Raw genomic sequence first — 576,716 nt, 5'->3', positions numbered from 1 at the left:
TTTCTCACTGTATCCTGACCTGGTGGAAAGGACAAGGGAACTTCTGGGGGCTCTTTAACAAGGTTAATCCCATTTATCAGGACTCCACCCTTATGACCTCATGACCTCCCAAAGGCCCCACCTCCTAATGCCATCACATTGGGGGTAAGAGCTCAAAATACGAATTTTCAGGGGACACAAACATTCAGTTCATAACGTCCAATGTGTATTCCAAGAAGTGTCTTAGTTTCCTCTAATGCTCTGAGATCTTTAAGATAATATCAAAATTAGGCTGACACATAAAGATAGGTACCAATATGGATTAAATCAAGCAAGGTAATTTTTATATTAATCGAAAATACAACAATTTTAGCTTTTCTTAGACCATTAGATATGTTGTTTATAAGTTATACCAAAACAAACTGTCCAAAGGAAGACTGTCAAATCCATGCTATACTAGTTATACTGGAAGCCAGTCTGTTGTTTTTGTATGATAAACTTATCCCAAAAATGAAAACATAGCTTTTATGAGAACGATAATAAAACATCTAAAAGCAGAGAATATCTCCCCCTTTAAAAATATTGTTCCAGGGGCAGCCAGTTGGCTCAGTGGGTTAGAACACAGTGTTCATAACACCAAGGTCGCAGGTTCAATTCCCACATGGGCCAGTGAGCTGTGCCCTCCACAACTAGATTGGAAAAAACGACTTGGAACTGATGGGTCCTAGAAAAACACACTGTTCCCCAATATTCCCCAATAAAAAATTTAAATATACATACATATATGTATATATATGTATATATGTATGTATATTTAAATTTTACATGTATACATATACGTATGTATGTATATACATATATATATACCTGTTGTTCCAAATTAGGAACTGGAACTGTTGTCTTAAAACTGAATTGCTTCCTCTTCTAGTCTAACATATTCCTGAAGTTTATGGCTTTATCTTAAGGTAGAACTGACTATAATTCAGCACGTAGAGAAAGTAGAAGGATTTTTCAATAAGAATTTAAAATCTAAACACTGAGAAGTTTCTGAAGCAGATATTTTGTTATAATGAGGTAGAAGTGGTAGCCAATAAGCGGGAAGCATGTGAAGATGAGTTTTAGATAATTTCTTAATTCATCATGGACTTCAAACTAACATGTGATACGGTATATACGGATGAAGTTTTTCCATTAATTTGATTCACTATGAGAAGGTTTTCTATTGTAGTGCTGGGAAGGATGGAAGAATATCTTTGGCAGGCATAAAATGCCAAATAGTGTCATCAGTCAAAATTTGTTGTGGTACAAGTACACAGATCACAGAAACACACTGTGTGGTCATTTATATTTTTATTTTCTGCACTGTAAATGAAAAATAGACTAGATAACCATCTCTCCGGCCTCCACCCACACAGATGCTCAGCCAGACATCTGAAGAAGCACATGGTAAATTTGTTACCTAGGGGATGGTATCTTTCTGATGTTCAGTGTTTCTCTTTGCTTTTGGCCCTGGGACTCTGGAGCATGGGTCAAAGGATTGGATCACGTTGTGGTCCTGTATCAACCAAAGGGTGCTGGGAGTATCCCAGCTAGAGGTTTGTGAATTGTCATACCAGTCTTCCCCAGCAAGGACTGAGTTTTATCACCGACAAATCGGAAACAGTGATTGACCCAATCATAGCTGACAAGATGCTTTCCCTCTATTCCAGTCACTGTTTATTCCAGCATCTATAAACATTCATTTCCTTAAGTAAATTGGGAATCATTGGTTATAGGCGGCAGCAACGATGACAGAAAGAACTCTGTTGAATCCTTTGTGTCCTGGTGAGGAAATCCAGTGAGAGCACACTCTTACTGTGGCTTGAAAGTTGATACATTTTCACTCTACCTGAAGAAGCGAAACTCTTCATACTAATTTCAGTCTTACTGCTCTCCCTAGATGAACATCAAGTTAATGAAGTATTGTGTTATGACACTTACTTGTTGGAAAGGTACTAGCCTGATTTGACAGGAGTAGGAGGAAGGGTGGCAATGATCTGAACATGAAATCAGAGGTTTCTTTATGAAACAGATTGTGCCTGTGTAATTAAAGACTAATTTTCTCATTTTTGGAAGTAGAGCCAGGAGTAGGTTCACCTGCTAAGCTGCTAAAGTTATGCTTAGAGAGTGGGCTTGTACTCATCAGGTACAAGTGAAACACAAGCAAACTTGAAAGCTGCCTCCCATTAGATTGCTACTGAGGAGTAGAATAGGGATTCTGTTTCTCACTACTCCATAGGGGACGCTGAGCATGCAAGAGGGCAGGAAAGAGAAATAACCTCCCTGTCTGTGGGCAGATCTCAGGGGACATGCAGCGCTCCTGCAGCAGGTCTGGGCAGGTACCTCACAGTGGCTCAGAGAGGGTGACTGCTCTGTCACATCAGCCTGCCCCAGAGAGAGAGGGCCACCAGGTTCTAGTTATGGAATCGTCTTTCATTGAGAATCCCCAGGCACAAGCAATCCGTCAGTTTTTTAACACTATTGCTGCGCACCAAAAACACTCTTCAGGTTTTAATATAGCATTTGCAACTATATTCAAACCGCTGCCCTAAATTTAAGCTGCATGGGCCAGCTGTATATGTTAGGCTCACCAGCTTCAGCTAACTCAGGGTAGTCTGCCAACCAAAGGGAGGAAGTCTGCTACAAAGTGGTATTTGTTTGAGAAAAATAAAAACCCCAAGAGTCCCAGGATTCTTTTGCCAAAACAGAATTAACATCAAAGTTTTCAGTTTTGATGGACATTTGGAAAGTACCAGTTTCCATGGCAAGTTCAAGGAAGATATACTTTCCCTAGCTATGTACTCTTGAGTATAACCTAAAAATAGCATCGCAGAGGAAGCCTGACCCACTTCAGTTTAAGAGGCATAAGATCACTTTCTGATTAAAGCTGTGTTAATTCAGATCCTCCTATACTGTTGTACATGTAAGAGGTAACTAAGGCCTGAATTCCTTCTCACAGAGACTGAAGGAAGTAGTAGGATATTCTAGGAGTAGGAGCCATGGGTTCTTCTGCTGGTTCAAAATTAGTTGTGTGATCTTAGGCAAGTGCCTTTAAATCTCTGGGCCTATTTCCCCAGTCTGCACAATGAAAAATTATGTCTGGGTCTATTAAGATCAGATTCAGTGCTGAAACTCTAGGAATGTCTAATTGTGCTACAACCTAGAAAAACTGTTCAGCATTCATTTTTAGGTCTTATATCTAGAAATTTACTTTCCCAGTTTCCTTTACCTGTTGAATCAATATTTGCACAGAACTTCCACAATAATGTTTTACAGGGATAGTCACTCTTGCAGAAATGCAGTACTCTTGTTTCATCACATTACTTTTTTGTGTGTTCACATTGTGTTTTGCATGAGACTATTTCTTCTTTCTTTTCATCTTCAACATTAAAATGTTGTTAAAAATCACCTTTGCCACAAGGTCACAATGTAAGCCAGGCTGAGTTTGCTTGCACAAAAAGGGTTAGTGTTAGCGCTGTATAGTACTTGACTCTCTCTCGTCATGAAGTTTAGATTTTACAACAAGGTACTAGTAAGTAAACATTTTAGCCAGTCATGGGAGGCTAAAATACACAGACACACACGTATGTATGTATGTGCATATACATACATGTGTATGTATATATAAAAGCCATATTAATTTTCATCAGAAATTAAAAGCAAATAACCATACTCCACTTAAATAATGCTCTAGAAATATCTATCAGGCAAAGCATGATGCTTATAAGAAAGAAACTTTAGTGGACAAAAGTTCTAAAACCACGAGATATCATATTCAAATCAAGACTTTAAAACATTGTCTTACATCTCTATCTGTCTCATTTTAGATCCTAGTAAACCAACTTCACTTTTACCAATCCTACAACTTGGAAAACGACTTGGCTTAAGTTTCCTGAAGATTCTGTCCTGAGAAGTCTTCCCATGGTATCAATATTATTATGAAAGTCTCACACTTAAGAAGGCTGCTCTAAGCAAGTCTAGATTTTGAGAACTAGGATTTCTCTTTCCCCTTACCCTACACAACTCCAGACAGTTGTTAGATGTGTGTGCATGTGTGCATGCTTGTATGTGTGTGCTCACGTGTTTCCTTTTGTCTTAAGCAAACAAATGTAGTACATGCCAACTATTTATTTACAATTCCTAATTACCTAAATAAGGTTCAATAAAAATATTTTAACCTGTTTTAATACAGTAGCAATAATAGCAGTCTTCAAATTGTATTCAGCATCTGCTACAAGTCACATTCACTTTTAATGAGTCAAATTTTATTGACATGCTTATAAAATAGAACCATTCTTAGCACTTATAGTACTATCATTTATGCACTATACAAACATGTATGTCGCTCTTTGTGTATGCCAGGTACTTTGCTGAGTACCGAGTACTCAAGAAGCAAAAACCAAAATATAAAGATTTCACGAGACACCCCCTCACAGTCATTTCACCTAGATTTTGTTCCCTTCAGAAACAGATCGTAAAATGTATAGAATCCAAAAAACATTTTGAGGTTCTAACCATACCTGCTTTCTAGGCCAAGCTACTTTAAAAATATGCAAACTGTGTTGATGTGTGGAAATAAGGTCAACTGTGTGCAGTAGGATTCCAATGTGCAAAAAACACCCCACAAATCTTATTTTCTTTAATTGATCTTTTCTTGCTCTTGAGCTCTAAAGTGCTTCATTTGTCATGAAAAAAGTGACCAATTATTCCAGCATACTGAGCAGAGAGAAGAGTTAGGGTAGCAGGCTTTGAGCGGCTCTCTTTGGAAAGGCCTGCTTGGCACATTGGCCCGTGGCTGGCTTCGGGGAATTGGGATTTGGGGAGGGTTCCTACCATTTCCAGATAAGAATGAATCATGTGCCTAAACTCTTTATGCAAATATGATGTATGCTGAATACCTGCTTTCCTTTGGGGAGTCTGAAATTTTGGTACCTGCCAGGCAGAGGTGCCTATGTGACCCACCTGCAATAACAACCCTTGGCACTGAGTCTCTGATGGAATTTCCTGGTAGAGAACATTGCTCCTCTCACAACTCACTGTTCAATGTATGGAGGGCGTCATATGTGCCTACCCAGGGAGTGGACCCAGGAAGCTTGTGTCTGGTTTCCCTGGACTTCGCCCCACATGCCTTTTCCCTTTCCTGGTTGAGCCAGGTGTCCTTTCACTGTGAACAATCTTAGCTGCAGGTACGACTACATCTTGAATTCTGTGAGTCCTAGTGAATCACCAAACCTGGGAGTGGTCATGCAGCCCTGCCACACACAGAAGTATTGAGTGTCTCCTGTGTGGCCAGTACTTTTCTAGCAGCTAAGGATACTGCTATGAGCCAAGCAAAAGGACCTGCCCCACGGAACTGATGTTCAATTTGGAGGGGGTAGAGGGAAGACAGGGAGATGGGGACGGGGTCAGGCAATTAAAAACAAATAGGCAAATTGTACAGTGTACCTGGTGGTTACGACGTGTATGGAGAACAATAAAGCAGAAAAGGAAGCATGGAACGTTGGGTTTGGGGCTTGACATTTTAAACAGGGGAGTCGTGGAAGGCTTGAGTTCGGAGCTAAGGAAGTGAGTCATGGAAATCAGCAGAGGAAGCAGCGGTACAAAGACCCTGAAGCACAAGAGTGTTGAGTTCAGGAACCACAAGGAGGCCGGCATGTCTGCGGGGCAGTGAGCCATGAGCAAGACGGTAGGAGATGGGATGGAGAATGTCTGGGGCCAGACCAGGTAAGCGGTTGCCAGCTTTCTAGCTTTTATTCTAAGTGAGACTGGAAACCACTAGAGGGTTCAGTGTAGGAGTGACGTTAAAAGGCTTGTTTTTAAAAGCATTATTGTGGCTGTTCGTGGAGGATACACTGTAGAGCAACCAAAGCAGAAGCAGGAAGGACGGTGAGGAGATGACTGAAAAGAGTCCAGGATCTGTGGATGGATTAGATGTGTGAAAAGGAGGAATCAGTGGTGATTCCAGGGCTCTTAGCCTGAGCAATTGATGAAGTTGCCATTTACCAAGGTGGGGAACCAGAAGAAGCAGGTTTGGCTGGGGAGTGGGAGTAGATGGGAATCAGGAATTTTGTTTTTGGATATGTTAAGTTTGAAATGCTTAATCATCTAATAAAGATGTAAAATTATTTCCATTTTGTAGATGAGGAAACTGAAGCACAGAGCTGTTAAGTGACTTGCACAAGGTCATACTTGCAATCATCAATACTAAAATGGCTCTCCTTTGGTGCAATAATAAACACATTTTAATAATAAATATATAAAGTTTAAAAAGTAACATTCATATGTAATATAACAAAAACAAATATTGTGTCATTAACGTGCTGTAGTTTATCTGCATATGGTTGGCGGTTCAGTATTCCTCTAAAATCCAATTTTCCCCAGAGACTTGCCTGTTGGGAACACAAGTTCTAGGATTGCGGATTGTCACTTGAATCTTTTGTCCAGCCTAAGATTAATGAATGATAACCTAATAGCACAATGAAGAGAACAGAAGGAGAAAAAATATTTTAAAACCTCATAGGCTCCCACACTATGACAGAACATTTGCAAAAGATTGTTTATTGCAGCATTGTTAATAATTTCAAAATATTGGAGACATCCAAATGCCTGAAGAGTAGTGAAATAAACTATGGTGTATCCACACAATGGAGAACTATGGAACTGTAAAAAAGGATAAAGAAAATCTTTATGAACTGATAAAGAGTGATTTCCAGAATATACTGTTTGGTAAAAATAGCAAAGTGTAAAATGATGTTCTATAGAATACTTTTTATGTCATAAAGAAAAAATATATATATACATATATACATATACATGTATATTCTTTTATATATATACATATATGTATATATGTACATATATACATATATGTATATATATAAAAGAATCTACTTATTTTTACAACAATAAATATAGGAAAGATATACCAGGAATGAATAATATTGGTTACTACCAGAATGGGATGAAACAGATGAGAGTATAGTGCCACTTTTCTGAGTACATCTATCTTTTTATGTAGTTTTGATATTTGAGCCATATAAATGTGTTATGTACCCCCCAAAATAATAACAATAAAATCAACACCAAGGGGGAAAAGCCCTAAAAAAGGAAAGCACACAGAAAGAAATTAATCTAATTGCATTTGAAATAAAAACAAACCACACTGGGGGAGGGAGGGGATAGCTCACCCAAGTAACTTTTGAACCCGGTATTTCAATTATATAGTATCAGACTAAAGACAAAAAGAACTGTAAACATATATTGAATTCTAGTTAGTAGGTTTATTTTTGTAGTGGAATGGCAGAACAATTTTGAAACTACTTCCACCGAACTCTAGGACTGAACCTTCACTGACAGTGGGTGCCCAGTTTCTCACTATCAGAAATGGTAGTTAAAAATATGGAAAGGAGAAATCATAGAATGAACCTGTGGTGTTGAGTTGGAATTGGAAATATCATGACAAACGCCTGGCTTTTAAGATAGATAGACAGACAGACACATAGATGGATAGATGGATGGATGAATGAATGATGGATGATGGGTGGACGGATGACAGACAGGTCTATAGACAGAGATAAGTATGTGTGTGGATTTGTCATGAATACTCTATGATGCCCAGACTCATTTTAGACCTGGAGGATTTATTGATTTCCTCAGCTGAAGAGAACTACGGGGCCCAACTTCATGACCTCTTCTTCTGGTGGCTCATGTTCAATGAATGATCAATGCAGGGTTATAAGGCCCAAACCTCTCACCCCAACTCAGAACTACTCTGAAGAATCATTCAGCACCAAAGGTCCAGTGGGGTCAGTTGAGGCCTTTGTAGATGCCTCATTAGAGCCCATCTTCTCCTTTTGCCCAATCCTGCTTGCTTCCCTTGCATTCCACAGCAGATCAACCCTAGAGTGCTTCCTAATAAACTTTCTGCTCACTAATGTCTGTCTCAGGGTTTGATTCTCAGGGAACCCAACCTGCAAAACACACACACATACAAATGTCATAGCTCTGTTTGCTGAAAGGGCCTAGAAACATGACATGCCAGTAGCAATGAATACACCTATTATCTAAATATTAATTTCTAGACATTATTCTCCACTAAAAGGAATAAGGGCTCCATGGAGAAGTAGCTAATTCCAGGGTTGGAAAACAGAAAACAAAAGATGAGCCTAAGTCATCTTACATAAGAAAGAAGTGTTTGTTTAAAGAAGGATAGGGCCATGTCAAAAGGATACAGGAAATAGCTTGAAGGGTTCTCATTGGCCAAATCTAGCACAATTTTTAAATAAAAATAAATAATGATAGTAACAAATTATGAGCCATTGAGTAAAATAGAAATCTACCAGTCTATGCTATCAGTAAATAAATTAAAAAATAAACAAATGAAAGAATGAAACAGAAAAGCTCTTTTCCTGTAATAAGATACCAAAAAATACATGTAGAAGATGGAATGAGAAAAATCACCATTTGACAAACATAATAGTATGATTGATTCATGCAAAAATCATCAAGAGATGCTAAAAACGATTGGGTGAGAGTTTGGTGATGAATAGAATATCTGCACAATTTTATAATATCTCTCCACAAAGAACTTATCAATCACAAAGGAGAAAACAGTAGAGGAAAGCTGGGTAGATGCTACCTTCACCAAGTGACCAGTGTTAGCATAATGGAACAAACTGACATCCTGCTCCCAGACATAATGCATCAAGGACACATCATTTTAGTGGTATTCCTGCCCCACATGCATAATCTCAGTCTCATCTGAGGAAATATCAGACACACACAATTGAGAGACATTCTACAAAACAACTAGCCTATACTTCTCAAAAATGTCAAGGTCATAAAAGACAAAGACAGACGGAGGAATTATTCCACGTTGAAGGAGACTAAAGAGTTTTGGCAATATGTGATCCCAGAGTGGACCCTTGACTAGATTATTTTCTCCCTCTATTTTATCTTGTTTTTTCTATAAGACACATTAGTGGGACAATTGGTAAAGTCTGAATAAGGTCTGTTGACTAGATAACTGGTGTTCATTTCCTGATTTTAATAAATTATATTGAGGTTGTTTCAGAGAATGCCCTTGTTCTTAAAAAAAAAAAACCATACTGAGGTCTTTAAGGATAAGGGGGAATCATGTCTGCAATTTACTGTTAAATAGTACAGAAAAATATTACCCATGGAGAGAGAATAATAAAGCTAATGTGGTAAAATGTTAACAACTGGGGAATTTGGATGAAGGGCATAGAGAATAATTCCTGTATAAGGAGCTCTTTGTGCTATTCTTGCAACTTTTTGCATTTCTGAAATTATTTCAGAAAAAAAAACCTCATGGGGCAACTTTCAAATATCCTATTTGATTGCCTACAAAACTGAGTCTTTTGGCTAGTGGGGAAAATAAAGTGCTTAAGACAAACTATTTAAAAGTTTGAAGATATATATTCACTAAGATGACAAATTTAATCAGAAAATTAAATTAGCATGCTGAGCCTAATTTTCAGTATTCCACTGTTATACATTGATGCCATTTTAGAATGTATGCCATATAGACTATGGTACACTATCAAAAATATTTTTAAATATTATAATTAGAAAAGGAGATAATTATATATACCAAATGATTGCAACTAAAGTGACTTGTTATAGTGTTGGAATTGTTGATCTGTTTCTTCAACATTATTCTAAAGATGATTTAATATTTTTATTTGTATGTTGTTTATATTTAAAGCTTTTTACTATAATATCACTAAGAAAATATAGAAATAATTTTGATATACATTCCCATGCAGTCACTGCCCAGATACTTTAAGATAAGTAATACATTTAACAATTCATTTAAAGGAGATAAGAAAATATCACTGGGGTAAATATACAGTCATTATTTGAATGTTTTACACAATTGTAATTAAAATTCAATATTTTCTATGTATCAAGTTCATGTTTGTAAATATCTAACTTTGTTATATCTGGCTGCATTGACAGTTTTATTTTTTAAATTAGAAACAATTACATTAACCTGATATAAATTACTTTAACCAATGGATCAAGATGGAGATAAGTCATGTTGGTATCTTGTTTCTCCTGATAAGATGCAATGAGAATGACATTTCACCTCTGTGCATCAAACTCAAACTGAAGGACATTCTACAAAATACCACACCAGTATTCTTCAAAACTGTCAAGGTCATGAAATATGAAGAGAGTCTGAGAAACTGTCACAGATCAGGGGAGACTAAGGATACATGACAACTAAATGCAATGTGCTATCCTCAAGGGAATCATGAAAGAGAAAAAGAACTGGTGAAAAAACTAGTGAAATCCAAAAACTGTGTATAGTTTCTACACGGACTGATAATAAGCTTTATCAGCTTGTTCACATTAAATCAATTCAACTATAGCAGCCTGAACCATTATAGTAATAGTAACATACCAATGTCAATTTCTTAGTTTTGACAGATATACGTTATGGAAGATGTTAACATTAAGGGAAACTGGGTGAAGGGTATATGGAAACTCTCTGTACTATCTTTGTAAATTATTCTAAAATTAAAGGTTTATTTTAAAAATGATTCCATTAATATAAATCTATTCATAAGGTTGCTAAAATATAACTTGCTTTGAAAGTTGAACATTTAACTCAAAAAGTATTTAATGTACTGCCATTTGTCAAATAGTCCAGAATAATAGTCAAATAATAGTCAAATAAATTAGAAAGGACTAATTTAGGAGGCTGAATACATTTTTAAACAAGGAGAACTCAGATTATATTACCCCCGATGACATGCTGTTTTCTGCTTTCAAGACCAGAGGAGAAAAATGTTTTAAATCTTTGGTTGGAATTGGAGGGAACCAGATAATGAAACTATAGATATAAAATAACAATCAGTGATGATTCTATTCAATCTAAGAGTTTTGAAGAATATTAGCTATTGGGAAGTTGGGTTGATGATCTGGAACATGACCTCTGATTGAGGAGAAAAGGCCATGCCATTAGATTCTTGCTCGTGAAGACAGGGGAAAGTAGAATTTTTTTTAGCCATATATAAAGATCACAAAGATAAAATGCTTTGTTTCCTCACAGCTGCATAACTTCAGATTGTATGTCAGCTCACACTTTAGAAAACCTGTATAACGTATAATTTAAATCACAATCAAGAAGGTAAAGACTGAAAAAGGAATACATATTTTTACTGAAATAAAAGGATAATATAGGAGACGAAAATTCTGGGACCCCCCATAATTTTAAAACTGCATTTACTCTCAAGATCAGCATTGCTAGTTCAAAGAAACCATTTGACATAAGCCTGTTTGGCTAATAGGTACTTTTTTGTTTTTAAGTTAAAAGTCTATATAATCCCAATAATAACGACACTGCCAACACTTCAGTGATTTTTTTTTTAGTAGTTATGTAGTAACACAAAATGCCACACGGACATAGCCCTGACTTAGAACTATAATCCATGCTTGATCACCTGCACTTATCTAGATTGAGTTATAGTGTCTATTCATGGTCTAGACATGCTGTTCTGCAGTTCAGCTACCGTACTGCCTACTTGGATTATATTAGTAGCCATGATTATGCTAAATAAATTGTGGCCACCATGGAGAATAGCACTGATAGACCTGCTTTCCAAGAACTCAAGGCAGGTTATTTCTACAGATGCAACCAGTTCAATCAAATGATAACTCAAGTTCAACAACAACAACAAACGTAGCCCAGGTTAAATATTTTCTCACATATGCAATACAAAAATGAAAGGAAAAAAATGTAAATTTGAAATTAGTAGAATCAAACTCAGAATCAAATATAATTAGTAATTAGAATTTTGATAATACAATTTTAGAATATATACACCCAACAAAAGTGATTTTCATCATTTACCAAGTAATCCCACTAAAGATGAACACATCGGGGGCAGTTTCTTTCGTAAGTCGCAGTAAGAAATTTTGAAAATGATTCTGCACATTATCTAACAGACTCCTTTTGCCAATTGAGGAAACTGAGGCCTAAGGAGCTGTAGTAATAGCCAATAATACTGCAGCCTTTTGGGTGCCAAGGACCTTGCATAATTTCATTTAATCCTCACCAAAATCAAACAAGCAAGCAAACTCCTCAAAGATTAGGAAATTTAGGTTAAGGGAGGCAAGTAATTTCCACATAATCACATAGAAAGTAGCAGAGCAAGGGGAACTCAGGTCTCTAACTACGGGAATAAGAGCATGGCAAATTTCCTGGAAAACTGCACATCAGCCATGATTTTATTAAAAGGTTATACTTTTTTCTTCTCAGTTTAACTGGAATCATTTTAATAATCTAAAATTATACTTCTTCAAAATTCAGTTTTCTCCACACTCCAATGTAGAATTCAAGGGAAGGGAATGGAGAGTAAGATGGAAAGATGGTGGTTTAACTGCTCAGCATTAGGAAGAGGGCTAAGATCCCTGGTGTCTAGAGAGATTGGCTCTGCCCTGGAATAGCCCTATTCTTGAAAAGAACTAGGTACCCTGTGTTCACCCCTTTCTGGGAGCAGGCTAGCTGCAATGAAATGGTAGTGAGACTTGGGATTTTGGCCTTGGTTAGAAAAGAAACTAGGGCTTCACTAGAGAAATCTACCAACCATTTAGGGAAGAATTTACACCAATTCTTCAGAAACTCTTCCAGAAAATACAAGAGAAGAGAACACTTCCCAACTCATTCCATGAGGCCAGCATTACCAAAACCAAAGATATTACAAGAAAAGAGAACTACAGACCAATATCCTTCATTAGCATAGATGCAAAAATCTTTTATATGACATTGCAAAATCAAATCTAGCAATATGGAAAAGGAAATTAGGTTTGTTTGTATTTGCTTTAAAATTTTTTAATTTCTTTTTTTTTGTAATTTATTTCAAACACCAAAACAAATCTTATTCATGTCTTGTACAATGTCATGAAATTCTGTCCTCAGAAAGGGAAAGTTTGTACTTTTCCTTTGTGCAGGCCAGTGAGAGAGATGGCAGAGTTTCCTTTAAAGGCCATCAATGCTTCTATGGCAGTTACACAGAGTTGGCAGAAAGGACCCCATATTCTATGACTCTTAAAAGAAAACATACATGGATATCATTATATAACATGTTGTTTTTATGATTTTACATTATCTTATTTCCATTATGTTATATAGTTTAATCCTTCTAACTTTAAGAAACAAAAAAATTAAGTATATCCCCCATTATGCATTAAGGAAAATATATCTGTTTTATATTTTGATAGTGCTTTCATTTATCTTACTTAAATCATACAACAACCTAGTGTGTACAGAGGACAGGTATTACTCCAATTTACAGGTCTGAAAATTGAGCCTAGAGTGGTGACTTTGATATGATTTGCAAGGTGAGCATTAAAATTCACATGAGTGCACTTTTCTAGCCCAATTGAGCTGAAGGTTGGTGATCACTGACCACGTTTTCATTTTGTCTGTGTGGATGTTGCATAAAGGACTTTGAATGAGAACTTGAAGCAGAATGATCTCATAGGTGAGGAACAGGAAATATTGGAGATTGATAAAAAATGTTTAACTTAGCTCATAAGTTTTTAGAGAAAGCATTATTTTATTTCTCTCTGGAAATATCTCAGATATTGTCATACTACAATCTATACTTGGTGTGCGTGTACATAAAGATACATCCTTCTAGATGAAAATCTCTTTGGCCTGATACAACTTGTTCCTCAAGTTAAATTTGTTCCTTCCTTTGTACCTGAAACTACGTATTGGTGTCCCTTTCAAGAAAGAACTTTGAAAAGGTCCTGTCTTAATATTTGTCCTGGCTATATTAACGAGGTTCAAAGGATTTTCAGGTAATTAGAATGTATAGTGTTTTAAAAAATAAGAAACATGGTTTAATAGAATTGAAACACTATCAGAACTCCCTACTGCATTTCCAGTAACCTACTTGTTCAAGTACAAATACCTGCTAAACATTATTTGGGGAAATAACCTGAATAGTTCATTGGTGCCTTGAAATGACAAGATGGGTGAAATAATATTATTTATCCTTTGAGGCACAGCTAATGGAGTTTCAGTCTTTTCATAGTGGGAGTTCATATGAGCGTCTTTTTTTTTTTTAATTATGATTTTTTTCAGTTACAGTTGACATTCAATATTATTTTACATTAGTTTCAGGTGTATAGCATAGTAGTTAGACATTTATATAATTTATGCAGTTCCCCCCACCCCATTAGTCTAGTACCCACCTGGCACTATGCATAGCTATTGTAACATTATTGACTATATTATCTCTGCTGTACTTTATATCCCTGTGACAATTTTGTAACTACCAATTTGTATTTCTTACCCTTCACCTTTTCCACCCTGGCCCCCAACGCAAACCATCAATTTGCTCTCTGTATCTATGAGTCTGTTTCTGTATGAAAGTTTTATTTCTTTGGTTGGTTTAAAAATACATGATTAATATTTGAAGGAACTACAACACTTGACTCTTTTGAGGTATTATTTTTAGATAATAAAAGCAATAGTCACTCATTAAAAGTTCTAAAATAAAAAAAATTGGGTGGTTCTTTTTTTAATATTTCTTTTTATAAATTCCTGCCAACCAAAACAATCGCAGCCAACATTTGGTATAAGTCCTTCCAGGTACTTCCATGCGTGATTTGGTGTGTATTTTACATTCTAGTATTACTGGTCCGCTGGTTCTTAAACTTCAATTGGCAGAGAAGGAGGAGCTATGGTGTGATCCGAAAGGCTCTGCTGGCTCCATCAGCAACTCCAGTAGATTCTGTCTGCTCTCTGTTCCCTTCTTCCATTATTTTTGCTGAGTTTGGAGGACGCTTAGTTCTCAGGTGCTCACTCTCAGAGGCCTGAAGGAGAATCTTCCTTTTGGGTGAGCTGTGGAGACAAAGGCTGGGCGTACCTGGAAGGTAAGCACCTAAGGGTTAGACTTGGCTGAGGTATTTGAAACCATCTGTACAGGACTTGCCTGTCACGTGCCAGTTGATGCCGGCCTACTTTTCCTGCTACTCGGGTCAGTATGACACCTCACTTTCCATCACCGCAATGGGGGGAAGGAGAGCTGAAAACAGACGCAGAGAAGGGGAGCTGAGAGGAAGCAAAGGGATTTCATCAACTGACCAGTGTCTCATTGTTAGGGAAGGTAGAAAGGTTATTGAAACCAGTAAGTGGTCCAGAGAAATGAATAGTCACAGCAGATAGGGAGGACTGGTGAGCAGTGAACTCCTTCATAGTCAGATTTCGTTTGATGACAGCGCCCAGTGAGGGCTGCACAGCTTTGAAAAACCTGCAACAGGAGGCTTAGGTGAGTGAGAAAGGGCCAGCCCGTAACAAAACTGACTTTCAACCCATCTAATTGAAATTTTGATTGGGGGGAGTGGGGTGAAGAAAGAGTGTCACAGCAATTAAAGGCACACAACTTAGCCTTTTCTCCTTAGAACCTCCACATAAGATTCCAGGTCCGAAAGCCTTGTATATAACAATTGAATTAGAAAACAGCAAGTACGAGGGATTTCATGGAGAAGGTCTGGCCTTTAATAAACCTTTGACTTTCACACGTTTCTGAAATGCTTGTGTTACATTGCCCTGCCTTTGTTTTTACCTTTAAAATGATTATTCTAAAATTGAGAGATCCTCTATTAGATCTACTAGATCTACACTCCTCAAAATATCAATGTCATAAAAGACAAATTAAGACTGACGAAACTTTCCAGATCAAAGGAGGGTCAAGAGTGACAACTGAATGCAATGCATAATCCAGAGTTTTTCTTTTTCTGTAAAAGACATTAATGGAACCATTGGTGAAATATGAATAGGATCCGGATATTATGTAATAGTATCGCATCAATGTTAATCCCTTGATTATGATAATTGTATATGATTCTATAAGGTAATACCCTTATTTTTTGATACTTGAATATTTATTTGGATTCATTCTTATCCTTGAAGTATTTGGGGGTAAATGCAATTTACTCTTAAACAATTCAGGAAAAGATTGTATGAATAAAGAGAGATCAAATGTGATTAAATGTTAACATTTGAAAACTTTGGTGCAAAACTGTATGGGAATTCTTTGTATTATTCTGTAAGTCTAAAATTATGTCAAATAAAAAATTTTAAATTAAAAAGATAGCTTTTAAATCTTAAAAATGTTTACCCTGGTCTTATTAACATTACATACATATTGTAAGGCACCACTATAAATACTTAGGATAGTTTTAATTACTGATAATATGCACCTCCTTTTTCATGACATACACTAAAACTCTAATGGCAAAACACAATTTTATACTTATAATAAGGAATGATCTAACTGGTCTTACTATATGAACATCACCAGCAGCAGCAAATCCCATCAGTCACCCACCAGCAGGAATTGTCCACTAAGAGAACTAATTCGCACAGCAGGGCATCAAATAGGTGACAAAGGCATATATAACATAGGTCATCAATTTAAAGGAATAATATGATTTTACCACTGTACATTTGAATATCAATTTTTCTTTTCTATTTTTGCGTATATTGTCTCATTTTATACCTTGCATTCAAGTACTATCTTACACTTGCTGTTTTTCAAGCAAACGATTTCACAGCTCCATGGGATTTTTAAAAAGTATATACTTGAAGCTGATTAAAAACAACTACAATCTGAGAAAGATCATTGACGAAATCAGAGCTAGAAAAGGGAGAGGATTGTATTATTCTCAAAGCACCTAGAAATGTAAGGGTTGCTTAGTTTTAATCTATCACAATCCTGAACTCTAACCCCTGCCTTGGGCAATCACTCTGTGATAAATCAAGATATCTTTTAGTCGTGACAAGAGCAGTGATGTCAACCCAAATGGAACCTTACTTTCATGAATATATATTTACCCTAATCTAGTACAATGAAGCTAATTAGAACTTTGTATTCCAAGTCCAGCTGAATTAGAACCCAAGATAAAGAGATACGGTGTTTGGACATTGTCTTCCTTGCATTTACCATTGGTGGTCTGATTCTGAAGAAAGATGAAAAAACTGTTTTAGTTTGATGGGGGAAAAAATAACAATGAATTTTAACTTTTAGTATTTTGAAGGGAAAATAGGTGCAAATATAAGGATTTCTAAGAGACAATTTGTCAATTATTTACACGTTTAATTCTATTAGACTTTATCTTCAAAGCTTGAGGAAAATAAACACAAATTCAAATTTTGATGTCACTTCTCCGCCTAACTTCCCTGTTACCTTTAAAGCTCATTTCCTCCACCCCTGCAGCAGCCACACAGAATCTTCAAAGGCTTTAGCTCCAGCAATTTCCTTTTCAGATACTCATTCACAGCATGCCATCTGTCCCTCCCTTGTATCTTTTGAGTCTTGCTCCTCTAACATTTGCCATGAGTCTGCTTCCATGGACAATTATCCAAAATTGCAAATTATACCCCACCCCTAATCCCCAAACTTCCTGTTCCCTTTCCTTGCTTCATTTTTTTGCTTAGTATTTACAGTTTACTTGCTTATCTTGTTTATAGTCTGTTTCCCTTCCTCAAATGTAAGTTTCTTGAGGCAGTTTGGTTCTTTGCTCTACCACAAGTGACTAATATTTGCCTAGTATGTCATTCATTTGTTGAATAAATGAATCAATAAATACTAATGGCCAAATAAAGGCTCATAACAAAGAGAAATAATAATAATAATAACAATGAGCAAATTTGAACTGTGTACTGCCAAAACTATCAGTTATAAGAATTTTGTTTGCTGGTTTATCTTTACTTTTTTATGTCTTTTAGTATGAACAAATAAATGACTATGTTCAAATTTCACAATACTGAATGCCACTATAGAAAACAGTATGAAGATTCCTCAAAATTTAAGAAGAGAACTACACTATTATCCAGCTATTCCACTTCTGGGTGTTTATCCCAAGAACACAAAGATACTAATTCAAAAAGATACAGGCACCGCTATGTTCATTGCAGCATTATTTGCAATAGCCAAGATATGGAAGCAGCCTCAGTGTCCACTGATGGATGAATGTATATAGAAAATGTGGTATATGTGTATATATATAGTGGAATATATATACAGAATGGAATATTGCTCAGCCACAAAAATGAATGAAATCCTGCCATTTGTGACAATATGGCCATCGAGGGTATAATGCTAAGTGAAATAAGTCAAAAAGAGAAAGACAAATACCAAATGGTTTTGTTTATATGTGGAATCGAACAAAAAAAGAGAGAGAGAAAAGAAAACATTCACAGTACTGAATTCCAAAGCAGACCCTCAGTTGACTCAATACTTGCATAACCTGTAAGCATATGCTAAAAAGAGTTTGACTCTGGCTAAGAAGTTACCATGTTGCTCAGGGAAAATATGAACTAAATCTCAGTTGATGAGTTATTAATAGTTCCTTCCCGGGGTCAATAACAATAGGTACATATTTGATCTTACCTATTATATAGAAAATATATTAAGATGTGAAATGTGTGTGGGAGTGTATGAAACTGCTGCCTTCCTGAATGCTGTGGACTGATTTGTGTCCCCTCAAATTCATATGTTGAAACCCTAACCCTCAATGTGATGGTATTTGGAGGTGGGACCTTTGGAAACAATTAAGTTGAAATGAGGTCATGAGGATGGGGCTCTCGTGATAGAATTAGTGCCCTTATGAGAAGAGACATCAGAGAGCTTGCTTCTTCTCTCTCTTTTGCCATGTGAAGACATAGGGAGAAGGTGGCCATCTGCAAGCCAGGAAGAGAGACCTCACCAGAAACTGACCATGCTGCCATCTTACTCTTGGCTTTGCCAGCCTCCAGAGCTATGAGAGAATAAATTTCTGTCACTTAAGCCATCCAGTCTATGGTACTTTGTTATTACAACTCGAGTGGGCTAAGACACTGAATGAACAAAATTAAAAATCAGATCCTCCAAGATGAGAAATAAGAAACAAACATTCCAGGTACTGTAAGCAGCTGGATTTCTCACCTTTCTCTAGACTTACTCCTTGTAATTACTATTACTATCTCCATACTGGTCCCAGGTCTGGGGGTCACAGTGTGTGTGGGGGGGAGGGGTGTGGGGGGATCTATTTACTTTAAAATTCAGACCCAAGTAAGACCATTTCCACCATAATCTTTACAAAGTTAAGACAGGTCTGGGCTGTTTGGGCAAGTGTTTGCAAATGATTAAAGGGTAACCAAAGGTAACTACACAAAAACTTGGTAGGTCAGTGAGAGACCTGGTTTACTCTCTGCTCTTCACTTTGCCCATGTGGGCTTCACTCTTGGTGGACACCAGATTCACACCAACCACAGAGGAACACATGTTCAGACTCCTCTTCTCCTGGAAGTCTGGAGCCAAGGAAAGGCAGGATTTCCTGGTTGTGTCATTCTGGGAAATGCCCACAGATCCCACCTAATCACTGCTGTCTTCCTGGGCTCTGGCAGCTGAAATGTCTGTTTTGGACATTTTGGATATGGAGCGAAACATAGGGTTGGGTCCAAGGTCCAGCTCTCTCATGTCAAGTAGGAAGCGACAAGGCTGCCTCCCCCACCCGGGGATGCAGACAGCTTCCTGACTGACCTCTCCCAGGAATTCTGAACCAGGGAGAGAAGAGGGAGAAAAAAGCAATTGATAGAGTGCTGGGTACTTATAGCCACTGAGTGATTGCCAGGGAGAAAGTAGATCTTTGCTGTCAAGTCATTTTTAAATAATCACAATCTCTAAGAACATAGCAAAGCGAAACACTGAATAACTGAAAGAGGAGTAAGATTTTCATATCAAGTGACATAAACTGTACAAAAGTCAGCAACAATAAATGAGCTGGGCAGAGATGGTGTAATTGAAGTTTAGTGAGAAGTTGCCTCATGCCAAAGCACTCATAGTTTTATCTTGTTCTATCTTGTTTATTCAAATCTTGTGGTTTGTCCAACATATGTAGCTGATTTCATGTACTTTAGGTATTTCTATAGCATTTCTAACCGTTGTTCACTTTTTCTCTGGAAAGTTCGTCCTCCCTAATGTTCCACTGATTTGGAAAATGGCCACCCCCAGCGAGTTCTGTGTCACACCCATCCACACAATATGTCAGGTTGGCCCCACTTTCCTTTACAGAAAGACATGCTCAGACACAGTGTGAGGGGAGGGGAGAGGTGTTATTACAGATCAACTGATTAGAACACCTACCAGGTAGGACAGGTTTGTGAGTTTGAGCCTCAGGCAGATTGGGTCTGTCCTCTGTTCCATGGCTCCCAATTGCGTACCCATCACCCACCCAATCTCATTCAAGATCAGCGTGATAGTGAACCCTATTGTAGGTGGATCAGTACCTGCATGTCCCCAGACTTGAGGAGCACCTGTAACAACACAGGCCAAATTATTATTGATCATCTTCACAATTAAAATAACAGGTATCAAAATACTAAACAAAATATTTTTGTTGTTAAACAAAATGTGCCAAGTTGGAAATGATTTCCCAGCTCTGAGCATCTCTCCACTAAATGATGCATGCCAAAGGAAGCATATCACAAAAATCTGACGTTTCAGGGTATGAGTAGTGAGAAGAAAAACAAATAGAGGAAAGGGTAGTATGTATTTTAGAAAAGAAAACAGTTCAGAAACAATACTGACTGTAATTCTTTTTCGTAATGATTGTTCTTTCTGTTTATAATTTTCCTAATATTCATAACACTAGGTATGGATTTGGAACTCCACACCCCTTGTGTTTCTTGCTCTCCTGATATGTCTCCAGAAATTTATGTGCTGTATTTGTTTTTATCACAATCAAAATTTAGAGCACATTGCATACAAAGTACCAAAGTGAAATCAATATGAACTAGAAATGCCTGATAGTTCATCAATATGAACTAGAAATGCCTGATAGTTCATCAATATGAACTAGAAATGCCTGATAAAGTTACAGGAGCATTTTTTTCCTTTGTACTTTTTAGCCTTTTCCAAGTAGTCTACCATGAACGTGAAATACCCTCACAAATAGAAAAGGCATCATTGCAATTGTTCACTAACTAAGACGATGCTGTTTGGTATGTTCCAAAGTTTGTAATATGGGCTTTACCTAGTCTTCCTCCATCCCTTCATTCACTCTTCAAACAGCCAGTTTTCGAAGAGACAACTCTGCTTTGATGGTAGGCCACGGTTAATTAACCTGCTCCAGAATTTCGAAGGAGAGATTTCAGCTCATTCGACAATTCTAACACACTTGTGCAAAATTAAATATTGCTTATGTGAATAATTAGCTTGAATCACGTGTGAAAGCAAATGGACAGTTTTTTAGGCAGTCACTAAGTGTTCTTCCCTTCATGCTCCTACAAATGAACATCGAGAGCTAAAGAGAAGCGCCTTTCCTTTGACCCAGCGCAGGGTTTCTGCAGTGGTGTGTGCAGCGTTGAGAGAGGAAGGAACAAGGATAGGTATCCAGCCAGCCAGATCAGACCTAGTGCTCAACAGAAAGCAAAATTTCTCAGCCAGACAACCATCACATCATGTTTTATGCTCAGTCTTTAGCCCTAGTCTATGAAACAGAATAACTGTGCTGCTTGGGTGATTTTGAACAGCCAGGACCCCACTGGCTTAGCCGACTCTACCATGTAGTTATGATTTCTATTTAAAAAAAAATCTCCCTTCATGCAGCTGATCCTTGTACTTCCCTGGTTTATTTTAATGCTGTCTTTAAAAGGTGATCGCTAATTGAGAGCAAAGGAAAGCAGACAGATAAAATGTAGCACCTCCTTGGCTAATTCAGAGCTGCTAGAGTCACAGTTTGATCCAATACAGTTACCACCCCCAGGCCAGGGTGTCAGAGTCTCTTATTTTGGAGTTAGGCCCAGCTGGGGCTTTTGAAACTGGCTCTAGACGTTTAGTAGCAGGACCAGATGGTGGGATCCTCTAGGAAGAAATTCTGCTGTGGGCTTTCTAGTCTCTAACCAGGTCTTTGAGCATAATGTTCCTTACCCCAACTAACCTAGCTCTACTCAGGGAGGAAATGAGGAAAGAGAAGAGGGAGAGGGAGGGAGGGAGGGAGGGAGGGAGAGGGAGGGAGGGAGAGAGAGAGAGAGAGAGAGAGAGAGAGAGAGAGAGAGAGAGAGAGAGAGAGAGAGAGATTGGTCTTATATTTCCTGTATATGCTAATAGCAGCCAGTATTCTTTTTTCCTCAGTTGTCAGGATCTCTCCCCCCTCCCAAATGCCATGTTTTTCCTGTTTTTGGCTTTCCTGCTTTTTTGTTTTGTTTTAAGAAATCCTTCTCCTCTTCAGTCTTATCTGATAATTTTTAATTTCTAAAACAATTGGACTTTTTTTTACCAACCATTTCATAACAGGAGCATAATCTGGGCTTGGATTAGAAACATGCCTGCCAAAATCAAAACCATAATTTATTTTTAAAGTTGTTTCTCTACAAAATGAGTATTTGATTTTTGCTTATTTTATTTTCGTTTGTTTATTTTTGCTCTTGGCCAACCAATATTTCTCCCTTTCTATTTATTTTCATGCCTAGTCCTCACTGGTTCTATAAGCTCCCCCAAATTGTGCGCTAAATTCCTTTTTGCTGAAGTTAGCCAACTTTTGGTTAGCTGACTTTGATTTGCCCAGCTTAGTCTCTCAGTAAACAAAAATATTGACCAATGCACCTTGCCTCCATCTTGCCCCTCACCTCTTCTCCCTAGCTCTAAAATTTCTAGTGATTAAGCATAGATTAGATAACAATCATCCAAATGTTGTCTCCCAGATCAATTTTCCAGATAAGTAAACTGGTATTAAAGGAATGGGAAACAAGATGGGTCTATTTCAGCAACATCGTATCGCGAGGTGTATCCATAAGACACATGTCCAGGGGCACATGTCCATCTACAGCACTGGAGGTCAGGACTTTAGACTATTTACAGTTTTACCCATAGTTGGCCTTGGTAGTATCCTTCCCTGTAGCATTCTGCTCTGACATCCTTCCTACTTCTTCAGAACCAAAAGACTACTGGGACAGAGATAACTGGGACTCAGGCAAAAGGGTAAGGATGGAAGTCATTGGCAGGCAGTGACAGAACTGACATTACACATATACAGGGCCATTCAAATGCTTTTATGAACATTATCTCTGCTGTTCTTCACAGTAATGCTGGGTGGGGAAGGAAAGCAGGCAGAGCGGATATTGTGGTCTCCATTTTACTGTTGAGAACCCTGAGCTTCAGAGAGCTGAATTAAGTTTTCCAAGGGTTCAAGGCCAAAACCAACATCTGCTCTCTTCTCCTATAAAGAAACCAAAAAGCTAGGCTGAATAATGTGTTGGCAGACAGGAACAAGTAGTAAATGAATGAAGAGTTGTAGACCTTGAATAATTAATAGCTACTACTGAGGTTATACCACCTGTTAGATTCTGAGATGAGTCCCCTACCTTTAAGATGGGCATAACATTTGGTTGCCTGAGAGAAGGGATCAGCGGCACAGCAGATGCTCAATTAATGTTTAATGAATGAATGAGATAAGACATGCGATAGGATGGGCAACCCGAGAGAGGGCCTTAGTACCTTAGAAGGTGTTTTGATTCAGCAGAACAGGTAACTAGAAGCCTCTGGAGAGGATTCATACAGAAGCACTAGATCAAGCTCCCTGACTTACTGGTCAACTGCCAGAACTTTTATACTGATGCGAGTTTTCAGTGACTAGGTCTGAAATGAGGAACAACCATTCCGCCTTTCGACAACCCACGGTAGCAAACCCCAGGAAAAAATAGTTGTCCTCAGGATTTTGGGTTGCTCCCTTTCCTTTTTGCTTTCACCTCCCGAAATACATTTTGGAGTGAGCCAGGGCGTTTAATCACTGTAAATTCAAGCCCGACAGAGAGGCGACTCTGCTTCAGAGCCCGTGGCGGTCGCTCGCTCGGAGTAGCGTCGCCCAGCGGGCAGAGGCAGCGGGTGTGTTCCCCGCCTCCCTCCTCCCGCAGTACTCGGCGCCCGCAAGCTGCCACCTCCCCAGGCAGCCCCGGAAAGCAGACGGCGCTGGGAGGTGGGGCCGCCGCCTATCCCGCGCCTCTATTAGCCGGCGGGGCAGCGGAGGCGGGGCAGAGCCGCTGTGATTGGCGGGGACCCCAGCCGGAGGGGGCGGAGCCACTATATCAGAGGAGTCTCTGTCGCGGCGTAGGCAGTCTGGCTGCTGGAGTGCGGCGCCGCGGTAGAGACTCCGAGAGCCGGTGGGCTAGCGGGCTGGCAACGGGGTGGCAGGAGGGCGCGTTGGCCGCGGGGCGCAGGACAAGGGTCTGCAAGGCGGCAGCCTCCCGAGGACCAGCCTACTGAGACCCGGGCTGGGTCTGATTGGTGGGGAGGCGGCAGCCCCACTCACACCAAAGAGGAGGAGGCTGTGGCGGCAGCCGCGGCCCCAGCCATGCTGTGCTATGTGACGAGGCCGGACGCAGTGCTGATGGAGGTGGAAGTGGAGGCGAAAGCTAACGGCGAGGACTGCCTCAACCAGGTGAGGACGAGGGGTCAGGCGGGGACCCTAGGCCGAGGGGCCTCGCGGCGGCGCCGTGCACCTGGGACGCACCGCTTGCCAGGGACCAGGCGGCGCTGCGGCGGGGGCGGGGGTGGGTGGGGGTGGGTGGCGCGTCCCAGAAGCCCGGCCCGCGCCCCCTACTCCACCGGCGTGAGGCACGTGGCCTCCCCGCCGGGAGCGCGTGGGAAACCGCAGAGGACGCGCGCGGTGGCCGGCCACCCTGTCCCCCGACCCCCCCGCCCCAGCCCGGCACTTTCCCGGAAGAAGGCGGACCAGAACATCTGCCGCAGGTGTGTGCATGAAGCCGCCGGTCGGGTCCCCGCGGGGCCTCCCAGCGACACCTGCGTCCCGGGATGAGGTGTCTGGAAGCGGTCACAGGTCTCTCAGGTTGTTTGGCAGACAAGCCGGGCCCTTGTCTCTTGCTGCTGCTCAAATGGACCATTCACCTGCATCTTCGGGTTTGCGAGGACTAGAGGACCATTTTGGCATCTACTCCTCGCTTGTCTTTAAGCACGCGTTTCTTTAAGAGCGAAGAACGGTTCCAACAGTGCATATTGGTAGGGCAGACAGCAGATTTGATCTCAAGTGAAACGCTGTGCCCTCAAACCCCCTAGACCTGAGATGTTTGGAAAACCCTTTCAAAGCTTAGCTGACACTTGTGGCGTGTTTCCTCAATGTGTTTGTTTTTTGGTAGTGCAGATGGTTAAAATTGTCCAGATACTAAGCTGCCAGATCAGCTGTGTCGTTTGTGTTGGTGGAGGGAATTTTGGTGATTAGAATAAGGAGGAAAATTCCCTGAGATTGCCCTCCTCAGCCTTTCTGGAAGGCTGCTTTTGAGGACTCCTTTTTCTCTACTGCCATTGGCTGTGTCCTGAGTATTAAAGGAAGGACATTTCTGTGCTTCACCTAGTAGTTTAGCATCACTAGATCTTTGTTCTTCCAGTTTACAACAGAAATTGTAACACTGTTGTTGAACTTTGTAAAGAGTAGGCAGGAATCTTAGAGCCAGTGGAGTCCTTGGGTTTACTTTGACTACATGGACCATTTGCTCATCCATGCCGCATTCATTTTTGTTTCAGGTGTGCAGGCGATTGGGAATTATAGAAGTTGATTATTTTGGACTGCAGTTTACGGGTAGCAAAGGTGAAAGTTTATGGCTAAATCTGAGAAACCGGATCTCCCAGCAGATGGATGGGCTAGCCCCTTACCGGCTTAAACTGAGAGTCAAGTTCTTCGTGGAGCCTCATCTCATCTTACAGGAGCAGACTCGGTAAAGTGATGCTAAAATAAACCAATGTCAAATAGGCCTTTGGTTCCATTTAGAAAGGGTCATTGCACCTTCTCAGAGATGTTTACAGGCAAATTTGTTTTGATACAGAAGAGTGAGTTGGTTCATCACTTCGAAGTTTTCCATGGTGCAGCCCTTACATCCGAGTGAAGAGGGACCTATATAGTTGACATGGGGTACATTTTCCAACTCTTCTTGTGGTTTTTCTTGTCTTTATAGACAATGGGAGAGCAGGATTGAATTCTTACAAACACAATGGCAGACGCAGGGCTGGGTGGGGGGCGGTGGGAGGAGAGGAAGGAAGGAAGGAAGGAAAACACCCACTGACTTCCTGATAGCAGCAGCTAATGCCCCAGAGTAACCTCTGCCTCTCGGCAGTGTTACTATAGGTCATTATAGACTGTTCTAACAGAAAGCAGGAAACCATTCTTAAACTTGGTCAACTTCTTCAGGCTAGTGTCAGATTACAAAGTGTAGCAAAGAGCTCTGTCCGACTTAATGCAGAATTTTAAAAGTTTTTAAGTTTCTGGAAAACTTAGAGAACTCTTTTAAGAACAGTATAACCAAACTCCATCCCACAGATATGTTATATATGATTGTTGCGTTTGGATTGTTAAATTTATCTCTTTAGAAAACCACCAATAGTGGTAGAAAACCAGAGAAGGTGGTTTTCTCTTGCAAACCGAAAACATTTTCTCCCCTGGGCTGACTGGAATACTTTTCTCAAAGATGAGAAAACTAGGAAACCAGTGTTTAACATTTATTGCTGAAATGCAAGAGACCTAAATCTTACAGTGGCATATTAAAAAAATAAATAAATAAGAAAAACAACTAATTCTAAATACAGCAAACTTTAGCTCTAAATTCTAATGTTTTCCATAATCGTTTGGCTTGGAAATTTGCCATGTACATGAAAATGTGAATGTGAAAATTTGAGTAATCATGAGTAAACCATACCTTTAAGAGTTTTTAACGTGACATTTTTTGTTTGTTTACCTAAAGACTGATTGAAACATATTTTGAAATACTATTTATTTGAATTTGAAATCTCTGCTTTGTCTCATTATAGAGCTTTAAAGAGTGAGGGAAATGTTCAGTTTTGTTTCTGAAGGAACTGGTATATAAAATTCTTAGTGCTCTTGAAAATGTCTTGCAAAATATTCAAGTGATTGCATGTTTAACGATGTTTAAGCTGTGTATTAATAAGAGTGGGTTGAGGGTTTTTTTTTTTTAATTGAAAGCTGATTTGTGAAAGGTTCCATTTTGCATTTCTGTGTGATAACTGGCAGTCAAGTAAGAATATTATATATATATATATATATATATATATATATATATCACAATATATTGGAATTTTCATTGTGTACTTTTATGATTTTCAGTCATTTCAGGGCCCCCAGATGCAAATCTATTTTGATGACACAAATGTATTTTTTAAATCTGTAGAAGCTTCAAAAAGCGAATACATCATTTAAACAATGGCTACAGTTATAATTGTATAATACGTTTGTATAATGAATGCTTACAGACTTTAAAATTTACTACTAGACGGTCTTATACTTTCTTGTAATTGAGTTAATAACTATTATCAAATCCATTTTATTCATGCAAGAAATAGAGACATTTTATGAATTAGAATTGGAATCAAATTTCCTACTTTATTGACTCAATTGGCTTTGACTCTTGAGATTCATGCCTAATAGCGCTCAAAGAATACACATATCTAGTTAGACTAGGTAATTTTAATTGATTTTAGATCCTTTTGAAATCTTATTGAAAAATTAATGTGATCTAAGCTTTTGACTTGCTTTTAAAATGTTGGAGCATTTTACTTGTTTTTGTAGGGTTGTCTGAAATACAGAATTTTAAGAAAATGTCACCTAACATTTATATAGCATTGTGCCTTAATAACTACATAAAGTGATTTGTCATTAGCATTTGTACCTTTTTATTAGGATCAGAAGTTGTGTTGGGTCCAGTTTAGTTATGGCTTGTATTGTTTTTATGTGCATGATGCTATAGAACAAAAATAGTTATTTCCCCCAATATTAATGTTAGCAAGATAAAGCTGGTTGATAAACCTTTTGATGTTTAATTATTCATTATAAAATATTTACATAAAGTGACATGAAAATAAAATAGATCTGTTTAGGTAGTGAGTAAACTCAGCTTTACCAGTGCAATCATGAGGTGATTGTTTACCATCTCTAAGTCAAGTCATAAGGGTACGTTTAGTGTACGAAAAGTGTCTGGACAGTTTATTAAATGGTGCTGAAATATGCTGGCTGAGTTGTCCTTTGTGGGCAATTAAGTAGCCTCCTCACAGTAGAGCTGGCCTAACGGGGCCAGTTAATATACTCGTTTGCATTGGATTAGGGAGGCTGCTGTGAGAATGAGCAGCCAGGAGGCCTGTTATAGAGTACTGGGGTCAAGGCAGGAGGTCTGCATCCTAGGTCCGCCTCTGCCACCAACTGCCAGTGTATGCGGATTTCCCAGACTGAGCCAGATCTTTCTTCATCTCAATTGAAAGTCCAGGACCAGATTGTGTCTGGAATCTCTTCTAGCAACAGATTTTTTTTTTCTTTGCATCTGTTTCCTCTCTGTATGATTTTCCTCAATGTTCTCCTAAATACATTTCCCTGAAGACAGAAGAAACATATCAAGTGTCTGCTTAGATTGGTAGGTAGAATTAATCTGGTTTCTGATTTGGCCTCATTTTAAATTTGGTTCTTTACCCAGATTATTATGTTTGCTCTTGAATGGAGGTCTGGAAAGTAACCGAAGAGTCTTGTTTAGACTCAGCTGGCACAGTTCAGAGATGGAGACAGCAGGTATTTTCAGCAGATGTTTGCCATGCTATGGATTAAAACTAAAAGTGAAACTAATGTATTCTGGACGTTGATCTCAAGTAGTAATCTTTGGAATTCTTGCCTTTCCAGGGCTCTCGGTTATTCACAGCAATTCAGACCAGATTTTGGTCAACATTTTCAAAACCGGTTTAGAGAATTATAAACCTCATCTTCAGAGGTGGTAATTATACCATCCACTGCCAATAAAATCTTTCTGCTTCTCCTGACTTTGCTGCATTTTAGCAGAGCTCTGGTCTTTGCTGGGGGCATTCCTGCTTAGGTTAAGACTCACCAACACCAGAATTCTCTTTCCCAGAAAACCCCAGTACAAGGAGTCAGGGGGGTCCTGAGCTAAATATTCATGGAAATGCTGTAATCCTGAGCGTTGGATCTCACCCAGGTTTGAACGATGTGATGAGCAGTGATGAGTCTCACCCTGTCGTCCTTCAGACCTCAGCTCCGTCACCACGCCTCAGAAAAGCCATCTCTGGGCTTGCTCAGGAGACCAAACTCTCCCGAGACATTGTGTAGCTTCCTTTCATAGCATGTAATGAGCGTGTAACGCTGCCTTTATGGATGTGACAATTTGTTCATTGTCAGCCACCCTAATAATCTATCAATTCCATGAAACAGGGAGCTGATCCACATTGTATCTCCAGAGTCTTGCAAGTGCCGGGTGCATAAATATTCACTGAATCAATGAGTTAAGTACTTGGAAATAAATAAGAAACAGGTAACTGATACTAATGATACTCATTTTTTTACAGATATTGAAATGTGTGCCAGTTTGCTTCTATAAAATGAAAAATTTGAGACTGAAAGAAATCTCACCATTAAAAAATGTTTTGTAGTGATTATTCTGTTAAGAATTTTCTCAGTGCTTAGCCTTCTTTTGCTCCATCCCTAGCCCCGTCCACCCTACCCCAGGCCATTTCTTTATTGCATTAGTTTTTTTTTATATGTCCAAACACAAAACAGGCTCCTGGCAAGTAAAAAAGATAAAAACACTCCTACATTATTGCCACATAAAATATTAATTAAATTTCTGAATTCTAATTTATCTGTTAAGTTTTTCTTTTTGCTTAGCATATAGGATGTTTGTGTTATATGTTTATTTTAGACATGGGTCTCCCATCTGGGCACCTTCAGTCTCTTTTCAAATTTGTGATACTTATATAGAGGTTGCCAAAAAATGTATACATATTTTAAGAAAGGAAAAAACTGTATTAAAATTATGCTGATGGTAACCACTTTGAGCACCTCTTGTAATTGCAGAAGTCAAACGTGAGTTGCATTCATCTTCTGTTATCAGTATATATTGAGTATTACAATTTTAATACAGTTTTTTCCTTTCTTATTAATGTGTATACATTTTTTTGGCACCTTCTATATATTTGCATGAAATCTCCAGAGAACATTGAGGAATTTATTTTTATGTTATAAAAATGAACTTCCAATCTTGACCATATAATTTTTTAATAAATTTAAATATTTACATGGCACTTAGGGTCAGACTCAGGGTGACCAGTGGTGCACAGCTCCAGGGACACTGGATACATTTATTCTCTAGTCGGGTCCCCTGCAGCCTGGTCACAGACCTGTCCTGGACCTAGTTGCACTCCCCACTAATCTGGATTGTTGAGGAAGAGATTGTAGTTAACACTTTTAAATTACAGGTTTGCCTGTGTTGTTGTTTGCCTAGGACAGGTCTCTATATGGTGAGTACTCGTATTTTTTAGAAGTGCAGATTTTATGCTTCCAAATAATAGTGTTTTTCTGGTGTGAATTGTAATAACTTTTGAAGTGGGGAATGTCCCCCCACCACCACCACCTCCGTGTCCTTTAACTGCTTTGGAGCCTGAGGAGGAGCACATTTGTCACTGATTCCCATTTTGCATTTGGGGCTTTGAGAAGGATTTCCTTAAGCCTGAATGGAGACCTGGCTTGGTAATTTGGCTGTGACAGGCCTTCCATAAAGTGTAGATTTGATGGTTCATATTAGGTATAGCTTATTCATTTGAATTGTGAACCTAGATCTTAAGAGATTTTCAGTAGTATTATTTTGTCAACCTCTTATAAAAATTGTCAAATGTGCAGATAAATTGAGGATTTTTACTATTAACAGTTAACTATGTTTATTCATTTACTGATCCCTCTACTCTATTAATGTTTTTGATGCTTTTTAAAACAAGTTGTGTGTAAGTACACTTCCCCCTAAATACTTCAATATGTATATCATTAATTAGAACTCAATATTTGCCTATAGTTCTTTTCTTTTGAAATAAAATTTACATATGATGAAAGACATAAATTCTAATTATACCATTTAATGGGTTTTGACAAATAGATGTGACTGTTTAAACAAATCCCTTATCAAGATTTAGAATATTACCACCATTCCAGAAAGTTCCTCAGGCTCTTCTGCAGTCAGTCCCCACCCTGCTTCTCCACCCCCACACACCCTACTGTACTACCAGAGTTGTGTGTTTTTCTAGCATTGATTAGTTCTGCTTGTTCTGCTTCACGTAGATAGAATCGTGAAGTGCGAACACTTGTGTGTGTCTGCCTTCTTTTGTTCATCATAACATTTTTGAGGTCCATCAGACCGTATACGAGTATGTCTGGCTTATTCCTGTTTATTGCTGGGTAGTATCCATTGTATGGATGTACTACTGCTTGTTTATCCATACTCCTGGTGGTGAACACCTGCTTTCCAGCTATTACGAATAAAGCTGCTATGAACATTCATGTACAAGTTTTTGGTAGATACGTGTTTTCATTGCTCTTGAATAAATAGCTAAGACTGGAATAGCTGGGTCATAGAGGAGGTAATCGCTTAGTTTTATGAGTAACTGCCAGACGTTTTCCCCAAACACGTGTACTATCATGTACACCCACCAAGAATGGATGAGAGTCCAGCTTCTCCACATCCCTGCCAGCCTTCTGGTGGGCGTGTAGTGGTAGCACAATGCGGTTTTAATTTGTATGTCTCTACTGACTATTAATGGTAAATATTCTTTCATGTGCTTTTTGGCTTTTCTTTTGTGAACTACCTATTCAGGTCATTTACCCACTTTATTCAGTTGTTGCTTTTATTTTTGAGCTGTACAAATACCAGTTTAGGTATATGTTTTGTAAATCCTGTATTTTCTCCTGTGGCTTACCTGTTTTCTTGATGCTTTTTGAGAAGTAGTTTTTAATTTTGGTCAAGTATAATTGATCTTTTTTTTTTTTTTTACAATTTTTGCTGACTGCATCCTGTGAAACCTTTGCTTACCCCCATATCATGAAGATACATTCTTGTGTTTTGGTTTAAAAGCATTATGGTTATAGCTTTTGTACGTTTAGGCCTATGATCCATCTTGAACTGATTTTTGTTTCCCTGGAATTTAAGATACAAAACAAAAAAACTCTTACAGCAATTTTGTTTTGATTTGATAGTTTTAAAATATAACTTGGCAGTCAGAGTTTGGTTTAAAATAAACTGATGTGGTTAAGTGACTCATTGGACTGAGGCAGGCAAACGCGTGATCTAGTAGGGGTCTAACTGGGTGAAGGACAAACCAGCCATTACTAACTGATGGCCAGGTTCAGTTGAGTCTTTTGCGGGGAGGAATACAGTCAATATTGGGAGTGGAACATTTTTAAAAATAGTTACTTAGCCATTTTAAAGATGTTTTAAGTTACTTAAATTTTGAGTTTAATAGTACATATGGATATAGTTATCTTACATTTGTGTCACAGAAAGTTCTTTAAAATGATGTAACTGGGAAGATACCTGGAGGGCAGTAATTGAGAGTAACCATTAGTGATGAGCAGAGAGACAACTCCCAATTGGTTTGCAGAAAGTTCTGCTTTGATTATTATATAATTTCTTTATGAGGCAAGCCAGTGTGTAGAGGAGAGTTCTCTGATTACAATTCTTAAAAAGTAAATGACTTAATTCCTTAAAGCTATGGAAAGGAATTAATTTTTAGAATAGAGGAACAAAAATATATTAAGAATATGTGACTCTTTTTAAAATTACAATTTGTCAGATCCCTATATTCCTTCCATTTTTAAAAAATCTTCCATAATGCTACAGTAAGTGTGAATTCATTTGTACCCATGAAGCAAAGGTATGAGTTAGCCAGAATGTTTCTTTTGGGGTGCCAACATGTGATCCCTATATTGAAAATATGCATTTTATTAGGATAATAACTGAGTAAAACTTGAAGAATCATGAATTTCAGGGGTAACCAGGAGAATGTGTAGAAAATGCACTTCGAGCATATGTCTATAGGACATATCCACAGACATTTGCTGAAGACAAAGAAAATAATTTTTTTCCCCAAAGGCTTTCATTCTGTTTGTGATTCGAGCATGTAACCTAAATTAAATTAGATATGTCAACTACTTTTGATCTTTAGTTAAAAAAAAAAAAAATCACCGCAGGCATGACTTCTTTGACCACATCTGCTTATTTTTGATATTATTAGTAACCTTTCACCCACTTTACAAGAAAAGGAGGGGGGAAAATCCATGAGCCAGACAGTTATAAGCCAGATGGTTCAAGAGAAAGTAATCAGAAAATACTTGATTCAAAAACCATCCTTAACTATTGAGCCATCACTAGATTCCTTGTTGGAAATGTGTGTCTGTGCTCTGCCATCCTCCCTCTTGGAAAGAGCACGTTAAATAGTCTGCTGATGGCTGGTCACAGCTGGTGACCTTTGCTGTCACTGCTCCATTGTGCTGTTCTTCTGGAGAGCATAAGCTGGTCCCCCAAAAGCCAGTTTGTGTCCGGAGTTATTTTGACAGGATGTGTTCCTTCCCGCTAAAAGGCTGTCAGTTTCATCTGTAAAGGGGCAATCAGACGTGTTCACCCTGGGTAGGGCTTGGCACAGAGGCAACACACGACAAATATTTATTGACTTGAAATGAAAAGATTGCTTTATAGCCATGAAACTGAAAAATGCAGGAAGGGCCCTTATCAGAAAGTTTATGTCACCAGTAATGAGGAAGTTTTTTCTGCTCACAGGGTATTGACTGCAGTTCAGCCTAGAATGTGGAATATGTAGGAAAAGCCAATTGTCCCCCATCCCCTTTTTTTCCAACTCTGACCTACATGCCGGGAAAGGATCAGCCTGGATCAGCGTGACTCTCGAGCCGCTGACCACCTGTTAGTATTTTGTTACTGCTGCTATTTGCCTTTGGTTTTGGCAGCTATCTCACCAGAAGTGGGCATGAATAGTCTGGAAAAAGAAATTGGATTGATTTTGAAACTCTTTTTCAAGCTATACTTAATTCTTTAATAAAGCAGAAACTGGTCTCTAACTTAATACTTGGGAAATCACTTAAAAGACACTTTCACATAAGCAGTGATTAAATTGAGAAGACTTAGTTTGTGGTGATACTCTGACAATCCTTCAGCATGTAATTTCTCCTTTAATGTCAGCATATATTCAGAGTTTCATTTTCTACTAACATGCCCCCTGATGAATACAGAGACAAAGGTCTGTTAACCAGGGTGAAGTTGACTGAAGGGTCATCTAAGAAGCATTCTGAGGGCTAAAGCAGTGGTGTAACACCAAAATCAATGGGAATGCTGGGCCTCAGGCCTCAGATAGCTATTTTACAACAAGTTATTTTTGTGATTATTTCTTTGCCCCAGAAGGGACCCCCCTTCTCAGTTTAGCAGTATGTCAGAAATACTTTAAAGACTAGCAGATGTTTGGGTTAATAAAAACCATTCTTTTTTTATTGCTATTGTGCATGCTTACTGTGATTTCTTCATGGGGGTTTTGAATAATAATAATAATAATACAAACTGCAGTATTTGGCAGAGTTTGATAATTTTAAACATTTCTTTATCATTATAGAAGGCATGAAACATTAAATTTAAACAGTTCTCAGAGGAAGATTAATGGCTGTTGTCAGTCTGACATTTTTAGACTCCATAGAGTCCCTCCTTGGATTTCTAGCCTCACTTTCTTCTTTCCTTTCTTACATTACTCGTGTTGTCCTCTCTACCTGGAATGTTACACACAGGCTGGTCTGTGAATAAAAGCAGTGTTGCGGTCTGGCATAGGGTGTCCAGCTGAAGTGGGGAGCTGAACTTACGAGCTCTGTTCAGAGCAGCGTTCAGAGCTTCACCATTGGCCGCAGTTCATTTGTTAATGGAAGGAATATTGTGGCATTTAAGCATGTTTGATAACAAGTCATCAAAGTAAGGTTATACCTATACATTTGCCAGAGACAAGTTCTGTAACTGAGGCCAATCTATGGCCGTTCAGATGCTGTCTTGAGAATCTTGGACAATACGTATTGGTAGGCAACAATGTGTCCCAGGAATGTGTGAGTATGACACACCTTGTAGTAAATGTAGAATATGTAGTCAATGTAGAATGTTGTATACAGTTAGGACAGGTCAAATAGAATGAAACAGGTGGACATGAATATAAACTAATTGCAGACACTGTGCAGTTTTACTTAAATTTATGGAGTTCTCTGATAGTAGAGGCACTGAAGAAGTTAGAAGTCAAATACCATAACAGAGAAATAAATAGTTTGCATGTGATATAGATGGAATGGTAGCTAAATGAGGGGCAGAAAGAACAGCCTTCAGGACTGGGAGCAGCGAGACCAGCCACCGGGGCCTGAGTGTGCTTGGTCTTTCCAGGAAGAGGAATTGTTCCTTCCCTGGGGCATAGTGGCTAGTGGGACTGACAGGAGATGTGGCTAGAAAGTTGGGGCCAGCGCGTGGAGAAGCCTGGGTTCATACTGACAGCGTGCTTTCTTGGGAACAGTGGGATCCCTTGAAGGATTTTGGGCAGAGAAATGGCAAGTGCATAGCAGAAGCAAGCAACTTGGAAAGTGGATCAACACAGTCGGGGAGGACCAGCTTAGAGGATACTGTCAGTTCTCTGACAATTTAGAGATGCAAGTAGGGCAGACGAGGTAAAAGTAGGAAGAGTTTTCAGAGATAGAAAAGTAGGTGGAAATAAGATGGAGTCAAAGTGAGTCTGGGAAAAATAACAAACAAGACTGATTTTTACTGGGAGAAAAAGTGGGTTGGGGAAGGAAGGCACAGTGAGTTTGGTTTTGAATGAATTAAAATTGAGATACTAAAAACATCTTAAGCGAAGTCGATAGGCATTGCGACATTTGAATATGATTCCTAGGAGGGAAGGTGGGGCTAAGACTAGAGATTTGGGGGTCATTTGAATAAAGAAGAGGATCTCAAGATAGCAATTCCATGTCAAGATAAAGTTTTCTGATTAAGGTCATTTCTTTTAAAAATTATAATGCAGAAACTTGTGTATAATTACTTCTTATTTCATAACTTGAATGTTACTGAATTTGTCTTAGATTTGTTTTGTTTGGGTTACACTTTTCATTCCAGAGAAACTTAGTCTTGAGACTTATTTTACCTGTATATTCATGATAGAAAAGGTTCTATAATGTAAGCATTTTCCAGGTGGCTTTTAAACTTGCTCTGTTTGGCTAACTTCAAAGGGATTGTGAAAATACTAAGCAGGTGGAGTTCCCAGCATAACCTCATTCCTGCATTGCTTTGCAGGCATATCTTTTTCTTGCATATCAAGGAGGCCCTCCTGGCTGGCCACCTCCAGTGTTCCCCAGAGCAGGCAGTGGAACTCAGCGCCCTCCTGGCCCAGACCAAGTTTGGAGACTACAATCAGAACACTGCCAAGTACAGCTACGAGGAGCTGTGTGCAAAGGAGCTCTCCAGTGCCGCCTTGAACAGGTGTTTATACCTATCGACCTAGCAAATTTGTAAGAATTTCCAGAAGAAAATGAATCTGTGGCATATAGAGATCATTTGTGAGCTTAAGTCTAGGCCATTACCCCATTCAACCAGTTATTTTCAAAAGATTCTTAGCCTTTTCTTTGAGAAACTTATAAATACCGCACATAATCCACACAAATAAATGCCCTTACATGAAATGCTATATAATCAGAATTTTAAAAATCTCTGACCTTTTAAGAATGCAGATCTCCTGACATAAAAAGTTTATCATGCATATTGGAATTTTTTTCATCCCATCAAGGATTAAACCAAGAGACCTAACATAGGTGTCTTAATTGTGCATTCATCGGCAACAGGTAACGCTGAAACTTAGTGGCTTAAAACAGCAAACGTTATCTCCCAGTCCTGTGGGTCAGGAATCTGGTCCTGGCCGCTGGCTTCTCAGGCTCAGGACCCCTCACGAGGCTGCTGTCAAGCTGTTGGTTGAACTCCGTCTCAACTGAAGGTTCAACTGAGGGAGGGACCCGCTTCCAGGCTGACTCATGTGGCTTGTTGGCAGGCCCTGTTCCCTCGCCACATGGGCCTCTCCGTGGAGCTGTCTCATTACGTGGTAGCTGGCTTCGCCCAGGACAAGCCATCCACGTCAGAGCAAGAGAGCACCGAGATGGAAGTCAAAGTCTTTTTCTGACTTAATTTCAGAAGTGAGTGACATCCCATCACTCCTGCCATATTCTGTTCATTAGAAGCAAGTTATTCGTCCAGCCCACACTCCAGTGAAGGACGTTACCAAGGGTGAGAGCACCAGGCAGTGGGATCCAGATGGACTATATTAGAGGCTGTCCGCCGCAGTAGATAAAATAAATCCTGCATTTTTTCATAGAAATTACGTACGTGTATTTTTACAGATGTCCCGTAATTCTTCCGAATCACCCTCTTCCAATATCTCCAATAGTTTTTACTACTGAATATTTAATAAGATCTTGAATGGTGTCTTAGAAGTATTTTACAGTAAATTTGCTAAATAAATGAAACATCAATTAATATATAGCTTTAAGTTCTTATAATTCATAAATGGCAATGTCAGTGTAATTCACTAGTGAAAATGATACCCGTGATCTCTGCAGGCTGCACGAGTTAATCTCTCTGTGTACCTCTCTGTCTTTTTGGTGTCCTGCAGCATTGTTGCAAAACATAAGGACTTGGAGGGGACCAGCCAGGCTTCGGCCGAATACCAAGTTTTGCAGATTGTGTCGGCAATGGAAAACTATGGCATAGAATGGCATTCTGTGAGGGACAGCGAAGGGCAGAAACTCCTTATTGGGGTTGGGCCCGAAGGAATCTCAATTTGTAAAGACGACTTTAGCCCAATTAATAGGTAACCCAAGTCTTAAATTTTTTCAGCCCTAAATATATGTATACTTTTGTAGCCCTGATCATGAAAATAGAACATGGAGGGTGATTTACTATACAGTCATCCTTTAGGAAGAAAATTATTTCATTTTAGTACGTACATTCATTTTATTTAGGCTTTGATAACCATTTAATTATTTTTTAAAATATTAACTCAAGTGTGTTGATGTGGCAGACTTAATATTTTTCAAATAAGTTGTTCACTGCTATAAAATCTCATTTTCACCTACACACACACACACACACACACACACACACACACACACACAGAACTTAATCCAACACGTCTCTCCACTGACTGCCTCACAACTGCCTTCCAATATGCCTTATCACTGGGGAGCACAGTGTTTCAATGCTAGCCCCAGACTGAGTGTGGGATTTTCCTGCTGGGTCATGAGCACACGAGAATCCTGCAAAGGCACACGCAGAGGGACACATCTCTCCTGGACTTGCTCACTTTTCTCTTCCCATCTTTCAGGATCGCTTACCCCGTAGTGCAGATGGCCACGCAGTCAGGAAAGAATGTGTACTTAACCGTCACCAAGGAGTCTGGGAACAGCATCGTGCTCTTGTTTAAGATGATCAGCACCAGGGCTGCCAGCGGGCTCTACCGAGCCATCACGGAGACGCATGCGTTCTACAGGCACGTACTGCTCTTTACCCCTAACCTTAGCCTCTGTCCACAGCTCTGAGGTTTGCAGGCGACAGTCAGGCTCCTGCAGTCTCTGGTAGCATCGGCTCAGTGAATCCTGTACAGAATCTAAGAAATCGGTTGCTTCGGAACATTTCCTTTCTGCCGTGGCAGTGGCGTCCTTATCAGCATCGGCCTTCTCTCCCACCAGAAAGTGTACGTGTATGAAGCTGCACAGACATCTCCCCCCGCTTAGCTCTTCCCTACCTCCTCGTAGCACCTCCTCTCCCCAAGACAACTTGGGGTGGTTTCCACCTTTCCTTTCTGGATGAGCTGCTATCCTGAATCCTCACTACATCGTAAGGATTGTTTAATAACAGTTTTGATACTCTTATGTCAGAGGGTGCTTTAAAGTAGAGTTGTAGTTTCACTCAAATATTGGGAATATTAATTAAAGCTAAGAAATTTAATTGACAGGCAACCTAAACCTTTTTTACATTAAAACAGACACCCAAATTGTGGAGCAGAATGGAAAATTTGTAGGAAATGTTTAAATGAAGCCAAGACTTCAAAGAAAAATATCCTTTTTCTTGTCACAAGTTGCTTTGTACTGTAGCTCACGGCCCTGCAGGTTCAGAGGCACATTCACTCCCCCGACATTTAGGGCGGGTTTATCAGAGGTGGAATCACTTAAATCTTTCACACGTGTAAAACAGGAAGAATTTGCTTTCAAGCCTACAAACAAGAACATTAAATGTCTGCGGACATGAATATTCCTATTCACGTGTGTGTTTGACGGTCTGAATCTTGGCAGTGCCGGGCTTGTCGGTACTGAGGTTAGCTGTTCACTCTCTCCCTGCAGGTGTGACACCGTGACCAGTGCCGTCATGATGCAGTACAGCCGAGACTTGAAGGGCCACTTGGCATCTCTGTTTCTGAATGAAAACATTAACCTTGGCAAGAAGTATGTCTTTGACATTAAGAGAACCTCGAAGGAGGTGTATGACCACGCCAGGAGGGCTCTGTACAATGCCGGCGTTGTGGACCTCGTCTCGAGAAGTGACCACAGCCCTCCCAACTCTCCCCTGAAGTCCTCCGAGAGTGGCCTGAATTGCAATAGTTGCGAGGGCCTCAGCTGCCAGCAGACCAGGGTGCTCCAGGAGAAACTGCGCAAGCTGAAGGAAGCCATGCTGTGCATGGTGTGCTGCGAGCTGGAGATCAACTCGGCCTTCTGTCCTTGTGGCCACACTGTGTGCTGCGAGGGCTGTGCCACTCAGCTCCAGGTGAGGGGATGTCAGCTGGCCTGCTTCTCCCTGGCAGCCTCACTTACCCTGCAGATTACAGTGAGTGCGTGAGTACCTGCTCCGAACCGGTGATGGCTCACTAATGCACAAACCGAGAGTGTCCACCTCCGCCTGGAAAGGGCCTTTGTGTTCCGTGACTTGGAACGTATTGCCCTTTGGAAACATTTTGGATTAGCGTACTATTTTCAATAATGTAATTACTCTAAACCATAGACTTTTCCAAGTGCTGGAAACAAGGCTCAGATTCATAAGGTAATGCACCTAGTTCATGCCTTAGTGAGAGAGGAGAATTCAGGCCTCCCGAGGGCTGGTCCAGTGCCGCCTGTTCCATTTCATGTTGTTTCCCATTTGCTGACACGAGGATGGTCTTTACTATGCCTTAAAATATTTGGGAAAGAATACTTAGAGTTTTGGGTTATAGTTAACTCTCAGTTATCCCTGGGTAGGTTGTTTATTCTGCGATTACTTGTGATTAACTTCCTTTCATTGCTCTGTGTGCCTCCAGGGGCCCCTTGGATGGACTCTTCCTTAGCAAGTCAAACTAATTTTAATATTAATACACAAAAATAAAAACAACTAATATATAGTACTTTTTTCCTTTCTTGCACCTTACATTTCCTCTTACGATATTTCTTTTTCAATTCATTTTCATTTCCCAGAACTGTTGGCTAAGTTTCACTATGGTTTTATGTAAAACTAGCCCTGAATAACATCTAGTCCTTCAGAAAGTGCTAATTTCAGAGCTATTTTTAGGGCTATGTAACGAGCCGACAGGATGCCTCCGTCCTTCCTAAGAGTAGATTATGCTGCTATGTCAAGTTATTTCCCCAGAGCCATCATGGGTTTGTGTTTTTCTGCCCACATAGTCTGACCCTCATGTCTTACGCTCCCACCCCTTGTGCCTGAGGAAGGGATGTGCTCGTTGAGAAGCCAGTGAGGGATGTGGAGCTGTGACTACAGGAGCAGAGCCACGCTCGCTGGCCATGTGGCCTCGACCCAGTGACACTGGCCTGAGTCAGTCAGCTGGGCCTCTGCATCACTGCCTGTGGGGGTCCCCCCACGTAGGGACCACAGCCTCATTGTGCAGCAGCAGCAGGATGTCTTTGGGGGTCAGTTTACCCATTGTGCCTCGTTAAAAGTTTGATGAAAAACCTAATTAATTTCCTTACCACTTATATACTTCCTAATACTCATTTTTAGTTCCTTGTAAAGTGTAAACTTTCAAACCAGTTAGAAACCAAAGATCTCTGTCAATTAAAAGCTAGAAATAATTATGACCACAACTTGTTTAGAAAACAGAATTGATGGGAAGCACGGGTGAACACTGAAGACACAGATCCACGCAGGTGTCCTCACGGTGTTGTTGGCTTCTCTTCCAGTTGTGTCCAGTCTGCCGGTCGCGGGTGGAACACGTGCAGCACGTCTATCTCCCAACCCACACCAGCCTCCTCAATCTGACTGTCATCTGATCTGCCGTCGCGTACTAGGCAGGTCGTTTCCATGAACCGCACTGTTATAAACTATAAAATGATAGCTCGTGGAGAAAAATAAATACTCCCAACACCCATCTGCCATGCAATGCTTAAAAAAGAAAAAGGAAGAATAAAAAGAATACGATACTTCTCACCACCAACACATGCCATCAGCCCCTCCTGTGGTGGGGACCAGGAAGACCTCGGGACAGAGATACATTCCTCGGACTTTTCATTCTTATTATGATCAAGTAAAGGAATAAGTAAAATCTCCGATGTCAGTTAAGTGGCAACAGAGCCAAAAAGTGGGTACCTTTTAGGAAGTGATGTTGTACGTTTCCTTAGCGTATCCCAAGGTAAGTTCTACTTGTAGCCAATTTTGTAAGAATTGGTTTTAAGAATTTACTTGGATTTTGTTTGTTTGTTTGTTTGTTTTGGTATGGTCACAGAGCTCTGAACATTTTTAATAGGAAAGTTTTTCTTAAATAGTCAGTTTTAATGTCATTTCTGTTTTTATAACTTGTTCAAGTATGAGTGGAAGGCAAACATTTAAAATCAATTCTGTGACTTTTTAAAAAAAACTTGACCACAGAGTTGTCAGATTTAAACCAATCTGGCTAGTGGAAAACAGATAACTCGGTGTGGGTGGTCTCCTGTTCCTTTTCCCTCCCCCTCTCCTACCCCCAAGCCTTTCAATTATAAAACGCTACCCATTTGGTTAAAAGATTTCTGCAGACTAGTCAGCACTCCTTGTGCCTCTTGAGTTGGTGGAATATTTTAAGATTGAAAAGGGAGCACCTTTTGGGGGGAAGGGATTGTTGCTCACTGAGATGAAGTCTCGTGGTGTCCGCAGGAGGGTGTTTCTTCAGTTCTCCCGAGCACTCTACTCCAGCGTCACCCAGTGGGGTTGCTTCTGCTTGAGCCATCAAGCGTTTTACAGCCTTATTATAGGTATCTAGCTATTGTATGCTTTTTTCTTTGTAAATGCTTAAGTATTAACTTTCTGTTGACCCCTCTATATGTCTTAGAGGGGTTTCAGGTTTTTTGTTTCTATATTTTTAATCATGTTTTCCACTCCCACTTGGGCATTTTGGACGTTGGTCAGCTTGTGGGTTTTCTAGGATGTCCGGAAACCTAGATGACCTTATTGGGTGCAATACTAGCTAACTTAAAGCTAGAAACCTACACTGTCACTTTCCTGAGATTTCGGAGTAGACTTTTCATATTGCCTTAATGTAGCAGTAATGTGCTTATGCATTTGTTTCTTTGCACAGACATTTTGTCAAATATTGAAACTCTACTTTTTTATGGCACATATTAGCATATAAGCCTTTATCCCAAGAGGTATTTATTTTTTCACTTGTCAAAAAAGTAATGTTTCCACATAAAGAACTCTGTTATATCCTAGAGGACTTTTGTCTTTTATATTCAAGATAATAAAGACCTTAAAGCAACCACGGGTGTTTGTATCATCACCATTATTGTTATTTAAGCCAATGTAATTCATTTAAAAGAAAAGAGCATTGATAACATCATAGTTGGTATCTAATTTGGTCCTATTTGGAAAATCTGAAAATGTTTCAGGTATTGACCCTAGTGGAAGAGAATGTTCATCGACTTACTCACTCTTCTATGTTTTCTGGTTATACAATTAGAAAGCAGGTGAAAATGGGGTAATATATATAACCAGATGAAAAGTGAGAAATAGAGAAAGGACTGGAAGGTATTGGAGAAGGAAAAGGAATGGCAGAGTTGGAAATGAACAATTTAAACCCAGACATTGCTGCTGGTTAGTTGCCTGGTCAGGAGAGATAAGTACCTGTCTAGGTCCCAGCAGTAGTGATCTCAGGTGACAGACTAGAACTCCGTTCGATAGGACAACTCGCCTTCTGCTGCTAGGACCTAACTGTTCGACAGGACAACTCGCCTTCTAAGCATGCCAGTGTGTGCTAATTTGTGTTGCTCCGGAAATGCTGTGTGGAGCAGAGAACACTGCACATAATATATGTAACTGATAATTACGTGTAGCAGTTGAAGGAAATAATTTCAACTGCTACAAAAATTCACTTTAGTACAAGCACAATTATTTCAAGAAAATAAATTTTTAAAAATTGAGAGACAGGGATTTGTTTTCCAATTGCAGTCATGTGTTGCTTAACGACAGGGATACATTCTAAGAAATGTGGGGTTAGGCAATTTTGTTGTGGTGGGAGCATCATAGAGGCACTGACACACACCTAGATGGTACAGCCCACTACACACCTGGGCTGTATGGGGTAGCTTATAGCTCCTAGGCTACAAGCCTGTACAGCATGCTACTGTACTGATTACTGTATACAATTGTAACAGAAGTATGGTAAGTATTCGTGCATCTAAACAAATCTAAGGAAAAAAGGTACAGTAAAAGTACAGTATAAAAGATAAAAAATGGTACATCTGTATAGGGCACTTAACAAGAACGGAGCTTGCAGGGTGAGTCAGTAAGTAGTGACTGATTGAATGTGAAGGCTAGGACACGACTGTACACTACTGTAGATTTTATAAACACTGTACACTTAAGTGACACTATATTTTAAAAATAGCTTGGCCTTCTGCTCCGACATGACAATGGCTATGATGTCGCTGGACAAAAGGAAAATTTCAGCACCATTGTAATCTTGTAGGACCACCATCATATATGTTGTCCATCATTAACCAAAGCGTCATTATGTCACGTGTGACTGTATTCCTATAGCTAAATCAATCTTCCATCAATTTCTAGGAATTACCTCATTTGTTCATTCAACACATTTATTGAAGTTACTAAGTTACTGAGCATTGGAAACTTAGCAATGATTAAGACATGAATGATACAGGGTGCCTGTATCGTGTACTTAGCCTGTAACGTATACTAGTTTCTCTATATAGAGAAGTTAAATAATATTCAAAATTGTAGAGTAGGAGCACTGGAGGAGATCTTACGTGTGTTAGTCTCAAAATGCTAACTGGATGGATGGATGACAGGCCAACAAATGGAGAAGATAATATTGTTCACCCCATTAGACCATGGACTCCTTAAGCTCAGTGACCAATATCAAAGTCACTATATTTCAAGGTGGTATATATAATAGAACTATAAGGAAAGTACGATGAAGGCAGAAAACACGGTGATTAATTTTGGATTACAGACCAAAGATAAGGATGTTTCACAAAGGAACTTCGAGCTGGTTTTTCTCGTTGGATTTTACCAGGCAGGGAAAAAAGCGTGGCACATGCATGGCTAGAATGCAGGTTGATGGGGCTGGACCATCCCCTGCTGTCAATGAAGTGGTAAGAAATTAAGCTGTGAGGAAACATGGCTGCAGTTACAGTAGTGGGGGACCTTGAATTTCAGGTTTAACTTGGACTTGTTTCTCCACTACTGAAGGAACTTTTGGGACAGAAGAGAAGCAATCAGATTTGGTTCTTACACTGAGATTTCCTACCACAGGAAAGGATACACAGGAGCAGGAAGAGAACAGAGATAGGGAACTCAATTTTAATCATTTACCAACATAAAAAGAATGAGAGGTCAAAAGATTTCAGAAATACCATCTGTGAGACAGACAAGTCATAAAAATTCTGTTTCTAGCTTGGAATAGGTAGTCTTTCACAGGGACAAACGGGAGCAAACCGTGGGAGTCGGGAGGAACTTGAATGTGGTTATGGCCATAATGTATTTGAGATGCATGGTAACAGGCAAACCTAGAGTCAGTTGAAAACGTTTTGGAACTTTCAAAGGATGATAAAGGTAAAAAGCATTTGGTGACTCATATTTGTTATTTGAACACATGACAATATAAGAAGTTATCTATAGGAGAATATTAAAGGGGAGAAAAGAATAAAGCTGAAGATGGAAGCCTGGAAGACCTACATCTACAGTAGACTTAAGCAGTCTGAGAAAGAACAAATGGGTAAGAAAAATCAAGAGACGGAAAGCTAAGCCAGGACACCACTTCAAATGGGCAGATCAGCTATGTCAAAGACTAGGAGAGTCAAGGAGTTGGAGTACCAAGAAAGGGCCATAAGACGGCACTATTAGGAGGTCCCAGGTTCTAAGAAAGAGTGAGCACATTATGAGAAGTGAGGGCATACTACAAGGATGCCAGATTATAGTGAGCTGAGGACAAATGTGAGAAGGATGTGGAAGCGATAAATGGGGGACAACATGCTTTTGGTGGTGAGATGAAGTCAATCAAAATGGTACCATAAGAGGAGGCAGGGCCATAAGAAGAATTTGGATTGTGTAGTTTCAGTGGCAGGGCAGGGATGGGCATAGAGGAGAGAGCCATGGAGAGGGGAAGTGAAAAGGTATAGAGGTCACTTTGTGAAGGGTGTAAATGTCTACCTATTACAGTGTTTTGTACACCTGAAAAAAAAATACAGCAGAAAGAAATAAATGGAGAGCCTGAACCTTTGGAACTCTAGAGACACTGAAGCCTCAAGAGGCTGTTCTGCCAAAAGGCACCGTTTACGAGACTTGAACAAAGCATTCTTTCATCTTTCTATTAAGGGTTATGAAAATTAGTGCTGAAGCTAGGAATGTTTTTTCCCACCCTACCCCATCCAAATATGTCTACTCTGTATTTATCCCATCACAGATGGGAATTCAAATGCAATGCTGGTAAATTCTCTGGGTTGTCTTCTTACCTCTGCCATTGAGCACTGAGAATCAGAAGGCCTTGGGTGACTACTTTTGGGTAAAATATGAACTCTTCCAAGACAAACTTGAGAAAGAAATACTCTGCAGGACAGAAATTTTGGCAAATTTCCAAACACAAGCATAAGGAAAGTTTATGTATGAGTCACTCCTGAAGAAGGAGGGGTGCAAAGGATACTTGGGTTGTTGAGAGAGCCAGAGTCACCCAGGCAGGCCAAAGTTTTTAATGTAGTTTTACGAAGCGATGGAAAAAGATGCCTACATGGCGTTTGAGCACAGCCAGAATTAAGTCAAAATGCAACCATTTTTGTCTTTCTCATTGCTTATCATATTTAGTGCCTTCTCACAGAAATCCTAAAACATTACAAATTCCTTTTATTCATATTTGCAGAATCTTGAAATGAGTTTGTTCAAAAACTGCAAGGTATGAAAGAGCCCTATGGATTTAAAAACAAAGCTATGTCAGGATCACACAAATGACAGATTTAACACACCTGCCTCTTGCTTAAAGAAAAAATTCACTTCAAGCAAAAGCTAAACATCTGTTGTTCATAAAGCTTGTGCTGATGGCAAGGGGAAGAAAAAACTCAAAGGTGTGAGTAAGCCTTGTATCGAGGAGTGATTCTTCTAAATGTGAAGAAAATTCCTATATAAGTTTGTGAAACAAAAATATAGTTTTAAGATCAAAAACTATATGTATATACATATATGTGTGTATGTATATACAGGGATGCCAAAAAAATGTGTACTAGTGGACACTGGTCAACGTTGCTCGAGCAGTAGTTCGCCGTAATCAGTAGTTCGCCATCATCAGAAGTGGGACGCTGATGGTAACCACTTTGAGCACCTCTTGTAATTGCAGAAGTCAAACTAAACTAATACTCCACTAAACTAATTCTCCAGTCTACTAAGCGCCACAAAGAAGCAGGTACTCAGTACTACGAAAGAGCAGAAAAAGATGCCACTAGCTTTGTTTGGGGTTGGAAAGTTTTCTGGAAGCAAGTCACGTTGGAGATGAGTCTGAAAAGATATGTTGAAGCTTACCCAGATAGAAAAGGTAGGTGGAAGGAGAGTGTTCAAAATGTGGCATATTTAGGACCAGTGGACAGTTTGGCATAACAAATACAGGGTATGTGGTGGAATGGGTTAGGGTGGAATGGTGAGAGATGGAGATGGGAAGTTAGGTTTGGGACCTTGTCCAGGAGGGTGCTAGAGGCCCTGCCAAGCCTGCCCCAGCTTCAATGACCTGATAAGAAGGTCAATGTCCACACAGGTCGTGAAAGAATCTAGAAGTAAGCTGGGTTCTGACATTCTGTTCCTGGCACTCTTGTCTGCAGATTTGATGTCTTCCTCTGGGCTCGGGTAAGTGTGTGTCCTCTGAGTTTTGAATAAAGTTAATAGCAAAATAAAACCCTTGCTAATAATTTGCCCTAGAGATAGGAGCTGTCAGGTAATCATTCAGAATTTAAAAGCTCATCTCAGTATTCCTTCAGATGAAGAAAATGGTAAGATAAAAATATAGCAGGGCTTATTAATAACATCTTACCCATTTTTTCCCTAAATGGTTAGAACATGCCACCTTTCCCTGCTCTTTACATCAGCGTTTCTGTTATTAAAGCTATCTATTTTTCAGTTCGAAATCCTGGGAGGATTTTCCCCATGAATTTAACATGACTGAGGAAACTTGCTCCAGGGTAAAACTTTGCTGCAAATTATCTAACTGAGACTAGGCTTCTTAATAAAGAGACCAAAAATGAATCACAGCCTTTTTGTAGCTTCAGATGTGGAAACACCTTTCTCTTTCACTTCCAATTTCCTGAGTATTTACAATGGAAATAAGCCAGCTTTATAAAACGATTGCATGCAACAAATATCCTTCGTGTTCAAAACTGGAGGCTATTGCTGATACAGGCCAGGAGAGTGTGTGTATGTGAGAGTAAGGAGGTAGAGGAGAGAGAAAGAGACAAAGCCTCACATCTAAGCCTCTTCAAAGCCTACCCTGCACATGCAGCTCAATGCTCATAGGTGGGGGGCAAGTAAGACAACCTAGAGTCAGGCAGGACTTTCTGAAATGGCACTCAGGTTATCTGTTCAAGCCCAAGTCCCTCTAAATGTACCCTGTTTTGCCGAAAATTAAGACCTAGCGGGACAATCAGCTCTAATGCGTCTTTTGGAGCAAAAATTAATATAAGCATTAGAGCTGATTGTCCCTCTAGGTCTTATTTTCCTGGGAAACACAGTATACCCACAACTTTCCTGAGTTTTAGTTATTATATAAGCTCTGCCAAAGGCAAATGACCCAATTGTACTAGAAAAGGAAACTTAGAACAGAATTATAAATATGTCTTAGTGTCCCCTCTTCTACTTTTCCCCCCTTGCAGGAGAAAGTGTAAGGTATACCCCTACGCTCTGGTTTGTGGGAATATGAGCCTCACCCCCATGTCAGTAATTGATTCTAGAAAGCTTTTCCAAAATTCTTCATATGACCCCTATGTTTGAAAGCTCTTTTTCCTGTTGAGAAGAAGCTTCCCGTGTCCCCTCTGTTAATTTAACTAAGTTTACACACAGTACTTAAAGAAAGAAGAGGCCCAAAATGGAGTCGTTTGTGCTAAGCCCCACATCAGCAAACTAAGCCTTAACACCAATCAATCTGGAATTATCTGGTCAGTACTAGTGAGGTCATCTCCCTAATAGACCCATACTCTTCCCCAAAGGAAGGTGACCTGGTCTGAAGCAATCCACCCTTCTCTCGAAACTTTGTTTTTTCTGCCCCCTTTGCCTATAAAAGCCTCCCATTCTGTGCAGTTTGTCGGACTTCCTTTCTATTTGCTACATGGGATGCTCCCTAATTCATGAATCATTGGATAATGCCAATAAAATCTTCAAATGTACTCAACTGAATTTTGTTTTATAACAGCACTTAGGAATCTTTGGTAAGGTCTCATAGCACAGGTGTTAATAAAAGGCCAGCCTTAGACGCTAGGCTGTTCTAATGGCTCTATAGGAGTTAACTCATTTCATTCTCATAACGTGCCTGTGAAGTAGGTACTCTCATTGGCCTCATTTATCGATGAGGAACTGACGCACAGAAATATGAAGTGAGTTCCCAAGGTCACAGAGCTAGAAAGAGTGAGATCCAGGAGTCAAACTGTGATATTGTGATTTATAATATATATATATATATATATATATATATATATTTGGTCTTTGTCCCTGTTTCTGGCACAGACCTCCTAAAACCCTTGGAATTTTCTAAGCGATGAGAGTAATAAAGGTTATGTCGATGAGTGAGTTTGGACCGTACCTCAGGATAGGCTGATGCCAGGGCACTCATCCACAGGATTAGAGGCTGGAACTTTTAGTCCCAAACCCCAACCCCTAGGGAGGGGATAAGCTGGAGGTTGAGTCAATCACCAATAGTTAATCATCACGCTTATGTAAGGAAACCTCCACAAAAACCTAAAAGGATGGGGTTGGGAGAGCTTCTGGGTTGTTGAACACATGGGGGTGCTGGGAGAGTGTCACACAGAGATCAGGGAAGCTCCTCCCTTCCCTGTACGCTGCCTTAGGCATTTCTTCCATCTGCCTGTTCCTGAGTTGTGTCCTTTATAATAAACTGGTATTCTAGTAAGTCAAATGTTATCTCTGAGTTCTAGCTAGTTAATTGAACCTAAGGAGAGGGTTATGGGAGCTTCTGGTTTATAGCTGGTCGGTCAGAAGCACAGGGAACAGCCTGGATTTGGACTGACACCTGAAGTCAAGGCAGGGCGAGGGTGGGGAGTAGGGGAATGGTCCGGTAGGACCAAACTCTTAATCTGTGGACTCTGGTGACTTCTCCAGGTAGATGGTATCAGAATTAAGCTCAAGTGTATTGCTTGGTATTGTATGGGAAGCCCCACCCTGCCCCCCACACACCCACTTCTGAATTGGTACCAGAACCAATTGACAAACACAGGCCATTGGAGCTCTTAAACCCCATTTAACCCTGCTTCAAAATTACACATGGCTTTGGATGGTTTCATGCAGAACATCTGAAGGGATATAATGGCAAATAATCTGTTTCATTTGTTTTTGTTTTTTTCTAAGCAGTTTTTTTATACCAGTGCCCTTGAGCTTGGGGATTGCAAGAATCCTTACTACTTATGGTTCTTACACTTCCCCTTTGAAACACCCAGGTCTACTTCTTCTGGGAAGTTGGGGTATGTCACCCTCCCTCATTTTCCCCATGAAGGAATTTTACATTATTTTAACTACCATGTGTTTTTCAGGGGGAACAAAATCCTTAAACAAACACCGAGAAGATATATGGGTAGAACCAAATGGGATTAGGATTCTGGGATTTTTGACTGATTGAAAGAATCCTTGAAAACAACGGAAGGACCGAAGTCTTGGCAAGCCTTTGAACTTCCAAAGTGTCAATATTAATACCCATTTCTTTGCCAGTCCTCTTCAACTGGCTTCTGACTTCCACTACTAATCCTTGAGGAGAGAGCAAGAGCCTGGGCTGGCTAGGACTTTGAGTTGGAGGGGAGAATGTATGTGCATCGCATCTGCTTTCTGCAACCAGTATGGTGGACCCTCCAAGGACAGTCCTGTTCCAGGCCCACAGCCACTGGGAAACAGGCCAAAAAGCTAGAGCCAACTCTACACAGCATTTCTGAGAAATGGATACTTTACTCAAGACTTTGAGGAAAGATGGAAAAAGAGTCACATTATACATGCTGTTTGGCAAAAAAAAGTCTAAAAACCCCCATGCAAGCATCTCTCTGTTATTCCTTTCCAGAAACTATAAACACCAACAAAGGGAGGATACAGAAATGAGCCTAAAAAATATAGGAAAGGAAAATGTGGAAGAAAAAGAGCAAGGGAATGGAAAATGCTTTTCTTTAAACTTGGGTGAACCAAACATCTTTGTTGGCTGAGTTAGCAAAGGGGAGTCAACTGGGGGTGATAGTGAAATAAACTTATAAAATTGAAGTATTTGCTTCTTCTTTTTTCTTTAGGACTCTGCGTTGCTTATGAACCATCAGGGTAAATTGCAATATCAGGAGGGTATAGATGGTAGAATTTATTCCTTTCCAAAACTTATTTGATCTTCTATATGCAATTCGTCAAGAGAAGACAGAAGCCACACCTCGTAATACAGGCATATATCATTTTATTGTGCTTCATTTTATTACACATCACAAAGATAGCATTTTTTTACTAATTGAAGGCAAGACCCCCACTAACGAAAAGATTATGGTTTGCTTTATTGAGATACCCACTTAATTGCAGTAGTCTGGAACTGAACCCACAATATCTCCTTTACTGAGGCTTGGTGCAAGAAATCATTAAGCATTACTGATAGTTCTCAAGCTTTTCAGCTCCCAAGTTGCTCCATTCCAGCTGTAAAAGGAAGAAGCTGTGAGTCTGTAAGAGCCTCAATTTACTGCCCTTGAACTTGAATGTCAGTGGCTTGGGAAAGATCACATTTGAATATAAATGTCTAGCATGTTATCCTGAAATCATCTGAGTAATAAGATAATGCTACCAGTTTTTTAAGAGAAACCAAAAACTCTTGCTTCAATGCCACTAGGCGCCAGTCATCAGGGCCAGGACCACCTCAGGTGCACCTGGACAGGGCATCCAGCTGACACATTACTGTCTGACACATTGCCAGCCATGAACACATCTGTTCAGGGCACGCACCATGTAGAACACCCAGGAACTTCCCGTTGCCTGCAGAGCTCAACCCATACTCCCTAGCAGTCAAAATCCTCCATCATTTGGCCTCCATAACTCTTTCCATGGATGGAACCGGTTCCTGTTCCATCTGTCATCCCACTCACTGTTGAGACTGGGGTAAGCTATTCAGCTCTTCTGAATATGCTCCCCCCCCTCCTTACTACTGGACCTTTGCTGAAACGCTTCACAATTCCTAGGGAGCTTTTCTTCCTTTCCTCCCTATACTGTGGGTATATTCATCTGGCCTAAAATTTCTTCAGGGTTTCACCACTTGCACAAATTCTTCCACCAATCTCCCTACTCTGTCCCATGAATTTTGTCTCCTACTGTAATCCTAGAGCACTTTGCACCCAACACATAGCATCAGAGGATGTTTGTTTGTTTGTTTGTTTGTTTTTAATACGTATTCCTAGATTACAATAGTTCCTGCATAGCACTTACCATTATCTATCGTACTATACATTTACTTCTTTCTTGTCTGTCTCCCCCACCAGAAAGTACAGAGCTTTTGTCTGCTTTGTTTATTGCTGTATCTCCCATGCGTAGAACAGAGACTAGCAAAGGGCAAGTACTTAATAAATATTTATTGAATGACCTGTGGAAGTCTTGAGGTCCCAGACCGTCCTGCTCATCTTTCCATCACCCCAGAGTGTCCAGCAAAATGCTTTGTACCTGCATGCTTCTTGAATCTAACTGATTGAAGAATCAGCCACCTGGATCTGGTCATGTATATCTCTTCTGCTTGGAAAAGAAGATGTGAATTTAACTGCAATTATACAGCTGTAGTACTGCAAGACAGGCAGACACGATGGAGGGTGAGACTCTCTCAGGAAAACTCTAGGTTAAACTCTTGTAGGCAACTCTAATTGCTAAATCTACTTAGGAAGTTAAATTAAGAGTCCTTCTTGTAAGCAAACCAAATAAGAAGCTGTTGGGCAAAATTTTTCAGTCCTCATTCTCTTCAATCAGCTTCCTCAGAGAAAATGGCAAGATAGCAAGACTTAGCAAGAGTGCTTTATTGGCCCAAAGCTTTGCTCCCATGACTATAGAAACCGAAAAGAAAGGAAAACCTGTTCTTAAGCCACTAAGTTCCTCTTGGGCATATGCTTGAGAGGAAACTGCCACGTGGTCTCTCCTGAGATCTTAAGGATTATCGCTGCCAAAAATCAGCCTCTCAGGCTTGAGTCTTTGCCAATATGCTTCCAATTGGGGGGGCTAAATCCTCCTAATTGAGCAAAAGCACCCCGGCCCCCAATGAAGAAGCGACACAGAAGCACCGTGCAATTCACCTCTATTGCTGAAGCAGTTACTTGTATTGTCTTCAGTCATATGGTCCGAAAAGACTTTTTCCCTCAATATTTGCAATTTTTAATGTGTTTACATCATCTTCTGAAGCACCTTAAGTAGCACAGGGCCCCCTTCTCTTTTTCTGAGAAACCCAACAAAAATATATAAAATGCACAAATATGATAATATGAATATCCATAAGATTTACCAACATCAATTCCAACAGTATTGTTATATGTAAAAAAAAATGTGTAAGTGTGCACTCGTGCACATGTATTCAGAAGCAGAGTGGTAACTTTCCCGTCAGCTCGATCAATAGTCTAAGTAAGTGCTGTCAGTTACTAACCATGTGAATTAGGGCAAGTGGTACATATTGTCTAAACTTTGACTTCCTCCTCTGTAAACTAGAGATAAAAGTAATACCTGTCCCCAGTTGTTTTGTGGCGATTAAATAAGATAATGCTGGCAGAGCACTTAGCACTGCACGTATAATATAGCAACCACTCCATAAGTGCTGAATGAATAAATTAAGAAACTACCATACCCCCTTCAAACTACTGGTCCAGGCCTGCTACATTTCTGAGACAATAAGACTTTTTTCATCTGCCAAACAACTGGGTTCTGAGACTACTGTTCACAGCTGTGTGATGGTTGCAACTGAAAGGGCACTGTTCAAAGTTCATGCCCCAAGGATTTGTATGTTCACTATTCCAATTTTACTGCATATTACAATGATTTTCTAATAGATGGGAAATAAAGAATCATGAGGAAGGGGAGACTTTGTCTACTTTGCACAAAGGCACTATATGGGTAAGCACTGGCTCTGGGCAATAAAGACGAGCACTGGCGCCAGCTCTTGGGAAGAAAGCAACCCGGATTAGATGACTGTGGTTTCAGCCACAGTTGGGCTCATTCATGATACTCCAAACACTGTAAGCATTGTTGGACAGGGCTGAAAAGCTGCACTCGCCAGACAGTCTTTGAGTTTATAAATGTTAGCTACTGTGTTTGCTGTCCTTATTATCATCATTATTTTATTTTACTATATTATTTGTTGTATTCAAACTCATCCCAGAGGCCATGCCTGTCTTCTGAAATAGTCTGTCATCATCACCTATCTGCCATAAGAAAAAGCAAAAAGCAAACCCAAGTTAGCACCGTGCCATCCGGAAGCTCTCCCGTCCTCCCTGGAATAAGGCCCTCTGCAGACTCAGCCTTCCTCTTTAAGCTGAAAACAGGTCTTGAATCGGGCCAGAGGACCTGCATTACCCCAGCCAGCCAGCTGAGGGATAACAAGAAGCATGGGCAAGAAGAAGCAAGGGTTATGAGTCCTGGCGAGCAAAGGAAGCCGTCTGGTCAACCATCAGAGCAATCAGAAGTGGCCTTTTGGGTGGACTACCTGGGAACCATAAATAGTTCCCAGGACAAGCCACAGCTCCAGAGTGGGAGTGTCTCCTCCTTCAAGCCCCCATAACATGCTGTTTGTACCTCCCTATACTGGACTGAGACACTGCCTGGCCAGCCTCCTGGAAGTGTGTAAAAGGCAAAGGGCACAAGGTATCAGAACCATGACTCTCTCTTGCTTGTTTATGCCACAACAGGAAGTCCTTACAGGTTGATCACAAACCCATCCACCCACACTCATATTATGCTTTTCTATATCTTGATTGTAGTGGTGGTGGTTATACAACTCTATGTATTTGCCAAAACCAATAGATCTGCCCACCACACAAAGTGAATATTATTGTATATAAATTAAGAACGAGAGGTTATGGCAGACACCATTGTTGCCTACCCAACAGCCTTTCTCCCAAACCCTGTTTCCTAACTAGCAAAACCCTGTTATTCAGGAATCTGTCTGGCTTCGGGGACGCCGGACCCTCCCAGCCTCTTGGAGATACATCATGATTAATCTAAGCCAACTGGTAATCCAATTATCACTAATTGGTTTAAGAGTGACGTTTGATAGAACTCTTGCCAATCTAAGATGTGAGGGGTTGGAAGCTTCTGCTTAGGTTCTGTGTTCTCTTTGAAAGGGGGCCACTTCTCTCTTGGCTTTTGGTATTGTGTGAGGATGTGATGCCTGGAGCTTGTACTGCAATCTTGTGAAGATGAGGGGAGCTAGTGCACATACAGAGGATGGCAGACCAGACAGATGAAAATCTAGGTCATCCTGCCAGCACTAAGCAGCTGAGTTCACTGATCCTGGAGACCCAATTCACCCCTACCACCTCCCGACTTTCTGGTATGGGAGGTAGTACATTTTTTTCTTGTTGTTGAAGCTGGTTTCTTTGGTTTTCCTGTTATCTAGAGCCAAAAGCCACATGATTAATATACTGGCCCCACGCTGTTAGAAATGGGACAGGCATCCTTGTGTAGGCCAACAACACATAACAGGTGTCTGTTATGCCACCGCCAAGATACACTGTGTTTGTTTTGTTGCAGAAATGGTCCCTTGATTACATGTTGACTTCCTATGGAGCCACTTGTACCTAATCCAACCAATAAAAAAACGCTAGAAACTTAAGCCAACTATGCCTTTAAAGCTGTCAAAGTTTGTCTTGGTTTCTGTTCTATTGTTGCGATTTTATGATAAATTTCCTTTTTCTCCTCTTTTTCTAGGTTCTTCCCTGCTGGATGCTGAATACTCCATTTTCAGCTCCTCATGTGTGTATTTTCTTGCTGACTCTGCTCTCAATGGGGTCTCCTGATGACTTTTTGTTGTCTTCATCTATCTAGAGCTTCATCTTTCTCTGTCGTTTATCATCATCTGCAAATTCTATATTCTTCTTTACCCTCATTTCTTGATCTTACATAAAATCAAGGTTATCCACTGAAAGTTACATTAAAGGATCAATGTTAAGAAAACAATCTTTAAGTCCTCTGTACCTTTTAAAGAACCACTTTCTTCATCACCTTAATGTTTTATTTTTCATACTGTTCTTTTGACTGAGAATGCTTATTCTGGTCACTGAAATTCTCTTTATTCCTATCGAACACTTTTTCAGATTCAACATCTTTGTCCTTTACTAATTTGGGTTTAATTATCTCCTTATTAATCCAACAGAAAAGGCTCCACCCCTATCTTTCCAGCCTTACAATTGTAAGATAAAAAAATTATCTGCTGCTGGCATCTTGCAGTCAATGTGCCAAACAGGCAATGCATCAAACAGCCAACATTCACCAGAATTAAACTTTTTTCATATATCTCTCCCTCAAATGCCCAGTGTAATAATTTGTTAACTAGATGCTCAATAACTTAAATTGTGTTGAATTAAATCAAATTGAATTTTTATAGTCACTCCTGTAATAGATGACAGGCAACATGCATGAATTTCGGCTGTTTTGGAACACCTGGAAAAGGACATCCGTCCTAACAGCATCTCGAGATCTGAATTCCTGTATTCAAGCAACACAGGACAGTCAAGAGCTGAATATTTATGATGTTGGATGATCTGGTTCTAGTGCATTGCTTCACCTTCTGCTTGCTGGCACCTCTGACACTTTTCATTCTAATATCTAAAATATTATCATAAAATATCTAGCATGTGTAAGTTAGTTAATTAGTTAGTCAAATACCAGGAGTTTGACCCTAAGGATAAATTCTGGAGCTATTAAGGAGATTGCAACATCTCAGATCTTCTTAACCTTCATAGAGTGAGAGGATTGAATTTGTGTGAAGTTTCTCAAAATGCCCACTCAGTTGATTATTATTTTTTATTGCAGTAGGAAAACATACAGCCTTTTCATATCTAATTTTTGTTTTTTCTATCATTAGTCCTCAGTTCTCATCTCTAGTGGCAGCCAGATTTCATTTCATTCATCCGCTTATTCATTCATTTATTCATTTAACAGTCAACGTGAGCATCTCCTAGGAGCAAGCACTGTTCTGGGTGGTCAGGATATATCTGTGACCAAAACAGAGAGGACTCCTGCACTCCCGGCACTTACATTTAGTGCAGAAGACTTTGGAATGTAATAAATCCACCCACTCAGGCAGAGCTAAATTCTTTTTAGATAAAGGAGCTGAGTAAGAAACTGTTGGGGACGGCCTCTCTGAAGAGTTGCCATGTGAACTAAGGCTTTATTTTAAAAGAAGATTTCTTATTTTTGGACACTCTTTAGATATTTTCTTCTTTTTTTTCTCTAATAGAAGTATCTTGCATCAAGGAATAGAAAAAGTGGAGCCTGGTGATGTGATACTGGGAAAGTCTCTAGTTCTGTGTCCTCAATTTCCATGATAGCAAAATAAGGAGGCTGGGTAATTGATGAGATTTTTGTAGCCCTGAAATTGTAATACTTTGTGGAAGTTATTGTTAGAGTTTCATAATATTATTCTATTATAACGAATTATACTAATTATATAATAATAATATATTATTAGACCTTTACAATGTTTAATGATGACATTAGAAAATGTTAATATTAGAACATGTGTTTTAGAGAACACATGTAAGAAATCCCTCTAGCTACTGACTTTCCAAGAGTTAACATATTTTTTTTTAATATCAAAAATCTAAGCGGTCAATATTCTTTTTTTAAATTTTTAAACAGCTATGAGGTATAATTGATCTACAAAATCTACATATATTTAATGTGTATGATTTGATAAGTTTGGAAATATGCCCGTACCTGTGATATCATCATCACAATCAAGGTAATAGACATATGCCTCAATTCTACAAGTTTCCTGTGCCTCTTTGGGGTTTTGTTTTGTTTCTTGGCTGTTGTTACAGGTACACTGAGACCTACCCTCTTAAATGTTTATGCACACAATGCTCCAGTGTTAACTATACACTCCGTGTTGTCCAGCAGAGCCCTAGAAATTACTCATCTTGCATGACTCAAAGCTCAGACCCATTGAATAACAACGCCTCATTTCCCTCTCCCTTCAGGTCCTGGAAGCCACCATTCTGTTCTCTGAGCAAGACTACTTTTAGATTATCTCGTATAAGTGGAAACATGCAGTATCTGTCCTGTGTCTGGCTGATTTCACTTTGTGCAGTGTCCTCCAGGTTCATCCATATTGTTACAAATGGACACATTTTCTTCTTTTTTAAGACTGAATAGTATTGTATTGTGTGAATACATCACATAACCCCTGGTTGGAAACTAGCTCTTTATTGTCTTAAGATTTTTATTAAAATATAGCTAACATACAATATTATATTAGTTTCAGGTGTACACCATAGTTATTCAACATTTATAGACCTAAAGAAGTAATCACCATGATAAGTCCAGCACCCATGTGAGTAGGCGATTAGCCCTTAGGCTGATTAGCTGTGGGTTTGGCTATATCCACAGCTGATGGGCTGCTATGTGGAGGGCTTACTCCATGGAGGAGGATTCACCCCAGTGGGCTCTGGTGCCTTTGGATACTGCCCTTTTTGGGTGCCGTTTGTGGAGCTAATCAGGTGGTGGTCTGCCGTGGTCTTAAGCCAACCTCCAAGTATGTTGATTCTGGGGCCTCTTGGGAGGGTCTCCTTTGCAGACCTAGGTCACTCACTGCCTGTGACTGGCCACGGACTACCTGGTAGGAGCCACAATGCAATCGTGGTTGTTCACTTCCTGTGCTAAAGTTGGAAGCATGTCGGAGGCCACGCTGCAAATTGAAGATGTCTGCCACCAGTATCAGGCCTGAGGTAGCTCTGCACAAAGCCAGGATACCCCACGGCCTGCTGCCATCTGCCCACTCCCTTAAGGTTCAGCCACTGATAAAGCCTCATGCGGTATGCAAGTCGGGTAATGCAGGGCCGCAGGGAGTCACTAGAGTGGGAGGACTTGTGGGAGGACTTGTAGATTCTGGTTTGGTGCCAGGGCTGAGCCTGGAGCTACTCAGCAACAGTCTCAGTACACCAAGACGAGTTGCCACCACCTGGGGCCCATGGACTACCATCGTTTTCCAAGAAAGAGTGCAATGCAGGTGGGGCTAGCTGCTCCAGTGTTGAAGGAGTTGGTTGGGGTGGGATTCCAGTGAGTCAGCATGGCAGAGCCTGGGAGCTCACCAGACCAACCAGATGCAGATTTAGCCATGGTAGGGGTGGGCTCAGCAGAGGAAAGGTGGTGCCTGCTGGCCAGCTGCGTGGGAGGAAGATCTCACACAGGGAAAATGGTGGCTGTCTTCCAGCACTCACCATGAAACCACATACCTCAGTCTCTCCCTATATGTCTCTGACACTCCGCTCCTACCCCCCGAGTCACCGTCCCTCTGCCGGAGCCCAAGGTAAGTGCCTGTGAGCAGGTGAGTCTGTGCTGCCAGCCGCTTAACCGGGTGGGTGGCTTTCCCGCAGGCTTCCATCCCACTCAAATGGTCAGAATCCCCACTGTTTTTCACAGCCAGATGTTGTGAGGTCTCCTCTTCCCAGCACCAGTACTCTGGGCTTGTGAGCTTGGTGTGGGGCTGGAGGCCTTCACTACACTGTGGGTAACCTCCATGGCTGACATATCCCTTCTGATTCTCAACTGCCACATGGAGGTTTAGGACCAGCTCATTTTGCGTCTCCACACCTCCTACTAGTTTCTACGTAGCTTCCTCTTTATAGCCTTAGTTATAAAACTTCTGTTCAACTAGACTTCAGATGGTTGTCCAGGTTAATTGTTCTATAATTTAGTTATAATTTTAATGAGTTCATGAAGGAAGCAGACACAGTGTTTATCCCTGCCACCATCTTGGATCTTGCTATCCGTGGTCAATTATTCTTTCGCAATGAGTTTTTGTATCAGATCACTTTGTTCTGTAAATTCTTTAAAGAGAAGCTGGCATAATCCTAGCATTTCCATGAATTAGGGAGCATGATTCAGATATGTCTGTAAAATACCCAATAAGTGGGAAAATATTTTGGATCCAGTTTAGAGAGGTCTAAAGAGTTCTGATCTAGTTTATTTATCTTTTTCTTTTGAGGTGTGAAAAGTTTGGGAAACTCAGGAGAGAAATAAGTAAAGAAATAAATATTGAAACAGCCACTAAAATGTTGGTCAGTGCAAGGGAAGGAGGCAATGGTCTTGATATTTATAGACCTCAGGTGCTCATTTTACTGAAGAAAACTTCATGGACAAAAGTTGCCAATTCTCACAACAGTAAGGGCTGCCTGGTTAAGAGTCTGGTCTCATTATTTTCTGGTTAACAATTCACATTTTAAAATGGAAGACTCAGACTCAAATGTCATCCTGTCTTCAGGCTTGATGAGAAGTAAAATGCTATTTAATCTAATACCTAAGCGAAGGCAGGATAATCCTCTCTGAGAGTGGAAGATGTTCCTGGCTTTATTGTACTTCCTGACTGTAAATGCGTGAAAGAAACTTTCAGGGGAAAATGCTCCCCAAAGCAGCCTTTTAAAATGTTAAACTGCACTTTGGAAGCCGAGATAAAGAGCTTTGTACCCCGAGCTATTTCTCTGTTGCTTTTTCCTGAGCTAAACCTCCTGTGTAATAGTTTCTTTGGTGAGCTTTGTTCTGAAGAGATGTTTCATGTTGCTATTGCTGCCGTCCTGTTTTAGTAATCAAAGGCTCACTGAGTCAAATTTGGCCTTTGAAAACCAACCCAGATAATGACTGCCTGTAATTACATAAATGTTTAAATAACAACTGGTTTTTAATTTAATTTAATGGAAGTAAAACTTGGTACAACCTTACTCAGTGCCTCTCCTTGTAAGTAGCTACTGTGTCCTCTGGGTAACCTCAGAACGTGGCAGCACCATCAGGAACATAGTAGGTGCTTTAAAATATTTCATAGATGAATGAATGAATGCTTAATAAATGTGCTTTGTCTGATTCTAAAACAACTTTTGTTCCCTTTAGAAATCCAACCTTTCAGTCGGTCTTTTTTTGAAACGTTTATTTCAAAAGTATATTAATATTGAAGAGTAATTACAACAGAAAGTAATCAACAACACTGCCCCCTCTTTCCCAGATAAATTCATGACATGTGGCTCTCTAGAAATAGATGGAAGAAAGCCAGCTGAGATGAGGGTATTTAGTCTTTTTCTTCTCTAAGCTGCTTTGGATTCAGAGCAAGGCCACAGTTTTACTGACCTCAGGGTCCACACTCCAATGTCCATGCAAAAATCTTTCCTACTGACTCTAGCCTCGTTTGGCAAAGCCTGAGGTCACAGTTCACCTTTCAACTCTTCGAAGTAAGTTATCCTCGTGAACCCCTCAACAGTCCCAAAGGTTTATCTCAAATTCTGCTTGTCAAAATGGGAAGTACGCTTGGTCTTGCCTCTTGAAGCAAAACGTGTCTTTGGTTTTTTTTCTTCTTTTTTCCTTTCTTTCTTTCTTTTTTTTTTTAATTAGTTGCAGGCATTTCCTCCAGAAATACACTCTTCTGCACAGTTTCCAAGATCTGTATTTGAGGTGCTTTCTGGAATTAGCCAAACAAATGGGAAAAGTTTAAGTAAACTATGCAAGATCTTCAGCCAGTGAATAGTTGGCTGAACTCCACAGTGCTGGAACTTGCCTGACCCAGGGGAGAGAGGACAGCTCTGAGAGTGCAGTTGTTGGTCAAGGCCCCAGGTGCTGACCACCATGGGGGTGTGTGTGAAGGGGGGTGCCTTAGATACCCACTGAGGGAGTAGAGAAAATACTTAACGCTTGAGGTATCTCTTCCCCATGTTTATTCATTTATTGACAACTTGGATGGCTTCTTAGCATTCCTGTGTCAGCTGCAGAGTATGGTGTGGGAGTGCTCCCTTGTCTCCAGCCACGCTGTCCTTCCTATCCACTTCTCACCGATACAAAATCTCCAGGTGCAAAATCTATTTATGATCTCTATGACTGGCCACAAGCATCTTGCCCAGAGGGCAAATGTGACTTTGGCACTGCATAGACACTTGAAAACAAAAATGAAAACAAACAAAAAACCCCACCCACTGTTATTTAAATTATAGAAAAATTTAACAAACAAATGGCGCAGACAAAAATAAGCAGATGCTTATATGCCCACCACCAGGCACAAACTAATTTTAATGTTTTGCTCATTCACTTTAGGTCTTTTATATTTTTCTTTAAGAAATAAAATTTTAGAGAGCTAGGGCCCTCCCTCAATTTAAGTATCCCCACTGTGGTTTCTATCCTCATTGTGGTTTCTTTTACAATTGCTTTGATTTTAATTATGAGCAATTTAAAAAAAAAGAATAGAAATAATACAATGAACATCTGTATACTCACCATCAAGATTATTTATTTTGCCTTAAATCTTGTTCTCACTTTTTATTGTGGAAAATTCAGGCATATGCAAAAGTAGAAAGAACAGTATAATGAGCTCATGTATCCATCAACCAGCTTCAACAATAATCAACTCATGGCCCATCTTGTTTTATCTATGATATAGTTATAGCAATATAGATTCTATACTCCCATTCACTTCCCCCATCATATTATTGTTATATAAGTGTTTCAGGATGTATCTCTTAAAGACAAGAACTTAAAAGAACATAGCTGCAATACCATTATCATACTCAAATATAATGATCATTTACTAATATGAGCCAATACCCAGTGTTCAAATTTCCAAACATCCTATTATAAAAAAAATTTTTTTATAGTTTTTGTGTTTGAATCAGGATTTATGTAAGGTCTACATACTGCTATCAGTTTGTTACACTATTTAAATATCTTTTAATCTTAAAAAGTGTCCTCCTTCTCTATACTCTTCACCAATCCCTATCTGTTATAACTTATTTGCTGAAGACACTGAGTCATTTTTCCTGTAGAATTTCCCACAATGCAGATTTTTCTACGTATCCAAGTTGTGTTGTTTAACACATTCTTGTGTCTTCTGTATCTCTTATAAATTGGTTGTTGGATCTAGAATCTACTTCAGATTCTGATTATTTCCGTTAGGTGGGATGATGTCATGCATGGAAGGGAGCGTGCTCTTCCATTAGGAGGCAGATAATACTGATTGTCTCTTTCTGTTGATGTTCGTAGCCTTACTGCTCAATGCCTAGATCCATTAAGTCAGTAAGTGTTGCAATTACACTAGAATTCTATTATTCTTTCACATTTATAACTAGACTATTTCTATGAAGAGAAAATTTCTCTCATCTACTATTTGTCTATCAGTTGTGCAGTTCCTTAGGAATGGCAGGATAAATGTTTAACCAGTTTAAAAAAGAACGTGTGTTTCCTAGTATCTTCGAATTGTGGTCAATTAGGTTCTTTTTTGTTTGTTTGTTATCATTATAAACTTATGGATTTAACATATTTGATGTGTTTCAACCCATTGCAGTTATTGTCCTTTTTGATGGTTAAATTGTCCCATCTTTGGCCAGTGGGAGCCTCCTTTACTTGGCTCCTGAATAATTTGATATGATTCTTTGATACCTTTCTTGCGATCTGATACGACAAGATGTTTCCAGCTCCTCTTATGCATTTCCTGCCCCACAGAGAATCAGCCATTTTTACAAAGTGCACTCCAAGTGCGAAATGGTGTTGGAAACCTTAGTCTGGGAGCTAAGAGTGCTCATTGCTACTGGTTGGTCATTATTTCTAGGATATTTTGGTAAACATTGTTAGAAAAAAATATATACATATATTAAAATAAAAAAATATATATATATATATAGCCAAAAAAGTATATAAAAGTGGACACTTATGGTCAACATTACTCAAGCAGTAGTTCGCCGTAGTCAGAAGTGTCTGGATGCTGATGGTAATCACTCTTTGTTTGTTTTATAATTTTATTGGGGAATATTGGGAAACAGTGTGTTTCTCCAGGGCCCATCAGCTCCAAGTCCTTCAATCTAGTGGAGGGTGCAGCTCAGCTCCAAGTCCAGTTCCCGTTTTCAATCTTTACTTGCATTGGGGGCAGCCCACCATCCCATGCGGGAATTGAACCATCAACCTTGTTGTTGCGAGCTCATGCTCTAACCAACTGAGCCATCCAGCCACCCCTCTGGCAACTCAGCGGCAGCTTGTTGTCTTCAATCTAGTTGTGGAGGGCGCAGCTCACTGGCTCATGGGGAAATAGAACCAGCAACCCTGTTGTTCAGAGCTCACGCTCTAACCAACTGAGCCATCCGGCTGCCCTGATGATAACCACTTTGAGCACCTCTTGTAATTGCAGAAGTCAAACGTGACTTGTGTTCGTCTTTTGTTATCAGTATATATTAAGTATTACAATTTTAATACAGTTTTCATTTCTTAAAATGTGTATACATTTTTTGGCACCATATATTATGTATATACATATATATGTTATATATATATATTATATATACTTGTATTAAGATGGAATATATCATGAATTTATGATGATATTTCCCATTCAGATTCTTGTCTAACCTCTTTGATTTTCAACTGGACCTCCGTTCTCCCACCTGGAGAATCTTGGATCTCCAAGCATGAGGAATGCTAGAATTCAAGTATAATATAGCTACTCATTTGCTTTATCTCAGAAAACATGCACAACAGTTTCAGAATAATCATACCAACACTATCCCCAACAATATGATTATTGAAAGCAGTTTAAGATAGTTGTTTGTTTGCATGTTTTGAAAGATCTTATTTTCCTTAGAGTGTATTCCATTAGGGATGTGTTGTCAACCTTTTATGTGTAAAATGACTAGAAATAATTTTCACAATATGATTTTGCCACCATCTGAATATGCATTCAGGTTTATTGTTTTCCTTTTCTTTTCAGTTCTTAGAGATTATTACTTTCAATTTAAAATTGTTCAATAATTTCAGATTTTCTAATTATGTAAAATACTTATATGGTTCCAAAGTCAAGTAAGACAATGTTTGTTCAGTGAAATCTAACTTCTGACCCACCACCCTTCCCTAATAAAATTGCCATTTTTAAATAATTAGCCTTCCATTTCTTGTTTGTTTTTAAATATAAGCAGAATGTGTGTATATGCATGTACATATTCACGTGCATGTGTTTCTCCCATTTCTTAGCTAAAGAGTAAACATACCCTACTCCACCTTGGTTTTCTCATCTAAAAGTATATCCTGGAGATCACTCCATATTGCATTGAGAACTGTTTCTCAATACTTTTTACAGCTGCATAGTACTTCATTATGTGGGTGTACCCTAGTTTACTCACCAGTTTCCTAATGATCAACATTTGGTTTGTTTCCAATCTTTAGCTATGGAAAGTAGTGCAGTAAGAACAAGTCTTCTACATGTCTTTTTATATTTTCCTCGGAATGTTAAGTGGGACTCTGTGAGTTTGCTGGGTCAAAGAGTAAATACACATGTAATGTTACTAGATTGCCAAATTCCTCTTTGCATGGTTTGTACTGATTGCATCCTCATCAGCAATGTATGAGGATGTTTGTTTTCCTACAGTTTAACCAATAGAGTAGGTTGTCAAACTTTCAGATTTTTGCTAATCTTTTAGGGAAAAATGGATCCCGCTATAGTTTTGCTGTGCATTTCTGAGTAAGTTTGGGCAATGTTTCATATGATTAAAAGCCATCTTCATTTCTTTTTCAGAGAACTATTTATCTAGTAATTTTGTCTATAGCAGTGCTGTCCAATGTAATTACAATAATGGAAACATTCTATACCTGCATTATCAATTCATTAGTCACTAAACAGATGTGCTGTTGGATAATTTGAAATGTGGCTGGTGTGCCTGAGGAACTGAAGTTTTAATTCATTACTTTAATTAATTTAAATTTATATAACCACATGTGACTAGAGGCAGTTGTGTTAGATAGCCCAGTTGATTGAGGTTTTTAGTCTCGTCTCTCTTTTTAGAAGCTCTTTGTATATTAGGGGTACTTGTCCCAAGAGAAAGAGAAGTAGCCCCTGACCTTTGAGAAGTGGCCTGACACAGCTGGACCTCAGTGCTGCCAGGAGTTTGTCTGGTACTGACAGCTAGACCTGGGTGTTCTTCTGTTGGATATAAACGATCTCATAGAGTACCAACATCAGACACGGCCGTTCTGCAACCACCATGAAGTGAGACAAAGCAAAATATACTGTGCAAACCACAAAAGTACCACACATCCTCCTATCCTGCTAACATGAGCGACTGCTGGCTGCTTCTCTACCAGTTATGGCTATAGCCTTTATTCACTTCTCCCACCTTATACGTAAGTCTTGTGAAGTACTCAATAATAGATTTTCTCCGTTTTTCTTGACAGCATTCAATCCAGAGCAAAGCCCCTCTTCTTTGAATCCTGTCCAAACTTACCTAACCAAATCTCAACTCCTGTAATAAGTCATTTACAAAACGCTCTTCTTGAGTCCCACTGCAGCGCCCCACGGTGTGCAGTCTCCTTTGTTGCAAGGCGCTTTGATATTAATTTGTTCCTCAGCAGGTGTGTTCTTGATGGTCTTTGGTTAGAGGGTGTTGATGATGCTTTGTGATTTAAGTTGCTCATATTTGTTCCCCAGTTTGTCATCTTCCATTTTACTTTATTACAGGTGTCTTTTTACTATGCAAATTTGTATTTTTAAGTAATAAAATTCTAGTTGCTCTAGATTCTGAGTCATAATAAAGGAAAATGTTCCCACTCCCAGGTTATAAAGGAATTAATCCATATTTACTTACTGTACTTGTATAGTTTATTTTATTTTATTTTGTTTTTTGGATTATAGATCATGGTTTCATTTGGATTGTATGCAGGTATACAGTATGAAAAAGACATAATTTTTTTCCTATATGGTCATTCAGTTATCCCAACAGCACTAATAAAAATCAGCTTTTCCTCTCTGATTTGAGATGCCACCGTCATGGCATTCTATAATACATTTATGTATGTAATGAGGTCTATTTCAGTATCTTCTATTCTCTTCCATTGGCCACACTGTTTTAATATAGAGGCTTCATTAATGTTATTTCTAGAAAGTTACCCCTGTCCCTGATCTGCATTTTGGGGGTTTCCTGACTATTCTTGCTTGTATGCTCTTCTAGATGAAGTTATAATCAAGTTGTCTTGCTCTAGGAATAAGACCTAAAGTTAACTTTATTGGGATTACATTAAATTTGTAAATTAACTTAGGGAAAACTGGCATGTTTATGGTGTTGAGTCTTCCTATCCAAGAACATGGTATGTTTTTCCACCTTCAACCATGTTTTACAGTTGACCTCATGTAAGTTTTGAATGTTTAGGTTCATTCTTGGGTTGTTTTGTTTTTGTTATTTTAATGAGCTGCTATATTATGGTTTTTTAAAATTATTTTTACAGTAATATTCATAACAATATTGGTCTAGAGTTTTCTTTTTGATGTAATCTAGTATAATTTTTGGTATAGTCTTTCCAAACCTCAGTTCTGCTGGAAGATACGAAAACAGCACTAGAAAACAGTATGAAAGATAAACCTGATTCTGGTAGCAACTGAAATTAAAAATGGAAAAAGGCACAAATTATTTCAGAAAAAATAATTAAAATCCCGTATTTGACAGGAACAGAGAATTTATATACCGTTCATGTTTGTGACTAAAATAGTTCATTGCTAATGTTTAATTTTTTTAACTCTCGCTGCACAGCCACTGTAATTAGAAGTGAGTTCCATACATACTTTTTCTTTCAACAGCTATTGCTAAACATGTCCCCGGTTTCTAAAAATGCTTTAATCCTTTAGCAGCATAAACAGCAAAAGGTGCTTGAAGGCAAATAATAACAAATGTGCAGGGTGCAGTGTACATATACCCAGAGTAAGTGTCTTGCTGCCTAAAGCCACTTGGCTTTGAAGAGAGCTGAAGGAACAACCATCTGATGTTCAGAAGTTACAATGAAAAGTTTAAAGAAATTCCTTCCCAAAACTCATAAACGAAGTATAATCATCAGTAATAGTAAAATATAAGTTGAATCCTAGTTGAGGGACATTCCACAAAATTCCTGACTAGTACTCCTGAAAACTGCCACGGTCATCGAAAACATGGAAGCTCTGAGAAACTGTCATAGCCAAGAGGTGCTTAAGGAGAACGGATACATGAAAAGATGTTCGACATCACCAAATCATCAGGGAAATGTAAATCAAAACCATAATGAGATATCACCTCTTACCTGTTAGAATGTGTAGCATCAAAAAGATAGGAGATAAATGTTGGCAAGAATGTGGAGAAAAGGGAATCCTCATGCACTGTTGGTGGTAATGCAAAGGGGTGTAGTCACTATGGAAAACAGTATGGAGGGTCCTCAAAACATTAAAAATTGAATTACCACATAATCCAGCAATCCTACTTCTGGGTATTTACCCAAAGGAAATGAAAACAGGATATCAAAGAGATATCTGCATGTCCATGTTTATTGCAGCATTATTCATAATAGCCACGATATGGAAACAAAAGTAGCTGTCAGTGAATGAATGGCTAGAGAAAACTTGCCATATATATATAATGGAACATCATGCAGCCATTTGAAAAAAGAATGAAGTCTTGCCATTTGCTAGAACATGGATGGGCCTTAAGGGCATTGTGCTAAGTGAAATAAGCCATACAGAGAAAGACAAATACCGCATGGCATCACTGGTATGTGGAATCTTAAAACTTGGAACACATAGGTAGAGAATAGACTGGTGGCTACCAGAGGCAGGCGTGGTGGCTGTGATATATGGGTGAAGGAAGCCAGAAGGTACAAACTGCCAGTTATAACACAGATAAGTCCTGGAGATGTAATGTACAACATGGTGACCCTACTGTACTGTATATTTGAAAGTTGCCAAGAGAGTAGAGCTTAAAAGTTCTCATCACAAGAAAAAAAGAATTGCAATTATTTGAGGTGATGGATGTTAACTAAACTTACTCTGGTAATCATTTTGCAATGTATACATATATCAAATCATTATGTTGTCCATCTTAAACTAACACAATGTTATTTGCCAACTATAGCTCAATAAAACTGGAAAAAATGTAGACTTATACTCTTAAATCTGCTAGGAGTTTTTTCAAACTATGCACTAGTGTCAGCTCAAGGAACAGTTTTCTTTTTCATTTAGAAGTAAATTTAGGCTTGTTTTGGTGAAGAGTGGTAGGTGGAGTGAAATGGGGAAGTGGTCTGACAAAGAAAACAAAAACAAGATGCAGAAGCAGAGTCCCAGGAGGACAGACACACTCCCTTCCTTTCATGAGCATTTGCTGGTCAGCAGCCTTCTTTTCTTTTCTCTTCTCTGTTCCTTTTCTGCCTCTCCTTCCTTCTTTACTTTTCTTTTATTCTGGGGAGTTGGTGGGTCAAGCCTGCAAATTAAGACAGAAATAATATCATGAGTCCTCTTTAGCTGAGGGTGGTGAGTCTCTGCAAGGCTGCCTCTGGCCAGTCTGTGGTGGCTCCAGGTCACAACACATTCATTGGCTTCCTGTATATCATTGGCCCCTGTTCTCCAGAGTCTGTCCCAGAAAACATTTCGGTTCAACCATCAACACTGGTCTATGAGTAAGTAGGAATCTCCCAAGAGTCTTAGCTTTTATTACCCTGTTATTCTGCTTGTCTAACATAGAGATAAAGTCCTCTTGTTTTTTTTGTAAGTAGCTTAGAGTCACCACCCAGAAGGTGTAACTGAATCTTCCTTAAGATGTCCTTCTATAAAAAGAGCAGGACCAATTCCTCAGATGCATTTCAAAGCTATGTAGGGCATTTTTGCTCTGTTCTAGAAAGCCTTTTAAGGATGTGGTGCTTGTTCAGGAAACCTGCAACAAAATCCATGGCAAAAGAATGATGTCAGCCATGAAACAAAACTATCTTGAGTTTTGTGACATACCAAGGTACACAAGTGAAAAGACATGTCACCAGGGCCTAGATGTCGTAAACAGTGGCCATTGTTGAGACAGCTGTGGAGCCTGGAGTGTAGTAGGCTGCCCCATGCTGGCTGTGAATTGAAGTCCACCTTGAAACTTAACCTTGGCTATAGAGGGTCCTTATCATGGTTTAGTTCCCTTCATTTGCATTCAGATTTTATTCAGATCTATCCTACCATATTTTCTATAAGGAATGAAAAAAGGAGCATTTGTGGTTTTGTTCTGGTGCAAGATAATGAGTTTGTTTAAATAACTCAAAAATTATTTTAAAAGGGGTGTGGGGGGGCGTTCTCTCAGTCTTTTGGAGACACGTATTGGCCCAGCGCTGTCAGATTTTAGAGACGGTCGCTCTGGTGTTCAAAAGATCACAGCATGATCTAGCAGGTTTTTCCCTTTAACGTTTTATTATGGACTATTTCAAATGTATACAAAAGTAGAGAGAATAGTATAATGAACCCCCAGCCTCAACAATTGTCCCCCTAAGGCCAATCTATTGGACATATACTTCCATCCACTCCCTGAACACCACCACCCCCGTTATTCTGAAACAAATCCAAGACTTTAATCTCATCTGTAGAAATATTTCTTACATCTCTAAAAGATTAGGACTTATTTTTAAAACATAGCCACTATTCTGCTATCAAATCTAACATATCAACAGTAATTCCTTATTATGTTCAGATATTCACAGTGTCCAAATTTTCCCATTTTCTCCTAAGTATTTTTTTCATATTATTTACACATTTATTTTTACAATTTGTTTTCGCCTGGATCAAAATAAGATCCATACATTACTGTTGGTTGACATGTCTCTTATGTCTCTGAATTGATAAAGTCCTCATTCTCTCTCTTGCATGTGCCAACTTACTTTCTTAAAAAATATATCTGGTTGTTCCTTCAGTCTGGAAAACCTGGAATTTTTATACAGTCTAGATTTTGCTGTCTATATCCTCTTGATATTGTTAAATGTTTTACTCATCAGCCCCACCCCCCACCACCACGTGTTTTTTGTTTTTGTGTTTTCCTTTTTTAACATGGATGAGCTTAAGTAAAGATCTTGAACTGGAACTCAAGGACAACAGATTAGATTGAATGTTCTCATTTTGAAAAGGTGACTGTTTCTGGTGTTGGGAGGTATTTCACTTTTTTTCCCATAGACCCTGCCAATCCAGCAGGTCGCCCCCTAATTTGTTTGGAGGGTTGAAAGGGTAGCAGTAAATTCTAGAGCACAAGCAAAACTGCCTATTTATTTTCCAGAGTGTTAAATAATAAGCACCCAGTTCTTGAATTTCAAATCAATCAGCACCTGTGCATAAAAAGTGTACTCTTCTTTACAACAAGGGTTTGGTTTTTAAAAAAATAACCTGTTTTTACTTACTTACCCCACCCTACCCCTGCTTGCCCTCAGTCCAGCCACAACAGAAAAAAAAAAAAAAAGAGAGACGTTGATATTTAGTATGTTACCAAGTGAGTCCTTTCAGTTTACTTCATAGAATCTTAACACAAACAACCTGTAATGTTGATCCTAAAATGGCATAACAAGCTCCTTCAAAACTCTGTACCACTCTATTATTTTCTCTTTCTGTTTCACCTGCCCCCTCAGTCCCCAAATGGTTTCATTAAAAAGCAATGGACTAGCATTGTTGAGAAGAAAATGCTGAGCTGTTTCCCAGTTGGGGATTTGGTTCAGATCCACGGTCCGCATCCGCTGACAATGACCTTATAGAACATTGACCTTAAAAAATTAGGACAGTTCACTCAGTTAAAAAAAAAAAAAAAGGACTGTTGTTTAAACACCCTGGGTTTCTTATCCCATATGGACCCGTTATCAGTTCAGTTCTCTAAACTCTAGGAAATTTTGTTTTTTCTTCCTCCTTAAGCAAGGTCTGGCCTTTGAGAGCCTGGAGGAGTAGCTGGCAGAGGAACTTCCAGAGCATTTCAGAGAGCGTTTGGCTTGGCCCACTTAAAGTAGACGTAACTCAGCTTTCTTCAAGGGGCCCAGTCTGAGGTCTTCTGTGTTGCCCCACAAGAGACTCTGCTCTTCCTCCTCATCTTCTTCAACACCCAGGGTCTCCACACTCTCTCCCTGCTGTTTTACACTTGGGTTAAAGATTCTTGGTCAAAGGAAAACAATAGCAGGTCAAGGAACCTCTCCCTATTTTTGTTTGTATAAAAAGGGGGTATCTCTTGAATTAGGATGAGAAAGAAACAAAAAGAAACGGGTTTCTACTAGGCTCTGGCTAGCTCAAGGGAGTAGGAAGAGGGTGATCCCTACCCAAGCCTGCCATTGTGCTGGGGACGCCATGACCTTTGTGGTCAGGGCCTGACTCCAGGCGAAATGCAAACCCTTCAGATAGTGCAGAGATAAATGGTGTAGGTGCTCTGGAATCTTAAAAACCTGGAATCAAATTCAACCTCTGCCATTTATGTTGTTTCCTTCTTTGGGCAACTTTACCTCTCAAAGCATCAAGTTGCTCACCTGTAAATAAGAAAATTGATATAGGTACCTCATATGGTTGTTGTCAGATAAAAATGGCATAGTATATCTGGTTTACATCTATTATATTGGTTCCAAACTTTCCTCCCTTCCCTAATCCCTGTGCAGTAATAGAGTAAACGATTTCTGAGTCCATAAGATGAATTAGTCTGCCATAGCTTTTCCAAGTATATCAGAGCTGAAATAAAATAATTAATAGGTTTCGTCAGGAGAAAAGGCTGGAGAGAACTACAGGATAGGTATTCCCTGGGTTTATAAGGATGTTTAAAATAGGGGATGATAAGAAAGGACTAGAATGGGGAAGAGCAGAGAGAAAGGCATACAAGGTAAGACAGGTGAACCCTCAAAAGTAAATGTCCTCTGTGTTGGGCATTTTGCCGAATGCCAGTTCTGATTCCATATCTCTTGTCTACCTTTTTGGAGACCTTCAAAATTACACGAGTGAACAAGAAAACATACTCTGGTTGATATATTATTGCCATTTTCATGACAATTTAAGATAGAGGTTTGAAAGCTTTCAGCAAATTTTCCTAGGCAAATGAATCTTTTATGTAACAAATGGCAACATCAAAATATTATAGATTAAAATGGAACATCTATACCTGGTTTTCTGTAGGGAAAATGAGTTGTCTATTCCAAAGGACCCAGCAAAACATCTTGGTGAATGTCATTCCATCCAGAGGAAATGTAAAGATGCACCCCTCAGGCAACTGTGGGAGAAGGAAATTAACCTAAATTTATTTCCATGGAAGTAGAAACACGTTGGAAGCCAGTTTTACTAAAGTGGTTGAAATATACCAGTTAGTTTACATAGTCTCATTAGAGCTGTAGGTTGGTTTTAAAACACATACGTATTGATCCTATGACGTATTGCTATAGAACAGAAAGAGTTTGTCCACCTGGCACTAACAGAGCCAAACACTGAACACCAAGAATTACAGTGGAGAAACAGTGGCTATTTTATTATGAATGATGCCACCCAGGAGAACAGGAAGCTAATGCTCAAAAGCCTGACTCCCTGATGGTGTGTAAGTTACACATTACATAGGGCAAAATCGCAAGACATTGCGGGTTAGGGATTCCGGGTGGTGCTGGCTGCTGATTGTTCGGAGGTGAAGTAAGGGTAGTGAATCATTTCTTCAGGTCTTGAGGACAGTTCTGAGGTCTGTTCCAGCATTCCTCTGTCTTCTTTCATGGGAAAGTAGCGGGGAGCGTTTTCACCTTAGGGTTCAGGAACTGAACCATAACTTACATCAAGATGTTATCTTTCGCCTGCTGGAGGTCCGGACTGTGTGATTATTAGTGAGGTCCCGGCTACTGTCTTCTGCTGCTTCAGAGGTGGCTGATTATCCAGGGATAAAGCTAGGTCTTTGAGAATATATATATATATATATATATATATATATATATATATATATATATATAGAGAGAGAGAGAGAGAGAGAGAGAGAGAGACAGAGAGAGAGACAGAGAGAGAGAGAGAGAGACAGAGAGACAGAGAGAGACAGAGAGACAGAAAGAGAGAGGGAGAGAGAGAAAGACGATTTCTAGAGCTAGGATTTAAAACTAACTTTAACCAAAGTCATAGGTACCCTCAGTTTCCATACTCTCTACTTTTCCTCATCAGGAAAAGGAAATAACAAAACTGAAAGCCACTTCAACTATCGAGTCTTCTTACAACAATATCAAATTGGATTGTTGTAAGGATTCCTTTTTAGCCAAGGAATTTTATGTTCATAAGTAACTTGCCCAAGGTCAATAGGTGAGTAGGTAGCTTTGCCAGAAGTCCAACTCTATCTGCTAGTTTCAAAGTCCATGCTCCTTCTATTGCAATACTCTGCTTTGCTGTGACAACAAATGAATAACATGTGATAAAGTGCTCAGGAGACATTCAGGCAGTTATTTTCCCTAAATCCTTCCTTTCTTTCTTCAAAACTTGTCATGCAGCTCATCATATTAGTGTCTGGTTTTCATCAAAATTTAAGGGCCGAATGTTCTTAGAGCTTTCCCTGCAAGGGTGCAGAGTTAGAGAGGGGTGAAACTGAGAGTGACACACACACACACACACACGTAAACAATAAATAGAACATACACAGGATTCAGGATTAAAGGCTAAATGGGAAACTAAACTACATCTAACAGTTCTATTTTAAAGAGGGGACAAGTATTATAGGCATAAACTACATCAAATAGGTCTATATTAAAGTGGGGGACAAGTATGATAAGCTCCCCAAATAGTAGATATAATTAGAAAACTGAAATTATGGAGGCAGAAGATTGTTTGGGAGAATGAGATAAAATCTGGAAAGGTTGTAATAAGCATAAAACAGCAGCCTGGCCAGCAAATCCCAGCAGAGAGCATTGCACATGGAATGGCTTATTCAATTTGTCCATTCTATTAGCTGTTATAGCTTGCCATGCATACAATTAATTTCACTACAGCACTTGATTTTTAGAGTGAAATTGGCTGAAAGGAATACATATTGCTGTGTTTAGTTAAGTCAACAAATAAGAAGGTAGGTGGATCCTATGTAGTCAGTGTAGGGTGTTCCTTGTCTTAATTCCTGAGGTGAATTGGAGTCTATCACAAGTCCTGGGCCAGGCCTTCCCCAACAGATAGCTTAAGCGTCACTGAGAAGTGCTATTCAGAGTCTGGTTACTCATGTCACCAAAGTAAGAGATGGATGTAAAGAATAGTCTGTAGACATTCACAACATAGCTAAGGCTTATGTGTGGAAATTGGTGTCCTGGGACAGGCTGACCTCCAGAAAGACGAAGTTTATTATGTCTACTCGTTTCCAAAATAACATTGAATAACAAATTGGGACACAAGTTTTTGTGAACTACTAATGTCACCTGTTCTTTGCAAGACTTATTTTTTGAGTCCAAGAAAAGCTTCTTAAGCATTTTTTTAACCTTAAAATTTTTTTTTAAGTATATTCTGAAAGAAATCTAACTTATATGCTGTTTTCTCTACTCATCAAACTGATGTCCAGTTAATGGGAGTTGACCAAATATCTTTCCATTAAAAATGATATTATACTTTGTTCACTGTAAACAAATACAAACTTGGGTTTGAAATGTGTTGCCCTAAATCTTCAAGTGAAATCTCAATTAAAAGAAGCATTTTGTAAACCTCGCTTTCAATCTCCTGCTTGGCTTTCAGAGTTTCTTGACATGTGCAATACACCTTTTACTGAGAATCGGGGCAAGGTGGGCACGGCAGAAATGGTGATACTGACACTACACACACACACAAAATCAACCTTCTCTGAATCCTGTAAATTAACTCTTTAAGACCCTATGGAGCAATTTGAAGACTAGCTGTTCATGCTGGTGGGAATCTTTACCCCCACTTAGAGGTCATTGAACTGAACTGCCAAAACAAACAAACAAACAAACAAAAACAACAACAAGAAAAAGATGTTAAAGTAACTGTAAAGTCCCAGCCATATTATAGTTTTTCTATACACCATACTGAACTGACATTTTATTAAATCTCTTAGAAAAACAAATGATCCACAGAAAAGAGGTAGTTTCTAACCTCTCACACATAAAGTAGGTCAAAGATTGGAGAAGACCAGCTGGAAGAGATGTTATTTCAAGAATATCACTGACTTAAGTTAAAGTCGCCACTTCCTGTAGCAGCACCTACATTTTGAAGATGCACATTCAACACCTGCTCAGAGAGCCAGCCATAAATACCATCATCCTGCTTCCTGGTGGAAAATGGCACATGAGGCAAACAAAAATGAGTATGTTGAGATGCAACCCTTTCATGGTTGTAGAATCCTACTGCATCATTCTTTATATCCTAATCCTGGTCCATTATTGATGTATTTAGGCAAGATCAGAAGTGAGTCAAAAGATGCAAATTTAATATGTCTCCCATGATTTTGTTTCCTTGAGGAAAAAAAAAGCACTTTCTTTTAATGTTTAAGGAACAGACCAAAAGTCTCCCATCTGAGACATTTGAGAGAAAGGAAAAGAAAAAGAAAATAGGAAAGGGTCTCTTTTTATTTCATGTGCTACTTAAAAAAAAGATTATGTCTGCTATGATTCAGACTTTGCCTCTCAGTACGCGTCTCAGTCCGTTTTGCCATTAGTCTTAACTAAGGTTGCTGGTGACTCTGAAACCACCTGAGGTCTACCCTAAATTTGGACAGACTTCTCTGTGAAACACGGGCAGAAAGTTAGTTCTGAGCCACCAGATACCATAAGGGTACTGAGCCACCAGTATCCTTCCCATAACCAATTGGAACTTCTGGTGGAAGCTCTGGAACGGACTCCTTTCTACATTGGGTTTTAGTTAGACCATGTGGCCAATGGAGCAGGCTGTTAAGTAGTCTAGAGGGGATCTCATTAATCCACAACTACTTAATAAATGACCATCAGGATCATCTCTGGAGACCGATGGAGACTGTGAACACCTCCCCTGCCCTCTCCCTCTAGATCTCTCCAAGTCACCAGTATCTCCCTAGAAAAAGCTTGTACACATGTCTGGTGCCCCAGGTTTCATGGTTGCTGCCCAAAAGATAGGTCTTAGATTGCCTGGTTCTGATAGTCAATGGGGTTTGCATTCATGAATCCCACACGACTATAGCAAACAAAGTAGTTCTTAATGGGTGTGAGACTTGGAGTACCCACCACCCATGGCTATACACCTGGGCCACTCACAGAGAAAGCAGGCAAAAACACCCATATTTCAGTTTCTCCCTGGAAGGGGCCTAATTACCTACCTTCCCAGCTACTATCTGAAGGTCTGAGTTCCAATAAATCTGCATACGGGTGCTGACTGCAATTCTCCCCTTTAAGACACTGACTGGTTTTTACACACCCTCAACTACTGGGAGGCACCAAGAACAAACAAGGCAACTTGGACAATCACAAAGGTTTGAGAGACAACTAAGAGCCAGACTGACTGACGAAATTCATCTTCTACACAAAATTACCCTGTCAAGATTAGGAGCGGTGTCTGTTTTACCTAATGCACAGAAACACACACAGACAGCTAAGGAAAATGAAGAAATAAAGAAATATGTTCCAACAAAAAGAAAACAAAAACACTCCAGAAACATATCTAAATGAAATAGAAATAAGTGATTTAGAGTTCAAAATAATAGTCATAAAGATGTTTACCGAGGTCAGAAGAACAATACATGAAAAAGTAAGAATTTCAACAAAAAGATAGAAAATAATTAAAAAGTACTGAATAGAAACCACAGATTTGAAGACTATACTAACTAATCAGGAAAATTAAATAGAGGGGTTCAACAGGAGACTAGATCATGCAGAAGAAAGGATCATTAGACTCTAGGAAATGGTAGTGAAATTCATCCAATTGGAGGAGCAAAAAGGACAAAGAATAAAAAAAGAGTGAAAAAAGTTTAAGTGATTTATGAGATGACATCAAACTGACCAACATATGCAATCCTCTCTTATCTGCAGAGGATGCATTCCAAGACCCTTACCGGATGCTTGAAACCATGGATAGTATCAAACCCTATATACACTGTTTTTTTCCTATACATACATACCTATAATAAAGTTTAATTTATAAATTAGGTAAAATAAGAGATTAACAATAATAACATAATAAAATAGAACACCTATAACAATATAGTGTAATAAAAGTTATGTGAATGTGGTCACTCATTTCAGGGGATCCCTTTCTGAAGTCTTCAAATAGGCCCAATGCTTTCTGGTGCAACACATTGCTATAATTGGAAAACGTTTTCTGCTTATGTCTTCCACCCACAAATTTAATACCTTTTCCTTCTTAACTAAGCACTTATCACATACTATGGCCATAACTTTTGCAGTTTAAGGTGTGACAGCACAACAAGTACAAATTTCTTTCTCTGTCCTCACATTTCATGAATAGAAGATTTGTTTTTACCATGGATCTTACCAACCTCGCATATGATGCATTTTTCTTTCCTTATTAAAAATAAGAACTTTCACCTTCTCCATTAAAGAAAGCATTTTGCAGCTTCTTTTTAGCATGTATGAATTGCCAGCATCACTATTCTTGCACATTAGGGCCATTCTTAAGTAAAATAAGGGTTACTTGAACACAAGCATTGTGATACATGACAGTTGATCTGATGACCAAAATGGCAACTAAGTGACTAATGGGTGTATAGTGTGTACAGCATGGATATCCTGGACAAAGGAAAGATTCATATCCGGGCAGGATGGTGTGGGATGATGGGCGATTTCATCACATTACTCAGAATGGCACACAACTTAAAACTCATGAATTGTTTATTGAATTGTTTATTCCTAGAATTTTCCATTTAATATTTTCAGACTGTGGTTCACTGTGGCAACAAAAACCACAAAAATTGAAACCACAAATAAGAGGAGACTATGATATGCATTATAGGGGCCTGGAAAGGAGAAAAGAGAGAAAAGGGGGCAGAAATCTTATTCAAAGAAATAATGACAAAATTTTCCTAACTTGGGGAAAAAAATAGACATCCAGATTCAGAAATTAGGGAATTCCAAACAAGGTGAATCCTAAGAGACCCACACCAAGACACATTATAATTAAATTGTTAAAAGAGAATCTTAAAAGCAGCAAGGAAAAAATAACTTGCTACATACAAGGCAATCCTCATAAGACCATTAGCAGATTTTCAGCAGAAACTTTGCAGGCCAAAAGGGAATGGTATGACATATTTAAAGTGCTGGAAGAAAACACTCTGCCAATCAAGAATACTTTATCCAGCAAAGCTGCTTTCAGGATTGAAGGAGAGATAGTTCATTACCATCAGACCAGCCTTGCAAGAAATGTTAAAGGGAGTTCTTCAGGCAGAAACCAAAAGACACTAATTAGTAACAGGAAAACATATCAAAGTATAAAACTCACTGGTAGAGGTAAATATATAGTTAAATTCAGAATATTCTAATGCTGTAATGGTGGAGAGTAAGTCACTTATAACTCTAGTATGAAGGTTAAAAGAAAAATATGTTAAAATAACTTTAACTACAATAACTTGTTAATGGATACACAGTGTAAAAAGATGTAAATTGTGGTATGAAAACTATAAAATGGAGGGGGAGGATGTACAAATCTAGAGTTTTGTATACATTTGAAGTTGTTATAAGCTTAAAATAGACTGTTATTAATATAAGATGTTTTATAAAAATAAAATAAAATAAAATAAAATAAAATAAAATAAAATAAATGACCATTAGAGGATCAAATTATTACAGTGCCACCTAGTGGTCCAGACTCTTTTGCAGAACAGACAACCTTGAGTAGAGCTGAGTGTAGCTATGCCCATGGGCTACTTAGAGAGTAAGCGAGTAGAGGGCACACAGACCTTTTAGTGTCCTCTGGATGCTGAGTGTGGTATGATGAATGCCTGCTCAACAGTCAATGTGATTTAAGGTTAGCGAGCGAAATTAACAGGTAGACTTCAAGAACCTATTTTCTTCCCAATTGGATGATTTCAAAATGAACTGCCTGCAGGTAGTTTTCATTACATGTAACTGGAAAGTGTGCACTTTTGCCAGGTTTGTCCGCTTTTTGTGTCTGGGACTGTGGTGGAGTATCAAAAGGTCTGTGGTTAGGAGCTCTCTCTTTTTGTAGTGATGCCAGAGGCAGAGTTGGCTTCAGGAATCTCAAAGCATTTCATCTTTCCACTCAAGAAAAGTGTCTTCTACTCTGTGCACTTCTTTAAAACATGAGGACAACACAGTTCACTGAGACACTCTGTTAGTAATTAACTGCCTTGGGGCCCAGGGTACTCAGATGGGAGTTCAGCATCCTTCTTTCATTTACAAGGAAACCATTCAAACCTCCTTGGATGAAAGCAGCCAGAGTTGCCTATGGAAAAAATTAGTATACTTTAGAAATAAGAGTTGAAAGCAACAGACAGTAGGATTGAGGCATCTCTTCCAAATTAATCAAAATAAGAATGGCAAGGAAAATGTAATGGGAGAGGTTTGGACATGTTATATGTTTGCAACAAACCCTCTTCAGGAATATCCAAGATAATGAGGGGAAAATACATTGTCAGATAGTGTCAAACAAGTCTAATTGGATGAGAATTACATTGAATGAGTGGGAATCATGCAAAGGTGAGGGTCTCTTGAATCCCACTTATAGGTTCTAAGACTAGACTAGGACAATAACAGAAATAACAGTGCTCTGCAAAGAGAGGTTCTGAGATGTCTCCTCAACCATAGATAATCTAACACAAGCCCTGAAAGTCACAAGTTAAACTGAGGGCAGGTTGTTAGACCTACAGGAAACTTTGCAACCTGTAAGAGAAGCCAGAAGGGAGAAAGTAAGAGAGACTTAGACCCCAAAGAATCCACTGCCCTGGTGCCAGTTTCAAGATGCATACCCTATCTAGACTAACTCGTTCCATCCTTAAAGGGCTATCCAGACTGTGTTTTTCATTAAGAAAGCTACAACTGAGAATCTATTTAAATTAGACTGAAAGCTGAGGCCCTTGAACTAAAACTTAGAGAGGCTTAGGCCTAGTAAAGAGATTCCAAACAGAAATGCCTAAGAAATTTGATTTTTTTTTAAATTGTAGATCGGAGGGTAGGAAGAAGCAGAAATAGACACTCATTAAAAGTACGTTGGACTTAATTATATGAAGATCTAGTGTTTCTCTAGGGTTTCAAATGAGTGGTTGCTCCTCTATGATGATGGCGATCAACGGTCAGGATTTTTACAACTAATTATAACCACTTGTGGAAATAGTTAAGCACAACATAAAGCATCAGAGGCATGGGCTCTGTGGTATAGTTAGCTCTAAGGAATTCTGCTTTTTCATCTTATGCTCTCATAGTATTTTAAACTGTACCAGTCCTCACAGACCCCTCTATACTATTCAGTCAGAAATACTGTTTATATATGCAGAAACAAAGACATATGTTTTTAAGTGAGAGATCCAGAATGTCATTTGACTGGGGACATTGTCTCCTGACTCTTGTCCTTTTACAAGACAACACTGAATACAGCTCTGTCTCAACCCTCCCCCTTCTAGTGGTTACCCGTTAATGAGGCCTAGCTTTCCTGTGGAATTGTAATTATACTTGGTTTAGTTTATGCTAACCTCACATTAGTGAAACGTCCTGGTCTTGAACTTATAGGAGAAAGTAATGTCACTGGGGAGAGAGGATGTGCCTGGAGAGATTGGGGTGTATGACCACAAGCTCCTATATCACTGAAAAGATTGGGTTCCTTGATGGTTTTTCCATTTTAGTATTTAACTGTCCTTTCTAAAAGATCAGCCTCCCCTTTCACCTCTCCACTACAGAAACTGTGAAGAGTTATAAGTTATTTAAATTGAAAATGGATAAGAAAGAACAAGTCCTTGATTTAGAATTAAGTGTTTTCAGCTTGAAGGCTGTCATATCTTTCCTGTAGCTCAAAATAGATACGCTTGGCTAGCAGCAGTGATCCAAAGCTGCTCTTCTGGCAGAACCGTCCCTACAGGTCCTGACCTCTGAGGAGTAAAAGAAACGTATGGTCACTCTGACCAGCTTCTTATTCTTTTACTGGTATATACAAATTAAAATTGAATTGGGATGAGTAGAAATGAATTGAACTGAAGTGAATTAAATGATGGCTGATTCATGCTTGGGAACAAACATTTATTTATTCATTTATTCATGCAAGAAAATCTTGTCATCATGAAGCTCATGGCCAAACAAATGTCTTTCAGAAAAAATACCCAAGGGTACAGTGGGGATGGAGAAAACATGTGGGAATCCAAAGAACATAGAGCCCAAACTTGGCAAATAAGAATGACAGGCTTTACCTTATCAAAGCAATAGAGAAGGAACAACATTGAAACCAATGAGAAATGACATCTAACATTTAGCAACTTGAAAATGTTTCAGTTTCATTTACTGAAGCTTACATTTCTATACAACCAAAGGACCTCAAAATAGGGCTACATCAAAGGACTCTTGGGGGAATGCTTGGAAATACTGAAGCTTTTGAAAGCAAGGCATGTATTGCAGAGTAGGCTGCTCATTTTCGTTCCTGGTGGAATCATTTCCAGAAACACAGATCATCTGAGTTCACAAAACAAAAGCTTGAGTTCCAGAAGTATGGACTTTGAGCAGATTTTTCGACTCAGTCCAGAATGTAAACTTGAAAGGAAACAAACAAGGCTGTAAGCCCAGCTTCAAGCTTTCCAGGGACATGTCATTGGCGCTCAGAGGCCTGGGGTAGGAATCTGGGGTACTCACTCCAGCCAGAAGAAAAAGTGTGTTGTAACCTCACCCTGCAGAGGAATGAGCTAGCCCTCTGGCTTCAACCCACCAGCTTGATTTGGGGCCTTTGGCAACACTTATTGAATCCTGGCACCATCCAAAAGCCCAAAGGAACAAACTGCTCATTTGGTACAGATGGCAGAAAGAAAGATCCACTGGGAGACCTGCTTTGATACTCTGCTGATTTTCTCCAGCAAAATTTCTACAGCAGTTAAGACAAAAATGCTTTCCTTTTCCTTGGTGGAAGCAATGTCTGTTTCTGCAGGTCTGAGATATTTGTATATTATGGAGAAAGGGGGAGGATGTCCCTGCATTAATAATCTTAGAATATCTGGAAACTCAAGAACAGAGACAAATTAAACCCAAAATGTCCAGGGCATTTAGTCATAGGATATGGTAACCACTTAGGTAACAAATCTAAGCTGAATTCGTCTTATGCCAGAACACCAGTAAAATGAGCCAAACATAAAAACACTGGGTCTAGATCAGTCACAAAGTGAACAATAAGCTCAGCCACCGTCAAGTGTTGGTCAGTTTGGCAACAAATGTGGTTGGGCTCGTTTGAAAAATAGGGATTGATGGATGCATAGACTCCTGGGGGTCAAGAACCACAAGAAAGAAGCTGTGTTCCTTCTGCTCAGCCAAAGGGATCTGTACTCCTTTCTTCTAAAACATTGTTTCTCTTCTCATCTCCATTTCTTTCCTCTTGCTATCCCAGACACTTGAAACGTCCTCGCTTAAAACCTCTGCCGTTAACACCCTACTGGTATTTCATTGTACAGCTCACTCAAAAGCCACCTCCTTCACGTGTCCTTTCCAGCCTGAAGTTACGTGTATGTCTCCTTCTTACGGACCTCTATTGTACCTTTGTTTCTCTGGGTTCTTAGATATTTCTCTGCACTGACACGTATTATTAGAAAGCTTGTCTTATTCATCCTACTAGACTGTAAACTCCTGGAGAAAAATATATGTGTGTGTTACACATTATTAATACATATTAATAATAATAATAATACATGTAATTATTATAATAGCTATTCGAATCTTCCTTGCCTGCTATAGTCTTGAGACCACAGTGAATGTCAAGATGTCAATGGATGTTAATTCAATAAACTAAGCAATAATGACTGGCATGGGGAAAGACCCAGCTGTAGAAGGGCTCATTCAACTTTCCTCTAAGAATGAATTTCTTGGAGACTACTCATGAAATCAAGATGTCAGCAATCTCACTGCCCCCTGCCTCCCAGAGACCTGATAATCTTGTCTAAACCCTAATTCTATAGCCTGAGATCATCCAAAACCCTACTCATAATTTTTGCAAATTCTTACGCTGTGTTTCTTCCTGCGTCTCCCAACCTCAACGCTCTTGCCTCCAGGCCCGCTGCCTCTGTTTTGCGTCATCTTAAGCAGCTTGCCAATCCATCTCTTCCCTTGTTTCAACATGAAATTCATCCAGAGCAAGCATCTCTGATTATTTTGTAGACTTTATTCGTATTACAGTGCAAGAGATTTCTGGAAAGTTCGGGCTCCTCTAACACTCCCTCTTCTCCTCCCCTCACTATTCTGGGGTCTTAAATAAATTCCTCCTCCCTTGCCTTATATTGGCCACTATGGCCACACCAGCTCCCTTGGGGTTCTCACCTACTACTTCAAAGGGTGTATTAAAATGTTTCTTGCAGATCTATACAGTGCTTTGAAAGAATTCCGGAGAATATTTTCTCCATTTACTTCCTGACAATCTTCCATTGTTTTGAACCATGATATAATAAGCCTGCTTGGGGTCTTCTTGTTTTCCATATTCTTAGAACCAGACTAGTCAGCATTGTATTGTGTTGTTGTTTTTTTAACTCTTTTACGTCAGTCTTACTTGTTTCCAACTCTTAGATCCTAGTTGTTTTTCATTTACTTGTTCATTCATTTATCTGAGATACCTACTGTGTTCCATGCACTTACTTTACAAAAACAAATTAAGACAGATTTCTTGTCTTCGAGAACCTGGTTAATACTGAACCTGACTTATGTATTTGCTTATTTGGTCTAAAGGAAATAGTTCTAGGTGTTTCATCTTACTCTAAGAGGTAGTTCCCCCTTACTAGAACTGGAGGCTCAGTTACCAGGCTCCAAATTCCTGTGCTTTTAGGAGACACTTGGGCAAGCTGTGGCTTCAGTGTGTTGGTTTAGTAGAAAAAATTAGTAATAAAGTTAAACTTAAGACTAAATAAATATTAGACCTAAGGAAATAGCTGAAACCACACAAAATGACTAGAGGAGTTAAAAAATGGGCCAATATATTCAATCCTTTTGGAACAGATAAGGATACTCTGAAAATAGCTTTCCTTCTATGACCTTTGAAGTGTTCCTATTAAGACCAAATAGTTCTCTTCCTTGAATATAAATACTTTCCTTTAAATATCCTTGAAAGTTTGATCAACATCTAGGGCTAAAACACTATGTACCTTCATTAGTTAACAAAAAAGGAGCCAAATATTTTTAAATGCTTGTAATATTTTTAAACAACCATACCAAGACCAAACTTATTTTCTGACTTCCTGAATTGTAGAAAGAAGAGAACAAGCTGTATTAAAAATAGAGTGACTTTTGCTGGCACTGTACGGGAAAGAATGGAGGGGAATTAACAATCATTAAGTATATTCTACGTGCCAAGTGTTGCGCTAGGTACTTTATGCTACCTCATTTAATCCTGAGGGGAAATCTTAGAGTTGATATTATTGTATTTTGGTCCCCACTTTAGAGATGAGGAAACTGAGGTAAAGAGTGAGTCAGACCCATGACTACAATGCTCATTCTTTTTAACTGTGGTTCAGTTTAAACAGGGGACTTATTTGTATTCTTATAAAATAAACTTCTGAGATCATGAACACACACACACACACACACACACACACACACACACACTCACCCACAAAATTCCAAAGATGCTTTGTCTATAAATTATTAACCTGTAACTCATAATTTCATGGGTAGTTTTGTTTGTATGAAGATTATAGTTAAGACATGCTCATTTGTAGGAGGAAAACATATTTCTCATATTTCCTTAGGTAGGTACTAGTCAGAGGGGCAAAGAACTCTGAATGGGGTTGTTGACAGTCCTTTGTTATCTGACTCTTATCACATTTTGGGTTAAATAACATCGCTAACATAGCAGCTGATAAAATCTATCATTTTAAAATCCAAAGAGATTCTAGAACATGTCTAGACCAGCGTTTCTCAAATGTTGGTCTGTACACAGACTACGTCAGAATCACTTGTTTAATGTTTTAAAATTAAAGATTCCTGGGTCTCTCCACAGGCTTTCTTTAACAAAATCTGCAAGGCAGAACACTGGGAATCTGCATTTTAAAGTTTCTGAATTGATTATCAGGCATACCCTGCTTTTGGAACCACTCATCCAAGTCCATCTCCATCTCAATAGAAGAATCCCTTTCAGCACACCCCTGACAAGTAAACAGGCAGCCTCACCATAAACGTGTGTAGGAACAGAGAATTTGCAACCTCAGGGAAAGCTATTTTTTTAATGGGATAAGACCATTGGTTTGAAAATCCTCTCTTAATTTAACTTAAAATATGTCGCCTTAAAAGTCCCATTTCATTGGTCTGAATTCTGCCCTTCAAAAGGTCCATAGACTACATGGAAGCCCTTAGAACATGAGCTTTCAAATATTTCAAGACAGCTAACGGACTTTGCCGTAGGCCTCTTCTTCTTTGCGGTAAAGTCACTCCTTTAATCCTTCATTATAGGTCACAAATTCAATAACCTTCCCTCTGTCAGAAAGATAGTTCATAGACGATCAGATCCACATGGCCAACAAACATAAAAAATTAACTAGTCATAGGGAATATAAATTAAAATAAGTGTCATATTATTTTACACCCATCAGAATGGCAAAAATTAAAAGGAGCAATAATATTTATTATTGGTGGAGATGTAACAAGAAGAATATGCTCTGATATTCTTGGTGAAAATATGCAGTCATACAGACTTTTTGGAAAACAACTGGTCATGTCTGTTAAAGTTAAAAATACACATACACTTTGATTCTGCAATCCACTTTTGACAATCCACGCCACAGAAATAAAAAAAAAAAAACTTATGTATAAGAAAAATGCCTAGTTTTGCCAAGAGTGTGGAATAATCAAAACTTTCATACACTCCTAATAGACATGTAAATTGAAACAACCACCTTGAAAATCTCGTTGCTGGTATCTTCTAAATCTGAACATATGTATGCCTTGTAATATAGCAATACCACTCTTGGTTATGCCCAATGAAGATGCATACATATGTTCACCAGAAAAAATATAGAAGCCTGTTGACTGAAGCACCATTTATATAAACCCCAAACTGGAAGCTACCTAAACATTCATGAAGAGTAGAACGGACAAACTTATTGTCATATTTGTTTAATGATATACGGTACAGGAATAAGAATGGAGACATTATAACTCCAAGCATCTATGAGGATGAACCTCACCTAAAAAACCCAGGCATGACACAGTATAAATGCATTTACATACAGTTCAAAAACATACAAAATTGGGAGAAATCAGGAGGGTAGCTCTTAATGACCAGAAAGAGGAATGATGAATGTGGACGGGGAACTGGTAATGCTCTGTTTCCTGACTTGGGTGCTGATAATATGGATATGTTTTGCTTTTAAACATTCATTGAGCTGTACACCTTCAATTTGTGCACCAAATTGTTGTTTCCGAACAAGTCACATACATAGGATTTTTAATGCATTGTTCTTAGAGAAAAACTGTAAATGAAGCTCATGTTCTAAATAAATTATTGTATATCCACGTTATGAATATTATGTAGCCATGAAGATGAACTAATTGCTACTATACCAATTGATTTTAAATGATTTTCATGAGATATTGTTGAATAAGGAAAGGAAGATGAGGAAAAGTATATATATTATCCCATCTTGGTAAAGCAAACAGTAACCAAAACAAGAACAATCAGTGCATTGCATATGTTAAACATTTAATCCACATCATATCCCTACGATATTGGTAGAATTATTATTCCCACTTACAGATGAAGAAGCAGAAGCAAGAAAGAGTCAGTAATTCACTCGAAGTAACAGTGCTGGTATATGGTGGAATTTCTAGAGTTAGAATTCGTTACCATTTCAATATAGAGGCACATAGAGAACTTCTTGTATTGAGTCATTAACCAAAACTCTTTGGAAAAGGATTCTCCGTCAGGTGAAAGCCAGCTAATATTACCATCCAGTCAATGTTGAGACGTCTTTTCAGGAGACAAATAATGGCTAATATCTATGGAGCACTTACCTCTGTCATGGGTCAGGCCCCAGTCTAAGCCCTTTATTTACCTTGCCATTAAACAACCCAATCACACATGAACTGAAGTCTATTCCTGTACATCAGGACCGAATCCTGTGCTTCATCTTCTCTAGCCAGGCCTGCCACTCCCTATTGATAAGCACCCATGAGCTTATCACTGACTAATGGAAAGCACCTGGCTCTGAAGTTGGCCCATCTGGGTCTGTATCAAGTCCCAGCCTCTTACCTACCGTGGGAACTTGAGCAAGTTATTTGGCTTCCATGTAAAACTCTATAACACGTAAAATTCTTGATGGAGTTGTGAAGAATAAGTGGGATAAGGAATATGAAATGGAAGCATCCCATTTGGTGCATCGGAGGCCATCTGTGAGCGTTAACACAATCTTTTGAATAAGGAATACCCTTCCAGTGTCATACTCCAGCTTCATGAAAGTCCATTATAGTGGGAAAAAATACTGTTCTGTTTAATTTTTAAACCTGTAGCAGTACAGCTTTGAAGCACAAAAATGACTACCGAAGTTCTGTAGATTTAATATTCGTACCACTTATTGAGTACTACTGTGTGTAGAGAAACTGGTATGTATCTGATATACCTTATCTCATTTAATCCTCCCAGCTCTAAAAGGCAGTCAGTACTCATACTGGCACTTAACATTCATTCCAACCCCTTCTGGTGTGCTTCCCATGACTTTAGAGGCTGGGAAGTTAAAAACTACATTTTCCCAGACTGCCTGGTGTCTGGGCTTCTGTCTGGGCTTATGGATTCCCCAGTCAGATGAAATTCGGATGTGGAAATGAGGCAGATGCCTTGCTCCTGCTGTTTCCACTGGCATTAGGGTAGTGGAGGCAGGTGCTTTCACTGGCATCATAAGCAGAGGCTGCTGTGTCCAGTCGTAGCTATTATACATGGTATAACCACGCTGGGCAAGCGGCATTCATCTTGTTGGTACCAACTGTAGCAGGCATGGTGGGAGAGAGCAGTGGCCTTCTCACCATGGTGGCTTCCTAATTGTAAGAGCTCCTGAGTCAGGAGGGTGGTAGTTCAGGAGCTCGTGGCTTCCTAACCCAAGAAGAGGCAGGAGCTCCCTTTGACTTGGCCCTGAGGTGTAGCTTTTGGGAATCTGCTCCTTTAGGCCTCAGTGAATCTGTAAATCACTCACTGTTTCTTCCTGTGTAAATTTACTAGCATTGATTCATTTCTCTGTAACTAAACCCTGACCAACACAGGTAGTATTGTTATGATTATTTTACAAGGGAGGAAACTGAGGCCCAGAAAGTTATGTAACTTGTTCAGGTGAGCATATTTGTACTCCCTGAGTGGGAATCATGATACATCAGCGTCTTTCATGAGGCCATCTTCATAGCACTAAATTCCAAGAGGACTCAACTCTTCTGGGTCTGGTTGTTTGAGGCATGTAACCTCTCATCCTGAACTTCATTCTCACTAGGAACATGTAGGAAAAATACTCTCAGTGGCAGAAATGGTACTTAGTACATATCTGTCTCAGATGTATTTCAGTAGTTATTTCCCTTCTGAAAACTTGTATACCTTATAGGTAATGTAAAAATTGATCCACTGGTAAATCATTTTGCCTATATTAGCACTCTTGGTTCACATTTCAGACATATCAGATGAATCCTTATTATACTGAATTTTTGTTCTCATTTCATCCAGGTCAAGCTCAGCTCCTGTCTGGTCATTCCTTCATTCATTCAGTAAGTGTTGAGAGCCTACAATACGCTAGAGTTGTTAGGGTAACAAAAAGATGAGTAGCCATGTGACCTATCCTCTAGGAACTCACTCTTTTGAGAGAGAGAGCCATATAAACAAACATACAAAATGAAGTGTTCTATAATATTACTTCCTAAGTTAGAGGCAGAAGAGACAACCAGAGGAATCAGAGAAGGAAGACCTTCCAGCTTCCATAGGAGTTCAATCCAGCAGTGAAGGGGACCGCACTGGCAAAAACGCAAGAACCAATAAGGAGGAGAGTGCTTTCTGCTGCATTAGTTAGAGAAAGGGGAGCATCCAGGGAGAGGCTTGGGTAGTATCATGTGTTTTTTTAAATAATGCAAAGCGGATTTATTTACAAGGGCAACAATGAGGATTCTTATACTAGATAAAAAGGAGGGCAGTCTTCTGACAAATGGAGAAGATGAAGACTCAAGTAGCTGACTTTGGGACCTCCTATAATGGGAAGATGTGCTGTGTTGCCTTTGAAAGTTGTCTCTTCACTTGACCCTTCAGCAGGCTATTCAAACAGGCCTTGCCACTGGGCCAGCCCTTCCATCCTTCTGATAACCAAGATGGCATTCCAGATAGTCTGTGTTCTTCACTTGTGTATCCATTAACTCTCCCACACAGTCTAAGAGATCAGTTTCTCTCTTTTCAGAAGCCAAGATCCTTAGGTCTCACAGGTCCTTGCTTAACATATTGTCCAATTGCAGAGCTGACGTTAGGGCTGTATGCCACTTCCCCGGGTATCTATGTCAAGCCTCTTAATCATCGGCAGGCAGACGCTACTCCCACACTTTCTTAGATATCTTACGGTCTCAGGATTGTTGAATTTAAGTGCCTATGGGATTGTCTTGGAGGAATCGTATGGAAGAACTGTAAATACAGTACTGCTGTCGGGAGAATCAAGGCTTGCATTGTTGGTTTTCTTAATGCTTAGCTCAAATAATTACCTTCCAAAAAAATGGTAATTACCTTCAAATGTTTCTGCTTAAATAACCCACTTCACTCTATGTTGATAATTAATTTGACTTTTCAGTGTCTCGTGTGCTTACCTTTTGGCCTGGGCTTTTGAACTTATTTACATATTTTTTTAAAATAATTAATTTTTAAAAATATTTTATTTTGAAATAATTTTAAACTTACAGAAGAATTTCAAGAATGATATAAAGAACTCCCCTATACCCTTTGCCAAAATTCATCAGTTTTCACTAATTTTTAACATTTTTGTCACATTTGAACACTTGTGCATGCATGCTCTCTCTCTCAGTACACGCGCGTGCACACACACACATTAATTTTTTCTCAATTTGACAGTGCTTTGCAGACATCATGTGTTTTTACTTCTTTTACTGAATGTGTAAGAACAAAGCAGTTACCAAATTCAGGAAATTTAATATTGACATAATATTTTAATGTACATTCTTATGCTGATTTTATCAATTGTCCTAATATCTTACAACGGCAATTTTTGGTATATAACCATTCCGATAGCACACTGATATCCTTTAGAGGTTCTAGGAAACCAATACATTATTTTGAAAACATTCAGTTTTCTTGAATTAATTTATTTTTAATGTGGGCTTTACATAAAATTTATTCAAGGATAGACTAGCCCATTCCCTTTAAAGAGATCAGTCCATTCTTGAAAGGACCAGGTTTGTGAAGGTAAATTTCCTTATCCATTAATTGCAGCATCACGTTGCTCTTTCCAATGGGGGAAAAAAAATTAGAGGGAAGGATTTGGAACCATCTGTTTGTGTGTGCCAGTGGCCTAAGAGGTGAAAGAAAACAAACTTGTTACCACTTCTCTGTCAAAATCCTGGCATGTAGACCCTCTGTTTTCTCAATTAATTGTAGAATCTTGACTGATGAATGGTCATTCTTTAACCCGAGCTGACCATTTGGAATTTAAAATTAGCAATGTAATTATATTTACTGGGCCACTCATTGAAGGGAAATTGCACTGGGCTGGTGAATTTGCATGTTGTAAAATGGGTCATGGTAGCAGATGGCCTTCCAAAAAACAGAAAATAACTCTGGAGTTGGTTGTTCTTTCTCCTGGCTTCCATAATTGTACCCTGCTGCATGAGAGGGTGAATGATAAAATCAGGTCAGGGAATTTGGGGTGTTAGGAGAGGTAATCAAGAGCAATGAGCTGTCAAAGAATCATATTGTGATCTTAAAATAAGTCACCATATACTGAAATCTGAATATAAGCTAAAGTTGGTGTTAAATCATAATTAACATTTATTTAATTTTTTTATTACTATTTTTTTATTTTATTAAATTTATTGGGGTGACAATTGTTAGTAAAATTGCATAGATTTCAGGTGTACAGTTCTGTATTACATCATCTATAAATCCCATTGTGTGTTCATCACCCAGAGTCAGTTCTACTTCCATCACCATATATTTGATCCCCCTTACCTTCATCTCCCACCCCCCTTACCCTCTGGTAACCACTAAACTATTGTCTGTGTCTATGAGTTTCTGTTTCTCATTTGTTTGTCTTGTTCTTTTGTTGTTTTTGGTTTATATACCACATATCAGTGAAATCACATGGTTCTCTGCTTTTTCTGTCTGACTTATTTAGCTCAGCATTACACTCTCAAGATCCATCCATGTTGTCACAAATGTTCCTATATCATCTTTTCTTACCGCCGAGTAGTATTCCACTGTGTATATATACCACAACTTCTTTATCCATTCATCTATCGAAGGACATTTTGGTTGTTTCCATGTCTTGGCCACCGTAAACAAAGCTGCAATGAACATTGGAGCACACGTGTCTTTATCTCTAAATGTTTTCAGATTTTTTGGGTAGATACCCAGGAGAGGAATTGCTGGGTCATATGACAATTCTATTCGTAATTTTTTGAGGAACCTCCACACCGCCTTCCATAATGGCTGCACCAGTCTGCATTCCCACCAACAGTGTATGAGGGTTCCTTTTTCTCCACAGCCTCTCCAACACTTGTTACTATTTGTCTTGTTGATGATAGCCATTCTACTGGGGTGAGGTGATATCTCATTGTGGTTTTGATTTGCATTTCTCTGATGATTAGTGATGTTGAGCATTTTTTCATATGTCTATTTGCCATTTGTATGTCCTCTTTGGAGAAATGTCTCTTCAAGTCCTCTGCCCATTTTTCAATTGGGTTGTTTGTTTTATTGTTGTTGAGTTGTATTTAATTTTTTAAGTCCTGACTCTCCCAGGAACTATTCTAGATAATTTACATGTATTGACTTGTTTAATCTGCATCATAAACCAATGACTAAGGATTAGTATAGTCTGTGTTTTACAAATGAGAAAACTGAAATTCAGAGAGTAAATTCAATATAAATGGTTTTCTCTTTTGTCATATGAAATGTTTAGGTGAAGCCCCAGGAAATATTACTTATATTAAGGTCAAAAACATAATATCTAGACCATGTTTTTTAAATATCATTTCTCACTAAAAAAACAAAAACAAAATAATGGGGCACCTTAAAGAAATGAGCCATCTCAGGTCTGGTGCTGGATATGCACAAGAGGAGCCTAGAGCACCAATCTTACCCAATAGCAAGCAATAGCCTATTTTGCCATGTATAATGCGCTCCTGTGTATAATGCACACCTATGTTTTTGGCCCAAACTTAAATTCAAAATTTTATTTAGGTACTTGCTTTTTGTATTATAAAGGAATTTTAGCATTTATTCTTTAACATATTATAGCACAAGAAATTTTGTGTATGAAATAATTATGAAACACAAAAACAGATACAAAGCACAAGAAATTTTATGCACGGGTAACAAATTTACAATATTTGTGCATCATAGAAGGCCAAAAACTCTTCGCCATTGCAAGTTCGTCATAAGTCCAACAAAACTGATTATCTTATTCCACAAATTGGTTAAACAAAACCGATGAGCGTATTGCATACGGATATCGTTACTGATTTCTAGAGTTACACTTTTAACTCATAAGCATAAATAAAAGAATTGAAAACATTTATATAGGAAAGCAATTAGTACTACCCATGTGTAATGCATATCTTTATTTTTCCCTCACAAATTTGGGCAAAACATTGCGCATTATACGTGGCAAAATACAGTATGTCAGAAACTATTGGGATTGTGTCAAAAGGACTCAGGAGCTCTTATTGGGCAAAGAGGAAAAAATTTGAGTATCAATAAGAATGATAACTAAAATGGATTTAAACACATAGAATATGTTTATTTAAACACACAGAATATTTCTAAATCCATCAATTCATAATAACACCAAGAAAACAGCGCACTGATATTCTTTAAAGGCTCTAGGGAACCAATGCACTAGTTTAATAACTGGTCAGTAGAGAGAGAATCAAACGTTTCCCCCTTGCCTTTTCTATGTGAACTGTATCTCAGAGTAATGAAATATTGAAAAAGGGGGAGTTTGTTTTTACAGAAGAAATCTAGCTAATAAATGCAGAAGGAATAATAGAAATATGACAATTTGAAACTCCTAATAAATTAGCATTTCGAGGCAATGATGAATAATGATGGATGACATTAAAAAAAAATAAAAAGGACATTATATGTCTCTCCATGGAAGTATTCTACATTACCTATTACCAAAGAAACCAATCCAGAATCTATGTAAGCTGCTGTATCTTATAGGAAATTCAGAGGACAGAGGAACATGCCAAGTGACACCATAGCGATGCAATCCAGAATAGGGGAAAATCAGGACAAAGGGACCAGTTGTTTTGTTTTGCTTTTTTTAAACAACAATAATAAGAGCAGAAGTGTAAGGAGAGAGAAACTTTACATTAAAAGAGACAAGAAATTATTGCTAACCAATGCTAATACATAGACCTTTTTGGGTCCTATTTCAAACAAACTGTAAAACAAAACAAACTAAAATCAGAACATTTATAGACTACCAGGAAAAATAAGAACACTTATGATATCAAAGAATCATATTCGGAGTTTTCAGGATATGATGATGAGTATTGTAACTATGTTTAAAGGGGAGAGTCCTTGTCTTTAGAGTTACATACTGAAATATTTTAGATGAAATCATATGATGTCTGGGATTTGCTTCAAAATAATTCTGAATGGTTGGCAAAATGGGTGGTGATAGAAAAATAATAACGAATGACAATTGTTGAGCTGGGTGATAAGTACGTGGAATTCATTATACTACTCTCTCTACTTCTGCATGTGTTTGAAACATTCCATATTAAAAGCATGTCTTTAAGGTGGCTCATACACACAAAAATGAACATTTATTTGTGGCAAACAGCCCAAATGCTCATCACTGACGAATGAATAAATAAAATGTGGTATATCCACACAATGAAATATTATTCGGCAATAAAAAGGAATGAAGTAGCAATACAGGCCATAACATGGATAAATCTTGAATACATTATGCTAAGTGAAAGAAGCCAGTCACAAACGATGACATATTCTATGATTCCATTCATACAAAATGTCCAGAATAGGCAAGTCCATAGAAACAGAAAGACCAGCGGGTGAGGGGTCGGAATGAGGAATGACTGGAAATGGATATAATTTCTTCTGGTGATGATGACACATTTTACATGATTTACAACTACATGATTGTTGTAATGGATGCCTGACTCTGTGAATATGTTAAAAATGATCAAATTGTACATTTTAAGTGTGTGAATTGTACTGTATGTGAATGATATCTTAATATAAATGTTTTTAAAAGTTCAACCTGAAGATTCCAGAGATAACTTCCATTTACAGGAAATATGAGGAGATAAAGGAACATGTTAAATGACACCAAGAAGTGAGCAGGCAACTCCAGAATATAAACTCTTCTACAAGAAAACTGACCCAATTTCTACAAAAAAAAAAAAAAAAAGGTGGGTGAGGGTCTACTACTCCAAGTTATAGGAAACTTAAGAAGCATAACAATCAAATGTGATGTGTGGCCTTGCCTGAATCCTGATTAGGCCAAAGCAAGTATAAAAATATATTTTTGATATTATTTAATCAAAAATAATGTGATTATAGACTTGGAATTGGGTAATACAAAAAAAGTTACTGTAAATTTTGTTGGGAGTGATAATGACTTTGGTGTCTTTAAGAAAACATCCATATTTTTGAGAGGTATATTAAAGTGTGTCGGGTGTTAGAATGTCTGAATTTGTTTTAAGAATATTTTAGCCAATAAAGGAAAAGGAAGAATAAAAATAGATAAAAGCAAAGGGCAAAAAAATGTAATTATTGTCGAATCTGGGTGATGGGTATTCTACTCTGTATTTCTTATTTATGTCTGAAACGTTACCCTCAAAAAGAAAAAGGAGAAGAAGAAAAGAAGGAAAAGGAAGAGAAATTATATACATACATTTGATATTTTATGTATTGAAGATGTTCTTTAAAACTTACATTTTTCAATATTTTCAAGTTCAATTAATATATTTATTTCTTAAACATTATTTAAGTGCTTGAGATAGTTTTGTTTGTTAAGTCTAACCATCAAAATACTTAGAAAGAAAGCGAAATACAACATATTTATAAACGTTGACCTACCAGAGTAATGTACTCTATGGGGAGGTGTTTAAGTTCATAGAAGAAAACAAAATTACTCAAAGTTCTCTTAAAAGTTATTAGAAAAATGAGTTATGGGTAAAATGATAAGATATCTAAGGTAAACTAGGATTTTGAAATCATAATGTTAATAATTGAATATTAATCCTTAAAGAACAAATAAATCTGAATGATCAGTTCTGCATATAAAAACTATTCTCGAGGGCACTAAAATTTGTATCAATGGTACAGTTTAAAGACTAACAATAAAATAAATAACAGTTTACCCATCCTCCTTCATATTTTTATATTATTGAATTGAATCTTCATAATTTTATTAGTTTGGATGCAGATTTGTACATGTTGGATGTACAAAGGCCAAAAGAACCGTGGCTTCACCATGATATAAATGCATTTCTCTCTCCCCTAATGATTTAAGCAGTCCAGGTAGAGCTGATGACTTCATGGTATCAGGAACCTAAGTCCATGCCATTCTCCCATCCTCAGTACATAGCTTTTATCCCACTCTCTCAGATCGTTTAGCCAGGTCTCACCACCATTTCCACATTCCAGGCAGCAGAAAGACGAAAGAAACACACCTCACTTCCCCTCACTTCTTTTTCATTATTTCCTTTCTTCTACTGGCTTTAGGTTTACTCTGTTACTGTTTTTCTAGCCTCCAGAGTTAAATCTTAACTTGCTTATTTCAGTCTTTCTTGGTTTTTAATTAACCGATTTATGTCTACCACTCAAATTGCATCCTCAGTTCTTCATATGCAGTAATTTTACTTTTTTCAAACTCCCAATATTTTAAAATTTTCAGTGACAATTTTTGTTTACATTATTTTTTTCATTTCTAAGACTTTCAGTTAACTCTTTTCATATCTTCCTGTTTTATTTATATTTGTCAAATCTTTAGAAATTATAATTTATTATTCTAATTCATGAATATAATTTTTTTATCTCTCTGAGTATTTCTACTGTAACATTTTATGGTCATTTTCAGAATGTTTTTTACAAGTTTACCAGAATCAATTTACTTTCAGACTGTTAATTTTGGAAGCTGTTTTTGTTGTTGTGTTTTTGTTTGTTTTTTCTTTGTTAAATTCCTTGATATGTTACGGAATTTTGATTTGTAGGCTAATTTTCTGTGTGACCTTTCCCCCATGTTGTTCTTTCTATGCTGAGTCTTCCCAGTCTAAGGGATTTGCAATGGCCTCCATTCTACTTCATCACAAAGTTTGAATGAGCCTATCCTGCCCTTTGATAGGATTAAGTCACAGATGTAGGTGGAGCTTGTATCTATGTCCATTCACAGTATTTTATACTCTGTTTCACCAGGCAGAATTTTCAATATATTTGTTTCTTGAATCAGAGAACCCCAGCCTGATTTCAGGCAGCTGGCCTATCCCCATCCTCTCAATTTATGTGAAGTACTTTTAGCCTTATTAACCCTCTAGGAGCTGACTCTTTTAGCCACCCTTTATGCTTTCATTACTGCAAAGCAGTGGCCAATGATTTTACTTCCTGATTATTGTTTTGTGTTTCTGTTCTGCCAATGGTTTATTGAGACAGGTACCCCCCTTGAGATGTTTGGACCATAAAAGTCTGACTATGTAGGTAGACATTTTTTGTGTATACTAAAATCTCTTCTCTCTATTTCCAGGGCACAGAACTAAATTAAAATTTTAAGCTCCTTTTGTAATTACGTTTGGCCATATAACTGAGTTATAGCTAAGAAATATGGGCAGAAGGGATACATGACATTTCTAGGTTTATCTAAAAATATCTCCTCTGTCATGTTCCATATTCTCTTTTTATCCTGGCCATTCGCTGGAAATGATGGACTGTGAGATCTTAAGAAATGGAGAAGCCACAAAGTGGAAGGAGCCTGGGTCCCTGAATCACTGCATGGAAGGCAGCCCCTGATTGAAATTTACTTGAGTGAGAAATAAATTCTTATTGTATTACACCACTGAGATTTCAGAGTTTGTCTGTTACAGAGCTGGCATTTCCCTTAACAATACACAATGTCATTCTAATTTTGTTTTTATATTTACATATTTTTAATTTTCTGTCCTTCTTTTCTATTTTATATACCAATGTTTTGTGTTTGGAAGAGAGGGATATCTCAGAGAATAAATTTATAAGGCCACGTTGGCCAGATTTCTGATCATGCTTTTTGAATAATCTCTGCATAACATTTTCTATTCCTGATCAAGACAAGTATTAATCATATAGAAGTGTGAAATGGTGCTGTCATTGAAAACTCATAGTAATGTTTCTGCAAATTTTATCTCTATCACTACAGCAACACACTGCACTTGGAGCAAGGCATAACTGTTAGTAGCTCTTGATTCATGTGTTGTTATTTTAGGATGCATCAGACAAAAGACTCCTCCACACAAATCTATCAGTTTCGAACTGCTTGATTAAAGATATATTTTTGCCAATCCCTTTAATATATGCTATTGCTAGGCCAGTGGCTAGTTCTGTTGCAAGCCCCCCAAAGTGCAGTTTGTCTGAATACAGTAGGCACTCCCCATGCATTTTTAACCAACTTACATTTAACCAAGCCATTCCATAGCAGAGGAGAGCTGCCCCTGTTTTATTAGGACTATAAAGAAGTCTGAGTCATCTTGACCACTCTAACCACTCTCAGCATAGTTTCTCCCTGACGGCTTGAACATATGCCTGCTCTTCCACGGTGGCATGTCAAGAGCATACTCAATATGTCATTCAAGATTTCTGTTGAGAGATGACAGCAGAAGTAAATGCCTCTGCCTGTCAAGTCTGATTATTTCACAGAGCATCTCCTGCTGGGGTGTTTGGAATTCAGACTCTCTCCTCCCAGCCGTCCTCTCACATGTTTTCTTCAAACATTGTTGGCATCATTACATTGCTTCCTAACAGCAATTTTCAGACAATTTTACTCAGGGGTTCTCTCTTTCATAGGTTCTGCTAAGATTAAAACAGGATGAAATGCCCATAAGACGTTTCCTAGATGCTTCACTTTGCATTTTTCTCAACGATTTTTATTTATTTTTACTTTTTGCACTTCTTTGTCCTTTGAATGCCCCACTGCATCCTTTTCTTAATTTTTCTTTTTTTTTTTTGGCAATCCTTCACTTCTTTATGTCAATTATAAAGAAAAGACCTTCAAAATCCTCCTTAAAGCTCATATTCCAAGAGTGTAGCTATAGACCATAGTTTTTGTTCAGGCGTCTCTAACCAGGGTAGAATTGCTCTAAGGAATCTGTGCTTTCGTGTTCATGTGAAATTTTCTGGGAAGGAGGTCCATAAATTTCATTAGAATCGCAACGTCAACTGGGACCAAAGAAATTTGAGGACTGCTATTATTGTCAAATGTGCTTTTTTTCCTGCAACATTCTAGAAGTGTGAGGGGAGAAGGTTTTTAGGATGAGTCGTTCTAGTTTACAACAAATCTTGTCTTTTGTGGGTGCTTCTTTCAACCTCGACAGTAAACATGATAGCTATTTGAACCAAAAGCCTTGACATTTCATAAAGTTGATAACAAAAGGGAAGAAAATCAAGAGCAAGTTTAAAGACTTAAGACTGAAATGTAATTCCTGTTCTGTTTCAATTGAAATAAAAACTCTTTAATTTTGAATTAAGTGGTGGGATTAGAGGGCAGGACAAGAAAGTGGAGGGGAAAACTATCTTTGAAAAGCTCAGTTTGAGTCATTTAAAAATTCTTATTACAAAGTTAAAGTATAATTGCAATAATTATATTAATGCATTGTATAAATTAAAAATACAAATGGTCATTAATAAAGGAAAGAGAAGCTAATGAAGAGATTACAATTCAAAGTAATGATATTAATCAGTTCTAAGCCTTCAGTATTTTAATAAGAAAAGTGAGTTCCTTCTAAGAAACCTATTAAAGAAACTTGGTTTAAGTCGTAGGACTCTTCTGCCAATAACTTTATGAAAGGTCACCCCACTTTCCTCCCCAGTGGTTAATTCAACTTCTTCTATGGAGTAATATGTTCATTTTCCATTTCCATGACTTTCTTGGGGTTTGGTCTGATCAAATGTCCTCATACTGAAGGAGGAATGTTTTTCTGTGAGTCCCCAAATGATGTAAATGATGTGGGATCTGCCGGCAGTTTCTGGGTGTGGGCCGGGATTGTGTCTCGTGAAGCCGAAGAATGGACACACAGACCAGGGAGACGCAAAAAGTTGTAAAGGAAGATAGTTTATTAGAGGCAGGAGAAGAGGATGCAGCTCCCGAGAGGGAGGGGGTCCCGAATGGGGGTGCCCAGTGACTGAGGCAAAAGCTCTTACTTTTATACCTTCCCCTGCCTGCTGGGGGAAGAGAGCTGGAGGCTTCTAATTGAATTCATCTTTCAGGTTTGTCCTGTTTGCCCGTCCTGAAGGGATTAATGAACCAACCCATTCCTATCTATCAGATCTGCTCCGTTATCTGGTCAGAAGGGATTTGAGATTATCTATTAACCTCAAGGCATATTCTCAAGTCTCTGTCCTGGAGTGAAGGAGACATTCCAGGACCTGGAGTTTCAGGATATGGCTGCTTTTTTGTTTATTCCACCATGGACTCCTCTGTCTGTTTAGCAATATTTAACTAACCTGTCTCAATACCTTTGTATTTTTGCTTCTTCTCTCTAGATATTTGTTACTGACCCCTCCATCTCATCATTTCAAAGTGTTTGGTCATTTTTGGTGGTCTAGGAAGTAGACGGAGCTTGTGTGTCTTAATGATGACACATAAGCAGCCGTAGGCTGAGCCCAGTCAGAGGCCAGATGTTTCTTCAGGGTCCGTTGCCTTGCTTGAAGCTCTCTGCAATAAACATTCCTTGCTGTGAGCTCTGCTGGCTGCTCTCTCTCCGTCTTCACTTCACCGGCCTTGTTTTACAGACCTTTCCTCAGTAAATCTTCAAGGGAATCCCGAGAGCAGTTACCATGTACAGAGAACAGAGAAGGAAATCTCCCCCACCCTAAAGCCCCAGATTCTATTTTAACCACACAGTTTGCTCCCTTTCTCTGATCATATAGTTTATAGAAATTGCCAACATATGGTAAAATTATTTTTATTCTCTTTTCATTCTTTCTACAATTTGGTATCAGCTTAGCAGCAACATCACCAAAACTCAGGAATCCCTTAAAAAGGAGGAGAGGCACAAGGCCAATGAATCCATGAAATGGATAACCAGCCCTTGAATAACCACAATCAGACTGTACAATAAACAACTCCCCCAGTCCCTCTCCCTGGGAGCGAATGGCAAGGCCCAGCCAAAAACTCTCCCTGCTGGAGACCTGAGAGACAATTTCCTTCTGCATTCAACTCCCCCACCCGTGCCCCACCCGCCAACTCTACATACATTCAAGACTACAAACAATTCCCCTTCAGCTCAGACATATCTTTCTTCACACTCAGTGAATTTTCTGGACTTGAATGTGAATGTGACTCACTGACTTAGAGTTTGCATAAGCACCACTTCATATATCTCTCTGAGTTTGCTCCAGTGAACAGATTTTTATATCTGTTGGCAAAGCTAGGCAGGGCACTCAGAGACAGGGGCATTTGAAACCACATTTTTTGGCTCATTAAAGCCATTCTACTGATGTTGCTCCCCATGTCATTCAACCTATTTTCAAGCCGTTTTCTCAATGGTGCACTTCAGGGAGGTTGGACATGGATTTTGCTAAGAACTGGATCGTGTCCATAAGCCTCATCAAAGCCAATTTATTCTTGGGCTCTGGCAACCTTTGAATAGTTCTTCCACCTTTGCAGACTCCCATACAAAGCCTGCTCTGCACAGTTTGCCCATAAACCAAGATGTTTATTTCAACTCTTTTCTGAAGTCATGGATGCCATGATGTTGCTCCCAGTGAAGGAGCAGTGTCTGTTTCCCCCTCACAGCAAACAGGCTCCACAAATATGTACAAACTCAGAGATCTCTTTGGATATCTTTCTTACCCTGGCCAATCAGAGAAGTGCTAGAGGCACAGTTTGCTTGAAAGCACCAGCAAAACAGACCTGACTTGGAGCTTCCCTCATTAATTATGATGGTTTACAGAAATAGTTGATTCCAAGTCTGAAAAGAAAATGGCTTACTTGTTTGGTAGACTGAAAAAGCAGTGATTTTCTTTTCTTTTCTGTTTCAACCTGCAGTGGGTATTGTGGATGGTGGGAAGGAGCTGGGAGGTTTGTTCAGGTCATGGCTGCAGTTCTATCTGTGAGTCCCAATCTCTTCTTCTTGACCACTCCCATATTCTTCTTTGGCTGAGGTCCTAAGGACACTAGCCCTGGCAGAAAGGATTCCATGTCCAAAGCTCCTTCTCATTCTTTCCTGGTGCCCCAGTACCCCATCTGGGAATGTTAAGGCCTGGAATCGTCCACCCCTCAGACTGACAGAGGACACACACGATAATGCAAGTCACACAGCGAGGTTTATTTCCAGCCAGCTGGGGTCCCCGTCTCTGCCCGACGCAGCGGGTTTTAACAAGGACCCCAAACCCTTAAAGCTAAGGGTTTTTATAGCGTTCTTAAGGCACTCAGTAATTTTCCATAGTCTTAGGGAGTACAAGATAAACTACAGGACTTACATAGCTTTAAGGAGTATAAGATAAACTACAGGACTTATATAGCTTTAAGGAGTATAAGATAAGCTACAGGACTTACATAGCTTCAAAGAGTATAAGATAAGCTACAGGACTTCTGGTCTCTGTGCTGCAACTGCCCACATCCTGGAATTTACAATTAGGTTGTTTTAAGCTAAGGGCTGTTAACCCTGACCTTAAGGTAGCAGTTCTCATGCTAACGGTCTCTTACAGGAACAGTGGAATAACCTGGCCAAGCACACTCCTGATTAGTGCCAGAGACTGTATTACTCCTTTGAAAATACACCCTGGGAAGTGTAAGAGTATATCTCTTGATCTGGGTGGTGAGTGGAACATTAAGAATTAACTGCATGGTTAAAGGAGCTAGAGCATCTAATTCATTCTTCTACAATGGCTGATAACAAAAAATTCAGTTCTTTAGACACATGAGATATGCAACTAAGGCCGTAGCCAGGGCAATTAGGCAAGAATAAAATAAGAAAATCCAGACTAAAATGGAAGAAGTTAAACTATCTCTATTTTCAGATGATACAATATTGGATATTAAAAAAATCCTAAGGAACACACTAAAAAACCTGTTAAGATTAGTAAATGAGTTCAGTAAGGTTACAGAATAAAAGCTCAATATACAAAAATCTATATTTCTATTCAATAGCAATGAACAAACCAAAAAATGAAATTAGGAAAAGAATTTCATTTATAATAACATTAAAAAGAATAAAATACTTAGGAATAAATTTAACCCCTCCTCCAAAAAAAATAAAACTAACATTCTGAAAACTACAAAACATTTTGAAAGACGTTAAATAAGACCTAGAAAGTATAACGATACTAATGTTTATGGATCAAAAGACTTAATATTATTAAGATGACTATATTCCTCAAATAGATCTACAGATTCAATAGAATCCCTATCAAAATCTCAGCTAATTTCTTTGCAAAAATTAAAAAGCTAATCCTAAAATTTATATTAAAATTCAATAAACCCAGAATAGCCAAAATACTCTTGAAAAAAAAGACAAAGTTGGAGGAGTCACAATTCCCAACTTCAGCACTTATTACAAACTACATTAATCAAAACAGTGTGGCACTGGCATAAAGGCAGACATGTAGATCAATAGAATAGAATTGAGAGTCCAGAAATGAACCCTCATGTATATTGTCAATTGACTTCAAACAAGGATGCCAAGACCATTCAATGGGGAAAGAATAGTGTTTAAACATATGATGCTGAGACAACAGATGTGCACATGCAAAACAATACAAACTTTTAAAAAAGAATTTGGATCCCTACCTCACACCATATACAAATCAGAATAGATTAAAGACCTAAATATAATATCTAAAACTATAAAACTCTTAGAAGAAAACATAGCTATAAGTTTTTGTGACCTTGGGTTAGGCAATAGTTTCTTGGATATAACACCAAAATCATAGGCAATTAAAGAAAAATAAACTAAGCATAATTAAAATTTAAAACTTTTGTATTCCAAAGGATACCATCAAGAAAGTGAAAAGACAAACCCACAGAATAAAGAATTATTTTGCAAATGATATACGTGACAAAAGAATGGTATTTATAATATATAAAGTACTATTTTAACTCAACAACAAAAAGACAACCCAATTCAAAAAATGGACAAAATATGTGAATAGACATTTTTCCATAGAAAATACACATATGGCCAATCAGCACATGAAAATATGCTCAACATAATTAACCATCATGAAATGCAAATCAAAACCATAAATACCACTTAACATCCACTAATATGGCTATAATCAAAAATAAAACAAAAATTACACATACACAAAATAAGTGTTGACAAGAAAGTGGAAAAAATATGAATGCTCATACATTGCTGGTTGAAATGCAAAGTGATACAGTTGTTTTGGAAACAGTCTGGCAGTTCTTCAAATGGTTAAACATAGAGGTACCATATGACCGAACAACTTCCCTCCCATATGTATACCTAGGTGAAATAAATACATAGGTCCACATAAAAATTCATACAACAATGTTCACAGCAACGTTGTTCATAATGACCAAAAGGTGGAAACAACCAAATTTCCATCTATGAATATATGAGTCAGGGTTCTCCAGAGAGCAGAACCAATGGAATATATACAGATATAGAAATGGATATGGATATGGTATGGATATTGATATGGATATAGGTATAGATATAGACATAGATATAGATATAGATATTGCAGGAGATTTATTGTAGGAATTGGCTCATGTGATTATGGAGGTGGAAAAGTCCCACAATCTTCCCTCTGCACACTGGAGAAGCAGGAAAGCCAGTGGTATAATTCAGTCGAGGGCCAAAGGCCTAAGAACCGGGAGTTCCGCTGGTGTAAGTCCCAGAGTCTGAAGGTCCAAGAACCAGGAGTTCTAATGTCCAAGAACAGGAGAGGATGGACATCCATGCTCAAGAAGAGAGAAAATTTGCTTTGCTGTGCCTTTTGTTCCATTCTGGGCCTCAACAGATTGTATGATGCCCACCCACATTGGTGAGGGCTGATCTCTTTATTCAGCCTACCCATTTAAATGTTAATCTCTTCTGGAAACATCGTCACAGACGCACCCAGAAATAAAATTTTACCAGCTATCTGACCATTCCCTGGACCAATCAAATTGACACATAAAATTAACCATCACAATGAAAAAATGGATAAATATTATATTATATTTATATAATATAATGGAATATTTTCAACCATAAAAAGAAATGAAGTACTGATACATACTACGACACTGATGATTCTTGAAAACAATATGCTAAGTGAAAGAAGTCAGTCACAAAGGACCACATACTATATGATTCCACTTATATGAAATGTCCAGAATAGATAAATCTATAGAGACAGAAAGTAGATTTTTGGTTGTCTAGGGCTGGAAGGAATAGGGGGCAGGAAGTGATGGCTAAAAAGTGTGTGGGGGGGTTTCTTTTTAGGGTAATGAAAATATTTTAAAATTAGAATGAAGGAGGCATAACTCTTTGAATATACTAAAAGCAATTGAATTATAGACTTTAAATGGGTGAATTGTATGTGAATTATATCTCAATAAAGCTGTTTAATAAAAAGAAACTAACAAACAAAAGCCAGAGTCTCTATCTTAGGGCTAAACACTGGATAGAATTAGAGTCAATAAACTATTCTCTGTAGGCTTGCATACTTAATTTTTTTGTTGGGTCTTTCTTTCCTTCAAAAAAAGCTCTAGAAAGGACATCTAGAAACCTAAGGGATTAAGCAGGATGGAGGCAAAAGAACCACTACCAACTCAGAAATCCAAAAGATTGGGTCCTGTGGAGCTCAGGGGGAAAAGGACAGAAGCCACTACAGAAGACAATCATTTTTATGCCCAGATTCCTTACGGAGTAACTGGAAAAATGAATGAGCTCATGTTTTAAAATGGAATGAAAATTTCCAGCAGAAAAACATCACGACACATTTATTATCTTCTAAAATCAGCCTGTCCTTGCAAGTGCTGTAAAGATGCCACTGGCTGACACTCCTACCTGTAAGTGCTCGGTTGAATCACATGAAGTTGTCATTTTTGTAGATCAAAAATGGCCACATATCAGCCATTTCATATGGTTCAAATTAACGCGTGCTGTTTTGACAAGGACAGGGGTGGTAACAGGATGCTGCTGCACCGGAGCCTCTTTATACAAGGGCCTGTCATTTGATATTTCTAGCTCTCTCTTTGCGGTTTACACAAGGTTCTGGTAGCTCCTTGCCACGACAGAAAGCTGGCCACAGGTAAATACACCTGCATGCTACTCCTGTTCTTAGCCAGAATATCTGTAGCATTTACAGCACTAACAGATCTTTCTGGCATAGCCTGGCCTCCAAAAGATTAGCTCAACCTTGTTGAGACTGTATCTGATTACAATTCCTCTGCCAATGTCCCACACAGGGTGATGAAAGTTTTAAAGCTGAGGGAACCTCACAGATCATCCACACTATTGCCTTGTGTTAAGGAGAAGGCAACTAAGGGCTAGACAGGTGAAGTTCAAGGACATTGTAAGACCTTTGCAGGCCCCATCCCACATCATATATCAAACACGTTAAAAGGCACTTAACTTTAAATTTAATTTTGACTAAAAAATTGACAAGATTTTCATAAAAATCAGTTGGCTATGAATAACACATCGTTTATAATTAGCAATGATTTCTCAGCACTTATGGAGCCTAGTTGGGAATTCTTATAAAGTGATAAAATCTAACCCAACAAACTTTTTTAATTAATAGACTTTTTAAAATATGTATTTAAAAATGACTGAAGTAGACATAATAATACATTTTTGACAGATAAGTGTTTTTCAGTTTGGTAATTTTCGCTTTTGAATTTGGGGCTGATTTTTTTTTTCCAGTCCCAAATAATTTTTTAGATCCTTAAAAAGCCTGGATACTGCATTTCTCTCACATAATAGAGAAAGTGCGGGAGTGAGGTGACTATCTCAGGATGCCACAGTCACAAGTGATAGACCCAGAACTGGAAATCAGGGTTTTTGACCTTCAGGCAGCTGCTTTTTCCACTAGTTCTATGTGTGACATGCGTGCTGCTGTACAAGGTCAATGGCAACCATGTCTTATTTGAATATTCTTGTTTTCCTCTATGCCTCAGAAAACCTCCTGGTTTGTAGAGAGAGTAGTCTCATTTTTAGCTTATAAAAGCCTAAGTTGATGTTTTCTGTTTTTGTGTTTTGTTCTCAAGGCTCAGACTAGCAAGCATGGACAACAGATGCTTGCTGGACCTCACTTCCTGTATGGTTCCCCAGCTCCCAGGAGATTTGAATCTCAAATAAATGTTTCTGTCAGGAGGCTGAGCTCCCAGCTGCGCAAATTGGTCACAGATGTAATTGCATTTGCCCTCTGCCCTGGAGGAAAACATGCCTGTGGTTGGGGGTTAGATGTCTCAGAATGAAAGACATTACTCCTGACTCTGGGTAATAGCCGTGAAGCCCAAAATAAACTGCCACAGAGACAGGACACAGTGTTGCCAGATGTACAAGACTGTTGCTAGCCAGACTCCAGACCTGGACAGCCAGTTACCAAACTGGGGCTGTTTCATTGGCCAGTCGGGCACAGTCAAGAATCAAGCTTTCCCATTGGTTCCTCTTACTTGGCAAACAGAACTCCAGCCATCCTTGACTCCTTCTGTAATGCCCAGAGGACCTCTGCAACAGCTCCAATTCCAAATTTCTTGAACGGCAGGCAAAGACAGCCCAGTCCACCAAGGCTACCCATGTTGCAAGTACTAGAATCTAATGAAAATAAACATAGGAACATGCTGCTGAGCCCAGTCAAGTATCTCAGTATTCTAACATAAGGTTGGTTTAACCAAACAGCATTTTAATAGTTGCTAGCAGAGAAATTGGACCCTAGGGACCTCAGCACAAGGTGATGAAGCTGAGTCAGATCATCTCATTAGGCATTTGAAGCCCTGAACATAGAAGGCTATCCAAGATGGAGAGTCAGGACCAGCCTGTACTTTGCTAAGATGGAAAGACGGAGAAGCATTACCTGAAAATACTGCAAAGGATCTTACATCGTGGCAATTTCCCCAGCTAGCTTTCTAGGGGTCATGGAACAGGCAAGCAGGCCTTTGTTCAGAAGCAGCTGGATATATAACCTTTAGTAGATCGATGGGTAGTTGAATGAACTTTTGAACAAAGTTCATGGAACTTTGCTATTTCTGGAGTTTTCACTCTCGTTAGAGAACTGGCCAACAAATACGTGCTTTAAGCACTAGGACAGGACTGGGCTTTCTAGTGCCACATACTGTGAGTTGTCATGGCCGACAGTGTAGGCTCTGAAGTCAGGCTGAAATCAGGCTGTGTGGCTTTGAATTCATGCTCTACCCTCTATTAGATTTGTGACGGAGATTTAATCTCCTCAGTGCCTCAACTGTTTCATTTGAGAAATGAGAATAATAAAAGTCCATCTTCATAGATTTGCTGGGAGATTTTTATAAGATAATTAATGTAAAGTGCTTTGAGGAGTAACTGGCATATGGGGGTGGACAGAGACAGAGAGAGAGAACAACAAAACTTTTGTTGAGTGCTTATGCTTTTTATGTTCCAGACACTTTGCTTTGCACCATATTTTTATTTGCTGCTCACAACAACGCTAAGCAATAGGTACAGTTATTATCTGTATATAATGGAAGAGGGAGCTGAGATTTAGCCAGATGATACTAATTTGCCTAGTGTCACACTAGCAGTATGTGGCAGAGTCAGGATTCAAAGTTCTATCTGTTTGTCTCTCAAATCCCAACTCTACGATATGCTGTCTATACCCTCTGTCTTTCAACTGGGGTACAGTTCTTCCTGGGGAAGAAATACACAGGCCATGGTTATTTAGGGGAATTCATTTCTAGCCTCTCAACATCTACAAGTTCTCTGAGAATATGCCTGAGGTCAAGGCTTCCCTTTTCACCCTGGCACTTTTCTCTCTTTACCTCTTCCACATGCCAAATCCTACGAAGGGGCATTGTGCTAGGGTGTAAAAACTTCTCAGGGTGACCAAAAGAAAAGAGACAATATAAATAATTGAATAACTTGGTAATAAACCTTTTTCAATTCAATTACCAATTTGCTTTCAGCAAAAGTGAAGGGTACCCAATCAACTTGTTAGCTGATAAATAAATTACTAAAATAAATTTTTCATGAGAGATCACCATGTGAGTTTTAGCATATAATTCAGAATTCAAAGAACTGAGTAGTTTTCTTTAACAAGAATTATGAATTCCCATCTAATTATTTATATGAGCTAGTTTTTTCAGTGTGTACATTTAGTTATAAAAGAATAGGAATAGATTTAATGTTTAACCATGTGTCTCTAAAAATAATATTCATTCATAGATATATGACTAATTTGGGGAAAACACTCATCTTATTAATAGATGAAATTTAATAAAATTTTACCTTTTATATTTACATTTTCAAAGTATGCAAAATATATACAGGTTGTTTTGATTAATTGTATAACAAAATAAATTAATAATAACTTAATCCAGATTTATTTTTAACACCTTAACCTTTAATCACAGGAACTTGCAAAAAGGTGAAGGGATTAAGAAATACAAACTGGTAGTTACAAAATAGCCACGAGGATGTAAAGTACAACAGAGAGAATATAGTCAATAATGTTGCCACAACTATGTATAGTGCCAAGTGGGTACTAGACTAATTTGGGGGGATCACTGCATAAATTATATAAATGTCTAACCACTATGTTGTACACCTGGAACTAATATAAATTAATATTGAATGTCAACGGTAACTGAACAAATGTTTTTAAATAACTGAAAAAGTTTAAAAATTAAAAAAAATAATGTCACTTTTTGTTAGAAAATATAATAGGGTGATCAGTAAAAGACTCTGAAATATAAAATGCATTATTACAATAAGATACAATTCTATGGGGAAGTGGAATTTAAATATAATTTCAAGGAGAAAAAGGAACCATTTAAAATTTATGGTCATTGAAATGAGAACTTGTGATTTTTCAAAAGGTGATGATTAAATAGATGATGTTATAGTTTTATTTTAAGTTTTCTTTATTTATATTGCACCAGACTGGACATTTCATCTTTTGCAACAACTTAAAACTTATGATAAAAAATTTTAGATGTCAGTTTAAAAAATGTACAAAGAATTGAATAGTATGTCAAAATTAGTATGATATATGAGTAAAAATGTCCAAAGATGACTGATCTATTATTCTGTGTGTGTGTGGGGGGGTGTATGTGTGTGTATAATTATTTCATTGAGCCAACTTTTTAAGTCCATAGAAATATAGAGGAAGTCAAGTCTTATTTTCTAGATTATTTTTCTATGGCAGGGATCCCCAGTCTTTCCCTAGTGTTATGGGCTGAGTTGTACCTTCCTAAAATTCGTATGTTGAAACCTTAAGTACCAATGTGAGATTACTGAGAGAGAGAACATTTAGGGAGGTAATTAAGGTTAAATGAGGTCATAAGGGTGAGGTCCTAACCTGATAGGACTGATGTCCTTGTATGAAGAGGAAGAAACACCATCAGCATCTCTCCCCTCTCCTCCAAGTGTATCCAGAGGAAAGGCCATGTGAGGACACAGCAAGAAGGTGACCATCTGCAAGCCAGGAAGAGAGTTCTCACCAGAAACCAACCCTGTCAGCACCTTCATCTAGGTCTCCAGCCTCTAGAACTGTGAGAAAATAAATATCTGTCATTTAAGCCACTCTGTCAAGATTATCAACAGCCTGGCGGTCAGACTGCTGGCAAATATCAGGGGTGCCAAAAAAATGTATACACATTTTAAGAGATGTTATCTATGTATTACTTTTCAAAGTTGAATTGAATTATGATAACAACGTGTAGTATGACATTCACTCAAAAGATGGCGTTAATCAAATGAACGCCAGCATTATTCATTGTACTACAATTTTAGTATAGTTTGTTCCTTTCTTAAAATGTGTACATTTTTTGGCACCCTCTGTATACAATGACTCATGCATCATAAGCTTTCTGTAAAAATGCAGTAGGCACTGAGAGAGCATGACAGGCAGGATTCCTGTCAAAAATGTCATGGAGGATATGAGGTGGGCAATAAAAGATGGGAGAGTTCTAGGGACCCATTCAGGATGGAAAGACAGTATGAGCCACAACTCAGTGAAGGAGAGGCCATGACTGTGCCAACAGCAGTGAGTAGACCTGCTGGTCTGGGACAAACTTTACCAGCTGAGGAGTGATGGACTCTGTCCCTAACCCTGAGTTTCACCAACACAGGTAGATTGAAGGGGTCCCCAGTTGCTTTGTGCATGAACACACTTTGCTCCCCAAATGGACTTAAACTCTACCAGGACAAGGACTTCCTGACTGACTCTCTTCTTTCCCCTGCTGGAACCTTCTTCTCTTCTGCATTTCCATCTCAGTATTAAGGTGATCATAACCTCCTATGATATGATCACCTCTGTACATTCTCCTTTATTAATGTATCCTTTGCAACATCGTAAATGGCTGCCTGCTACCTCAAACTCCACCCTGCAAGCCCCTCTTTGATCAACTTCCTCAGCCCTGTCATGGACATCACACAACCTGTGAATATTCTAAAAAAGCGCTAAACTGTACACTTTAAAATGGTGAATTTTATGGTATATGAATTATATCTCAAAAAATTAGATTATATTTAAAAATCATTGCTATGAAAAACTCAACTAAGAAACAGATTAAAGTACAGAATACGAGGTGTGATCAAAACATACGGTGAATGCTGCTGCCCAGTGCCATCCAACAGAAAGGCAGGGATCTTCAATACGGGAAGCGACACATCAAACCTTAGTAACAGTGTGTGACAAGTTTCAACTTGTTCGGTGCAATCAGTCGGGTGTGAGCTATGTTTGAGAGAAGGTGTGTTTTAAAGTGTGCTGTAAATCATGTTTTGAATCGATTCGGGACATCAAGGCAGCCATGAGAGCGCAACTAAAAGACACTGCTTCAGAAAGGGGCAAGAACGATGGGATAATTGTGTTCAAAGCGAGGGGGATTAATGGCTGTGCGACTTTACTGTAATAATTTTTTATTTAAACATTCACCGTATTTCTTGATCACACCTCATAATTATTGTTCCATCTAGATTACATTTTAAAGTTTAGATAATCAATGTAAAAGGTTTTATTATATTTTATTTAATGTATAATAAACATTGGTAAACAATTGAATGAAAATAGTGGAAATATGGAAGAAATGAAAGGAATAAGTGTGTTTCTGTAGGAATGAGTCTGGGTAAAGGGAAGAAGGATGGAACCACTGAAGGGAGCCAGGAGCGAGGTCTATCTGGGTGGAGAATAAATGTTTCCTGAATGAATAAAGTTTCACATTTTTGGATTAACAGGAAATCAACAGCACTTGCTTGCATTAACATTTGAACAAATTTTTACACTGCTGTGCATGCCAATGTAGCCAATTTTAAAGACTAAACCATCTCGTTTGGGATAGGAGCTTAAAAATGAGTGATGGAGTTCTGAAAACATATGCTAATGTCAGTTTTTACAGGGGTGTTTGAATTAGCATTTTAATGTCATGCAAAATATCTTTACAGTCCATAAAGCCTGTGCTTCTAGGGAAAGGATATTTTACTCTGATCAGAGGTTCTCAGACTCATGCTCTCCAGCACATTTGTGAGTTCCTGGACCTTCCATATTCTAAAGTGGGGTTCCTCCCAAAGCAATCACCACCACCTCACAGAAGGTACAACAGCTTATTTATTTAAGGGAAGAGTGACACCACCACAAGAGCTTTCCATTGTTTCCTCCAACCAAACAGAAAATAGGTGGGGTAAGTAGATACACTATAAAGTTGGATTTAAAAACCACATTTATGGCATAGTGATTATAATCCCCTAGTTAACACACACACACATAGTGATTATAATCCCCTAATTAACACACACAAAAGACAAATGAGGATTTACTATATTATACAATAACAGAATTTTTTGAGTTTAAAGGATCTTGAGAAAACATGACAGACCAACTTTCTCATTTAAAATATGGGAAATTGGGAACTCGGGCCTCAGCAAGGGACTGATGGAGATGGGGAGGCCGGCCCACAGGCCCCTGCATTCTAGCATCCGGGGCCTTGGTGTGTGATAACAATAACGATAACATTTCCTGGAAGCTTACTTTGTGTTGGGCCCTGCTAAACGCTGTACATATCTTGGTTATCCTCATCACCGTATCTCTGTGAGGTAGGTATGACAATTACCCCCATCTAAAGCCCAAGGGAGCTAAGTGCCTTGTCCTCGGACATGGTGGATGTGGATTTGAACACTAAAAGCCTAACTGCTGCCTTTCTGTCCTTGTAGTTCTTTCGAGCTGCTGGGACTTGGTGCATGAGTCAGAAATGGGCAGGTCCACCCTTGGAGATCTCAAAGTCTCCTGCCTTGCTGACTGGAACTGTGGGCTTTTTATGCCTTTATGGGCTTGTTTTCTTGTGTTTTTATTCCAACTTGTAAAAGGCTTGAAAAGACCTGTTAAATGTTAAGCCATGTGAATGTATTATCTTTCCAACATTTTTATTGCAAAATTTAAAGCTTGTAAGAAAAATTGAAAAGGAAAAAGAAACAATGCCATGACCTACAGGCAGAGGTGGAGGAGACACTGAAGCAACTTCAGAGTCAGCAGGGCGTGCAGGGACCCCTCGTGGTGAACACAGAAGGCATCCCCACCACCAAGCAGGACGCCACCTCCACGGACAATCCCACCACCACGCAGGATGCCAGCCTCATGTACAGCTTCATCTTGAAGGCCCGGAGCACCGTACATGACATTGACCCCCAGAATGACCTCATCTTCCTTCAAATTCGCTCCAAGAAAAATGAAATTATGGTCGCACCAGATAAAGATTATTTCCTCATTGTGATTCAGAATCCAACTGAATAAGCTACTCTCTCAGCTCCTGGGGTCATTCCTTAATTTCATGCCCCCCAAGAATAATGGTGTTAATCTTGTCAACCAAATGGCAGGTTTGGAAGTCACTTTAGAGCACACGCAGACCCATCTAGTGACTAAGGTGGTGACACCACCGACGTCATCCCTCTGCTGCCAGTGGCCTCTGAGTTCCCGGCAGGGCCCTCTCTCCTTAAGTCTAGGTTTTGGAGCAAGAGCTTGTGAGAAGCCCACACCTGGCTTCCTTCTGACCTTCAGTTCACTTTGTCACCCTTGGAATAGGCTGTTTTTCTTTAACTGAAAATAACAGGAATGCTTAAAAAAAAATTAAAAGTTAAAAAAAAAAAATAATTAAATAAAAGATGGGAAATTTCTGAGGAGGAGTACAAGTCCTTTCCCTATCTCCTCTGCTAAGTACAACTGAAACCTCTGGATATTATATGCAAGACAAACGTAAGAAAACTCTGAAAGGTGGAGACAAGAAAGCAGACTGGCAAGGGACCTTGGGACCAACATGGTGGTGAGTTCCCTGAGTTTTGTTTTTGTTTTTGTGGGGTTTTTTGTTTGGGTTTTTTTTGCCTCATAGTTCCCACACTCAGAGCTGAAGATGCCAACAACTCTGAAACATCAACAGGCAAAGATAAAAGAAGGCATAACAAAAGCCTGCTCTCCCTAGCCAAAGGACCAGGAAAGGGGCAGCCTTCCAAGACAGAAAATGTTTAGCTAATAACTGTGCTACTCCATCCAAACACCACAAAAAGATCTGTGGCCCCACTGCTACCCATGTGTACAAAGGCAAAGTGGAGACCCTAGACTTTCACTCTCATCAGGCTGTAATGAAGCACCCCAACATACCCCCGATAAGGGTGGTGTCAGAGAAGGGCAAGAAGGGAGCTAGGACTTCCATCCCCACCAGGTAAGAATGAGTTCTCCTTCTTTCCCCTCCAACTGTATTAATGGAGATGACATAGTGAGCTTTCACACCCAACCCAACCATGATGAAGTGCCCCTCTCCTTCCCACTGGGGTAGTGTAAGAAGAGACTTAGCGGAGAGTCAGGGCTTTCACCATCACCCAGAAGTAATGAAGCCACCAAACCCTCCCCCCTCCCCACCTCCATTATGTCAATAGTGGCGATGTGTGGAGCAATAAGGAGCTCCTGCCCCTCCCATGCAGGTGGTATCAGTAGAGGCCTAATGGGGACCTGCAACTCTCATACCCACCCAGCAGTAATGAGGAGCCTCTGCCTACCGTAAGCGTCAACAGACGCTGAGTAGGCAACTTGGCCTTCTCCCCCAATCTGGCAGCAACAAGGTAGTGCCCTGCCCTTCTTTGTCAGAGCAGTGTCAGAAAGAAAAACAGCTAAAATGGAAGGTTTAAATAACATCCAACATCTCATATCGTAATACCCCAAATGTCCAAGTTTCAGTAGAAAATCATTCATTATACCAAAAATCCAACTGAAGATCTGAAACTGAATGAAAAAAGACAATACATGGCAACACCAAGATCACAGAGATGGTGGGATTATCTGAGAGTTTAAAGCAGCCACCATTAAAGCATTTCAATGAGCAACTAAAATATGCTTTTAACAAATGAAAAAACAAAAAGTATCAGCTAAGAAATAAAGTCTCAAAAAAAAAAATAAATAAATAAAGAACCAAATAGTTATTTAGAACTAAAATATACAGTAACCAAAATTAAAAACTCAGTGGATGGGCTCAACAGCTAAATGAAGGTGTTGTGCGGGGCGGCCTGCAGGGTCTCAGCTCCCGCTCCCCACATAAGAACGCAGGATATGGTGAGGCCAAAAAGGAACACCCATGGAGCCATAAGTAGGGGAGTCATACCATTATATTCTCACTGGTAGCTGGGTTGGAGAAATGAAACAGGAGCCACACAATTCTCAACCCTCATTGCACCGTTTGCAGGCACATCCACCATCTTCTTGCTAGTCCCCATTCTCTGCTAGTAGAACCACAGCAGTTATATTAGTGGCCAATGGCTCACTGGTTATAGCTGACGGCCAACGAGCCACAGCTGATGGCCATGCAATCACAGTTGACGGCCATTTACTACCCAAGTGAACAGCTTTCTACGTGAGGGCGAGAGCCTGGAAACTGCTTTCTGGGGCTCTGTCCCCACAGTCCACCCCTACAGGCTCTCGCCTCACAATCTACGTGACAAGCGTCTTCCGCGAGGGGCCCTGTGCGAGGAGCCTGGAGGTGAATGCAATATCCTGGACACAGCCAGCCTTTCTGGGCACAGCCAGGGTTTCTCAGGGCAGCACCAGTACTTCTGGGCACAGCCAGACTTCCTGGGCTTCTTAGGGTACCACCTGTCTTCCCGGACACAGCCAGGGTTTCTCAGGGCACCACCAGTACTTCTGGGCACGGCCAGACTTCCTGGACTTCTTAGGGTACCACTAGTTTCCCCGGGCACAGCTAGGATTTCTCAGGGCACTGCCACTCTCTGTGGGCACAGCCACACTTCCTGGACACAACCAGGGCTCTCAGGGCACTGCCACTCTCTGTGGGCACAGCCACACTTCCTGGACTCAGCCAGGGCTTTCAGGGCACTGGCACTCTCTCTGGACCCAGCCAGACTTCCTGGACTCAGCCAGGGCTTCTCAGGGCACTGGCACTCTCTCTGGACCCAGCCAGACTTCCTGGACTCAGCCAGGGCTCTCAGAGCACTGCCACTCTCTCTGGGCAAGCCAGACTTCCTGGGCTCAGCCAGGGCTCTCAGGGCACTGCCACTCTCTGGGCCTCTCAGGGTACCGTGCTGGAACAATAGCAACTCACAGTCAAGGTGCTTACATATTCTCAATGGTGGCCAGTTAAGACACAAAAGCAAACATCCACCAGTTCCACTACATGGTGGCATGTTCCCAAACAGTCAAGCTGTCCATTAAATTAGGGATAGAAGGCAATTCACCATAGTCCATAGTCATTCGCCAGGGCTGTCCTGGGGGTGAGGGACGACCTTGACCTCACCCTCATCTCCCACGGAGGACTCAGCAAGTGTTTCCTCCTGGGACTACAAGTCCTGCATCCGGGCTGCCTGAGTAGGAACTTCCCGGCCCACAGGGCTGCAACAACCTTTGCTTTCTCCGGCCTATGCTGGTTGGGGAACCGTCCACGTCTTCCCACCCCTCCACGGGGGTCCAGCTCTCCAGCAGCTGCTCCTCTGGTCTTCCTGAGACTGAGTGTTCATATGCACAAACTGCTCCACCGCCCTTCGAAGAGCTTTGGCCGGCACCATACCCTGCCTACGAAACTGAGCTTTTATACGTGTAAACGGCTCCAGTACATTCCAGAGGGTTTCGGCCGACACCACACCCTGCTCGCCACGCCATTTGTCGTGCAGGGAGGCCTGAGGGGTCTCTGGTCCCGCTCTCCACATAAGAACGCAGGATACAGCTAGGCCCAAAAGGAACACCCACAGAGCCATAGATACAGGAGTCATGCCACTATATTCTTGCTGGCGGCTGGGTTGGAGACACAGAAAGCAGGAGCCGCACAACTCTCAACCCTCACTGCGCCGCTAGCAGGCTCAGCCACCATCTTCTTGCTAGCCCCCCATTTTCTTGCTAGCGTAGCCACAGCAGTTATATTAGTGGCCAATGGCTCACTGGTTACAGTTGACAGTGAACTAGCCACAGCTGATGGCCATCCAATCACAGTTGATGGCCATTTACTACCTGAGCCAGCACCTTTCTATGTAAGGCTGAGAGCCTGGAAACTGCTTTCTGGGGCTCTGTCCCCACAGAAGGGCACATAAAATAAAGAATCAGTGAATAGGAATTAGAACCATAGAAATTATCCAATTTGAATAACAAAGAGAAAATAGGCTAAAGATGAGGAAGAAGAGGGGAAGGGGAGAGTGTCCTCGGGATAATTTGAATAGCCCTATAACTATTAGGAAAATTAGATTTGTAATTTAAAAAGTCAAAAGAAAGAAAGAAAGAAAGAAAGAAAGAAATCTCCAGACCCTAGTAGTTTCACTGGAGAATTCTACCAAACATTTAAAGAAGAATTAACACCAATTCTACACAATCTTTTCCCGATAATAGAAGAGGAGGAATCACTTCCCAATTCATGTTATGAAACAAGTATTACCCTGATAGCAAAAGCAAAGACATTGCAAAAAAAGAAAACTTCAGACCAATATCCTTCATGAATATGGATACAAAAACAATAAAATATAAAAAATAATTATACACAGTGAAAAAGTGGAGTTTATTCCAAGGTTTGATTCAGTATTTAAATATCAATCTCCTCCATATTACCAGGCTGATGAATAAAAAAACCACATGGTTTTGTTAATCAATGCAGAAAAAAGCACTTTGACAAAATTCAACACACTATCATGATAAAAATACTCCCCAAAATATGAGGACAGTACTTCCTCAATTTGATTTAATACACATACACACACACACACACACACACACACACACACATATGCAAAACCGCACAACTAACATTACACTTAATGGTGAAATCCTGCTTTTTCCTAAAGATTGGGAACAAAATAGTATCTCTGGGGGCTGGCCTGGTGGCTCAGGCGGTTAGAGCTCCATGCTCCTGACTCCAAAGGCTGCTGGTTCGATTCCCACATGGGCCAGTGGGCTCTCAACCACAAGGTTGCCAGTTTGATTCCTCGAGTCCCACAAGGGATGGTGGGCAGCACTCCCTGCAACTAAAATTGAACATGGCACCTTGAGCTGAGCTGCCACTGAGCTCCTGGATGACTCAGTTGGTTGGAGCGCGTCATCTCAACCACAAGGTTGCTGGTTTCGACTCCCGCAAGGGATGGTGGGCTGTGCCCCCTGCAACTAGCAACAGCAACTGGACCTGGAGCTGAGCTGTGCCCTCCACAACTAAAACTGAAAGGACAACAACTTGAAGCTGAACAGAACCCTCCACAACTAAGATTGAAAGGACAACAACTTGACTTGGGGAAAAAAAATGTCCTGGAAGTACACAGTGTTCCCCAATAAAGTCCTATTCCCCTTCCCCAATTAAAAAATAATAATAATAAGTGATTATTATTAAAAAATAGTATCTCTGCTCTTATTATTTTTATTCAATATAGTGGTAGAAGTTCTCGCCAGTACAATAAGACAAGAAAAGGAAATAAAAGGTATACGGTTTGGAACAGAGAAATAAAATTATTTCTATTTGCAGATGACATAATTATCTATATAGAAAATTCCTAGAAATCTGAAAAAAAACATAACCTTCCTAAATTATGGTCTATCTTTAAAAACAACAACAAAAAAGACTGTGTGGTATTGGTGAAGGATAGACAAATAGATCAATGACACAGAATAAAGAAACCAGAAATAGACTCACTCAAATACATCCAAGTGATTTTTGACAGAGGAGAAATAATAATTCATTATAAGAAAGTCTTTTCAACAGATAGTGCTTGAGCAATTGGATAGCCAGTGACAAACTGACTCTCAACCTAAGTCTTACACCTTATACAAAAATTAACTCAAAAATGGATCATGGATTTAAAAGTAAAACATAAAAGTATAAAACTTTTAGATAAAAAAAGTCAGAGAAAGTCTTCAGGATCCAGGGCTAGGCAGAGTATTTTTAGACTTGACACTAAAAGTATGATTCATAAAAAAAGAGAAATTGACAAATCGGACTTCATCAAAATTAAAAACTTTTGCTCAGTGAAAGACCCTGTTAAGAGGATGAAAAGACAAGTTAGAGATTGAGAGAAAATATTTGCAAACCACATATTTGACAACGGATTTATATCTAAAATATACAAAGAACTCTACAACTTCAACGGTTGAAAAAAAAAAAAATAAACCTAATTGAAAAAAATACCCAAAAGACATGGACAGAAATTTCACCCAACAAGATATATGGATGGCAAATAAGCACATAAAAATATGTTCAACATCATCAGCCATTAAAAAAATGCAAACTGAAATCACAGAAACATCAGTACACACCCATCAGAATAACTACGAGTAAAATGAAAGATAGTGACAACAGTAAACACTGTTGATGATGCAAAGAAACTGGATCACACACATTGCCAGTGGGAATATAAAATGGCTGTCACTCTGGAAAACAGTTTGGCAGTGTCTTAAAAAACTAAACATGCAACTATCACATGACCCAACAATTTCACTTCTGGACATTTATCCCAAAGAAATTAAAACTTATGTCATACGAAAACCCCTACACTAATATTTTTAGTAGGTTTATTTCAAACATCTCACACAGGAAATCAAGGTTGATAGGATCATAATAGTCACTGGACATTCAACATTAACTCTCAAATAGAAGGGTAGACTAAATGACAATTAAGTTCTATTTCAAATAAAAAATATTATGACTTTATATAGAGAACCCTCTTCTAGGCTTATGAGAGAATACAAAAAGCAAGTGGCCCTGACTTCCAAAAGTCTCACCAAAAAGGCCAGTGCACACAAGTTTGGAGATGGGGGATTACCCCCCACTGACGCAGTCCATGGGGATGGGGCTAGAGATCACGGTGAATTGAGAGGAGGTAACCTGAAAATTAGACACAATGCCCAGAGTCACAGATGACACATGGAATTTTTGTCAAGAATGTACAGTAAAACTTTTAGTGAATTGATTCTTCCTGGAACCGAAGAGGTTTGTGTACTGAAAGTGGGAAGGGATGGAGAGAATGGATTGATACAGGCAGTCAGAATGGTGAGGCTGGGTCATTCAAGATCACTGAGCCACCATGCAAAGGTGCATCCCTTTTTTACAGAGTTCCATGGTGCCTAATGTTCATTCTCCAAAATTTCCAACTCCCAGTTCTTTGGGGTTTTTATGTGCTAAGAATTTGTTCACGTCTTTCAGTCTGTGTGTGGTGACAATCTCCACCTACTGTCCTATCAAATGTCAGTAATTTCTGTCTAAGGGAAGAAATCATAACTCAACTCTATTCCTGATACTTGCTTAGTCCTGGCCTCAGGTGTTTTCAACACAATGACCTGTAGGGCAATGGGGCAAGGAAGTAGGAGAATATTGCTGACCTTAAACTTTTTAAAATGTATTGCCTTCTTTTCTTCCTTACCGTATCCAACAGACCTATTTTATCCAAGTTCTTTTGATCCTTCTACTCCTAGTGAATATAGACTTAGATAGATATAGATATAGACATATAGATATGTAGATATATAGATATAGATATATCGATATATATCAATATATAGATATATTTCCGTGTTCGTCTGTCCTTCTTCCTCAGTAAAATCTGAATTTACCTGATGAATCCACCTGTGTGGATGGCGTTTACCCTATTTCTGCCTTATTTTATAACGCTGTTATTCTGGGTGCTTTCCTACTAAGGCAGACAACCAAAGCACAGAGCACAAGCTCTTCTGAGTTCTTTTCTGATCCTTGCATTTAGACTTCATCAGTTTCCTCTTAATCAACTAGAATCTGTTGTAACTATCCCCATTATCAACCAGTATTTGTTAATGATTGCTGAGAGCCATTTTTTTTTTTTTTTTACAGGGAGAAAATTTCATTGGTGCTACGGCAACATATTACTTACGTGTGGACAGAACAGATACAGATTTGGGGATGCTAAGATACTGGAGCTTCAAAGGCAAGTGTCAAAGTGCCCTCTAGTGGTGCATATAGCATACTAACCCACTGAATCCTTTCTTCAGAGCAAAGGGGGTGCAATAGTGACTTCCAATTGACTATTTGAAATCTATTTTCAGTTTCTTCCAGAAGCCCTGAGGTTCAGACAGGATGTGACACATGAAGATTTAAGTTAATTAAAAGTGGCTTCTGGCATTCCAGACCAGGAAGAAATAATGAGTACCAAGAGGCTGTGTAAAATGAAATCGCTTCCATTGTATGTTAAGGATAAGCATCTTGGCATTTCTTGCCAGTCTGCTCAGAAAAATTGAGTTGTGGTAGCAGTTTTTCAGCCAGGAGTCACATAACTTGATTGTTTAATGATTAATTGCTCTATTACACACGGACCTAGAGGGAGCATCTTCACTAAGCCACTTTTTCAGTTTGGCGACAAATAACCAACTATCTGGACTGACAATTCTTCTCTGAATTCTTTGAGAAACATAGGGATTAATTTGGGTATTTGCATTCTTCTGGTAATAGGTCACAAGATTGTACCATTTTCATTAATATTCTAAAAGCCAGTGTACATTATCTATGGTCGATTGAGAGCTTTTAACACACCAGTAGTAATTGAGGTATTAAATAAGAGTAGCACACTGTTCTGTAAAGAATAGTGGCCTGAACGCATGGAGATATTGCCTCTGCCACTAACTGACTTTGAGCAAGTCCTTTAACATCTCTGAGCCACAATTTCCCCATTAATAAATGAAAGAACTGGACTAATAATTTGTTACCTTTTCAGCTCTAAAATGATCTAGTTTATAAAAATCATTTGGCAAAGTTACATTTAAAGTAATGTATTTGTATTTTGTGTGTAGTTCCTTGATCAACCTCAGGGTACCCTCTCCTAGCCTCATCCTCAGCAGAAACCAAGATTCAAAGAACCAGCTGAGCTAAGGGTGAGACCAAGATTAGCATGCTAGCCTGCATTCCTCTCGCTGCATCTAGAAAAGACAGGGGCTGGGGACAGAGGAGATAAAGTGGTGAGTTACTGAAATGAGGGGGTGGGGGAAAGCCCAGAATGGGTAAAGCTAGGAGACATCGAAGAGAAAAGAGAAGAACCCTCCAGCTTGGGTATCAGGAACCAGTAAGGAAGGGACTCAAAAGGACAAGCCCCCTCGGGTGTGGACCCCCTGACTCACTGCCCACACACAGCCAGTCCTGGGCACAGTAGTCTCTCCTGAACAGAGATGGGGCACGGACTCCTCATGTGGGGTGGTAGGGCCAGGAAGGAGGCACTTCTTTTACCCTCCCTCTTGACTACAAAAGAACTAAGGAGAACAAGTTGGGCATGTCCCCATGAGAGGGATAGCAGTACACTGCCACTGCTCCACTTCTGAGCCCCGAGCTTTTGTGCACAGGTACACTTAGTAATACTAATAATGATGGAGATGGGCAAGTGTGCACATCAGTTTTTATCAATCAGTCACGTTTTAGAGGGATTTTCTATGTCCTTTTTAAATTGGGAAGTAGCTTTACCTATATAGTTAATTTCTGTTCTTGATTAAAGTAATTATCCACCAAGAATCTAAGGCTTCGGTCATCTGTAAGAGTGATTCCAGATTTGAAATATAATTATTCTAAGACTTTTCCAAGCTCAAGTTATTATATGTTGGGCCTTAAGTTAGGCTTAATTGTACCAGAATTTACTACGTGAAATATTACTTTAAATGGGTAGTTCACCACCTGAAATGTAAAATTCCTTTTTTTATATAGCAGGGTGGTATGTAGTCAGGTTTATGCATTAAGTTGCTATATGAAGCTATCAGTCAGAGATAGGGCAGAAATCACAAATTAATTTTAATGTTAATATAAATGTACTAAAAGAATACATTCAACCAAATATACTAGATATCACAAAAAAATGGAGATAGTCTTAAATTTGATTAGAGGTAGAGAAAACAATGAGCAAACAAAAAAAATGGGAGTTTGTTTCATTACTAAAGAGAAAATGAGTAAATATGCATGTTTGTAAATGTTCTAGATTTTCAAGGAGGGCTTCTTAGAAGGCAGCATTTTCACTTGATATTGTTTGTATTTTTAAAGAGAAGTTGATAGGAAGCAGAGAAATCAATAAAACCCTCCTGGCTGGATAAGGGGAGCTATTTCCAGGACAACAAGGGAGGAAAAAATGCTATGGATTTGAAGGAGACAGTATTTGACTAATGCAATGAAAGAGGTGAGAGAAAACAGATTAGAGACCAGACCTTGGCTGAACTAAGAATAAAAAACATATTACTCAAGTCTTTGCTCCTTCTCTATTTAATGCTCCAAGGTGCCTTCCCTGTACTTCTAGCACCCAATCCCCTCCCAGCTCACAGGCCCTTTATACTTGCATTCTCTCTTTTCCCTTCAACCAAATTTCAGATCAGAAAATGATCAGAGACACCCTAAAAATTTTGACTTCTCACAGAGGCTTTGGCATTTTCACATGAGAAAAAGTCTCATCCTAGAGTTTCTCCAAGGGTGACAAAACACTTCTCCTCAGGGGTCACGGCGGTAGGAGCCCAAGATAGGGGAAGAGTGAAATGTATGTGAAAGTCTAGTTTAATCTTTAACATGTATACGCATTTTTACACTACTTGTTGATTCAACTGAGTTCATTTTTATATAAAATAATATTAATGATAATACATTATTACAGCTATCATTTATTAAATGCTATGTTCTAGGGACAGTGATAAAGACTACATATATTTATCTTATTTCCTTCTCTCAGTAAACTCTTTGAAATACGTATTGTGTTCTCTGCATTTTCGTGAGAAAAAGGAGGTTCAGATGGATGCAGAACTTGTCTAGCTAACAAGTGGTGAAGCTGTGTTTCAAACCCAGGTGTGTCCTGTCAGCAGAATGACCTTGAAAACTGGGACTCATCAGTTAGATAAAGCCATGAGAGAAATTCAAAATTCAATTAAGTACCATTTCAAAATCTGTAAGAGTAACATGGTCTTAAGAGGCAGAAAGTTTATGAAAACATTTCAGGATTCCATCAAGTTCAAAGATCTAAAATTGGCCAGGAAAGACATTTAAATAATCTTAAGAGAAAATAATCAAATCAAGGAATGAATCAGTCTGGATGGGAACTGCAGACTTCCATGGGTACACAGATATTCCCACGACATGGGGGCACATGGGCTACGCAGTTGTCACAATTTATGACGGAGACCTTAACCTAGACACAAATGGGGAGGGTCTATGGGAGGAGCTCTCACGCCCTATGTTGGTATGGACCGATCTACAGGAAGAATTCCATGTTTACAACTGAGCTCTAAGGCCATAACAGCCCCTTCCCTGAATTTCTTTCTCCCCCTCTGTGAAAAGGGCTTCCTGCTTCTATTTGTGCTTCTTCGTGCAAGTGTCTCACAGTGGCTACGCACACTGAATTGCAATTCTTTCTTTTTCCCGAAAAAATCCTTTCTGGCGACAGAATACTTAGTCGATTTTTGTTTATGGTTGACGTAGTCAACACCACAAGTTCTCTTTTCCCTGCTACAAACCATGAATCGAGCTCGGTATGTTCCATTATGGTCATTGACAACAATGCTGACAAGTCCTCGGACCAAATCAATGGCTGTTACACAACCTCAGGGAAGCTGAGAAGCTATCCAAAATATTACATTGGAAAGTAGCCCCTGATTTGGTATAGGATCTATAGTTTCCACAGGATCCAAATGAAAAAACATATTTAGAAATTGTTACTTAGAAGTAATTGTGATGTTTAAATGTGTTAAGTTGTGATTTTTAAAAGATGTTAAATTGTGATGTTTAAAATGTTTAAGAGTTGCAGTATGAAGGAGAAGAGGCGAGAACAACCCCTGGACCAACCAAAGCCCGTACACTGCTGCATCCCCACGTCCAGCGCCTACATCTGGCGACAGTTCTCTGGCTACCATCGCCACCATGCCCAAGAGAAAGGCTGAAGGGGATGCTAAAGGAGATAAAGCCAAGGTGAAAGACAAACCACAGAGAAGATCTGCAAGGTCATCTACTAAACCTGCTCCTCCAAAGCCAGAGCCCAAGCCTAAAAAGGCCCTGCAAGGAAGGGAGAGAAGGTACCAAAGGGAAAAAGGGGAAAGCTGATTCTGACAAGGATGGGACGCACCCTGCGGAAAATGGAGCTGCCAGATCAGACCAGGCACAGAAAGCTGAGGGTGCTGGAGACGCCAAGGGAAGTATGTGCATTTTTTATAATAGTGTACTTCTGGTGATGGTACAGTTTGAAATACTGTTTTATCAAGTTTTATAATAAAAATAACATGTTTCAGAGAATCAAAAACATAATATTAATGTTTTGAACTAAGCAAGAATCTATGGATATCTGGTATTTAGGTCTTTTTAATCTTTAAGAATATTTGACTTTGTTATTCCAACTTGAAATATATATTGGAGTGTATTTGTTGGGATGAGGTTATGAAAAATAGAAAAATAAAAAAATAAAAACACTGACCTAAACAAGAAACACGCTTGTTTCTCTCTTGCAATCAAGAAGTCCAGAAACCATCCTCCCAAGACTGGGATGGGCTCCATAGTGAGGAGCAGGGACTCTGGCTCCTTCTGTCATGTTGCCGTACTCTTTATTATTCCTGAGGTCACATGGGGAGCAAGAGAGACACCGTTGCATTCTGATTACAGCCAGAAGGAACCAGGAAGGGAGAAGGACATGTCCCTTACCTTTAAGAAAGTTTCCTGGGACTTTGTTTACATCCCTGTATGGGTCTGCTAGAACTACCATTACAAAATACCACAAACTGGGTGACTTAAGCAGCAGCAATTGATTTCCTCACACTTCTAGAGGCAAGAAGTCCAAGATCATGGCATCAGCAGGGTTGTTTCTTCTGAGGTTTCTTTCCTTGACTTGTTGATGACCGTCTTCTCCCTGGGTCTTTAAATTGTCTCCTTGTCTGGCAAGGACCCCAGCATATTGGATTAGAGCCCATCCTAATGAACATATTTAACCTTAATTACGTCTTTAAAGACCATATCAGTAAATACAGTCACCTTCTGAGGTATTGGGGGTTAGGACTTCCACATACGAATTTGGAGGTGGACACACAATTTAGTCCTCAAGAATATCTGTAGAAAGAACTTCGTCATATGGCCACGCCTAGGTACAAGAGGGGTTGGAAAATGTAGTCTGTTTTGTAGGAGAGGATATGCCCAGATAGATCAAACACTGTATTACTATAGAACAAAGGAAAAAATATATGCTAGGGGACAATAGTCATCATACTTAGATTTGTAATTTTCAGTTGAACACTTACCATGTTTATAAACAATGTTGGAACATTTAAGAAAACTTAAGGTTCACTAAATTTATAAGGTTTGCTATACAAGTACACCAAGGTTATGAAACCTTCCCGAGCTGTTTGTACAGCGCTGCCAATGTAAGCGCACCGTGGCAAGTTCTCAAACTTAAATGTCACACCTCGGAGAATGCCATTACTCATTTAAGAAAAACAATTATCCTTCCAGTGAAGTGACATTCTTCACTGAGGGAGATTTAGGCCTGAAAATATTCTAGCAGAACTCAGAGAATCTGGAAATTAACCTATAGAAAAGCTTTCATGTGAGATTTCTTGGAATAGTTCAGTAGTATAACATCTGACATTTTTTAGTTATATTTTAATTTTGTATTTTATTTTTATATTCTCCGATTATATTTTATAGCATTCTTAATTGGTTTTGGGAATTTTATATTTGTATACCACCAAGTTGATGGATATTAATAACATATTAATCAAAATGATATATTAATCCAAATACCTCTGGGGAAATTGGAGTTCTGCACTAGGTTTATATATATAATTAAAATGAGGGCATGGGTAATATAAAAGGTAAAATCTGACACAAGTCAAAGGAAGATTTGAGGCAAAACTTCAAGAGCTGAATTTTTATATGCTGTTCTTTGCTCATTATGTGGAATTCAATACAAGGTACCTCCTTCATACCCCTACAGGGAAATTTAAAAATTAACTAGCACTGAGTCAGGATAAGACTAATTGGGAGAATCATGTAGATCTATCTATTGCAAACCTTAGCATAACATGATATATTGACTTAGTAGGGCAGTGTTATATTTTATAAAATAGAGAAGACCCAGTGGCTCAGAAAAGAGAGTAGGATGGTTTTAAATACTGATGGATAGAACTGGCTTTAGTAGAATTTACAAAATAATATTGAGTATATAAAAATAGGGGGTTCCAAAATTACTAGAAAAGTTTTAAATGGTTGTCAGATTTTGTTTGTTGAAACAGAAATCTTGCATATATAATGCAAATCTTGTATTTATAATTATAGTAAGTAATTATAAGAGGACCAAATGGTGGTGAAATGTAATCCTTGTATATATCTCCAAATGGACTGGTAAAGTGGATTTCTGTTTCTCAGCCAGTGGCTGATTATCTCCAGCAAGAAAAGACTGGTCACCTGGTAGCCAAAATCCTCCACCTCCTAAAATATAGAACTGTCAGCTGTTGGAATACCAATGCCCTCACACTGAAAGGAACTGAAACAACTGAACTAAACTGTCTATCAGATAAGTAATTACAGAGCCATCTAAAATGGGTGATTATAGATGACTCAGGAACAAACTAATTTGCTTGAACATTTTTTGTGGGATACATTCTAAAGACAAAAGAACCACAGAAAAATTCTTGAATTTTTTAGTCAGTAATTTTATTCTTTGTGCTGTATTATTATTTGAAACTATTTTCTTGAATTGTTTGGAAAACAAAAAATTATCTTTATAATTTTAGGAATAAAGATTTTTAGTATCGGAGAAAAGGATGAACAATTCTAAAATTAAGAATTTAAGTGGGTGTGTCTATACATATAACTTTATTATTAATGACATATATCATTTTATATAACATATAATATTAATACATTATCTATATATAATTTTTTTCTAGCTCTCTACCAAAATAGTCCATGAAAAAAGTCCACATAAAAGTCACTCAACTGCAAAATTTCTGTTCAACTAAGAGGGCTCTTTGGAGAAATAGTTGATTCTTTATCTGTGGCAGAAATGTACAGATAAGCCTGCAACATCTTTCTTGTGTTAGTAAACAAGGAAGTTTGCAGAGATTAATGGAGTCATGAAAAGGTCTTTCTTGCCAAAATTGATACAACATAAGCTTCAAAAAGAGAGTGACTGTGCCCTCTAACATACATTAAATTTTAAATGCTGGGTGGAGGGTTTCGAATGATGTGCAAAATCTGAACATTAGCAGAAATGTTATAAATTTGTAAAAGCAGGTAAATAAAATAAAATACATGTTTATTGAGTTATTGCTATTATCGACTATTTATTATATCGATGAAAAATACAGAAAGTAGAAAATAGGAATTCTTCAATTAAAAAGTGCTTCCTGACTGAAAGAGAGTATTGGTTGGCCAGCGTCATAAGTTGTAACCTCATGTCAGTGAAAATCACATAAAAATACAAAATTTAATTGTATATAATGTTCAATGTCTAAAAGGATTCTGTCATTTCTTTTTTAAGTATGAAAGAATGGAAGGTTCCATGAAGTGTGGAGGTCTTTAAACATGGTAAAACAATCAAGTTCCAAGGTCTCCAAGGTTACAAGCAAAATAACGTTCATTTATCTTAAGTTTATCACCAAGGTGGGAGCTGGAGCTTCCTGCCTACTCCTCCTGGAGTGGAAAGAAGAATTTAGGTCATGTGTACAATTTAAATCCAGGGGCAGGAATAGGTGACCACTACCCTTTCGTTGTTATAGAATCCAAAAATAATAACAAGAATGTTGAAGTCAGAAATGTCCAAACCTGTAGAAAATTTTTATGAGTTTATTTGAGTCACACTGATGACAATTGCTGGGAAGCAAAATCTCAATGGATTGAGGTAATGCTCTGGAGAATGGCAGTTTTGCAACTTATTTTATACATCAGAATCAAAGGAGAAGACATAAGGAAGGTTATATGAAATCCATTGGTGATAAACTAAGGGGGTGGAAGAAAGAAAAGTGGAGGAAATCTCTGGAATTGGATAACTACAAAATGGAGAGACACATTCTTCTTTTACATTGATGGGTTACGGTATAGTTAACATTTACAGTACATGGAGATGGCAGGTGGGCAACCAGATGATAACGAGGGGTTTTGTGGTCTTGTGCTCTGGTGGTTTTCTCTGCTGCCTGCGGCCTACAGGGCTAGAAAAATAGAATTACTCTGACATTTCAAAAGTGTTATCCTAGATGCATAAGAACAATCTTCACTTAAGGTAACGATTGATCTTTCTAAGGAAGATATAGGCCTGGGACATAACTACCTACTATGACCAGCCCAGTTAGGAATTTGTGATCAGACCATTCTGTGTAGTTGCTTTTGGTCACTGAGTTTGTCAGGCCTGCCATATGGCCCCCCTGAGCTTGTTAGGTTTATTGCATAGCCCCTTCTTCATTAATAAGAACCAGCATGTTCCATCAACGTCACAGATGAGAATCTAGGCAGCCTTCAGATATAAACCTCCCTAAGTAGAGAGAGCATCAGTTAACTAGTAGGGTAGCCATCTTTCTTAAATAAGTGTTTTTTTGACATGGGACATTTAGAATTAAATACAGAAATGCTTGAAAGAATCAGAACACGAGTGTCCATACATTTGTGTTACGAAAGTGTCTGCATATTTGGTATTTTGCCTTTATGATAGCCTTCTCACTACCAGCTGAAATGTGTATTCGTTCAATTTATTTAGACATAAGGCTTTAAGATGAAATCTTCCTAAGTTATACTTATTATTGAAACATCTAAGAGAACTTAAGCTTTACCTTGGTGTACTGGATTTGTAACAATTTCTTAGTACTCAGGAAGGTGTTTGTTTGGTAAATCATGTCAATGATCACTTAAAAGGGAAAAGCTTAGGTTGATGCAGGTGCTAAAGACGCTTCCCCTACAACCTTGGGGAAGATTGCCCTCAACCTTGGTACCTTTGCTATTTCCTCATCTAGCCTCTACCTCCGGTTCACAAAATGGAGTCTGTTATAGAAAAAGTTGCCTGAACTCCAGCAGGCTGCTTCTTCCATCTGTTCACAAATTCTAGCTATGGCCAGACGGCTTTCCATGACCCCTATGTCCTCCTCCCTGTCCAGAACAATGCATGTGTCTGGTTTTTCCAATCTAGCAACTTCTCATTGTGTGGTCTGCCCTGTTTGTGCCCGGTGTAATTTAGGGAAATAGTGCCACTACCACATAGCACCCAACGGTGAGATTATTATACCTACCCACCCCCACCTTGCAAATGAACTCTTTTAATCTTCCTTGGTCAGAACGATATTCCTATGTCTTCATTGTAATATGTCTAGGGTCTGTGTTTGTATGGACCAACACTTTCCCTTATAGGAAAGCAATGTTATTATTACAGCAAAAATTGCTCCAGGAATAGTCTCTTCACTAGGGAATTTCCTTGCTAGGAAACTTCTCTTAACATAGACTTCTCTTAACATTCGAATGAGAACCTTGGGCGTTCTCATTCGAAGGGACATATTTTCCATTGTGTATGCAAACATCAACCATGTAACTTGTACCACCCTCAGAGCTCTGCCAAGGTAAAATGGAAAAAAACAAGATCTCAAAGCATAGATGAAGTAAATTTGTTTCAAGTGGCCTGAGGCGCTTCCAATGATCAGGATGAACAACGAGCCACAATTCTTCTGACCGAAGGGCTCAGAATAGATGCAATTGTCAGGCGGTGAGCCATAACGGTCAAGCTCATAGTCCAGCTGTAATGACAGTACCTGGAGGACGCATTGTTGTCAATATCAAAAGTTCGCGTCCCTGAGTTCGTTTGAAGCATGGGTGTGGGTGCCCTAACATATTCATTCTTGCCAGAACACTGATTCTATTTAAAGAAAGTTTAGGGGGGAAAAAATAACTGCCTTTCACCCAGATAAAGTGAGGCCTATAAATTTTTCTTAATTTACTGGCCATGGCTGTGTTCACCTCACCACCCTTGGGGATAGAGGCATTTCATTGCAAGTCTGTTCCATGATGCAAAATGGAGACCCAAAGACAATATACCCCAACCACGTCATCATCACCACTAAAATTAGGTGGGCCTGACTGCTCTCCAGATCACTTAGAGGAGGCAGGTTTCATCACCCTGTGTCAGCTTTAGCCCAGAGGATAGAAAAAGTACTATACTGTTGTATCGTTGACTGACTGAGGAAAGTCTACAGTGAACATTGAAAGAACTGCATGAAAATGCAGAATAAATAACTTCAGGACAGCTGGCATTAACTGAAAAACCTCTGAGCTCACACTGGTTAGGATTCATGTTATCTTTACTTCGTAATTTGCTGCTAGGGATTGAGGTGAGGCAAGCAAGGTGCCTACAGTGTAAAATTTAGGAGGCACTCACTCTCGGTGTCCTGCATGCTGACCACCACAAGTGTCTTCCTTCCCTACCTCTCTCCATGTCTACTGCCTTCAAGTTTCTCTGTATTCGTTTGCTAGGGCTGCCATAACAGAGTACCACAAACTGGGTGGCTAAAGACAACAGAAATTTATTCTCTCACAGTTCTGGAGGCTGGAAGTAAAAAATCACAGTGTCGTTAGGGCTGGTTCCTCTGAGGGAGAATCTGTTCCATGATATTCTTTCAGCTTCTCATAACAACTGTCAAAGTTTGGCATTCTTTGGCTTGTAGATGTGTCACTCCAATATCTACATCTATCTTCACCTGGGATTCTCCTGTGTCTATCTTTTCTTCCTATAAGTTCACCAACCGTGTTGGATTAGGGCCCACCCTAGTGACCTCATTGTAAACTGATTCCACCTGCAAAGATCCTATTTCCAAAAAAAAGGCCACATTCACAGGTGCTGGGGATTAGGGCTTCAACATGTCTTCTGGGGGGCATGATTGAAAGCCATTTCCAGGGCCAGCCCAAGTTCAAGGGGAAGGGAAAACAAAAGGGCATGATTACCAAGAGGAGGGAGTTATTTGAAGATACCCATGTAAGAGCTTATCATAACCTCATAAAATATAAATGCTTGCACATGTGTATCCACAGAAGGGGGAAATATGACGACAGGTTAACCCCCTTCCTCTTAATCAACAAACTCCACATTACACAGTCTAAAACTGAAAAGTTCACCTAACAGAGAGATCCTTATTGCTTTCCTCTTCCAGGAAAACATCAGATCCTTTTCTATATTGGAAATGTCTTGCTAGACAAATATGGTGACTTCTTTCAAATGTATGTTATTAGCACTCCTTTCCAACAAGCCTTTTGGAAATTTGCCACCTTGTGCCTAAAAGCTCCACTTTGCCCCCATCTACTGAGCAAATTGTGTCTCATATCCCCTGACCCGCCTCCCCTGCTGACCACAGGCTGAGCTTGAAAGAGCTCGTGGGTACTCCCAGATGCAGAAGAAAGCCGATCATTCAGATGATTAAGGAAATGGGGTATAAGGGCCCTCAGCTCCTGGTTAGCGAGCACTCTCTTCCTTTCCATGAGGTAATTTTTAGAAATGGTAAAGTTTAAAAATTCTGAGTTTGAGGTCTTTTTTTCTTGATCAGCCTCTATAAACATGTTTTTCATTTAATATACTTAAAAAGATAATATAACATTAGTAAACGGAATTTTAAATCTTAAGAAAATATTATATTTTATCATCTGCAACTTCAATACATGAAATGTTAAATTTAAAAATTAAAGTAAATCTCTGAATAGTCTCTCAGTACACTAAAATACCCACAAGGACACCAAAATTTGTTTATATTTCTACCTAGGATGTATTACTCCCTCTGGGCCACTATCCTTAAAGTGTTTGGTAATTTGTCCTACAACTACTCACCAGACATGAGTAAAAAGTGGTAATTGTGAAGGATGTATAAAAGTAAACATGTTCTTTTACATAATGCAAAGCAGAAACTGCTCCCTAGGAGAAAGTGTGGGGTGCTGGTGAAAAACTTGGACTTTAGAGTTGGTGACCACCATTCAAACTTAGCGTGTTATCTACTCATTATTGAGTGACATTGGATAAATCACTGACGATCTCTGGATTAGTTCCTTAGGGTTACCATAACAAAGTACCACAAACTGGTGGCTTGGAACAACAAAAATTTATTGTCTCACAGTTCTGGAGGCTAGAAGTTCAAAATCAGGCTGTCAGCAGGACCATGCTCGCTCTGAAATCTGTGGAGAAATCCTTCCTGTCTCTTCCTAGGTTCTGCTGGTGTGCTGGCAATCTCTGACATTCCTTGGCTGCATAACTAGCATCCTCCATCTTCACCTGGCATTCTCCTCACGTCTCTGTCTTCCCATGGCAGTCTTATAAGGACTTCAGTTCTATTGGATTGGGGACCCACCCTACTCCAGTGTGACCTCATCTTAACGAATGACATCTGCAACGAGCCTATTCCCAGATAAAGTCACATTCTAGAGGTACTGTGGGTTATGATTTTAACATATGAATTCTTGGGGGACATAATTCAACCCATCACACTCTCCAAAGGAGGTTACTACCTAGCTCAAAGGATAGCACAAGATAAAATGCACAAGGCATACTAGCTAACATAAAATATATACATAATAAATGGTGATTAGTGTAGAAATGGACCAATATGAAATGATTGCAACTATGAAAATACAAATTACAAATGTAAAAATTAAAAATAATTGTATCCCTGTGGAGGAATTATGAAATATTCTTTTCTTTTGAAAATGTATTCAGTATTATTCTTATGTTAGCTGTGTTTTGTTTATTATAATAACTATGGAAATAAGGTGCTGGCTAGCATCAACATCATGTCAACATAGAATCCATCAAAAAAAATCAGAAGATTGCCATGTAAAGAAGTGACAGTGATACCCAAAATGCAGTGGCATATAGTGCCAAGCTTCCTGCTTTGGTGCTAAGGAATTTTATTTTATTTTATTTTATTATTTTAAGGAGGGCACAGCTCATAGTGAGGAATTTTAAATAGTTACTCTCAACTTTTGATTCCTTAGAGGCTAATTATCTGTTCTGTGAATTATAGAAGGCCTTCTCCTGCACTTAAGACTTTCAGACTGCTTATTATAAGCAGCTCTGCCATTATCATTAAGGCGTTTCTCGCCAGGTGCCTAGTGATCAAATAGAGGGAGGAGTGAAATCATTGAATTTTGAAATAGATGTGGTTTTTTGTGACTTTCCTGCATTCTGTTACCATGAAAAATTGTTAAAAGATGTTATGGACTGAATGCTTGTGTCCATCCAAAATTCATATGTTGAAGCCATGAGCCCCAATATGATTGTTTGTGGAGATGAGGCCTTTGGAAGATGATTAAGTTTAGATGAGGCCATGAGGGTGGGGCCTCAGTGATGGGATTAGTGCACTTATAAGAAGAGAAAGAGACCAGAGCTCTCTCTTTCTGCCATGTGAGAATATAATGAGAGGGCGGGCGGCAGTCTAGAAGCCAGGAGGAGAGCTCTTATCATAAACCAAACCTGCCAGCACCTTGATTTTGGACTTCTAGCCTCCAGAACTGTGAGAAATAAAAGCCTTTTGTTTAAGCCACTCAATCCGTGGGATTTTATTTTCACAGTGTGAGCAGAGTATGACAGATGGTAAAAAATAAAATAAAATAAAATAAAAGATTCAATGTTAAAGCAAGACGGGAACTTAGAGAATATTCAATGCAGCCCTTAATTTAGAGATGATAAAATTTGCATCCCCAAAAGGTTCAGTGTTATGTGATTTGTTAGAAAACATGTTAGAAGAAAGGCCATATAATAATCTAGATGTCCTAAACCACCCATCACTACTAAATTTCTAGTCCTTCTGATCGATATGTATTGAATGAATGAAAGAAGAAATAAGTGCTTCAAATATACAGTAAGATAGTGCATGAAACAGTAGTAGAAAATGTATGCTCTTATTGGCTCAGGCGGTGAATTTTAATGTACATGCTTCACATTGGGGTACTTGTACCCCTGGGTTATGTAAAGGTATTCCAAGGCATATGCCAGCATGGCTGATTTTAAGAGCGAATCAATTTCCATCATTATGTTCAACTTCCATCCACTCTTTTTTCTTAAACCAGTCTGCTTAAGAACACCTGTGATGGAGATCAAGTTCTCTTTTCACCCTTACCCTTTCATAGGTGCACAGTTGTGGTTCCCTTCTTCCCAAAAGAAAGATCCCTTCCTCTCAACCTGATCGTCACTGTATTGCATTGCCCTGGGTGCTCTTTGAAATGTTTGTGTAGATGTTGGGCAAGGGGATAATTTTTATGATGGAGTACAATTCCTTTGACAGCTTTGGATTCTAAGTTTTTGCTTTCAAGAAAAATTTGAAAGGAGGTAATCAAGGTGTCAGCTGGTGGATCATTATTATAAGTTATTGTATGTGATAGATCACTGTTCAACTTTTCACATATAACTCAGAGGAGATGGAAGAATTGAGAGACATTGCTATGACAAAACTCCTTCATTCCCATGTATTTATGTGACCAAAGTTTCTCATAACGTCTATCTGTAAAGACAGACATAATAATAAGAATAGAATTGATGTTGAGTTCTGTCTCATTCTAGCTAGCAATAAGTAGTACTCACGCACAGATATGCAAATTAACAGGAGAGTGGGAAGGAAGTCCCCCTTACCCATGTAGGGCTTCACATAAATTCTAGTACTTTCCTTTCAGCCATGTGAAAAGTTCACACTTCCCAACTCCCTGTGAAGTTAGATGTGGCCATGTGACTTGCATTGGCTAATGAAGTGTAACTGGAAAGGACATGGACCACTTCCAGGTAGGTTCTTTAGAGCAATTGCACTATTTGCCACATTTCCTTTTCCTCAGTGATCATGGAAACACATGCTCAAATGAAGCTCCCAGAAACCGGAGTCCCAGAGTAACCATCATAACAAAACTTCTTGCTGAATGGAACCGTAGTATTATTACTGAACAAAAAGAGTTCGTCCACCTGGCACTAGCATAGCCAAAAACTAAACATTGAGAATTGCAGTGGAGAAATATTGGCTATTTTATTATGAATGGGGCCACCCAGGAAAATGGGAAGCTAATGCTCAAAAGCTCAAACTCCCCGATGGCATACAGGTTACAGGTTATACAGGGCAAAATCACAAGGCATTGTGGCTAGGGGGTTTTGGGGTCGTGCTGGGAACTGATTGGTCAGAGGTGAGGTAAAGGTACTAAATCATTTTTTCAAATCTTAGGATAGTTTCAGAGTCCCTTTGTCTGCTTTCATGGAAAAGTAGCCAGGGCGTCATTCCACCTTAGGACTTAGGAGCTGAAATATAACTTAGGTCAAGATATTATCTTTATCCTGCCGGAGGTCCATTAGTCAGGTCCCAGCTACTGTCTTCCGCTGCCTCTGGGATTCCTAATAATCTGGGAGAAAGGCTAGATCTCCAAGGAATATATATACAAAGGGTGCCAAAAAATATATATATACACATTTTAAGAAAGAAAAACTGTATTAAAATTGTAATACTCAATATATACTGATAACAAAAGATGAATACAAGTCACGTTTGACTTCCGCAATTACAAGAGGTGCTCAAAGTGGTTACCATCAGCGTCCAGACATTTCTGATTATGGCAAACTACTGCTTAAGCAACTCTGACCAAAGTGTCCATTTGTATACATTTTTCTGGTACCCCAGGTATATAGTATATATATCATAAGGACTCTTGATTTCGGTATGAGCAAGAAATACCCTTGTGCTGTATTAAGCATCTGAATATAATCCAGCTCATCCAGAATGATAGTCTCAAAAAAAGGTGCAATTTTGATGCTTAATAAATATTAATATATGTAATTTATTTAACTAGTTTTAATCAATTGTTTCTAATAAAAGTTGAACTTATAATTCAACTGAAGAGAAAAATTTAATGCTGAGATCATTATGATCATGGGAAAAAAATAAAACATTAATTTTGATTTATGTGCTTTTGTGAGAGAAGTATGATGAGGTGATCAGTAAAAGCCTTTTATCCCAATGCAATTCATTTCATCAAACTTGAAATGGATTACACTAGGATAAATTCCTGAGGGGATATGGAATGGAAATACGAATTCAAGGACAGAAAAGAACAAAGAACAATATAAAATTTCAACTCTAAAAGTAAAGTTTTTAAATATATTTTTCATGTGAGTGATGATGGTTTAGTTTTTATTGGACATGTTTTTAAAGTGATATAACACTTTCACTTGAAATAAGCCAGGAATTGTAACTGTTTGCAACTGAACTTATGATTAAAGTTTTTAGGCATCAATTAATATTATGCAGGAGGATAAATAATTCATAAAATTTTGGAAGGATACTTGAAAAAAAAATTGAAGTTGACAATTCTTATCTATTTTGGGCAGAGTTTCTAAACCTTGGCACTGTTGACATTTTGGAGCCAAATAATTCTTTGTGGAGGGGCTGTCATGTGGAGGGGCTGTCCTGTGGAGGGGCTGTCCTGTGCACTGTAAGGTGCTTATCAGCACCCGGGACTTCTACCTACTTGATGCAATTAACATCCTGCCTTCCCAGTGTGACAACAACAAATGCCTCTAGATATTGCCAAATATACTTGGGGGAAGCAAAATTGTTCCCAGTGAAAAACCACTGGTCTGTTCATAAGTCTATGTCAAAAATATTTTTCTTGTCTTCCTGCTTCCACTCTATTCAAAGTCACGAATTGTCCTGAAAACATTGACAGTGACTCTAGAATCCCCTCAACTCTATTTCTATTCTTCTCCAAGCTTAAGAGAAGTAGCCAAGAAGTGACAACTTACGCCGAGACCAGTTAACTCATTTATTTTTTCTGCCTGCCCCTGAAACGCATGTGTGTTTGTGACCCTGCTTCAAACTGAATTTCCTTTAATGAAGAACGAAAACCTTGAGTTAGCACTATGCAGGGCTGTTTCATGTCTAACTACTTTATGTCCAATATTATGTTAGCTACATGAGTGTGTGCGCGCACACACACACACACACACACAATAATCCAACATATCCAGAAGAAAGATTTAGATTTCTTGAAGCTCAGATCTTACTTAGCTTCTTAACAAATGGGATGTATTTAGTTCTTGAGGAGTAATGCATAGGGGAAAAAGATTTTATGGATCAATAGAAGCAAACATAAAAGCAGCTTATTAAAGAAATGGGCTGAGGGTCAGTGAGCCAATAGGAAAAAAAAAAAGAAGAGTGGCAGTTATCTTGTTTTGTATGTCCCACAAGCTGGACGTAAACTAGTTTGAGCTGAATCGGGAGGTCTTCATTCATCAACTCAGGAGGGAGAACGTCATAGTCTTTTCAAACGTCTGCAGAAGCCAGATGCTGTGTAAATACTTAGCTGCTTTTTTTGTCTAAGTTTGGGGCTATTTGTCTTGCAGCTTTATTTAACAACGGCAGCCCTGCAAAGACAAGCAGAACACAGGGAAGAAAGTCAGCTCTTGGTTTGGAAAGTCTAGAGAAGCAAATTATTTAGATACCCATAGGGTTATGTGAGGAGCCTGGAGACGAGATTTGATTTGAGTCTGCCCCGTATTGTACTGGAATAAAAAAATAATCTACTGCTTGGGTATCCCAGAGACTTCAGTGTCTGGTTTCTTCCTGTGTTCTGCTTTCAGAATAGGAACCCTTCTTTTTAAAAATTATAATAAATCAAAAACAGGACAGGAGAGATGAGAACAGAGCTGAAATGCTCTTTCTTGCTTGCTTTCTACCTTTTTTCCTTCAAATTTTCATAACCTCAAAGGAATAGAAAGCAAATTAGCTATCAACTTCACAATAGACTATGAAAAGCTTAACTCTTCTTGCTGGTATCCCAGGCCACCTTGTCAGTGAAGGCAAGAAGGCAGCAGTCCTGGAATCCAGATGGTAGCAGACGATGGAAACTAGAGCAGGCGGTACTCTTTTCCTCAAAGCTATCAAGAACACTAAGAAATGCTTTCAAATGAGGACAGTTCCGGTAAATCATGGGATACAGCACTGAGGAAGAATGAGATAATGGAATAAACCAGCATCCCTGAAATTCAGCCAAAAGTTATCACCAAGAGACTTGATAGCACCTTTTATTTGAAAAGATTCTGAAATATTTTATTAATACATAGTTTACCAAATATGTGCCACATACTCAGAACCTTTGTCATTCTGTTTGTTCTCTCTCTAAGACACACTTCAGCCTAAACTATCTCTCTGGTGCTCAAATGTACTGTTTAACAATTTTTCAGACGTAGAAATCAAATGGACTGCTTTTTGTTTAAAGTTTCTTCGAGACATTGGAGAATGATGCTATATGAATCAAATGAATCAATGAATGTGGAATGAGATTGTTATCATCATAATTGCAGAGTTAATGAGGACAGAGATCCACAGGGAAAAAAGACAAAAGGAGGACACTGTGATTTATGCTGAACTCATATACATAATGATCAGTGAGATCTGGGGAAAAAGAAAAGCATATCTCAAATGAGAAGATCCCAAGGTCTGTAACACTTAAATAAAAATCTCAAGCCAAACGTCACGTAAAAAGGCCCTTTGATTCGCTAGCTGGCTTTTGTATCACACAAAACCTCAGTGAAATTAATGCTGAAGGTGATGGTGCAGAATAACCTAAACCAGCTGAGCAATAATAATAAAAGTCAAGCTGTATGTTTATTATACAGCAAATAATTAGCAGATAAAAATTCGTACAAATGGGGTTGGGGGCAGGGTGAAAAGGTGAAGGCATTAAGAAATACAAATTGAGGGGCGGCTGATGGCTCAGTTGGTTAGAGCTCAAGCTCTGAACAACAGGGTTGCCGGTTCAATTCCCACATGGGATGATGGGCTGTGCTCACTGCAACTAAAGATTGAAAACGGCAACTGAACTTGGAGCTGAGCTGCGCCCTCCACAACTAGATTGAAGGACAAGGACAGGAGCTGATGGGCCCTGGAGAAACAGACTGTTCCCCAATATTCCCCCCATTCAGAAAAGAAATACAAATTGGTAGTTAATACAGTATGGGGAATATAATTAACACTTTTGTAAAGATCATGTAACATGCAAGACGGGCACTGGACTTATCAGGGGGATCACGTCATAGACTATGTAGATGTCTGACCACTGCGCTATACACCTGAAGCTGAAGCAGAATAATATTGTACATCAACTATAACTAAATATGTATGTGTATATAGTCATGGGAGGTGGAGTACAGTCAAAGGAATTGTAACAGCTGTATAAGATGTCAGAGGGTTTGTAGCTTGGGGGGTGGGTTATCACTTTATGAGGGGTTTCAATGTCTAACTATTACATTGCTTTGTATACCTGAAACTAATTTTTAAAAACTGGAAAAAAAGTCATACAGAAGTTCCAAATAAATGTCTGCAGAGGACAGACAAGCAAAATAAATGTGTAAATCAGGCTGAGGGTAACACAATAGGAACTTGCGGGACCTCTTCAAACAAAAAATAAAACACCATAGTAGTTGAGCAAGACAGGTCAGGTTTAGGCAAGAAAACAAATTTACAACACCCCTTGTAAGTAACACTGGCTCTTTCCTCGTCACTAGAGGCTTCTACCCCTAAAATTGGTCCCTGAATGACATCTTTGAGAACAGGTTGAGAATTTGTCCTGTTTATGAAAACAGCTCAGTGACTCAAGTCAAGAAATACTTATTGAATTCTTTAATTGAGTCTTTTACCCTACAGGATTGCTTCCCTTGAATTGGACTGCGGTCCTCATGTTTCCATTAGGGATAATGACCATCCATTGTATCACACAGTGTTCTCTTGACAAGGACCCGAGAGAAATGCCTTTCAAATCTCCCTGCAGGAACAGGAGAAAACCAGGACTTTGTTTTTCACTTATGGACAATGGCTGCTAGTTCTTCTCTCTTGTTCCTTAGAAATCTGTGGGCCAAATTTGTAGGCCTTTTTAAGCTTCTTATCAGGAGCATGTGATACATTACTGTGTGATAAATTTACCTTTGGCTTTTATTACCCTAATATGATTTTTCTTTCTCCTTAATTCCCTCATCTATTTAGCCTCTGGGGCAGATTTCTTTTTTTTTTTTTTAATTTGATGTGTTATTTCACATCCACTGAGAATTGAGTATAAATTAATTGAGTTGGACGAGAACTTCTAAAACCTACATAGACCATTTCTCAGTCAATGGTTATGCATTGGGACCATGTTCTTCCATACCCCAAACTGACATTGCTTTAGAACTGGATAAGGGGAACAAAATGTTCTACATTGACAAGAAACATTTTTTAAAATAAATGATTTACTGCACTTATTTTTGGTGACTTTTTTTATTGTGGTAAAATACACAAAATATAAAATTTACTGTTTTTAACAATGTTAAATGTACAGTTCAGCAACATTATGAACCTTTACAATGTCCTGAAACCATCACCACTATCCAGCTCCAGAAAATTTTTATCACCCCAAAGAGAAACTCTGTATTCATTAAACAATAACTCCCTTTATCTCCTCTTCTCCCAGCCACTAGTAACAACTATTCTACTTTCTATCTTTATGAACTTGCCTATTCTAGGTTCCTCATATAAGTGGAATCACACAACGTTTGTCATTTTGTGACAGGCTTATTTCACTCAGCATAATGTGTTCAAGGTTCATCCATGTTATAGTATGTATCAGAATTTCATTCCATTTTTAAAGACAGAGTAATATTCCACTGTATGTATATAGCATATTTTGTTTACCCATTCATCTGTCAATGGACATTTGGATTGTTTCTACCTTTTGGCTATTGTGAATAACACTATTATGAACATATGTGTACAAGTATCTGTTTGAATTTTTACTTTTAATTCTTTGGGGGTACATACCTAGAAGTATAATTGCTGGATCATATGGTAATTCTATGTTTAGCTATTTGAGGAACCACTAAACTATTTTCCACAGCACTCCACCATTTTACATTCTCACCAGCAATACAATGTTCTAATTTCTTGACATCCTCACCAACATTTTCCATTTTTTAAATAATAGCCACCCTGATAGACGTGAAGTGGTATCTCCAAGATATGTTATTAATTAAAGGAGTCTTTCTATCCAATTCAACATAACCCCCCCCCCCTTTGGGAGGCACTATAGATAAGAGTATTTGTCTAGAGGAAGTCTGAAGTAAAGCAAACCCTGGTTTGAACAACTTTTTCTTATTTATTTTTTTATCTGTTAAGTGGGAATAAAAATAGGCTGCACCTCATAGATTTGTTTTAATAATCAAAGAGAAAAATGCACCTCAAGGGTTTAATGCAGGGGCAGGTAGACAGTAATCACTCAAGAAATGGAAAGGACTAATAGCCATACTTAATCAAATGCAACTTTCCTTCAAACTTGTAGCTGACAAAAGACTCAGCTGATTCAGTCAATGTTAATCAATAAACCCTAGCGATTACGTGACCATTGTCAAGTTCTAATTGCTGGTTAACGATGGGCTGGGTCATGCATATCAAGACTCCCTCTAAAAATAATAAAAAATACTGGATTTAAAATAATAACAACTTTAAGCTTGTTCAGTACTATAGAACTGAAAAGACAGGGGGAAGATCACAGGCAAATTTTTGACTGAAAGTCAGTAGCTAGAGAAGTAAGCATATTATTGCAGCATGAAATCTCTCATGCACCCTGATAGCACTTGCTGACATCCTTTATCTCTTATCTCAGCTTTAGTTCTGCAGCTATATAAGGTGAAAGAGAGTGGTCAAATTTCAGGTCCCACTCAACGAAGAGAGTTTGATAGAAGACCCTGCCTATGCTAAATTGGGACCCCCAAAGGATTAAATCCTCAGGGTTAGAATGATGGGATCTACATACAAGTCCCAACTTCCCTACCCCCCCCCCGCCCCCAACACACACACACACTTCCGCTTCCCAGGTGAGTGCAAAGATGGCCATTGAGCAGAATAGGAGGAAGTGAAAGGAAAGAGTGGGGATTTCCCCGAGAAGTGGTAGACTCAGAACTCCCTTAAAGGAAGTACAGTTTTAGTTTAGCTGACTTCTTTACAGCAACAATGGAGATGAGAAGGCACCGGAGAAAGATTTTTAACGTGCTGAGGAAAATAACTACCTGGGAAAACTATCTTCCAGAAGTGGAAAAAATAAAGTCATGTTAAAATAAACAAAAACTAAGAGTTCATCACTAGCAGAATGACATCCTCTCTAAAGAATATTCTTCGGAATAAGAAGAGTCATCCCAGATAGGAGGCCTGACATGCCAAAAGGAGTAAGTGGTAAACATGTGGGTAAAAGTAACTAAATGGTAAAAATAAAAATAAAAAACAAACAAACCAAAAACAGCAATGATATTATCTACTGGAGTAAAAGTAAATAGATGAAAAAGACTCAAAATACCACACAAAAATGGCATATAAGTCAGGAATGAGATGAATGGCCTTAAAGTGTTCTGAGCACCAGTATTATTTGGAGATGAGGGCAAAGGTTTTAATAAAATATAGACTTTAATAAGTTAATCATACATGTTATAACTTCTAGGAACTGAATAGAAGACTAGAAATGGAGTATATAACTTCCATATTAGTAGACGAGGAAAAAAGTAAATGATTAAAAATTCTCAGTCATGAATACTAACATTAGTAGAAGAAACTTTAATGAGAAACAGGATAGCTGAATAGCCTCAATATGTCACTCCCAAATTATTTACTAATTAGTGTGGTGGTTTTACCATATGTCCACAAATTCTTTGACACTCTTTCCTCTAAGAGATGGAGCTAAATCCCCTTCCCTTGAATGTGGGTTTTTAGTGAATAGAATATAAAAAGAGAAAAAAGGACAGTGGAGCGACCCGGAAAACACCACCTTACCAAGTCAACAAAGTTCACATCACCAGTAGTATTAAGTTATGTTGATTCCATTAACCCCTGATATGTTGCAATGAGAAGAGTGCTTTGCCTCTGTGGTCACCATCTTCTTATTATTTTTCTTCTCCTTCTTTTTCTTCCGCTTCTTCTCTTTCTCCTCCTCCTCTTTCTCCTCCTCCTCCTCCTCCTCCTCCTCCTCCTCCTCCTTCTTCTTCTCTCTCTCTCTCTCAACACACACACACAACAGCAACAACAACACAACACCGATAACCAAAGTCTAATAATAAGAAAACATCAAGCAAACCCAAATTGAGAGACAAAGTACGTGACCATCTCTATTCAAAAGTGTCAAGGACATGAAAGACTTGGAAAGTGTGAGAAACTATCACAGATTGGAAAAGACTAAAGAGACTCTGAATGAAATAATATATAATATCCTGGTTTGAATCCTGGAACCGAAAAAAAAAAAAAGAAAAAAAAAGCAGTAGAAAAACCGGTATGGCAGACAGACCCTAGGGTTGCCTGTCTACCAATCCTTGACTTGTGGGCCTTCCCAACACATCCATGCTTTCTTACTTCCTGAAAGCATGCTTCTTCAGAGCTGGCAATAGAAAGAATTTGAGTTTACTAGCAAGATGGAGTCATATTTAACAAAACATAATCATAAGAGTAGTATTTCATCACCTTTGCTATATGCCGTTGGATAGAAACTGTCATAGGTCCCACCCACACTCGACAGCTGGGGAGTATAAAAGGATATGAACTCACTTTGTTAGTTTCGGTAAATGTATCATGGCTATATAAGATGTTAAAATTAGAGGACACTGGGTGTAGGTTATATATAAACTCTGTATTATCTTCACAACTATTCTATAAATCTAAAATAATTTCAAAATAAAAAGCTTTAAAAAATTCTCAGTCAATTCACAAAAGAAGGCAAGAAAGGAAAGAAAAAAAACGTAAAATAAGTGGACAAATAGAAAGTACATAATAAGGTGATAGATTTTTTTAAAAAAATAAATGAGTTATTTCCTTAAATGTAAGAATGTAAGAGGAGGAAGATTGTCAAACTAGAAAAAAAAAGTGCTATTATGAGAGACAAATCTAAAGCATAGAAATACAAAAAAGATTAAAAGTAAAAGAATGGAAAATATATATTATGCAAATACACATTTTTAAAAAGCTAGAATAGCTATATAAATTGTCTTGAAGGCAAAAGATATTTCTAGAGCTTTAAAAAAAAATGTTGCTTCATGATGATAAAATGTTTGATCTACCAAGAAGACATTACAATATAAAACATTACACATGGAAAAACAGTCTCAAAAAATATAAAGCAAACATTAACAGAACAGAAAGGAGAAAGAGACAAATCAGCAAGCACAGTGTGAGATTTTAAGACACTTCTCTCAGTAATTGACTGTGGAATTTTTTAAAAAATCAGCAAGACTATAGAAGATTTGAATAAAACAATTAATAACCTTAACCGAATCAGTATAGTTAAAATCCTGCACTTAAGAGCTCCAGAATTACACATTTTATTTATTTATTTATTTATTTATTTATTTATTTATTTATTTATTTAAGGAGGGCGCAGCTCACAGTGGCCCATGTGGGGATCAAACTGGCAACCTTGGTCTTATCAGCACCACACTCTAACCAACTGAGCTAACCAGCCACCACTACACATTCTTTTAAAGCAAATATTTGAGCATTGATCAAAATTTAAAAATTGATTATTTTCTGAGCCATAGGCAAGTTTCAACAAATTTCAAAATGTTGAAATCATACACAGTCTATTTTCTCAAGGCAAAGTAACTGAGTTCTAAATAGGTAAAAAAGAAAAAAAATTTAAATCCCTATATGTTAGAATTCAAGTAACAAAATTCTAAATAATTCATAGGTCAATGAAGAAATCATAATGGAAATTAGACAATTAGAAATTTTGTACTAGAAATTAATAAAAAATATTACAAATCAAAGTTTGTGAGATGCAGATAAAATAGCATTTGGGAAATTCTTAAATTAGAATTTTTAAATTAAAATTTTATATTAGAAAGAAGAAAGATTTAAAATTAATGAGCTAAGTAAACATCAATCACAGGAAGTCAGAAAAAGAACAAAATAGACTCAAAGAAATTGAAAGAAGGATTAATGGTAGTTTGGACATCCTCCTTCCTCACAGCTTTCATATTTTGACACCTCTTAAAATGCTAATTTACAAAATACACAGATGCTTCCTGGCTCCTCTGAACTGTTAGTAAAGACATTTACTTGCAGTACCCTGGCTTGTAGCAGAAAAAAGGTACATTTGAAAAATACAATGAGATCTCACTATACATATTTCAAATTATTTTTACAAATTTAATTCTCATAATAGCAAGTGTTGATTAAGATATGGGTCAATGGAAACTTTCATACATTGCTGGTAGGAGTGTCAATTTGCTTAACCACTTTGAAAAATAGTTTGGCATTATCCACTAATATATAAATATATATTACTACAAATTCATTTTAGTCTAAGAACTCATGTTTGGCTTAATATACAAAAATCAAATTAACATAATTCACCACCTTAACTGAAAAGAAGAGAAAATCATGTAATCATATTAATAAAAGAAATAAATGCAGTTGAATAAAAGTCTACATCCACTCAAGATAAAAACCCATCACACACAGAAATAAATTTTTTTAAACTGATAAAGTGTATGCAACATATATACATTAAGTATGATATTTAATGGTGATTTAATGGTGAAGCTTAATGGTGAAGCTTCCTCCCCACCTGACCCCCCACCCCCACCCTATCAGAAACAAAACAATATCCAGTTTCACCATTTTTTTCCAACATTGCCCTGGAGTTCAAGAATAAAGGACTTAATCCCCTGCTCCTGAAAGTGCTGTTAGCAGACAACCTTCAGCTGTCAGCCTTTGAAAATTGCTTTGGCTGAAGAAAGACACCTCCCTCAAGGGCACACCTCCTTCCAGGGAGGTCTACATCCAATGACTGATCAAGGTGGAGGTATAAAGATCTGTCCCCTTTGCCCCAAGTTTGGAAATAGCTGAAGGGTTATGCCTGTTTTAGAACTTTCCATAAGCTTGGATAAGGCCTCTGCTGAGACTGCATCCTCAGTTCAATTTATCTCTCTTGCTAACTTTCCTTCCCTCATGAACCTGAGAGTACTCCCTAATAATCCGTGTGCATGTTGACCTCTAACTCAGAGTCTGTTTTCAGGAAACTCAAGGTACAACTGAGTCAGTGCAAGAAGGATGGAAGGGACAGAGAGAAGGAGGGAGAGAGAAAACGGAGGGAAGGAGAAAGGGAGACTAGAAGGAAAGGCATAAGTATGGAACAAAAAATAAAACTGTCAATACTTGAAGCTTACAGGACTAAATTCAAAACCATCTATAAAACAACTATTAGAATTAATAACTGAATTTAGCACATTTGCTGGATACAAAAATTAATTGTATTTCTATTATCAGTGACAATTAGAAAATAAACTTAAAAAAAGCAAAACGAAACTGAATTGTCTGTGAACCCATACATTAATGATGAAACTACAAAGAAAAGAAAGGAAATAACTTGCCTTAAAAAATACTCAGGATAATATTTACATCTAGGACCAATGTAAGGATACATGTTGGAAGAGTGGGAGTAGAAGGTTCTGGGTTGCTGTAAATATTCTATTTCTTTGGCCTGGGTGTTGGTTATACATGTGCTATTTTAAATTGCATACTTAAGTTTTGAGCAGTTTCTGGCATAAATTCCATAGTTCACAATAAATGGCCATTGACTTGTCTTATCTTTGATTTGCTTAATCCTAGAAGTTTCCTGCATTCATTTAACTGATTTGGGAGTACAGTTGTCCAGTGATGACAGCACATTATAAAAAGCACATTTTTTATAATTATAGATTATTAGTTGGGACACAAAAGAAAGCAAAAGAGGAGATAAGTCAGGCCATTTCTGAATTTTACCTGCTTAAGATCATTTTAGGTTAAACTGAATCTCATGGATACCATTCTACACAGTGTGGTAGAGGGAGCATTTAACTTTTAGTGCCAGAAACTTGAGTTCACATCCTGGCACAATATTCATTCCTTCCCCTTAATGAGACTCAATTTCTTTATCTATAAAATGGACACAATTATATCTTTATTGAAAGATAAATACGAGGTTTTTTTTGTGCCCCTGGGGGTAGTTTTTGTGTGTAAGAAAAAAATCTTCAAATGATTATATTGATTTTACAATTAATATACAATTTATTAAAGTTACACAATTTTTTAAAATCTTAAATTCTTCAAGTTTCAAACTTAGATTCCTACTCATATTATTCTATTTATAAACTTAGCAAATTTTACCATAAAGAAGTCTTTGAAACTGTTTAGCCCTATTTATAAATTTAATTAAATTTATTTAAACATGTTGCACTTAATATTTAAATTTAATATATTCAATTTCCTTTCAGTACTTCAACTGCTTGACTTAAAGTTATCTGAAAAAAGTAAAAAAGGACAGATTTCCTGTACATGGAGTGTGTGGCCTGAGATTTATAAGGACCACACAGCAAAAGGAGGGACAGAGAAGCTTCCTAAATGGGGAAGGGAAAGAGAGAAATTATTACCTATGGCATGAGGCTGAAAATATAATTATTTTGACCTAAATGTTATCAAATATTTCAAGGTGTTTGACTTTTCTCAATAATGATCTTCAGAAGTAGGAATTATGGGAAAATCAAGAAAAAGCAAAGTTAAAATAATCTTTCAGATACAATTCATTGTCTAGGTTGGAAACAAAATTTAGTTAAGAAGTAGAGGCTCCATCTCAGTGTAAAATGTGAAAGAAAACATTTCCAATAAACCACCCAAAACCAGTTAACACTTAAAGGAAAACCCTACAGGAAATGTTAATTTGGAGATTATTTTCTTCCCTTCTCCATTATTTCTGATACTAAAGATTTTATTTTTCCTTTGTGTGTGTGTAATCATTCATTATGTCCCTCATGACAGTAGTTCCTGTTAAAGTGTCTCACCTCTCTGGTTAAATTTATTCCCTATTTTATGTTTTTTGATGCAGTTGTAAGTGGGATTGTTTTCTTAATTTCTCCTGATTTTTTGTTTTTGTTGTATAAAAATGCAGCAGATTTCTATGTATTGATTTTTTATCCTGCAACTTTACTAAATTCATTTATTAATTCTAAAAGTTTTTTTGGTGGAGTCTTTAGAGATGGATATATATATATATATATATATATATATATATATATATATATAATAATAGCCACCTTAATAATGCCATCCTAGGTTTTAATCTCTAGTGTTCTTTTAAAGGTAGAATCATATCCTGAAGGCACATTTCCTCATTTTGGTATTGTATTTAGTAGTCTCAATTCTATCATGGGTATATGTTAATACAGCCACAGTCTGTTGCCCACATTCATAATCGTAGAAAATGTTAAATTTCAGTGAGAAGTTAGTGACAATAAAAGACATAATATTTGGGCCAGCCTCGTGGCTCAGGCGGTTAGAGCTCCATGCTCCTAACTCAGAAGGCTGCTGGTTCGATTCCCACATGGGCCAATGGCCTCTCAACCACAAGGTTGCCAGTTCGATCACTCGAGTCCCGCAGGGGATGGTGGGCTCCGCCCACTGCAACTAAGATTGAACACGGCACCTTGAGCTGAGTTGCCTTCCGGATGGCTCAGTTGGTTGGAGCGCGTCCTCTCAACCACAAGGTTGCCGGTTTGACTCCCGCAAGGGATGGTGGGCTGTGCCCCCTGCAACTAGAAACGGCAACTGGACCTGTAGCTGAGCTGCGCCCTCCACAACTAAGACTGAAAGGACAACAACTTGACTTGGAAAAAAGTCCTGGAGGTACACACTGTTCCCCAATAAAGTCCTGTTCCCCCCCCCAAAAAAAAAGACAAAATATTTTTCCCATTCAAGTTCACAGACCCCTTGAACCTAAGGACCTTGAACCTGTGGATGAGAAGTTAAGAACCTCTGGTAGTGGGGAGACCACATCACAGGCTGTAACAATATATAGTCTGGGAACAGAATGACAGTGGAGTGAAGAGTCAGCTCCTGGTGAGAGTGCCAATCTACTCCAATTAACTGTATGACCTGGGCAAGCTTTCTGAGCAGGGCTCCGCCTCTAATATTGACCATCTCACAGGGTTCTTGTGTAGATGAGCTACAAAACCAAAACGAAAGTGTAGCAAATTGTAGTAATCATCTTTAAAAGACTTTTGAATATCATTCAGTTCCATTTATAAACTCAAATACTCTCAAATATTTCAAACTCTATTTATAAATATAATCAATTAGATTTCCTTTTTAAATACTCAATTTTTGCTTTGCTACTATGGGAAAGAAACAGCTTTCTTCTACACTCAAGGTTCTTCTGTCTGGACTAATAATCAAGTAGACATGAGGCATGTTAGCAAGAGAAAATAACCAAATTTAATACATGCATATGTACATACATATGTGTGGGAACCCCACATACATGAGACAGTCAGAGACCCCATATATAAGAAAGGTTCAGAAGTAGGAAAAAAAAACAAACTCACAGGTATATAAGACATCCTGATCTAGGGATAAGGTAAGTTGCCTTGAGAGCTTCAAAAGGTCATTGCAGGATAAGAAGAGCAGACCTTTAGTAAATAGAAGTATGCCCTGTCCTACAGATAGGTCAAAGGAAGTTATCTCTGATAATCTCCTATGGGCAAGGCCTCTAATTCAAATTCTTCTAGGTAGCTGAATTGGTGGGGGTGGGGGTGGGGGGTAGGCACAAGTTTCTCTTGAGCGTGTGGCTAGTTGCCTTTAGCTCCAAACAATCAGCGTATCACAGACAGACATCTTGGGGTGACTCCTTCTCAGAGTGTGGTTCTTGGTAACTTGGTTTCATCTAGGCACTTGTTAGAAATGCAAAATCTCTAGCTCCACCTATAAGCTACTGTAGAAAATGCTGCATTTCATAAGGTCCCCAGCAATTACTATGCATGGCAAAGCAGTGAACTCACCAACTAGCTGGATGTTCCAAATTTATCAACTTTTGTAAATAGTGTATGTGAAAATTATGTTCTCTTAAATGTTCCAACAATCTATATAAATTTAATACGTTTCTCTTTCTACTCATATGGTTAAATCAATTACTCAAGTATATATTTTGAATTGGCATTAGAAGGTTGTTCTGTTAATCCAAAGATGCAGATTTTCTCAAATGTTGTAAATACACAAAATATTAAATATGCACTAATTCTTTCTTATCCCCATATTTAACATTATAATTTTGAATTGTTTCCAACTTTTAAATACTTCATTTTAATTATTTCTGGGTTTTGAGAGATGCTTATCTATTAAAAATAAATGATTACATCACCCCACCCAATTTTAGCTCACTGATTAACTCTGTTAAATATTTAATACCAGTCCTATACAAGATCTTTCAGAAACTTGAGTGAAGAACATTTCCCAACTCATTCTATGAGGGTACTACAGTATTACCCTGAGAAAGACATCATAAGAGAACTACAGAGGAATGTCCCTCATGAACTTAGATGCAAAAGGTCCTTTAAAGATATTAGCAAACTGAATTCATGAATATATAAAAGGATTACCACTATAACCAAGTGGGATTTATCTCACATAATTTTGGATGTTATCTCCTTATGTAATTTTTGGTACCACTCTACCGTTAGACAATCCAATGTTAACACATTGGATTCTGGGTATCTCATATGGCTTTGTCTGGTCAGTCAGAACTTTTATGTGTAGTCCTTGTATTGACAGATGACTTTTATTTTTATTATTAGTGTAATGAGAAGTACAGCAGGATTATGTAGAAGATGCAATGGATGTTTAAAGGAGTCCAGGTTGGTATCAGGAACTCATGCTAACTCTATAGGAGTGCGGTTTTGTGCCTGACAAGAAAGCAGGTATGATGGAACATTCCAGAAGGGGAGGGAATGGAATGTGTAAAGTGAGCTTCTATCTCTATTCTAATAGAAAGGGAGTGGGCAAGAAACCAAGAGAAGTATCAGCCCTGGTAAATGAACAAAGGCAAGCTAAGGAGACTTCTCCTTTAAGACAGTATACTACCAACGTTATAAAGACCCACTCACCCCTTTACCTCCGGAAAATGCTTAACAACGTTAGTTTCTTTTCCCTTTTGGGAGAATAATTTTTAAATAATCACATCATATAGTAATTACATTTTCCTTTTATTTTGTTTTTAATTAGGAACTCAAGATCAGAATTAGGTTCCCTCTTAATTTGGAAATAAGCAGCACATATGACTGACTCCCAACAGTTTGAAAAAAGTCACAAAAGTTGTGTGGGCTGAACGAATTGAGATTACTTTCATTCTCTCCTTGATAACCTGAATTTCCTTCTGTGAAACTTCCAAACTTCCTGTGGGGCAATGATGAGGAGGGCAAGCGGGATGGGCTAAGACCTTGAAACGAAGCAGAGTTTGCTACTCCAAAAACTGACTCCTTGGGATATGGATTGTTTTATACTGATTATTTTTAAGAAACTAAAGACTCAGGAGAAACCTTTGGCCTCCCTCCGAACCGCCTAAAAAAATTTAGAGGACCTGCTCCAGGAAGGGTGATATTCTCATAGAGAACTACTGTTTAATATAAACTACTGTGTGGTAGACAGGGAGGAACCTGTTACAGATGGCCCAGCAAACATTTATTAACGAAACATTTGCTTTTCCATCTCCATGTGACTCGACTTCCTGTCCTTTGAAGTCCCAATCCCCAACTCCAACTTCTCTTTAGCTCGAGATGGCATATAAGCCTTAAGTGCCTAATTTGTTCTTGGATCCCATATTCTTATGGAGCCTCTGTATGTATATATGTAATAAATTTGGTTATTTACTGTTAATCTGTCTCATGCGAATTTGATTATTAGACCAGCCAGAAGAATTTAGAAGGGTAGAAGGAAGATTCCTCCCCACAACATTTATTGTTTGAAGACATGTGTGTCAAATGAATATTGTGATGTGTACTAATGCTCACTCATACCAAATACGAGTTCATTTAGAACAGTTCCAGGCTGCAGACCAATGAAAAATGAAAGATTCCTACCTTTCTGCAGCTAGCAATCTAGTTCTAGGATATAAAGCATAATGCACATAATTTAACCTGTGACCCCAAATAAATAGCTCTCTTTTAACCTATGAGAAAACTGACCTTTAGAGAAATTTAATGACTTCCCCAATGTTTCCCAGGAAGGTTGTGGGATCAGGTTTCTGAAGGCAGGCAGGGAGAGGTCCCAGGGCAAAGCAGCTTTAGTGAAGGTTGTAGTGCGTTTTAAGGACTGAGAGACATGTATGTGTGTATATATATATACGTGTGTATATATATATGTATATATATACATATATACATACACACACGTATATATATATATATGTATGTGTATATATAATCATGGGCAAGTTGTTTCATGTATATGATCCTCATTTTCCTTATCTGCAAAATGACTCCTTCTTTATTGGGTTGTTCTGTGAGTGAATGAGAAAGTGCAGACCAAGCACTTAAGTACATTCCTAATGTATAACAAAGGCTCCCTAAGGTCAACAAGTGAATTAAAAATAAACCCACAGCACCCTCAGAGGGGACTCATGTTCCTTAAAACCCAAGATCTGTGATGACTGTAGACTTTACTGCTTTTATTAAAACCAACCAACCAATCAACAAACCAACTGACCATACCCCTGAAATCCAAAGGGGATCCAAATATTGCGTGGATAATCCCATTGCTGCTAAATAGATTTATCTGCCCATATTCTTTTCCTTAATTCTGTCCAGCTTCCTAAGGGTTTCTCTTTTTTTGGCACGTGAAGGTCTGACTCAGGGTTTGGTGGGCACTGGGCTTGAAATTAGAAAAAGGAGAAGCAAAACCTCTCAAAGAGTGGCCTTTTCCCTTGGGTAAGACTGTCACAAGCCAAGTCTTCTCCCTACGGGATATTTGGGTGACAGTCAAGATGGTGAGCATGCCCCCTTCCTCCCCGCCCCTCCACCAAGGAAGGGCTGGGACGGCGGGGTGGGGGGGGAGCTTATTAAAAATGTCACTGGACTTCCTAGTCACCGGTCTGTCCCTAACCCGCCGGCCCTCCCCTTCCCCACCCCGCCCCAGACGTCGGGGGCGGGGCGCGGCCACGGAGCCGGGGGGAGGGGGAAAGGGGGGTGAAGGGCGGGGGCGGGCCGAGCGCTGCTGGGGGCGCCCACAGTCTTAAGAGCTCCGCGTGCGCGCCGGGCCGCCCCCGATCACCGGCCTCTGCCCCGCCCGCCTGCCCCGCGCCGCGCCCCCCTCGCCCTACCGCACACAGGCGTCCCCCCACCGCACTCCGTCCGGTCGCCCGCGCCTCGCGCCGGTTCTACCCCCGCCCCGCGCGCCGGCGCCGCAGGAAGGAGCTGCGGGCTCCAGCCGCGCCGCGCCGCACGATGCCCCGCATCGATGCGGACCTCAAGCTGGACTTCAAGGATGTCCTGCTCCGACCCAAGCGAAGCAGCCTCAAGAGCCGAGCCGAGGTGAGGCTTTTCGAAAGCCGCCTTGGGGGTGGAATATTTTTCCGGGTGGCGCGGAGAGGTGGGTGAAGGTGGTCATGGTGGTAATAACCTTGTTGGCTTTTGTGTGTCTGAGGATGGTTGGGGTGTTGACCCCCTTTGCCCTTCCTCTCTCCACCACCTCAGAAAGCGGAATGCCAGCTGGTTCCCTGCCAGGACGGGAGGTGTCTTTAAGCGGCCCAGCTGGGGCCTCACATTCTAAATACGTGCGTTTGGGTGGGCCCGGGGAAGTACACATTAGAGGTAGACCACACAGGGGTCAGGATCTGGTGGTCAGCTGATGAGACAGAATGGGGAGGCATGGAAGGGTGCGTGTAGAGAGAAAAGGACACCGTGGAGCCAGATCATAAAAGGAGACGAAAAACAATGGAAGATTCTTGTGATTTTGGCAATGTCTCATAGTGCAGAGAACTCTTGCTGGTTTAGTATTAGGTCCAGCAATAGAATTTCTTTAACATGTCTGAAAAACAGGGAAACTCCAGGGCAAAAGTTCAGGGTTTAAGTTGTGTTTCAGTGGCCTTGCTGAGAATGAGGCTGGGGACTCACTGGTGGCACCCTCCTTACTGGACAGCTGCAGGTCAGCCCAGTCCTAGAGAAGCTGAAAGCACTGGGGTGCAGTTGTGAGGTTGGGGGAGCAAACGGGTAGCCTGAGCATTTTTGCTGGTTCTGAGTTGATGTGATCAAAGCCTGAAGAACAGGTGAAGACTGGACTGGAAATAGCCTCGGGGTGGGGGCAGGGATTCCCTTACTGATACGGTGGAAGGTCAAACCCCAAAAGGTAAACTAGTTGTATAGAAAGGCAGAGAGTCCCCTGGAGTGGTGTGTCATGGTCAGTATGACTTTGCCTGGTCTGCTGAAAGTCAGAGAGGAAGGTGAAAAAACTGGACTGGGTCTGGAGGCTGGGGTCACAGGAGTAAACTAGAGGAGGCAGAGCCAGCACACTGTTCCTTACACCCCACTCCAAAGAACATAAATAGATTGGCAGGCTGCCCACTGGTGCCCAGGCCCAACTGCAGTGCCTGGTACTGCCAGCAAAGGGCTTGTTAGGATTAGGGAGGCCTCCTGCTTTAGCCAGTGACCAGAACCAGTGCAGTTGGCGGGCTGCAGCCAGAGAGGATGGGACAGGTCTGGTGAGAGAGGAAGGATGAACTCTTATCACCCTTCTTAGACTGGATGACTCTGCCTATTCTTCGTAATGTCCTTTCAGGTGCTAAAGAGTGGGGCAGACTCTTGGAAGAAAAATAAACAGTTTTGATGGCAGGCCTCCCCGAAGTATAAGCTGTCCTCAGTATCTCATGCCAGACTAGGATTAGATGTGGGCATTCTGGGCAGACTAATAATTTGGTGGCCTTAATATTCTTTAAATATTTGTTGCAAATTCACTTAGTAGAGAGAAACTCACTTTTAAGAAAAATTATATGTTTAAAACAAGGATATATTATATGTATTTTCTGAACCAGGAAACAGCTTGAGAAGATAAAGCATTTATAATGTATATAATAGAATGAATTACTCTTTCCCAGGGAATAGTATGACCAAATTTGGTTTCATAATTTGGGCTGACTGAAACTATTAATGTCCCAGCGTCTGATGGCACCTTGTAATCTACATATACACATTGAAATGAGAGCTCTGTGTCCTTGGGAAAGGTTTTCATATTTCCACTTTTGTGGGTGTTGGCCAGCTTGGTGCCTGGAAACCTGAGTTAACTGGTACTGCCTTTCCAATTGGTTCCTGTAATGGTTTAGTTCCCTGGTGCCTGAGGCAGCTGCCTGGCTGGCCACCCCTCATAATCTGACTGCCTGCGCCAGTGGTGTTGAGGGCTGTAGTTAGGCCCAGATCTAGTTAGACTTCTAATCCCCCTCAGTGTTTTCTCAGTTTACTTGTGGATGCCTGAAATTTTTTATAGGCAGATAAACCTTTTCATTGCAGAATCAGAAGCCAAATGTATGCCCTCTGGCCAAGGTCCTACTGGAATGCAAATTAGAAGCTCAGTGGCAAATGACTGTGAACCAGAGGGCAGATTTGAGTGGAACCAGGAGAGAACATGCCCTGTAAGAGCATAATCTGGCTAGGAAGGGAGAATTTTGACTGTTGACAAGATCGATCACTGCAAGAGTTTTGCAATGAGCCGGGGCTGGTGCTGGGTCATCAGGCAGTGAGCAGGAAATGGAGAGAAAGGCAGAGTGATCTCCCACTTGGAGGTTTGAGTACTCCTGAAAGGGTGTTTCCACAAGTATCACATGAAATGAATTTGAGGTCACCTTCCAGAGGCGAAGGATGGAGGTGGATATGGCCCAGGTGGCCTTACAGTGGTTGTACCAGAAAGGCAGTCATCTCTCAACTGGCCATCCATAGCCTTTACCGATGTCTTCATAACCCCTGGCACACTAAGTTAAAGTGCCACAGGGCTCCTTGGGGGTGTTTGGGTCATCTTTTCAGAGTAAGTGACAGGTTTGTTGACTGAGGGAGGACCTTGTCTTTATTTGATAAACTGGAGAACTTGCATGGCCTTGACTCCCCGGGTGTTCTTCCTCTGGACCCATTCCTGGCTCTGATGTCCCAAGTGAGTCCTTACACTAGTAAGATTTGTTTTAAAAAGCAAAACAAAACTTTTAATGCAACTGTAACTTTGGGTGTTAGGCATCGAAGAGGATTTACATCAGAAAGTTGGCCACTTGTCCTAAGACAGGGAAGATACGACACGACACATGTTCAATCTCCTTCAAACTCTGTAGTAATGTTTTCACCAGTGGTCCAGTGAGAAGAGTTGTGGGCCAGGGATCCTCAGGGATCCTCAGCCAGGGGATGAGAACATGGCAGATGGAGAGACTATTGGGCTGGGAGAAAGGAGACCTGGGTTGCAGTCCAAGCTCTGTCATGAATTATTTTATTACCTTTGCCTCTGGATTGGTTTCCTGTAACAAAGTACCACAAACGGGGTGGCTTACACAAGAGATATTTATTGTCTCACAGTTCTGGAGGCTGGAAGTCTCAGATCAAGATGTTGGCAGGGCTGGTTCCTGCTGAGGGCTGTGAGGGAGAATCTGTTCCAGGCCTCTCCTGGCTTCTGATGGTTTACAGGTAATCTTTGGTCTGCCTTGGCTCGTAGATGCATGACGCTGATCCCTGCTTTCCTCTTTACATGACATTCTCCCTGTGTGTGTGTGTCCAAATTTCTCCTTTTTAAAAGCACACTGGTCATACTGGAATGACCTGCACTGACCTTGGTCATCTATCTGCAATCACCCTATTTCCAGATAGGGTCACATTCACAGGTACTGGTGGTTGGGATCTCAGCATCTTTTGAGGAGACACAAATCAAGCCATGACATCTTGGCTCAGTAAAATTAGAGGGTTTGACTAGACTTGTTCATGAATGCCTCAGAATCATCTAGAGAGATACTCCAAAAATGCACATAGTGTCTCCAACACAAAAGTTCTTATTTATTCATTTTGGAGCAGCCCGAGCATGCGTATTTTGGAAATCATCCCATGATGATTGCAACATGTGCTCAGAGGCTCTGGACTGGCTACTGGAACCCTCCTTTGTGGAACGCTGTGGTTCTCTAGTGATGTGTTGCTGCATGTGCTTCTCCAAATCCTGAGGAATGATGGTGATACTTCCAGGGGACAGAGCATGTCCAGAAGGCTGGGCTGGGGCCCACCAAGCGTTGCCCTGAAAAAGGCCGGGTCCTGAAACAATATCATTCTTGCTCCTTGGCCAGATGTTAATGTAGTCCACACTTTCTGAGCCACTAGGACTACAGACATGAAAGGCGTTGTCCCTGTACTTAGACTTATGATATACAGGTGATACAGAAGGAACAGTTGCGTTAATCAGCACTGTCCAGCGATGTAGTCAACAGTGGTTCTGTCGCCTCCTCACTGGACAGGGCCTGTGGCCTGTGTGGTTCCTTCTGTGTGCTGCTTCAGGTACTCAGGACGCTGGATTCCCTGCTCCCATGACTTCTAGCTGATTCCAAGGCCTGCAAGGGCCTCTTCCCAGGTGTTTTCCTAGGGCCATCCCTGCTGCGGGTGTGCGCACCTCTAACCTCAGAGAGTGACCAGGTGGCAACTGTTTGTGGACATGGAGGTATGTGCGCATGGACCTTAATGTGTGGACTAGCGTGTCCGTGTACGCATACAAGCATTTGGGGGGGAAAAGAAGAGGATTTGGACTGTGGGCCAGGGCTGGCTCCTCATGACGCCATGTTTGGGTGCTTTCCTGGTCATTAATGAAATTGTGTTTAAGGGAGGAGAGAACAAAATTGATGTAGCAGCTTGTTTGCTGGACTCATAACATTGAGGTATTTGGAAATGTGGTAGGTGGGTCTCCATTTGTACTTCCGGGCCCTCTAATTGTCGGGCTATCAGGCTGACTATAATGAAGGTGTGTTTAAAGAGCCGCAGAAACATGTCTTTTTGAGGTCGGTAGTTTTATTACTTTATGTTCCCTTTCAAATCAGCTTAGCAGAGTGAAAATTTGGAGGTGCTATATTTGGTGCTTTGGCCAGCTGTGGCTGATTAAATGCCAAGTTTTATTCCTGGGACGCTGGAATATTTAACATATTTGTCTCTCTCAGTGAACAACTGGTCGTGTGTGTGTGTGTGTGTGTGTGTGTGTGTGTGTGTGTGTCTTTTTGACTTGGTTGATAAAGTCGGGAAGTTAATTTTATTTATCATCCTTAGAATTAAGGATTGTGAAGAATCTTCCATATGGAGAAGACTAGTAATGAGGGGAAGAAGTCGTTGTCAAGACTGACCTTTTCCACGAAGAGCTGTTTTTTGTGTATGCTGATAGGTTTTGCAGTGCCAAGAAAAATCTGTTGTGAGCTCAGCTGGGTGCAGAGTGTAGCAGCTCTCCCCATGCATCTTGGGAGGCGTGTAAGAGTAATTTGAGACCAAGGAATTCTGATTATTTTAAACCTGGGAAGTCAAAATGCTTCAGGGCCCTTAGTAGCACAGAAGGTTGCAACAAATAGACCCCTTCAGTTATCTTTCAGAATTTACGTATCACTTGCTTCACTGTAGTAGAACCAAGAATCATAATGAAGAAGTCAAGAAAGGGGTGACCTGCCCCTTATGCTCAGGCAGTGACAGCATCTCGTGTCCCCTCATTGATTGCTGTTTAAGGCCAGTGCAGACATGTTTATGACAGTATCGGACCAGGAAACCTGGTGGACAGGGGGCCCTGTGTGAAGAAGCAAGAGACATGAAAAGGCTAACAGGCCTGAGATGTCCTATGGTGGTTTTTTGACGTGTTGATTGCACAGTGAAAGTTGTCTCAAGTGAAAAAGAATAAAAGAAGGAACTAGATAAACACTGGCAGGAAATGATTATTGCTGGTGTCCTCACGAAGCCAAGGATAATGTAGGTAGGTCCAATTTATTTCAGAAGCTTAAGATTGACACCTGTGTTTCTCCTGAGGATTCTCCTTGGAAAAGTGCCCAGTTCCAGTATGGTCTGTATCCATCAGGGTCTAGGGAAGGCAACAAACAGTGCTGAATATTTAAAACAGGGGATTAAATGCAAGGCATCCTGATGCCGCTGAGATGCCAAATGAGATATGGAGGCACCCCAGAGATTGGCAGCAGTGAGAAACCACTTCCAAAGGGGGACTGGGATCACTCTGTGAAACCCGGAAACCTGGAATCAAGACCATGCAGGCCACCGCAGAGGGTTTCTGGGAGAACTACCCTGCCTACTCCCAGCACCCCTGCCTCCATCTTCCCCAGCTCTCCTCCAGTTTCCTACCCAGTGACCCCACTGACTGAACCCAGCCAGCAACCAAACTGGGAAATAGAGCCTGCATGGAGTGGCCTCCCTGTGATAAGAAATTGGTGGAGGAAGGGTGAAGAATGGATCTGTGAGCATACAGGCCTGAGATCTGCCCTGAGTTGAAGAAGTAATTTTGAATTCCCTAGCTCTGGATGAGCACCTGGCCTTAGCACATGGCTTTTGCTGAGCCCACCATCATGGCTTAGCCCTCCTTCTGGATTCCTGATAGTTGAGTTAGTCATAAATGCCCTGAAGTTGGAGTTACCATAGAATTGGAGGGCCTTCCCTCCAGCTCTTTGCAAGTCAGAGGAACAAGTGTTCATATGCATAGACATATGGCTGCAGTATACGTTCCCTAGCATCTTGAAAGATGCCCCTAATTACAGAACAGCTGAGAAGGTTGATAGGTTAAGGGATTAATGGTTTGCAGCTCACTGCAGGGTGAATTTGGAATGGAAGATTAGAATTAAAGGACCGTTAAAGGACCATGGTTGGCAGGGAAGAGTGGAGTGGATTTTCTCAGAAGGGGAATGGTCCATCCAGTGCTTGGAAGTGGAGACAGAGAAGATGTATGTGGGTATGTAAGGCTAGAATGAACTAGGCTGGGGACAGAAGGCATGGGAGAGGCTACTGAAGGAGAGAACTTGCAGTTTGGAGGCTGGGCTGATGGCAGAACACGCCATGCCTTGCGCTGGCATTTGACGATGCTAGGAGCTGGGCTCAGCTTTTGTAGTTGGATAACAGCTTGTTACTCAGTTTCCTCAGGGAAACTGGAACACCTGGCCCAACGCTAAGAGACCCTGGGGACCAAGGGACATACACGTCCTTTGTGTTCTTCTCACTCACTTCAGACTCTGGAAATTCTGCACAAATCACACAAAGAGTAAAACACTTCTTTTCCCTTGTTGCCAATAGGTGGACCTTGAACGTACCTTCACATTTCGAAACTCAAAGCAGACCTACTCAGGGATTCCCATCATTGTGGCCAACATGGACACCGTGGGGACATTTGATATGGCAGTGGTGATGTCACAGGTAGGACGGTGGGCTTTTTTCCCTCTGCTGCTCACGCTGGATGGGTTGTCAGGAGCTTACCTGGACTTGTTCAAACACAGGGAACAGGAGAAAAGTGAGACCCTTTAGGTCCTTTCCTGTAGCCAAACTATTAGATCTGAGTCTGATTGTTGCTGGAGGTACTTCTTTTCTTCCCTCCTTTTCAATCAAAAAAGTGGATGGAATCTGGAATTCGCATTCAATGAGACGGTCTAGATCTGTATCCATTTCTTCCTTGAAAATGCCCATGATAGTTTTGGAAACTAGAGATACAAAAAGAAGTTGGACATTGTACCATGTTGTAAAGTTAGTCTAGTGCCATATTATAGAAGAGGGACAGTGCCTTTAAAATGAAGACAGAACAGTCTGTGCTATAGAATTTATTACATCTTATTGTAGGAGACATTTATTGAGTACTGTGTACCAAGCACTGGGTATAAATATAATATGATCACAGTTCCACCAGGTAGGTTCCTTTTACAGATGAAGAAACTGAGGCAGATAAGGAAAGGAGAGGTAACTCGGCCCAGGGCTTGCAGCCACGTAGACAGAGCCAAGGGATTTGCCTCCCACTTCATACTGACAGATCACAGTATAAACTCCAGGTCTCTTTTTAGCCAATTACCAGTCTAATTTCCTATAAATGGAGTAGCTAGTATCCTTGCCTTGAGGAAACTAAAGGAAAAGCCTTTTGTGGGCAGGACCTTCATCTCATGCAGCTGTGTCCCAGATACAATGCACGTTCTTCATCCTGGAGGTAAATGTTTTCTTCTGATACCCACAGGGTGTGTGTGTCTGTTTCCACTGATGATTCTGCCAAGTGAAAAAATAAATCCAATTACTTGAAAGAGCTTCTCACTGTGGGCAGTAAGTTTAACCTCAGGAGGTGCTGAGAGTCATTATCAGCTAGTGATTAGAAGGGAGATTTTAAAACAAATTATGAGCTCAAAAAATGGCATAGGAGGTGGTCTGACACCACGATCAGTTGTATTATCTGTCTGCCCTCACCCCCCGCGGAGCTTTGGACCAGAGGCTAATAAATTAATTGTTAAAGGAATTTGTATGTTTTCTCCCTAACTTTTCTTTGCTCTGCTCTGTGATCAGCCATTGCTACTACTGAATTATGTATTTGTGGAAAAGTGGGTGGAATCAGGCAGCAATAAATAGCTCTGATTAACTCACATATCAGATTATTAGTCCATGAAAAACGTACAATTTGTTATGCTCATCCCATTTTCACAGAAAAGACTCTCCATCAATGAGACAGTGTACACTGGAATAGCTAACCATGTGTGGGTACTGAGTTTTCTATTTCTAGGACCCTCTGAGTTAGTGCAAGTTGATTAAGTCTTAGAATTTTAGGATGGGAAATTGTAGGTGGGGAAACGAACCCAGAGGAGTCAGGAGAGATGCCCTAACATGGGGAAGGACCCTGAGCTCTGCGATCAGATTCAAGTCTGATTCTAGCCTCTGTGCCTTATTGGCTAAGCAGTTGTTAAATTTCTTAAATTTAAACTGAAGCTCCTTTTCTGCCCATGAAGGTAACATTACTGTACAAAGCTACCCTGAGAAGTGAATGAAGTGATGTATGTGAACAGCTTGCACAAAGTAGGTACTCAATAAATGCCAGGCTGGTAGTCATAGATTTAATATTGTACTTTACATAATTTCCTTCCTTAGGGATACCAACTCCCTGATGGGTTTAGCTTTTAGCAAGAAATGTTTAGCTTGTGAGTGCAAGGAAAAGCTTTCAGCTATAAGTTGAGGTTCTTTGGGTTGGCGGAGCAGAAGTTTGTCTGAAGGTGGTCCTTCTTATGGGCAGGGAACCTGCTGTCTGTGTCCTCATGGCCTGACATAGGTGGTGGGTGGGGTGCGGCGGGGCTCAGAACTCTCCCTCATCCCTCCCCTGCCTCCTGGCAGAGCCTCCTCCGTCCTGACTGCAGTTTGTCTGATCAGATTAGGATGGAAACCCGGTTTTGTGATTTCACTGGTTACACCTTTGTCTGTTTTGGGCCCCTAGAAGCATCTTCAAAGCTAATTAAATATGACTGGCAGGAACCCCTGATGCTTGTGTATTGTTGGCTCACCACTGGCCATATGGAGGAAGGAGGCTCACTTGGTTTCTCGTCCTAATAGCGCTGTTTTGTTTCCTAGCACTCCATGTTTACAGCAATTCATAAGCATTACAGCCTGGATGACTGGAAGCTCTTTGCCGCTAATCACCCAGAATGCCTGCAGGTATGATCGCTACATGTGTTGCCGGGGGAAGCAAATCTTCAGGGTTGTCAAAAGGATTTGAATTAGCAGCAGATGGACACGCACGGAGTCCTGAGAGAGACCTGGGGAAAGGCAGTCGTGGTCCCCAGCCTTTCGTCCTTGCCAGAGATCTGCTGAGGAAACATGTTCTGTATCCTGTTTTGAAAATACTAGGATTTACTTGCAAGGAGTATCTGTTTTTTGCTGTTTTGTTTTGTTTTAAAGATGAAGTGTTATATTATGAGAGCTTGGGGAAGACCTGTATTTCCTGCCAGGCGTAGATCCAGTCTGAACATTTCCTTTTGGCTTTAGAAAAAACATCTAATTATAACAAGTTGTTTTGGAATTCAATAAACAATATGCCTGCTAGGATGGCTGTAATCAAAAAAGTAATGAGTGTTGGCATGGATGTGCAGAAATCGGAACACGCCTATAATGCTGGTGGGAATGTAAAATGCTGCAGCTGTTTTGGAAACAGTTGGCAGTTCCTCAAAAGGTTAAATGTAAGAATTACCATATGACCCAGCAATTGCATTCCTAGGTATAGACCCAACAATAAAAACATAGGTCCACACAAAAACTTGTACACAGATGTTCATAGCAGCTTTATTCATAGTAGCCAGAAGGCAGAAACAACAAAGATATCCATTAACTGATGAATGAATAAACAAAACTGGCATAGCCACACAATGGAATATTACTCAACTCTGAAAAGGAATGAAATGACCTATGCTATCACATGGATGAACATTGAAAACATTTTGCGAAGTGAAAAAGCCAGACACAAAAGGCCACATATGTGATTCTGGTTACATGGAATGCCAAGAACAGGCAAACCTGTGGAGACAGTAAATAGATTAGTGGTTGCCTGAGGCTGGGGGAATGGGAGGGTAAGGGCTGAGAGGTATGAGAGTTGCTTTTTGGGGGTGATGAGATTGTTCTAAGATTGATTATGCATCACTCTTAATAAAACCATTGAATTGTGCACTTTAAATGGATGAATTGTGTGGTATGTGACTAATCTCACTATAGCTGTTGTTATGTTTTTTAAAAAAGGGCAATTTGAAAATAACCAAAAGCTCCAATATGACGCCTGACTTTCCTTCTGCACATTCAGGTGGTTCTCTGCCATTCCCAGCAGAGCGGTCTCTGCCTTAGAAACGCTCACCAAGATCAGATTATTTGTGATTGGAAAATGACTTCATATGTACTGCTTTTGAGGTTGCGCTGGCTTTTTTTTAAAAAAAACTAATTTTTAATTATGTGTGGATTTTGAGTAGTGAGAAGGTCGTCTTGAAGATAAAATAATCTGGATCAATAGCAAATCCTTTTTTTTTTTTTGCCACGTTGTGTTTAAATATACTTGTGTCACCTTCTTCCCCTCTTCTCTGTAAGAAGTTTGGGGAGCAATGAGTTTTTGGCACTCATTGGTGTTAATTGGAACTTTGGCTTCCATGACTAAATGTGATCATTTGACTTACTACCAACTGAATGGCTAACTGAAAAAGGAAAATGTTAAAAATGCAGTAGCACTGAGAGAAACCAATCTTGAGTTCCGTGTGCCAAACTTTAACAGAAATAAAGGGGAAAATAAAAAAGCTAGCAAAGGTCTTGTGGAAGGGAAAATGTGGATTGGGCAGGCACTGGTCACACTGTCAATATGAGGGGTGAAACTGGAGTAAACTCAGGTATCTGGAATAAAAACATGTCATGTTACCAGTCCGCTTACACTCAGTGTCTGGGTTGTAGCTACATTGTTGTGATGTTATGAGGATAGCAAGGATATTAATATATGTCCCTCATCTGTGGCTTATGGTTTAGAGATACAGGTTAAAATATTCTTATAAAAAGTGAATGCTGACTGTTGGCACAATCCCATGGCTTAGTTTCACTAAGGCATGCATTGCTAAAAACAGGTCTTTTCTCAAAGAACATTTTTCAGAGGAGCAGCTGGGTGGCTGGGAGGGCACTGGTGATGGTTGGGGGAGAGGCTGTCCCGAAGGAGCGTGTGATCACTTACGATGTAAACACGTCCACGTGCAGTTGGGAAAGGTCATTTTAGGCGCCTTTTTTTTCTCTTTTTATTGGAACACTGAGATTTGGAGTTCTTTCCAAAGATTACGATTTGCATTTTATGTTAGTCTTATATTGGGGGTAAAAATGAAAATAGGAGGGAGTTTCATCAGAGGAGTTGTAGGCATCTCTCCCTCCCTCCCGATCCCCGAAGCGAGATGCTTGGGGTGACTGCCACAGCCTTGGCACGAGGAGGCCTGGGTTGACTGGCCTCCCCTTGTTCTTCCTGCCTCTCCTCCAGGGAGAGGAGAATTTGCACCAGCCGTCCCATGATTCAAGAGTTCTATACAGAGAGCTTGAGGAAATTAAACAAAAGCACGGACAAGGTTTCCTGAATACTTAATCTGTTTACTGGAAAGATTCTGTGGCCTCAGGTCCAGGGTTAAGGGTCTATGCAGTTTAATAGTGGGAAAGATGGCAGCGGCAATGTTTAGATAATTTAATGGACGAATCTCCTTTACTTGTGCTGCTGTATATTTCTTGAGCAGGTCTACTGTGTGTCTATCTGATCAGGGTAACCTCAAAGGGTCACTGTACTGTCCCCAGAACAGGTGAATGGATGGGAGCAAGGTCTGACTTCTGAATACTACTCACTAGTCATGTCTGTATCTCTTGGTTTATTTTTGGTACAGCATGTAGCCGTAAGTTCTGGCAGTGGGAAGAATGATCTGGAAAAGATGAGCAGCATCCTGGAAGCTATACCGCAGATTAAGTTTATTTGCCTGGATGTGGCCAATGGTTATTCGGAACATTTTGTGGAATTCGTGAAACTCGTCCGTGCCAAATTTCCAGAACACACCATTATGGTAGGTATGATGGAACATTCTCCAGATGGGGAAGCACAGAGAGAGGTGTTCAGTGTGTCCGGGGAGCTATATTTTCTTCAAAGCTTTTGGTGCCTTCTTATTAGAAGACCAGTTGAGAATCATTAGGAAAGAGACAGGCAGCAGCCATGGAAGATCTGAAAACTGGCTCCCCGCTATAAAAAATAAAATCCAGATCTATATCATAGCGTGGAGGCTCCTTATACCTGCCAGATATCGAATGTCTCTTACCATATAATACCTTTAAACAAAGGTCTGGGTCACACCTTAACAAAGCAACTTTTATAAAATGAAAAACCCAGTGTCACTGGGTTTTAGTTTAACGATATTTGTGTCATCTATGCCCCATTCCTACTTGTGTAAACTCTGCTGTGAGAATTGAAATCCACAATATGAGCATTTCACAATAGTCAACTATTTGCAAATCAGTCTGTTGTTTTATCTAGGATCTTTATTCCAGACCTTTTTGCCTTTTTTTTTTTTGGTATTTTCCTAATTATTAACACTGTCACTAGTTAGAAAGTGTATTTGTTATTGCTGGGAAACCTGGATTCTCAGAAAAAGGAACTAGAAGCTCTAGGGTTAAATTTGGGATTTTGGAAAATCTATATCGTAATTATGTGTGTCTTTACTGGTTTTAATTAACGTGGCAATTATAGATTGACCACAACATAAGCTACCTAACTTTCCTTTCATTTTGAATGTTATTTCTCCTCACATTTCATCATTGTAAGGAAGTTGGGAGACAGGAATTATTTCTGTTGATGAGTGATATCATCAACAGAAGTTAGATATTCTGCTAAGGATTTCCAAAGATTTTTAAGATAAGTATTTTTATGCTTTTCAATCACTATGAGAAGAAAGGATCAAGAATTGTCCCAACATCAACCAGCTGTACAGTGTCAGAAGTTGGGTGGGAAACAGTAACATTCATTTTACTCTCCGTAAGAGTGCTGTCAGGTCCTTTTCTTTGATAACAGTAAAACCGCTTCTTGAGTGCCTGCCATGTTTCAGAAGGTTTACACCTGTTTTTGTCTCTTCTTCACAACATCTCTGTAGAGAGTAGGAATTGTTGCCCTAAACTTAAGCACAGATGAGGAATCTTAAGCTCTAACTTCATTCTTACACTTTGGGATTTTCATAAGGGCCACAGCAACATTAAGCAGAAAGCTGGGATTTGAAGCTACGTCCCTCTGAATGCAAAGGCCAAGCTCTGCCCCTTGAGACTTGTTAACGTGTCCCACCCTTGTTAACTTCAGTGATAAAGCTCTTTTCTTCCAGTAGGCCATATGCATGTGACCAGTTTCCTGCTTCCCAGTTCTGAGGTGGGGAAGTTGACTTTCTTTAGGCTTGTGGTGGAGGGTGATGAAATTACCTACCCTCTATCATGACCCAATGATGAGTAGTTGTGAGGCCCCAACTGACTCTTTTGCCCCCAAATGTCTGTGGTAACTTTCTCATGAGAAAAGGAAGAGAGAGCTGGACTCACGAGAGAGCAGAAGCCCCCACTCCCCCAGCTGGGTCCTGGTAGCCCTAAACAGCATTTGGTATTAAACATAAATTCTGTGAAACAACGTGTAGGTGGTAGAAAGAGCATGGCAAATATTTGTTGACTAGGAGAGCAATTTATTCCTTCTGGAGAGTCGGAAATAAGGCAGGCTCACGGTGTCTGTTGACATTCTTATCTGAGGTGGTGAGAGCTACCTCTTTCTAGGTCTTTCTATTTCACCTCTAGTGTTTTAATTGTCCTGGAGATATAAGGGACTAATAAACTTGGGAAGTTGAGCTTTACATCTACTGGCTTTATTGCATAGAAAAGTTAATTATGAAGGTTTGGGGATTAGAAATTACATGGATTTAATCAGTCAACCTACTGGCTCCACTTTCTCTTTCTTTAGTAATTCGTGTATTAAGTTGTGAAATATGACCTATATACGGAGAAGGGCATAAAACGTGGCTGTTCAATAGTCTTTATATAGTAGTCCTTCAGTGTACCTACATTCAGAAGCCCACTCAGACTCTGGTGATCATTTTCTTCCTTGTGTGCCATCTCTTTCTGCATTCCTAAAAAATACCATTTAAATTTTGCCTGCGTTTGATCCTTATATAAATGGTAACCCTACTGTGTATCTTCTATATCTTCTTTAGCTCAGTAGTGGGTTGCGATGCACGCACACACTTGTTTCATGTGAGCTGTTCATTCTGTCTTCCATTTTTCCTGGAACATATCTTTAATACCATTTCCCAGATGCCTCACTAGCTCTCATCCCCTCCTCTGCTTTGCTGCTGGTTGTTCGTAACACCATTAAAATCGGTAACTTAGTGCCGCTGAAGTTGGTGTGGACACATGGGCTGAGCCACATTGGGGGAGTTGCACACCTTCTGAATCTCATTTTCCTCACCTGTAAAAAAGGAGGTCAAGGGCACTTGTGGCTAGGGCATTACTGTGGAGGTCAGATGGGTGATGTTTTATGAACAGTACAGTAGTCATAGTTAATGGTTTGTTGATAGTGAGTGCCATTGAGGGCATGTGTTCTGTCAGAGATGGAAGGCTGATGGGGAAGAATGGGGGCTGCTTGTTTTAAAGAAGAGGGAGAAAATATGTACACACCACTTCTTTTAAAAAGCAGGTATTAGAAATCCACTGGAGCCCTGGAGCTTTCCATTCGCATGCTCCAAACATTTGGCCGTGAGCTTTAGCTTACAGCTGACCCTGCCGAGAGCTGAGGCAAGCTGCCTGTCGTGTCACCCCTCTGGCGAAGACCAGGGACAGAGGGCAGGAAAGAGTTGGGCTGGTAGGACAAGGGAAGGGTGTTGTTGCCAGTGCCGAACCTGGATGTTGCCATGGGGGATGGGCCGGGAGGGGGAGATTGGGGCAGAGTTCCCACGGCCCTCTGGGCAGCCACCAATAGCAAGGGCCTCTTCAGCGTCTGCTGGCTGGTCCAGGTTGTGTTGTCATTGTTCTTGTTGGTTTCCCCGGCAATGAACAGGAGGATTTGGCAAGGTAGGTGCTTATTCTTGAGCTATTATTTGCCTGCACTGACCCTTGAAAAGTGATTCATTTGGAAACCTCCAGTGCTCTTAGTGTCCTCGAATTACGGAAATAAAATTTCTCTTATGGCTTTGGAAGCATTGTGAGGATGCATTACCATTTGTCCCATGTTTTAGAACTGAAAGGTATATAATACGGGTGCCAAGTGTGGTTATGATTGATGCAATGCAGTGAACAGAAGGGGTGCTCAGAAATGTTCTTGGCAGAGGCTGGCAATTCCGGGGTCAGCGTCAGGAGTGAGGGCTTGTCACCCCCTTTGTCCGCTGCCTGGATTTACATGCAAACCCTTTTTTCTTGCCTTTCCCCTCAGGCAAACCTTGCCGCGTGTAGGGAGGAAGGAATCTTACTATTTCCTTCTGTTTTCCTTAATGTATACTGAAAGCATTTAAGTATTTTCCCATGCCATGTAGGGAGGGAGGAAGCAGGGAGTTTTAGAGAACATCTTTGGCAGAGAAGGGTCCCATAGAAGCACTGGCTGTTAAAAGAGTATAACAAGTTCTATGACCATTTGCCTGGTGACTTTCAGAGAGGAAGGAGAATAATGTATCCTTGGGTACATTTTAGGGACTGTGGGAAAAGGTACTAGCATTGACGAGGCACTTCTGTCTCTTAATAATAACAAATTCTTGAGTAAGGATAGTAGCACTTACCTTTATTAATGTGAAACTTAGTCTTAGGCCAAGGAGCTTTCTGAGGATCACACAGCCTGGGGGACAGAGCTAGGTGGCCTGCCCCAAGGCCCTGAGATCTTCCCATTAAATGACATGGCAGCCAGCCCGCGTGCCAGCTCAGGCTTGTTGGGGTGAGGAAGTCCCCGTGTTGGGTCAGAGAAATGCTTTTGTTGGTGGCTCTTTGTGAGCTGGTCCTGAGGAGGTAGGTCTGTGACACCTAAGCTGTTCAGATTAGACTAGAGGCGCAGCGCTGCACCCCTGGAAAATGCTACGTCAGCCCTTGTTGGCTGATCCCAGGTAGCCACGGGTCTGGCTTGGCATTGCCATCTGTAGCCATTGGCTCAGTCACCTTCTTGCATTCTTTCTCCAGCAGTGATGGTCAGAAAAGGTTCTGAGGCACAGGCGACACCTCCCGTTCTGTCCCTCTTCCCAGAGAGGCTGACACCCTCCACGGTTCCTTCCAGGTGTTGGCCATGGGCAACCTTATCAGTCGAGCATGGCTCACTGAAGTTCAAGGGACTTGTGATGGGTGACAGCACCTCTCTGGCCGAGTAACCCGAGTTTTTTATTTTCACCCTCTTTTTGGGACTGGTGTGAAGTGGAATTGTGCTAAAAACTAGGAGGGCCTCAGAGATTCAGGTGGTGTTTGTCTCTGAGAGGCACATAGTAAACAGGTTAGTATGCCATGAAAGGTGGTCATTGCCTTTTTAGCATTTCCTACTCCTTGGTTTCCAGGTAGGTAAATGCCATTTTCCATGTGCCTGGCAGAAGGTGCTGGTATTGAGGTTCTATCACCTTGGCCAACTGTGGCCCACAAGACAAAACCAGCCCACTACTGTTGCCGACTTCTGCCTGCTGTCATTTTGTAGAAGGATTTTTCTTGGCAAAGGGCCTCAGACAGTTAAAAGTGGGTAGGGAAATTATTGTTTAATGGGTACAGAATTTCAGTTTGGGATGACAAAAAAATTCTGGAGCTGCATAGTGGTGATGGTGGCACACAGTGTGAATGTACTTAATTATTTAAAAATAGTTAAAACAGTAAATTTTATGTTATATATATTTGACCACAATTAAAGCAAGAAAAAAAAAAGAACAAAAGAAAAAAGAAAAGAAAGAAAAGTGAGTAGAAGAGCAATCTACAGAAGTCACTCTTGGGTGGATGGACCTAACACTTTCCTGAGCCCTGGCTGAGAGCTGGGCATGTGCTAGGAATTTATAGGACTTTGTAAACCTTATGGTGACAAGTGGGAATGATTAGCCCCATCTTATAGCAAGATAAATTGAGACTCAGAATTGAAGTGATTTTCTTAAAATTACGCAGGAAGTGGGAGGTCCATCATTCGACCTCATGTCTTTCTGAACTGTTTTGCTGTATATGTCTAAAGGAAAGCTGGAAAAATTGGGGCAAAACAGTTTGGGTTTTGGTTTTTGCCCAAAGGACTTTTTAAAATGGTACAAAAGTACTTACAATGTTCATTTGGTCACTTTTACATCTTTTCCTTGGGCCCTTACCCCTCTCCTTGACATGGAGGAATGGTCGTTGCCCTCAGAGCGTGGGGGAGCCTGGACCATGCTGAGCCTCCTGGGGAGAAGGGTGCCGGCTTTGGGGCCCGGATGAGGGTCTGTAGACTCGTTTTGTTGTGGCTTCCCGAGAAATGACTGTGCATGAGCTGTTGGAATGACAGCAAGTGCAGTTGCTGGGTGCAGTCCCATCGTGGCCGTCCATATCCACTGCACACATGTGGTGCTTCCTGCCAAGATAAGCTAGCTTCTCAGTAATCACCCCTGAGCAACTCCCCCAACCCAGCAGGTGACGGCCCAGGCCCAGAGCTGCCTGGGTCTGCCCCGGGGCTTTCACTGGAGCCTGGCCATACTCCTGTCATCATTCTCATTTCTGATTTCGGCTTTTCCTATTTTCCCCTTATTTGTGCCCTTCTGGATTTCAAACTTGAACAGATAGCTTTTTGTTCCTGAAAGTGGAAACTCACTCGTCCTCTCCCAGTGGTCAGCTTTCCTGTTGTGTTGTCCTCATGCTTGAGGCATGTCAGCATTCCGGGTTTTTCCACCCTGCACCACCTCTCTGTGGTGACCGCAGTCTAACTTCTGATGAAGGAGCCACACAGGTAGTTGACAGGCGATGGTGACACCTGTGTAAGGCTCTGGGCTAATAAAACGGTATCACCATCCCGTACATGGCTGTACCTGGTTCGTCCATCATGAGCTGACTCAAATTATTTTATTTTGTATAAAGTAGACCTGTTGAAATGAAATGATTTGTAGATAGCACCAGACTGAGGGGGTGAGGGGAGAATCCACATTGAAAATGAAACTATGCGGGGAGCTTCAAGTAACTTCTTTAAGTTTTTTATTATTTCTTTTATTTTGAAAATGTATTTTTATGTTATTTTTAAGACTTTAAAAATTTATATTTTAGTAGGTAAACCAGTGAGGAAGAATGAGTTCTCTGAGTCTTGTTTTTCAGGCTCCTGTAAAACTAATAACAATTTCTACTATAAAATCCAGAACATTTTAAAGAAAAACTTAAAAATCAGATAATCCCTTTATCTAGACATAATTTGTTAGCATTTTGGTGTATGTTTTCATATATGCACATACTTTTTTTTTTTTTTTTAACAAAATGGAGATCTTACTATTTCCTTCTGTTTTCCCTAATGTATACTGAAAGCATTTAAGCGTTTTCCCATGCCATTAAACCAAGCTTAAAAACATCACTTGGATGGGCCATAGATTGTTGAACCCTTCCCATTTGGGGGAATATATTTTCAGTTTTGCTGTTATAAATAACATATCTTTGTGGTTAAATCCTTTGACCTCATCTATGATTATTTCCTTGGGAGAGAATCCTAAAAGTAGACTTAGTGGATCAAAGGATATACAAATTTTTCTGTTTCTTCTATATGAACAAATTGCTTTCTAGAAAAACTTGTACTCAAATAGACATTCTACCAGAAGAGAAAGAGAATGTCTGTTTTTCTCTTTAGCATTTGTCGTTTATAATCATTGGTAATCTGTTAAGTGAAAAGTAACATCTTACTGGTATCTTAATTTTAATTTGATTGTTAGTGAGCTTGAACACTTTCCCTGTGTTTATTGGCCACTTTTATTTATTTCATTAGATTGTTCGTGTCCTTTGCCAGTTACTCTATGAGGTGTTAGAATTTTTCTTGTAGATTTGGGAGAGCTTTATAAAGTCAGTAACCCTTTATCATAATTGTAGGTATTTTTCCCCACCAGCTTATTTGCCTCTTAGTTTTGTTGATTGTATGTATGTGTGTGTTCATATGTACACAACTTTTTATTTTCATGTAGACAGATGTATCTTTATGTTTTTTTCTCACTTTTTTGCTTATTACAAGTATTCAAGGTTTTCTTCTAAAGTTGGGGGATAAACTTTTAGTTTAATTCATTTGAAGCATATTTTGGTGAATAATATGAGTGGTAATCGATATCCAAAAGATCCCCTTTCCCAGCTCAGTCTATTGAAATATTGTTCCTTTCCTCACTGCCCTGTAATGCCACCTTTATCATATACTACCAGAGTGCCAAAAAAGTGTACACATTTTAAGAGATGTTCTCTATGTATTACTTTTCAAAGTTGAATTGCATTATGGTAGCAATGTGGAGGATGATGTTTGCTCAAAAGATGGCATTAATTAAATGAATGCTAATGTCATTCATTGTATTACAATTTTAATACAGTTTTTTCCTTTCTTAAAGTGTGTGTACATTTTTTTGGTGCCCTCTGTATATACTAATATGTGCTCGTCCTCTTTCTGGAACATATCATTTTCAATTTTTAGATGTTGTTTGGATTAAAGCAGCTTTGAGCCTTCTTTATCGCCCTTTTCCAAGATCCTTCTATAGAAAGTTAAAAGTCACTTTGTCTATGTTTAAAAAAGAAAAGTTCCCTCTGGGAATCAATTCAGTGGAAAGACAGTGGGGCTTCAATGCAAAAAAAAAAAAAAACAAACAAAGTAAAATGAGTAAGGATGCATTTCCCAAAATAAGACTTCGCACAGTTGTGAAAATTCAGTCAGGCATCTCGCTGAGTCTGTGCACCAGCTGAAGAATCCACAGGGCAGTGAATTGAAATAAAAATGGCTATTTTTGTGCTTTGAGACTCCTGCAGTGGAAGAACTTGTGCTATTTGCAATCCATATGCATTCTTCCGGTTTTCAGATTCTGCCACTTCCTGGCTTCTGTGTTTATTCTTAGGGCCACAGCTTTGTGTTCTGAAAACGGAGTATGTTCCAGTGCTGTTGGTCCGTAAGGCCTCATCTGCCCTTTCATATCTAGGTGGGAAGCTTTGACCCTGGGCAGGATGCCCAGGTATATTCCCAACTGTGAGACGACCCGTAGTTTCCTAATCCTGGTCCCTGGGGCTCCATAAGGTTTCTGTGAAGCATTTTATGCCCAACAATACAGACTGTAATCAGCTGAGAGAGTGTTGCATTGCTTATTTTATATTTTTGGGTTCGCCATAAAATTTTGTTTTGTCCATCGCTGAAATGTTCAAACAGTCCTGACCTAGTCTAAGGTCTTAGCATGCGAAAATCATGTTGTTCTGTACCTTCTCATACTATCAGCTCACCCAAATGTAGTCTCCAGAGGTCAAATTCTGTGCTCCTAAATTTGGATCCGATGTTTTCTCCCCCACCCTCTTTTTTTGGGGGGATTGGGGGTGTTCCTACTGCCTCGTGGCCTCTGGACATGCTCATCCTATGGCCACATACAGAGCTCCTCACTCATTCGTCTTTGTACCACGAGGAGTAGTTCATGATCCAAGCTGTGTTCTGTCTGTCTCAGGCAGGGAACGTGGTGACAGGAGAGATGGTAGAAGAACTGATTCTTTCCGGAGCAGATATAATCAAAGTGGGAATTGGACCAGGTAAGACTTGCTGGGAGCACAGCAGAAGGTGGGTGTGAGGCTCATGGAGTCTGGATAGGGCCAGAGGGAAGCTCATGAATGACCCATCCAGAAGTTTAAAGCACATTTCTTTGGAAACTACCATTGAGCTTTCGGAGGCTCCTAATTAGAAATGTCATTGAGCTACAGATTCCCCCTAGGGAACTTCTAAGTGAGCTTGGATGTGGTTAGAATGTGAGATCCAGGTTTCAGAACTTAACTGTGAAAGAGAAGAATGCACATTTTGTTACTGCCCCTTTACACCTTGAAGAGGAAGGTGAGGGGTAAAGAATCCATGGAGACAGTTAATGGACATGAACAACTCAAGTTTCCGTGAGTGTTTGAAGGCCCGCAAACATTGCAAATAGGCATGCAGCTGTGAGGTCATATTTGAACTTGACCTCTGGATAAGGCAGTTACCACATTTGGCTCCTCCTCTTATCTGTATCCATCTCAGATTTTGCCTGTATCTTCTCTGGCATTGTCTCCTAGGACTGCCCCTTGGCATTCTGGGTGGAAGAACGAGCCTTTCTGTCCTTATACTGGTGGCTCCATTTTCTCTTGGGACCAGTGGTGTTCACCATCCCCTTTGGCCATACAGGAGCATGAGCTTCCATGTTTTTAAATTCTTCATTGACGTGTTGTAAAATTCTTCCTTACACATCCATTATTAACCAAACACTAAAATGGGAGAGAAGGAAAGAAGATACACGTTTTCAGTTGGGAATAAAAAATAGCAAAGTCTTAAGAAAAAATATTGCCCACCCAAAAGACATTACCAAAACAGGAAGCAAACCATAAACGAACGTGAGAAGAGTATGGGAAAGTGCTGCTGGGAGGCAGAAGACGTTGTGTTGTGATTTGTGTTGTGACTTGCAGTTACCAGCCTTGAGGGAAAAGAATGTACTGAAGGAACTATTATGGAAGAAGAGCCCTAAAGTACCTAAGCTTTTAACACACAGGGAGAGTTTCAAGATTGAACTTTTTAAATTGCCTCTCACCTAAGCCAGTTTTTATAACATACTCTGAGCAAGAGGAAAGCCAACTCTGGTCTTTACTGAGTGTGTCATTACTGAAAAGTCCAAGAAAGGATAAGGCCCAGTTTTTCCTACTATGTAGGATAGGCTGTAATAGACCAGGCTTGTAGTAGAATAGAATAGGCTAACGATAGACCAGGAAGACTCTTTTTCCCAAAGGCAGGGGCACTCACCAGTCACCTGCTTAATCAGAAATAAGTGTTGAGTGTCTCGTAGCCGCCATTGTGCTGGTGGGTGCTGTACAGGACGTGAAGATGTGTAAGCGATCTCCTTGGATCTCAAAGAGCTGTTCTTGTTGTAATCTTGAGCATTCAGCTGTGCTAGTTTCCTTTGTGCATGTCCTCTGTGTATACATTGTTACCCCCGAAGATTTATTGTCCTTCCATTGTCGCTGTGTGCTCCCAGGCTGTCTGTTTAGAACAGATGTAACTGAAGTGAGAAAGAGCCTTTCTTGGAGCCTGATGTATTGGAGCCGCTTCTTTAAATTGATTGGAGATGATACTGACATTTCACAGATTCTTTAGAGTGAAAATACTGGGTATTGTGTATCTAAATGACAGCATTAAAAAAACGTTCATTATTGAGCAACTCCTGGGAACTGGAAAAAAGCATTTGAAATGGGCACTCCTTCCCCTCTAACTGGGAGAAAATATGTACCCAATTTTTCCTTTCAACCTGGGGCTTCATCAAGACCACTCCCATGCCTTGTCCTTCGCTTGTGCAGAATTTCAGGCCACTACAGCTGAGGCCCCTGCCTTCCGAGGGGTTATAAGACTCTAATTCTGCCTCACACAAGTGCATGTTTGGGTTAGAGGGTGGGGAGAGAAGCTTATTGGCTCCAGGACTGTGAGTGACATGTAAAGATGGACATAAAGAGATGGATTCTGGCCTGCAGCAGGATGGATGTGGTAGGAGGGCGTTCCCCTGTCCTTCCCTGCTTAAGCCAGGCCTGGGAGTATGGACAGGGCTCTTTCTCTGTCTGATCTTATCCTTAAAGGCTTCTGGGAGAAATTTGTGGAAAGCTGTGAAGCCACTGGTGGTGAGGGGGAGCAGGAGAGGAGGCAGGGGCTCAGAGTACCTCACCGCCAGATCTGGCAGGCAGTGGAGGAGTTCACTTCCAGCTTTTATACTGGCCCTGGGGCACCCTATAATTGACACCACAGGACATCCAGGAGGGACTGAGTGGTGAAGCAGCGGAGATAGGCATGTGGGTGACTCATTCATTCTTGAGCTCACGCAATCTTTCAGTGACTATTTATAGTGCCTTATTATGTACAGGGCTCTGCTCAGCACTGGATCCACAACAGTGAACATCCAACGAGCTTACCATCCAGCAGAGAAAACAGATCTTCAGTTCTTACACAAATAATTACTTAAATGCCTCTTTCTGAAATGAGTGCTGTGATGAACAACTTCCCTGAGGCAGTGACATTTAAGATGAAGCCTGGAAGATGAGAAAGGGTTGGCAAGACCAGGGGGTTGGTACAGAGGGGAGTGTTCGGACAGAGAACATCATGTACAGAGAATCCCTAAGGTGGCAAGAAAATCGCTGTGCAGGAGGAACTGAAAGGTCAGCGTGGCTGGAGCAGGTTAAGCGGGAGGAGGGGGAGAAGAGACCGTGGGCGAGGAGGGGAGACATTCAGGACTTTGATCGAGGTGGTCTCGGAGCAGGGGTGCTCACTTGCTGGAAGGGCAGGCGTTGAGCGAGGGGCATGTGCCAGAGATGCTGGTGCCCCTGGCATGACTCGGCCTGGACCTAACGGGTAATACTCTGTAGATGGTCAGCCAGGACTTCAGTTGCCTATGAGACAGGCAGAGGTTAAGAGGATGGATGCATCTGGGTGGCTGGTGTGAGTCTAGACATGGAGGCCGACCTTAGTCCGAGTCCAGGCTGGATGGGGACTCTGGACAGGGTTGGAGATGGACTGTGAGATCCTGAAAAACGAGGCTGGAGCATGTTGGGGACAGAGTTGAGTGAGCTGAGGGTGGAGGAATAGGGTTAGTGCTGACTCCCTTTTCTCCAGGGCTTATTGTAGGCCAGGCCCTGGGCCAGACGATTTTCATTCCTTATGCCATTTCATTTCCACCATAGCCCTGTATAGTCAGGGTTTTACCTGTGTTTCACAGGTCAGGCTCTAAGACATAGAGAAGTTAGTAATTTGACAAAAATTGTAGGTAAAGAAGGCTGAAGACCATGGGAGGAATCTGAGAGTGCCCTTGCCGTATGGTGTGGTTGTGTGGACAAGTGAAGGAAAGTGGGGAGGAATGGGAGTTGAAGCATGGAGTCAGTGCTCGGCCATTAAGGGGGAGCTGAGGTCCTAGGGGAGAGTGAGTGGCAGGGTATGGGGTGCAGTGTGTTCTGGACGAGCAGATGACAGTGATGAGGACCCGAAGGGGTGCATGGCCACTCAGTGTGGTTGTTCGGCTGCTGGGCAGCCCCTCCCCTCGTACCTTTCCTCTACCACGGCAAGTTCATCCTCAGTAAATTGGGGCAGAGCTGTCATTTTGTGTCACGTTCTGCTCATTCATAACCATCTGTCTTTGGGGTTCACTTCTTCCATCCAGGTTCCGTGTGCACTACCCGCACCAAGACAGGGGTGGGGTACCCCCAGCTGAGTGCCGTGATCGAGTGCGCTGACTCTGCCCATGGCCTGAAGGGGCACATCATCTCTGTAAGTCTACCAGCAGGGCTGGGGGATGGATCGGGGAGCGTCTCGGGATTGCAGGGCCCTGCTTCCTGCTTGCCCGTCACCCAGTGGCATCGCGTGGGCTTGGGTGTGAGCAGGGAGTGCAGTCACAGCAGAGACACAGGCCTTGCTCCCCACTTACTCTAGTGAGCGAGGTGGGCACATTAGTTAGTAACAACTAGTCAGAGACAATTTGAGGTGGTAGGTAGCATGATGGGGGATATGTGGGGAGATTTGGGAAAATGAGAAGGCCACCCCAGACTGAGTGGCTTAAACAAGAGAAATATATTGTCTCACAGTCCTGGAGGCCAAAAGTCCGAGATCAAGCTGTCAGCAGGCCCATGAAGGCTTTGGGGAAGGCTCTGTTGCAGGCTTCTTGAGCGTCTGGTTCCTTGGCTTGTCACGCCATAATTCCAGTTTTCACGTGGCGTCCTCCCTGTGTGCATGTCTGTCTTTGTGTCCAAATTTTTCCTTTTTATAGTCCTGTTGGATAAGAGACCCACCCTACTCCAGTATGACCTCATCTTAGCTAATCACGTCTACAGTGGTGTCAGATGCTACCAGCGGCTCACTAGTTATAGTGATAGCAGATTCAGTGGCATATTGGGGGCAGAAGTTAGATTTTGTGGGTTGAGAAATATACAGGAAGGAGATGAGGGGAGGCAAAGACAATGATGTACCAACACGTTCATGAAGCTCCTAGAGCAGTACCATAGTACTAGGCTACTAAATCTTACCAATTGAATGAATGTCAAGTTGAAATCCTCAATTTATTTGTAATTCCCCACCTTGTCGTCGTGGGCACCATTCACACAGTTGAAGAGAGTTATCATGTCTCTTCCGTTCTAGAGGAGATGCTCAGAACAGGACAGAACATGTCAGGTATAATTGGACAGACTCGGATAGAACTAGGGTTTCCACTTACGTGGATGACATATATATGTCCAATTTTCTTTGTCTAGTTTTCTTCCAGTTGTTGCATTTCATACTTTAGTTGCTGAGTTAGCACATCCGTGCCATTGAAGTTCAGAAGGAAGCCATAGCATGGATTCTGGTCAGCTGGGGCTTAACACCCAAGAGGCTGGACTTGAATCAGGTTTCTGTTTATTGTGGCCCAAATGGGCTTCTGCTAGGCAGAGAGCTGAGACATTCAGGATACTCCTTGCAAAGATGAAGATTACGGTGTGACGAGTTAATTTTGTTAGTCATCTGCTAGGGACATCACAACAAAGGAGAGAATTTTAAAGGTGGAAACAGCTTTAGAAAGCAGTAATGGCTGTCATTTATTGAGCATCTACTATCTGCCAGGAATAATACACATTTAATCTTTAATCCTTGGAACAACCTGACAAAATAGATGTTATCTTTATTTGACAGGTGTGTTAGGGTTCTTTAGAGAAACAGAACCAATAGGAGATGTGTGTGTGTGTGGAGAGAGAGAGAGAGAGAGAGAGAGAGAGAGAGAGAGAGAGAGAGAGAGAGAGATACGTGTATTATAAGGAATTGGTTCACATGATCATGGAGGGCGAGAAGTCCCAAGATCTGCAGCGTGAGTTAGCAAGCTAGAGATCGAGGATTCTTGATGGTGGAGTTCCAGTCTGAGTCTGCAGGCCTGTGAACCAGGAAGAGCCAATGTTTCGGATGGAGTCAGAAGGCAGGAAAAAGCCCATTTCCCAGTTCAAAGGCAGTCAGTTAGGAAATATTCTCTCACTTAGGGAGGGTCAGCCCTTTTGGTCCATTCCGCGATTGGATGAGGCTGGCCCACATTAAGGAGGGTAGTCTGTTTTACTCAGTCTACTGATTCAAATGTGTTAACCTTATCCACAAACACCCCCACAGAAACATCCAGGATAATTTTTGACCAAATATCTAAACACTCCATGGCCCAGTCAAGTTGACACATAAAATTAGCCGTCACACCAGGTGAGGAAACTGAAGCTTAGAGACCTTAAGTAGCTTGTTCAGCATCACACAGCTGGTGGGCAGAACCAGCGCTCAAACCAAGGGCTGTTCACCCCCAGTGTTCCACTCCTTCCCTGGCCCTCCCTCATTTAGAAAATGAGCCTCAGAGGGTGAAGAGCTTGCTGAGGTCACAAAGAATGCACGTCTCTGCAGGACCCCGGGGCTGCTCCTTTCCTTACCATGTTGCTTTGGGAGACTTCAGCTTTCTCTCTCCTTTTCCTTCGTCCTTTGCCCTCAGAGTCCTCAAGCATCAGCGCCCACTGAACTATTTGAAGAGGAGGCATCTGAACTGATAACCAGTGGCTTGGCCTTGGTAGTGCTTCACAGGACCTAAACGAAAAGTCGTCTGACTAGGGTGGCTGGGAACACTCCTATCTCTTCTTTATTCACATTCCACATTTTAATCAGTGCATTTTGTGAAGACATAGAGAACATGCTTATCGAGTCGGAGGAGGCCCAGTGTTTTGAGAGGCTGTTAATGACGGAGGGTTGGGTTAATTCAAAGCCACCCCAACCCGCTCCTTCCCGACACCAGTCATTAGTGCTCTCATCTGCTCACTGACCCACAGCAAAGAAATAAAGGTGGATCAGCAAATTTCCTGTAATTGTATTGATTTAATATCGTACTTTCAGCTAGCTAGAGCATTATTTAGAAAGACCTAAACAAATTCTTTCAAATAATTTTTTTAGGCTTGAAAAATCCCCCAACAAAATAGGTTTAGCCTAGAAAAAGTTGGAAAATACAAATAAAGGGAAAGAAAATAAAGATGACTAGAACTGCCATCATCTTAAGATACCCACTGCTAATATTTTGATAGGTATTCTAGACATTTTTAGAGTTTACTCTTAACCAGGATTCTAATCTTGTTTTTCCATTATTATAGCCCTGTGACCTTGGGGCAAATCACTCAAACTTTCTGAGCCTCCCTTATTTTCTTCCCCCACCTATAAAATACCAACTTCAGGTTCTTGTGGTGTTTGAATGGAACAATGAAGTTTGGAAAAATTCCCTCTGTCTGCCCCCTGCGTGCTTTCACCACCCCATATTTTAGGGATGAGCAAATATTTTTAAGAAGAGGTATGTTCACAACTTGCAGATTGAATCACCACCACTCATGTGATGTGATGCCTTTCCTACTGAAATATAATGTTAACACTCTTGAAAAACAAAACAGGTAACCCTTTGAATATTTGTATACAGTTTTTTTTTTAAACCACCTTCCAGCAGCTTTGAATGTTGATGCATGAAAATCAGTGTGTATCGTAGAGTGCAAGGGTTGCCCTACTGCTCTGCGTCCTGAGCACAGGAAAGGATGCTTTGAACAACTTTTGCAGATTACCTGTAAATGGTAGTAGGGAGCAGACTGCTGTGCCCTGAAGCATGAGGGGATGTTGGGTTGCACCAGATTAAAGGTGCAGTCCAGCTGGCTTGGTCTGAGCGGTCTGTTTCATAGACACACACACCAAAGCAGAGTGAGCAGATGACGTCATAAGTGTGCTTTCCTCTCCGTGGCACATCACTAAATCCTATTAACGGTGGGCATCTTGGCCCATCCTGAAAAGAGAAGAGCTCATTTTCTTGGGGTTCTAGTACCTCTGCTCTTCTGAGTCAGGCCTCATCACTGACCACAAGAAAGTGGCATGTCACGGCCCCACATGAGACAACCTAGCAGTCAAAAGTACTCACAAGCAAGTGGGCAAAAGACTTAAGGGGTGTGTGTGTGTGTGTGTGTGTTTAAAGTCCCGTATGTTAGGGACCTATTTTAATGGGAGCATGAGTTTAATCTTTCGAGGTTATAAGTTGGAAACTATTGTGTAGAACTGGTTTGGATAAAGAGATGAAGTACTTGAAAAATATGTGGCGGTACAAGTGAAGGGTGTATGGAGTTGTACCTTTGAAAGAGTAAGTAAATATTCTGGAGCTCGGAAGCGCTAACTAGATATACAGAACCACAAACCCTATCACTGTCGTCACATGGAGGGCTTTGGCCAGTTGCTTTAAATGGAGAGACTACCTCTGCAATAATCATTCTTTGGCATCCGGTGGCCCTCTGGGGGTCAGGGAAGCCACATACGAATAACACAATTGACTGAGGAAATACTTGCAGCTAGTAAGTATTTATAAAAGGGAAAGATCTAGCCTTCGCACCTACATTTTGATCAGAACTGCAAAGAAGTAATGAAGCTGTATTTGAGTTCTAGATCCTGGAGTGACAGGCCTGAATAGCAGATAGAAAAAACAGGACTGTGACCCCATATCCTCAGTTGGAGATGCTATTGGTAAAGTGGTTCCAGTTCCACATAGAGGCCCTCCAATTCCAGAGGCACACACATCTTCCTGCTAATTGTAAAGCAAGGTAGTGTGGTGGCCTGTGTTTCCTGTGTTCTTCCCAAGGCTTGTCTGGCTGCTCCAAGGAAGGGTGCCACCTTCTGGGGACAGGCACTTCCCTCTGAGACCGCGGTGTTTCTCCAAGGCCCACGCTGAGTCCAGGCTCTGTCACACCTCGCTAGTCCTGAGCGCCACTCTGCCTGCCCAGTGCCTTTGCTTCCTTGCCTCTCCCTATTGGGTCTGGCTCCTACTCCAGGCCACCCTCGCGGCCCTTTGCCTCCTCACACCTCACACAGGCGACATTGCGAATAGCAGGGAGCCTGGTCATTTTGTGCCTTTTGTGTTTGTAAGGAAGCACAGTGGGCTTTGCATCCTAGAAAGCTGGTACTATGTTGCTGGTGTTTAAATGTAACACTTCCCCCTCCCCTCCCCTCCAGCTGAACTGTGCTGGGCAGCCCAAGATAACAGACTGTCCTGTTAAGCATTCAGGCAGCCCCAGGTGTCAGGAATGCATGTTTGACTCTAATGTACCCAGTTACATTACGTGAAGGTGAATTATAGACACATGCAGTGGCTGGAAGTATAAAGGAACTAACTCAGTGACCTTTCTGGCTCTTAAAATAATTCAGCGCTTGTACGAAATAAATCTCACCTCACACCAGGGAGGGAGGGAGAGGTGACTACCGAATGAGAATGAACTTGAATGGGAATGGCTAGGCGTGTTGTGTAAAGTGCTGGAGGAGGCTGAGGTCGGAGACCCTGCTGTGCTCAGCGGCTCCGCTGCATCCCATACTGGGGGCTGGGCGGGCGGATGGAAGGTGCCCTGTGGAGGTGAGTGTTTGACTTCGGCTCTGAAGGTTTTGTACTTGGCTTGGGGGCGGGGGCGGGGGGGGGGCGGGTATCAATTCCCAGACACCCCTGGGGAGAGGCACAGCCTTGGTGAGCTCCCACTTACATTCTCTTTACTCTTTCCGCTTTGAAGGACGGAGGCTGCACGTGCCCAGGAGATGTCGCCAAAGCCTTTGGTAAGGAGACGGAGGGTGGGGAGGGAGGTCGCTGCAGCTGCGTGCTGGTGGTGGGGTGGGAACTGGGAATGGGGTGGGAACCAGAATGAGCAGGTGGAACTTGGGGTATTTTGGGCCAGTCCTGAGTGTTCTCTCCCATGGTTTCAGGCCCGATTGGCCCAAATCCTAGCATCAGTTTCATTCTGGTTGATCACAGAGCAAGCCAAGTACCCAGAGATAGATCTAGGGGTGACCTCCTGCCAGCCGGGAATGGGTGAAATCATGGCTCAGAAGGCTCAGGGCACCTGTGGAAAAGGACAGTACCAGGTCGGATGTGCAATAACTTCAGCGAGGGTCTTTGGGGCTTCACTTGGGGAGATCCCATACTAGGAGGGACGCCTTCCCGGCATCAGTTTCTCACCAGAGGCTGAGGAGCCCATTCCCCACTAGGGGGCAGCAGTGTCCAGCTGTGAGCCAGTGGGGTGGCACCCTGGGCCCCAGCCTGGGATCTTGGGTTTTTCTTGGGAAAGCGCTAGAAAGTCAAGATGCTAGAAAGTCAAGCATCTCAACATGACGTGCAAACTGTTCAGAAGTCAGAGCTGGCTGCACAACTGGGGCCTCCAAAGGGTGAAGTGGGAACCATGTGATCTGGCAGGAGTTAGAAACAAAACTCCCCTGGACCCACCGTCCTTTCCTTATGCCAGGGCTGCATTTGCTGCTGATGTATTTTTTCTTTTTCAGTGGAGGGAAACTTTCTGTCTTAAGCATTCTTAAGGGATGCCAGTGGCTCTTCCCCTTACCTGTATTCAGCGATTACTTCCTGTGCTCTTCTTCTCCAGTTCAGAGTCCATCCCATAGAAAGTCTTAGGCCTAGGCATTAGCTCTTCGTCCTCCTCCTCCTCCTCCTCCTCCTCCTCCTCCTCCTCTTCGTCCTCCTCCTCCTCCTCCTCCTTTTAAAAAAAATTTAAACACTGATAGTGACAGAAGGAAATAGTCAGTGTTCTCAGCAGCAGAGGCAAGTGACAAGGTCAGGGTCCCATACACGGGCAGAGCAAGGAGAAGTCAGGACGCCAGCTATACTAGTGCGATCCCTTAGCCTTAATGTAAGGACCACCAGCCAAGGACATTTTTGCTATTGGCTTTTGAGCTGCATCTTCTTAATATGGATGCCTGTTCCCTCTTGGGTGCCCTGCTAATAGCACATACCGTGCTGCTCCCTGCTCAGAGTGGGAGCTGAGTACACTGTAGAGTGATTGGGCCTAAATAAGGACCTCGTAGATAACAGATCTGGGCGGTTCCTGGCGTCTTTTCCTCATCTGTGGTCCTTCAATATGTGCAGATCGGAACTGAGTGAGCTTGAGGGAGAGGGACTGTGTCAGGGAAAATGCTGGTTAGAAAAAGACATGAGCTTGTTCAGAAATGAAAATAACTGGAAGCCACTTCAAAGCATTGTTTGAGGAGATCTGTGCTCTGTGTTCCTGCTGTTTACATCTGCTCCCAGGGTTGTGGTCATCAGGAGGCCTGGCTGGACACCAAGTCTCCTCTGCCCCCTTGTGATCGTGGCAGGGGGGCAAGGAGCCAGCATTTGTGCTGGGACCCTGCAATGAAGGGTCTGCAAAGCTTATTGCCAAGTGGGAAGGTCCTAGTGTGCCTGCTTGCCTGGCTGCGGGCCAAGGGGCCAGCCCTGCGGAGCCTGTCTTTCTCTAAGGCTGAGCACATGCTCCACAATCCCCTTATATTTAAATCACCAGATGGAAGAGGTCAAGGGTACTTTTCAGGAGTTCCTGTGCTTGCTCCTCCGTGTCCTTCATCCGAATTCCTTAATACATCTGTACCCTGATATCCTCGAATTCTAAATGTAAACCCTCACCAGGAGTTACTCAGAAGGAGCAGGCATAGTAGTTTCTTACTTAATAGTAGAGAGCCACTCTGCACAGTTACCCGTGGGGAGTGGGGACTGTTTCTATTTTGTCCGTATACACTTTCTACTTTCCTGACAACTAGTCATTCTGTATCTCCCATGTGCCAGGCACTGTGATAACCCCTGGGAACACAGCAGTGAGCCCTGGGGACACTGCTGTTCCAGCTGTTCTGGTCTTGTTCCAACATAGACTACAAAGGCAACTTCAGTCCCCTGTGCACCTGTCCTGGAAGTTCCATGTTATTTGCTGATTAATAGGGGATATTATTTACTCTGGAAGTCAAATATTTATCACAACAGAGGTGTAGGTAGCGTATACATGATATATACACGCGTATGTACAGGTTTCTCTCCTTCATGTCCAATCTCTAGTGTTGGGACATTCGGTCTGGTCTGTTCTGAGGTCCTTTCATGATCTACACAAACAGAATGAGAGATGCTGAGAGCTTAAGGTAGACCAGATGCCGGATGAGGGTGCTGTAGAGGAGTTACTGAATTAAGTATGAGATTGGACAACGTGCAGTCTAAGCTGCCGTCAATTCTTAATGTTTCTCTGATTCTAAATGAGTCAGACCTCTGAAAGTTGGTCGTTCACAACCAGTAAGGATCGTCCAGGGTATTCGCCAGCAAGCTTCAGTCGGCTGCATTTGTTTCCTGAGTATTCAGTGCCCCTCTCCCTGTCAGGGGAACCTTCTTAACTTTTCTCAAAAGGGGAGAGGTTGAGCTTTTCTCTTAATTATAGCTAGAAAGAGGGTGAGTTGGGAACAGCACTTGGATCTTTCCAGGGCGGATCTTTTCTGAGCTCTTTTCTCTGCTGCTTTCCTTTTGTCCCCATGGTTGGAGTTCAGGAGGCGGAGCAGATTTTGTCATGCTGGGAGGGATGTTTTCGGGCCATACGGAGTGTGCTGGAGAACTGATCGAGAGGAACGGGCAGAAGCTCAAGCTCTTCTACGGCATGAGCTCCGAAACAGCGATGAAGAAGCACGTGGGAGGCGTAGCCGAATACAGGTAAGGGGCAGAGCCAAGGCTTTGCATTTGGTGAGGACTCACATTTCTCCTGCTTCTTTACAGAGATGGGTTAGAAGTAGGTCTCAGAGAATATCAATTCTGTTTAAAGTACTGCGGGAAGGAGCTAGAATACCTATCTTGCCTCTTTTTAGATAGCCACAGTTTTTACCCATCCAGCATTTGCAGTGTCTGGGGCCCTCAAAAGGCAGTGCAGAGCAGAAGTGTTTTGGGATGGTTGGACATGTGAGCAGCGGTATGTGTGAGTTGGTGTGACTCCTGCTCAGCCAGTCCTGGAGGTGACACTGCAGACTTCCAAGGGGTGGGCAGGGGTATTATCTCCTTGTCCTGCTGGGAGCCTTTGCTGCACCATCCCAGTGACCTCTAATCTCTGGCCTGGGGCGAGATCAGGCTGCAAGGGCTGTTGAAGCATGGGTCTCCCATTGCGCAGGAAGCAGGTGTGACCTGGACCACTGCATGGAGGTCAGGCCTTTCTTAAAGAACGCCATGTTTCACCTCCAATAGCTCACCCAAGACTCTCACCTGCTTCTACGCTCTGACAATTGACACAGGCAGCATTTGTGGCCATTTAATTGTGTCACTCACTGCAGGAGGGATGTTCTGCTTATTTATTTATTGTTTTAAATCCATCATCCCCAAAGATAACCTGGCCTTTATTTCACTCCCATCTTCATTGTGTGCATGTGTATTTTAAGAACCTTGTGACAGAATATACCCACTGCCCTGCCCTGCTCCGGACAGCCTGCTGGTGCTTCTCACTGGGGTCAGCCGTGGTGCCAGGCTACAGAGTGGACAGGACCGAAGGTCTGGCCACCTCAGAAAGAAGTGCGCTGTGAGTGGGCTGGTGGCTTTTCTCCAGGAAGTCTTAGGCACTGGGATGGAAACCCAAGTCCGCCCTGGCTCACACCCTCCGTTTCCTTCCATTACTTCTACACCTAAAAGCTTATTTTGGGGACATGGGATTCAGATGCATTATATAAGGTTCAAACCAAACTAGAGGTAAAAAAAAATCCCCCAAATCCCAGAGCTCCCCTGAGGTTTACAGGCGGTCGGGTGGCCGGGTGGTGTGGGGTGCTCTCCCAGACCTCTGTTCTTCAGTGAGGTACTGGGGGACTGACTTCAACCCTCATTCTCTCTAGTCTTTTACTCTTTTGGAGGGAACCTCAATAAAAATGATGATAGTGTGGGGAAGCCAGGGTGGGAAAGAGGAGTAGGGGACTCCATTTAGACCTTCACCCTGACAACTTCAGGCAGTCAAAACAAGGGGACAGTGCTTCCCATGCAGCCTCAGAAGACGCTCTATCTCCCATGTGGTAATGGATGGAAGAGGGGGGAGGGGGGAGGAGAGGATTACCACCTCAGTGCTAACCTGGAACTCTGGCCAAGAAGTTCAATGCTTTACCATCGTCACCATCCCGGGCCCTGTGCAGGGTCTCCTAGCTACTGGATGTAAGTGGAGCCATTGTGATTCAGCAGCAGCTAGATACTTTGCCTGGAGTACATTTTTTGGCCCTCCAGCTGTTACATCTGTGTTGTGTTCTAAGAAAAGCAGATAGGGAAGGCCAGACTAGCCGCTAGCTCAAACAGAAGCCAAGGGGCCGAATGAAAAATGCTCTCCTGTAACTGCAGCAAGGTCTAGACATAAAGGAAATAAAATATTCAGGAGTGTCAAGACTCACTTCTGGAAGTGGATTCGAATCTTAGGCCAGGAAGGGAAGTGTTGAAGGAATTAGAACCTTAATTCAAAGGTACCGTGAGGCTGCATCCATTCTCCCTGTCTCTCTCTCTCTGCCTCTCTCCCTTCTAGCCTCCCTCCCTCCTTCCTTCTCTTTCCCTGTCAGTTTGCAGCCTCGTCACCATTATCTCACGAGGACAGTCCTCTTATTTGATTATATTCGATTAAGGCAGTTATTTATGCTTTGCTAGTTCCTTCCCAATCATTAACCATTTAGTTATCTCGTTGTCAGTGGGAGACAGATCAAAGAACTTTCATTTTACAGATGAGAAGACTTGAACATCCAAAGTAAATGACTTATAAAAGGTACACTTAGCAGAGAAGCAATGGTGAGAATCTGGATAATTTCCAGTAAGTCTGGGGGCAATGCCCGAACGTAAGAAAATGAAAGGACAGTCATATGCAGTGCATAGATTTGGTCTCTGGTCACAGAGTGCGGTGACATGAACCATCTTGCGTGTGACCAGTGACTTGCTTCATGATTTCGGGGCTCCAAGCCAGCCCCTCAGCCAGTCCTTGCTCTAGCTGATGGTTTAAACAGCTAGATTTCACCCACGGGTCGTCTTGTACATGTAGATTTCAGTGTATAAGAGTTAATACCCTTTTGAAATTCTAACTAATAAGTTTCTAATCAAGAGATGCTATTTTTCCGGTTGAAGAGACCAGCTAGTGAAAGTTCCAGAATTTGGTTAATCGCTACAGTTTCCACATTGGCCCTTAGATGAGGGCTAGAGTTTCACATAGATTGGAGGTCTCCTTCTTGTGATGTCCCTCCAAAGGCAAGCCTGGACAGTATCTCTATTTTGTATAAAGGAGACCTGACATGTGGAGTCAAACAGTGTTACGTGGTGGCCTTATGAAGAGTGGGACAATGGCTCAGCAAGGACACTTAGATATTGGTCAGTTTTGTGCCATATGCCAGACGTTCTGAATTGCTAAATGTTCCTCTGAAAAGGGGAAAGATGTGAACCACAGCCCTAGAGCCTCCAGTGCCAAGAAAGTCTGTAGTTCTACTCTGGTTCCACCTTTCTGGGACCCCCCATGCCCAGGACGATAGGTGTAGTGACGTGTGAGTGAAAGGAGTGTGCTGGGGGAACGTACCCAACACAGCCCCTCCCCCTGGAAAGACAGGCCGTTAGAGGGGCACATTATCTTCCTGTTGGAGGTTCCCACGTAACCTGGTAGGGTTTGAGTTGTTCATTTTTTGGTGTCCGCCTCCTCCTCTTGATTATCCCCTTTGAAGACAGCTCAGTGTCTGATCAGAGAGCTGGCATGCAGGAGGGTGAAGCTCCAGGCTTTTTTTGTTGTTGGTCGGGGAGGGCAAGCAGGAGAGGCGGTGGCAGGGGGTGTTCAAGAGGAAATCCGCCAGCTCTGTTCTCCTTTCCCTTTGGCGTTTGGGCTCTGGGTGAGTTGGAGCCTGGTGTACGGATTTTAAGGTGGAGTGGGTTTCTGTTAGGGGCAGAGTGGAGGCGGGTTGCTGAGAAGAAGGTCTTTGTGCAGGAGGGTATGGGCCTGCGGCTTCATCCGGTGTTACTGACAGGACTCCTTTCCCGGGTACTCTGAGGAGCAGCAGTGAGGTCATGCATGTGGGTGGGAGCAACGTGTTCATCTGAGATGCTGGCACGATCCGCTTGGCATTTGGAGCAGTGTGGGCATGGGGTCATGGTGGCATCCCGCTACCTGAGTGCCCTGGGGCTGCTTAAGGTGCTAAAGCTTAGGGGAACAAGGAAAAAGAACCAGCTGAAAAGAAAAACTTCCTTTTTCTTCCAGAGCCTCTGAGGGCAAGACTGTGGAAGTGCCTTACAAAGGGGATGTAGAAAACACGATCCTGGATATTCTCGGGGGACTGCGGTCTACCTGTACCTATGTGGGGGCCGCCAAACTCAAAGAGCTTAGCAGGAGGACGACGTTCATCCGCGTGACCCAACAGCACAGCACCCTGTTCAGCTAACCTTGTGGATGAGGTGACGGTCCCGCTCATGGAAGCTTCCACACACAGCTGCTTTCCCATTTCCTTCCTTCTGTTACATCCAAGCTTCCGGCTGCTCCTGAATGGTGGAATGCTGCCTCCTCCTCTTCCTGCCACCTGGAGGCTTTGGGGCTCCCCCTAGTGCCTTTCGGGGGGACAGAAGCAGGGCACTGATAGGATCAGTTGTCAGAGCCCAGCTGCCCGGAACTCATAACCTCATTGTTAAAACTAACACTCTCACCTTTTTCTTTTCTTTTTTTTTTAAAAGAAAATGGTTTCACTTTAATATAATGCTGTTATCTTAAGACATGCTTGAGTGCTGGAGTTTGCATTTTCAGGAACCGAGTTGTTGAGGAAGCTGGGGCTTTTAGACCTTCTTCCCAGACGTGCTAGTGGTGAGCCCCTCTTGGCTCTGAGTCAAGGCACCTTCAGGGGGGAGGGGCAGGGAGGGGAGGATTGACTGGACAGGCCACAGTCAGAGTAACTGGCATCCACTTCCTCCAGCTTCTATTTAATGGAAAAGAACAAAAACAAGTGGCTGGACCCACAACTTGAAAAATTGGTTTCCCCACAGATATAAGGTGTGGTGACGTGTTTTCACCATCTTTGTTACATGTGCCTTTTGGGAACAGGTCATCCATCTTTACCAGTTTGGTGCTCCTGGGAAGCAATCCTTATCCTGGTTTTTCACGTAGTTTTGTTTCCTCCATCTCTTCCCCTTCCCTTTTCAGTCCCAACTTGTCAGGCTGGCCTGTCTCTTAAAGAGATTATATATTATTTGGAAATTCCACAGGATGTTTTATTGAAAGGTTCTCCACCAAAAATTAGCAGGTATAGAGTCCCACTGAAAAAAACCCAGCAAAAACCTTGACCTGTAGCTTCCTCATGGCATTGGTTTAAAATAGGAGTTAGAACCGTTCCCTTGATACGGCGATTAATACTCTGACGGAAGGAGCACACGGTCCTCTGGGACAACCGTCAATCCATTGACTGGTAACCGTGGCGTTCTCTCGGAGAAAAGACCCATGGCTGTGGCAGAGGTCCTAAGCAGTCCACCGTGGCATTTGTTTAAACAGTGAACATGGATGGATAGATGACGCCTGGCTACTTTTGGAAGCATTACTTGAGTAATAGGACCGGAAAGTGTATGCAGGCCAGGATGTTTTTTCACTGTGTTTACTTCTAAAGAAGGCTAAAGAAGCAGGCACAGGAGTACATTTTCTTTGAAAAGGCAAGTGATGGTCCTGGAGTCGGGAAGGACCACACGGTCCTACTGGATGAGGGCGAATTAATTGTCTAATGTTCATGGTGACTGACAGCATGTGACGACTCCAACCGAATCATCCCGTTCCGGGAAAGCAGAGATCCACTTCCGGTGTTACAGGAAATACATTTACACATTCAGCAACTTGAACTCTGTTGTAACACCTTGCCCCCCAAATCCATTAAGAGTAATTCTTGTAGGAACATGAATGGCTACACCTTTGCCATATGAGGGTCAAGAGGATGCTTAACACAGAGCAAGATGTGCTGGAGGCACCCCACCTTTTCTGTTTGCTGCCTGAGTGAGGGGCGGGCCCATGCTGTCCTGTGGAAGATGTGTTGGACACTCAAGCCCTTACGTTTGTTAGTTTTATGAGTTTCTTTATTGCAAAATGAGGCAGAGAGGTGAAAGGAAGGAGGACCTAAAGAAATCCATTTAAAATGGACCAGCAGCCGTGGTCAGTAGTAAGGGACTGACCAGTGTCCCCTCTCAGGCGGGGCTCCTGTGCTACACCCAGAGTGTTCAGGGAGGGGGCAGCCCAGTATGGGCCCTTTGGGGCCTCTCTCTGCAGTGATGTGTGCTTGTTTTCTGTCGTGTGCAAAGACTTTGCACACTAGCTCTTTGTTTCCACAAACCGGAAGGCAGGTCCCTCGCCCATCCAGTTTTTAGGGAAGTGAAAAGTGAGTTACTGAAAAAGCCACAAACTCGTCAGGATCATTTTGAAGCAGAGGCTTCCCAAACAGCAGCACTTCTAAGGCTCCATCACCCCTTGTCCGTAGCCAGTTCACCTCTGCCTCCGATTGGAATGGGGCTGGGGGAGCTCGCACCAGAGCAGCTCTCAGACCAGGTGTCATCCGGGACACACAGATAGCTGCCCATTTGCAGGCCATCCAGGGAAGCAGTGGGTGGGCGGGGAGGGAGGGAGAGCCTGGGAACCAGATGCCATTCACCTTGCAGCTCCTGCTGTGCTCTTAATGGTTTCAAAGCCCGCCTCACTGCAGCAAGTGAAGCAAAGGTTTTTCCCCCTAATCAATGTTTAGTTCAGGTGAAGTCTCACAGCCATTGGACCCCAAACTTGTCAGAACCATTAGCATCTAATGCTAAAACAAGACAAGGAAGGCAGTGATTCAGACTGCTGCCCCACACTTGCCCCTGGCATGTAGCGTGTCCACCCAAACTGCTCTGGAGGAAGAGGGGACATGGGCAGCCCTTCCTGTCCAGGCTGCCAGGTCAGCGAGTCACCGCTGGTTAGGTGCATGTTCTATCACACACTGACATTCACAATGTGTCAAGGCCTCAGCTCATGAGTCCTGAGAGGAGAGTCCTGGTGAGATGTCCCCAAACACTTAACCAGGAAGACAGTAAAATGATAAGAGTTACCCTTTCCTCCCTCGGCTAATTGAATGTGGAGAGTTCTCTTCCACCTCTGCAGACCTTACAGCTGCAAGGATTTGCTAGCCACACGCGCAGGTGATGGCAGGGGAGGTCACTGAAAGTCACGGGTCCTTGAAGAATTACTTTCTGGGGCAACTGCTAAGCCCCATCTTTCTGAGATGGTACAGTGCAAAGCTGGGTGCAGTGTTTTTGAGACAACCAGGCCCCTCCGCCTGCTGAGTGACCCCGTGCTCGTTGAGTTTCTAACCGGCACCAACTACAGGAAACAGGAGTGAACTTTCTGCCTTCAGACCACTAATGTGTTTGCAGCAAAACTACTGAATGTATCGATAATACTCCATGAGCCCATGAAGCTGCCAAATGCTGTTGAGAAACATAGCTCTTGTAAGCAGCAGTGTTCAGATAGGAGACGTAAACAAACTGAATGAGGCAAGACATCCGATGTCGAAATGTGCCTTTTATCTCAGCACCTGATCATGACCTATCTTCCCCACCCCCACAGAAAAAATGAGTAGTAGTAAAGGCAATGCCTATGTCACCCCCCAAAACCTACCCAGTGATCACAGTGAGGGTAAAGAAGGAAGAATTCCCAGCATTTTCTCAGCCTCATCTTTCTTCAAGGACCTGACACAAGGCAAGGACAGACACATTTGCAATTGGCACTGTTATTTTATTAGTACGAGTATACTGAAACAATAAACTTGTACTGGTATACAGACAATTTATTTAAAACAATTTTGTTCAAATTTTGAATCAAACATTGTTTTATTATAATGAAATAATTTCTACCTAGAAAACCTGCAAGCACCATCAAAGAAAGGGACCATAAAATTCAATAAACAGACTCGAGTGTATCCTACAAATAGACACACCACGATTAGAAAATAGAATATGAATTCTTCCATTTTTTAATATTTGTTTTAAAAAAGCTAGTGCAAGTACAATATTTTACACTGGAATTACAGAGAGTGTGCACGCACATGGAAAAAAGTTCTCCTGTCACAATAAAAGCTCTTAACTATGTATGCACTTAATATTTTCTTTTCAATAAGGTGCAAAACATCACTCCTTCCCTCTTTCTCCTCTGTACTGGCCATGTCAGTCTGATAGCGCCCTCAATTCTGGTGTCTCTTTTCCCTTGGCCGGTGGGAGGCACACGCTTGGAAGTTTTGGTGGGTAATGATCTATTAAAACATCCATAGGTACGGATCTCAGAGATGGCTCTGGGGCCCGGATCCCACTAGCTAGAAATCAGGACTCTGTTTTAACTAAAGGCCACCATGAATACTAGCAGGGCTCTACTGAAACCTCCCTTCAGCTGACACTCATTTGGGTTTATAGGTGAGCAGTGATGGCTGGGGAGGAAGAAACCTCCACAAAAGGCCAAAAGGGCGGTATTCACAGAACCGAATGCACAGGTATCAAGTTTATTGTTCACTGACTAGAATTTACTCCACTCTTTGACCAGATAATAAGAGTAGTTGGTTCGTGTGAGAACCGGAGGAAACCTGCACATCTGACTTCTTGGTAACTGCTCTTAAAAGACAACGGCTCTAAGCTAGTGTCACCTCAGACCTGATTTTCCAGAGGACAGTATGTTATTTCAGCAAAGATTACTGTAAACAACGCTTCCAACGGAGGCCTTCAGACTGGCCATGGAAAAGGAGACAGGCTCATTGCCATCCAGACAGCAAATGAACAAACTAAAGGGAAAGAAAACTTGGGCGAAGTCTCCAATTATCTGCAGTGGAAGACTTGAATCCTTTCAGCCAAGAAAAGTTATGGAAATTCTTAGAGACTGTTATTGTATAGATACTACCTATTGGCCAAATGCACTTAATTTTAATACAGCTGAACCGTTTGTATGCAAGTCAAGAGGACGTGAAAAACCGAAGCCACTGTTCCCTCCCGCCATTGTACAGGTGAATGTCAGCTACCAGAAACATTGCATTTAACAGTAAGGGAGAAGCTGGAGAGTCTGGATTTAAGAATTGTTGGTGGGTTTGCTCAATAGCCCACAGCCGTCCAGTATCCGCTGGCTGGCTTGATTTTTGGACAGACTATAACGCTTCTGAGAAGTTGCCTCACATTTATTTTGGCCTCGATATTAAAGAAAAAATTAAAACTAAAGTAAAATGAGGCATTTCAATTGAAATCCATGTTTTACCCCCCATTTAAATGAGGTGTGTGTATGGGGGGGAAGAAGGCTGAACATATTTTTTTTTGTCTTCATAATGAGTCCTGTTTTATTGGTAGCTAGGATCCCTTGTTACAAACACTTCTTGTTCAGGATTATATTCTTTGGGTTTATTGGAACAGGAAGTGCTGAAAATGTCAAACATCATCTCTGAAGAAAAAGGAGTTGCAATGGCTTACGAGTTTAAACTAAGAAGGGAGCTCAGAGAAGTACTTTCAGCATAGGAATGAACAGTATTCTCAAATTGCAGAATACAGAGTTGCCCTTCCTCAGAAGAGGGCTCTATGTGACATAAACATAAAGGAAGCATAGGTATAGTTTAAGAGCCTTTTACGTAGTAATTCTTCCAGGCCATAACCATACAAATCTGATCATTTAGACATGACAAATTTCTATATACAAAAAGAAAAACAAAAAAAAACCACATGTAACTTTCAACCTTTATGCTTTTTCTTTTTTTACAAACAAGGTATGAAACTCATTGTTTCAACAGATCCATATCTTTCAAACACTGAATGAATCATTTCGACATTCATTTTTCTTTTGTGCAATTTTTAAAAACATTACCTGTACTCCTCAAAGTGAGTGCTTCAAAAAATTTTTTCTTCAGCTTCTCAAATTAGGTGTACATTTAAAAAAAAAAAAAAAGAAAAGAAAATCCCCACAAGGTCTAGTGCTACAAGAAAAGATCCTATCAGTAAGGTAACATATTTGAAGCGAGGTCATCTATGTAAGAAATCTCAGCTCCAGAGTAGAGGTGTGCAAATTGTTTGGAGTTTCCCTATCAACAAACACAACACTGTCCGTGGAAAAGAGAGGAAACCAACCCAACACAATAGCATATGCATGTGCTTTATAAAAAAGTATATTCTCTGTGTCTTTATTACTTGATGTTGTCTTAAAATTCTCTATTTCAGAAATTCTGGGTTGAAAACATAAACGTGGAAGCAAAGGCCTCCACTTAAAAAAACAAACAAACAAAAAACAATTCCCTTTTCTTTCATATCACCACCGAAGAAGCTGGATTGGGCCACGGAGACGGCTGGCCCTTTTTCACCTGGAATCATCACGGGTGACTGGGAAATAAGCGCAAAGGGTTTTAGGAGAGAACAGACCACAGTTTGTTGAGCTGCTTGCGGTTCATGAAACAGTAGCCATGACGACCAGCACAGCTCACAAAGCCTGGCCTTCTGTCCCAAGAGCTCTGCTTCTTCACCCAAATCTGAAATAGCATGGTATTAGTGTCTTCAATAGCATTTGAGATTTTTCATTCTATGAAAGAAATAGGTTTCCTTAGTAGTCACAGATGTTAAAGGGTATTGTCAATTGTTTCCTTAAGAAACAAACAAACAAATTCCAAAGCTACAACAACAAAAATAAATTTTGGCAACATATTTCAGTAAAGATCAAACTATGTGCAAAGAGTGGATTTTATGATTACTAGGAGCTACTGTTCATCGTGAACATGCAGCATTATATTGCAATCTATGCAGTATCTAAGGAGTAATCCACAAGACACAGGAAATCCAAACATTCCTTGAAGTTGTACAACCCTACTCCAGAGCAGTCAAAGTGCTGCTTCTGGACACATCAGTGTACCACACACACGCCAGCCCCATCCCTGAGTAAGAGGTGTGAAAGGTTCCGCAGAGTTCCTTGTAGGGGAGAAGGAAGATACTGCCACTTCCTGCTGGGGGAAAAAACCCAACACACTCACCTAACAAAAAACATACAGGGTTACAATTCAGAGTTAGAAGTGGGATCAACAACAACAGTTACAAAAAAGAAAAAAAAGAATCAAATCATCCCAAACCAAACTGGGCGAGTTGGGGAAAACAAAAAAATTGACCGACATAGAAAATGATCCTGAAAGTCCAAATGAAAATGCAATTTGGATTTCCATTTTAAAAGATTTGAGGTAAGTGGCACCCATCTCTTTATCTCCCTCTCCTGAATGTGGCCCAAACTGAAATAATTGTTAAGTTAAACATTCTAAGGAACAGTCATTTTATATATTTAGAAATCCCTATAGAGAGGTTCTTGTTTGTTGGTTTCTTCTTATTTTTTTCTTTTCACCCTGGCTAATTTCTTGGTGATTGTGTTCCATTGTAAACGCAAAAGGCCTGCTGTTATTAGTTTAAAAATGGAGAACAGGAAAGAGAGAACTAAAGACGGCTGTCAGTAAATATTGCAAAGTGGACATAGTACAGAGGCACATGGCTGATCCTCGTAAGCTGCAGGGCACCGAAGAATTTCTACGCCTGTCATTGTTAGGTTTGCTACCCAGGAATGGTGACCAAGGCTGCTCTGGGAACCTCAGGCTTGCCAATGACTGCAAACATGAGGAGGTTCCCTGTCCCCTGGATGTTCTTCCTATTTGAAGAGAAAGCTGCCACAGAGTGGTGACCAGTGTTTGCAGGTAGCCCTCTCCACAGCCACTGGCTGGCAAGCTTGGAGTGCATGCACTTCCTGCATGCACTTCCTTACCCAGGCCCAGAGGCACAGCTCAATGTCTCAAGGTCACAGACCTGAGGAGGGGCCTGCCCACTCGCAGAAAAGAGCATGGAAAATGGGTTGATCCTGGCTCTATTGCTCCAGAGTGTGCCTTAGAAATGACTCTGCCTCCTTCCTCTCCACACTCCACCTTCCCTATTCCTTGAGGTGATGGGGAACTGCAGCTCATCCCTTAGATCTCCTTTGCTTTTGCTCTTTCTGCTACATGGTGACAGACACCTGGGGCTCCTGCAGGCTCCCACCCAGCACTCAGAATCCACAGCAGCAGGGGGTAGCTTGCAGAGGGAGGCTCTCCCCTTCCTGGCTCGTTCCCTCCCGACGAGGAAAAAGCCGAAAGGGCACGAGTTTTAACTAGAGCACACCAATCAAACTCTATTGGCACGGAAAGTATTGCACATGCTGAAAAAGCAAGAGAATGAAATGGGACATTAGAAAGAACCAATTCTCTTAGAGTTCCTATACCTGAAATACAAGCACAAAAGTGATGATAATGTTCCTATTGCTCCAAACCATGTATGTTTTCCCATTTCAGAGTTGGTGTTAGTTCAATACGTGAAGGAAGCCAAAAGGTTGTGTGTGTTTTTCTGAGTCCACATGAGTGGCTGTCAGGAGCGGTACAAAGGAGGACACAGTTGACAGGGCAGCCCCATATTCCTCTTACCATCAAAGGTTATAAAACAACAACAAAACCTCATAACTGCACGTGCCCTGAGCAGAATATATGGAAGATTAAGCAAGTTCTCGGAACAGAAACGCTTACAAAAATACAGCACTAAATAAGCATTACGATTGCAAGAATGGGCCCACCCAGCTCTCTGCTAGCATGCTGAGAGGGTAATGAATTTCGAAGAAAGTAAAGGACCGGTTCTAGTTATGTTAAATCTATTCAAATGTTTTTGGTACATCCCAGAAAATGGTTTATAAAAATCATTAGTTCTGGTGAGAACTAAATGTGAAGGAATACTAACTAGGTAGCGAAAATGTGGGTTGACCTTAGAATTTCTTTTTAAATTTAGAAGTACTATTTTCAATGGTAAAAGAAGAATCAGTTTAAGCATTTTTTCAGACTAGTTGCAGCCATTCCAAGTAAGAATATTTAAAAATTTCTCCCTACTTATAAAACTTTTTTATTTTTTTCAAGCACTTTAAAATGCAAACCCAAAACCCACAAACAATATTTCAGATCTCTGGGAATGAAAGGTTTAAATTATGAAACACACTTTCTGGGTTTGTACCAAACATTAAATCTTGATTTGATTTCAGATGGAAAAAAAAAAAAAGTCATTCTGAAAACAATATTAATAACAACAGTAATAAAGTAATTTTTTTAAAAAACTTGCTCACATATATAAATGTCTTTATGGAAAACTCTCTCAATGAATCTGAAGAAAATTCTCAGAGTTGTCCTGCTAAGACCTGGTTTTTGTGACAGATGTGGTAGAAAGACCAAAATGAATTTTGAAAGGAACATAATCTTATAAAACGGCCTAGAATATAGGCAGGTTAGAAAGTAAATTTGCTACATTTATTGATGCTCGTTCAGTCCCCCAAACCTTTCCCACAATGTTATTGGATAAAAACTGCAGGAATATCACACAAATTATAAACTCAAGATGTGCAAATCGCAAGGTTCTTTAAAAGTTCATCTTAAAAAGAAAAACACTGGACAAAAATGAGTATTCTTTTTTTCCACCCCTTTTCTCTCAGTTTCTCTGCCAGCTCTGCATATGCCTTTAATTCTTTCTCAAACATCAAAGTGAAAAGTGCCCTTCTGTCAGGCTGTACTTGGTGGTCATTCATGGTCACATACTAGTTCATAATTCACATTCATCCTTTTAAACCACATTGAAACTTTCAATATCTTGAGGTGAGAAACTCTGCAGAGCTGAAATGTAGTTACAGTGTTGAAAAAAGAAAGCAACTTAGTTTTTTGTTTTTCTTCCCAAAGACTTTAAAGTGAGATACAGTACTTGTTGAATGATAGACCAAGATGCTTGGTAATAAAGTGTGAACAGCATTTTAAGTGCTTAGAGATAGTAATATATATGCTCATCTTCAAAATCTAATTCCTCACGTCACACTGGAATCTGAAAAAAGTGGCACCCGAGTTGTCCATAGTCATGAACTATAAACAGTACTAGAGTTAAAAGACAAAAAATTTGCAAACCCAATGTGAAGAGCTTCCGCTGCTCTCTGAAGGACAGTTTGTGTCTACTTCTTGGGAGCGAAGTCAATGCGATAACCTGATTGGTTTTCCTAACACTGCACAGAAACCAGAGTGGGTGTTCATTCTCCCACCCCACTGCCCACCACCCCCACGTGGAGTGATGCAAACAGAGGCTGCCCTGCCCCCCAGACACCCTGGAGACATCACTGCACTAGTGAAGCAGAAACGAAATCCCGCATGTGGCAGTTGCTCTTTAAAAAAAATCAGTGCAGTCAGGCCCCATAGGGGGAAATATATATCTATATGATTAAAAGTTGCTTTTATTGTAAAATATGTTGGAGGAAAAAAAATGTTCTTTTACACGGTTAGCTTTCCATCTGCTGTCTGATGCTTTTCTAGGATGCCCTGAAGCTGGGTTCCTGATATTTATTTTGCACGTGAGAACCTCCTGAGGACGTGTCTCTGGACCTCCAATGCTGTGCTGAGAGCAAGAGAGAGTGAGACAGAGGGAGGCAGAGAGAAAAAGACCCTCCCTCACTGCGGCACCCCTGAAGCCCTGCACGCACGCACCCCTGCAATTCCCTCCCCACAGAACTTTCTCATGAAACCAGCAGAAGTCAGCGCCCAGTGGATGCTTCTGTGCTGCAAGAAAAGGCAGGCACTCTGAAGCCACATTCATTTCCACCAGGATGCCTGGCGCCTGGACTGGCCCTGCTCTGGCCCCCTGCACACCCACTGACAGACACTCGTGGAAAAAAGCATATGCACCAGTCTCTTGCGCAACACCAGCTGTAACTCTAATGACAAAGTTATAACAGAAACCTAAAGGAAGAGGATAACATGTAAATACTGTGTTATTTAGTCTACAGTACAGTAATCTGGATACAAATGATAAGGGAGGGCCAAATTTCCTTTCCCCAAACTGCCTCTACTTGCCTACATTAGACCGGCCTTCAATGCAAATCTTAACCTCCTGAGGAATTAGAGAAGGCTTAGGAAGAGTCAAAGGTGGCTCGTCTTCTGACTTCTCCAGTTTGCGGGTCTCTGGCGCAGACCACCTCCTCTTCCTGGTTGTTGTGGGCTTGCTGGGTTCTGTTTTGGTGAGCAAGGGCGCGGCAGGCAATCCTAGTTTTTCTGGAAACTTCAGTTCGCCGTTCTCAGAGAGCATCTGGGCACTTCCCGGATTGATCCCGTTTTCCTGCTCAGCATACCTGTGTCTACTGCCCGTCAGGGTGTCGGTCTTTGAGTGCTTCAGCAGGACGCTGGCGGGATCCACGGGCTGGCCCTTTTTAACAGAGCCGTTCTTCAGGTTCTTGAGGGTCAGCGAGATGCAGACATCCCCAACGGAGAGTTTGGAACACGGCAAATCAAAGAGCTGGCTGGTTCTCTCTGGACAGCAGGATGACCAGCCCTGTCCAAACACAAAAAAAGGATACTCTACCAAAACCTCCACGCTGACCTGTGGGAACAGTGAGAGACAGAGGGAGGAAAAAGGGAGGAAACAAATGAAAACGTTTTATGTTGGTTTTATTTTACACATACACACATGTACGTCTAGCAGCTGAATGGAAACAGTTTAAGACTGAATTCCACAAACCTCCTCCACCAACACACACAAATGAGGCTTTTAATTTTCTGCTATACCTGTACTGATCATATACAGGTGTTAGGTGGAAGCCAGGGAAAAAACTGTCCAGTATAAAAGCCCATTCAGTATTCAAAATATCATTTTATTGACTGTTAGCTCTATAGCTGGTCTCCGTTAAAACAAGTCAATTGACCCCCAAGGATGACGGAACATCTGCTTAACGTTCAGTGCTGAGCAAGGCTCGGCAGGTGACTCAAGCCCACGATACAATCTTGTGCTTTCTTAGCGCATTGGACAAATGCTCTTCTCATGTATGAAAGGGCTAGTATGTATCGGAGTTAGACTGTATGTGAACTCCACGAGGCAGCCATTCGAGAGTATCACTGTATCCCTGGCCCCCAAAAGGGTACATGGTTGAAACTTAATATTTATTGGATAAATGAATGTGACTCTAGGAATTTAGGGGTAGCAGCATCAGTGGGGGCTGGAGAAAGCAGGGAGGGCTTTCCCAGGACCCTGAAGGATGGGCAGAATTTTGAGAGGTTTGAGGGGAGGACGCGGCTGGGAGAGGGTAAAATGGATATACAGAGCTCAAGAACTTGACCCACTTATAAGGTCCCGCCCCAGGTACTCAAATCAGTCTCTGCATGTTTGAAAAACAAATAATGAAAGCAGGTGAAGCCCAGTATCCTTACAATAGCTGCCATTTTCTCCATGTCACTACCGTGTTTCCCCCAAAATAAGACCTAACAGGAAAATAAGCCCTAGCATGATTTTTCAGGATGACATCCCCTGAACATAAGTCCTAATGTGTCCTTTGGAGCAAAAATTAATATAAGACCGGTCTTATTTTCAGGAAAACATGGTAGGTGCTGTGCACTGTGCTAAGGAAATAAATTGAACAAGACAGTTCTGGTCCCAAAGAAGAAGTTCACAATCAAGTGGGCCAAGAGGCACATGAATAATAACTGCCAATCAGTGTGGTGAGTGAGGTGCTAATACTTTGCACAGTATTAAGCTGGAGGAGGGGAGAGGAAAGGCATAGACCAGTTTGGAGAAGAGGTGAGTAAGGAAGTCTTCTTCAATGAGGATACGCTGTGCTGAGTTTTAAAAAATAATGGGGGTGGAGTAGAGGTAGGGTTGCAAGGAAAAGATGTTCCTGGAAGTAGGGATATGTGAATACGGCAAGAAGGGAACAATGTGTGCAGGGAATAGCAAACTGTCTGCTGAAAATCTTACTATTGCCATTAAATTAGGTTGAAATGCACTTGAAAGTTTAATAGTTTCATTTTCATAGAAATTTAATTTCTTCAACTTTATGCTATACAAGAAAAAAACAAAAACAATGAAGTAGCTTTAAAAAGTCAGTTTTCAATAACTTTTCTTTTTTTTCTCCCACCTTCTTCCGCCTTCCTCCCCACTCCGGTTCAAGCTGTTGTTTCTCAGTCTAGTTGTGTAGGACACAGCTCCCTGGCCCATGCTGGTATTATGAGCCCCCCCCCCCCCCCCAGGCGATTGCCTGTCATTGGTCAGCCGCTCACGGCAGCCCAGCTCCAGGGAGAGCCGTTGTTCATAATCTTAGCTGTAGAGGGTGCAGCTCACTGGCCCACGTGGGAAATCGAATCGGTGTGTCCTGGGCCTTAGGAACACAACGCTCGAGCCACCAGGCTGGCTCTCAATGACTTTTCTAGAAGTAGTAGACTAGGTAATTTCGACCAACCCCCTTTCTGAGGACAACTAGATACTCTGGCACACACACACACACACACACACACACACACACACACATGCGCACACACACTGGACAAAATGTAAAAACATATTTCTATGGCACTAGCCAGAAAATAAGATGGTATAAAAAGCACTGGGTCAGGAACAGGAAAGGGTGATGGCCCAGAGATTTGAACCTGTTGCTTGGGGCTAGTTCCCCTGAGGGCATTTGCACATTCCAAAGTGGAGCAGCTGTGAAACCAAGTGGGCTTTTGGTAATTTCAAGAGCATAGGGGTGGAGGGAGGGCAGGGAATGGAGTTCAGGGTACACCAAGGGAGGGTGCTCTCTGGTGAACCCACTCTTTTGGGCTGTGACACCAAAGTGCTGTACTCTAGTAATAAGGTGAACCAGAAGGAGACAGACCCTCTCAAGGTCTGAAGCTCAGATTTTAATCATCTTAGTCACTAAAATTGGATTACAGTCTTGAATTATTTCTACAATTTTTCAAATAAAAGACATTCAATTAAAAAGGGGAAGGCGGTCCATGAGCAGACCAGAATACATGAATAAAACCCAGTAGAAACAGAAAATAGAAACAGACCCACAGGGGCTTCTGATATACAGTCATCAGATATAGACTTTAAAATGACTATATTTACAGTATTTAAAGAGATTAAAGACAAGCTTCAGGATTTTGGTAGAGAGCTAGAATCTATTTTTTAAAATCCATGGACATTCTAGCTAAAAAATGATGAGGCAGAAAAGGGTTAATAAAAGTGAGCCTGAGGGGGCACTGCCCAGGCCTGCATCCCCTCCCCAGGAACTGCCCAAGCTCATCCCCTAGAAATAAATCTAAGATGTCTAAACCCTCACAAAAAGTGGAGATAAGACCCAACTGGCTTTAACTGGTTCTTCACACATGCGCAAACTGCCAAAACCTGCCGTTCGTTGAACTCTAGGCTAATTATAATGCAATTAGAATGGAATGAACATTAAGGCTTGCCTCCCACCCCTCTGAGTTTTTCTCTATGCATTCTGGGTAAGAGCATGCGCAGAAAGAAACTAGTTACATAACCAACATATGTCAATCAAATGACCTCAGTCTATACATCACCTCTCCTGCCATAAGGAAATTTACCTACACTTTCCTATATAAGAAAAAGCTAACCTACAGTTAGGTGCAGTCCTCTGCTCTGGCAACGTGTAGGCCGGCTTCCTTCTTCTTGAGTAAACTTAGTTCCTTGTTCTCTTCATTTCAGGCTGCATCTGTGAATTCTTTTCATCTTTTGCGAACGACCAGGGATTAATTCCAATGACACAACAAAAAATACATCCACTAAAATAAAGAATGTGATGGATTTTCCAACAGAATAAACATGATTGAAATTAGTGAACTGGATTCTTTAATTAGAGCTTTATAAGAAACTATACGGGATGAGACACAGAGACAAAATAGCTAATACAGAGGAGAGGGTAAGGCACCTAGAAGACACATTGAGAAGATCTTACAGACACAGTTTGAATCCTACAAGGAGGAGAGAGATTGTAGTGCAGAAGAAATATTTAAGGAGATAATGGCTAAAAATTTTCTGAAACTAAGAGACAATAAGCAACTGATTCAAGAAGGCCTAACTCCCAAGCAGGAAAAATAAAAAGAAATTCTCACCTAGGCAGGTCAAAGTTTAACTGCTGTAAATCAGAAACAGGGAAAAAAATATACTGAAAAGCCTTCAGAACAAAGTATACATTATCCCCAAATAAGCAATAATCCCCAAATAAGCAACAAATAATCATATAGTAGACTTCTCAATAAAAATAATGGAAGCAAGAAGACAATGGAATATCTTGAAAGTATTAAAGAAAAAGAGTGCCAACCAAGAATTCTATGTCAAGCAAAAACATCCTTCAAGAATGAAGGCAAATAGGTGGTATATTCTTCAAAGAATGAAGACAGACATCTTTCAGTCAGATAGTAATTGAGAGAATTCACCACCAAGAGATTGACACTAAAGAAAATACTAAAGAGTATTCTTTAGGTAGAGGAAAACTGAAATTAGATGGAAGTTTGTAGATGCAGGGAGGAAAGAAGAGCAATGCAAATGGTAGATATATGGTAAATCACAATAATATTGACTACATACAATATTAAAAATGCTCTGTTGAATTTTATACACACATACACAAACACGTAAGTAATTAAAATACTTCCCAAAATGTAAAAAAGCAGTAATTTTTAGTGTGATTTACATGGATTGTGGCTTTTCCATTTAATGTACTTTATCTCTTTGAATAATTATGACTGATCTAGTTCTAGACACTTCTTGAGTGATATACTTTATTTGCTCCACAGAAGACATGTGTTTTTATTAGAAGAAATAACTAGAGCAAATTTAAATTTATATGGAAGCCTATTACTCCAGTGTGTGTGTGAGCATGAGCCCATATAAATAAATGTACATGTTATCTGGGGAATTTTTCATAGTTTGGGGTTATTTTAATAATGCAATGAGAGCTAAAATTTTTTGAGTGCTTACTATCTGTCAGACACTCAGGTACAAACTTTACCAAAAGCATTTCGTTTAATGCTGACAGTATACTAGTGAAAAAAGCACTGTTGTTTCACTTTACAAATAAGGAACTATAGTCTCAGAGAGATAAAAATCACTTGCTTAATGTCACAGCTAGAAGCTGATTGAACTGGGATTTAATCCATTTCTTTGCCCCCAAACCCATTTTCTTTTTCTTATGCTCCTGATCTCTGCCTCTCTGAACAAAGATATTATAATACCACCAAAAGAGATGAACTTGACATTCCCACTACCCCCAACAGTGGTGAATGCTACTCGAAATAAATAGCATCCAATGGCATGAGCTCATGGATTTGTTTCATGGTACAGAAAATTGTGAAATACTGTCTGCCTTGTATCTACTCATACAATTCTAGTCTCCCCATATGAGTGTGTAATAAGGCTGATATTCAGTTACAGAATTACAATTATATTACACACACACACGTTTATATTTGCATATACATATGTACAATCATACTTATAAGTTACAGATGGGAATGCCCACTGAATTCCAAATGGGAGGACCAACGTGGAGCTGGCTTCAAAAATCCTGTCCCAAACCTCTTAGAGCCACTGACACCACAAGCTGAGCAGAGGAACAAATCCTACTTCAAGTGGGGATTGTTTAGCTTTATTTCCAAATCACAAAAACAAAGTTCTCACGTGTAAATATCTCAAGACTCTCTACCAGACTGTTTGCTCATCCCTGCCTAACACCTGGCAGAAGTCATGTGATGTTCATAATACTAGAAGCCCTTTGGCCTTTTTTGGCTTCACATGTTCCTACACGACCCCGTAATTTGGACAGTCTGTCTCCTTGCTGACAGACAGTACAATGTCTGCCAGTGGCAGTTTCTCGGTGTGGGAGCCATACTGTGCACACGCCTCAGAGCAGCCAATATTTCATACTCTGAGAATAACACTACTGTATACTCATACACAAATTGATCTGAAGACTTTCACATGCTGTCAAGTATCTGTAGAATCATTAAGAAGAAATGTCTTCTAGGCCTTTATAACAGGTAACACTGCCGATTATTCCGAAGGCTATGATGTAGAGGCATGTGCTTCCCATTATATACACCATACTGTTTTGGGGCATGTGGAAAGCCCTTTATGACTCCCTCATCTCAAAACTCCAAAGACAGGTCTTAGAATTAAATACCGTGAGGTGGTCTGTAGCATGAACAGCCTACCTAAATATTCATGAAAAAACAAAAAGTGATGAGGGGAGAGAATATTTAAAATACACACTAAAAAGAGCTGATAACAGTGGAATTTATTTAACCTAAATAGCTTGGGAAAATCTATTCCATCACTTCAAAGGCATGCCTTTGCTCCCTTCCTCCTAAATTCTGTCTTTGTCTCCCCTCAAAGGAGCTCTGCCTTCCTGGGAAGAGATGTCATACTACACACCCTCAGGTGTGTCTACACAAATTAGGAGCCAAAGATTATTGTACGCGGCGTACTGGATAGCTCATGCCAAATGTTATTTTTGTCCTCATTAATTATTTATCCTCGCTAATATTTATCCTCAGATATTTTCCTCTTTTCTAATTATGTAGCCTGAATTATCTTAGATAATGCACAGTTTTTGGTCTGCACATATGTAAACTAAAGTAAGTTTTTCCCTTTCTTTGGTGAAAGTTAAACTCTCACTGCACATGTCTCAGATAAGCACTCTAAAGTATTCATAACAAATCCGTTTTTAGTTTATAATTAGGTTTGTCAGAGACATAATCATTCTTAAAGGTTAACTGATCATTAACAGTTAATGAAGGATTAAATTCGAAGAGGGGATTTTGCAGTGAGAATCTATATGGTTAAGTCTGTCTGCTTGAAAGTCCCTTGGAGGGAAGCCTTATCTACCTCAGAACACGTTGCCAATGCCAATGGGGACTGTTTTGGACATGAAACAACGCTGGTGGGATTTTGTGACATGATGTTACTTTAAGCTGGAAAAATAAGTCTGTGAATTCTTTTAATTTGAGACACATGTGGTCTCTTGTATGGATCTGAGAGCTTCCCAGTGTTATTGATCAAGTGTTCATACTCCAGGTTTTGCAGCTGTAATCAAGTTCAATAAGTAATATTGAGCACCTGCTAAGCGTTAGGGACTGTAGAAGGGTCCCTATTGTTTAAGACCCAGTTCTTGATTCAATGGGGAGACAGAACATGCATGCAGAACAAGTAACTTCACAAGGGCACATCTGGATACTGGCCACCATGTTATTTGATGATGTCCACTTGGATATCTATTGGTAACTCAAATGTAATGGTATCCAAAACGGACCTGCTGATATGCCCCACCCACAGGCACCTCTGATGTTCTTATCATCTCCATGAATGGCACCCCATTCTCCCAGAGGTTCAGGTCAAGGGCCTGAGAATCACGCTTGTTATGCAGCTGTGTCATGTGGGGTCTCAACTCCTGCTCCCGACACAAGAACGCAGGATAAGGTGAGGCCAAAAAGGAACACCCATGGAGCCATAGATTCAGGAGTCATGTCACTATATTCTCCCTGGAGGCTGAGTTGGAGACACAGGAAGCAGGAGCCACATGATCTGCAACCTGCCATCTGCTTTCTGTCAACCAACCAACACCACTTGCTAGCTGCAACCCGCTGTGCTAACTGCAATCTGCGCTTGCTAGCTCAGCCACCATCTTCTTGCTGGCCCCCATTTTTCTTGCTAGCCCCCATTTTGCTGCTAGCGTAGCCACAGCAGTTATATTAGTGGCTAATGGCTTGTTGGTTACAGTTGACGGCCAACTAGCCACAGCTGATGGGCATCCAATCACAGTTGATGGCCATTTACTACCCAAGTGAGCACCTTTCTACGTGAGGTCGAGAGCCTGGGAACTGCACTCCTGGCTGTCCCCACAACGCTTTACTTGGCTCTTTCTCTCATCGCACGCTCATCCAAGTCACAAAGCCAATCCTATTGGTTCTCTCTTCCAAACATATCTAGAATGATACCATTTTTCACTGCCTCTACCACCACAGTCCTGGCCAAGCCAGCTTCTGACTGGGAGAAAAAGCCTCCGTGAACAAGTCCATTGTGGTCTGCATGCTACTCCCTACTCACCGCACTGCAGTGACACTGGTCTTGTTGGTCCGTTTACTCCACTTGCAACTCTGGGTCTGTGCATCCACTATTCCCTATATTTGGAATCCTTTCTGTCCTGTACACTGTCACCTCCTGTTCCTCTTCTCACAGAGCTCCACTGATGACCCTATTACAATACCACCCCGTCCTTATTTTCTCTACCCCTTCTATGCGGCTTTGTTTTTTCCCCATAGCACTTATTATCTTTTGATGCATTTTTTTTTAACTTATTTGTCTGTTTTACCTCTTCCTTCAAACTCCCACGAGACTGTACGCTCCGTGAGGTCTTAGATATTATCTGTTTTGCTTATCCTTCTAGCCCCAGAGTCTAGGATACTTCCTGGCATATGACAGGTACTCAGTACAAATCTGAAAGAAGGACTAGTTCTGTGTTTGCTTTCCGTCTGTAAAAACACTGCAACGGCACAACTGGCCAACAGAGGTCAATGTTTAGATGCTGAGAGGCTCTGCCTGTCCTTGTTTCTTTTCACCAGCCAGGACTAAATTGGGCATGCAGTCCTCCCAGGGAGAGGAGCAGTGCCTTCCCCGTCCGGCTCACCCCCAGCAGGCAGCGCCCGGGGCTGAGCCGCAGTGGCCTTACTCAGCATTCCCGTCAGACGCTGGGCCCATCATGACTCCTCTCCATTCTTGAGGTTCCCTTGTGCTATTTCAGCTGTGCTAACAATCATTAATTCATTTATGATCATGTGGGGAGTTCAAATGGTCTCTGATTAAACCCCAATGAACATATACTCCTGGGGGCAGTACCATATCAAACCCAAGCATGTTATATAATTCCTGGCAGCTCAACATAGCCCATTTTTTCATCCCATAAATACATCCTTTTCCAAATACTTTAAGCGGTTTGTAGGATGAAATGTGAGCATGAATAGCCTGTGTCCTTATGTCAGCTTGAAGCCCGTCTGTCTTTCATCTCTGGATGCCTTGTAGCCAGTACCTCTCTTTTTCGGGGCAGATCACTTCTCCTCCTCCTCCACTCCCCCCCGCCATTCTCCTGCTGCTGCAGACACACCCACCTGCTCACCCCTGAGCCCATGAGAAATCTGCCTACCCCTCCCTCTCTCCATCCCCACAAACCAGCTCCTCTAAAACTGTCACCTCCAACTTCTATTCAGGACGGAGGAACAGTTAAGACAACACATCTGGGCTGATTCTTATTTATTCAGAGTCACTTTTCTGGTTTGCTTAATGACTGATTTTTGATCTTTCTTTGCTCTTCTGTGTGTAGGTTCAAAAAAATTCCTTTAACTACTTAGTCAGTAACTATTGTATCTAAACACTGTATGCATATACACATATTTACGCTGTTTGATTGTATATTTCAATCTTAGATTGGTGTTATGTCTATATACACACATATGTACATATCACTAAAAACAAGATATAAAGAAACAAAACGTCTGTTGTTTAAATGTCTCCCATTTCCTTCACAAGAATCCTTGTTTTCACAAATGTGAAGGGCATCTGTTTGACAAAATATTTTTGCTTGATACTATCCCAACTCTGTCTGTATCCGGGAGCAATGACATTGCTCAGAAACTGGGTTTCAGTGACTATGAGGTCTGACAATTAAGTTCTCGAACTCATCCTAGAAAAAGTGCTACATACCTCACGGCTGAATATCACCATAGTCACCTCCAAAGTACTTCCCTTGGGAAGCTATGCCCTGACACCAGCACCTAGTCCACCCTTCAAAGCAATTTCGGAACTCTTTTTCTGGAATGGCCATCAGAGCTGTTGTCGTATTACCCTTGATGTCCTGAATGTCATCAAAATGTCTTCCTTTCAATATTTCCTTTATCTTTGGGTAAAGAAAGAAGTCACTGGGGGCCAGATCACATGAGTAGGGAGGGTGTTCCAATACAATTATTTGTTTACTGGCTAAACACTCCCTCACAGACAGTGCTGTGTGAGCTGGTGCATTGTCGTGATGCAAGAGCCATGAATTGTTGGTGAAAGTTCAGGTCATTTAACTTTTTCATGCAGTCTTTTCAGCACTTCCAAATAGTAAACTTGGTTAACTGTTTGTCCAGTTGGTAAAAATTCATAATGAATAATCCCTCTGATATCAAAAAAGTTAGCAACATCATTGCGACAAGTTCGCGAACTTAATTGTCAGACTGCGTACGTCTTGCTTCCAGTGAAACTATTAAATTGGGAATATCTAACTTGGTGTGCAAGTGAAATTCTTGATCCTGTTTTACCTGTAGAGAAAAGCCAGTCTGCTTTCCTTGCATTGCAGGCCGGTTTACATGAGTATATGCTCAACACCAAGAACATCAGAAAACTCTGGAGCGATGATTAAGGGGCTTAGCAAGACACCACTTATGCCAGTATTTAAGGATCATTAATAACAACAGTCACAGCTCTTCGGCAGAGGCGAAGGATATCTGTGAGTGTTTTGATTAAGACATTTAATCACGTTCACGCTAAGCCTGACTCAACCCTTGGTGGAAGTGTTTTCAGGGTTCAGTAAAGCCCACATCCTACTGCAGAGATACTTCCAAACACAAATTCCCCAAATGACAAGTTGGGTTCTTCTCACACATTGTCCCAGAGCTGCCATTGTGGGGAGGCCCGGGTAGGACTTGCTCAACAGGCACCCGGGGCAGCTCTCAGGCACACAGATTCCATTCCCATTTGCCCTCCTCCTTTGGGGTCTTAAAATGTGTGCTTAAAGAACAACATTGTTCAGTGCTAAAGAGCTATCAAAACCACAGAAAGACATGGAGGAAACTTAAATGACTATATTGCCAAGTGAAAGAAGCGTCCAGTCTGAACAGGCTATATGCTGTATGAGTTCAGCTATATGACATTCTGGAAAAGGCAGAAACATAGAGACGTAAAAAGATCAGCGTTTGCCAGGGCTTTGGGACGGGGTATAGGGTGGTGGGGAATCCAAGTAGGTGAAGCATAAAGGATATTTTTGGGTGGTGAACCTATTTTGTATGATACTGTAACGCTGGACACATGACATTATACATTTGTCGAAATCCACACAATGTATAGGACAAATTTAGTTAATAACAATGTGCCATATTGGCTCATCAATTGTAACAAGTATGCGACACAAATGAAAGATTTTAGTAATGGGGAAAACTGTGTGTGTCTGGGTACTCTGTGTACTTCCTGCTCAGGTTTTTGGTAAACCTAAAGGTATGTTAAACAACAATGTTTACTTTGAAAAAGCTGTAAGCAACAGTGGTCCAAGAGAACCTGCTTCAATAATTCATGTAAGATCAGTGTGTTAGGGGGCTCGTATCACACAAAAGCTAAAGGACAGTTATCTTCATTTTTTTCTTTGGGAGGGGCACACACACACACACACACACACACACACACACAATGTGGTCTGATACTGTTTTGCCGCTAGAGATTTTCTGGCATTAGAACTGAGAGTAGGGTTATCACCAACTGGACCACAGGCCCGCGTTGGGCTTTGTGCACAGAGCAGTCACCATCTCTTTTTTGATACATTAGGGTTCATTTCCACCAGGCCCTCCCTGCATGTGAAACGCTGGCACGTGGGTTTGCCTTGGCTGCTAAGGGACTATACAGGCTTATGTGCTGCTTGCATGAGGGCTTTGGCTATTTTTAGGCAGCAGCTAATCCATTAAATGCATAACGCTGCCACTGATGACTCACAGAACACAGCAGTCAAATTAAAAAACAGTGGAATGAAAGAAAAGCCATTGGTAAACGTGCAGTAAGCACATCATTATAACATGCCGTACAAGTGTATGCGCGCGCACACACACACACCAGGACAGTCGGGAGGAGGAAATGGCACTGCATATTAAGCAGTCACCAAAGAGGTAAAGGGAAGCAGTCACTGAGGGAGGATCTGGGAAGCGACAGACAGCCCTACGAACATAAGGAGCTTGGCAGTTAGGAAAGAAGGACTCCAAGAAAAGTGTCACCCAAGAGCACTTTACAAATAAAATTCACTAACATTTTACTAAGCAAATTTTGTGTAGTTTTCAGAAAAGTTGAGGCCTGGGGAGCATGAGATAGGGATGGGGAGGCTGCTCACAGACAGAATATTGTTTGCCAGATGGAAGCCGCAGGCCCCCCAGGTAGGGCTATCCTGGGCAGGGCTCTCCCAGAGGTAGTCTCCACCAGAAGAGGAAAGAGACTGCGTAGAGGCCTGTGAACCCGTCTCCGCGACGGTCCTCTTACTGATGTGGAAGGCGAGACTACCAATCCATCCCTCCTGTTCAGCTCACGCTCAGAAAACCACAGCATGCACAGTATGGCTGCTCCTGGGCCATTCAGAGGAATGTGCCACAGGAATATAGGCAGGGTAAAAATGGCTGATTGCACTCATTGGAAAAGTTCAGCCTTCTTTCTAGGCTTTTCTAGACTGTCTCTCATTCCATACATTATTTTTAGAGCCTTTTATTTATTTTTCAGAAGCTAACCGTTTCCCTTCTCAGGGCCAAAGCCACCTAAGTGAAGCAGGGAAAGGAAACTAACATTGTCAAGGGCCTACCATGTGCTACATATTGTGTCGGTTCCTTTGAATGCATTTTCTTTAATTCTTACAACCCTGATAATTCTCACTATGTATGCAAGAACGGAAGGTTTAGACAGGACTTGCAGGATAAATTATTCATGCAGTGATTTGTAAATGACTTGCATAAGGACCCAGTGCTATCAAATGGTGGAGGATAGATCTAGACTTAGGTCATTTGGGCCCCAGTCCCGCATTTTCCTACCATCTAACCTGCTTCCTACCCAACTAGGTGATGTCCCACCCTCTTATGTTGCCTGCATTCATGCTCTTACCCAGGATCCCTTGTACTTGCCACAGACATACAAACTTGGAGAATACGAAGTGGATTCTGCTTGGGAGTGAGGCCCAAGGAAGTCATTCTGCTGTCTGTTGGGACTCTCCACCAGAATCACCAAGGCTGAGAAGATGGCTGAGGAAAGTAGTGACTCTTTCCCTCCTGGGGTGGGATGTGCTGCCTGCCCTTCACCAGAAGAGAAAGAGACTGCAGAGTGGCCACAAAGAGGCTTTGTGTGGAGCAAACAGTCGGAAGGGACTACACCTGGAACTCCTATTGGTTTCCCACAGCATCTGGGGTGGGAGCCCTGGGGTGCAGAGAAATGCTGCACTGGGTATGGCAAAGCCACGGGCATGGTGACGAATATGGGAAAGCATTTTTCTCTTACACAGCCTCGTCTGGAGCTTCAGCTGGAAACAACATTGGAGGCGTCTTTACACAATAATAATTAGAGCTTCAGCTCCTTAAAAATAATCACCAAAATTAAAAATAAAAAAACAAAACAAAAACCCTCTGTTTTATACAGGTTGGCTTTGGTTCCCGCTCGGTCTCCGTGTGGATCATTAGCATGTGGTCAGTGAAGGTTCCCTTTATGGCCCCTGCTGGGTTTTGGTAGCCAATGCTGGTAAATTTCACAAGGACTATTCTGCAAGGCAGGAATGAAAGCAAAAGATGACAAAACAAGGAGGCCCAAGGTATTACCAGGTATGAGTCATTTGCCTGTCTGGAGGTAAGAAAAACGGCAGCTCTGAGAGGTGGAACAACTCGTCTAGTGGCAGACTGGAAGCCAGGCTCATGGCTTTCTCCACACCATGCTGCCTTCACTGGGAAGTCCACAGTAGGTTTTATGAGGTCAAGCTTCTCTGTGGTTCTCCTTTCATGTAGGCTTTATGCCCAGAGTCATAAAGCCATCTGTTGTGCCAAACCTAGCCCTTCTCCCACAATTTCCCTAATCAAATTTGTGATTTTGCTAATTAAGTTAAACAATTTGCACATTTCTAATCTCCCCGTGGGTGTGAGTGTTAGCGATTTCCAACCAGGAGATAAGACATAGACTGATTCTTCAGGCCAGGGGAGAAAGCTCCTCCCAGGGACACGAATCACAGAGGGAAGCACTCCGTCCTTGGAACGTAAATTGAATCCAGATATTAGTTCTCTCTCTCCCTCCCATCTCCTCTTCCCCTCTTGCTTTCTCTCTCTGATTCTCCACTGATTCTGTTCCTGTCACTTGTGGCAAACACAGCTGGTGGAGTATTTTCGCTATGATGATGTCTGCTTGTTTCTGATAGGCTTCTCGGTAAAGTGACAAATCATTGGTTGTGTCAGCGCCTTGCACTTTGTTCCTACCACAGCCCTCTCACCAGACTTTGCAGAAGCCCTTCCCAGCATGCAGCACGGCCACAAGGGGCCGCCCTGACAGGCCTGCAAACAGGCTGTGACAAATATTCTACCTTCTAATTTGCACCTTGGCTGTCAGCAAAGAGACTAGTGGTCTGCCTACGGGAAGGAAATGAGACTTGGCCTGGAAGCCAATTTCTCTATCATTTAAGCGTTCATTCTGCAAAGTATCAAGCAGGGAAAACACACAGAGACGCTTCCTTTCTAAGACCTGCCAAGTCCATTTGAAACCTAAAGAGGCCTGTGAGCTCTGGTCTCAGAGGCTGCTAAGGCCTTGGAGATGCAGCCCACAGCTAGAGCTGCTCTTTATTCTCAAGTTGAAAGAGATGTTGGTAAGGAACCAGTAGCATTTCAAAAATCACACCTCTCTCCATGCCTAATTCTGGGCACACTAATGCTTTAAGGATTAAAAAAAGTACCAAAAAACCACATTTACTTTTCATTCTTGTTTATTTTCCATGCTTCGCCTGGGGTCTGTTAAAAGAAAACTTTGCTAAAGGGAACTTTTTTTCCCCTTCCTTCTAGGATCCACCCCAATCCATGTAGGGAGACTAGAGCAAGCAGCAACTACAGATGGGTAGTGAGTCCTAAATCCTGATGGTAATAATAAAAAAAAAATCCTGACTTTTGCTCTTTTTCTGAATCAGAACTTTGAAAAATCTTTCTTGGTCTTTACCAAAGACTCTAAACCTAGTGACATCTCACCATAAAAAATAAAAGTATTTGGGGCTAAGAGCTCTTGGCAATGGAAGCCCCCTGACGTTGTGCAAGATCCCACATCCGGTCAGTTACAGGAAGTTCTGGAAAAGACTGTGGAAAATTGGATTCCCCTCCGCCTCACTTGATGTTTAAAAATATACTTAAAACAATTCAAACTATTAACTAGTTGGTCTTTTTTGTTTGTTTTATTTTCTGTGAATGCCCCAACTATCAGCTAAGACACGATCCTTTTCAACTTGAAGGAGATGCTGTCACATCCGAGTGTTTCAAAATGTCTGGTGGAAATATTCTCAGAGGCCAGGAAAGTTCCCAGCCTGAGGGCCAAACCTGTTTGACTCAAGCAACCTGGGCAATGAAGTTGCTGTTTCATATAAATGGGCTGTGGAATAAATGTGTTCAAGAGATTCAAGAGACTGGAAAAGGGTGGATTGAAGGAGCCCAGGGAAATTAAGAGACTTAATCATAGTTCCAGTTTTTAGCATGACTCAGTTGGGCTGCGTCTGACCCTCGGGGTTTCTATTTACCCACAAGCCCAGGAGAGTACAATCCGATAGCCCTGACTTCTCAGATTGTATTAAGCATGCTTTTTATTTTCTGTGTTCTGACGCTCTGACATCTGGGGGCCTTGCTGACTCCGGAGGGACTGCCCCTCTCAGGCTCAGCTAATTCTTAGAGATAGCAACCAACTCTCCTGGGAAAGTGATCTTCATCTGCAAACCACCCACCCAAGCTGCCCACCACCTCCTCTTAAAAGGCTCCCATACTCCAGGCCACTGCCCCACCGCCCTACTCACCTCATGGCAGGTACCAGACAACTAGGGACAGAGCCCACTGAAACTACTCTCACTAGCCAATCCTAAACCTGCTTACCCTACTTCACCCATTCCTCCCCACAGAAACCACAATTAAGGTTCTTGCCCATGATTTCTCCTCACTCCCTCTTCCTCCTGACTGACCCTGGTGCTTCCCCGTGTCATCCTGCATGGTGTGTCCCCTCGTGTGATCTGTGAGTATAATAAACTACCGTGTTCCCCCGAAAACAAGACCCAGCCGGACCATCAGCTCTAATGCATCTTTTGGAGCAAAAATTAATGTAAGACCCAGTTTTATAATATAGCATAATATAAAAATTAATATAAGACCCGGGTCTTATAATATAACATATAAGACCTGGTCTTATGTTAAAATAAGACCAGGTCTTACAATATAATATAATATAATATAATATAATATAATATAATATAATATAATATAATATAATATAATACTGGGTCTTATATTAATTTTTGCTCCAAAAGACGCATTAGAGCTGATGGTCCGGCTAGGTCTTATTTTTGGGGAAACAGGGTATGTTTTCAATGGTTGTTGTCTCCTCATCTGTCCATCTTGCCATATCTAAATAATAACAAAACCTGAATTTTATAACACAGGTGTTGATATGGGATGTGGTGACTCTGGGCATCTAATGTCCTCACTGGACCAGTACTGTCTTTTCCTGATGGAAAAAAAAGGGCAGAATGGTTCTTTTTTAGAAGGACCTTAAACTCTGCAGCCTTTCTCAATCAGGTTCCCATCTGAACCACAGAACATAACTTAAGTGATGATTTTCTTAAATTGTCCTGAGGATGGTACCTGACTAGCCCCACTCTAGATGCAGAGAAGTTAGTTCACTACAAGTAGCAGACGTCTTGGAGCACTGGGCTTACTTCTCTTAGAGAACATGGCTGGGAAAGCTTCGGAGTCTAAAGCCTAGGCATAAATGAAAACCTTTAATTTTCCCCACAGCTCGGACAAGTCTGCCTCCTGGAAGAAGTTCATCTAGCCAGGAAATGATGAAGGCGTGTGGTGGGGTGTCCCCTCATCTGTGTGACCTGGGCGAACATTACCTGTGCCCGGTGCTCCCCGACGGCGAACTGGATCACAGCGACGCCCGGGCTGTGGCTCTCCTCAATCCTCTCCACGGTGCTGGAGTCGATTTTCAGGTCGTTGCTGATCTCTGCACTCTGGATGAAGTCTTCGGTTTTCAAGTCCTCCACCTTCTTCAGCTCCCCATTGGCCAATTGGATGATGGAGCCTTTCATGAAGTAGGGGGGCAGTGTGGGGGGGGGCACCGCTGGGGAGGCCACGGACTGCACCACGGGCAGGTGGATCTGTGCCTGCACCATGGCCGGGTAGGCGGCCTGGGTGACCAGGGCCTCTGGGCTGAAGTTCTCGCTCTTGGGAAGGGCGGTGGTGACGAACGTGTGAGGCACTGCTGCAAACTGGGGCGACGAGGTGACTATCGCAGAGGCTGCTCCTGACCCCTCCACGTCAGCACTGCCAACCGGAATGAGCAGGGGCTGGGTGCCCGGGATGACCAGGTGCTGGGGCAGGCTGCCCGCGTATGTGATCGCTTGTTGCTGGCTGCTCAGGTACCCGATGACAGGCGGCTGAGTCCCCGTGTAGAAGGCCGTGGCTGGCAGCCCAACTGGGAGTGGCTCCGAAGCACTATGTGTGGTCTGAATGACAGTGTGGGGTGACAGCGTGGCAACGGAGGCGGCCTTCACGCCTTCGGGGCCCAGAGCCTGTTGGGGTGAGAGCGCGTAGGATCGGTGCCCGGGCTTCCCTAAATGCAGGCCACCTTTGTCGTTGAGGGTGGAGGGCGAGGCCTCGCGGTGCGTGACCTGCTGCACTTCCGAGTCAGCTGTGGGTGTGTTGCTGTTGGGCAGGACCATCACAGAGGCGCGGACCCCTGAGGAGTCCCGAGCGCCATAGTCGGCGGGGCCAGGGTGGACGACCACGTGCCGGGACTCGTACGGGTGAGGAGCTGGCTTGCTGCTGGCCTTCACCAGGCCCAGGTCTGCTGAGGTGGGAGCCCCGTACCTCCGGCCCTTCTCCATCTCCCCGTTCAGGATCTCCTTGGCCTGCATGGCCTGCTGCAGCCTGCTGCTCTCAGCTTTCTTGGTGGCCTCCCGAGTAACAAAGTGGCTGCCAGAGTCAGTGTATTGCACTACGACCTGAGGGGAAGGCCCCAGGGTGAGCGTGTGTGGGATCATCGTCTGGTGGGGGTGGAGGTGGACGGGGATGGCTGGCGGAGAGGCCGTGCGCCCGGCGTTCTGTGGAGAGCTGGCAATGTGGACGTACTGGTTCTGCTGGGTGGGTGGTGGGGACCCTGGCGCGATGAGCCCCGGAGTCCTGCCTAAGTGCTGCTGCTGCTGCTGCTCAGCCTTGTGTCCTGAGGCTTGGCTCAGACTGCCCATGTTGGCCAGCAGAGTGGAATAGGCCTCCAGCTGGGAGCGCTGGGATGGAGTGGTGGCCCCCGCGGCAGAGGCCACTGCACTGGTGACTGGGCTGGCCGTTGGGGAGATGAGCTGTGAAGGGATGAATCCTGCGTAGGGCCCGCTGTACTGGGGGGACCCAATGAACTGGAAAGTGTGCGGCAGGTGAGCGTACTGCACAGGCGACACCGGAGTCCCTGACTGCGGGGGAGGGTACACCGTGGGCAGCGTGGTGGTCGCCGGGACAGACCTGGGTGCGCTGGGTGGGGAGTAGTCCAGCCCCGTGGACAGCGCTTTGTGTAAACCTATTCCCTGCTGTAAACCAAGCTCCACTGAAGTCCCCGCTGGGCCACGCCTCCCGCCCCCGTGGCCTCGCGCACCAGGGTTGCCTGGGAGCCATGCCACGCCCTCCGCCCGGTGGTTGTCACTGGGCAGGACCGTGACCTTCTCCTCCGAAGGCCGGCTGGTGGCAGGGATCTCGCGCTTCTTGGGAGGCAGGCATTCGTTGCTCCGCTCTTGGTTGGATTTCATTTTTCGCCGTCCCCCTTCCACGGTGACTGTTTCACTGTCTGGCTGGTTCTGATTTTAGTCTGATAAATGGAAAGTCACATTTGATTTCTGTAGGGGATCCAGGCTCTTCATGAGGAATCATCTCCCCGTGGGTGCGATCCGCCAGCAGCAGCTCTGGAATCTGGGAAAAGGAAGAGGGTAGTGACAGGGGGGAAGGAAAAGGAGGAGAAAGAGAAGGAGGGAAAGGAAATCAAGATATCAGCAACAGAAAAGAACATCCTCAGCACGACTAAAACTAGGCCTCTGGTTTCCATGTAAATTCCAGAAACTGATTCTAGTCCCAGCACTAAAGCAGGTAAAACCCTGGCTGTGTTGGATAGCACATTAAGAAGATTATTAAGACACTGAGCAAGTCAAAACTTAAAGTTAGGTACCTTTTAATAAAGGTAACAACTCCCCTTAAGACATGTTTCTCAATACCCTCTCGCCTTTTTCCTCTTTTCTTTTAGAGGCAGATAATGCATTTAAGTTTCCTTTACAGAAATTCTGGTCCCATTCCTCACCTCATCTTTACCTTCCTGGGAAATTCAATGAAGCACACAGGGAGATGACATCAGTGAACGTCATCAGTGGACCCTGCCCTCAAAGCTGGGCCCTGGGGAGGAGCTGATTAAGCCTGAAAGCCCTGTACTGACTTTGCACATTATCTCTGAATCACTATCTTATCTATCAGAGCCACTGCTCAAAGATTTCACCTGACTCATCCTGACTCTACAATGATTCTCTTTCCTAACACATGCATGCACACACATATACACATGCATACACACGTGCACACGCACGCACACACACATAACACACATAAAACATACACATGCCAACTCAGCAGAGGCAGCCAGAAATAATCCTGTTCTCTACAAGTTTCCAAAGAATTCCCAGTACAGCCACTCATATGGTAACAGAAAGAGAAAAGAAATCTGTGAGAGTTAAAAAATGAGTATGGTTACAGTTTTAAAAAATGCAATAATCGGGCAGGTGCATTGAAGTTTCTTTTATGATGGATTACACATTTGTTTCATCCCTACCTCTTCCTTCCTAAGAAGCTTTGATGTTTTTCCTTATAACCGCCCCCCTATCCCTTTCTCCTTGGAAAGAGTCAGGTCACCATTAACTTTAGAGATGAAACCTCTATCAGACTAATCAGACTTGTGCGTTTAGTTAGACCAGAACATACAGTGAGCCAAAAGCCAGTTTTTATGGACACATATCTCAGTCTCTTCAGTAACCACTGAATTCCGAGTCTGCATGATTGTGTGGGCAAACAGATGCCCACCTGTCAAGAGGCAGAACATCAATGGAACCTACAGGAACCAGGCTAACAAGCAGCAAATGTGACTGCCCCCTACAGGCAGCAGCTACAGACATGCGCGGTGTCACGCGCTGTGATCCCCGGAAGCCGTGAGGTGTGGTGGTGGGAGGCACAGGCCTTGGGGTTTCAGCATTTCTCCTACCCAGGACCTGATTTTAAAACAAACAAAATAAGGCAGCTGCCTTTAGCATCTGATGCTTGTCTACCTGAAACAACGGCAATATCCCTGTTATAACACAGCTCCTTTTTTCTTTCTGTAGCCCCACCACTCCCCTCCAAACACCAGTTTACCCCAAATCTCTCTTATAGAGTTTACACTTCCTCAACCTAATCTGTAATTTTTTTTATTTTTTGCCAAGGATTTAGTGGCCCTTGTTGGTTTTGCTTCAACATCATTAACAAACATCAAGATGAAAGGACAAATGACACAAAAGTTCCCCAGCCTCAACATCAAACGACATTTCAATAATAATAGGATTTCTCACATGACAAGAGACATTTTAAAAACTGGGACAGAAACAAAAAAATAAAGTAAAAAGATATAAAATATTAATGCTGAAGAAATATGTGTCAAACGAGTAATGTCATTTATTTACCTTCCTGACCTCCTGCCTTTGCAAGTCCCAGGTAACTGCGTTCTGTATAGCCTTTTCTTATAAAGAGTGCACCATATAATTTACACCCAATACTTGCAAATCGATTATGATGACAGTGCTATTTTCAAAACATGACAGAATAAAATTAAACTACAGAAGTATCAAAGAGAGTGGCCCCTTTCGGCCACTTAAAAAGTACTGATAATGATCTTTTACCTTTAGATTTCAAGAGTCATCCTTTAAAAAGAGCTGTATAAGCTTCCACCTTCCCATATCAACTAGCCAAGAAAAGTCAAGTGGAGCTACTCAAAGCCAACCCTTCCATACGCCCCCTACTGGTTCCACAGTAGCACTGATCCAATAAAACCCGACAGGATTTCATTAATGATGTTCACCCAAGAGTGGTGGTATGTCAGAATCTGAAATGAGAACATTTGCATATAGTAGGCCCAGCCAGTAAGGGAATAGGTTAATTAGCCCAAGGCAGCTCTAGGGAAAAAAAAGCAGCAGCAGAAAAGCCCTTTCAAAGCCAAGCAAAATGTCAAACACATTCAGAAAGAGGCCCATTAGCAATGCAAATGTAAAATTGCCGGTACAACTGAATGCACAATATACAAAACTAGAAAACCCCTCTGAAGGTACTTTTTCAAGAACCCAGCTTTAGTAAATTTGAAAAAGAATGCTGACTTTGTTCTAAATAGTGCCTTGGTTTATGCACACTGTTTATTTGAAACACTGGCTTAGTTGGCTCCTAAGATCTCTGTGTAGGACTCTATGGCAGATCTGCTAATGGACCACTAATATCGACCTTAACCCACAAATTCAAATGTATTCTTTTGAAAAGTTATCCACTGATAGATGTCTTTTCCGGATAATAATAATGACAAATCAAGGATGCAAAGATTAATGCAGAACTGGAGGGAGTAGGGACCAGACTGATAAAAATTTCAACCCATCCTCCTCCTATACTTAGAAGGACCATGTCTCCTACTTAAGAGTGCATCTTGGAGGAGACAAGGTTCTAATTCTGGGGCGTGTACCCCCTCTCTGTGCTCCATTATCTCTCTGTATTGCCTGTGTATCTCCCAGCAGGGGGAAATAGTGTGAGAATAGGGATTGTGTCTTGCTGTATTTCGGTGAACCACCAGAGGGCGCCACAGTACGCCACCAGGTCCCTGGTACACTGGGTAATTATTCATCGGAGTGAAGAGAGGGAAGGGGTAAATTATGAAGGTGGAAAAGTACAGTAGGGAAAAGGAGAGGGAAAGAGACAAGAAAGAAAAGAAGAAAAAAGAGCAGGATTTCTGTTTTTAGGGGCTATTTCTAGCTGCAGACAAATGGCCTCTGAGTCCCTAATTGCCTTCTCAGGGCTGAAACACACCAATGGTTCAGCTGAGCTGGGAGGAGTTCACCTGTTGGATGTCCCTGTCACAACAGAAAGATTTCTTCAAGACGTGGGGCCACACATGATTACACAGACGCTAAATTACTAAAGAAGCACATATGCAGATTATACTGTTTAAAGATTTAAAAAGGGAAGTGGAGAGGGAGTTCATAGACGACTCAGGACGGATTTATTTGGGGATTACTACATACGGTTTGCCTGATAGTCACTACTCCGAATGCATTCATCTTCAGCAGCCTCATATCTGCATTTACGTCCATCTCTCTACCAGTATTTTAAAAATTTGCTCAGTGGCCTAACACCTCGCTATTCAAAACGTGGTTCTCAGACCAACAACACCAGCATCCCTCGGCAGCCTTAGAAATGCAGAATCTCAGGCCTCACCCAGGCCTCCTGATTCAGAATCTGCATTTTACCAAGAACCCCAGATGATTCACATGCACAGCAAGGTTTCAGAAACTCAGGTATAAGATGAACTTTTCTACTCAGAGGCTCCTCAGCAGAGTAAACATCTCCGCCCTCTTTCCAGGGGAGTAATGCTGGGAAACCACAGTAGGTGCTACATGTAAACGGAACTGATGGAGCCTTGGAGATAAGCAGTTAACATTTAGGTGCAACTCAGCTGTTTACTTTGCCATCACCTACAGTAATGCGGTTCTAAATAACAGACGCTCCTTTTCTTCTGGTTCTATCTATCTTCAAGAAGTATAGGGAAACAGACTTTAAAAAGGCTATTATCATACATTTTACACACAATTCAATCCTCTCCAGGAAGAAAAATAAACTTTAACAAAGGAAGCACTACACATATCTTTGCTGTAATTCAAAAATGTTTCCGCCATGACCGTGGATTCAGACTATTTCAGAAGTGAGAGAAAAACAAGATGCTTCTCTGTGGAGAGATTCGGGAACGTAGCCCCACTGACTCCAAGTCATATATTCAACATGAACCAAGAGTTTGGTACGGCGCCTAAAAAGCTGGAGTGATTATAAGCTTCATTTTAAAAAGCATAATGTTCAGAATGAGGGAATATATACTTCAAGAGTATATGGCATTGGTGAAGCCAAAATTTAAGTACTAAGGCAAGGGGACACTGGCAAATGGGGCATGTCCAGGGTAGAGTGATCAGGTTCGTGAGAGGTCTGGACACAAGGCAAGTAACAGCGGAGGCCACTGAGGACGTGTGGCCTGGGGAAGTACAGAAAAAGCTGAAGCATGATTGCAAAGCTCAGATGTATCACGGCTGTCCGTAGAAGGCAGGAAAACAGAACTGAGCGCCAAAGGACATTGATTTATACAGTAGACGTTAGCAAGTAATCAGACCTGTGAAAAATGGGCTGGGCTGCCTAATGAAGTAGGGACCCTGGTGTCCTCCTAGGTGTTGAGGTAGCGTTTTGAGTCTCAAGTTGATGTTCTGACATAACTAGTGGTGACCGTTTTCTTGTCTGGGTGCTCATGCTACTTTTACATTTTTTTCCCATCACAAATATTTTGAGATAGTAATTCCAGCTTGCGTTAAGATGGCTTGCTTCTAAGCCATCTTCATTTTTTGGCTGTATCCTCACTGAGACCTGTTATTTGCACTCCTTGCTCTGTCCACCATGGAGCTTCACTGGGCAGCACCCTGGGTCCAAAATGAAGTGGTTTCTGAAAGGGATAGAGGGCCCCATCCAGGTCCATTCAGGTCAGAAACCACCTGAGAGGTGAACTGAAATCTGGTACAACTTTGCAGAGCAGGCTACCTGATGTCCTCACCCCAGCACACTTAGGTTTCCCTTCTCAACTTCGTACCCAGTCACACGGGATCTTGCTCTTCATAGAAGCGTGGTAAGGGAGAAGACAAAAGGAGTGACAGCTTGTAATCCATGCTTGAAAAAAGTCCACACAAGTGCCCAAGGTCATAAAGAACAGGTAAATACACAGCTGAATTTGCATCATTAATCAGAAGGACCAGTGGATTGAATGGTGGACCCTTAAAAGTTATGTCCACCTGGAACCTATGAATGTGACTGCCTGCCTATTTCGAAAAAGAGAATATATTTAAAGACCTTGAGATGAGATCATCCTGAACTATCCAGGTGAGTCCTAAATCCAATGACATAAGAGAAAGGCAAAGGAAGATTTGGGACATACACAGTTAAGAACATCCTGTGACGACAGAGGCAGGGAGAACAGTTATGTGGTTCTGGGCCCAAGAACAGCTGAAGCCACCAGAAGCTGGAAGAGTCGAGGAAAGATTCCTCGTTAGAGCCTTCAGAGGGGGCACGGCCCTTCCGACACCCTGATTTCAGACTTCTGGCCCCCAGAACTGTAAGAGGACAAGTTTCTTTTCTTTTTTTTTAATTGGGATAATGGACATATGGCATGGTGTAAGTTTAAGGGGTATAATGTGTTGGTTTGAGACATTTATATACTGCAATATGATTCCTACAGGAGTGTCAGCTAACACTTCAATTACGTCACATCATTATCACTTCCTTGTGCGGGGGAACAATTAAAATCTAGTCTCTTAGTAACTTTGAAGCTTATGATACTGTTTGTTGACTGTACTCACTATGCTGCATTAGATTCCAGAACTTAATTTGTCTACTAGTTGCAAGTCTGTGCCCTTCACGTTTCCCCAATTTCCCCACCCCAACCCCTGGTAAGCACCATGCTACTCTCTGTTTTTATAAGTTCAGCTTCTTTTAGATTCCACATATAATATCATACAGTATTTGTCCTTCTCTGTCTGATTGGTCTCACGTAGCATAATGCCCAAGTTTCCATTGTTCTAAGCTACCACATTTATGGTAATTTGTTACATCAGTCCTAGGAAACGAATACAAATAGCGTCCATCGATTGATCGTGTACTATATGCCAATAACTAATAACTTCATTTAAACATCTCATTTACTCCTCCAAACAAACTCACGAGCCTTATAGTTTTACCTCCATTTTTCAGGTGGAGACACTGAGGCTTGGCCTCACAGAGGGAGAACTAGCATTGGAAACCACGTCTTGTTCTACCAAACCACGATGCAGAGTAGACTGATCTACTGAGATGCACTATGGTGATGGAAGCCTAAGAGCAAATATTCTGTTTTTTCTTCCCATATGGAAAAGAATGCATCAGGATAAGAGGGGAGACGATGCCCAGGGAGGCCGTGCACCACATGTGGCACTAATCACGGACTGCAGCTGGTGTGGCATTCAGTGGGACAGGCTGGTCTGACTAGGGAAGAGACAACAGGATCTTTTCACTTCGCAGGCAAGTGAGCTGGAGACGACCAGCACCACCCTGCACCAAGCTCAGTGCCACCCACCCGGTTGGGATCCAGGTCCCAGCAGAGCTGAGACCCCAGAGACAGCATTCTGCATGGGTCAGACATGGAGAACCGTGACACTAACATGCTGTCTCTAGAAGCTCTCTCTCCCTCTAGCATCACAAAAAGCAAGTTCAAGTCTGCACCAAGGTGTAGGACCCCTCGGTGGCAGCGATGCACACCACACAGGGTTTTCCTCTGAGGCAGGGTCCTGCTGGGGAGGCAGGAGTCGGCCACTACCACTAAGAGCGGAGACTTCAGTGGGAACAGGAAAGGCAGGAGAAAACAGTTTCCACTCTTTATGTGAGCGCCGTGAATATATAGTTTTTTGGGCCTTGTTCATCTATAGATGTTTTGGCAATGAAAATGACGACTAAACTTAAAGATGAAAAAATTGAAATCCACCCAAAAGAACACAGTCCCACTTGGGTGCTCTGAGTCCAGGGCAACAAACTGACTCGGAGTCTTGTGCGGGTTAAAGGCCGGGGGAGATGCTGGGGGGGATTCCTCAAGACGCACAGCTGTGCTGGCGGTCCTTCTACTGAGCTCCTCCGCTTGGAACGGAGGCAGCTCGGAGACACTGCTATCTTCCTCATCCCTAAATGGGACTCCGTTATCTGTTCTTGCTGTCAGCCTAACGGAGAGATGGCCTTCACCAAGCCTTGGGTGAAGCTTTTCTTAGATTCTTGGCTTCTGCCATTGCCATTCCTCATCAACACGAGGACAGTGATACTGGGGGTGCTTTGAGTGGGTTTTGCCACCCATGGAAACACAAGGAGATCTGTCACATGGGTGCGGCCCACTGCATGGGGACACGGTGAAAGTCCAGGCGCACAGGACAGGCTGCGTGTCGGGGCAGGAAAGAGCAGGCAAGAGGGCCGAGGCCTGCAGCTGGGTTGTGCTGTCCCGGGAAGCTGATGGAATGTCACTGCAGCATCTGGGGAGCCAGTGTCCTCTGGCAGCCTGCCTGAGCTGGAATTCCTGGAAAGGCTCGCGACGGAAAAATAATCACTTGGACGGATAACCATCTGAATTGAAACTGGTCCCAAATGGATTGTCCAACAGAGGTTAAGTGTGAGTTTTTCAAAAAAGCTGGAAATGCCTTTCTATCAAGACCTTCCCTGGTTCAGTTCATGAGTAAATACCTTTCTGCTTTAAAGTGTAGGGCGTGTCCGATTAGCTACGCCGCATGCCCAAGTCCGTTTCTCCACCACTCTGCTAAAGGCTGGCGACAGCAACGTGGGCACTTTCCTCCACCCTGTGTTTAGGGCTTCTCACCCCACTCTAGAATGAACTGTTTAAAGGACAGAGGTAGTTGGCTCCCTTCATTGTCTCATCGTTCGGACTGTTGTGACAAGGGCGAAGAACTGGCCACAGTAACATCGCTAGAATTGGGCTGGGAGGACGAGAATCTGTCATTTTTGACTCTCCATTTAGTGTTCTTAGCGCTACAGGGATATATCTCACTACAGAATTCACTGTGCATTCACACCCATGGGCATATTTGAAATTTCAAGATAAAATATTAACATTATTATCATTAATACTGATAGGAAGGTAACATATTACTACTACTACTACTACTAAGAAGGACACAGTAGTACAATAGGCTATGGTGTAGGGAAAGTACAGGTTTGGCTTTCCCCCAACTGCCTGTGTAATTTTTTAACGTACATTTTATTTTACTCAAAATTAAACATGTGCCCAGTTTACAGAGGCAAGTGTTTTAACACTGTGTAATCTTGCAATTAATATCTCTGTCTATAAAATGGGGAGGAATTAATATGAACGGTGCTGGTGTAATGTACATAATCAATAAATGGTAGCTATCATAATTATATAATTCAGCAAATGCTTCCTGGTGAATCCCGTTTTCACCCACACTTACTGGTTGCTAACCTCCCCTGATCCCATGATCAAATCAATACAATACCTCCAAACTATCAGTCCTTTCAAACATCTGGGTTTTTTCTCATACCTGTGATTTACACGAAAGAGAAAGCTATGGATGTTTGAAAATTCATTTTCTTTCTTCAGCCAATAGATGGGATTATATTTATAATAGTTTCCAATGCACAGGCCCCCAATCACACCAAAAAGCATGAACGCAACTCAACATATACACACAGAATGAACAGAGAGGTCAGGTGGTAAACTCAAGCTTGGCATTTCTTGGTAAGGGTTAAGTACAATGGCTCCTTGTTCCACTCTGCCTGCTTTTCCATAATACTTCTTGGATGAGTAATTCCCAAAAGGCACGGTGGGGAAATGCAGAATCTTTTTTCCACATTCCACAGGGCAGGCTGCCAGCTGTCTACTCACACACAATCTCATACGCTTTGCTACACACCACAAAGCAAAGGGCCAGCAGTCGCTGGAGGAGGCTTAGTTAGTTTCTAAGGCCACCAGGGGGTGGATCTCCTAGAGATTAGATGGCCCACATTTATGAACAGAGAATGTGGAAATCTCCATTCAGTTAGAACAATGCCTTTCTGGCACGGAGGCATTCTGAGAGGGCCTGAAAGCATTCATTGCCCTTGTGTGACTAGATGAAAGGAAAGCTGAAGCATCTGGATAATCCATAAACTAACAAGTCATTCTTGCCGGGTTATATCACCTTGGCTTGCCTTCTGTGGCAGTCTTACAGTCTCTTACACCTTTTTCATTCTCTTGACCACAAAGGCCCTGAGACCTCCTGGGACCTAGCCCTGCCAAGGCAAAGTGAGTACAACAGAAGTCACGGTGACTTTCTTTGTGTAGGCCATAGTGATACTTTACATATAAACAACCAGTGTATGACCATCCCGTTGTAAAGACAAGAATACTGAGGCTCAGGGTGTAAGTGATTTGTCTAAGATCACACGGCTAATAAATGGCAGAAATAAAATGAAATCTTGGTTTGTCTGATTAAACAACCCGGGTTCCAGTTCTTGGATTATGCAGTGGACCTGCTGGTGTGTAGTGAAGGATTAATCTTAACCAAACAGAGGTCTGGCCTTTGCCCTTGGCTACCTGGAGGTGATCTCTAGGCCTCTGGAATGTCCTGCCCGATAGGAGTATGTTTTCCTGGGGGCTCTGGCCACTGACAGTCTAACAATATGACTTATGATGGGGGCTTTGGGCCATGTGTTATCACTTCCAATCTCTGGAGGAACTAACGGCTACAGGTATTCCTCAGCCCTCCAGGAGGGGCTGGGGATATAAAATCAGCCACGTGGGAGCTATGTGATTGAGCGCCACTAAAAAACGCTGGACCCTACTGTGGCCAGGAGGAGGTAGCACCATCCATGGTTCCATGGGGAGAGGACGCCTGGAAGCTCTGCATTTGCCCCCCCCCCCCCGCCCCTGAACTCTGCCCTATAGGCCTCTTTCTTTGGTTGATTTTACTCTGTATCCTTTCTCTGTAGTAAACTGTAACCACGAGCATAACAGCTTTCAGTGAGTTCTGTGAGTCCTTGGAGTGAATTATCCAACCTGACAGGAGTTTGGGGAACCCTCCAAACATGCAATTGGTGTCAGAAGTGGGGGCAGTCCTGTTCTCTCTAACTTTGTAGTTGGCCCATAAACTCCTTACAGCTTGTGCTGATTACATACTTAAAATAAACAGATCAAGTAATAAACGTAAGATATGAAATATGTCGGGGTTTAGGGATAAGAATGCATCATGAACCAAGGATTAGATCAATCCAAATCTATGCACCCCTAAACAGTGGCCAGGGGCAGACAGATGAGTAGAACAGAACAGGGGAGGAGGACACGCTACCTGCTGTAATTTGATCCGGTCCAGGCCCCACAGAGAAAGCCTCCCGTGACCATTACCCAGTGGCACACACATGTAAGAAGCACTGAGCAGTTCAATTTTCTGGGTACACAGTTCAAGTGTTGGAGCAGTAGGGGCAGCCCATGAACTAACTTGCTGGCATTTTAACATTCTCAGTCCACTGAGTGGAACTGACTGACTAGAAATCTCCCATGGCTACTAGATCCTGACCATTCCCACAGAGCAAACGGAGGGCTGGGCTCCATCACCTCGTTCTTCAGCTTTTGGAGGAAGTACTTCCTTCAGAGCACAGAGGAAGCCGCACATGTGCCTGGGACAGTGCTGGTTTCACTGTGTTCTAGGTCATGCTGAACAATGGGAGTCTCGGGGGCAGCAGTGCTGGGCTGAGAAACAAGACAGCTCGAAGCCCTGGTTCCAGGGCCTTCCTCTCCTCACCTGCAGACTAAGACGTCAACCCTCACTACACATCAGGGAGCCTTTAAAAACATGCCAATGTCCAGACTCACCTAGACCAACTAAATCAGAATTCCTGAAGGGGACCAGCATTGGGATTCTAATGTGCAGCCAGAAGTGAGCAGCTGGTGTAATGATCTTTAAGTTGACTGCTACCTCCATCACTCCCTGGCAGAACGTCTCAGTGATGTTTAGATATGGGCTTCAATCATCGGCCCCACCCATCAACACAAAAACAGCGTTCTCATTGCCTTTAACCATACTTTAAAAGTGAATCACATGTCCCCTGTGAGATATCACTACACACCCATAGGACTGCCATTATTAAAAAAAAAAAAAAAAGGGAAAAAAGCAAGTATTGGTGCAGATATGGAGAAATTGGAACCCTTGTTCATTGCTGGTGGGAATGTAAAATGGTGCAGCTACTGTGCAAAACAATTTGGCAGTTCCTCAAAAAGTTAAATGGAGAATACCCTGTGATCCAGCAATTCCACGTCTAGGTAGATACCCAAAGGAATTGAAAGCAGCAATGCAAACAGATACTGTTTGCCAATGTTCATAGCAGCATTCCTCACAATAGTCAAAAGGCGGGAACAACCTGATTGTCCATCAGCAGGGGAATGGATACACAACATGTGGTCTAGCCACACAATGGACTGTCACTCAGCTTTAAAAAAGAATGCAATTCTGATACATGCTACGGGATGGATAGATCCTGAAACCTGCTAAGTGAAAGAAGCCAGACACAAAAGGACAAATATTGTATGATTTCGCTTTAGGAGGCACCCAGAATAGGCAAAATCACAAAGACAGAAAGTAGAACAGAGGTTACCAGGGGCTGGGTGAGCGACAATGGGGAGTTATAGCTTAGTGTGTATATGGAGTTACAGTTTCGGATGATGAAAAAGCTCTGGAGATGGACAGTGGTGATGATTGCACCACAATGTGAATGTACCTCATGCCCCTGTACATTTAAAAATAGTTCAAATGGTGAATTTTATGTTATGTATGTTTTACCACCATAAAAAAGAATTTTTAAAAATTACAAGTCATGATTTAAAAAGTGTGCAAACCAACTGCAACTTTGTTTTCAAATTTCACAGTGCTACTTGGAGCTACACGGATCCCCCAAATACCTGCTAGAGTTAGCCTGCAGTCCCTAGCTGGACTGTAGGGCATTGCATTCACAATGGAGACTGTGAGCAATACAAAGTGAAGAAGCATCATTTGAAGGCAGTGCCCAAAGCTCTCTATCCTGTCATTGCTTGCTCAGGACAGAAGCCTGGCTGATGTCCCTGTCCTCATCTTTAACCCATACTAGATCACAGGGTTATGTCAGCCCCGTCCTCTAAATCAGGGGCCCAGCTAATTTTGGTGAAGGGCCACCTAGTATGTATTTTCAGCTTTGCAGGCCATGACTCCTCAACTCTGCTACTGTGGCGTGAAAGTGCCATAGATAACAGCAAACAAGTGGGTGCTGCTCTGTCCCGGTCCAGCCCTCAAGGGCTTGGCTCAAGACCTTAGGGCTCCACTCTATCTGAGCCCTTTCCTCTCCAGCCACTGCCCTCCCACAGGGGACCTTATTGCCTGTTTTCTAAGCCAGTGGTTCTCATACCTAGAGATCCCAGGTGATACAGACACTGCTGGTCCAGGGACCGTACTTTGAGAACCCCTGTTCTCTTTCAGGTCTCTCCTTAGATATCATTTACTTTAGTGATATCTAAAGCGATATCTGCCACCCCCACCCCTTACCCCACAGCTCTCCCTGTGCCCCTTAACATCCTGCTCTATCTTATCATACACATACTGTCCTACAGTTATCTGCTCAACTATCCTCTCTGTCCCCACATAAGGTGACACTAGCCCCTGCCTCCACTCCCTTGCCCATAATGGGTTTCCTGATGGCTACTTTTTTTAGTGATCACTGCATCTTGGCTAAGCTCCTTAAGACCACTGCTTGCTTGCTCCTCTCCCTTCCTTCTCTGAAGCTCACCAGCACTTATATAACAACCACAGTCTATTATTTCATTACTGTACTTTTTACTTGTTTTCATATGTCTTCCTCATTAGAGTGTAAACTCCCCATGCTGGGTAAAGACTGAAATTTCATAGCCCCTTGAGATTCTGGGTCTGTTCTCCTTTCTGGGTTGGTTTTCTCTTCTCATCCTGTGTCTGCCTATTGCAATTTTGTCTTTCTTAGAAGTTGGCCACAAAAGGCAAAGTGTTTCTGGATCTTCTTCTCGATTTTTGGATGTAATGATAGTGTTGGATGAAAAATGGAACTCATGATGGAGGGACATAAAATACTGTGTATTGGAAAAGCATGTGCACTTAGAGATTCCATTTCTAATCCAAAGTCTCATGTGAGATTATTAACCCCGGACGCTTCCCGTAGCAGGAAGTCCAAGTACACCATGTGAGATGTCACTGAAAATGTGTACTATGTGGGGAAATCCAAATCCAATTACCCAAAAGCATGTCCGGATTGTCCTGCCATCAATCCCAGGGAAATACTACTGGTAGTCTCTGGATTACTGGAAAGAATATGTATTTACTAAGATAACAATTTTATTGAAACCAGACTAAATCCAGCACAGAAAGGACAAGAAAACAAGCTGTAAAAATCAGCCAAGATAAGAGTTCTCTCTGAAATAAATGCTTGTTTTAAAATTAGGGTCTGGGAAGAAGGGAATCCCCCTCTGTGCAGTACTTCTTGGACATACAATGAAAGGGAGGGTGTGATGAAAAGCTGGTCAGAGACAGAAGAAATGCTTCTTTTCCTGTTCTTTGCATTTAGAAACCTATGACACTGCCTAAAATTGTTCTTACCATGGGAAATCCGCCATGGCTGATTTAGGTGTCACACAGACCTGGACTTCTGGCTTTTGGAATTTGGTAATTGGTGACTTTAGGGAAGTTATTCAACTTTCTAAGCTTTGATTTGCTCTTTAAGAAAATGGAGATAATCACAAGCCATATCTTGTGGGGCTGTGATGGCACGGCATCAGACCATGTAGTCAGAGCCTTGCACTTAAGCTGGAGCCCCTCAAGAAAAGCCACTTCTAGCCACGAACTGCTTTCAAGCACTAAATGACCCCCTCTTGTGGAACTGAAGGCATAGGCTTGGTATGCTAACTGCTGGGGTTGGATGGAGTTCTGGCTCCTTCAGCCCGCAGCTGTGCCTCAGTTTCCTTATTTCCAAGGTGGGAATAATGCCAGTACTCACCCCAAAGGCTTGTTGTGAGTTCACACATTCAAAGAACTTAGTCCAGGGTCTGGCATACTGGAGGACCTGTCACCATGGGCTGTTGCTGTTACCTCTTGAGAAGGGCCCTCTTTCATACTTCCTCCACTTAGGTCATATTTTCAACTGTATTAAAATAAAATATACTTTCTTCTCTTAAGTTCTTTCCTAGGTCGCTTTCATGCACCACGTGCACCAGCCAATTTCAGCAAAGACGTTAGATGGAACAATCTCTAATTAAAAGATTCCTTGCCTCACTTCTGTTAATGAGGAATGTCAAGTCTTATCGGTTCAGAAAGTTTAACAAGTCTCTAAAACTGTCTTCTAGAAAAGAATCCACACTAGCACACCGATATTTTTCCTCTTACACTGGACTAAAGCCTTGTCTGCAGTACAAGTGGTCAACGACATCTACATTCAAAAACAAAATTCAAATATTTCATATTTTCAAATTTGGGTATGTTTTTATTATTTGCTGTTTATTCCTGCACTATAAATGGAGGCTTTCTGACTTATCTGGACATAGAGCACAGTTCACTCTCTAGACACAATTACTCACTATAAATTAAATCAATCTCTTTCCTATCTAATCTGCTCAGAATACCATGCCCTGACTAGAATCTTTACAACATTATACATGCACCAAAAATGGCCAGCTACTTTATTTAAGGCCCTAATAGCAAATGAAAGAGAACAAATAATGCTGCCGGAGGCATCGAATGGCTGTCATCTAAATAGGTAATAAAATGTTTGGTAGACAAATGGAAACGCAACAACAGAAGTCAGAGCCCTGCTGACAACCAAGCTCATTTTCTGTACTAGCACCATAGCCTTGGAGGGCACTTAACCTTGCTGAGCCTCAGTTTCCTTCTCTGTGAAATATGAATGAGAATAATAACACTTTCAAGAGATTGCTGTGAGATGCAGCAAGACAATGTATGTGAGAAAGTGTAATGTCTGTAAAGAAAAGATCTGAATCTATTTTCTTGCCTGAACTTTAGTCTCCTATCTCCAACAGCCTGTTAGGAATTTCTACATGGATGCTCCCACTTCCCCTAACACCACTCTCCACCCAGCATCCATTCTGGTCCCATATTGGTGCCAGTGCTTCGCACGATTTCCCCAGGCACAAGAGCTGAGCATCATTTTTGACATCTGCTTACCACTTAACTCCTATGCCCAGTTACTCCTTTAGAAGTGTCAATCATTCTCCAAAATGCCTCAACCATTGGGGAAAAAGGCCTCCCATCTGTCTGTTTTTTTCCATACTCACTGTGGAGTCAGGAATTTGGCATTGCTCAAAGAAAAGGCCCGGTAATCTATGTTATATATCTAATAGAAATATCTTTGTTTAGGGCGAGGGGTCTGTGTCACAGAGTCACTTAACCAAGCTTCTGCTTCCTTGTGTGGAAATGGGGGTAACACCTACCCTGCAGGGTTAGAGTGACCACTAAACGAGATAATGTACATTAAGCATTGAGCGTACTGCCTAAATACAGAGTATGCATACAGTACATATTAGACAAAAATTGCTTCTCGGATTCAGCAGGAACTGTGCCAATGCTCATTTCTTTTTTGCTTCATAATTGTGAGAAGGGGAAGGAAATGGTCAGAGTACTGTGAGAATTCTGTCAACGTATTTTTTCATTACTTGCCACAAAGCATTTCATTTTGAGTTTTGCTAGTATTCTTTTTCCATATAAGAAAGGTATTATTTTTTCCTCATTGATTTTTAAGTTATACTTCATTCTTCAATATGTAGGATCGATACGTGTTCCTTATAAGGTAATCCCTACAGGGTGAGGGGAAAGTAAGCCTCATTTCCACGTTTCAGCTTGTATCCCTCAGTGTCCCCTGATTGCATGCTGTACTGAGTCCCGGATGTGGGCTGAGGGCCACTACATTCCTGTAGTCTTTTACAAACTATACTTTCGATTGGGAAATGGAAAAAAAAAAAAGGCTTTTATTTCAGTATGAGATAATTTCTTAAAATAGGCTAATTAGGCTTTTCCAAAAATAAACAAAAATAAACCAAAAAAAAGACTTCCATTAGAAAAAAAATGTCTTAATGTTAAGTAGAAAAAATGCATCCCTTCAATATTGCGACATTGTATCTCACTGTCTGATACCCTTATTTTTTCATAAGGACATGTCTCAACACTTGCTATCTTCCTCTATTCTATAGGTTGAACAAAACCTATAATTTGCTTCCATTGTGCTCTGGTTAACTCGTGGGGTGGTGGATATGATGGAGCAAAAGAGCAATGCAACCGTGACTGAATCAATCGATAACATTTCCAAAGTAAATAATAAAATGAACCCATCATCAGCATATCTAGTAAAATTTACAAAGTGCTGGCTCCTGAGAACTCCACAGAAAGCTCTCAACTGGAGATCAGAAGGGACCAGCCAGGGAGGCTGACACATGCTGCGAGCAGCCAGGCATAAGATTTCTTACGATGGGTGGGTTTTGCTTTCTGTTTCACAGCCGATTTGAAACTTTGCTCAAGGACAGTGTGGAGGATGTTTTATTGAAACGCATGGGTTTACAAGCTCCCTCACACTGACTGCCAGGACCAGGTGACACAGCGGCACATGGGGCCCCTGCCTCCTGGTGAACGAACCTCAGGATGGTGGGAGACCTTCAGAGGAAATGGCCTTAGCCAGGCGCACCCCAAAGGCTCACTTTGGGCTCTGACAGAAGCACGATGGCAAAATTAGAGTCAGATTTCCATCACAGAGGAGGATAGTAGACATGTCTAGATGTGGGAGTCTATGAAAATACTCCACCCGAAAGAGCTTACTTAGCAGGCAGAAAACAAGTTCTCTGACAAAAACGTGGCAGGGAAAAGAGCTCAGAGAACGGGGAGTACTCTGGTAACTTTACAATGCTGTGAAATTCTCATTAAAAACAACTACAAATGCACTTGGCGATTATCTGAAAGATAAAAATAGTTTTGTCTACGAGAATAAAGACATTAGAACTGTTACAAGCAGTATGTTTCCAGATCACGATCGTGCATGAGCACACTGCAGTGAGGTCTCCCCGAGTCAAGTATCAGAAACAAGTGTTGAAATTACACATCCCTTATTTTCCCGTGTGAAAATACACATCCCTTGTAGTTTCCCAAAAATTCCGTAGCTCTGCGCTGGGACCCAGGAATCTGTATTGTGTAAAAACTCCTCTGGTGATTCTGACTGGCAGCTACACCAGACCCACGGTGTGTAACCTTGGAGGTGCGTTAGAAACACATGGGGAGATTTTTAAAAATCCTGCCTCACCCCAAAGTAACCATGTGATAAAGCCTAAGGTGGGAGCAGGCATCCAGCATTTCAGCTAAGGCTGAGAATCACCTCAACAGACCCTAAGTCCCTGGGGGAAGAACAGGTTCAGGTACCACCCACACCCCACTCTGGGACCTAGGACATGGCTGAAGTATAGTAGGCACTCCACAATTAAGCCAGGAGCACTTTGCTTCTAAAGCCTACAAACTGCCAACTATAGAAAATCACAAATGAAAAGCTGCGTTTCAGGCCAATCTCTGCATGTACTGATTACTAAGCTCCAATTTTATTTGTTGGTCCACATGGAACTTTCATTCACTGCACTGTGCTTTCTCCAGAAAACAAAACCTAGCTGTTTTTTGTTCTGTGGTTTGTTTTTGAGATGTTTAGAGATAGGATGGTTGAATTTCCTATGATTTTGGGGGGTGGGGGGTCAAGCCCTCAGAAGAGCCCCAAGTTGCTGAGCATCTAGATCAAGAGGAACAGCTGGCTGATGGGTGCCTGATGTCATCTGGGCTGCTCCCCCAATTTGGGACAGGAACAAGAGATACCCCTCGTAAGTGTCAGGTACCCAGTTGTCTCAGAGGTGGGAAGTTCCTTGCAGCAGCTGCCGTGTTACTGGGCTTACGCCTACAGTCAAGAGCACAGACAGCTAACCTGAAACTTATCTGGAGACTGCCACCAGGCCCTGCAAGCCACATGCGCCTGTGTCCTGTCACACTTTGGACTTTTGCACACTCCGTGTCTTCCCTGTGCATGTCTTTCCTTGTTCTGCCTCTCTTGGTGGAGAGGTATTCATTTTAATTATGAAGACCTCTGTTATGTGTTGTGTTTAATTACCTCTAGCTCGCTGCATAACCAGGAGGGAGGTCTGGGGCCTTTCCCCTTTGACTGATCCAAGCTTGCTTCAGTTTGCTGAGCGCAGAATCCAGTCACCTCTGCTGCCCACAGAAGCGCCTGTACTTCTGCTCGACCTTGTGCAACAGGGGTGCTAAGTAATGGTAATTCAATCGTATAGAAAACTGCAGTGGTAATTCACTGCCACCTTCCATTTTCCTCAGTGCTAAGAACACCTACTCTTAGTGACAGGTGACTCATCTGCCACTTTCCTGGCAGTCTCTCCTAAGTTAAGAAACAAAAAAGAGCAGTTTCAGCCCCGATGGATGAGCCTACCGGGGAAGAGGTGCCTCATCCAGAAGAAAGGCAGGACTTTCCACTTTCTGCTCCATGAATCCTCACCCATCCCTTAGGCTGGCAACTTGAGCTGCCCACTCTGGCCTTCTCCTGCAACCATTAACACCCCTGACTCCAACCACCACTTCTTACAGAGGGAGGGCTGACTCTGGATGTGCCGTTGACCAGACACATTCCTTCCTTGGGACCACTCTCTGTTTCTCCTCCTCAGCTCTGAAGTCGTTAATACACCGAAATAAAGAATTTAGTCACGTTGCCTCAAATTTTCCTCTTGCTTATAACATCTGTGCGACTTAGCTACAGCAAATAAAGCAAATGCCTGGATTTCTTATGGTGGGAAACATCCAAGAAGTGATTCCTCTTCCTCCTATGTTTCCTGCCCAAGTGTGCAAAATACATCCAGAACACTTGCGACAAAAGAATCAGGGACTGAACCACTGCACAGGTCATGGATTTTCTATCTCTGGCCTGCTCATCCTATGACTTAGAAGGTTCAAAGTAAATGCTTCTCTGACCTAATTTGGCCTTTGGTGGGAAAAAGTTTCCACTGTTCTTTCTCATTGAGTTGCAAAGCAAAGGTGAAATGAAACAGGGCTGTGCTTAATTCTGAGCATAATCTCTTTGCTGTTGGCAAAGAGATTAGTGGGAATAGTAATGTATTTTGCCCTTCAATGAATACATTTTTCAGACTCTTTAGTCAGGTCCCAAATAATTGTTAGTATTTTCACCATAGTGTTTTTCCATTTTCCTTGGCAGAGAAGTGATTTAAATTACACTACCTCAGTTTCTCATTTTGTAAACTGCCAAGAATGGTGTCAACTGTCCTGAAGCTAAAGAATCTAAGGACAAATGAGATGACACCAAGAAATGGCCTTGAAATTCCTTGGGGGAAACATATAATTTAGGCAGACCACCCTGGATGATTTGATTTTTTAAAAATCTCAGACTGGTAACTGCATACAAATTTCTTTCAGACCAGTTTCTGTTCTAACAGTAACTCAAAGACAGCAAGTTAATTTTCAAATTTGGCATTTTCAGGAAGACAAATCCTGAGCAAAGAAAATTTTGATAGTATTCAGAAAACACTGAAAACACAAAAACCCTCATGTATTTGGTGTTGATATTCTGGAGGTCTAGACTGAGAGAGCAGGGATCATGAAAGAAACCAATACAGAGGGTTGTGTGTGATGGCAATATGGAGTGCAATGCCATTTTGTTTTTATCTTATTCATCAGCATTCTCAAATGCTAGTTTCAGCCCAAGGCCAAGAAACTCAAATCGGTACGGAATTTATACAAATTGCACGTAGTGTTTATTTATAGTTATTCCACACACAAAATACTACTTACTTGATAGGTAGAGACACTGAGGCCCAGGAAAATGATGGGTATTATTAAAGTCATATAGCTTTTGTAGTGTTTTAATGTCCTGCAGAATCAGGACAAGAATTCAGCCTCTCCCACACCTATTGCATTATACCTTTCACTCGATGCCCATCTCCCTATGCAAAACGCTGCAGTCAAATGAGGTCAGGTTCCTAGCATCTAGACTAAAGTAGTGACGGTGAGTTTCAAGAAAGGTACGAATTAGCAAAGCTTAGTGAACGACTGAATTAAGCTGAATTAAGTGAAAGGAATCAGAGTGCTCAAGTGGGACTAGAAAGGGTACAACTGTTATAAGATGAATAAAATGGAAAGGATGCTCTTCTGGAGGAAGAGACGATGACGAAGTTTAAGACTTGTTCAGTTTTACATGGCGTTCATCTGGGAGGATGGAGAGCGGATGAGGAGACCAGGATGTCGGGAGCAGTACCATTATCCCAGGAGGGAAACTGAGATGGGGACAGATACCCAAGAAAGGCAGTAAAAAGGAAGAGGAGCAAATACCTAATTTTGGTTAAAGACAAGAAAAGTAGTTAAGAAGATAGGAGAAAACTAAGATCCCAACTACATTAAATGTAGCAGAGAAATTGAGAAAGTCGTAAACTGAAAAAGGACCCTGGATTAGACCAGTGGTTCTGAATCCATGCTGAACATTAGAATCACTGGTGAGTTTCTAAAAGATACGCACTCAGAATCTGGGTTCATGACCACTGGATTCAACTCTATGGCCACAGATGACTTCAAAAGGGACAGTTCATAGTCCTACTTTAAAATTGGGGAATGGCTATAGTAGGAGACATCTTAAATGTGGTTTTCATCTTCTAGATTCACCGGATAAATGTGCATTATTGATTATCATATTTTAAATTGATGTATGTCAATGGGAAATAATGCGCTTGAATAACATGTTCAGCATTTGAAAATCTCATGCCTGCGATTGCACTGGCTGAGCCTCCCACATCATCAAGCAGATGCTTTAATAAACAGATGGGCTTTGTGCAAATACCATGAAAGCCAGGGAACAATGATTATATTTCAATTTAAGGAGTAAACCTCTTGGAAAACATTGTTCCTGTGGTTTGCTTCCTCTTCAATTGTTTTTTAAGCCCAGGTCTCACTCATGGGAATCCTTTAGCCAATCTCAAGCCAATCTCCATCTGATCATGACATCCAGGGTGAGAGGTAACGCAAATCATAAGTAGTAACATGATGCAGCAAGTTTACATTTGAAGAGATGCAGTCGCGACGACAAACACAGAAATCCCCGCCCCCACACCCTTACACTTAGATCTGTCTTTTCCATCATCCCAGCACATCATCTTGGTCCTTACCTCAATTCAAACACTGGATGCTAGAATAGCCCTGCTGTGATGGAACAACACAACAAGATAAGAAGTTGGGATCCAGGGGGTGAGAATGTCTTTACCTCATCTACATAAATGACCCCAGGGACAAGGTAGCATATAGCATGTAGCTAGCAACTTCTTCAGGGTTGTCGCACATTTATAACCTGCATTTCATTCATTTTAAGTAATTAAAATGCTCAATAGTTAGTATATATGGGCCCCTGGAGAAAGCGAGTAGTGAAATACCTAAAGACATAAAGTACCTGAAAGGCAAGAAGAATATGGTAGGAGGAGGGCTTTGTACAGGAACATTAAATTCATAGCCAAGAGAGTAATAGTGATTATTAGAAAATCAAGAGTAACAAGGGAGAAAAAAGAGAGAGGAGACAGAACTTAATGTTTCATTCAAATTCTGTTTTGAAACAGGATTCGAAAAAGATATTGTACCATTTGGTATTAATTATTTTGGTATGTGCTCATGGCTAATTATTTCTACAGCATTTAAGATCTCTTTAAAACAAACATATTTTGCACATACACACCCACCTTTAAAAATAAGCCTTTTATCCCCTTGCCCAAGAGCCTTGAGGAAATATCTGATGGATTGTCTTAGGGGCAGCACTCTGGGAGGAAATGTAGATTGTGTGCTAAAAATGTGCTGGCCCCTAAAACTTCTATAAACAAATTAAAGAGAAGGACATTGCAGCATTTAGGGTATAAACAAAATGACTCTCAATTTTAACTTGCAGATTATTTTTTTTAATGCTCTGTAATAAATTTTACTCCCAGAACATTACACTGTCCTTGTTCTTCCCAAACGTCCCCCCCCCCCTCCATTCCCCAAGTTGTCTTAATGTCAGACCCACAATTCAGTTGTCTGGTTTGAACTCATTGCATGAATCATTACATTTGATTTTTCTGTGAGGCCATCCTGGAGTGAGGATCTTCTGATCCTAAACAATCAATGTTTCTGCACTCTCAGGAGTCATTTCCTTCTTGAGGCTGTGAGCACCCAGCCTCAAGAAAGTAGCATCAAGTTGCACGATTACATGATGAATTTCGGCAACTCGAGAAGAGTCCATGGATTCTCGCACCTGAATCGCCTGGTCTGACGTGTAGCCTTCATTCCCTTTGATAAATTGGTCTGGTCACACCTGCAGCCCATCAGCCCCTAGTGCCCTGTGGAGCTGCTGAGGCTTCTTCAAGCCAACACAGAAACCTGAGACAACAGAGGCCACTTTTACCTACCCCCTCACCATTATGGAGAAGCATCACAGGCAACTAGTTCTCCTGAGTGGATGGCACTGGAGGCCCAGATCTGAAGAGCCATTTGTAACCATCTGGATGTAACCATCCCTAGAGCAAGAAGCTAGTACTAGTCTTGGCACTTCACAGAAAGGACAAGGCTGGCACCAGGAGACATTCCAGGGAAGTCACTGGTGTCTGTTTGTTAGCACTGTCTTCGCACGCTTACACCTGTCCTAGCCTGCTCCCCAAATCGCTCTCACCACCTTGGTCTCCATTGCCACCCCATCTCCTCATTCCTCTCTGGTTCCTCTCCTATTATCACGTCTTCCTGCTGAGTGAAACAAAAGGGCATGTTCCCGGGGCTCTTCCTGCCAGCTGCAGCGTGGTGATGCTGCTGTCATTTCTTTTTAAATGGAGGGTGATGTTGGGCAGAGAAACACTTTTGAAGCCTATGGGGTTCAGCAAAGAGTTTAGATCATTTTTGTCAGACTACAATGTGAAAATCTTACTCTCACTTGTACTAGGTAAGGTTCTCTATTCATAAAGATATTATACTCAGTTTATGTACAGACTTAAATTCTAGCACTTAATTTAATACCCTATCTGCTCATTTAATAAACCTTTACTGAGTGCTTGGTATGTATTAACAACAAGAAGTAGGAATAAGCATAGCTAATATCCATAAAGCACTTATTAAATGATATTGCTTTATATAGTACACCTTGTTTACGTAAGCACTCTTCTAGTTGCCATTATAATATCTGATTAAGTGAGATGATTCATAGGTACAAATACAGAGCTATATAATACACATTACATAGTTTCTTTGTAAAATATCTCCCCATTTCTAGCCCCATCTCTTTGTGCTTTTCTCATCTCCCTTACCACGTTATTTCACACCAACAGTTTTTCTGGAAAAATGGAGGCTTACTAGATATCGGTTGACTGTTCATGGTTTCATAAATACAAGTGGAGAAACATGGAGAACAGAACTAGACTCTCAGTTCCCTGAGGAAAAGCATATGTCTTTTTTCCTTCCCAACTCTAAGGCCTTGGCACAGTGCAAATACTTGTTATACAAATTAATTCCATGATGTGCTAAGAATCATGTCTTGTAATAATCCTGAGCACTTAGAAAACTTGCTGACTGGACTTTTCTGGTGCCTGATGCATCACTGAAGGACACAAAACAAAATCAGAGGTCAATTCAAGAGTCAACAAAGTGTGAGGTAGGACTTAACATGGCATCAGTGGGCAAAAGCTGATGCTCTTTGATGTGAATTGGTCTGCTCAGCACGGCTGGTCCAACCACAGAAGGCAAAGTCTCCTCCACACTGAGGGTGAGTTCCTTCTGGGATTCAGAAAGGGGAGCAATACCGAAGGGGCATGTTTCCACCCTCACCCTTCAAAGCTAGCTGATTTTCACTGTATTCTCAAATTTGACCCCCCTTTTTTTCTCATCTCAGCCAGCCTTCTCCCCACTCTGGTTTGTTTCTTGGATTGACCTTGTAAATGACTTGGAGCCTTTCTCCTTCAAAGAGCTTCCCATCATAAAGGGGGCAGAGGGAGAGACTGGCAATTACAGTCCAAATGTGGTTCCTCCCAGTTTCTCGCGTGACGGCGCTAAGCTCCAGGTGTGCACAGAGTGGCATGGAAGCACAGAGGTGTGCCATCTTAATCAGCATTGATTTTTTAAAACAAATAGTAGAGCAAGGAGGATTAAATCTGTACAACTGATTTTCAAAGCACTTCTTCCTTCTGCTTTATACTACAGAAACATCTAAATGACATTTGGGGGCTTAATGTCCCCAGGCCTTAGCCCTTTCTGTTAGTGGAAGGAAATTACAACGCAACCAAACACAAACTCTCATGAAACATTATTTTACTTTTCATCTATGTTTCAATTCTAGTCAATGCTTAGCACAGACCACAGTCAAAGGGTGCATTCCAACTTGCAAACTGTTTACAGTGTTTAGGTAAGACAACTGGAATCCTACTGGGCCCAATCACCTGGAATGACCTCATGTCTAACAATTACCTTTTATTTCCTTCCCTTCCTCCTGCTATAGGAGCCTCCAGCTGCTTCTCCGCGTTTATGTAGAATTACTTCTGTCTATATCTAGATATTAATCATATCCAATTATATGCCTGCCTGTGGTGGGTCCATTTAGAGTCCCCCATATGTATAAGCCTCATCTATACCAATGTGAAAAAAAATTATTTTCTGCTTACTTATTGGTTCGCCTCATTCTGACCTCTTCTCAGCATCAGGGATTATGTTTATTTTTGTGGCTAAATCTAAATCAGACCAATAGCAACATTAGAAAAAACAATCTCAGCTGTCTACCTTTTATTACCTAAGAGGCCTTGTTGATATGGAAAGGGGACCTCTATGATAACGAGTTTTCATGACATGTCTGCCTGTTAAAACAAAACAAAACAATAATAACTGTTCTAATACCACCTCCACCTTCCTGACCACTTGTCCTTCTGGAGGTTAGCCAGATGCCAGCAGTTTCCTAGGAAACGACATTATATCACATAGCAATACCACATTAATTCAGAACCTTCCACCCAGCTAAATTCTGCCTCTGAAACCCTATAAGCCAACCTCTTTTCTATAATCAGGAACAGAAACGGACTTAGAATATAACAGAAAGCACTCTTGGATTTTGTTGGTAGATTAAGAATCTCAGAGATACTTAAAAATGTGTACACATTAAATAAAAAAGACCCTGACCTCCAAGCAACCCACACGCAACATATTCATATACATCCTATGGAGATTCTGGCCCAGAATAGAAGTCCTGGTTTGAATTAGCTATTAAAATGGGGGACTTAAAAAAGCACAAATGTGAGAGTCCCACCCCACCCCCTTTGACGCTTGAAAATGATTCTATGCATAGGTCATCTGTTCCCAGAAATATGTGATTATGGCTTTTTGAGGTAAAAATTGTGGCTAATTGTTGTTTGGCCCAATATCCATTCTCCCCTTTTCCTTAGAAGTAGAAACCTTGATTTTGAACTGGACACACTGATGCCAGCTAAAAGCCTTGCTCTTTATCCTCCTTTCCAGCTAGGTGTGCTGAGACTAGATTCTGGCTGATGTGAGGTTAACAAAAATGTGGCATAGTACCTACTGCAAGTATTGTTAAAAAGGGTGTTAGGACCTTCTTCTTCCTTCCTTCATCCTGCTTGTGGAATGCTAATGTAAAGGCTGGAACTTAAGTAGCCATTTTGTGTGTGAGAAATGTACTAAAGATGGCAGAACAGAAAGATGGGATTGGGTCCCCAGTGCTGTGTAGCTGCCATATTTGCCCTGGAATCCTACCTCCCACCCTCTTTCATGTGAAGGAAAAATAAATGTCTATTTTCTTTTAGCCTTTACTTTTTTTTTTCTTTTTTTTGTGTGATGTGAAACTGTCCCTAATCCTGTAACAAATAGACCTTAGAGGTCATAATAGACTTCATTTAACAGATAAGGAAATTAATGATTAAAGATCAACTTTGATAAATGTCTCAATCAGGGAAGCAAGGATGGCAAATTAATTACACTTCTGTTTAATCTTCTATTTCTAAAGATAGATGATGGAGGTTCCATTTTATATGCCCATCAGTATCTGTTAAATGAATATGGTTTTATATTTCCCATGTCTGTGAATTTCTGAACCTCTGAGGTCTTCCAATTGGTAATCCCAAATCACACATATTCAAGGAAGAAGATATTAAACAACAAAAAAATGTGAAGAAGAATATTAATGAATAGACTTGAGAACATTTTCTTTCCTGCTATGTTCGTCAGCTGGCACATCTCTCAATCTTACTCCATAAATCTATAAAACTATGTTAATTTGCACTGATGTTTTAGAAAGTGCAAAATTGGAGATTTTCAAGTTTGGGGGATGAGTCCGTATCTGAAATGTCAAAAGGTATCTTTATTTCAATATGTACACAAGATAGCCAACATAATGCAGCCATAAAACACACCTTTAAACACTTTTACAGAATAACCCTCTGAAACTAACAGGTATTCCTAAACTGACCAAACTCACTTATTAAATTCAATTAATGAGGAAATATAAATGAACTGTCTCTTCTTTGTGTCCTTACTTTATAATCTTCATGTCCACAAATCACTCTATGGCTATTAAAATAGAAGGAAGTGTTCCCCCTCAATTACAGTAACTTCAAATTGTCGATCTAGTCTAAAACTCCTCTGTTGCTGCTTTTTAACATTCAAGATGAAAACGGTTAACAGAGGAGTGGGCAACATGTGGTTTCCTCTATCCTGCTCCATTTCCAGTAATGTCTTTGCCCGCCCAGGTGGACAAATAAATCCAATATCCAACACAGGTCCTTCTGTGCCCATGTTACGGCCCCAAAGTTTGGAAAGACAATGTACATCCTTTCAAATAAAAGGAGTGAGTCTTGGAACAGCCGTCATAATCTCATACTGTGTGATCAATTTTACTTACTTGGTGAATGCCCGTGGATGGGGTAAACCTCTAAAGTTTGCATGCCTCTACTCTTTCACTCTTGGCTTTTGAGCAATTATAGGAATTTAAAGATGTGCAAAAGGGCATATGCCTTCAAAACTCCCCACTCTCCACAAGCATCTTTGATAATCTGCTTCAATGCTAGCTTACCTTAAAGATAAACTGCCCTTCTTTATTTCATTCCACCAGGAGTGATTCCTTGACTTGAGTCTGTTTGCCTTGGAAAATGAGTTTTCTCTGCCTTTGCAAAGGATGACTGCTCTGTACAATGGTCTCTGAAATGCTAATGGAAACCAAGAATTCACCTGTCATGAACTATGAGGCTATTAGTTATGAAGAGCAATGTTATATTTACCTTCCGACACTTCATGCTGTAGGGGACAGCAGAAAAACGGATTTCCCTGGCTCCTGTGCCAAGATTAAGAGACCATCTGCATCTTACCCTTTTCACCTTTTCAGGTGGGGGAAATAATGCTACAGGTGATAATAACATCGTGACTGTCATTCAAAGCACTCCCACATGCATTATCAGATGTGCTCCTCCCAGGAATCCTGCATGAGGTGGGTCTTATGAATATCATAGGGTCCAGAAAAGGGAATGGATGAAGAAGTTTAAATTATACGCTCCAGGCCACCCAGACAGAGAAGAGCATAGCTGCTGTTTCAGCGTCAAGTTCACGAGCTCTTCTTTCCGTATTAACCCCCTGGACATATTTTAAAACTGCAACTGTTTTCCTTTTGGGTCCACTCTTTTCTTCACTAAGAGCAATTAAAGATCTGAAAGGTATAGACCTGTTCAAGGACAAAAGCTATTAAAACTGCTTCCCTTTGGGTTTTATAAAGTTTTAAGAGCAAACATTAAAAACTAAGTAATGAAAGGAACTGGTAAACAAACAGCGTCTTAAGAAAGGTTGACACAACTCTGAGAAAATAAATTCCTGTTTTTTTCAGATGCCTAGGTTATTACCAAAATGAATATGTCTAATGTACAACTTAAATATTTTTTGTTTTTCTGATATAAAAATAAAATGTGATATCTGGAATACAGGAAACTTAAAAAATATGAAAACTGCTCATAATCCCACAAACCTCACATATCTATTTATAGTTCGATTACTTTTTGGCACATATATGTAAAACACATAATTTATGTATAATAATTACATATAATGTGTATATACAGAGGATGCCAAAAAATGTATACATATTTTAAGAAAGGAAAAAACTGTATTAAAATTATAATATTTTAATACACAATGAATGATACTAGCATTTGATTAACGCCATCTTTTGAGCGAACATCATACTACACATTGCTACCGTAATTCAATTCAACTTCGAAAGTAATACATAGATAGCATCTCTTAAAGTATGTACACATTTTTGACACCCCCGCTATATTTAAAGCTCACATCTATCTATAAATATTTATAAAATTGGGATAATTCTGAATATATAGTTTTAATATCTTTCACTTAACACTGTATTGTAATTAGAACTATTGGATGGAATCAAACTCTTTTTAAAACTAGTTAAAGGAAGAATAAAATAAAATTGGAAAAAAACTTACAGTACAGTTTGTAACAAATTGTCAAATTCAAAAACGTTTGGCAAATGGTAAGTCATTTTGGCATATAAATTAATGGAGCTAAATCTTAATCCATCAGCAAATACTGATTGAGTCTCAAGCAGCTGAAATCATTCTAGGAGACAGGCTCAGGGATGTGGTGTTGGGTAAGACAGAGTCCCTGACGTTGGAAGCTTACATTTTAAAGCCTCAAAAATAAGGAAAATACAGTAAATTTGAGTGGAGCTGGGCTCAATTTGCTTTCACATCGACTAGAAAGAATGGGTTTACAAGGCAAATGAATGGTGTAAACCACACTCTAAGAGTGGCATTAATTTATTCATAAGAATAATCACTTTAAAAATACCCAACTGCATACAAAGGTTTTGTTAGTTAAAAATGAGTATTCAAACACCTATATGTGCTTAAAATGAGCTAAGGTAGGAACTAAAAATGATGTAGTTACATGCCTTTTATGCTTTTAACTTTCTGTAAAATGTGAATGAGTGAGAATTTATTGTTCCAAACAAAAACGTATGATTTTTGCCGAAGTTAGTATTTCTAACTACCACTGACTGATCCCATTTCAGCTGGTCAGGTAAGAGGAAACACGATAGCAGAAGATATGCAATATGCTGAACTGTTCTTAAAACACCCAAAATTGATAGAAGTGCTTTAATTCGGTTTAATCTCAAGGGTATAAAGAAGTCACAGAAATTTACAGATTTCTTTAACTTCTTTCTCTACTGGACCATGTGATTTTCTAAAATTGCTATAATATGACTGTTTCCTTAAATCCAGGGCAGACAAGAGTCAGTAAACCAGTACCTCTATATAATATTGATACACATTTTTAAGGAATCACATTTAAAATAATAAACCAGTCAAGGCATTTTGCAAATCCAATCTGCTTCTCTTTCATAAAGCTGGAAGGAATCTTAGAAACATAGGAAGGTGAACATCGAAATGAATGCAAGAAGGAAGGAGACTGTGCTTTGGAAGAAAGGTTGGTGCAGAAAGGTGGTACTCTCCCACACTCCCAGCCTCACCAGACCCAGGGCCAGACTGATAAGAAGAGGAAAGGTAATTAAAAGCAGCAGAAGATAAGCAGAAAAACAAGAGAGAAAAAAGAGAATGAACACGTTGAGAGAGACCAGGAGAGAAGCTCACAGGTGGAATAGATGGGTAAGCTAGGGAGAAACCGTAAACAGGCAAAGCCCTACCACACGAAAATACAATAATATGGACTCTCTTTAGTCCATTGTATATCTAGCCCCAAACTCATCAACTTAGATAAAGTCGATTCTATTTGTTCATGGCTGGCAGTAAGTGTCATTTCTGAAACGGTGAGGGCCCATGTGTACAATCAATGGACTCCTTCATGGCAGTATGAACAGCTAGGTACTTTGAGAGTGCGGCTGCTGTGGAGTGGAGAATGTAGGGACAAAAGCTTTCTGTGGCAGGAAGGGGGCAGGTGGTAAGAGGCTGCACAAGAGGCCCAAATGAAGGGGACACAGGGCTTTGTGGGTGCTCTGCTAACTCCTTCTTCAAAGAGGTTCAGAGGATGCCCGGGTCGTGCTGCCTGAACGCCTCTCTGTTTAAGGTTCGTTGTATTCCTAGAGGTCTGCCACCATCAGTCATATTTTTGTATCGATTATGGTTTGACAGTATGGTTTCTACTTATAAATGATCTGGCTGCCACTTACGAATAATCTGAAATTTCTTGTTTGTGCCTTAGTTTTTCCCTTTATACAATTCTTGTTTTTTGTGTGTGTTTTTTTTAAATCTGCTTCATGGACGTCTTAATGTGCATGGGCAAAAGGCAATTATTCAATTATTAGCAATTGCCGAGTAAAAGGTAAATGGCAGGCAGACCTTTTGATCTGTTCTACCTGGAGTTCCTGGTAAAGGGATTCAGGCTATTCCATAGGGTGGTCTGGAAGCCACTCCTTTACCAGGCTAATGACATCAAACCCAGATTAGACCTGTTTATCCTGTCTACGTTCACATGAACTTTGTAGTATTTTTCCTATTGCTGATAACAACCTGGTTACAGATCAACACATAATATCAGTGTTTTTCTAGACTCAGGTACAACATTTTACACGAATCATCATGAAATAAACCATGTGATAACACACTGTAATGACATTATAAAAATGTGGCAATCACTCAATAAACAAATTCCTTAGCATCTGTTATGTACCTAGAACTGCACCAGAAGCTTTTAGGATGGGGGTAGGAAAAAAAAAAGATATTGTCCCTGTAAAAAAAGGAGCTTACAATCCAGTTGAAAAGAATAATGCTCACACATAACAAAACTAGAGAACAAGACCATAGTTAGTTAACTGCAACATTGTAGAGGATAGTCAATTAGCAACTAGAGGGTTAATGAGAAGTAATAGTAGCTTAACAACTTTTCTTACTATAAAATCATAGTTCAAGCCTACTTAAACATCAGATCTGGTTTCCCACAACTGATTAACCTGAAAATGGTTTAGCACAACACTAATCCTTTAATTTAACAATCTAGAAATGCCTATATAACGAGCTCCACAGAGCCCTTTCCTGGACTCTGTGCTAAGGCACATCCAACACACTCTCTAATGCTCATTTTAATGAGCACCTCTGGACCTTAAAGAAATAGCATAGGTCCAAGCAAGCATCAATTAAAGAGAAAATGTCTCAAAAGGTATAAATGGTGACGCATCATCAATAGCACACTACTCCAATTTAGCAGTCCTGAAAGGATACCTGTGAGGTTGGGAGGGTAAATATGTCCCAAGATCAGAAGCTCACACCTCTGTCTGACATGGAGAGAAGCTGGGACCTGGGATGAGAGGAGTAAACCCCAACACTCAAGTATACAGGAATACTGTTAAAGTAGAAACACTGAAAGAAGGGAAATACATTTGTTCAACATATAACACCTTTGGTGAAACCTGCATGTTTTCTTATATTTTTCCAAGGCCAAGAGGAGAGCATGGCATTAGCCTGAGCCCCTGAACATGTTTCATTTCACAGAAATTTAGAAAGACTGACTGGCTTCGTGGTAGTAGCAAGACCTGCTATCTTGGTTTCCGAAGAACACTTCTCGGGCTGGCAGAGAAAAGGCACCCGCTGCCCCACACAACTGGAGACTTAGTAGAAGTACTGCAGTAGGATGAGGATGAGAAACGCAACTGCTCGATCAAGTCAAGACATTCCCCCCACTCCCAGCAACGAGCCTAGATGTGCTCAGACCCTATCACCACAGCAAAAGACCACCAAAGAGAAAGGCCTAGAAAGCCCTGGGATTACCAGGAAGGACTAGGATTTGGAAGGGATACAGTATTGCCCAGGTTCGACTTCACTGATTCCCGTGACTAAGCCATCTTACCCAGAAAACTCTTTTTCAAGCACCGATAGTTCAACTTTAAGAATTACAGCGCTGTCTTAGGGTCCAAAGCAAATGCCTACAGGAAAAGGGTCTCTGAGGAAACAGCTGTCAACAACTGTAATTCCTGTGTATCTCTAGCTCACTGAATGCCCCTCCATGCCTGGTTACAAAACAGGGGAATTTAAAAACAGGGGAATTTAAACAATTCTTCTTTCCTCATTCTCTCACTCTAATGATCACAGCAGTTTCTGGGGACCTGGATGGAACCCTTTATTAAATTTTGGAACTTGAGAAAGGCTGGGCAGTATGAACTCCTTGTGATTTGTGAATGGATGCTGGGAAAATTCCACTGATAATAATGCTCGTATCTTTGTTTCTACCTATTTGTTGTCCTCCTATGATAATAACTTAAGGCCTCTCCCTAACCCCAATTTAGCTTTTGGTACCGTGTTCTGATATGGCTTGGCATCACCTGTGTTAGACAAACATTGCTTTGCGAATCAAAATAGTTCAAGCTACTAGCTTTGAAAATATACTCCATTATGGTTATGAATCTATTCCATGGTTTCTGCCACAAGGAAAAAGACAGAACAGGGAAAGAAAAAAAAAAGCCTCATAAAATGAACTCTCTGTCCAATCAGCTATAGATTCTCTAACAGGGCTTTACTTCAGACATTTGTGCAATTTAATGCGATCCACAAACCCTGGGTATTTCTTACCCCCACAGCACGGCTGCCTACAGGATGGCACACGGTACACTAATAGCACACTTATTATTAGATTTTCTGCATGGTTACATAAGCCTACAAAAGGGGAAAATGTAAATGATTCAGGAAGATATTCTTCATGTGGTTCTCATGAAATCTTTAATATCTTAAGACTTAGGAAGAACCCTCCTGGCAAGATACAATCAATTTTCATGCTTCATTAGGAAAAAAGTCCTTTCAGTAATGTTAAGGAAATGGCTATAGGCAAAAGAGGAAAAAAATTACACTCTGGACTGAACAAAACCCGGAGGCACTTTAGACTAAATCCTTCCTTCATGCCCACAGCACATCAGAAATGAAAAGAAATGTTTGCTTGGGGTCTGTAGGGATTACATGTTGACTAGTCTGTCTACCCACAGAATTTCACTTAATCCAGCAGAAGTCATTATCAGTCATTGTATTCTTTTAATGAATTGGAATGGACTATAGGTTAAAATGACCACAGCCATGCCCCACCCCAATACTGAAATGATATTAAAGATATAGCTGACACGGGCTTGCGGAGGTGAGAAAGTGCTGGAGGAGGGAAGGATAGGATGGAAGGGAAACCATGTACGAGTATACACTGAATTTCTTTAGTGGTAAAATTAAATCACACCAGCTTATTCACTTCCCTTTAAATTAAAAAACTATAGCTTTTCAAGACCACTTTCCCTTCATTTCATAGAAATCAAGACTATAAAAATATAGTTCTCAAAAATGCCATTTACATTACTTTTTTCTGACACTTGAATAATAGTTGGCAAACTCTGCATTCACTTTTTTTTTTTTAACCAAATGTTGACACCAAATTCTACTTTTTGGTCTCAAAATAACCTCTCTGTAGAATTGTTCAATTTAAAAGTGTTGTCATACTGGAGTTATATTTGCTCAAGGACGTTATTGCACACAGAGAACTGTAGACATTCTTGAAAGGTGAGCAATGTACTAAGAAATACCTGCAGGGACCTAGCAATTTAGTTTCAAAAATTGTTTAATTAACTCATTCATTCATTCACACAAGTGTTCTCATCAATTTACTTTCAGTATCCTCAAGAACTACACCACAAAAATTCCAGCGTATTTAAATAAAGTCCAAATGAACCATATTTATAATTACAAATAAATAAAGAGCAACATGTTACTGTTTCTGCCAAAAGTAAAAAATATGTCAATCCCAAAAGAAGTCAGTTTGAAACCATCCCACTGGACTAAGCAAGACACATTCTCAAAATGCTTCTGTAGACAAGTCAGCTGACTGGTCATGTGATCACAGTCAATTCTCATCATCCCTCAAGTTCATTTCTCAATGGTAATCCAGGATATTTCTCTTCCTATTGGCAAAAATCAAAAGGCAAAGGACCTGCCTTTCTGTGTACATTCAGTACAGAGTTCGAAAAGAGCTTCCTTCCTTTTTCCCTCTGTCCCTCCAATCATGGAGCACCTACTGGGGTCAGATTATACCGGCTATGTGAGGCACTGGAGGGTCACAGATGAACAGGTGACATTCCCTGTTCTCCAGGGACCTGTAGTCATAGGGGCAAGAGGACCAGAAAAAGCATCCCAGCACACTGCCATGAATGCTACTCCAGCGGAGCCAGGAGAACCGTGCTCTGAGACTGGAGAGGAGGGAGACTGTCCGTGCAGGAGTGGCAGTGACCGTGTGGCACAGAGAAGACGAGATCTAGCTGACTCTTGAAAGGTGTGCAGTCACCAAAGAGGGAAGGATAACATTTCGGTAACTGGTGAGAACTGTGGGTAGCAAATGATAGCATGGAGGATGTAGTGCGCTTGGGGAATGACAAGTGACTTCCTATGGCTAGATAAGGTGAAGCTTAGTTACAGTGAAATATCATCATAAATCCCAGTACGTACACATAAAAAGACAAGCAATTTAGCTCAACTTAAGAAACTTAAGCGCAATGCACCTTCTGCCTACTCCACGATGGGACCATTAGCCCTTTGTCTGGCTACAGGGCTTGCCCACGGCCCCCCTCCCACCCCTGCCTGCTCATTGCAAACTGGGTGCAGTTACCAGGCCACTCTCCTTCCCTCGGCCTACCCAACACAGCCTTAGCCTTCAGAGCTGAGGTCAAATTCTCCGTCCTGCGTGTGCATTACTTGCCACCCGTGCCTGGACACTCGGAACACTTATTGCCCATACCGCTCTGCGGGTGTCCTCACTCAGACAGTGCCCATGTCATTACACAACAGACATATTCACATATCACTTGATCACACACCGCATTCCCTTATAGGTTGGCATTAGGCCCATTTTTTCAGATCAGTAAACCGAGAGTCAGATAGGTTACAGGAAATTCCCAAGGTCACAGAATATATAACTTGTGGAGCCAAGACTGGGATCCATTTCAACTGAATCATGAGCAGTGCTTTCCATTCTGCTAGTGGGCTCTCCTACTGACTTATTAAATTATTAGGATGCTATTTGTTTGGAATGAGTATATGTTTTATTTTTTATAATGTAAGTTATTTGGAAGAATGCTTTACCATCAATTATATTTCTTTGTGTGCTCCATGACACTTCTGAATAGTGCAATGCAAGCACAGACTAGGGGCTCATTCATTCAGTTATCCAGTTTATCAATGACCATACACTGAACACCTGGTATGTACTAGCTAAGCACTGTGCTAGGTATTCAGAAAACAAAGACGAATAAAATGCAGTTGAGGCTTCATGTCTTGCTGGGCGACAGGCATGTGTAGAGCTCACTATAATGCAGGGTAATAAATGTCTCTAGAGTGATATCAATGAGACGCTGGCAGGAGAAACAAGGCAGCAGCTGCTCACTCTGCCTACAAGTACCAGGCAAAGATAGGTCATTTCTGAAGATCTCCTCAAGATGGGTCTTCAAAGGATATACTTAAGAACCGGCTTAGGAAGTAAGGAAAGAAGGATGAAAGGGAAAACAAGAAAGAGGGAAGAAAATAGGGAAACACAGGGGGCTCAGCATGGACTGTGCATGTCTGCCTGGTGGGGAGTGGAATATTTCTGCTTCCCAAAGGCATGCATCGGTTTGGCGGTAGTATTTTCGACCAACCAGGATGGGTACTTCTCTGACTTTGTTCAGGATACAATCCAGGGGTACACCACTGACTCACAAGCACCCCGCTATTCCCATTGGGTGCACAGTGCTATGAGACACTGGGAAAGATGCACCAGGTTCCCATTCTTAAAAGAGAGGCCAGGAGAAGGACACAGATGCAGGGACCTTTATGATCCATGCCCAGGGAACAGAGACTCCATTTCTTGTCCATTTGCAAACTTTCAATGAGCATTTACTATTAATACATGCCAGGTGGACAACAGTATGAAGATTAAACTTAAAAACCCTTAACTATCATGAGGCTGCAGACATTCTGCCCTCGTTCCAGACTTATTCAGAGGCCTGATTATTTAGGGTCTGATATTTCTGCAGGTCTCTGTGTCTGGATCTCCGTGTTTGGGCTCTTGTAGAGAGACAGTAAGGAACTGGCATTCATGTGATATTTTTTAAAGGGTACTCTACCTGAAAATGCCAGACACATTTCAGATGTCAACTCTAACATGCTGCTCGGGATGGGTGACGGATCCATGTGAGGGCTCTTAAGTGGGTGTAGAAATCTGTCTGGCTGATTGTCTTTTCTGCACACGAGCATGCAAATGTTCACAGGCATGTAGGCCATAAATAGCTCTTAGGGGAGTGTGAAGTTATATCACAGACATGAGAGGGCCTGGAAGCAATCAGTGTTGACGCGTATCTCCCCAAAAGGGGACTCTGTTGAATGTAGGGCTGCTAGACTCAGCTTGATCCCCAAAACCATCACTTGTGAGGCATGGTTATGGGTTGAATTGTCCCCACCCCTCAAGTTCATGTGTTGAAGTGCTAACCCCCAGTACCTTAGAATGGGACTGTGTTTGGAATTAGGGTTGTTGCAGATGTAATTAGTTAAAATTAGGTCGTATCAGAATCGGGGGGCCCTCATCCAATATGGCTGGTGTCCTTATACAAAGGGGAAATTTGGATATAGACACACACAGGGAAGATTCGAGGTTACCAAAAGCTAAGAGAGAGGCCTGAAACAAATTTTTCCCTGGTGTATTCAGAGGAAACATGGTCCTGCCAACACCTTGATTTTGGACTCCTAGTCACCAGGGTTGTGAGAGAACACATTTCTGTTATTTAAGCCATTCAGTTTGTGGTGCTTTGTTACAGCAGCCCGGGAAACCTAATGCAGGCATATAATGTTTGTGTGCAAAAGAATGACTTCATCAACTAGTGACTGGATCGCAGTTATCATGTAATAATAGTAACACTACTGCATTCCTCTCAGCATATATGGTGCCTAGTCACCTAAACTATAGAATTCTTATTGGAAGCTAATGACAGGTGCATAATACAGTAGCCTGAGCTCCCTCTCTTCCAGAACAACAACTCTATCAGTCAGGCTGTCCACACTGGGCATTGCAACACACTCCACTGTTTCTCAGGTATGTACCAAACCCCCTAATTTGTGAAGTTCCTGATGGTCAGAAAGATATGGAATATCATTATTAAATCACTTGATCTAAGAGCCACTGACATTTCTATATTGATATATGTCTACATTTATAGTTTTAAAATATTGAGTTATACAAAATGGCTGTTTATTCAAATTTATTGAGTTATACAGACTAGCATCCAAGCTCCACTAACTGGTAATTGGCTCTTATTAGTAATTTACCCAATGAGGAGCTAAGAATTTTCTTGGAAGTTTTTGCTTTTTCTGGAAATACAGCTCGCACGGAAAATTAATAATGCAAAGAAGCTAGGCGTAGGGTAGTGGAAAGGAGAGGGATGTTGAAACTCTTATTAAACTATATATTTTAAAAATCCGAAACTCTTTTAGTAGTTTTCCAATTTCCATTCGCCCATGACAGTAAAGGCACTGACTTTCAATGTCTATTACTGTAACCCAAGCAGGGGTGGAGGTTGGCCTTCTGTGATTTGTGTCCCATCCAAAAGAAAGATAAATCTAAGTCTTGGCTAAAGTTTTCTGAAGAGACAAGGAGAGCAGTGACAGATGAGAGGGTGCGGTAGTAGGGAGGCTATGGAACCACTGCATGGCCCCATACACAGAAAGCATTCCTAAAAAGCTTTCTTACATCTCTCTTCTCCCAGTTCCACTTCCAGGCCAACTGCTCCCATCTCACCTCCCACCTCACCCTATTCTCTCTTAGAGGCCCCACACTGGCTGTCCTCACGTCTCTCCACCATTCGCCACCGGCTCCTCTCTTCAGGGGCAATTTGGCCCAATCTCAGCTGAATCATGCACCTCTCTGACCTCACAGCAATTAGCAGGCTACACAAGCGCTGGCCTAGTCCTCCTAAGACAGGAGGGAGGGAGAGGATTGTAAATGTTTATGATTTGTAATTTCTTGCTTTTATTCATGGCCTATTCCACAGTAATGTACACAGAACTGGGAGGACTTCTATTTAGGAATACTTTGTCATACCAAACTCGTTCCCCTTGAGCTCTTTATGCTACTAAATGTACTTTTAATTATATTTCCTTTCTTTTTTTTCAATTTATAAAATTTAGTCTTTCACTTAATGGGAAAGGCAGTAGAGTTTAGTGTTCATAGTAAATGCTCAAAATATGTCATCCATTACTGATGATAACTGATATTGGATTTATACTCAAATAATTCACCACTTATTAAAACATAATTCTTAAAACATAAATTGCCTACACACTTTCTTGTTTATGGTCATTAGATCATTCTGCTAATAGCTTTGCCTAAACAATTGATTCATTTAACATCTAAATGCCAGGCACTCAGCTGGTAACCTGGAGACAAAGATGGATTAAGATACCACCATTCCTGCTCCAAATGGATGGTGGGATTGAGACACAGGAAATTAGTTTGACTTGGGGCACTCTTTCAGCCAATGAAATAAAGGCCAATGTGCTAGCACATAAAGAAAAAATTAACCTGTCTTCAAAAAGGTTATGAACACTAATGCCAACTGCGGAATACTTCATTTTACTGTCATGATCTTGGGTCAATGAAGGAATTCTCCATTTAAAGAGAAAACCTGGGGCAACTCTCCTAATCTGTGAATAGAAAACGAGAAAGTGTCGGTTCACACCAGCAATTTTGCAATGGTCATGCTAAGGTTACGTGAAGTATGTGGACTATATTCTCTCTGTACTTTGTATTAAATTTTATTTTCTACATCCAGGTATTTCAAGGGACTCACGTAACTTAAAGCAATTTATATAACAATACTTTGATACCACAGTTCAAACGACAAGATGATTTAATTTCTTTCACTACCAGAAAGTTGTATCTATGCTTCTTCAGACACAACTGCCTTTTCTGATTTTCTCCATGTATCCGCAACAGTCAAAACTTTCGACAATACTCTTTCATTGACTATTTGGGACATAAATCTCATCTAAAGAGAATCGTGATAAAGAAAAAAACTGACCATGGGGTGAGTCCCCAGAGGTTCTCTAGAAATAGCGTGTGGCCTTCGTTGGAATGGCGTGACTACAAGATATGAGATAGGACAATGGCACAGATGGCAAGGAATACAAGGGTGTGATATCTCTTCTTATCCACTGTCACTTCTGTTTAGCCTGAAGACTTCATCCATTTACTGAGTAACTGCTCACTGACTGCTGTGCACCAGATACATGAAACAGAAGATCTAATAGACAGAGTTCTTGTTCTCCAGGAGCTCAGGACCTACTGTGCAGACAGACACACTCAAGAGAACAGATGGTGGAAATCCTACCTGATGAGTTGCATTGGTAGGAAGCCTAGCATGGCTCAAGAAGATGAGGAAGGAGAAGTCAGGGTGGACTCCTTGGACACGACAGCAGTGTTGACTTCGGAAGAATACATAGGAATTGCCATATAGAAAACCAAGGAGAAAACAAAAAGGTCTGGACAACGGAAGGAGCATGTAGAGCCACATAAGAGAACATGCCATATTCAGGAAGTACACATATGGAGTGTCAGGAGGGGAGGAAGGAGTGCCCCTCCCTACCCAAGATGCCTCCTGGAAAACCACTGAAGGGTTAAGCAGGGTCACTTTCATACTAGAAAGGTCACTCCAGTCACAGGGTGGAGGATGGGGGGAAGGGACCAAGTTCTACAGGCAGGGAGAGCAGCTGGGAGGGGGAGGCTCTTGCTCCAGTGCCATCGGGATATCGTGAGGTCTGACCTGGCACAGGGGCAGGGAGGACGGTGAAGAGGAGCCAGGTAGGAGAGAGACTGCACAGGCAGAACACAGGCCATGGTTACTGAGCAACCGGTTGGACAACAGGGAGGAGTGGGATGGGGCTTCTAGCATGGCAGGCGAGTGTCATTCACACAAGGGATATGGGAGAAATAATGTAACAGCTTCTCTCTAACCCAGAGCTTTCATTTCCCATTTTAGCTCCAGGATAAACTTAAAAGTCTATAAGTTGGCATTGAAGACTCTCTCTAATCTCCTACACACAGTAGGTACACAGTACACATTAGTTGATTTGGCACTTCGAATAGACACAAAAATAACTTTTTCCATCTGACAACATATCAGCATTTTCTGAATTACTACTTTGCCTTCACGAAAGAAGGAAAACAGCTCGTAACTTATTCAAAGCATAAGATAAGTGCAAACATTGCCCTGATACCATGCTAATCTCAAGCACATTTTCCCTCTTCACATAGGACTCCAGTCCATTCATCTGATTATCAACAACCATCCTTATCTTACTCTTGGGTAGGGTCTCAGTCCTCTCCTTCACCCTGAAGGCTATTAATCTTCCACAAGATAAAGAATTTCCAGGTACAGACAGATGCCTGGGGTTCTAAAAGAACAAGCAGTAATCCTCACACATAATGACACATTCCAGCCTCTGCAGCGGTCTGCATTATTGCACTGTTATTTTTATTTATTTTCCCGGCAAAGAAGCCACAATTCAGGAACCTATGCAAAAATAATTAAGTGAAGGTTGTTCTGCGAAGTTCCCATCAATCACCCCTCCTTGCCACCCTGCCCTTCCGGAGATGACAACGTGTCAGGGGCTCGTAAGGATATCTACATCAAGTTCTTCGCGGGCTCCTGCTGCTGCTCTGTACACTGCTGGGGAGTGGTGACAGCCCGTTAACCATGAAAAATGAGAGCTCAGGACTGGAGGTGGCTGAGAACATTTTAACATATTTGCAAAGGTACAAGAGAGAATAGTTATGCTGAGAACTTAAACATTCCCTTTTAGATCAGACTGAGCCCTCCACTGAAAACTTTTACATAAAAGAAATAAAGAGAGATCTGTGATAAAGCAACACATGTGCATGGATACTATGCTACTCTAAAGGGCAAGAGAGCAAATGTGAGAGCTTCCTGAGCTAGTCTCACCTGCAGCACCGGGTGCCTGGGCTGAGCTCTGACACTGATAACAGCTTCCTGGGGAAGGAGAAATATCCTTTGTAAGGAGTACAATGGGAGCAAAAATCAAAGAAATAAAGAAACACACTTCAGGACTAAAAGATGTACATACAGAGCAATTCGCTAATTCCTTAGGCTGATTCCTTAGGCTGATTCCTTAGGCTGAGAGATTGAAGGCCTCTAAACAGGAACAGAATACAATCCCTCATCACTTTTACAGAGATCTGTTTCCCATGTAGGGCTATTATGTCATTGAGGACGGGGACATGTCTTAGTCGTTAGAGTATGATGTGTCTAACAGCACCTGACATATAATAGATACTTAATAAATTTTGGTTTGTTACATAAATGCATCTGCAACAAGGGATCAAGAAAATCCCAGAAATACAGATGGATTAGGAAGATCAATAGCTCAATGGTGGTCACGGACCAGCATTACACTAACCGAGTCAGCCTAGGAGGGCATCACCCTCCCAGTGACATCTAAAAGGAAAGGGGGGTATTTGGGATTGTTCCAATAACTTGGTGACACGTTAGAATGTAGTGGGCAGGTATGGACCAGGGGTGCCAGTTGTATTGTAGTAAGCAAGAGAGAGTGGGCAGCTGAGGATTGTCTGCCTGCTTCACTAGGACGCACTGGTAGGTCAAATACCCTCTAGAAGACATGGCATTGCCCTATGGTCCTTCTGCATTTAATTCTCTCTGCATAAAATATATAATCAGATGATCAGACATCCTCTGTCAGGGTCTCACATCTGAGGATGTCTGTAATAGTAATATGGAGAGCTAACATTTATTAACACCCAACTGCATGCCAGGTGGTGTCATACAATATGTAACTGAATCTTCACAGCAAATTTGATAGGTACTATTTTTTAATTCCCAGGTGAGTAACCTCATTCAGAGAGAACAAAGCAACTTACCAGTAAGTGGAGAGCCAGAATGTGAGCCCAGGTTCCTCTAACCCCAAGTCCATGGACTTGACCACTAAACAGTGACCTTGGTTTTCATGTTGCGCAATAACCCTGGTATGCACAGGGGAGCCTGAAGATGCCAGGAGCTGGGCAAAGCCTTAGCCGTGATGGAGTCTCCTAACCAAAGAACCTGCTGCCAGGGTGAAAGAGACTGTGGGTCCCTGTGCAATGCCATCAGCTGCCATCCTGGGAAGCATCCCATCAGAAGCAATGGTGCAGAACTCAGTACGTGCATATGACTGACTTCTTGTCAGGGTCTCTGCTACCAAATATAGAACTTTCCTGAGAGTAATTCTTCACATAAAAACACATGGAATTCCGGAAATAATGAAAGATCCAGAGGTGTTTCCTTTGTGTAGCAATAGATAATGCTACTCAACATATACGAGTATGAACCCTCTCAAGACCCAAAACCATAGAGACGTGTACCTTTGAACTTGGGTTCAGAGAAATTCTGCTACTTCAAATTAAATACATTAGATCAGGTCTCGTATGTATCTTTTAAAGGAAATCTGATGTTGCTACCGCTGGGAATTTCACAAGTAATTTTTGTTGGTATTTTACGGGTTACACCAGGACGCTGGCATGATTCAATGGGATTAGGAAAAGATGAGACACAGGGAGGGCCATCGATTTTCACTTAAGACTGGCTCGTGGAAAACTGCATGACCTCAAGTAATTTGGTATAGCGTTCTCGTGTCTCTGCTTATGGGTTACTAAACTTTCCTAACCCAAGATTATCTGTAATCTACATACAGCATCTCCAGGTATTTCATAGGCTGGTTGTGAAGATACAACAAAATAGCAGTGTATATGCAAGTGAATTCTGGATATGTGACTGTAAGAAAGACATCGTCATCATTGCTTTTACAAAACAGACAGGACAAGATCATTTCTATTCTGCTTTGTTTATACTGCCCATCTGACCAATGCTACCTTCATTTACTTAATTACCATTCATCATCCTTCTCTTTTTCTGAGCCCAGTGTGCCTGGATTAAAAAGACATTAGCATCCCTTGGTAGCAAATATATGGGAAATTTCCATGTAGCCATGCAATCCCAGAAGCAACTGTAGGAGGAATGCTAAATGGCAGGCATTGCAAAGTGCGTTTACTGTAGACCCGCTTTCCAATTTCATTTAACTTCCTTCTGTCTTGAAAGCCCTTCATTTTCTCGTCTCTTCCAGGTTGTAAAACTACTGAATGAGTGAAGGGGAGCCAGTAGTCTTGGTTTCTGAGCTCACTGGCAATCCTTTCACTACAAGAAGTATACAGCAGGGGCCGGCCCGGTGGCTCAGGCAGTTGGAGCTCTGTGCTCCTAACTCCGAAGGCTGCTGGTTTGATTCCCACATGGGCCAGTGGGCTCTCAACCACAAGGTTGCCAGTTCAATTCCTCGAGTCCCACAAGGGATGGTGGGCTGTGCCCCCTGCAACTAGCAACAGCAACTGGACCTGAAGCTGAGCTGCGCCCTCCACAACTAAGACTGAAAGAACAACAACTTGAAGATGAACAGCACCCTCCACAACTAAGATTGAAAGGACAACAACTTGACTTGGAAAAAAAAGAAGTCCTGGAAGTACACACTGTTCCCTAATAAAGCCCTGTTCCCCTTCCCCAATAAAATCTTAAAAAAAAAGAAGAAGAAAACTAAATGGTCAATAAACATTTGAGAAAACACACAATATATTATAAAAAAAAAAAAAAAAGAAGAAGTATACAGCAGATAATAAGCTAGCATTGTGACATGACTTCAGTTCATTTTTCTCCTGGAGATAAGAAAACCACAGCAGCCAAGAGAACAGGGTCAACGCGAGGCATTAACTAAACATTCAGGAGTCCCATGACTAACATGGGCATTGCATTTGCTCTATTCCAAATGACTGGGACCAGCCCCCGGGGCTCATGGGTTGTGATGTGTGCACTGTGCTACAACTAAGGGCTCAATCTCTTCTCCACAAAAGGAGGTTCCACTTGCAATAATGTCACCCACCCAGGATCAGTACTAAAGAGTCCTGGATACACTCACCTTTTGTCAACCCTCTCGCCGACTCACTGCACTAAGCCATGTTCTTGCTATTCATTTGCCAATAGATTTCCTTGCTGCAAGGAATGACTATTCATTTATCAACTCCTTATTTCACAGATGAGGAAAGCAAGGCTTGTTCATGGTGATGTTACAAAGTGATGTCTGGCTGACCTGAGCTTCCTGGACTTTAAATTAGCAGCTGGTCCCAAGCTGCAGGCACTAGGTCCACCCTGATGTAAGTACTCTAATTAGGAGATCCTTGACCCATAACCCAAACTCTTGTTTTCCTTCCCAGGAACTTCTGGAAATGGAAATTCTTATCTTTGAACTCTGGTGTTCTCATTACTATGTCTTCCATATCGGTTGTCCTATCACCTTCCTGACTAAGCACTATTACCCTCCATGGCCTGGATCTTGGACTCCCCTGGGACCTTTGTAATCACGCATACATTTTTTTTGTACACTTCTTTGTATGGTACGCATGCAAATAACTTCCTCTCCTGGATTGAACTGCTTTTTGGATGCTTGCTTTTCTACTATACTCAGAACTGCCCAGCCCTGCAGTAGAAGAACTCTGGCCTTGCTACAGCTTTAGAACTTGGGCGGTTAGACCCTTTGCGTGTACCTTAGCTTCCATCTGTTTTCAGTTAGGCTTCTCCACCTCTCTTACGTCCTGATTACCCGTGGCCATGGCAGTAATCCATTGATGAAAAGCAAGATGACAGACTCAAGACATCAAAAACAAACAACTATATACAAAAGCAAACAACAAAGAGGGTATAGTGGAAAGCACACTAGGAAAGGTGGGATCTCGTCCATGGCTCTGCTCTGCAGCAGTATCTCAGCTGTAAGATGGTGCTAGGAAGACATATCCTATGCTCCACCTCTTAGAATCACTGGGAGGAACATGAAATAATTGTTATGAAGGTCTTTTGAAACTAAGAGAACACTGTTCAGATTAAAACTATTATAGTTATGGATTACTCTCCTTCTTAAAAAAGAGCTTTCCTTTGAATTACCTATAATGCAGCAGCAGCAATAGCATAGTCATCACCATCAAAACTGGCTGTTCAATCAGAAGTGCTTACGCATGGCTGCCCATTAGAATCACCACCACGCCTTGTAGTAAAAACAGAATTGCAGACATCCAATCACCTGTGGAACTAGCAGTTTTCTGGGTTGGTGTAAAGGAAATGGTATTTAAAGAAAGTTCTCCAAAGGACTGTGATCAACTAGGTTTGGAATCCACTTTTAAAACACACGTTTCTCTGTGACAGAAGAAATTTACGTGTAATTACGATGCATGAATTTGTTATCTGTTCCTTCCTACAGATGACACCGGTTTAAGTGTAGATTTTCTATCTGTAACTCTGGATTCTAACAATTTCACTGGCAAAGAGAGATTTCAGGAAGGATGCTGGCTCTGGAAAGGCAGTATGTCCTATGAACCGGAGCTTAACCTGTCAGCATGACAGATGGAGGGTGTGCATGGCCGGGCTGACTGCAGGGCATTACTGCGGTCTCCAGGCCTCTCATCCCTTTCAGATTCTTTACTCCTCTACTCGCAAGGCCCAGTGGCCCAGAGAGAAGATGTCAGTTCCCCTTATCATAGCCTCTGGTGGCCTAGTGTCTCCTCCACCCAGCAGTCCAGGGATTGACTCCTGGAGTAAGAACTCAGCAGCCAGTCACCAGGAGCGTGACACCTGTGTTTTAACCCGCCCTCCAGGTGCTTCTGGCCCACTAGGAATTTGAGAGCCACTGCCATAAGCAGGCCATGGCTCCCTAAATGTAAACACACCAAAAAGAAACGAGAACCATTTTCTTTCAAGAACCTATAAAATCTTAAGACATTTTATCTGAGTGAATTCATAAGCAAAACAATCATACACTGACACTTCTTTGCTAGATGAAAACTTTTTTTTTTTAGAACTACCAAAAGATCTCCTATTTCCCCAACACGAAAACAGCATATGACTTACAAATTATCAAATAGGAGATTATGGTGAGTTGTTGTATTTCAAAGTGCATGACTTTACCATCATATTATTTGCCTGCAAGTAAATATGTCTAACAAATTCACGAGAGATGACCAGGGCCTATGGCATTAATGGTTTAAGTCCTGTTTAGGAAAACAAAATGCAATATTTGTGTTGCAGATGGGATCAAATTTTAAAATACTCTTTTTTGCAATTAATGTACAATAAAGTATAATACAATTTCAATGTGGAATTCTGTCATGGCACCATCCCTTTTCCTGTACTGCCCTCGCCCCTACCCCCCAACTTGGTATGCTTGGCCCAAATGTCATGTATCTGTAAGTTTTTCTAGTCTTCTCACAAACTTCTCCAAGATAAGCCCAACACCTGAAACACATCTAGGAGTAAGTTAATAATTCAGTATCTGACATATTGGTTTCCTTGGCTTTTAGGTCTTTTGATGGTTTTGATTATAAAGGCCGCCTTAACATTTTTGTCCCCCATGTTCCTAGCTGGGCTTCTCAAATTCTCCACAGTTGCAATACGGCTGGTCAGACATGAGGCATCCATCCTATCACCTTTTGATTCAGGTCATCTGTAGGTCCCTTTCCCAAGCATGTACGTCACGAAAGGGCTAAAATTTTAATCCTTTGTTCCCCAATAGCCATTGCCTCCTGGACTGTTGAGGATAGCTAAAAAGAACAAAAATACAAACACAAAATGTATATTCTTCTCTCTTTGGAAATATTTTCTAGATTACTCTCTTAATAACCACAAAGAGATCCTATAAAATTCTGCTCTGTTTAAGTGTTCACTAGCTTTAAAATAATTAAAAAGCTGAAACTATTTCAAAAACTAACCCTAATAACTAGATCCATAAATCATCCTCATAAACCAATACTGATTTTGTTAGCCACAGGGAAATACAACAGAAAATGTGGGACCAAGAATAGATGGCTCATCCAAAGTCCACAGAAAAAAATCCATTTATGGCTGCATTTTCTGTGCTGGTTTCCAGGATGGTCCTGAACTTGCTGATTCATGGTACAATTTTGTGCTTTAACGTAGCCAAAAAGAAAACAGTGGCATGTTGGAGCCAGCTTGTACGGGCTGGTGAGCGCTGATTGTTAAATTTGTGGGCCAAAGGTTAAACACAGGCATTGTTAAAAGCTAAATTACACAAACTCACAATGAAACAAATTATATTAAAAACTCATCACTCAGTTATTTTACTCTATTTTACTATTATTTATATGATTGAAGTTAATTACATCTACTTGTATAGTGGAAATACTATTATGTATCCCCTCCAAATCTCACATTTGGTGATGTCATGTTGGCAGCACGAAACCGGTCACTGTGGGAATATTTACATCACAGAAATCAGCAAAGGTTAAAAACCAGAACCTCTGTTATCCTCAAGCCAGTAGCTAAACTTTTATCAGCACACTTTGGCATGCAATCCAGCTTTTTCTTAAGAGGCTAGAACTAGAATCCTGAAGGGGAGAATCACAGGACTAGTGAACTTTCCATCACTTCATGTGCAGGCACGTATCGCCAAACCACTTGCCGCCCAATCATTACTGGCCCAGAGTTTCCAGTTAATCTCTCCTTGATTTACTATTTCCATTAGCTGCTAATGAAGTTAGTCTGACTCAGAAATGTACTTGTGTGTCATATTATAGCAAGAACTCACACAAGAATAACATCTGCAAATAAAAACTACTACTTCACGTTTGTATAATTCCTCACAATGTTCACATATTTTGAGGAATTAGCTAATTAAGTCCTCATAACCACTACTATACTATGTTGAATTTCATGATTACCATATAACAGATGAGGAATGTGAGGTTAGATGACCTGTCCAAGGTCACATACCTAGTAAGTGACACAGCCAGAACTCAAACCCAGAAATCCAACGCTGTGTTCTTTACACCCCACCGCAGATTACTGCCTTTCCGTCAATCTGTTCTTAAAAAAAAATGGGAATTTCTTTAAACATCTGGGCCCACTTTCCTCCCTCCCTTGGTGAGCAGGGCAGTGTGCGACATGCACCCATGTCTGAGTTTATGGATAATGACCCCTGCCCTGCCCGCTTCCTGACCACACACAGAAGTCATGTCTACACTGTGTAGTGTCCTGGATAAGTCAGATCCCAAATCACTTCGACTTGAATTCCTAAAGACGCTGTAGACTTGCGGGCACGATTAGGACGTGTTCTGTACTTTGCATCTACTGGTAAGTTATTCAAATCCAGGGGAAAGGTCTGCAATATCCAATTTTAATTGAATTAGAAGTATAATAGTGAATAAAGCAGCCAGGTTCTCGCACTCAGTGTTCAAAAAATATATATATGCAGATCTCTGTGTGTTTTGTTTTATACACACACATATGCCCTCTATGGGGGGGGAATAAACTATATACACACATATGTGCACACATGTATATACACATACGTATGTGTGTGTGTTTGTGTGTGTGTGTATATAGTTTGTTTTTTCTCACTTCAGGGGGCTATACAGCAGAAAAGAAAAAAAAAAACCGTTGCCCTTTATCAGATATGTACACATTTTATCCTTGCAATATATCTAAAATGATTTTATGACTAAATCCTGGGAAAAATGTGAAGAATGCTTGGCTAGATACACGCTTTTCCAGGATAAACACAACAGCGCTTATTAACTGTAGCACTTGGAGAAGCCTTTCCAGCATGATGTACATTTTTGTTTTAGCTTGAGACGAAACCCTTTTTGGATCTAAGTTTTCTTTGGCTTTCAGAGAATGCTTAACTGATGGGACAGTGTGTGTTCACCAGCAGAGGACAGATGAAGTGCCAGTCCGCTAAACTGCCGTCATCCCAAGCCTCAGGCTGGGGTTAAAACCTTGAGATGTTTTCTCAACACATTAAGCAGAAATAACTATAACAACGGCAAAAAGCAAACCCATCTGTCCCCTTGTCAGTACTTTGAGACTGTCAACGGACGGACCTTGAGACTGTCAACGGACGGAAAGCATTTTAGAGGTTGTGCAAGAAAAATTAAATGTGGCCGTGGATGGATACAAAGAAATTCTTAGAGGTCATTAGTGAATTACTAATACTGGTGTCCTGAGAATAGATTATGGAGTTTCCATTTTATCTCACAATTTGGGTGGGTGTGCGGTGATGACTTAAAATGATGTTAGGTTACTTAGCCAACATTTTCTTGGAAACAAATTTCCCTACTGTTCTAAGTAAATGGGGCCAAGGCACTGGTCTGTGCGGAGGACAGTTTAAAATAATCAGGCTGTCAAATTAAAAGCAAACACTTTCTCAGCATTTCTAAGGACTGAAATAGTGAAAAGTGGGTTGCTTTCTAAGTATATCGGAGTTAAGTCATTTCTGCCTCATGGTTCCAGAAGACAGGAGGTAAATTTTATGAAAGAGTCACCAAATTCTCCCTCTATCTCATGGTTCTCAACCTGGGGCAATTTTGTCTCCCAAGGGACATTAGGCAATGTCTGGAGACACTGTGGTTGTCACAGATCGGGGTGGGTACCAGCATCTAGTGGGTATCGGCCAGGGATGCTGCTTTACATCCTACAACACACATAGGCCAGCTCCCCTCTCCCCCCACCTTCCACCCCCAACAAAGACATAACTGGCCCCAAATATCAACAATACTGTTGTTGCTGTTCGCTGCTATACTGTTTGCTGCTATAATGGGGCTGGGGGGTGGGGGTAGCAGTGGTGCAGAAACGATCGGCTGCCACAGAATTTCCCATCGACTTTCTAACTAGTTCCTGGGCTTCCTGGGCACCCCCAACACCTTGTCTTCTGCTTCCTTGCTACTCAAAGTGTGGTGCACAGGTCAGCAGCAGCAGCAGCACCAGAGAGCTTGTTAGAGAGGCAGGACCTCAGGTCCCACCCAGGCCAACGGAACCAGAAGGTGGATTTCAACAAGAAGGCCAGGTGACTTATATGCACTATGAAGTTTGAGAAGCACCAGGTAAGCTTCTCTGTCACCCATCCTCCAATCCGTCTCCTGCTCACTCAGCAGTAACTCTTTCCACTCTGCCCTCTGATTAAGCAGATCTAGTAAAAAGCAGCTCTCCTCTCCCTCATCCTTTCCTTAAAACGTTCCCTCCAACCCAGGCTTCAGCCTCAGCTCACTGCTGCTCACCTGCTGTTCATCCACTGTTCACCCTCTGGTCCTTTCAGACAGAGGAAGTTCACGCCCCATCAACCCTGCGCAAGGCCTTTTCTATTCTCATTCAAAAACCCCTTCTTTTCTGATTAACGGCCAAGCCCAGATGATATGGCCATTTGCTCTTATTTGCTTCAAGGTACCAGTTTTCAAGTCTCTTACAGCCTTTACAGATGTTCTGGGTACCTGGCTGATGGCATGCCTCTTCAGCCTACTCCAACTGTGGAATTCTGCAGTGACCACATGGCTGGACATCTTACACAAGAACTCCTGGTTCCTTAATCTTTTCTACAATAGCAGCCACAGCTTCCCTCCACCACACACACACACACACACACACACACACACACACACACACACACACAATTCAGAACATTCATTCATTCATCAAACATTTATGGTGCACAAATATCTTAGACACCTGACTAAAGATGTTAAAAACACCATATTCTATTTGTTCTCAAAGAGTTTACAGTCTAGAAGAGGGAGGGGAAAGTAGTCTATTTTGGCACTAGAAAGCTCCAAGAATTACAAGCCAGAGAAAGGCTCACAGAAGGTCATGGTCTGTTCTTGCTGGGGTGGGATATTTTGACCATTTTTGTTGGCTAACATTCTAACCCAGTAGTTCCCACATGCTGGTCTGAACCAGGGCCAACTCGCAGAAACAAAGAAAAATAAAGGCAATATAGTGAATATATCGTAACACTAAATTTCTATGATCTATATTGAGGTTACATTATTCTCACTTTGGGATATTAAAATATCTTTTCCTTTTTAAAAAGATTGCAAATGTTATTTTAGAGTGTCTTCATATTAAAACAAAGACTTGACATGCCTATGTTAGTTCCCCATTAATTTCTAACAAACTCATCCTTGAAACCTAGCAGTGGCTCTCAAGGTCTGCGTGAGGTGTGCCTGGGTGGAGGGGGTGGCCAATCCAGGGGCAATAGGGGTTAGTGAGGCATCCTTATCAGTCACACTTGCTCTTCACACAAGATGGAGAAACCAACTGTTCTTGATACAAATGGGGGGACTGATGGAAATTACCGATGCTTTAATGTCCCAAAGACACCCCTTGGTTGCCACCACTAATAAAATAAAATATCTGAGAACAACTGTGCATGTCTATACAGGGGTTCAAGAAGTTGTTCTCACCCCTTTTCCTGGAGGAGATGGGGTTCAGGATCTTGGGGACCAGGGCAGAAGTTTCACTGTGCTGAGTGAAGAGGTTCAAAGTCCTTGAAACCATGTGGCTTTATTATTATTATTATTATCATTATCATTATTTTTGGAGGGGGTGCTGTTCCTCTTTGCAATGTTCCTTCCTCTTGGAACTTGCATGCAAGCTTGGGGCTGCCTCTGAGAGGGAGGACGCCTCCTTCCCAAGGAGGCCCCAGGATAGGTCAGCTTGGCAACTGTTACTCTTGGCCTCAGAGAGAAAGCTTCCTGTGGGTGCTCTTGCTTGGGTTTATCTTTCCACTTCTTCTCCTGATAAGGGTGGTTCTATGTTGAAGGCAGAGATAAGAGGGTGAGACAGTGGCAGGGGCAGAAGAGCGGCTGGAGTTTAGTGAGGGCCTTACATTCGAAGGGCCAAAAGAGTCCGTGCTGCTCACCTTCTGTTACCTGGTCTCCTTATGTTTCCAGAAGAGAGAGCCTGCTGAACTGTCTAGCTTACTGGCCAGTCTTTCGTCAACTCCCATGCAGTTTCTTCCTCTGCTAATGTGAAATCTGTCCTCGTTCTGCATCATTACTCGCTCCATGCTTTCTCTGGGAGGCCTCATCCACTCAGAACTTGACCCCTCGTCTCTGTACCGACACTGCCACGTTACTGATCTCCAGATTCACATCCCTGGCTTCTCATATCTCCCGTTTGTCGGTCTCTAAAACGCCCAGAAACGTCCAGAACAAGACTCACCATCTTCCTCTCCATACGTGCTTCATCTCCTTTACTTCTCACATTTTATTACAGTTTTACTAGTCAAATAGCATGTCATTTGTAGAAAAATATCACAAAGCTACATGATTAAATCTAAAAAGAAATGAGGTAAGCAAAAAGATAAGTTTTGGGAAAAAGTCATGGTGCTCAATATCTATATTTATAATATCTATCTATGTATCTACCTGCCTACCTATCATTAGATATATGAATGCAGTTTTCTTTCTGGATGAACATTCACTTTGGAGAAATTTGACTTTCTAACTATTCTCTAATTTTGGAAGCTATTCCAAACAAAGCATCTCATCCCTTAGTTTCGTTAGAGGCAGGATATCGACAGAGAAGTAAAGAAGGTAAGGAAATTCTTGGATGAAGCTGTAAGGTCCATATGGACTTCCGGGCTCTCTTCCTTTATCATCTTTGCCAGATTCTCATAAAAGCATAAAAATTGGGGTAAAAAGAGCCAGAAAATAACCACTACGTTATCAGGACAATGCGTTTGGTTAGCCAAACAGGAAGCTTTTTTCATTAAGTGTACTTTCGTGAACAGCGGGTCATATATCTCTTTTACTAGGCATGTGAAACATGTTGTCATTATTTGGACAGTTACTATCTCCCTAAGCCACGCAGCTGGTGAGGGTGTGGAGATTACCCTGACAAGTGTTTAACACTGTAGATGCCAGCATAAACTGCTTGTCCAGCAACAAGATTGCTCTAGAATGTGACGCTTGTATTGTCACAAAGCTTTTAAGAATGGGAACCAAGAGCTGTGGCTGAGACTTTCAGTTGGGCAGAGGAGATGGTATAAAGAAAGGTGAGCTCGCCAACAAAAACAACCTCTGCAGATTTTGCCTCCAGTAGAAGTGCCCAGCGGTGGAAACATTTTGTCTCTAGTTAGAGACTTTTAACTGTTCAGTTCTCAGCAGTTCCAACCAAAGGACCAGGTTTAAATCTCACCATAATAACTGAGGAGTGTTGTCCCTTTAGGGTCAGCAGCCCTGCCGCAGGGATCATCACTTGATTCTAGAACCTCGGGCTACATTTCCCCATTGTGTTGACCCCTGTGGTTGAAGAAACAAGACCTTCCTTTGTTGCCCGCTATTTGCTTTCAGGTCTAATACTTGCTGCTCACTTATTTCCCTAGAATTCAGAGTACTCTCTAGGCACATAACTGACTTCCCCCTTTTTTTTATTCACCTTTTATTGTAGTTTCATAAATAGGGGCAGTGTACATGGGCCAGCAAGATGTTACAGTTTTTCTAACTTTTTTTTAAAAATTAGAGACGACTAGCTTATAGCAATTTTCGGGTTAACGACACGCACGAAACCCACAAGCCAAGAACAACAGAAGAAGAAAGACAGAACATAAAACACTACTTATGAGATTCTTCCCACTGCCTAGGGTTAGGGCTACAAGGCATGCGAGCTTAGCTGGAACAAATTCTGAAAGCTGTTTCTCCTTTCAAGTGGGAACCCTTTACACGGGCCCAGGCTTCTCCTGTTCTCCTTTATTCAACTTCCAGTTCTCACTGACATTAGGCAGGAGCAGAGAACATCTGATGTCAGTCCCGGCTCCTGCCCTGCTCAGGGCTATTGTCTCATCATTGCAGAAAATGCAAGAGGGCAGTGCTGCGTGGCGGAAGTTCTGGCTGCAGAGCTTCCACGCGTTTTATGGATTTACGGATAATAAGCATTTTTGCTTCGCCACATAAAACGATTATCTTACCTCTGTACAAAAATTTTACAAAAATCTAAAACCTTTGTCTTGCCAACCAAATGAGGGAGGTGGTTTGAACCCAGTCTAAATTCAAATCTGTAGATAAAGAATTTTGAATAATTCTATTAAAACAATGCCTTGGATTTTGAACATCTTGATTATGTAAACAAATATATATGCATATGAGTTTATATACATGCGTATAAATATAAACACTCACGCTGACTGACTCACTCACTCACTCGTTCACTCACTCAGGAAGACTGGGACTCTAGCATGAAGCAGAACTTGGCCAGATCACAAACCTAGCAGAACACGTTCAACTTTGGACATGCACCACTGCCTTCCCACCAGAATCATACACACATACAGCATTTAGTGCTGCCTCATAGGACAGCAGGCAAGAGGATGGAGTCCCAGGGCCTTGGCTTCTCAGCTGAAACATCAGGCTTCTTCCGTTTTTCTAAGCAGGGGGAGTTGACATGCTCTTAAAGCTACATTTTTATTACACTGCTCATTTATTATACTGCCCTTCTCAGTGCTATCCTGCGACCACGTCTTCACCTTCCTCTGCCCACAAAACTCTCCTGGTCCTAGAAGCACAGAGACCAAGAATGGCCGGTCTCTAAGTTCTAAAGGCACACAAGACATGTCAGGGCTTTGTGTGCAGCTCTGACGTAAGTGGTAAGAAAATAAAATGCTCTCCCTGCTATGGTTAACGGAATAATGATCTTTAAAAAAGCTTAAAATAAATATGACAGCATAGTGACACTGGAGGGAGCTCTAAACAACCAGTGATAGAAAAAAAAAAAAATGCTGGCATTACATACCTTAAAACTGAAAAGAAAAGAGAATGTTTGGGGGGATGTGTGTTGCATTCTGGCTTTCGCTGGTCAGCGTGTCCATCCTTGATATGGATCCAGAGCAGCCGATGGTTAATGACAGCACTGTAAGTGTGCAGGGTGGGGGGAGATGGGTGCAGCAAATAAAACTATCCTTAGGACTCGTTAACCAAAAAAAGAGGCCAATTATTCTTGGCTTCCACATGACCTCTGAAAAGCAAATCCTGGAAATCTTTTCTTGGAGAGTTCTTTTAAGCAGAGTATTTAAGAAACAAGAAAATAAGAGAAGGATCAGAGAAAGGGAATCTGTTGCATCTGGGCAGGTTCTGCTTTCCACTAGAAGGTGCTTTGGGAGGAAATGAGTTCCAGTCTCAACCGTTTCCCCCAAAGCCCCTGTGATGAGAAGGTACCGGCCTCACATCTGTCCTCCGGGTCAGACCTAACTAGACACAACAAGCTCTGACCTGACAGGCTATGCGAAATGTTGGATTAGGGGACATTTCCACCAATTCAAGGGGTCTCGCGTGCCTCCTGCTTGACTTTAAAGTGCAAGCTCGCTGGCGTAGGGCAAAGCTCATACAGTGAGTGTAGCCCTTTCCTTGGGTTCACGGCCTTGGGTTGTAGTCAAGCTGTGTCCCCAGCCCCCAGTACATTCACACACGTGCACACCTGCAAGCAGGCAGTTGTCTCATCCATTTCCCAGGAAGTGCCAGTGTTCCCATTCTAGAAGCTCATCCTGCAGCCCTAAGGGTAAGGCTCCACGCAAGGGGCTGATGGCACAGGCTGGAAAGAGTATTCAGCCGAGAAGCACACACTATATTTTGCATTAATAATAATCACTTTTCTAGTCCCCCGGTTTTAGTCTAGAAAATTTTCTTTCTTCCTTTAATGATTTTAACTGAGCACCTACATCACGAATGCCACTGCACTCGGCTTGGAAGATGTCCTGGTAGTTGCCTAATTCCTCAGAAGCAAGCCGTTCTCATTTGGGTCTCTCAGAATACCAAATGTGACCTGTCAACAAGAATCCACAACCCAACCCCTCGCCTGGCCCCGGAGGAAGACTCTGATCCAAGTGTAACTTGCATTTGCATCAGTGCTCCTCGGTACACAGGGCAGAACAGAAATCTGCTCTGGGCTAATTAAGTATATCGCAGGCACACAAAACTTAATAGTCAACTTTGATTAAAGACACTCTCTGCCCTTAAGGAGCAGCCTATTTGTACCATACCAGGAAAAGCCAAACGTCCTAGCTGTATGTTCTAAACGACTAGACAGTGGGAGTTGGAAACTGTGATATTTTGATTTTTACCCCGGAACATCTTTATTTTAATTTCCAAGCCGATCTCCTTTCAATTCCAGTTAATACCGGTTTGACACTGTTCCCCAGTGTCCACTATGATGTCATGCTCCTTGTTGAGGAAAATGATCTGTGCTGTAATTCCAAATGCTCTCAGGAAGCTGGGCACAGAAATCAAACCGACTGGTAATGCAGGAAGCAGTAAGACAGTCCGTTTGTAAAACCTAGGTTTCATGAAATGTTAGCACTGGAAGACAGCAGGTCTCGAAGATGAAGTGTTTCAAGCTCTCCTGGCAGCTGCAGTACCCAAGGCTCCTGGTTGTCATGTGGACTGCAGGACAGCTGAGCTGCCAAGCTCGACTCCTGCCGTGTACTCTAACCATTGACTATTTGCAGCACATCCTGTCCACTGTCGTGGCTAATATTTATGCAAACCATGTGCAAAGTCCTGCTCATGTCCCTTACAGCACACTCATGAAATCAGTGCTCAAAGGAAGACATTCAATTTACTGGAGGTGAAAGAAGAGGCAGAAGTGGGGGGAGGTGCTGGAATTGGGGGCTGAGGAGGGGAGCTGAGCTTCGGGGCTTTAGCTCTGCTCCCCACTTCTTCATTAAATGATAGTGTGTTAACGAGAACAGGAAGGAGCTTTTACCGTGTGCTCTCCAGTTTGGGAAGGGAAAGACTAGAAAAGTTTGGGATATGTTTTCTCTTGTTATAAATGCAGATGAAGCTGATTGTTCAATGTGCAGTCTGGAAACTACCCGTCATCCTCACAGCCTTGTTTTCTCTTCCCTTTCTTTCCTCCCTGTACAGTTTTCCTTCATTCAGTTATGAGAGACTACAGAAGTGGAGCACGTGGAAAAATAAAGAGGTACATTAAATCTTTGGATTCCTTTTTTCTCTAATTTAATCATACCAAGAACCCACGTTAAAGATTTTTTTCAAGAATCTAAAGGAAATTTTAGCAAGCTCAATTTTGATTTATTCCCAGTCAACTAAAAATGAGCCGTTTCTCTTTTTAAGGTAATGGAAAGATCAAGTAGCTCAAATGTTCCACATTCATATCTGAAGGCATTACTACATATTCTACTTCTGTAATATCTGTCGTACGGAACCAGATTGGTGAAAGCTCACAGCAGAAGGCGGTCAGAGATCATGTACAAGGAAGTCATGGTTCTGAGAGACGATGTGATGAGCCCAAGGTCACGGAGGAGGTACGATGCCCCCCCTTACCCACAGTTTCACTTTCTGAGGTTTCAGTTACCCATGGTCAACCGTGGTCTGAAAATATTAAATGGAAAATTCCAGATATTTTGAGAGACAGAGAGAGAGAGACTACATTCACATAACTTTTATAACAGTCTATTGTTATAATAGACTGTTCTATTTTACTATTACTTATTGTTGGTAAGCTTTTACTATGCCCAGTTTATAAATAAACTTTATCATAGGTATGTATGTGTAGGAAAAAAACATAGTACTATAGGGTCCAGTACTATCTTCATTTTCAGGTATCCACTAGGGGTCTTGGCAAGTGTCCCCCGTGGGTCAGGGGAGACTCTTGGCTTGAGTTTAAAAGATCATGTTGTAAGGCATTACCCTTATCCAAAAGTTTTAACTTTAAGTTCATAAGATTAGTACGCTATTAAATTTTTTTTTAAGGTTCTCCTTTAAGTCTATACTTTTATTATTCAAAATAATATGGATGGAATGAATGGAGTAGAACACTGCTGTGCAAAGCAATGCCTTGGTGGATATTCGAGTGGCAGTAACTCCTCCCCCTATGGCACATTGAAATCACTCAGAGGTGACCTGCTCATGACCAATCTGTCCAAAGGAATATGTCAACACATGTTCTTCTCAAGTACCTGTACCACCCTTTGGATGCTGAAGATAGTTTCATTTACAATATCCTGGTTACCTATATGTCATTGTAATTCGATATTGAAAGGTGCTCAGTAAAAACCATACTGTACTAGAAAAAGCTGAAAAGCAAGGAGATGACTAAAATGCTCAAAAGCCAATACTGTGAGCTAGTTGTGGAATCAGGCTAGAAACCTCAGCTCTGAAATCCCAGGTCAGTAGCTTTTCATCATCACGTCCTGTGTAGCTAGAAGCCCAGTGGGAGGGTCTGAGGGGCATACCCAGTGTGCATCTGGCCAAGTCTGGGTAAGTCTGGTTGGCTGGTGAGGTACATGGAGGGACATTCTCTCTGTATAGACTCCTGTTTGATGAGCCTCATGAGAGAAAAAGAAACCCTGGCTGACAGTAAACCTTCCAGGGCTAAGACTGCTACATGGTATCTGAAGTTCAGTAATTCTTGAACTTTCTCAGAAGCTTTCAGTTTAAAGTAGGAACTGACCCCGAGTAGAGGGCTGGAGGTGAAACTGCGAGGGATGCTGAAGCAGGGCAGAGGGGTATCGATAAGAAGGGATATAATGATGGGAACATCTACCAACACAGCCACTTGGGGCAGGGAATGGAAAGGGGTCAATGGAAATGGGGTCATAAAGACTTACATGAGCCTGCCATGTTTTGTGGAGTGGAAGGGACACATTTCCCTACTTCTACTTGGCAACAAAGTAAAAGATGACCAATCACCAACATTTTTGACATCAAAGGGCGGAAACAGGAGCTGATGTAACATTACAGAAGGGGGTCTGGGGCCACAGTAGAGAGAGATGGAGGGAAGAGGGGGTACCATTAGCTGGGGGAGGAGACAGACTGGAACGCGCTTAGGAGAACTTTGGTGATACCCAGGAATAGGCAGGAGGACAAATAGGTTGTATGTGTGTGTGTGTGTGTGTGTGTGTGTGGGGAGAACAGGAGTTTGAAGAAGAAAGTATTATATTCCAGGTATCTTACTTAGTATTCCTCAAATGTTTTCTTAGTATGGTAGGGCCTCCTGAAATTCAAGTTAGTGTCTCATTTAAATATGAAGTTATTTTAAATAATGGCTGTACCAAAGCCTGCTTTCACATTTGATCTCTCCCATTTCATTAAATAAATAAATCCAGTTCACTATTAAATATGTTAATAAAAAGCTGTTGTCTTATATTTTCCTTCACCAAATGGGCACTGTGAAGAAGATTATGGGAAATATGATGAGGCCGACAGTAATAAAAGTTAACGATAACTTAGGCCATCTGATAGGTACTTAGTTAATGACGTATTTTGCCATTTAATTTTCATAATAACCTTTATGGCTTTAATATAAGGAAAATGAGGATAACATGATTAAATAACTTGTCCAAATTCTCACAGCTAGTAGTAGGCGGTTGAAGTAAAACTTGAACGCAGAAATATCTACTTCCAAAACCCAGTTCTTAACCTGGCACCCAGAGTATTTGGCACACAGTAGGTGCTTAATAAATATTGGTAATCAAACAAATGAACTGGCTAAAACAATACATGAGTTCTAACAGTTAGCCAATCAAATGACATAATGAGCTTCATTCTTTACCTAAATTGGTGAAATATACTAAAGTGATAGAAATAGTTATTATAAGTAAACAATGTCACCAGGTCAATATTTCCTGCTATGGAATAAATGACTCTTTCTTGCTCTGACATTTATTTTCCAAAATGAACTCAGCTTTGCCTCGACATTTACAAATCAGCAGGGGACAGTCACTCTGAGAAGCTGCTTTGTTTTACAGAATTGCCTTTGCTTTTGTCTTCTGTATGCAAAGCACAGCAAAAATAAAATCAAATTAAAAACAAAAAACATGGTAATTGTACTTGTTATTGGTGTGCCTGCTTTTTAAGCCTAATTAAGAATTTGACTTGCCGTTTAATGTACTATAAAAAGCTGGTTTATAGAGGCCTAAGGTGATTCTGAGACTATTTTAAAAGCTCTTAGACATACAGAACCCCGGCTCTTCTCAGCCCCTCCACATCACATATCTTGGTCTGTGATTTTCAAACAACTGCTAGTTTTACAGAAGTTCCACACAATTGTACTCCCCCTGCTGGCCTTCTGTGGAAGTTCTGTCTGGGCTGACACCATGACGCTGGGCTGGATGGGAAAGATAAGTCAAAGCAAGGAACAGGTTTAGATTGGCTCTAAATGAGTCCGGGCTTTTGAAAATTAACCCTTAAAGAACTGAACTTGGGTTAATGTTCTTTGGCTGCAGAGGATGGGCAGCAAATCACCAAAAATGTATGAAGAGCTTTAACTGAATGGCAGCTGTGAAACAGAGGATGATGTAGTAGGTAGGGGACGGGTGTGGGGAGACTAGTATTGCTTCACTCTCTTACTTTCTGTGACCCCCGGCAAGTCACAACCTCTAGCCCTCTCCCTTTTCTCTTATTATTACTTTCAATTTTGAAATATTGTGACTCCACTGTGTAGTAATTGAGGTCTCTTTCCTGAAGAAATTTATAATCTAGTTGGTGATATAAGACCTACTATCATAAACCAATTGGAGAACCAAACAAGGACTAAAAGGCCTTTCATGGAGAAGGAGAACCTGAAATGGCCTTTGAAGAATAAATCTGATTTACAAGCGTGAGGTGCTGGAGGACATTCGTTTCCGATGCTTGAACTGGAATTTCTGACTAAGACTCACTTCATTGGCTGTCAGGCTTTTTGTGATGTAGCAATATTTTGGAGATTATGATTCAACCAGTTGTTTGTCCAAACCTGTCTAAGGGGTTGCCTTCTAACATATTGCTCCCTGCTTTAAGCAAAGTTAAAATACCATATCTTGCCATGTATAATGCACACTTTTTTGCCCAAATTTGTGAGGGAAAAATAAGGATGCACATTATACATGGGTAGTAGTTATTCTGCATCTATATAAATGTTTTTAATTCTTTTTTTATGCTTATGAGTTAAAAGAATAACTCTAGAAATAAATAATGATATCTGTATGCAAAATAATATCCTGGAATACGATAATTGGTTTTGTTGAATTTACGGCGAACTTGCAACAACGAAAAGTTCTTGGTCTTCTATGATGCGTAAATATAGTAAATTTGTTACCGGTACTTAAAATGTCTTATAGCTTGTATGTGTTCTTGTGTTTTGTAATTATTTGTTACATACAATTCCTTGTACCATAATATGTTAAAAAATAAATGCTAAAATTCCTTTATAATACAAAAACAAGTATCTAAATATAAACAAACAAAAATTTGAACTGAAAAATTAAAACACAAGATTTTTTAAAGTTTGGGCCAGAAACGTGGGTGCACATTAGACACAGGAGTGCATTATACACAGCAAAATGTGGTACATAAAATGGCGCAATCCTTTGCTTTACTAAATTATTCTTTATTTCCTAATCCCTTCACCATGAGTTTCCTTTAAATTGGGAACCTCTAATGAACTACAAGTATATCGGAATCACATGTATTCTGGTCATACACAACATCTGTAGAGCAAAGTGAATTTGAATTGTGTTCTCTCAATGTGACAGTGCTACTTTTGAATGAGAATGGCCAATGCCAAAGATGGAAAATACTTGGAAAAATAAAAGCCTAAATGATGCTTGCTGATATTAGTAGCTACAGTCTATGTTCTTAAAGAAAATGACTTATATCATGCATAATCAATAATAATTATACATAACTAATTATCATGTCTTATTGGCTTCAGGGCATGGCTATCTATTAATCTTACTAATACCACGTGTTACTTCAACACTGATATTCAATTAAAGTCAGTGATAGATCTGTGATAAGTAATTATGCAAAAATGGGAAAATCGGGACCCTGTTCACACAGAGGTAATGCTCAATGAAAGCTCTTAAAAATGTGGTTCTTGTTGCAACCTGGACAAACTTTACACACAGTCAACAGTCACAGTGACCTGGGATTTTCTTGTGAAGACGAGCAGGAGTCGCTGAGCCCTCACCCAGATTCTTCTAGTCATCTTCTAGAAGGTAAAAAACAACAACAACAAAACCCCAAATATCTTGCTACCTGGCTGGCTGCATGAGGATTTAAGAAATTGGGGAGCGGGTAAGGATAGGAGGAAACAAGAGTGGGGATGCGGATCACTGTTGAGGTTCAAGGAAGATAAAACTCCTGCCCATAATTGACCCGGGAGAGAAATGAATGTCATCTTAATGTGGATCTTGCTGGCTCAGGGAGGGGACCTGAGTTTCCAGTCATTGAGTCCTGGCTCAGAGAGCTCTCAGGTCTTTCTCTGATTCCCTCGGAAGGAAGTAATTTATTCACCCACTGAAGTTCAATATCACTGGATTCATAAGATATGACCCAGTTCTGTCAATGTGTTTAAGTTGTTCCCATATATGTCTTATCCCCCCTAGTAGACTGACTGTCTGCTTCCTGAGGTTAACCTTTATGTTTGAATTCATTTCTCTAAGTCCCAGTATCTAGCTCTGGGGAGACACTCAATAAACGTTAGATCAATACACGACTAAGTACATGAAATATAGTTTTGTTAAATCAAGGCAGTAAAAATGCTATTGGAGCTTGTATGCAAATTGAGATTTTATTATCTGATGAGATTAATGTAAATATTGATTCCTTGAGTGTTGAAGTACAGAACACGAGTTCTGCCAATAGCAGAAAAGTTTCTAAAAGTCTCCCCTTTTGCTGCATGCTCCTAGGTGCCCAGTACAAAGCTTGCATCCAAATAAACCAAAGGTTAGACATTTTGTTTGAAATAAATCTGATCTTAACCATGAGAGACTGATGATTAATATACTGCTTTACACGGCCTCCCGTGCATCCCCATCTCCTAAAGGCTTATAATACTGCAACCAATTACTCCTTCTCTCAGAAACCCTTAGCATTATAACTACACTGCACACGATCTCCTCTACCCAGATTTATACTACTTTAATTTTCCCTTTCCAAAAACAAAACAACAAAGTAAAACTCCACCAAGTACCTAAACTATATTCAAATATCCATAAAATTCTATCCATGGCAACAGTCTCAGTCTTTTAGAAATTTAATTTCCAGGGTCCTCCACTTCCATGGACAATAGAAGAAAATGGGCCTCAATGTCACAAACTTCAGTACCTCTCAAGGACTAATTAAATCTCCTAGGCCTCCCTCACCCACACCCTAAGAAATCTGAAGGGTGTGCAAAATCCAAACGCAATTCAACACCATTATAATAAAAGCCCTTTACTGATAGAAAGCTTCATCTTGAATTTCTTTGTCTCTTTCCCCCACAGAGTAGTAAATTTCCAAATTCCCCAAAGGTCATGAGTTTGGCAAAGGAACAATGGCTTCCCCAGTGACTGCCTTGGTGAGGGTTTGCTCCTTGCTAGGCCATGCTGTGGGGCTGTTGTCTCTCTTGGGACCTTCAGGTGGCATCAAAGTGAGTGAGCACTTGTCATAGCGGGAAACTGAGGCTCTGAGGTGATGGAGGACTGCTGGATGCCTGCCAGCCAGGTGAGGAGGCACTGAACCTGACCTGGCATTGAGGTGCTGCCCCATGGGGACTACCTGCAAAGGAAAGTCTGATGGTTCTCTAGTCTTAGGGTGACGAGGTTTCTGTCCATTCACAAGGGGAAAAGAGGTTATCCTAACCCCTCCCCAAAGCAGCTCGAAAAGGAAGAAAGGGGAAGGGAAGTAGCACTTGCTAACCACTTTGTTTAAATGTACCAATCATTATGCTGCATGTTTTATACTTAATCTTCACACAACCGTACAAAGTAGAAACGATTACTCTATATTGAAAGGCAAAAGACCAAAAAAAAAAAAAAGTAGTCTCAAAATAACTGCCTCAAAATGACATAGCAGGATTCAAACCCAGGCCTGTCTGGTTCTTAAATCCATGTTCTCACCATACACAATGTTGCTTTTCAAAAAGAAAAACTGGTTTTTAGGTACAAAATATAGCTTGTCCATTTTATAGCAGATGAGATTCCTGACACATCCTTTTTTTTTACAGACTTGGGCTATCACATCTACTTATTCTTAGTTTGACCCTCTTCTATTGTGGGCTCATGTCCATAAAATGGGAACCAGATAATGGAAGTCCTTCTTGTAGTCATATCCTATGCAACAAATGTTTAATGAATGGATAAACAAATTTAAGTCAGTGGGTGAGAGAATCAGTGAATGAATGAAACTGACAAGTTCATACCAGGATTGAATTTGCAATCTTGGTCTTATTAAAGCAGTGCGTCTTAATCACTATTTTTTTTTTTAATCAGTGTGACATGACATTTTGGTGTCTGGAGAAAAAGCCTTCGTGTGTGATGGTGGTCTGAACTTTTTCACTGACACAGTAGCTCACCTGACACAATGCTGATTTCTATGAGCCACTGAACTTAGCCTGAAGCCAAGATTTCATCTGGAAGTATCCAGCTTAGGGAAGCAGATATTGAAGAGGTAGTTATTTGGGCAAACAGAAGTTACTTTACATTCCTCACGCATTCTAAAAGTGACACACATTCTCAAAGTCACAAAGTAAAGAAAATGAAATACTGCTCCACTTCGAATTTTGAAAATGAATTGTTGATTGTTTGTAGAAGAGATGCTTAATATAGAGGATAAAAACTGAACTGCTTTCTGTTGCCTTAAAGGAGCGAATTAAAATGTGACCAGGCAGTGATTACATATTCAGAGGTCTCCCAGAGGTCTTTAGATTTCTACAGCACAGATAATCTCACTCTCGGCTAGCACTTATACTAGGTGTTAGGTACTAGACACAGAAATGCATTTCTACCTTTCTTCATCTTCAACTGTTCAGTGCATCCTGGTCAATTCCTTGGTATACCGTACACTAAATGAGGTGGCAAGACATATCTAACCAACTGAACTATCAGAGTGAGGTCATACATATGCTTATCGGTCACTGTTGAAACCCATGTGATTCATTTTGATATGATCCATGTAGTTACTAAGCCCCGGCCTCCACTTCCTCTCCACTCAGAATTCACTTTCAGCTATTATAAGGAAGCCAAAGATAAAACAGTTTCTGCATAATGAAACACTAATTCCCAGCGTGTGACGCCCACGACACAAATGAATGCTAGACAGAAGATAACCAAATGTCTAGACTTATTCAAACCTGTTTCTCGTAGTTCAAACATGTACTCACTGCTTCATCAGCTTATGAACCATAACTGGTTTAAAATCACACAGCTGAACAACAACAGACAGCTAAACACAGTAGAACCTCTTCACTTAGGCCTCTTTATTTGAGTTAGTTTGTGTGTATTTATCTATCCAAACATAGTAATGCCTTCTTAAGCTGATACCAACTTATTGAAAATAACACACAGTTTTGTCCTTCCTTTTACTAAAAACATTGGTAGATCGGAATATTTCCTAATAAGTCTCTTTCTCTGTCTCCTCAAAATTAAACAAGATTGTATAATTGTATAAGGATTGTATAAGGACCTGTGGATTTGTGTTCAGCACAATGGACTGAAAGTATCACTATCTGGATTGTAGAACGATGACGTCAGCTGTAATTGGCTGAGCATATTACATCTCAGGCATTGGATCTGGAGCCCGGAACACGACCTCATTTCATTTTCATAACACCTTGCTGAGGTACCCATTGTCCTAGCTATGACACCAACTGTGTCATCTGGCAAATTACCTTATGTCTTGGTTTACCCAACGGAAGTAATAATCTTTAAATTATCAACGATTAAATAAAATAAAAATTGGCCAATTAATATTAAGCAGTGAAACAACAGTTGGTATATGTATATATGATTCTTTGTTGTTGCAAGTCTTTTTAAAAATTATTTATTTCTCTCTTTCAGTTACAATTGATATTCAATATCATTTTATATTAGTTTCAGGTGTACAGCATAGTCGTTAGACATTTATATAATTTATGCCCTGACTAGTCCAGTACCCACCTGGCACTATGCATAATTGTGGCAATATTATTGACTATATTCTCTCTGCTGTACTTTACATCCTTGTAACTACCAACTTGTACTTCTTAATCCCTTCACCTTTTCACCCAGCTCCCCAAACCTCCCTCCCCTCTGGTAACCATCAGTTTGCGCTCCACATCTACGATGCATATATAATTCTAATGTAAATAATTCCTTTTCCTTTTATGTCTTTGTCAAGGTATTAGGTGGGTGCAAAAGTAACTGTGGTTTAAAAGGTTAAAAAGAATTGCAAAAAACGCAACTACTTTTGCACCAACCTAATACCTCTTAAAACATAATTTCTAATCAAAGTGAAACACGGAATTGAAATTTTGGAGATCATTTTGAAAGAAGTTCGATATTAATATGAAAGGCCTCACTGATTTGTACCCCAATGGAACATATTAATTCACGTAGGGACTTCTTCAACATTTACCTTTCATTATCACGTAAATAAAACTCATTCAGAAAAGTGACACCTCAAGCATACTAGATCTCTTTCCCATAAATGTTTTTATTGTAGAATTGAGGACCCAGAGGAATCATCTCAACATCTACCGGTAAGTCGGGTTCTCCCTAGGAGGGCGGGCGGTATGGCTCGGCAGGGAGGGAGGAAGCAAGGACGAAAGCAGCCGAGAAAAGGATGTGTGAGTGAGGCTTGCCCGGTTCTTGCCTCCCACTACTCCAGCCCTGGGACACCACATGTGACAACTTTAATTGACCCTCTGCCTGTTTGTTGACGACAAGGTAAATTAAGTAACATTTTTATTGATGGAAAAACCTTAGTTATAGCCAAAATAAATGCTCAAAACTCATTTGTTCCACTGTTATCTAGAGCCTTCCTGCTCCAAGCATGGAACAAAATGAGGTTTTGAGAGGTCCCCTCCCCTATATCGCTTCTGAAAGCAATAATTATCTCGAGGCAGAAAAAAGGAGGAGGGGAAACTTTTCATCTTTTTTTTTCCCCCCTCTCCTCAAACAAGTGAGGACTACGCATAGTGACAGGAAAAGGGCCAGCACATGTCAGTAACGTAAACAGGATTGTAGGTGAAATGTTTCACTTATTCACAAGAAATAAATATCAGGCTTTCGTGATTATCCATTTTTGCATTTAGTGTGCCTATAACAAATGGTCATTATCTAGTTTCTGTAAAGGAGTGTTTATGAATTAAAAAAAAAAAACAATTTAGTCAATAATTTATGTGGCTGTGAGTACCTGAAGTAACACAATTTATTTTCTTAGGAGGATCCCGTAATTTAGATTGAATTAACATAAAATGACTTCTTCCCTCCCCCCCAAATTTCCTGGCTCAGTAATGATACTGTATTATACATGTACTTCCCTTTGTACCATCTATCCATGTGGCCTTTTACAGACAAAGCTTTTGCTATCATGATAGGACATATAATAATCTGTAAAATATAAGAAAATATAATGCCTAATTTACAGGGTTGTTGTGGGGATGTAATGAGACAACACATGCAAAGCATTTAGTATAGTGCCTGGTACAAATTAAGTATTCCATAAATATCAACTATAATTATTATTCTTGTCAGTGTATCTACTTCTATTTCATAGAAAGATGTTTTCTAAAGAAATTTCCAACTTATCTTGTACACCCTAAATTTTAAAATAATTTCATTACATATAATACCTCAGACCCTCTGAATCCCATCAGGTTTTCAATGTACTTCCTCAATGGTTCCTATCTCTTTCTCCTTGTATTATAGCCATGTGTGTACATGTCTGAATTCCTCTGGTACACCTTTAGTTTCGGGAAAGCAGAAACCCTATTTTATTTATGATGGTATACTCAGTAGAATGTGGATTAGCACCTTGTATAGGATAGGCTTTTATTAATAAGAAGTATTTATGGAATGAATAAGTGAAAACATAAGGGAATAAATAAATATATGATAAAATTTATCTTGGGGCCCAACAGGGACCTACCCTACAAATATTTAATCATTTTGTCCACTTCCCCTAAAATGAACAATTTAGGGTTCCTTTCATAAGCCCCAAATTGTTAATTCTCTAGAATATAAATTTAAAAAGCAAAGAAGTTGACTGTTAAAAGGAAAAGGTCCATCCCATCTGGATTGACTTGTCACTAATATTAGTTGTCCCATCCCCAGTTTGGTTCATGGATAACATTTCTGGGACTTTTGGAAGGTTTTTTTGTCATGAAAGAAAGGCAAACACCAATAATAACTCTGAGACATAGTTCTTAAGGGAAATCATAATAAGAAAGCATTTGATTATATGTCTACTTTTAACAAACAGAGGGAGTTACAACTTTTTTTGACGGCCTACCTGGCTTTTCAGTTTATGAATACTATTATCTAGCTACCAAACAAATCATGTCATTTTGGTTCGAAGCACAAATCCATGACTGTCCCTAAGAAGGCTAATCATAAATTATCAACATCTCGTACTTAAAGAATAATGCCATTCCAGGTAACGGTACTCTGTACACTGAGATCTAAGTCAAGTAATAAGTGTATGTTCAGTAGAACAATATAGTCAAATTCTGTACAATGTCATTGAATAGTACACCAGCAATAATGATCAATTCAAGTCAAATTATATTCAATAACAATAATTTATATAATTGTGTACTTTTCGACAATTTACAGACTCTATTATAGAATGCCAGAGCTACACAAATCTAGCATGGGATAAATCATTGGTAGCAACTGGTTTGGGATTTCTAAGTTTGAGCTTGTTATCAAGAAGAGACAAACCTGAGCAAAATGGGACTTCTTTGTTTAGAATATGAGTCTCTCGTTTTTCACCTGCCACAACCCTAATTCATTCTTTAAAAGTTGGTTCAAAAGTCAACTTCTCAGAAGCGCTTCATATTAATTCTATCTTTAACTCTGGGCTCTTGACATTAAAAACTTTGTGAAGGAAGGAAGGAAAGAAGGAAGGAAGGGAGGGAGGGAGGGAGGGAGGGAAGAAAGGAGTAGTGAGCTGGGGTAATTGATGGGAGTGCGGGTTGGATCACTCTGGTCCAGCGAAAGATTAAGAAGTAAACGCTGTCCTAGAGCTACAAAAAAAGATACTGGCACATAATAGGTGCTTAAATGCTCATTAAATGAAAGAGTTGATGAATCCTTCTTCTTGTTGAACTGTTTGTGTCTAGAGCATGTAATTTTTCAAATTATTCTTTTTGTCAAAGTAGGTATTGTTCCCTTGTGCTATTATTTTCTTTCTCTAAACTACCCATCTCTGGATCCTTGTGAATAGTTCTCGTAGTTTTACAGAAATGGATTCCCCCACTCCAGTTTTATTGAGAAATAACTGACATACATCATTATATAAGTTTAAGTCATACAGCATGATGGTTTGATTTACATGTATTGTGAAATGATTACCACAAGATGTTCAGCTAACATACATCTTCTCATACAGATACAATAAAAAGAAAAGAAAGGAGAAAACAATAAAGGAAAACATTTTTTTTTCCCTTTGTGATGAGAACTCAGGATTTCTTATCTGTCTTAACAACCTTCCTGTAGTACTATATCATACAGCAATGTCAACTATAGCCATCATGCACATGGCATCCTTAGTATTTAAGAAATGGAAAATTGGGGGGCCATACTAAGGGGTACTTCTTTACATAGGCACATTAACTCCCCCTCTGCTACCCCCAGTAGAGCACTATGGCTTTCAGAAACGCTTGGACTTTGGAATAAAGTAGAAAGTGCCACAATCGACTGCAATGCATGGCATGGCATATGTCAAATCAAAGAAGAAACAGAGAAGCATGGATCACTCATGAGATTTGGACAGTCTGACCACGCAGCACTTAGAACACTAATAACTGTAGGTGTTAATGGTAAGAAGTTAGCATTAATGGTAAAATGGTCGATATAGAGTATTAGCTTGATGTGAACATCTGTCATGGTCTGGAATTTGGCCGGGTTCCAATTTCAGGACATTTTGAGGGACGGAATTTACCACGCATCATCTATGTGGGAACCTGATGTTTGTCCCTAGCCTGGGCCATTCCCCTTGATATGTCCACAGGGGCTTCACTGGTTAGCCTTCACTGAACAGCCCCTCCATTTTGTTCAGGTTATATAACTACCCTCCCTACGCCCTCCATTTCCTTTTTTATTGAATGAGGATATTAAGAGAACATATACTTTACAATCGTCATGAGCTTTTGAAGAACTGATGCATGTTGATTTTCAGTGCAGGGGCTGGCACACAATAAATGCTCATAAATGTCATCTATTATAATCATTATTGTTGTAATTAATAACCAAGCCTATTCTTACTATAGTTCGATTACTATGTCCTCCTTTGCCCAGTAATTATCCAGTTTTTATAAGTATATTTTATAATTTAAAAAACAATATTTACAATGAATGATCTTAAAATGTCCAAGCAGCTTGTAGTATAGATGAATATTCTCCTCCCCTGTTCTGTTTTGCGCTGTGCATGGGAGAGGATCTGTGCCTCAGTGGGGACATTCTCAAAAGGTGTGAGGCCCAGGCTGGACCACATTCTATATTCCCCTTTGGAAAATCCAGCCAATATGACAGGCAAGGGTGCAAGGGGAGCCTCGAGAGGAAAGGCAGAAGAGGGAAACAGCTGGATGCATGAGGTGACCAGCTGTCCAATCTGCCATTGAGGTACTGGGGCAAGAGAGGTTCAGCTGAAGGGGAAAAACCGGTGACACATTCGAAGGAATCTCGGGGCTTTCTGCCAGCATTTGGCCAAGTCCACTCTACTCCAACCATCGCGACTCCCAGCCGAGGGCAGAGGGAATGTGTGGGGGTGGTGACAGACAAGGAACTGCTCATCCTACTACCTACAGTTTTTCAAGGGCAAGCCCTCATTCTTTAGCCTCGTTGGCCATGATCAGAAGGCATTTAATTCTGGTGCAGAGAAAAACAAGGATCAAGGGTGGTTGGGGGGCACAATAACCTTTTATACAACACACACACACACACACACACACACACACACGCACACACAATGCTGCCTTGGAGGACACAGCTCACAAATACTCTGCTACAAAGTGATCGAGTCACTTTAAGAGTGCGAATTATGTAAATCCTCACCCAATAACTTAATCAAACGGAAATGACAACAGCACCAGTGCTCTCCGTAAATGTGAGCTGTAACACTCTATGCTGCATTTTACTTCTGTGGTATCCAGGCTGCTAGAGATACGGTGGTATGACCTTCACTGTCTCTGGGGGCCTTCAGAAAAAATGAGCTATCTTGTGAAACAGCCCCAGGATGCCAACTCCCTAAGTAAATATTGCAATGCTTCTCCTAGCGTGATCACTTAGGAGGTTGAGGATGGGGGCAGGAAGCCATAATTCCAAACATTTGCATGTTTTTATTTAACAAAAGCCCAGCTATTAGACAATACAGAGGATTAGGAAGACTGTCTTAGAAGTTATGCTGGTGTTCTGAGTATATCTACAGCGAATGCATGGAGGCAGACATCCATAAATGTGCTTGTTACTCTGCCCCAAATGGATGAAACTCAGACCCAAACAATCCACGTTTAGTAGTAAGCCTGAAGCGGACAATGTGTACTCACTGTGATAGTCCTTACTCTCAGACCTGAAGTAATTATTAGAAAGTGAGAAAACAGACATTCCTTTCAGGAAGCTGGGAGATGGCTGTAGATTCTAAGTTGCCTCGAGATAGAATGACTCATAAAAATAACTTAGGAGGCTGTTACCTTACAACCAGCGCATATAAACTCTAACAGTTACAGACTGTGCCTCTCTCATGTGTATTTTAATTCAAGATTTAAACTGCTAAGAGACAAAAACTAAAAACACGTACATAAGCCATCTAACTTGGCATACTTTCTCATTAGTTGCATAGCTGATTGTCACGCTGTGTGACCCTGATTTACATGTGATAAACGCACATAGGCTGGCTTATGGCATACAAAATAAATAAATAAAACAAAATCTGGCTGGGTATCGGTGCTCCTCTTTTTGATTCACATGTGAAACCATAAGGTTCCCAGTTGGAATCTACGAGAAGCACGTTAAGACAGAGACAGCTTTGTATAATGTTTAGTTATTAGGTTCATCCAACTCAAGTTGCCAGGGTAGCATGCGCTTTTTAACAACCGTTGTTTCTGGCCTTCCTGTTTTAGGTTTTTATCTGGCATGGGGTGAGAAGATACAAGTTCACATGCATGAAAGGGTGAGATTATTCAAGCTAAAACGAATACATCACAGATCACCCACATATCCATCAGCGGTATCAGTTCAATAGTGGCAAGGACATAGAAGAAAAAAAAAGAAGCAAAGTCATTTACTGCACTAACAGTTACATTTGCCCACGCCTCCCTGGATAAACAATGACTTAAATATGTAACTTTTAAATAACAGATTCGCAGGACTCTAAAATTAGGAGATGGAAAGCAATGTATATGCTCAGACTTTTTGAGTTTGAGTCTCTCCTTTTCCTCTGAATGGAATTTTTTCAAAAACATTTTGAATGTAAAAAGCTGTAGAGGTCAACACCGGCTGCCTCCTAATTTCTAAGATCATACACAGGCCCAAGGGCGAGGGAAGGGCACACACTGTTTCCCAGGTGGGGGGAGGGGCCGGAGTGTGCCCACACACGTGCAGGAGTGACTTGCACACATTCCTGAGTACAAAAAGGGCAGGAATCAGGACAACCACAACTATGACAAAGTAGAACCAACCACAGTTAAGTCTCAAATGGATGATTTTCTATGGATATAAAGAGGGAAAACATGCAGTTTTGCCAAAACTGACCTTTAAGCCCATTTCATGGCCGCTCGTACATGTATTTCTTCTAATATTCTAATCTCACACCTGCTGTAAAGACAGTGTTTAAATGGGATATTCATCTTCAGAAGTACGTAAGGTTTGTTTTCTGCCTCTGTGGTGAAAGAATGGCTAAATCATATTCCTATTCGTTCCAAGTTGGAGCAGAAGCACCTGGGCTTGCTGCCAGCAGTTACCCTCAGAGAGGACCACATGTTTTGAGGTTTCAGAGACAGGGTGGTAAGACTTTGCATCAAGAAATTTCAGACACCTGAGCCCTTTGGCGACACAGTGATCGAATGCTTCTGCCAACCCAGAGGCTTCAGTGGGCTCACAGCACAGCATGGGTGGGTAAGCGGGAGCTGTGCATAGTAGGTGTGGACATGTGACGTTGTTTACACCGAAGCACAGGTCACACTTTCTCTTCTCCACCCACATGGTGTCACAATAGCTTCTGTTCTCTCTCCTCTTCTGATACCTTCTAAAACCTTTGCTTTAAATGAACGGGAGCTCTGAGGCTGCTGTTGCTCTTTGACTTGTACTGGTCCCTCATTCTTAGAGAGAGACTTAGCAGAGGGGCAGGGTTCTGAGTCCCTCTAGCCCTGGCAATTCAGCATAAGCGAATCCTGTTCTCACCTTTACAGTGAAATCACCCTAACAAATTGAGGGGCAGCAATAGGAAGAGGTCCTGCCGGTCACCAAGCAAATCAACCGCAAACCTGGAATCCACCTGACCAGGCATTCCTTTATCTCATTATAAAGAGCTAATTGCAAATCTTTTCCTTTCAGGAAAGCCTCCTCAGGTGGGGAAACGCTACACAAAACAGACACCTGACAATCAGTGGGCTCCATTATTCACGGAGAGAGGGTTTTTTGATCCTGTATTATTTCTGTCCTCTGGATTTTTTTGACCTGAGCCAATGCAGTCTAATTTTAGTTCTTTCGTATTTTCAAGTCAGAGAGAAACCTGGAATGTGGAAGGTTTACTAGTGAAAAATACTTTATTTTCACTAAGGTGCTTTTTAAAAAAAAAGTATTGTCTTAGCAATTTTGAAGTTTATAATACAGTATTGTTGACTATACTCACTATGCTGTGCATTAGATTCCAGAACTTATTTGTTTACGAGTTGCAAGTCTGTACCCTAAACATCTCCCCAATTCACTTACACCCCTGCCCCTGGTAAGTACCATTCTACTCTCTGTAGATCTTTGCTACCGTGTTTCTCCGAAAATAAGACCTAGCCAGACAATCAGCTCCAATGTGTCTTTTAGAGCAAAAATTAATATAAGACCTGGTATTATTTTACTATAATATAAAACCTGGTCTTATATAAGACTGGGTCTTATATATAATATAATATAATATAATATAATATAATATAATATAATATAATATAATATAATATAATATATAATATACAATATATAATATATAATATAATATAATGTAATACCAGGTCTTACATTAATTTCTGCTCCAAAAGATGCATTAGAGCTGATGGTCTGGCTGGTCTTATTTTCGGGGAAACACGGTATGGTAGTAATCATATTGCAATACGTAAGTGTATCAAACCACACCTCTAATACCTTAAACTTACACAACCTTGTACACGTATGTCAATTACATCTTAATAAAAAGAATCGTGTTATCATACAACATCTGATCTGATTCAGGTAACCAATTTTGGAGTGGAAATCTAAAATTCATTTTTAATGAGGGGACAATTAGTGATAAGGGTGGGGGAGGAGAGAGAATCCTTACAATCACGGACCAGTCTCTTAATAATATTTCACTTGTTAATCAACAAGTCTGAAAACTGGAGTGCCACCTCTGATCTGTTATCGTTCAAGTATGATCTCAACAGTCCTGAAATCCTTCTAGTTGTTTTGCATCAGGTTATTTTTCATGACTGCAGTTAGGCCCATCTTCACTGTCATGAAGCAAGATCTCATTACCTACCACGTATAAACTCTCATTATTCTGAAGATGCAAGTGTTATAAATGGAGGTATAGCCTCTTTTTCCTTCAGTCACTCTTTTCTACAAAAACCATCTAAACAACTTAGATCCCATCATCAATCAAAGAACCAATCACCCCGAACTGGGTCCTCACTCAAGTCTGGGTCACGATATTCTAGTGATTTAACCACAAGGAATGCTAGCTCCAAACATCCCAGGTGTCAGAAGCTTGAAGACTTCTAACATGTGATGTTAGAATAGCAATGGTTTGCTCTGTTTGTCTGTGATTTGGGGTTTGAGGTGCTCTCTCAGGGTACAACAGAATTTGCAGCTGCTTGCTGCTGGTTATGGGCATTACTGATCAGTGAGGCGGGGACCCAGACAGAAGGGTGAGCAATTTAGGGTTCAAAGGGCCTAGCCTTGTCCACAAGCTCTCAAGGGTTCACCTGAGCAGGACAGGGCCGGAGAAGAGACAAGGTGAAGTTGCAGAGTGCACAGAAGTTAAATAAAGCAATATCTAAATAAGTATAGTGACCCTAAAGTAGCAAGCCAAGGCTGTTGGCATAAGGCATCCCACGTGAGTCTATTGAGCGCTACCTGATTATTATGGAAACAAATAATGGCGTTCGTAAGAGTCACTTTTCTTCAAAGAATGTGCATTTGAGCTGCTCAAAACAAATGAAGCTTGTTAGGACTCGTCTCACAAGAGCGCTAACTCCAAGGGCCAAGGGATGTGCCTATAGTTTTGTAAGAACCTGTCATATAAAGAAAGTCCTTTCAACTTCTCAAAGCCCATTTACATTCCTGGCATTACATGTTCCTCCAGGCAATCCTGCAAGATTGGATGAGCAGGTGTGATAATCCACATACAGTCAAGACCAGAGAGGTTAAGTGGTTTGTCTAACGTAGAAGCAGGGGGCTGAGCTCAGCCGGGAACTCAGGTTTTCTGACTTTCAGTTCCTTTTGCAATTGTTGCTACAATGTAATTGCTCCTACAAGCCAAGATTTGGGTTCAAATGAAGACAAGAAAGAAGTACACAAGTGTGTGTGTGCAAGTGTGTACGAGTGGGCCGCACACACAATCATTCAGTGATCTGAAACTATCCACACAGCTCATCTGGAAAATCACAGTAAAGGAGAGGTTTTCCGGCAGTGACTCTTCATCTCTATCAGAACCTGACCTGACTGACTGTTCCTCTCCCCATGACCTAGGCTGCACTGGCAAACCTTGGCTATTTAATATTACTATTGAGTCAGCTTACTTCCAGGAGTTGCCCAGTGAGGCAGGCACAGGCATACGCCAGCTCCTGCCTACAAAGTGGCCATTTCATGGAGAATAAACTGGAATTCTCCATGCTGTCCTTCTCATCTTCCCATTTAGAATGGTGGTTGGAGGACTGTTTAAGGAAGCCTCTAGAAGATCTGGCGGGACATGGCTTTGAAAGACAGGATCAACTGGGATCTCTGAAAGATGAGGAGTCAAGATGAAGAGGAGAAGAGAAGAGTATTCCAGGGAGAAAGGATGGGGGCGCTCGATGACTCTCTTAGGATGTTCATGGCCTGTCTGTTCAGAAGCGTCAGGAAGACTCAGCAGCTTCAGCTGGGCTGGAAGCCACGCTACCACCAACGGTGCATCTCCTCTGAGAACCTTCTGCAACTATCTGATGGTGCTGGGTGTGGGCTAGTGCATTCTGCACCCAGAGCCTGCTACGAGCGGTGGTTTCTGGTGCCCTTGCAGATTACTCTACTACATATGAACTCACTCGGCCCAAAGCAGGGCAATATCCTAGCTATTGCCTTTCTTTCCTCTAAAATGCTACTAAGTACTAGATCTCCTCATTCTTCCATATTTTAAAGTGCTCAGGTGCTTGACCTGGGGACCCAAGGACTAGAGCAAAAAAACAAAAAAACAAGTGCTTTGTCTGTACCCCTCTGTACCCACACACCTCCTGTCCGGAAAAAGGGACCTGCTTTATGTTACTGTGCGGAATTTACCAAAAGTGGCCCACCATGCACTTGCATTCTTCACTCCAGGGTATTAGCTTAAAATGCCTTTCTGTAGAGGAGCATTTGAACAGTGTTTACTCTTAACTTACTGTCTAGGAATGCCCCACATATATTCCACTGGAACATAAAGTCTAGTTATAGGTCCAGCTTACCTGGTAGTGAACCATAGGAAGGCATAATTCACACCCCTTAGATCCTGCAGATTTTTCTTTTTCCTTCAAAACAGCTGATTTCAGCTGTTTTTAGAAAACATTTCCTTTGTCAACTGGGTCCCCAGAGCTTCAGCATGGACATTTATCTGGTAAATACCGAAGAGTTTATTATTACATTTACTTCTCAGTCTCGTGATATCCCTCCCATGTGTGTGGGAGAACAGTAGTGGGACGGAGAACCCTGAAACACGGCACAGCCCTTGGTCCCCTCGTGCCCATCATCCCCTCCCTCACTCCATGTCAAGGACGACTGTAGTATCAGAGTTAGTGGTCCACATCCCATCACTTGTCTGCCAGTTAGAGATGACCCTGGGTTCCAGAAGGACGAGGCCGTGTGCGCCCTGTCAGCACAAGGACGTTAGAGGTAGACTTCAGAGCTAGCTTCAAGATGCTACAGACTGATATTAACCACTGTCTGCCGCAAGCATATGGGGAAAGACAGGCTGGAGCAGATCACAAGTAAAGACTGGCATATTTGCCCACAGTGCTGCTACTGTGGCCCAGCTGAGAGAGAGAGTGAGGCAAGGCATTCATCCGCTATTTCACTCTGGATCATGGGGGGTGGGGGTGGGGAATGTGCAAACCTTGTGAGGACAGAAGGCAACACTGCTTCAAAGCTATGAGTAATGAGCCATTTTGGGGGGGGGGGAGGAAGTAGATTCTGTCATTCATTCTGATGGAGCTTCTTAACAGAAAAAGATAGGGCTGAGGCGGCACTGGGGGGGTAGGTGGGGGCAGTGGGGAGGCACAGAGAGAGGACAGAAGGGTGAAGTCAGCCAGGCAAAGGAGAAGGAAAGTGCAATTATAGACCTTATGGAGGAGCTGCTGGTAAGCTACCCTGGCCAAAGGAAAAATGTTGATTGGACTAGTTTTGGGAGGGAAACAGACAGCCCTTCTGCAAGCAGATGGGTGACACATCTCTGGGAGGAGGCTGTGTTGTTCATGTGCGAAATGGAATTAGCCAAAGAGTAAAAGCGCCAAGCCATGTATGTAAGCAGGAGCCACCTGGCCTGCACGTGGTGGCAGGCCGGTGTGTGTGTGTGTGTGTGTGTGTGTGTGTGTGTGTGTGCAAGATGGAGAGACACTGACAGCCAAACCTCTAGTTGAAAACTCCAGGACCATTAAACCAAGCGGGTCTCCATTTGCACACACATGTCTCTCTCTACCCGGCACTCTCTTGCTGCTTTAACCCTTCTCCACCTCCTCCATGTATCTTGTCTCATGGCACTATAAAATTAAGAAACTGGAAATGAAAAATCAAGTAACGGCAGGGTTGCGATTAAACGACCAGAAATAATCTGCCAGCAAAGGACCAAGTCAGAATAAGCCCCCCTACATTCCCACCGAAAGCCCCCCCCCCCCTCCACAACGTCTATCCTCATGGACTGGATTTATCGGGGAGGAAGAGCCGAGAAGTTTTGCAGAAGCCCATGGTCTAGGTCCAGAGGTGGAGCTTCACGTGGCCTGGGAGTCATGCTTCTCTCCAGGACGGATGTGGTGCACATTCCCACCAGAATGCTCATGATTTCTTTTTAGGTTAAGGCAAACCAGGTTTCTCAATCTCGGCACCATTGCCACTGGGTGCTGGATAATTCTTTGTTGTGAGTCTGTCCTGCGCCTTATGCATGTTTATTTTAATAGCATCCCTGGTTTCTACCCACTACATGCTGGCAGCACTTTCCCAGTTGTGACACCCAATAACGTCTCCAGACATTGCAAAATGCCCCCTGGGGGGCAAAATCAGAACCATTTTTCTACAGTTAGCTGGTAAACTTTATATAGAGTTAGCTGGTTCCAAGTGGAAAACTACCCTCTTGCTTCTTGCATGAAGGGTAAACATCCACATACACACACAAACTCCTAAACACACTCCCTCACACACAATATTATTATGAAGACTCTATGAAAAGGTGGTGCTCATTTCTGACGTTTCATACTTTCATCACCTGCTTTATTGTAAATACTTCCAAAGCTTGAGCAGAACATCAAGGCCTCCGTTTTTTAAAGTGACCCCAACTGCCTCCAGTGTTTAGGGCACTGAGCCCTAGAAGCCTGGATGGAAGCGTTCAGGCAAGATACAGCACCCATTCATTCTTTCATTCAGCGTCTGCACCATAACGCCGCATACATATGCAGGCCTTATCATCGGGCTCTGCTAACTGTTTGCACCCAAAAGAGAAAGCAGACACATAAAGACGACTGAAAATGTATTCCACAGGGCTCTGCGGTTGTTTTGAAATACTCTGATTCCTCACAGATTTTCAGTGCCTGGAGGGACGAGGCAGCGGGAGGGGAGGCTTGCTGCACTCTGAATTATTTAGCTGACTCAAATGAACAGATCTGTGTGTTGCTAAATGTACCTGATATTGACTTTAATGTTTATGGACTGGGTCTTGTAAACACGAGGGCATAAAAGCATGAACAAGACTTGGCCTCTCTTCTCTGGTGTACAGGCACTACTAATAGCTAATATTTCTTAAGTGCTTACACACTGTGGTAAGAGGTTTACATTCATTTAATCTTCAGAACAACTTGGTGAGGTGGCTATTATTATTAAGCCAGGTTTGCAAATGAGGACATTAGGCACAGAGAGATTAAGAACTCATCCCAAGTCCAGTGCTTGTAGGGAGGGGGTATCTGAACCCCGGCAGGCTCCCTCCAGCACCTGCACGTCCACACAGTGTACTGGGCTCCCCTTTTCTGCTAAAATAGTTACAAAGCTAACTATATTATCAAACAGACCTTGATAAGTGTTATAAGTAACAAAGACGCATAAATGATAAAGGGATCTGGGAGCCCAAAGGAGGGAGAGGGTGGATGGCTTTGCAGTTAGAAGGGTATGTGGAGATGTGTGTGGGGGTGGGGGAGGTTCTGAAGTTTGGGGAGGATTTTGATGGGCTGAGTTGAAATGTGCAGGGAATGTTGGAATTACGATGGGAGACAGGATTGGCTGGAACTCAAGCTATGGGAGGGAAGCGAAGGGAGGAAAGGCTGAGGACGCTGACACAGGTCACCTTGGCTACCAGTCACTGCACCTGTTCCCCACCCCCACCCCTCACTGTGCCCAGAGCCGGGAGGTTTCTGAGGAGAGGAGGGAGCTGTGGCTATGGCATGTCTCTCTGCCTAAGAACCTGAGGTGACACTCTGCCCTACTGCTTCTCCCCCATAAAGAGACATCCCTCAGTTTTTTCAAGCTCCTTTTTCTTTACTGACTTGGGAGACCCCAAGTTTCCCACGGGCATTGCAAAATATGCAAATAAATCTGACAGCCCGTGATAACAGGATGTTTTGAGGCTTTTTAGCATAAAAAACAGTAGTAAAAGAGTTACTCTTGTAATAACAGGACCTGCATTGCTAGTTTTAATGTCATGTGATCCACGTAAGCACTATGGGCAGATATTACTGCCTCTCTCTAACAAATGGAGAAACAGAGGTATGGACAGCTAACGGATTCCCTTTCCAAGATTACAGGGTGAAAGGGCATGGGAACGGGCCCAAATCTAGGTCTTCTGATTCCCAGTGGAAGCTAATTCTATCACAGTACATTTTTAAGTGTATGTGTCTGAAAGGGTTGCCACTCAGGCAAAATCACAATGAGTTTCAGAATAAATAAAGCAACTAAATTTGCCTGGAATGACATTATTTTTGTGGTGGGTGTTGAGACTGAGAACAGTGTTAAATGTTGACAGGAAAAAAATTCCTGAAGCTCAGGGATGAGTTGCTTGGACCCAGAGTCGCTGCACTTCTAGGACTAGTTTTGGAGGGAAATAGATCAGGGGTGAAGGGTGATATCGGCTACTATTATATTTCAAGACATGAGTCACCAAATCTCCCATATTTCTGATTCAGTTTTCCAGATGACAGCAATTCTTGCAATAAAGCCACATGCTTTGTTCAACAACAACCAAAAAAAAAAAAAAAAGAAAAAAGGAAGGAAGGAGGGAAGGATGGAACAAGAAAGAAAAGGAACACCCTACTGCGACCTCGAGTTACTGAAGCCCAGCCTGGGGTCCACAAAGCTGACAGTTATTATGTGTAATTAGCACAAAGCAAGGTTTTGTATACACACTATCTCCAGACATGTTTTTGAAACAAGGGTTTTGCCTTTTACCACCAATAATTTGTCTTGTTGTATGTTGTTACTTCCACAGATGTTCCATAATTTTTTGCATATGGCTTAGCCAAAGAAAGCTTTTTCCCCTTCCATTTTTGGGAAAGATGCAACTGCCTGTGTGAGGGAGAGGAGAATGTCTAGTTTTTACATAATTTCTATGGTGATGATAGGGGTGGAGGTGGCTGGTGTGTGTGTGTGTGTGTGTGTGTGTGTGTGTGTGTGTAGTAACAAGATTCCCTACCCAATCCTGCTAACCCTATTTTGTCTAACTCTTTTCACTGAGTCATTCCTGTGGGATTTGGGAGTACTTTGTACATCCAAGGTTCATGGCATTTGCTGGAATAACACATTATCAAAAGCCTCTCTAAAAAGGGTTTGCATATTTACAGAAGAAGAAAGAGGCGGGAGAGATGTGAATACATTTGAGGTTTTTTTTCTTTCTTTCTTGGCAGTCTTCACAACTGAAAACAGCAGAGACTTCTCATGTTTCTGTGACCTTCCTCAATGCAGTCCAGTATGCACATATACGGTATCAGAGAACAGCTCTGCTCAACGCTTTCGCGGGAGGAGGGTCTGTGCGGATGTGGTTTATTTTGGGGGGTGGGTGGAAGTGGGGGTGGGAGCGCAGATATCAGAGGGAGGGATGAGATGAAATCCAAGCATACTGGGTTTTTATAACAGAAAACTACAACTGGCTGAAGGGACTGGGGAGCTAGGGCAGATTAAAAAATATACGTCTTCCTTTTTATTGAAATACCACCAATTGAGAGAACATTCTGCTGGGGGGGATGTCTGCCAAGGACTTCTAATTCAGTGTGTTCCACCCGTTTTATTTTTAAATCCAAGTGCAGATTTTATTCCTGGAATGTTATAGGATTGGTGTGGGCAGAAGTGGGCGAATTTACTTCAGAGGTGTTTTATAACAACTTGGAAAAGACCCTCTAAAATTCTCCAAGTTTTCAGGAGGTGGATTGCATTTCCTTTTTCTTCTCAAGAAAGCTACCTGATTTTTTAAAAAATTGTCTTTTACAAAGTGAAACTTGATTATAATTTTGAAAGCATTTCAAAATAATGTTACCATCTTTTAGGTATTTACTGTAAGCCAAGCAGTTTGACAACAATTTGCGTTCTCGCTCTCATTTAACCCTCACAATCATTTATTGTGCTCATTTATGGTGAGAAACCAAGGTAAGAAGGGATGCCAGAGCTGAGTTCAAATCCAAGTTTCGACAATATCAAAATCCTTCTTAGCCACTGTGCAAGTACGCGTCCACATGTCAATGTTCAGCAATACATACATACCATTAATTAAATAAATGCACAACTTGGCCATTCGGCTACTATTTATTATTTAACAGAATGGTGGCAGACGCAGATTCCTTAGCCTGCTTTTCTGATGAGGGACCTTGGTGCAACCAAAAGAGACTTGCAAAATTTGTCCAGTCTCTGGGCAGCAGTTTTGGTGGTGAGCATGGGGTATCAAGACAGTGGCTGAATAGGTGGGTATCTATTTATTTTGAAATGCCAAAGGCGTCCATACCAGAAATTGCTCACCCTGCCCTGGCAACATTAAAGACTGATAGAATGTCCCTCCCTACCCCGACCTTCAAAAGTATTTACCTCAAAAATCGATTTCCTCTGTCACTATTTATTGCAGCATTTTGCTCAGTGGTTCTGAGAAACCGCATGGAAAATCACAATGTTACACTTGTTAAATTGACCCTGCAGGGTTCTACCACTAGTACATGCATCATCCCAAGAGGTAAAAAGGCAAGTCTGCCAGGCTCATGCTGAGAATATCATCATGAAACCAACAAGGATATGCAAATTGGTCTGTTCTCTAGCTCATTTGCGTAGTTTTTTCATTGGTTTGTAGAACCTCTATAGTAAATGTCAATTTCCTTTTCTTTCCTAAAGCTTATTAGCTTTGTGTGATGTTTACAGCTCGAAGACCAAACAGATTTAATAGGTAAAACATTTAAACTATATAGTTAAAAAGCATACGAGGAAGAGAAAAGAAAGGTTCTGATGTAGATCAAATGCATAGAAACACTTGTGCTGTTAAAATATGCTTTCTGAGTTTGGAAGACGCAGAGGCTTCATGCATGTCTGTGCTCGCACAAGATCCACCACAAAATTTGCTTAACCCATTTTTTTTTTTTTCTTTTTTTGCAACAATCTAGAAAAGCAGAGAGATTTGCTTATAAACTACCAAGGGCTTGAACCTAGTTGCTGAGTACACATTTTATACATGACGAAATCTGAATGGATGTCTGCCAATGTCTGGGTTGACATTCAACCGTTCTGAGTTTCTATGTATTCTAATCTCTCAAAACGAATGTTTTAAAACTCTTTTGATATTTTCTGAGGCATTACAGAGCTCAATCCTCACCTCTCAGTTCAGAGTAATATGCAGCAATAATATTCTGCTCTAAAGAAGAACAAAGAGGGCCTTTCATTGTGCAGCAAGGTACTTACCTACAGCATCACTAAGACAAATCCCAGGTGGGTTTTGAATCACATTATTTGCCTTTGTGCATCGGATTTAGAAATTGGTGAAAAGGGCAAGTTTGGAGAAACCTTGGAAATGTCCATAAATATTTAAAAAAATAATTACTTAAACAGGAGGCACTGTCTTATAGACACACGTTATGGAATAAAGTATAGAATCTTTTGCATTTCGTGTGGCAACTGAGACTAGACCCTCCTCCTATTAATCATGAACTCAGCACCTTCGGAATACCTTTTTATTGCTAATACACAATTAGTAGCTGATACTCCAAATTTCACATGGACTGCAGGAAAAACAGCTGATCAATATTAAATTAAACTTTAGAGTTGGCTTTCAAAAAGGCAAGAAACACCAAATGCTCTTAGGAGATATTAGAGGTGGGCAAATAAGAGTAACTTTCCACTCCAAACAAAGATGTCCTTCTGGGTTAAGCCACGTGGAGCCCAGGTGAAGCTGTGATAAAACATCACTGGAAAGTTTTAATACTGCTGAGGCTCCAAGCAGACTTCTGTCTTGATGGAATTCAGCTGTACAGCTCCTTACTGTCAAACAGAATCTACCCTGTCTTAAATTTTGTTTTTTATCTAACCGACCGTGATGGGCAGCAGGATGAACAGGTTGCATTAAACGGCACAAAAGAGAACGAAAATACGAAATGCACTCAAAATAAAGGCGGACATAGTGATGCTAGAGCCACAGTTTGATCATACCGTGTTTCCTAATAAAAATAAGACCTAGCTGGACAATCAGCTCTAATGCATCTTTTGGAGCAAAAATTTTAAAATTTTACCATAAGACCGGGTCAATATAATATAATGTAATGTAATGTAATGTAATATAATATAATATAATATAATATAATATAATATAATATACCAGGTCTCATATTAATTTTTGCTCCAAAAGATGCATTAGAGCTGATTGTCTGGCTAGGTCTTATTTTCAGGGAAACACGGTCGGTCTCAACGGCTCTATTGACAAGTTCTTTTCAAAGCTCAGGCAAGCCACTAATGGACTCCATGCCTCTATTTCCTCAGCTGCTAAACAAGGTTCCCTACATATCTTCTAACCTTTTTTCATTGGTGAAATTTTGTGGAATTGAGAAGCTTACAAAAAGCACTGTGAACACGGATGCCAAATTATTATCTCATAATTGAATGTGCCCGAATCAGACGGAGACAAGTGAAACCCCAAATTAATTTGATACCATATGCTATGGGCTGTATTTTCCAAAGCCTTCAAAAATTGGCATTTATAATATTTGTGGGTTCATCCTTTTCCATGTACAGAAACATGTGCACACATGAAAACAGACCCAGTAAAATCTTAATTATCTGGTTGAGGATTTTCCAAGATTCTTACTGTTTTTCTCTTTTCCTGTTGCCCATTTTTAAGCCCCTCTGGCAATTCCTCCATGATCAAGGAAAAGAGATGGTATGCAAATCAATCAATCAATCAATCAATCAACCAACCAATTAATCAATCAATCCCCTTCTTTATTCACTGTAATTTCAATGATGGATGCTCCCTTGCTCTCCACTGGCATGGATAACTGAGAACATGCTATTTTTACTCATAGTTGGATGTAAACATTTATCTGCATTATTGGGAAATGAAGTATTCACATCAATTAACTTAATCTCCCTTTACTTTCTAAAACTTTGCTTACTGAATGGAAATTTTTCTATGATCTGTTTCTTTTATAGTTCTACATCTATGTACCTGCCTTTTAAAATAAAGAATAATAAACAAATTTTAACCTTTCTTTGCTGACTATTAGCAATAACCATTTATTCATTATGGTGCTACATTACACAGCAGTTTCCTATCGGCTTTTAAATATTCTTTATTTTCCCTTGATCTCAGCCAGTCATTGGATACATTGCACTTATTTTTTCATTCAACAAATCAAATAATTATAGAGTGTCTCCTGTATGCCATGCACTATGTTAGGATTGAATGGAAAGTAAAAAAAAGGTATGGTCCCTACTTTCATAGAGAGCTAATGCATAAATGCACAACTATGTAAGTTTATATGTGAAAATAAATCTTGAAGAAAAGACAGGGTGGCGGGGAACAGCTGAAAGTGGTGTGAGAAGGAACTAGGGAAGTTGGGGCTCCTAGAGAGAGGTAACAGGTGGCAGCGGAGATGGAAAGGAGCTATTTAAGAGGTGGGATCAGCAGGGCTTCGGAACAGATGTAGAGACAACACGGAGAGAAATACTTCAAGGGTAACTTGTAAGCATCTGTCTTGGGATACTAGATGGGGCTGATGGCTGAGATGGAGAACACTGGAGGAAGAGGATGTTTGGTGGGATGTAGAGGGTAGTAACTTTGGCTTTGAGTCCAGACGCCTTTGTGATCTCCAAGCGGAGCTTCTAAGTAGGCAGCTGCATATGCAGGTCCAAGGTTGTGGAGGAATCTGGCCTGAAGACACAGACGTAGGAGCCTGTGTCCATCGAGAAGCTGTGAGTTGGGATGAGACCATCTGGGGAAACAAGGTACCTTAAGAAGAAAAGGGGACCAAGGACTAAGCTGGGAGGAGTGCCCACACATAGAGGCGTGGAGGACAGAAGCCTGACAACTGCATGGGGAAGGACGGCCAGAGGGCAGGATGGAAATCATCGGAATAGGACGGTGTTAAGGAAATCACTGGAGTAAGGGGTGTTAGGAAGAAGGAAGTGAGCAGCACTGGCAAAGCTATGGAAAATCAAGCAAGAGGACAACTACTATTTTTAAAAAGCACACAAAAGATCCAATGACACAAATGACAGGGAAATCACAGATGCTCTCAGAGGGAGACAGGGGTGCGGACTGCAGGAGGCAAATGCCAAGCTAAAGCCAGCTGAAGAATGTCCCGAGTCGTCTTCTAACAGAGGCGGCAAAGCACAGTCGCTGAGGATGCAGACTCTGGAGATGGATGTTAGGGCTCACGATCTAGCCCCCCCACTTAGCTCTGGGACCTAAAGCATGTTACTTAATTTGTCCAGGGCTCGATTTTCTCATGTAAAAGGAGAGTAATAATGCTTACTGATTAGGCTGTTGGGAGACTAAGTAAATGTAAAGCACTGAGCATAGTGCTTGACACATAGTAGTTGCTCAATAAATGCTAGCCTTTTATTATTATTGACACTCTTAACAAATGAAATCAATATCTGTCAGGTATTGTACTAGACTCTGGGACAGAACAATCAACAACAAAAAATAATTATTTGTCCTCATGGAAATAAACAGAAAGTGTTATAATGAAATAGTTTCTGTTAATGGTAATAAATGCAAAGGAAAAGATAAAGCAGAAAACGAGGTCTAGACTAGGCAGTGGTCTAGGGTACAATGTCAAAAAGTTTGTCCAGAGAGGCCTCACAGAGACAGCGACATTTGAGCAAAAGCCTCAAGAAAATGAAGAAGGTAATTGTGGTGACTTAGGGAAGAGCATTTCAGGTTGAAGGAAATGAAGATGCAAAGGCCCTGGGGGGGGGAGCCTGCCTGGCACTTTGGAGAAAGCGCATCCAGGACGGAACCAGTGTGGCCGGGGCTGAGTACGTGAGGGGAAGAGAGTAGGAAATGAAATTGGAGGTGGGGGTAGAGCTGATTATCATACACTCTTTCGACCACGATAAGGTCTCTGGTTCTTATTCCGAATGAGCTCTGAGGCCACTGGAGGGTTTTGATGAGAGGAATGATAAGAGCTGAACTATGCTTCAACAAGTTCAGTGTGGAGGCTGTGTTGAGGGTGTATTTTCTGGGAGTAAAGGTAGAAGCCGAGAGACCAGTTAGGAGGCTACTGAAATACTCCAGGCAAGAGATGATGGTGGTTTGGACCAGAAAGGTTGAGTAGGAGAGAAACAGAAGAGCAGTGGACAACATCAAAACTTTTGGCCTGAGCAGCTGGAAGGATGGAAGGAGGGAGCTACTGCTTCCTGGAACGGGGAAGAGAGTGAGAGGAGTGGGGGGTGGGGTGGGGGGGAAGATCAAGAGTTCATCAAGTGGAGAAAATTAAGAGGCAGTGGGATATCCCAGTCTGACAAAGGAGAGGTCCAGGCTGGAGAAGCTATCAGCTTTGAGATAGTAGTTTTAAGAGGTCAACAACCGAAGCAAAAGAGGTCTGAGGACTGAGGTCTGGGGCTGTTAACATTTAGAAACAATACGCTACTATATACCACTCTAATTGTTCCGGTTGGTAATAGGTGTACGGGCTGCTGGGGGAGCGCCAGTTGGTCCCCCCACCTTAGCCCTCTGTGGAAGCCTATTTGGCTGTGGCTCAAGTTACATCAAATAGCACATCCCAATTCACATTTGTGTACATGTGATGGGCTGTGAGGCAAAGGTGCATGGCAGATCTCAGTCCTCTGCACATGATATGCTCTTTTCACGCATCGTGCACACAGCAGCTGAACAGACAGCTGGGCCACAGGAAGCAGAGAGGCCAGAGATGGCTGGAAATCGAAGGGACAATTGATAACCTATTCACGGCCAAATCCCTACAGATCTAAGGAGATTCCCTGAATCATTTCATTGGACTACTTTCTAACAAAACATAGATAATCAAAACTGCTGGGGTTTCCTCCTATTCTTATTAGAATTTAATTAACTTGCAAAGGATAAGTGTTACCTTTTCTTCCAGCCCATATGGGGATATGATTTCTGTTCATTTCTTCGTGAGTGGATACGTTGGCTCAGAATGGAGTAGAATTCGGCCACAACCAAGGAAGCTAGGTGGCAGAGAGTGTAAGAGGAGCCGCCTGTATTTGGAGACACTTCCCTGGAGAGCCCTGAATGGGAAGGGGGTTCACACGAGATGTGGCCCTGCTACTAAATGTACTCGAGGAGCAGCAGCAGCGTGCTGTGGGGCAGGGGGCACATCTGGCCCAGGCCTCCTTGGAGGTCATGCTCACAGGACCTGAACCCCAATGGCTGCCATCTTCAGAGCAAGGAGAGAAACCATGGATGATGGTGAAAGGCCGTTAGCAGAAATAAAAATTTCTTGTTTATTTGTTTGTTCCTATCTAAAATATTACAGGTGTGACACATGAGGGGGTACTGATACTAAACATAACACAGAAAGTGTCAGCTGCTGGGTCAGGTTTCATAGCTGTAAAGAGGAAGGTAAAGGTGATGCTCATCTATCTCTCCCTTGCACACAGTCAGCCTGAGTTAGAAATGAGAAGCCTACTCATCCTTACAAGCCAACTGAAGAGTAACAGCATATTTTCCCTCTGCAGACTCTCATACTCAGAGTATATATAGTCATGTGACTCGTCTATTTACTGTTTATATTGTCTGTTTTATCTAAGAGTGATTTACAATTAAAAACCTAGCAAGGAGGATGTCAGAAAAATATTTATGAAACTGACTGAAATTTAATAACAGGTCTTAGTTAGGTGGATTACCAAGGAACTCTTAAAATAATAGAATGAAGAAAAGAGGTTGGGAGTTATGCATCGAAGCCCCTTTCAGCCTGGGACATGGGAAGCACTAAATGCTGAATAAAGGAATGAGACTGTGAGAGGAAGAAGCAATTCAACTTGCTATTCTGAAATCCCTCATATAAGATGGGAATAAAGTCTAACAGTGTCATGAACGGAATTTAATAAGGAAAGGTTCCGAAAGAGAAAAGTCCAGTTCTTCTTTCATTACAGGATTTCTCAGATTCTTGGTAGATCTAAATGTAAACTCGACAGGAAGATGGACCCTTTGCCAAAAAGTGCCAGATGTAACATACTACAAGCATGTTTGCTGATCCTGTCTTCCATGCCATGAAAGGCTTTGAAGCATCTGAAAAGGACAAAATAGGAAAAGCATATAGCTCCTTTTGTGCATTAACGTCTATTAAAAGCCCAGAAGAAAAATGCGATTGGCAATGGCAATTTGGCAACTACATTTCCAAAATTATAACAAGTCAATCCTCAGAGCTAGAGACTTCTGGGCTGTGGGGGAGAAAAAGAGGGGGAAAGCTGACTGGATTAGGTCCTCAGAATGCATACCAGAATGACCGAGGGGGCTTTTTCAATCGCAGAGCCAGCATTTAGGAAGCCCACAGTCCTAATCCATCCTAAACTTGATACACATTGTCTCTTTTGGTGGCTGAGGAACTACTGACTTTATATTATGTTAATTTAGAAACGATACATGTAACAATTTCATTTCCTACATACTCTAAAAAATTAACGAATATAGCTAGTTTTATCTTTAAGTAATAATTAGTGGTAATGTTTTGTTTTTCAAGGCACTTTTTAGTTTTCTTCAATAAACTATTAAGTAAAAATATAATTGAAACCAAACTTTTCACATTTGGAAGTACTTTCACGTGAATCCAAACGGATGGCATTTAGCAAAATCATCTTCTCGAAACCTAATAACACCACGAAAAAGTGAGTGTGGGGATTCAGGGAAGACGAATCCAATGTGAAAGGCAGCATAGTTTTTTAATTTTCCACAATCCCTGTCCTCCTCTTTCTCCCCCTCAATAATGACAACAAAAACAGAGAAATTAGGATCACAAAACCTATAACTTATGGACAACACCAAAGGTGGTGATACAGCGCCCATGAACCTGGAAATACAAATGAGTGAGGCCAAACCATCTACCACTACAGAGCCAGGTGGAAGCGAAACGCAGCGGGCATCTGAAGGTTTTATGACAAGGAGCCCCCAAATCTCCAAAAGATCTTCATGTAAGGTGAGCAGATTGATGAGCTACTTTGAGTACAGCAGCATAACTAGCCAGGAGTCCTGCAGAATCCAATTTGTAGGGTGAGGACGAGGGACAGCAGGAAATACTAGATGGTGTGGAGTCCAAAAACTCTCAAAACCAGTAACACTAAGCTTCCTTCCACAACTAAACTACCACAAGGGGAAACTTTTGAGAGCAGAACCTACCTTGAGCATGACAGTAATAATACAATCAAAGAGAAGGGAAGGGACAGATAAAAGTAGAAGCAAAGACAGAGTTAAGGAAGCATGAGTTTCACTGTATCATTTCACGGAAACAACAGAAGAGGGAGTTGTAGATAGAGCTTAGCAGCTAGAAAGCTTTTCTTTGCCCCTAAAATACAGGAAAATTCATTTCACTTAATGAGAAACAAAATGGGATTGTTATCAAATCCAATGCAGATATCATGAGAAAGTATAGTAAAGACCAGAATAACATTTTTACCAGAGACACGCCCACAACAGATAAAAAACTAAATTAATGCTTCAGAAGCGTTAAAAAAAATGAGAAAAATAAAAGAAGATATAAAGAAACAAATCTAATGAAAAAAAGTGACTAGAGAGGGAAAAGAGGATTTCAATATAGAGGAAACAGAACTAAGAAAGGAATTTGAAGTAAAAGAGGAAGCAATTTAGAAATGAAGACTAAACAGCAAGGAACACAAGAGGGAATGTACACAACAGAGAATGCCTGAAGAATATTCAAAAATGGAAAGGAAGAAAGTTTTCAACATCAAAAAGAAATAAAGAGAAAGAATTCAAGAGAAAGCCTCTGAAAGAAAAGACAGGCAAAGACAATCAAACATGACATTACAAGAGTCTTAAAAAAGCAAAGCAAAGCCATGAAACAGAATAAATACTTAAAATTGTCACTCAAGCACACTTTCCAGAAGTAGAAAAAGATTTGAAACTATATACTTAAATGATACCATGTACCTGGAAAAACTGACCTATAAAAAAGACAAAAAATAAAATCCTTCGGACATTCAGCAAAACGGCCGAGTCACAAGAGTCATCAGACTTTTCAAGAGCCAGGCTTTGTGCTACAAGTCAAAAGAGTGACACTCAGGAAAGACAACGAAGCCAACAATTTTATATCCAGCCACAATGGTTTTCAAGTCAACAACAATCTGTTATGAATATGCAAAGACTAAGGGATGCATATTGCTCTTCTCTAAGCCGTTCCTTATTCATCTACGAGGGAGAAAGTTCAGGCAACCAGAATGACCACAGAAGCAATGACATAAGGACTGGGGGGAGCATTAAATACATACTCAGCTACAGGTCTATTACTCAAAAATGATTATAAGGCGGGTGGCATTGTATATCACGGTTATATACTTTGAAAATGTAGAGACAGTATGATGATAAAAAACATGGGGGAGAATACGAAAAAAGAGAATAAGCTCACTGACAGAGATCTAAGTGGGAGTAAAAGGATATTACTTTAAATCAAATGATTGGGAGAGGAGCTGAGAGTAATAAAAAGGGTTACTGGGAATTTCAATATTGTTCACAGTCGGGAGCTAATAGACAATAGTCATTAAAAGAGGAGGGGTTAAAGGTATTATATTAAGGAATTAATATAAATATATTCATTATAGCAAACAATATAAACGCCTACCTGAATAATAAAATTGCTTATATTGAAAAATGAAGAATACATATAAAAATGGTTATGTACAGAGAGAGGAGGAAACAGAGTGAAGGGTACAGGGATGAAAGACAGACATCAATGACTTCATCTTGTTTTTAAGGTTTGAGTTTATGAAAATTTAAATATTTTTACATAGTTATTGAACGAAAGTAATCTTCCAGAAATCTCCTTTAAAAATCTCAACTAAAATAAAACAAATGAACTTATATGTCTATTCAGTTAGTGGCATAAATACCCAAACAAGAACTATTCCCAGTGACCCGAAGACACCATAATGTAACTGTATTATGAACTAAAACCCAAATGAACTAAAACCCAAAACAAGACAAAAGTTTCCAGTAAGCATACTGTTGGGCTGGTGCTGGCATTTTTATTCTGAAATTACAGTGAGTGTCATGTGGGATAAAGTCAACGAGTAAACTGTGTTGGTGTGACTGAGAACTATTTTTAGCTTGAGAGAAAGGAAGTGCTCAGGTTAAGGAGAGCCTTGTGGCACATCAGTATAAACTCATGATGTATTTTATATTAAAAATACATGCACACCGTACTCGTATTATTTATGTGTTTCCCATATATGAGAGCCTTCCTAGCTCTGGTTGCACCCACTGAAAAGGCGGAGAGACAATGAGAAACCCCTCTGTAATGAGCCCAGACTGTGGTCTCCAGTACCATTTCTCACTAAAAGGTAAAAAAAGCTGATGCCAAGTCTGAGGCAGGATATGCACCGGACGAGCCTGGATCACACTGTCATATGAGACAGCAAGGAAACGCTCCAAGACAACTAGTGTATTAAAAGGACTCAGCAGCCAAGCTGAAGAGAAGGCCATTCGAGCCTCAGTCAGGGTAATAACTACACCGACTGAAACACACCAGATATGTTTAAATCCATGAGTTAGTTCACCCTAATACTTTTAAGAAATAGTGACTTGAGAGGACATTATAAAAAAACTTTATTTTGAAAAACTGGTAAACAAAGGGAAAGAACAAAATATTTATCCTGCTTTTTTTTTGTATAAAAATGAGGGGAAGTTTCTCTTCCTGAACAATGATTCCTTCTAATAAATGAACAAAGACTAGAATTCCACTTCCACCATTTTGCAGTCCCTAATAAATTCATGAATTTAGACAAAAAAATCTCATTGCGAAATGCAACTAACCACTGCCTGCTGATGGGAATACACAACACAACGCCAACCAGGAGGTTGTTGGGCAAAGGAAAATAAATAATGCTTCTAGAACTCCCTCGCAATTCCTAGGAAATGTAGAAAACAGAGGAACATGCTTCACAACCACCACAGGGATGCAATCGTCAGAATCCAGATGGTGGGAAATTCTACTGGACAGATGGTCTGGTTTCAACAGAGAAAAATGTAACACAAAAAAAGATGAAGATGGAACCAACAGCTTCAAAGTGGCTTAAGAGACATAAATAGATTTTATTTGCATCCTGGTTCAAGTAAACTATAAAAAAAAAATCCTACTACATAACAAAGTTATTTATGAGACAATTGGGGAAATATAAACACTGACTGGATGTTTGATGATATTAAGGAATTATTGTTAATTTCTTTTTAGGTGTGCTGATGCTACTGTGGTTTTGTGTAAGAAGAATCCCAACTGTTTATATGATATTTGGAATTTGCCTTAACATAATCTGGATGCATGCATGGGTGGGTGGATGAAACTGTTGATGGCTGTTGAGGTGGGTTGATGAGGGTATGGGAGTTCATTTTACCATCTCTCTACCTTTGCATGTGTTTGATATTTTCTATAAAAAGTTAACGTTCCTTCAGGAAGTAAGCAGTGTTTCTCAAATGTGGTTTTCCACAGCTGTCACTTGGGGCACTTATTAAATTCACAAGCCCTATATCAGTCTACTTAGGGTAAAAGTCTGCCCAACCCTGGATTTCTGAATCAGAATTCCTGGGAGTGAAGCCCAGAAAAGTGCATTTTAAATACACTATGCAAGTGGGTCTTCTGCACACTCTATTTTGTTTTATTATTTGCAAGAAATGAACTATTTCAGTGTTCAAAGAGTTTTAAACAGTTCAATCTAAAAATTGTTTTTCCTATTAAAAGAACCCTAGAGAAAACTAAAATTTCCTTCACATACTATTGTTTAATTTCAATGAAATATTTCTTCTCTATGTCATGTAGTACCAAGTAAGTGACTGTAAAAATCTATTATGAGAAGATGGCATCAGATCATACTGTCTAGTTTGCTGAGCACTTGGGGTTAATAAACTAGACGAAAGAACCTAATGTAACTTGGATGAAGTCATGGAAATGTATCTCTTTTATGGAAGCCCAGCTCTGTGACAGAAAAGATAAGCAGAACCTTTACAACAACAACAACAACAACAACAACAACAAAGTAACCCCAAAACCAGCCACAGCATCAGTTCAACTGTTTCTACAGTCATAAGAGCTGTTTTCCAAAAACAGGGTCCACTATCCTTGAACAAAGGACACACTTCTTTCTGAGGATGATACTTATCATTATAGAAACCAGAGGTTTGTTGAATGACTCAGTTTCTTGGTAAGTAAACAGTTTCCCAGGATGATGAATCAAAACCAGACATCAACAGCTAAGGTTTTGATAGAGGATAGAGGAGCAGAAAGGGACAGAGTTGGCACTTGGGAAGCATTACTACTGGTAAGGTGCTAATTACCGTCTTAGAAGCTTTGTGTAGGATTTCGAATTTAATCTTTATTGCAGCATGTATTATAGATTTTATACTTGTTTAAAAAACCCAGCCCAAAATTTGGATGTACCCCTATGTTCATTGCAGCATTATTCATGGCGGCAGAGACATGGAGACAATCGAAGTGTCCTCCGACGGACGACTGGATAAAGAAGATGTGGTACATATATACAATGGAATACTACTCAGCCATAAAAAAGATAAAATATTGCCATTTGCAATAACATGGATAGATCTTGAGAGTATCATGCTAAGCAAAATAAGTCAAATGGAAAAGGACGAGACCCATATGATTTCGCTCATGTGGGATATGAAAGAAAAAGCAACAAATGAACAAACAAAACAAACACACCAACTCATAGACACAGACAATAATATGGTGGTTACCAGAGGGGAAGGAGGATGGGGGAGCATGAGGAGACTAAAGGGGTTCAAATATATGGTGACAGATGGGAGACTAGACTTTGGGTAATGAGTGCACAATGGAATACATATACAGATGATGTCTTATAAAAAACTCTACACCAAAACTGAAACAGAAACTATAATGCTATTAACCAATGTTACCCCAATAAACTTAATTTAAAAACAAAACAAAACAAACAAAAAACCCCACATTCTATCAAGGGGCTTCAGACCATCTGCATTTTATTTTTAAATTAAATTTCTCACTATGTAGTAACTGTAATTTAAAAAATGTGTTCCATGTGTGATACAGTAGAACAGCACTTATTAATACAGAGGACAAGGTTCTGAAGTTTCCACCCAACCCAACACAAAGTGTGTGGGGTCAAAATCATCCTGGAGATTATAAGGTGTAAATCTGATCCTAATTGTCTTCCACTCCAACTTTTCAATGGCTTCCCACCACATTTATGGTGAAATAACAACAAGGTATTTTTTTCATCAAGCCTGGTCTTCATCAAGGCTAGGAGGTCCTATATGACCTAGTTCCAATTATGTGACACCTCCCTTTATTTCCTGCCTGTCTCCATGTTCTTTTTCAAATGCACCCTGGACAGATGCACCCTGTCCTACCTCGAATGCTTGTCTTCTGACAAAATGTGTTCCCTTTATTTGGTTGGGTCTCTGCTCACATGTCTCTCCATGATCACCTTGTCTAAAAGAGCAGCCTTCCTCTTTCCCCTGCCACTTAAATCCTTACGTGACTTTAAGTTTCCTTCAGAGCATTCATCACAGCTGACATCATACCATAAACCCCTTGTTTGTTTAATTTGTGTGTCTTGCACACCAGAACAAAGCTTCTGAAAGGCAGAAACTTTGTTCACTGCTTCCAACCAGCACCTAGAAGAGTCCTGGCACTAAGAAAAAAAGGCACTAAGTATGACTGAATGAACATAAGTCCCCTATATTGCCCACCAAGGATATATAGAAGGTTTTTGTTTATACCACCCTGTGCAATAATTAACTTGAACACAGAAGTCTGAGAACCACAGAACTAGCCTGAGGAATAAGAAGATAGTCTACGGCAGATGTGTGTGTGGGCATCCAAACCACTGTGCACGGACCATCCCTAGTGGACGGAATTCTAAAGCATTCTTACTCCCATGAAGTCTTTCCTTAATGACATCGTGATAGTAAGTCTCTATTTAATTGATTTTGTTGTTGTGAGGGTTAAAGAAGATGACGGCAGAATTCTCCAAAAGTAAGATCCTTAGTCACCCTGTAATTAAATGTAACTTCTATTCTGACATGGTAGAAACTACGAATGGGTCAATGCATGCTGCCAGGTTTGTGTAGATCTCAAAATCAAGTTTCTCCTGTCATCTCAGTATGTATGTTTGCCATCCTTTAATTAGAAAGGTTGTAGCTCACTCTTTTTTTTTTAACATATAAACTTAAGATCTCCCTGTCTAGTCACGTGAAATTTCACAACAAAGCCCCCCAGTATAGCATGGGGTACATTCCGTGGCTAAGGACTGATAACATAGCCTGAGTCCCTGTCCTCAGTGGATTTTGGTATGTGATAATACGTAAGTGTGTGTGTGACACAAAATGGTGTAACCAAATTGGTTGATTGGTACTGATGTATCTCCAGTAACTTACTTATGATAGCAAAATGTCAGTATGAAATGCAAAGATTGGACTCACCAGGCAACACAAGGTAAACTGTGCCTTCTGACACTGAATAGACAGAGATGGACCCTCAGGCTTCTAACTTTCTTTTTTTCTAAGGACATCAATGAGCATTTCATTAATGTTATAATTTGAAAAGTGTTTTCTCCTTCTAACAGAAGATTTAGACTCGCTGAAAAGGCTATCATTGGTTCCCCAAATTGCAGCTTTACAAACTAAAATGCAAATTGTTTCATGCTGTTAATGATTTCAACTTTGAAAGAAGCCCTTTCTACTCTTCCTTTTGTTTTATGTAAATACGTTTTAAGTAGATAACCTTAAGTGAAAAAACATCGTGAGACTGCAAGGTGGTGGTTTAAAAAAAAACACCTTGTTGTTATTTGCAATTCCTTATTTTAGGGAACCAGGATTTTCTCAAAACTGTACAACAATATTTTCAAAAAATCAACAACACCGAAAGGGAATATATTGGAAACTGAAGTTATACAAGACTGCAGCTGTCATCCGTAACACTGATTTCAAATTTCTGTGTTCATCCCAAAGCTTCATTATTTGTTTTTCTTGGTTTTATAAGTCAGCATCATACATTGAAATCTAACAAACACTATACTAACAAAGTTTTCCTTTATCAGTTTTATATATTGAGGTTTCACATAAGATTGTGTTTGAAAAAGGAGTTGATACTGAAAATATTTGTAAATCAACAAGTAAAGGCAAAGGATGATATTTGCACCTGCGGGTAATTATTGCTGTAGCTACGTAATGCCTAAATACAGGAAATAAAAGAAAAACAAAACGAAAAAATAAGTTCCTGTGGAACTTTCCCCCCATATGATAGAAACTGATGGAATATAAGTAATGTAACGATGATCCACTTAATCTTCCTCTTTATTTTCACGTTTGGAGACAAGGAGGTAAATGGCTGGCGTCATCATTGATGGGACATGTGTTGACCCATGTGGACAGGTTTTCAGGGAATAGAAGGATGGGGGTAGAAACAGTTTCATCTGCCAGTGATACTGTCTTTCCCATCAAGCGCTCTCTGATTCAAGGGAAGAAATGTGCTGTGGTAGACAGGGCATCGGTTTATTACTCAGAGATGTAGGGTCAGGCATGTTTATTATTAGCAGAGTAACTCTGAGCTGACTCACATCTGTTTCATCAAGCATCTCTTATCTGTAACGCAGACATGGCAACACCCACCTCACAGTTTGCCAAGATGTCTTTATATCTCCTGAAAAAATAACATATAAAACTCACCTAGCCCATAACTAAGTGTTCAATAAAGAGCTTCCATTCTCTTCTTGGGACCTTGCAGAAACGCTGACCATCCTGCTCCAGTAACAGGGATCAAAGCTGTATCTTGGGAATGGACTTTCAAGGCGAGGAAAGTAGCCATCGTTATTCCTGAGCATCACGGAAAGGCCCTTCCAGAAATCCATCCATGTGTCTTCATCCTAAACTCTTTGAACCCCACGTTAGTGGTCATCTGTGAATTGACTTGATCCCAGAGAAAGAACTCAGGAGGTGGGAGAGCAAGGACTAAAAGAAAGGGTGAATGCTGTGGTGAACAAAATGGCTGCTCCTCAATGATTACAGATCATGAATCATTAGGCCCTGGAGAATTTTCCTTTTGTTTAAATTGAAGCCAATCTTTTCTAAGTATTACATGAAGTACCTTCTCTTCACATTTAAAAGCAAGCATTTGCCACTTCAGCTGTACAAATTATATAGGAATGAAAATAGTATAGCCGAAAGCAACATGGAGTTTGTAATTAGAGTTCTCTCTTTTTCTTCCCTTCTTAAAGCAAACAGGAACAAACTGAACTGAAACATTGTTGTTTGAAAGGCTAAAAGGTTGTCATCCCCGTGTTCTATCATTAGTCTGGCTTTCTCTCTCTTTCTAAGATGCTGAAGATATGTTTCCCTTACATATAGAACATGTGAGCACACAGAGCAGCGGTGACACTGTCTCAGCATCACGGGCAGTTCTTTGCCTTGGGGACCAAACATCAAGCCACTCAGAGACTCCCCTTCTTTTTTTCTACAACTCATGAGCTTGTGATGTGGCGAATGAGCAAGATGGATGCTTAAAAATATGAAGGAGAATTCTGCAAACAGCATTCAATTGTCTCCACAGAGAGAAGGAAGGCTTGGAATTCTGTGAAATGGAAACAGGATATTTCCAAGCACCACAGTTACAACAGTGAGCTTCTTGAGGCCAAGGATTGTTTTCTTCTCCCAGTGCAGGGCCTGTTGCTGGTATTCAATTAACATTTGGAATGAATAGGTGATGTTCATAGCCGCTAGTGAATTGGACCTTATGAGAAAACAAACCTTCCAGACTTTGTAGACAGTATACAATTAAATTCAGCTGACAAAATGGGAAGATTTAGGGGTATCCATTTCATGTCCCAATGATTGTGTGCTAGTCTTTAAAGGAAAAATTAAAGTTCATTTTTAAAAAACCAGGAGGAGTTTCGGAAACTGTTGTGAGTCAAAACCAGAGTAGACCAAGTGACTGAGCATTGAAGTGAAGGAGTAAAAAAATAAGAGATATTGCTGATTCTTTTCCCCTCTCACTGGTGTGAGATTTCAAAGACATCCCTTCCTTTCAAGAGGATGACATCAAATATATATAAAGTATCTACATAAACCTGCCTCTTCACATGCTTCTTTTTCTCATAGGACATCATCTAGTCTCACCTCATTTTTCACCTCACCACGTTTTATAATGGCATGGATGTTTATACTTTTATCATTTTATCTTTTGAAAATGTTACAATTAATTCACATTAAAACTGAACTACTAATTCAGAACCTCAAGATTCAGAATTTAAAGATTCTCACTAGTGTTTATCTTAAACCTACTTTTAGCTGGCTATATATTTTTTTGAAGGCTTGGGAATGTTTACCTCATTTAAGCATTCTGAAATTTATTTTATCACCATCATTTACATCAGATAACATGCTAATTGAAAGTGATTTAGTCTTTAAAGTGAATCTAGATTAAACTTTATTATGTTTGGGAGAGATGAACGTCCTTAAGATTTGAAGTCAAAAATGAAACTATCTGGGTTCAAGTTCTGTTTTGTTACATATAATTTGCATAATCTTATACAATAATTTAATGAATATCAGTTTCATCAATTATTAAAATGGGGGTAAAAAGAAATACTTGTCTAAGAACTACTCTGAGGATTACATCAGTGTAAGTATAAACTGTATGCAAATTATATCATTTTTATCATCATCATTATCATCACCATCATCAGTGCTTAAAAATAATTCAGGTGAGAGAGGGTAAGAAAAACCAAAATGGATTCCCTACTTTGCACCTGGCACCATGCTATAGACTGTGCATGTGTGGTGCCACATGAGGTCACAAGAACCCTATTAGCTACATTTAAATGTATATCTGTTATATAGAAATATATTTCCAACTCTGGAAATGGAGGAACAGAGAGGTTAAGTAACATGCTCAATGAATTTATTACTCAGGTATGTTTCATGAATTAAACTGATAAATATTTATTGAGCACTTACTATGCACCAAGCACCTTTTAGGTGTGAGGATAGAGAAGTGACAAAATCTCTGCTATCAGTGAGCTGACAAAGGACTGCCTTCTTTTAAATTCTAAATTATCGTTTTCTCCATTCCCTATTATGTCAGTGGGTGCTGGGGGGTGTCTCCTCTGTCTTCCTCCTCTCTCTCTGTCTCTCTTTCTCTCTTCCTCCCATAACTTAATAGAAAGTAATATCTGGGCAGCAGCGTACAAGCATAAATGTTCAAGCTCTCTCCCAGGGGCTCTGTAGCCCAAGGCTGCCCAAGGGCTGAGGTGATCACTACCTGACATACCTGTAGTCCATTTGTAATACACTGGATTGGGAAGCTCTGTGTTACCTGTAGCCAATGATTCAGAAATTTCACTGATTTTTAATGACTTCCTCCCAGGTTAATTATTATTGCATATATAGAGCGTACAATTCCTAGTACTATATACATAGGGGCTTATACTTTCTATCTCTCTTATTGCCGTAGACTTAGTGCTTTTAACAGGTCAGTAACAAAAAATTAAAACAACTTTTGTAGTCAGCAGGTAAAACTAAACAGATGTCAGAAACAACGTTTTAAAAATATACTATTAAATCATTATAGCAGAGAGTAAAACTTGGGCATTAATGCAAAGAAACCAAGGAATTTCTTCAACTTAACACCAGTTCAGATTCAGAAATGGACCTAAACGCTGGAATCTATGTTATGCAAACTATAGTCTTTTATATTTTTGACTCTTGTCTTTGATATTATAACAAATAAGCAGCCTGGATACATAAAAAGATAGATAGTACACATTCAGGCGGACTCAGAAGTCAATGAACATCACTGCCATGTTGGAAAGAACACACATGACCATCAGAGGGAGTGGGAGAGGACATATAAAATGGTCTTAATGTTCTGAAAATCAGACTTGAGGTCAGGAAAATATGAGCCAGGCACTGGGTTTGGAAGACGACATTTATTGGGCCTGTATGGTGTGGAGAATGTTCTGGGAGGCAGATGCATTTACTAAGGAAGGAGAGCATCCCTTCAAGTAGTATACAATCTAACAGTAATAGTGCAGTAAGAGCCAACTTGATGCTAAAAAGAATTACACCAACAATAGAGCTGTAGGAAAACTGCACTATTAGGAAACAAACAATCCAATTAAAACACGGGCAAAAGACCGGACCAGATACCTCACTAAAGAGCTACAGATAGCAAATAAGCATATGAAAAGATGCTTCAAATCCTATGTTATTAGGGAATTTCAAATTAAAACAACAATGAGATACCACTGCACACCTATCAGGATAGCCGAAATCCAGAACACTGACAACACCAAATGCTGGAGAGGGTGTGGAGCAACAGGAACTCCCACTCATTGCTGGTGGGAATGCAAAACGGTGCAGGCACTCTGGAGGACAGTCATATGTATGAGGCCAACGATACGACATTCTGGAAATGGCAAAACTAGGGTGATGATAAAAAGATCGGGGGTTCAGGGGATGGACAAATAGATGGAGCATAGGGGAATTTTAAGGCGGTGACAATACTGTCATGGTGAAGACATATTATACATTTGTCAGAATGGATACCAGAAAGAATGAGCCCTACTGTAAACTACAGACTTCAGTTAATAATAGAATAATAGACTATCAATATTAGTTCATCAATTATAACAAACGTACCACTCTAAGGCAAGATGTCAATAACAGGGGACTGTGTTTGGGGGGGGGTAAGCACGGGAGGGGGTATTTTTTGTACTTTCCAATCAGTTTTTCTGTAGACCTAAAACTGCTCTAAAAAATTAAAGTCTGTTAACTGGAAAACAAAACAAAACTGCACTGTCAACTGTTTCAGGTTTTCCTCCAGGTGTCTTTCCAGATATTGGCTCGAGTCAAGTGGAATTAATCAGACGACTCCCAGCCAGGGTTTGGGAGACTAGAGGTGACTGGTTTATGAGTCAAGACCTGGGAGGACACAGTGTCTCAGATGGAGATGATGGGTGCTGGCACAGCAAGGTTTAGAGGTAGAAAAACGCACTGGGGAGACCGGTCAGCAGAGCACTGTGCTTGAATGTAGGACCGAGATCACAAGGTGGTATATACCTGGAGGTAAAGACTGGAGCTGTTGAACTGTGATTGGGAGTTTAAAATGTAATCTGCAAGGTGAGTGGGGTCACTCCAGACAACTGGAAAGGGACATTATGGAATCAAAATGATGTACAAGTAAGTCTCTGCTAGGTCCAGGCCATGCTAGAAACGTGACAGACGACTCCCTACAGGAGTGGTGATGAGTCATCAGCTCTGAGAGAAGGTAAACAGAAGACAGTGGGGATCAATGAGAAAGTCTAATTTCTAGAAAAAGACACAGTGAGCTGCGTTAAGGAAGCCAAAATGCAGGAGTAATAATTTCTCAAAAGTCCTGACAGTGAAGAGGGAACCCAAGAATGTAACTCTCTATCGAGTAGGATTCCTAGATTTCTTCATGTTCGAGTTTTTCATCTGACCATAGTTAGGAGCAGAGGAAGCGGTCTGCCGTGGATAACAGAAGAGAAAAAGAGAGGGAAGAGCACAGACACAAACAATTGGTGAAGTCAGAGAATTTTCACTGTTATATCCAAGCACCGCAAAACTCCGTAGCCATAAAAATATTTTAAAGCTCTGTATTGATTAACAAGGAAAGACATCCAGAGCCCATTGCAAAGTGAGAAAAGAAGGTTCAGAAAAGTATATCAATTCCAATTCAATTTTTGTAAAGCTACATGTATTTATTTATATATATGTGCAGAGAAAATATTCCGGAAGAAAACACATTCAAATGCACACTCAGTGGTGAACACCTACGGGCAACAACACGGCAAGCTTTTGATATTCCTACTCTGTGTTTTCCTAACTCCTCTGCAAGCCGATGCAGAGATTACTTGTAAAAGACTGATTTCTTTTTTTTTTAACGGATGAGTTAACACTCTTTCCATCTCATAATTCAAGTTTCTAATAATGTTCTCCTTGTTCCGGGTAGAATTGCCAGTGCCGCACACAAAAGCCCATGCTTGCTTCAGATCAGTGGGACGCAGCCTCTCATTACATAAATTAGTTCAACAGCCACGTCCTGATGCAGAAGGGGAACAAAACATGGAGATTCCAAAGAAGTAAAATTACACACACACATACATACATAAATAAAATACTACTACTAATCATAACGATAATAATAATGGCAGAAGCAGCAAGAACAGCAAGGGAGAATGCCTTGGGAAGAGAGGAGACAGACCCCACATATTCCCAGCACTTGTTTCCCTGACGGGAGGTTTCATGATTCGTCTGTTTTAAAAAATGTTATTGCAAAAAAAAAAAAAAAAGCCTAGCTAAAAATAACACTAAAATGTACAACATAGGCAGAAACGCCCCATGATGCAAATTATGCATAAAGATAATGTAGCAGCGTGACCAGGAATTAGCATGAATCACAGTTACTCTACAACCGGAGAGATGCATACTCCAGTCACCAATGTCGGATTTTAATGTTTGTTCTTATCCATGAAAACTATTTCTTTACATACAGAGGAGGGAATGGTGGTGGTGGTCCTTGGGGTGGGGAGGGTCGGTAGAGACAAACAGGCATCCCAGCAGCGGTGTTTTTAAAGACAGATTAGATCTACATCTTTCCTAAACTAACAATTTTGGCTTGAAATTGGTTACAGAAAGTACCTTGAATCAAAGCCATCTGTTTGGAATTCTTCTTTTCTATGGGTATAAATTCCCTATAGCTATTTACTGTAGTTGACTATTTAGGAATATCACTATTATCTTTATTGTAACTTTCATTTCTATTGCATTAAAGTAGGACTGTGAGAAAACCAGAAAGGGAAACTTAAAACAGTTGCCTTGAAACTTTCTTACCTGCTAACAACCCTGTCCAAAAGTTAGATGGGGGAAGAAGCGGAATTATTTATTGCCTAAAAGAAGACTAACCTTGTTTGAAGACTCCATTTATTCATGTGTTTCTTGTTTCTTATAAAAGAAGGATATGCTCTTGCTAACGACATTTAATTTCTGTTTTAACCTAGTGACCACTAAGTATTTTAACTCTCTCCCAAATAGGGAATTTTAGCCATAATCACAGAATAACAGTAGCAATGCAATATAAATCATAATAATAATTTGTCTCCTATTAGCCTTGATAGTAACATCACAGAACTAATAAACTCTGAGGCGAGAGCCGAGGGTAATAATGTAGTTTAAGACTAATACATTCATTTATAAAATAATACCATTACCTTATAAAGGTGGGAGTGCCATCAAATTATCTAAGTAACTTCTGTTTCCAAGGGAGTCATTGTGGAATTATGAACAGTCACTGACACCAGTAAGCGAGGGTATGTTATCCCTGGGCTCTGAGTTGCTAGTATACACCAGCTACACAAGCACAAACCAACGCAGAGCATGGCAACCAAAGGAGTCAAACCTCAGTCCCCCATTCTAAGGGGACCGCTGCTAATAATGTGCAAAGGGAATGCATGCATTTACAAAATCTACATGCCTGGTATTGGAAACACTTGGATTTAGAGCAACCAGGAGTTCTCAGTGCTGCTTGAGAAAGTACAGTGACTTGTTCCTCACCTGCAAGAGGGGAAAATAGTATAGTACTTCTAACATAGAAGTCACTTCTAGAAGGCACAAGAGACCTAGAAGGCCATTGCATTGTCTTGCTTTTGACTAGGAAGATGTAAACTTGCTTAGACTGATACTTCTGCTGAACAGTAGCTAGAAAAAAATGGGTAGATTTGTGTAGAAAACTATTTGAGAGGCTGATCCTCTCATATGGACCAAGTCGCTACATCTCAAATATAGGAAGGTAGATTTGAAAGTTCCTAAAATCTTCCAAAACTATTCAGTGGACAATGTTGCTCAATGGCCACCCAAAACTTCTAGAAAGGCAGATTTTTAAGATTCACTTGCAGACATAGAGTGGGCACTCTTTAAAGGCCTGATGAATGAATGAATCAATGAATGGTTCATTTAGAGTTGTCTGTGTGATACTTTACTAGGGCCTGAAAAATTAACAGAAGTTATACAAGGGTCCTGTCCTTACAAAGCTTCTATTCTATCAGGAGAAGCAACAGATAAATAAGTAATTTTAATATGGTGTGATACTTACAGGAGTAATGCAAAGCTATGAATAGGGAACAGATGTAATAGGGAACAAACTGTGAAGAACTAAGGAGGGGGGGCAGAGAAAGCTTCTAAGACAGGATCTGATTAAATGAATTCACACCAAGGTGCTAATATCTTATCTGTGGCTTCTGTATCTGGATCATGTGCATTTTAATAGAAAACAAGGGAAAAGTTTTGCTCAATATCCGAAGACTGAACTCCTATTACTGCATTTCAGGTATTAGGTGAGAGACTGGCAGAGAAGATACTTCAAATAACACTACTGGGCAGAAAGTCGACCTAGTTCTATCACAAAAGAGGCTCAAAGATGGGAGGTGCATGTCTTCCTTAAGGAACTGTATCTAGCAAGGACGTGAAAGAAAGTTGGTGAAGGGTCTTGAACAGGTATTTGCACACACGTTTACTGCAGCATTACTCACAGTGGCAAAGAAGTGGAAGCAACCCAAGTGTCCATCGATGGATGAATGGATCAACAAAATGTGGTATGTCCATACAATGGAATAGCATTCAGCTTTACAAAGGAAAGGAATTCTGACACATACTACAACATGGATGAGCCTTGAGGATATGCTAAATGAAAGGAACCAGTCATAAAAAGGCAAATCCTGTGTGTTTCCACTTATATGAGGCCCCTAGAGTAGTCACTTTCAGAGACAGAGGTAGAATGGTACTTGCCAGGGGCTGGGGGTTGGGGGGGGTGCGGAGTTTGGTGGGTACAGAGTTCTAGTTTGCAAGATGAAAAGCATTCTGATGATAGATGGTGGTGATGGTTTCACAACAATGTGAATGCACTTAATAGCACTGAACTGTACTTGAGTACAGTTGAACAGTTGAGTACACTGAACTGAAATTCATACTGTACATTGAACTTAAAAGTGGTAAAGCTGATAAATATTATTTTATGTGTGTTTTATCACGTTTAAAAATTGGAAAAAAATGAAAGTTGGTAAAGCATACCATAGCTTTGAAGTTTATATGCAAAGTTAATTAGATTATTAAGATTAAGTTAATAGTTGTTTTATATGGAAAGTTATTAGACAGAATGCAGGATGAGTAGCATGCATTGATCGGGTGGGCAGCTGCTTGGTTCCTAATATGTTTGAAAAACTGACACCCAAAAGATCTTCCCCCCACAGGGTCAGCTGAAATTACACTATTAAAAAAATTCAACCCTTGGGTCTCCAAGCCCTTGTACAATGCAAGTATCCTGGCCAAAATCTCTCTCAGCTTAATGTGTTTTTATCAGACTGTTTCTCCACAGGTCAACCAAGGTACATGAACTGGTTTGAGGCATTGGGAGAGGGGAAAGAGGAGGGAGACGAGATGCCGAAGGAACATGCTGAAATCAAATTGTGCCTACTTGGCAATTTTCCCCATGCCACAGATGACCTTTTGCCACAAATTTTCATACAAGTTTTGCTCTGCTTCCTCACCCCTACACTCTTCCTTCCATGTGAGACTCCCAGCAATAGAAAACAAATTTACCACATGAAACTTGAAAAGAGTTGTATCAGAAGATAAACACGGCTTCTGCTAAACAATGTTCAACTATGGCTACGTACTTCACCCTGGAAACTGATTCGAGTTTTCAGTTTCATAAACTGAAATACGGCTAGTAAGTTTAAGACTGAGATGTAATAAATAAATATATATGCCTTGCGGCTCCGCATTTCTGGGTTTGCTACAATGAGTAGGTTAGGTTTGAAGAATTCAGATCTGTGAATGATGTAATAGCTAGGACGGATTGGATCAGAGGAGTTTAATGTCAAGATAAGTGAAAATCATAGCCCACAGCTATGACTTTATGCCCTTTCCATAGAATAAGACTGGAAAGCCAGCTGAACGCAAAGCTGCCATGCCCTCTGTCCTTGGGCTGCTTTCAGTAGAGCAAGACAGGGAGCCTTGGGAAATGTGTGTGTGTGTGTGTGTGTGTGTCTGTGTCAGAGAGAGAGAGACTCTATAGTTGTATCAGGAGAGTTTACATAAAAAATAAAGGTGGGAAAGCAACAATATTCTGACTTGGGATAGCCTATCTTTCTTTATAAGATACTTAGAATGCTTATGGGCATGACTTCATCAGTTGCCACACCATCTGTCAGACCTTAGATTACAATGACTGCCTCGGTATATTAATCAAGGAGACAAGTGTAGTTTCGATAAAAGTTCCACTTGTCCAGACTACACTGTACTATTACAATTTCTTTAAAAAGCAAGTACCTGGAGGTAGTTTTGATTATGATGTTGGCTTTAATTGTGTACCCATGCCCCTTGTGCATTAGCATAGTTCCATTGCTTAAGGTACCATAGAAAACACAGGTGGGTAAGAAAATAAGCTGGCAAAACCCAGTGAAATAATACACAGGTGGCAGAATACATACACCTGCATCTTCACTCCACTTCTAAAAATAAGAAGATTCTATTTTTTCCCTCTATACTCTATATATTCTAGAATAGGTTGAATAAGTACTTATAAAGAAATATATTATTTTGATTAATATTTCATGCAAAACTTCACGTAAGGTCATGTGTTTGTACAAAAAAAAATACGGCAGTTGGTTACTTCAGTTACCTATGCTGCTGACCTCTCTCCTCTATCTAGTACTGGTTTTAGACCCTGAGTTGGAAGCCAGACCAGACTGAGCACAGCAAACCGTATTTTCCTTTCAGTATCGAATGCAATGAGTCAATGTTTATGCAATGATCGCTATTAAAGCAAATAAGCAGAATCAGGAATTCTAAAACACACCATGTTTTCATTTCCATTTCACGTGATTATGAAGCCACCAAATTTGGGCTCTTTAAATTATGAGGCCCCTTATCACACATTTCTTTACCAGTCCTTCACACAATTGTTTAACTAAAACTGATAAAAATGTCTAAAATTCTTGCTATTTCTCCGCAGCAAACAAATGCCTTTAGCCTCGGACCCAGCACTGGGGTTTCTCAAACCCTCTCCTGTCTTTGAAAATGTATGCCCTTCAGGTGACAATGCCAGTGATAACACCTGGTACACACGGGAGCTAAGCCACCAGCCCCAGACATGCAGAGTGGTACCCCAATTGAATTGAATGCTGACAAAGCACCCCTATCAGTGAGCAGGAAGTGAAATGCTAATATGGCCAAGTGTCCATCTCACAAGGAGTGACTTTTTAAAGGCTATGAAAACTCTTTAAGTGGAGAAAATATAGTTATAACAGTGGCCTTCCTGCCCTGAGAGGAGTAAGCTCTGGGCTTTTAGTTTTCCTTTTTGTCTTTCTCTATCCCCTCAATTTCCACTTATTCACAATTATATGGTGAGGGAAGGCGTCCCTCAAGGCAAAGAGAGCAGAAACCAGAGGCCATTGACCAGCCTGCAACACCCTGTCTACATGCTTCAGTATTTTTTTTTTTTTTACGGAAAAATTAGAAAGAAAACATAGCAAACTATTTATCTACTTAATGTGCATTTAGGTGTCCCCTCCCCCATTTTTAAAAATCTATAAAAGACAGCACTTTCAACATCTGAGTTATAACCCTGAAGCCTGAAAAGTACCCTGCTACTCCCACTTGATATCATGCAGTTTCAACGACAACAAACTGGCTCCCAAACGTACCAGTGAAAACCACAAGTTCTCACTCTCGGTGACTTGAATTTAGTGAAATGAAACAGTCATTTCTATTTTAGTATTTTAAAAGCGTTATACTTAATAGCACAGTTAAAAGGTCAGTTCTTGCAATTAATGGGTGAGCACCGGTCTCATCCAAGGGTAGAAACAGATTTTTTAGGGAACCCAAGGGCCCCCAGAACACACTGCCTATTTTGAGGTCAGAGGGAATCCTGTTGGAAAGCAGAGTCTTCAGCTGGGACGATACTATCACACGACCTACCAGGAGAAGACACTTTCAGAGACTGTCTTTCAATCAGTGCATCAGTCGGTATTTATTTAGAAGCCCCGGGACACAGGAATCTGGCAGGATCCTGACAAGGAGTGATGTGATGAAAGCTGCTGGCAAGATCCAGCTCCCTTAACGTATTCCAAGTTCTTCTGGAAGATTCCATATGGATAGTGCTTGTGACCTGAGCCTCTGTCCCTCCTGACAGACCTTGAGGGTCTCCACTGACTTTTCTGGTCACACTGTTTAAGAAGCACATGTCCACTGGGAACCACCTCTCATCTACAGCACTTCTGTCTTCTCCTAGCTGTTCCTGGGACGTCTCTTAGGAACTGTCCCTGAATTGTCTAGGCTAACACATGCTTTTAGGATTTTGCCATCTAACCATGCTTCTACATATCTTACTAATCATGTCAACATCCTGCTTAAGCTCTGTCAACGACTCTTCTCCTGTCTTCAAGATAAACTCCAAACTCCTCAGCAGAGCTGACTGAATAGATACTTCATGATCTGGCCCTTCCCTGACACTTCTTACCTGCTCTCCTTTGGCTACTCTGGACTACTTTTGGTCTTCCAACATGCCATGTTCTCTCTTACCTCTGAGCTGGGCACATGTTGTCCACCATGTGACTAAAGCTGGCATTTCCCTCATCCCTTGAATCTGTGACTTGCTTATTTGGCCAAAGGGAAATTAGCAAACACCTTGTGAGGAGAGGTCGAAAAGCACTGGTGTATCTTGCTTTGTCCTATGTTGCTGCCCTTGGGATAGCCACCTTGAGATGGCAAAATGAAGGAGCTCAGACTAGCCTACTGGAGGATGAGAGACCATGTGGAGCGGGGACAAGCTGTCCCACTGAAGCTCCCCTCTCCCTCAGGCCAACCAGCCTTACAACACCTAGACATGTGAGTGAGGCCATCTTAGACCAATCAGTCCCAGCCACGCTGGCCAAGCTAGAAAAGCCCAGCTAACCCACAGAACCACAAGAAATAATATGTTTGTTGGGGTGGCTTGTTACATAGTATATGCCAACTGATACACTCACTTTGTTTCCTAGGTTAACATCTCCCAGTCTCAGGATGAAGGCTTCCCTGACCCCAGAAAAGGCTACACTGCTTTGCATCCAGTGGGTTCCACTAAAAGAACACCGGGCACAGTATAAAGGAGTTGACTGTTTTCTCATCTCTCCAGTGATTAGAAGCTTCTTTAGCTGTTGTGGATGCCTTACTTACAGCACACACTCAGTAAATACTTGCTGCATGAAAATACAGGATGTATATATCTATCTTCTAGCTTTTTTTATCCTTAATTTCAAAGAATTAGACTAGTTTTTTTTACCTATCACCACCTGGACATATTAACTACATCAAAATATATTTTAATGATTTTCTTTTTTAGAGTTCCACTCATATCAATAGTCTTTGGGAATCTCCCTATTCTTTTATAGATGAGACTATCATATCTTCCACTCACCGTGCCTTTCAGTTTCACTAATACTGAAAAATTCACCTAAAATTCCAGGGCCTTCAGTATATTCACATGGATAATTCTGACAAATGTTGTCACCTTCACCATCATAATTACTCTACTATATGTGAAAGAAGCAGAAGGCTTTAACAATACATACTGAATTCACTGTCAATGCAATGACACTGACAGTTAATGACAATTCATATAATGGAGGAAATGTTTCTACAAAGAGACTAGCTAACTGCAATTGACAGTTAATGATAATTCATGTTGTAGGGGAAATGTCTCTACAAAGAGATTAGCAAGTTGCAATTGTTTACCTGTTGATTTTAGCGACACATCATGATAAATTTTGTTTTGTGAAATTTATTATCCTAACAGCATTATAGCCACCACAGCTACTAGGGAGAAATCACTGGGCTAAAACACACATCTCATTTCATTCTCTCAGCAATCCTGCAGGGTAGGTATGATCAGACCTAATTCACAGATAAGGTAAATAAAACTCAGAAAAAGTTGGGCACTTTCCCCAAGGACACACAGCTAACGAGTGGCAGGGCTGGGATTTGAACCCAGATATGATTGCAAAGCCTCCTATTGGGGCTAATATCTTCCAATCTGATGCTATTAAGCGGAAGTGATGACTATGTTCCTTTGGAAGACAAAGATATAGAGACACAGAGACAGACCGTAGCTTGCTAGGGGTCTGAAGCAGGAATGAAAAGAGACCCCAGGCATTCGTTCTTACTTAGCCTATTGCTCCTGCTCCTGGGCTGGGCCCAAAATGTCTCCATCTTCTTCTCAGTTATCAATATTTAGATTCACAGCTACCTTTGTGACAGAAAACAACAAATTTGAGAGGGAGAGATAACAGGTTCTTTCTGTACTAGGTGCGTTTCCAATTACTGTATATCTAGATATATTGTGTAAAGTATGAAGCATGAAGTGCATGAGATCTAACGCGTCTCTTCTGCTTTACCAAATTTCTTTCCAAAAAGGAACTATCCAACTTTGAAAGGATTTCATTTCCTACCCTCATAGGGGCACTTGTTTTTTTTTTTGTTTGTTTGGTTTTTTTTTTAAGATTTTATTGGGGAAAGGGAACAGGACTTTATTGGGGAACAGTGTGTACTTCCAGGACTTTTTTCCAAGTCAAGTTGTTGTCCTTTCAATCTTAGTTGTGGAGGGTGCCGTTCAGTTTCAAGTTGTGGTCCTTTCAGTCTTAGTTGTGGAGGGCGCAGCTCAGCTCCAGGTCCAGCTGCCGTTGCTAGTTGCAGGGGGTGCAGCCCCACCATCCCTTGCGGGAGTTGAACTGACAACCTTGTGGTTGAGAGCCCACTGGCCCATGTGGGGATTGAATCGGCAGCCTTCGGAGTGAGGAGCACGGAGCTCCAACTGCATGAGCCACCAGGCCGGCCCAAACTTTGAAAGGATTTTAGTCTTCCAACTTTAACATATTCACATTAGCTATATTTATTATTCACATCGACATGGGAGAATTGTCTGCATTGCCTGTGCACGATGAGGAATATTTACCATTACCTATTGAATTAAGAGTTACATAATGATCTTAAAAAAAAACTCTACTTCTCTACAATGTCAAAATGCGACTAACAGACATTTATTGTTCTAGGAACACACATTGTCTTTTACAATTTAAACCATTTCAGCAACTTAAAATAATGACCCGTTGAGCACACCACACACCTGTCCAACGAAACTGACTTTTCAATTTTTATCTGTTGAGAAATCTATCTTGAAAACAAAAAGTTTCAACTGAAAGTATCAACACCTACCTTGTTCAAATATCACTTCTCTTAATTCCAGTCCCAGATCTTAAATATCTATTCTTATTACAGGTATGGAAGTGGGAATTGATATTTGTGGAGTATGTAAAGTGTGCTAGAAATGTCCAGATACACCCTAATTGGCTTCTTCATCATGAGGATGCAGTTATCTCAGCTAAGTGTGGACATTCGGTGGAGCAAATAGTACTAGATCTCTGAGAGTGCAAAAATGCTTTTAGTAGTGCAACTTAAGGTATTGACACTACTTTATGCCATTTGTGGATTTCAGATGTTCCGGGGACATGCCATTCATCGGATTCCCTCGCTCCTCATCTCCCAATGAGGTTTGCAGGTAGATCCACCTCTAGTTCTTTCTTTGTGAAAAACGTCCTGACATCACCATGCCAACACAGACAGAAACACTCCTAGAAGAAAACGTCAGCCAAAGTCACTGGCTAGGGGCTTTTACAACAAAGTGGCTATGGAATAAAATCCCCAAGACATCCAATGTCAATCAGCTTTATCTTTATCTAGATAAGGTCAGCTAGGTTAGGGACTTTAAGACAGAATCCTCAGGACTTCTAATGTTTTTTTTTGGATCCAAACCAGAAAAGGGGAGAAAAGTCATTTAGTGCCAATTCAATTTGACATAAAGGGAGGAGGAGAGTAATTAAAAAGAAGAGTGTCCCTTTTCATGCTGGGTACGTGGATAAATTACTGGAGCCCAGTAAGAAAGCTCTAGTTACACTGGACTGCTTTCCAGCCAGACCAGACTACAGGAAAAGGAGCCAAGACCAACTGTTGTGGTGTTTCCCTCTCTTGACCTCCGATTCCTCCCAAACATCTACCCATGTCCCCAACTCTGAATGCCAATGCTGATAAACAACCGGAACATTAACTCAATTCACAAGAAAAGCGGATACCATCTGATGTTCTGCGATCGCCTAACATCTTGGCCTGGCAGACCCCAGGTTATGCCTGGACTATCCATTAATCAGTTTGTTATTCTCCACTGGATGCTATCGGTAGCAGAAAGACCATGTGGTCCACGATCCTTAGTAAGTGACACTCCCATGATACTGAAATCCTCTTCCTGGAGGTCTGCCCAGATGAAGGAAATGGAAAATCCTCTTTGAGCAAGGTGAATGCCAACTCTCTGCTGACCCTCTGGAGGCCACCCTCACCACTGCCATTCCCTTGCTTGCCTTTAGGGACGAGTCAGCCAGTAGGTTGCTAGGACAACTGGCATCATTGCTGGGACACAGAAACAGATCGCCAGCAGAGCTGGGAACCCAGATTGCAAACTCCAATGACAGCAACAAGATACTGACTGGCAGCTAATCTGCTCCACTAAAGGGGAGTGACAGACTAACATTATCCAGTGGATAGCTCTCACCTTCACATACTATCCTTTAATCTACACTTGTGCTTGATGTGCTGGTGACAGAGAAGGGGCAAGAAACTTGCTTAAGATAAAGGCTGACTGGCTCTATTCTGAATTATGTCAGCTGGTAGATATGCAGGAACCAGCTGATATTTGTATATTTAATTGATTAGTCTTCTGAGTGTGGGGGGAGGGAGGTTGTTTGTAAGCAGAAGCAGGAGAGCCAGAAACAGGTAGAGCAGCTAAGGTTGCCAAAGTGAAGGGAAAAAACTGCTTGTACAGGCAATAACTGTCTCCTTTTGGAACAATAGCATCCTAATCTCATACCCCCTTTTCTTGGAGAACAAAGAAGAAAAAGGCAAAGGGGCCTGGAAAACTAGGGCTTGCCATGGTAGAAGAAGGGAACAATCTCTGTGCCCAGTTCTCTTTGTTCTGTAGGGTAAGTTTTACAATGCTTATAATGGGTAGCAACTCGTAGGAGCCCCAGGCATTAAGACTGCCTGTCAACATCTTGGATTCTAGCCCTGGAGAAGTTACAATTTTCCAGTTCTATGAGAGCTACAAGGGTTTGGGGAGAAAAAAAGCAAAATGAAATGAGGAGCAACCTAATGGAAATTTTAGAAAACTATTTTAGCGATTGTGTTTTCATTTCTAGATATGCTGAGCACATTGTCCCCATGTCCCTAAAGAGGGCTTATGTGCAGAATGAAAGAGATAATCAAGGCCAGTCCCACGCAGAGGTCTGGCACTGTGGACATGTCCCATCCCAGTGCCAGACATTCAAAGCAGGAAGGAAGAGGTCATAAGGCGTGATGTGATAAAGGGATTGGGAAAGAAGTGGGATTTAAAGGTGGAAGAAGAGGGGAAGAGTCCAAAGAGCATCACAAGAACTTGCCTGAATTTTGAAAATAAAAGATTCTAAAAGAGATTGCCAATTGTATCCCATTAATATTGCCATTTGGGGGGATTCTACTTGAGAAAGTTGCTTCAGAATGTACCCACAAGTAGAAAGAAATGAATGAAACACTAACTTCCTGCAACACAGGCTGCAAACAGCCTATTTTACTATCTCACTTAAAAAGCACTTTACACTTGTGGGAAATTACTTTTCCTGGAACATAATCATTCAGGTGTCTGCAAAAGGTTAACATAATCTTCAAGACATGTACAAAATGGATTAATTCTTTCAATCTAAGATTCCACCTAGCAGGATTTATTACATAGCTCCCACTTGGAATTTAATATGAACATATGTTGAGGGAGTGGTTAAATGATTTTCTGGTATTAAAAACTGATTATTTTATAAAAATGAAAAATTTGGGAAATTAAAAGAATGAAATTATCTTTCTAATTGTATTTTTACATTAGTCCCAAGGAACAATTTATTTGCTGGTAAGAGCCAACAGATTTTGTTTTGGCTTTATGACAAAATAATGTTATTTAGTTCCTATCTGTGCCTCATTCTTCTGTAAGAGAGACAACAATCTTTTAGAGGAATAATGAAAATAATTCAAATCCTATGGCATGATTTACTTTGTGAGAAATGACATACATACGTCAGTAATATTTTAACAAAGATGATGGAGCCGCCCAACCTCGGCAGTGCCCAAAAGTGTGGGAATTATTTGATATCCCTCTGGAAGAATTTTCAGTGGCTTCATACTGTCCTTTCAAGGCAGCATCTCTACCCAGTCACTCTGTCCTTCCTTCTCGAAGGCATACTGACTCTTGAATAGTGAGAACTTCAAAGATACACTACTTGAGAAATACATTTTCAATTTTGGGTGTGGTTTCTGCCTGAAGTTCAAGTTGAAAACTCTACACTTACTAGGGTTGAGAGGTGTTATTTCTTTAAGTGCCTGAGTTCTTGCTTCAGCTTTTGCAGATTATATATATATATATATATATATATATATATATATATATATATGAGAACCCTAAAGGAGAATGGTTTCCAGGTACTACAAATCCCCATTCTATGTCTTTTTTGGTGGTCATACAACATCATTTCTCATGGAAAGAAGTTTTGACTCTGAGCTCTCATCTGCCCAGATGCAGAAGCAGTTAAATAAAAGACTAGTTTTATCTTCTCTCCCTCCTTTGCCATCTCAAAGCAAACACACACACTGGGTTGAAATCTACCCTCTGCTTCAAGAACTAATAGAGATGCTCAGCAGTCCTTGAAGCCTTCCCTGAAAACCCATTCCTGAGAAAGCTTACCCACCATGCGGTTGGGACCACGTGACTCTTGTCCCAAGCACAACCTCCCACAGTGCTCTCAGAAGACAGTAAAGATAGATTACTCATCCCTGTATCCTTAACAGACTTTAGCACACCTTGACACCAACAGTCTCAATAAATATTATTTATTTAGTGAATTCTAAACTTAAGCAGAACACGCTTTTTACCTCAGCACTATTCAGTTAGAAAGCAGTCCGAACAGGCTGCCGATGCCTTCTTTTCCCCCACAGAACATGAATATTATAGAAGACACATGAACATTTTTACTTCCACAACTTCCGGGTGCTCTGTGTTTTTTCCCTTCTCCTCTACATGATGTTGACGGAGCATTTGGGGAAGATGACCCTGAGGGGAAAGGGTGTGCCTGGAATGTGCTAGACTGCCAACTGACTCGGGAAGTAGTTGCGACATTAACTCTCAGAAGTAGGAGCTCAGGCAAAGGCCACACCAAAGGGGCAATGCCAGGAACTGTGGCGATCAAAAAGAAGCAACTGTGAGAAGTCTGGGAAGGAGAAAGAAATAGGTACAACAGAAAATCCTAGAGGACCTGAGGCTACAGACTACTTGCACGGAATATGCTCATGCAGAGCCCTTACAATATGCAGGCCGATTTAGAGGGTCATGATAAGCAAGGGCCGGGGGAAAAAAAAAAGAAAGAAAAGAAAGAAAACACAGAGAGACTGTTTTCCTTCATTTATCTAACAGTAAAATCTCCCTTTCTCTCCGGACCCCCTTCTCCACCTCAGTTTTTTTCCTTTTTTTAATGATAGTGCTAGAGAATTTGTTATCACAGATGGCAAATCTAAAGGTACAAATTGACAGACACGGGGGAATTCCCAAATCCATCTTATTAGAGTGTGTATGTGTAGTTCTCTTACTCTGGAGACTAGAAATTCAGTTCCCATTTTTCAAAGCTTATGAAGACAGCATAATACTGTGCAAATAGACACAGAGGTGTTTATTTTAGTCTTACTATTGCTCCCTAAGAATACGTAACTCAGAGCCGTTACTCTGAAAAGGGGGTCGATAAGCACACAAAATTCAAGAACCTTTATCATTGCGACCCGCAAAAGCAATGTAGGAGGATGAGGTCACCCTAAGACTTTTGTGAATTTCCCCTTTCACACCACAGAGACATTAGATGGACTTCATTTGTACCGGCATACCATTTCTTCACTCCCCGTTGTGTGTCATCCAAAAGGGAAGAACATGAAAATGATGCTATTCAGTAAATTGTGAGTTTCTAGGTAGATTCCGCATGTCAAGCCTGGTTCCCACTTTGGGAATAAATGTAAACATAAAGGGTGATAAGATGGTGTGATTATAAGAGGCAAAACCATCAAAACCACCACCTTTCACAGAATGTCCGGGCAGGCCTCTCATAAATAACTGAGGAAACAAACCACTCAAATGGAAAAGCAGAGAAAACACACACAGTGCAGAATTTTTAAAAAAATGTATCAGAAAATCCCCAAACTCAATATAGTTCTATAAAGCCTTTCTTTTTTTACAAACTGTTTCCTTTCCCACATTACTTAAACACACCATAGACATTTAGCACCTACTTCTCAGTAGCCTTCTAAGGATTAAAGAAAACAGACTAGTCCCTCTATGCCATCTCCTACCCTATTCTCATCAGAACCATGTTTATATTCCTTTATTCCTGGCTTAGGCCCTCACATGTGAAGCCCAGGCATATATTTACTCTGTCCTTAGACAGCCACTCAACAAACATTTAAATATTTACCAAGTGTCCACTATGGGCCAAGTAGCATTTTAGGAGTTGTAGCTTCACCAGGAAATAATAATAATAATCATTATCATCCTCATCATTATCATCATCCCTGCTTTCATGGAGCTTACAGTTTAGTTGAGCAGATAAATAAATAAATATGTGATACATAAGATTCTTAAAAGAAAAATAAAGTAGGCTAGAGGATACAGAAAGATGGGGTGAGTGCTATTTTATACAGGTCAGGGAAGGCTACTTTGAAAAGGTAACTCAATAGGTCCTATTTAAGGAAGCAGAGAAGCTCAGGAAAGAAACATAGTAGCTCACTACCTCTTTGCTTATATACTAAACAATATATGAGTATGAAGGTGGACAGTTTTTAAAAAGTTAATTTCAAAAGTGGCTCATGTTTAATTTTCAAAAAGAATAAGGGGTGTATATCCTAAATATAAAAGACGAAAGCTACATTCTTAGAAAGCACTCAAATGAATACCTTTGAACTGTCACATGGTGCCTGGGGAAAGGGTGTCATGATGGTGACAGACATAATTCTTTTTTTTTTTTTTTTTTAACTATAGACTGTGCTCAACATTTTAAAAACAGTTGTAAATTAAAGTTGTGCCAAAGCATTGACTTTTAGAAGACAAACAGGGTAAAATGAAGGTCCAATCTGCCTCATAAAAGACTGCTGCTTTATGCAACGTTAGCCACTGGAAGCCAGAAGAGCTCATTTAACTCAACTTTCTCATGTTACTCATCATAAAATGGGCCCCTCAGGCTTCCGGGGCCCAAGGTTAAACAGTTAACTGTAGCATCATGTGGAAAACCCAAGTCTCCTGATTCTTGTCAGTTTTCATTGCCACACTTTTCTTGTACAAGATACCATATCTCAGAGCCTGCTTGAGACACTTGCAGGAACAAAGTCCATCTGCTAGAAAGATGGTGGCAGATTTGAGAGGTGGTTTAATGGGGACAGGAAGAAGAATACTGCAGAGGTAATGAGTTTGGGGTGCAGTCTGCAAGGACTGCTGAGGATGGACACCACTAATTCCAATGGCTGCTATGATTATTACTCGAGTATTCATATGCCCACAATCATACCTCATCTACGAGCAAGCACACATTCTTTGAATATTGTCTGCCTTCTCTACCACAATGGCACAGGCTTTGTGGCACCCAGGACACCAAAGTAAGGGGAAAATATAAACCCCGTGTTGTAAAAATGCACGAAGATGACAAAAAGTTACTAATTTCAAAATTTACTAAGAAAACTAGGACACCCCTGCCACAACCCAAGCAAATGCAATTGGGAAAATAAAGTCCTTAGCGTGAAAGGAGTTTATACAGTTCAGTATTTTCTTCTTCTCTCTCAACCTACTTCGTTTATAGAAGGATTTTAAAGTTACTTTAAGTTGGCCATGTGGTATCTTAAAGTTTACATTCAGAACTTCTTTGAAAACCTTACTTAATGTTTGAGGCTTGACATGGTATCACATGAGCAGTTCAAAGTAATGGTTTAAAAAAAAACCCAAAAAAACCACAAGATTCAAAACAAAAACTGTCTTGATTATAGTAACTGCACTGCTCATTTAAATGTAACCTGAAACCTAAAGCCTTTTTCCATAAGATGCTTGTTTCTTAGGATAAAAATGCTTTAAAACATATCACCGAAGTGCATTCTAACAGTTACCTGATTGGGAACATAATTTCTAGTAAAACACACTGCTACTGTAGCACCCAAATCCGACAGTGCCCCAAATTATTCTTTAATAGTGATAGAAACTTTCATAGTAAGAGATGTTTTTTTATTAAGTATTAAAATGACTGACACGATGCTCTGCCCCTTACGGGGACCCCAAACCAAGATGTCAACTGATCAATAAGCAAATAGCATGGAGCTATCTATAGGCTCACAATATAACACTTCATGGGGGTTAGTGAATGCCCAAGGCCGCGAATTTGCTTGACCTTGACTACAGGACCCGGAATACAATTCAGATCAATTGATTCCAGGAGCTGTGTACTTGCCACTAGAACAAATGTGCTCATATCCACAAAATAGAAACAAATTAAAACACCAGCATCTCCCATCGCCCATAGACTATAAGGCACTGGGAGATTTTGAATTTGTAAGCTTATTTTAATATAACTGTTTAACCCATTTATATGGAAAATATGCATATTTTAACTTAAATTTTGAGAAAACCATGAAATTTTGAAAATTCAGTGGAAATTTTTCCTTTCAATGTCAATGCTCTTACTCCCTGATATATGCTCTTACATGACTGCATTTTGCTTTTCAAAATCTTTGAAGAAACTAGAAAAAAATAGGTAATAAACACCTGGAAAATTTTCCTGAGTAAATTATTAAGAAGCTAAAAACTTAATATATAAAGTTACACACACACACACACACTCATGAAAACAAAAACCAAAAAAACCCTAGTCGAAGCTGGCTCTTCATTTTCTAACATTTGAAGGAAATACATTTCTAGGCCATTATGGGTTTCCTGTAGCTGAATTGTTTCCTGGTCAAAACTCATCTAAACTTTTTTTGGTGACACAGCCTAGCAATGAGGTAAAATCTGCAGAAAGCAGAGCTGGTGAAACCCCTACATTTTGTGACAGATAAGGTCTTTGAAGCCCATCCTGTACAGTCTTTTCAATTACTTGGTCCTAAAACTCCTCATGAAAGGTGACTAGCAGCTGACCTTCAGGAATTACTTTACTAATCTCAAAGTCCCAATCTAGTAGCCTGGTAAAAACCAGTAAATCAGCCCATTTTGAATAAGAGAAGTACCCAAAACAACTAACTGCACTTGCATACCTCAGATTTTTGAAAGCCAGAAAAACATTTCATTCCAATCCAAAATTTCACATAAATAAAAATAAGTGCTGGTGGCAATCCTGGTTACAAATCCTGAGCCTGGAGAATGTGACACCCCTCCCTCCCCTCCCACCTACCAACCTGAAAGAATTTCGAGGTTGCCCTAAACTTGATACTAGTTAACTGTACCAGGAAAAAGGGCATTCCTACAACGGAAGAATCACTGTATTCCACTCTTTTGTTCCAGAAGGAGATAATGAGTTGTGCCCCACAGAAGCTGAGAGAAAGGCAAGTTCACAGCAAATAAAAACAGAACCTCTCCCCTGAAGAAAATAAATTAATTGGATGATCACCGAGAGCTAACATGAACACCCCTTCATCACCCTGGATCGGTGACATCCCACGACCCACAACTCCTTGCAAGGCAGGCCACCGCAGATGCTGGCTGCTCTTGTCCACTTACAACATTCACTGTGCCTGTTCACTGGGCACCCCAGGCTTCCTTCACCATGGAGACGTCCCACAGGAAGCAGGAGGGCTCCTGGGCTCAGGCGTGTTCTTTCTTCCTTTCACAGAGAAGTGAGAAATACCTAGCATGGGAATAGAACAAAAGGGAAAGAAAAAGGTAAGTGCATCAGCAAGTCACTTGTTACTGCAACAAAGGAAGTGTATAATCAATCAGACTAATTGATAATTCACCGAACACCATTTTCCAGTACCTTTTGTAAAGAAGATATTCGATATTTTGGCTCTTGCCCAGGGAGACACAGCCGCATGGCATGGCCTGCCTTAACCCTGGCTCTCCCCTGCCCCCTCTAAAGTTGAAGCCAATTCTGGGAAACTTCAGATGAAATCCCAGCTGAGATGCAAAATTGGAACACAGCCTCAGAATAAGCCACCTGATTCCACTCTCTGCATAAAGGAGGGAGCTAGGACCTTTGCCATTTTCATACCTCGCTGGGTTGTTGGGAAGATCAATAAGATCACTCTTGCAAAGCACTAAGAGTTCCTGAGAAGAAAGGCACTATATAAACGCAAAGTAGTGTTAGTGGTCATAAGCCTGTTACTGAGCTCTGAGCCAGAACATAAAAGCCAGCCTTGGCCAGTCATCAACAACCAACCATCCCTGGGGCACCCACACATCCAAACGTCGGCACGGGTCACCATGCTAAAGCTCCTGCTTCCACGGAGTGGCTGACAGAAGTAGAGGACAGAAACAGAGGCGCCTGGAATCTCAGGGAGAAAGACAGTGAGGGCTGGGAGCGGGAAGCCAAGAGGTAGGGGGAGTGGAAGGTGGGTGAGAGGCATGTTCCTGCACATCATTACATGGCTTCCTCAGATTGCTGGGCTGCAGTGGTTAGTGCACCGGAGGTTTGCGGGGCTGTGAAATGTTCCACTTGGCTCTCTGCCATGTCCACCCACTGAGGATAACACTGCCACACAGAAGTGGCACACCGATCACCTACTGGAGAAGGACTGGATCATTTTGGTCTGTTACTTTTAAAGAAAAGACCGATTCGTACCCTGATCATTGATATTTTCCACACCTGGATTTAAAAAATTTTCCCCTCCTTGAAGACAGAGCCAGGAAGAGCTTTTCATGGGCCAATATTATCAAGTTATTTTGACTTGTGAATTCTTGAGGAGCATACTTGAAGTATAGGAATTTACATGAGTGGCTTTGGGGATGACGAAAGAAAGAATTGAAGTGCTACTCTGGCATCCTGTTCGCTCCCCAAATAAATCATCCCCAAGGGCCAGTCATGTTTTCCTTTCCAAGTTATAAACACACACTGAACAAAGGTGGGAGCACGGTATTCACACTGTGGGTGTAATATTTTCGAGGGGAAAAAAATGGTCTCTATCTCAAAAAAGGCAACAATGAATAATGTCAAATCTTAGATTTGGAATTGGTAAAACACTGACAAGTTTACCTCAAAACAAAGAACTAAAAAATGGAGAGAAAAAAAACTAGGACAGAAAGGAAAAGGAGGTGTCTGCTATTAATATAATTAACTATGACTTTTATAGTGAATACAGTTTCCAAAGTGCTTTCTTATTAATTAATTCATTTGCTCGACAAATTTTTACTTGGTGCTTAGTATATCCACCGGGTTCTGTGCTCGCAATGGTGAACAAAACAGACGAGGATCATTAAAGAGCTTGCTGCCTCAAGAGAGACAAACGTTAAAGAATTATAGTATACCAGTTTTAGAATATGTGTAAAATTTGAACACTGGACAGGTATTATGAAGGAAAAACAGGCACCGTGATTTGCAGTCATAATGGGGGTATCTTATTTAGAAGGAGGGGCTCAGAAAGGCTTTTCTTACAAAAGGAACATTTTAAGCAGAGAAGTGAAAGATGAGCAGAAGTTAGCCAGGCATCGCGTTTCCAGGGAAAGGAAACAGCCTGTGTGTTATGTGATGTGACCTAGAGATGTACAACTAATTTCTGTCTTTTCATCTTTGTTTCTTTCCTGGCATTTCAACGGGGTTTCCTTGACCAAGAAATGAGCAACAGACTTTATGTTAACCAGAGTTATTGTGGTGATTATTTTGCTATATATATATATATATATATATATATATATACACATACATATACATACATATCCCCAATCATTAGGTTGTACATCTGACACTAAAATAATGTTATAGGTCAATTATAATCTCAGTTTTTTAAAAAAGAGCAACACAACTATTCTTAATACCTTGGAATAAGAGATGATTCTTCTTTCTGACTGCCCGGGCCATCAGGGCAACAAACACTTAGCGATTTCTAACCGGGAACACCACTCAGTGCAGGTATTATACTTGATGTGACAGCAAAGCAGACTCTGGCTTCCTAATGCGTCTCAAGTCACCCATCATCACAAGAAATAAAAGGAAGCTCTGTGCTAACACCTGCATGCCGCAGCTGGCGTTAAGAAAACCCTCCCCAAAAGGGCTAAAAACAGACCACATTACATATAAAGTCTGAAAAAAACATCTTCTCAGGACTTTGCATTAGGTTCCAAATTGGCCTCCTCTTGACTGTCAGGAGATATATATATATATATATATATATATATATATATATATATATATATATATATATATGTTGGCTTTTTTCCCCTGTCCCAGACTTAAATGGCATTTATGCCGACCTACAAGAGTGTCCTGTGAACCTTCTCTTGGTTCTTGGTTTGGTTATCTGTTTACTTGCCCAAGTGAGTAACATGATACAAAGAAATAAAAAGCAATGGAAATGTTGTATTCATCTGAAGTGTTTTTTTGTTCCCTATATCCCAGGTCTGGTACAGCTTAATTCTTCCGCTAAGGAAAATCAGTCATTTGCTTTCTTCGTTCTGCAAAACAAAGGCATCCTGAGACAGGCTCATTCATGTTCTCCCCATGAATGGAGTAAGTTTGAAAGTCTGTTTGAAACGAATAGGCCAAACTTTAATTTGTCTGTTTCCATTTAAGACACCCAGGATAAAGTGTACTTTCTCCTACCAACCAGTTCATTATATAACCAAAAACATTAATGATACTCCAAGTTCCAAGTCTTGAAATACAAACCCTCGCTTTGACTTGGTAGTTTTGACAAACTAGAAACCTCAGGAAGAAAAGAGAGAGCAAGAAAAAGGACTCCTTGAAGCCAAGTTGTCCAATACCTCCCCACCCGATGTGGGAAATTATGCCAGGCTGACAGTTTCATCCTCTGTCCATCCAGAGAAGAAAATGACACAGTGCCAATTTCTCTTTCCCCTGACTGCCCACGGCACTTACAGCCTCCACCACACATTTTAACCCAAGGTCTTTTCCATTCAGCACTCTGCTATATTGTCTTTATACTCCACTGGATTTATTTAAGTCTTGAAGGCTTGAAAAGTTTATAAGTTCCTTGATGAAAGAAACCTTGCCATGCCCTCCTTTTACAGCCTCCTAACAGTGTTTAGTAGAAGAGCCTGAATGTAAATTAAACGATCCATATCCAAAACCTGTTCTACAACTTCACCCATACTCCAGAGGAATCACTACTCTATAGCTGCAATTTAAGCCCTTCTCTCCTTTCTCCATCCTCCAGGGACTTGGAGCTCCTATGATGGCCACCACCCAGATGAAAGCCCTCCATGAACTAGAGAACCACTAAGTTATAACTTAGGCTTCTTTCTCCTGTTTGACAATTCATTCTAAGTTACTAGTGGTTTCTCAACTACCATCTTCTTTCAAGATTTACACCGATGTACAACAGCCCGCCCGCCCCGCCATCCCAGGTCACCAGGAACCTATATCCTTGAGTCTCACAGCTCTTCCAAAACCAATGATATGGAAACCTCTATGGTAAGTGGAGGCTCTGAGGTTGTGGCTCTCAAACCTCAACCGCCATCAGAAAAACCTAGAGGCCTTGTTAAGCCGTATTGCTGGGTCCCATTTCCAGAATTTCTGATTCAGGATAGGGAATTCGGCATGGGGTGGGGCCAGGGAACTGGCATTTCTAACAAGTTCCCAAGTGATGCTGATGCTGTTGGTCTACGGATCACACTTGGAGAACCAGTGCTCTAAGGGGAAGTCTTTCTGTCAATTAAATAACCTGCAGAGGCTAAGGATCTTTTGAGTATATTTAATCACTATAAGATGGCTACATTGGAAAGAATGACACCTGACTATTCCAAAGAGGTGACAGATGACCAAAAAACCCCAAAAAGTCCAACACACTTTATAATCTGGGAAAACTTTTGGTGGTTCTCAGTCTTGGGTCTTAATCTGCTCTCCTCCTACGGGCCTCAGGTCCTACTGGGGTCAGTTTTGCCCTCCATCTTTCCTTCCATTTTTTTCCTTTACTAGAAACTTCTCATCTTACAAACATATCAGTTATTGCTATTCACGAAGGACCTTCCCCATACCCTGATGTATTCCCAAATGGCTGTCACCTCTCTCCTGTCCACCAACAAACGTTAACAGGAGCATAAATTCAATGCCAATATTTCACCAGGTACATCTTAAACTCTTGGAGTTTGACTTCCACCACTATTTTTTTTTGTTTCATTTTGTTTTTAGTAAACTTCCTTCTCTTTCTTTCAGAATGACTTCCTGCCTTCTAAATGTAGCGTCCTTTTCCTAATTTACTTCTTTTATAATATTTGATATAGTAGGTTCTTCAATTTTCTTTTCCTTTTATTTAGTATACTAGCATTGTTGCCTGAATAGCATCTTTCAGGAATAACTTCTCTCTCCCCATTCTCTTCGTTATACGGGCTTGGATGACCCCATGTCTTGGCTCCAAAGACGGCCATGTGACCTAGGTCTGGAGAATCAGAATACATATCTCTCTCACCATCAAGACTGGTTTTAGCGACAGACACGTAACCAAAGCCACACCAGTCAAAGGGCTCTCTCAGACTGGCTGGAAGTAAGGAATGAGTCACCCCCTGGTCTACTAAGAGCTTTTTTCCCACCCCATGAGGAAAGCCCACTTAAGAATGAAGCTCTGCAGTAGGGAGCAAAGCTGAAAAAAATGTCTGCGTCCTGACCACAGTGAGGCCTCTTGTTGGATCCAGCCATGCCAAAAGTTAGATTTACCTCTGGATTTTTTAGTTACGTTGTAACCGACAAAATTCCAAAATGCCCCCCCAAATTGTGCTGTCCCTAAGAGCACACACACCTTCTCCTATTCAACCAAATGCTAATCTGGGTGCTACTCCTGTGAAGGGATTTTGCAGATAAAATTAAGGTCCTAAATCCATTAATCTTAAAATATAAAGATGATTCATGATGGGCCTGTCCTAATCAGGTGAGCCCTTCAGAGGGATAAATTGTTACAGGAATGAGATTCAAAGCATGAGAGGACATACGGGAAGGGGGGGGTGGTTAGTGGCGGTCACACCACAGCAATAAACTGGAGATAGACACCAGGAGCTGAATGTGGTGCCTGGTCCACAGCCAGCACTAGAACAGGGGCCTGTCCTACACCCACAAGGAAATAATTCTGCTGACAACCATGGGAACTTGAAGAAGACCATGCGCCCCAGATGAGAATGCAGTCCAGCTAACATTTTGATTTCAGCCTTATGAAACCCTGAGTGGAGAATCCAGCTGTGCCATGGTGAGACTTCTGACCTGCAGAAACTGAGATAACACAGGTGTGGCTTTAAGTCACTAAGTTTATGGTCATTTGTTATGCAGCAACAGAAAACTAATACATACATGATACAATCAATTCCTTTTTTTTTTTTTTTGCTGAAATCACTTTGAGTTTTGTTCGCCTCTTGTACCAAAATATCCCAGTGAGCCTGGTTTCTCTGAGACGGTGCTATTCTGGTGTTCCTTACATCACACTGCTGCTAGTTTCTTGGCTTTGTCCCTTCCTGTCATTCCTCTTACCCCTAAGGCACGTTTTCCCCAAGGTTACATGCACAGCTCTCTTCTCATTCTATAATAATTTCCCTTTATTGTACATAGTTCTTAAATCTGTACCCATGGCCCTGGCATCTCCCCAACAAGCTGCTGGATATATGCAGTAGAAATAATTATGTCCATTTCAAAATGTCCCATCCTTTTCCCCCCAAACCAGCCCTCCTCTTTTATTTCCCGTTCATGCTAATGGCAGCATTGTCTTCTGCAGTCTCCCCCAGTCCATCAGCTGTCAAGTCCCATCAAGCCTGCTCTCTATTCCCACCCTGCCATACTAGTTTCTACTCTATTCCTCTCGCAGCAGCCTGCTAATTGGTCTTCTTGCCTTCAACATTCTCCCTCCAAACCATCTGAGTCATCTTTGCTGGATCAAACTTCCTGGAGTAGATTACATAACTTCTCCATGCCACACTGTGGGATTGGTTCTTATACTCGCTAAAAGTCTAAAATCTGATGTTTCAGACCTTCACAATCTGGCCCCAACATGCTTTTCCAACTTCGTTTCGTACTTCTCCCCTCATGCACATTGTACCAGCAAACGAAGATTCTTTCTTTATCTCTGAGAGCTCACATTTCTAATCCACAAGTTCAAATTCAAGCCGTACCTAACAAGACTTGTTCAAATCCTTTCTCCATTACTCTTTCTTCATCCTCCTATGTTGCAACTTTCTCAATGAGAAGTATTGTTTTTTTTTAGATGTGAGCTTCTAAAGTTTGTATTCTTTTTCCTTGTATTCCTAATCATTTTGTTCCTTACCCTAAAATAGGCATCAGTTCCCCAGGCAGACTGTAGTAAACTCTGTGAAGACAGGATTTTTGTGCCTGTCTTCTTTTTGGAAGCCTCTGAGTGCTTTTGTTAACTAACGGTAACCCCCTGGTAAATACTGGTTGATTGCCTGAGAATGTGGTATTTTACTTTCACTCTGACATGTCCTCAAGTCTCTTTACTCTGTAGTTATCAGATAGGAGAGTCCCTCTCTGGTGACTTGGAGAAAAATCATTACATAAGCTAATAGGGAAACAGCTCAGTCAATCAATGAAATATTCTGCCAGGGCCTCTTTTTTCCAACCCAGGACTAAAGCTGACTCTGTATTTTCTTTCTGAGGAAGAAGGAGAAGCAGCCAGGGCTGCTGGCAGTTGCAGAGTTCAGAAACACATCCTCTGGAAGAGCCGCTCAGCCCAGCAGGGAGCCTCTCTCTCCGCCCTGCTTCCAAAGGAGAAGGAATGTCAGTCATGGGGGCCAAATTCCCCCTTCCCAGGAAAGTCAAGGGCAATGCAAGTACAGGTACCCAGTAGGAATTCAGGCACTGGAGGGAGATGAAGCCCAAACCTAAGGTAGTCTGAAAAATATGGTTATTCATCATATCATACAATCCCTCTCCAATCAACATTTGATGATGTCTGAAATTTAAACATTGTAAATTCTTTTCCCAGACTGGTAATCCTTGGATATTAAGCATCTACTTGGAACATCTTCTACTGATATTGATGGGTTTGTGCTTAGGTTAAAAAAAAACCCTAAAATTAGTATCTACCTAAAGAACACATAATCAGAGAGGAAAAATATGCTGAAAAAAAATCCTGTGATCAAACTTTTTAAACACTATAATTCATGATCCACGCCACTGTTTCCTATTATTAGCACAGCTTATCACATAAAGGTAAGGCTTTATCCACACAGCTATGGACTCAGCAGGTGTCTATACTGCTATGTAGGTTATATCTCCTCACTCGTATAAAACCAAGTTTGTTAAGAAATATAACTATGCATCCAGAGAAAAGTATGTCTGCATATCAAGAATAAGATGAAAATACACATGAGAAACACTTAATCTGCATTGAATAACCATAGAAGGACGTCCCTGGGAAATTATTTTTAAAGACCCAGGTGGCATATGGTCCTTATTGACAATTTTTTCCTAGCCTGATTTGCTTCCTATTCTGCTCCCAACGGCGCAGGAGACAGAAACGTGGATCAAGAAGCCTGAGACACTGGCCACACATGCCCTGGGTTACGAGGCGCTCTCAGGCATCCGAGTCATCACAAGCCTCCCTGGAGGAGAGTTTTATTCCAGAAGGGCAGTGATTGGTTTGGGTGTTAAAGAAGCGTCAGGGAAAAATGGGGAAGGCGGGGACAGAGCCTGTGTTTCCTGTGTTGATCATTAGAAAGCTTTTATAAATCATGAGCTGTTGTGGTCCTTGAGTGGCCATCAGGAGGAGTCCCTTGACTTGACATTTCTTTTTGTTTCTGCTCTATTTCGTCTCCTTTTAATAACAGAATTAGCAAAAATTCTAAGAAAGAAATTTACATATTTTCCACTCATTCTCTTTTTGCCATTATATTGGGAATTAGACGATAGTATCCCCAACTATTTGATTTGGCCTGACTTTACAAAATTCTAATTGGTGAGACAAAGTAAAAGACCAGATAGAATCCACATACACCCCCAGACCATCCTTTTAGACAATTACAAGTAACCGAGTTCAACAAAGGTATTCAAAGCAGAACTTTGGAGGCAGCCAATCAAAGCCACACTTTCCTTCCATTTAATGAAATATTACTATGTAAAAGCATAGCTACAACCAGGACCTCCAATCAGACTTTAAAAAATTTTAGCATCTCTACATGATTAAAGGTTATTCAAAGATTTTTAAGGAACAGAATATTTTCCAAAAATTCAAAATGAGCAACAATACTAACTACCCAACTTTTTGCATAATGTTCGGACCAGCAGGATTTTCTATAATTATACTGAATCAACCTCGTTTGTCTTCTTTTTTGTCTCTTTTATTCAATTAAAATCCAAAAATTCTAATGACTCAATATTTTAACCTCTTTTTTCATACCATTCCAGGTAGCTGTCTCCTTGTTTAAATATCACAACTTTCTGATGCAATCAGAAAAAAAAATATTGCCAGACAAAGGCACTATTGAAAACTTCTCTCCTTTTGGGGGAGGCTTAATAAAACTATTCTAGCTTAAAACTGAGATTTCAATGGTCTCAACTGTGAACAACAAGTAACAGAAATACCACTTGGCATTAAATCCAGGGATTACCTGTTGAAACACCAAAGGTTGGGAGACTTTGATGTGGGTTACTTGGTGCCGGGGAAGTACCAAGAAATACAATTATTCTTTTTCTATGAATGTGGAGTGGAAGATTTGATACCGTATTTGGAGCAAAGATCCACTGTGTGGAGGGTGGGGCAGCACAGGGGAGGGGTGCAGAGGGAAAGCACATGTGCACAGCCTGCTTGAGCAACTTACGAGTACTAGCATACAAAGAAGCATCGCTCCATTTGTTATAACGTAGTAAACTCAAATAAAGGGAAATATCAACTAGTATTTTCTGAGCAAAGGACCCCAGCAAGATACAGCCACAGTTTGCCTTCTGAGTCCTGTAGCTAGATTAAAATACCTGATGATCATGTTTCATTAAAAATCCCAAGGAAATTCTTTACATAAAGAGCATTCTATAAGTTTCCTGTATCTCTTTAAAAATGAATATTTAATACTTTTTAGAATTAGCAACATCTATTTATCACCCGGCTCTAGAATACACATTCTCAGGGTAAGGCAACCCCCATTTCTATTAAAAGAACTAATAAGAGGGTTTCTTCCCCCCTTCATCTTCCAGGTTTAGGGGTTTATACTAATATCATGGTTCAGGGGATTCTCACACTTACAACTCCTAAAATATCAAAAAAAAAAGAAGAAGAAGAAGAAGAAAATTTCTAGCTCCTTAATTGTTTTGTCGAATAAGCTCTCAAAAGTTCATTTTTGTTACCTTTTTCAGGCAAAATAAGAGGCCTTTTACAAAAATTCTATTGCTAAAACAATGGAATTCTCCTGGGAATGACTTCGTTATGGAAATGAAGTGACAGCTTCTTTTATCTAGCCAGGCAGAAAGTCTGCATTTATAAAAGGCATTCAGAACACTCAAGTGCTATGTGTGGGAGGACATAAAATGCTATTTTTAATTCCAATTGCAGCATTCCTCCTATACAGGTCTTTCAGTATAATCATAATCATAATAACAGATCTAAAAAGAAAAAATCCCATTTCTGCTGACCCCAGCAGGAAAAAAAAAAAAAGAGGAAAAGAAGAGAATGATGACTACAGTTTCCTTCTACTTTTGGACCACTCGCTAGGCTCAGAGATCAATCTCCAAAGCTATCAGAGCTGACTATCTATTATCCAGAATTAAAAGCACTTAAGCCCTGTGAGTAACAGCATTACATCTTCTCACAGAAATTTACATTTTTGTACATGTGACTTTCACTCTACTGAGCTTACAGGAATCACCTGTGCCTGCCTGGAAATGCTATGCGCGTTCTACCTGTTCCCCAAAGTGAACGTTCCTTGGTGGTGCTGTGATGGATGTGGCAGGGCCACACTGGAAACCAGTTTCTAATTTCAAAAACTGGAAGGCCCCTCCAGTGAGCAAGAGGCATCCACTTCTGTTTGGGCAAATGCAGAGCTTTGCAAGTCAGGTCTGTAATCTGCAGGTGGAGGCTTTTCATGTCTGCCATGTTTCCCTTGGTTCTTTTGGGGACCAAAGCCTGAGGAGGAGTGAGGAATGGAAGTGCTGGTGAGGAAGAGAAGACTGGTGTAGGCGGCTCTGCAGAAGTACTCATATGCTATTGGAGGGAAAAAAGTATAGTATGAGAGTGGAATTACTACAAAGGATAACTCATGGACTAAGACCCTCTAGCAATGGCTAAGTGATTGGTTTAAGACCATATGCTGAGGATTAGAGAAGAGATGGGTCAGAGATTTGTTTTAATTGAAGTAAAATTCACAAGAGATAAAATTCACCATTTAATAATTTTAAAAATATACAATTATTCATAATGTGCAACTATCAGCACTGTCTCATTGTGGAAGATTTTCATCATCCCCCAAAGAAACTCCATAGGCACTCTTCATGCTCTCCTCTCAGCCCTTGCCAATCACTAATCTGAGTTCTGTCTCTACGGATTTACCTGTTCTGGACGTTGCATATAAATAGAATCACACAGTATGTGGCTTTTTGTGACTGACTTCTTTCACCTAGCATGATGTTTCCAGGATTCATTCATGTTGTAGCGTGGATCAGTACTTCCTTCCTTTTTCGGCTGAATAATACTGCACTGTACGTACACATCACATTATGTTTATCCGTTCATCAGTTGATGGCCATTTGTGTTGTTTCCACTTTTTGACTATCACAAAGAATGCTGCTATGAACATTCTTACACAAGTCTTTGTCTGAATGCCTGCTGGTCAATTCTCTTGGGTATATATACCTAGGAGTGGAATTGCTGGGTCAAACAGTAATTCTAGGTGTAACTGAGGAACTGCCGAGCTATTTTCCATAGTGGCTGTACTATTTTACAGCAATTTATGAAGGTTCCAATTTCTCCACATCCTTGCCAACACTTCTTCTTATTATTATTGGCCATCCTAATGGGTATGAAGTGGTATCTCATTGTAGTTTTGATTTGTATTTTGCTACCACTAATGATGTATCTTTTCAATGTGCTTATTGGACATTTGTATATCTACTTTGGAGAAATGTCTGTTCACATCCTTTGTCCATTTTAAAACTGGTTTGTTTGCCCTTTTGTTGTTCAGTTCTAAAAGTTCTGTACATATTCTGGAAACTAGACTCTTACCAGATACATGATTTGCAAATACTTTCTTCCATTCTGTGAGTTGTCTTTTGATTTTCTTGATAGTACCTTTGATTTACAAAAGGTTTTGATTTTAATGAAGTCTAGTTTATCTATTTTTTTCTGTTGTTGTTGCTTGTGCTTTTAGTGTCGTATCTGAGAATCCACTGCCAAATCCAAGGTCATAAAAATCTATGTTTTAGAATTCTTCTAAGAGTTTTCTAGTTTAGCTCTTACATTTCGGTTGTCGATCCATTTTAGTTATTTTTTTGTATATGGTATGAAGGGTCCAACTTCATTCTTTTGCATGTATCTCACGTGTCTTTTTCTAGCTATCCTACAACTATTTGTTGAAGAGGTCAGAGAGATTTTGAATATGTAGTTATGTTAGTCTGCTCTCTTAGAAAATCTGTTTCTTTGGGAAAATATATATATACATCTTTTTGCAAATAAACTTTAATTAACTGAATTATGGGTACAGTAAACACAAGAGAATGAATTTTTATTCCTCAGTCCACATTTTGAAGATGTAGAAAGTTTTCAAGAATCATGACCAATTATGGGTTATAATCCTGAGCTTTCAGGGAAGTCAGGCAGCTTAGAAGTAGTTCTTTTGCAAGGACTAATTTCCAAACAAAAGTAGCTTGAAATTGTTGGGTTTTCTATTATTTTAGTTCCATTTATTTCCTTGTCTGTTGCCCTCTAGTGAACTACTCCGGTCCTCAGACATCTAGAGACCTCGGTTCTCTTTCCCACCCCAATGCCCACCTATTGATACAGGTCCTTTCAAGAGAACTTAATCTAATTCCTACTAAATCAGACATAACATACTTTTAGCACGATGCCTAAGTCCCTGTTTTGTTTAAGCAAAAAGAATAAAGTGTAGGTTGTAGAATGCCAGGTATTATCCATTCAGCCATTGGAAGAACTGGAGACTCAAATCCCCTTAAAGCAGCAGTTCTCAGACTTGGTTACACATTGTGATCGCCTGGGGAGCTTTCAAACATACTGCTGCCTGGGTTCTACCTACACAGACCTTCATTTATTGGTCTGTGGTGCAGTCTAGGCAATGGGATTCTAGCGTGCAGCCACGGTGGAAAGCCTGGGCCCTCAGGTCAGTCATCAGAAGCTGACTGCTACTTCCTCGTCCCACCCTGGAAGCAGCTCTTCTTGCCACCTCGCACCACCTGCAGGTAGTGAGGGATGTACATTCAACTGCTCTTTAAAAGTATTATAATTTCAGATTAAAATGAACAAAAACCGAATTTCCTGCATTAGTTCTTATTTAATCTTCCCAACTACCCTGTGAAAGGAGGTTTATTATTCCCATACGACTGATGAGGAAACAAACTCTGAGCAACTCAACAACAGCCTGAGATCACAAAACTTGGAAGTGGCAGAGAATGCGTTTGAATACAATTCTTCCAACCCAAAGTCTGTATCATCTATGCTGTCTCTCTCATTAATTTCAAAAGGGCCAACCATTTTAAGGGTTGTCGTATAGTTTGGTACCCACGAAGGGAACATCAACTTCACATCTTCCATCCAGTACCCATCTTATGGGATGGGCTGGTGGGTATATATTCACTAAAGAGAATGGTGGGCACGTCCCTGCCATTATTATTCTTTCTCTCTAGAGTGTGTGTGTGTGTGTGTGTGTGTGTGTGTGTGTGAGCATATGTCCATACAAGGGAAGTGGACCTCACGGGTATATATGAATTCGGGAAGATATGACATGACTCCAAAAGGGTAGCTTGGTAGAGTTTTCAGAAATGGTGGGGGGCAGTTAATTGATTCCTGTGTGTGATAAGACTGGTAATCGCCCATGAAATGCCTTTATTGTGGTACAAAAATAACAAATACTGAGAAAAGTAACACTTCATTGATGAATTTAATCTAATGCCTATACGAGTATGTGATTACAAAGCTCAATCTGTTGAAAACAGCAAGACCAAAGGCCATCAGGCAAAAATCTCTAATACTTCAATATTCAGGTTCTCGTAGTGGAAAGGGCACAACTTCCCCATAATATCAATTTGCCTGCCAAAGCATGAGGCACATGAACAAGCCTTTACACAATAATGTAATAAAGTTTGAATTGGCATAACATATTGGTAACGGTGGCAGAATCTGGGAAGTTAGTTTCAAATCACTTTTTTTGTCTTCTTTCTAACTGGTATACTCAAACAGACGTGTAAGTCTGTACATGCATGTATACACACACACACACACACACACACACACACACACACACACGAGGCTTGAAGGAAAACTACATTTCAGTCCTGGTATTTTTCATAGGCCTACATTATTCATTCATAAGAGAAGAGGCAATGGATTGTCGCTATTATTCTATTACATAAGGAAACTGGGAAATTTTCTGTGCAGCAGATTAGGGAGCTGGAAAAGAATAAAGATTTGCTGGAGGTTTTCTTAGGCCAGTGTCAGAAGTCGGTTAGAGGAGAAAAGTTTTCACAAGTGGGAGTTCTACCTGGTTGTCTGCTAATTGTAGTGAATCTGTCAACTTTCTTTCCAGTATATCAAGACTTTACTCTTCAAAATCATTCTCAGTGTGCTCTGAATTGCTATACTTTTAAGCTAACTACTTCTCAAATCGTTGTTTAAAAGCTGACATCTTCAACCACATTTCAGGCTTAGAATATATCTAAATTTGCAAAGTCTCATTGGTTCTTATGAGAGTGCTACTAAAAAAAAAAAAAAAAAAAACCACTTGACAGCCAATGTCTTGAAAATGATTTGTGCAAAAACTGTGTTCAAATTATTTTACATCAAGACATTTAAGAGAAAATGCGGTCTTTTTTATAATATGCCAAAAATGATATCCTTTATCTTCAACTGAACATGTACATATGTTGTCTAAGCTGTTGCATTTAAACAAATTGAAAAACAGTAGGATTCTGGCTATAGTCCATAAAGAAACAAAATTTGCCTAGAATATCATTTTAAGCATTAAAAAAAAATACAATTAGCTGTTATTTTCCACAAAGTTCAATCCTACATACAGAATCAGAGTTGTCAACCAAGCCCAAGGCATCAAATTATAAAAGCTAACGTCTCAAAAACAGACCAGAAGCCCAGAAAAAAAATAATCATTGCAGTCAAATTTTACACAAAGAAAAAGAGAGTAAGGGGAAAAATTTATATTTCTACAAATTCCTTTTGAGTTACTGGGCAATATGCGATTTAAAATTGACCCTTATGGCAGCAGTACACAAATCATATCCCTAAAATAATTCCTATTGAACATTACATTGAATATTTATCATGTGCAAAGTGCTGCTAGGTAAAATACAGGGTTCAGAAACGGGTAAAACATTTTGATCACTTTAAAGGCAGGATACTGATTTTTAAAACACAAAACTGTCACCAATTCTAATAATTTGTGGCGAGTCCTCATCACCAATAGCAGTGATTTTGAAATGTTTTTTTTTTTTTTAAAGCCAGACCCTGCCTTCAAACAAAACCTTGCACAGAAACCTAATATACAAAACAAAGAAAATCAAGGCTATTCATGTTGATATACTGGTTCCTCTTCTTCTCCACCCATCCCCACCAATGGCTTCTGAAGGCAGGCCCATGGAGGTATGAGGTAGGGGGAACCTCTAAGGAATCCTTAGGCCACTAGAGAATGTGGTCCGAGGTCCATGGGTCTGAGGAGTTTGCACTCCTTACCATGGCGTTTGGGACCCGCTAAGCTTTGCTCCTCTATTTCACAGCCTTAGGAGCACACCACCCCACGGGCCTTACTCATTCACCAGTAACGGAGTTCTGACTCTTCCCTGCACGCGCTATGCATCATGCTGTTTGTTCCCCTTGCTTTGTCCATGCCGTCCTTCAGCAGGTGATCTCCTCATGCTCCTGTCCTACCTGACGAGTGCAAGACACCCCACTACTGCACAGCTGGATACCGTCTTAACTCCATATATATGCTCATTTTTGCCCCACTATACTGGGTGGTAATTACTGTTCACCTAAACGAACTTGTGAGTAACTCAAGGATACATGGTATATTGTGTTTATAGTTTACTCCAGCTTTTAGCATGGGTCTTGGCACATAATAGGGACTTAATAAATGTGTGTTGAGTGAATGAATGAAGATGGATAAATGGATGGATGGATGACATGGCTGATACATTTTCATCAAACCAGTGGAAAGTATTTATATAAATACTTTATATAAATAAATAAATATATATATATATATATATATATATATATATATATATATATTCACATACATACTTTTAAAAAATTATGGTAAAACACCTATAACATAAACTTCACCATCTTGACCTTTTCTAAGTGTATCGTTCACTGGCATTAAGTGCCTTTCACTGTTGTGCAACCATCACCACCAATCATCTCCAGAACGCTCTTGATTTTGCAAAACCGACATTCTTGTATGCATATACATTAGAAAAATTCTTAGCAATGTAGTTTAATAATCTAGAGTGTGGAATACCCAGCTTCTTCACTTCCCTTTTGCCCCCACCTGCTGTATCTCTCATGCCTTTTCATCCACACCCAGGACGTTCCTTAGTGAGAAATGTGGTAAATGTGGTCGAGACATGTGGTCAATGAAACTCTGAGCTACTTAGCTTAGCTACTAGCTAGCAGTTTAGGTCGCTTGAAACGACTTTTTTGGATTGTTTTTCTAAGCCCTCACTGATTTCTATTAACATTGATTGTTAGGAGTCAGTTTCACCCCAAGACTGTTTTGGGCTTTGCTGGAAGCACCCCTTTAAGGAGCAGGCACGTAGGGGTAAGAGCGCCTACATTATGACACATATAACTTATATGTGATATGCACGGGATTGTCTTTTCCATGTTTTAACAGTTCTGAACTTAGGACTTGTTTTATACATGATGAGTGGTAGCCTCATCCTTTCTCCCCCAGGAAACGAATCATTAAATCTATGGTGCATCTTGAAATCAATCAGTGGTCAGACAAATTAGAGAAATCTGATGCATATTGCATATTTGTACAGAAAGATTAAAAAAAATGTTTGCATATCATGGTCACATTTTTCATCTTACACTTAGAGGAACATAAAGCAAAGGGAAAGGACGTGGAAGGAGGCTGGCAGTAGACAGCAGGCAACCCGATGCCAGGCCAAGATCCAATGCTAACTGCTACCCTGATCAAGTCTTTCCCTTGCTCTAGCCTCAGTTCCGATTCCCCATGTGTAAATTACACGGGGTAAATGACCTCCTTGCTGCACCAACATTCAATAGCTCTCTGACCCTGCCCAAGAGTCCTCATGGGAAAAGGAGCACCAGCTAGTGTCGTTTGCATGGTCAGGGACTAGGTAGTAGAAGCACCCACCACCTCCTGTGTTCAGCTCTCCTATTGTAGCTCTAGTCCTGTTTTCTAAATCGGATCATTGTTACTGCTTCCTACCTCACAGCAGCTAGCTACACACTCCCTCTGGGGAACCTAGACCACTCAGCAAGGAGCCAAAACCCAGACAGACACAATCCAAAGTTCTCGCTCTCAGTTGTCCTCAGCCTGGGTACCTAGAGACACACAAGGTAGACAACTGGGCCTTGCCTAAAAGAAGGCACCACATTGGTTGCCCAGGTGTCAACCTTCCTGACAAATCAGTATGCCTATCATGTGTGCAGTGTAACCAGCCAGTCGTTGTTTTATTAGAAATAAGTAAACAGCATGAAAAAGGTCCTATTAGGTGTGCCTAGGGTGCTGCTTTCAGCACTATTTTGAGCGTTCTATCATCAGGTCAGGCTGGATAGCCCAAACCTTTAAAAGTTAATAAGGGAAGAATGCATGTAGGCTTCATATGAGAGGATACATGTACTGGCAGCTACTAAAATAGAAAGTTAAACACAGCCACGAGATCTTGAAATTTCCCTTCAAAAAAAAAAAGAAAAAAGAGGGGGGGGTTAATATGAACACAAGCCAGATTTGCTGAAAAAGCAGTCTTTGTTCCTTAACAAAACTGCAGTTGACTCTTTACAGAGTACTTAAATTTCCTGAAATACTGTAATATAACTGACCTGTGTACATTATCACAAGGTCCCTATTCCAAAAGCATGCTCAGGAAGAACAGACAGCATAAAGAAAGCACACTAGGGTCTCAGTGATAAGTTAAGATGATTGAGAATACACACTGTTATGCCCCTGTCTTTTAAACACTTAAGTCATTTTGGTGTTGCTTCACTTGCCAGACTAAATGAGTTATAAAAATCTCCACTTTCTCATAAATACCTCCCATTCCCAGGAATGGTGAATGATGTTACAATGAACAGCCCACTGCCCTGTTTCCTCCGTAAGACATAATCCTCTTTTTCTGATTCTCGTTTTTTACTTCATCTGTGGGACAGTGGCCACTCCCAGGCTGGGAGCACCATGGTTTTGGCAGAGAACTGACTGCTAATCTTGGCTTCGGGGTTTACTATAAGCTGAGTTATTTACACAGGAATGGAAGAACATCGGAAGCCCTGGAAAAATAAGAAATATTTCTAGGGTAACACAGAGGTTTGGCCTTTTAGCTGGTGATTTGTTTTCATTCATTCACATGTTGTGATTTACCATTTGGACAACAAAGAGCAGGCGTATCATTTCAAGTTCATCGTTTTATTAAGCACTGAATCAGATGAAGAAAGTGTTTTAAGGAAGATGATCATTAGGAGTTCTAAAATTTTTTCTCTAGTATGATTTTCTTTAATACTTTTACACGGACAAAGCTGATGCCCCCATTCTCTCCCTCTTTTATCATTTCCAGAAAATAAGACATTCTTGTGTAGGTCAGACCACCAAGCTGTAAGAAGTTCAGAAAACGACGATTTTAGCTTTAATCAACTTCTCATTCCATATTTAATGGTAGCCAAAACATTAAAATTCTCTGGAAAACATAGAATTCATTTATATGCTGAGTTCAAAAACATGAATGCCTTGTTCAGAAGTGTTAGGAGGAATGATGAATGGATGCTGGTAAATCCCTTTCCGATTCCCAGGTCAAAAATGTGAAATAAACATTACCATTATTGTTTTCATTGGCGCCTCAATGATGAACTATTGTCTAGTGGGGCCTAATTAGGATGAAAAAGCTCATAACTTTGAGGCCAGAGGAAAAAAATGTGTAGTACTTACTTTTACCTAATTCTTTTCTATGCTAAGAGAGTAAAGGAAATGCCCATAATTATTGATAACATCATTTAACACCATGTCATAAGTAGATACAGATAAAAATAAACCAAAGGATGCACAGATGCATGACTGTATGGATGGATGTCTAGAGAAATGTCAGCTTGCAACCAAATACACATATGTCTCCATGTTATATATTAAGGCTGCTTCTTTAGAACCCAGTCTTCTTCAACCCATTTATCTCTCTAGAAACAGATCGTCATGCTTTGAGTCTTAGAATATAATGGATTTAGTTACTGAATCAAATCTTTGGGGTTTTGGATTAGGAATTTTCAGGATGGATTTGTCCAATTTTTGAGATAACGAAAATCTTTTTGGTTTAATAGCTGTTGTTATTCTTTTTATTGCCAAACTGATCAAATAAAGATTTTTCTATTATATTTACATAGAAATTCTCTGAACTATAGAAGGTGCTGGAAATTAATGAATTTCGTTAGTGAACTACATGGAATGGAATGGAATGGACGAATGGGTAAGAGGCATCACTGAATCAGAGTTTTGCAAGGTCAAAAGGAAACTTGAAAGGTTGCTCAGGGAAGCCTGAACTTCACACATGCAAGACAAGTATTTTTCTTAACAAACATTTATGAAAAATGGGCTCAATCACTATTTTAGTGTTTAAGGACTTTGACTGTATGGAAACTCTTCCTTACACTTAAATCTCTAAAGCCAAGTTTATAATTTATCATATATGCCTGATACTAGGTATGGTTTTTTCCCAAATGCACCTGTCAGAAAAGACTAGCTTCCCTTAATTTCTGAGACCTTGTAAGGGGCTTATCACATTACTATGTTGCACTCTTTGTATTTTATACAACAAAGTACTCTTTGTAGAAAACATAGTCTCTTGGCACTACCTTGAATAATGCTAGTTTTGCATGCTTATAAAAGTCATCCAACAGAAAATTTTTTCTTTTTAAGGAAGAAAACAAATTTCACTAGTAATTATCCTTGGGAGTATCACTTTACAGTTGCATGCACTGGATGTCATTATAAATAAAATAAGCATTTTAAAGATTGATTTCAAAAGCAACACAGTTAAGTTGTACAGTTCATGAATATATATTCAAAGGAAGAATGGAGGAAAAAATCTCAATATTGTTTTGTACCCATATTGTTATAGTAATGGTGCTCAATATATCATTTTCACATGGACTGTGGCTTGGCTATGTGATTGTTTGGGCCAGTAAGGTATTAAAATATAATCAACAGATATAGGAATCCCGTGGCTTGGGATAAAATGTCTGGTGATAGCATCACACACAGATTCAAAACATACTGTATTTCAGATGATATCCTTTGGAAAATTATATTAGATGACTCACAAAGTGGTTCAAAAGATGATGAAGACTGTGGTATTACAGATGAAGATTGTAAATAAATTACTTCACGTAATATGAAAACAAAAAAATGAATATTTCTAAATTAATCTTTATGTGATTTAGGACATGTTTGTGAGACTAAATAAATAACTTAAGTACAAATTTGGTTGTTTTATCTAAATCTCTAAGCCCTTAAATGTTCAGTCAAGTTGGCCAAAAAACTCAAACCAAAACAAACAAACAAACAAATAAACTCTTTGAAAGGATGGAAGATGACTTAAATTTGAACTTGTATGGTATATTTCAGGCCCACACCTCTTCTTGATCTGTAGACCTAAAGACTCAACAGCCTGCCTGAAATAGCCACTAAAAAGAATGTCTCATTACCTCACACCCCTGAAGGTAGACACTATAAAAAAAATAGAAAATAATAAGTGTTGACAAGGATGTGGAGAAATTTGAACCTTGTGCACTATTGGTGGGTATGTAAAATGGTGCAGCCACTATGGAAAACAGTATGATGGCTCCTCAAGAAACTAAAAAGGGAATCACCATATGACCCAGCAATTCCACTTCTGAGTATGTACTCAAAAGAACTGAATCCTGAAGAGATATTTGTGCACCCATGTTGATAGCAATATTTCCAATAGCCAAAAGGTAAAAGCAACCCAAGTGTCCATCTAGATACTAGATACACGGGTAAATAAAATTTGGTATATACACACAACGGAATATTATTTGGCCTTAAGAAGAAAGAAAATTCTGACACATGCTACAACATGGATGAACCTTGAGGACCTTACGCTAAGTGAAATAAGTCGGTCACCAAAGGACAGAGACTTCAATGAGGTATCTAGAGTAGTCAAATTCAGAGAGACAGAAAGTAGCACAGTGGTTGCCGCGGATGGGGGAAGGAGAATGGGGAGTTATTGTCTAATGAGTGTGAAGTTTCAGTTTTGCAAGATGAAAAGAGGTCTGGAGCTTGGATGCACAACATGAATGAGCTTAATACTACAGAAGGATATACATAAAAATACACCTTCAACTCCAGATTTTCAAAACTCTCTTATGTGCCTGTCCTCCTCATCTCTGGGAATGATATATTAATTTCCTCAGTTGCTCAAGCCAGAAACATGGGAATTATCCTGGTAATCACTTCCTTATTCTCCACCCACATGAAAACTCTCCATGTTCTGTGTAGCTAACGTGGAGAATACTGTATCTTGCTTGAACCCATCCACTTCTCTCTGATGTTACTGCCACCATTTAAGTCCAAGCCAGTATCTGGTCAACTACAGGTTTCCTAGCCAACTTCTCTGCTTTTCTTGTCATCCTCCCAACCACCCTGCATGTTTAGGCCCTTACATGACTTTCAAAGCACTTAGAATAAAATTGAATCTCCTTGTCAAATGCGAGGCTCTTCACTATCTGTGGCTTGCCAATGCTAACTTCTTCTCTTTCTAACTCTTCTCCTAACTCACCTTAGCCTCCAGCCACACTGATTCAAGTTCTTCGAAAGTGCCAAGTACTTCTCATCCCAAGACTTTTGCATATGCCATCCTCTTTGCCTCACTCTAACCCCTATACTGTGCCCCTTCTCATACTCAGTTTAATGTCATCTTCTCAGAGAGCCTTTCTCTGGCCACCCAATCTAAAGTAGCTTCATCCCTCCTACCTGTTATTCTTTCTTATGTGTCCTGTTCTCTTGCCTTCATTTCTAGTTATATACGTTTACATGTTTATTGTCTGTTTCTTCCAGTAGACTATAAGTTCCGTGGGGGACAAGAGTCTCGGTATAGAGCACAAATAAATTAAAAAATAATATCAGATAGTAAAAGGAATTATGAAAATAGTGAAGCAGGGTAAGAAGACTGGAGTGCTATTTAGATAGGCGAGACAAGGAAAGCCTCTTGGAAGTGACATTGGAGGGTACATCCAGGTCATTTTACAGTTCAAACATGTTCAATAGCTCAGTTGACTTTCCTATTTATAGTTATTGTGCAATCATGTTTTGAACCATCCCTGGTGTCCTCCTGGAAACCTTCTGATCCTTCTCTCTCCATATCTTAATATCTTATCTATTCACTATTCTCCCTGTGCTAATATTAATCATGTCACCTGTCCTATAACTTCTTGTCTGGAAAATGACATCACCCTCCACTTCTTGTTTCAAAATCTCTTATTGCCGATTCCTCTTTGCTTTCGGAATTAAGCCCAGAGCTGATTAAATATGACTTCAACTTACCTTTCCAACTGTATCTCCCACTTTCCCCATCACAGGCAAATCGGCTGCTTCTTGTTCCCAGCATATACTTTGTTTTCCAGAATCTGTGTTTTTTTGGCTCATCTGCCTTTACCAGACCTACCCATCCCCATTGTACATGAACCCAAACCTCAAATCCAATTTCAAAATAACCTTCTCCATGAAAATTTTCCAGATCTTTCAAATCAGAAGTCATCACTTTTTTCTTTAACTCCCTGAAGCATGTTTTTACTTGTATTATACATTTTATTACATTCTATCTTATGCCATAATTACTTGTATTCTTTTTCCAGTCCCTTTTCAGAGCATAAGATTCTTGAGGACACAGACTATCTGCATTACCTATCACCTTGTTACTCAAGTATTAGTTTGTTAATCAAAGTGTGGTTCTTGGACCAGTAGCTCTAGCACCACCTGAGAGCTTTTTAGAAATGCAGAATCCTGGGCCCTACACATCAGACCTAGGGAGTCAGAATCTGAATTGTAACAAGTTCCCTAGGTGATTCTTAGGTACTTGATCAAGCTCACAGTAGCCTCTCATTTAATACTTGACTGGTTTGACTGAGTAGGAAAGCAAAGTATCAAAAACAAAACAAAATTTACACAATTACTTCAAATATAATTGAGAGTGAATACGCTTCACTCTATAAAATGATATTAAAGCTAGGGGCAGGCCCGGTGGCTCAGGCAGTTAGAGCTCCATGCTCCTAACTCCAAAGGCGCTGCCGGTTCGATTCCCACATGGGCCAGTGGGCTCTCAACCACAAAGTTGCCAGTTCAATTCCTTGAGTCCCACAAGGGATGGTGGGCAGCGCCCCCTGCAACTAAGATTGAACACGGCACCTTGAGCTGAGCTGCCACTGAGCTCCCAGATGGCTCAGTTGGTTGGAGCGCAGGCTCTCAACCCCAAGGTTGCCAGTTTGATTCCTCGAATCCTGCAAGGGATGCTGGGCAGTGTACCCTGCAACTAATTGAAGCTGAGCACTTTGAGCTGAGCTGCCGCTGAGCTCCCAGATGGTTCAGTTGGTTGGAGCGTGTCCTCTCAACCACAAGGTTGCCGGTTCGACTCCCGCAAGGGATGGTGGGCTGCGCCCCCCACAACTAGCAACGGCAATGGGACCTGGAGCTGAGCTGCACCCTCCACAACTAAGACTGAAAGGACAACAACTTGACTTAGAAAACAAAATCCTGGAAGTACACACTGTTCCCCAATAAAGTCCTGTTCCTCTTCCCCAATAAAATAAAATAAAATGATATTAAAGCTATATAGACAGCAGAAGGTTAACTACATCAACCTTCTGAGTGAGGAAAACAAATTTTGCCTTGGCCTACTGAAAATAGCTGAGAAGATTCTGTAGTTTTATGAAACCTATCTATTTATGAGTGGGAAGCCAGCAGAGGACATGCCTACTATTGCCAATAACATAATTCTCCTCCTTTAATGAGTGGCTTGGCTGTGAAAATATTAACATCAAAGTTTTAAAGAGTCTTCTGTCATATCCAGTAGACTTATAATACAGATGTGCTACAGATGCACAATTTATCCCAAGTTGATGCAGCAATAGCACTTTATCTGTTCTGGAACAAATCTTTTCATTTTTTCCCTATGTGATAGATAAACCATAGTAAGGAAACACAGACTTGATCTGATACACACTCAGCTGCTGTGAAGTAGGTGCTTCTTTTAGTTAGGGAAGGGAAGTGGAAATCCTGGGAAAGGGCTTCTTTAAGGGCACCACGCTGGCCACTAGAGGGCATTAACATATGAATAAAATTATCCAGACTTCCGTAATTCAAACAAAAGGTATCTTGTAGTTGAATCAAAAGGGAAACTGCTTCAATTTTCCGCTCTGCTGAATAAACGGACAGGGAGCTAACAACTTCAGTGGCGTGGAATTCTACCTCCCCTCCTTTGTCTTTTAACACAATATGTGCTTAAGTGAATAAGCTTGAGCCCCAGCATATTGTAGGACTGAGTGACATAGGACATTGCCTTCAGGTTCCTCGATTTCCATTATTCAGATGTTTACAACCTTTCACTATTTTCTTCTCCCTCAGGACCATCCCACCAACAAAGAAAGCCTGAAACTTCTCCCTTCTTGTCCACACTGCTTACTGATGTTCTCCGAAGTTCAAATGGATAATATATCCGCTGCCAAAGTGTCCTTCAGGGAGCAGGAGAAAGAGACGTGAGGTCGGGAGGACTAGAGAAAACCGTATTCACTCCAGGAGAATCAGTGGGGAGTGAGAATGGCCAATCTCAGGCCACCTCACTGCCCTAGTGGTTGTCACATGACCAGGGGAGCCTCCCAGGTGGTTCGGCTTCCTTCAGCACCTAAGTTTAGAAGGGCGAGGTCGCCTTTCTCCTCAGCGGGTCCCTCTAATCTTTTGCGCAGACTCCTGGGTTTAATCAGGAGGCAGGCTGTCCTGAGGCAGCCAGGTGTTAGCTGGCAGCAGAACACGGGAGGGCCTCCCCTTCCTCTCGGCCTCACAGCCAAGGGGATGTTATTACCCTCAAAGCCGGCTCCTCAGAAGTTCTGTTGCCACGACTAATACGAAAGATTTTACCACAGAGTTTTCATACACAGTTCTCCTTCCTCAGAAAGCACCATTTGTTTGAGTATCTGTAAATAACTCCTGCAGAAGACACACTCTGCTCTGATGTTTTGGAGCTATGGAATTTATTATGATCATAGAACCAGGAAATAGCTGAATGTGAAAACAGGAACATCTCAAATCACCTCTCAACTCTAAGGAAAGAAAGCCTGTTAAATTAAAAAGCGAAGTAATCGCTTTGTTTAGAGTTCTCTCTCAATTAGGAAGCTGTACTCCAAGGGCAATATCAGCACACACGTTTTTCAAATACTAAATTAAAATAACAACAGCGATAGTATTTCCAAGTTCTCAACATTTAGAAGCACTCTTTAAAAATAAAAGACAGAAACAATGTAAGAATGCAAGTCTTTTTTTTTTTTTTTCCCCTGTCACTATGTCAAAAAGCAAACAGGAATCGAATGGGCTGAGAAGAGCACATACTAGCTGGCTCTGCAATCTGCTTTCTCAAAGAGCTCTGCCCGAAGGTTTTCAGACACCACAGCAACAGTCATGCCCTCCCTCCCAGGCCCGGCCAATCAGGGTCAGAGCCAAAGCCAGAGGCAGCAGCAACAGTGGCACATATATTAAAACAGTGAAACAGTGACCGGGAGCATGGCTTAGACCCCCTGCCCACCGCCGCCACCACCTAACCAGAAACGAACAACAAGCACCCCTTTCTAGGAATTTGTTAGTGGCCACGATCACGTGTCCTTCTTGCATGCAGGTTTCTTTTGACCAAGTATTACATAGCCAGATGTGGCTGCGAGACTCACCGCTGGGACTCACCACTGAAACAGGCTTTAGAAGACAAATATCTGTTAGGTATCTGTTCTTTTAGTGCCAGCACATTGGAAAAGTTCAGCCAATGGCTATGGAAATGTTTGGGACATTCAGAGTCCCCTCTATGCCAACAGAGCTAATCTCACACGTGAAATTTTCAGTTCCTGAGTTGAGAAGACAGATGAAATATGCAGCATCATGTTTATCTTCATTAAGGAGCGAACGTGCTTTCAAACAAAATCCAACAGGACAGAGATTACTGTTCATGCTAATGGAAAGTGATCAAAAGCCTAAGATGCTTTGGTTAGCTTACTCTGAAGCCTGTTCCTGCTTTAGTTTCTATACACAGTACATCAAAAGAATATAGATATCACTGGAGACGGGAAATGTTTAAAGTCTCGAGTACTAGTGAGAAACTACTTGAAACTATAGAAGGTGGAGTAACAAAACATTAAAGTTGACCTTCTCGCTTCAACACAACACATAACAATCTATAAATAGCTTAGCCTTTCTGTTTAAATATACACCTCTCCCCTACCCAGACATGATAGAGGCTTCTAATCATCTTGCAATTTCAAAGGACTCTGACTTACAAACCAATCTAATAAACCGTGGTGATTTCATGGGTATGTAAGAGGGCCTGAACTGATGAGGAATGCAAAGTATCTTCCACGCCCAGGGAGGCCCTCCGCCTTGATCGGTTTGAAGGAGGGGTGAAGCAAGAAGAAAAAGGTAAAGCATATGCTGAGCAAAGCAGAGCAGCTGAATGTGAAAAATAAGCTAGAAGCTCTATGTGTGATCAACATGGAGAATGGAGAGTTCACAGACAGAAAGAGCAGCTTCGACAGATCAGTGTTTGCTGTTCAGATGCCAGCTAGGGTGAGCAGGAGGGTCTACCCAATAAGGGCAGAGTCAGAAAGGTCAAGGGCATTTGAGAGAGAGAGACAGTGACATCAAAGGTCTCCCACACTATCACACTTCCGGCACCTCTAGCCAGAGCTGCCTGCTTCCCAGCCCCACAAGGAAGGCAGAGAAGAAAGGCAGGATGTTAGGAGTTCCCTTCTTCCTGGTAGCATCTCTCCAGCTCCAGCCTGTATGCAAGGGAAAGAGACCTGGGGCTGCTCTCTGCGATACCTTAGAGACGAGTTGCTATGTGTGAGCTGCACACAACTTCAGCTTCTCTCATCAGACTGTCCTCTGCCACTGGAGATCGACACCTATGACAAGTGACATGGCTAGACCCAGAAAGTAAAAATGGGAATGCAATACATGCTTCCTGTCTCCCACCAAACAGCATTCTTCCTCCTTTCTCTCAAATCAAAACTGACTCTCCTGTCAGACCAGAAAGACTGAGAAAGCGGTGTGCAGTAAAGCTCAGAAAAATTGTTACCTTGCAAAAATCTGACCAACCAGCAAAACATTACCACTCACTTCCCAGAGCCGTGGAGCGGTTGGTTGTGTGTGACAGCCAGGCACGCCAGCCAGGAGAGAGACAGCCCTCATGGTGGGATAGGAAGCCCTCTCTTATCAGGGGCTAGACATGGCAACCTGACTTTTAATTTTACTTTCTTGCCCACGTTTAAACCATTTTATCTCCACTAGAGGGCCAGGATGGAGATGACATTTCAGCCTTGACGATTTTGCTGCTGGTTTAATATTTGATCCTAAACCTTTGGGAGGGACAGACAGGGGAAGGAAAGGATAGGCGAAAAGGTTGGGGTCAAGACAACACTGTTATTCAAAAGCAGCTTATCTTGGTCTAAGGCTATCCCCCCATTCTACCTGAGAAGACTCACCTCACAGAATGACAGTTACGAAAATAAGCTCAAAAGAACACACACCACAGGACACCATCAATAGCCAACGGGGCTCAAAAATTCACTTATCTCCAACTCCTCCCTTTGTTTCTCATGTTCAGTCAGTTTTAATCAACTCTTTCTTTGTAGTGTCTCCCACGTTTGTCCCTTTAGAAAGCCCCCAAAACAGTTTTCCAAGTCTTATCTCCTTATGCCTGCAGTGACCTCCTAACTGAGGGCTCCGTCTCATGGGCCATGAACACAGTTGTAAAGTTAATCTCACTGAAACACAGCTGGTCACATTACCAACTTGATGTAAAATCTCCTGTGATTACCAAGCCCCAGTTGGGGACCTTCTCCACAATAATGCCCCATCCACATTTCCATAGAGACAGACAGAGGGCTCAGACCCCTCCCTCTCCACCACTACCACCCTAAACCAGCAATAAAAAAGCACCTTTTTCTAGGACTTGTTAAGGCCGTGATCACGGGTTCTCCTACTCAGGTTTCTTTTGATCAAATATGACACAGTAAGACGTGGTTAAGAGGTCCCAGTGCTCGGTCTGACATGTGTGGTATGGCCCCAACCTGCTTTTCCAATGCAATCTCCCACTTCCTCTCTGTGAACTCTCCACTCTCCGTGCTGTTTCACACACAGAGCTTCCAACTTACTTTTCACATTCAGCTGCTATGCCTTGCTCAGCATGTTTTACTCCTGTCTGGAAGTCCCTCTCCATGGATCTGGAGTGGATGCTACCCATCCACTAGGACCCCAGGCTGTGAGACGGCAGGTGAAAGTCTAAGAGAACCTCATGCAGGAAAGAGATTGTGCAGTGAAGTCACATACGACTAGGCTGGACTCACGGCAGCATCCTGCATAGGTTAACCTCTCCTTAAGTAAGTTTCTTAATTTTTAAATGACGGTAATGCTCACTATCTCATTCAGAAGGAACAAGACTAGAAAGGCAGGCTGGCACTAGAAAACACAGAAGTGGGAAGTTAAGCTGCAGACTGTTCCACAGTGAGGTGGCGAGTCCAGGGCTGGGGTCTGGAGGAGTGGGACTGGAACATGAGCTCAACCACCAACTAAACGGGACCTAGTCTGTCCATGTCTTTATGATTTGTCCACTCATTATGGCTTATTGATGTTAGCTATGTTGTTATTTCTTATTCATGCTTTTTTATTTTAGTAAATATCTTTGAGCTGTCCCTAATTTTTCCATGTCTGGGCTTCGGGGCTATCATGTGCATTACAGCGATAAACACTACCAGGCGTAAGTGACAATGCATTCTTATGTTCACGCCTTCTGTCACCCTCCAAATATTCACCGAGCACTATTGTGTGCTGGGTGGGTGAAAAACAAACATGAGGGAGAGGACAGGAATGATATGAGCTGTGTAAAAGGCTGCTTGCCTGTCTAAGACATAGCCAGAGACACGTGTCCCTCCCAGGACAAAGCTAGGAAGCATTTCATTGCTAGTGCAATCATCCCGTTTTCTCTCTTCCCTATGATCAGGAAGGAGGCCTCTAGATGGTAGGATAGAAAGATCAAAGCAGCCTGCATCCCAGACCTATGTATGGAGGACAGTTATTCTGGAGAGACACCAGATCCAGAGGACACCGTATGAGTGAGAAATAAACTTTTCTTTTGCTAAGCCCACTGAGCATCTAGGGGTGACTCTTCCTATAGCATAAGCCCACCCTATCCTGACTAATACATTTTCTCAAATATCACTGTAATGAATCATGTGTACTAACACCTTATGGTAGTGCTCACATTTACTGCCCTTTATTTCTTTTTAACTTCCTTAACTTTAAGGGTAATTATGCCGTGCCCCTCCATATGCTACAGCCTCTTGAATACAGTGACCTTGGCTTACACTCTTAGGGCTCTCCTCTTCACCCTCCAATTCACATCCCCCTACCTCCCATTTCCTCCCCAATTTAAGCATGATCATTGCACACAGCAACTGTTTAACTCATAATTGATGATTTAGTAATTTTCCATTAGGAAATAATTCCCCAAATATAAGGACAATTCATTACTTCTTTTCATTAACCAACACCACCTTGCTGACAAGGATAATTAGGAATTAAGTGCAGTGGCTACAATAAGACTTTAGGGGTTCACCTGTGGATGAAACTTCAGTCACAGCCTCGGGATTCTATGTCAGACATGAGTAATCCTAGGTTGGCTTGGTGATCACGTCTTATCACTTATTTATGTTGCTCCCAATGCCTGTAGCCCTATTTAGTGAGAGCGGTCCAGGCTTCCAGGAGTCTCATTCATTCATTTGTTCATTTGTACAACCATTCTCTGAGAGCTAGCAGAGAAAAACAGGTATAGAATCAGACTAGCTGTGAGACCGAAGGCCAGTCATTTAATTTCCTTATGCCCCCCCGTTTCCTTACCTGTAAAGGGACAGTTAAAAGTATATTTTGTAAGGTTGTTGTGAGAACTGTACAAGTTAATATATGTAAGATAACTTACAGGGTTATTTTAAGTACAGTTGACCCCTGAACAAAATAGTTTTGAATTGCAGGGGTCCACTAATACACAGATTAAAAAAAAAAAAATACTGCAAATGCATTTTCTCTTCCTTATGACTTCCTTAATAACATTTTCTTTTCTCTAGCTTACTTTATCGTAAGGATATAGTATATAATACATATAACATGCAAAATATGTGTTAATGGACTGTTGATGTTATTCGTAAGGCTTCCGATCAACAAGAGGCTATTTGTAGTTAAGTTTCGGGGGAGTCAAAAGTCAGACACAAATTTTCGACTGCGTGGGAAGGTCAGTGCCCCAATCCCACGTTGTTTAGGGGTTAACTGCACTAAAATGCAGCAGTACCTGGTATGTTGTTAAGTACTTAGAATGCTAATATTATTATTAAGTGAGCACCTACTACATGAGAGATATTAGAGAAACAAGGATGAGTAAGAGGCTGTCCAGTTCCCAAGGAGTTGACCATCTAGTAAGGGTGATAAATATGTAAACAAATGAGTGAATTGAAGTGTTACAGAACCACAGCCTGGAAGAGAGAAAGAGAAAATACACAAATTCACACACACAGCAGATGCAGACGTGCACGCGCGCACACACACACACACACACACACACACACACACACACACACGATGAACTACTGACAACTGGAGAGTTACAAACAAGAAAGTGCTTCTTCTCTTTGGAAGAAGGGAAGCCAGGAAAGGCTTAGAGAACGTCAAAGCCGAACTGAGCCTTACGATATGAATAGGTGCTTGCCAGGCAAGATGGCACCAAGATGTCCAGGCAATTAAGGAGTGTGAGAAGAGGCACAAAACAACACTTATTCATTTAGTCATTCGATAAACATTTATCAAATGCCTCTTATGTGATTGGCACAGTTTTAAGTACCAGGATATAGCAGTAAATGATACTGATGAGGTTTTTGCTTTTTTCTGAGCTAACATTCTGATAGAGGAGACTAACAACAAACCAGTAAACAAATAGATAAAGCAAAGAGCTATGAAGAAAACACAGTGGGGTGTGATGGCGAGAGTGAGACTGTGGGGTAGTTTTCCCGACTAGAGTATAGAGAGTGAGAGATGTGAGCAGAACCAGAGGGGAACATCGTTCTCCTGCCCCCCCGGTATTTTTATGCAGAGGACTTTCCCTAAGTTCTCCTGGCCTTTTACTCCATCCGCTTTTCCTTCCCGAGGCTGTGGAGTGAGTTACCCAGCTGGGAGCTAAAGCCAGCGTGGTGGTCATGCCTCCCCATGGGTAATGTGAACTCCACTGGATACAGTTAGTCTACTATTGAGCAGAGTTAGAATTTTGAGCACTGGCTTGCGGGGAGGGGAGCTGGGGTAGATTTTGGTCTTTTCCCCCTTCCTTCTTCAAACAGACAGTGACCCGCTTGCAGACTCCAAACTTTCCTGCAAGTGAACTGTGAACAGGCCCAGACTGGGGAAGTGGGAAGTGGAAAGCCCGTTTTTGGCTCTCAACCTGAAATATAATTTCTAACTCAATTGTTATCAGTCAAAAAGGGTGCAGTTTGGCCTCCACCTGTCTTATTATGCTTGTCTTATTTCTCAGTTGGCTGAGAACTGGGGAAGGGAAGAGAACTCTTAGATAAAAGTTTTTATACAATAAAAGCCTTCCCTCCCCTACAGACACCTCACAACTAAATTAGGAACCACTATCCTAATCTATCAAACCTGTCACCTTAATGAAAAACCTTCAAATCTCTTGCTTAATAGCTTCAAAGACACTGCTGGGTGTTTGACGGAAAAGTCTGGCCCAAATAGTATAATAAGGCAAATTCAATAGAAATAGCAAATATTGGGGGAAGGGCTGGGAAAAAGAATGAGTTCAGTACCAGTGTAAAAGTCTTTGTGGTCGGTTGCCACAAAGAAGAAGATGAGGAAATGTGAGGTCTTCTTACCTTGTGATTTCATATCGACATGTTTTTAAAACACATGCTAGAAAAAGAATTTCTTGAATGTATCTTTCCTCCGAAGAATTTCAATGCATTTTTTTCAATATAGTTACACACGTGCTTTACAACTTCCTTATGAGACGGTGAGACTACAATGTTATCATGAAGAAAATATTGATGGCATGGTTACTATCTGCAGGGTTTAGTCTTAGCATTAGAGAAATTTTAAAAAGATAAAAAAAAAGATAAAGAATAATATAGATGGTTCCTGACTTTGCAGGCCTTACCCTCTACCTAGAAAGACAGCTGAAGCCCCAAGGCATTGTGTATCAGAAAAGGAAGTCTGAGACAAGTGTCAAATAGTTGGCAGATTTTTAAAGATGCTTCAGGAGTTCATAGGGAAAAAGCACCTGTTGAAATTAAGAGTGATTAAAATGGTTTGTTTCATGGAGGATTTTATAAAGGAGAAAACATCAGAAAAATGTTAAAACCCCAACGACAAGCACTGGAGTAACTGCACTTAGAAACTGCACCTCTGGTAGAAGCTCCTAGAAGATATGCAATGTGTTGTATTTCTTTGTGCGGCTCTGCAGTGCCTGGCATTGCACTCTACATGGGAAGGTGCCTCCTGGATCTGTGTAGCATGTTTAATGGGTACTCTGTTCCCCCAGATCTCACACTGCTCCATTTCACTGCACATTCTAGCCAGGAGTGGCTGCCCGCACTGTACAGAAAATGCTCTACCCACTGTGCCATTCTCACAGAGCAGCTTTGCCACAGGGATGATTAAAAGCACAGACTCTCCACCTACTTTTGTTTGCGAAGGCAAGGAGGTTCTGCCAGCTCCGCTGGCACACTCAGGGGCCTGCAGAATTTTACTACAGATATTGTCTTTTCCCTCCTCAAGTTCCAGGCTCGATGTGGACCGGAGGCAAGTGTTAATTGCAGGGACAGATAGTAACAATTACGAAGTCTACGTACTCTACAGGAGGAGAAAGGCAGGCCAGGATAAGGTGGGAAATAAAAGGGGGCATCAGGGCTGGACTCATCTTGCCCAGGATATACTGGCTGCCACAGTCATTACATTTTTTTTGGCTGCACACAGACATGTTGCTATGGAACCAATACATGCCATTGCTACTTAGCCTCTAGCAAATAAAATCTCAGCACTGGCAAGAGCAGTTCCCTAGATTTCCCTTAAAGGGATACCATCGACGGTGAGTGCGGTTCAAGCTTTGTAACAACAGCATTGTTTCAGGATCCAGCCTCAATGCATGCCATGAAACGGAGCCCAGCGACTCATGTTCTATAAGGTGTATGTATACATGTGGCATGGGGCATGGTACAAACCCAAAGTGTGGGGACCAGCCTCGAAACTGCTTTTAAGTAAGAAACTCATGGTTTCAGTTTATGTTTAGTCGCCACCGCCCTCCCCCCATACACACACACACACCAACTGACAGACGCAAAATGGCTTGTCATATTTTGGGTAATGATTTGATGCCTCCTGACTGTCAACTTCAAACGAATTATGAGTATTACCCCAGCAGGAAATCAAAGGAGCCACAAGAGGTCGGCATCAGTTCAGGTGGTCTTATTTCATCCCTTTACCATTTCTTGCTTTAGACTCCCCTCTACCAGTTTATCTTTTACTAAAAGACAGGACAAAGTAGACATGGGATCTGGGCTTCCCCACTTTCCTAAGGCCCTCAGTTGTCCTCTATTGTATTTTAGTCTCACTGACCTCTCGATTTCACAGAGACCCTTAGCTTCCCCAGAGAGCAGCAGATCTCAGCGTCCCACGTCATGCTGTGCCGTGCTCTGGGGATAAACCTTTTGGGCTTTTCTCGGAGGAGTGGAGGGAATGAAAACCCTCAAGTTTACACTTCTAATGAACGCACATTTACGCATACTGAGTATCCGGGGACAGAAGAGATCAATATTAGAGTAATAAGCCGGCGACCCCTCTGTGAATCAGCAGGCCATGTTCTCAGCTGCGTTCAGGACACTGGTAGAAAGCTGACTGTCTCTGTACTCTGATAAGGAGACATACCGAGTTCCTTAAAAATGACTCTGGTTATGGCAGAAGCAAAGCCCCCATTCGTTAAGGTGGTTAAGTTGACGAGTAGGATACAATAATGGTCACAAGCTCTCAATACAACATTTAAACCAATCCCGACGTGAGACGGAATGTTTTGGAAATAAGTGCACGTAGCGAATCAGCCTAAATGAACACGATCCAGAGCCAGTCTAGCACAGGCATCCTGGAAAGAACCACGTCCGAGGGCCACCTCTGAGAGTCCAGTGGAGAGCTGTAGCCTCACACCCCACGGCTGAATTCTCATGTAAAAAACAGTCTACCTTTTTTTTTCTTTCAATGAAGAAATGGCCCTCCCAAAGCCTCTATCACAGCAGGCCAAATTCACACTGCCCTGTGAGAAACGGTTACGCTCACTCTGCAGGTGCTGACTGCCCCGAGCGGGGGCGTGCGGCTGTGCAGCTGGCCCGGGCTCGCCTGCAGGTGCGCCGCCGCCTCTAGCTGCGACACACATGGACCACCGGGGCTCGGCATATGATGTGGCATTGCAAATGCAGTGGTTTGGGAACGGCGCAAAGGAAAATCTGCCCTCTCAGACGAGGTCCGTGACGTAAGTGCCCTGGGTACATACGCTCCACCCACCCCTCCTGGTCTTAGCCAAGTGCGATTCCTAGAAAGTAAAACAGCTCAACAGCATCTCTCCTGACGCTTGCCTCAGAGGGACGTTACCGTTAGTTTATTGGCATTACGTCAAGTCCACCCCCCTATAACCTTGTATCCTCAGAAAGAACTGGGATTCAAGAGACAGTTCTGTGTGGGGGTGGGGGTGACGGAGGGATCGGGAGACCACGCAGCTGGGAGCCAAACGCCTCTCTCATAGTTCTAGTTCTGCTGCTGCCGGAGACGCCCCCAGCCCGGGGACGTGAAGCCCTCTAGGCCCCAGCTGCCCGTCTGTACATAGGGGTTTTGCCAGATGAGCTCTAAAGTCCCATCTATGCTCACATCCTGTTACTCCGTCGTGGCATTCATGAAATAGTGCATCGTGTGAACAAAGCAAATGGTTTCCCCTTGCCCACAGCCGTGTTTCTGTATAACTGGAAAAAGAAAAATTGTCATGCTCTCCGCAAGCTGGACGAGGTGACAGCAGTGATGGTAACAACTCATAAGAGGCAACACATGTTAACAGAAAAAAGAAAGGGCAGAAAAATACAAGAGGGAAAGCTTCCCCTCTGAAGGGAGGAGATGTGATGAGTAGAAAGAACACCTCGGTTCCAAGTGGGACACAACTTCTAGAACACGTGCTATCAAGCACTTCTGCTTAGGGCATCACGGTAATTGGATAAAATTTTGATGTGGGTAAAAATATGTAAAAGAGTCAAAGGATCACTCACCCTATGAAAACAGCAGATTGGTTTCTCTGTACCCAGAAAACGAACTAATTTCTTTGGAAAACTGGAAGAGAAAAAGATTTAAACAACATTAAGTCCATTCCGTAAGTCATTGAGGCCTGGAGATTATGAGACATCCTCGCACCTGGTCCTTTCGCCCTTACGAGGTGTACGGTAAATGTCTGAAGCACGGAGGAGGTACAGTGGTGTGGCTGACTACACGCATTTTTAAAAAGAGCATTGAACAATGACTACGTAAGAAACAATCATATGCATGATTCCTTTATCATGAGCTATGCGAACCTTATGACAAAGGAATGCATATTGTGGTGCCTGGGAAATCATTTTTCAGGTGGGTCTTTTAAAATGTCACGTCTGCACCCCCATCGTGGGGCTAACTGAAGATGTCTCCGTAAGTAACCAGAGTAGCCCATTACCGCACTTGCCCTTTCCCAAATGTGCACCCACAACTCCATTCATCCCCCAGTGAAGTCAATGACCCAACAGGGATCCGTAATTGGGCTCAGATGGGAATGTGGACTTGGCAGAGAGGCGCTGGGGGCCACTTATCAGGCCAACAGAGTAATCCCGTGAGGAAGCCACCCTGTCTGAGATAAAGTGTGGGAAAGAACCGAGATGATGTGAGTGTTGGAAGAGGAAGCCTGAAAGACAAAGGGAGATAAGGGAGTGACAGCAACAGACTGTGTAATCAACATCACAGAAGGAATTACGCTCAAGATCCAAGTTTTAAAAAATTTCCAGAGACTGTTTTAAAGACGCCTTTGCAGGTTTAGGAGCGGATGTGAGGCAAAGCTAGTCTAGCCCCCCCAGATGGGCAGTTTTCACACGATCCCAGAGCATTTGGGATTGTCTATGAGCTAGCTGTAAGACTAGCTCCCTTTCCCTAAAAGGAAGACAGAGCTCGGGCCACTAGGACAGTCTCCTCCTCAGGATGTCCTCTGGCAACAGATTCCTAGACTCAGTTTCTCAGAATCTGAAAGCCAGGTCTCACGGTTTCAGAGAGCAGTCATGGGCTATCCTACCAGACCGTGTTAGGCCACTGAGATGATGAGATTCTGCCTCTTGAGAAGTTTGTACTCTAACTGAAAACACTACAAGGAAACAATGCAAACCGAAAGATGGTACATGCTAGTACAATCTATGAGCACCGTCCTTTTTAAAGCAACTCTTTATAATCCCCTCACATACATTAACCTTTTCATCCTAACGGCAGGCAAGATGCCTACAGTAAGAATTATAAAGAGACCGCAAAACTGATTTCAGAGTCAGACCTGAGTATGAATATGAAACCTCACGGAATATGAATCTCAGCTCAGTCACATACCAGCTGTGTGATTCAAGTTACATAAACTCTCTGAACCTTCTCTTCATTTGCATAATGGCAATAATAATATCCACTTCACATAATGTTTCACGTTCTCAGTGCAATGCTTGGCACGTAAAGAGGCTTAATAAAAAGAAAAAGCTTTAATGCCATGTGGCACAACATGTGTACATATCTGTAACACTAGAAAAGGAAGACACAGGAGAGCTTTTTATAATTTCATAATTTATCAAAATGTCAGTACTTGTACTGTGTGCTCTTTCCCCCCACTTCCCAAATGAGACAAATGAGAACAAAATAAAACTGTTTTCTGTGAACAATTAGATAATGTAGATAAGGAGAAAAAACTCAATACAAATCAGCGACAGTCCCACTAATATTCACTATGAAGATTTTGGCTTATATGGTTCCAGGCTGTCTCCTATGCTCAAGCAGAGTATATTATACATATACTTAAATAAGTAAAATTATATATGTGCATACAATTTATTCATAACATACTATGATAGTATTCGTATCGCTTTGCAGTCAGATAACATTTTACTTGTTACATTGTAAACCTCTTTTGATATTAATACATCAATCTCCATCATGCTTTCTTAAAGACTGCAAGAGTACTGCATTGAAAAAAGGAACCACTACATATATATTTATTGAATTTACAGAATCTACCAAAGTGTCCCACGTTTATGAGAAATGACTACACGTGAGGTAATGTGAGGTTCTTTTTGTTCTTCTACATTTTCATCAAGATTGAGGAAAGGCAGATTGTATAAAAGAAATATTAATATCAAAGATTGTTTTGGGTTTGAATGGGAGTAACTTAGAAGAATACGTGTACAAACTAGCACTTATACACAGGGAATAATAGCACAAATAACAATATTCAATGAGTTTGCCACATATTGAAAGGAGATAAAATTTTAAAGACTAGGGCTAATGATGGAAGAAATGCCTATTTCAAGTTTGAAATCCCAAGACTGAAGTTAAAGAAGCGTCCCTGTTTTCAGTCCCATAATGGTGGATTTACATAATGATACAGAGAAAAGTAAACTGAAAACTAAACTCTTGCGTGACCCTAAGAATTATAATCACATCACATAAACTTCAAAACCTAACCCTCCCACCCACCCACCCCAAAAAAACAGAATTTACTACATTTAGAAGATATATCAATAGTTGGAATGTTTGTGCAGTCTCAATATTTCTAGTCAAATGTCCTTCTCAAAGAGAATGGTTGGTTTGGTTTGGTGTAACATGTGTGATACAGTTTGCTTCACTTGCATGACACTTCTCCTCAACTGAGAAAATTATGCCACACCCATAAATGTGACTGACAAGCAACATTTCAGGAAAATACCACTTTTGAGGGGAGGCTGGGGGGAACAGTGTAGCCTCACAATCAGCAAAGAGTGTGGAGCTAATTCCTCCTCCAGTTATGAAGGTAACTGACCCTTGCTAAGTGTTGCCAACGCTGCTCCCACAAGCAGGCAGGAGGTAGAGGGCTGGCAGGAAGCCACAGAGAAAGAAAGACGGGACGTACTGTAGCAGCAGAGAAATGCCAAATCAGACACCAGCCAGAAAATCCTGGAGAGATCAAAACTGGAGAAACAAGTGGAGAAATACAGACTTTGATTTAGGAAACCAGAATCTACGATGAATGAACAGGTGATAACCTCTTCTCATGCTACTTCCCAACAAAAGTTCCCTAAAAGTTCACCCCTTGTCCAGCTTATGCCACTTTTAGGGGAAGTGACAGTTAGTGATGGGGCGTCATGCTCTTAGAAGAGACTTCTGTTCCATGTGAAATAGAATTGACATTAGATAAGAACACAGATCTTACATTTTAGCATTGGATGGAATCAGAGAAAGCATCTCCGACAACTCACACTAGACACTTCACAAGGAGTATGGACTGCTACTCTTACTGGATCTCTTTTGCTGATGCAATTCAGGAACCAGTGCGATATTCCTATACCTAACAATGAACTTCTTATAGGAACAGAGTTTTTGCTTTGTTTATTTCTTGTGGTCACTGCTCTCTCCATGAGAGAGAACCAGATGGTCAAGCTGTGTTGTGTGCTATATATAATATTTCTTTTACTCAGTCAAAGCCACATGATATACATTCTTCAATTTGCTTTCAAAGGGACCTTCATGTCCTTTGATGGGGTACACGGGATGGCCCAGAACCGACTCTGCATAGCAGACCTAGCCATCAAAAATTGTGGTTCAGAGTCTAACACCCTCATCCAGTTGTGTGTCTCTGATAAATATGACCTACCCAGGATAACTGTGCTGATACTATATATTCCACACTTATAGTATATTTCTGAACCGCAGACTTGAAAAAAATTTTGTCTTGCCATTGTACAAGTATAGTATCATCCTGAGTAATGGATTTCTTAATATTAACTACTACCATCTACTGAGTGGCTAATTTGTGGCAAGTTTTTATCAATTATCACTAATCCTCACAAAACCTCTGTAAAATAGGTTCAATTAGCCCCACTGTACAGATGAGGAAAATAGGCTCAAGACAAGTAACCTATCCAAGGTCACATACCCAGTAAGTGTCAAAGCAAGAACTCAAAGCTAGGTCTGTCTGGGTTTCATGGCCAAACAGAAAAGAGATGAGAATCCTGACAACATGTATGTGGGTTTTTATATGAAAGCCGCAATATGTAGCATTCTGTCAAACACAAAAACAAGCACTTGCTCTCTCTCTCAATAAGAAGACCTTTCTTTTTCAGGAGCAGCAGACAAGGATGCTAGAACAAAAGTTATCCAGGGCATTTAGTGGTAAACTGGGCGTTAGCTGTCCGACGGGTGCCAGACAAACGTTCTCCAGGCAGAAGAGCAGGATCAAAGTGCTGACAGTGGCAGCGACACAAAATGTAGCCTTGGCAAGTCTGTCTAACAATCACTTTGCATCATTCTGATTATGAGCCACAAGCATGCAATCAACAGCGCAGGGACAATCTTAAATGATCTCCATCAGCATTTTACTGTAGTTATCAAAGCGTGGCAGATGAAACAAAGGCCACTTTCATCTGACCTAAACACAGTAAAGACCCAGACATAAAGAATGTGTGAGAACAATAATGGCAGGAGAGTACTGGCCTTGCTGGAGGGGCATTGGTTCTAAGGGATGCATATTATTTCATCTACTTTCCCATTGATTACCTCAGAATAAATAAATAACATTAATGGGTTTCTTATCTGATAAGTGTATCCACAGTCGAACTCAATTTAAAGAGTTAAGTAAGTTTACAGATTCCCAGACTTAGTATTGTATGTTGTACATTTCTCTACATGAAGCACTTTTCGTAATCCATTACACATTTTTGTGGATTGTATCGCCCCTACCAGATCACGGCCCAGCTCCAAGAGCATGGTATTTATATCATTAGTCTCTGTATTCCTAACACCTCGCCCAGTCCCTGGCACACACAGTAGACATTCAAACAAAATATGCAGAAATGAAAGCATTCTTACTGGACCATCAATAAGAAGGCATGCTTCCTGAGTGCATGAAGGAACCCAAGTTATTCTGAGAAGTCACTCATACTTCAAAGGGCACTATCTGAATTCCAAAACTTGTCTACAAATTGAAAAGATGATTGTAAATATAACCATGAAATTCAGTAGAGATCTTTTCTGAGAGAGTAAGAACATATAAATATAAAAATACGGAAATTCTGCCCTCATATTGAAATCATTTGCAAAGGGACTCTCCCCCGACTCTATTTTGAATATTAAAGCCTGTAACTTAAGGGGGAAATAGTATTTGGGGAGTGGTTTCCAAGGAAAGTAATTAAAATCACTATAGGTTAGAGAACCAGATCTAGAAGAGAATACTAATTATTAGATTATAGAAAAAAAATCAACTTCTCAAAAAGCAAAGGAAAAAAGCAACAAAATTTTCAATATGTCGGTACTTTTACAACCAATGACTAATCACTTCACTAACAAGTTTCAGTTCGGGCAACAAGATTCTATGAAATGAGACTAAGACTCTACTTTGCCTTTAGATAAATATTATATCTGCAGCAAAATGTGACACCTCACCAGATTCATCCATGATTGGATCCTATTTGGTTTGTACAAAATGATAACCGTACCACTGGTCGGAAGAAAACATCTTCAGGTAGATGTCCCTCCTGGCTTTATGATTTCGTGTGTGTGTGTGTGTGTGTGTGTGTGTGTGTGTAGGAGTTCCAGTGATCTGAAAGGGCATTATATATAATCTTTTAAAGTCAATGTTTAATATTCTTGAATTGCCAAACGCACCAGATAAACTTCTGAAGGACAGTGTCTATATGCTTTAATAATTCTTCTAGCAGTTAGCAGGTTTATTGTATGAATGGCCAAAAGGTGGAACAGAGAGAGCGGAGCAAAATCAGCAAACCAACAGTATCTCTAAATTCCAAACTTGGCAGTCACAGCCTTCGCAGAGCTGCACCTCTGACTCGGAGGGGGGGTGGGGGGAGAGAAGCAGGATGCTATTTTTAGAGTGAAAGGCAGCAAGTTTTCTGGGCTCTAAACTTCAGGGCCATGTCCCAGCAGTACAACTCCTCTCGTTGCAGCTAAAGATCAGAACTACTTCACCAAAGTTCAGTATCTATAGGAACTATCACAGGGGAAAGGAGAGATCAGATACTGGGACTTTAAAACGTGCTGCCTGTGTTAGAAACATTTCAGTCCCTCTGGCAGCAGCACGGGTGATGCAAAAGCTATTGCCCCGACCAAATAACAAGGACTTAAAGGAACACAGTTCTGGACACAAACTTGGAGCTCAGTAAATACTTAAAAGTCATAATATCTTATATCTAGCTGAGCTTTATAGTTTTCTAAGTGCTCAAGTATAACGTGAATAGTCAGCAGTCAACATCACTATATTCTATATATGGTTTTAAAAATGGTATCACTTAAATGTCTAGAATAGCCAGGGTTCTGGCAAACTTGTTCAGTAAAGGTCCAGAGAGCAAATATTTTAAGCATTTTTACTTAGCACTGCCATTGTAGCTCACGAGCAGCCATGACAATATCATACAAATGAACATGGCTGTGTGCCAATAAAACTTTATTTACAAAAACAGATGGAGTGGGATATGGCCCCTGGGCCTGTTTGTCAATCCTTGGTCTAGAATATCATTATACACTTGACCCTTGAACAATATGAACTTTATAACTGCACAGGTCCACTTATACGTAGATTTTTTTTCAATAAATACATACAGTACTATAAATGTATTTTCCGTATGATTTTCTTAACAACACTTTCTTTTCTCTAGCTTATTTTATTGTAAGAATACATTATGTAATATATATAACATAGAAAACGTGTTAATCAACAATGTTATCAGTAAGACTTACAGTCAACAGTAGGCTGTTAGGAGTTAAATTTTTGAGGAGTCAAAAGCTATACTCAGATTTTCAACTGTGCAAAGGGTCAGCACCCCTAACCCCAAGTTGTTCAAAGTCTACTATACTGGGAAATTATAAGGCAGAATCTCTGTTTCCTCCTTTTCCCCAAAGAGACTATATTTTTACTAAGTAAAAAGTTTGATGGCAATATCAGATAGTACCCAAAAGCAGTGAATAGCTTATTTCCACAGCATCCATCCACCATTGAACTTCTTTAACGAAAAGCAGCAAAGGTAAATCTTTCAATGTCAGGTGGAATTTTCCAGAGTGTCAAGTCCCTGTACATTCATCTCTGTATTACGTATGTGCAAAGGCTGCCCCACAGACCCCAGGTAAGTGCTCAACAGCTTCTTTAAGTAGTGTATTATCTAGGCAAGAAGCCCCTGTACAACAAACATACCACCTGACGAAAAGCGGGCAAAGGCTCCTAAGAGGATATACAAATGGCCAATAAGCATGTGCAAACATGCTCAGCACCACTAATCATTAGGGAAATGCAAACCGAAACCACAGGGAGATACCACTTCACACTCCTTAGGATGGTTACCGTAAACAACAACAACAATAAAACAAAAAAACAAAGAAAAACCAGAAAACAACATGTGATGGCCAGGATGTGGAGAAAATGCAACCCTCATGTATTACTACTGGTGGGAATGTAAAATGGTACAGCTGCTGTGGCAAATAGTATGGCGGTCCCTCAAAAATTTAAAAATAGAACTATCATAAGATCCAGCAATTCCACTGCTGGGTATATAACCTAAAAGAATTGAAAGCAGGGACTTGAACAGATATTTGTATACCCATGCTCATAGCAGCATTCTTCATCAAAACCAAAAGGTGGAAACAACCCAAGTGTCAATAAACAAAATGTGGTATATACATGGAATATTATTTAGCCATAAAAAGGAAGGAAATTCTGTCACATGCTACAACATGGATGAACCTTGAGGACATTATGTTAAGTGAAATGAGCCAGTCACAAAAGGATAAATACTGTACGATTCCATTTATATGAGGTACCTGGAGTAGATTCACAAAGACAGAATTGTGCTTGCCAGGGGCTGAGGAGACGGGGGAATGAGGAATTATTGTTTAACAGGTATGAAGATTCAGTTTGGAAGGTGAAAAGCATTCTGGAAATGGATGTTGGTGACTGTTGCACAACAATGTGAATATACTTAATGTTAGTGAACTGTATACACTTAAAAATAGTAAATTGTATGTTATATATATTTTATCACAATTAAAAAAGAGAGACTTGTGATCATTTAGCCCTCTAAGAGAGCTGTTCACGTGATCTGTTTGACCAGGATGTCCTGAGGAGGTCCACGTCAGTGATGCTTGAGAGCGCTGGTTTACAGGAGGCAGCTGAGGAATTGCAACCTGGCTTGCGGGTTCTAGGAAATCAGCTAAAATTTGAGGGTCTCCACATCTAGGAATCTTTCAAACTAAAAGAGAATCTGAGGGCTCCTATGATTCAGAGTGAACTCTGCACCTAAGATTTGTGATATGGCCAGAATGCCTGCCATATTCTTTCCCAAGTGCTACAACCTCGGAGATTCTGTTTGACAGTGGATCAGGAGTCAAGCCAATGACAGGTAGGAATTGAAGTTAGGAAAGTTTACCATTCCTGATGAGGGGCATAGGAAAGAGCAAAGCAACTCTATCTTTTAGGATGACAGTGAAAACTCACAACCTCCAGTGATGGGTAAGAGAAGTCTCTTTTTCTCCCCAACTCTGCTCTCCTTCGTCACACATGTGTGACCACTTTCAGTTGACTCTCTTGCAATGTATGTTCCTCTGAGTCTAATTCTGCATAACACTTAATACCATAAACCATGCACAAGAGATGACCTTGTGAAAACTGTCCCTATTTACATAGTACTATTCCATGGATTACTACCCAGGTATCACCTTACAAAAGTCAAGCTAATATAGGACTGCATTACCTACTCCAAGCAGAATGATGCTGAGTCCTGGTTTCTCAACTGAAGGATAATGATACCATTTCTTCTCATATTCTTGTAAGAAATAGAAAGATAACCTCCAAGCCAACCCAACCATAATGGAGGAGGAAAGACCTACAACCACACTGTTTACATGAGACATTGATGAAACCATCCTCAGATGATGACAGATCTTACCCTGCCGAAACAAGGTAGAAGGCTGGGTCATGCATTTCCAACTCAGTTATCCAGAATGGCCATTATAGGGTCCCAAATATCCCAGTTAACTTCAACACTTTCCGCCTCTTAGAGTTTTCACCAATATGTAATAAAATGCAATTTTTATTCAAGGACAAACATCTCTTTGTAACCATTTTTTTAAACAGTTTTTGTCAGAAAATTGAAAGCATTAAAGGAAAATATGTATATGGAAAAAATGCTAAAGGAAAAAAATAAACTCAGGGTGAGGATATATACCAGATTTTTAGATAGCTAACGCCAGTGGTGTGTAGGGAAATGCTTAATAACCAGCTGGAGGGGAGAAAGGAGCTCTGATTTGTAGCATTTGCAGATTTCTGTAGTGTAAACATTCCCACCATGGCCGATTTCAAGTTAGTAATATGATGCCAACTTGTTCTCCAAATTCCTGAAAATGTAACAATTGACTCATAAAAGCCAGTGCAAGCTGGCTCCAACATACCACTGGCAGAAGCCCGTTTTCCTTCATCCCACCAAGATCAATAAACCCAGTTTCATATTCAAAATAAACCCCAGAAGCTAAAGTCCTTCATTAAGTGCAGGCCTCTTCTTAGCTACTAAAAGATATCTCTTCACACTTCCACATCTCTCCTTCTAGACTCCTCATCTGGAATACACCTAACAACTGTTAAGACAGAGGGATTGTCATGGTGGCACTAAATTTTCTATTTTGAGATTTAGATCTCAAGTATAATTCGAATTAACAAGTATAATTTAGCTTGGGACTTTTTGAAAGCTTTCTTTTCTTTCTGTGCTTCTTTTCTGCCAAATGTTAATGATTCTGCTTCCTATACATTTACTGTGCAGTACCAATGGTTCTGTTTCCTTAGGCCATGCAGGCCCTGTGACTTGGGAAAGGTTTTGCATCTGTATGGGATCCACTCCTGACTCCAACTTAAATCTATATATCACATGATAACCAGTTTAACGGCTTCCCCTACCCCAAGGGACAAAGCCAAACTCAATAGAAAATTCCATTACTGGGCTGAAGCAATTTACACCCTGGTTAGAAAATATAAAACTTGAGACCAAGCAAAGTACAGTAGTTTTCAGTAGTTTCCAGCAGACTGTCCAGGTGACCCTTCTCTTACTTTAATAAATCTTCCTTCTGTCTTTCTACCGGCCTCGTGAATTCTTTCACGACCCGCAAGAGAGCAGCCACAACACTGGAGTCCAATCTCACATAAGAAGCTTTCTCTGAATGCTCTTAGATTGCACCAGACTTTACTCTGAATTTCTACAGCACTTTTATAGGACTGTCCCCTCACTGGATTCTAGAGGGTTGGGTTCCCTGAAGACAGGGAAAGTTCTCACAGACCTAAGCACAGCACACTTTTACCTAGGCTGAGCTGAATGCAACCTGCTGCCTGGCCTGGCTGGGCGACTTCTGCCCACTCAGCACCAGTGAGCTAGACTCCTCTGCTAGGACCCGGGGAGCCACTGACAGGTGCACTGTGCAGCTCGCACAAGGCAGCTCATAGTGTGCACGCCGAGCTTCCACAGAAGGGAATGAAGGGAGGGAACGAATACTGTGGAGCATAAAACGTCTGCAAGCCCCAGTGCCCAGATCTTGGTTTCTAATACCATTTCCCAATAAAAGGAAGCAAGGCTCCTTGGAGAAACGGCTGATGCTAAGATTCGGGCAGGGAATATTCAAGATGAGCATGAAGGAAATGCTCAACAAAACAAAAACACAATGATGGGGGCATATCAAAGGGAAACAGGAGACACTATTCCTAATATTCCCAATAAACAGGTGCCAATGGCCAAAACTGGAACGATTTGAGCAAAAAAATATGTAACACTGTACTGAATTAGAACCAAAAGTAGAAAATAAATATCCATGAGTTCATACTGATTTAAATGCCTGGCTAAGTGGGGGAGAATAGACAAATCTGTGCAGAATTCTGAATAATTCATGCAGACATACCACCCTCAAGGAGGTGGAACATAGCACCCCACTTCTTTTTTGGAGGTGGGGTCCCTCCAAAGAGTGCAATATGGAGGTGAAGGGGCATGTGTGTGAAAGGAGTAACTTTACAGTGGAGAAATCTAAGAAACACTACCTCAGCCAGTTAATCAAGGTCAACATCAATAGTGATAAGTCACACTGATAGTATGTATCTTTGATACACATGATGGCATTTTATCAATTTTGAGAAGTAGTTATCAGTCATTTTGTAGCATGTCCCGCAATTGGGGTTTTTCTAATTGTAACAAAAACACAGGAAAAACCCCAATGGGGGGACATTCCACAAAATAACTGATCATCAGTCCTCTGTATTGTCAAGGTTATCGAAAACTAATCTGAGAAATCGTCACATTCTAGAGGAGCTTAAGGAGACATGACGACTCTAAGCAATGTGGTACCATGGTGGGATCCTGCAACAGAAAAAAGGACATCAGGTAAAAACTAAGGAAATCTGAGTAAAGTAGGAACTTTAGTTAATAGTAATAATAGCAACATTCTGCCAGGTACTTACATATAGGACTTTGCTTAATCCCCACAATGCTGAAAAATGGTTTCATTCCTATTTTTCAGACGAGGACAATAAAATAGAACTATTTAGCCCAAGATAACAGAGTTAGTAATTTGTAGAATTCAAGTTGAAACTATGTGGAACTATTCTAAGAGCTTTAGAAGTTTTAACTCATGAATTCTCACAACAACCCAATAAAGTGAGTATCACGATTATTATTTCCCTTCCAGGCAAGGAAATTGAAGCACAAGGGAGGGTTGGTAAGTTATTCAGGGTTGCACATCTGGTTACGTGGCAAAGCAAGCATTCGAATGACAAGGGACTGCGATGCTGAGGACCAAAAACAGAACACCTGACACCTCTACGAAGAACCTGTCCTACGGCACCAATTTCACAATGCACTGGTGACATAATCAATAACAGTAACAATAGTAAACACTATAGAATGATTACTATGTGCCAGGCATTATTCAAATTACAAATATTAACTCATTTAGCCCTCCCAACAACCCAGTGAGATAGGTTCTATTATTATTCCCATTGTACAGATAGGAACACAGAGGCACAAGGAGGTTAAATAAGGTGGGTATATGGGTGTTAACTGTACAACTCTGTCAACTTCTCTGTATGTTGGAAATTTTTTATAATAAAATGTTGGGGGAAAACCTTCTGGCGAACAATTCTGCATGGTCATCATAAAAAGATTTCTCAGGAATTGTTTATTTGACCCAAGTATATATGTATCTGATTATTTTTTGGTATCTCATTAAAAAAATTGTTTCCTGATTTCTTCTTTTAACCCCTTTTACAGAAAACTCCCCCATCCCTTAGCAGTGAAAAACAGTACTTTTGCCAAAGTGCTACAAATAGGCTATTAAGTAACAGATATGAGGCCAATGTTTATTAATTAGCAAAAAGCCATATAGGACATGAGCTCTAGACTTTTATATTCCACATGGACCCTCCAATCATTTTTGTGGCTTGGACGGATTTCAACACGTGTAGTTACCACAGATCAAAAGTACATCATTATTGCTCCAGTCAATAAACAGCTTAGTTAAATTGTGCATTTACAAGACATCTATTTCTTTTAGGACCTTTTTTGGTTTGTTTGTTTAATATGAATTTTTCTTGAGACATGTGCCTTTTCTGATTCCAATATCAGATTGTTATTATTTTTCATAAAAGTTACAATCTATTCCAGATCACTGTAGGTATGCACAGCCTGAGTTTAGATGCTTGACAAATTCATTAGCACCAGCAAATGACAGCACCAGTTAAAGCTGTCTAGAGCATGTCTCTGCTCTTCCACCCTGCAAATCAATGGCCTTGCCAACTACCACAGGAAAAGTGTTTCTGTTCTGCCAAGTGGTGCCACCAAGGGTGAGAGCCAGCTCTCTACTTACCCTCAGAGAAGGGATCTAGTGCCTGAGCAGCTGTATGTTATCGGGAATGACGTTCTAATCAGAATACAACTATGGCACAGGCAAAAAAAGGACTTTTGACTCAGAGGGAAAAAGTCTTACTTCTCAGGAGTGATGTGTGCAGTCTCCCAACCTGATCATGGTGAGCTTAATGACATCCTGTCAGATGAGTACATTTGGTGAAACATAATTAAATTCTTTCTACCTGCATAAGAAATAAGCCCACTGGGGAGAGGAATTCCCCTAGTCTCTGCACCCCCAACACCATGACTCTCCATAAGTGATCAGAGCACCAACTCTGGAGCCAAAAGCTTGGGTTCAAATGACTCTGAACAAATGATTTAACCTCATTGTTCTCAGATACAACATTTGCATAATAATGGTTATAAAGATTAAGGGTTAATATGAGGTATGACAATTTCGCGAACTTGTTTTGCGATGTTGGTAACCTTTTTTGATATCAGAGGGATTATTCATTATGAATTTGTACCAACTGGACAAACAGTTAACCAAGTTTACTATTTGGAAGTGCTGAAAAGGCTGCATGAAAAAGTTAGACAAAAACGACCTGAACTTTTTGCCAATAATTCATGGCTCTTGCATCACATCAATTCATTAGCTCACATAGTACAGTGTGTGAGTGAGTTTTTAGCCAGTAAACAAATAACTGTATTGGAACACCCTCCCTACTCACCTGATCTGGCCCCCCAGTGACTTCTTTCTTTACTCAAACATAAAGGAAATATTGAAAGGAAGACATTTTGATGACATTCAGGACATCAAGGGTGATACAACGATAGCTCTAATGGCCATTCCAGAAAAAGAGTTCCAGAATTGCTTTGAAGGGTGGACTAGGCGCTGGTGTCAGTACATAGCTTCCCAAGGGGAGTGCTTCAAAGGTAACAGTACTGACATTCAGCAATGAGGTATGTAGTACTTTTTCTAGGATGAGTTCGCGAACTTAATTGTCAGACCTTGTATGTAAAAACATCCTGAGAACAGTCCTGGTACATAGTAAGTACTATGTAAGCATTTGCTATTATGGACAAACATCAAAACAGCTGATTGCTACCCAATGATTCCCAAATAACTACTCTATCTGACCCTCTCCCTACCCCCCACTGCCCTTACCTGACCACCCACTCAAAGTCTGTTCATTTCAGACCTGCACCTATTCCAACATTGTAAGGCCTGCTCAGCAACAGCAGGGATGCGGGAAGACAGACACTCTCATTTCCAAGGCTAAAGTGTAGATCCCGACTAAATGTGTAACTAACTACACAGTCCACTTCTCCTTTTTTAACAAGGGTTTTTTTGCATGCAGATTTTATCATCATGCTTACTTCCTCTCTTTTCTTGTATTAAAAAGCTTTTCATCTTCAGCTCTGTCCCACCCCACTGAATTTTAAAAAAGGAAAGAAAAGCAAACCATCCAACTAGCTCAGAGGCGTAAGTATTTTGCTCTGAACTTCATACTGACAATGTTAGACACTGTCATGGCAGTTTAACAGAGCACTGGAATCTAATGAGAAAAGATAAGAGAGGAGCACAGATAAAGGATCTCCTGAAAACCAGCCCCCACAGTCTAACCAAGGCCGGGGCGGGTGCTCAGAACTTATTAATATAGACTGCCACTCACCAAGGGGCAGGCAATTCGCTTGCAGTCATTTCTTTAAAACTATTAGTCACCTCACACTGATTTCCCTTTAAACAAGGACATTCTGTAACCAGGGATCCATCTATGTGGCGTAGTCATCTGATCGGCCTCAAGGTCACTGACTTAAGTAACACTGTGAGAATTACCTCATTCACCCGCTATAGAACCGTTATATCACCGATCAATACAGGAGGCCTCTGCACACCATCAACAAAGACTTCTCGAGGGAGCGTCCTGCATACACCAGAAACAAATTACACCCTTAAAGGCAGATGACACACGGAACACAGAACGATCCTTTCTGCAAAGCAAAGCCTTTGTTGGGTCTGAGAGGAGTGCCGATCCAACCTCAAAAGAGGGGGTGAAAGAAAGAGAGAGAAGAGCATCCACGTTAACAGAAACAGAGCACTGTTTGGCACTCGTTCTTTGCCACGATGTTTCCCTGGCCTTTCCTATCAAACACAGGACGCACCTCCTGGGAACTCACGGGGCAGGAGGCAAAGCAAAAATGGACGTACAATTACAAAGGGCGGCCGTGCTGAGGACCAAAACCAGAACACGTGACACCTCCATGAAGAACCTGCCCTACAGCAGCAATTTCACAGTGCACTGGTGACATAATCAGTAACAATGACAACAACAAATGGTGGAGAATGGTTACTATATACTGGTCATTGTTCTAATTAATTTACAAATATTACCTCATTTAGCCTTCCCAACGACCCAATGAACTAGATTATATTATTGTGCACATTGCACAGATGGGAACACTAAGGCACGAGGAGGTTTAAGCATAGTGCCTTGAATCTCATTGGTCAGTGCCTGGAGTTGGGATTCCAACCCAACTGGTAGGCTCTGGAATCACTATATTAAATTGTCTAGTTAACCACATAACAACAAGTTATCTTTGGGGAGCTTTGCACACGCTTTATCCCTCTTCCTGGAATAACTTTCTCCCATATGCACTCTGTTGGGAATGTCTCTCCCAACAGGGCTTTCCACAGAGGAGGTGTTCAATACATGTTTGTGGAAAGAAAGCATGAACAGTTTAATCGTTCAGTCACTCTGTGAGGCAGACTGAGAACATAGGCTGCACCTTGTTTCCAGGTAAGGAAAATGGGGTTCTGGGAAATCAAATGACTTGTCTAAGGTCCTACGGCTTTGAATAGAAACTCTTCCATGACTTTAACATTTTTAAACACTGTGGAACACTTTTAAGAAAACAAAGTCTTTTACAGAGCCTCGAAATAGAATAGAGATAAAGGCGAAGCTGCTCTGGGGGAGAGGGGCTGAGTCCTGCCCGGGCCCCAGGTTTCTCCGGAGTGGAGCCTGCCGGGCTCTGCAGAATGCAGCGGGAGAACCCCTGCAGCACCATACTGCACCGCCAGGACCCCCAACCCAGGGCAAAGCATGAGCGCAGAGGGGACTGTGCCTAAAGTCCCCTGAGACTCCAAGAGAGGGCAACCAACCATCTTCTTCAAGTCCCACAGATCTACAGATCCCTGGGAGGAGGTACAGGAGAGCATGGCCTCTCCTGTGTAACCCTCCGGGCTCTGGTTTCTCTCCCTCTCAATTGGGGTGAGGCTCAGAGACACCAGTTTTTAGCCACCTTTCTCATGCATCTCTTTCTGTTTCCTTCTTTGGAGCCGCTGTTTCTGTTCCGTTTTCAGCCCTGGGGGTTTCCCCTGCAGATAACTAGAAAGGGAGCAACCTCTTGACCTACATTTTCATCGCCAAACAGAGCAGGAGAGGGCAAAGTGTGCTCAGGGGCTTTGCAAGCTGCTCCCTGGGCCTGGACACCTTCGGCCAAATCTGGGATTCTTCCAAATGGCAGACTTAATTCCACAGGGATGGAAAAGTCGGTCGGGGAGAGGGAGCCATGTGACCAGAACGGTACTGCGGGTGGACTCAATCTCAGCAGGCAGAAGGCCCTGGCTATTTCAGAATGTCCAAGCTGGGGTACCACTAAGAGCCTGCAATCTAGCCTCCCCATTCCAAGAATGGGGAACTTTGTCCCCACAAGGTGACTTGGTCAAAGTTACACAATGACATGGCTGGAGCTAGGCACTACTGATCTCCTGGCCCTGCGCACCCAATACTCTAAGGAAAGAAAGTAGGGTTTGAATGGCACAATGAACCAAAAGGACTCTCCTGCCATATCAAATGATGTGAGACAGTAACTTGCTCAGGCTCTGACTGTTCACATGTGCATCTGTGTAAAATCGTCTCTTCAGACCTTCTGGGGAACAAGAAATCCATCACTTGGAATTACCTGAAGACTTATCAAGTGATTTGAGGCCCCATAATACAAGGTGCAATAATGAGAGACATGAAAAAGAAAAGGATAACCTTTTGCGCACGGCTCCAGGTGCTTTGTGGGTGAATGTGGGGGAGAAAGGAGAAGCACCCAAACTTCCAGTGGCTGCTGCTGCTGCTCGAATGTGAAAGGCAGCCACACGATCATTAGCATTCCCGATCCGCTTCCCCTCCAGATGAGATTTCATCACTGCATCATATTTATTCATTCCTTAATATAAACCTAAATTGCTCTCTTCAAATAGCGGAGAGCACTATGCTTCAGTAAGAGGGAAAGGGATGATCACAGTAAGACGTGCAGCATTTTCATCTCCCTGCACCCAACCTTCCTCTGGCTCCTCCCAGGACTGAGGAAACATACCCTTCTTTGGTTTTTCACATCGGGGGTCTTGGTGGGGACAAAATGAGGGAGCCCTCAACCCGCGGAAATGTTGCGGGAGCCCCTAGTAAGTTAGTCCTGTTATAAATGAGCCCAAGTACCTCACAACAGCCAAATACAACTCCCAAGTAGAAAAAAAACAAAACACCAATCTTTTTTTTAAAAGGCTATAACCTTGTGTTTGAACCTGGGAAAGTTTGCTGGGCAAAAGAACAAATTCTTTACAGAAAGTGAGGCTTTAAAACATGCATGTCCAACAAATGATCCTGGGGAATGACGCGACATGAGTTGAGAAAATGAGGGAGGTGCCAAGCCCTCCAGCCTTCGAGTGTGTGCTCCTTCCTTCCCAATAAGGCCACACCTCCAGCTGTGGGGGAAGCTGCGGGTCGCTCCAGCACCACTTTCCCTGGTGAAAAGTAATTTATGACGCCTTTTCCTGTGAAAGGGAAATTGATTTCATCACCTAGAAGTTTATATGCAAAAGGACTGTTTCCAATTCTTTTCACTTTGGGATAAGACAGATTTTTTTCTCTCCTCTGTATATACCGGGGGTGCCAAAACGACCTGACTCGTATTCACCTTTTGTTATCGGTATACATTGAGTATTACAATTTTAATAGTTTTTTTCCTTTCTTAAAATGTGTATACATTTTTTTGGCACCCTCTGTGTTTTTAAAGTAGTAAAAATGTTAAATGAAAATCTTTTATTGGCTTGCACATGTGCCAAAAAGGTCACATAAGGGTCTTCACAGAAAAGCATGCTGTAACACAAAGAATCATCAATTATCTATAAATTGAACTCCTAAATGTGCCTTGAACTGGGACATAAGTGACAAATTTTCTCCAGTTTAATTCTGTTTTCATGTTTCCTAGCCACTATGATTTCAGCTATTTTCTAAAGAGAGAGTTCAAGCATGGTCAGAGCTCAGAGGAATTTCGATGTTTTCAAACATTACTACTTGAGTGCTTTTAGAGCTTTATGCTCGAGTTAAAGATGTGCACTTAAAAATTAACTCTAACTTCTGGGTTTGGGGCCAGAAGTCAATGACTTCCCATAGGGTCACCGAAAATGCTCTTTGCTGGGTAGGTTTGTCCTGGTGGTGCTTAAAAGTCTTGGGCCAAAAGAAACAGAGATCGCTGCCCCTGACCCCGACTCAATTATGGCACGTGAAAACATAACAAGATGTGATGTCTTTACCACCAATTGATTTTCACTATGAGTCTGAAACTGGCAAGATATTTAGAGAAACCTTAGGGTATTGGACCATGAGTTAGAAAATTCCAGCCCTGGGTCTGCCATCCCCTTGCCCACGGCCTGAGGAAGTCACAGAACTTCTCTGACTCAGTCAAACAAGGGAGTTAATGGATTTCTAAAGTCCTTGGCATTCTCTAAGCCTCTGCTTCCACGCTCCTCGTTTTTCCCTTCACCAGCAGGGACGGAGTGTGTTAAAAGGCTGCGCCTTTGACCCCTGAGGAATGTGACAAGGGCCTTCCTTGCATTGTTCCCACAGTAACCGGAGCCAGCTGTCCAGGCAGGCCGGCCAAGTTATGGCACATGATTGCACACAACTGGGGACTGTGAGGAGAGAGAGGACTCCACCTCGAGGTTTCCCCACTTCCTAAGGCCCTCGTCTGCAGGTCGACACACCCCTGGGAACACAAGAACAGGCCTGTGATCTTTAATGAATAATATTTGAAGGCTCAAAATCTGGGTGTAGCCACAATCATTTGAGACTCCCCTTAATCACCGGGAGAGGATCCACGTACGTCTTCACCTCTGTGGATCTATGGACCTGACTCTGGGGTGCAATGGGTCAGTGTCACCTAGAGACAGCAGGCATGTTCCAAGCATCCTGATATGTTCTGACACTAAGATAATGGAAGTCAGATGAGAGTGAAAATGTAAGATGAGATTTTCATCTGAAAATCAGGAGGAGCCAAGATTTGTAAACACGAAGCTCTGAAGGAACTGACAATGAAGGGTTTCCTTTTTGCCTGCAGCCTGCTTCTGAGCTACTAATATCGGAGAATCACTGGAAAGCATTATCATTATTTTTAGCTTTACTAAGACAGGGAGGAGTTTTTGAAAGGGCAAAATGAAAAGGAATTTAGGGCAAGGGTTTGTGTGGTGAAGGGAGGAGAGAAGATTAAGAAAACGAGGCCAGATAAGCAGCTTCTTCCTCCTTTCATGATAGATGGCTACAACCCAAACAACATCAAGGACATCAGGTCCAGATATCTGAAGACAAAGAAGTTGTTGGAAGGAAATCATTTTTCTATGAGCATAGCAAATAGGCACTTCATGTTGTGGGGTGGTTTTTTTTGTTATTATTATTATTTTTTTTACTTTCCAACCATAGCAGATGAGACCACTCTAGAAGTTTCTTGGAAAAGAGTTTGATAAATTTTTGTTGGATTTGAATGCTGCTTTAACTTTCATATACCCCAAACAAGCACTGTCTTTGGATCTATACAGATCATGAATGTTCCAGATTAATAAGGGATGAATGAATTCCTCTTAACTGACCTTAAGAGTTTTAAAACATCAAGGTGGAGTCCAGTGGGCTCTGAGACCATCGTATGGGCCAAGAATATAACATTTTGAGGAAGGATTTCTTTTTCCCTTTTGGCAATAGATTGCAAAAAGGTCTCCTTAATGAGCTTCAAGAGCCAAGGCATGTATTCCTCAATTCAGGAGCCTGGTAATTGCTGGAACCACAAGTTCAAATGCCATCTAGTTCCTAAGGATGCTTATAAAACACAAACCACTTCATCTCAACCTAGTTGCCTGCTAGAATTTTTAAAGCAAGATTGCGAAATATTCAAGGAACCAACCTTGTGGCATGATTGACACAGGCCCAGAGCTAACAAAGAAACACTAGAATTAGTTTCTCAATTCCAAAATAGGGCCCCTCAAGGAGCTTGTGCTATAGGAGACGAGTTGCTGTGTTTTGTTTAATGGAACTAAATTTGTGCCCATTTAAATCATGAGCAGGTGGCACTTGGTAGCAAAGAAAGCCCTGAAAATATTCACATTTAGTGAATGCAGTTGTATGTATAATTAGCTGAGATTTATTTTAAAGTACTCTAATCTTTTGTGCTCTTTTCTACAATCCAAACTGCTGAGGAATAGAGAGCAGCTTTTGAATTTATTATGAAAGCACAGCCATCGTTTTATCTGTTAAAAAAATAAAAAATGGGGAAGGTGGCAAAAAGTCTCTAATAATCTATATATTAGGATCAGACCAAAGGAGAAGGCAGCTTGCTTTCAGAGGAATGAGTTTGTCGTTGGGGAGAAAAGAGTGAGCTAGCCCATAGTGTCTAACATGCGAGGAGATGGGAAAAATCAAAGGTACACATATTAGAAGCATACATTTTTTTCCTTAACTTTTTTATGGAAAATTTCAAACATGTACAGAAGGCTTTCAATAGAGCACCAGCTTTTCATTACCCAGCATCAAAAACAAGCAACTTGTGGCCAGTTGTATGTCTTCAAGCAAACCCCAGAAATATTTAATCCCTAAATATGTCAGTTTGAAGCACAGAATTTTTAAGCTCCCTCATTTTCCCAGGGTCCTGAGAAGTCACATGTCCCTGGGGTGGGTTGAAATCCTGGTCTTCTCACTTGAGGCTGGGCATGCCATCTCCACTCCCTTACCCTCCCAACCGGAAATAGGATTAGCATACAAGACAAGCATTGCCCTGGTTGGAAATCAGGAAATTCTGAATTTTCATCTCAGCTATGCCATTTTTCTGAGCCTTAATTGTCCCAACTACTAAGTAGAGACATGAAAGCGCCACCGTGAGATACAATTACGTATGACACACAAAAAACAGTTGGCTTTCAACTTATAATAGTTATTTTAATGTATTTTCATGGAGTTGGGGAAAAATTTTTAGACACTATGAAGCTTAGAAAAGTATTGTGAGGTAAGGTCTCCTGTGTTAATGAGCTGGTGGGGTGGACATGCGTAATTATTATGTAACTGTACCCTAAGAGCATTTCCATGACAAGTTTATTTTTCACATAAAAAGTAGAACCAAATATTTTAACACATTGAAATGGAAGTTTCTATGAAAAACAAATGTTTCACATAATATAAATCAACATCTCCCAAAGAGGAAAGAGGTGGGCCCTCTTCCTGGGAAAGTTTAGCATCTTTCAGACAAAGAACAGGCAAGCCCAAGAAAAGTGAAAAGAAAAAAGAAACATTCCCTCCCTTTGTCATGGACTTGCCAAACCCCTAACCGAAGTGGGCTTACAATAGAACACCAAATATTCTCAACAAAGTGTCCAAGCCTGGGAAAATAGTAATCAAATGCAGGGTTTCGTGTAAGTGACTGAAATATACCGGTCAACTGCACCCTTTTTCCTTCTCAAACACATATAACGGTATACAGTATTAGGGGAGATTGTGGGACCGAGGTAATTATAATGTTTAAGAAATCCCATTCTAAGTCAACCCCGAACCTTGAGATTAGGCTTTAAATGCACTTGTTTTCAAAAGCCAAACCACAGGAAATCTTGTCATTTTTAATATACGCTGGCAACAAATGCACACCATGTGTAACCTCACCATCAAACCCAAACTGTGGGCCAAGTGTCATAGAGAAACAGTTGGATGTGGGAAATGGCCTACCCGCCTGTATTAGTTTCCTGGGGCTGTCATAACAAATTACCACAGACTGGATGGCATAAACAACAGAAATGTATTGTCTCATAGTGCGGGAGGCTAAAAGGCCAAGACCAAGGTGTTGGCAGGGTTGGTTCCTTCCGAGGGCCGTGAGAGAAAGATCTGTTCCATGCCTCCTAGCTTCTGGTGGTTTGCCAGAAATCTTTGGCCTCTATTGGCTTGTGACAGCATAACTCCAGTCATAACGTGACATTCTCCCAGCCTCTCTGTTTTGGTGCCCAAATTTCCTCTTTTTATAAGGGCACTGGTCATATTGGATTGGGGCCCACCCTAATGGCCTCATCTTAACTTGATCATCTCCAAAGACCCAATTTCCAGATAAGGTCACACTCACAGATGCTGGGGGTTAGGACCGCAACATCTTTTGGGGGGGTACACAATTCAACACATAACACCGCCTCATATCCACCTAGCTTAAGAGAGGTAAGTGAGGGAATCCGAGCCAACTCCCATGGCAGTTTCGATTGTCCCACAGAGTAGGTCACCCTTGGTTGTCCACAGGTATTACAGGGAACACTCAAGAATAGGCACACCATACTATGGAAAACAGCATGGCGGTATGTCAAAACATTGAAAATGGAACTACCTTATGACTTAGCAATTCCACTCTTGGGTATCTATCCAGAGAATTCCAAAATGCTAATTCGAAAAAAATCTATGCACCCCTATGTTTATTGCAGTACTATTCACAATACCCAAGACATGGAAACAACCGAAATGCCCATCGGTAGACTACTGGATTAAGACACTGTGGTACATTTATACAATGGAGTATTACGCAGCCATAAAGAAGAACGAAATCTTACCATTTGCAACAATATGGATGGACCTAGAGAACATTAGGTTAAGTGAAATAAGTCAGACAGAGAAAGACAAATACCATATGATCTCACGTATATGTGGAATCTAAATAGAATAAATGAGCGAATCAATCAGAAACAGTCTCAGAGACACAGAGAAAAAACTGAGGGTTGCTAGATGGGAGGCGGGGTGGGATCAGGGGGAAGGTGAGGGGATTAGAAAACAGTCAGTAACCACAAGATGGCCACAGGGTTTTGAAAATTAATTTGGGGAATGTAATCAATAATGTTGTAAAGATTTTGTAGGGTGTCCGATGGACACTTGTCTTATTAGGGAAACCACCTCAGGGATAATGTAGATGCCTGATCACTGCACTATACACCTGAAGCTGAACAATAATGAATGCCAACTATAATTATATATATATATATATAATTTTAGATATATATATAATTTTAGATATATATATAATTTTAGATATATATATAATTTTAGATATATATGTGTGTATTTTACATATATATATATATATATAATATATACATAGTCACAAGAAGTGGAGTACAGCATAAGGAATAAGACAGTGGAAATGCAATGGCTGTATGTGATGTCAGAGGGGTAGTAGATTGGGGGAGGATGGTTATCACTTTGTGAGGGGTATAAATGATAAATGTCTAACAATTACAGTGTTTTGCATACATAAAACTAATAAAAAAATAAAATAAAACAAAAGAATAGGCACATCATGCCTACGGTTACACCCTAGGAAACCATCCCTAGGCTTTATTGTGATATCAGGGCCCATTTACACTGCCTTCCCTCCTGCAACCATTCTCAGCTTTGGCCAAGTGGCTACCATGCAATCTACTCGTACATATCAACTTGGCCCCTTTCAACCTCAAGATAGGAGAGAAGTCAATCACAGCCTTCTGCCAATTTTGCTTCCTCTGCTACACATTCAGCCCACCTTTGTTCCTCCTCCTTTTATCACTTGTACATTTGGGGCAAGCCAAGAGGTATCTTAGAAAATGGAACCAAAATTTATTTTTAACCTATTTATATGGCTGGCATAATTATTAGGCCATGAGGGAAACCATGATGGTTATCATTGAATATGCTCTTTGGCAGTTTTAAAGATGTCTTTCAAGCATGATAGATGCAGAATGTAATTATTAAACAACTCTGATAGCAAATACATCGTTATTCCCAATTTATAGAGGAGGAAACTAAAGCTCCAAAAGGTTAAGTAATTCAGTCACGGATACACAGCTAGTAAATCAGAGGCGAATTATGGACCCATCTCTTCTGGCATTAAGTTCCATATTTTTATACAAGACATAATGTGACATAGTCTGTATTAAATTATCCATAAGGATTGAAAGTCTTTTCTTGTCTATAAGCAGTATGGTAGCAATAATAAAATATTATGCTTATAGTCCACATTTTAAAACATTTTTTAAACATTTTAACTTTAGGTTTTATTTATCCTTATAAAACTGGGTGAGTTATTCTTAGGCCCATTTTACAGATGATAAGTTAAGATAGAGGTATGTAATTTGCTTAAACAAACCAATGAGTTGACAGTGAAGCTAGTCTAAGAAACCTCATATTTTATTTCAAAACATAGTATGAACTTACAAAGAGGATAATTCAATATAACATCCTTGGAGACACATAAAATTAGAAAGAAAATATATGTAAATGAAGAATAAAAAGAAAATTGGATAAATTTCTGTATGTTTTACTACAGGAAGAAGGGGCACACATATGTGTCACGGCTGTCACGGAATGGATCCCTATGCTGTCAGAGAAGCCAGTCTAGATGACCTCTGAGGTCCCTTAGAATGCATAAAAGGCTATTCTAAGCAAGTCATGCAAGACTCGTGACTGGTGAAGGTGGAGAATATACTTTCTAGTTCATTACAGACCCCAAGATTCCCTTTGGTCCTTCACAACCCAAATTCATGAGAGAACACTTTCTGGAGAAGTAGAATCTGAGCTAACTCTAAAAGATTAAATAGCTTTAGAAAAGAAAGGTAACAAGCACCTGTGTTCCAATATGGTCCACAGACCACTGTGGTTAGAGGTGCAAGTCTGGGTGAAGTGACAGTGGAGGACATGTCACGGAGGGTCTCAAAGGACTTGCTGAGTAATTGAGATGATTCTGTAGACTGAAGGGGCTTCAAAAGGTTTTGAGCAGGGGAATGACCTCATCAGATGCACTCTGTCTACTGCCACTGAGTGACACTCACATCAACAAGTCCCGCCCTGACTACTCTTTCAAGATTCAGGCACATTTTTCTGAACGCTGTTACGACTCTCTACATGGTTGTCCTGTTGGCACTTCCAACTGGGCTTGTTAGAGCTCTACGATCCCTTACCGATCTAATGGTCTGTGACTCTAGCAAAAGTTGCATGTCTGAAAAATTGACGGTTCCTTTGGGGAGACTGAAAATAAACAAGGAACAGAGAAGTCATATTCCAGAGACAGAGCAAAAAGAGCAATGTCTTTAAGTTGAAAAAAAAAGTCTAGGTTAGTCATTTCTCTCTGACTGAGCCCAGTTCTTAACTACCTATTGTATCTGAGCGCGTATCAGACTGTGCACATTTGCATACACGGTGGGAGTACTGAGGGGGTACTGCTGAACTCTCTCCAAGGACACATGCTCTCGGTGACAAGCTACCATGGCCTTCTTGCCACTCATAGCTGCTATCTTGCACCTGGGGAGGCTGGCTCTAGAAACAACAAAGTACAGAAAAAGAATCCCGAATTGCTAAATGTTTTGAGCATTCCATGCCCCTGTACCCAAGACCACTCATGCTCATCTCTCTAACCAACTCACTCTATTTCTAAAAAGTGTCCCTCTGAATTCTTGTGAGAGTAGATAGGGAGTTTGCCCCAAAGACAGGAGAAGAACCTCCACGATACCCTTTAACAGGAGTAATGTGTTTTCCTATTAAACTTTCCCTCTGCTTCTTCAAAAGAAACAGTATTTTGAAAACCCTTACTTGAGCAGAAAGGAGAAGCAGCACATTAATTCACGCAGTGTGCTTTGAATAGGTATAGTTTACAAGGTACAGAAATTTCTCTTCTCTTTTTTCTGGACATAGCTTATGAAAGAAAAATCACAAGCATGGGTGGGTTGTCACTCCACTCCCTGAAGTTACAAAAGATACTCTTTGCACAAGCCTAACATCCAACCCTCATCTTCGCTCTGACAGAAACCACTGTTACCCACTATCTGGTCCTGACTGGAGGATCTGGTCAGAATGTTGTCTCATGGGGTAGTGTCACCTTTCTGTCTCTGTACCTGCTGGTGAGACCTGCTGGTCACACCAGTGCTGGCCAACTGCACTCAAGCTTCCCTATCTGTTTAACTTCCTTTCATGCTCAGCACAGCACTTTGGTCATATACGGAATTCTCATCGAGAGCAACTTTGCCTGGACTCTTCTGTCTAAAAGTGTGGCCACTTGGTTCATTCCAGATGATATAATACTAAATCATTAAAACCACAGAGAGAAAAATGGTTTCGACTTCAGGAATGCTTTTATGGACAATGGCTCATATACCAGGACTTACAGATCTTTTCAGAGATATTATTCGGATTCCACTTTCTCTCAGGCCATTGACCTCCAAGATTTTTGTTTCTTGGCCAATTGGCAGGGCCAAGACACACAGTAAAGAAGACTATGGTTTGGTTCTGATCATACCTGACCCTACTGACTTATTACACTATAGTAACCAAAAATATAGTGCAAATATTGTGTGACTCTAAGGCTATTTTGATTGCCTTATTAAAAATCCAAAATACAATCTACAATACTCCAATTTTTTCCTCATAGATAAACAGTATCACCCCAAAACTCTCTAAAATATATCTTACCCCTCTACCTTTTCAGAAAACTCTGGACCTTCAGTGGCAGTCTTCCCTGGCCTCCCATGTGAGGGTCAGGTGCCCTCCTAAGGCTCCGACTGCATTCTGTAGTTCCTGCTAATACTACTTGTCTCTGCTACTTGTATTGGAATTGACTAGGTACTTCGTATCTACTACACTGTAGTAACGGTAAAGTAGACCGTGGGGTAGCAAACGTTTCCCTTGCGTGCACATTAGTACCTTCAGTTCTCAGTACCTTACTTGGCCTGTAGTGGAACTTCAACAAAATACTAGCGAGCTGCCTGATGGAAAATAAAACCCATGGTTCTGAATAACTGCTATTTACTCATGCAGATGATGGTCGGTACAAGTGTCTCTCACTCCATTTGGCACTGACCGTGGCCCTCAATGGCCACGGCCACAGTTACTGCCAGTGGCCGTCCTCACTAGGAGGGTATCATCACCACAAAATAAGACCATGAGCTTCTCTGCTTGAGTCATCAGGAGCTAGAAGCTTTCGGAGCTTTCTCCTTTGAGAGAGTCTGGAGGCTTGACAGCATCTTAAAACAGGGAAAGCTTTGAAAGAGTATGGGCAAACCTCAAGCATTGAGGGCTGGGAACAATTATCCCTCTGCACTTAAACCATTTTCTTTTGGAGAGGGCAGCACTGCGGGTCAAGATTTTCATGGAGTTCTAGGTTAGCGCCTTTCAAGTAAGAAGATATCTTTTATGACACTGATGCTTGCACAATAAATTATAACTAGATTAGAGTATGCGTATGACATGACACACAACAGTTAAGATAATTTAATCAAAGGGCAAAAATAATTTGGCGGGAAATCGTTAAATCCACAGGACCATAATCTATTGATAGTAAAACAAGTGAATCATGGAAAAGATGATCCTGGCAAAACAATAGCTTGTGTTTAAGTCCATCAAGAAGTTTTTTGTTGAAAACCTACTACGTGCTCAGCATTGGTCCAGAATTTGTGGGGACTATGGAAGAAATCATGGCCATAGTTCAGGGCTGATTCCTCCCACCAGTCTCTAAGCTCCACCCCACAGACACTGCTGTCATGTTTCCAAAACGTGAACACAATCGTGCCCATCCCGTCTACAGCCACCACTGCACTCATACCGTGTTTCCCTGAAAATAAGACCTAGCCGGACCATCAGCTCTAATGCATCTGTTGGAGCAAAAATTAATATAAGACACAGTCTTATTTTACTAATGTAAGACCCGGTCTTATGTTATATAAGACCGGGTCTTATATTAATTTTTGCTCCAAAAGACGCATTAGAGCTGATGGTCTGACTCGGTTTATTTTTGGGGAAACAGTAATCCAAGCACAACAAATGAGACCCTTCTCAATCCGAGGCCTGCCATCCTCTCCTGTGTTACTGCTCACAACTCCCTATCTCATAACCTGGGACTCAGCCATATTCTCTTAGTCACACTTCCCTGGGTTTAAGATTCCTTGACTCCTTCAAGCCTATGCCTTTGAAAATGCTGTCCTTCCTTGCATAGAAGCACTTCCCTAGAACATTTTGTCTGCTTATTCTTCATAACTCATCTCTCTGAGAAGTCTTTCCTATAAACACTCCTTCACCCCCTACTCTGACGTAGTACTCTTTACGAGCTTCCCCGGCACCCTCTGTACATACGGCTCACGGCACTCGATGCACGGAATTCTTCCTTCCTTCCCTCTGCCCTGCTTCCTCTGGTCCATTTATGAATACTTATTGAGCAACTGCTTTCTACAAGGCCCTGTGCTAGGTCCCTTGTGTACCACATCTCTAATAAATCCACAGCAAACCCCTGAATTGTAGGCATGACTTACAGATGAGAAACGAAGCTCAGAAAGGTTCTGTAACTTGGTCAAGTTCACACAGCCAGTAAGTGGCAGAACCAGATGCTTCTGCTCTGAGCCCTTGCTCTTTCCTCCTTACCACACCACCTAAAAAGATGGCGAGAAGACTTGCCTGAGATGCCCACCCAGAGCCCCATGGTTCCTGCAATGTGAAAATCAGGGTTTTGACATGAGACCAGCTGGTACAAGCCAGAGGTGTGCCTGTCCAGAATCAAGACGGTGGGCACAGTGTTGCAGTCTGTTTGCTCCCTTCTCATCTGTTTGCTCCCTTTCCAGAGCTTTCTCTTTCCAACATGTCATATACATGACTGTGCAGTGAGTTCCAAACCCCCTACTTATCAGTTTCTCCCATTTTTGGAGTCAGCCTAAATTCCTTTTGTTTTTAACCACAACACACCAACTCCTTATGTGAGATGTTTCCAACAAGCATCAAAGCCTCAATTGTTACTGTCTTTTTTGTTTTCTTTTCTAGTTCTGCTAATGCAAGGGACAGCATGTCCTAGTATTAATTAGCAATGTCAGGTTCGGGGTTAGCACATAAAATACCTCTCCAGTTTCTTTGCAAGAGATTAAAATACTTTTTTTATGGCAACATCAAAAAGAATCAACATGTAAACATGTTTCAATAGGCATTCTTTTCGGTTTCAGCGATTTCTCAATATTTGGAACTCTTTATTAGTCTGTTTTGCTTACAAATAGTGAAATATTTCACTATTTCTTCTAAGCCTTTTCTGAGACTCTATCATATTTGCTGACAATTAGTGTTTTGTGCCATTCTTTTAGTAATAATATTCTGGGGAAAATTAGTACCCTAGAAATATTTATGCCATGGCTTGGTTGTGGGGGATAGTGAGGAAAGCAATCCATATTTTACCTGTTTTTCCTTTTCATGCCTTTCTCCCTCTCTTTTTCCTTTCCGAAATCCTTTAGCAAAAGCTTTTACTTCCTCCTCACGGTGCTACATATTCCTATAGCTTCTTTAGTCTTTTCCCTTCATTGGCAAATGAAAATTACCACGAGATTAAAGTCGAATTGCTGCCTTCTTCCTTTATAGCAGGGACTTCCCACTCACAAACTCCTGTCAACGCCGCTGAGGAAAATCAGTCTACTATTTTATCATGGCAGGAGAACTGGCAGAGTATGGTTTACCTCTCTGCAAACAATTCTGTCACATCCAGCGTTTCCAAAATGCTTTCTGCTCATTATAAAGCCCTGTAAAAGCAAACGGACATTAAACATGCTGAACCCCAAGGCAGCCTCACTGTCAAAAGGGGAAACCCGAGAAGCATTCCATTCAAGTTAAAAACTCCACAAGGCTGTCCACCGTCATTGCTGTTATTCAACACTGTTCTGGTGGAATTAGCCAATTTAGTTATATAAGAGAAAGAAATAAGCACTATAAAATTGGAAAAGGAGGCAGTGAAATTATCATTATTTGCGTATGCTGTGACTGCAAATCTGAGCAAGTCAATTGAACAACTATTGTAGACACTCAGAGAATTCCATAAGGTAATTAATAAAAGCAATATGGAAAAATCAATAGACTTCCTAAATGACAGTGGGTAAAAAGACATCCCATTTTTAACAGTAACAAACATACAAAAATACGTACAGATAACACAGATGAGAAATATGAAAGATCTATGAAAAGAAAAATCTGAAACACTGCTGAGGGACAGAGAAGCTGATATGAACACGGAAAAGCTCTACACTGGCCTCGAATAGGAAGTCACTGTTGAGAAAGAGAATAATTCTTCCCAAATTAATCTATAAACTTGATACAATGTCAAAAAATATCATTAGGAATCAAATTTTGAAGTTCATATAGAGACATAAATAGGAAATAATAGCCATAAAAATGATGCAAAAAGAAATAAGGAAAGGCTAGCATACAAGATATTGAAAGTATTATAAAGCTCCAGAAATTAAATCAGTATGCACTGGCATATGGATAGAAAGTACGATCAACAGAAAAGAAATAAACCCAACTATATACTGAATACAGCATATAAAAAAGTTGAACTGCATTTTAGTGGGAGAAAGAAGGACTTTTAATAAAGGATGGTCACCTGGAAAAAATTAAGTTAGATCCCCAGTTCACATGATACATTAAAGTAAAACACAGAGTTACCAAATATTTAAACGTAGAAAATGAAAACATAAAAGCTTTAGGAAGAACCTTGAAAACATAATGCTGAGTGGAAGAAGCCAGTCACAGCAGACCGTGCATTGTATGGTTCCATTTATATAAAATGTCCAGAATAGGCAAATCCATAGGAAAAGAAAACAGCATATTAATGGTTACCAGGGGCTGGCAGATGAAGGAACTGGGGAGTGACTGTTAATGGAGATAGGGTTTCTTTTGAGGGTGATGTAAATATTCTGAAATTAGATTGTGGCAATGGTTGTACAACTCTGTAAATATACGAAAACCACTAAATTGTACACATGAAAGGGGTGAATTTTATGGTATGTGAATTTTATCTCAATAAAGCTATGATTTAAAAAGTACTACGCAACAATATGAGACAATATTTTTAAATATTTGAGTTCCAGTGGAGAAGGAATACGTGTATGTCAAAAAGTTAAAAGCCAAAAACAAAAAGTCTGATGAATAAGACTATATAATTTTAAAAACAAATCCTGCATAAAGAAATATAAGAAATCAGAAAAATAAATAAATGGAACAATTTTGAAAATTACAAAAGGACTAATTTTCTGGACCTACTGAGTGCTCCTAAAAGTCAGTCACTGGAAAGACCAAAACCCAGTAAAAAAAAAAAAAAAGGGCAATGAACATAAATATACAATTCTCAGGAAACAGAAATGGCTCTTACAGTTGTGAAAAGATAGTCAGTCAATCATCACTATAATAAGCAAAACTCATATTAATAAAGCTATTAAAAGGTAGCAGTTTTTACCTCTTAGGTTGGCCAAGATCTGGAATTTTAATAACATTGTGTGTGGAGAAAAGGCGCTCACACAGTGCTAGTGGGAGCACACATCCGTGCCAATGCCAGATCAGAGGGCAATTTGGCAAGGTTTACCGAAATGAAAACTGCACATTCCTTTGGATCCAACAATTCCACTTCAGTAATTTCTCCTCCGGAGATCCTCGCTGACATATGAAATGCTATTTATAGAAAATAATTCAGTGAAGCACTGTTCATAGAAGCAGAAGCAGATGACTGGAAACAACCAAAAGTCCATCATCGTGGGACTGAATAAATTATGGCAAAACCATACAACGTAATAATAGTATTTACCCCGTTTCCCCGAAAATAAGACCTAGCCGGACAATCAGCTCTAATGCATCTTTTGGAGTAAAAATTAATATAAGACCCGGTCTTATTTGATCTAGCTGGACGCATTAGAGCTGATTGTTCGGCTAGGTCTTATTTTCGGGGAACATGGTAGATACTAAGAAGAATAAGGCTGCTTTCTGTGTGCTGACAAGAAAGGTTTTCCGGGACATATAGGTAGGTGAACAGTGGGAAAGGGCAGAACAGTGTATACGGTGTAAATATTATGTTTAAAAAAACCCACATTTTTATTTATTTATATAGGTATAAAATATTGCCTAAATGGACCTTAAATACAATGACGATGGAGCTCACCTTTATGAGCTAAGTAGGGTGACTTGTAAACAGAAATAAGAAGACTCATTTTTCCTTGTACACCTATTATACCTTTGTACTTTTAGTGATTTAAAACAAATCACTTAATTCTTTTAGTTAAAAGAAAGAAAATAAAAAAACAAATATGGCAGGGATACTGAAATAGGAAATTAACAAAATATGCAATCTAATTTTGGATAGCTGTCTTGGCTATTTTTAACATCTTGATTATTTTTAATATGGGTATACTTAAGAAAAAATTAGTAATTTTTAAAAATCCCTCACAGACCACTTGGGAACTGATTCAACTTTTGTAAAACAGATGCATTCAGTTAAGCTTCTTATACACAGGCCTTTGGTAAGAACACCCCCCCCACCACACATACACAGACACACACACACACACACACACACACACACACACACCTCCAGAGTGACAGGACTATCTCCAAGACCAAGTGGACAATTCAGTCTTCCATAACTGTCACTCAAATTTGGCCTCTGCTATAGCTAGAAATATGTCAACTAGATAGGCTTGTTGATTTATCCTCAGGACACAAAGGAAAAGACCAATTTTGCCTTTTTCTACTTACCTGCACTGTTACATCTCCCATTGGCCATCAGTTAAATTTGGAACAAAGTAGCTATAAAAATATCCTGATAAAAACTGTCGTGAACTCATCAGACATTCCCTGAAGAGTTTGTTCAAAATTTGGGTTGGGGGTGTTGAGAAAGTGTGAAGATAGAATAGAGGAGACCTAGGTGTGCATCTGGCTTCTCTCTGACCCCCTTTTGAAGGAGTGACCAGGCAGAACAGCCTGGTCAGCAGTGATGGGTCATCAAAAGTAAAGGATTCCAGACTCCAGCAAAACTCCTCATTTTAACCCTCTCACAGAGATTATAGCATGTCCATGGGTTTATCACCTCTTCTGTCAAGTGCAGCTTTTTGGATTCCCTTGAAGACACAAATCAATCACTACAAAAGAGCTGACAAGGCTTACTTTCCCCCTTCTATGACCTTCCTAGCCATCACAGCCAACTTCCCATTGTCTACCTGACAGGTAGCTGAAATTCACAAGTAATCCCCAACTTCATAAAAAAGTCCAACCTCCTCTCTTGTATGTGAGAAAATAACACCTTTCATGATTCCATCTCCTATGTTCACGGAGGAGAAAATGGGAGTAAGCAATTAGTGTGGCTTATACAAAACTTAGAGAAACTACTTAAAAAAGACAATCAGAAGAATTTTAAGACACATTCTACGAAACTCAGGCATCCTACCCAACTAGCCTTCAAAAAAAAAAAAAATTCCTCAGAATTTCTGATGCCTTGGATAACTGCTGTGCAGGACATCTGATACTACAGATCAGACCCACTTGTACGTCTAACACCGTTGGATGAGCAAAGCACAGAATTGAAGGGAAAAGGGAGGCAGAAGAATTGATGTCTGGGTTCCTTGAGATTTTCAAAAAGCAAAAGGAATAAATGTTCCTCTACAGAAAGTGGGAGAGATGGTAAGTTTTGAAGAGACTAGAAATGTTTGGAATAGGTCCCATGGAAATGTGACAGTGCATCTACTAGAGAAGAAGTAACAAGGACCTGGTCTCAAATTGAATAGCAAGAATTCACATGAGGACCAATAAATTGGGTTTGGGGACCTCTGAGCAGCTGCGTCAAATGGTGGTCAATCACCCAGGGCTGGAGTTTGAAAGGGACATATGACACTCAACTAATGGGAAAGCACAGTAAAACTTGACAACCATGAGACCTGGGCTGGGTAGGGAGACAGTGAGCTTGCAGGAGGCTGACACAGTGACTAAGGAGTGCGGATGGGCCCGAGCTCAGGGTGAGGTGTTAACTGGGTTCAGAGAAAGAGAGAAAAAGCAGAGGCTGTGACCAGAGCGTGCAATGGCAGAGTTTTTAGGATTTAGAAAGGTTCAAAAGATGTCAGTTCAAGTTGATAAACAGGCCGTAGGAGTGGCAGTATTCGTGGGTGGCTCAAGTGAAGCAGAGATGTCTTAAGGTGAGGAGGCTGAGCAACTGGAGGGCAGAGCATTAGAAGAGTCAGGATGAACTGAGTACCAGCTGGCACCGGGTGCCACCTCTCTCAAACAGAGAGAGAACCCGTTCCTAACCACTTTGTCAAGGACGAACACAAATGCCACTCTGACTCCAAGGGAAGTTAATAAAGAGTCTTTGAACCATGTTCCTTACTTTTCACAAGCAAACCAGAGGGAGGGCTCATGACTAAAGAGACAATTCTCTGACAGATGAACAGGTGGTACATGACCTGGGTTAACATTGTTGTGTGGGAGGGAACAGAGAGCACTGTGGTTAAGAGTAAAAGAGATGTGGGTCCAAATCCCTGCTCTTCCAGCTTCCCAGCCGAATGATTTCAGGCTCTGCGGCACATCTGTAAATCTCAGCCATCACATCTGTAAAGTGAGGGTTTTCTGAGAAATGCTGTACCACATGCATGACGCTTACCAGAGAGTCTAGTGGTTAGTGATCAGTAAAAGTTACCTGATGCTCTTACATTCTCAAGGAAAACTATTTTTAGGAGAGTGAGATAGGTAAGAAGAGACTAGTGAAGTAAACAAGCGTATGAAAGGGAAAAATCATTTACTATCTTATTTATAACTGCTTAAGCGTAAGCTACACAGAGAAACGAGAACATGTGCACAGAAAAGCTTGCACAGGAATGTTCATAGCAGGATTATTCACAATACCCAAAAAAGTAGAAACAACTCAAATGTCCATCAACTCATGAATGGATAAACAAAATGTGGTGTATCTATACAATGAACAACCATTCAACCATAACACGGAATGAGTACTGACACATGCTACAATGTGGATGGACCTTGAAAACATTATGCTGAGTGAAAGAAGCCAGGCACAGAAGGCCACGTATTGTGTGCTTCCATTCATTTGAAATGTCTAGAATAGTCAAGCCTATATAGAGAAAAAACAGATTAGTGGTTGCCAGGAGCCGAAGAGTGGTGGGGAAATGGGATGTGACTGCTAATGGGTATATAGAAGGTTCTTTTTGGGGTGGTGAAAATGTTCTAAAATTTATTGTGGTGATAGCTGCCCAACTCTGTGGCTATAAAAAGCACTGAGTGTACACTTAAAAAAGAACAAAGTTAGCGACACAGTTCTTATCACTTCCAGCTTCCCATCTCCTGAATAACGACTATTCGTCTTCCCAGGGTGAGAGGTCTTGATGGGCAGAGCATATGAAATGTAGAATTCCAGCAGTTCCTTTACTTATGAATATCAGACGCTATAGATCCTCTTCCTCTGGAGACATTCTCAGGTGGGTGCCAGGGAGGTTACTGCTCTTCTCCTTTCTATCTGCTTCTTTCTCTCTTAGCGACTGCATTCGTTTCCCCCATGAGCACAGTGGTTAAAAATCAATCACTGCTTGATGTTCGCAGGCAAAAGCTTTAAATTGGACGGGCCTTTCATACCCCGTTTCAAGCTTATGAAAAATCCCGCGGGGGTGCCCTGACGCATGGGTCTTTGGCTTCTCCACACCATGAGTACCGGGTCCCTAAAAGCAATGCTTCCTCACACTCCTCCCCTTAATTCACAACATCATTTTCTTTAGGGAACAAAGTGCCAGGAGAAAGTATTGAAAAACGATTCCCCATGGCCCGTTTGAGGTTTGATTTATCTGACAAACATGACAATAACTGCCTACAAAGTAACCTCATATCATTGGTTCCAGGAAATCAACCTTTTCCATAAAAGTCAACAGTGCTTTTAAGGGAATACTAAAGTTAAAAAATCAGAATGCCAATTTACTCACTTGCAAAAATAATAATAATCACCATACTACTGCTACTACTACTAATAATAAAAATAATAATGATGATGATTTCCACATGACTCTGAAGGTCTCTGGGTCATGCTGGCTTTTAATCACAAATAAAACTGCTTTTACTATTTAAACATTCCAAGAAGCAAATACGAAAGAATTTCTCAAAGGATTTCCATGTAAACCATTTTAACATATAGGTTTCATAAAGCCTCTTTAAATGTCGATAAAGTCTTTACATACGTCTCAGCTCAAATGTGTGGCATGGAAGACCCAAAACAAATGATAAAGCATCATGTTTTATAACAGGTTACTCTGGTCAATGGCGTGTCAGCCATAAAACATAAACTTTTACCGAGACAAGCACAATCCAGGCTGTAAAGCAGCCCACTGGGCCCAATTTCCATGAAGAGGTGCCAACCCCATTTGGTGCGTATAAACTGCAAATGAATCTAAGAGCTATCAGAGCTGATAACTGTGGGACTCTAGCTGGCAGGGGGTAGAGGAAGTCTTTAGAAAGAAAGAAAAAGGATTTTTCATGACATTGGACATTAAGAGCAGATTATAGAAGATTGAAATTGAATAACAAGAATAAAGCTTTCATGTCTCTGTAGATATCTAGAAATCTGTAAACTTGAGCTGGCCATAGGACATAAATCTATGAAACAATGATTTATATTCTACACTCAGCATTTCATGTTTTTGCATCCAGATATAAGAAGTACAATACCCCGTTCTGCTTTCACTTGGGTAAGACTGAAAAACTCAGATGGTACCATGTTTCTGTGGGGTCTGAAGTAGGTAGCTTAGAGAGTTCTCCCTTGGTTAACGATTTTTGTTGCCATTTTAGTACTATGGATTCCCCCTAAGTGTTCTCTTGCAGTATTGGAGTAACTTCTAGCTACTCTTGTAACATTATAAGCAGTGTACTTATGGGAAAATATAAACTGTCAACGCTCAGTAAAAACCTGAGAGTATTTAATTATAATGTCTCATTTTTATATAATACTCTACAGTTCATAAAACACTTTCTTCCACACTCGACTAGGTTTCTTTGTATTAAGCCACAGTTTGGCAGTGCAATTTCTCTAAAACTCTTTCTACGGTATTAGTCAAATAATGAACATTTAACATAAAGGTGACCTGGAATCTATTAGGACAATTTGGGCGCAAATAATTGCAGACTGGGGATGGCAGAAGGATCATGACATCACAATTATTCGCACAGTTTTATAGTAAAAATGCCATCACAAGATACAACAAAATACATAACATTAAAACTAACAGGAAATGTTTCTTGCATGGGCTACAGTCCTGTTTTAAACAGAAGGGAAGGATCATTCAATATAACTACTATTCACTTAATTTTACCTACAGTAGCATCAAAATCTGAGCTTGCAAGGGCAAATCAGGGTAACGGCTGAACTGAAACAGTTTCTCACCATTGGGTGTACATGTGCAAGCAGGGAACAAAGCATTCTTTTTAATATGGAAACACATCGTCCTGACAATCTAACTATGACAAGGTTGCATAGTCCTGGGTATGCATTCTATTTCTACCTCCTAAGGGAACAGCATTAGTAACATCTGTGATCATATCCTGTCAGCTGCTCTGTGAGCAGCAGAAAATTTTACTTGTATATGGATAGCTCCCTAAGAAGGAGGATCTCTAAGACCAGGGCTTCACCTTTTCACTTTACAATATGATGCCAGCAGCAACATTTTTGTGCACACGTTACCCTATACACAGATTAAAAGTAAACAAGGTATGTAATCTGCAAATTGGCTCCAAACAACTATAACACCCGTGAAATATGTCTCTGTGTCGACAAACTATAAAATGCTTAAAACTTTTATGTTAACAAGGCTTTTTTGCTTCAATGTGTTGGATTTTTCTTTTACATGTGTGGAACACACACAAGAGAGAATTGTAAACTGCAGAGTTCTTGAACCTTTACAAGCCAACACAGTAATTACATTGCAAGATATCTGACAACCAGGGTAATACGAGAAAAGAATTCTCCCCCCAACCCCTAACACCACCACTTCCTTTAAATAGTTTTCATTTTTCCTACAATTTACAGACTGCCTGCTCAAAAGATTTTCACAGTCATGAATCCTACTAAAGATAAATTGGGAGATAAAATAAAATCACTATTCCTATTCACAAGAATATTTGAGGCACCTCCAAAGGAAATGTTTCTCCAAACATAAAGCGAGTATTAAAATTTAAGAGCCAGGCTATCATCAAATGAAGGCAGAGAAAAGTAAACATAAGTTAACTTGACAAGCCCATACTGATAAAGCACAGATAAATGTTATCTCTGGGTGACATGCCCAAGACGGGGAGTACTCAGTTCACAAATGAGCTGTGTACAGACAGTTCATTTTGAAGTCAGTTATTTGGAACTCCAAACTCATTTTCTCAGAGAAATAATGTTATAAATAGTGCGTGGTTTTGTAGTAATGCAAACAAGAGCTAATAGTAGACAAAATGTAGACAAATGCTAGTACTGACAGCTCTTAAGTGAGTCAGCCCTGTGTTGAACAGGGAACAATAGATGCAGGAATCAGGAGGTGGGGGGACAACAATATTTCTTCTTCCTTACCTGGAACTTCCAGTGTTGTCTGGCATCTTGATATTCTTCCCCCGCCCCCATCTAAATGTGTCATCCCAGCCCATTCAACAGAATACCAAAATAATTTTATACAGTTAACCCTTGACCTCTCTCCCCAACTTTCATGTCCCCCTCTTGTGCCCAGTCGACGGACAATCACAGGCTAATAAATAAATAAATTCAGTAAACACGTTTTTTAGAGTTTGGATGGAAGATATAATCTTGGGAGAGTAGAATGGGGATACAGCCAAGCTCTGAGTATAGAACACAGATGATGAGACATCTGGAAGGACTGGGATAATTTCAGGACTTTCCTTGGAATTTTGTAATGTTAACAGTAATAGGACTCAGCTCCTAGGAAGTGCAGTTGGAAGAACTAAAGTAGAAGCTGGTTCCTGACCAACAGGCATAGATAAACCCCAGGATGTGGTGGGGATGCCATTGTCTAGAGGCAGTATTTGGAAGGTTCCTTGCCTTTCCATGTGGAGCCACACATGACTGCTTGTTCTCCTTCCCACTGAAGATATAACATCAGGGAATGTAAATTCAGACCGATATGGTTCAAAGGACAAAAAGTCCTGATACACTGACTTAGTGGGACCCTGATTTTTCTGGGACAGAGGTGTGGAGTCCTGCAAATAACTGGGTCCTCACCCAGGTGTGCATCCAGAGTATGGCTGGGATGGAGGCAAAGGGTGACATCCGGCTCATGAAGGTATCCAGCTGAGGCAGAGGCTGATGAGTGTTCAATAAACCAGCTTCCCTGTCCTCACTGACACACAGGTTCACAGTTCCCAGCTTTACCTGTATTAGGTATGCACATGTGACTAAATTCAGTGCAAGAGGGTGATGTATGCCACTTGCATTAACAAACCTCCAATGACAACATTCACTCTCTTTCCTTCCCCCTCACTGTTGGGCAAATCGCTGCAGAAGACCCTAAGGTCTCCCAGTGACCCTAGAGAATGGCTGAGCCATGAGATGGAAGGACTCTCCATCTGGGAATCACCAACATGTCACTACCTCCACTGCCCTTGTGACCACCCAAAGTTAAGTGTGACATGACTGAAAAAGAAACTTCGGTTGCATTCTACCCCTGCGAGCTGGGGTTGTTTCTTACTACAACATTCTTGCCCTCTGCACCATTACCTCTTTGTTGCATCTCAGGAAAGGTCCTGTATGTTCACCTACCCTGAACAAACTACTAGGTGGGTTTGTCTTCAGCCAAATGGCCCCATACCACTGAGATTTTATAACGCTCTAGTTTTTTGTTTGTTTTTCCCTTCCTTCACTATGGTCAGTATACTTAACACTAGAAAGCCCTCTTCTTCCTTTTAATCTACATGAAGAATTGGATAAGTAAACTTGTGAGATCATTATCCTTATTTTGCGTGTCGTTCTAAGCCAACAGGGCTCTGGGTATCTCAGGGCCTCATCTACAGAGTCAAAACCAAAAGTTTTTGCTGGTCATTTTTCTCCTTCCCAAGAAGACTTTTTCCTATTATTTTCAGATTTCATAAGTAGGTGGCAGGAGTATGTGTTCTGGATAACGAAAGTAGGATCATATCCTTTTTATGACAAAATTCACAGATATGACATCACTTGATTTTTGTTAAAAGCAGCTTGCTTACTTCATTTTCTCATCTATCTATCCATCCACCCATCCATCCATCCATCCATCCATCCATCCATCCATCCATCCATCCATCCATCCATCCAGTTTACTTTTAATGGGAAAGGTGAGAAGAGAGACTAAACGAGGAAAAATGAGAGTATAGAAGGGAAAGAATTTATAACCATTTCCCACCTCTTGCTTTGCAAATATCTCCCTTACTTCAGTATTGAGTTGTTATAGGGTGCAATAAAAACTCTAAATTAAGATAAACAGACTTTGACTAATCCTAAACTTGGCTTTCTATCCTCATTCCTTCCACAGCAATTTTCTGGCACTTTCCCCCCTTATCTCTTTATTGCATCTATGAAAGGTCCACTAGGTTAAATAAATGATCATGTACTTCCTATATGGCATCGGAAGAAAAAAAGAATTAACCTGTTTGATACATGTGAACTATCTCTTTGACAAATCACAGCCTGATAGGTTTCCCAATCCTTACGGAGCTCTGCTTAGGGCTACAGAACAGGGATTCTGCCCGCCTTCACCTTGCAACTTTTTTGAGAGTAAGTTCAAAATGTTCCTTCAGTTCAGTATGTGACTATGTGACTTCCACGCATGCCGCCAAAAGAAAATGAAGCACACATTTTAGTAAATGCACTACACTCAAAAGGATCAGGCATTCTGAGAAGGGAGAGAAACTGACTGGCATATATGGGACTGTAGAAGGAACAACTGGACAAAGTAAGTATTTTTATATGGAACGAACCATTGACAATGTTGAAATATGTACCCTGTGAAAAAACACTTAAGTCAATACATTAGTTATAAAGGACATAAAAAGATTGTTTATCCTGCCAGTTTAAATACATGTGCTTCCACAGCAGGCCCATAAAGGGGGTCTCGTGGTCACTTCATAGAGTGTTCTGCCATTGCCAGTGTCTACTCTACAGAAGATGTCATTTCGTCTAGTCATATTATGAAACACACTACCATTTAAACCACATTTCAAATACACCATAGGCAATTGGTGTATTTGAGAGCTCTCATGTTAAAAAGATATTTGAAGATTAAGTTCATATGCTGCAAAAGTTATACTCAATGCTCAATTCTGGACTAGAATCAGAACGACCACAATTTCACATTTTTAAGAATATCAAGCCACTTCCATTTACAGTTAACCATGAAAGGGGCTAATTTTCTCTTCAGTTGCCTATTGTCAATAAAATGTCTATTTAGCCTAATCACTAGTTGATATCAAAGGAATGAGGTAAAAAACAAAACAAAATAAAACAAAATAAACAAACAACCTGACTTAAAAATGGGCAGAGGATCTGAATAGTCATTTTTCCAAAGAAGACATACAGGTAGGCTAACAGACACATGAAAAAATGTTCAATGTCACTAATTATTAGGGAAATGCAAATCAAAACCATAATATCACCTCACGCCTGTTAGATTGGCTATTATGAAAAAGACAAGAATGTGGAGAGGACATGAAGAAAAGGGAACCCTTGTATACTGTGGGTGGGAATGTAAATTGGAGCAGGCACTATGGAAACAGTATGGAGATGCCTCAAAAAATTAAGAATAGAATTACCATATGATCCAGCTATCCCAATTCTGGATATTTATCCGAAGAATATACAAACAGTAATTTGAAAAGATATATGCATCCCTAAGTTCATTGCAGCATACTTACAATAGCTCAGATATGGAATACACACACACACACACACACACACACACACGGTGCCAAAAAATGTATTACAATTTTAAGAAAGAAAAAACTGTATTAAAATTGTAATACTCACTGTATACCAATAACAAAAGATGAATACAAGTTATGTGTGTATATATTTTTTGGCACCCCAGGTATATATGATAGAATACTACTCTGTTATAAAAAAAGAATGAAATCTTGTAACTTGCAACAACATGGATGGACCTTGAAGGTATTATGCTAAGTGAAATAAATCAGATGGAGAAAGACAAATACCGTATGATTTCACTCATATGTGGAATCTAGAATCAAAACAAACAGAAGAAAACTGAAACAAACCCACAGATACAGGGAACAGACTGGTGGTCACCAGAAGGAAGCAGAGTTGGGTGCCAAAAGGGTGAAGGGGGTCAGTTGTATGATGACGGATGGTGACTACACTTTTGGTGGTGATCATTTTGTAGTGTATACAGACGACACAGTAAAATGTTGTATACCTGAAACTGATATTATGTACCAATTGTACCTCAATTAAAAAGAAAAGAATTGTTAAGAAACATAATTTAAAATGGTGACTGGGATAGAAATGGAGGTCTGCAAAGACCTTTAATATGTGAATCCAATTGCTGGCAGCAATAATCAAATGTGTAAGTCCACGTGTGCACAAGGTCGATACACCTATTCTTTTGCCCCTACCCTGATGTTAAGACTCAACATCAAGACTCACTCCAACTGTGTGGTTATAATTGCTGATGAGGAGGTTACCAGCTTCTTGCAGACATGAAACAAAGCAAAACAAAACAAAAAAACAACATTATCAACTTTGGGCTATATGTGGAAATTTGTGAAATAACTGATAAAAACAAGAGTATAAAGGCTATAGAAATTCTTTCCTAAATACCAGAGTGAGGAACAAGCCCAAGAGAAGAGAATACTATAGCCAAACCTGTCCAGAAGAGCGTTAATTGAAGGGATGCTCAATGGGCAACATTATATAAAATAATTCAAAAAGACAGATTAGGAGCTGGAAAATGAGGAACCTGAGCATGCGTCCTTGTATTCTCTAGTTCTTTTTCTGTAAAGTTCACTGCGCTTTTATGGCACTTTAATTTTCATATTTGGTACCTTTGGGATCCAAGGACCTCTAGCTTGACAGAGTTCAAGGAGTATTTGTGGGTTTTTCCTAAGTCGAATTGTGATTTAATATAGAGGTTTTCTTTGGTGAGTAGTCCAAACATCTTTATCAAACGGAGAGAAGTGCCAACTTGAGAAATAAATACTCTTAACACTGTTCATGGACACAGCTGGGAACAGAGCAACCTCCTCCCTTCTTTCTATTTGAAGGACAATCACCTCCTGGGTGGGTCTGACCTGCTCATCTATAAATTCATGCAGTCCAGCTCAAGCCACCAACTTTCCTGCTCGTTTCATCGGAGGCAGACACTGTGTTTATACTCTTTTCAATCCCCCTTCATCTAGAACACATAATCTTCAATGCAGGCACTATATCTGCTGAATGAATTGTTTCAATTATGAACACCAGCTTCACCTCTCTTGTAACCTTGACCCAAGAATCATCTTTGACTCCTCCCTCTTTATGCCCCACATCCATCAATCACTAAGTTCTATGATTCTACCTCTTCAAATGAATTTGGGTATGTCTCCTCCTCTTCCTTTTCTGACTCCCCATCCCAGGCCTCAAATGAATAGGCTCTAATTACCTATTTCCAACTCCTAACTCATCTACCTCCCTCCATATCTCCCAACTCCAGCCACCCTGCATACCCTGTCACCAGTTTCACATATATACCATTTCACTGAGTCATGACTCACTTCCTTGAACAAGAACTTGTAACCTGTCACGTAAGCTTCAAACTCTTATGTCTCGTCTTAATGATCCTCTATTCTCTGTCTTCCCCTCAGCTGTCCAACTTTCCACCATACTGGTCTCCAGCAAAAATGCACACATCACTCAGCCAGCCTCTCCAACGTACCCCACATCCACGAGCCATCTGCATCCCTTCCTCATGCCTTTGTCCCTGTACCCAGAACACCCCTCAGTTTGCCCCACCCATCACCTCTACACCTCCTTTCAAGCTAGGAGGAGTCAGGTTTTCCTTCTCATATGAAACTCTTCCTGACCACTCCGATCACCAGCCATTTCTCATTCCCTCAACACCTACTCACCATCATAAATTCTTAGTTGTATACTGTCATGGATTGCTCTGTAAAGGCTTCCTGTGGCTTGGGATAGCGCCCGCAACTAGATTTTCACAAAGATAATTTTAGATTTACAGAGAGTTGCAAAAATAGTACCGAGTTCCCTTGTACCCTTCACCCAGCTTCCCCTTATGTTAACATCTTACATAACCACAGAACCATGATCGAAATTAGAACATTAACTTTGGTCAATATTAACTAAACTATAGAATTTATTGGGATTTCACCAGGTTTCCTCACTAATGTCTTTTTGATGTTTCAGGATCCAATCTAGGATTTCACGTTGCATTTTGCTGTCATGTCTCTTGAGTCTTCTTTACTCTGTGGCAGTTCCTTACTCCTTCCGTATCTTTAAACACCTTGACATTTTTGAAGAGTACAGGTCAGTTGTGTTCTAGAAGGCTCTTGAATTTGAGTTTGCCTAATATTTTCTCTTGATGAGAATCAGATTCTACATTATTGGGAAGGATACTGCAGCGGTGGTATGTCTTTCTTGGTGCTCCATGTGAAGGGGCACATGGTGTCAATACGTATGTATTACTGGTCATGCCACCCTTGAACACTTAAAGTGGTGTCTACCACACAGAGCTATGTTTCTCTGTCTGTAATTACTAAATATGTTGGAAGGAGATACTTTGAAACTCTACAACATACCTTGTTCCTGCTTAAGCTTTTGCCCACTAATTCTAGCATCCATCAGTGAAAATTTCCTGTAGCAATTATTATTATGGGTGCCAATGATGCTTTTCTATTTCTCTTGTTTTTTTGTTTTGTTTTTTAAATTTATTAATTGGAATGCCTGTATGAAAAAGTTGTCTATTTTGCCCCACATATTTATTTATGCAGTTATTAATTTATATCAGTATAGACTCATGAATATTTATTTTATTCTTTGGGTTATAATCCAATATTTATTTCATTACTCAAGTTGTTTTCATCCTTAGCTGGATTTTATACCACTTCAGAGAGATATGACCATGTCTCATACTTCTTGCACATTGTCCCTTGTGTCTAAGACAATAAGCACCTAGTAGATACATGATTCACTGATTGATTGACTGACTCATTCATTCATTCAACAAAATATGTTTAGGACCCTGTCTTAGGTGTTAGTTACAATAAATAAAAAAATTTCTTTTTACAAGTGGTTTACAGCCTAGTTAATAGAGACTCGTGTTTGTCTACAAATCCCTGAGAAAAGCATTTGGAGAATCTAGTGATGGCTCAAATGGGAATATAATAAACTCTACTAGGAGAAAAGGGGCTAGGGTGACAGGTAGGCAGGAAAGATTTTCTTAATAAAAATAGCATTCCATTTCCTCCTTTAACTCTACTGCTCACTCTATAAAAATAAGTAGGCATATAAAACATCTAGAGACAAATATTATCACACAGTCAGCAAGTATAACCTGCCTCTGCATCTTCTAATTCTTAAAATCAAACCTCAAGGGCACACTTTTTAGGAAGATTTAAGGTGGTAAATAAACGTAGACTCTTTATGTAGTGACTATGAGCTTTACTAGGAAAACTGGACATAGCTAAGGCAAAAAAAATCTGAGAAGCCACTTATCTTAATCCAGTTTTCTTATCCAATTTCATAGTTTTTATTCCTTCACAGGGAATAATGAACAGCAAATAAGAAGCACCATCAATCAAAGATAGACTCTCTAAGTTTCTTTACTTAATTCAGTTTTCTTGTACTGCCCCACTGTATTTTCCAAACAAAGCTGTTCTTTTCACCATGTGATAGTTCAACCCTGCAAATGTCCTCAGAAATAATAAACAAACAATCAGGGCTGCCACAAATTACACTCTGCAACATTCTTTATCCAAAGCATTTTGAATTCCAAGCAAGCAGAGACACATCTAAAATACAGGGCTCTATTGCAAGAACTGCAGACAATGGAGAATTTGTATTTTTTGACACTTATTGACACTTAAACCTGTTAATATTTAACTCCTACTATTGTTCTAAATGACGAATAAGCAAACTCTCTCCTGCACACACAATGTTACATCATGTACTTTAATTATATTAGCAAATGCTGCTGAAAAGGATATGACTTTCACCGTTTGGTATCACCCTTTGTAATTAACGCCAGTGTGCCTTTTCCATGTTAGGGTGTACACAACAGATGCACGTATGTGTTGTGCCTTTGGATAGTGACACAAATGTACACACGGTCATGGATGCACACACAGAGGTGATCAGATGCATACAGATGCATCCCCATGTTAGTATCCATTTATAACTACGTACAGCTTCTTTCACTCCCTGGCATGCATGTAAATACACACCAGCAGGATATAATCCAGTTAATTTCCTTTCGTTAACTTTTGTAGGAGATTAAGATAAAAAGCTAAAACAAAAAAGAGCCAAGTAGACACTTCATGGAGTCTGTGATTAAGAGACAGACGCTAATGAGACAGTTGGGCTGCTGTGTAAAGGGAAGTATAATGTGCCAGCCCACATTTTGTAACGATTTACTGGGCCTCGCCGTTTCCATTTCAAATCTTCATCAGTTAGCATCTTACTTATTTTACTCTTGTTCCCACCCCACAGACCCCCTCCTACCTCTGCCCAAACCTCCCGAAATGAGGATTATTAAATGAAACAAGACAGCATTCTTTTTCTTTAGCCTGTTATTCAGAGTTTACTCAGAGGCAATATTTACTATAAAATCATGTGGTTTATAGCTCAACAGAGAGTAGAAAACTCTGTTACAGAGCTTGCTAGAAATTTTTAGAAAAATCCCATAAACATAGAAGTATTTCTGGGCCAGAAAAATGAGAAGCAGAAAAAAATAATTAATATATTTAAAATTTTTTACATAATAGTTTTTTCCTCTACGTGACTGGTCCTCTAAGTTATTCTCACAGGTGACCACTGCCCCTAATAGCTTCTCTTTAGTATAAGAACAGTGCGTATTTTCAGAAATAACATGTAGAGTGCTTTACAGTTCACAAAACATTGTTTTATGCATTACCTCATTAGATCATCACAACATCCCTGTTAGATATAATTGTCTCTATTTTATAGATTTTTTTTAGACTCTCAGATTTTAAGTGATTTCCTTAAGGTCAAAAAGCTAATAAATTGCACAACTAAAATTCAAAACCAGAATTTCTGATACCAAATCTCATTTTTTTCCATGACATAATTGTATTTAATTTTCTTTGAATTCATTTTTGGTTCCATTCTGTGGATAATATGCACTCTACTCATTACCTAAGATTTTATGTGCTTCTAATTGAAACTAATAAATTGCACAACTAAAACTCAAAACCAGAATTTCTGATACCAAATCTCATTTTTTTCCATGACATAAATTATATTCATTTTTCTTTGAATTCATTTTTGGTTCCATTCTGTGGATAATATGCACTCTACTCATTGCCTAAGGATTTTATGTGCTTCTAAATGAAACTAACCCTTAAACCCTATATTTCTTTTCAAAGTTCTCTCTTTTCTGGTTAAACAAAATGCCTGGGTTCTTCTAGCATGTGCTTCCTTTATTCCCTGGAATCTCCCTTGTGAGTGATCTGCTGTCCTATTATCTGATGATCTGATTATTTCTGTGTTTGCAAATCTTCCCTTTCCTTTTTTTTTAAATCGCTACACACGTTGCTCAGTATTTTTTAATTTTATCAACTACTACTTCCATGTTCTTATTTTAATATTTATCACAATGGTTACTCCACTCCAGAAAATCTTAAGAACTACACATTTTTATTTAACTGCATTTGTCCACCAGGTACATTTCTTGAATCTTCCTTCCTCGTCATTTTAATGTACCAAGACCCTTGAATTAAACAGAAGGGTTATCTGGTTGGCCAGTTCACCCTTCTTAAGCCATTTAAAAGGTGCCTTAACATAATGACTTCTGAGCATAGGACATTCTAATGTCATAAATACTGAACCATGATATTATACTTTGCAGGGGGCAAAAGGAGGAGGCGGCTCTAAAAAGACAGGTCTATTTAAGTGCTAACACAGCCTGATAATTAGACCACTGGAAAAAGAGGGAGAGAAAAAAAAAATCACAAGATCGCTCAATGGGACATCAGACAAGCCCTCCTTTTTGGGCATGTGTAGGAGATTCTGAATGTGGTCGCCACAGAGATTCTGGAGCTGAAGTCCACACTGTCTAAACAACAGAGATAATCAGATTTGGGGGTATACCACCCTCCCTTCCTGTTGCCCAATTCCACTTTCCCTGCTGTTTTAATTAGATTATTTTGGAATCTGCTATTTCTGTCTTACTCCTTTCCCCAAACTGTCAGCTAAGTATTGCAGCTTGACTATTCCACAGCTGCCAAATTTCGCACCAGAGACGGCTGCATTTCAGTGGCAAGTAAAGTGATGCTCCTTCTGTGCCATCTGAACACTAGCTGAAGGGGTTAAGCATCTGGAAGGAGATGCCTTTGGGCAGAAAAGGAATGTTTTATTTTGTTTTATCATCATTACTGAATGAACAGGTCCACGTGAGCATGAAGGAGGAAACAAACCAAAAAACACTCAAATGCATGGAGAGCATATAAACAATGGCAGGGACTTTCCATAGGTTCTTTTCTACAAGGACTTCAAAGCCTTAAGACATCAAGGATGTGAGATGATGATCATTTTGAGTAGTAACAGGAGCCTCAGAGAGTAACCCACTCATGTTACAGACATAAAACTTAGAGGCACAGAATAAGTGAGTACCTTGTTCAAAGCCCTCCTGATCCCCAGATCAAGGGTGTTCCACTTGAACTTGGGTTCAGCCATAGACGCATTCAGAGGATCATATCTCTGCCAAATAGCCCCAGCTCCTAAAGCATACAGTATCAGCCCTAAATTTCCTGTTTTGTTTCGTTATGTGTTTTTGTTTTAGATACTCAAGGAAATCTCTACCAGGAAAAAAAAAAAGTGTGAAGTAGAGGAAGAAACAGCAGAATAGAAGTAGTGGCAGCAAATTGTTTGTCATGCATTAACTATGTGCCAGGCCAGGCAATGTCCGAAAGGATGACATGTATATAATCTTCACAGACACCTATAGTCTTCACTTTAAAGGAAAAGAAAAAAAGGGGGAGGGGGGTAGAGAAGAAAGACTATTTGTGAAAAGAAATCAGGAGGGACAGAATGTAACGGCCAAGTCATAAAAACTACCTTCCCAAATTTTACTGAAACATTTAGTGAAAACCTAAATAAATATCAACGATTTATTTCTCATTTGCTCTAAAGAGATGCTCCTTCTAGATCCTGCTTGGCATTAGGGGCATGAGTTTGTAATTTCTTGCTAACTCAAAAAAATACATCAGTCCCAAGAAGTTCTCTATATTACTTCTAGATCTTATAGTAAGAATGGTTCTTTCAATAATGAATGAAGAACCAATGATTCACTATTTGAACACTGGTGAAATGAAAGGCATTATTGACACTTGAGGGGGTCTTGAGTTGGGGGGAAAGGGGACTAAATGATCTTCATGTTTCCTCCCACCTCTAAATGTTATAGCATCAAAAGCTATAAGATCTAATATTCTAGAATTTACAACACATTTAAATGCTCCATCTCTTTTGATAAACTCTAAGAGTTATTGGAAAAGTACCCCAGAATACTGACACTTTGATATTTCCACCTCTAGTCATTGCTCACACTTTGAACAGTACAGTCTGCAATATCCAGAGCAGCACTACTGTATCCAAGGGAAGGAGATCTCTGTAGCATTCTGAATTAGGGTCTCAACCTGGGAAGACAAACTGGCAGGTTTTGGTAGCAACCATTTTCTAATGCGCTTTACTTTGTTAGATGACAAAATATTCTACGTTATTTCGGGGAAGGTAAAAGACCTATGTGAATGTTTGCACACTGACACAGTAAATAATATTATTTATCAGACTTTCAAAGAGTAAAATGCTTCACACACAAGTCTGGTAAATTATGTTAGAAACTAATATACTCCAAAATAGATTTGAAAAGCTATGACTACATATAAAACATTATGTATTATTGAGTCGTTCTCTCTGCATTTTTCATTTTTCCATGAAAAATATCATTGAGCGTCTCAAAATAATACCTTCCCTCAAACTGCCTATGAATTATACAGGCTACCTTCAGACTGAAGGAACTGGAGTGGAAAAGGGAAGAACAGATAATGTTTGAGGAGATCTCTATTTTAAATATTTAATGAATACCAACAGGGCTTTCTTCACCATGGAAATATGCACTGCAAATCTCAGAATGCATAGTGTGTGTGTGTGTGGTTGGGTGGTTTGGGTTGGGGAGTGGAATGGACAGCTAAACTGGGCTTGTCAAAGAAAGGAAAAGCATTTGGGGTAAAGTACATGGTAGAGGATTGCGTCCCAGAAGAAAGGGGTTGAGTAGGGAGGGATAAAGTAGAGGAAAAAAAAAAGGGTCCCTCACTGACAGTAAATCCAAAGCCAAAAATGAAAACTTTATCAAACCCATGTTGAAGGCTAAAGAAGATAAAGGAAACTGAGTGGATTTTATTATTTAAGAGACCACTAAAGCACCCAGGAATGAGGGTAAGAAGAACCACAACAAGCTGAGGGGAAGGGCAATAAATATTAAAGAGGCTGAGCTGTGACAACTGGACAGAATATTTTTATCTGGAACTTAAATCTGGTTAAAGTTAACTAAATAATGTTCATTATGCTTGTACATTGAAGATAGAATTAATTATGTAATTAATCTCACTCTCTAATGTGAACAACAGAGGATAAGGTAAGAAATGGGATGTAGTTTACAGTTAGTCAAAGTTGGAGTAAGGTAAACGTGTTTGGATGAAACCACCATGCCAGTTCTTCCTTGGGTGGTGGTTGAAAAAGAAAAGTACTAGAGGGTAAAGGGGGTTAAATATATGGTGATGGAAGGAGAAATGACCCTGTGTGGTGAGCATGTAATGTGATATACAGATGATGTATTACAGAATTGTACACTTAAACCTATATACTCTTGTAATGCTAACCATTGTCACCCCAATACATTTCATTAAAAAAAAAGTATCACCATATACCATAAGCAACCCACTCTTCTCACATGTTTATGTAGTCAAACATATCCATGTCACAATTTCTTAAAATAAAGCACTGTCGATAGCACACATTATTTAGATGAGCTAAACTGAGAGATCAATAGTGGCATGATTTTGACTGGCCCTGGCAACTGTACATTCAAGCAAAGTTTTATAGTTGTTTTCTCTCCTCACCTTCTTCATTTCCCAAGCTGGTCCTGCTGTCAATAGTCACAACTTCACTGCCAGTCCCCAACTATTCTCTGGCTCTCTCTGCCTTATAACTTCCCCATCCCCAGGTCTTTCTCCACTGGTTTCTCCAGTTTCTCATTTCAGATGCACTCTGGCCTCCTTTTAGAATGGTCCAGTTCAGCTGCCCTGCTCACCCAAACCAAGTTCTGAGGCTGTCAATTGTACGTCCCTTAGAAAAGCAGACTCGATCAGGACAAGACTCATGTCTGTCTTGCTCCATTCCACGTCTCCAGTGCTTAAAACTATCCCAGTCCACAGTAACCCCCAGAGGGGCAAGTGCCAAAATAAATAGATAGATAAATAAATAAATAGAGTGATGACTCACTGAATGAGATTACACTTTAAAGAGACTGTCTCAGTTTCTTACAATTCAATAGTTATGCTTTCACTCTGTACTGCCCCAGTCCCAAGGCGTCCCAAAGGCCCTGTGGGACTCTATGAATTGAGTTTTCAATACTGATTTTGCTTGGCCTTACAGAAAGGTTTCCTACATGGCTGCCAAAATGGTTTGGTTATGGAGACCACCGAACATGGCTAGAGCGCAGGTCCGAGGCCACAGCACAGGGAAATGTGGTGAAATACTCTGCACTCTTCTGCCTCTCTAGAGAAATTCATTCTGGTAAGCCCTTCCTAATCAACACGTCGGCTTTTCTGTACACCAGCCAGCGATTCATAGCAAGAGAACCATTTCTTCCTCTCTGAATCCCCATTGATTCTGCAGTTTCGGAGGAATCTAAGTGCTTTCCAAACACCCAATGCTCCATATGGTGGTGTTGCCACTATTCTCACGACTGCGAAGTTCAGCCTTCCTACCTGTACCCACGACGTGCCTCACTGGAGTTTGGCAGAACATTATGAACTGCTTTCCTGACCTATATTTGCTGGCACATTTGTGGTTCTCTCTCTTTATGAATTTCTTAATTCTGCTGAAACAACAAATGTACATATATAAATACAAGTTTTAGCTTCTTAGTCACCCTCATAGTCATTTAGAAGGGAATAATTTATGACCCATTAAAGAGGAATTCTTAAGCTAAACTGTCTTAATTAGGAATTCAGATGTTTCTCTTTTGCTGAAAAACAGAGTGCTGTTCAAATTAGATGGGAAATATGGGCCAAAACGAATGTAGCATCTACACACACAAGAGTTGCAGAGTGTCCAGTGAAAAGCATTAGCTGAAGTCAGACAAGTCACCTTGTATTCGTCTCCTTAATGCGAAGTAATTCTTTGACACTTCTGCCTTCTGCTTTTCAACCTTATGATGCAGCTAAGGGTTGAGGGACTTACAACCCCACGGTTTTCCCTTCTGTGTGTATGCAGGATAAAGTATACACTTCCTAAGAACCGGAGGGAATCTCTCATTCTATCTTCTTTCATGTGTTTAGTGAAAGGAAGCTTATTTAGTAATGGGCCAAAGAGATGAGTGTAGAAGGGCATCTCACATATGGGGCTGGACGGATAGAGACTCTCCACATGCAGCTCAAAGAGGCCAAGAACCTCGCCTGACCCCAGGTACTCGCTGAACCTCAGGAGCAAGGACATACAGGGTCGGGACCAGGCTCTTCTCTCACACGGGGGCTGCTCCAAGGGTCCTACCGGCCAGTGACAAGACACCTCTGTAGTAAATGGGTCTCTGACATGCAGACGTCAGTCAGGCAGTTTCTCCAGGAATAGCATGACTCCATTAATCCAAACTAAAGGCATTCAGAAATATATTAAACGTCTCTTGGATAACAGAGGAAGATGAAAAGAAGGAAGAAGGAGGGGGAAATAATTTACAAAACTGGGATTATACTATAGTTAGGGTCATACTTTGCTGTTTTGACTTCTCTCATGACCACTTTCTCATACCTCTAGATATTCTTTTGAAATAGGATTTATAATGATTTTCAACATTTCATATATATTTGCTTGCAATATCCTATGAGATGGGTACTTTTATTATCTAAATTTTATAAACTTAGACATCAAGATGTAAAGTAACTTTCCTGACCTCACACCTCAAGAAAATAGGAGGACTGACATCTGAGCCCCAGCAGTCTGGAGTCCGAAGTCTTATCTACTGTGATCTACAGCCTGTAATTAATATGGTGCTACTATAATTATATTTAATCATGTTCCCAATGTTGGACAGATATACATATGTGTATGTGCATCTATGTACACATATGTATGTATAGGTATATATACCTATATATATATATATACCTATATATGTATGTATAGGTACGTATACCTATAATACATATGTATATATACCTATACATATATATGTGTATATACATACATATATACACAATACATACATATATTTTAACTAATGAGCAGTATAATTTCAGATCCATGTTTAATGAGTGCTGTTTATTAAATGCCTTTTTATTCTTATTAAAGAAAGAAAAATTATGTTTTCCATTGAAAAAGTATTGCTAGTCAATGAACTCATGGTTATCTAAAAATACTTGACCAAAACAGGGGAAAAACTTAAAATTCCCTTGGACCTTTCCATGCCTTCTTGATTTAGTATTATTTCTCAAATACCAAAAACTGGTAACTTTCAAGCACACTACTATCAACAACAGGAAGGTTCTTAAAAAATAGTGTAATTTGCAAATAAATGCCACATCCCTCCCCCCAAAAAAAATCACATGGCACCATTTCTTATAATCATTTGGCAAAGACTCTGTTTTCAAAATTCTCAGCACTATATGAAAGTAAGTACTCTCAGATACTGCCTCTGGAAATATAAACTGGTATGATTTTATTGGAAAGTAACCTGGCAACAAGTAGCAAAAGTCTTAAAATTTGAAAACTCTTAAATTCGGTAATTTACTGCTAAGGAAGTATCCTAAGGAAGTCATTAATAATGGCAACTAATATAAAGCCTTAAGGACATTCTTGGTAGCATAAAGGCAAAAAAATTAGAAGCAACTTAAAGTCCAACTAGAGGATATCAATTAAATGTATTTTAGGATATGCATTCAATGGTATACTATATAATCATTAAAAATAATGTTGCAGATAAACCTCTGTTGCTATGAAAAGATGTTCATTAATACCTTAAGATGAACAAAAAGGTTAGATGATAGTATATATTGTAACATTCCCTACTATCATCTGATGGTATAATAGTAATCTCTCCAGCTAAATTTATGAACTCCATCTGAATCATCTCTTTCTTATCAATGTCTTGTCGTCCATCTTAATCAGTCATCTCACCATAAATAGAAGTTATTTTCTTTCCCATTAAAAAAAAGCAAGGGTTCCTCTCTTATAAAAGGGACAGAAAGAATAAATAGATGGAGAATATGCTGTTTATGTTGTGTGTTTGTATGTAGGAGACTAGATAGTATACATCCCTAACACTATCTTGAGAACTTTATAATTAAATGGTAGTTATTTTTAGTTAAAGATTTTGGAGATATTTACCTGTACCATGTGCTTTCATCACAATGGAGAAACATAAGCAATCAGCTCCTTCCCAGCAGATCTTTTCACACAGATTTTGCTTGAGTAGAAAGGATGGCAGTAGAAAATTCAATGTAAAATGCCCAGACCTGTAATTAGAAAAACAATATTCTCACTGAGTTACACAGCTTGCATTGGCCTTCATTCACCTTAGCTGAAGTCACAGAAAAGAGAAACACATTTGCATAATGTCTCTCTCTCTCTCTCTCTCTCTCTCTCTCTCTCTCACACACACACACACACACACACACACACACTTCAGGGGGTGGGAGGGTTCCAGCCAGAGGTTGCTTCCCATCTTATCTTCTGACCTTAGAGATGTTACCATCAAAATGATCTTGTTCTTTCCCCTCCTTCCTCGCCTAATGATTCCAAAACTTCAGAGAAATACAAAATAATTATTCTCCAGAAATTTTCAGGAACATTACTGAACCTGATGCTCTCTAAGATTCCTTTTTAGCCACAAAGTTATATGAACCCAACACATGTATTTACTATGACAGCCCGACTTTCACTTTCAGAATTGCATGTGTCTCTCTGTTGATGACTCAGGTAAAGCATGGTATCCTTGATAGTCAAGGTCACTACTAACATTTATTGAACACTTACTATGTGCTTGGCACTGTGTTAATGCTTTACATACATTACCCCACTCCATCGCACTCTGTGAGACAGTTAGCAATCATTATTATCTGTTATTGACAAAAAAGTCAGAGAGCTAGTAGATGTTAAAGCCAATATTTAAGCCAATATTGTTCACAGAGGCCATGTTCATAATTCCAGTACTATACCATATCTCCAAAATTGATTGTGCTATCAATACTCCTGTACTTATTATAAAAAAGTTAAATATCTTATTTTTTCCAGGGTTGATATGTCACCTAAGTCTTAGCATTACTGTTTTTGTATTTCACTGTCTTTCGATTTTAAATCCTAAGCTAAATTGAAATCAACATGTTCATATTTCAATCAACGGTAAATTTATAATTATTGTAGTAAATTAAAAATGCCAACTAATTCCAAATCCAGATGACAACACATTAAGGAAAAACCTAAAACCCAAATCCTACCTAAATGGCTAAATTTTATTAGAAAGAGAGCAGATAATAAAATCAAGAGGCATATGTGAATCTCTAATTTAAGATACGGATACGGAAATAAAGAGAGGAATTTTTATACATTATAATAAGCCTATAGCGTAAAAAACAATACTTAAACATTTTCACCTATTTACAGATTCTACATACTATAGGTCTTAGAATCACTGCAACACAAAACAGATATGAGCATACCAAGAAACCAACAAACTTATTTATGGGTCACATATTAATTTCCCTTTGTACACGTCTATATTTGTAGGTACTTATGTATATTATTCTAAGTATGCCTTTGTGTATGCCACACTCTTTGATTAGCATAGTTTCCCACTGAGCTTAAATTCTTAACATGGCCCCCAGGCCCAGTCTGGTCCAGCCCTTCTTTTCTAGCCTACACTCTAGCTTTTCTGGCTTCCTTTTAATTCCTAAAAGCACCTTGCTCTCTTAGGTCTTAGGGCCTTTGCACATGATCTCCTCATTGCTAAGACTTTGCCTCAAATCACCCATCTTTTCCATCAAATGACCTTGTATCATTTTCTCCTTCAGCTCTCAGGTAAGTCCTGTTCTTGAGCTTTTTGCAACTTCCTTGGCCAGGTCACTACTTCCTACTACATGCTTTTATAGAATCACGCTCTTTGTTACGCTAGTCACTTTTGCAATTTTACATTTCTTTGTTAGATTCATTGATTAATGCTTGTTTGTCCCACTGCTTTGTAAGCTGTAGGAAGGCACAACCATGCATGCTCTTGTCTACCCTTTATCCTCAATATTCAGCACAATGCTTGGCACATTATAATGTGCACTCAATAAAAATCCGCTGAATGAATAAATGAGGGAGGGAAGGAGGGAAGGAAGAAGGACAGCCCTTACTGTAATGTAATTAGTGTTTGTTGAATTACTCTGCTGATGGCTTTTCAATACTGAGTATAAGGTCTGCATTCCTTGAATAGCACGCAAGGCTCCTTGTGACCTGACCCCCACCAGCTCCGTCACTCCTCCAGCTACACTTGAGACTCAGCACCTGTGAATCCCTGCAGCTCCTTAACCAACCCTGCCTTGCTCCTGCTCATCCCCACACCTGGGTCTATTCTATTCCCTTGGCACATCATCTCTTCAAACTCAAACTCATTGCTCAAGCCTCAGAGTTACAGTTGCTTTTCTGTTAAGACCTCTCTAATACCTTCTGGGAAGCTGAGGCCCTTGTTGCCCTCTTTTCTACAACACCCTGCACCTATCACTATTAAAGCAATTATCATATTCTCCTGTACTTGTGTCTTAAGCAAGTCCATCTCTCTCCCAATGCATCATAAGTTCCTTAAAGGCACGGGAGGGGTACCGCCTCATCACATTATCCCTAGAGTTTCACACAGCAGCCTGGCACAGAAATAATCCATAAATAAGGAAATGTTGAATGAACAAAAGATGATTCTATATGTGTGTATATATATATATGAATTACATATATACATATATACATGTATCTATCATACGTATACATATTTCATAGGTACAAAGCTCAGAGTTAACTAATTAAAATATATAGTTATTATAGTACGTTTTAATTATTAAATGTTGTGAGGCATAATGATTATAAATTCATCTGTAAAATGGGCATAACACCTACCTCACAGAGCAGTTGGGAAAATTAAATAATATATAAGTAAAATGTTTAGCAGAGTTCTGGAAGCACCTATAAATATTAATTGTATAATCATTATCACTATCAACATTATTGTTGGGACCACCATGTTGAATTTATAAGTCGTGCTTCAAATTTAACACTTTTATTTGACAACATTTTTTCCTATTAAAACATTAATTAGCATTAGCATCTCTGTAAAGCCATAATAATGGCTAGAAAGGCATGCAGCAAACCAAGGATAAAGGAACGTCTTATTCACTAAAGCTGAAGGACAAATTATTGTTTAAGTAATCAACAATATACGTGTAGAGGTACAAAAGCATCAACAAAAAAGATGTATTTCTGCACAAAAATTATCTATAAAATCTAAATGACAGAAACAACAAATATTATCATTTAAATGCCATAAACATTTAGCTGAAATAATTAGAAATGCTTCCTGTAAATTATTTCTTTTGCTGAAAAAACAAGATAGAGATACATAATCAATTCTTCTAATTACTGGACAGAGTAATGTGACTTTATAAATAAATATTATGTTTTTGTCTAATGAACATGCCATTAAATGTTTGAATTAATAGCAAACACACTTCGCATGTCATCTATTAAATGCTAGTCTGATTTAGAATTGCTGAAATTTAATGAAATAAGACTTATGTAAAGAGGGAAAAAGAGGCAAGACAATTTTGCAACAGTCTCTTGGGAAAGAGTAATGTAAGAATGAATTGTTTAAAGATGTTACCAGTATATAGTTGAGCAGAATGAACTAGTAGTAATTTATTCTACAAAGCAAACTTATAATTTAGTCCTATATTGCCCCCCCCTTTTGCCAAATTTAAATAATGACTAAAAAAGTAGTTCATATACTGTATGCCACTGAAATATAAGGTACTATCATTACTGCATTTTTGAGATTTCTATTCTCAATTCGTCTTTACCTCTTTGATAAAACCCTAAGCAAGTCAGATTTCTAACTGGCTCTTAACCATTTTCCTAAAGGTATTAGAGTTATGAAGGGGAAACATTATAAAAGGCTAAATAATTAACTTACAATTGTTTTTATCACTAAATATTACACTACTTTTAAACTGAATTATAATTCTAGTCATTGCCCACAACCATTGACCAGTTTAACATAAGGCAGATATATTGTTCTTTGCAACATAATTAAGGTGGAAAGGTAGAACAGACAAATTTAGCAAAAAAAAGGTCTTAATTTACTTAGATAATTTTTATTTGAAGTTACTATTAATATCATTATCATGATGCTTACTTATGCTCGTGTAATAAAATCTGGTGAAACCTTATAAATATAAGGCAAAATTCTTCTTTATTTATGCTGATCCCTCAATCTGGAGTGTCCTTCTTACTCATTCATATTCCTTTAAAATTCAGCTCAGATGTCACTTCCTCTATGACATACTCCAAACAACATATATTGTACATATTTATTTGTCCTGCTGTGTAATGATCTGTTTCCCTCTCTAGACGGTGCGCTGGTTAAAATCACTGATCAGGTCTCTACATTTTTCATAACAACCTACACAATTTTTTGCACATAAAATATTCCTAGTAAATGCTGGTTCAATGTGTCAGTGAATATACACACTTTGATACGCGGCAAAAATGCCGCTCCTAAGAGTAGGGTGCAAATGCCACTAATTGTGATCTAAAGTTAAAGGTTAAAGTAAGAAAAAAAATATTCCATTTTTAGTGAAATGAAACTCTTAGCATTTTCACTTCCAGATGCATCAGCATTACATAGAAGATGTTGAAACTATTTTAGAAAATAGACATGCTGCACATTTTCCTGTCTGCGAATTAGTCTGAAAAATACCAAGCTACACATGGGCCTCTGGATATTCTCATGACAAACATTCAGTTAGGTATTGATTCCACACACTCATTTAATGGAAATCTAGACCAAGATTCAACCTTCACAACCCCAGGATGTCACCCATTATTCTCTTCAGCTGCTTAGGAAAAAGCTGATGATCCCAGAAGAGGTCTGGTCTGCCCTCCCCTCCCACTTAGGGTGACGACTCATAGTGGCAGAGAACTTCAGTACTCAAGGAAACACACCAGTGCTGGCGTATGTTTTCAATTTTTATTGTAATTGTTATTCCCACATGGACCAATTTCTCACATATCCGCTTTTCATTTTTCAAAACCAAACTTTTGAGCCTCTGACAACTTGCCTGGCTGCGTAACATATTACATCACCATACATATGCCAAATCCTACCTCACTCAACAGGCCATATTTTGCTCAGAAAAGAACAGGGGGCAGTAAAAGAGTAAGTTTCTCATAATAACCTATCAAAGCTGATCGTCCACATCGGAACTATTAGTCACTGTTGGGACAATAAATATGGATTTTCCAAGAGGTCACCAAGCCTTACTTCATAGGTTCTCTTTCCTCCAGGTCCCATGATTTTCTAGGCATTCAGCAGAAAGAAGAATACAGAAGCCTTCCATGTCTTGTATCTCATCCCACTCAGCAGGTATTGTCAGTCTCACACTATATCTTCAGCCACCCAAATGACCCCAGGGATTTCTCTGTCAGACGACACCTTCTAACCACTCCTGCGTTGATGTCAAGACACTGGGGACTATGAAAGGGGACTATGATATGAAATAGGTAGAATGTGAGAGCAACAAGAGAAAATTCTGTCTTACATTATCACATTAAAAATGTTTGTATTTTTAAAATGAAATGTACAACATAATGACTATAGTTAACACTGCTGTATGATATATATGAAAGTTGTTAAGAGTGTAAATCCTAGGAGTTCTCCTCACAAGGAAATAAGTATTTTTTCTTTTTTGTATCTACATGAGATGATGGACGTTAACTAAACTTATTGTGGTAATCATTTCATGATATATGTAAGTCAAATCATTATGCTGTACACCCTAAACACAGTGCCATATGACACTTTCGTTCAACAGAACTGGAAATTTTTTTTTAATCCAAAAAAAAGTGTATTTGTATGATGCAAACACTGAAACCTACAAAAGAACGCATGTAACATATATATAACCTATAAAGCATAACGATAAAACAAACACCCATAAACCTGCCATCCAACTTAAGATATTAGCAGTATTGATGCATCTACCTATGTGCTACTTCTATAAATTCTCCCCCTGCTCTTCTCCAGAGGAAACCACAACCCTACATTTTGTATGTATCATTTCCTAACATATATAATTTAATTTTGCTTTTTGAACACTATAATTTTTTTGAACTTTATAAATAACTCTATCATATTGTATGTAGTCTTCTGTGACCAGTTGTTTTCAGACACTGTTGCTTCTAAGAGTTAACGATACTGTTACATGCATCTGTAGTGCATTCATTCTCATTGCTGCATAATATTCCCTTGTATGAACTTTTCAATATTCTTCTACTGATGGATTTAAATTTTTTCAGCTTCCAGTGTTATTTTTTTTTTCCTATTGAAAACAATGCTGTTTCCATTAGAAGTAATCCAGATAAGTAAAGTGTCTCTGGGGCGCTTCCTAGGAGTGGATTGGATATATGAATATCCATTCTTACATTATACTACTGAATTGTTCTCCCAATGGCTATGGCAATCTACACTCCTACCAGCCATGCACCCAGTCAGTTTTTTAACTGTCAAATCATTTTAAAATCAAGACGGAGAACTATTTGACCTAAAGGTAGTGTTTTGATTGTATAAGCTCAAGTTATGAATATCCATAAAGAAACAAACGTCTTATACCTCTCTCTCACATTGGTGAGTTTATACTTTGGTCCTCACTAAACATAACAAATGAGAGCTACTTCCTAAGCCGTGTTTATTTTTCTACCTTCAAATGTGGCATTCACTAACAACAGAGATTGGACTGAGGATAAATAATTTGAAGGCTCCACGTGGCTTTATTTCCTAATCACTCAATTCTGAATCAAGGTGGCTATCAAAGTTGTCAAAGAGTGCTCTAGAATACATTAGGCTCCAGGGGCCAAAACTGCCTGCTTGGAACAGGAAGTCATATAAAAACTTAAAGCACACAAAAACTATGGCAAATCAAGAGAATTCTTTATTTCTTTCAATATTAGAGAGAAACAGAGGAATACATAAGTGAAATAGAGGGGAAAAAGCCTTATTAGCTTTTATTTTAGAATAGCAAAAGCCAAACAAAACAAGAAAACCTTTGTAATGAGGCTTTGACAGGCGTAGGCCCAGAGGAAAAGGCTTTTTCCCTCTCCAAAAGCCCAAGGCCAGAGGTAGAGGTTATTGTACCTTTGGTCCTGACTCAGTCTGAGCTCCAAATCAGCCAGTTCCCCATCTTTCCCGGATGTGTATCTAAGGGTATCTAAGGGTCTGAGTGTAGAGTTAGCAAATAAAGAGCATGAGCAGAGGTACAGAATACAATGAACTGAAACTTATTGCGAGAAAGTAACCAGGGATAGGAGAACACCATAAGAGGCACTCAAGTTAACTGGGAAGGGAACTAGTCTACGTTCTGGAACTGACATGAACAGAGACTAGGGCAATGGTCTGTGAAACACAGTCAATTTTGGCCAATATTGCTGTCAACAGCTTCAACCTCCTTCCCCACAGCCACTTAGCAGTAGTCGTAACCACTATCTGAATTTTAAACTATCCTGACCATGTTCCCACACTTTTTTTCCATTCTGGTCTCTTTCTTCTTAGTTAACCCCAACCAGCAGGGAATGTCTGAAAGGGGAGAAGGAAGAATTGGAAGTCTTCACCTACACAACGGATGTCTCTGAAAAACTGGATGCCATAAAAAGTAACACAAACAAGTATATGCTATCAGTGCCTGTTGAGTACCTCTCTGAGATTTTTCTTTTTTCTTTTGGTGTCTATCAGTGAGGTCTGATGCTTCGCATTAGATTCTCACACTGTTTTAATTAAGTAGGGCTAAGGGGGCTTGTTTTAATCACACTGGTGGTACCTTCTCTTTTTAGTCCAGTAAGCTGGAACCTAGCCAGGCAGTGTTAAGAGAGCCAGCTTTTCCTTCTTGGCCGAGAAAGCTCCTCAAATCTTGTTTATTTTCTAAGAGTGTTGCAAACCAAGCAACCCTGTTTTGAGATTTAGTACCTGGTGCTGATTCACACAAATCTGATGGGGAAAAAATGTGCTTGAAACCTCAGGTGAAGCTCCAGATTATGAGACACCTTTCAAGATCGACAAAATTATTAAACTCATACTTTAAAGGATCCCTTCATAACACTGATATGTAAAGATACTATTAAAATATAGTCATTTTCCACAATCACAAAAACCTTTTATTTAAAATGACTGTATTCTGATGTTATATCAAACGCGTGTCTGGCTTTCTATTCAGCGACTAGGTTACCTTTTCAGAATATTGTACTTCATTTTAAGTGCTTCATGAGGGACTAATTAGTCTTCCCCCACCCCTTTAAACTCCTATGGGAAATGAGGTCAGAACCCACTTTCATGCCCAAAGCACCAGGTGGAGGCTGCATGAAATACTACAGCCGCACAAAGGCACGTCCTCTCCCAAGACAAAACAGGAATCTTCAGCCAGGGCTACGCTCTCCACTGTCAGGCAGAGTACAAAAAAGTTAAACATTTATTGTAAGATGTTGTGAAGAAGCTCTTCCAACAAACTGGACCACCCACCCACACATTCATCTAGGCTTTTTCTCTCCGGTCCTTACTGCCACGCGGTCCGCCTTCCCAGTCTCTGATTGGCTGTCCCGCAGGCTGTGGCCACACCTCCAGGGCGCGGGGCCGAGGAGGAATCCGGTGGCTGCTGAACGCACCGGCATCCTCCTCCTGCTGCATCTGCGTCCCAGCACCCACAGGGGAGCGCCACCGCTCTGGGACAGGAGCCCGCAGCAGCTCCGTGGCAGCCTGCCAGTGGCTGAGCTGCTACTCCTTTCTACAAGAGGCATGGTGAGCAAATTAAAGGTTATAAACACCTCCGGTGGAAGGAGGAAAATTCCTTTGGGCTTTGTAAGGAAACTTCGTCAGCAGAGACTCTCCAAGGTATGAGACGGATGTGCTCACCCACGCCCCTCAGCCCTACCGGACATGTGTGGACCGCACCTTTTAAAGCTGGTCACAATTATGGCCGCGGTGCAGGAAAATGTTTCTTTGGAAATAATGGCTCTCATATTTGAGGACATAGCTGACCCCCTGATAAATAGCATAACACTATGTTTTCAATGTAAGGGAAAGCATATTCTTAAATGTAGTGCTGCCAAATCCACTGTGAGAGAGAGAAAGCTGGAAGCAAAATAGCTGGGCTCCCAACGTGGGTTATAGTTTCAGTAGGAAACCAGGAACGCACAGATAATCTGTCCACACATATCTGTCCGGGGACAGCAAAGAAAAGCAGCTGGGTTCTACATTGTGCTGGAAATAGAAGCGAGTAGTCTGGGATTAAGTAAAAGAAGCAGTCAATTGAGAGTGATGCTCTGATGCATGTTATGTAGCTTGTCACCTTGCAGGGGCTGGTTGCCAATATGGTATAGGTTTAAGATCACAGCGCTCCGACAACTCACTGATACCTAAAGCTCCATAATTATTAGTCTTTCCTTTGGTTTAAAGATTCTCTCTTTAAATTGCAGAATGATATGCTACCTTGTAAGTGGAATATGAGGCTATCCAATAAAAAAGAAAAAGAAATACACCCTCACGGAAAGAGAACGGGTTTAGAATCTAAGCTGAGTATTAATCCCAGCTTTACCACCATCCAGCTCTAAAACTTTGGGGATGTTATTTATTGCCTTGATTCAAGTTCATCAGCTGTGAAATGAGACAAACACCTGTCTTAGAAAGTTGGTGCAGAGCTGAAGTTTAATTATGTATGTAAAACCACGTGGGGCCCAGGTCACACACACTGCAGACGTTCGGACACTAGTGTTCCTCTTCTTTTTTACAGAGTAGGTCACGACAGGGGAACAAGTGAGGACAACATGAGAATGCTGGCCTCCTGATGTGGAAACAATGAGAAGGTCAGCAAGGATGGAGATGGGGTGTGGCAGGGAAAAGGGCACCTGGAGCCTGATGACAGAATCTGTTTCACAAATGTGGTGAGATCAGCTCTGCTCCAGGGCACATGGTGGCTGCAGGTTGACATTTATTTGTAATGTTGACTGGCTGGCAAAATTGTGAACTTAGAAACTGGCCTCCACCAAAGAGCCAGACCTCACTCCTCCCCAGGCTCTCCGTGGCTTGGCGTCCAGCTGGGGAGATGAGGTGTTGGGGTTCCTCTGAAAAGCTGTACTATGGGGTCACCTACAAGGGAGTGGGAGCAGGTGAAACTATGACCAGGTGGCAGGCAGGCAAGCCCGGAGAAGAGACTAAGTGCAGCTTCCAACTTTCTGAAGCCCAATGATGCCAATCAGACCTCACTGACCACCAGGCCAGGTCAGTGGAGCTGGAGCCCTTCCTGCTGACTTACCAAGGACTGGCCCCACACCAAAGTGTGTAGTCAAAGATGGTTTTCTTTCCCTTGCATCAGCCCTTCCACACTATCCGTCATATCATCCTAGAGAGCCAGCCATTACTGCCTCCCAAAGCATGAAGGAAGCAATCTCACCAATCCTCAGGTGAATGGACCAAACAGAGAGGACTGAAAATGGGAGGAGGGGAGGGGCTCTAGAACAGGCCGATAGAGAAATGTATTTTTAGGCTGAGAGACTTTGGGAATTCAAAAGACTACTACACAGGAGATAAACCCTCCCAAAATTTCCTGCTACAACCACTGCCCATAAAAACAAGCTTAACCTGAATGAATAGGAAGGAGAGAGGTATTTTTAATAATAAGCAGTAACAGTCAACACAAGTAACAATGATATTATTTAGCCACATTAATAGATCAAGACACCAGCCCTTCTATTTCCCCAAAAGGCCTACTTGGAGCACCAGCGATGCACAGAACACATTTTGGAGATCACCCAGCTGACAGTGTTTACTACTCTAGTGCTACTGGAGTGTGACGTAAGCTGATTCGCCTTATAAAATTTTCAAAAGGCAAAACAGGCAAACAATAATATACATACATGGAAATCTTGTAAGTGGTTTACTGTGCTTTTATTCTTATGCCGTTGCAATGAATTATTGGCCATTATTTTCTATGTAACAGTCAAGATTAATAACCTTGCTGTCGTTCTTTGTGTGTATTATCTGTAGTAATTTTAAAATTCCAGGTGACCTTTCCCTAGCCCCCTGGTATACTTTGGGGCCATCCCCTCCTTCCTTCCTATGCTGAGCTGTGTGCACAAAGAATGCAGCACATTTTTAATATTCGTCTGAGCAAAACCACAACAGAAGGTAAAGAAAAGCATCATACAGTGCTTCCCAAAGCCAAAGGAATTGATTTTAGAGTATACACATCACTGATTATATTCCATCAGTACAGATAATTAAAAGTTGACTATATAATATTAAACAGCAGGCACAACTTTTTGAAAATTTCTTCCTGGTATTAGCTATGCAAAAACACCGACTGAATGCTCAACGCTAATCAAATTCATCTCTTCTTTAGAACAGTGTATAATAAATGGGTAGCCTAAAAGGAATGCTTTGAACAGAATGCTTCACTATTGTCTGATTAGTCTAAATTTAAAACTCCAACAAAGGAAAAGATTATTCTTCTTGAGGTTCAAGATTCACGAGGATTTGGTAATGAAATTCCTTTAGGAGAGCAAATTTAAAAAAACTGCTATCTACAAGCTGCCAGTGTTTTATGTCTGCATAGTGTTTTTAAATCAAAGTCACCATTCATTGAACAACAAATGTTTGTTTGAATAAATGAATGAAAAAAAAAGGCCTCAAAATACTTTACAAGTTTAATCACCTATAAGTTATGAATCAGGCAGCAACTTGAATCATCCCCAAGTGTAGAGGCTGAGACGAGCTAAATGTCAGGTCTCCCTAAACAGGCCGCAGCCAGACCTGGAAACTGAAGTCATGCCCTTTGGTTCTTAGAAAATGACCCAGCTGTTAGAGCCTGTTGTTTAGCTGCCTGGCTGCAAACTCTCAATACAACCTGGAATGCATGTTATCTAGGCCAGGTGAGGTAAGATTAAGGAAGCGTAACAAAGGCGGGTTTGTTCCTGAAATTATACAGGTAGTCCAAAAACAAAAAGAAAAAAAAACACATCAAAATGCAAAAAACTGAAAATGAAATTCTTAATATTAACGTCATCGCTGTAATGAGGCACATAGAGCAAATTACTCAGTGCTAGAATTGACATTATACCAAGAGTAAGAAAAAATGTGCCTGCAGGATGCTGGGTGAGAGGTGGAGCCCAGAGCTCCCCAGGGAACTTCCAGTTTATTCTTCCAGCAACACTGCTAACACTCATCTTTTTCCATTCTGACCTTCTAACAGGATACGATCCAAGAACCAGCCAGACACTTAAAAAAATCTGTTTCAATACCACAGAGGAGAACTATATCTAGAAAATTTTTTCCAAGTAGAACCTGTGTTGCAAGTACAAAATTCTCATGCATTTCAGAGAAATCTTAAAGTTTTCAAAAACCATGCCAAGGGAATGAAGGGAATATCACTTCCACACTAAGTTGTCCTTTGTGAGCTAAGCATAAACAAAACAACCTGCCCCAACGTATATTTTTCTGATGCCAGAGGAAGGTGAAGCAGAGCTGTCCGGACCCAAATTGTAAAGTAGGTAAAGTATGTCTAGAGGATCCTTCCCCTTTTGTCACCTAAGGTGTCTCCCCTTACGGCTCCAGGGGTTTCTGCTCTGTAATTCTCTCCCATCCCTACCCCATCAACATTGACAACAGTGAAATGTGTTGTTTGACTATGAATAGACTTCAGTCTTTGTTTTGCTCCCTGGAAAATATTTGTCCTTTAAACCTTTTGATTTTTAAATGGAAGAATCCAAAGGTGTACTTGCCTTTAAATTCCAATATCAGCCAGCAGCCAACATTCTGAATTGGGAGATAGGGTAAGGTAACCCCCCCTTATTTTTAGAAGTTAATTTTGCTTCATGTTAAGGCCCGCCATAAACATGGAAATACTCAGTCTTTGGGTGAACACACAATGTAATATAGGGATGATGTATTATACAACTGTACATTTAAAAACTATTTAATTTACTAACCAATGTCACCCCAATAAATGTGATTTAACAAAAAAATGGAAATACGTTGAAATCACAAGTTGGGTTCATACTCTGCTATGACCATGGGCAAACTCTGTAACCGAGCCTTAGCTATGTGGTTGTAAAGTAACATCATTATAATGTAATATAACACGATATAGCATAATAATTATGAGACAATGAATATAAAGTGGCTGGCACATTGCACTGCCCTCAGAAAAAACACAGTAGTTCTTAGTGTAGGTAGGTGCAGACCCGGGGTGACCCAGCCACAGAGGCTGACGGCCAGTTACCTACAATCAGTGCGCACTGCAAGAGCCGGATTCTTACCAGTTTCTAGGACCCTGTGGCCTTGGGTCATGGAGCCAGGCGCCCCTTAAAGGTAGATCTGAGGTTCGTCCTTCTCCCAGTTAACTTTTCTCCTTTTCCCTGGCTCTTTTCCTGCTTTAGAGCTTCTAAGCCCTTCCCCACTCCTCTCCCTCACCAAAGCCTAATTACCATGCAGCACAATATCAATTATGTCAGCTATACTTTATGACAACACTAAATTCTGTTTTATATGTTCAGGCTTCCTATTTTGTGATGCATATCATGGCAGAATTTGGGAGGCGAGCCAGAATGGACCTTAGGGCTATCCCTTCCTCTCTTTCATGTCACAGATGCAGCTAGAGCTTAGTGAGAGTATGGCTTTCCCAAGGCCGCAAAAGAACTGCTTTAGAGCAGAGCTGGGGCTCTAACAGGGCTGCACACGATCCCTGCACTGCTCCGGGACTATCCTTAAAATGCTGTGTGCTTAGACAAGCTGCAAGGACACAATCCCTGCTCCCTCATGTCGCAAGACCATTTGCTCACAAGTCAGAATTATTCAAAGAGCACAGACACGAGTACGATGCTTGGGGGAAGGGCTAAACTCAGATAGAGATGCAGGGGCTCTAGGTTAAGCAACTCTTGGAATGATACGATCCTTAGAAAAACTTCCAGGCTCCCTGTAAGAAAAATCAATAGAAAAGTCCATGTGGTACAGGAGAAAAAATGTAGGTTATTGAATCAGAGACCTCAGGTTGAGCTTCAAAGCTTACTAGCTATGCGGCCCTAGGACGAGTTACAGAAACTTTCCAAGTCTGTATTCCCTTAACCATAAAATGGGCATGATGATGGTACTAACTCCAAGAGTTGTGGGATTAGGTGAAATTATACTAAGAACACCTAGCACAGCACATAGGCTTAATCAGTATTCAATCAATATTTTTTTACTACAAAACCCTTGCATAGTGCCACTAAGAAAGCCTCACCTTTAAAGATATGTGGTGGGTACTTGGATGGTAAAATGTGTTTCCAAGACCAGGTATATATTATTTCATGGATAACCTTGGAAAGCATGTTTCAAAGTGTCAGTGTTATATTCAGGTATGATTTCAAAATAGGACGTCAGTGTCTAGAATGGGAAATCTAAGGAAGACTTCTAAGAACCAAGTATGCTTCTGTCTGACATTTCAAAAATGTACTCCTCTGCCCCAGGCGACCATGGTCAGTTGTTAGAAAACACCTCTTGCTTTACATCAATGTGTTCGTAGAAAACAAAGATACCACAGGTCAAGGATATCCCCATCATTGCTCCTTAATATCTGATGATGTCTTCTTGCTGATTTTTCACATCCAAATTACATACCTAAGAAATTGATCACAACAACAAGTGTTGGTGAGGATGGGGAGAAAAGTTGGTGGGATTGCAAATTGGTTCAGCCACTATGGAAAATGGCATGGAGGGTCCTTAGAAAATTAAAAATAGAACTACCTTATTACCCAGCAATTCCACTTCTGGGTATTTATCTAAAGAAATCCAAAATGCTAATTTGAAAAAAATATATGCACCTTATGTTCACTGCAGCACTATTTACAATAGCTAAGATATAGAAGCAACCCAAGTGCCATTCAAAGGACACCTAGATAAAGATGTGCTACATATATATAATGGAATATTACTCAGCCATAAAAACGAATGAAATCTTACCATTTGCGACAGACAACATGAATGGACCTAGAGGGTATTATGCTAAGTAAGTAAGTCGGACTGAGAAAGACAAATACCATATGATCTCACTTATATGTGGAATCTAAAAAACAAAATAAATGAACAAACAAAACAGAAACAGACTCATAGATACAGAGAACAAACTGATGGTTGCCAGAGGGGAGGGGGTCTGGGGAGCTCGATGAAAAAGGTGAAGGGATTAAGAAATGCAAATTGGTAGTTACAAAATAGTCACGGGGATGTAAAGTACAGCAGAGAGAATATAGTCAATAATGTTACAAAAAATAAGGCTTGTGCCAGATGGGTACTGGACTAATTGGGGGGGGTCACTGCATAAATTATGTAAATGTCTAATCACTATGCTGTACACCTGAAACTAATATAAAATAATATTGAATGTCAACTGTAACTGAAAAATATACATAATGTTTTTGAAAAAAGGAATTGATCACCTATCCTAATGTGTTCAACCGCAGGAATGCCGCTCACAACATATCCTCTTGGGTATCCATGAGTGGGTTTGCAATGCTCAAGGGCTGCAGAGAAGAAGGAAGCGACACAATTTGTAGACAAATGGCCCTCAGCCTGTGGTGAGCCCACAGGATTGTATATCTGTCTTCTTATGACGTCCTCTCCCCATATATAATTTTATCAGTAAACGAGAGATTAAAGTCTCACAAGGAAAGAAATCAGGAGTTTGTGTCGCACGCCATAAACACATCTCCAGTCAAAACTGCTATGCACACAGTGTCATTTCAGTAGGAGCTACTGATTCTGCCTACAAGCGTAAGCACTGGTCAACGTCTGTTCTTCACAACCTCAGTAATACTGCCCTCCCTCTGTTCTAGAACTGTCTGTGCCCTGGATGTCCCGGCAAGCAGCACACACACACACACACACACACACACACACACACACACACGCCAAGGTCTCTCTTTTTCTGAGTCAACTTTACTGACAATAATTGTAGCTGGACCAGTGAAAAGGGAGGAAATGCTAGTCAATAAATAAAGCTCCTCTGAACTCATCAAGCTCCTGGCCCATGCTCTGCCCTTGTACACTTCTATTTTGCTGCTTGTGACTACACTTTGTTTAGATATGGAGAGGACTATATTTTCACTCTTATTTAGACATGGGGCATTATTGCTCTTTGTTTCCTTAAAATAAATTGGCATTCTTGTTCTCCCTGGTAGGAGACATCACCGAAGCTTCTGGGAGGAGGTAATCAACTGCTTGGCTAAAAACTCAGAACTCAGCTGCCAAACGCCACTAGGAAAAGTGCAAAAGGTGGATCATAAATGTTCTTACAGGCGAAGTGCGCGGCGGCTATGCTTCCATACTTAACTGGACCACACAGCATGGCACTCTGGGGGACCATTACGGAGATACAGGTGCAGCTTACTATATACAAAGGCTGGGAGTCTGACAATTTACGTGTAAGCCTAACTTTTATAAACGACTTTACATGCTGAGTGTCCTGGGAGAGTTCATGATTTCAGATAATTCCATAAATATTTTGTAAGATTCAGTTATTTTCGTTTGTGTTTTAGAAATTCAGATCTTTGAATATCAGATTTTCTTCAAGAAGTCTCTCCCCCAACCCCTCTCTTTGCCTGGAGAGCGTATCATCCATCTCAACAAAAGAATGTGAACATAGGTGAAAATATGTATCAGTGCTGGAAAACAGAGAAGAGTACCAGACATATGCCATCATCATTAAATCAGTTTTTGCTAGATAGACCGTAGAAAACATAACGTAAAAGGCTGATCCAGAGATGTCACTCATGATTCTCCTTCTTGAAAAAGTGATGAAGCATTGTGAGAAAAAAATGAGAGATTCAGACGGAAAACTAGTAAGTAATAGTCCTAAACTAAAGGACTGAAAGCTGGAGGTGAGGGCTGCTTGGGAAACACAGATTCTCTCTGGGCTCCAGATCACTGGCATTCAGATGGTACGAGAGTAGAAGAGCCAAGCGTAGGCACTGACATATCCAAGGTTATCCAGTTGGGTGTGGGATGTCTCCCCAACAGCAGGGCTCTGACACCAGAATTCAGTCACCATTACACCGGGGGTTTGAAGTGAAGCTAGGGTGAGGGAGAAATCCAGGACTGGAAAATGGTCTCATGTACAGTGGCTTCACCCAACACAACTCTGAAACCATGCAAAGGGCGCCAACAGAGACTGCCCATGGTTCCAGCTCCCTCCCAGTCTGTACAGCTGATGGAACACATCACTGGCTTGGGAAATTTTTAAGAACCAAGCCTCCAGGCTTCAGATGAGGAATTTCATCTTTTCCAGAAGGTACAGGTAAGATTTGAGAACAAATTACAGGCCAGGCTAGACCTTTCACCATTCAATAATGAGAGAATAAAAAATATACAACATTGGGCTTATGAAGAAAAGAAGATGATAATTTTGAAAAAGACTTACTATTGGATATAGAAACAAATTTCAGACAAAATATGATTGTGGAAAGAAAGAAAGGAAGGAAGGAAAAGAGGGAGGGAGGGAGGGAGGGAGGGAGGGAGGGAGGGAGGGAGGGAAGAAAAAAAACAAGCCCAGACTCTGAAACAAGACATGAAAGATAAGGTATACAAGTGAATGAAACCAGAAAGAAATGGACTGAATTTTTTAAAAAAAGGATTTTTTTTTTCAATTATCAGTTTTCAGAAGTGTAATTTGAAGCTATATTAGGACCAAAGAAAAGGAAAGATAACACCCTGGAAAGTCAAACCAGTGATGTGAAGAACAAACTTAAAAAACTATACCAAGGGGCTGGCCCGGTGGCTCAGGCGGTTAGAGATCCGTGCTCCTAACTCGGAAGGCTGATGGTTCGATTCCCACATGGGCCAGTGGGCTCTCAACCACAAGGCTGCCAGTTCAATTCCTCGAGTCCCACAAGGGATGGTGGGCTCTGCCCCCTGCAACTAAGATTGAACACAGCACCTTGAGCTGAGCTGCCTCCCAAATGGCTCAGTTGGTTGGAGCGCATCCTTTCAACCACAGGGTTGCCGGTTCGACTCCCGCAAGGAATGGTGGGCTGCGCCCCCTGCAACTAGCAATGGCAACTGGACCTGGAGCTGAGCTGCGCCCTCCACAACTAAGATTGAAAGGACAACAACTTGACTTGGGAAAAAGTCCTGGAAATACACACTGTTCCCCAATAAAGTCCTGTTCCCCTTCCCCAATAAAATCTGAAAAAAAAAAATAATAATCCTACAAAAATAGTCAATGCTTTACTAAGGGACAATAAAAGTCTTGAATAAGATTATAAGCATAGATCAAAAGCTGCAAGAGTGTAACAAATTAATTTCTCTCCAGAGTAATATGTAATCTATGACAATTTAAATTTAGTTTGAAAAAATGTTCTGAAATCTGACCACATTAGTTTTACATTCACATGGAAGAATAAATGAATAAGCTAAAAATTGCTGAGAAATTTTGAAAACAGAAAATTATAAGGAGGAATCTAAGATTGGTTATGTTAAAAAATATTAAAACTGTAGAACCCAAACTAGTGTAAAACCACAAAGATCAAGAGAACAAAATATAAAGCTCAGAAGTATCCCCATGTCCATAAAGTGTTTAGTACATAATAATGGTGATGAGGAAAAAGGGTAGTAAATAAATGGCGTGAGAACAAATGATGTACTATTTGGCAAGAGCTCATTTGATTCCCACGCCTGAGATCAGATATCAAAATAAACTCTAAATATAAACTATGAGATTATAAAAGAACTCAAAGAAATTATAAGTGAATATTTGTCTGACCCTTGTGAATGGAAGGCTTTTCTAGGTATAAAATAAAAAAAATATGTATCTTTAATGTTTGACTACACAAACATTTGATTATTTGTGTATCAAAATCACCATGAATAAAATTCAAAGGAAAATAGCAAAGTGGGAAAAGTGTTTGTAATATCATTGACAAACAGTTAATATCCTTAATTCAAAATGAACATATAGAAATAATGAGTAAAAGATATATGGTATGGCCTAAAACAAAAATAAGCAAAGAATAATAAATAGCCAATTTTAAAAGAAATATAATAGAAAACAGAAAACAAGGCCCAACCTCATTCAAAATCACACCCTCGTCCCCCCAAAAAATTAAAACACAATATAATTTTTAACATCAAACTGGCAAGGTTTACATGGACATTCTTTCTCATGGCTGGTGAGTGCTAAAATATAGTACTTTAATAATATGTATCAAAAGCCTTATAAAGGCTCTTACCATTTGAGTCAACAGTTCTAGTTCTAGAAATTTATCTTAAGCAAACAATCAGAGATGTCCAAAAAAGATATATGTTCAAGGAAATCTAGCACACCATTACCAACAACAGCAAAAAATCTGGAGAATTAAATGTTTGACACACATTATATTACTTTTGTAAATCACAGTATCTATAAGAGCGATAAAATTATGCTATGTGAGATTGAAAATGCCATGGCAACATGTTCACGATATGAGTACAGGTAACCCCCGTATAACACGGCACTTTTATAACATGGTTTCGCTGTAAGACGGTTCAAGAATTGGGGAAAACCCTCATACAACACGGCATCCTAGAACATGGTTTCACTCTAACACGGTTTGAGAATTAGAGAAATCCCCAAACAACACAGAACGTAATAAGAGCTTTTAAGAGTAAAAGATATTTCATTTGAAATTTTTCATTCGAGCTTGGATATCGTATCAGATTCGACTGCAGAATTTTAAAATTTATTAGAATTTTAAATCCATTTTGTTAGTGGACATTCTTCTTCAGAGAATGAAGATATCTTGTCAAAAAGAAAACGGTCTTGGTTAATGGTGCTTAGTAATGATGACGAAGAAAACATTATTCAACACATTTTAATATGTTATACTTTTGGTGAAAGTTGCTTTAATAAAGATATTTCTCTTAATTATAAAACTACATGTTTTTTAAATTTTTGGAACCTAACCGTCGTTTTTTGTACTAGTTCTTTGTTTCATACAACAGGGATTCGCGTAACACGGCATTTTAAGGAACCTAACAACTGTGTTATAACGGGGGTTACCGTGTTATAAGGGGGTATACGGACCAATGATAAAGGCAGCTTACAAACAGTACAATCAGTGTGATGCCAGTTAAAAATGTGTATGACTAGAAACACTAAAAATGTTCATAGTTATCTTGTGGGTCATAGCCCTTCCTTCTTTTCTATATATCCAGTTTGCTAAATGAATATACACCTTTTATGTAATCAGGGAGAAAATGAACAATAGATGGAGCAGGTTCTGAGGTCAGACTGCTTAGCTTCAAATCATGGCTCTGTCTCTTTAAGCTCTGCAACCACGGGCAAACTGTTTATCCTCTCTGAGCCTCAACTTCCTCATCCTTGAAATAGGACTAATAACAGTAACTAACTCACTGGGTTGCTGTGACAATTGGATTTTACAACGTCTGTAAAGCTTTTAGTACAGTATCTGGACTGCAGTAAGTTCTCAATAAATATAAGTATTATTTTGACTTTAAAACAACAATACCCCCCCCATAGAACCTTTTAAAATAGAAACATTTGCGCTTATTCCTGTCAGAGGAAAAGTAGTTTGCAAAGGTTGTAGACCCAAAATGTTAAATATTCATATTCATTCCCTCTCTCCTTCTCCCTCTGCCTCCTCTCCCCCACCCCACCCCCAACCCCTGCCCAAGATGTCCTAGGATCCTGAGACGTTTGGGCAACATTTAATATGCAGCCTTAACAGAGATCATTTGAGCTCTGCCAACAGCCCACCACGGTCAACCAAGGTCAAAAGAGATGCTTTGATCTAGGGCAACGGAGGCTGCCGATAATCAATTGGCCAACATGTGGTCCAAGAAAAGGCTTTAACCTTCCATGGCATGTATAGCTTTACAGCTGGGTGAGCCAAGTACTGAGGAAAAGGCAGCTGGGCTGCGGAAAGAGGCCCAGAAAGGGGGGCTGGGCACTTAGCTTCTACTAGGACTTCCAAACACTCCACTCACCAGCTGTGTACGTCCTCCTGCAAGACTACATTCTCCCCACCAAATGAGAACCCTCTGGGGTCCCATCACAATCTGAGGTTCTATTAAAAAGAGTGACAAGCTCAGCTTTAAACATTAATTATTTTATTTTGAACTTCAAAGCTGGCTCCTGTATCCCAAAACAAGGCAAAGAAAATTAAAGGAATAATAAAGCATTCCAGACATCCATAATATTTATTTCACTTTCCCCATCCATGCTCTGTCAGTAAATCTAGCAGAGTAGAAAGTCACAAATGAATGCAGAGGGGCAGCTGGATGGCTCAGTTGGTTAGAGCATGAGATCTGAACAACAAGGTTGTCGGTTCAATTCCCAAGTGAGATGGTGGGCTGTGCCCCCGTAACTAAGATTGAAAATGGCGGCTGGAGTTGGAGCTGAGCTGCGCCCTCCACAACTAGATTGAAGGACAATGACTTGAAGCTGATGGGCCCTGAAGAAACATACTGTTCCCCAATATTCCCCAATAAAATTTTTTTAAAAAGTGACAAATGAGTGCAGATTACAAGGCAGCATATGGTCAGGACAAGGTCATTAGATGCCATCAAAAATGGTCTAACGGCATTGACATGTATTTGGTGACAATGTAGCTCAGTGGGTTATGTATAAATCCTTCCTACTTGAAGTCTCGTCTGCTGCTTTCACACACCTGCTGTGGTCTTCGAGCCTAGACAACTGCAGTAAACATGGCACAGGGTATTTGCTGGAGAAGGCAATATGGCCAAAAAAAAAAAAAAAAAAAATGCTGAGTGTGAAATGTGAGGGAAATCTTTGCATATGCAAAACAAGAATACGTGTAGTCCTAAAAGGGGATATAATTATTTGTTGTAAAGGTGCATTCATGGAATTGAACAATTAATTTGATCATCTGAAAAGAAAGAAGGAAAGGTTCTCTATGTCAAAAAAAAGTCACATCAGAATCAGTGATAGATGACAGACAGAAGGTAAGTTACAACACATTTGGTGTCGGGCACCACTCACCAGCTGGGTGAATAAGGGCAAGTAGTTTAAGCTCTCGGAGCCCCCATTTTTTTCATTCCATAGAACGGTAGTTGTAATATCTAACTCAAAGAGTTCCTGGGATGACTCAGTCATTCATTCACTCAATGCACAATTACTAAGCTCCTAGATGTGCTGGGCCCGGTGCCAAACGCTGGGATAAGAGAGCAAGGGAAGCAGGCATGGCCTCCACTCCTATGGACTCTAAGTTTCTCTTCGATTTTAATGGAAGAAGAGAGACAAACAAATGTATGTGAATGCAATCTGGGAAAAGTAAACCAGTTAAAGGGGTGGAAAGTGACCCGGGTTTTATTTTAGAGTTAACACTCAGTTAAAGTGACACTTGAGCTGAGACCTGAGTCAACTGAGAGAGTGAGTCATGAGGCTACACAGGAGAAGAAATCAAGTCGAGGGACCAGCAAGGCAAAGACCCTGAGGCAGGAACAGGCTTGCTTTCAATGGGATATTCCTAAAAAGATTGTGATTAGCTTATTATGCAAAAGCATGTGCCGAGATGGTGATGATGGTGATGGTGGTGATGATGGTCATAATGATGACCCAACAAGCAGACTACAAGGGAAGCGAAAATAGGCACAGCCCATGGTAACTAAAGGAATAAAGTGACAAGATGAGTATTGAACACAGGAAGCACTTACTGATGAGCATCCTGACTAATTTTCATTTATTAAAAATTACAGCTCTATGTTTCGTTATGGCCTTCAATCTAACATCATTCAAGAAAAGCTTCTTTCTGAACATTCTATTTCAGGAAAGCAAATTTTTTAAATAAAAATATTCTGTGTGCGTGATTTGTTTTTTACTCAGCCGTCTTTGTTGGTTTTTAGCCTGCTAGTAGTGTGTATGTAGTATTTTAAAGAGTTACTATGCAGGGTACTTAGAAATTTCATAGGAGCATTTAAATGGCAGAAATACCTGGTAGCTTTCATTTCCACATATACTCTCAGAACTGTGGGAAAAGAGTTTTGTTTTTTGTTTTTAATTAAAATTTATTGGGGTGACAATGTTTAGTAAAGTTACATAGGTTTCAAGTGTAAAATTCTGTATTACATCATCTACATATCACATTGTGGGTTCACCACCCAGAGTCAGTTCTCCTTCCATCACCATATATTTGAGGGAGAAGAGTTTTAATAGATGCCTTCCTAGGTTTTCAGTCTTTTCTTAACTGCATCAGGATAAAATTCTAATTTATTTGTTTATTTTTTATTTTAATTTATTTTTTAGTATGCATATTTTTAAAATTTTATTGACAGAATCATTCATATTGTATGAATTTTTCAGCAACCTTTTTTTTTTTTTTTCTTAATATCAGGTTGTCAAGATTGATCTGTATTGCTCTATATAGTTTTAGATCATTCATTTTCATTGTTGCACAGTATTCTATTATTTGATTATATCACAGTTTGTTTATCCATTCTACTTTGATAAACACTTGGGTGGTTTGGGTTTATATTTTAAACCATTATTAATGTAAGTAAAGCTGTGATGGACAGCATACATGTTTTTCATGCATGTATACAGAAGTTTTTCGAAGGAACAAACTTAGAAGGAAAATTGTCGAGTCATAGTGTATACACATTCATCTTTACTGGATAATGTCTAACTGTTTTCCTAAATGTTTGTACCAAGTAACACTCCCACCAGCAGTATATAAGCATGAAATGCCATTTTTCTAACTTAGACCAAAATATCCTCTTTGGCACTGGAATTCCAGATCTCAAGTAACTCAAGTGCCAGTTCCATCTATAGCCTCAGTCAACTCAAAACTAGTCTTTGAACAAATCGGACTTCAAGGAATTTCAGTTCTGTTGAATTTCTGGCTAACTCATCACAATCAATTTTGCAGGCAAATAATACTCTCAAAAGAACAACAATAAATAATCACATATTGCCGGCGCCAGGATACAAAATGAAGATGGTGCAATTAAAGCAAACATACTTACAAAAATATTTTGGTTATCTGAATTAATCTGAACCAAACTAAGCATAATCTAGCTATTTGCCCCTAACCTTCTGTTCCCTTTATTTCATGACATTTTTATAACAAGACTTGCCAGATAAAAAGCATGTGTGCATTTTCCAGAACCAAGAAAGAAATTATTGAATTTACTCTCTCTTCAAATATATCTCAGTTATGAATACAATAAAAGCCATAGAAATGTATACTTTAAAGGGATGAATTTTATAGTATGTGAATTATATCTCAATAGTGCTGTTATTAAAAGCATACCATCAGCTGAGTGAATAAGCCAGTCACAAAAGGACAAATACTGTATGATTCCACTTACCATGTTTCCCCGAAAATAAGACCAGGTGTTATACTAATTTTTGCTCCAAAAGACGCCTTAGGGCTTATGTTCAGGGGATGTCATCCTGAAAAATCATGCTAGGGCTTATTTTCTGGTTAGGGGAAACACAGTATATAGAACTACTTAAAAGCAGTCAAATTAATAGAGATAGAAAGTAGAATGGTGGTTGCCTGGGGCTGGGGAAAGGAGAGAATAGGGAGTTATTACTTAATGGGTCCAGAGTTTCAGTTTTACAAAGCAAAGAGTTCTAGAGATGGATGTGGGTGATGGTTGTATAACAGTATCAACGTACTTAATGCCAGTATTCTACCATAATAATTTGGTAATAATTAATTATCAAAATTTGATATATATATATATCAAAAGTGGAGGTGGCTGTGTTTTGTTTCACTATTAGGTCATGTTCAAACAGAGAAGAGTTCTTTGTCATCAAGTCACATAGATTGTGCACTATAAACTGAGCACTGCACCACTTTATTTTTATAAGCAATACCAAATTTCAGTGTACAAATGCTACAACAGCATATACCACGGGTGAGAAGAAGATAAAAAATCATGCAAGTCTAAAGTTACTGTTCACATTGCAACCTTGACACACGACTTTGCAAAAACAAGGGCTTAAATTTAACAGAATATGCCACAATTCAGAAAATGCTACTACCATATGCCTGAGGGGACTGAGTCACACTTGCAGTTTAATTTGAACTCCTGAATTTTTTGACTTCTGTATGTTTAAATTCTCATCACAGCAACTTCAACCTTTGTTTTTACCACTGATCGTATAATGCATCTCTTATCATTTGACATAATCTCTACCATGAAATGCTTGTTTTTGAATATCCTGAGGTTCAGAGAATACTTTTAAAAATGTTAAACAATAAATACTGTCAACTATTACTGGAAATGGAAAAACAGCCAAGTCTCTTTCGTTGCCATCTTTGTGCCTAGAACAACCTTCCCACTCCCACTCCCACAGCATTCAAGCAAGTTAACATCTCTTCCCTCTTTCAAAGTTCACCTTAATTCACTTCTATAATGAAGGCAGCAGAGATTACAGCAGAAGTGGAGAAGGGCGTACTATCCCCCCAGGAACAAAGAATGGGTGTTACTTTAAGTCCATAAATCCAAAAAAAAACAACAAAAAAACACAAGGTAAATCGCACAGATTACATTTTTTAATGCATGTCTGTGCAATAACCTGTATCTGTTTTTCCACCTTTACTCTAAGAATCGTCCATGGTTCCTGATGCAGGGATGACTGGCCTCTCCCCTGAGGCTAGAGGATTTAGAGATGGCATTACCTATCATTTACAAGGTGCTGAGTCAGGTAGACAGTGTGAGACTCACAATGCGCCTGCTCAGAAGCCTACAATCTTTCTGGAGAGGCAAGGCATTTATCTTCTGCAGACAGCTAGTAGTAGTAGGCAATTTTTCAATCGACACACATTCATTCAACAAATATTTACTGAAGACCTACTACATGCCAGGCACCATGCCAGACATTAAGGACAAACAATGACTAAAGACATGGTCCCACAAGAGAGACAGATGGGGTTCAGTATAGAACTGGTTTGCTGTGGAGACATCAGAACACCACTAGATGGTAAAAATAGCACTTTTCCCCTTTCCAGAAAAACTCCCTGAGCACACATAAATAATCCAGTTGCTGAGTGAGCATTCTGGCCATAAGAAAACATATCCGAAATAAACACAGTAATATCTTCTGATGTTTTCCTCTTCAGGACCGTAGCATTCCAGACACATGAATGCTCCAACAGCCGCTGAGCGGCAAATGACCAGTGGAGCCTAATGGGAACTTGCCACCATGGAAGATTTGAATAAAAAGCAGTGATTTTACTGTACGATCTAGAGACGGCACCTGTACGTCCTCTTTCATGACGATCTTCACAAATTGTCTTTCTTTTTTCTTTAAGCATGCCTTCCCTGACATACTCAACTCAAAAAAGGCAGGGCGTGGGTCTTTCCTGTGTGCATTTCTCCCCCCGCCCCCCGCCCCGGGACGCGCACAATGCCTAGCACCTAGTGAGCAATTAAAAATATTTACGGTCTGATAAATAGCATTTTAAATTGGCTGGCTGCATATTATAGTAAAATTGACATCTGGCAAGCCTGTTGAAATGGTTGTTGAAAGACTGGGTAATGAATATCATCCATAGTCATATGGATCCATATGGAATTTATCCATAATGAAATCAAATTAATTTATAGATAGTTATGGGCTGAATTGTGTCTGCCCCCACTCCCACCCCCACCCCAAGTTATATGCTGAAGTTCTAACTTCCAGCATCTCAGAATGTGACTGCATTTGGAGATAGGGCCTTCAGAGAAGTGATTAAGATAAAATGAGGTCACATGGATGGGCCCTAACCCAATATGACAGGTGTCCTTATAAGAAGAGGAGATTAGGACAGACACAGAGGAAAGACCATGTGAGGACACAGGGAGAAGACTACCATCTACAAGGCAAGGAGAGAGGCCTCAGGAGAAACCAACCCTGCCAACACCTTGATCTCCAACTTCCAGCCTCCAGGACTGTGAGGAAATAAATTTCTCTTGGTTAAGCGTCCCAGTCTGTGGCACTTTGTTTTGGCAGCCCTGGCAGATGATTACAGATACAAAGCCCTAGCTGAGAACAGAGCTACAGCACTGTAAATGGTCATTTTGGAAAGATAATATGAAGTAGAAGAAGGAGTGGTAACAAAAATCACGAGCCCAAACGTACACTTCTGGCTCTTCAGATAGGAGACTCCAGTTTGACCTCTTCTTGGTCAAGCCATTTTCACTTTTTAGGTCTGCTTCCTCCTTTGAAGACAGAAATTTAGCTCACAGGAACTCTAAGTTGTAGGTGACCTAGAACTGTATGACGCCATGCAGTGAACTCAATGCTGCCTTCTAGGATATGACAGAAAGGACAGTGTGGACAAAAAAGGGTTTCTATGGCAAGTAACTTCTCAGGGTGATCTGATCATAAATCCCTGAGCAAGTCACGGTAGGTAGTCACACCCCAGACCTGTAACTTCTTTAGTAAAACGTTTATCTTTGCCTTAAGCAAGCCCGGTCCATTGTTTCTGTGCATCTACCTTAACACACCTTTGCAGTAAGCCATTAATCACTGTCAAGGGAGCGCATAACCTTGTTAAATTATCCTGTAATCCAATCCCCACCTTGCTTTCTCCCACCTCTGTGTAATCTTTCTCTCTTCCCCTCCTTCATTTCAAATGCATAAAAGAAACTGAAAACTGTTATTCTCGGAAGCATTTATCTCAGTCTGATGAGATCTTGCTCCCAGGTGTATCCTCTTTTTGGCTCAAATAAATTTTTATAAAAGTTCTCTACAGGTTTGGATATTCTTACATGGAAAACATTGAGGTGTGTCTGTTTTTCCTTCACTACATTCAGCTGTTACAGGAGGCTCCTCAAACACTTTCCAAACCTGCTTTTGGAACCATTTCCTCAACATCACTCCGAATCACTCTCTCAGCAAGTCTCCTACCACACAGGGATACAGATCCACCGCATCTCAGCTCCCCCTGACCCCCCACCCCACCCCCAGCACCTGGGGGATCCGCCTGTGAGCTGCAGGCTGAAGTGACGGGAAGAAGAAACAAGAACAAGCTCAAGAATGGCTCCCTACATTGTGTAATTCTGGTGCACTCCAACCATGAAAGAGCTGCTCATTCTGATCAAAGATGTTAATGAGCCCTGCAAACAGGAATTACCACAATATAACAACAGACATCTTAATTAACTTTTCTCTCCAGCAATATTAACACTAATGATTACAAAGTCTTCAACAGCAGCACAAGTAAAGGTAAAGAATCACACACCCTTGGTACAACCTCTGTAGAGACACACACTGGACGGCATGGCGAGCATCTGTTTTCCTGGAAATTGCCTATCCTGTTTATACTACATGATTGTTGGTCTGGGGTTTTGATTTGTTTGATTTGTTTCTCAGCACCTAAGGCCCAACTGCCACTCTTCCCTAAAATCCATCAGACACCCTCACATCCTTATCAAAATCCCCATTTCTCTGAAGCTGCATCTGATGAGTCTTCCTTACTGGCAATAAAAAGAATACCCATTAGTAAAACCGTATTTCAAAACAAACAGAAAAGCAGTAAGGTTTTCTTTAAAATAGAAACCTAATTTTTTTTTTAAGTTTATCAATGTTGCCTGCTTAGAGCCTTTATACACAACCCACCTCCCCCCACCCCAACGGAAAGGGCAATTTTAAAAAATCCAACAACTTATGAGATACTCTAAAGTTTAAGACGAGAATGCTTCCTGAGAGAGTGCCTGCCGTGTTGCTCCTGTCCCAGAAGTCATGTCCGCATTGACAAAGTCACAAAACCCGATGTCTTAGAACTCCTCCTACCAGGGCAACCTCCTTCCAGCCATGGATTCTCACTCACTCATTCATTCAACAAGCATCTGAACACCTCTGTATTTTGTGACCCTCTTGCTAGAGGTCAGAGAGAAACAGGAGAAAAGCACGCACACCCTCCAGAATTGTTCCAGTGGAGGATACAGCCGTGCTGTTCTTAAGCTGAAGTTGTGAGGCCAATTGACAGAAATCGGTCTTAGGCCTTAGCAATATATTGCGCATACGGATAAAGAAATCCAAGGGCCTCAGTGGATGAATGACAGTGTTGGCCAAATGAACAAACCAATGCAGACCAAAGTTCTTCGTAGGTCAATCAACGGGATTTGTTAGGGAAACGCTAAGAGAAGCAATCGCTTCCATGCAAAGGATGCTATAGGAATAGAAAGGTACAGAGAACCTAGTTTTCCAAGTGCCATGCTTACCAGCGCATTATTAAAAAATGAGCTTCTTAGGCAGTAAACTAACATTTGAAGAGTTCATGAAATCATAAACATGAATATGAAGTAAAGAGAGTGATCCTTGTCAGGAGGTATTAAGAAGACATGATAAGAAAAGGAATCTGTTCATAGAATGATTTCTAAATACAAAATGGTCAAATTGATACTCAGAAGTGTAGCTATTAATAGAAATAATGTTAGAGAGGTTTCATTATGTAAATGGCTTATATGGCTGCCAGAAATGTATCCAGTAGTAATTTGCATTTTTGCTATAGCAGAAATTTCAAGGATTTTTTTCACTAAATTAGGAGGAACCCTTTCACCGGTATACCACAGCTTTCATAGTCACAGTAAAAGAGACCGCCTGCGCTCTTAGTTGCTCTTAAATAATAATGATAACAATTAGGTCCTTTGATGTGCCAGGTACTGTGCTGACTATTTGACGGGCAGCAGTCCTCTGAGGCATGAGTATTATCCCCGTTTTATCACTCAGAGAACGGTGGCTTGGAGCAACTTGCCCACGGTCTCAGTTAACAAATGATGGAGGCTGGATTCGAATTCTTATCTTTCTGACCCCGAGCCTATGCTTTTTTCCACTGTTGGGAATATCAAATGGTCCCACCTCTGGTGTTGTCATGACCCAATGCTCCAGAAGGTATACAGTGACCTTACAAATAGAAATCAGTCTCGAAAGATGGGCACTTCTGGTTACCCCTGTTCATAAAGCTCACGATCTATCTGCTACCACTCAGTGGCACCCAGACTTGCGACCTGTGACCCTTGGATATCGGTGCCCACTCTGGTCAGCTCTCGATATGGCACAACGTATTAAAATCACCCAGGTGTCACACGTCAAAATCCCATTATCACTCCAAAGCTAAATCATCACAGTCCCCCATCTGGCCCACATCTACCCCGGAGGTCTCACTGCACATTCCATCCATTTCTAAAGTCGACTGAGTACCCTCCTCACCACTCCTCATTCAGATCCTTGGTTTTATGATTCACATTTCTATAGCACTCTGCCTGCTTTAGTTCTCAATTAGGAAAATCAGTGTTCTGGAATCCCAAGGTAACTATAAAACTCTCATCTTAGCCACAAACTTGGATTAGAATGGCTAAGAGACAACAGCTTTGTTTCAGATACTTTTACTTATTTCCCCTATCACCCTTTCAGGAATTTTTCAATTTGCCATGGAATAACTAAAAATTGAGCATCAGAAGGAAAAAGGAGGAAAAGAAAAGCTCAAAAATAACCCACTCATGCTTGAACATAGTATGCATTTAATGTCAGAAAAAGCTGGTTTAGAACTGCTTTATATTCTATGACATGGTAGCTCTTAATCGTATTAACCTTTGTCTTGCAGCACGTGTAAAACAAAAAGCAATAACGCTTATCTCTTGGGGTCGTTATGAGGCTTAAAAGGGAGGTTACAGATGATGCTAACGGGGTGCCCAGCACAGGGGAAGCTTCCTTTCTTTTGGACTCTCTATCGACAAGGAGTGGATTGTGTGCACTGCCCCTTTCCCTTATTCACCATTCTCTCCTTCACTGCCTCCTTCCACAACACCCAGCCACTCGTCCCTGTGCCACAGATGGGAAGAATTCTTCCTGGGACAGTGGGAGAGGCAACGAGTCAGTCTTGTCACATGCTGAGGGTGACCCTGCAAAGTCTTCTCTGTCAGTACCGCCACCCTGAGCTATGAGGATTTCACGTGGCAACATGCACAAGAGCTGGGTAGACTCAGACAGAAGGTAAATGCTAGGTGACACTATGATTTCCACGAGATTGGTGGGCAGAAGGAAAGTACTGAGTGTGCTCTCCAAAGTTCAGATCTGAATCCCTACAGGCAAGATTTTTGTTAATGACCAGAGCCACTTAAGCTTCCTGGGAGCCATGTAACAAAGCAGAAAAAGACCAGGTGATAAAGCCCGGGGATGAGGGCTTAGGTAGGCAGTAAGGATCCCACAGTCAGAGGTGGCTCCTGGGTGCTGCATGCACAGTACTCCAAAGGCAGGGGGGCTTTAAGAAAAACAAAAAACAAGAGTTACCATGTCAGCACTAGAGTTTCACAAACACCAATCTGTACAGAAGCTACAAATGTGAAACTACTAGACAATTGGAAGTTTAAAGGAAAAGCACATTTTTTCAAAAGTGGAAACTAGGTAAGAAATGTAAGTACATTAATTACTCAGTTTTAGGATCTTTTATTGATATATAGTCATCTTGCGGTAAAAAACTTTTAAAAAGAGGCGCATATAGCTTGCTCTTGGCAACTTCATAAGATTTTGTTTGCTAGATTTAGAGATTTACGGCATTCCCATAAATCTTTTCCGAACAAGGAGGATTATAAGCAAAGTAATTAGTAAATTAATTAATTAGACAAACAAGCCAGCTATTGACAAGCCTGGGGAAATACCTCTCAATGCTTTTTTTTTTTTCATTTCAGAGGGGAAAAAAACCTTGAAACAAATAAGACCTACTACACATATGCATACAATTCCTCATTTTAATGTGTGTGTTTTTTCCCAGAACCCACAGATCCAGGTCCCCCAGTTAGCTTCCAGTTCTTGCCCAAGTTTAAATCTCTTCCCCAATGTCTACCATCTGGAGGCCTTGAGGGTCTGCCCTTACGTATGTGTTTGCCAACAGATGCTGCTACACTCCCCTCCCGGACAGGCAGCTGCCTCAACAGAGTGTGCTACGCGGCTGCCAGGGCAAGGCAGACCTGTCAGAATAGGTGACTATGCCGAGCTGTCCAGGGGAGTTGGCGCAAATAAGTCCCGAGCAGCTTCAAGTGACTACAGACCTAGACTCAGCTAATTAATGAAAACTGAAGCAAAGATGGTGACAACTCAAAGCCAGGGTGTGAAGCTCATGTCATCTGGCAAAGAAAACCCAGGGAGAACTCTCCTAAGGGCAGGGCATTAATGTTTGTGTCTTATTCGCTTTGCAGGCTAACACATTTCTGTTAGAAACACGTCTTTACACTCTGGAGAGATTTTTATAAGGTGTTGACCTGCTGCTAATTACGGCAATGCCTACACTACAGCTAACAAAATAACTTCACTCGTTTGATGCTGATTCCCTAGGTGCCATGATACCTACGGACGCATGGTCTTCACCCCAACTGAGCAGTGAGTGCTGTTTGTTGTCCAGCTTCTTTGTGTTCGGTCCTCGCATGCAATCATCTCCAGCTTGAAATGCCCTGCTGCCTGCCACTTCACACAGTCATGACTCTCTCTTCCTAGAAAACACAGCGTAAACCGCTTTCTCCCTTAATCCCATCTAAACTAACCCTGTCTGGTTCTGGCATCCACGCAATCAATAGATTTAGCTCTAACCTAGATTTCTCTACAGTGAAAAAGTTAGTCCTACACACGCCAAATATGTAAGTTTGGGCAAGTTACCTCCTCTTCCTGGGCAGAGGTTTCTCTACCTATAGAAGGCAGATAATAATAATCCCTATGTCATAGAGCTGTTATGAGAATGAAGCGTTTGTTGTACTGTGGGTGTGTATGTGGACACACACATTTAGTGCATGGGAAGCGCTTATCAGCACAATACCGGGTACATAGTTAGCTCTGGAAAATGGCCATTGCTTTCATTAGCGTTACCACTACTACTCCGCTGTTCCTGTGCTTCCATTGGCCTTGATTACAAAGCTCTTGAGAGAAGGAGCCCCTCTTACACACTGCCCAGAAACTGAGGAAGTGACACAAGCTCTAGTCAGTGTGAATTGAACAACTAAATAGCAAACCAGCAAGAGATGCAGGCATTTCACACTGGGACTACACTGCTGATTACAAGAGCTCGTTCGCACACACGTGCGAGTTCTGTCAAAAACATACACAATAGTATCTGACTCTTTAAGTCAGACAACTGCAAGAGAAATAAATACCTCTGAATCTGCAGAGAAATGAATTTCAACAAGCCTTCAGAATGAGAAAGAAAATCCACGGTGGCCCAGGAGCATCTGCAGAAGAATCTTGAAGGTCTGACTGAAGGAAAGGTGAGGCACGGTGGGGTGATGAGGCAGCGAGGCCAGCACAGCCCTGAGCACAAACATAAAGCTAAGCCTCCTGTGCTGGGGGAAGGGCAGGGAGCACAGGCCATGCAAGGAAATAAGGTTCCTCGAAAGGTGATTGATTTCTAGGTGCAAGTTAGTACTACCCCAGAGCCCAATCCTAACCTCAGGCACTGCTCAGCTCTCCCAGGAAAGTCACTTGCCCACTGAGAGAGACACAAAACTGAATTTACATTGGGGATATTTCCAACTTGTTTTCTAGACCACCACCTACATACCTGCCTCCTTTCCACCTGTGCCGCTTCTGTTCGTACCATTTTCATTCCCCATGTAAGTCTGATGTCTGTTAATCCCAAGTGAAGGGAACCTCCAAAGATTACCCAGGCTCTTATAGAGGAGGGAACTGTTCCAGAAAGGTTAGTAACTTTCCAAAGGTCACAAAATTAGGGGCATAGCAGGCAACGAAACCTAGATTGTGTGACCACCACCCTCCTCCCAAAGCAATCTAGTTTCCAACTCCACATCATCCTGCCTGCTGGCTTCTGCCCCTTCCAGACTTTTACTGTGGCTGCTAAGTCATCAAGGTAAGTTCTGTTAAGTAGGCCATTGGAACAGGCCTCCTTGTTTTAGGGAGGACAAAATATATCAGGCTGTCTTTCTTTCTGGGGTTACATGGCTCTGCATCAGGAGGGACCTTGTACCCCACCAACTGTCATTCGCCCTCAATAGTCCCTGATATCACACCTCCCTAAGATTTTTGACTAATAAGAAATGTAAATGACTAATAAATACCATGAATTATTTTTAAAACTTTTTTATAGACAAATACTTTATTCTTCCTTTTTTTAAAATGGGTTATATTTTCTTGGGATGTTTTCCTTTCAGGCCATAGCAGTGCTATTTCAGCAGGAAATGTCATAGCTTGAATTGAAAAAAAAAATCTACACTGAATTAGCTTTTACACCTAACAACAGACTGGGAACAATACACGGACTCTTTGTAAAAGGAAGAAAGAAACGAATTTAGCACACTAGAAACCAGAAGTTATTTCTTAAATCAAAGTTACCTGTAACAAGTGACTTCTTGGCAGGGAAAATTATTTACCTTCAAATAACCATGTCAAGCTAGGAAAAAAATGTTTCACAAAATAGCCATGAAATTAATATTTTCTTTAGGTGGTACGGGGACAAGATAAGAAGCTACCGTGTTTCCCTGAAAATAAGACCTAGCCGGACAATCAGCTCTAATGTGTCTTGGAGCAAAAATTAATATAAGACCCGGTCTTATTTTACTATAATATAAGACTGGGATATAATGTAATATAATATAATATAATATAATATAAATATAATATAAATATAATATAATAGTGGGTCATATTAATTTTTGCTCCAAAAGACGCCTTAGAGCTGATTGTCCGGCTAGGTCTTATTTTCGGAGAAACAGGGTATATGATTCAATTTTACGCCACTCCTAAGAAATTCTGCAATACTGTGCACTGCTCAGTATTGTCAGGCAAATGACAATGAAGGGAAGGGGGGTTCCCAGGAACATGTGACTCATAATTATTAGTCATCAGTTTGGGAAATTCGGCACATAGTCACTATCAGTCAAACATATTATTATTTGCTAAATGTCCAAGATATGTTTCCTTGGAAATGACCAGTAAAGATACTAAAGGCTCTGCACAGCCCCTCAATTTTCCTATTTTGTGGGCTGGCAGATATTGGGGAATTTCATATTCTAGTATGAAGGAGAAATAATGGTATTTAATTAACCTATGCATGGGTATTCCTCATCAGGGATGAATCCAGTCCAGTGAGTATGAACATGGGTCTTTAAAAAAGACTTCTCAAAATTACCAACATAAAATTAGATACTGGGCCTTAGAAAGGGCTTGTGCCCATGAGAGGCTTTGAAGCTGAGACGTCACTGGCTTTGAGACAAGTGTGCCTGGTCCATAATACTCTCACATGTATGTATGTACCACAAGGGTAGGGACACCTGAAGGGGCCAAAACCAATATATTTCCATATAGTCCCCATTTCAACACCAAGTATATCGTAAATACTTTCACACACATTTTTGTTGAGTTCAAATGGCTAAATAGAAATGTTTACAGGTTATGTTTTAGATGAGCTATTAAATGAATTCCATTTATTTAACAAGGTGGCTTTACCACCTTTTCAGGAAAATCTGTTGTCTGCAGTAATTTATTAGGACGTGATACCAATTTATGGAAACACATCTAAATGATTCTAAGAGAGTATCTCAGATCAGTGTCACAGTGCAACTAAACTCAATGGTTATAAGTAAATGTGGACGAGGTAGGGAGGGACAGTGCTGAGTGGTCCAGCACGGCGACCCTGAAATCAATGAGCTCGGGTTTGGGTTCAGTTAAATGGCCCTGAATGGGCCATTTACAGGACATGCTGTCCTGCCTCTCTCCCACACCAGAAGCCCAATGCAGGCAGAGCACTCCGACACATCTTAATTATGGCAACAGAAAACGAGAAGAGAGAAATATCTCTGAGCACCTCAGCCTTAAATCAATCCATGGAGCTCTTCGCCAGAAGAAAAAGATGTATCATGAAAGTAGATTCAAGAATCACAGGCTTCTGGGATTTGAGGCAAATCTCTACCTTAGCACAGCAGAAAATCATTACTGTCCCATTAACTTCAGGAAGTAGATTCGACCCTTCTGGACTTTCTTTCTTAAGGCTCTTGGATCTCCAGGGTGCAGTGAAGTGCACCCTAGACCAGCTGCAGCCATTGCTAGAATAGAATCTGAAAATAACACATTCACTCTGACACGCCAACTCACTACTTTAATTGTGGCTCATTAAAGATGTAAACAGAAGACTTTTGTTCACCTCTACTACAATTCCACTGCTGCAGTCAAATTACAATGCTTCTGCTTCTGTGCAGAAAGGAATACTTCTGCTTTGCATCATATCACCGCAAGTGGAGAGCTGTGATTCACTCATTTTCCAACAGCAGCCATCACATGTTTCTGCTTGTCGTTGGACAGAGGCAGGTAGACAGAATGATGAATTTAAAAATCAATGGAAAGAGGAGTAAAACACTAGTCAGTCAAAAGATGGTATCTAAAAAATTCTGAACTATTCCAGGAGGCATTACGGTAATGCCAGCCTGCTTGCAGAAATTCTGCATAGAATTCAGGCCGGGTAGGGGCTAAAACCAAAGTGCGGGAGAATCTGCTCCAAAGAGGAACATGAAACTACCCAACAGGAGTTTGGTTTTTGTCTTACAAGTGGTATTTTCTTCAGTTACTAAGGAGGAAAATTTTCTGTATCTTCAATTTACCCATATTCTTATAGGACCTAGTTTTTTAAATTAGAATGAGAATTATACTTTATTGATAATTATTGATACAATAAGTATTGAAAATAAATACTTTCCACATAAAAAAGCATATTGGAAACACTGTGTTAAAATTAAATTAAAGGCCAGACACAAAAGGACAAATATTGGTTGATTCCAGGTATATGTGGCACCTTAAAAACACAAACTCATAGAGGTGGAAAGGAGAGTAGAGGCTTCTAGCAGCTGGGGAGAGGGAGGAATAAGTAGTTAGAGTTTAATAGTTTTTGCCTGAGGTGATGAAAAGGCTCTGGAAATGGACGGTGGCGATAGTTGCACAATATTGTGAATGTACCTAATGCCACTGAACTATACGCTTAAAATGGTTAAAGTGGTAAATTTTATTATATATAAATATTTACCGCAATTAAAAGTATCTATATTCAAACATCAAATTAAGGACACTTTCAAAATGGGTGCTAGATTGACAGCTGGTTCCCCGAGACCCAGTGCTGTTGGCTCACTGACTCTCCCAAGTGGACGAGGGCAGTGCCAGGCGAGGGAAGGGGTGAGGCCACTGTGGACACTCACCAGGGAACGAGAGAAAACCACGTCCAAACCTGCAAAGTAGGTACAGCTGCAGGGGAGCTAAGCCTCTGAAAACTGGCACCAGCATGAGTGCCAAATACTTACGAGCACTAATTTAAACGCATGAAGTGGATCTGATATTTTTTGGAGAATCCTACTGCAGATCAATTTCATTGAGCAGATAACCACTCCAAATCTGTCAAGTTAATAAATACAGATTTGGGTTGAGTTTACATAATACGTGCTTGTAGGTTCACTGGCCATGACCTGTGATAGCTGGAACTGAACTTCTCCTTTCATTAAATGTCATTCCAAATTCCAGGCAGCATTTGGAAGCAAGAGCTGCTCTGCCTGTTGCTAAGTGGTTTTTTTTTTTTTTTCAGTACAATAAATTTGGTTTCAATCAAATGGAAGAAGCAAAGTGCTTACCTTAACTATCTAGGGTTCTTGCAGTGTACTTACTCCCAAATTCTATTTTACTGTGAAGAGCAAGTTCACTCTGCATGCCCACCCAACACAGGATGCCAGGCTCTTACAAGCAGCTAATTTGATGGGCTTTTAGAAATGGCCACCTGCCAGCAGTGTCATTTAGAAGGAGGCTGGTCCTGAGGACAGTTGAAAATAATGTTTTTCCATCAACCTCTACAAAGTAGATTAGGTGCTTGTGGGGCTTTAGTTTCCCTGAAAGCAACAGAGTGCTAACAAAGTGGTCTTAAACCAGTGGAAGAAAACAACCCTGGTGGAGATTGGAAATCAGAAGTGGCTCAATAAAAGGTAGGGGGATGAGGGCAGAGTACAGGCTAGGGGTCAGGAAGGCCAGGGTTTGACTCCTAGCTTTTTTCCTGCCAACTGTGTGAAATTCTTCAGCACCAGTATAAACTCATCCATTATAAGAACACGTAATTTGAATGTAAAAGTCATGCTCTTTATCTTTAAGACTTTTTTTTTGTGAGGATCAGATGAGACGAAACATGTACAGGCACAAAGAAATTGGTTTAACTGTTGATAGATTAATTGGTAGCTTCCTCTTTAACGGAAAATGCACAAAAAGTATCTCCCAAGTTGTATTGAAGGAAGCTTTTAAAATAGACTCCACCTGTACGTATGGCGTATCCACCGTGCTGAAGGTCCAGTGCTGTTACATGTGGGGAACACAGTGGGGTGTAAGACACATCTTTAATTTGAGGGAACTCAGAGTCTAACAGAGCATATAAGTAAATCGCCGCTAAGTCTGGTCATGACCTCTCCCACTCCAAAACCTTCAGTGGCTCTCATTTAAGAAAATTTTCCAACCCTTGGTATGGGATTAATTCATTTGTTCTCATCTGGAAAATGGGGATGACTGTTATGGGGAGCTGTGATCAGAGCTAATTTATGTAAAGCACCAATCACAGAATCTGGGGTAAGGCAGCTACTCAATTAACAAGTCATATTAATTATTATCATCATTATTATTAAATTGACCCATCTTTTCTCCCAATCTCCCATTATTCCACCTCAGAAACCTTACACTGGACCCAAACTGGTCCATAGCATTCCTCAAACACACACTGTCCTCTCCCTTCTCCTCACCTTTGTTCACTCACCCTCAGGTGAAGGCAATGCCTTGTTTCCATCTCTGCCAGTTGGGATCCTAGCCATAGCTCAAGGTCTAGCTCAAAATACCTCCTCCATGTCCTTACCACTCCCTAACCAGACCAAACATCTCCTTTGTGTTCCCACAGCATTTTCTCACCTTCCCTAGTTGAGCTCACCCACGTTTCACCTTCCCTAACTGATCATAAAATCATAAAGTCAGTTAGAAGGAAGGCACTAAGAATAAAGGCTGGAAAAAATTTATTACGAATTGAGTAACTGTCTAAGTAATACCATGAAAGTGACATGTTAACAGCTAGCATTTTTTGAAAGCTTTATATGCATTAACTCATTTCATTTTTACAACTCTGATAGATGCTGTTTTATTTTTCCCATTTCATGGGCGGATAAGCCGAAACCAAAAGAAGTTAAGTAACTTGCTCAATGTTACACAACTATTAAGTGGCAGATTTGTATTCAAATCCAGGAAGTTTGCCTCATGAACTTATACTCTTAAGCACTACATAATATTATTTCCCAACAACACGGTAGCAATCTATTATGTACCACTAAAAAAAAAAAAAATAATAAAATCCATGATGACTGTAATCACTTTTCTCAGGGCTGGATTTTAAAACTTGGAGGTCCATCCATATATTCTGTTCTGAATTTAGATCCTTCAAGCCTCATGAAAAGTTGTCTTCTCCTTTGTAGCCTTCCTAATTGAGGCTACTATGCTAACAAATACTTCTGCTTGTGCTAACCAATGCCAGACAACCTTCGCTAGGCTACAGCCACCGTATCACTACATGGACCCATATACCTGGTCCGCGGAGGGCAGTTCAAGATAAGTACCTACTACATCGAGAAGCACCTGTAATGAAAACAGCAGTAGTCTACTGCCTTCTTGGATTTTTGTCACTAGGTATTTAGGACGCTTTCGAGTACTGGCTTTCACAAGAGTAATTCAACAGTTGGTACCTCCTGGTAAATGAAATGCAGCCATAACCAGAAAATGTTCTAGCCCCATGGATGGTGCAGCAGAGAATAACTAAAGGTGAACTGTGAGTCTGCATTCATTCAACTGAGCCACCGTAGATTTCTTGATGGAGCTTCTAAACAGCCAAAGGGTCAGGTTTTTAGATGAATGCAATGCTCAGGACAGATAAATAAGAAATTTCAGCAAAGGTTCTTCATTGTGCAAAACAGACAAAGATCAACTTCTATGAAATGCTGAAAAGTGCTCTGGTATGTAACGTTTTCAAGACAGTAGTCCAAGAATACAATGTTGTTGACTGGCCAATTTGTTAATTCGTTAATCTAATGACAAATCAACTTTTATCATGATTTTATATGCATGAAAACTAAAGGCTGGGTAAGACTATCATGCAAAAAATGTGGCAAATCTCAAATTGAAATTCTTTATTCCAACTTACTGACTCTAAAACATTTATGGAAAAAATTTATATATAATATATATAAGATAATATCTAGTATTAAATGATATTCTCTTGCCATCAAAATATTGTGTAAGAAGATGTGTAACATGCCTCACACATTGATCACCATAAAATCACATTCTGAATTCCTTGCTCACAGGAGCAAATGATGATTTTTTTTTCCAGTGGCATTCTTATCATGGGATATTAAAAAACATCCTACTCCTCCCTTTGAGAAGGAACTTTTGAGGATGCCAAATTAATTTCGGAGATGACTTTTCATTTTATTTAAGCCAAGATATTTTTTCTCCTTTGCTATTTTAACTAAATGGAATTCTTAGAAATGAAAAAATAGTAACAAGTATATTCCTAGAGTTGAATAACCTTTCAAAATTGAAAACGTTACATCAATCCTTTAATGTTATCCAGTCTTGGCTTCTTAAATTCCCTTGAGGCAAAAAAACAAACAAACAACAACAAAAAAACCACACCTGTTCATATTATGCTGCCAGCATGAAATGTGTCATTTCTTTCAATTTCTGATTTGGGCAATATGATTTTTCATGACAAAAAATAGTTTAAGAAGCAATTTCTAATAACTTCACAAATGGGGCTACTGAGAAGCTGAAGTGATTCTACCTGATGTTAGAATTTTCAAATACTAAAAATTCTTTCTAGTAGTTTAGTTAAAATGGCCTGACGCTGACTCCAACTACTTTTGTAAAAACTGTTTAATCCAAAAGCTGTTTAATCTATTTTTTCTAATTTTTACGACACAGTAATAAGCACTGAGCTTATCTGAAAACAAATTAAATCTTACCTGAAGGATCACTTGTGTATTTCTAAATGAGCTCTTTCCTTTCTTCTTACCCTCCATAAATATGTACTAAGCTATATTATGTGCAGGAATGGGCTTAATAATCAATCTCCACTCACATGCGCCATCCACAAAGATGTCTACATAAATAAAAACTTTCAATTCAGAGAGCTAATGCAGGAAAACGGGACATTTCCATTAGGCCTCAATGAATGAGGCATTCACCTTATAGAGAAATAGAATTTCATGCAGAAGAATCAACATGAAGAAAGATATAGTTATTAAAATACATGGTACGTTTAGAAAGGAAGGACGTGTTGTGTGGAAAGATGGGAGGTATGGGAGATGAGATTTAAATGGTGAGTTGATAAGGAATTCCTCAGGGTCCTGGATGGCATGCAATGAAGTTCACATTTTACCTTGTAGGGAAGGGGAAGCTAACAAAATCCTTTCGATTTTTCCTTTTAATTCATCATGTTCATTTATTACTATGGAAAATACCAAAGGAGTATTATTTTTAAAGAAAGAAGTAGCAATCATTCTAATACTACAAACATCTTCATTTTTTTGCTTTATTTCCTTCTAGCCTTTGTTGACAGGCATACATTTTTATCATTATGTTGTAATCTATCTATCTATCTATCTATCTATCTATCTATCTATCTATCTATACAATTTTGAAGTATGAGTTTTATACTTAACGTTGTATTAGAAACACTTTTCCTTACTTCCACATGCTATCAAGGGTTTTCAGGAATGGGGATAATTCAACCAGACCCTTTTTTCAGGAAGGCAGTTCTCAACGTAGCAGGATGAATGGAATACAGGAAGGAAAGACTTAAGGCCAGTGGCCTCTCTTGGAAGTGGCTGCAGTAGTCCAGGCAAGTGATGCTAACAGCCTGAAACAGAACAAGGACAAGGGGATGGAAAACGAGCGAGCAGCATATAAAGTATTTAAGAGGTGAAACTACAGCATGTGGTCAAGGGATGAAGTATAGGGAGAGGAGATACTGTCCAGAATCCATGACTGGCTACCTGCTGATCCTGTTTCTCTAAACAAGGAACCCATAAAGGGAGACGGATTAGTGACAGGTGTAGGTCCAGCCTCAGGTTGAAGGCACCTGTATGTCCAATTGGAGCCATCTAGGAGGAAGTTGGAAGCCAATGACCTTAAACTAGGAAGAGAAAGAGGGAGCAATGTCAGTCATTAGAGCAGAGCTGATAATGACGCCATGATGTGAAGATGCCTTCAGGGACAGCATGTGCAGTAACGAACGCTGGTGAGTTTCTTTCAGTTTCCACTCCATCGGTGTGCAAGTGTGCCACTTTAGTTCTAATTTCTTTTGATGCACAGCAAATCCCTCCCTTCAAAGTTCTCAGATTGTCACCAAGGAAGGGTACCTTGCAAGTAAATCAACATCTGTTTTGATGATACCTATTATAAGTCAAGGCACTGCATTTCCTGAACCAGTGTGGTTTTACTCACAGTTATACCAAACCACACAGCTCCTCTGAAGGATTGATGCAATTGTTAGCCTGTGATAGCATCAGCAAGAAGATCGAGTTATATAACACATTTCACAGAAGGCACGCTTGGTACTGCTTTACAGAACGTTGGCTTAGGTACATGATAGGTATCTAACGCCTCTAAGCTAGAAAGCACTTAAGGAGCTTTCTAATGATGGTCTTCACAGAGGGTACTGGACTGGCTCTTATTTGTATCTGCCTTCCGAAAGAAGTGCCTATGATTTAGGTGGCCATTTGGAAATCCTGCAGTTCTCAAGGGTGCCTCATGGTAAACGATACAAGTGACATAGTTTCTAATCAGACAAATGCTCTTTTACAACCAGCTTTTCTCTGTTCCAACCACAGATGGCTACTTATAAGGAAATACTCCATGAACACTCAAGACCTCCAAAACGGCAATGCCAGCATCTGGTATTTGGCTAAAGTCACACGATTTATATTTCTTTAATTTTCTCCCAAGTTATTCCTCTACCTTAAAGCCTTTAACAAAGATTCAAAGACACTAATATCAACAAACTGTACATTTCTCTTCCATAGCTGATAGCCTCCTCACCCCAAAGCAGCCCTCACCCCCACCCACCCAACTGGAAGAAGCTACGCAGAGGAAAATCTAGTCAGGTCTCTGTGAAGCACGTATTAAAAAGCCTCTTTTGCCCTTACCTGCTTTGGGAACCGTGCTGTTTTATCCTTCCCTTAGCTGAGAACATGAGAAAAGGCCCATTCCTAACCTACTCAGTTACGCCTTTCTGCTCCCTCTCATTGTCAAAATTCAATGCAGACCCAGAAAAAGGTGCTTTCCTGTCACTGTGCACGAATATGCCTCTTAACACAAACTTAATTCAGGATCGGTACAACTTCTCGAAGTAAAACTGTGAAGAAGCAAGAGTCAAAAAAAAAATGTTGCAAAAAAAAAGATGAATGCATTTGGTTGTCGTTACCTTAACAGTGAATAAATTGCCAGATTATCCCACTTGTTCCTTTACAGGCTGGCTAGGCTTCTACGAGTTCTTCTGTTTGGTTTCCAACTTGACCTGTCATATCTGCTACCAGGGCTGCATCCACCAGCAAGGGTTTTCAGGAGTTGCACTAGAAGCAACAATACCCTGCAAATCTTTTCTGCATCATCCAAGCCCAGGCTTGTCCTCGCTGGAGCAAGCAGAGGAGGGAAGGAGGGGACCCAGTGTCACCACAGCAGTCTGTTACCATCAGATTCAAATCCCAAATCTGCTGCTGACACTGTGGGTGCTTTGATGTGTGTCCACTGCAGCTTAACTTCATCCCTTTCAGCAATGGGACCGCTCTCCTTCCACCATAACTGACAACCTGTGACCCTAACAGCTGAAAGAAATATCATTCAAAATAAACTGTCAAGGGAGCAGATGTGGCTTTGGGAGCTTGGGCGAGAGCTCCTCGGTTACTGCCACACTGCTCCCGTCCCCGGATCTTTCTCCCTTTCTGTCACTCCAGACCAGCTCCCCAGATCTGCTGTTCCTGTTATCATCAGACTTGGGCGGGGGCTATGCCATTACTAGGGACAGTCAGTGTCAGCGGTTAAATAGAAAGCTCTGTAAAAAGGTTTCCAGGAGAGCCTCAGACCTGGGGGAACACTACACATTTAGACAAAACAGGTTTTCTAAGGGTTCAGAGGATAAGCTGACTTCACATCCTGAAAAGGCGAGGCAGTTGAAGAGTGAATGCAACCACCATGGCTACTTACATCGAGAAGCCAATATTTCCTGAGCAGCTACGATGTGCTCAGACTGACACCCTAGGCTGTTGGTAAGGAGGCAGAGAGGAGGATGAAGTAGACAGCTGTTTGCAAACCTCAGTGTGCAAAAGAGTTATCTGTGGTGAGTTTCTTGGGCTTGACATCCCCAGAAATTCTGACTCATCGAGCCTGCTGTTGCTGATTCTGCAACTTTAATACATGCGTCCAGGTGATTCCAATCCGGAGGTCATGGGGCTAGACCACCTTTGAGAAACACTGGGCTCTGCTCTGATTCCTGCCCTCAGGAAGTTTACAGCCCAGACAGAGTGATGGTGACCACCCATAAAGCAATGCATAGCCTTATATTCTTTAATGATGCAGGCTCTACATGTTAGAGGGGTTCATAAAGAGAGATGGGCAGGAAGTCCTGAAAGGAAAGGAAGTCGTCACAAGACTAAACGTGAGCTACGCTTGGTGGTCAGGCAGGACTTGGGAGAGAAGAAGACAGCCCCATGCAAACATCTTCAACAGACCTCCTAATTCTGTGTGACACGGTGGCCACAGCCTACGGCCTAAAGGCAGAGGAAGACATGGGACAGAAGACTGCTACCAAACAGGTAGAGAGGCTTCATATGTTGACTGCAAGGAGGACAGTGTCACCTGAAGAATCATAAAACTGGCGTTTCCAGATAACACGGTTTGCATTTTCATTCTGCCACATCCATGTGGTTTCCTGCACTTCATAACTTAACATTTATAGGAGAAAACAAATGCTGTTACGAAACCCAAATAATGCACCACTCTGGGGCAGACGGCCAGTTGCTAACAAGAGTGACAGGTGAGTCTCATCTAGTGTCATTCACAGCTCTGCTTCAGAAAAGCGTCTTTAATAAGAGAGGAAAACAAATTCTGGTCAACGTCAAACGAGGTTTGGAGTTCTATGAGGTTTAAGGCCTGGCGGATAACCCATAGCACAGAATAAACACAGATGGAAAAAGTTAGCGCCCCAACAGAAAAAGAAATGACAATAATTCAAAAGAAGCCCATCTCGTGTACTCAAATAGTATAGTCATATAACACTGTGCCACATTTTCTTTAATGCTACAAGGAATAAATTATTAACTGTAGATACTGCGAGGCCTGGGCTGGTTCACAAGATTGGTGCCATCAGGGAGAAGGGACCCCCCTTTCCTCCCCCCCCACACACAGGTTCCTAACCCTTTTCTCCACATTGGTTGATCCAACGAGCCCCTCTGCAAATGATGACTTGCCAAGGGCACACAATAAATTCTGCGGAGCAAGAATCAAAGGGTATAATTATTTAATTAATTTCACTAGCGTGGACAGTTGAATTTTAAATTTGCATTAGACCTTGGCCATCATCGAGGCGCGTCCTGGTGTTTTTATAGGTGACTCATTCCAAGAGGACAAGTAAGTTTGTCTGAGGTCACCAAGATAGGTGAGCAGAACTGGGCTTCCATCTGAGGGCTCTGTTTCCAAGAAATACAATGAGCTAGGCTGATAAGACTTTCTTGGAAGTCCGCATTATTTTGATGTGTAGTTTGGAATTGTTCGTTTATAGTTTGGAGCATTTAAATTTTACTCCCAAACCAAGACTGTCAGTCAGGGCATCATGTTTAGGTAAAAGCTATTGTACTCAATAAACATTTGCTGAACAGGACTTGGGGATTCCCAATGCCTCTCACTTTTGCCCATCCTGATTCTTCACTATAGGATCATGAACTTGCCATCAGATTGAATCTCCTATCTCTTCTATGATGAATGCCTTATATTCTCAGCTAAAATGGAATTATCTGGAAATGTCCTTTGTCACTTGTGTGTTTAATTGTTTGGTTTGATCTTCTTCTCCTTCTCCTTCTTCTTCTTGGTCTTTTTCTAATGACAAGTGCATTCTACTCAGATCCTACTACTCTGCACATTCCAGAACCAAACACACTATGTAAATTTAGTTGCTTTCGTGGCTCTCCATCACTAGGACAACATTTTCTCAAACATCCTGTTGCTTAGGCTGTAGAAAAATAGCCATACACTTGAATAAGATGTCCTGGGACACCAAATAAATGATGACTGATGAAATTTAAGGCTGATGAATGCCAAGTCCTTCGGATGACTTACCCAAAACCATTTGTTTCAAGACCATTCATGCAGGCTGAAGTCCACGCTTTCTCTCTTGCTCATGGTCTGTAGCAGCAGTACTTCTGAGGCCTCCAAATAAACTCTTTCATTTTGCTCCAGTATGCTGCAGTAAGACAAAACAAAACATCAAGTCAGAATGAAAACGGCCAATTCAAGCAGTTAGTTGATATTCAGGGGGAAATCCCTGGCTTTTCTCCTATGTATGTTTTATAACTTCAAACAGGCAGGTTAATTACCAGAACAAAGTTATCACACAACTCATCTACATATGGTAAAATACTGGATGTGGTGAAGAAGGAAGAAAGGAAGAAACAAAGCATCTGCTAGGTAGGTAATGCGTCTTGAAAATTATGATATTCACCAGTGGGGATGTGCTTGCAAAATTTCAAGTTTACTAACTGAAGTAAGTAAATAAAGAAAGATTTATTACGTTTACATAATGAAAGATACTGAAATGCAGTTTATGGAGAGTAGAAAGTGAAGACAGTTTTATTTCAAATTAAAAATGCATCTGATTCTGCCCAATAAACTCAGACCGATTGAACTAATATGAACATTTTTAAATAAAGGGCTACTGGGATTGAACAACAAAAAATAAAGTATAAAAGAGAGGAAATTTTCCCATTTTGCACTGCAAACAAGTAATTGATGGGTTTTCCTTCTGACTCTTGATAAATCTTGATAAAGACCTTCTCCACCCAAGATGGAAAGCAGCATTTACTTAACACACTGAATACGAAATGAATGGTTAAAATATGCATGCCTCTCTACCCCCACTCCAAGCAGCTGATGAAGCCTACACATTAGAACTGTATGTGACAAGGTCGCTCTGAAAAGTTCTCTTCTGTTTTGCAAGCTTAAAACCCTCACTTGTCACAGGGTGTTGTTCTAGCTTCATCTGATGCTTAATGAAATCCACCCCACTGTTTGTTTTTTGACAGTGGCCATTTGAGAGCCTGGAAACTGTCTTAAAAAGATGTGTGCATCCTTTTTTTAGCCTTTTATGCGCTCTTCCTCATCTACTTTGCAAGCCCGTTTGGAAGGCTGTCACCTAGTTCTCTAACTACGTGACTGCTTCCTACTTGTAACTCTAAACCGTGTACGTATCTCTAAAGGTCCTGAGGCAATTGCCAAAGATCTAGCATCAAATAACCTAGTTGTAAGAGAGAGGGGATACTTTAATGCCTCGCTAGATTGCTGTGTGAATAATCAATTCCTTGAAAGTCTTTTGAAGCTACTGCTTTACAGAATACTCAACATTTTTTAAAAGGACTTTGGGGGGTTGTATATATTTGTGTTTAAATTCATGTAGGCACTTAAAACCTTTGAGGAGGAGGAGAAATCTTGGTTAATGTTTAAACAAGTGAATTGAGATTAAGACCATTATATTTTCAGTCTAGCTGGGAGAGCGACTGCCTGAAAATGGCAGTCTTTTCTTTTCTTGATGCTATCAAAACGCACCGAAAGTGGGGTTGCCACGATTTTATTAGTTTTCTGAGCACTTTTCATGAAATGTAACTCAGCTCCCACTCAAATGTGTAACAGTAACATATTGATACAAATCAACATAAACCAGGAAGTTCAAAGCAGGACAAATTATCTTTATTCACCGTTTTGGTAAAAACAGAATTTGGAGAGAGGAGGAGGATTTAAGCAAGCCCACAGTGAGTTATTGTCTGGTATCAATCTTCTTTTACTAAAAATAAATTGCTGCATTTCTCTTATCTGTTACCAGCTCTATAGCTTGATATTCTAGAACGGGAAGGGTCTTTGTCATCTAGTTCAAATTCTGCAAATGAAGCTGCTGGCCCAGAGAGAATGGCAGACCTCTTAAAGTCACACAGCAAGTTCATTTGTGCCTTGAGTAGACTCTGGGTTTAATCTCTCACGCCATTGACTCTTACTGGACATAATGTTGTTGAATGTAATATAACGTGGTATTGGTTTGAAAAGTTTACCAGAAGCACAATTTTTCTCATAGTATTGAGACCTCTTTCTCTCTTTTTCTGTTTTGTTTTTGCCCTAAAGAAAGAAATCCATTTTTGGATTACATTCTTCTCACCAAGTGGAGCAAAATCTATCTAGGAGAGGCAGAATGGCTCCAATATTAGCTCTGGGCCCTTCACAAGCTGGCTGCTAAAGTCTGATGTCCAGAGAGGAGCACGGCTTATACTATTTGTAGAGGAGGGGAAAGAAGGACGCATCTTAGTGACAAGATATTCCATTCTTATCTCTGTAGGAAGAGAAGGGGCTAGAAGTGATACATTTTGTGATTTACAGCCGACCCTCAATTACACATAGTTCCCCAAGAATGAGATAATGTTTATCAAAAGAAAACCTCTGAAAAATTCTAGACGCCTCTTTTTAAGCAAGAGTTTCAATATACTTCCTTTCTTCAGCAAACTTTTCAGCGGGGCTACTAATAACCAACAAAACAAACTGGCTTGAGTTTAATCTCCCTTGCCTACCCATTCTTGTTTGCCAGTTGAAGTTATAAATAGAGATAAGATAGGAGAAAAGAACACCAGGGGCCTAGAGCACTCACAGATACGCCTGAACACTGAAAGTTACTATATAAACAAGGATTTCACGCCAGATGATATCCTTACATGGTTTTAAAACTTGAGAAACATTTTTGTGATAATTTCCTGAATAGTTACAAGCAGCAGCAGCAAAGTATAGTATGTCAACATAAGTCAGAAACAGTTGCCTAAAAACCACGAGGTATTTTTTAATCTTTGTTTTGCATCTAACTGGATTTTTAAATTTAAGTCACAATTTCCTAAGTAGAATTAGTTTCTTATCTGTCAAATAAATGGATGTCAGTAAATATTTTCACAATTACTCAAGTTGTTTTTATATGTATTTGAGTATACCACATCAAATAAAATCTATAAAACACCATCGTATCTTACATGATTTATTAGGTACGTCTTTTTTTCTAAAATTTAACAATTAGATATAGGTTGCATAGGAAAAGACTGACAGATTCATGGTAGAATATTACCTCAGTGGGGAATGGATGTTCTATTCAATAAACAGTGGCTGGGAATATCAGCTCTTAATTTGGAAAAAGTCAGATCCCTGTCTTACACCATTCAGAAAATAAATTCTAGATAAATTAAATAATTAAACATACTCGTATAAATATGCGTTTACACAGGCATACATGTATACAGTATTTATTATACTACATGTAAACATCATTTTATGCAAAATACAGAAAAATAATTTCATAATCATGAAAGGACTTGTAGGTCATTGTAAAGACTTTGGCTTTTTAGTCTAAGTAAGGGAAGACATTAGAGAATTTTGAATGGAGTAGTATAATGATCGCATTATGTTCGAAGGGATCGATTTGTCTGTTATGGGTGGAACAGACCGTAAGGGACTAGGTTGAAAACAGAACTCATGAGGCACTGCAAAAATTCAGGTAAGACACCTAGTTCGTGGACTAAGGTGGTGACATTGGGGGAGGAGGTAGTGAGAACTGGTAAGATTCTGCACATATTTTAAAGGTCAAGTTGACAAATGGTATAAGAGAAAGAAAAGTGTTAAAAAGGTTCCTCCCACGTTTTAGACCCAGTCATATCTAAAAAGGAAGTTGCCATTCACCAAGGTGGAAAAGTGTGGAAGAAGCAAGGGTCAGGGAGCTCCATTTTTCGGGAACGGGAAAGTGAAAAAATATCCTGAGATCGGGCGGGAATTCCCGCCTGGAAACCCTACTACAATCTATACTCAACTGTCAAAGAAGATGGAAAGGTGGTCTCCTGGTGTTTGAAGAGTAATCTCAGTTCTGGTTCTTTAATTTCAGTCTGGTTAATTTGGCTGGTTTAACTATGAGATAATTTCCAGCACAGTTTGCAAGTATTCTAATACATATTCCTATAGACTGAACATCACTTTACATATGTAAATAGTTCTCCCTAAAACCACTCAGTAGTGAAAAAACAACAAGATATTGAATAAGACAGCCACAGGAATTTCTGCTTGAATTGCTTTTAATAATAAGGGCAGTTGGCAATAGAAAGTCACTACAGATTCAAATAATATTAAGTTTTAAAGTAGCACTGGCAAGACCAAAACATAAAAAACAAAAGCTTTCGAACTATATAAAATACAATGGCTATTGCCCCTTTAATTATTACAACAAATTAAAACATTTCCATTCTTCCCCTGACACAGACACATGACATACAGAAAGCAAAATAAATGATTTCTGCACTTCTGCCTCGACACAAATTTAGAATGGCATTGTTGTCAGAAAGGTACAGTTGCTGGTTATCTTATCATCTTATTTTTCAGGAGAGGAACGCCCATCAAGTAACAGTCAGGAAGGTGTTCATCATCCACTCTGTGGCATGCTTTTGCTTTAACTGTGAGGATAACAGTTGGTTCCATGACCAATGGAACCCAACGGAACCCAAAGAACTGGAAAGAATCATTAAAAAAACCCACTGCCATTTACAAATCTTTCTGCTACAAAAAGCAGCTGTGTTTTATAGGCATGTGATGCATCACCAAAGGTATTTTTTGCCATTTAAAATACCAAACAGTAGTAATAGCTCCACAGCGAGGCTGCTAGGACTTAACCTGCAATTTGGGCAATTTGTGCGGGGATGGGATCACTTTGTTTTATGATACAGGAGCAGATGCTACTCATTAACACACAAAAATGTCTAAAACAGAGTTTTAAAAACATACGAGTTTGGAAACATAAGTAAAAACAGCTTTGAAGATTCTAGACAAAATCATATAATACAATGAAGTATGAGTGGCTTTCTTTTTTAAAAAGAGAGTAAGTCAGACCAGTTCAACTTTCATGAGCCTTCCTCTAAATAAAGTATGGATTTGAAGGAAAGTACCTGCTGAATCTTGCCTTTTATTTTGGAAAAATGGGGAGAGAGCAGCATATACCCAGTGTGGTTGATGGGGTGCTATAGTCCTTTGTGGAACATTATGTTATGCTAAAAATCAAAGAATAAGAAAGGTTGAAATAAATTTGGGAAACACTTTTGAGGGACTTTGGTATATTAATATGTATTGTAAATCTCTAAGAGGGGAGAAAGCATGCATTTTGGCCCAAAATATAGTTGACCACAGAACACTTTTCCAGAATAAATAAGCAACCGGTAGACATTCATCAACCATAATGCCCCCTCGTAAGCAATACACTAGGCCAGTGGTTCTCAAATTTTTTGGTCTCAATTCCCCTTTATACTTCTAAAATGTATTGAAGACCCCCAAAGTCTTTTAATTAGGTAGAGTACATTTAACAATATTTATTGTATTAACAATTAAAACTGAGAGAATTTAAAAATATGTAGTAATTCATTTAGTACAAATAATAATATGCTATTGCATGTTACATAAGATATGTTTATGAAAAAATAACACATTTTTCAAAACAAAAAGTTAGTGTGAAGAATGACACTGATTTAAATTTTTGCATATCTCTTTAATGTCTGCCTTAATAGAACATAGCTAAATTCTCAAACGTGTCTCTGAATTCAATTTGCTGTGATATGTTGTCTGGTTGACGTATAGGGAGAAAATGTGACTCTCATTTTCAGCTAATTGTAGAAATTCTTCATTCACATTACACCAAAACTTGAAAAGTGATAGTTTCTTAAAGGACAGTGGCAATGTGGAATCGGAAACAACAATTAACTACTAGTAGTCTTTTATATTAAATGCATTGGTTTATCTTGCACTTTGAATGGATCTTTTACCAGGCATGATTTTGTAACACCAGGCACGAGTCATCTGGAAAATAATATTAGTTCAATGAATTATGCACATCTTCCAAATGAGGACACATTTCACTAGACAACATCATCACACATCATGTAGCCTCTGAAAAACTCCACTGTACACGTGTGAGAAAATGGGAATGAAATCGGTAAACAATGTCTTAGTACTGTTATAAAAATGTTGACCTTGCAGACCACCCCCTCACCTATCCAAAAATGTCATAGGAGTTCTCAAAGTGAGAAAGGCTGACTAAGCAGACCTTCTAAGCTCTACAGACCCCCCTCCCAGAACTGAGTTTCCTTCTTGCCCTTGACCACTGCAAGTCCAGCCAGCCCTAGCTCTCTAGTGACCACTGGGTTCCACCCAAAAAGGGCTGTTAACCCAGGCTGACCATGGCCATGACATAAACCGGGAGGGGACCATAGGACAGGGTTGTCTGTGAAGAAAACATCTGTTTACTTGAATTTCTACCAGGTAAGAATCTGTGAAAGGTGAATGTTTTAGACTTCTTTAGCAAATACTTTCTTCCAACTTAAGCTTTAGTAATCTAGTTAGGATTTGTTTTAACTGAAGACAGTGAACGTTTTAAGTACCCTGAAAGAGATTCAGAAAGATCTGTTTTATGAAATCAGTTAATGAAGTAACTATCTAGTTACAAACCATAATCTATTTAAGAACTAAAAAGAACTATTAAACAACACTGGTTATCTTTGGGTGTTAATGTATACATGCAATAATAATAATAATAATAGCTAATATTTGAGTGTTAAGCCCTAAAATTACATTATCTCTTTAAGCCTTACAACCATCCTTGGCAGTGGACACATTCATTATCCTTTTTTAATAAACGAAGATATGGACGTGAATGGAGTTAAATAACGTACTCAACAGACTAAATAACTAAGTGACAGATTCAACACTCCAACTTCTATTTCTCTGACACTAAAGATTCTGTCAGTTCACTATGTGGCCTTGTTTCAAATGAACAGTTTACTGAACTCAGTAATCCTGTTTCTTCCTCTGGCAGTTACAGAATTCCCCTTATCTGCGGAGGATACATTTCAAGACCCCCAGTGGATGCCTGAAACTACAGACAATACTGAACCCTACATATACTTGTTTTTCCTATACATATATACCTGTGATCGTTTTATTTATAAATTAGGCCCAGTAAGAGATTAACAATAACTAATAATAAAACAAAACAATTATAACAATATACTATAACAAAAGTTATGTGAATATGGTCTCGCTCTCTCAAAATATCTTATTGTACTGCAGTCACACTTCTTGTGATGATGTGAGATGATAAACCCATTCCTGAATCTGTGTAACTATCCCTTACTTATAGTAGATGACTTGGTGTCACTCGTTTCAGGGGATCCCTTCATAAAGTCTTCCTATAGGCTCAGAGCTGTCACACCACACTGCCATCAGTCAGAACACGTTTTCTGTCCATGTCTTCCACCCACAAGTGTTATGCCTTTTCCATTTTAACTGAGCACTTATCATGTACTGTGGCCATAAGTCTTGCAGTCTGAAGTGCAACAACAAAACTAGCACAAATATCTTTTTCTTTCTTCACAATTTCACGGATAGGAGATTAGTTCTTATTGTAGATCTCAGCAATCTCAGCATATGATATTTTTTCTGTATCAAGAACTTTCACCTTTTCACTTAAAGGAAGCACTTTATGACTTTTCTTTGGCATATCCAAATTGCCAGCATCACTCCTCTTGTGCTTTGGGGCATCAATAAGTAAATAAGGGCCACTTGAACACAAGCGCTGTGATACCAAGAGAATCCATCTAATAATAAAGATGGCTACTAAGTGACTAGCAGGCAGGAGTGTCTACAGCATGGAGACGCTGGACAAAGGAAGGGACAATTAGCACCCCACATGGGACAGGACAACATGAGATTTCATCATGCTACTTAGAACGGCGTGCAGTTTAAAATTTATGAACTTTTTTTATTTCTGGAATTTTCCATGTAATATTTTCCAACCATGGTTGACCCTGAGTAACTGAAACCATGGAAAGTGAAACCGCGGATAACGGGGGACTACTGTATTCCAAAAAGCATGAAATATCCTCTTCACTTTCTTGTTTTAAAGTGAGGAGCTGCTGGGTGAATTAGTTCAGAGCTCACCCTTCACATGCAGAAAGATTATTTCCCGCCACCTCCGCCCCAGACTGGTTATCACATGAAAAAGAAATCTCACTCAAAAGCCACATAGGCTGGATGTTGTGAAGTCCAATCTTTTTTATTCTTAAAAGGTCATGAGGGAGGGGCTCTGGTAATGATGTTCTGTAAACCAAACCTAAGGTACCCTTAGCCCATATCTCCCCTTTTTTCCTCTGAAAACACATTTATGAAACAAGGGCAATGAGAATGCTTGTCATCTGCAAGGCACCAGAGTACAGAAAGGAGGTAGTATTATCCTTCTCAAGCGCTTTCTAAACCCTTAGCTCCCTCAGGTATACACTATACACCTCTGTGCCCTGGCCCATTATTTCTCTTACCTTGATGGCTTTCCTTCGGCTAACCCAGACTCATTCAAAATATATCGAACAAGATTCATCTTAATCATTTTCCAACACCCAGCTCAAGACATTTGTCTTTCCAGAACTACTCCGGCTCTCCCTTTCTTCAAAGAGCCTCTGGGAGGGACTCCCATCAGTGTGGGCTTACATGTGCACTCTCCAACTGTGAACAAGGTTGCTTCATTTGTGTGAGTCTCGTCTTTCACAACTATTAGTAGATGGCGAGTGTTCTCAAGACCTTCTGGAGCATCTCTCACAGCACTTCCCACAGTGCTGAATACAACATATCATGCTTGCTCCTATTTTTCTCTAATTGGATGGAGACTAAAGAGCATAGGCATGTGTTTTTTTATGTTGATCTTATTTTTAAACATCTTTCCCTTCAGTACTAAGATTAAACAAAATTACCAGTGCAATTCAACTGGGAGTCAGTTATTTTTTTTAAAGAGAATAGTAGTCTATACCATAGTCAGTGATGTTCACTGAGAAGTTCCATGCCAATTGATTTGTGACATTCTCAGAACAAAAAGAAGTAGGTCAGCCCTAATGTGAACTATTTTAGTAGAAAGTAGGATAGTACACCAACTCTTGACAACAAAAAAGATGGATTTGGGGTACACTCCAAAATCCACTGATTATGTCTGGCCCTTTCTAAATGCTCAGCCATTTTTAATGACATTTATTACCTGCAGTCCCACGTCCCATTAAAGTTTTTTGTATATCACTGTTTTCAACATGAGTGCCACAAACTGGCATGGAGCTATTTAATGAATAATAAAAAGTCTATGGGCCACAGACTATAGGATACAGGAGAATGCAGCTCTTTCTCTTGGGATCGTAATTACTCTTCAAAACATTGTGCTACAAACTTTGTATAAAATGGTACAATCTAATATCAAGTAATAACAACAATCCTTCCGTATTATATCAAAGGCATAAGGCATTTAATTCTCTTCCAAGACTCCATCTTCTCTCACACAAACTAAATAAATTGGAGGCTGTGTAGTGGCAAGAGACATAGATAGGATATGACCTGTTGTTCGTTCGTTTGTTTGTTTGTTTAACCATGCCAAATTTATGTACAGAAGTTAAGAAAGGTAAGCCACTCTAATTACTATGACAGTCTCTCTCCCTTAAACGCTGGATTCCCCTTAGTAAGCTCCATCACTGGATTTACAGAGCTATGCAAATTTTGGCCTTCCTCTGAAACTTAACAGCCTGATCTTAACCTTCTTTGCATATATTATTCTTGGTGGAAATTTTCAACAACCACAAAGGTGGGGAAAAGGGTGTGTCACATAGTGACTTCTTAGTCATATTTCCTGATGTTGCCATTTTAGTGTATTTAAATATTTACTTATGGCAACATTTAAGTAATTATAGTTTATGAAGCACTGTTCTCTTTTTTTATCTTGGTAGACCCCCTTCAGTGTGCTGCACCACAAAAGAAAGTTCTCTGAATCACTGTCATTGCTTAGTGAATTGCTGATGTTGTTACTTGGTGAACACCAAATTTCTCCCATTGCTCTTAAAATGTTAAAACCATTAAAGATGGTTGACAAGCCATCTTAGATTGTCAACATGGTAAAAACTGCCTTTCATATTATACATTTGGACAACTCAAGACTAAACTTCTCGTTTACCTCCATCCACTTGCACACTGGTGTTGCCCACACGCCCCTGTTCTCAGTTCTGAGTACCTGACACCCCAGACCACCCAAGTGAAGCTGAAGGAGCCACAAGCAAAGACCCCCAAACAAGCAAGGGTAAGCTAAAGGATGAAGGAAAGCCGTGAAGCGTGGGGTGATAAGAAACTCTGGGATCCCACTGCTTTTATGGATCCACTAAGCTTGTTCCTGGTACCCTGACATTATCCAAACTGAGTTGCCCAAACTGGAAATAGCAGAATCAACACCTCTGCCTTCCCCCTTATTCCACAAATGCGATAGTTCCAAATCCTATCAATTGACTTCCTTTTTATACGACTTGAATCCTTCCCTTTTCACCTTCCAGAATTACTGTCTCTGCTCTCACCCGCCCACCCCTCCTGCCTTCCCTAGATTTCCAACTGCTCTCACTGACCTCCAATCAATTCTCCAGATTGCCACCAAAGCTGCCTCCAGAAAACACAAGTCCCATGACTATATTCCCTGAACTGAAAACCATGGACAACTACAGTACGCTTTTCAAACTATCATTGAAGAGGAAGAGGGAATGCGAAAAACATCAGTAAATCAGACTTTGAGACCCCACCATCCTTCCCTTTTGTTGTGAATGGCCAAGAAAGAAGAGAGCTGTAGAAAGTAGATGTGGAGAATCCACCAAAAGGCCAAGAACCAACATTTCATTCACAAGTTTCTTTTCGGGTTTCCTTGGCTCATCTGTATTTTGGGTCAGTTTTTTAAAAGAAAAACCCAATATGACTTTTAATCATTAAAAATAATCCTAGAAGCAAGTCCTGTTATGCATTGCCAAGTTGCATTGATGCATTTCATTACTGCTTGAAAGGCCACATATTAAAAACACTACTAGAAGTCAAACTAAAGAAAATAAAATGATTTGGGATATTTTTTAAAGCAGTTACTAAAACAGAAACAAGTGTTATTTTTAATCTCTGGCTCATTGTAAATGGACAAGATATGAACATGAATTTTACCAAGTAATGTATAATAACTGCTTCTGCTCACCACAACCACATACCAACAACTCAACTTCGTATTTCATTTGGATTACATGTGAAACATAGCATCTAGATTACAAACCATCCTCATTCAAGTAGATTTACTTTAGCTGATTTTTGATGTCATGACATCATTAACATAAAAATCTTAGTAAATAACTATTCTTAAATGTGGTTGCATAAAAATCATTGCAAAGTTTTAAATTTCTAAACAAGTGAAAATAATATCTGAAAAATTGTAAACTGATGAACTAATTATCTAAATGTTGGTGTCAATTCACCAACACACTTACTGACTGTGTGCTTTGGCAAGAAAGTCTGCCAGACACTTGTCTGGAGTAAAAAGTATTTGATACAGATCATGGTCTGGGGGAGTTAATTATCCATCTATGAGGAGAGCAGGTACACAAATGACACAACTTCTTTGCAATAAAGTAAGAAAATAAGAGAATAGCTATGGAATGTCAGAAGAGGAAACTGTTTTATGCAGGAGAGGGTACTAGGGAAGACTGCAGAGAAGGTGGACGTAAGGACTATATGTTGTGAATATATATGGATGGGAATATATGTATGGATGGGAATTCTGAACTCTAAGTTTTTATTCCTAAAATGAAAGTCCCAGAAACAGTGCTAACAAATCAATTTGTTTCTAGAGTTAGCATTTATTGGGCAACTACTGTGTGTTTAGAAATTCATCAGTGTGACCTCTAAGCTCCCGAGCAAATCGGTAATGATAGCCTGGTTACAGCTGATTTTAAAAGGACTCAGAGTTACTGACATTTCCAAGAGTGATTAGTTCTTGCTAAACATTAGTAAGCCAAAATTGTATTTACATCAACACAACAATTAATCACACAGAAAAGAAGACAGTCTTAACAAAGACAATCAAGGGTCAAAATCATTGTTATATTAATATGGCTTAATATAACAAGATTAGGATATGCCAAAAACAAATCACATTCCCCCAAATGTAACTGAAATTACAAGAATGTCAAGAAGTTAATATACTTATTTATTCTGTTCTCTAACATCAGGATTGTGCAATGGTTTTATTTTACACTAAATTATTAAAATATACATTTCTTTTAAAATAGTTGTTCACATTTTGTTTCTCAAAGTGAGATCCAAGAATCTTTTATGTTAAATGCATCACAGGAGAGTGTTCATTAAAAATACAACCCCTGGGCCTCACCTCTTAATCAGGCTCTTGGGCCCAGGAATCTGAATTTTCTATAAGCCTTCCCCATACCCCAAAGTGAGTACTAGTTGCACATTCAGGAGTCAAAGGAATATGTGACCGTGGGAGAAAGGTACAGGGAGATGCAACATTGCTCGTTCTGAAGATGGAGGAAGCCAAGAAATACAAGTGGCCTGTAGGAACTGGAAAAAGCAACGATATGCATTCTCCTTTGGAGTGCCCATAAGGTATGCAGCCCCACGGACACCTGGATTTCAGCATGGGGAGACCTGTATTGGATTTCTGACCTATAGAACTGGAAGAGAATAAATCTGAGTTGTTTTGAGCCACCAGGTTTGTGGTAATTTGTTACAGCAGCAAGAGAAAACCAATACAGGTTCTATGAAGAAAAGAAATGCTCAGGTCACCTTGAACCCAAAGCCCAGTGGCCCCACACACTCTTCAGTCTTCCCAAACACACTGAGACAGAGTCCCAAATACTCGTTTGGATACAAATGGGACATGGCTCAAACAGCTCATTTTCAAACAACACAGACACTGAGCTTTCTTTTTCTCCTTATCCTGCTCTTCCCACTCAGACGTGCAGCTTACCTTCTCAGCTTCCACCAAGACAGACTGGTTTATCAGTTTGGAAACAACAAAAAGAGAGGGTCTAGGTCATGGTCTCTCAACAGCAGCACTACTGACATTTTGGACCAGGTCGTTCTTTTGTTGTGGGGACTGTCCTGTCCATTGTAGGGACGCTTAGCGCACCCTGGGTCGCTACCCACTATATGCCCGTAGCACTTCCCTGTTCTCCCAGTTGTGACAACAAATAATGTCTCCAGACATTGTCAAATATCCTCTGCAGGGTGGCAAATTGTCCCTGGGCTGAAATCCACTGGTCTAAGGCATATATATGTCAGTTTACCTAGCAGTCTGTTGTTCTCTCCATCAGTTCCTGCCATAGAGGGAGAAGCCTGTGACATGTGTGTATATATATGCTCTTACATTGCATCTGGTCTCATTCAAACTAGTTTCCCGTGTATTCAGTCTGTTTGGCATTTTAAAACAGTTCGAAGTCAAAACTCAACCACAGATTTTTTTAATGGCCCCGCCACACTTATTCCCAGCCACAGGCAACGGAAACATGGCCTGTCCACAGTGACCCACAACCCAGCCCTGCCAATGAACTCACAATCCATTCTGCAGCTGTCCAGGCTAAACAGGCCAACGTTTGCTGTTTGACTACTTCCGAGAACTTTCCAAAGCTCTGCAACCTCATTACCGAGGTATCATTACCACGAATCCTTTCAATCGGGTTTAACACAGTGTAGACCAACTATGCAGATGACTGACTGAAAGCCTGACTCTCACAGCAGAGCAAATGTTTTGAAATCAGATACTGGGACCCAGCCACTGTCCTGGAATAAGAAATCAGTCTGCTAGAGAAACAGATCATTTCCTCCACGGGTTCTCTCTAAGAAAATGACTTCAACAAGGGTGTCGAAGGACACTGTTTTACGCACTTCTTAACCATGCTCAGCCTTCCCATCTCGGTTTCAAAATAACAAAACAGTACATGGAACCAGACCTCCTGTTCCTACTGAAATCTTAAACAAAACTACCGTTTCCACGAGTGGATGTTCAATTCATAGCATCACCATTCATCCCATCGAGCGTTGCAGCCAAGCCGAGCCCTGTGATGTGCAGGTGGCGGTGGCCGGCTGAGGTACCCGGCCTGGTGATGTTACTGAATGTTCTCCCAGGAGCAGTAGCATACACATCCCTGGTAACTAGTATTAGGTGGGTGCAAAAGTAATTGCGGCTTAAAAGGTTAAACATAATTGCAAAAACCGCAATTACTTTTGCACCCACCTAATAGACGTAACCAATGGCGCTTCAACAGATGAACTTCACCATAACCTTTGTAGATTAATCCTCCATCAACTACTTCCATATTAATTAATATGGAATTTCACCTTTTCTCTCAGAGGCCTTTCTCCAGATGCATAATAGTCTCATAAAGTCTGAAAACTATCCCACAATTCTGAAGCTCTAAAGGCCAAGGGCCACCAAACTCATTATGGATTCTATTCCCTTTCTTTCTTACTGATATTTTACCTTAAATTCAGGGGCAAGCAGTTGTTATGTAATGACACTGGCCTTGTGGCATTTAGCTCAGGCAGCCACCGACACACATTTTCTCTTTTACCTTTCAGGAAGGTAACACATTTCTTACTTGTTGTGAAGATCTGAAATTCAAGCATTCGTGACAAGTAGCGTACGTGAGGGGGGAAGGGACAGGGAAACGGTTTTCAGGAGAAGGTGCAGATGAACCTTATAGGTTATTTAAGATTGGGATGCAGGGCACAGACAGGGAAGAAGGTAACGGGTGGGAGGAGGGAGAGAAGAAACACAGAATCATTATACCTTTTCTCCACCATGCTAACATACCACATTCGGAAGTATTACATCACGAAATGGAAACATCAAGACAGGGAACAGCATTGATTCTGCGTCTCCAACCCCGCTACACTCACCAAGGTGGTAAAGACACCACCACAGCCGTTAAAGAAGCAAGAGTGGGTGAGTGCGCAATCGGGTGAAAACATATACACACGAAGATTTTTAAAGGATTATTTACTAACCTACACTCACCTTTTTATATGGTTAGCTGAGAAGAGCCGGGCACCGCTCTTAAATGGACTGAGACGCAGGTTTTAAGTCCCTGCCAGATTTAATATCCCATAACTGTAACTTTTTACTTTGAAAGTGACTCAGGTATGCAACACTCTTATGTAAAATTAATGTATAAAGTAGCTCCTTATTATCAAGCCTACAATTACCAGCATATGAAACCAACACTTGTTGGTCTTAGCACTGGTTTTATATATCCTTTTTGCTGTTAGGGAAATTGAAACATCGTATTTCTTCATTCAACCTTAGCTGAGTGCCTACTTTGTGCTAGGCCCAGAGAATACCCATGAATAAAATATGGTCCTCGCACTCTCCATCTAGTGGTGGGATAATAAACAAGACAGTGGCAGAGTGTACCTGGGCTATAAAAGAGGAAAGCAGTGCAGTAGCAGATGGGTATTTGTTTTCCTATAAAAAGAATATAAAGTTGGGTTTCCTACCCTGATTCCCAACTCACAGATAATATTTTCTGTTATGGACTGCTCATGGTGAGCGAAGAATTTCAGTCTGATTCTTCTGGGTTGGAAAGATCTTTTTAACAGATTTAACTACAAAAATCAACCTCTCCTCTGGAACATTCATCTGACAAAGAAAAGTTTTACACCAGCTACAAGAATTGATTTTCTTCCATTCCTTCATGAGATCTGGATTGGTGTGTTCATTTTCTCCTGCGTTCACTGCACCCTCTACAATATTTTGATTTCAGACCGGAGCTGTTAATCTCATTTTGCTATTTTATTTTCACTTACTAGCTAACATTTTTTAAAAACATAAATGAATAATGTCTGAGTGGCTACAGTGAGCAAAGCACCATGTAAATGTACAAAGGAACAAGAGTTTGTCCTTGTGCTTAAAGCTTTCCAACCTTAGTCTGGGAGACAAACGTGTAAACAAACAATATGGTGTGAGTCCAGGGGAATGTGGGTGAGTTCTGGGAGATGACAAGTGACGGGCAGGCAGAGGGCTCCAAGTTTGAACACAGGTATTAATTATGTGTGCATTGGGGGAAGGGAATCTTCTATTTTTAAATTCCCCTCCCCAGAGAGAGTGCTATTTGAAAATCCCTCTTAGATAAGGGGACAGGGAGGCACCTAAAGCTTAGCCATGTTATTTTTAAAAGTCAAATAAATACGCTACCATGTTTGATTTGTAATACTTAGATGAAATTATTTGTTTGCCCTTGGCTGATTTTCTCTCCATACTCTCATCGTTAGGTCTGAAGTGGTTTTTAACAGGTTTTTTTTTTACAAAAGGGCTAGAGATATAAAACTTGTATACTAGGATTTTTCTCCAAATCTTGTTTATTTTGCCCATATTATGTGTATCCTGCTTCATTCACACCAGTGAAGGTTGACATGTTTGTTGAGGGTTACTCTTCAGGTTAATTCGACATGAACATTTGTCCTTTCGAGCAGCTAATAGCTTTTAAATAGATATATGTTTAACGGCCATTTTTTCCCACTGGATGACTAATTGTAAATGTAAGCAAAAAACAACTGAATGAAATTCAGATGTAACTGTTTACAATTTTCTATAACTGGTCTTAATTAATTCTCTTTTCATCAATCAGCACAACCTATTTTCTGTATTTTCAGTGCACTTTCAATTGTCTGAAATTAAAAAAAAATTAAACAGTTGTCTGAAAGGGTTTGGTGCATGATGACCTTAAACGATATATTTTTTGCTTACAACTTTTATCCATGGCTATTGGCCTAAAAGGACCTGCTACTCAAGCCAAAATGTTGTTTGTTTGTTTCTAAATTCTGGCAATAACTTTGGATATCTCTTTCATTTGCCACTTAATTTTAACAATGGCAACTTTTTTAAAGGCTTCTTTATTGGATTGAATTACTTTAATTCTGCCAGTCAGAAATGATAGAAAAAGTTGAGGGGTTGATGTCACATGGTGAAAATGCAGGTTAAATTACTCTTCTATGACAGAGATACAAATGAAATATGTACAATGCCAACACTTACATTAGTTTTAGGATTTTCACTGACATTTTTACTTCTTCATAAGTCAACTTCTTGGGTATCTATTTTCATTTCTTTTGATTGAGAACATGTCCATGTTTACACCACATAAGTTTTAACCGGTTAATGAATATCTTCAGTTATTTCATTAAATCTTATTTTCAAATGCTTACTAACAGTGCCATATACTCTATCAGTCAGTATTATTTTCATTGTCCTTTATATTAGAAGGTGGCTTTTAAGCCAAAATGTTCCTTTCTTATCTATAGATGGTGTAATATGCTTTGCTGCACAGAAAACCTGACTGTGTTTTGGATGGTGTACTTTTCCAGCTAAAAATGGGAAAGTGAGGACAGAAAGTTGAATAGGAGCACAGGATGGGGAATTCAGGTAGACCTTTCATTATTTTTTTTCCCTAAGAGATCTGAATATTCAGCATACTAGTAATTTTCTGACGTGAATGTAAGTAGACACCACTATTTTAGTTTCACACAAAAAACCTGTGTAAGTTAATCTACCAAAAGGAAAGGAGGGAAGGAGGAAAAGAAAGGAAAAAGAGTAGAAATGTATGGAGGTAGGGAGGGAGGGAGGCAGGGAGGCCTAGGAGGGAGGGAGGGAGGGAAGAAGGAGGAGAGGAAGGGAAAGGGGAAGGGAAGAAAAACTTAGTAGAGTCAGTTTTTATGTGGGAGGTTAAGTTCGAAAGTTAAGCAAGTTGTATATCATCCAAATTAGTTTTGAAAATCCCTTAAATTTCCCGTTTGACACTGCAAACATGATTTTACGTATACAACTCTATACAGCAACTTTTACATACATTCAAGTCTGGAAACTACTGAGTCAGACTACAGGAAGACCTCACTGGAGGTCCACACATAAATGTCTGAACATTCAAACCATTCCTCTTAAAATAAGTATTCTATCCCTGGAATGAAATGGAGGGACCGGATGAAGTGTTAGTGCTTTCCAGGAGGTTTCACTTCACTCTGTTGTAATATCAAGCTTCTTTAACTTCAATGCATATTAATACATGTATTGTTGTTGTACTTAAAGGAATTGTGGCTTACATCTTGAGTACCTAATGCAGTGGTATTAAGAGTCACTTTAAAAATAATTTCTTTAAAACTCTAATGTGGTTGCTATTTTAAAAAATTAAAGCATATAACCAAATAAGTGCCAAAATTTTTTCAAAGTCCAATATGCTTTTTTTTTTTTTCCCCTTGGTTTCCACTGTTTTGGAGTATTTTACCCATGATCTCCCATATCCAATACAGATCAGAAAAGCCGAACAGAATGTGTACATTTTAAATAAGTATGGGAGGATGCTATACCCGGCTTTTCTGGTGAGAACCCAATAAGTGGCCGGTGTGGAGAGTCAGGGTGCAGAGCTGCAGGCAGCCTTGAGACAAGGTGATGCCCTTAACATCTACTGCTTTAAGGGCCCCAGAAAGGTCCCCTTAGCCCCCAAACATCTCCAACCACTTCCCTTTCTTTGTGTTCCCTAATCCTCAATGTTCTGAGTGCCAAAATAAAATCTCACCCATTGTATTTCCCAGCTTCTTTTTCTAAAACATACATTCCTTCAGGAGGGCTATTAAATTAAGATACAAACATCACAATGTGGAGCACGTACATCGGATACTCCAAGAAAAGAGGGGCCCAGAGCAGCTCCAACACCCCATATTGGGGTGTCACCCTCGAGAATACGTGCGGGACAGCAGGATCCCAGAAGCATGGAAAACTGGTTACTGTCCTATGCCCCGCCAGTTGAAAATTTACAGTGAAACAAATAACATTGATGGGTGTTACTCACTCTTATACATAAGGAACTTGATGGCCACATAATCCTTAAAAAGCTAGGAAAAAGGCCAACCCAGGACGCTTTCTTTCCCCTTTATGAATGAACCAGCATGTGCCTAAGGAAACAATCATTTCATTATTTTAGAAAATACAGTTTTCCACCATTAATTATTTCTTCAGAAATGGTTTGAAGTATTATATCAAGGAGAAGCTAGCTTCTAGAGATTGAATGATATCACCAAAAAAAAAAAAAAAAAAAAAACATGGTCGAGTTAGCAGGCAGAAAATGTTGTATGAGAAAAAGTTGAATGGAGGAAGAGATATAGAATGTAGGGGCTACCTAATAATTTCTAAAGGAAAGGAGGAGACGTGACAATAATTGTTATTGCTCCTCCTCGACTAAACTGTGCTCCAAGGAGACACCTGGTTTGGGGGGTGATACTTAGTCCCTGTTCCAAGTCTCTACGTCTGTGTAGCTCAGCTGGACATTTGGGAAGGAAAGGTGCCCCTGACGACGACGAGAGGACAAGAATCTGTGTCAATCAACAATGCTCTGCAGTCCTGCTTGCATAGTCTCCACTGTAATTCTATCCTAAGCAACCAGGGCTAGGGTGACACCACAGGGGACACGTGAGACAGGCTGCCTCTCCAAAGCTGTCACAGTCAGTAGCAGTTAGAAGAAAGGAAAAAAAGTTGTAACACATGTAACATCCACATTAAGGAATACCAAGTCAGAGCCAATTAGGACAACCATTTGGCACTCCAGGCTCATGCATATGAAAACGGATCCACCGTCAATAAGCAATAATGCATAGGATTTATGGGAACGCTCTAACGTCAATACATCAAAGACGCTTCTGCACACCTCCGCCGTCTTTTTAATTCCCATTAGCTCACCCTTGTCTGGATGAAAAGCGTTCAGTGAATCAATTGCCTTCTGTTGAACTGTTTATATATTTTTCAAGTCCCGATTAGGCCATTAGTCATTGAGCATATTGCACAGTAAACTAGAGCAACTGCAATTATGCAACTTCCCAGGAACATACAGACAGCATTTACAGTGAGACCGCAGTGCCAGCAAGAAGTGCAATAGAGATTACTTGTCAGCAATTTTAGGAACCGTACACTTAAATGCCAAATGAAATACATGCATCGCAGATAAGAGAAGTTGGGGTGAAAAAAGATGAACAATGAAAGTAGCAATGTCTGCTCTTCTGACTACAGTAGAGCCCTGAAAACAAAAACTACTCTGTGCAACAAAGAACTCCCCATAAAACAGTTTTCAGAGTCATCTTTCCCCCTTTTACAGTAATGTCCGTAAGAACCTCGGTATAATGCAGCAATCAAAAGTAAAGAACAAGAACAGAATCTCGAACTCATTCTCGGTTAACAATTTGTTCTCCTTCAGAGCAACCCCCACACCTGTCAACATCTGTGTCAGCAAAGTGAATACTGGGTCCAACATGAAGAAGCGCCCTTCTCCTTTCTGCTATTTGTTCTCATTTTTCATTTTCAAGATCAGCAAAATATTATGTAATTTTGTATTTGAGGATTTCCCATTCAAAGTAATATGGAATATTTATAGAAGAAAAAGAAAGGCATATGTGAAAGTGGCATTTAATTTTATTTAGCAGGACGGTGAACCACTTTCACATACTTTGCCTGGGATAAACCAATGACACATATGAGTGAAGTTTTTTTCAAGGAAATTTGCAAGGGATCCGCTACACAAAACCTCCCGGCAGAGAAATGGGAAATGATGGACCATGAGAAATGGGTCAAAGCTTCTACATTTTACTGTACAAGTAATAACATAAGAACCTTCCTCAGAGTGTTTTATAGTATTTTTCATGGCAAGACTGTTACTCTCTGGTCTGCTAATCCTTACTTTCCTACTTCTATTCATATACTTCATATGTATTTATTTGTTGAGTAATATATTTTAGCTGAACTTGGAATGACAGTTATTTTTAAGAGGCTGCCAACATGGGTCAGGAGGAACCTCAGAAACCTGGCTCACAGTGGCTCTGGCATAAGCAGCCTTGACAGCCAAAACCAACCAGAAGGCAGACGAGATCCAGGTTTCCAAAACAGTAGAGAAAAGGCATCCTTTACTTTCTTCCATATGGCCTTTCAACAACAACAACAAAAGGTTATTTACCAAAGAGCACTCCATTTATAATGCAACCAACGGCTGCCTTGTGTGTTCGGAGTGCAAATCCAGATGTCCATATGTCAGTCTAGCTTCAAGCGAGAGGCAGCTTTCTTCCCCTTGGACTGGGACATGGTGTGGGAGAGACACGGTGTCCAATGGGCCGGCACAACAGAGGCATCCAGCACAGCTGCTTTCTAAATTCTCAGCCCTGAGTTTCTCCACTGACGGCCTTCCAAAACTAATCATAGCTGTTAGAATAAAGGGGGCAGTTTCTCAGCTTCAGTGCCTTTAAGGTTATTTCAACTCTCCACCTCTGTTAGCCATCCTGCAGGAAGTTTTGACATAGTGCCCGCCTTAATATTCATAAGGCAGAGATGTTCAGAAGAAAAATCTCTCACTCCTCATGCGAAAGCCAAAGACCGAGTCCTTTGTCTTCCACATCGTGGAGATTATATTCAAGGGTCTTGGGGACTACCTGAGAGCATTTATGACAGATGGACCCTTGGATTTAGACTGGGGACAAACAAACCTTTCACATGAGTTCTTTAAGAACAGACAGTGTTCTGTTTGAATTTTTGAGACCCATTCTAGTACAAACATGCTTGGCACCTAGTGCCAGAGAGTTTTCTTCTGGGCAAACCATTCTGCCGCCACTATGGACCTTACCACTTCGGGATCCCTGTGACTTTCCTTTCTTCCCCTGATCCCTACCCCCTTTCTCCGGAGATATCATCTGTGCCTGGGCTGCAGGAGTGGAGGTCGTGTATCTGGATGCCAGGAAGCTGTAAACACCTCTGGCAGAGGCATGGTTCACGCCATACTTCTTCTGTCCCCTCTTTGGGCTGGAATGATGACAGAAAATGGCCACTTTGGGCATCGTTTATCTGTGACTCAAACACAGATTAGAGGCCTGGCAAATACAGCCCACAGTTGCCAGCTTGAAAGCACGGGGACATCTAGAAGTCATTCTAAACTCCTATTTTCACTGTTATCTCCTAGTTTCCTCAATGGGGAAATGATACAGAGAAATAACCTTTCTCAGCTCTTCTCTCTGTTCCCTTTGGAAGATCTTAGACTTGTCTGACACAAGCAAGCAATAGTCCTCAGAGATGATCAAATCATACCTCCCTTCCCATTTTCAAGTTTTCCTTAGTGGAGACTCAATTCCCTATTGGATTGCGTCCTACTGATGAAGGCCTACTTTTTATAGGGATGGAAACATCCCTATAAAGAGTTGGAAGTGGTCTTAAAGACCATTTGATTTAGTGGTCCCGTGAACTGAAACCATAGCTACCATAACATAGACATCCCTGGGCCTCAGCCTGCCCACTACGCAAGTCCTTGGCTCATTCAGCAGAGGATGGTGGGAGATCTAGAACTCTCCAGGGGTTTCTGAAGCCACATTTGAAAACCACTGATGTAATCCAACTTCCTCATTTTCCTAAAGCCCAGAGACGTTAGGTTATTTGGCAAAGGTCACACAACGGTTAATGACAGGCCTAAGGCTTCAACACAGTTCCTGGTGGGCCAGACCAGTGACATTCTTTATCTGTCCTTCCTAAGTATTTAGTATTCAGTAAAACCCTAATCATTTAGTCTCTGCTAATAAAGATAATGTATTCTTAATGAATGTATCATTCAATTTCTTTGAAGTTATTATATAACCTATAAATTTTTAGAGTCTTATATGCAAGTGAAGTGTCACCTTTCTTAAATTAGGAGTGTTTTCTAAAAGAATTAGAGATTCCTCATGAATTCACCTTCATATTCTAAAGGTGACAGAGACTTCATGGGATACAAATCACAAGCACAGTGAGTGAAATTTTCTTTAGGAAAACCAAGGAAATGGTCCATGAACTAACATATTTGTTAACTTCTACAAACAACATACACACACACACACACACACACACACACACACACACACCCTTCAACTTCTGGCTCCAGGGATTACTTATTATGTGGGAAAGAATTTAAATGCTTTCACTGTTATGTCAGGTGAATGTGTAAGTGCACTGTAAATTTTGTTCACTATATACTCCATTTTGATCACTAGTGCCACTTATATACTAGCTTGTAATATAGACTGATAATAAAATAGTAAAACTGCCTTTTGCTAAACTATTCTCAAATGAAGCCTTCTGCCAAATGACAATGCCACCCCCACCCCACCATCCCCCACCCCAGTTATTCAGAATGAGTGGGGCATGGAGCATTGGGTTTTCCCTTTTCTGGTGAGGAACAACTGAATGAGTAACTAGTAAGGGCATCATAGGTAGTTCCCCCGCCCACAGGCCCAGAGGCATCTTGCACATTTTGAAAGGAATGCACAATATTGCTCTGCTACACCCACACCACACACAAAAAACCACCACCACTTTTAAAGTTAACTTCTTATACAAAATGCAGCTGCACTCCCTGTTAGAAGCTGAAAAAGAGAACACCGGTTTTTGTTAATGACAAGATGTAACCAAGGAGTTATACTTCATTAAATCTGAGTTTAATTTATATAGCTAACATAAAATGTTTACAGGTAATAAAAAAAGAAGTTCAAATTCAGATAGAAACAAATTGGGAAACAGAGGTACCACTCATTGCTCCATCTTTAAACAGTTAAAAGCTGATACATTCTCTCAGTGGTATCAAGCCCTTAGATAAAAATATAATTTCACAAAGTAAAGATGTTTTCTTTTCCAATAAATTATTTTAAGAGCAACAAGCATTGATTTTAGCTGTACCAGTATATTTATTTGCTATCTCTGTTCAATATGCAAACTTTTGAAAATGGAATATTTCCAGGGACAAAAATGATAAGTAATAGATAACTAACATAATTTTATATAAATTTCAAATATTTATGATTATTTAAAGACCATAGTAATACAGAATTTCCTTAATTAAAATCACTGTGTTTTTGAAGACTGTTCCATACATACATGCAAATTCATAAAAATGCAAATTCAAAAAAATTACTCAAAACAAATTGCCTTTCAGCTTCTTGATACTTATACCTTACAAGGTATATCGGCACAGGCAATAACATTATCAGTAATACTGCATTACGCCAATTATGTGTGATCATGCTAAAATATATAACACAGAGTCTAAACTTTTAAGACCATATCAAATTCTGAAATATATAATGTATCCTTCTGAACTTCCAACCTTATACTCTTTTGAAGTAGTATGTCCACAGGCATGAAAAATAGGCCATTTCAAATCTGGTAACACACCATGAATTACCGAATTATCTTAATAGTTCTTGTCCTAATTAAGACCAATAAGAAAGGCATCCATCCGATATTTCAATAGATAGCTAAAGTTTCTGGCTGTGTAATTAATCATCTCACAGGGATCCACCTCAAAGGCATGCGACACATAGCTTTCTGAGGATTATGCTGAAAAGAGTTATTACATGAGAGGAATTCTACCTAGGATTAGGCGGACTTCCCCGCAATAAAGACTCTTGGCCACTAGAACCACTCAATAATATACTCTAGGCTAGAAACAGAAAAGATTAAATAATATAATCATATGGGGAGCCAATTTTTCCATCAATAACAAGCAAGAGACCTTATGAACATTATAAAGCAAAAAAGAATTGTAATCCCTACAAATACTTAAGTACAACTTCTCCAGACCCCCTTTAAAAATGCAGATTATTTACAGATATAAATGAAGTCAATCAAATAAACAACAAATATTTACTGAGACCCTTCTCTGTGGCCAGAATTATATTTCTAAGTCCCATAAACTTTCAGGATATTGAAAAAATTATTTAACTTTATAAAGTATTTCAATAAGTAATGTAGTCTTCCAAAATGTTCATGGGGCTGTAATTCCATCTCATTTCTATGATGACACTATAAACCTTGGATGGAATTACAGTCTTAATGTGAACAATCAGGGTGTGCTACTCCACATGCTCGGGGAATCCATGACGAACTCAACTTCTAAAATAATAACCAGCAAGCCACGGGCATGTAATTACAACCAGGAAGCCAAGCTGTCTGGGGGCTAGTACACGAGAAATGTTCAACTGAAAGTGCCATTCACCTCACAAGAGCAAAATATTGAATATATCTGAAAAACCTCTTCCTCTCCAAAATTAAACTTTCTACTTTTGTGACAAGTATCCACAAGGGTGGCTTCGAGGATGTGTTATATATCAGTAATGATAAGACTGACTGCATGCTACCAGTAAAACCTTAGAATCTTCTAAAATCACCTCCATACACCTAAAATGTAAACTCCGAAAAATACAATCTATTAAGAAATGGGGGAAAAAAATCATACACAAGAGCCCTACAAAATTACTGGCATTTCTTCTAATTCTTTGAGACTAGCCTGACATGTATTTGCATAAACAAAGCAAAGTGCCCTGTGCAGGGGGAAAAATAAAGATTTATCTAGATAGATTAAACTCAGGATTGTAGAAAAATGAAACAAACCCAGAATTTCCCTGGGAAAATAAAAGACAATGACACTATGAATCAGCATTTTTTTCCAAGCAGCCTGGAATAAAAGAAGAAACACACACACACACACACACACACACACACACACAGAGGCACACGCGATAACAAGCACCATGAGGAGTAAAGACAAAGATATATACAAATTTAATCTATAATTTTGTATTGAGGACACACATGGCTTCCTTGATCTTGGCATGCCTTTATCATACCTAACTTTATTTGGTACTTGTAGAGGTCATCAAAGCTCTGTAAAATCAGTATTGCCATAGCAACCAAGAGGCAAAAAAAAAAAAAAAAATCCTCTGCCAGAGATCCTAACCAAACAAAATAGAAGGAATAAAGAAATTGTACTTTCATATGGCGACTTTTAACACCATCATGCTTCTAACAGGAAAGGTATGTGACATTCCCATGAAAACCCAGCTCCCAGAAGGACCTCTTATAGATTACGTGCCACTGGGTATCATTAAGCATTCTGAATTTACTAATAACATTAGCTCCTAAGTTTATTTCCAAGCTCCAGGGACTTGTGTATACTGAATCACAGTGGTTACCGAAAGTAAAAAGGAACAAGATAAGAGTACGCAAAAACAACATTGATAAAGTTCCATGAATGTGAGTAACAACTTTACTTTAAAAACCTTATTTAAAAAAGCAAAACCAAACCAAAGGATTAGCAGTGTCTGTCTCTCGGGAGGAGTCCATACCTCCCGATAACTTGAGAAAACACACTTGGTACAAGTCAATAAAGAAATAATTCTGAAATAGCTCTGAAGTCACAGAAAGAATAAATGGAACTGGGGTTGTAAGTTCAACTCCAGAGGCAAGCTGGTATGAGAAGATGAACTGAGCTAACGATTGAAGGCTCCCCTGGTTGTGGGCCTCTATCTCACCGGGAGGTAAAACTCCTAACTTTGGCCTCCTCCATAGAGCACCATCTAAATTCAGGAATGGTTCAGTAAGTACCTGCTCGACACTGAAGGCTTTATAATTTTTGACAAGTTGTAGCACCCTGTTGATGGAATATATACGCAGCTTGACTCAACAGAAAACAGCAAACCAAAAATATAAGGGTAACAGGGAAAAGAAGGAATTTTTTCTCTGTTTTCCACAACATATTCTTGATGACATCCAATGTGCTTTCCTCCTGCTCAGTGACAAATGGGGCTGCCTAAAAAGGAACGCCATTCTAAAACTACCAATAAACTACTTCATAAAATCAGATTTAACATTTTGAGATTCCCACTAATGATATTCCTGACAACTACCAAAAGCTGGTTAGACAACTCTCATTTTTCTAGGTGCTTTGCTGAAAGCAAACATAGAAACAGATATGTTTGGTGATAAGACTGTGTGTGTGTGTGTGTGTGTGTGTGTGTGTGTGTGTGTGTGTGTGTAAACACACTACCTTTCCTATATGCAGCAGGAATTTCCTGTCCGGCATATTTTAGAGCAAATCAAGACAATACTTACTCTTTGAGACAGAGCTTGTGAATCAGGCAGTGTTATAAGACTGCAATGTGTGAGTCTGCTTAAGAGACAGTAAAACAAGTTTAGGGCCTAGGGCTGCTCTTTTCCAGATGGAAAAAAATGGGAAGGAAGACAAATTTTGTTAGCAATTAAAATTTTTTTTGACAAATTTCTCATTTGTTTCCTGATTTGGAGTTTCTATCCACTACGGGAAAGCAGGATGAAACAAACAATCAAACAAACAAACAAAAACGGGACTATTCAGGATTCCTAAGGGAACATGGAGGAATCCAGTCATTTTTTAAAAGTATTATTTGTGTTCTGATTGGATAACTTCCAGGAGGAGGAGGACAGTCTTGACTGAGCTTGAGTATGAGATCATTAGTACTCAGCTCTATAAGCAACTTGACTTTCTCCAGTCTATATAGCCCAGTACTGTTATGTCTCCACTGGGAAACTAGATACATGAAGGACATTTATTTATTCACATTACCAAAGAGATTAACTCCAGAGTTCTCTTGAATGTTTTACAGCTCTCCAGCAGTTCCTCATTCTTCACAGGTAATTAACCTCTTGATGGGCTTAGAGCAGTAACTGTTAGAAGCCACAATATATTGATGATAAGTTATAAACCAGGGGAGAGGATAATTGGAAAATAGATTTCCAGGCTCATTGGAAAATACATTTGCACTTATTGAGGAAAAGTACACTTGACTTTTCAGAAATACATGAATCACAGAATTGTGGCATTGGCAGAGGCCTTAGAAAATCATTCTGTTTCAACTTCTGATACTAATAAGAAAATGGAGATACAAAGAGGGAGCATGACTTGACCAGACATATTCAACTCAACATGAATTTTGTCAACGCTGCCTCAAGTAAGACCTGACTGCACAGCATGACACTCTTTCCCATCCAGTATCCTTCAACTTGCTAGCTCTCTAATGAAATAAACTTACAAATAAAGTATTGGTAGGTAAAATAGTGTTAACAAATGTAACGATAAAATTTGCCTATTTTAGAGACTCAATAAAGACAATTAGGTTAATACACACAATTAATACACACGAATTTGCACAATGGGAAGTAAATACACATAGCTTATTCTTTAAAAACTTTTAATATGGTTTTGGCCATTGTGAACACAGAATAATTATAACAACAGCAACAACCACTTTAAAAATAGAGGCTATGGAGTAAGCACTTGTGAGGTGCTTTGCATGTATCTCATCTCATTCTTACAAGGACATTCGAGGGTCCATATTTTTGCTGGACAGAGAGGAGGAGACTGAAGCTCAGAGGCTAAATGAGGTGCCCAAGATCTCAAATTGGCAGATCTGGGTTCAAAACCTCAGTCAGAACGATCCCAGATCTAGCATACAGGCAGAGATCTTTATACATAGCAAGAAAGCTCCGGACACATCTCTCTTGATTCACTTAACATCTGCGTTACACTGAGCAGTCGTGTGGCAGAACGGTGAGAGCCTAGCTCCTGGGATCAGATTTCAGCTCTTCCACTCACTAGCTGCATGCCCTAACTTCTCTGGGACTGGGTGTCCTCATCTCTCAGCATGGGAATCATAACAGTACCAAAAGAACCGATACCCACTGATTCATGGGGCTGTTGTGAGGATTAAGGGAGTTAATACACACAGAAAACACAGTACAAAGTAAAAAAAATACTACCACAGGCAAATGCTTAGTAATCCTTTGGAATGCTACAAAGAAAATTTAATTTGCAGTCAAGTGGCCTCATATGTGACCTGATCAGAGTCATTTAAACTTTCTGAGCTTCATTTCCTCACCTGCAAAAATAGGGTGCCTGGGGTGGCCGGTTAGCTCAGTTGGTTAAAGCGTGGTTCTAATAACACCAACGTTGCCGGTTCGATCCCTACATGGGCCACTGTGAGCTGCACCCTCGAAAAAAAATGGGGTGCCAGATGCCTTGCTTCCTCCCCAGGACTGTCATAAGAAACAAGTGATGGACAACAAGGTAAATGACAGCACTTGGGAAACTAAAAAGTGCTGAATACTATCACATATGTGAATTATGATCGTCATCTTTTAGCCTCTCCAAACCAAAGAGGTCATCTTTACTACACCCTCTCCAGCCTGAGAATTTCACATTAAGCATCGGTTCTAGTCTTGACACTGGACTCCTTATAATAATAGAACAAATCTCCGATTGTTCAGGGCTCGATCAAACGGAACTCTTATTAGCGACCTCCTTCTGCACACCCACCGTGAGAAAGTAATTGATGTTCATCCTGACCCCAAAGCTCTCCAAGACTCTGAAGTACCTTCAGGGAAAGATTAAATTATGTTCAGCCTAGTTTATTATGAAGTGTATTTAATTATACTCAAATTCTTTGAAAATTGGTGACCTAGGAAAAGCAGAGAGTAAGTCACAGGTTCTCTGGTAACTGGAAGCCTCTCCTCACTGACCTACTCCCAATCACCCTTTAACACAGTTTACTGTAAATAAAATACAGCCCACCCAGGGGTAGGAAAAACTGGGAATCCAGCATGCTAATTATAAAAGTCAAAATAACTTTGCCCTACATAATCCTCAAGGACCACTAATGTGCAGAAATAGTCAAGTCAAAATCTTGAAACGATGAAAAATTTAAACTATGTAAGAGTCCTACATGTGTCAGATGTGATTTTGGTTTTGCTAATAATGAATTTAAGCATTTGAACAAGGAATAACATAAATATACCATTAAATATCTTATTACCAGTACTTAGAAGTATAAAAACTGATGAGTAATAGTGAATATAACGTTTCTTAGAATGGGAAAATAACATTTTGTTAGTTATGTCCCGTTTTAAAGAAATTATGTGTAAGCTAATGAGGAACATAATATATAAAATTAAAAATTATCCTGTATTAGGATTATAAAGGTATAACTATTTGCCTTCCTTAAAATTATTTCCATGCTATTATATTATCTTTTCCCATGAAAAACGGGGCACAAATGTGCATCTTAAGTACCACATTTCAGTGTTAGGAGAAAAAAGAGCGGTCATCTGTTATAACCTTCTGTTCAATACATGGCTCCCCTCTGGAGAATTCTTGAGAAGGGGTCCTCCCCACCTGGGTTTGAACATCTTGGGTGCCAGAGGTTTCATTACCTCATCAAGCAGCTTGTTCTATTTTTAGGCAGTCCTGATGTTAGAATGTTCTTCCTCAAGTGGAGTCTAACTCTCTTTACCTTTAACTTCCCTCCTGTTCTTAGTTCTTAGCTGGGCCCCCTGGAACCACTTCAGCCTGTGATTTCACTTCCCATCAGGCCCTTTGCTAGTCTCACTCATTTGATCAGTTAAAGAATGACCTGTTTCTATTCACAGTTTTCACTGTTATCCTAGAATCCACAATGGCCCTTCTTCATAATCACATCCTACCAGCTGAAGGGGCTCTTGGGCGCCACGCTCCATGGAGACTGGCTGACATAGTCCTAGGGACATTATGGGACTTGTGGGCTTTCCAGGGACCCAGCTATAATACACACTGCTTCTATGAGAAATATATTCCGAGTTCCAAAGGTCAGGCTTAGAATCTTTCTGGAAAGAATCCATTTATAAATCACTGTTTCTACTTCGGGGGAAAATATGTTCACATAAAACAAACAAACAAACAAAACCCCCCACAAGGTATAATTGATCACCCTGTCTTTTTACCTATCTTATGAACCAAGTATGTATTTTGGTGCGTGCATAAAAATCCCACAGCTCCTCCTCCCTCGGCGAAAAGAAGCTGCCTGGAAGCAGAAGTGGCAGAGCTAGCCATGGATTTCGCTAAACCACAGGTCTCCAAGGTGTCCCCACCTAAGTACTCCCAACACACGAGCCAGGCAAGGAGGACAACTGGAGAGCCCTGGGCCCAGCCTGGGACTAAGATTGCTTCTGAAGTTCCCTGTCTACACAAAGTCCTGTAAAAATGTCTTATTCAGCTTCCTCTGGAATCGTGAATGGTTCAAAAAGAGAAAGGACCATACTTATTTTTCCTAATTTATCCAATGTCCATTTAGACAGTTACTAAGTTTTAAAATGTCATGCATCCAGACAGCCCTTACTTTTATATATTAATCTCCTATTTAACCTTGCATAGTCCTCCCCAAATCTCCCAGCCTCCACCACTCAGAACCTGGCTGTAACTGCCTTGGGTCAAACTGGGCAGGTGGGGAGAACAAGAGGTTAGAATTAAGATGTACAATTCAGCCTAGCAATTTTATAAGCGTGGTTATCTAGTTTCCCTCATGTTTACAACAGATCAGATACTGGCAAATGAGACGAGCTGTATGTAAGACGTGGCAATCAGGAAAAGTGGGTAAGACAGAGGCCACGGCATCAGAAGAATAATGAGTTTCTGTGGCATCATGACTCTACTGTATCAGTGTAATAACTTCAGAGAAGTGAAAATAAATCTCTAAGTAAAAAAGTTAAATTATTATTCATTATACTGTACTCTGTTTAGGAAACCTTATACTGTATTTTATAATGATTTCTGCCTGAAAATGTTGAGGGTTTATTTTTTTGCTTCTAACAGTGTCAACACTTGATGTATTTAAATGTTCCAAGTAAATATACTACCCAAAAGCAGTTAATGTCAGGAGTATACAAAATTAAACATTTAAATCTTGACTAGAGAACTATGAAGATAAAGTGAATGATCATTAAGGAACTCGAAAGAACTACAGCTTTGCATTCTCTTGTGGAGGAACTTTTGAAGGAAAGAAATAAATTTACTTTCTGACCGACTGCTTACAGGTTCAGCTAGCATACAGCCCTCGGCTTAGATGGGCCGCGAGAGTTCTGAAACCTCTCTCACAGGAATAGTGGGAAAAGGGTTTTATCCCTGTCTAATTTCTAAGAGAAAGGTAGTGTTGACCCTAAAAGCTAAGAGAGGAAAAGACTAGAGGTATTTTTAGTACAAAACTTTCTCAATTCTTCTCTCTCTTAAACATCCTTGCTATATGGATAGGAAACTTCCATCAGTGAGAGTTTTAAGGAAATTCTGGCAAGATGCATTTACTCCTCCAAGACGTGCACTGGCACTTGAGTGGCACCAACATCACCATATTAAAGTGGAAACACCCCAGCGGGCCAGGGAACAGGGAGACTTGAGACTAATACACCGACCCATGCATTTTCTTTTGTAATAAGTGGATTTCAATAACAGCACTTACATTAGGTAATTTTGCCTTACGTTATAAATCAGGAAAATTCCTCAGCATATTATTAGCATATTACCAAGTATGAAGGACAAAATAATTCTAAGTACAAGTAAGTTCGTTGTTACTACACTGTTATAATCTCCACTTCTTTAAATATCTATTTACTGTTTTGCCTTTGTACTTCCCTAAGACCCCTGTCAGGCTTTCTAGTCCCTTCAAATCCCAGTTACTGAGATACTATTTACAATACAGCTGTTTATTCATCTCTTTAACAGTACTTCTTCCATTCTTTTTTTGTACTAAAAGCTCTTTGGGGCTTTTATTAACATCTTTGCACTTAAATAATTTTTGTGTGTGTGGTCTCTGGAGAGCTAAGCCTAATTTTGTCCTTTTTTAAAATTCTTTTTTTCTGTTTTCTTTCCCTAGAGTTGCCCACCACCACCACCAACCACTCTCTAAATCTCTCATAAAGGAGACAAAACTCTCACCGGGCTTTATCTTCAAATGTTTTTAAGTTACTCATGTGGCGCTGTTCTCTGTACCTAAATGACCAACCTGCTTTCCCAAAGAGACCAAACATTTCTTTCATCTGAATTTTTAAAATTTAGAACACTTTTAACAAAGCCAAACAAGGATTAAACAACATAAAATAGATCTCTTCACAGCACCTAAGTACAAATAAACAATCAAGTCCCGACAGACAAACGGTACTATTCTCACCAATAAAAAGCTCACCAATAAAAAGCCACACCACCCATCTGCACCACTGATGATGAAGAGACCCATGGGGTAGGTCCTGGGAACAGAAGCAGGTCCCTTCCCGAGTCTGTACCACTACTCTGCGGACACAGCTTACCCAAAAGGTTTTTCCACTGCTACCCTGTTTCCCCGAAAATAAGACCTAGCTGGACCATCAGCTCTAATGTGTCTTTTGGAGCAAAAATTAATATAAGACCTGGTCTCATTTTAATATAAGACCCGGTCTATAATATAATGTAATATAATAAATATAATATAACACTGTAATATAATATAATATAATACCAGGTCTTATATTAAGTTTTGCTCCAAAAGACACATTAGAGCTGATGGGCTAGGTCTTATTTTTGGAGAAACATGGTAGGAGCACCAGGAGAGAGGACTTGCCCATTCCAGCCATCCCTGCCCAAGGAACAGCAAGAGGTAATGCCACAAAGGTGACAAGGGGAACAAAAGTAGCAACTAGTTCCACCTCTCAGTGATTAACTTTTCATCTTCTGTGCTTCAAATTGACTATGTTCATTATTTATTTGAGCGGCGCCTAGAACCTTCAAGTCTAAACACATCACTCTGTCATGAGTGACTCTCATTGAAGGACTTCACTGTATTAACATGTGAGGAGGCTAGAACAAAAATTTGTTTGAGCTGCCTACAGGACCAGCCACTCCCTATCTCATCCCACTCTTACTCCCAGTACTTACGAAGTGATGCTTCATTGTTCTAAGTCTATACTTAACACAGCTTTGGGCTTGTGTTAACCAAATAAATATTTTCCTAAAGAGGATTAAAACACCTCAATGGCTATGACACTCTTGTAGTCAATCCTTAAAAACTGTTCAGCAGATGTATATACATTTTCCATGTCTAGTTTAGGAAGTTTTGGAGCCTTCTTGAAGTATGAGATAGTTAAGTTGAAATAATAAATTTTCAAGCCCAATTCTTTTAAAAAATAATTTCTAACTGAAAAAAAAAAATCCTAACTGAAGCTAAAATGCTGTGCCCAATGAAGAAAAAACATGAAACCAGCAGTCTCTGGAGAGCTGTTTTTTTTTTCAGCCTCAGGCCTTGTACAAACAAGTTAAAGTTGTGTGTTAAAGTTGGTCACTTAACTTCACTCACTATGCCTCAGATTCCTTATCTGTAAAATTAGAACATTAGGTCAGCTTTAAGCCCTTTCAGCTCCACAATTCTGATTCTATGATTGTCCTTTCAAGTCAATAAAATAAAATAACCCTGCTTAATATTGCCTGCTTTTTCAACTAAGCTAGTTTTTTTAAAAGCCAGAAAAGCTCAAATATGTCAAGAAAATATAACCAGAAAAGAATTTTTTGAAATTTAACTTTGTGCAACACAGTCTATCCAGACGTTAATATTTGATCTTTACTTCCAGAAAAAGTCATATTTTGGTTTTCTGTTGTGCAATGTTCACCACTAGACAAGAAATATTATGTGCCTGTTCAAGCTCATCTGTATTTGCTAATCTGTTGTAGCTCCACAGCAGAAAGAAATTTCTCTATTACTCACTATTCAACTGCATTTTAAAAGACCACAAAGCAGCTCAGAACTAAGCAAGCAAAATCTTTCTGTCATCTGTCTGAGACTGTTACAAATTACAGGCTAATCTCAGACTCTGTGACCTCACCACCCAACGTTTTATAAATTGAGTAACTACTTCCCTGTCAGTTACTACTAACATGACAAAAAAAAAAAGAAACGGGAATGGGACACTGTAAGTTAGTTGTAGGTGAGGATGGAGCAAGGAGAACAAACACGTCTAACAGGATTCAGAGACAGATTGATTCCAAGTGGGCTTCTGGGAGGGCTGAAGTCAGAAAAGCAGAGATGATGTTTCACCGTTTGTTTATTCATGGTTTACCTTAGGCTCCTTAGAGTGAAGTCTGAAAACTGTTTGTGGGTCATAGTAAAGACTTCTAAAGCACAATGTGACTTCCAGGGAGAGCTAAGCCAGACCACACTGCGTGAGCCAGCAGGGCAGATACTAAAAGGTGATAAGCAGAAAAGAGGCACTTGTTTTTATTAACATAAGACCTCACCAACTTCCTTAGACTTCCCCAAAAGAAATGTCAGCCTTGCATGATTTTGAATAAGAGTCAACTTTGCCCCTTAAAAGAAAAACATTCAGAATTCAGTACTTGACCACATAGATTTTACTCATCTACATAAAAAAAAAAGTAAAGTTCACAGTAGGCAGCAACACAATACAGAGTTTAAAAAATAAAATTGTCAATCCGCTCAGGATAAAACAGTACTTAAAATAAACTGAATGACACCTAAAATAATCTGCTGAATGAAAAGAAAAGCTATTCAGAGTCAAAAAATAAGTTATTGAGCAATGGAGGCTTGCTCTGTATTCTCACTCTCCTCTTCAATTACATTTTTATGAAACACATGTGGCAGGCAGTCCAAGCATTCCAGCTTCCCCATCTATACAAATTCTGGGGTCTTTCCTTGACTTTCCTTAAGGCTGCTGACTCGCTTGCTAGTCAAGCTGGTAATTCGGACAGGCTCTTTGGAGGGAGGTGCTCAACCCTTTAAGAACAAGGGTCGGCAAAGGCTGGGGACATACTTCTGGTATCTGGGGTACAGATGAGAAAACACTCCTGTTCTGCCTCTACGGTTATGATGTTTCTGCTGGGTGCAAGCCGCGCTGTGTTCGGGATGCCTCCCCACGTCCATTCCCGGCTAACAATGACATCAAAGGAGGACAGGAGGCAGAGGAGGGCCAAGTTTAACCTTACCAGGAGATCAGATTGTCTGGTTCCGGCCGAGCAAAAGTGCCCAGATACCAGCTGAATCCTGGCCATTTACAGAGCAGCACAAAACTAGTCCTGTTCCTTTTATTGCTGCTGTTGCCATGGCCGACCCAAACAATATACGCCGGCTCCTGCGTCCTCCAGCTTTCTAACCACCTCCCACAAACTCCAACGTGGGCAGGAGAAGGTGAAAACTGCTCACGGTTGGGAAATGTAGAAGCTGGAAAGGATTGAAAGGGGATCTAACAGGCAGATCAGCCCTGAGGGTGTAAAGTGGTACTGCAGACTGTCTGTTTTTAGCTGCAAGGCTCTGCTTCCCTGAGTTTTCACCTAATTTGTAAGTGAAAAACAGATCTTAAGAAGGAAAAGAAACTGGCTCAACACCCAACTTGGGAAAATGACTAATCACCTTTAAACTCTGGTTTCACTGCAATCAGCAAAACAAATGGAAAAAAAAAAGGCAGCAACATCCTGGATATAGTAATATCTGAACAGAGGCAAGACAGGAGTGAATGTCAGTGTCTAGGTCATGAGCGACAAGCCCTAGGAATAATAGCATCAATAGTGTGATTTTTCTTATTTAAAACAAACTCATGTTCGAAGTCGCCATTTAAAACAAAAAAAATCCAGACACAAAAACCACACAAAGAAAGAGAGAAAAAGATTACCCTAAAAATAAACCACTGATGAATTTTTTATAACAAATTTTAAACAAAAGACAGACTAATCCAGTGCGCAGGGCTCAGGGAGTGGAGCACCCAGACCCTGGACCCAGCTAGGCCACTGTCCAGCTAAAGCAAGTCACTACTATTCCTTTCAGCCCCTTGTTTCTTCATCTAAAAAGTGGAGGGGTGGAGTGAACCATCGTTAAATTCCCTTACAACTCTAAAATGCTCTTTATAACCTCTATGTGCAGTATTGCAACTAGGTTTGAACAAAGTCCTAGGAATAAGATATGGAGACTAACATCTTAATTCTAACAGTAGCTATGCTGGGCCTTGGAGTGGTGCTTCTCCTCCCAATTTGCTTAATCTGGGAAGCTATTTCTGTTTGCCTCAAATATAAATTACAACTAAAGGATAGTGGTGATGTACAACGTTGTGAATGTACGTAATGTCACAGAATCCCACACTGAAAATGCTTAAAATGGCAAGTTTTATGCTATGCATATTTTACCAGAATGAAAAAAAAATAATGCAATCTATATAAAAGCAGTGGGGGGGGGGAGCGGGGGACTGTGATGGAGCCCACACTGTATGAGTGTTTTGGAGTTAACAATAAAAAACATGGAGTTTAGTTTTCATTTCCTATGTACTTTAATGTGTGTCCAGGGTCTGTTAAGCACAGTTCCCATTTCTGCCCGGGCTTGAGAAAAATGGCTTATTTGCTGTTTCCCAGAGCAGTTCCTTAACTCTCTTTGCCTTTTTCTCCCCTTCCCCACTAAAATTGGCTGTCCTTCTACAGAATCAGTCAAGTGCTACAAATCACTACTAAAAGCTCCTGGGAGGCACTCCCTCTAAGAATCTGTACAGATCAAAATCTCAAGTGCTTACTTGCCTAGGGACTGCCATACTGTGAGGTGTTGCTTCTTTTTAAAGAATAAAAAACAGATGCTCTAAGCTGATGAAAGCAAATGTCCTTTCAACACACCTCTTCTCTAGCACTTGAAACTCTTACCAACAAGAAGTGCTTCCCACACTCAGTTCAGGAGTTTCTGCACTTTTTACTTTTTCTTTGAAGTTGCAGTGCAATGTGTTTCTGCACCTGGGGTAAAACGACTCCTTATGGTGAGTCTTCTGAGGGCGCCCAGACAGGGGCATGCGGGCAGACAGAGCTGCTTGAATCCAAGAGTGACACCGGAGGATACTGTCTCCCAACGTCAGAGCTAGTCATTCAATTCTTCTTGACAATCTTTACAGGAAGTCTCAAAGTTACATACACAGGCTTAGTCATTTCCAAACTCCTGCACAAATATATACCTAAGAATATTTCTGCCTTGCTCTCTAAGCACTCCAGGATGAACTAAGTGAGGCGGAGGGGGAGGCAGTAAAGAACAGACCAGGGAATGGAGCGATCGAACCTTAACCCTCCTGGTACTCTGGAAGCTTCACAATCTCCCCAGGTCTCTCCTCTCATCTGGGAAACGCATAGATGGAACCAAAAAATCCTAAAACGTCTACAAGCTGGAGCACTCTGTGAAGCTATGTGATATGACTATGACACGACTGCCCACAGCAATTTACAGAGCAAGCCAAAATCGAGGGAGCGAGCTCACGCTGGGACTGGAAGAGTGACGGGAAAGGACTAGTGAGTGAGAAATGAAATCCATGTTTCTGGATTCTAGCTCTACTTAAAACAATTATTAACCCCACAGTTTCACCCAGGCCCCATACTATTATGTTCTGCGGAGATAGATAAGAAAGTCTGGTCCTCCGTGAGGCAACTGTAATAGGCAGAGACTGAAACTGAATCACGGAACAGAATAAAATCAAAAACTTAAACATCGAATTCAACTCTTTCAGTTCGTAAGCAAGCAAGCAGCTGACGCCCCTCCTGAGGTTTAGTCCTGTGCATGTCAGACACCTCCCCAGGGAGGCCCCACTCAGTTCTTCGGCTGGGTTCTCCAGCTCAGTGAGTGGTGTCATGTCCAACCCGTTACCCATACGGGAACTCCTCCTTCTCACTCATCCTGATGTCTAGTCATCTGTCCTCTCCATGCTGCTTCGTTAACATCTCTCCAGCCTGCTCACTCTTTCCATCCTGTCACCCTCAGGGCCCTTACAAGCTCCTGAAGAAGGAAGGGCGGTCTGTCCTGATCCACGCAGAATCCCCAGCACACAGCAGTGGTCAGCACAGGGCAGGTGCACCAAGGTCACTGAGTAACATTCCTCTGTCACCTAAATCTCTATACCTGTTTCCTCTCTGGTCCCCTTGCCCACCACCTGGCCCCTTATCATGCCCAATCCAGAGCACTAGAAAAATGAGATTTCTAAAACACATGCCTGATTTTTCACATTCCTGCTTAAAACCCTTCAGTGGGTCTGCATTACATTCTAGGTAAAATCTAAATTCCTGGGTTTGGTACCCAGGCCCCTTCTGATCTAGTCCTTAAACCTCTCAGGCACTGTCAGGCCTGCCTCACTTGTGTCCTACAGACCTGCCTGTTGCTCTCTCAGCCCATCCACATACCATTTTTGCACTTCTGCATTTCTTTGCACATGCTGTCTAGATGACTTTGCACACCCTTGTCTAAACTACTCCTCATTGAAAAGCTTAGTTTGAAGGATGCGTGCTGAAAATCTTCTGAGTCCCAGTCAACCTGATTTAGGTGCCCCTTCTCCATGGTTCTGTAATGCATAGGTATCATAAAGCTTAACACACAGTAATGGTGGAATTTGTCTGTTCCCAGCAGTGGAGGTCAAAGACCATACTTATCTGATGTTTAAACCTCAGTACCTGGAGCAGAATTTAACATACAATAAGCATTAATTCAACATGAAATATTTGTTAAATTAATGAAAAATGGAGAGAGGGAGAGAGGGAGGGAAGGAGGGAAAGAGGAAGGAAGGGGGGGGGGGAGATCTCAAAAGAAAGAGAAACCCCTGAAGGATTAGTGCTTTTGAAAATTGTAAGTAAACCAATTAATGTCAGAACTGGGGTAAGAATCCAAGCTTCTTAAGTCTGTCTGATGGGTCTTTTCCTACAAATGGTTTTTCAGGAATTTCTTCTCTTTGTCCCTCTATTACCTCCAGCTAGAAGACCTCCTATAGTTTTACTACCATAACTATTCTCAAATCCCTATCTCCTATCAGCTCCAGATTGATATATCCAATTATCTGCTATCTAGATGTCCCACTCGCTTTAAATTTAAGATAAGAAATAAAATAATTAACCTTTCCCCCTGCCCCCACCTCCAAAAGAAGAAAACACAACCTCTGACATCATCTGTAGCTCCCTGTGCCCATTTATAAGTTACCTGAGATAGCAATGCAGGTAGCATTCAGTTTTTTAAAAAATGTATCACCTCTATACCAGGATATATGCTGTGTATTTTCATGTTTTATCTCATTTAACCATGCCAACAAAACCTGAATAAGAAACTGTCTAACTGGAATTTGGAAGGGAATAGGGAAAAAAAAAAAAAAAAAATTAATATATGAGCATTTTGTCAGAAGAAAGAACTTTTTAAAAGTATAAGTCACTTCTGGTTCCAAACAAGATAGGGAGGTTGTACAGGCTGGAGGCTGGTACATTTCAGAGTTATGTCCATTAACTAACATAAGTATTCAGGGAAATTTTTGGAGGAAAGAAGGTTAAGTCTCAGGAGGGGGAAAATAGGAGACTGAGACAGGAGAAGTCCAATGGTTACAAGGTGGGGAGTGATTTGGAGAACAATGAATTTATTGATAAGTCTTAGAGAAAACTAAATTTATGTTAAGATAAAGGCAAATACTGTTAGAATACAATAAAATGTATTCTTTTAAACCCAGCAAAAGAAAATTCAATCTATCCAAAGGAAGGAAGGGAATGGATTTAAAAGAAAAGAAGCAAAAAGAAATGGCGATAGAAAACATTAAACAAGGCTGAAAAGTCTTGATAAAAATAATTACAATAAGTATAATTGGGTGTAAGGTCACTAATCAAAGAACAGAGACAAGCATTGCATTTAACACACAATATGTAGGAAAAAACAGTGACCCATTTAAAATGAAAGTATACAACATAGTTGAAAATAGGGATTTTAAAAAAGAAAATATGAACAAAAATAAAAACAAAATCCAGGATCACATTTTTAATATCAGACAAATGGAATGTAAGGTAAAAGCATTACGAGTGACCATGAGGGACATTACATACCAGGACAAGGAACAATCCATAAAGAAGATTTTATGATCATGAACATATCTGGACCTAACAAAACATCCTCAAAATATTTAAAGTAACAACTATGGAGAAAATCAGATAAATCAAAAATATAGTTAGCAAACAAGAAAAATAAAGGAAAAGTTAAAAATTCCCCATATTTCTGGGAATTAAAGTTCTTACTATTAAATAACCACTGGAGAAAATGAAACAGAAATTACAAGATACTGAGTTAAGTAAAAAGTATTTTATGTCAAAATTTGTGTGGTGCAGCTAAAACATGAGGATTCACCTCAAGTTCTTGGCTGAGCCTACAGCTGTTGTGGCCAGATCCATATCAGCAGACTGTAGAGAAGGAGAATTACCAGAGTTAAAGATACATTTCATAATAATTAAAGGGTATATTCATTAGGAAGATATTGCAATCGTGAAAGTGTACACACCAAATAAGAGAAAAGAAAAATTTCAAATCAGTGATCTAGAAAAAGGAGAGCATATTAAACCCAAAGTAAAGACAAAGAAGAAAAGAATAAAGAGCAGAAATGAATGAAAATGGAAACAAGCAACAGTTAATTCTTTGAAAAGATTAATAAAATTAATAAAACTCCTAGCAAGATTAATCACAAAAACAAGAAGAGAAAACAAAATAACCAATACGGAAAAGGGAGTATCACTACAGATCTTACCGACACTAAACTGATAACAAGGAAATATTATAATCAACTTCATGCCAATAAATTCGACCACTTAGATAAAACGAACAATTTCTTTCTATATTTCTAGAAAACATAACTTACTAAATCATAACTCAGAATAAATTAAAAAAAACTGAATAGTCAACAATCTGTTAAAAAATTGAATTCATTATCAAAATCCTGGGCACACTGGTGCTTACAACTGTTCTGTTTCCTGATTGTGGTGGTAGTTATACAACTCTACACATATGTTAAAACTCATAAAATTGGACACCAAAAAAAGAGGACATTTTACTGTATGATAATTTTTAAATTAAGTTATTTTTAGGACCTTTGCACAAAAACAACCCCAGGCCCAAATGGCTTCACTATTGAATTTCACCAACTACTTTAAAAAGAAATAAAACCTTATAAAAATTCTTTCAGAAAACAGGGTAGGCAAAAATACTCCACCACACAATTTATGACACCAGTATAACACAAACACCAAAACCTAGTAAATACTATGCAAGGGAAAAAAAATTATAGACAAGTATTCTTAATGGACATAGTTGTAAAATACTAAATAAAATATTAGCCAAAAAATATCCAGCACTAAGTGAAAAGAATAATACATAATGATAAGTTGTTCTCATCCCAGGAACTCAAGGTTGGTTTAACATTTAATAACAAAGCAATTTACCAAATAGAGGAGAAAAACTATATGACATCTTATGAAAGGCAGAAAAAGAACTGCATAAAATTTAATGCTCCATTGCTGATAAAAACAAACAGATAAACATCTCTCAAAAATTTAGAAATAGAAGGAAACCTCCTCACCCCAACAAAGGGCAACTATGAAAAGCTTACAGTGATATCATCATACTTAATGGTGAAAGACTAAATTCTTTCCCCTTAAGATAAGGAACAGGGCATGGTTACCAACCCTCACCAATGAGTGAATTTTAGCAGTCCATAAGCTACAAGGTCAATATACAAAAATCAATTGTATTTCCTTATCTAAACATTAAACAATTTGAAAATCAGATTCTCAAAAATTAAATTTACTATAGTATCAAAAAACATAAAATACAATTAAATTTTACAAAAGACATGCAATGTCTCTTTAACAAAACAGGGAAGCAATACTGAGAGAAATTAAGAAGTACTAGAACAAGGAGATACACTACATTTTTAGGTTGGAAGTCTCAATATTGTTAATATGTCAGTTTTCCCTAAATTGATCTTTCATAATTCAATGCAATCCCAACAAACTTCTAACAGTCTTTTTTTTCCTTTTAATTTTAAGTCAATTCTAAAATTTATATGGAGCTCTAAAGGTGCCAGAACACCCAAAACAATCTTGAAAAAGAAGGATAAAGTTACCTCTCTCTCACACTACCTGACTCACCATAAAGCTATTTTAATAAAATCAGTATGGTGTTGACATAAATATAGCATGCAGATCAAGAGACAGTCTTGAAATAGAACAAATATAGTCAATTTATTTTTGACAGGAACTAAGGTAATTTGATGATAAAAGAAAACCTTTTCAATAATTATTTCATACATTTCAAAAAAAATTTTAAAATGTTGAACCTTGACCCCTACCTCACACAACTTTGACATGGGTTATAGGCTTAAATGTTAAGTCTAAACTGAAATGCTTCTGGGAAAAAACATAGAAGAATATTTTGATAACAAGAAGGCGGACAAAATTTTTATAAAGACAAAAACTATCTTAAAAAATGACAAATTAGACTTCATTAAAATTTAAACCTGCTTATCCAAAAACACAATTACAAAAATGAAAAAGTAAGCCAAAACAATGGGAAAATGTTGTAATACATATATCTGACAAAGGACTTATATCCAGAATAGATAACGAACGCTTATATATCAAATAAAGGCAACCAATCCAATTTTTTAAGTGATCACAGGACTTGAACAGACACTACGCAAAAGAAGATATATAAACGGCCAGTAAGCACATAAAAAAGATGTGCAACATCATTACTCATCAGGAAATGCAATTAAAACCGTGTGACAGTACTTCATTTAACCACTAGTATAGCTAAAATTAAAAAAGAATGAGAACACCAAATGTTGGTGAGGATGTGGAGTGACTGGAACTTTCATACACTCGTGGAGGAAGCATAAAATACTACAATCACTTTAGAAAACGGACAGTTTCTTTTAAAATTACACACCTACCCTATGGCCTAGTAACGTCCACTCCAAAAAGAAACGAAAATACATGTCCATAAAAAGACTTGCACTGGAGTGTTTACAGCTGCTTTCTTCATAACAGTCAAAAACATGGAAACAACTCAAATGCCCATGAACAAGTGAATGGATAAACTATAGTGTGCATATATAGATGTGTGTGTACACACACACACACATATGCACAGTGGAATACTGGTCAGCATAAAAAAAATGAACTACTGATACACGCAACAATGTGGGTGGATCTCAAAAATATGTAGAACAAAAGAAGGTAGACACAAAAAAGTATATACTGAACGATTCCATTTGTGTGAAGTTCAAGAACAGATAAAACTCATCTATTGTGAAAGAAATCAGAGCAGTAGTTGAATATGGGAGGATGGGAACTGACAGGAATAAAGACTCTTTGGAGTGATAGAAATATCCTATATCCCGAGTAGAGTGCTGGCTACACAGATGTTCTCGTTTATCAAAACTCACTTAACTGTATGTTTAAGATTATGCATTTACTGTAATATAAATTCTTCTGATAAAAATGAATGTATTAGTCAAAAGAAAGATACACTTTCCATCCGGAGGGTCTGCCTGGAGATAACCCTTATTCTTTGTAAAAGAAACAGTGAACAGAGACATGCTTCAGTGCAAAAGGCCGTGCATGGGAGACAGTAAGTGAGAGAAGCCAAAGGCAGAGGAAGAACAGCGGTCTGGCAGGGTGAGAAGAGAAATAGAGAAGACTGAGTCAGAAGGGGAAGGTACAAGCCTAACAGGAAGACACGAGTGAACTGAACATAAGAAGTAGAAAATAAGAGACATACAGTTGTGTTTCAAAGTAATCCAGCTACCACATTAAAACCCAAAAAGAACTGAAGGCAGCTTCATTTAGAAATTGTCCTCTTCTCTCAACACCTCCATTAATCAAATTGAAAGCAAGGAGAGGTGAAGTCAGTGAAGGTATGAACCTGAACCCAGCCCTTTCTTTTTTTGAAGCAACCACCTTCCATAGAATGCCCTTCCAGGGCCAACATCCCGCCTATGGTATTTGATCATTGATAAACATCACAAGGTAAGAGCCGGTTGCTATTTATATGTTTATGCATACGTGCTAGGATAATGAGAGTCACAACCTATTCATTCCCTTAGTAAGTGAATGAAACTATGATGACGTGTCCCTCCGAGGGAGTATCCTAGTTAACTGAAGCCCAAGCTGGCCTCAGGAACCAGAGATAACATTTCTCCTCCTTCCAGTTGAATTAATACGACAAGCAGGAGATGACTCACACGAACAGTTAATGAAGCAATTAATGCCAACTCTCCCTCTCTTACTCATCCCCTCCACTGAAAGAAGCACGTCGAAGTATTAGCCCTCGCTGAAAGAAGTGGATAGCATGTGAGTAAATTAAACTTTACCACACAATGGAGCGGTAAGAGACAAGTAGGAGAATTCCTGTCCAAACTCTTTGAATCTGGAGGGACCTCTACATGATGAAGTGTCAATAAGGTTATACTAACCAGCCCTCCTTCCTCTATTTCAATTCATCAATGCTGGGTTTGCAGCAATAGCTTTGTGAGACATGCCTATAAAATTAGCTTACTCACTGAATTTTTTAAAACGACAACAGAACCAAAAGACATCACGGGCCTCTGGTGCCCATACTTGTGTGAATAAGCATCTCTCAATTCGAGCATCTCTGAATTCAAGCTGATACCGTGTAAATGATTTGTCAGTTTAGGCTACTTGTGTGCAAACTACCTAATCCAAAAGTCACTTGTTTCTACCTGCTGACGTATCAAGAGAACCACATATTCAGGAAAAGGAAAGAATTGCAGACAACATCTAATTCAGGTGATTTCAATGTGTGTGTATAAGGGCAGGGGTTGACTATTAAATCCAACGGGATCCTTTTTGATACTGCACGCTGTTTTCCCACCTGCCTCCTACCCACACTCACCCTTAAAGTGTGGTCCCTGGGAAGCAGCATCAGTATCAGGGGGAATTTGTTAAAACGGCATCTTCTCGGGCCCTGTCCTATTAAATCAGAAATCCTGGAGGTAGGACCCAGGAAGCTGTGTTTCACGAGCCCTCCAGGTGATTCTAATTCCAGTTCGGTTTGAGAACCACTGACCCAGGGTGTGGCCCTCTGCCCCACTGTTTCTGAACCCCAAATCTCTCAGGTATGTTGGATGGGCAAAGTTAACACTCCACTGCCTTAGTTTTATAGTACTGGGCTCCAGAGAACTTATGTCACTTGCCCATACATAACCAGTGTTGAAGAGTGGCCCAAGCCAGCATTTAAACAACTCTCACACATATGGCATTTTATAATCCGGACTTCCAAAATAATCCTGTGAGGTAGTCAGACTCCCCTCACTCACAGATGGAGAAGCTGGGCTCAGGGAGGTTAATGACTGAGTCAATCCATTACAAAACGAAGTTACAGAGCTGCAACCAGACCCCGCATTTCCTGATTCCCAGAGCGGTGTCCTTGCAGCTCGAGGTGAGGGCGTGGCAGCTCCACGGTGTAGGCCCATGCGTGTGTGCAGGCACCCGCGTGTGTGAGAACGTGCAGATTGAGAAACGATGGTAAATAGCAGGAATCATATGTCTAGCCCGGACTCTAAAATAACATTAAAAATAATTCAATAAAATGTAATAGGCAAATTTTGACTGGCCCCATCAGCACGTACTACTGCTACTCTAATTTCTCACTTCCACCCACCTTTAAGAGCTAGCCCCCATAGCACTAGATTTAGAAGAACACCATCTGACTGAAATGAAACACGATGAGGAGGACACACTACCACCAGCATTTGTGAAGAGCTACTCCGAGAGACAGGGATGGCAAATTCCCTTAAGCCTTTCTGATCTGTTCCTTTTGTTGTGGTTTTCCTTCTTGGCACTTTTTACAACTACATGTATTCATTTAGGAAAATACAGAAATGACAAAGAAGGAAATAAAAATCTCTCAGATGACACTTAACATTTATCCTATTTCTAAGCTTAGCTATGCAAGCATTTAATAATATGTGAATATTACTTAATTTTTTTAAAATTTGGAATATACCACCTATTGTCCTGTATACATTCCTTTGAAAGCTCTGTTATGGGTATAGGCTGAAGTGCAAGGCTATATTAAGTCATAATGAAACAAGATACTTATGTCCTAATTCTAGTTTTAATATGTTCCAAAGAGGGGTTATTAATTCATTAAAGTAATTAAATTTTTTTTTTACCCTAGGTAAATTCTTATCTAGATCAATTCTAGGAATTAAGAGCCATGGGACTTGCCAGCTAATTTACATCATCCAGTGCCAAGCAATCACAGAAGTGGACCTCTCTAAACTCTGCTCTCTGCCTGGTCCACAGCTTTGGGCATGAAGAGGAGGGTCCTTTCATGTTTCACATCACTACCTAATGTAGACATATGCTCTCCCATTCTCCCCAGGCCCTCCACCTCTGCCTGGATTAGGTCCAGGCCCCCATTATTTTTCACTTGGTAACAACAGGTCTTACAACTCTCCCTATTTAATTCACCCTCCAGCCTGGGTCAGATGTAAGATACACCTGCATGTACCATCAAAAATCATGAAAATAGCTTACACACGTTTCTGAGCACATCTCATGTGCTTGGCACCATGCTACATGCTTCTCATACATTCCTGTATCGTTATAACAGTCTCAAGAGGCAAATGTTATTATTTTACTAGTAAGAGTAACGACAGAGATAAGGACGCTCCGGCTTAGAGAGGCTCAATAACTTAGAGAGTTAGGACTCGCTTAGACAGGTTAAATAACTTGCTCAAAGTCACACAACTTTAAGATCTGGAGCCACTTGACTCTGGAACCTACACAATTTGTTAACTCAAAAAACTTCATCTGCCACCAACAGCAGTAGTTCCCAATATTATTATTATTATTTTTTTCGATTTCATTTTTTTTAAATTTTATTAAATTTATTGGGGTGACAATTGTTAGTAAAATTACATAGATTTCAGGTGTACAATTCTGTAATACATCATCTATAAATCCCATTGTGTGTTCATCACCCAGAGTCAGTTCTCCTTCCATCACCATATATTTGATCCCCCTTACCTTCATCTCCCACCCCCCACCCCCCTTACCCAATATTATTTTTTAATCAAAAAATTTACAGACTTAGGGCAATAGATATTTTACTCTTAATATCCGTTGATCAAGAAAATGTACAACAATCAAAAAGATGCTATTAATCGAGTAACACTTTAAATGAATTTTTGGTTGATGAGTCACAATATCAGTCAGCTATATTATGTATTTGGGAGAAAGTTCCTGTTTCTGTGGTAGGGATATTAATTATTAATGTGCATCTGGCTGTGTAGGCCCTCCCGTATAAGAACTGTGTTTTCCCATGTGTTCTGGAATCTACAGGTTAGAGGACTAGAAACCCCAGCATTTAAGCTAAAGTCCTTAGTAGGAAATGCCAGGGTCTCCAAAATTTGGCCTCAACCAACCTTTCCACTGTGAGTCCTGTCACACCCTCACCATGCCCTATGCTCTACCTCTCGTTGTGGTAGCCAAGTATTCCCAAACAACTGGACCTCATGCCTAGGGGGCCCCAGGACATTTCCACTGCAGTTCTCTACCTGCAGAACTCTACTTCCATTGAGACACAGCTCAAATATCTCCAACTCTGCTGAGCCATTGCTGAAAACACCGCTACCCCCTCAAGGCCAAAGTGATACATCCTTCCTTAACATGATCACAGCCTTCTGCGAACTGCCCTATTATGACATTTAACACACCGCAGAATTTTATTCTGCGGGATTTGGCTGTGCACACATCTGTGCACATACTCCTCCCATCCAAACCTCCGGAGGGACGGATGGGGTTTGTTCATCAGTGTCCCTAGCCCTTATCCTCATTCCTACCATATATGGTAGGTGCTGGTAGGTGCTGTTCGTCAGACTAATAGTGTCAGTGCCAATCTGACTGGTGATTTAACCTGGGGAAGTCAATTTGGAAAACAGCTCTTACCACTAAAGAAGCTTTATTTCAGTACGTTGTAATGACTGATCATCTATAAACCATCAAACTCACAGTATCCCTCCTCCAAATGTAGGAGGCAAGTACTCACACTAGGGATTGGAAGATCTGAGTTTAATTCTGGTTCTCCCACTAACCAACCAGCTCTGTGACCTTTAGGCAGGTCACATTCTTTCTCTGACCTTCCACTTGCTCACTGAATTGGCGTGGGGCGGGGGTGTTACTTCTAGTTCTTACTTGCTGCAATTCTATGACCTGCAAATTCTATAAACGAAGGATGGCAAACATTTTCTGAAAAGCCCCCACTAGTCGATATTTCAGGCTTTGTTGTACTGTAGTCCCTTTCATAACTATTCAGTTCTGTGGTTCTACTGTGAAAGTGCCCATAGACATTAGATACATGAGTGGACGTGGCTATGTTCCGATAAAGCTTTATTTACAAAAAACAGGGAGAAGGCGGGATTTGGCCCTCAGGCCATGGTTTGCCCACTCCTGGTCTGGACGAATGCCTCCCTGTCGCTATGCCGCTCACAGTGCCTCGTCTGAAGGTGTAAGTCATGGGATGTGTATCCCGAAGTCTCCAAGTGACTAATAAGGAGTACAACGAGGAGTATGAGATACACACCACCACTCTCCCATGACAAACTTGGAAATGGGGGAACGTGACTGGGAAGAACAAGCCTGAATGGATTAGAACATGCACATACAAAGTCAACTGAAGAAAGCAAAGTACCACAACCACCACCACCGCCAGCCCCTGCCCGGGCCAGCACCTGATGAATCATATTCATGTATTCAGGAAAAGACTGTGTCGGGGGTGGCTGGATGGCTTAGTTGCTTAGAGCGCGAGCTCTGAACAACAGGGTTGCTGGTTCGATTCCCACATGGGCCAGTGAGCTGCGCCCCCTGCAACTGGATTGAGGACAACAAGCTACCGCAGAACTGCTGGAGGGGCAGCCGGATGGCTCAGTTGGTTAGAGCATGAGCTCTCAACAACAAGGTTGCTCGTTCAATTCCCCACATGGGATGGTGGGCTGCGCCCCCTGCAACTAAAGATTGAAAATGGTGACTGGACTTGGAGCTGCGCTGCACCCTCCACAACTAGACTGAAGGACAACTACTGTGCGCTGAGGGGCCCTGGAGAAACACACTGTTCCCCAATATTCCCCAAGAAAAAAAAAGAGTGTCCTCAAAAGGATGCTGGCTCAGCCAGGGAAGTGGAGTCACTAAAACTAATGTGGGCAAAGCGAATGCGGGCAGGAACGAGACTGTCAGGGGGAGGCAGTGGCTTTCCTGCAAGGCCATCCTAGTGCGATGACTATGACCAATGACTAAAATGTTTCTGGTCCCACTAAAAACACCACCCTCCTCCTGAGATAAACAGAGCGGCAGGCTACGTAAGCTTGGTATCGCTGAACAGTAATGCATCCCACTTCCTTGTTATCCCTTGCTCCCCAAGCAACTACATGACTCCATATAGGATGTTTCTTTAGGAAACATTTGCGCCGTGACTACTGCTGCTTCCTGCAGCCATTTCCCAAGGTAAATCAATACAGTAGCTTCCAATGCTGATTTACATCCTCGTGTAGCTTGACACAGCGAGAGAGCATGCTGATCACGTGGGCCTGAGAACATGTTAGGGATGTGGCTCCCTGTGAATTAACGTGCTGGCATAATGGTGCCAGCTCTGGCTCATAGGTTACATGGCTCTCTGAGTAAGCACGGCAGGCCCTGCACAGACCTGAAGCCATCTCCTGTCTGAGGGACTGAGCGTGGTGAGCACATGGAGATCCAGCCAGCCCTCTGTCACAGCATGGCTATCACACCCCTTCTAGCTCTGCTCGCTTTCAGCTGATTTCCACAGCACTTAGTAGGTCAAGGAAGCCAAAGAACATGATACTTGAGGACAAAGCTTATGTCTGCATCCCGTGCATGTATAGAATGGAAACCAGCAGCAGATGGAAGTGAGCAATCTAAAAACCAGAGCAAAATAAGTAAGAGCACAGCCAATACCCCATAGTACCAATTACTGACTGGCACAGCTGCCACAATAAGGTTCAATAAAGTGTAAGATTGTTTTTTTAAAACAAAACAAAACAAAACCACCTACATCATGGTGAAGGGTCAATGATGTCCAGAAAATGGGACCTCTCTTGCCCTATTAAACTGAAAAACAAAGGCTCAGTACTGAAGTTGGGAAAGTTTTAGCCACAATAATATGACAATGAATTCTGCCTGTCAACATGCCTGGGATAAAATGACAGAGAGGGCCAGAAGGTCAGTGCCTGCTTCCCTAAGTCATGCTAGTGTACACAAGGTCTCATGCCCCCAGACCAAGGAGGAAAAGCAGAGCTAACTACAGAGGAGCAGGAGGATTAAGCACCTTTTTTCCTGTTCACTGCGACATGATCCACTTTCCTCCTCCAGTTCCAGAACTTCTAACCTACAGGTCCTGTTCATACCCACAGAAGAACTGAAGGAGTTAAGGGAGCCGCTGCTTCCCAAGGAAAACACTTTCACAGTTGCAGCCTGTTTCACGGGAAATGCTGTTAGGTGGCACATTCCAACTAGGAATTAAGTATTATATGCTCATTGGTAAATTATCAAAATGTAAACCAACAGCTACAGCGGAGACCATCTGAACTGCCATGAATTGTAACACTGTGATTTTAGTAAGACAGAACATTTCCCCCTGCTGTTTAGTCTTCAGTGTGGTTTGTTTTTGATGATAATAGGCTCACAAGTGTGTGTATAATGTAGACACAAAGATGATCTCACACTTTTGTTCCTAGTTTTTCGCTTGGAATGTCTAGGTAGGATGGTCCTAAGTGCAGATATGCAACAAGATAAAATTGTCATTTTTTAAGTATTTCTACACATCATAATTTTGGAGGTGGCTTTGTTTCCCTGGCCACTATACTTCTTGGGGACTGTGTAGTAATTTCCCATCACAGTTAGCACAGGACCTTGCACACAATGAATCCTCAATAAACATTTGTTAAATGGATGACCCTCACAATATCAATTCCAATTATGAGCAATCCGACCGTTCAAGTCAATTGATGACATAAGCAAAATGCTACATAACAGAAATTTTTAACTCTCTGTAGTCCTCTATCTTCTTATATTGAAAACGATTAAGTATTTCTTCATCAAAAACTCCCCAGGGTAGAGTAAACACGCATATTTTCTTATATCCCCCCAAAGCACAGGATGAAAGAGCAACTTTACTTCATTTGTGCAAATTGAGAAATCACCTTTTGAATTCATGCTAAACAGCCAAATGCAGCAGCAGACTGTCAAAAACTGTCAAGCGAAATAATTATTGATTGGAGCATTAAAATAAAAAATGAATGTAGGTTAATAGATGAAGATGGCTTTAAGAAAAAGCATGTAATCTAAAACGAGAAAAATCACACAGTGAAATGTGCCAATTGGGCCTGTCGGGCTTGGAATGAAAGAATTCAAAGAAAACAATGATAATAATGAAATAAAAACTAACCACACAATGGCCTTTGTGACAGCATGATAACAAAGCCAGGTTATCCTCATGGCCCACATCCCACTTGTCCTCCCTTCATCAGCCCGAACGTAAATGTCAGGAGCTGGGTTAAGAGATTGAAACGTGGTCATCAGCTCTGAGATCTTCATACTAATGGAATACAGTCTTCGCTCCATAAAAATCCCTCTCCCTGGATAGGGGTAGATTTATACTACCCATCTCTAGGCTGACAAAACTCAAGTTTACGTATACAGTGAGCAGCAGATCCATACATCTACATTAGTGCCCGACATCTCCATTTTTCTCAGTTCACGTGCCCAAAACAGAACTGTGCATGTCACCACCACTGACTGTCCTGGACCATTCTTAAACTAGTCTTCCCAGTGAAGGGTACCACCATCCCAGATTTTTCTCTTTTCCTTCCTCCCTACTTCTAATCCATCGGTAAGTCCCATTTGTTCCCTTGTGATGCAGAACTGAAATTCACCCATTTTTCTTCATCTCCATCCCATCGCATCTTGTCTCGATTACTGCAATAGCCTCCCCAACAGTATCCCTGCTTGATTCTTCGTCACAGCCATTCTCCCATAGCACCAAAGCCGTCTTTTTAAAACACACTAGATGCCATCACTCCCCCTGCTTAAATATTCTCCATGGTTCCTGTAATGGAGTGAACGGTGGGCCCACCCAAAAGATGTGTTCACGTCCAGGAAAAAGGGGTTTTGCAGATGTAATTAAATAAGATCTTAAGATGAGCTCATCCTGAATTACTGATTGGCCCTAAATCCAACGACCATGTCTTTTATAAGAGACAGAAGGGGACAAGAGACACAGAAGTGGAGGAGAAATCCATACGAAGATGGAGACAGAGACTGGAGTGACGCTCCCACAAGCCAAGGAACGCCTGGAGTCACCAGGAGCCGGAAGAGGCAGGAAGGATCCTCCCCTGGGTTTTTGGATGCAGTGTTGGCCCTGCTGACATGTTCATTTCAGACTTCTGCCCTCCAGAACCGTGAGAGAACACATTTCGGTTGTTTTCAGACATTAAGTTTGTGGTCATGTGTTAAGGCAACCTTAGGAAACTAATGTTGTCTCCTCCCATGTTAAGAATAAAATCCAAATTCTCCTGCCTCTAGTTCCAGACCCAAATGTTCTATCTGACCTCGGGGCCTTTGCTTCAGCCAGTCTTTCTCCCTGCGATGCTCTTCCCTGACTCTCATCTCACCCCCAACACTCCGATCTTCCAGTACCAGCTTCTTCACATTACAGGGGTCTCTGCACAAATGTCCTATTCTATGCAAGGCTTTTCCTGATGTGTCCGGATAAATATCCCTCTTGACACCACCATCCCTCCCTTTCCCCTAACACACCCTGCTCTATTTTTCTGTCTGGAAATACTGAGTATACTTATGGGTTCACTTGTGGTCTGTCTCCCTATGAAAAGATAAGCTCCCTGAGGGCAGGACTCGCTCTACACTTGTTCCCTGTTATATCCGCAATGCACCCACCATGCCTGGCACAGAGGAGAGACAGTCAATAAACATCAGGTTGCCTAAGAATGAATACATTATTTTTATTTTTTTCCACTACATTATAAAAGCCTGACTTGATAGCACCATCAAGAGATATTGGCTTCAGATTGTCTCTCTGTTATAAGGCAAGCATGCTACTATTATTCTTGAGAATATCTGAGGGTTATAACCACTCTCCCACTCTCTTAAAACTTGAGTTGATCAAAATGTGGCTTTTCCACTTTTAATATTTGGGTCAAGATAAAGCATAGTATAAGGCCAAGGCCCAGATCATTTATCAACCAGCCATGTGACCTTAGGTAAATAATTGCTCCCTTTGAGCCTGTTGAAAGGAATGCTAAAACTTGCTGTGTCTACATCCACAGGACTGCTATGAGAACCAATTGAGATAATTTATTCAAGAAAATATTTCTTCAGATATTTTGCAAGCCAGATATTGTGCCAGATACAGTGACACAGCTAGAACCCAGACAAGAAATGTCTGCTCTTATCAAGCATACATCTAAGTGCACAGTTTTGCAAACTGTAAGCCATTGTGTAAATGTAAAAATATATGTGATTTGTGCTTGAAACACCAATATAACCGGCTCCCCATTTCCAAATGGTTCAAGTTTTCCTGCTCTGCATACTTCTTAATACAAATGTAAATCAAAAGGCAGTTCTCTAAAGATAGTTACTAGACTCTTTACTCAATCAGTCACACATTTCTCAAATGCTCCTCATTTGTCTCATGTGGAGCAATTTCTAATACAGAAAAAAATCAGAAGCTACCATGAGCAAGGTTACAGCATCTAGTCACCTCAAAATGTGGATGCTACAAAACCTCAAGACATAATTTTTTCATTATTTCAAAATAAACAAACTGTATTTTAAATAAGTACCAGGTATGTTTGCAATGCCAACCTAACGTAACACATACGTGGCCATGTTATGGTCATTTTTAATCAAATAAAAAAGCGTAGCCCATGGCTGGTTTTCCATAACTCAGCCTTAACACCTTACCCTCAAAGATATCCATCTCTCTCAATTCTAAATTAGTGGTTCTGATGGGTCTTTTGAGGGACAGCGAATTCTTGGAGGATCTGATGAAAGCTGTGCAGCCCTCTCCCCAGAAAAACACATACCTATAATTTTGCACTGTAATATAGTTACTGGGGAGCGATGGAACATTCTGAAAAAGTTCAGTGACCAGAAAAGAAGAATTCCCTTATTGCAGTGTCAGCACGGCCGCCCCTCACCTGATCATCCACATACTGCTCTCCCCTCCTCCTTCTGGCCGGCGTACAAATTAGGCGCCACAGTCAGTTCTGTCATCTCACAAACTATGCAGCCTTAGCTGAGTTTGAGGAAATGAGAGCCGAGCCAGGAGATAAGGACTCTAAGCCCACGTTATGCAGTTTTCCCGACTGTTACTGCAGCAGTGGGGGCTGGGAACCCGCCACAGGAGGTGCAGTTCTCAGCCAGGGCCTCCCAAGGCCAACAGGGGCCCAGAGTTCAACAAATAGGAATGACTGGGAAGTGTAGGAGCAAACAGAACGCTGAACTTTTCATTTTATTACAACGTTCTGTTCCTTTTAACATTCAAAATGCACTTATATGCTTGGTCTGTGTGAAGTTATGAGGGAAAAAATGTATTTAAATGGATAAATGCCAAAGGGCAGCCTAATTACAAACAAGGATTTTTTTCGTTTCTGTTCAACAAAAGTGATCTCGTACATTGAGCCATCAAACTACTGCTTTTCTTGGCTATGTGTATGTGGGTGTTGAACCCACAGTAAATAATGAAAAAAATCCAAAATAACAGGGAAAAATCTAAAATTATACAGAGAAAAATACCTCAAATTACAAAGCCTCTGAGTCATGACAGGAACCAAACCTGATTCTATTATCAGCTTTCCCAAACACTATTAATATTTTCTACAATAAAAATTAAGGTTTGTTAAGTTCTTGAATGACTCTAACTTGCTAAAGTGGAGCATACATTGTTTCTTCTCCCTCCCTCTCTGTAGAGGCAGGATAACACTAGTTTCCTACTCTGCTCCCAAAGGTCTCTTGTATTTAAGAGTTTAACACACACACACACACACACACACACACACACACACACACACACACACAACTGAAATTTTTCTTCCAAAGAAGGTAGAAGGCCTTTTTTACCCAAGAACTTTGAATGTACATAGTCGTGCATGAAGTTGTCTTTAAATAATGCTGGCATGCTACATTTAAAATATTTAAGGCTATATTCACATAAACATTTATGCAAGCTTCTTAGAAATAAAGGAGAATTCAGCTAAGGATTAAATAAGTCAGTGCCATGATTTATAAATTATTTCAACCAAAAAGTCTAAACTTTGAATTCTTGAAAGTAATTTTTCAGTAGTAGAGGGCATTCCTTTAAGAGAAAGAGTGGCATACTATATTATCTTTCTTTCCTACTTTAAGATCTCAGGTGTGCCATCTCCGGGGACACTTTAACTTTATAAAAAATTTACCTTTTTGTGATCCTCTAAAATGCAAATCTATATGCAGTTAAAATGAGTTCAATTACCCACAGTCAGCTTACACATAATTTATTACTACAACTCAACTACAAAAAGTAAGCTGTAATTATCACTTAATCCTAAAAGGACCAAGAGAGAAAACTCAACTATAATCTCTCATAGATAAAATAAAATTGTTATGTATCATCCTTTAGTAAAACCTTTTATTTTTAAATCTAGCAAGTTTCCCTGCGTAGGCTAAATTTCCTTAAGCTTTTCTGGACAAATTACCCACATTCAACAGAGTAAGTTCCAATGTTTAGTCAGAAAAGAGGCTCTGGAGCATTAAGATAATTACATAATGTTAACTCCTAAGTATATATATTTTAAAAATTAATAGTATAACGTACTTCCTTGCTTAGAAGGAAATTGAAATTACAAAGAATCTGACTTTCCAAACTCCTGAACCCAAGAGCCATTATCAAATAACCCATGAGCCCAGCTTCACTAAATATTTATCGCAGTACAACATTTCTATAATATGAAGGTTCCTGGCTATTGTGTCATTTCATATTCATGTCCATTTTTACTCCACTGTGCCTTTTAGCACAAAACTAAAGCATGTTGATTCTGGTACAAATCATAAAAGAGACTATGAGGAAGGTTCAAAGTAACCTCAAGCATGATGACTTCACGTTCAAAAGACTTGTCTCATGTTAATAACATTTAAATCTTTGCCTCTGTCTGACTCACATGCCTCAGAGTGGAAGTTTAGCCCCATCAGCTATTCCAGTCAGGTGAGCAAAGACCTTCATTGTCCTAAGCACAACGTGAAAGGGCATTCTGTTTCTACTGGGCAGGCTAAATATGGGCAAATTTCACAAGAAACTGACACAGATGAAGAGGGGGGGAAAAAATTACTAGCCCTAACTCCTCACTAGGAATCTAGAGAAAACTCACAACATCTCAGCAAGTTCTTTCAGTGTCTTTTTGATTAATGGGAGGGGAAATCCAAAGCACCAAGACTTTTTTCAAATTCTGTGGGCGCATCAGAGTTTTCTTCTAAGCATGTATGGTAACCAAGGAGCTGTAATATCCTTCATGACAACGATCTCTAACGAAATCAAGTGTTCATCGCTTGGAGACTATCCAGTTTACTCCATTCATACAACCAGAACAAGCAGTCCCATGAATAGGATGCAAGGAGCCATTGGAGGGGATTATTTACAACCTCGCTCTGATATAAAAATTCCAATGGGACACCTGCTGAGATGGACCAGGGTTGTACATCGATGTGCAGTAGTTGGGCAGCTCATTTGTCTCTCACCAAGGTCTGGGCCCATGGACTATTCCCAGTTTCATCGGAGAAAGACAAGTGGAGATGTACAGACCAACACGGGGTTCCCAAACACAATTCAGTTTCAGAAGTCAAACCTGTTAACTAAATTATGGTCCATTTGAAGGAAGAAAGGTGAGGTGATGAAAAACAATGACTTATTAAAGTTTTGAAAACTAAAAGTGGCCTTTTGGTTTTACACCACAATCCCTTGGATAATTAAAAGGAAAAACACATTCATGTCTTCTTGCTTTAAATGGTGTGTCTTGCTTGTATCTGTGGGACACTGGTCTTGTCTAGAGTCTTCTTAAGTATGAAAGCCAAGTTTTCTGTTTAGTAAGGTTTCCAGAATTGCTATTTATTACTCCACTACTGCATGTGCTCATTCCAGAGGTATGTGATTGTTAATTTGTTATTGTGAGTTTCTTAAGGAGTCAAAACATCCAGAAAAAAGCATGAACTACACACAGCAATAAAGGCTGGAAACTGTCTCAACAACATAGAAATGACTCACTGCCTAAAGATACGGAGGCCTAAGAAACACTCTCTCCTTTTAATTCATGGTAAATTCGTTCAGAGGAAACAAAAAACAGCTCGATCCAATTTTTCAAATCAGAAACCAAATTCAGAAAACAAATAAACAAAAATCTTGGTTGACATATCCTGTAAAAAAGAATTTTGAACTATTTTTCTTCCTTTCTCTAGTCAGTGAGGTCAAATGTCACTTGTACTCATTATACTCGTACGTGTTTGGCTAGTACCTACCTACTCCCACATTCTCTCTTCCAACAATATTTATACCCAGATAAGGGACAGAATGCTCTCTATACAAATTGACTACATTTAGTCCAACATTTTTCTGCACTATTTTTTTTTTTAAAGAGGAAAAAAAGCATCAAAGTGAAGCCTAAGCATTTCTAAGGGAAAAGACTCACTAAATGCAGATCTTTTTGATCAATTCAGATCCAAGTGCACATGGAGAAAATCCACATGGGCAGGAAGGATGGTAAATATTTGCTAAGTAAAGGCAGCTGATATTTCTCTATCCTCCTGACCCCTTGCTCGAGTCCCCCTCCCCACAATGCCCACACACACTTTCCTTTTGGTCATAACATGAAACTGAATCACTGGATTAAGATGAAACACTAGAAGGGGAGCCTCTTACACTTTGTGAACTATAAAAAGTTAGGTTTCCTACTAACATTAAGAGAGATTTTAATGTACATGTTAGTGTCACTGCTAAACTGAATCAGAAAACATCCAAGTTTGTGGAACTTATTTTTAAGGATGATGCCAATTATCATTTTAAATGCAAATCACTAAGACTTTTCAACTCGATTACGTATGACATAAAATAATTCCTTAACAGGGTCCTACTTCAGGTGAATCTCCCAAAAGTTCAAGCTATATGGAGCCTAATTAGACAGCAAACATATTCCCTCCTAGGTCTGAGCCAGTATGACAAATATAATATTTGAAAAGTTTTTCTTTTCCCAGAAAGTGATAACAGTTTGAAAAAAAATACTGGTTTATCACCAAAAAGTCTTCTCTACTATGAAGTCATTGCTGTAATGTTGTAATATGTACAAAGATAGTTACAAACATAAATAAGTGGCCAGATTCTATTTTATATCTCTCTTTTTCCTTTCTCTTTCCCTCCCTCCCTCCTTCCCTAGTACATTAGGATCAGTGAGTTTGAAATCTTTCATTAATTGTTTAAACTTTTCAAATATTAGTAAAGTCATAAATAGATGCCTTCAATATGATAAAGGAGCAATCAATTTTGGATCTGGATATGGATATTAGGGAAGAGGAATAAATGAAATGTACAAATAATTCCAAACTGAAACATTGAAATTTTCAACCACCATGTATCAGTTCTCTCCCATCTTTCTCTCTCTCTCTCTCTCTCTCTCTCTCTCTCTCTATATATATATATATATATATATATACATATACATATATATGTATATATATATACACACATATATATGTGTATATATATACATACATATATATACACATATATACATATATATATATATATATATATATATATATACACATATTCAGTAAACTGGGTTCATACAAGACACCTAATATAAGAAAATAAGCCCAAATTATAAACTTTTAAAAGAAATATAGTTTTAAGTCTCTTAAGTACTTACAGAAAAACTTCAAAATAATAAATTACTTGTTATCACTTTGTGAGGGGTATAAATGTCTAACTATTATGTACATCGGAAACTAATAAAAAAAAGAACTATAATTAGTGAATGTGTATACAATATAAAGTATATAAATAAAGTGCTATATAAACTCTAAATACAGTGATGGAAGGGTCATTTTGGATGGTGAGAGTCAGGGGAAGTCTGAAAAATGAGGTCGACCAAGGGAGATTTGGGAAGAAGTAGGAAGGGCAATCATAGGTTAAGGATAAGGTTTTGAACAGGATGCAGAAGCAGAATATGTACGTAGCATATTAATGATCTGTCAGAAGATATGTAGCTTGTCTGTCTGAATAGAAGAGTTGATAGACAGACAACGCCTAAGATAAAAATTATTAAGCATCATGTTAAACATGTAATAGTTAACAGCAGTATATTAATTGGTTTTGGTGAAAAACTATTCCCTATGAGTTTCTCAGGGTATAATTAGATGAGAGGCCAAAATACTTAAGACAAGAGCTAAATAAAATATAATATAGTAGGACAATTAAAATTTTTACATTACTCAGCTTTTTAATTTGGAAATCTTAGTTTTTGATATCTTAAAATAAATGGATTATGAAAATCAAGAAAAAATAAATAAATGGAATTAACATTTAAAAAATAAATTACTTAGTGAATAGATTATGATTATATTTATATTATATAGTTATATATAATAAAATATAATGCATGCACATCGGAACTCCTAAAGTGCTTCCCTATATACTTTTCCTTTCTTATGTACTCTTAACATTTATTAATCTGTGATATTATTTGTATTACTTTTTAGCATGCAAAATATTTTTAATAGACACATTACTAATATAAACTCAGACATATATGAGCATGAATTCAGAGTATAAAAACATCAAAACCTAACAAATTTCTGTCCAGTGAAAAGTGAAAAATTTCATCATATAGACCATTTCCTCTGTTTACCAAGCAGAGATGCTATTGGGCGCAAAAATAACTTCAGCCATAACCGAGCAACAGATCTACATGTGTTCACCCACCGCACACATATTTATTCGCAGTGTACTACTCTAAAATGATGAAGCTGCAAGGGAAAACTTAGAGGTCACTTAATCTAGCTCCTTTTAGCCAAGCATCTCCAAAGACTGGAGAGAGCAAAAGCCTTTAACATAGTGAGTTTATTAGAGAGAGGACAGCAGGTCCTTTCCCTCCCTGCTCCTTGCTCTTTCTGAAAGCCTCACAGCCCCTGACACTAAGAGGCAGCAAGGGCCTCAGTCCCCTGGGGGCTGACTGGCAGTCAAGGCATCTGAGGAACAAAATGAAGCAATACATGATACAGTGAGTCGTGCAGACAAGTGCACAAGAATGGAGTGGGGGGAGACAGATGAGTGTGGGCTGAAATCCAGACGAAGTCTTTCTGCCCTGGAAAAGGGCAGGCTCATGCTGGACAAGCATGGTGGGGCGAACGCAGAGGGTTAGGGAGTGCTAGGAGCAAAGCCCAGTGGTCAGAAATAAGCACGACATGAACAGGCAAAGTCTGAGACCTAGGGGAGAGAGCAGGCTTTGTCCACACTCTCGACAACCCGAGGCCTCCCTCTCAGCAGCCCCACAACCACCATCTTCCGTATGCCTGGTACCTGGCTCTAAATGCTCACAAATAATTTACAGAGCTCCAAAGAAGAACAATAGCATAATAATAGCAGGTAAAGTGCAAATAGTATTTACTAGATGCTAAGTGCTCTTATGTGTGTCTTACATATATTGATGTAGTTAATCCTGCCACTGATAATAATGTCCACTTTTCAGATGTAGAAACTGAGACACAGAGAGGTTAGGTGATTTGGCCAAGCTAGGAAATGTCAGGGTTTATATTCAAATCACAAGAGGTACCAGAACTACGGTAATTGACCACACGGGCACAACCTCCCAACAAGTGTGGAGAGCAGCTTCAGAATAGTTTGGCACCCCCTTCTCCATCACCAGCCTTTACTCCTTCTGGTTCTCCTTCTGACAAGTCAGTCCTAATTGCTAAGGATTCTTAAGGCTGCTGTCACCTCCAGGGCTACTTCTAAAAGCCTGTGAGAGCTGATCCAAATGGATGGTTCTTTAGGTATCGCAGCAATCCAAATTCAGTGGACATCTAAGAAACCCTGAGACAAGCCCTCCTACAGAGTGATTGCTGCCACCTGGCAACTGAGAACAGATTTTAAAAACATCCTCCCTTGCTGTACAAAGTATCTGGTCACAGAGTCTGTTATCAGCAGAAGCAGGATTAAAAGTTGTGACCTCTGCCTTTTCTCGCTCACACCCTTATTCTCCCAAGGTGTATATTTATATTTTTTGCAAGCAGCCAAAGGGAAACATCAAAAGGAGCCTTCCTGTGGGGTTAGCAGTAAGGGAATGTAACGGCTGGAAGGAGAGAACAAAGAGAAAGTGAGTCATGGATAGTGTGTTAAATCTATAAACTTGCTCTGAAATATTTTCTCCTCTAAACTTAGGGCTGTTGCCTTTCTACTTACTCACCCCAAAACTCAGACTCCAGTCGGGCTCTCACTAACACTGAAAGCTTGTAATCTTTCACTTAAATTTTAGGCATTTCAATTTGCAGTGCCGATGTCCTTTTTACAACAATATAACTTTAGTGAGGCAATAACTGCAATGGCTTGACCAGGGAGAAGTACTTTAGCGTGGTTTTGCAATCTAGCGGTCTAACCCTGGGGAAGGTCTCTGAGTTGGGGGACCTCTCAGTAGCTGGTTTACTAAGATCCTATAGCCTCCTGCAACCATGTGGAGTTCTGGGTGCCACCAAGTAAAAAGCCCCTCGTTTTGATTATCAGTCACATTGGTTATACTTTATTTTCTCCTATGGATTCTGGCCCTCCCAACTGTGCCTTGACACTCTAGTAAGGAGGAACAGGCCCTTTGAACATAAGTCATATGGGGGTACTTAAGGACCAAGTATAATATTTAGTAGTGTGTTTCAAACATAGTAGGAGCTCAATAAACCTTGATTACTTTTCTTCCTTCCTCCCCAAATTAATAAAAAACCATTTACATAAAGAAATAAACTTTAGATAAACAGCAACTTGGAAGTCTCTTTAAAACAATAAAGTTAAATATGTGTGTATGTTAAATGAGTAACTTAAATTTGCTACTGCCTGGTTGCAACTTAAATTATAACATTCTAAATAAAAATCCCTTTACAGCCCGCACTTACATAATAGGCTGCATGGACAGAAAGCTTTCTGGAGTTAAAGGGTAAAACAATGTATATTTGTTTTCTTTTCATTCTTAAAAAATATAGTAAGTGTACTACAAGAAAACCCCCTACCTTCCCTAGGAGCCATATGTACAAGAGTTTTTTATTACTAGTACCCTAGATGAGGCTTGCATCCATGCTCTTTTCTATTAACATTTTCCTTCAAGTTCTCTTTTTGTTGTGAACTTCAGTTATTGCCTTCACACTGGCTATACATAACCACTCGTATCTTTCAAAAGCTAATTGAAGCACAGAGAAGTTAACATGATTTATTCAAGGTCAAATCTCAAGTCACTGGCAAAGCCATAAATATACCCTCTGTGCTGCTGAGTGTTCTGGGTGCTGGGCTACACTGCAGGGTGAAGTTTTAACTTTTGATTGTTGTTTTCAAAATTACCTTGGGTATTTTAAAAGCAGCCGATGGTGTCAAGACAGGAAGAAGAAGCTTTTAACAAATTTCATTAACACTGAACAATTTCAGATTCCTGGACCTATCACGTATGCCAATTAGTTTTTAACATATGCATTTAAAAGTCATTTAAAGACACTAACTGACTTCAGTACACACATGAATGGGAGAGGGTTTACTAAGCTAAAATATACCCTATGTTTTTCCCATTAAGTGCACCATGCACAGTAAGCAGTTTGTGCAAAAAGAAATGCTGTGCACTTAAGAGCCATACTACAGTGCACTAGACTCCATTCTAAGATAAAACCCCTATGAACGGGGCTTGGAAAGGATGTAGAGAAGACTCAGGGAGGGCAAGATGCATTCAGGGAGAAAAACATCACAAGTACAGAGCTGCACTGAGAAATGAGGGCACCAGAGCTGTCATTAAAAAAAAAAATAAAAAAATTCACGAGCATGTGCAGATTAAACAGATAAAAAGAGGGTTTTTTTGTTTTTGTTTTTTGTTTTTTTTTTCCTTTTTTATAAAAAGGGAGATTATTCCTCTTGCTTTCAGGACATTTAAAAAAAAAAAAAGACATAGTGGGCAAGGCTGGAGGTTTTGACGCCTGGTGAGCCTAATTCAGTGCTGAATTAGGAGAAACCTCACGCTGGGTTTTTTTTTTGTTTTTTGTTTTTTTGTTTTTTTTTTAACTTGGCTTTCTGCTACCACACTGGAAGTCCACTTGATCGAAACAAACGGGCAATTTTTTTTTTTTTCTGGTATCTGTATATCATGAAAAAGCTCATTTGCCATTTAATTTTTATCTAGTTGTGCTGGCTGTTTTTTGGTCTGTCTCATTCTCCCGTCTGCCCCCACCCCACCTACACTGGCATTCTCTGTGGTCAAAGAATCTGTTTCAGTATTAGTGTTCGATATAACAAATGTCAAGTAAACACTCTACACATTTCCTGTGCTATTTAAAGCATCCTAAGCAATTATTTGCTCTAAAGTATTAAACTGTAAATTTTCTTAGCTGGTGCCAATTCCTATAGTAATAGCTGTCTGTCACAGAACAGTACTTAGAATACTCAAATGCAGCTTTTAAATCAGCTACTCTCTTAGGCTACATTTGCCAAGATTTTTCTAGTTCCATATTTTTCCAGCATGTTTTTGAGACAATGTATAAAACTGTAACAGAGTGTCATATGTAGCTCTTTTTTGTTCATATTTGAAACGTATTAATAGGCACATTGGTATCTTTCAACACAGATTTTTCTCCAAGCAAAAAGCTAAAACACAGAAGATACTAATACACAGACACATACTCACACTTCAACCTCATTTCTAAACTGCTTATTATTACAGGCCAAAATCATGATCTTTGAAAATATCACTACATGTGATAAAGCTCCAAATTATATAGATGGTTCATGAAAAGGTCCCCGTAACATTAGTTCCATAAAAGACACACTACAAAGCCACGCAGCACTAGAAAAATATTAATAAAATATATATATATATATATATATGTGTATATATATATATGTGTATGTAAATGTGTATGGACACATGACGACATACAGATCTATATGTATATGCCTTTGTAAGTACTTTTATGTTTGGCTAGATGTGGCTCTTTTTTAATCTTTTAAAAATTCATTACATATTTTTGTAATTGCATGGGAGTAACTGAAAAGTAACAGTTTTAAATCCTTAATAGCGAAGACTGTATTAAATTGCTTCTTCCTCCTACAGAGTTGTATAACCCTTGGAAAAAGTTTCACGCAATAGAGTACAATTTACAAACAAAAAAACAAAAACCTCCTCATTTCCTTTTTTTTTTTAATGTAGTTAGATGATTAGAATATATTTTCCAGCTGATGAAAAAATTCTATTATTCCTGTCAAGCCACAACCCACTTTTTTATTTTTACAGACTGTATCAGATATTACTACTGGCTGAAAGACGGCATTGAAGCATTAAGGGACAACAGGTTATATTATGTTAACATGTTCCAAGCTGTGGTGTTTTTTTTTTGGTTTTTTTTTTTTACTGTGTTATGAAGAACGCTCACATTGGTTACCAAAAATGTATCACTATTCTAAGAGTCACATTATTAAGGAACCACATGTCTAGAGTACTAATATTTGTGGATTATAACCTGATAAGCTTTAGAGAGATCTGTCAGCACAGTCATAATAAATCATCCCCTGGGGTGGTCTGCTTGTCACAGGCCCTCCTCAGCAGCCTTGTTTGGAAGGGGACGGGCGATTTGAGGGCATTGAACTAAGACCTCATCAAGAATTCCCAACACCAGTCATGGCACGTAGGCCTGGACATCACAGCAGAGAACACGCTCCCCAACCTATTTATGCAGGTCTGAGTCAGTTCCTCTTTACGCTCCACGATGGCGAGAAAAAAGGGGGAAGAAGAGAGACGACAAGGCAGGGAGGAGACATGAGAAAAAGGAAGGAAAACGAAATAATCATCTGGCTGGGGTGCATTTTTGTTGAAAACATCATTTTTCTTTAGTGGTTACTTCTGAGGTAGGAAGAAAAGTGACAAAATCGGGGAGGGCCCCATTTAGTGGACATCAAATTCGTGGTAATCTTTAAATCTGGGTGGAAAGTTGCTTGAGCGCTCACTGAAACCTTTATTTTTTATAATATACCTGAGTTTTGTCACTATACTTTTGTATATCCTCAAGATTTATAAAAACAATTTTGCAAGTCCCATAACGGCATGGGTGGTAAGCAATAAACTATACTTGGTTAAGAGCGGAGGGTCTGAGGTTAAAATGGTCTGAGTTGAATCCCAGTCCTACCACTTACTAGTTCTGTGACCCTGGGCAAGCTACTAATCCAGTTACCTGTAATGTGGCGATAATAACTACTTATCTAGTTTTGCTGTGAGGACCAGGTGATTAGCACAGTGACTGACACATCGGAAACCCTCAGTATGCCAGCCAGCTATTGTTATTATTAAAAGAATAGGCTCTCCGAACACTGAGCTTCCTTGAGTGTGTACACTGTTCCTTATGTTTTCTATCATGAACCTGGTAAATAAGTATTTGTTAACTGAATGATTTATGGAGTAAAGATATCAACAATGAAATGCAGTTTTTTGACATTGAAATTCCACATGCTGCTGTCTAGAAGATGCCCAAATGAATGAAAGAAACAAATTTAACAGTCCCACAAAAAAGTGTGAAGAACATAAGTTCCCTGCCCCCTTTCAGTGGAGTCTAATACTAGCAATGTTAACTGTCTTGTAAAAAGAAGATCAAAGCAGCATCAACTTTCAAGTTTAAAGACATCTACCATTCACCTCTAGGTGTATTCAGGGTTCACGCAATATGTTAAATCCTATTATCTTACACTGTGAAAGAATCATAATTAGCCAAATCCACTTACATCTTTTTAAAAGCTGTTCACTCCCCCAAATGATATTGGAAAGGAAATCAAAGGCTAATTTGTTTGAAGCCATAGACAACTTGTTCAATTTTCTTGTTCCCTCCAAGCATACCGCCTAGCACATACTAGGTTTATAAGAAGTGAACAAAATGAAGTTGAATGTCAAATGAACAGGCTGGACAAAAAGATGTGTACAGTCCCTTCAGCTTTTTATGAACGACAAACTGCTACGTGATCCGACTATCACTGTCTGTACTTGATCTCCGCAGCTAAACTCAAGAATTCATTAATAATGAAATTTATTAAAGATATTCCTCCTTGTTTAATTTCAATTAATGTGAATAAGGTCAATCCACAGCTCTTAATTTCAGTGTTTAATTCTATTATCATAGTATTAAGAACATGCGTAAACTCTAAGTTTCTAGAAGCATAAAGAAACTGAAGACTATGAGAAATATGTTATGTTTTAGAGCCAAAGGAATAAAATTTTCTTTTTTTTTTTTATCCTTTAATAACTCCTGATCTCCCTTTGGTGCATTTATTGAGCATTAGTTGTTATTTAATACAATGGCTCTCTTGGGAGAAAGAAAATCAACCTAAAAATAAGAGTTTTCCAGCAAAAAAAAAGAGGTACTTGCAACAGAAAAATACCAGAGGGAAATAATCTTTATATTATACAGCAATTAAAACCTTATAAACAAAAAATATATTTTTAAAGTCATAGCAGGCCAAAACTGAACATATTTGATGAGCTACGAATTACTGGTAAGAATAAATGAAAATCCATATTGACAGATTAAACTCTCAAAATCAGTTACTCACAGGTCTGTACCTATGTCATAAAGTATTTCTGAGTTTGATGTATAATCCCAGCATAAATCCCCTTTCCAGAGAGCAGAAGCTCCTAATTCTGAACTGAAATAGATTCATCAGAATTTCACGTATCTAAAAACAGATCTTAAAAGTTATGAGCAAAGGTTATTTGTAGGTAGGGAATCAAAAGACATAAAGATTTCAAAGTCAAAATGTTATGCTCGTTAATTTTCTGAGGCACATGCTAAGAAGATTTTTCATTTAAGAGAAAAGCAAGAGCAAAACCATTCCTCCTTCACAGAAACTGGTAAATAAAGAATGTATGCACAAAACACCTGGATTTGCTTTCCTGTTTCCTTGCCAGTGATTTTTTTAAAAAATATAAGATTAGCTAACATTCAAACAAACCTTCAGAGCAATGAATTACACACTGTCACACAGATAACACTCTCACACAAAAGAGAGCAAAGCTGATGCTATTTAAATATCATGAAATATTTTCCTAACCATGCACAGATGGAAGTACAGACTTTTCTGCCAACCGCCTGGTTCAGAAACTTTGCTCTATTTATAATTATTTGGTTCAGAGGACCCGTTTGCGATTAACTTCTGTGTTGGATGGCAAAGCAAGTCAAGTCCTGACCCCCAGCAAAGAACACCAAGGGAAGCTTAATTATTTTTTAAAGAGCTAGTATAATATTGTAAACCACATGTAGGGACAACTGATTTGTCAAAGCCCTGTTCATGGGTTCGAAGATACAGAGTGTATCAGTCTATACCAACAGAAAGATGCACAAGGTCTTTAGGAAGTGACACCAAAATGAAGTTCTTAATGACAAATAAATTTTCATCTTTGAGAAATAACAATGGAATAAGAAACGGAGAGGAAGAAATGAATAGTGCTGTAAGGACTAATCTTATTAGCACTAGAAGTTTCAGTTTTGAGTAGGAGCTGTGAATGGAATACCAAAGCTTTGAGCACAGGAAATGGACTCAGATGCAAGGAGAAGTTGCTCAGGAAACTCAAACCATAAAGTTCAGAATTATGCACCAGAACTGCTGAACAAGATAAAATCACAGGAGAGAAGTAGAAAGAGAAACAATGGTCTAGCAATAAGACATACAAGATGGTCAAGGTAAGAAAGAGCAGGTTAGAACAGTTTTATATTTTAAAGAGCTGTGTATTTAAAAAAAAAAAAGAAAGAAAAGAAAATGTTGTTTCCAAATAGAAACAATAAACCCAAGTAGCAAATTAGTATAAACACAGAAAGGAAATAAAATATAAGACAGCCAGTTAAAAGTCCCTGTAGGAAGAATAGAGCTAAAACTTAACAGACCTCTATCCCTAAAAAAGCTGTCTTTTGATCAATAACCCTAAAATTTTAAGACATTCTGAGTTTAAGTCCTTGATGTACCTAGAACACTTCAGATTCTACCTAACCATAGGCCACAAAGAGCCAAAATGTTTCAGGAGTAAGTTATAGCTAAAAATTACATTTGCAATGACTCCAGGATAAATGCCAGAAGGACCTGGGAATTGAAAAAACAACAAAACAACAAGCACCTAATTTCCCCTTGAGAAGTGTAGAAGTGGGGAATACAAAAAGAACACCCTTTGCATGGGGGTCATAATTCTGAATTTCAGCTTCTTAAACCACTAACACTGGCTACCAGCTTTTGACTGGATTGATTGACATGGCAAGACCCTTAGAAGGACACATCCATATTTGTGGGCAATTATGAAATTTTAATAATTGGAAGCAATTCAGGGAGCCATCATGGGAAAGAAAAAAGGTGATCTGTTTCAGAAAGTTGATTCCTATTACATATATATGCATATTCCTCCTGCCTACTATGAAAATAGATGAAGTATATGTAGGGGTATGTGTGCTTGCAAGAGACTAGAATTAAAAAACAAAAGAAAACAAACGATTTTTTTTTTTTAAAAAGCACATCTATGACTGAATTACTTACAGTTGCAAATAGTTTCATAATAACAACCTCGTATTATTACTATGGGCAACAGGCCATGGCTTAGAAATGTTTTTATTTCATTTAGAAATGTTTCTATTTGCTATCATAATAGCCACTGTGATGGGATGGGATTTTGCCTGTGTCTTTGTCCATAAAACAATCCTATAAGATATGTAAACATGACTTCAATTTTCTTTAAGTCAAGGAAAGCAAAAATATGGTTGTCAGAACAAGAACTGCTTTCTGTGGGATATTCTAGTTAAATGAAAGCTATTCAACTTGAATCAATTGCTGTATCCATTCTCCAATACACAGCAGATTTATATTTCAGAAGGTTTTTGACAGAGAACAAAATGTTACTGAAATATCTCTTCCATTCCTTTTGTCCTACATAACATTCCATGGGCTGAACTCCCAACAAGGGGCATATATTTGTCAGCTTCTGTTTGCACTTGTTCTATTCTGGTTTGTCTTTGTTGCAAATTTTCAGTTTTGATCCTTTCCTGACAAAAATTAATATACACCTTTTGGTTGTATTACAAACTGTAATACAAAAAACAAAAACAAAAAAAACCTTACATTTTTATTCTCTACCGTTATTAAGCACCTGTAACTTTTTAAAATAAGCCCTGCTATTTAAATCAGTGATAGAACATTTTTTTATATCTAGTTATGTAAACACTAGAAATCCAGGGAGAAAATTATTCCAATCCAACAATCCACACATTCCTACCCAAAAGCAATCACTTGAGTATTTAAAAGCTATATTTGTGGCGAGAGACAGGCTAGAACTAGCTTGAACAAGTCTGAGCAAGATGAATTTATCCTCCACTGCCTCTACTCCAGGTCATCCCAGGACTATGCCTGCGGGCAAAAGCCAAGATGGAAAGAATGGATTGGTGCCTGTTTCCTAGCATATCTGTGTAAAGACTCAACAAGAGCTGCTCTGAACGGGACAAAAGGTGTGTCGCTGCAAGCTGATCAAGCAGAACATGCAACACTGTCCTGGCCGTTTAATGACTAAGCCTGAGCCAACTCAGAATCAGTGGGAAACAGATTTCAGACAATGCGAGAGCTAAAACACTGGTTCTCAGGGACGATGTCCAAGAGGAGATCTCTGAAGCTGGGTGTCATCCTTTAGGGTGGCCCAGAATAAAATGCTGACGCATTATGCCTCCTGGCGAGTTCATATACACTTTGAACGGCAAAGACACCAAGTCCCGTGGACTTCCAACGAAGATCTTGGGGCAAGAAGAGATGTCCACCAGCACTCTCTGTGACCTGTTAGAGAGAAACATTCTTAGCTACTCCATCACCAAGCAAAACTCCCCCTCCAGGCTGTATCACCTTGACTCCTAGGAAAAAGGTGTAAAGAGATTGAGGAGGGAATGCCTAAAACAGAGATGGCCTTTGTCTCATTTCCAGCATCATTAATAGGCTTCCACACAGAAAACCTAACTTCAGTAAAGTCTAAAAGTGAATCCCATTCTAAGTCTTCCTGAAACTAGCAGCAGGACCATCAGCCACCAAATTACTCCTGCGAAGAAAGGAAAGGTTTCATAACAGTTGCTATATATGCTTCTGGCATCAAGAGATGAATGGTGTTCTTAGCCAAAGATTAACCCCTAGATGAACAGTAGACCCTCATCACGGAAGCGACTCAGTGTCCTGCACAGGCTCTCTTCAGCCCAGGAAGCATAAACCGGATTCACTGGCGGCTGGATGAGCTTCCTCTACGCTTTTCTATAACATCCAAAAGAAAGTCAGTAGGGACCTACAGATACGGAAATGATCTGACTCATACCTTCCCATTCACACAGGACAAGACTTCTCAGAGAAGATGGCATCAGATTCCAAGATTTCATATACGAGTTCAATTTGATTTCCTGGTATTTTTAACCTTGAAGACACTGGTGCATTAAAGGAAATACAGCTCTAGAAGCTCAACTTAAAGGTGCAGTGACAGCAAAAGGAAAACCACTTTCTATCTATCCATCAAGTTGAGGCTTAGGCCCTACCAAAACATCTGATGTCTAAGACTGCAAGGAAAAATTTCAAGGGGAAACTAGGGATTGCAGCACTACTGCATGTCTTCACCTTCCCAACTCCATCTCAAAATTGCTCTAGGGAGCCAATTCAATTAGGCAAGATTATGTCTTTTCAGTCTACAAATTTGGAGATGCAACTGCACACTTCCTGGGGTATCCTGGCTGTACAAGGTAATGGAGAAGGAAGCTGAACTGCAGGTCAGAAAGCCAGGGTTGCAGCACAGGCCCCATGTGTTCAAGCCACCGGAACCTAGCAAATCAGTCAACCTTTTAGGTTCTAGCAAATGAGAAGGATACTCTCTGCTCAAGGAGTTGTGGTTATCCAATATCAATTGTGGAAATAATTTATCCACAGCACTCTGAATTCTGTGACGTGCTACTATCAGTTGAGGCTGACCCTTGACACACAAGCCACTGCACATGCTGTAATGACTATGGTTTTTAAGGCTATATTTACTAAATCAGAGGCTCAGACTATAAAACACCCCCAAGAGAAAAGGGTAGTTTTGACTAGTCCTACAAGAGAAACAAGAAAACATAGGACTTCATCCCAGTTGAAGTCTTTGAAGAAACTGCACATTTAAAACGGGAAAGTTAAAAAAAACAAAAATTTTTTTGTTAAGAAATCATTTCCTGAGACTTCAGGGCAAAGAGTTAAAAGTGCACCATTTAGAGAGAGGAACTCTGAGATTAGTCAAGTAACCGAATGTTCTCTGCACAGCAGAAGAGCAAACAGCTAGTGTTTGTTCATTTCCATAGATTAACAACCTTCTCTCCAGGACTTAAGGATGATGTGAACTGCGACTTGTAGAGTTTTGTTTGGAGAAGACTCACATACTACTGGTAAGACCCATGTTTCAAGGTCACAGTCAAAAATATTTTTCTTCATTTAATGTTGCTTCTTACACACATTGGCCTATTCTAATCACTAACATGACTGAAATGAATCTAAAGCTCACTAGGGGGGCCCGGATAAAAGTAGTCTTCTCTCCTTTTGCATCTGTTTACACAGATTGTTAAAATAGTACTGTTCATTAGATGAAACTGAAATGGGGAAAAAAGACAACCTGTTCCTTCTGAAGAGTAGAAAAGGTACAAAGAGTTGCAGAGGCTTCATTCAATAGAACAGGAAAGCCAAAATAAAACACCAAAATTTGGGCTTAGATGTTATCACCATACGTCATTCAAACTCAATAGAAAGTAAGGTTTTACAGAAGGAGATTTTAAAATAAATAATCAGATCACCCTTTTTCCTACCAATAGAATAATAAATAAACTTGCCTTATGAGCCTATGACTACTTATAAAAGAAAAACAAAACTGCTAATCTTATAAATAGTGTCAGATCGGGCACCAGCGGCAGCAGCCAGAGGGAAGCACTCTTTTCCCAGCTCCTTATATAGAGGCTGCCTCCCCCCAAAAACTACAACTTGGGGTCATACTTCTCAGTGGTCTGGACAGATCCAGAGATGAACTGGGAATGGAGCCTTGGAAAGGGGAAGAGTAATCAAAACAAAATTTATCAAGTATTTTCTGCCCCCATATGGAACTTGCCAGAACAGAACAAGGCAGAGGGGCTTTGGGGCACTTCCCTGCAAGACGCTATTGCAGACAAAGGGTCCAGACCTCAGTTCCTAATGTCAGGCTCCCTTTTCCATACTTGTCAAAACCTCTATCAGGAGTATACAGTCCCTCACATCGATGAATACAAATGAACTCCCTGGAAAAGGTATCCTCACCTACCACTAACTGGGCCAGTTCTAGACAAACTCATATGCAAGAGACAGGAGGTGAATGGCCAACTGGCCAGCTAACTCAAAGGGGCACAAAGACCACCGTCGAATTGCCCCCCCACCAGTCTCATCCCTCATGGGGGAGGTTATGCACGGAGGGTTTCAGGGTTCCCTTCTCCCCTCGGAATGGTGGCCCTGTCCACGTGGTGCTTTACCTCAACTTGACCAGTCTTGCTTAGGACTCCAGAACTACTCTCTTCCAGACAAAATATCTCCTTGGGAAAATGATCTCACCGGAAACTTTCACCTGAGTTGGACAGCAGGTAGCAAGAGTGCTTAAGGAGGCTGATCAAGACCAGGGAACAGAGGTGATGGATGTAAACTTCAGTCTCATTCATTCGTACACACAATAGCTGTTTGTCGAAGAATCCTCATGTAACCCAAATTCAATAGGAATTATTTCAATACGAAAGAAGACAGTTTTAGACATTCAACCACCAAGTAACTTTTTCCTGCATTGAATTTCAATAATAATAAGCGTTTTGCTGGGTTGTAAGTGTAGTATTATAAAATGTAAATATCGCTGAGTAAATCTAGTGTTCTATTCCATATAGCTTTTGTTTCAGAAGATTCATCATTGGACCTTTCTTTATCCTTTCTTTCTCCTACGCACAGCCTTCTGACACATTTGGATCACCTTTAGTACCCACTGTTGTGATGCAAAAAGCTATTCAAATAGATGCCACAGCTTTTTCAACCACTGTGATCCACTGGGCACATGCTGGTTCCAGACATAATTACGTAAGTCACAGTCCGTGTTAATGGATGGAATCACATCCAATTTGCACCAGAAAAATTCACATTGTAGGGGAAATGTTTATATTTATTGTAGGCCTACGAGATGCCAAATGCCAAGAATGGAAAAAAATTGGGGGCGGGGGAGGTTCTGCTGTCACTGAGCCAGGAAGAGGGGTTACAAAAGGGTTGTCTGGGAGCCTGGACAGGAAGCACATAGCTGAGTCCCAGGGCTCCCCAAGGAAAGGACTCTAAGCTAGGATCTAAGAATGTAGGAAAGTAAGCCAAAGGTGGGATGGGGGAGTTGGATGTCGAAAAAGGGGAAGAGCATGATTGAAAACAAACTGGAACCCCATGGAGAGCGAGGCATGTCTAAGGAGGAAATGCTGTAGGACTGAAGTGGACAGACTAAAGAGCAGCAGATGACAAAAGCAAGGACCCCCAAACCTGCTAAGCCAGGCTGAGGGTTCTGGGCTTTATCCTGAGGGCCATGAAAAATCAGGGTAGGGGTGAAGAGAAACAGAGATGCAAACAGCTGTCGAATCGTAAGAAATGTTCATTTTGACTTCCAAGAGGAAAATGGGTGGAGCAGAATAAGCGGACACCGAGAAAAGCCACTTAGGAGAAACAGCACATCGCCAACCCCAACCCATACCCCCAGCCCAGCTGAGACACGAGCCCAAGTTCAGACCTTGAGACCAGACTTCCCCCAAGTTCAGTACCTAGGAAACTTCTTCCAACCTCCCACCCAAAGAGCTCTCTCAGGGAAGAGCTAGAGCAGGAAGGAAGCAGGGTAACAGTGCGCCTCTCTACTCTACCGGGGATGAAGGTCAAACCCAAGGAACCCATTCCTCGGCAGGGTGGCCTGGAGGACTACGTGAAAGGAAGATGTGAAGACCCTACCTCAGGATCCTTGCATAACAACTTGACTTCGCAAGGCCTAAAACTGCCGACTGATCTCTCCAGGCCCACGTGAGGGAGGCTGCCAGGCTTCCAGCACATTCCCACAGCCAGGCCTCCTTCGAAAAACAAAGGGCAGAGAACCCCACAAGTAGGCAGGGGAGACTCAACAGCTGGGAAACCAGCCCAGAGTGGGTAAAGACGAAGGAGAAGGAGTGAGGAGCAGGTGGGAGGGGAAGAGGAAAGGAGGGCCCCTGGCAAAAGAAAGCACTAGAATTTCAACAGGGAACAGTTCCCAAGGGGAGCAGCGGGCAGATGAGTGAGAGCCACACTCAGCAAAGCCGAGCTGTTGGCCAGCTGGGTGCAGAATGTGAGCTGCAGTAATCGCACGTCTTCCTTCCAGGTTGGCCCTGGGTACAATCACAGAAAAAGAAAAAAAAAAAAAAAAAAAAAGAGATAGATCATCAAAATAAAAGGAAATCAGACGGGGGAAATAGCTTCAGCAAATGTGACTTAAAAAAGATATCTGGAACACATAAAGAACTTATATACATAGGGAGAAAATATCAAGACTCCCATTTGCTAATTGTGTAAGAAAAAAATTAGTAAATAAACATATATGGAAATGTTCTATCTCTGAGACGGATGAAAGGAATGCAAATTTTGAAACTAAGAAGCCTATTCAATTAGCCAAAAAATAGTAAGTCCCACCATCAATCAGGTTGAAGTAAGACACATTCATATGCCGGTCGTCATATGTGGGTCGTAACAATGTAAATTGGTACCAGCCTTTTAGAAAGCAATTCAGAGCAAGCCCCCTCTATCTTAGTAATAGCCTTCTGATGTGACCGTATCCTAAGTCAATACTTAAGCGTACACAGATATTCACCGCAGCTTTATAATAGTAAACAATTAGAAACAACTCAAATGTACACAAAAAATACAAAACTGAAGATAAAACAACTACGTAGAATATTACCTAATCCTTGCAAATGATAATCGGAAAGTCTAGGTTGCAAATGAGAATGTTTATACTAAATCGAAAAAGCAAAACGGAGAAAACATAGACGTTAAATTGTCAAGAACTAGAAGACAACACATAAAAGTGAATGTGATTTACGGGCTGGGCTGGTGGAATCAAAGGAAACTTGCGCTTTTATTGTTTTTCTTTTATTGCCATAATGTATAGGCAACAGATGTTTAAAATATAACATTTCTATCCATCATGGAGTAGTGAGCACCTCTTCTGTGGAGCGGATCAACCTGGCCAATGTCATGGCCACATCAGTAGAGGCTGTCTAGGCCTTCCCAAGTTTCAAAGGTCTATTTGGGATTCAAACCCTGCCCAGGACAGGCTCTGAGGTCTTCCTTGTACCCAGAATACTCCCCAAAACACAGCTCTTTCCTTTGTTCTCCCCCCCCCAGCTCTGAAATACTGTCACCCCCCCATGTGTATTTCTTTTCTTTCTTTCTTTCTTTTTTTTTTTTTATTATATAGTGAGATTCTACCATATGCAATATATATAGCGAATGCTCATTTGATCCTTTCAACAATCCGGTAGGATAGATGTCATCATCCCCATTTTACAGATCAGAAAACTGAGGATCCCAGATTTAAGAAATGTGGCCTGGGTCATGCAACTCAGGAGCCGGGGCCAGAATTTAAACCTCAATCTCCCCATCTTCAGAGGCCTCACTTTTAACCACCTCAAAAACTGCCTCTTCCCTTCTTCTTCTTCTGCCTATGAAACAAACAAAAGAAAACAGAACAAAACACTTAAATGATACCGCTTCTATTTACACTAGCTTCCTAAAGAAATTATTCAAAGTGCAATGAATCAAGAGACATATCAATACAGACTGCTTATAAATTAACCAATAAGACAAGGTAATGCACACCCTAATTGCAAAAGTTGATGCAGAAGAAAAAAAGGAAATATCTTGAGACTCAAACCTGCACTTGCAGGTAAAACCAAATGACATCAAAAGGATTTCTACTTGCAAGTTAAAGCAGAATATCATCCATGATACTACTGCAAAGACGGGCAGAGCTTCTGCACCCTCTGCAAAAAATTATTCCACAATTAGCTGAAAGACTCTTTGCAGTTATCACGCATCCACTCCAGATGTTGCTCAGGCCATGGTAGCTTGAACAGTAAAAAGGAGCAGAGGAAGTATTAAGGTATGAAGCTAATATAGATGGGGTGATAAATGATTTTAGGCACCACTTATGACTTACTCTATAAATAATGGCACAGTGTTAGCTAAAATGTAAATTCCAATTAAATACAAAATCTAACAAAGTCAAACAACAGCAAATGATGTTTGACAGAGCAAAGGTCTTGGGGGAGCCAACAGGAAGAATTACAATAAAATCTATTCATGGAACTGCACACAGTGTTAGATAGAAGGGACCTGGAAGATCACTTCTTTCAACTACCTCTCTTTTTTTTTTTTGGTAGATGGGGAAACTGAGGCCCAGCACGGTAGAGTGAGTGGCCCAAATCACACTGCAGCAGAGCAGGAAACAAACTTGGTCTCCAAATTACTAGTCCAACTGCTTTCCAGCATATCACACTCACTCTGCAGTGTACTGGAAAGCTACCCCATTCTAAATCATATTTTTAAATGAGCATTAAATATTCTATAAATATTAAATTCCTTTTTAATAATTTTCAAATGCACAGGGGCACATTTAAAAAAGAAGCCTGGTTTTGATTTCTTTTGGAAAACGGCACACTGCTCAGTGTTTAACCTAGTATTGAGTGAAATATTAACAGGCCATATAATGGTTTCAGTGTTCCTCCAGTAAAGCTAAACAAAATTCGAAAACCATATCCCCCAGGCCGACAGGAGTTTCTGGAGCACACATTAAACTCAACGCTCTGCTCAACAAGCCCATCACTGTTAAGTAACTCATCAGAAAATAAAGAGGGAATTACCAAAGGGGAATTGCCAAGCAATTAGTTCTCTGAAGCAGATGACATACAACTGTTGTAGGGAGGAGCTTCCCGGTTAGTCATATGCCACAGTCAGAGCCTCCTAATCTGTAAATAAAAATGCATCACATATGATTACAGCTGGGATGGAGGCTGGGGCTGCCAGGCAAGGGCATAGAGAGAAAATCCCAAGTCTTCTTTTGTTCTGTGTGTCTACAAAGCGGGAGACGTTGCCTCTGAAGACATTTTTTTTTTTAAATCCTTGGTAATTTTCATTCAACGTAAGAAAGACAACTGCCTTCCCTAAGCAGGCTGAGAGCAACATGATCTTTCTTCTCTATCCTTCGGACATGAGTCAGTGAAGATTCATCCATTGGTCCAGTGAAGGAGAGAAAATGAGAGACTGGGAGGAGCAGGGACTAGAGGGTATAGCAGGTCTGAGCTTCCCCATGGCCACCCTGGCTAAAGCGTGACCTCTTTTCACTGCACGTTTTGTTCTTAGAGCTTGCATTCGGCACCACCCCACCACCTATCAAAATGGAGAGATAAATAGTTCCTATCTGCCAAATCTTGCAAGCTGAGCAATGACCCAGTGAAGCTCTTGGAAGAGTCAAAAGTTCATCGTCTCACTGGGACTCGTGATGCCAAACAACATTTGGAGCCCAAACACAGATAAGCATATTGCCACTGTCATCATTTTCTTCAATTAATAATTATTGAAAATGCGTAGGAATCTTGGGAAGGTATGAGGAAGAGTGAAAGAAAGGGCAAAAACACCACAAAGATACCTGTATGTGACACTGAACAGATAGGCAAGCAACAAAAAGGATGGCTCGTTGCCCATGAACCCTTCCCTGATGCTGACCTCTGAGAGTATCCTGTACCTCTGTTAATGGTTCTTCAAATTAGTCCTGGACACACCTTGCCTTCTGGACTCAACTGTAAGCTTCTATGCACAGGGCTCCAGGCCTTGAGAAACAATGCATGGCAGCACTAAAAGTACAGGCTGACATCTAAGCGTAACTTGACCACTTAGGAGCTGGTCAACCTTGGGCAAGTTACTTAGTCTCTCTGTGCCTCAGTTTCCTCATCTGTGAAATGGAGATAATAACAGAACCTACCTCAAAGGACCACAACGAGGATTAAATGATCTAACACGTAGTAAGTGTGAACTACTGATCATCTCTAAATTTCCTTTAGGGTCTCGCTAGCATGATGCCTGTCACACATTAGATGCTTATTAAATGTTTGCAGACAGAATGATCTGCCCCTGGGGTTGTTTTCCCCATCCTTCTTACTCCTATCCTAACTTTCCTGTCTTTTATGAGAGGTAGGTAAGTCACTGCCTCATTCTGAGCCATTTGGGGGAATACAGATAGCCCATCTAAACAATTCAGGTCAAAAAAAAAAAAAAAAGACCTTAAATAATCCTCAGATTTTCGCTAATCATATTAAAATAGATTGCCCACTAATAGCAACGTAACCAGATAATTTCCAGGCCTCCCCTATATTCTGAGCCATGTCTTAGGCTGGGGAGCTCCCCAGCCTAAGACATGGTTCAGAATATAACCATGAGTCAATGCTCACTAATTGTGTGTTTCTTTATTTTCTATAAAGTATAAGTGGGAAGCGAAATTGTTCAGAAAGCTGTGCCATGTGTATCTGTGTGTGTGTGTGTGTGTGTGTGTGTGTGTGTCTGTGGTGTCACATTGAAAAGAGTTCACATAAAGCCTCCGGAAAAGCCTCTAAAGCTATAAAACACACCCATATTAATGTGATTTATCAAAGTACAGTAAATGAATTGCCACAAAAATGAACAATTGCTCCAGAGTCAAGTAGATGGCACAATGTGATTTACGCATGTCACATGAGAGGAATAAATCAACGGTGGAAAAGATCAAAGGAAATGCTGGAATTGTTGTTAATATGTACAGGGTTTCGCTGAAAATCTCCTTAATAAAACTGTTTAGAGGAAAATAGAGGGATCATTTGTTTAAATGAAAAGAGATACCGCATGTGCTGAATTTCAAAAGCAGCATTTTCATACACACACACTTTAGGTTTAGTTAAAATTAGCTCAAGTTCCTTTTTTTTTTTTTTTAAGGTCTTAAAGGAATAAAGGTTTCAACAAGCCTTCATTGAGCTGAGTTTCCAAGGTGCCTGAGCTTCTAGGGCAGACACCCCATTACCCACCCATGCATCATCCCAGCTTCTCCACCCACCCTCCCTCCACCCAAGGTCTTAAAGAAGCGTACAAAGACTGTGCCACATTCCAGCTCCTCTTGCTGCCTCTTCTCTCTACTGATTCTACCCAGCTGATGTCACCCCTGAAATACAGTCATCCCCTCCTGCCTGTCAAACTTTTTACCAGGCACAAGAACCCAAAGCCCAATTTCAAAGATCACTTTATGCCAATGACTCCTCCATATTTATCTCCAGACCTGACCTCTCAGCAATGTTACTGCCACCCTCTCTACTGTCTTTTGGACGCCAGCAACTCAGATGTCCACCAGCACCTGTGTTTCCGCCAAAATGGCCTCGCCGGTTACATACCACGAAGGTGCTTGTTACGTATGTCCAGGTCACGTCAGTGGTCCTCATCCTGCTCTGTCCATGTCTTCCCACTGAAATGCTAACCAGCCTTCAGAGTTGAACTCAAATGATCCCTCCTCCTCAGTCTTTCCTCATCATCCTCCTCAGCATCATTCTGCTGAATTCCTTCTGTGTTAGAACATACCCCAGTAAGTCCAACCCACCCCGTTCTGCTTTGTCTTAGTTATTCCAGAGCATTCCTTCTTTCCCCTACCTGACCATGAAGAATACAGGATAACCTCTTTCTGGCAGCTCTTCCTTCCATTCCCACAGTACCGTGGAGCAGTTTAAAAATACACAGGGAATAAATGAGTGAATCGTTTCTTTACATAGAAGAGTGCCTGTGAACAAAGCACTATAACTTTGCTATAGCTATATCATCGCTATAAAATAACTAGAACCAGAAATATTGTAATCTAGGTTTTAATTTCTTTAAAAAAAACACACACACACAAACCCTTAATGACTAGAACAGAGTACAACATGAATAATACTACCGTGTTTCCCCAAAAATAAGACCGGGTCTTACATTAAGTTTTTCTCCAAAAGACACGTTAGGGCTTATGTTCAGGGGATGTCGTCCTGAAAAATCATGCTAGGGCTTATTTTCTGGTTAGGTCTTATTTTCGGGGAAACATGGTATTTCCCTGCCTATGTTTAGCTATTAATTGTGAGGACTGTAACGAGGCCATTATTTATGCAAAATGTTTAAATAATGCTTATAAGCTTCTTTTAAATGCAATCACAAAAAATGTCAGCTGCTTAAAATTCAAGGTGACTCTTCACTACTGTGTCAGGAATACAAGTATTCATAAGACACTTAATATACTATAAAAGCCTTGGTCTTGTCTCAATAAGCTTGCACATATTGACCAAGAGATATGACTTTTTGGTGTCTATAGTTTCATAATAAAATTCCCTTTTAAACACCACAGGTTTAAAAATATTTGTGTATGTATTAACCACATATGCAATTAAGCTGCTTCTGCAAAAACTTAAATGTGAGGGTTTTCTGCCTAGCATGTAACTGTTAAAATGGGTAACACCCCTAAGAGATAAAGTAGCAGTAAGGCATTGCACCACTTTCCATTCAGCTGATACTTGTAAATCTTAACAGGCTTACCTTCACATGCCGTGTTTCCCCGAAAATAAGACCTAGCTGGACAATCAGCTCTAATACATTTTTTGGAGCAAAAATTAATATAAGACCTGGTCTTATTTTACTATAATATAAGACCAGGTATAATATAATATAATATAATATAATATAATATAATATAATATAATATAATATAATATAATACCCGGTCTTATATTATATCATATTATATAACACCGGGTCTTCTATTAATTTTTGCTCCAAAAGATGCATTAGAGCTTATTGTCCAGCTAGGTCTTATTTTCAGGGAAACACAGTGTAATTCCAGGGTTATTCTATTTCCTTTCAAAGAACATTTCTCTAACCCACAGCCAATAAAATGTGAAATACCCAGTTCCATATTTCACAAGGATATAATGTTTGTGATAATTTCCTCCCTCCTCTGTCCCATCCCTACCCCCCAGTAGGACTTCTCTATTCTTTCTGGGGCAGAGTGTACTTCAGTCACTCAGCTTTCTATTTGTTTTTACTCAGATCACAAATAACTTCCTTTATGCATGCAACTCATCAGTTCATCTTACAACAATATAAAAACAATACATATGCATCCTATCACAGTAAGAGAGTTGGACGAACATAAAATTCAGAAAAAGAAATGAAGGTTCATTTGCTTTGCAGAGCTGCAAATGTCTACAGTGTTGGTCCAAAGACCAAGGTACAGGTATATTGACTTGTTTCCAATCATGTATGGTCCAGGAGCAACCATCACAAAACAAGAACATTAAAATCACCCTGTCAGGAGATAAGTTGTTTGATCACAATGAGAGCTTATGTTCCTGGATCACAAACCATACACCAGGCACTGTCCCACCCAGCACACATATACTGTTTCATTCATCCTCACAGAAGCCCTGGGAAAAAGTTCTGATATTATCTCCGTATTCTACAGGAAGAAACTGAAGCATTGAAAGGATATAGGATGGCCCAAGGCCCCAGTGACAGCTCTAGATGTAAATCCAGACAGGCGGGTCCCAGAGCCCCATGCTCTTCTCTCGGATGCCACAGAATTTATACGTAACTTCAAAACTGGACCTTAGGTGTAGAGAGGGAGTTCTTTAAAGAAATCTGGGGAATTGTTTTCAAATGAACATTTTGGTAAAGCAAGTATCTACCTCTTAACAAATTAGTTGGAAATCCAGATTTCTGTATGTGAGGCTTGGTAAAAAGTAGACTTTGTGTCTCATCAGGTAAGGAAATAGAACATAGAACATGACTCAGGAAGAGCTGTCCAGAGACCACCCAATCCAGCAGTTTCCAAACCTATAGAGCCTCAGTATGATTCCCAGAGACCGTTAGGGTTCATTTCGATTCAGTAGGTCTAGGGTGGAGTCCCAAATTCTATTTTTTAAAGTTCTCCAGGTGATTCTGTTGCCCAGCCAGGCTTGGGAACCTCTGAACTAGTCTATTTCCACAGCTTCCAGTAGGACTGCTCCCAAGACAAATAGAAAGAGGAGATCTATTTCACAATCATCTTTGGTTGCGTACACTGGTGTTCCCAAGCCCTCATTGCCCCAACTTCTGCCTAACTTATATCTCTCCTGACTGCATTTAGGCAGTATCCTCTTGCCCTCTCTTCAAAAGAGACCATGAGTCATCTACCCTGCATACACCCTGTGTCTGCATGACTCTCCAGGCCAGAAAAATTTACTGTACGTGAGGAAATCAGGAAGTTGTAAAATCCAAACAGACACAGAAAATTTCAAGATTCAACAAATACTAGTTGCCACTGAACAAACAGGCCTCTGTCTCCCTACACACGTGTTATTCTACAACGAAAACCTACAACATGAAAACTGTGACTGAAGATAACTGGCAGCAAAACATTCTTATCACATTAAGTAAAGGTGACAATTAAAATGATAAGGCTCAAGCACAATATGCAACAATCAATCATCACAAAGTCAAATGTTGACTTCTTCATTAACCAAATGAGTGAAACCAGAGAGATACTTTAATTCAAGTTTTATAAAAACTCTCTTGTCAATTTCTCAATTTCCCACACAATCCAGTTTGCAAGAACAAGTATATTAAACAGTCCGTAAAGTGCTAAAGTATGGCCAGTAGGCGATTTTTCCAGGTCAGATTTTATCCTCAGGTGGGAACTACAGAGCATCGCAAAACTCTCACCTGATAGGTGATGCCCTTCCCTGTAGTGGCCGTGGAGGAGGAGACTGCTGTACAAGGATGACAAACAAATCTGCAGTTTGAATGGACCACCCTGGTGACTTGCTGCACGATGGTACTGCAATGGTCCAGGGAGTGCAGGAGAGGACATCAAAATGAAAAACAGAACAAATTACTTTAAAAAATAATTCCACTTAAAATGACTATGCACTGAAATCGTAACTTTAAGAAACATCAAATGTTGCATTTTGTTTCATGAGGATTACACGGATACCAGCACGCTCAAAAGGCAGGTCTGGTTTTACTCAACAGGGCTCAGAGGGAAGCCAACATACAAAAAGGTCATCCCTTCAATCAAATTGAGAGCTTGCTCATCCCCATTTGAGCCAGCTACTGTCATTCTCTTCTCTAATGATTCTAACCAATCACCTGATCAACACATGCTGGTCATCACAGGAGTACCAGGTGAAAATGGGCATGGATTGAATAGTAATTGAGCCAAAGTCTAATTTCAATATGGCATATATTACTATCAACATGCAACTTAAAGGGACAGTCATGAAAGAGCACAGTTATTAGCATACCAGTCTAATGGGATAGAAAAAAAACATCAAATGCAGAAAAAGAAATTAAAGTATGCATATAGTCACTAGACTTCCCACTAAACTTTAAGTTATTTAATTATTGAATGCATGTCTACTTCGTTTTCATTTTGCCACAATGCCTTGCACATGGTTAAGTGAAAATTATCCACTGTATGATGAATGAACGTGTGAATGGATGAACGAAAGAGAGAATGAATGAATCTTCCATATACCTTTCCATCAGGGAGCTTGGTGCTTGTAGTTTTGTGAAGTAAAGACCTATGCATAGAAACGGAAGAAGTTGAGGACTTGCTCTACTAACAGTTTTCAGCCCTACCTATGAAAATAATATTTTTAAATACTGTTCATTCCCAATTGTCCACATTAAATAGGATCAGTAGCACAGTTATTATAAAATATTCCCAAACTAGTAATCGCTGGACTGATTTTCAGTCTTTGATTACTGGTGCTGATCTGCATATTTGTTTAGGCTGATTTTAAATTTAGCTTGAGCTTCCTAAGCCCACATCAGGTAACAGGAGGAAGGAGAAGGCCCAGGATTATTTTGGGTGTCAGAAAGAAACTATTCTGGAGCTATGAATATGATCTCCAATGTGAATAATCTGTAAACAGGTAAGTGAGCCAATTATCCTTGGGTACATGGCAACACATCTCAGCAGTCATGATTATTTTCATCCATACACACTCACTATTTTTAAGAGCATATCCCAGCTGGAAAAGAAAATAATTTCAATTGCTTTCCAACACTTTTCAAAGTAATGAATAGTAGCCAAAGTATTCTTACTTCTAACTAATCCGTTCACCAAGTATTTATTTAAGCATCTATTGCATGCCTAGGACTGATAAAAGAAGTTAGTTTTCTAGTCCGTGATTCTCCCATGTGGAATCTGTGAGTACAGAGAAAGAAGGTAAGCTGTTCTAGACTACAACGTCTTTGAAGACACTATCCTTCTGCTAAAAAGCTTGTTGAGTTACAAATTCAAATAGTGGCCAAGTTAAATAGAAGCTCACAAAATTCTATTTACTCTCACACAGTACTTGTTTTAAAGGGAGGAGTCTTGATTTTATCTAGTAACATCAAATGGAGCATCAGAATACTGGACAATCATTTTCGAACAAGGTGCAGGTACCGTGGATTTGTAGACAGCGCTTCCTTTTATGAGCTAACAGTTGAGAGGGTGTTTGCCTGGATATTGATGTGTGTGCACACAATCCTATTTACATATCACCTAGCAGATAAGGTTTTTATAGAGTCCAAATTACAGTCTCCTCCTATTCTGAAGTGCAGAAAACAGTCAAGCATGATGCAAATGCTGTAAAATATTAATTTACTCTCCCATTGGTATGCCTACTTATTTCAAAAGTATTTGTGTTGCTACACCAGAGTAATTAAGAGAGTTAACATAACGTGCTGGATTCCATCAGAGGGAAGAAACAAGAATAAAAGCAAGGCAGAGTAGATTTGTTGTAAAAAAAAAAAATGCAAACACTATATAAAAAATAACCTATAGACTGTTTTGTACAATATATACACTACACATGGAATATTTAATATTTAGAAAGCACAACAGAGCAGCATAACACAACACGATTAATAGAGGAAGATTACTAACAAAGATGGCCTAAATAACATTGATAGGCTAGTCAAGCAAGAGGATGCTTATAGGTTAGCAGCTATGACAATTATCATTAAAGACTCCTGCTAAATGACTCCCTGGAAACGTCATGTTCAAGAGTACCTAAGTGGAAAAAAAAGAGTTCCTCTTAGCCTGAATCAAAACACCACAATCAGGAAAACTTCTGCCCCCTTAAGTTTCAAATTCTGATTACGTTACAATGAATTTTCTGAAAAGTAATTTTCAGGTAGTATAGAATTTTTGCTTACGTTATGGCAATTACCAATGCATTTTCATTACTCCACAAATGGGATGCATTAAAAGTTATAGAAAAATCAATGAAACATTCCTGCTAACATCAAACATGTCAGAGAAAATACAATGCTTGTTGTTTTTTCGTCTGCAATAGTTCTAAACATATTTTAGTACATTTGTTATGATACTATGTAGTAAAAATATTTATCATACACTAGCCTGAAAAGTCCAGATTTATAAAGACTATAAAATATATTACTACACTGACAGGCAAAAATACATAAATTATGAAATAAGAAAAAGATTTTTAAAAACTGTTTCCACAAATAGTTACCTAAATCTTTTTACTACTCTTGCAATTTTAAGCATTTATATATATTTTTAAAAAATCTTGATACAATTACAACTCTTTCAGCCAACATATAAAAGTCTCTAAACTAGCACTCAGTGTACTCATTATTATATTATGTATCTCTTAAAGAATTTTTGAATGAGTATTTTATTAAATTGAATTAAATGAAACTAAAATTCAAACAGCATAATTTATGACTACAAACTTCATTCTTAAAAACAGGGCAGCCCTATATGTAAAGCCCTAGAACAGAAATTATTCTCTCTATTGGGATTTCTATGATTTATTATTTTTGATGCTTTTAACAAAATAAGGAGGGCCTGCTTCTGATAACTTTGGAAGCATGACCAGAACTAAATCTGTTCTTTGAAGCAGTTAAACTGCTTCATATCTAAATCTCTCACAGAAACCAATCATTCAAAGTATTGAGTTACTCTGAAAACATAAAAGAATAGAATTCAAACTATCTCCTCCCCTAAAAATGATATTGTCTTGCTGCACTATCCCTTTACAAAGCAAGTACTTAAGCTCTTCAGAGTCTAAACACTATGTGTTACTTTCAAACAGCTATAGTTTAAAGAATTAACATTCACGCCTACGTTTACTAAGTTTCAGGGTTCTAGTAAAATGTTTACTGACTAACTTCTAATAGGAAACAAAATGAAATGGTGTCACAATGTGTTAGTCATCAAAAATTGTCATTGAAGTTAAGTGCCAAAGTAAAATCCACTTGACATTTCAGAATGGAAAAAAAAAAAAAGACATATTATACAAAAGGAATGTGAGTCTCTGAACTCTGTAATGACAACAAAAACAGGACTCATAGAAATGTGTTCACTAATATTTTAATAATCTCTTAAGGCTGACCTTTCCCAGGACTCCCAGACAACTGATTAAGGTAGGGCCCTACAGGTATTTGATGTATAATCTGATGGCTAAAGAGTTTTTCTAAAACCTTTCTCTAAAAGAGGCCCTAAAATCGATACAGTTTCACTTCTGTTTACCAAACCCTCTTAAAACGAAATCCAGAGAGGAAAACATTAACTTTCACAGTTCCCAATCAAGTACATTTTTCATATTTATTTTAGCATGAATTTGTGCATTTAAAAATACATGTTCACATTTCATTGCAAATAAAACAATTTCCTGTATGTTGCAAAATATCATCCAGGACCTCCAAGGTGTTCTGTAAAACTTACACTTCTGTGCTTTATTTTATATCACTGCTTCCCATCTATTTACCTCCTAGGAATAATAGCTCATTTTAACCACTGCAAGCTTGATCTGAGCAGGCCACAATCAAGTTACCAACCGTATAATAAACTCACTAGCAGAAATCATAACTGCACCCCCACCCAAGAATAAGTAGCTCTCTCAATCCTAGCCTTAGGGGGAAAAAAGGATTTACCAATTTAGCTATGGGGCTATAAAACTGTAAACCAAAACTGGCAGGTTCACAACTAAATCAAGACATGCTTATTCTCAATTATTTTTACTTTCAAATATCAGGGTTACTAAAATACTTCCCTTTATTTGGATTGCCTGAGCAAGAGAGCTTCCACAACCAAGCTACTTTTCATTCCTTTTCTTTCTTTTATTTATTTACTTATTTATTGTAAGCATTATTTTTCTTTGCTTAACAGGCTTAATAAAGTGGTGCCCTAATGCAAAGAGTAGACTGCTACTCTCTAAATTATTAAATGCTCATTAAATTATATCCCAAAATAGAGTACAAGTTGTTTATTATGCAAAAGCACCACACATTATCAGCCTTAACAGCTACAGGCCTATGTCATCTTTCCTGAGACAAAAACCTTTGAACTTACTACCACAGATGTAAAGATCATGGCCAAAAGATCCAAATGAAGAATGAATACACTCAGAATATCTGCCTACTGTCAGTCAGGCCTAGATTTTTCTATTATGATGGCTGTAAAGTTTTAAAACATGACAATGGTGATATCCTTCCCAAAAAAATTCCTTCTGCAGAATAAACCCTTTCGAAAACCAGTCATGACTACTGGCAACTTAGTTTCTAAAGGATGAGCACTTTCACACTTGAAAGGGTTAAGTGCCTGCAAGGCCAATGGCACCAGAAGGCAAAAGAAATGTTGCTTTAGTCAGCTCTGAAAGGTTTCTAACAAGTACCAAATACTTGTTGATCTGTTCACAATAAACACCAGCAGGATTGTCAGGCTCCTTTCACTGTCTGGGGAGAGACATTTACATACTGCACCCAGTAAGAACAGCTTGTTGGTCTCCTTTATAAGAGTAGCGAGAAGCCTCATTCAGTGTCTCCCGTCCAAATGACTGAAAGAAGACGCAATTGAAATAGTGAAGTCTCTCGTCTGGCTTGGGCAGCACAAATACTGTGCATAAAACACTTGGAGTAGTCCAAGCACAAAACAAACCCACCTGAATGGACAAGGAACACTGTCTGTTGCCATGGCAGCCTGATCTAATTACATGAGTGATCGGGGCTGGAGTAAGTGCACTGAAAACCTACACCGCTGACCGTACCTAGAAGAGGAGAAAGACAGGGAGGCAGGAGGTTCAGGGGAGACTTCAACCTCTGCTTTAAGTAGCAGCCCATTTGTCTGTGGAGCTGCTAAAATACTGACTGATGCATGTACAGTTAGAGGGCAGCCAGAGGAGATTAAATGCCACAGCATTAGCAGTTATGGTGCAATCCCTCTCCAAGAGTTCATATGCAGGATTTTCTTGTCCTCCTCTCTGCTGGTTTCCCTGGGCATAAGCTTCATTTCAAACAAAAGCTCAACTATCAAACTACCTTCACCCACCAAATAAACCACAAGGTGGGCTTAACAGGGGCTTCTAGGAACTCCAGGGCTCCTCAGAAACCCAAACAGAACTGGCTTAGCTAATAATGTTGAAAAGTAACTAGCTGAGCCTAAAAATAACCATCAAGTAACTGCTGTGTGCGATATGTAAGGATGATGTTTAAATATTAAGAACAGCCTGCATTATAAAACACAAATGTCATCGAGCTCTGACTACTAGATTGCCAAAGAACTTATTTGCATACACGCATTCCCGTGCATGCACGACAGAATGTGCAGGGAGTATGCCACTCTAAGGCATTTGATTCTGCGGGTGTAAATGGGGTCTTCTAATTTGGCTAATTGTATCCTGTGGCTCTCACAGGGAAGCTAAGAATCTCCTCGGGTACAGAACCAGTTTGGAGGAGTCCCTACTGCACAGCATACGGTTAACAAAATAAAAATAGCTTGCCGTTCTCGTTAGCCACATCGCGCATTATATAACCAGCTTCCGACTGGCTTTTTTTTTTCCGCCCTTACTACTCACTCTTCAGCAATTCCCAATCTTCCGAAGTATTTATATTACCCTCTTATCTGTAGGATTATATACTAAGAAAGCAAAACAAAACAGAGACTCCACGGGACTAAACCGAACCTCACAGTCCTTAGGAAGGGATTTTTTGTTTTCTGGCAGGATCTCCACCACCACCCTACTTCCACCCCCCTACCCCCACCAAGGTTCTTGCTAATCTCCCTAGAAAACCTGGATTGTTTCATTGCTTCCAGTCAGCCCCCTACGTGGTCTGAAATAAAATGAAAGCACAAGCCACGGAGTTTGGGAAGGCGGCCTGCGGGCGGGGGGCTGAGGAGGGGTCAGGCGCTGCAGTCAGCCAAGTGGCCTCAGAGGGCCCTCTCCCCATCGCGACGGCCCCTGTGGACGACCCCCCCGCCCCCGCCCCGCGCGCGCACACATACGCACGCTCACTCACTCACACTCCCGCCGCGCTCCGCCACCGCCTCACCTCTCGCTCCGCCCGTCCGGCCCCTTCCCTGCCCCCTGCGGGGCCGGCCTGCGCGCTGCGCTGGGACCACGTAGGAGGCGGCGGCGGCGGCCGCGGGAGTGGCAGCGTCTCCGGCCAGGCCAGGAGTGAACGAGCAGCGGAGCTCCGGGGCGCATCCCAATATCCGCAGCGCCTCCTCCTTCCCCTGCTCCTGGCTTCATTCACCCTCCCAGCAGTCGCGCGGCGGTTCACTCCTGGCGCCCGCAGGGCAGCGCCTGCTGCCGCTCCTCTCCTCCCGCCGCGGGTGCGGGCGGGAGTGCCGGACCGGGCTGGGGCGCTCGCGGGCTCCCGGCTCCCGGCGGCGGCGGCGGCCACAGGATCAGGAAGCGGCCGTACCAACAGGGCGGCGGTGGTAGCGGAGCCAGGGCCGCCGCCACCACTCCGGCCGCGCTCCCGGCACCCGCACGCCCGCGACCCAGCGCCCACCCCTCCGCGCCCCCAGCGCTCCCACAGCCTGCGCCGGGCCGCGCGCAGAGTCCTGGCTCCGCAGCCGCACGCCGGGAAAGGCCGGCCTCCGTGGGTAGACCTCGGCCGTGGGACTCCGAGGCCAGGCGGCCACCGGCGGGACAGCTCAGCCTCTCGTCCAGACCCGCTTGCTCTCGCCGCCCTCTTTGGGTAGACGGGTGAAGAGGGGGCAGCGGCAGGAGTGGGCAGCGCGACCCCTGGCCGCTGTCGCTTCCCTTATGCCACCTCCAGGGATAAGGACACAGCTCTCCACACTCGCGAGCGGGACTAGGAGCCGCCCGAGCGAGGCACCGCCACCGCCACTCTCCCGGCCCGCGCCCCCAGCCCGGGCGCGCCCCCTCACCCGGCGGGCGCCCACCCGGCCCCCAACAGCCCCCCTGCTGGCGGTCCGTGCACCCTGAGCAGGGTGTCGGCTCAGGAGGCTGGAGCCGAGGAAGGTTGTGTGTACACACACACACACACACACACACACACCACCACAACACGCCGCGTCGGTTTCCTTCGCTCCTCTTCCAGCTGTTTTCGGTGCCGCCGAATGGGGTTTGGGGTTTGTTTGCTGGTTGTTGCTTTGGCCCCTCTCAGGAGAACGGGGGGGCATCTTAATCTAAATCAGGGGAGAAGGGGATGGGGGAGGGGGAGAAACAATCAGAGGAGAAAAAAAATCGCCACTTACTGTAAAGTGTAAATGGATCTGGGGTGGCGTGGGGAAGGGGGGGCAGAGGGAGAGAAACAGTGTCTTGCGGCTGCTGTAGCTCTGGCTGCTGCTCCACGGGGCTTGTTTTGAATCCCCCTGCAGTGAAACAGGTCCTGTACGGCTCCGCCACTGTAGTAGAAATGATGTCTGCGGTATACTCTGCTCTCTCCTCCTCCTCCTCCCCCCGCTCTCCTCCCCTCCCTCCCTCCTCCCTCCGCCCTTCCTCCCTCCCTCGCGCTCTCTCGCGCTCGCTCGCTCGCTCGCTCGCTCCAGTATGTAAATGTGTAATAGAAGCCAAATATGGAGCAGTTGGCTGCCGCCGCCGCAGCTCAAGGATCTGACGGGGGGGGGGGGTGATAGGAGGGGGGACACCCTCCGGCGGGCGGCGGGGCGAGCCTCTAGGAGCCCGGCGAGCGCACGGCGGGCGGCCGGCCCGCGCCCTTAATCCTTCGGTGCGAGCGGCCCGGGCTCGGCGGCCCTCGGAGAGACTGGCGCGTTTCCCCCCAAGACTGTCTCGGGATCGGGGGTGGGGAGAGGGGGACAGGGAGCGGGAGGGGAGACATGGGTCAGAGGGGACGGTTCTTCCAGGTTTGGGAAAGGGGCGGGGAAGTGAGGCGATGAGGTAATTGTAGCGGTGACTGGTGGGTCCTCGCTCCCTTCCCTGGGTGCTGCACCTAGTTGGAGGGGGCAGAACGACAGCGTAGTGCAACTCGGGCACCCTGCAGGATTCTCCGGCTCAGAGCCAATGAAATACCCCAGGGGGAGGGGAGGCGAGCCAGTTCTGATTGCTACGTGCCCTTGGTTCCGGGCGCGCCGAAAAGCGTCCAAGAGGGCTGACTACGATCGTCATTCACGTTAATCCTCAAACCGGTTTAGCTTCGGCGTTCCGGAACCCAGACCACCGGGGCACGGGGAGTGCCTTTGCGTGCAACTCTGGAAAGTTTTAAGGGACCCCCCCCCCGACTGCACGTGCACCCTAACCTTTACTGCCTGGGACAGCCGGTGACCTCCCTGCCCTCTACCCAGCTCTAGCCTTGGTAGACGACCTGCGCACTCCTCTCGCAGCTAATTCGGGATCATTAATTTAATCGGAAATGAGGTAACAGTGTAAGAGATAGAGAAAGCAAACCGAGCATCAAATGGCAGTTCTCGTGATTCCAGGCTGAAGAATTTACTCTGGACTCAATTTTTTAGTGCTTACTTAAAAAGCACTTACCCCACCACACCGCTCCTTCCCCTCGCCCCCGGACCCCCGCGTGCGCCACACACACATCGCACGTATCACCGCCGGGTGTTAGCTCGACGGGAAGGAATCTTCTTTCGAAGGGTGCACCTTGCCAACAGGTGTGGCACTTGGAGGAAGAGAAGGCACATCCCTGCGAAAGGGAGCTCACTGCGGCGTTCCCCTTGCTGCAGGTAATTCTGGAAGACCAGTAGGTGTCCGGGGAGCGTTTGACCTCCTTCAGGTGCTTAGAACCAAGTGTCTAGAAACATGATCCCTCTACGTAAGATTCCCTCTGGAAGCCACCACTATTGACTGTAAGCTGTATTTGAGAAACCTTTTGGCTAAGTTTACTTATGACCTAACGGTTAGTCACCAGCCGAAGCAGGATACAGAATCACCAAGAGAAATGTGTCAGCTTTTGAACAACTGTATTGTAGAGCCAACGTGCTACAGAAATAAAAAATAAGCATACTAACTAGGAAGGTGTAGAGCCCCGGAAATAACTTTTTTCTCACATTTTGAAATACCATGTACATATACATGGCTATTTAAATAGAACTACTACAGTTCACTCTTACTCATTTCTACAACTTCTTTTTTTATTTTTTTTATTTAAAAATCAGTGATTGTTACAGTTTAAACATTGGGTTGGTGTAAAGTGACATTGTTGGTCTCATTACAGCCTCTAGTGGACAGTTAAAATCAGTTTCCTAAAAAGGCTCTGCCTGGTGTTGTGTTCCTTGACAAGCATTACCAAGGTGAAGGTTAATACCTCAGACATAACCGGGTAATAATCTCTTCCCCCGGCAGAGCCGGCTTCTAAAAGGAGCAGAAGCTGTTGGGTCTGCAGGAAAAGACGTATGCTTTGTGCTGCAGGTATTATTATTACTGGCCTGTGAATAAACAGAGAGCTTCTGCTATTCATTTCGGTTTCAGACAGCTTTCATAAAAACTGAACTCATCTAAAATATTTTTATAACAGAAAATATTGGTTGCCATGTTTTTGGCTTAACTGAGATGTTTTTATTCCAGCTCCTAATCTGCAGACTGTCCAATCCACCTCGACTCTATTTTTAGACATCTTACGTTTAGAGAATTTTCAGTAAAAAAGAGCTAATATTTTAATATTACATTGACACAAGCAGTTAAATTTAAGTTATTTTAACAAACTTAATCAAATTAAAACACATAATTCAGATTAGTTAATTAATTTAAATTTTCTCTCAAGGAAGCTAAAATGTATATTATCCAAAAAGTAAGAATAATTAATAACAAATGTGTCATTTACTTTCTTAGCCATTAAGATTAAAGCCATAAACTGCTATTAAAATCTGTAACTATTTCTTCCTGCAAGGTCCAACCAACATAAACATAATACTCATGATATACTTTCATTACCTTTAGCACTGAAATGTCTTATTCTCAGATGACAAAATAGTAAATGTACAATCACAAATAACTGGTACTAATTCTTTAAAAATGACTCTTTATGCAAATAAAAACTCAATGAAAGGAGAGCAGAGCTTTCAAGAAGCCAGTAGGCAAATATGTAGTACTGTGGTCCTATTCATAAACCTGATACTATATTTGTACAGCATAAGTCAAACTTTGAAATTAAAGGAAATTGAGAAATAAGGCCTGCTGAGCCTTACTCCTCATTTGTGTTCTGTATTGCTTAAACATGATGGAAAATCATTTTCATCCCTTATATCTATTTCACTGTTTTTGGTAGTATCTACTTTTGAAGGTTTAAAATGGGCTATCAAGAATATATTATATCATTATGGCTTGCGTCTGAAAATGTAGTCTTCAGAATAGCAGCAGCAGCATCTGGGAGTTTTTTAGACATTCAGAATGAGATCTCCACCCCAGACCTACTGAATCAGAATCTGCCTTTTAACCAGCTCCTGGGTGATTCCTCAGCACATTCAAGTGTGAAAAAGTCTGTTCTACACTACAGGGCTCTGTCTATATGAATTTGGCCACAGATGCAGAACTTAATTCTCCTATTTATTCCTTTTTTATTTACTCCCTCTTTTATTAATTTGCACTTTTTCATGAGTAATTATTACATTCTATGCTTTGGTCAAATAGTACTGCATTTTTGAAGAGCTCTGATGTATACACAAATCTGCACCATCGTTGCCAAGAGAACACTGTGAGGAAAGTGCTGGGGTCTTGAACGTGAAGGTTTTCTTCATGGCAGCAGAGGGAGCAAAAGAGTACTTAATAAAACAAGTGTACAGGCAGCCCAATCGTAAGGGGTTTTAAATTGTAGTATTTGTTTTCATTGGAAGTAGCCTTTTATATAGTTCAAAACAAAACAAAAACAAGCAAACACAACAGCTTACCAGGTTATAACAAATAAATAGTGAACAGATTGGCAGTTAAATAGAATGTAGATGTACTTATTTAGAGTTTTAGGCTTGAATTCCTAAAAGAAAGTAGACTTCAAAAGTCATACTTGGAAAACATGCCTTAGCTTTTCTCCAGTCAAAAATAAAAATAACATAATCATTTAACAATATATGTAAATCAAACCATCGTGCTGTGTGCCTTAAACTTATAGGGTGGTGTTTATCAATTTTTTCTCAATAAAATTGGGAAAAAATATACAATATAGAATAATGCAACTCTAAGAGTAACTCCTGTTTATCTCTTTAAAACGTTGAGGTCAATTAACCCAACACTACGTCAGGTACATTTATTTCATTTGGACTCAAATGTCTTGGTGAAAGAATGCACTTTTCACCATGTTTACTTTCACAGTAATTTTAAGGATTTGTCCTTAATGTTTACTGTGGTGAGGATGTATGTGTCAATTATATCTATGTAGCATTTTATACCTTTCGTAGCCTTCCATATTCCATCTTTAAACACTCCTGCGAGGTGGATAAGACATGGGAAAGAAAGACAAGCCTCAAAACAGTTGTGGAACTGACTTGTGCTTTCATAGCACTGGGACATTTGATTGTTATAATAATCCATTGAAGAGAGAGAAGAGAGAAGTTCGGAGAAGAGAGAAATCAGAGGTTAAAGATCCAGCAGCATGTTCTTTACAGTTTAATAAAAGGTTTTTCAAAGTTACTAGACAGTGCATATTTAATAAGTAGATATTTAAATAAGAGACTTATGAATAGAGACTATGTCTTAATTCTCAAGTTGCATTTAATGTATTTGTTATTTACTTACCAACAGCCTTTATGATTTTATGTATTTATTATTTACCAACATTTATTGTGCATCTATAATAACTAGGCCCTGAGAATATAAACATGAGTAAGACATCTCTGTCTGCAAGTAATTCACAGCAAAACAAATCTTATCTTTTGAAAAATGTTAGTTTTCACCTTGAAGAAATGTAAAGATTCATAGTTGCTTCATCCATCACCTCTAAGAATCATTACATCAATCAGACTTCCGAATATGAGAATCAAATACTAAAATCATTGAACATTTGGGAGGTGGGTGGGCAACTATATACCTCTTCAGTAAAATTTGACTTACAAGCTAATATTAATATTTCAGATTTATAAAACAAACAAAATGTAAATCTATAACACGTATTCTATCTGAATGCCTGCCTTCACACACACACAAAAAATCACATGAGTAATTTTAAGCAGTAAACATTTTTTTTTTATCGTTTTAAAACTTGTTCAAAAGAATTTCCTCCTACATGAAAGAAGGATTTGCCAAGTTTCTGTCTGGAGCAATTTGTTATGGCTGTGTAATAAATCCCAGAAAGTTTGAATTTTTAATGGAAACACTGACAAACCTTTAACCATGCTATAATAAGGAGGGTGTTATCATACATATGTCATTTAAAAATCTGAGCAAATCATAGCATGCTCGCAAAACAAATATACTTTCTTTAGACTGCCCTCCAAAATGAAGCTGGGGAGACCAGAAAACTAAAATAAACTAAAAACAAAAGTGAAAACCTCTCTCACACAGTGGACTCTGAGGTCAGCTTGCCACACCCAAACTAAAGTCACTGGGCTCTCTGTATGTCACAGGGACTCTTAAAGGACATACTTCTGAATCATCTGTCTTGACCCTCCACCAAACTGTAGCAGAACAGGCTTCTGGGTAATGGAAGTGACATCACCAATAGTCAAGAGTGAAGTGAAAATCGTTGTATTTAAACATCTGCCAATAGTTTATGATTTAACATACGCATTGTACAATTTTAAATAAGATTCTGTCTACAATTAAAAACAAAAACAAGTGCTTTAGTGTAGGTCTATATTGTCTACTATGGCTATTAAGCACTTGAAATGTGATTAGTCCAACTTAAGATGTGTTATATAAGTGTAAAATATATTAGGTTGGTGCAAAAATAATTGCGGTTTTTGCAATTATTTTCAACCTTTTAAACTGCAATTACTTTTGCACCAACCTAATACTACGGATTTCAAAGACTAGTGCATACACACACACACACACGTGCACACACATACACACACCTACATACATATCTACACATGTATATATATCTCAATGTTTATATTGATTAAATGTTAGAATAAAAATAGTCTATAATTAGATTGCATAAAATGTACTGTTAAAATTAATTTTACCTTTTTCTTTTTACTTCTTAATGTAGCTACTATAAAATTTATATGCGTGGAAGGATTGCATATTATATTTTTAATGGACAGCACTCTATAGATAATGGGGCTGAGGAGGTGCATGAATGAGTTCTAAGAACCCTCAGCTGGAGACCTTAGGATCCTGGAATGGCTGTCTGCAGTAATGTAGTAGATAACTTAGTTACTTTTCTACCTTCCTCAGGTTCCCCTCCCCCCTTGCAGTGTATGACATGGACCTCTTTCCTTGTTAAAAGTACCCCTGAGAGGGAGCTACCTATCAGGAAAGGCATCATCTCACTGGAAGATCTGGTATGGGCCTGCAAAACAAAAATTTGTTCACGCTCTTCTGTGATTCAGATTTTGTTTTGTTTTGGAGGTGGGTGCTGGGGGGGCTCTCATGTACCTTCCCACCCTGGGGAGCTGATGGAAAACGTGTGACCTCTGTTTCAGAGGTTCACATTCTAGAGACACAGCTGTTTTTGCTGCTTGAGGCTGAATGGTTTGTGGTTGATACCTTCTAGTGACAGATGGCTTTGGGCATTGATAATGAAAATTATATAATTGCTGCTTAACTAGAAAACAAATCAGGGCCACCAAAAGGAAATTTGGATTAAAAAAAAAACACATTAAAAAACATATTTAGTACAATAGGATGCGTCAAAAGGAAATGAAATGATTTTTAACCACTATTATTTATTTTACAAGCAAGACCTAGATAAATTTTCATCAATGTAACTGTGACCAAGGTTGAATGTAATGCAATGACCTATAAAAAAAGAATTTATGGTCTTAATCATTTAGAACATAGCTCTTCTTACATGAAAAGAAAATGAACATTCTAAGTCTTAGAATGAGTGAGTTGAATTTTGGTTGGTGTTGGCCAGGAGCATTTGGAAATCTATTAAAAGCGTTTCATTAACAACTTGGCATTTTGTTTCCTTGAAAGAAATACATTTTCCAAATTAAAACCAAAGCCCAAAGCCACCATCATTTTAACTTAAGGTAGTGGCAGTTGATGGGTTTGAAGGGTGCTTTCAAAATCAGATCACAGGCAACAGCAAAAAACAAACAAACAAACAAACAAAACCATCGAATTGTTTTGGAAGGAGGGAAGTGAAGTTCTTTGTTATTCTAACTTCATGACATTAAAACATACATGTACATAGCTGTAAGTTCTCTCAGTTACTTTTTTTTGTTTGTTTTGAGTCAATGTCAGCCAGGACAAGCAGACCTAAGTGGGGGGGGTCAGAGTTTAAGAAAACTATTTTATGAGGAATTTACCAAGTTTACCCCAAAGAGGACAAGTTAGAGAAAAATGCACTTGGCAAACTTTGCTTTTGGACATAAATAACTAGAGTTCACCGAGGAAACTGCCTGTGTCATGATTTCAGCGAGGGATGTCAGGCAT

At 40.5% G+C, this 576,716-nt stretch overlaps 5 protein-coding genes, 2 long non-coding RNA genes and 1 pseudogene across 7 annotated transcripts; 4 read left to right on the top strand and 4 right to left on the bottom strand.

Annotated features, from left to right (window-relative positions):
• The first annotated feature begins 24,145 nt into the window (after positions 1 to 24,145).
• Positions 24,146 to 42,659, top strand: MYLIP (myosin regulatory light chain interacting protein). Its single transcript, XM_019743004.2, has 7 exons — positions 24,146 to 24,480; positions 25,581 to 25,771; positions 36,200 to 36,385; positions 37,566 to 37,763; positions 38,277 to 38,441; positions 39,292 to 39,712; positions 41,113 to 42,659. The coding sequence occupies exons 1-7, from the start codon at positions 24,394 to 24,396 to the stop codon at positions 41,200 to 41,202; spliced, it is 1,338 nt and encodes a 445-aa protein (XP_019598563.1). The 5' UTR covers positions 24,146 to 24,393; the 3' UTR covers positions 41,203 to 42,659.
• A 25,412-nt stretch (positions 42,660 to 68,071) lies between these two features.
• LOC141572398 (uncharacterized) lies at positions 68,072 to 73,440 on the bottom strand. The gene is made up of 3 exons (XR_012497761.1): positions 73,341 to 73,440; positions 72,691 to 72,798; positions 68,072 to 69,033 (listed from the first exon to the last, which is right to left on the bottom strand). It is a non-coding gene; the product is annotated as an uncharacterized LOC141572398 (long non-coding RNA).
• Positions 73,441 to 111,179: 37,739 nt separating this feature from the next.
• On the top strand, positions 111,180 to 113,978 carry LOC109453336 (dynein light chain roadblock-type 1). Its single transcript, XM_074337064.1, has 2 exons — positions 111,180 to 111,239; positions 113,679 to 113,978. The coding sequence occupies exons 1-2, from the start codon at positions 111,180 to 111,182 to the stop codon at positions 113,976 to 113,978; spliced, it is 360 nt and encodes a 119-aa protein (XP_074193165.1).
• Positions 113,979 to 125,544: 11,566 nt separating this feature from the next.
• LOC109453335 (non-histone chromosomal protein HMG-17) lies at positions 125,545 to 133,055 on the top strand (annotated as a pseudogene).
• Positions 133,056 to 154,634: 21,579 nt separating this feature from the next.
• Positions 154,635 to 191,634, top strand: GMPR (guanosine monophosphate reductase). The gene is made up of 9 exons (XM_019742970.2): positions 154,635 to 154,984; positions 161,717 to 161,836; positions 164,009 to 164,092; positions 166,816 to 166,989; positions 175,558 to 175,639; positions 179,260 to 179,366; positions 184,655 to 184,697; positions 187,446 to 187,605; positions 191,129 to 191,634. The coding sequence occupies exons 1-9, from the start codon at positions 154,898 to 154,900 to the stop codon at positions 191,307 to 191,309; spliced, it is 1,038 nt and encodes a 345-aa protein (XP_019598529.2). The 5' UTR covers positions 154,635 to 154,897; the 3' UTR covers positions 191,310 to 191,634.
• Positions 180,867 to 185,744, bottom strand: LOC141572143 (uncharacterized). The gene is made up of 3 exons (XR_012497319.1): positions 185,477 to 185,744; positions 181,523 to 181,673; positions 180,867 to 180,993 (listed from the first exon to the last, which is right to left on the bottom strand). It is a non-coding gene; the product is annotated as an uncharacterized LOC141572143 (long non-coding RNA).
• Positions 191,635 to 194,635: 3,001 nt separating the features above from the next.
• Positions 194,636 to 568,430, bottom strand: ATXN1 (ataxin 1). Its single transcript, XM_074335193.1, has 7 exons — positions 568,291 to 568,430; positions 478,237 to 478,360; positions 431,978 to 432,105; positions 377,195 to 377,255; positions 341,802 to 341,928; positions 218,657 to 220,718; positions 194,636 to 202,323 (listed from the first exon to the last, which is right to left on the bottom strand). The coding sequence occupies exons 6-7, from the start codon at positions 220,556 to 220,558 to the stop codon at positions 201,793 to 201,795; spliced, it is 2,433 nt and encodes an 810-aa protein (XP_074191294.1). The 5' UTR covers positions 220,559 to 220,718; positions 341,802 to 341,928; positions 377,195 to 377,255; positions 431,978 to 432,105; positions 478,237 to 478,360; positions 568,291 to 568,430; the 3' UTR covers positions 194,636 to 201,792.
• On the bottom strand, positions 543,199 to 570,761 carry LOC141566987 (uncharacterized). Its single transcript, XM_074337063.1, has 5 exons — positions 570,710 to 570,761; positions 569,468 to 570,223; positions 562,478 to 562,523; positions 561,664 to 561,778; positions 543,199 to 548,652 (listed from the first exon to the last, which is right to left on the bottom strand). The coding sequence occupies exons 1-5, from the start codon at positions 570,759 to 570,761 to the stop codon at positions 548,509 to 548,511; spliced, it is 1,113 nt and encodes a 370-aa protein (XP_074193164.1). The 3' UTR covers positions 543,199 to 548,508.
• Positions 570,762 to 576,716: the final 5,955 nt, after the last annotated feature.

Source organism: Rhinolophus sinicus, linkage group LG06, assembly GCF_036562045.2.
Source record: "Rhinolophus sinicus isolate RSC01 linkage group LG06, ASM3656204v1, whole genome shotgun sequence".
Classification (NCBI taxonomy): domain Eukaryota; kingdom Metazoa; phylum Chordata; class Mammalia; order Chiroptera; family Rhinolophidae; genus Rhinolophus; species Rhinolophus sinicus.
Note: the sequence above shows the minus strand (reverse complement) of the source record. Positions and strands in the feature narration are given on the sequence as shown.

Coding starts and splice junctions, on each gene's coding strand:
- MYLIP (XM_019743004.2), top strand. CDS start 24,394: ATGCTGTGCTATGTGACGAGGCCGGACGCAGTGCTGATGGAGGTGGAA. Junction 24,481..25,580: donor GCGAGGACTGCCTCAACCAG/GTGAGGACGAGG, acceptor TTTTTGTTTCAG/GTGTGCAGGCGATTGGGAAT. Junction 37,764..38,276: donor GACTTTAGCCCAATTAATAG/GTAACCCAAGTC, acceptor CCCATCTTTCAG/GATCGCTTACCCCGTAGTGC.
- LOC109453336 (XM_074337064.1), top strand. CDS start 111,180: ATGGAAAGACAGTATGAGCCACAACTCAGTGAAGGAGAGGCCATGACT. Junction 111,240..113,678: donor CCATGACTGTGCCAACAGCA/GTGAGTAGACCT, acceptor CATGACCTACAG/GCAGAGGTGGAGGAGACACT.
- GMPR (XM_019742970.2), top strand. CDS start 154,898: ATGCCCCGCATCGATGCGGACCTCAAGCTGGACTTCAAGGATGTCCTG. Junction 161,837..164,008: donor TGGCAGTGGTGATGTCACAG/GTAGGACGGTGG, acceptor TTTGTTTCCTAG/CACTCCATGTTTACAGCAAT. Junction 184,698..187,445: donor AGATGTCGCCAAAGCCTTTG/GTAAGGAGACGG, acceptor GTTGGAGTTCAG/GAGGCGGAGCAGATTTTGTC.
- ATXN1 (XM_074335193.1), bottom strand. CDS start 220,558: ATGAAATCCAACCAAGAGCGGAGCAACGAATGCCTGCCTCCCAAGAAG. Junction 202,324..218,656: donor TCGGGGAGCACCGGGCACAG/GTAATGTTCGCC, acceptor CTGTTCCCACAG/GTCAGCGTGGAGGTTTTGGT.
- LOC141566987 (XM_074337063.1), bottom strand. CDS start 570,761: ATGTGTGTGTGGCGCACGCGGGGGTCCGGGGGCGAGGGGAAGGAGCGG. Junction 562,524..569,467: donor AGATCCATTTACACTTTACA/GTAAGTGGCGAT, acceptor TTCTATGCATAG/GTCTTTACTTCACAAAACTA. Junction 548,653..561,663: donor GGAAGGGCATCACCTATCAG/GTGAGAGTTTTG, acceptor TCTCTCTAACAG/GTCACAGAGAGTGCTGGTGG.